General features: G+C 43.4%; 4 protein-coding genes across 5 annotated transcripts; all 4 read left to right on the forward strand.

The window, feature by feature from the left end:
* The first annotated feature begins 65,532 nt into the window (after positions 1–65,532).
* Positions 65,533–118,195, forward strand: TSPAN8 (tetraspanin 8). Its single transcript, XM_068272750.1, has 8 exons — positions 65,533–65,741; positions 81,292–81,354; positions 88,711–88,842; positions 90,299–90,373; positions 90,469–90,564; positions 111,677–111,796; positions 114,382–114,465; positions 116,809–118,195. The coding sequence occupies exons 1-8, from the start codon at positions 65,682–65,684 to the stop codon at positions 116,860–116,862; spliced, it is 684 nt and encodes a 227-aa protein (XP_068128851.1). The 5' UTR covers positions 65,533–65,681; the 3' UTR covers positions 116,863–118,195.
* A 30,705-nt stretch (positions 118,196–148,900) lies between these two features.
* On the forward strand, positions 148,901–341,355 carry PTPRR (protein tyrosine phosphatase receptor type R). The gene is made up of 14 exons (XM_068272751.1): positions 148,901–149,161; positions 167,676–167,980; positions 228,669–228,782; positions 230,995–231,150; positions 242,359–242,469; positions 258,129–258,388; positions 286,194–286,380; positions 289,071–289,155; positions 297,705–297,784; positions 302,090–302,227; positions 307,776–307,886; positions 319,500–319,657; positions 324,936–325,049; positions 340,365–341,355. Exons 1-14 carry the CDS (start codon positions 149,077–149,079, stop codon positions 340,456–340,458), a joined length of 1,998 nt encoding a protein of 665 aa, XP_068128852.1. The 5' UTR covers positions 148,901–149,076; the 3' UTR covers positions 340,459–341,355.
* A 3,515-nt stretch (positions 341,356–344,870) lies between these two features.
* Positions 344,871–403,237, forward strand: LOC137562313 (uncharacterized). The gene is made up of 4 exons (XM_068273650.1): positions 344,871–344,945; positions 361,967–362,362; positions 385,629–385,876; positions 403,148–403,237. Exons 1-4 carry the CDS (start codon positions 344,879–344,881, stop codon positions 403,235–403,237), a joined length of 801 nt encoding a protein of 266 aa, XP_068129751.1. The 5' UTR covers positions 344,871–344,878.
* Positions 403,238–417,698: 14,461 nt separating this feature from the next.
* LOC137563769 (receptor-type tyrosine-protein phosphatase beta-like) lies at positions 417,699–538,181 on the forward strand. Of its 2 annotated transcripts, XM_068276680.1 has the most exons (32): positions 417,699–418,102; positions 418,305–418,575; positions 442,385–442,663; positions 444,774–445,031; positions 446,253–446,516; positions 454,575–454,841; positions 457,638–457,898; positions 460,543–460,809; positions 462,291–462,554; positions 463,139–463,405; positions 463,511–463,774; positions 465,558–465,821; positions 466,406–466,675; positions 467,113–467,376; positions 469,168–469,431; positions 471,634–471,915; positions 476,313–476,591; positions 477,968–478,117; positions 480,515–480,758; positions 483,498–483,604; positions 486,238–486,343; positions 487,665–487,751; positions 489,330–489,347; positions 489,431–489,512; positions 490,252–490,342; positions 492,635–492,711; positions 495,045–495,179; positions 516,129–516,251; positions 518,790–518,953; positions 521,907–522,042; positions 533,497–533,617; positions 533,706–538,181. In XM_068276680.1, the coding sequence occupies exons 1-32, from the start codon at positions 418,055–418,057 to the stop codon at positions 533,726–533,728; spliced, it is 5,997 nt and encodes a 1,998-aa protein (XP_068132781.1). In that variant the 5' UTR covers positions 417,699–418,054; the 3' UTR covers positions 533,729–538,181. The 2 variants fall into 2 exon arrangements, with proteins under 2 accessions (XP_068132781.1, XP_068132782.1); XM_068276681.1 differs by lacking the exon at positions 489,330–489,347.
* Positions 538,182–576,716: the final 38,535 nt, after the last annotated feature.

Consider the following 576,716-nt stretch of genomic DNA (forward strand, 5'->3'; position numbering starts at 1 on the left):
ATGAATAGAAAGGTTAGAGATAAAATGAAGAGGAAAAAGAATGCCTATAAGGTCCTAAAACAGGAGGGGACCGAGGCTGCACTAAGCAATTATAAGGAGTGCAATAAAAATTGTAAAAAAGAAATTAGGCTGGCAAAGATCGAAGCTGAAAATCAAATCGCTAGGGATATCAAATCTAACCCAAAAAAGTTTTACAAGTACATCAACTCTAAAAAAAGAAAGGTTGACTGTATAGGACTCCTAAAGAATGAGGGTGGGAACTCAATGGTGGATGACCAAGGTAAGGCAGAGTTATTAAATGCTTTCTTTGCTTCTGTCTTCACAAAGTAAACAGCACTGTTGCAAATTACAGATGCAGAAGAGTCTCAATCTTCCAACTGTAATATTAAATACTTAACGCAGGAAGAAGTGAAGGCAAGACTAAATAAATTAAAAATAGACAAGGCACCTGGCCCGGATGGCATGCATCCTCGGGTCCTAAGGGAATTAAGTTCAGTTATAGATAAACCCCTTTATCTTATCTTTTGTGACTCTCTTTCAACTGGCAGAGTCCCAGTGGATTGACGTACAGCCCACATTTTCCCATTATTAAGAAGGGCAAAAAATCAGATCCAGGAAATTATAGACCTGTAAGCTTAACATCAGTTGTATGCAAACTATTTGAGGGGTTACTAAGAGTCTACTATACATGACTTTATAGTAGAAAATAATCTTATTTCTCAGCATCAACATGGGTTTACTAAAGACAGGTCCTGTTTGACTAACATGCTCAGCTTTTATGAGGTAGTGAACGCTAATGTGGATATTGGCAATGCTGTAGATGTGATATACTTGGACTTTGCAAAGGCCTTCGACACTGTTCCACACAAAAGTCTGGTGCAAAAGTTAAGGATGCAAGGACTGGGGAAGAGTCTGTGTGCATGGATAGGGAAATGGCTAATGGACAGAAAACAAAGAGTTGTGGTCAATGGATCATACTCAAAATGGGAGACTGTTAGCAGTGGGGTCCCACAGGGGTCTGTACTGGGTCCAGTGCTCTTCAATTTATTTATTAATGACCTAGTAGATGCAGTAGTGAGCAATGTTGCTATTTTTGCAGATGATACAAAATTGTGCAGAATCATCAACTCTCAGGAAGATAGTGTCATATTGCAACAGGATCTGGATAGGATGGCTTTATGGGCACATACATGGCAGATGAAATTCAATGTTGAAAAATGTAAAGTCATGCATTTTGGTCGTACCAATGGTCTAGCACCATACAAAATAAATGGGATACAGTTGGGGACATCAAACTTGGAGAAGGACTTAGGAGTACTCATCAACAACAGGTTAAATAATCGTACTCAATGCCAAGCCGCTGCGGCTAAAGCTAACAAAATTTTGGGATGCTTTAAAAGGGAAATAAAAACGTGAGATGCTAGCATAATATTGCCCCTGTTTAACTCTCTAGTAAGGCCACATCTGGAATATGGAATTCAGTTCTGGGCACCACATTACAGGAAAGATATTGCAGTTTTAGAGCAGGTGCAGAGACGAGCAACAAAATTGATACATGGGATGGAAGGTCTCACTTACCAAGAAAGGTTAGATAAACTGGGTTTAATTAGTCTAGAGAAAAGACGCCTTAGAGGGGATCTAATTAACATGTATAAATACATCAGAGGGCAATATAATAGCTTGGCGGATGAGCTTTTTGTCCCTAGGCCTTCTCAAAAGACTAGAGGACACGATCTGCGCATGGAGGAAAAACGTTTTAGCCATTTATTTAGGAAAGGGTTCTTTACAGTAAGAGTGATTAAGATGTGGAATGCATTGCCACAGGAAGTCGTTATGGCAAACTCTATACCTGCATTTAAAGGGGGCTTAGATGCTTTCCTTGCGTTGAAGGACATCCATGGCTACAATTACTTGGTAATGCCCAGAGATGTTGATCCAGGGATTTTATCTGATTGCCATCTGGAGTCGGGAAGGATTTTTTTTTCACTTTTGGGGCTAATTGGACCATGCCTTGTAAGGGTTTTTTTTTCGCCTTCCTCTGGATCAACAGGGATATTTCAGGGAGCAGGCTGGTGTTGTACTTTGTTCTCTGGTTGAACTCAATGGACGTATGTCTTTTTTCAACCAAAATAACTATGTAACTATGTAACTATGTAATATTTTAAAGTGTATTTAACATAGTACAACATCATTTTTTTACCCAATGAGGTTTCCAAACATTTAAATGGCTAAGTCAATGATTTGTTTTATTAAATTTAACTTAAAAAAGGGTTAAGCTACTTTTATGCTAGTAAGTCTCACACCTAAGGCTGAAAAAAACAGGCCTTAAATTCCAAGCGGTAGCCCAGGGATCGATCAATGGGAACATGGTTCCCGTTAATTGATCTGAGTCCCCAGCAGAAAAACAGCTTCTCATCAGAGGCCGCGGTCTTTCTGAAAAACAAAGTTTTCATCCTCTATATGCTTCCGGGAAGCTAGGAGGACTGGAAAAACAAAAACTAACTGTGGCCATCTTGTGGCCAAATAGTAAAACTACATTTACTACATCTACATACATTTTTTAGTACAAGAAACACACATTATTACATTTAAAATTAACTGTTTAATTTCCACACCAAAAATTACCCAAATAAAATTTTTAATGAAAAAAAAACAAAATTACAATAAAACAAAACAAAACAAATAGTTACCTAAGGGTCTGAACTTTTTAAATATGCTTGTTAAGAGTGTATATTACGACCATTTTTTAAATTATAAGCTTGTAAATAGTGATGGACGCAAAACTGAAAAAATGCACCTTTATTTCCAAATAAAATATTGGCGCCATACATTGTGATGGGGACAAAAATTAAATGGTGTAATAACCGAGAGAAATGGGCAAATAAAATACATAGGTTTTAATTATGGTAGCATGTATTATTTTACAGCTATAATGGCCAAAAACTGAGAAATAATGAATTTTTTTAAATTTCTTTCTTACTTTTCCTGTTACAATGCATTTAGAAAAAAATTATTCTTAGCAAAATGTACCACCCAAAGAAAGCCTAATTAGTTGTGGAAAAAACAAGATATACATCAATTCATTGTGATAATTAGTGATAAAGTTATTGGTGAATAAATGGGAGGTGAAAATTGCACTGTTGCATAACGTGAAAAATCCCAGCGGGCTGAAATGGTTAATATCTCAAAACTTAGTATTGTACCATGTATTGTACTATGGTAGCCAGATGGGATCATCCTGATTCAAAACTTCTTGCTTCTACATAAGAAAGAAGATTATTAAATATTTTTTTCATAGCTCAAGGCTTTATGCTATTTTCTACTCATCAAAAGTCTATACGAATTCAGTTGATCTACATGGGAGCCCAATAATTGGTAATAAGAGATCTTTATGGTCATAGTTGCCTGTATAATTATTAGCGCTAACCTCTTCATCAATGCATACTCCTGTTAGAGGTGCACACAGGCTAAACTCTACCATTGTTGAATGTCTCTACCATAGTCTAAGGACAAATTTTGGGGGAGTTGATGGAAACCAGAGTGCCTGGAAGAAACTCCCACAGCCACACGGAGAACATACAAAGTTCACACTGATAGTGCCCTGGCTTAATTCAAACCTGGGATCCTAGCATTGTATGGAAAGTGTGCTATCCTCAATGTCAATGTTATTAAAGCTATTCAAGGATATCAAACACCTGCTGAGTCTGCGGGTTGATGACAAATCTGTATACAAGTGTAAGACATTACAGTGGAATGCCAGCAGTGCAATATCTACTTCTCCAATAGACAAGAGTTATACTTAGGATACCAATGGACTTGAGCACAATTGTTTTGTGCTCACACATGATTTGTACAATTCTACAATTTTCTTACAAACCCAATGCATAGCAAAAAGGATGAACTATATGCCCCACTGTAACTAATAGCCAGATTATTGCTATCCAGTAATGGAGTGAGAACTACAATAGCCAAGTGCCAGCACCCAAATAATACACTTGGTACTGCAGAGCCACAGACATGCACCAGACTCCATGATCAATGCATCCATAAGAAACTGAACCACTGGTGCTCAAATTGACTATTTTGTTGTTGGGTACCTCTTACAAATTGAATAGGTTTTGCAATATCTTCATTGGTGGGTATCCTATACAAAAAAATGGCACACACTTTCAAAAATTTTAAACAAATCCCTGGTCATGACTTCACAGAGATACTTCAATCCACGGAGTTGAATGATTTATAAAAGTCAGAGACTACTACCAGATTCACTTGTTGAATGGCTCTATCTTCTGTGTACAGATAGAGGAAGACATTGCTGATCTTTATTATTAGGAATGAGCAGGAAGATTCCATGGAACTAACTCTGTGGCAGAATCTCTGCAACCACCATGGCAAAAATTTAACAGACTATTAATTGGACATGCTGTGCATTCTGCATGAATTGCATGCAGATATACTGTACAGTACATGCACTCTTAACTTATGTGTACTTGGCCAATCAAAGGTTCCAAGGTTAGAATGGGAATGCTATGAGAGCTGTTATATTACAGGCACCCACACCCAGCTCTGTTTCTGGCATCTGCAGTGCGATTATGTTATTTTATCATTACCAGGGCCGGCCCGCTCATGAGGTGGGGTGAAACTTTTGCCTCAGGCGGCAAATTTCCAGGGGCGGCATCCGCCCGTCCGTGCGGGGAGCCGGCCGCCGAGCTGGAGGGGTAGCTGGCAGGACGGGGGTATTGGGCCTAGCGGCGGGGAGGGGGGGGTCGGACCCCCCCCTCCCTCGCCTGGGTCCCCCATCCTCCGCTCCCCTCCAGCCTTACATAGAAGCAGCCGCTATTTGTAAGTGGCACGGGCGGGGAGGACTCACCTCTTCCTCGATCCAGCGTGCGCTCCACTGACGTCACTTCCTGCAACGCTGCAGGAAGTGATGTCAGTGGAGCGCACGCTGGGAAGAGGTGAGTCCTCCCCGCCCATGCGTCTTACAAATAGCGGCTGCTTCTTCTATGTAAGGATGGAGGGGAGCGCAGTTCGGGGGACCCAGGCAAGGGAGGGGGGGGGACCCAGGCGACCCCCTCCCCGCCGCTAGGCCCAATACCCCCATCCTGCCAGCTACCCCTCCAGCTCGGCGGCCCCCCAGAGCGCCCCCCACCGGTGAGGGGGGGTGATGGCGGAAATTTTTTTTTGCCTCAGGCGGCAAAAAGTCTAGGGCCGGCCCTGATCATTACAGTTTGCAGAACCTGTTGTTTTTGTGACAGATTTTTAAAATCTTTTTATTCACCTCATATACTATGTACACGGGCATTCAGCTATGTACTATTGCTCTATTTTTGTCTTCGAGACCCTTCACACCTGACAGAATTTGAATGCACATTGCATTATTCCGAATTTGTGTTTGCCGCACATCTAATGCAAGTCAGTGGCATCACACTTGTGTGAATATACGGACATATATGCTTTTTTTACATGTATGCTTTTTTTCGGAACGGACATGCAAATTGCATACACTGCGAATATGAATTTTCGCAATCCAAATGTGAAAATTTGCATATGAAGTACCGTACACACTCGCAAGCAAGCCAAATTTTGACCCCCAAAAAGTGGGTAAAAAGTTGGGGGGTTGGCTTGCCTGCGAGTCATGTGATAGAAATGAAACCCCCCCCCCCCGCTTCCCCCGCTCCCCCTGTGGCCGCCGCTGCTATTACCTTAGCTCGGCGCCGCTTCTAGTCCCCTGTCCTGCTCGTAATCCACAGCAGCGCGCTCCACGGCGGCTGCTGTGATGAAGGAGAGAGCCTAGAGAGAGAGCGGTTCCCATAGTAATGGCGATACACATCTCCGCTACAGGAAACTGCTCTCTCTACGGCTTCCTCCCTCATCACAGCAGCCACTGCTGTGGATTATACGAGCAGGACAGGGGAATAGAAGCGGCGCCGAGCTAAGGTAATAGCAGTGGCGGCCGTGGGGGGAGCGGGGGTGCACTATACTACCTACACTGGGCACTATACTAGCTATACTGGGCACTTTACTAGCTATACTGGGGCACTACCTACCCATACTGGGCGCTATACTAGCTATACTGGGCACTATACTAGCTATACTAGGGCACTACCTACCCATACTGGGCACTATACTAGCTATACTGGGCACTATACTAGCTATACTGGGGCACTACCTACCCATACTGGGCACTATACTAACTATATTGGGCACTATACTACCTACACTGGGCACTATACTAGCTATACTGGGCACTATACTAGCTATACTGGGGCACTACCTACCCATACTGGGCACTATAGTAGCTATACTGGGCACTATACTAACTATACTGGGGCACTACCTACCCATACTGGGCACTATACTAGCTATACTGGGCACTATACTAGCTATACTGGGGCATTACCTACCCATACTGGGCACTATACTGGGCATGATACTAGCTATACTGGGCACTATACTAGCTATACTGGGGCACTACCTACCCATACTGGGCACTATACTAGCTATACTGGGCACTATACTAACTATACTGGGGCACTACCTACCCATACTGGGCACTTTACTAGCTATACTGGGCACGATACTAGCTATACTGGGCACTTTACTAGCTATACTGGGGCACTACCTACCCATACTAGGCACTATACTAGCTATACTGGGCACTTTACTAGCTATACTGAGGCACCACCTACCCATACTGGGCACTATACTAGCATACTAGCTATACCGGGACACACTGGGGGGGTCACACGGACAGCATTTCATACCCCCGGCTTATACGAGGGCCAATCATTTTTTCCTGTTTTTTCAGGTAAAAGTTGGGGGGTCGGCTTATATGCGGGTCGGCTTGCTTGCGAGTATATACGGTAAATGACATACAAATTAATGTAAATGAACTTCCCGAATATGCATGGATAAATCAGACTGTGAAAATTGGCATGAAAATGTGAATAAAAAAAAGAGTCCTTCTAACAGTTTTAACCTTTCTTGCTGTGTGGACAAGTTTGATTTGTCCAGGGAAGAATAGCTGAAAATGGTTTGGACAAGTCTAAGGCAGGTTTCCATTTTTTCACACGTGTTTTTTTGTATTAAAATTTGTGTTCATCGTACGCAAATTTCCACTTGCTCTGCAAACCTGCAGGCAAAAATTTGCACACCAACATGAATTTGAATGCAAAAAAAAAATGCATGTGCAAAACTTATTTTTTTTCTGCCAGAAAGCTGAAGAGTGGGCAGAAAGGGAAAATGTAATTACATTTATTTTTGGAAATTATTTTATTTGAATTTCATGAAAATTGATAGAACCACTTTTTGCATAGAAATCCAGCAGAAGTTGAATGCCAGGCAGCTTAAAACGCACCACTTCTCCCTTTCCCAATCACTACAATGTGTTCTGCAATTCTGTGGTACACTAGCAAATTCTGAGGAAGTATTGGTAGAAAGGAATCTGCTGCTTCTTCTCATCTATTACTGGCCAATGAACAGCACAGAATGTTTACATTGATAAAATATGCAGCTTACTCTTTAGGGAAGATATGGAATTAAATGCTTAAACCGAGCACATATAGCCAAAGGCTTTTGAAAAGTGTGTCCATGTGGCATTCCAATAAAGTTAGATATCTCAGAAAATATTTTGTGGGTTGATATGTGTGAAAACAGATAATAAAAGAATCATGGAAAGCTAAATTGTTTTTCTCTTAGTCTATCTTTTCCTTCTCTAATGTTCACAAACAAAATGTGTGTTATCCAACAAAGTGACCAAATAAAATACATGTCTGTTTTGAATTTGAACTCCAGACAGAAAGCTAAATACACAGATGAAACACAGTAGGTCTGATATACTGAAGGCCAAGAATGCCCTCTAAACTCCTTCCCTTTACCCATATTTTAGATCCAGAACATGCACAGTGTAAATAAAAAAAATATTCAAACTATAGCGGCATAGTGTACTGAACAGCCTTTAACGTAGGAGACCATTGTCCAAATCCTGGCTAGAGCCAATATCAAGCCAGTAAGGAGCCTTCTGGCAAGACTTCCTGATGTTCCATAGAGGCCCAAAGGTGGCTGAAGCTCTCAATCACTTTGAGTCTGACAGGAGAAACATGCTAAACAAATGTCAGCATTTAATTTAAAAATGTGACTGTAGTATGATAGTCTACATTACTTGTTAAATTAACCTTCCTGGCGTTCGGGGTAAGCCGCGCAGGAGGTTTTCTCAGGCCCTGCTGGGCCGATTTTCATAATTTTTTTTTGCTGCACGCAGCTAGCACTTTGCTAGCTGCGTGAGCACACCGACCGCCGCCGCCCCGCACTCGATCGCCGCTATCCGCCACGCCGCCCCCCCCCCCCCAGACCCCATGCGCTGCCTGGCCAATCAGTGCCAGGCAGCACTGAGGGGTGGATCGGGACTCCCAATGACGTCACGATGTCGCTGACGTCGGTGATGTCATCCCACCCCGTCGCCATGGCGACGGGGGAAGCCCTCCAGGAAATCCTGTTCTTTGAATGGGATTTCCTGATCAGAGATCGCCCTGGGCTCGCTACATGATTTTTTAAAAAAAAAAAAAGACTGCTGCGCTGCCTCCTGGCGGATTTTAATAGACCGCCAGGAGGGTTAAAAAAACGGACGCTACCTGTGTGTGTAGGGAGTTGTGCAGAATCTTACTGCACCTCCCATGGGCCTGCGTCCCCTTCCGTTTATCTGCAAAAAGCCTTGGTTCTGTCCCATAGGTGGTGCCCTTTGACCCAAACATACAGACTGTGCATGAGTCATATGTCAGGTACGCTGCATTGTGATAATACGCTCCCCTGTGTAATAACAGAAACGTCATATACTAATTGTTCATGCTATGAAATTAACCTGTGCTGCATTATTCATAAATGCGCATACAATCAAGACATCTAGTTACACAAGTACAAATACATAAAATTGATGTGCAATTTGAAAACATCGCCAATATTGGTACAAGTTCCATGGATAAAATACAGAAACAGTGAACACTAAGGGGAGATCCCTGCCCTTGCAAGCTTCGAATCTAGAGTGTAGTTGGGTGGACCACTAGGGGAGGAGACAAAGGGGTTGGTGGATGAGGCAGTAAGCCTCAAATTCTAGCTACAACAAATTATAAGCTTGGCTGGAGAGGTGTGTCTGACGGTGCATTTGAAGATTTCCAAGCTTGGAGTATGATGGACAGGCTGTATGAGAGTTAAAAATGAAAGGTGACACTTGTGAGAAGTCCTGGATGTCAGAGGAGGATACAATGCTGGATGACAAGAGGGTCTCATGGGGGAAGGTAGGTTTCAGGTGGGATAGTTTCTGGAGATTAATGAAGAAATGTATGGTAGGGTCAGCTTATGTAAAGCTTTGGGTAACTGGTAAACAATGGAGATATTGGCAGGAGGGGGTGGCATAAGAGGAGAGGTAGGAGAGATGGATAAGATGCGCAGCAGAGTTCAGTAGGAGCTGGAGAGGTGCCAGTCTGATTTTGGTAGGTCACAGAGTAGGGTGTTACAGTAGTTGAGACGGGAAATGATTATAGCATGTACAAGCATTTTATTAGTATTTTGTGTAAGGATGGGACACATTCTGCATATATGTTTGAGATGGAAGTAGCAGGAAGTTGTTAAAGAGAATCTGTACTCTAAAATTCTTACAATAAAAAGCATACCATTCTATTCATTATGTTCTCCTGGGCCCCTCTGTACTGTTTCTGCCACTCCCTGCTGCAATCCTGGCTTGTAATTGCCAGTTTTAGGCAGTGTTTACAAACAAAAAAACATGGTTGCTAACCAGCATGTGATAGGCTTGAGAGAAGCTCAGTCTGTGACTCATACAGAGCCTGTAATAATACAGGGGGATAATGATGATGAAAATATTATCAATGTGGGGTGCAATATGGTGCAGGTACCAGCACTGGTAACAAACAAGCAAAACAAACCAAAAGCACAAACCAGTATATGCTGCTCAAAAAGACTGCACTTTATTAGAACAATACATTTAAAAATACACACCCACTAATGTCTGAGTATGTCAGGAATTAGCCTGACATAGAAATTATTGCAAATGCAATACAAAGTGCTGCTACTGTACTGGACACTATAGAGAGACCACTAAAAAGTAATGAATTACCCCACTGCAGTAGTCAGTCAATATAATCAGAAATCTGTGCCTTTGGTAACGCCCACTCTGTGAACATGTGAGGAGACCTAAGATGTAAAAGTGGAATAAGGTCATAACCACTCACAGAAAACAAACATAGGCGTGGCCAAATTGACCAAAGATTGTCTGGTAGATGTCACAATGAGCCCCACGACAAGGCTATCTGATAATTATATCTTGGCAATGCCTGTATCAACCTCTGTGAGGAGACCATAGAATTAAATAGTTGCAAAAAGATCATAACCACTCTCAGAGGGCATAAACAGGCATGACCAATATGGTAAATTGTCTCAACAATCATAAAGTTGGACAGACAATTTCCAGAAAAAAATGGATATGTGTCTCAGTCTACAAGCTGTCTAACACATATACTCTGGTTATGCCCATATCAGTCTCTGCGAGGTGACCAGAAAATGGGAAAAAAAATGGAAAAAAAAGGTCAATTCACTCTCAGAGGTCACAAATAGGCATGCCCAGTTTAATCCAATATAGGTGACAGACATAATCCTAAACAGACATGCTATATTACATTGGGGTATTGGAAACACCATATCCCAAATTCAGTGAGGGAACGGTTGGATAACAATTTTGGATGAGATAATTAACCACTCACAGAGGATAATGGGTGCAACCAATATGGTATAATATATAGTCTATTCATAGAATATATAAATGCCAGCAGTTACTAACATGACTGGGAGCCACTGCCTAGTGTAGTAAACCGAGCATAGAAGTACTAGAGAGATCACAAAAATTAGAGTAACAGTCCAGATATCAGCGCCAAAAAGAACAATTGTATCTTGCAATGACATGCACGTCAAATCAGCATAGTTTCCAGTTGAACAGCCATTAGGCATAGCAATGTATGAATTGATCATCCATGGTATAGTTCACAGCCTAAATGTGGATATACGGTTGCTGTAAAGTGCAGAGCACAGTGCTCAAAGTCTCTTATAAAGATGAAAATATGACTTTCAAACATGTATATTGCATACTGATAATAGAGCACTGTTCATTGTAGCTGGATTAGAGCAAAGTCCATCTGAGCTGGCACGCTCTACATAATGATCCCATATAGAGCAACAAGTCACACAACAGAAGCCCAGCTGTATATCATATACTTCAGCCACCAGACCATGTGCTGTGTCCAGAGTCACTTGTCCTTTGATGCATGCATAGGTGTCAAGGCAACACAACAGTGTGTGCCGCGAAAGCGGCTAACACTCAATCTCTGCAAAATGATCCAGTGCTTTTTGTAAGTTACATGTCCCTTTAGCATGCATGGACTGCTATGCACATCAGCGGTGAGTGCCACGAAAGGCGGCTGGCATGCAGTCAGTGTGTGATAAACAAGTGCGCATATACGCTTTAGGCTGATAGAAGAACGCTGACAGCACTTATCTTATCTGGCGTCAGGACTATGCGGAAGGTGCATGGATAACCACAAGTGGCGGCTGATAGAGGCTGGTAACGACTTGGCATGTACAAACTTCCACGTGCAACAATGGCAGCAGCTCCTATCGATCAAGTAGCGGCTCCCAGTACGTTGTAGAGCGTAGCATGACGTCTACGCATTTTGCTCCGCCCACCGGAGCTTCAGCAGGACGTGCTACGTCATCACGTCTACCTCCCCACTCCTCCTGTATTTATACTACAAAAGCTTATCTGGATAAGGGCCAAAAGGGAAGTCCATCTGGTGGAGGGGAAGCGAAATAGCTGGCAATGTAATTTAGAGACATCTTGTGGTTAAAGGTAGCACTGCAGGCTCAAGTAAACAAATAAACTTAAAGAAAACCTGTACTGAAAATAAAAGTCAAAATGAGCATACACAAGTCATACTTACCTTCCATGTAGTCTACTCCTCAGTGTCTTTCTCCTGTCCCGCGTCCTATTTGTTCACTATGATCAAGGGAATTTTCTATCCTCCATTTTGAAAATAGCCATTACCCATAACAGCTTTCTGGTCAGCACACTGTTAAACTGTAACATCGCTCACTTGAGCCATAGGGAAACATGGACATTACCTGGTACATCCGTTTTCCTCTCAGCTATAACTGGCAGCAACTGATATTTTACTGACAGCAACTGATATATTTCAGATCTGACAAAATATTGTCAGAACTGGATGGGATTATTGTCAGCAGAAAATGGTGAGCTTCTGAGAGGAACTGAGGGCGAGGTAACTATGTAATGTTCATTTGAAGTTACCTCATGTGTTTATTTTAAATATTTTTACTCAGTACAGGTTCTCTTTAAATAGAACACACTGCAGCTGTATGTTATTTTCAACATGGCAATACCAATACATTTTCCTATTTCAAGAATACTTTTAAGCTCAGATCGACATTTAATCCTTGGGGGGGGAGGGGGGGATTTTTATAAGTGATATATCCAGAAACTTTCCTTTTTAATTAATTGAGCTCTCATATTGCAAAATTTAATTCCTGGATCTAAATGGTATATGGCCTTGAGTTTTAAGCCTGTCGGATCTGAGTTGTGGAATTCCGCAAAGTGAGAGGCTATTGGAGTTTTATCCCTTTTTTCCTCCTTTGCAGAGTCCACAAATGCTCTCACATGTTCCTGTATTCTAGTATGCAGTTCTTGTTGTTCTGTTTTACCCGCATAGGCCTCAATTCACGGAGCATTATCAAACGTTTATCAAACACTTTATTAAACGTTTGATAATTTACCTCATGGGTAAAATCTCATTTTGAATTCACTAAGGTGTTATATATTTATCAAATGTTTTACCGATAAAACGTTCAACAAATATATAACACCTTAGTGAATTCAAAATGAGATTTTACCCATGAGGTAAATTATCAAACGTTTAATAAAGTGTTTGATAAACGTTTGATAATGCTCTATGAATTGAGGCCTATAGTGTTTACCATAGGGGCAAGTCATTTGATATACAACAAAGGTGCTCAAACATTCCAAAGGGCATCTTATGTTATAAGTCTTATCTCCTGCTGAATTGGTAAATGTGTCAGTTTTATCTACATACTGGCACAGTATCCCATTGCGTTTTTGAAAAAAAGAAGTTTTCTTAGACCTATATTCAGACTGGGTGAGAACATCTGCCAGATTCTTATTCCGTCTCGCCATAAGTAGAGGTTTTGGGCCTATTATTTCCGCTATTTTAATGTCATTTTGGAGAATAGGTCAAAATCGTTGCAAAGTGTCTCTAAGCCTGTTCCAATAAGGGCCATATGTGGCAATAAGTCTGGGGCAAAATTGTACTTTAGTGCATGACTTTTTAATCAAGAGGTCCTCCCGATTGGCGTTTAAGGCTCTACAGTATAATAGGCTGACTTTAAGGGCCCGTTTCCACTAGTGCGGTGCGGAATCGCCGCATATCACCGCTGACAAAATCGCATGCGGATGCGATTCCGCATGCGTTTTTTGCCGCGATTTCGCATGCGATTTCGCATAGGCAGGGTATATGCGATTTTAACCATGTCACTGCCTGTGTCAATTTACATTACTTTCAATGCGAAATCGCACGCGAAATCGTGGGAAAAAACGCATGCAAAAAACGCATGCGATTTCCCTATTAAATACATTGCCTGCGATTCGCCTGCATTCCACACGCAGGCGAATTCTGCAGGGTCTACCGTGCAGAAAAATCCTGCACATAAAAACGCAAATGAAAACTGACAAGTGGAAACAGTCCCATCCACTTGTATTGCCTATGCGAATCCGCATGCGTTGTCTGCATGCGAATTCGCGCTAGTGGAAACGGGCCCTAAAAGTTTGTTTGGGTAGCCTCTAGCTCTCAATCTTATTTTTAAATTGAAAGCCTCTTTTTTAAAAGTTTCAATGTCACTGAAATTTCTTCTAAGGCGTAAAAATTGGCCTATAGGGACTGCAGACTTCTGTGATGAAAATGGGCACTCTGATAATGTAATAAGGTGTTCCCTGCTATACTTTTTCTAAATGCGGAGGTTGAGATGCCGATACCGTCTCTTCTGATACAGGGGGATCTGGCTACATGCAGGGGAGATCTGGCTATATACACTGGCTATATACAGGGGGATCTGACTATATACACTGGCTATACACTGGCTACACACACTGGCTATATGCAGGGGGATATGGCTATATACACTGGCTATATGCAGGGGGATCTGGCTACATACAGGGGGATCTGGCTATATATAGGGGGATCTAATTATATACACTGGCTATATATACAGAGGGGGATCTGGCTATATACACTGGCTATATATACGCACTGGTTATATACTGGGGATCTAGCTATATACACTGGCTATATATACACTGGCTATATACAGGGAGGATCTGGCTATATACAGGGGGAATATGACTATATACACTGGCTATATACAGGGTGGGTCTTCCAATATACACTGGCTATATACAGGGGGATCTGACTATATACACTGTCTATATATACGGGGGATCTGACTATATACACTGGCTGTATACACTGGTTATATGCAGGAAGATATGGCTATATACACTGGCTATATGCAGGGGGATATGGCTATATATACTGGCTTTATATACACTGGTTATTTACTGGGGGATCTGGCTATATACACTGGCTATATGCAGAGGGATCTGGCTATATAACCTGGATATATATACACTGGTTATATACTGGGGGATCTGGCTATATACACTGGTGATATATACACTGTTATATACCGGGGGATCTGGCTATATACACTGGCTATATACAGGGAGAATCTGGCTATATACAGGAGGGATTTTCCTATATACAGTGGCTATATACAGGGGGGATCTGGCTATATACACTGGCTATATACAGGGGATCTGACAATATACACTGGCTATATTCAAGTGGGATCTGGCTATATACCCTGGCTATATACAAGTGGGATCTGGCTATATACCCTGGCTATATACAAGGAAGGTCTGACTATATACACTGGCTATATACAAGGGGGATCTCGTGAAATACAAGGGGGGATCTGGATATATGTACTGAACAGGGAGTCATCTGGCTATATACTATAAGTGGAGATCATGTGGTTACCTATCCTAACTGAGGGGGTCATCTAGCTACCTATACTGTAAATGGGGGGGGGGGGCGCTCCTCTGATTACCTGTGCAATAAATGGGGGGGTCATCTGGCCCCCAATTAGAGTTGAGCTGAAATTTTCGTAATTTCGCATTACTATAATTACGCATGCGAAATTTGCGATTACGATGCGAAATTAGCGTAGCGAAATTGCCATTAAAATCGTAATTGAAAATACCGTAAGCGTAATTTTCAACGCGAAATTTCGCGTTTCGTTCATGCCGTAATTTCGCATTAAACGCTACCGTAATTTCGCGTTAAACCGTAACGCTCCGTATAATATAAAAAAGCCGCCGACTTTAAGGGTTAATAGCAAAGCCCCCTTAAATGCTAAGAGCCTCAAATTTGGAGAATATATTAAGGAGATCAGGAGGAATAAGAGGAAAATTTTTTTTTTCAAAAACACCTTATAGTTTTTGAGAAAATCGATGTTAAAGTTTCAAAGTAAAAATGTATACATTTAAAAACCCGTCGATTTTAACGGTTAATAGCAAAGCCTGCTTAAAGTTTAGGAACACCAAATTCCTAGGGTATATTAAGGGGATCAGTGGGAATAAGAGGAAAACATTTTTTTTCAAAAACACCTTGCTGCAGGACCCGACAGAGCTCTGAGCTATATAGCTCAGAGCTCTCAAAAGCATCTTTGTATTTGGGCTCCAAGGAGCCCCATTGGTCCTTAGCAGACCAATGGGGTTCCTTCTGATTTGAAGGAACCCCATTGGTCTGCTAAGGACCAATGGGGCTCCTTGGAGCCCAAATACAAAGATGCTTCTCAGAGCTCTGAGCTATATAGCTCAGAGCTCTGTCGGGTCCGTGCAGGACGCTAAGTCCCCGCCGGCTCCGCTGCCCTCCCCGCCTCTCCCACATGTCACCCACATGTCACCCACATGTGGGTGACATGTGGGTGACAGATGTGGGCGGGGTGGACAGCGGGAGCTGCGGGGACTTAGCGTCCTGCACGGACGCGTATGCGGCGGCTGAGCGGCGAGTGGCGTCGGGTGCGGCGTAGTTACAATGTAACAAAGTTGTTACATAATAACTTTGTTACATTGTAACTGATAGAACATTTCCGAGGATATTGCGTGGGATCATTTATTTAAAGGGACAGGTAAGTATTAATGGTTAATTAAGAATATTAAAGGACTTTTTTCGTGGTTATGTTTTTTGTTCAATTAAAATACTTTTTCTATGTGTTTGTGTGTTTATTTACTTTTAACTCTTAAAGGAAATGGGTAAGGGGTACTACAAGTACCTCTATACTCATTTCTCCTGGGAGGGGGTGGGCATCTGGGGGACCCCTTTTTAAAGGGGACTCCCAGATTCCACCATGAACCCCCCACCCAGGAAATCGCGGCCTCCACCTCCACCGCCCATCGGAGGTGGAGAAGAGCCCCTTGTCCTTGGATTGGACAAGGGCTCGGAGGGGGAGGGGAAAGCTTGGCTGCCCCTCCCCTTCCGAGACCCCCCAATCCATGGACCATGCGGGCTGGTATAGTCAGGGTGCGGAGCCCCACGCGGCCGGTGCTCCGCATTCTGGCTATCCCAGCCTGCATGGGGGACAAGGGGTTAAAGAGGTCTGGGAGGGGGGACCCCACGTCGTTTTTTTTTTATATTTCCCACACTCAGAACGAAGTAAGTAAAACTCTTCCCACTTGGGGGAATCTATGAAAATAATACACTATTGTTACCTGTGCAAAAAAAACTGACATTTTCCGCATTTAAAAGACATTTTTGCCCTTGAAACTTAAAAATCGATTTTCTCAAAAACTATAAGGTCTTTTTGAAAAAAATTTTTTTCCTCTTATTCCCACTGATCCCCTTAATATACGCTGGGAATTCGGTGTTCCTAAACTTTAAGCAGGCTTTGCTATTAACCGTTAAATTCGGCGGGTTTTTAAATGTTTACATTTTTCCTTTGAAACTTTAACATCGATTTTCTCAAAAACTATAAGGTCTTTTTGAAAAAAATTTTTGTCCTCTTATTCCTCCTGATCTCCTTAATATATTCTCCAAATTTGAGGCTCTTAGCATTTAAGGGGGCTTTGCTATTAACCCTTAAAGTCGGCGGCTTTTTTATATTATACGGAGCGTTACGGTTTAACGCGAAATTACGGTAGCGTTTAATGCGAAATTACGGCATGATACGACTGTAATGCGAAAATTACGCGAAAATTCCTTCTTCATTACGATTATGTACTTACGGCCATAATCGTAATTACACTAATTACGCGAAATTTCGCAAAATCGTAATTAGGTCATTACGCTCATCTCTACCCCCAATACTGAAGGTGGGGTAATTTGGTTATCCATAATAAAGGGGGGTTATCTGGCTACCTAATCACTGCCACATTATATATATTTTGGCAAAATACTACTGCATCATGTGTATTTTGTAGGAAATTCCCAAAGGATCGGCACCACACAAAGTAAATATAGCTCAGTGGATGTTTATTGCAGCATCAAGCTTGATGCTGCAATAAACATCCACTGAGCTATATTTACTTTGTGTGGTGCCGATCCTTTGGGGATTTCATATCGTTTGACCCCTAGGTACAGGGGTGAGGACCTGGCACACCTTCTCTTTTGGAAAGTTCTTCTTGTGGTGCTCCTGAGCTGTTGTTTCTGTGTATTTTGTAGGGAAATACTGCCCATTGTGTGTATTTTGTGGGCAAACACTGCACATCATGTGTATTTTGTGGGCAAACACAATCGCGGTAGTGTGCGGCTTGCCGAAAAAGACCTTTCAGGAATCCCCCCTTGAAGATGGCGCCCACGGAGGTCGCCTCGGTCACATGGCTCCAGACTCTTGTATAGTTTTTTGTTAGTTTTAGTTAGTTTTAGTGTTAGATAGTACAGGTTTAGATAGATTTATAGTTTTAGTTTTAAATACAGGATCCGTGTACAAGATCCGTGTACCTCTGACTGCCGCCTCCGACCACCGCTGGAGGCTGACCATCGCCGGGGCTCCTGCCTCCGGACGAATCTCCCAGCCGCAACTTCTCCTGGCTGCCGCAGCAACCCCAGCCTTCTCCATCCCAACCACTGTCCTGCTGACCGATGCTCCTCCGGCTCCATCCCCGGCTGCGCTCTAGCGGCTCCTGGCTCCATCACTGCCTGCCGCCGCTCCGGAGGACTTCAGCGCTCCCAGGGTCCGCATCCCCGGCTGCGCTCTGGTGACTACTGCTCCTGGCTCCATCACTGCCTGACGCCGCTCCGGCTGCGCTCTGGTGACTACTGCTCCTGGCTCCATCACTGCCTGCCGCCGCTCCGGAGGACTTCCAGCTCTCCCAAGGTCCGCATCCCCGGCTGCGCTCTGGTGACTACTGCTCCTGGTTCCAGCACTGCCTGTCGCCGCTCCGGCTGCGCTCTGGTGATTACTGCTCCTGGCTCCACACACTGCCTGCCGCCGCTCTGGACGACCGCCGTGCTCCCAAGAGCCGCATCCCGACAACTGCTCCGGCATCCTGTTAGCTGCTCCTGGATCTGCAGCACCTCTCCGGCTTGCTCCCCATCCCGCGGCAGCGTGTAACCCACGTGGCCAGGCCTGCCTCCTCGTGGCCCTGCCCGCACTCCAGCTACCTGGTGACCCTGGAACAGCATCTCGTCTGGGGAGGGGGGGGGGGCAGCACCTTGTCTGGCTTGCGACTGAGTCTCCGCCAAGCCCGGCCTGCACTCCTCCATCCTGGGAGTCTCCGTTCTGCTAGGCCTGCACTCCTCCATCCTGGGAGTCTCCACTCTGCCTGGCCTGTAATCCTTTATCCTGGCTGGTGAAGATGCCTCCACGCTGCAGTCCCTTCAAGCTCGGCCTTACCCAGTGTGCCCACTGCTGCTGATAAACCTGCAACCTCTTCCAGTGGCTGCATATCCTGCCCTGCAGCTGCTTTCCCTGCCCTTGGTGAGTCCTGCTCTCCCTACTGTGATCCTCTGTCTGATTGAAATAGGCTGTGGTGTGCCTGCCCCATACCACCTGTGCCCGCTCCATACCTGTGTTGTGCCTGCTCTATACCATCTGTGCCTTGCTAAATACCACCTGTGCCTGCTCCACATCATCTGTGCCTGCTCCATACCATCTGTGCCTGCTTCATCTCTTGTGCTTAGCCTGTGCTGTGCTGCCCGCTCTTCCCCATCTATCTGTACCATAGACGGTGCTGTCTGTCTGTTCAATACCATCTAGCTGTGCCATAGTCTGTGCCTCGGCCCCATATCATCTATCCGTGCCACAGTCTACGCTGTGCTGCCTGACTGCTCCATTCCATCTAAGTGGGCCCTGGACTGGGTTTTGCTCCCTGCCCCACACCATCGATACTGTGCCAGTGCCTGTGCTAGGCTGCCTAAACCACGTACTGCCCACTCCACACCTTCTAGACATCTTGGGCTACTTACTTACCCAGACCATCTACCGTGCCACGCACCGGGCTGTGCCGTCTGCTCCAGTCCACCTATTTGTGCCCCACACCGGGACGTGCTGCCCGCCCCATACCATCCAACTGTGACAGACTGTTGTGCTGCCTGCTCCATACCACAGACTGTTGTGCTGCCTGCTCCATACCACTTGCACCATATCTGTGCCATAGTCTGCGCCGTGCGGCCCACCCCACGCCCTCTGACTCGTGCCACGCACTGTGCCAGGCCGCTGCCTCTTTCCTACCTCCATCTTCTGGTCGCCCCTTCACTGTGCTGCCTGCTTATCCCACCTACCGGGGCCACACACTGTGCCACCTACTGAGGAAATTGGACCATGAGCGCGAAACGGACCGCCACCCTCTCCAGAGAAGCCCTTCTTGAATGGGAACCCCCGGACAGCCCCAACCCAACACTGGGCTCTCCCCTGTGGGATGCTGTCACTGCACACATCGAATACCTCTCCACCAAGCGAGCACCAAACAAGCGCCGCCACAGAGGAAAGAGGGCGGGGGCCCAGGTCCGACTGAAAAGGAAAGGCCTATGCTCGCCTGTCCCTGCCATCCTACTAGCAAATGTCTGCTCGCTCCCCAACAAACTGGACGAGCTGCTTCTCCTTCTCGACAGCAAACCCCAGATCAGCAAGAACACCCCTGTTCTCTGTTTTACCGAGACCTGGCTGTGCGAAAGCATCCCCGACGACTCCCTACAGGTACCAGGCTACAACCTCCGAAGAGCAGACCGTGATGCAGCCCTCTCTGGGAAAACGAGAGGCGGCGGAATCTGCTTTTACATAAACACCTCCTGGTGCTCCAACACCACCATTCTCCACAAGGCCTGCACCCCAGACGTTGAGCTCCTTGCCATAAACTGCAGGCCCCGGTACTCTCCGAGGGAATTCTCTTCCCTTGTCCTCGTTGGGGTCTATATTCCACTCGATGCATGCTCCAAGTCCGCCCTGCATGTACTCAGTGACTGTATCTCGCGGTGGGAAACAGCCCTCCCAGAGGCCCTGTTCATCATCTTGGGCGACTTCAATAAGGCGAACCTTCGGCACGTGAGGCCCCTCTACAAGCAGCACATCACCTGCCCTACCAGGAGCGGTAACACCCTGGATCACTGCTACACAGTTCACAAGGACGCCTACAAAGCCACCCAAGGAGCCCCCCTGGGAAACTCTGACCACAACACAGTACACCTGATCCCCTCCTACAGGAGGCTCCTAGAGACTTCAAAGCCCATCACCAAAACCGTCAAAAAATGGACTGCAGACGCCAAACTGCAGCTCCAAGCTTGCTTTGAAACCACAGACTGGACGGCTCTGGAGGCACCTACCCTTGATGAATGGGCCGAGAACATCTCCTCCTACATCACCTTCTGCGAAGAAGCGTGTATCCCGTCCAAGTCCTTCAGGGTCTACCCCAACAACAAGCCCTGGTTCAACGACAGGCTTTGCCGACTTCGGAAACGCAAAGAGGAGGCGCACAGGTCTGGCTCCTTAGAGGAATTCAGAGAAGCTAGGCTCGCCCTGAAAAGAGAACTGCGATCGGCAAAGAGGGCCTACGCTGAGAAGCTGGAGCTCTGCCTCCAGTCCACCAACACACGGGAAGTATGGAAGGGCCTGAGAGCAGCCACAAACTTCAAACCAACATCCCAAACGGCGACCCCGAGCCCTCGACTGGCGGAGGAGCTCAATGAGTTCTACTGCAGGTTCGAGCAACATTCCAACCAGCCCGTAGGCAAATCCGCATCGACCTCTGGCGTACTCGGCGCCCTGGCTCCTAGCGCTGTTCGGGAATCCGAGGTACTCCGGCACCTCCGGAAGCTGAATCCCAGGAAATCTTCCGGCCCGGACGGAGTGTCGTCTGTCTGCCTGCGAACCTGCGCCGATCAGCTAGCCCCTGTGCTCACCTCCTTGTTTAAGCAGTCATTATTTGATGGTACAGTCCCCTGCTGTTTCAAGAGGTCCATCCATAATTGTACCAGTCCCAAAAAAAACAGGCAGTTCCGAGCACAATAACTTCCGCCCAGTGGCCCTAACCTCTAACATTATGAAGCTCCTCGAGCGGCTGGTCCTTGCCCACCTGAAGAGGTCCACGGACGCCCTTTTAGACCCGCTCCAATTTGCATATAGGGCAAACAGATCCGTGGAGGATGCCATCAATGTCAGCGTGGCACACATCACTGAGCACTTAGACAGGCCGGCCTCCTATGCCAGGATCCTGTTCCTAGACTTTAGCTCAGTGTTCAACACGATCTGCCCTGACATCCTGATCACCAATCTGACACAGCTCGGAGTTGATCCCACTCTCCGAGCATGGATCAAGGACTTCCTGACAAATAGAACACAACAGGTGAAGCTCGGCAACTATTACTCCAGCATTCGAACCACCAATACTGGGGCTCCACAAGGCTGTGTTCTGTCACCTCTACTGTTCTCCCTTTATACCAACGACTGTATCTCATCCGCTGACTCTGTGAAGGTCATCAAATTTGCGGATGACACCACCATTATTGGCCTAATTGGAAGCAACGGAGAGCATGAATACCGGAGCGAGGTTGAGAGAATATGCAACTGGTGCAGGGAGAACAACCTAGTTCTCAACACAGCAAAGACTGTTGAACTAGTTGTAGACTTCAGGAGGAACCCTCCCCCCCCCTCGCCTGTCCTCATTGGAGGAACAGAAGTTTCTATGGTGACATCGGTTAGGTTCCTCGGCACGACTCTCACCAATAATCTGAAATGGGGGCAGAACACCACTAAAATTCAAAAGAAATCCCAGCAGAGGCTGTTCTTCCTGCGCCAACTGAAGAGATTTGGCATGCCACGGGAGCTGCTGGCCAGCTTCTATACCGCCACCATAGAATCCATCCTCTGCTCCTCAGTCATTGTTTGGTACGCGGGCGCAACGGCCAGTGATAAACATAAACTGCAGAGGGTCAAAGCTGATGCAGAGAGAATCATCGGGTCCCCTCTTCCACCTCTTGATCTCCTCCACTCCGCTAGATTGAGAAAGAGGGCCACCATGATCTCCCGTGACCCCTCTCACCCTGGCAGCCACTACTTCAGGCTCCTCCCGTTGGGCCGCCGCTTCAGGACTATACCATCCAAAACCACCAGGCGGAAGAACACCTTCTTCCCCCAGGCCGTTCGGTCACTGAACTCTGACTTTCCCCGGTCCGGCCTGCACTCGTAATTGCCGGGTCGGCAGCTGGTCCCTGTCGCTGCCTCCTCTGTATATCTGATTACTGCATTTCAATTGTATTGTTGTGTATCTGTCTATGCCATGTGTACCACAAATAATTCCGATTATGGCTCTTGCTGTACTTGGCGAAATAAAACTGATTCTGATTCTGAAAATCCTGGGTTTGCCCCTGATATGACTTAAGCCGCGTCCGTCAGAACCTTCCGTAGGGCGGTCGTTCTTATCAGTCTGCCAACAGCCTGTACTCACGTACTAGTTTTCAATTTTCTAACAAATAACAATGCTTAGTGTGCTCTGCCTTCATAAAACAGAAGCTATTTGCGATAACTGACATGTAAGTGAATATCTGTGGTTACCCACAACGCACGATTGCTGAATATGCAAATGATCTCTTTATGCCCCTGAAGCCAGGCTTACATGCAGAACCACTGGTGTATAGCAAGCCTATAGCTTTAAATATGACAGATAACAGACCTCCTTTGAAAAGAATTTACCAGCTGCAAGAACTGATTTATACTATAGGCAAGAGCTCCCTCTAGTGAGCTAATATGGGATTCTTTTTCTGCAGAACTTTGAAATTTCCCACTGTTTTAATGTAGGCCTGCATTTAGAACTCCTCTCTGCTCTAAGGCCTCTTTCACAGTGCGACGTTAAAGTTGCACGTTAGAAAATGGTTTACCGTCGACTAACGCACAGCAATACTAAGTCTGTGTAACATTCACAGTGCACACTTTGCGTGTTATACATGTTAATAACTGCATTGGACTGTTTGCACATGCTCAGTAATGACTTGGAAGCATACTTTTCATTGCCTGTATGCCCTACTGTATGCCACGATAAAGGGGCATAGAGTTGCGGTGCGACTTTTTTGGGGCATTGCGTTGTTAGTTTGCGTTGCGACTTTTTAATAGTCAAATTTTATTGAATTTTTTAATTGCGTTGCGACTTTAATGTCGCATCAAACCGCAACGTCCCACTGTGAAAGTAGCCTAAAAGATACACAACAGCATAATAACCTTTAAACAAAGAACATGTATTTGTTACAGCTCTACTTCCTGATTCATGGAAGCAGACATATTGTTTACAGCTGTGCTTTCAGATGGGCTTATCTGCTTATCTGCCATAGGCAGTCATGTGACACAGGGGAGGATCAAATTACAACTTGTGATTAGATACAAATGAGGGGGAATTAGGCTAAACTCTCTAAATACTTTCAGGGTGCATTTCTCTATGTTTTCCTTCTGTCCTGTGTAAGAGTTCAGGTCCACTTTAATAGTAGACCATAATTTTACTGCAAAAATACCGATGTTCAGATTAAAAGCAAGTGTATTTATTTTTAATTTGTTAATTATTGTGGTGATGTGTCAAGATGATTTTATTTAAATACATGCAGGGTGCAATTAGTTCATGAAAAGCATTTGAATAAGAAAACAAAGGCAACATATATTAAGTATAGTAGGAGATAGAAAGACAAGTTTGAGTTCATACCACGGCCCATATGCAATTAACTTTTTCTTCTGAGATATTTCCTACGAGGTAATTTTTATATTCTCTATAAAATAACCTTAAGGACACGTTCTCACTAGGGCGATTAGCGGGCGCTTTTTAAAGTGCTAGCGCAATTATAACTATAGCCCAAAATGAACAGTACCAAGCGCTAGGCCGTTATATCATACGGATTGCAAATACCCTGATTAGGGGAGCCTCACAGTGGTAAATATATCCACAAACCACCAAATGATCCACTGAAGTCTCAAAAAAGCAATCTCTTTATTAATTACTGCATAACAAATGCCCCAAATACCCCACTAAAAAGAGTAGCCTGTGGTGTATACTGCACCAAATACACAGCCAGCATGTGTCACACAACCACCGCGCACACAACATACACACCCATGCAAACTGTCCATTGAACTCCCGGGAGTAATGAAAAGTTCATCATCATTTGCCATAGGAAATTGGTATGCTGGTGGTTTTTGCAATTATAACTATATGTCAGTGATCTCACTGTCAGGATTGCAGCCGATCATTGGCGCTCCGCGATTAAGGGCAAACGCAAATTTGTTGCCTGTAGCATTTTGCTGTGAATCTCGAGCGATCATGATGCAGTGCTTAAACAAGCACTGATCGCGAACTCTCTGAATCATGGGAGTATACAGTGATTTTACCGCACTAATCGCAGTAAAATCACTTGAGCAAAATGGTAGTGCTAAGTGCTACCGTTTTGCACTTTTAAGTATTGAATGGGCCCTGAAGGAACATTATTGAGTAACATGTTTTTTTCAATTGAGATAGGAATTGTTTGGGAAGTGCTTATCTGTTTGTTTACTGTTATCAAAGACTTTTCACACTTCACTGACTGCATGTCTGGCCAAATCTGATGGGCTACTTAATCATGAGCGGAGGGGGGATTTCCTCACAATACATCTGTTACCCCTGTGTGTAAGGAAGCTCTCACTGGCAGTTCCCCGTGTCTCTGACTGAGCTGTCTGCAGAGAGCAGAGAAAATGTAACTTATGCGCAACATAAACATTTGCAATTGTGTGTGAAACCTGACACCAGAGGCTTTTCATATACGGTAACTCTGCAGTCTGACATTCAAAAAACAGCATAATATTGAAACAAAGATTCACCTTTGCAAATGAAACATTCCAAAATCTACACACAATGAATTAAAGCTTTTGCCTCTGATATTAAACATGAAAAGTGGGAAAATGTTTACAAAGCTACTTAGACATTATTTGTACATTGTCATTTTAGAACACTTGGTTTGATAGTGTTCCTTTAACTACCTAACGACCGCGTCACGCCAATGGATGTGAACGCGGCAGCAGCCCTCGGACCGCCTAACGCCAATGGAGCCGGCATCTCCTTCTCAGGGAGCGGAGCTCCGCCCCGTCTTCAGTCTCGACTGTTAGACGGCGTAATCACCGTCTATTTACACAGTACAGCACTACGATCAGCAGCAGCACTGTATTGGGGACAGCCGTGTGACACGGCTGTCCCCCTGGGGGACAAGAGAGCGATCGGCTCTTATAGGCAGAAGCCTATGACAGCCGATCGCCGTGATTGGCTGGCGGGGGGTGGGCGGGAAGGAAAGGGAAAAACAAATAGAAAAAATAGACATTTTTAATGAAAATAAATAAAAATAAATATTTGAAAAAAAAACAACAACAACTGGGGGGAGATCAGACCCCACCAACAGAGAGCTCTGTTGGTGGGGAGAAAAGGGGGGAATCACTCGTGTGCTGTGTTGTGCGGTCCTGCAGCTTGGCCTTAAAGCTGCAGTGGCCAATTTATTAAAAAAAGGCCTGGTCTTTAGGGGGGTTTAGCACTGTGGTCCTCAAGTGGTTAAAGTATAATGCAATTAAAAAAGTAATCAAAAGTTGGTGAAAATTACTATCAAAATTATTTGTATTATTTTCTTGCTTGCTGGTAGAGATGGGCCGAACGGTTCGCCGGCGAACGGTTCCAGGCGAACTTCAGGTGGTTCTCCTTCGCCGGCGAAGCCGAACTTTCCCGGAAGTTTGATTTGCCCCATAATGCTCTATGAGGATCAGCTTTGACCCTCTGCATCACAGTCAGCAGGCGCATTGTAGCCAATCCGGCTATACTAAGCCCTGGAGCCCCACCCCACCTTATATAAGGCAGGCTCCGGCGGCCATTAGCCTCACTCCTGTGCCTGCTAGAGACAGAATAGGGACAGCTGCTGCAGACTTGTTCTCCTAGGGACAGATTAGTCAGGCTCTTGCCTTCTTAGCTTGCTTAGCTGAATCTTATTGCTATAATAGCGCCCCAGAAAAGCTCTTTTCAGAGCTCATCCTGCTCGTCTAATCAATTTTTTTTTCTGTGTTTGAAACTGACACTTGTGTTTTTTAGACAGCATTGCTAATTCATACTGTGTGTCCCACTGCCAGCAACAGCACATTCAGTGACTACCTTTGTGTGTGAGACACTTGTGTTTTTTAGACAGCATTGCTAATTCATACTGTGTGTCCCACTGCCAGCAGCAGCAGCAGCACATTCAGTGACTACTACCTGTGTGTGTGAGACACTTGTGTTGCTTAGACAGCATTGCTAATTCATAATGTGTGTGTCCCACTGCCAGCAGCCCACCAGCATTCAGCAGCACATTCAGTGACACCTGTGTATGTGACAGGGAGCTGCACATTGTACTACCTACCCAGTACTGCATTTACCTACTACTAGTACCTGTTGTGTTTAGTTAACCCACCTCATCATTAACATGTATAAATACATCAGAGGGCAATATAATACCTTGGCGGATGAGCTTTTTGTCCCTAGGCCTTCTCAAAGGACTAGAGGACATGATCTGCGCATGGAGGAAAAACGTTTTAGCCATTTATTTAGGAAAGGGTTCTTTACAGTTAGAGTGATTAAGATGTGGAATGCATTGCCACAGGAAGTCGTTATGGCAAACTCTATACCTGCATTTAAAGGGGGCTTAGATGCTTTCCTTGCGTTGAAAGACATCCATGGCTACAATTGCTAGGTAATGCCTAATGATGTTGATCCAGGGATTTTATCTGATTGCCATCTGGAGTCGGGAAGGAATTTTTCCCTTTAGGGGCTAATTGGACCACGCCTTGTAAGGGTTTTTTCACCTTCCTCTGGATCAACAGGGATATGTGAGGGAGCAGGCTGGTGTTGTACTTTATACTGGTTGAACTCGATGGACGTATGTCTTTTTTCAACCAAAATAACTATGTAACTATGTAACTGCATACACCTACGTTTGTGTTGAGTGAACCCACCTCGCTGCACATAACTACCTTTTGTGTTTAGTGAACTTGCCTCACTGCATATAACTACCTTTTAAGTTGAGTGAACTCACCTCACTGCATATCTACCTTTTCTGTAGAGTGAACTCACCTCACTGCATATAACTACCTTTGTGTTGAGTAAACTCAGCTGACTGCATCTAACTACCTGTTGTGTTCAGTGAACTCACCTCACTGCATATATAACTACCTTTGGGTTGAGTGAACTCACCTCACTGCACATAGCTACCTTTTGTGTTCAGTGAACTCACCTCACTGCATATATAACTACCTTTGGGTTGAGTGAACTCATCTCACTGCATATCTACCTTTTCTGTTGAGTGAACTCACCTCACTGCATATACCTAGCTTCCCCCCGAGATGGACAAAATGGACAAACCAGGTAGAGGAAGAGGTAGAGGAAGACCCAGAGGAAGGCCACCTGGCACTGGCAGGTCTGTGCGAGGTGGTGTTGCTGTGATTTCGTGCGGACCTGGACCAAAGTACAGTGCTCAGAAGAAGGCACGTGCCATCACTTCCCAAAATTGTGAGGACGTGCTTGAGTATTTAACACAGAAGACCTCATCTCCCGCAGCCAGTGCTACCAGCGCTAGTACAAGCACCACATCCGGTGCATTTGACACTTCCCAGGAGTTATTTGGTGGTGGTGGTGGTGAAATCACTAATTCACAGCCACTACTGCAACAACAAAAAGAAGGCGCAGGTACACCACCTCATACGTCTGAGTTAGGTGGCGATAGTATGGACGTAATGTGTGAGGAGGGGCATGATGAACCACCTGAAGTTGGTGCAGTTGTGGAGTTGTCTGAGGAAAGCGAAGCTGGGCAGGAGGATTATGATGACGATTATACGGATGCCACGTATGTTCCCAATAGAGGAGATGACCAGGGGGACAGTTCAGAGGGGGAGCCAGAGAGGAGTAGGAGGAGACAACTCCATGATAGAAGCCGAGGGAGCTCGTCCTCAGAAACAGCTGGGGGCAGTGTCCGGCGTCATGTATCGCCAGCTATGGCCAGCCAGCCAACATGCCCTTCAACGTCAGCTGCTGATGCCACCGTAGCGTCATCACCCCAGGGGGGCTCAGCGGTTTGGAAATTTTTTAACGTGTGTGTCTCAGATCGGAGCAAAGCCATCTATTGTCTCTGCCAGCAAAAATTGAGCCGTGGAAAGGCCAACTCTCACGTAGGGACAAGTGCCTTACGAAGGGTCCTGGAGAGAAGGCACAAACAGCTATGGGAAGAACACCTGAGGAAAAGTAGCACCCCTCAAAAGACAAGCCACCCTCCTTCTCCTCTTCCTCCTTCAGGTGCATCGTCTTCATCCGCTTTCTCCCTTGAACATTCACAGCCAACCTCCTTCACACCGCCTCTGCCCTTGAGCGGTTCCTGCTCCTCTGCCCACAGCAGTAGCCAGGTGTCCATGAAGGAAGTCTTTGAGCGGAAGAAGCCAATTTCGGCCAGTCACCCTCTTGCCCGGCATCTGACAGCTGGTGTGGCGGAACTATTAGCTCGCCAGCTATTACCATACAAGCTGGTGGAGTCAGAGGCTTTCCGTAAATTTGTGGCCATTGGGACACCGCAGTGGAAGATACCAGCCGGCACTTATATTTCACGAAAGGCCATACCCAAACTGTACCGTGCAGTTCAGAGGCAAGTGGTGTCATCTATTGCGAAGAGCGTTGGGTCAAGGGGTCCACCTGACCACGGATGCCTGGTCTGCCAAGCACGGGCAGGGCCGCTACATTACGTACACAGCCCATTGGGTCAACCTGGTGACCGATGGCAACAAGCAGGGAGTACGTGGCTGTTCAGCGGACCGACTTGTCACACCTCCACGGCTTGCAGGCAGGCCTCCTGCCACCTCTTCTCCTTCTCCTCCAGCTACATCCTCTTCACTGTCAACCTCCTCCTCCTCAGCTGAGTGTCAGTTGAACTCTAGCGGTGCTGCCATCTCCTCTTCCTCTCCAGCTACACAGCCCCATCTCCCCAGAGCCTACGCTGCATGACAGGTACGACGGTGTCACGCAATTTTAGACATGTCTTGCCTCAAAGCGGAGAGTCACACTGGAGCAGCTCTCCTGGCTGCTCTTAACAAACAGGTGGAGCAATGGCTGACCCCGCACCAGCTGGATATCGGCAACGTGGTGTGTGACAACGGCAGCAATCTCCTTTCCGCTTTGAATTTGGGAAAACTGACACATGTACCCTGCATGGCACATGTGCTGAATCTGATTGTGCAAAGATTTGTCTCAAAGTACCCAGGCTTAGAGGACGTCCTGAAGCAGACCAGGAAGTTGTGTGGGCATTTCAGGCGGTCTTATACAGCCATGGCACGCTTTGCAGACATTCAGCGGAAAAACAACTTGCCGGTGAGACGCTTGATATGCGATAGCCCGACTCGCTGGAATTCCACCCTGCTCATGTTCTCTCGCCTGCTAGACCAGGAGAAAGACGTCACCCAGTACCTGTACAACTACAGTAGAAGGACACAATCTGGGAAGATGGGGATGTTGTGGCCCAACAGCTGGACACTGATGCGAAATGCATGCAGGACCATGCGGCCGTTTGAGGAGGTGACCAACCTGGTGAGTCGCGCTGAAGGCACCATCAGCGACTTGATCCCCTACGCTTACTTCCTGGAGTGTGCCGTGCGTAGAGTGGTGGATGAAGCTGTGGAGGAGCGGTAACAGGAACAGCTACGGCAGGAGGAGTCGTGGGACCAATTTTCAGCCAAACCACAGGTTTCCTCAACACCTGCGGCACCACAGAGGGGGGAGGAGGAGGAGGAAGAAGAGGCGTTGTGTGGGGAAGGAGAGGAGTCAGACTTGGATGATTATGAGGAAGGTGTTTCAGTGGAGGAAGAAGAGGCGGCAGCGGCAGAAGAACAACCGCAGCAGCCGTCACAGGGGGCTTCTGCTGCTCCACGTTCCCGTGGTATTGTTCGTGGCTGGGGGGAGGAGGAGGACTTACCTGACGTCACTGTGAAAGAGCAAGAGGAGATGAAGAGTACGTCTGGATCCGACTTTGTGCAGATGGCCTCTTTCATGTTGTCCAGCCTGTTGAGGGACCCCCGTATCAAAAAACTCAAGGGGAATGACCTGTACTGGGTGGCCACGCTACTAGACCCTCGGTACAGGCACAAAGTGGCAGACCTGTTACCAACTCAACACAAGGCGGAAAGGATGCAGCACTTGCAGAACAAGCTGTCAATGATGCTTTACAATGCATTTAAGGGTGATGTGACAGTATAACGCAATAAAGGTACCACTGGCAGTATTCCTCCTCCTCCTCACCAGTCCACGCAGGCAAGGACAGGACGCTCTAGCGATCTCGGGGTGATGTCGGACATGCGGACATTCTTTAGTCCAACGCCTCGCAGTAGCCCTTCGGGATCCACCCTCCACCAACGCCTGAACCGGCAGGTACCTGACTACCTGGCCTTAAGTGTGGATGTACACACTGTGACTGCTAGCAGCGACGATGAACCCTTGCTCTACTGGTTGCGCATGCTTGACCTGTGGCCAGAGCTGTCCCAATTTGCCATACAACTTCTCTCTTGCCCTGCCGCAAGCGTCCTGTCAGAAAGGACCTTCAGTGCAGCTGGAGGCATTGTCACTGAGAAGAGAAGTCGCCTAAGTCATGACAGTGTTCAGTACCTGACCTTTATCAAAATGAACGAGGCATGGATCCCTGAGGGCTATTGCACGACCGAAGACTAAGTCAGTCCCCACACACAGCACCTCTGCCCGCAGGCCGCTTGACTGCCTTCTCCGCCACCACCACCAGAGTCCAGGACTCTAGGCGGATTCCAGAATTTCTAAGGCCGCTGCTAGCAGCGGCCGCTATACTAATTTTTCTGGGGCGTGCACATGCCTGCCTAATTTTTCTGGCTGAATTGCAGGCGGCTGCAACAAAAAAACAAAAGACATGTACATGTGCCCATCCCCCTTCGTGATCATTACCTTGCCGCGGTGAGGGGACTTGCGTATCACAATGAAGCAATGACTGCAGGCTATATGAGTGTCTCGGGTGGGGGTGGCACACCAAAGATAATAAGGTAGTTTTTTCATTGTGGTCAGACCAAATTTGATCAGCTGGACAGTCACTGTTCTGTCATTCAGCTACATCAGCCGGGCGACCATATGGGCTGAAAAGCCACCATCACCTGCACTCTCGTCATGGTGCGCACCAGTCCAGCACGCCCGTCACTACACAAACGGCTGTTTGCAGTCACTGCATACCTTTCACTGCATCTGTGACTGCACATTATACCTGGCAGTTAGTGCATAACTTGCACTTGAATGGATACAGTTTTAAACAATTGAAAAATACAACCATCTACATTTTAAAACAATTGAAAAATACAACCATCTACATTTTCAAACAATTTAAAAATACAACCATCTACATTTTCAAACAATTTAAAAATACAACCATCTACATTTTCACACAATTTAAAAATACAACCATCTACAGTTTAAAACAATTGAAAAAAAAGGCAAAAAACTTGCCCTCCGTAAAACATTCTTGGCAAATGCTTTCTACTTGGTTTGTCTTCCGCTGGGTCAAGGGTCCATCTGATCACAGATGCCTGGTCTGCAAAGCACGGTCAGTGCAGCTACAGCATGGGTCTCAGCAGGCTCCCACTTCAGGCCGGAATCCAACCTTCATTCCCCGCCCATTACCTGTGGTGACAATGTCAAACTTGCCCGCCTCCATATGATTCTCGTGAAAGGAATGTGATGTCATCTTTGCCCACCATAACTGGTTCTCGTTAAAGGATTTAAAGTACATTCATGTCAAATACAGCAAGCCCTCGATAGTCCTCCTGTATTGTTATTTTTGGTCACTACCTCGGGGCGGGCATGCCTGCCTGCTGCCCTCCTTGCCTGGATGTGTGGTGGGAGCCGTTTGTTAGGCTACAACTCCGGACCGGAATCACACCAGGAAGGGTTCCCCCGCCATTAGCCATGGTCAGTGGTCACGATGGCAGACTTGACCTCCATAACAGATTCTCGCCGGAGACCAACCTGGTGAATCGCAGTGAAGGCACCATCAGACTTGCCCTTCATAACGGATTCCCATTAAAGGATTTTAAGTTGATTCATTACAATTAGGGCCTCAAAAGGGCGTACGTTAAAAAGGGGCGCTGGGAAAAAAGGGCGCTGGGTTTTAAACGATAAGCATGGATAACGTTTAAAAATGTATTGTACTGTATTTCGTTTAAAATTAATGTTTTATAAAGTTATAAATCATTAAATAATGTGCATTAAATCGGCAATTGTAAAAACGTTAATCTTTCGTTTAAATAGTGAAACGTATAATAACGTTTAAAATTTTTTTTACTAAGTAACCCTCCCTGTACCTACCCCTAACCCCTAGACCCCGCTGTTAGTGCCTAAACCTAAGACCCCCCTGTTGGTGCCTAAACCTAAGACCCCCTGTTGGTGCCTAAACCTAAGACCCCCCTGTTGGTGTCTAAACCTAAGACCCCCCTGTTGGTGCCTAAACCTAAACAAACAAACACAGAACACTTATATCGCGCTTTTCTCCTGGCGGACTCAAAGCGCCAGAGCTGCAGCCACTAGGACGCGCTCTATAGGCAGTAGCAGTGTTAAGGAGACTGGCCCAAGGTCTCCTACTGAATAGGTGCTGGCTTACTGAACAGGCAGAGCCAAGATTCGAACCCTGGTCTCCTGTGTCAGAGGCAGAGCCGTTAACCATTACTCCATTCAACCTAAGACCCCCCTGTTGGTGCCTAAACCTAAGACCCCCCTGTTGGTGCCTAAACCTAAGACTCCCCTGTTGGTGCCTAAACCTAAGACCCCCCTGTTGGTGCCTAAACCTAAGACCCCCCTGTGATAAGCATTAATAACGTTTCAAAAACATATTGTGCAGTTTTTTCGTTTAAAAATAATGTAAAAAAAATAAAATTGTACTGTTTTTCGTTTAAAAATAATGTTTGAAAAAAATATTGTACTGTTTTTCGTTTAAAAATAATATTAAAAAATGTATAAATCATTAAATAATGTGTAATCATGAGAAGCAGTAATAAAACATTAAGTCTCCGGGCGCCGCTTTTAAAACGTTATTTTTCTCCGGCGCCCTTTTTTCCTATCGGGCGCCCATTAAACGATATTTATTATGGGAGTGAATGGCGGCGCCCGATTTGTCCACTAGCCTCCTGCGCCCTTTTTTACTGTTACCCTCAAAAGGTCCTCCTGAGTCCTGTATTGTTATTTTTGGTCACTACCTCGGGGCGGGCGTGCATGCCTGCCTGCTGCCGTCCTTGCCTGGATGTGTGGTGGTAGCCGTTTCTCAGGCTCCAACTCCGGAACGCAATACAACCATCTACATTTTAAAACAATTTAAAAATACAACCATCTACATTTTCAAACAATTTAAAAATACAACCATCTACATTTTAAAACAATTTAAAAATACAACCATCTACATTTTCAAACAATTTAAAAATACAACCATCTACAGTTTCAAACAATTGAAAAAAAAGGCAGAAAACTTGCCCTCCGTAAAACATTCTTGGCAAATGCTATCGACTTGGTTTGTCTTCCGCTGGGTCAAGGGTCCATCTGATCACAGATGCCTGGTCTGCAAAGCACGGTCTGGGCAGCTACAGCATGGGTCTCAGCAGGCTCCCACTTCGGGCCGGAATCCAACCTTCATTCCCCGCCCATTACCCATGGTGACAAACAATGGCAGACTTGCCCTCCATAACGGATTTCCGTTAAAGGATTTAAAGTTGATTCATTACAATTAGGGCCTCAAAAGTCCTCCTGAGTCCTGTATTGTTATTTTTGGTCACTACCTCGGGGCGGGCGTGCATGCCTATGCCTGCCCACTGCCCTCCTTGCCTGTGTAGTGGTAGCCGTTGCACAGGATCCACACCGGATTCCATGCCTCATTCCCCGGCCATTACCCGGGGTCACAAATGGCAGACTTGCCCGCCTCCATAGGATTCTCATTGTAGCGGTACTGAACAAGTACACAGCAAGTAGAAAATGTAATTTAAAAACAAAACGTAAGCTTTTTAACAATGCCATGGAAAGTTGAGAAGGCAGTCACACATTACCTGACATCACTGAGTGAGGAAGAGCAATCTCGCCATGTTGCGCAGTAGTCCAGCATGGCCGTTACTACACAAACAGCTGGTAACTTGCGGTGCGTTACACAGTTAGTTTGGTGCGTCAGTGTGAAGCAGTACTCTAATTACACTACCTGATTGATGTATACACATGCAAGATGTTTTAAAGCACGTTAGGCCTGCAATTTAGCATTCAATGTGATTTCTGCCCTTAAAACGCTGCTTTGCGTCACATCCAGATTTTTCCCCAGGACTTTTGGCGTGTATCCGACTCCGCCATGCCCCCCTCCAGGTGTTAGACCCCTTGAAACATCTTTTCCATCACTTTTGGGGCCAGCATAATTTTTTCTATTTTTCAAAGTTCGCCTCCCCATTGAGGTCTATTGCGGTTCGCAAACTTTTCCGCGAACCGAACCTTCCGCGGAAGTTCGCGAACCTAAAATCGGAGGTTCGGCCCATCACTACTTGCTGGTGGTTTAAAAGGCATTTTTTTGACAAGGATCTTGATTAACGTGATTGCGCGCAAACCTTAGTTTACACACGAACGTAATCCTTTACGCGTGCAAACCTTTGCGCGCAGCAGATCGTGTGATAACTGCCGTGATAGCAGTTATCACACTTTAGTGAATCAAGCCCTAGTTGTGAAAATATCACTTAGGAGAAAACTCCTAGGCCGATGTGCTTTGTTTCACACTCTGTTTCTGTATGTGAACTCACAGCCCATACAATTGTATGTGCATGTTTACATCTGTCTGCATTGCAATGGACCATATTATTCAAACATAATTTCTACACTGCGTTTCATAGCAATTGCTCATGCTATGAAAATAATTTACATGTTGTAACAAAGTGTGTGATGCATGCACAATGCACATAGGGATACTGTATATGCACTAAACTGTGTTAGGCAGAAAAACGTGCGTAAAGTCCTATTGCATGATGAGTAAAGCAGATTGCAATACATTACATGCTATGCATTATGCTCTACTCATCGTGCATAAGACTTTTTGCATGAAATTCTGCTTAGCGCAGTTTAGTGCATACTCCTCATAATGTGAACCATGTTCCCATCCCTGTATAGGTAGCAATTTTTCCTTTCCCGAATTAGAAAGACCCCTTCCCAGTGCACCTAGTCAGACTGCCCCCAGTATTAGGTATGTCCCTCCCCCAGTTTAGGTAGCAAGATGTTCCCACACTAATAGGTAGCCTGCCCCCAATATATATAGCCAGACGTGTGCCCCATGATTGGATATCCCCCAGTATAAGTCGCAAATTGTGCCCACCAAGATTAGGTAGCCTCCCCCTAGTATAAATAGCCAGATGTGCCTCCCAGGATTAGGTAGCCCCACAGTATACCGGTAAATACTTAGCTATGCCCCCCAGGATTATGTAGCCTGCCCAGTATAGATAGTTGTGCAACTGTCCCCCCTTCCCCCCAGGATTAGGTAGCCCACCCAGTATAGAGGAAGCTTTCCTTTCCTTAGGTATCTTTTTTCACCTGAGTTTCGCTTTAGGTTGCTTTAAGTACAATTATATTTTCTCACTATTTAGTTTTTAGCTCAGTGGTTGATTGCACTTGTTGCCTGGAGCTTGTCTTTAACTTAACAAGTCTTAAAATGTCAAGTTGTTATAAATCAATTTTCCAACCGCACTTTCCCTCTTAATGTCTCAATTTCAAACTTTGTTGTATCCATGATACAAAAGCTGTACACTGCAGGCAGCCAACAGAAATATACGTTGGCAAAAGAGGACATTTTAGCTCTCAACTATTCTGAACTTGAAGCAGTTTTAAGGAAGGTAAACGAGGGGCTTATGACTGGGTGTTTAGTTTAACAGTGACATCTGAGGAAAGATTCAGGAGTGCGGCTGAAAACCACACTACCCTGTGTTGTCAGCCAGACCCAGGAAAATAGCACTTGCTGGTGAGTGCAGCTCATTGTGAAGCTTTTTCTATCAACATTGCCAGCCTTTAAGTGCTTATTCAACTACAGCCATAGTTTACTGAACTCATAGTTCACAGTTTGGGTCCAGAAATAAAAACATTGCTTGCTAGGAGAAAGAGAAGTTACTTTTATGGATTTGTTTGGAGAAGAGTGATGGTGGCTAAAGCCCCAGCAAATCTACCCACAATGAAGCACAAACTACCAGTTCAAACTAAAGTCAAAATGTGTAAGAAAAAAAACATCTCAATGTGCTAAAACAGAAAACTGCATGAATCGTTCTAAGAGGAATAATAACTAGTGTTGGGCGAACATCTAGATGTTCGGGTTCGGGCCGAACAGGCCGAACATGGCCGCGATGTTCGGGTGTTCGACCCGAACTCCGAACATAATGGAAGTCAATGGGGACCCGAACTTTTGTGCTTTGTAAAGCCTCCTTATATGCTACATACCCCAAATTTACAGGGTATGTGCACCTTGGGAGTGGGTACAAGAGGAAAAAAAAATTTAGCAAAAAGAGCTTATAGTTTTTGAGAAAATCGATTTTAAAGTTTCAAAGGGAAAACTGTCTTTTAAATGCGGGAAATGTCTGTTTTCTTTGCACAGGTAACATGCTTTTTGTCGGCATGCAGTCATAAATGTAATACATATAAGAGGTTCCAGGAAAAGGGACCGGTAATGCTAACCCAGCAGCAGCACACGTGATGGAACAGGAGGAGGGTGGCGCAGGAGGAGAAGGCCACGCTTTGAGACACAACAACCCAGGCCTTGCATGAGGACAAGAAGCGTGCGGATAGCATGCTTTGTACCACCATGCAGTCATAAATGTAATAAAGATAAGTGGTTCAATAAACAGGGACCACGCGGCAACGCTAACCCAGCAGCAGCACACGTGATGGAACAGGAGGAGGCGCAGGAGGAGAAGGCCACGCTTTGTGAGACACAACAACCCAGGCCTTGCATGAGGACAAAAAGCGTGCGGATAGCATGCTTTGTACCGCCATGTAGTCATAAATGTAATAAAGATAAGAGGTTCAATAAACAGGGACCACGCGGCAACGCTAACCCAGCAGCAGCAGCAGCAGCAGCACACGTGATGGAACAGGAGGAGGCGCAGGAGGAGAAGGCCACGCTTTGTGAGACACAACAACCCAGGCCTTGCATGAGGACAAAAAGCGTGCGGATATAGCAGCAATGCTTTTTGCCGCCATGCAGTCATAAATGTAATACAGATGAGAGGTTCAATAAACAGGGACCGGAAACGCTAAACCATCCCAGATGTTCATCGGTCATGTTACTTGGTTGGGGTCCAGGAGTGTTGCGTAGTCGTTTCCAATCCAGGATTGATTCATTTTAATTTGAGTCAGACGGTCTGCATTTTCTGTGGAGAGGCGGATACGCCGATCTGTGATGATGCCTCCGGCAGCACTGAAACAGCGTTCCGACATAACGCTGGCTGCCGGGCAAGCCAGCACCTCTATTGCGTACATTGCCAGTTCGTGCCAGGTGTCTAGCTTCATGCCCGGTTTCAGGTCCAGCGGTGCCAGCCACAAATCCGTCTGTTCCTTTATTCCCCTCCAAATTTCCTCCCCTGTGTGCTGCTTATCCCCAAGGCAGATCAGCTTCAGCAACGCTTGCTGACGCATGCCAACAGCTGTGCTGCACTGCTTCCACGATCCTACTGCTGCTGGTGCTGGGTTAGCATTTCCGGATGAGGTACAGCTTTGAGATGCGTTGGAGGAGAAGGAGTCAGAGAGGTAGGTGCTGCTGTTGTTATCCAGCTGTTTGCGGCGTGGGCAACACCCGCGCCGTAGCAGGTGAGGAATCGCTGCCAGGCTCCACAAGGTTCACCCAGTGCGCGGTAAGGGAGATGTATCGACCCTGGCCGAACGCACTCGTCCAGGTGTCAGTGGTGAGGTGAACCTTGCAGGCAACGGCATTCTTCAAGCTTCGGGTTATTTAGCTGACCACGTGCTCATGCAACTCAGGCACTGCAGAGCGCGCAAAGTGGTAGCGGCTGGGAACCACGTAACGTGGGATGGCCACTGACATCATGCCCTTGAAGCTGTTTGTCTCCACCACTCGATATGGCAGCATTTCGCAGGCCAGAAGCTTGGCTATGCTGGCTGGCTGTTACTGCCACGGCCCGGGGGTCATTTGCTGGCAATTTCCTCTTGTGCTCAAACATCTCAGAAACAGACAACTCAACCGTAGCGCTGCACACCGAAGGGCTGTTGGTTGTTGTGTTTGATGAACACTGGGAGACCTCAAGAGCACTAGTCCGGAAAGTGACAGTGTCAGCATCGTCTGATGTTTGTGAATGTTGTGAACCACGCAATGGCTGGGCTACTGCTGCTGCTGAGGCGGGTCTGGTGGTGAGTCTGGTGAACCCAAGGGAGGCAGTGTTGCTGGTGGTACCCTGTCCTGCCGCGTTTGCCCACAGAGTGGGATGTTTGGATAGAATGTGGCGGCTCATGCTGGTGGTGGAGAGGTTGTTAATACTTTTCCCCCTGCTCAGGCGGGTCTTGCACACCTTGCAAATCGCCATGGTAACATCCTCAGTGCAGTCTTCAAAGAAAGCCCAGACTTTAACTGGCTGAGGACTCGGACCTCGTGCGTGATGTGCTGGTGCTGCTTAACCCACTGCTGGACGCTTGAGAGGTCATCCAAGTAATTATCTGGTCCTGTTCTTTTGGATCTGTGAGGGTTGTTGTCCTGGACAACATGGGCAGTATTGAGTGGGTTTTCTTGGGTGCTCCCCTGTGGCCTGTACGTGAACCGTCAGGGGAAACACCTCTTCCCTTGCCCCTCCCTCTTTCACCGGATTTCTTCCTCATTTCACTTATCCTTAAAGTACACGCTGACTGGCAGCAGTACAGTGGCAGTACAGAAATGCTATACAGTGGTGGGTGAGCGGTGTACCACTATTGTCAGCAGTGACACAGAGCACAATGCTATACAGTGGCGGGTGAGCGGTGTACTACTGTTCCCAGCAGACACAGAGTGGAAGTAAACACAATGCTATATAGTGTGGCTGAGCCGTGTACACAGAGTGGCATTAAACACAATGCTATATAGTCTGCTATATAGTCACCCCGAACAGGGTGATGTTCTGCAGAACCCGAACAGTGGCAAACACTGTTCGCCCAACACTACTGGGAGGGAACGCAGATTTTAGTACCTAAACACACGATACAACATGTTTTCCGGGGTCGGACTCTGAGGCACATACAGATGGTCCCGATCATCATCCTCATCATACAACTCTTCTCCTGAGTCTGACCCACCCACCACCTCTGCCACCCCAACATCCCCAGACACAGACCCCTCATCGTCCTCAACATTAACTTGGGATGCTGGCCTGAGCCAGACCTCCTCCTCCACATCAGGCCCCATCATCTCCTCAATGGCAGCCCTCATTAATCGCTCTGGCGACGGACTGATGGACACAACGTTCTCCTCCGGGGAGGGCTGCTGCTGACCACTGGCTGCTGGGGTGGATGTTATAGCTTGCGTGGGGCGTTGGCTGTTGCTGTTGTTGGGAGTGCTGCTCACAGCGGAGGTCTCTGGGGAACTCATGTTGAGCTCATATAGTGGTTGACGGTGAGTGGAGTATTACTGATCCCAGCAATATACACACTGACTGGCAGAGTACGCAATGCTATATAGTGTGGCTGAGCGAGGTACACAGAGTGGCAGTAAACAGAATGCTATATAGTGTGGCTGAGCGAGCGGTGTACCACTATTCCCAGCAGACACAGAACAGTGAACAGAATGCTATATAGTGTGGCTGAGCGAGCGGTGTACCACTATTCCCAGCAGACACAGAACAGTGAACAGAATGCTATATAGTGTGGATGAGCGAGCGGTGTACCACTATTCCCAGCAGACACAGAACAGTAAACAGAATGCTATATAGTGTGGCTGAGCGAGCGGTGTACCACTATTCCCAGCAGACACAGAACAGTGAACAGAATGCTATATAGTGTGGCTGAGCGAGCGGTGTACCACTATTCCCAGCAGACACAGAACAGTGAACAGAATGCTATATAGTGTGGCTGAGCGAGCGGTGTACTACTGTTCCCAGCAGACACAGAACAGTACACAGAATGCTATATAGTGTGGCTGAACGAGCGGTGTACTACTGTTCCCAGCAGACACAGAACAGTACACAGAATGCTATATAGTGTGGCTGAACGAGCGGTGTACCACTATTCCAAGCAGACACAGAACAGTGAACAGAATGCTATATAGTGTGGCTGAGCGAGCGGTGTACCACTATTCCCAGCAGACACAGAGTGGCAGTAAACAGAATGCTATATAGTGTGGCTGAGCGAGGTACACAGAGTGGCAGTAAACAGAATGCTATATAGTGTGGCTGTGCAAGCGGTGTACTACTATTCCCAGCAGACACAGAGTGGCAGTAAACAGAATGCTATATAGTGTGGCTGAGCGAGGTACACAGAGTGGCAGTAAACAGAATGCTGAGCGAGCGGTGTACTACTATTCCCAGCAGCGACACACAATGACTGGGGGGGACCCTGGCTAGCGTGGCTGGAGCGCGAACTACCCTGCCTGCCTACCCAAAGCTAAACCCACAGACAAATGGCGGAGATATGACGTGGTTCGGGTATTTATTTACCCGAACCACGTGACAGTTCGGCCAATCAGAGCGCGTTCGGGTCCGAACCACGTGACCCGTTCGGCCAATCACAGCGCTAGCCGAACGTTCGGGGAACGTTCGGCCATGCGCTCTTAGTTCGGCCATATGGCCGAACGGTTTGGCCGAGCACCGTCAGGTGTTCGGCCGAACTCGAACATCACCCGAACAGGGTGATGTTCTGCAGAACCCGAACAGTGGCGAACACTGTTCGCCCAACACTAATAATAACCAGTATATTGAACAAAAACAAAAATGATATCAAGTTACAAAAGAGCAAATGGTTGGGTTTGGGCCTCATGGATAGTCAAATGTACCAATTTCTACACTATATTAAAACCCTGAGGAATGCCACACACCAACAAGTCCTATGTCCATATCCATGTCTTGCCCCCAGGACAATGTAGTGTATGTCAGTAATGAAGGAGGGTTAGACCAAGTTCCTGGTGCTCTGTAACTGGGACCTAGAGACTAAGGTTTAGTAACCCTAACAGAAGAGTCTAACAAAAAAACAAATTTGGGGTACATGCTTAGAACCTGTTTCTGTAAAAAAAAATGCTATGTAACCTTCAGTGAAGTCTCAAATATCTGAGTGGATTAATGGTATATTACTAAGATAAAGATTTAGACAATGGAATATGAAATGTGTGATTGAATTATGGAATGTAAAGAGCACTATTTGCTCCTGGAGCATAAGCAAACAACTTAGAAAATATATAATATATATCACCACTATACAAAAAACCCAATAGACTGGAAAAAGCATTAGAGATACAAGAACGTATACAATACTAGACACTGGGAAAGAAAGTCTTAGTTAAGAATTAAGAGTAGCCTTAGTGGTGGACAATGAATTTAAGTCAAGGAAATGTTCTGGTCACAGTAATAAAACTAAAATATTAAGATAGGAAGACAAGAGCAGGAACATGACAATTGGTGGAATTTTAAAACTGTGAAGCACACAGTATCTTGGCATCTACATGGACAGTGATATGATAACTCCTCCCCCACACATATTTTGCTCATGAGCTATTTGCAAAACAAAAATATTCAGGCATATAAAACCATAATGGCCCATAGCCACCTATGGCTGTGAGACATGGATCCTCACTCATAATCTTGCAAATGTTGATGCCTTTCCAAGGAACATACTACATAATATCTACAGTCTCACAAATGAAAAGACAAAGACCAAGTTGAAAAGCATAGAAAAAAATAGGCTGATGAAGCGGGAGAAGTACAAACGGTGCAAGAAAGAAAAGGAAGCTAGAGCCTGAACTGGGCTGTAGCATAGCTGGAGTATAATGCTCGGAACACATGTAACGTTTTTTCGTTCGCTACATGCGTTTGATTGATAATTTCCATCATGTCCGATATTACTTCCAATCGTTTTACTGCTCGATTTCTCATAGAAGTGAAAGGAAATTGATAAGAAAAGATGAGAGAATTGAGCGGGAAATCGAGCGGAAAAACTAATTGAAAATCGATCGAAGGGGAAATCGCCAGAAAAAATGCATTGTGTGTACCCAGCATAAGAGATTTATTAACTGGAAAGATCACAACTAATGTCATTTCCTTTTTTTTCTTTGCAAATATGTATTTTTTGGGGAAAACATTATAGACTTTGAACATTTGCTCAGAAGCTAGTCATCCTGCTTAATGCTCAGAAGACTGACAGAAAGGAAATAGGAAGTAAAATTAATATATAGGATAAAATCACTGGCTTTTTAAGTCCTAATTCAGGCTCATTTTAGTGTGTGTTTTTGCAATGGTTATAAACAATCTTGCATTCCTTTTTTTTTTAACTGGATAGCGAACTTCCTGCTCCAAAGTCAAAGCTGCCACTTAATTGGACTGAACATCAGTCTATATCGTGTCCTCTATTCCATCATCATCCACTTGAGGTAGACAGGGGGGTGCTAGAGGGTGGCACCAGCTTGTCTTTCCTGTTGAACATAGAGCTAACCCTGCCGAACATCTCTGTGCAAGATCTTACAGCAAATCTGTGAGGTTTGCTACATGCACATTTGGATACTTACCTTGGGAGGGGCAATCCTTTGGCCTGTCCTCTGCCACCAGGCCACTGAGACCCCCAAAGCATCCATTTTAGGAAAGAGCTGACCTTTAAAGAAAACCTGTACTGAAAATAAAAGTCAAAATAGGCATACACAAGTCATACTTACCTTCCATGTAGTCTACTCCTCAGTGTCTTTCTCCTGTCCTGCGTCCTATTTGTTCACTATGATCAAGGGAATTTTCCGTCCTCCATTTTGAAAATAGCCATTACCCATAACAGCTTTCTGGTCAGCACACAGTTAAACTGTAACATCGCCCACTTGAGCCATAGGGAAACATGGACATTACCTGGTACATCCGTTTTCCTCTCAGCTATAACTGACAGCAACTGATATTTTACTGACAGCAACTGATATATTTCAGATCTGACAAAATATTGTCAGAACTGGAAGGGATAAGTGTCAGAAGAAAATGGTGAGCTTCTGAGAGGAACTGATGGCAAGGTAACTCTGTAATTTTCATTTGAAGTGACCTCATGTGTTTATTTTAAATATTTTTACTCAGTACAGGTTCTCTTTAAGTGAGATGGATATGAAGGCTGCCATATTTACTTCCTGTTAACCATTACCAGCTGCCTGCCTGGTGTCCTGCTGATCTTTCATGCATCTGTAGTGTCTGAATCAAACACCTGAAACAAGCATGCAGCTAATCTGGTCATTTTTGTCAGAAGCATCTGATTTGCATGCTTTTTCAGGGTCCGTGGCTAAGAGTATTAGAGGCATTGAATCAGCATAGCAGCCAGGCAATATACATTGTTTAAAAGGAAATAAATATGTCAGCCTCCATATGTCTCTCACTTAGAGTCCCCTTTATGATGGATGCTCCCCTGGGATGAATATAACGCAAATGAAAAAGCAAGCATTTACCATGTTGCAAGGCTTCGGACACGAGAAGATGTCACAGGTACAGTACATTTATTGTGAGAATGCCAAATGTTTTTTTAATTCTTTATATATAGAGAGATTTTAATTCCACTTTAAGAGGTGCATTAGGAGGAACAAAGGAGCTGGAATTACAAATACCCACATATTTTTGAGGTTTGCCCATATAAGTGTCTGGAGAGTCATTTATCATGTGGAAATGCAAAGGAAGAAGCCTTGCATGAATAGGGAAAAGTTATTTTCAGGGAGGCATCACTGAGCACTGTCCTGAGCTTCCAAAAATAAGTTCTGTAATATGTAATACATTTCCCTAGTATCAATAAGTGTGACTACTTTCTTAGACTGGATTCATTTTTTATTTAGGCTGGGTGCACACATAACGTAACATGAAACACTGCGTTTTATTTCATGTTTCATTTTATGTTATGTGTGTTTTATGTGTTTTTTTGCTGCGTTTTTACTGCGTTTTGGTGCGTTTGTGTTAGCGGTCTTTACCGCAGATGCATTTTACAAGCGTTTGCGTACGTTTTAATGCGTTTGCGGTTGGCATATACAAAACGCATATGTGTTTTGTATGCGTTTTTCTTTTGTGTTTTATGCAAATCACTAGGAGGACAACAGAAAGCAGAAATACATCATAAAATTATTATTTTTTTCAAAAATCGCATAGAATACATTGCGTTTCCATTGACTTTTTATTATGTGTTTTGGGAGATTTTTTTGAAAATGCACGCATCAAAAACACATGCGATTTGATATGCGTTTTTTCCTGAGGCCCATAGACTTCCATTAGCGGCAAACACGCCACTTTTTCCGCAACACTAGCATTTCTGCTATGTGTGCACCTAGCCCAACACTTTACACTATGTGATGAAATACTTCTTTGAAGCCATTTTTTGTGGAAATAAAGATACTGAGGGATAACAGGAGACCAATCTTAATGTAGTATTAAAGGAACAACACAAGTAGGAGAGGTAATTAGACTGCAGGTAATCCCAATAAACAAGAAAAGGATCCAAATCTATTCAACATATCAAACTACTTTATTGGTCAGAAACATCATATTAAAATGCCTAAAACAGCATGAGATGGCCATCCCACCGCACATTAGAGATGGCCTAAACAGTTTGTCGGCGAACAGTATCTGGCGAACTTCCGCTGTTCGCGTTCTCCATAAACTGCGAACATATGGGGTGTTTGACCTGCCCCCTATACATCTTCATGGAGCCAAACTTTGACCCCTTACCTCACAGTCAGCAGACACATGGCAGCCAATCAGCTAGCACCCCCTCCATCTTTTTGGTGGGACTTTTGGCATGGATCCCCCTCTGACATGCCACAGTCCAGGTGTTAGTCCCCTTGAAACAACTTTTCCATCACTTTTGTGACCAGAAACAGATTTTGTAGGTTTTAAAATTTGCTTGCCCATTGAAGTCTATGGCGGTTCGTCAAGTTCACCTGTTCGTGAACATTTGTGGAAGTTCACGAATGGAAAATTCTATGTTCGCGACATCTCTACCGCACATGCATCAACCATACACCCACATGACTGGCCAGCCAATCCGGATAGTATCTACACATTTGTGTAACGATTGTGGAATTCTCTCCGTGATCAGCGCACAAGACGTGCACTGACACTGCAGAAAACCTCCACAAGCGTGTAATTTGAGGGAACCGAGCAAAAGGTGCAATGCACCTGTAGAGGGAAATTCCTGTTGACAGAGGGAGCTGTGGAGTGCAGAGGAACAGCTCCTCTGCCCTGCCACACACGCCAGACAGGAATTGCACGAAGGGAAGAAACGCAGGGCAAGATAGCCCTGAAGGAGAGAGAGCACAGGGACAGATTGTATGTGTGTGCACCAAGCTAGTCGCCAACCCACGACAGTGCACACACACAACAGCAGATACGAAGCAGGAACGCAATCGCGAGAGAGGCGATTGCCAGAGGTGACACAAGGCTACAGCAAGGCAGAGCACGAGAGTAGCAAAGGCACAGCAAATGATACAATGAGACGATACGGAAAACAACAAATGCTAGCTAAACGAGAACACCGCACTCATTCGCAACAGTGCACGCGTTTATGCGCGGTCTCCGCATGATAAGCACAACAGAGACAAGCACGCCTAACTAACCACCGACAGACAAACATGAAACAGAGGACGCGAGCGCTTGCTTAACGGTTACCTCACCGAGCCTCCAGCAAGCGTTCGTAGCAGACAAGACAGATACACAAAAACAGGAATAAGTGAGAGATAGGATCCACAGCACTAGCACAAGAGGCTAGTGCGATCCAGGAAGACAGAACAGAAGGATCCACAGCACTAGCGCAAGGCGAGTGCGATCCAAGTATAGCAAGAGAGTAGCAGACCAGAAGGATCCACAGCACTAGCGCAAGGCGAGGATGTGGCTAGGCAATCTGCATGACAAACATATGCAAATTCCTCAGCAGCAAGCTGCCAAACTGACAAAAGGTCTCTCTTCCAGAGACCTGCAGAATGCAGACCTGAACAGTGATCAAAAGGCTGCCTGCCTGCGCAGGCAGCCGAGCGGATCCTCACAATTTGAATGTTTGCTCTAGACAGACTGAACTAGAGGCAGGGTGTGCAATTCTTCTTGATCATCCTACACAGTTCGAAATGCTAGACAGTCTGTCCATCAATGACAAAGCTATGCACGTGCTATTCAAGCAAAGGGGTAGCAAGCAGACAAAGTCAGCAAAGTCCATAACCCGCAAGGAGATGTCAATGCTGGGCTGGTGAAGGGTCAGTGGCATCAGGATCAGAGCATCAGATGGAGCTGGATGATATGCCACATGTGGATGGCAAAGCAGCAGTATTAAAGGGAACCTGAGACTTTAAATGTACCAGCTTTAATACTTACCTGGGGCTTCATGCAGTCCCATACAGGCCATGGCCCCCAAAGCCGTCCTCCCAGGCCACTCTATTCCTCCACTGTCTTGCCTGGTATATTTCCCAGTCATAGTCAGTTATGCTCCACTGCACATGTGTGGGCTGGCAACGCGCACTTCCCAATTATGCTCCCGTGGTGGGGAGTGTAGTAAACCTGCACATAACTACATGAGCTGGTACATATAAAGTCTCAGGTGCACTTTAACATCCACAAGAGTCAGTAAACATAAAATTGGGTACTCACTTTTTTTGGGGGTTGCACCACATGCAACCAGTATAATCGCATGTGGGGAAGTACCATCCCTACTCAACCTTTAGGTTGTAATATGATAGTTACTTCAAAAATAGACATTTTAAAACCAAAATTACATTTCTAACCCCCCAATTGGGGTTGAAACACAATAATTTTACTAGCTGAATGCTCCCAAAGATGATACATCTATTGAAAACCGTTTAAAAGAGAAGGCAGATGTTGGCTCATCTTCTAAGGACGACAACCGTTCAATAACATTTTCACCATTTATTGTAACAAAGAACAGTTGTTGTCCTTAGAAGGTAAGCCAGCACCTGCCTTCTCTTTTAAACGGTTTTTAATTGTTTTATGGTTTCTGGGCGCCTCCAGCTAGTAGAATACTTATTTGAAGTGGTTAGAAGCCTTGTTTACTTACAGGTGTTTTTTTTTGACACTGGTATATGAAGTATTCCACTTGTTTCTGTGCGATAAATATTTCTGACAACTGCATTGAAAGTCAAGATGGCCATTTTAATAGTGGTAGATATGTTACACCGAGTGCTTAGTGGTCATTTCTAATTGGCCAATGCAACGTGATTTTTTTTTTGCCTTGAGGAGCGCAGTGGAGAGGCTAATGTTTAAAGAGTACCCAAGGCAGTGCGGGGGGGGGGGGGGGGGGGAGGGGATGATGGGACACAGAGGCATGTTCCCTGCTGCATACATGCCTCTGTGTCCCCCCCCCCCCGCCACCGCCACGCAATAACCCCCCGAAAGTAGTGACAATCGATTGTCGCTGTTCCCGGAGAAAAAAGGGAAGAGAGAGGTATTCCCTGCTTAAATGTCCACTAGGGGCGTTCCTGCAGGCCTTCCTAAGCTGCCATTGGGCAGCTTTCTCTCTCCCCGCCCGTGCCCCCTGCTGCTTCCCTCACTCCCTGCATGCTGCTCTGTGAGAGCAGCTCTTCCAGCATTGTGACCCCAGGGGTCACGAAAGTGAAAGCAGGAGACTGCAGGCCACCAGAGTGGTGGAGAGAAGTGGAGAAGTGGCCCCTCGCATCAGGTAGCATTGATCTTTTTTTAATTTACTTCCATGCCTCGGGTTATGCTTAAGCTTATCTCAGCACTTGAGGTCATCACATTAAAAATGGCCTTCGAGTCGGGACCCATGAACCAGAAGAATTTCTCTTTGTGCATGCAAAGATTGATGCAAATATGTACTGTGTATGCACAGAATTACTGGTTTGACGCTGTGGCCACGCTCCCGGCGGCCTCCTGAGTGTGGTGCACGTGCTGACAGCACTGCCTGTGAAGCCATGCATCCGGTGAAAATGGAGATGTTCTTCCGGTTCACAGCTGCCCACTGGCCTAGTACGGGCCATACTACTAGTTGGCATCAAGATGGCTTGAGGGGGCCAAGTATGTGCAATACTTGTATATGCATTTTCACCTTGGAACTCCTTTAAGACAAAAATGAGTTCTCCCTGTCACAATCCAATCTCCATAAGGTTCTAAGTCAGGATATTATAGAATGGACATGCTGTTAAACACAGTGTGCCTCATACATGAATTGATGACAGTTAGAGATAGCCCGAACCTACGATTTTCGGTTCGCGAACCAGGTTCGTGAACTTCCGCAAAAGTTCGGTTCGCGCAAACTTTCGTGAACCGCAATAGACTTCAATGGGGAGGCGAACTTTGAAAATTAGAAACACTTATGCTGGCCACAAAAGTGATGGAAAAGATGTTTCAAGGGGTCTAACACCTGGAGTGGGGCATGGCGGAGAGGGATACACGCCAAAAGTCCCGGGGAAAAATCTGGATTTGACGCAAAGCAGCATTTTAAAGGCAGGAATCACATTGCATGCTAAATTGCAGGCCTAAAGTCCTTTAAAACATCTTGCATGTGTATACATCAATCAAGAAGTGTTATTAGAGTACTGCTTCACACTGACACACCAAACTCACTGTGTAACGCACCACAAACAGCTATTTGTGTAGTGACGGCTGTGCTGGACTGGTGCGCACCATTGCCAGAGTGCAGGCCGTGGCGGTTTTCAAGCCCAGTGCTTTAAAACATCTTGCATGTGTATACATCAATCAGGGAGTGTAATTAGAATACTGCTTCACACTGAAACACCAAACTCATTGTGTAACGCACCGCAAACAGCTGTTTGTGTTGAGACGGCCGTGCTGGACTGGTGCGCATCATGGCCAGAGTGCAGGCCATGGAGGTTTTCAAGCCCATATGGTCGCCGGGCTGTGGTAGCTCAATGATAGAACAACAGTGACTGTCCAGCTGATCAAATTTGGTCTGTCCACAATGAAGCAACGACCTTAGTATGAAACACTTATATAGCCATCGGTCATTGCTTCATTGTGATACGCAAGCCCCTTCTCCGCGGCAAGGTAATGATCATGAAGGGGATTTGGCACATGTACATGCCTGTTGTTTTGTTGTTGCAGCTGCAGTGCAGCCAGAAAAATTAGGCAGGCATGTACACGCACCAGAAAAATTATTATAGCGGCCAATGCTAGCAGCGGTTTTAAAAATTCAGGAATCCACCTGGAGTCCTGGACCCTGTTGGTGGTGGTGGAGAAGGCAGTCAAGCGGCCTGCGGGCAGAGGTGCTGTGTGGGGAGCGACTTAGTCTTGGGGCAGGCAGTAGCCCTCCGGGATCCATGCCTCATTCATTTTGATAAAGGTGAGGTACTGAACACTTTTGTGACTTAGGTGACTTCTCTTCTCGGTGACAATGCCTCCAGCTGTGCTGAAGGTCCTTTCTGACAGGACGCTTGAGGCAGTGCAAGACAGAAGTTTGATGGCAATTTGGTACAGCTCTGGCCACAGGTCAAGCCTGCGCTCCCAGTAGTCCAAGGGTTCATCGCTGCTTACAGTGTCTACATGCACACTTAAGGCCAGGAAGTTGGCTACCTGCCGGTCCAGGCACTGGTGGAGGGTGGATCCGGAAGCGCTAAGGCGAGGCGTTGGACTAAAGAATGTCCGCATGTCCGACATCACCATGTGATCTCTGGAGCGTCCTGTCAGCTTGCTCTGCAAGTGCTGCATCCTTTCTGCCTTCAGGTGAGTTGGTAACATGTCCGCCACTTTGTGCCTATACCGAGGGTCTAGTAGCGTGGCCACCCAGTACAGGTCATTCCCTTTGAGTTTTTTTATACGGGGGTCCCTCAACAGGCTGGACAGCATGAAAGATGCCATCTGCACAAAGTTGGATCCAGACGTACTATCCATCTCCTCTTGCTCTTCCTTAGTGACATCAGGTAAGTCCTTCTCCTCCCCCCAGCCACGAACAATACCACGGGAATGTTGAGCAGCACAAGCCCCCTGCGACGCCTGCTGCGGTTGTTCTTTTACCACCGCCTCCTCCTCCAAAGAAACACCTTCTTCATCATCCGAGTCTGACTCCTCTTTCCCACACGACTCTTCCTCCTCCTCCCCCCTCTGTGCTGCCGCAGGTGTTGAGGAAGCATCTGGTTCTGATGAGAATTGTTCCCACAACGCTTCCTCCCATAACTGTTCCTCTTCACGCTCCTCCACAGTTTGATCCACCACCCTACGCATGGCACGCTCCAGGAAGTAAGCGTACGGGATCAAGTCGCTGATGGTGCCTTCACTGCGACTCACCAGGGTGGTCACCTCCTCAAACGGCCGCATGAGCCTGCATGCATTTCGCACTAGTGTCCAGTTGTTGGGCCAGAACATCTGAATCTCCCCAGATTGTGTCCTTCTACTGAAATTGTAGAGGTACTGGGTGACGGCTTTCTCCTGTTCTCCTAGCAGGCGAGAGAACATAAGGAGGGTCGAATTCCAGTGAGTCGGGCTATCGCAAATGAGGTGTCTCACAGACAACTTGTTTCTCCGCTGAATCTCGGCAAAGTGTGCCATGGCCGTGTAAGACCGCCTGAAATGCCCACACAACTTCCTGGCCTGCTTCAGGACTTCCTCTAAGCCTGGGTACTTTGACACAAATCTTTGAATGACTAGATTCAGCACATGTGCCATGAAGGGTACATGTGTCAACTTTTGAAAAATGTCAAAGCGGAAATGAGATTACTGCCATTGTCACACACCACGTTGCCGATCTCCAGCTGGTGCGGGGTCAGCCACTGATCCACCTGTTTGTTAAGAGTAGCCAGGAGAGCTGCTCCAGTGTGACTCTCCGCTTTGAGGCAAGACATATCTAAGATGGCGTGACACCGTTGTACCTGGCATGCAGCATAGGCCCTGGGGAGCTGGGGCTGTGTAGTTGGAGAGGAGATCGCAGCACCAGTAGAGTTGAACTGCCACTCAGCCAAGGAGGAGGAGGATGCAAGGAGGAGCGAAGAGGATGTAGCAGGAGGAGAGGAGGTGGCAGGAGGACTGCCTGCAAGCCGTGGAGGTGTCATAAGTTGGTCCGCTGCACAGCCACGTACTCCCTGCTTGTCAGTGGTCACCAGGTTGACCCAATGGGCTGTGTAAGTAATGTACCTACCCTGACTGTGCTTGGCAGACCAGGCATCCGTGGTCAGGTGGACCCTTGACCCAACGCTGTGTGCCAGAGATGGCACCACTTGCCTCTCAACTTCATGGTATAGTTTGGGTATCGCCTTTTTAGAGAAATAATTGCGGCCTGGTATCTTCCACTGCGGTGTCCCAATGGCCACGAATTTACGGAAGGCCTCAGAGTCCACCAGCTGGTATGGTAACAGCTGGCGTGCTAACAGTTCCGCCAAGCCAGCTGTCAGATGCCGGGCAAGGGGGTGACTGGCAGAAATTGGCTTCTTCCGCTCAAAGATTTCCTTCACAGACCTGGCTGCTGTGGGCAGAGGAGCAGGAACTGCTCAAAGTCAGAGGCGGAGTGGAGGAGGGTGGCTGTGAAGATGCAAGGGAGAAAGCGGCTGAAGATGATGCACCTGAAGGAGGAAGAGTAGAAGGAGGGTGGATTTTATTTTGTGTGCTGCTTTTGCTCAGGTGCTCTTCCAATTGCAGTTTGTGCCTTTTCTCCGTGTGCCTTCGTAAGGCACTTGTCCCTACGTGGGTGTTGGCCTTTCCACGGCTCAATTTTTGGAGGCAGAGAGAACAGATGGCATTGCTCCTATCTGAAGCAGACACATTAAAACATTTCCAAACTGCTGAGCCCCCCTGGGGTGATGGCACTATGGTGGCATCAGCAGCTGACATTGAAGGGCATGTTGGCTGGCTGTACATAGGTGACGATACATGGCGCCAGACACTGCCACCAGCTGTTTCTGACGACGAGCTCCCCCTGCTTCTTTCAGGAACTCTACTAATCAAGATTGTGGCAGTGATAAAAATAAATGGCAGGGCATGCACACCCAATGATCAAAATAAACAATTTCCAAAATAACTATTAACAGGGCAGCACTTTTTTTTAATTTGTTTTTTTTCAATCATGTAGCGAGCCCAGGGCTCCGGCGATCAGAGTAAGCAGGAAATCCCGTTCAGAATGGGATTTCCTGCTGGGCTTCCCCGGTCGCCATGGCGACGGGGCGGATGCTAGCTGCATGTAACAAAAAAAAATTATGCAAATCGGCCCAGCGGGGCCTGATAAATCCTCCTGCGCAGGTTACCCCGAGCTGAGCTCGGGATAACCGGCAAGGAGGTTAAAGTTTATTATTCCAAAATGTTAAAAAAAGCATGTTAAAATTACATGGGATGGCCACCCCATCACACCATAACGCTCAGATCACAAACCACACAAACAGACATACGCCGGCATCTAGCCCTAATCTCAGCAAGGTTGCATACAAGATGTGTTAAACTGCATGCAGGCAGCATGCCATATCCACATCCAAGACACTGTTCTTTCAGGAACTCGTCTCCTCCTACTCCTCTCTGACTTCCCCTCAGAACTGTCCCCCTGTTCATCTCCTCTATTGGGAACATACGTGGGATCCTTATCATCATCATCATCATCATAATCATCCTGCCCAACTTCGCTTGCCTCAGACACCTCCAAAACTGCACCAACAGCAGGTACTTCATCATCCTCCTCCGCACACGTTACGTCCATAGTGTCGCCTAACTCAGACATATGAGTTGGTGTAACTTGCTTAGCGCCTTCATCTGGTTGTACCAATAATGGCTGTGCATCAGTGATTTCCCCACCAAATAACTCCTGCGGACTGTCAAATGTAGTGGGTGTGGTACTTGGAGTAGCGCTGATGGCTGCGGAAGATGAGGTGCTCTGTGTTAAATAGTCAACCACGTCCTGACAATCTTGGGAGTTGATGAGACGTGCCTTCTTCTAAGCACTGTACTTTGGTCCAGGGTCGCACAAAATCACATCACCACGACCTCGCACAGACCTGCCGGGTGGCCTTCCTCTGGGTCTGCCTCTACCTCTGCCTCTACCTGTTTTGTCTGTTTTGTCCATATCGGGGGGGATGAAGTGAAAGGTATGCACTGACTTGAGTAATACAATGTGCAGTCACACAGGTGCAGTTAACAGGTATGCATGGAGTGGTATATCACACTGCGTGCGCTCACGTAGGTAGGTGGGTGCACTGACTGAAGTGAACAACAGGTAGTAAGTATTGACGGTGGAGCAACACTACATGTTACGAACCCTCACGGTTCTTCATCAGGTGTACAATGAAAACAATTACAACACGCACATTTATACCAGCTCAAAACCACACCCCTTTGCTAGGGGGCGTGGTGGTCATTAACTAGACACTGGCCACACCTTACTATCACAGTTGCAAACTCATTACATAGACTCATCAATTCTTTAAGTTCATAAATAGATCTAATATAAATACATATGAATAATACATAATTACCCAAACTACAAAGTTTAATTCATATCATTATTTCTAAGAACAATATCACAATAAGGGCACTCCAGATAGGGCTACCCATCTAATAAACATTATAACTGACCGTAATCCTAGGGCACTCCACTAGGGCTACCCGTGAACTCTGACCTAAAAAAAGAAAGGTGAAGAATGTAACAATAGTCACTACCACTCACTTCCATTGTTAATTACACCGCTAACATTGCATAGCCCGATTGCAGAAGGCAATATAAAAAGCAATGTAAAAGGCATCATTACTAAAGGCACTATACAAATTATTGTGATATTATTCTTAGAAACAATGATATGAATTAAACTTTGTAGTTTGGGTAATTATGTATTATTCATATGTATTTATATTAGATCTATTTATGAACTTAAAGAATTGATGAGTCTATGTAATGAGTTTGCAACTGTGATAGTAAGGTGTGGCCAGTGTCTAGTTAATGACCACCACGCCCCCTAGCAAAGGGGTGTGGTTTTGAGCTGGTATAAATGTGTGTGTTGTAATTGGTTTCATTGTACACCTGATGAAGAACCGTGAGGGTTCGTAACATGTAGTGTTGCTCCACCGTCAATACATGCTTTAAATAGCAAGCCATTTGTGTGCCGCCTCTTCACTGTTTGCATGACTTGACTCTCAGGGGGGTGACCTGAGCGAGGCGCAGCACCGGCAACGTAAGAAATATTCTTCCTGAAGTGGTTCCAGGGCCGTGACCTATCCTACTGTGAACAGGTAGTAGGTATATGCAGCGATGGGTATTACAATGTGCACCTGTCACAAACAGACAGGTACCGGACAGGCACAGTGACACTGCGTGCGCTCACGTAGGTAGGTAGGTGCATTGAAGTGAACAACAGGTAGTATGTATATGCAGTGATGGGTATTACAATGTGCACCTGTCACACACAGACAGGTACAGGACAGGCACAGTGACACTGCGTGCTCTCACGTACAGAGGCGTATGTAGAGGGATGCATGCATGGCTAGAGCTATGGGCGCCCCCTGCAGCATGGGCGCCATGCCTGCACCCATGTTGTGCAGCCGTAGCTGCTTGGTGTGTGTCCCTATTACGGAGACACAGTCACAGCTGCTCATTCTGTCCAGAAGAGCGATAAGAGAGGAGGCGCCACTAGGGGGAGCTCCAGGCGATAGTGCACTGAGCTCTGACGTCTCTGAAAGAGAGGGGGAAGCACGCTAAGGATGGTGGGGCTGGAACTGCACGAGACCCAAAGACATGGTAACTGGGACTGATCCTCTCCCTCAGACTCTGCAGGATGGGGAGGACAGTCATTGTGGCATGAAAGGTATGTAGATTAGGTCTGCACAGGAGGAAGGGAGCTCTATATGAAGAACTGACTCTGCTCGCAGAGTTTGTTTAGCTTCCCTGTGAGGCATGTGCAATGTGACAGGCTTCCCTGCAATGCGAGCCTCGCTATCTGCTATTGCTGTGTGTACCCCCCCCCTCCTCTTGTCTGTTATTGCAGTCTGTCTGTAACTCCCTGTCTGTTATTGCTGTCTGTCTGTGACCCCCTGTCTGTTATTGTTGTCTGTGTGACCCCCCTGTCTGTTTTTGCTGTCTGTCTGTGACCCCCTGCCTGTTATTGCTGTCTGTGTGAACCCCCTGTCCGTTATTGCTGTCTGCGTGATCTCCCTGTCCGTTATTGCTGTCTGTGTGACCACCCCTGTCCGTTATTGCTTTCTGTGTGACCCCCTGTCCGTTATTGGTGTCTGCGTGACCCCCCTGTCCGTTATTGGTGTCTGCGTGACCCCCCTGTCCGTTATTGGTGTCTGCGTGACCCCCCTGTCCGTTATTGGTGTCTGCGTGACCCCCCTGTCCGTTATTGCTGTCTGCGTGACCCCCCTGTCCGTTATTGCTGTCTGCGTGACCCCCCTGTCCGTTATTGCTGTCTGCGTGACCCCCCTGTCCGTTATTGCTGTCTGTGTGACCCCCCTGTCCGTTATTGCTGTCTGTGTGACCCCCCTGTCCGTTATTGCTGTCTGTGTGACCCCCCTGTCCGTTATTGCTGTCTGTGTGACCCCCCCTGTCCGTTATTGCTGTCTGTGTGACCCCCTTGTCCGTTATTGCTGTCTGTGTGACCCCCCTGTCCGTTATTGCTGTCTGCGTGACCCCCCTGTCTGTTATTGCTGTCTGTGTGACCCCCCTGTCTGTTATTGCTGTCTGTGTGACCCCTTCTGTCTGTTATTGCTGTCTGTGTGACCTCTCCTGTCTGTTATTGCTGTCTGTGTGACCCCTCTTGTCTGTTATTGCTGTCTGTGTGACCCCTCTTGTCTGTTATTGCTGTCTGTGTGACCCCTCTTGTCTGTTATTGCTGTCTGTGTGACCCCTCTTGTCTGTTATTACTGTCTGTGTGACCCCTCCTGTCTGTTATTGCTGTCTGTGTGACCCCTCCTGTCTGTTATTGCTGTCTGTGTGACCCCTCCTGTCTGTTATTGCTGTCTGTGTGACCCCTCCTGTCTGTTATTGCTGTCTGTGTGACCCCCCTGTCTGTTATTGCTGTCTGTGTGACCCCCCTGTCTGTTATTGCTGTCTGTGTGACACCCCCACCCTGCCTGTCTGTTATTGCTGTCTACTGACTGCACTCTGACACTCACAAGAGGGAAAGATGTTTGATCAGCAGTAACTGTGGGTGCAGGCTTTGCTTCAGTGTAAAGGATGTGGTGTTAGAGGAGGTGTTAGAGGGCAGAGGGGGCTGTATAAACAGCACTATTGTAATCTAGAGATGGACATTTGCAGATATACTTGGAGAATGATTATCATAAAATTTGCACTATTATATATAACAATGTAATACAGTACTATCTCTGGCGTTCCCTCTCTGCCCACTGCTCTATCACTTTCTTTCCTCCTCTCTTGCTGTCTCTCCCAGTATATCTCGGACCGCGTGTTCTGTTTTGCTTTCTCTGGCAACAATCTCTGCCCGTTCTCTCTGTTCACCATCACTTTATTTCACCATTTGCCAATGTATTTATGTAGCAGTAACGTCTTCTGCAGCACTTTACAGAGTACCAAGTAATGTCACTGATTGTCCCAATCTAATCCTACCATAGTCATAGTATAGTGTCCTACCTTATTATTATTAATATTATTATATATTTATTGATACAGAACTGACAGAGAAGGGGGGCGCAATTTCAGTGTTTGCCATAGGCGCTTTATTACCAAGATACGCCCCTGCTCACGTAGGTAGGTGGGTGCACTGAAGTGAACAACAGGTAGTAGGTATATGCAGTGATGGGTATTGCAATGTGCACCTGTCACACACAGACAGGTACCGGACAGGCACAGTGACACTGCATGTGCTCACGTAGGTAGGTGGATGCACTGAAGTGAACAACAGGTAGTAGGTATATGCAGTGATGAGTATTACAATGTGCACCTGTCACACACAGACAGGTACCGGACAGGCACAGTGACACTGCGTGCGCTCACATAGTTAGGTGGGTGCACTGAAATGAACAACAGGTAGTAGGTATATGCAGTGATGAGAATTACAATGTGCACCTGTCACACACAGACAGGTACCGGACAGGCACAGTGACACTGCGTGCGCTCACATAGTTAGGTGGGTGCACTGAAATGAACAACAGGTAGTAGGTATATGCAGTGATGAGAATTACAATGTGCACCTGTCACACACAGACAGGTACCGGACAGGCACAGTGCCACTGCGTGCGCTCACGTAGGTAGGTGGGTGCACTGAAGTGAACAACTGGTAGTAGGTATATGCAGTGATGGGTATAAAACACACCTTTTCAGACGAGCTTATAACATTCTATAGCCCTTATTTACTTATCTGCCACAATGTAATCAGAGGCAAAGGGTCACTTCCTCATCCATCCTCCACCCCCTTACCTAGTGTCCCCCCCACTACCCATTAGATTGTAAGCTCACAAGGGCAGGGTCATCCTCCTAATGTTATTGTTTTTGTAACAATATTTGTGCTGCTTGGAACTCTGCTGTACATTTGTTAGTTGTATCTATGTTCCCCTTGTCGTCTTATTGTGCTTTGTAAAGTGCTGCGGAATATGTTGGCGCTATATAAATAAAAATTATAATAATAATAATAATTACAATGTGCACCTGTCACACACACAGGTACCGGACAGGCACAGTGACACTGCGTGCGCTCATGTAGGTAGGTGGGTGCACTGAAGTGAACAACAGGTAGTAGGTATATGCAGTGATGGGTATTACAATGTGCACCTGTCACACACACAGGTAGTCACTGAATGTGCTGGGCCTGGCAGTGGCACACACAGTAGGCATTACCAAGGCTGTCTATGCAACACAAGTGTCAGTGGGACACACACAAAAAAAAAATAGATCACAAGAACAAGATTACCTCTCAAAAGAGCTGTTGAGGGGTGCTTTTTTAGCAATAACAATCAGCCAGGAGCAAGCTAACAAGCCTACAAGAGCCTAACTTAGCTTTCCCTATGATAGTCTGCAGCAGCTATGCCTTCTCTACTTACTGCAGGCACACGAGTGAGTCCAATGCCTGACGCTGCCTGCCTTTTATATGGGGGGTGGGGCTCCAGGAGGGAGTGTAGCCTATTTGGCTACAATGTTCCTGCTGACTGTGATGTAGAGGGTCAAAGTTGACCCTCATGATACACTATGGGGGCGAACCGAACTTCCGGAAAAGTTTGCGGTTCTCCGCAATCGCGAACCTTGGAAGTTTACCGGGAGCCGTTCACCGGCAAACCGTTCGGGCCATCTCTAATGACAGTTTGGTATTTTCTGCTACTAGATTTTACCAAGATCATTTATAAGTAAGCCAGATGTTTAGCAATTATTTTTATTGCTATATTCCCAGCATGTCATAAATGATGCCCATATGTTTCACTGCTCAATTAAAGGAAAATGAACCTTACTACTTTATAGAGTATATTTCTCTTTAAAGGTTATTAGTTCAGCAATGGACACTAGATTGTTTCATCCATGAGCACATTAACCTTTCCTGTCAGCTATTAAAATAATAAAACAGGGACAATTTTAAGCCTTTGTGATTAATCATAAAATACCAGCAAATCACATTCTTCAGAAATGTTGCTGTTTTATACACCTCGAATATAAGAGGAAATTAAAATGTTGCGCTCTCATTGTAACTCGCCATTTTATATGTGAAAATATATGGAGTGTTGTGGTGTTTTACTGGGTGATTGTTTTGTTGTGTTTATGCTGAGAACACATCATATGATAGTAATATGCCTGGGGAACATTTACCACATCAAACTCCTGATTATGACTGAATATATTGCCTCACCCACTTAAGGGGATTATTTTTAAAGCTATGATAAAATGCTACTATACAGTGGCTTGCAAAAGTATTCGGCCCACTTGAAGTTCTCCACATTTTGTCACATTACTGCCACAAACATGAATCAATTTTATTGGAATTCCACGTGAAAGACCAATACAAAGTGGTGTACACATAGGATACTGAAGAATGGCAATTTAATGAAACATGAGAAAACAAATACATGTCTGTGCTTCAAGAAGACAAACAGGTATGTATTTTGTATTATGAGCTAGGGTCAGTGGTGAAGGATTACTATGTATATCAGCATTTTACGCCAAACATGAAGCTAAGTATGCTAAATATAGCCTTTATAAAAAATATCAACTTGTCCATTAAAAGGCAAACCCCAATCACAGGAGGAAATGTGTACTAAACCTACAGCTGAAGCTAAAATGTCTGTTTGAGAGTGTTCAATAAATGTTAAATTGTAATGAATAGCAGCGAGGCAGCTGCGGCGAACAGCGCTACCGCCGCAACTGCCTCTGCCTCTCAGCCTGTAAGTGTTCCCGCACCTCGGGCGGCTCGCGTACCGAGGACGGGCATCTCTGGGGCACATAGGGTCGCATTAGCGCGTGCGCGCGCTCATAGACAGGACCTTTATGCAGGGAGGGGGCGAGTCAGCTGACCTGCGGGTCGGCTGACGTCAGAGGGCACGCTCGTCACCGCTGATTGGCTGAACTCTAGGGGCGTGCCTCGGGGATGCCTCAGCGTACTTAAGCACAGCAGGTTCACTCACAAGTGTCTGCTGTTGCGAATACTTTGTGTTAGCGCTCAGACCTTTGATAGCTATAATTATAATTCATTGAAAACTGTATTATTATCTGTGTTTGACTCTGGCTCGTTCTGACTACTCTTTTGCTCAACGCTTCTGTACTTTTGCCCATCTGATCTAGTTGCCGACTCTGCCTGTTTATCTTTCTGCCTCTGCCTCCTGATTCTGTACTTTATCTGCCTGTCTGTTGCCAACCCGATTTGTCTGACCACTTTACTCTCACCAGTGAGCCCTTGTCACTGGTGAGGAGCTCATTGTACTTTAGTGCCCACCAGCTCCTCTGGTGAGGTGACTCTGATATCTATCAGTACTACTGTTGCACCAATCACCTACCTGTACTTTAGCTATCACATCAGTTGTCTGATATGCTTGTATTATTGGTGATTCTGCAGATCACCATATAATCAGGTATATATCTGTATTATAGGTGATACTGCAGATCACCTAATAATCAGAACTCTGTTACTTGCTGACACCCATTGTTACATAAATCTTAATAAACAATTTGGCCTTGCAACTTAGATTTAGGCCCCTTATGTGATTGAGTGTGACACCCCTGCTCTAGAGCATAGAGGGTACCTGTAGTCAAGGTAATAAAACAAAGTTAGGTACTTATCTCATTAGGGGTAAGCCTCCTGTTCTGTGTTGGGACTCCCTCTAAACAATCTTCAACATTAATGTCAAAAATGTATTTTGGCCGCACTCCCCTTCGTGTATAAGCATGGCCACACTGCACAGGCCCAAAGTATGGCCTGCACCTGCCCAGTAGCACAGAGTTAGTGGCTCTGTGCTACTGCGCAGATACAAACCCAATTGTGCCTGCGCAGTGTGGCTGTGATCATACACAGGGGAGAGTGTGGCCACTAAGACGAAGATGGTCATGGGAATGTGGAGGGGTCAAGGATCTGGGAAGCCTCTAGACTCTGAAAAAAATATTAGATACTTACCTCAGTAAGGAGGAGCTTCTGAATGCTCTAAAGTCTAGTGCATCCAGAACCTTTCCCCTACTGAGGTAAGTATCTAACTTTTTTGTTTCTATGATAACAGGTTTTCTGCCCAGTTACTTATTATATGTTGCTGAAAAAGATTACCTTTTCATGGGATTGGGAAACATTCAGCTAGGCCTTGGTACTTCAACGATTAATTCTAAACTGTATCTTTGCTAAAAGCAACACACACTGATCAATCCACAAGTAGAATGTGCAGTCATATACATCCACAAATTAGATAAGTTCTTCCCAATACTTTAGCCATCAAGTGTTACAATGGCAAATAAATAGTATATTCACTAAACAGCGGTAAAGTTGAAGTGCGCAAACAGCACATGACATTTTTACCAGTGTCCACACAAGTAGGGTAGAGTGCAGTGTCCACATCTCACAACTTGTGTTATGTATACAATGCATGGGTTGCTTCTATAGTGCACATGGCAAGTTGTGCTATATGGGCTGTGCATGCTATACTGCTTGCTTAAACACTGTTTAAATGACTGTGCTCTGCAAGCACACTGAAACGTTACCACTTTTTTTTAGTGAATAACCCCCAATGAATCCATCCTTTAATAAATTGCAAGGATTGTGTGGCCCTTTAACCCTCCTGGCGGTTTATCAAAATCTGCCAGGGGGCAGCAAAGCCGTGTTTTTAAAAAAAAAAAAATTTCATGTAGCGAGACAAGGTCTCGCTACATGATAGCCGCTGCTCAGCAGCTTCCACCCAGCCCCTCCGATCGCCTCTAGCGATCGGAGATCAGGAAATCCCGTTCAAAGAACGGGATCTCCTGGAGGGCTTCCCCCATCACCATGGCGACGGGCGGGATGACGTCACCGACGTCATCGACGTCGTGTCGTCAAAGGGGACTCCGATCCACCCCACCCCACGCAAAGTGCTAGCTGTGTGCAGCAAAAAAAAAAAATTATGCAAATCGGCCCAGCGGGGCCTGAGCAGTGCCTTCCGGCGGCATAGCCCGCGCGCAGCTCGGGCTTACCGCCAGGAAGGTAAATGTCACACCTCTGGCTAACCTGAATTGCTAAGTGAATTCAATGCAGTCAATGGACTTTTCAGTAAAAAATACTCTGGCATATATGTAATTCCCTTTTCCTCCTAAGTTATCTCCTAGAAGACCTAGGAGATAATTTTCATGATCTCTTTAAAATAACTTTTAAGCATTTTACAATTGAAAAAGCACCTAAAAGTTGGTTAAAAGTACTATCAAAATTATTTTGAGTATTTTCTTGCTTGCTGGTGGTTCAAAGGGCATTTTATGACAAAGTGTGAAAATATCACCTAGGAGAAAACTTAGGAGAAAAAGGGAATTGCATATGGGCCTCTGTCTCTCAGCTTACGTATGCAGCGTCTTCAGAATGGAAGCACAACTTACAACCGTTCTCTCTTACACAGGTAGCACCTCTGGTACTGGCTCCAAGCTAAGTTCCATTGTCCTCTGATACGCCCTCCTTTGGGCACTCAGCCAAAATCTCTTCCTGTTGGGATGTTAGCCTATGAACGTAATCAGACCCACCTTGCTGGTAAATGAACATTTTACAGTGACAAACAGACAACAATTCCACCTACTTCACCAGGTATGCAGGTGTGTAAACTATTATCTGAGTCATCAATCTGCTGACAGCCATAATGCTCTATGACACATATGTTACTCCAGCCAACGGAAAAACACATTGTTGGCCCCTCCAGGAGCCAGTTTCAGTGTTACTGGATCACCTCTTACCTGAAATCAGGTTCTGTGATTATTAACCCTTTATAATTCAGTGCATCACAGTCTAACATTATTGGCCAAAAATTTACATAAATTGACCAACTAAGATACTTATAAGCAGATGAACTAAAATATATGAATAGAAAACTTTGTCTGTAAATAGATAAAATAGAATTCATGCATTAAAATCCATCTCATCTCTTGAAACGACAGATCAACCTAAATGTATTATCCTCTTTTAAAACATTTTAAAAACCTCATAGTTTTCCTAATCCTGTTAAAAAAAAACATTAATATCAAAATCTGTATTCAAACAATACTGGTTTTTAGCTGTATATACTTTGTGTATGGCCCAGTTCACAATGGCACAGATAGAACGGATCAGTTTTTAAAGGCATCAGTTTTCCATCCGTGGCCCTCCATTCCGTCATTGCGATGCATCTGTCGACCTGGAAACATTGCTGCAGACCCAAACTTGCGGTCTGTGTGGAGGAACTAACCAAATGGATCTGTTTGAATGGACCAATGTGAACAGATCTTTCATTTAACATTGGATCCGTTCGCATCTGTTCTCATCCGTTCCGTTACGGTCCGCTAAACCGTCCATTTTTTAGGCCAATGTCAACCAGCCCTAACTTTGCATTGTAGATTTTTTTCAGTATGTCCTCTACTCCATTTTTTTTTTTTTTTTTTGCTTTTTTAATAAAAATGAGGCATTCATCTTCAGGTTTCACTTGTGCTTTATCCTAAAATGTTCTGACACGCTGAATATTTATGTATGAATAAAATGTACCTGAATCAATTTTTTGAGGAAAAGTTAGGCACTTACCTTAGATGAGGGAAGCCTCAGGATAACCCTGAGGCTTCCCCCGTTTCCAAGAAATATATGTGATTTTTTTTCTCTCAAACTACTTACATATTTTGAGCACATGTTTGTTTCCTGGGGGATTAAAGGTATTCCTTTAATAAGGAGAAAAACATTTCCTGTGAGAAATGTTAGGAGAAAGGTTTGAGTCACGGACTGCTACTTCTGTTATTGAATCAGTAAGGTGTTATAGCAATCTCCTTCACACCTTTTGATTGCAGCTCCTAGCTTTTCTCCTGGGATATCATCTTTCATCTTCTGTTTAAAATAACTTTTCAGCACTCTGCAATTGAAAAAGTACTAAAAGTAGGTGAAAAGTACTGCCAAAATTATTCAGACTATTTTCTTACCTGCTGGTGCCTTAATAGGCATTTTATTGATAAGATTTAAAAATATCCCCTAGGAGAAACCTTAGGAGAAAAGGTTGATTGAATAGGGGACCCATTGAGAACAATTTACAACGTGCAACCTCAATAGGATGCCAATTGATAATTGGGCAGGCATTCTTCAACCAGAGCTGTGGAGTCGAGGAGTCGGAGAAATTTTTTGGTACCTGGAATTGGAGTCGGAGTTATAAACTGAGGAGTCGGATAATTTTTGTAACGACTCCTTAGCCCTGTTTCCAACTATATAAAATCTAGTAACAGGATCACCATCACCGGTCTGATTGTAGTATTGCTAGCGCTGGTCTGGTTTAAAATGTAAAAGAGATTTTATTTGAGCATGTATAATACATCCCTATGTTAGCTTGAATGGGGCCAAATAAAAATCAGGGATGCCTCTATAGAGCAGAAATGTGGAAATGCAGACTCCATTGTCGCTGGCTGGCTATTTCGATTTCCGAACTTTTGATCGCTTCACATGAATCTTTTTTGCTAACCTGACACATTAGATTAGACAAAACAATCATAAATCAAAGTAAAGGATCAAAAATGAAGAGAAAAAAAAAATGATAAATCATGCCCTTCAATCAATATAACAGTTAAAGATCAAAAGAGCCAGCTAATGTAGATAAGGCATAATATTTAGTATAGTTTACAAGGAAAATCCTCATTCTTACGCCAACACAGCCAAATGGCAAACTTAACAGTCAATCTTCCGAGAATCTTGCTAAGTCAGATTGGCTGTGAGACCGAACTTGAAAAATTTGCTTCCTCATCTCTACTACTGACACATGTGGCAGTGTACAGTGTCAGTAATCATGGGAACTGTAATAGAAACCCTTATCTTCATGGAGGTTTCTGATTGCCTCATTTCCTAACCAGCAAGCCTGCAGCCCAGCCAACAGGGGTGGTCAAACCAAAACTGTCCTCTGCCTTTGCCATGCCCAGTCATGGTGAATAACAAGTAAAAGCCCCTGTAAACATATCAGGGCTTGCTGTGTTTCCTTTCATTATTTATTCTAGGATTTAAAAAAAGAATACATGGAAACATGTCGTATAAGTCAGCATGAAATTATAACAATGCTTTCAAGGTAAATCGTGGGCTTTGCATTACAATGACTAATAAAGATGTGGTCTTATTCCCGATTCCTAATGTGTAACCGAGAAAGATGATAAGCTTATCTAGCAGCATTTCACGATCAAGTACGTTGAAGCAGGCAGAGACAGCTCCAAATGACATACTTTAAATAACATGGTTAATATTTAGCTCAGTGCTACACTTACATGCCCACATTTTTACAGCACATAACATTCACTTTGTGTGATTCAGTGTCACTGAGAAGAGCAGCTCCGAGAAACATAGAAAATGTCTGGGGTGAATAAATGTCTCAAGTACTCCATGTTTGTGTTCAACTTCTTGTTTTGGGTGAGTTATCACATTACTGCATATATGTGTGATCTCTATCTATTCACTGTTCAGAAGAGCAAAGAGATGTCTCCGGCATGGCTTTGTGCATGCTCCTTTACTTTTTACCGCCTTTAAGCTGTGTTCTTTACATAGTTGAAATGATGCTGTTGTGAAAATTGCTAGCGCTATGTGGCTGTAACTCTTGATAAAGAGGTGGATTTCTCTGTAGATCTAGCATATTTCAGGTATTATAAATCAAATCTTGTATACTTATTAACGTTATAAGTAAAAGTTGAAAACTATAGGAATATATGTATTGATATTTAGAGTGGATGCTGAACCCTTGCACAGGACAGAAGGAAAACATAGAGAAATGCAGCCTGTATGTATTTAGAGAGTTTAGCCTGTCTAATCCCACTCATCTGTGACTAATCACCTTTGTAATTTGATCCCTCAGCTGTGTCAGCTCAGGAATCTCCTCTGCCATGGCAGAGCAGCTAATTGGTAAACACGGGGTGTGAACAATGTGCCTGCTTCCATAATAGCAGGAAGTAGACACATTGCAGATTTATTGCTGGATTTGTATCTGCTATAACAAAGAAATTTTTTTCTTTAAAGGTTATTATGTGATTGCATATATTTCAGAGCAGACAGGAAGTTCTGAGCTCAGGTTCACTTTAAGTCCTAAAGTTTCTAAAATAAATGTGGGTGCTCTTTTAATGACCTCTTGTCAGCAAGGCCTATGCATGTAATTCTGATCCTCTATTTGAATACTAGAACTTGAAAAATTGTGCAAATTAGGCAAGTCAGAATACCTGGTATTGACAATTCTGCCAGGTTAGTAAAGTAGGAAACATAGCCAGAGGATTAGCATAACAACCGGATAACATTCAAAGTGAGATATGAGGTGGCCACACACCATACAATTCTTTTTTTAGATTTATTTTCAATTAAAGAATTACAATACATTTTTTCTGATTTGTTGTTTTTTTTTGGTTTGGAAAAATCCTCGGGGGGCCGCATTCGGCCCACAGGCCTTAGTTTGAAGACCACTGATCTAAACTAACTATAACTTGGGGGAATTTGATCAGTTTGTGTGGCTGGATAGTGTAGCGGTTAAGGGCTCTGCCTCTGACACGGGAGACCTGGGTTCGAATCTCGGCTCTGCCTGTTCAGTAAGCCAGCACCTATTCAGTAGGAGACCTTGGGCAAGTCCCCCTAACACTGCTACTGCCTATAGAGCGCGTCCTAGTGGCTGCTGCTCTGGCGCTTTGAGTCCGCCAGGAGAAAAGTGCAATAAATGTTCTGTGTTTGTTTGTAAAAGATGTACCCAAATGGTTGAGCTGATAATTATTTCACTCCATCTAACACTATTCTATAATCAAATATAGGCCCTTACTGAACTGTAAATATCTCAAAATAAATTGTCCGTACAGCTACAAATGTTAATTGTAAATTGTAAATGCTAACATTTAAATACCCATGATAGCAAGCACAGGAACATAATTTATTTTTGGCAGAGAGTCCTTGTGGATAAGTTTATGGGAGTGACGAGTGGATGCTAATCGCTGCTTATCTTGTGTTAGGTATATAACACAGAAAAATCTATATGACATTGTTCAAAGCAAACAAAAGGTAGAAACCTACCTTTTTATTAAATAGAAAGAAGAAATTGGACTTTGCTCTTGGAGCAGGAAGAAATCTGAGTAATCCCAAAATACAGAAGCTTAATTGTTCTGTGTTTTTAGTCATTTGTAAATAAAAGTTGGAGGGCACAATATTCTGGATAATTTATGAATGTTACCTAGGCTAGCAAGTATCACAGTGAGGTTGGAGTCAGTTCAATTACTTAAAGCGGGATGAAACTCAAAATAAAAATCATATTAAAATAAAAAAGAGCCCTTAAAAATATATACAATCCATTTTAAACTGTAAATAAAGCATGATTCCAGCCTTACTTCTAATGCTTTGATTCTCAAACTCTTTATAAACATATGCCATGAACGAACTGCTGTGCATTCTGGAGGAGTATTTTTTCTATCCCTGCAACTGGAGAGATACTGAAGACTTCCTAGGCTGCCTCTGGCAGTTTTAATTTATGATCTACAGCTGCCTCAGTCCCTGGCTCTACTAGCACTCAAAAAGTTGGTCTGATTGATGCCAGAGATGGACGGAGCTGCAGATCATAAGTTAAAACACTTGGAGGTAGTCTTGGAAGTCGCTGGAATCTCTCAGACTGTAGGGATACAGTACAAAAAGACGCTGCTCCAGAATACATAGCATCTTATTCTCTCCATGGGGTTTATAAAGGAATTTGAGGATCAAAGAGTTAGCAGTAAGGTTAAAATCAAGCTTTAGTAAAATGTGTAAAATGGATGATATATATGTTACGGCCAGAACCCGCAGTGTGGCCACTTCTAGTTCTGGCCAGCCACTTCGGGTTCTGGCCGGCCAATGTGCGAAGTGGCCGCAGCGCAGCGGCCAATGTTAGAAATGGCATGTTTACACTTATTTTACAGCCGTCTCGCGCTGCGGCCAAATGTATTAAAAGTTGCTTAATTTAATTAAATAAAGCCGGCGGCAATGTGATAGATGAAGCCGCCGGCTTTCGCACTGCCTCCTCCTCCTCTTCTCCTCCCCCCCCCCCCCGCCTCTCTCTCTCCCTGCCTCCTATACGACATACGGAGCAGCCGGGCGGGGATACGCGTGTCCTCGAGAGTCGTTCGTCGCGGCAGGGGAATCCTGCCGTTCCTGCAGAGCGGGTGCTGGCAGAAGCAATGTCTGCAGCCTCCCCGCTCTGCTTCCCCTGCCGCGACGAATGACTCTCCCGGCGGCTCCATATTGTATGGAAGGCGGGGACAAGGAAAGAGGCGGGGGGGGGGGGGAGAATTGGGGGGAGGCAGTGCGAAAGCCGGCGGCTTCATCTATTACATTGCCGCCGGCTATATTTAATTAAATTTAAGCAACTTTTAATACATTTGGCCGCAGCGAGACAGCCGTAAAATAAGTGTAAACATTCCATTTCTAACATTGGCCGCTGCGCTGCGGCTACTTCGCTAATTGGCCGACCAGAACCCGAAGTGGCTGGCCAGAACGCGAAGTGGCCACACTTCGGGTTCTGGCCGTAACATATATACAGCAGTGAAGAGCGAAAATACCAATATTCTTTTTGCATTAATTTTCACAAAAAATAATGTAAAATTTGACTTTCGAGCGAAAATGCCATCAAAAGTCATTTTGCAATATGTTTGTGATTTTTCACAATTTTTTACGCTATAAGAAAGGATTTTTGTGCCTTTTGCAAATTTTTGCAGTAAAAGAATAATGTTTCACATTCTTTTGAATTTTTGCAACAGAATTATTTCCATTGACCATATAGTGAAAATATAATGTATTTCGCAAATATTTCCTCAAAATTGAAAATAGCATTTCTGATTTGAAAATGACTTTGCTGAAAATTTGCAAGCATTACTGATATGCAGTGTATTTTAAAGTCACTTTTTTTCATTTTCATATAATTATTATTTTGAGTTTAATCCTGCTTGAACTTTATTTGCACACACGAGGGCTCATATGGATGGTCAAGTAATAAATCAGTACCATTATGGCCCCACATTTATCTCAGCTTTGACACAAGGGAGTAACACACTGCCAACATTTTCATACTGATCGATGATGCTTGTTCAGATGGGTTCGGCATTGCATTATCAATATACCATTTGCTCTGAGCCTGTCAGAAATCAATGGTACTGGGTATGTAAATAAGCACAGTGCAGCCATAATTTTTAGCACAAAGTATTACATTTATATCTCAGCTGTCTGTTTTAATCACAGTAGGAGTGTGTGGGGCAGTAACCCACAGCCAAGAGTTACAAGTATCAGATGTTGCCCAATCACCTGCAATCATGTAATTAATAAAAAGTACAGATCATTTCATTGAAGAAAATAAAAAGAAAATGTACAACCCTTTTCATGTGACTTGTTTTAGATGTTACTGTTTTGAACTTTTTTTTCTGCCTATAGGGTTTTATCCTATACACTTAACAAACATAACTAGAAAAACAGGTATCATGTAACAGAAACTTTAACCGGTAAACACTACAGATTTACAGCAATCTGACCAGCATTTTCTGCATTCCCCATTTCCTCATTATGGTGCACCTACAAATCTACTTTACGCAAATGAGTTAATGTAACATCAGAAAAGAGGTAAAGTACTGTATTTAGTAATATTTTTTATTTGAAATCGTTTTTTTGAGCATTCGCTCTCAAGAAGACTTTATTTTGTCCTATCCAAGAGAGTATTGACTCAACTTCCAAACTTTTGCATAAGATAAGAACGTATTTTTGGACAATAAAGCTACTCCAACAACTTAAAAAAGCTACCCATGAGCTTGCATTATTGTCTTTCCTTGGATAGTCAGTGTGGATCAATGTTGAAACAGATGGCAGGAAAATCTGGGTGATCTAGATGTGGAATCAGGCCGCGCCTCTGGCTCCTGATCACATACTGGTGATCGTAGTGATCATGGAGGTAAGCAAGCACCTCCCCTGTCCATGTTTCCCCAATGATCACTAATCACGTCCCTCCTCATCAGCAGCCAGCCCGTACTGAAGCATGTACCAGCCTGGCTTCATGATGTCATCAAGCCCGGGACCCCGGTACATGCTTCAGTATGTGGCTGGCTGTCATGATGCCTGTTTGTCGCTGGATCCTCTGGTCCTTAAAGGGTGCTGGTCCTAAAAAGGCTTAATAAAGAAAATAAGGAGTCTAAAACACATTCCTTTTCACAGGATTTTTAAAATATATTTCATAATGTCGTACACAAAATTTTCTTAAAAGGCATTAAACAAAAGTCTTCAGAGAAGTGCTCGCCTTTGTGGACCTTATTCTTCCCTAGTGCACTAGGTATTCTGTCTATTTTGATAGCTGTTATGACAATAAAACTATTTGTAGACCTAAATGCAGAGCTCAGAGTACTTTGCCCTCATATAATCAAAGGTAACCAGGCAACCAGCTAAGCATAATGAAAATATTTGTTTATATGCAGCAAGTAAAGGTATGTACAGATGCTATAAAACAGTTGTAAATTAATTTAAAGCAGGCTAATACTGAAAGCATTTACATGGCTTTGGCAGCTGTTATATCATAATTTTGCTTGCTTTTCACAATATGTAAATAAGCTGGTAAACTGGTTGCTAGGTATATATACATAAAGATGGAACTCAGCTGAGGTGGTCGTTCATGACCATCTCACCACCTCAGCTGAGAATCAGGCATGTGTTTAAGTGTTCCCTGAGCTTATTTAACTTTAAACTTTATTTGATTGCAGGGCTAAATTTTCCCTGCTGCTGGGTAAGTGTGCTTCCCCAGCCTGGCAGCTTGGCAGAGTGGGCGGCAGGGAGCTTTCATAGTTACCTGTCCAGATGGCTGGATCGGTTTCTAAATCCTCCACTGTAGCCCTGATGTAATCCCAACATGTCTTCTCGGTTCCGATCACATGATATGACATGGGATCAGGATCCGGGAGAGCATGTCAGCATTACAGCGCCACCCGGTGATGGAAGAGGGGTAATGGAAGAGTCTCTTCCATCTCTGCTGTAACGCTGAACGGTCTCCTGGATCCCAATCACAAGTCATATCATGTGATTGGATTTGATCAGGACCCAGAAGAGAAGAAGCGGCCCAGAACAGGTAAATATAACTGCTCCTTTCCACCTGCTCGTTTGGCTGCACTAGACAAATATTTTTTTTGGTTTGAAACTGCCAATTGGTTAAAGATTACAGATGGACCGAACGCTCAGTGAGCAGTATTCGGCAAAGATCGGGTATTCGCGTTCAGTAAGCACATGGCACTATTCGACCCGCCCCCATACATCATCATTGGGCTAAACTTTGACCCCTTGCATCACAGTCAGCAGGCAAATGGCAGTCAGTCAGCCCGCACTCCCTCACAGACCCACTCGCCCACTATGAAAATGCTGCAGAGCCCTCCTTGTCTGTCTTCAGCTGGAGAGGAAGGGAAAGAGCTTGCTGGAGATAGGGAAAGCATTAGCTAGGCTTGTTTATATTGATCCTTGCTGGCTGATTGCTGTTTAATCACCTCAAACAGCCCTTCTGAGGGTTACTTCATCCCTCTGCTGGTGTGTGTGTGTGTGTGTGTGTGTGTGTGTGTGTGTGTGTGTGTGTGTGTGTGTGTATATGTGTGTGTGTGTGTGTGTGTGTGTGTGTGTGTGTGTGTGTGTGTGTGTGTGTGTGTGTGACACTCCACAGCCCACAGGAACCAACCATTGTGCCCAGTGCCCACTATAAGCACAATAGTGCTCCAGGGCCTCTGTTATTATCACTAATTTGTGTTTGAACTGTTGCAGCATATTCTCAGTGTTTGTCTGATAGTGCACAGACAGAGCACACTGGCACTGACCCACACGTCTGGCATGCCCCTATCCAGGTGTTAGACCCCTTGAAACAAGTTTTCCATCACTTTTGTGGCTTTGTAGGTTTCTAAATTCACCTGCCCATTGAAGTCTATGGAGGTTCACCAGATTCGCATACATTTGCGGAAGTAACGCATACGCCGTTCACGAACGGAAAATTTGACGTTTGCAACATCTCTATTAAAGATTTGGCACACTGGCTCTATAAATTATTATTATTATTTATGCCTCGTTCACATCATTTAGCGCAGATGGCTGTGCGATCGGAACGCAACGTGTCCGATCGCACGCCATCTGCGCTACTATGCGCTGCGCTGCAGATCCCATTCATTACAATGAATGAGATCTACACTGCGATTCACAAAAATGCGTGCAGCACGTGATAGCGCAATCGCGCTGCCACGCAGCGCATATGATGGGAATGGAAGAAGGGCTGTCTATGCCCTTCTACCGTTCTTGCGCGTCGCACACTATACGCGCTGCTTAAATGCGCACGGCAACGTGTATAGTCTGAATAAGGCCTTAGTATTTATATAGCGTTGACATCTTCCGCAGCGCTATACATAGTATAGTGTCTTGTCATTTAACTGTCCCTCAGAGGAGCTCCCAATCTAATACCTACCATAGTTATATATCTATGTATGTATCTTGTAGTGTATGTATCATAATCTAGGGCCAATTTTGGGAAAGCCAATTAACTTATCGTTATGTCTTTGGGATATGGGAGGAAACTGGAGTGCCCAGAGGAAACCCACACAAATATGGGGAGAACATACAAACTCTGAGCAGAGTGCTAACCACTATGCCACCATGCTGCCCAGCAGAAAACATTTACTCCGTCAGTTAGAACCTGCTCTATTGTGTGATGTGCTGTTATCCCTTTTTCCCTTCATCCCTTTGGTATATAAGACACCACATCTGTATATCACTCATTTCGTGGAGTGTCGTCTGCAAGGTTGAGCTCAATCCTAACAGGTGACACCAATGGTGTATGTGCACCTTTAGTCCTTAGTACATGGACTGATGGGGAGTCCCAGAAGGAGATTTAAAAATTATTTTCCTTATTCAACTTAGAGCATCAACATCAGTGGTACTGCAGCAGGACTCTCACAGTGTCAGTGTTGCTGCAGGGGTGGTCTAGCGTTGTTGGCAGTGCTGTGGTGGGAATCCTTATGCAGCAGGCGGTTCTGCAAACAAGATATAGGAAGAAAGAAGACGGGACAGAAGAAAAGGGTAACAAAACAGGCTAAGAGAAAATAAAAGAAGAAAGAAATGTACAGTAGAACATGTCAGAAGGAGGCTGAAGTATACAGAAGATGATGTCATAAGATGCATTTATATAGAAGGAGAAATAAGGGAAGAAAGTATACAGAAGAAAAAAGGCTAAAGATGAAAAAATAATCATTTTTTTCAAATGTGATTATACTTCCCAAACTGAAGTTTCAGTTACTACATTCAGGTTTTTTTTTAAAGCAATTACAAGTATTCCTTGTGTAAAATTGTTTATTTTCACTGCAGAGAGCAGTAGAAGCTTGCTTATCTCTGGTCATCTGCAAATGTAATTTTTGCCAGTTGAAGCTTTCTGCATGTCCCTCACTCTGCTTCCCTTCCCTGCTGGATTGACACATCACCCTGACAACATCTGAGTCACGTCAGCAGGAAAAGAAGGGCAGAAAGAGGACACAGGCACAGGGAGATCCTTGCCTTTGCCGATGACCAGAGATAAGCAAGCTTCTACTGCTCTTTACAGGGAAAATAAACCATTTTATGCACTGGGAATACTCGTGAATGCTATGAAATGTTCTTTTATGTAACTAAGAGTACTTACTGAAATTTTAGTTTTGGAAGTATAAACGCACTTTAAATATTTTATTTCCAGCTTTTATTCTGAATAAGGTGTGTTTACATTTACTTCTAAAAAGGGTGTCAGAAATGGAAGGAAATGTAATTTTGAGTGCCGCCATGGGCGCCCATGTTAAAATGAGACATTATTAGCTACAGCTGTAAATTTAGTGGGAAAGAAGCACCCAAGCAAAATAGCAGCAGTTGAGTTTCGATCCAATGTATTCAGGTATGCCTCAAAAATAACCCCCTTTACCTACTTACCATGGAGAGGATGGACATCTGGGGGTTCTCCCTCTATCTGAGACAATGTCAGATGCAGGGGCGGCGCCAGGGGGGTGCTTGGGGGTGCTCGAGCACCCCCTAGAATTGTCCAAGCACCCCCAAAGCACCCCCTGGAGTGAACTGACTTCAGGCGTCTAAAAGACGCCAAGTCAGTTCACACAGCGGCAGCACGGAGCAGCAGGCAGGGCTACGGTAAGATGGCCGCCCGAAGCCCTGTTCTGCAGACTTCGGGCGGCCATTTTCCCGTAGCCCTGCTCTCAGCATGCAAGCAGGAAGTCTCGTCGTGACGTCGGGAAGGAAGAGGATCGTGGGCGGGCGGGCGCTTCGCGCCACAAGGAGGTCGTGCCAGTGGTCGGGAAAGAAGGTCTTCTGGCTGTAGGTGAGTAAATGGGTTTTTCTTTTCTTTTTCAGGTGGTGCTGATTGTGCATATTGGGGTCATTTCTGCTACGGATTGTGCATATTGGGGTCATTTCTGCTACGGATTGTGCATATTGGGGTCATATCTGCTACGGATTGTGCATATTGGGGTCATATCTGCTCTGGATTGTGCATATTGGGGTCATATCTGCTCTGGATTGTGCATATTGGGGTCATATCTGCTACGGATTGTGCATATTGGGGTCATATCTGCTACGGATTGTGCATATTGGGGTCATATCTGCTACGGATTGTGCATATTGGGGTCATATCTGCTACGGATTGTGCATATTGGGGTCATTTCTGCTACCGATTGTGCATATTGGGGTCATATCTGCTACCGATTGTGCATATTGGGGTCATATCTTCTACCGATTGTGCATATTGGGGTCATATCTGCTACCGATTGTGCATATTGGGGTCATTTCTGCTATGGATTGTGCATATTGGGGTCATTTCTGCTACCGATTGTGCATATTGGGGGTCATATCTGCTGCCGATTGTGCATATTGGGGTCATATCTGCTGCCGATTGTGCATATTGGGGTCATATCTGCTGCCGATTGTGCATATTGGGGTCATATCTGCTGCCGATTGTGCATATTGGGGTCATATCTGCTGCCGATTGTGCATATTGGGGTCATATCTGTTACCGATTGTGCATATTGGGGTCATATCTGCTGCCGATTGTGCATATTGGGGTCATATCTGTTACCGATTGTGCATATTGGGGTCATATCTGCTCCCGATTGTGCATATTGGGGTCATATCTGCTACCGATTGTGCATATTGGGGCCATATCTGCTACCGATTGTGCATATTGGGGCCATATCTGCTACCGGTTGTGCATATTGGGGTTATTGAACATGTTTTTTTATTCAGATCTGCGCACATTACGTCTATTTTCTTGAGAAAACATGCACAATTATGTGAATTTTCTGGGGAAAGGGGCACCAATACTTGGGCCCTCTGTCTTTGCGTTGCACTTTTAAAGGGAACCCGAGGTGAGCATAATATTGAGGCTGCCATATTTATCTCCTTTTAAGTAATACCAGCTGCCTGGCTGCCGTGTTGGTCCTCTGCCTCTAATTCTTTCAACCATAGACCCTGAACAAGCATGCAGCAGGTCAGGGGTTTCTGACAATATTGTCAGAACTGACAAGATTAGCTGCATGCTTGTTTCTGGTGTAATTCAGTTCACTACTACAGCCAAATAGATCAGCAGGGCTGCCAGGCAACTAGAATTGTTTAAAAGGAAATAAATATGGCAGCCACCATATCACTCTCACCCTGGGTTCACTTTAAATTACAGTTAGCCCCGCCCTCATCCGGTCATGACCACGCCCATTTTTTCACCGCGGCGCGCTTCGCGCGCCGCAGGTTGTAGCCACCCCCGTTTTTTGACAGGTAGTCAGCTCCCCCGGAAATTGGTCCAGCACCTGCTTAGCACCCCCTAAAAAAAATTCCTGGAGCCGCCACTGGTCAGATGGAAGCCCATAAAGCCTTACAACCTCTTTGATGAAGACTTCAGCTGAGGGGGTCTCCCAGATACCACCATAAGTCACTCAGACCCTATCAGCACCTGTATAGGGTAGTTACACTGATCTCCCTGAACACAAGGTGGGTGAAGCTCCTTTGGTCATGACATGGACAAGGGGGCTTTGCAAAAAGAGCAAAATATTTCTGCCCTTTCTTTCAGTTTCCCCATGACCATGCAGCTGATAGTGTGCAGATGGTGAATCCCTAAGAAGACATGGTGGAGAAACGAGAGAGAGGCAAAGGTGCAGGGGGAGTGAGAGAGAGAGCAAGAGAGAGGGGGGGGGGGGTAGAAAGAGAGAGAGAGAGAGTATCAGGGAGAGAGAAAGAGAGAGAGAAAGAGAAATAGAGAGAGAGAGAGAGAGAAGCAGGGAAGAGAGAGAGAGGTAGAAAGAAAGAGAGAGAGAGACAGAGGAGCAGGGAGAGAGGGAAGTAGAAAAAAAAGAGAGAGAGAGAGACAGAGGAGCAGGGGGGGAGGGAAGTAGAAAAAGAGAGAAAGAGACAGAGGAGCAGGGGGAGAGAAGGAGAGAGAGAGTGGAGCAGAGAGAAAGAAGCAGGGAGAGAGAGGTAGAAAGAAAGAGAGAGAGAGAGAGGAGCAGGGAGAGAGAGAGGTAGAACGAAAGAGAGAGAGAGAGAGAGGCTCAGGGAGAGAGAGAGAGAGAGAGAGAGAGGTAGAACGAAAGAGAGAGAGAGAGAGAGGCTCAGGGAGAGAGAGAGAGAGAGAGTGAGAGAGAGAGGAACAGAGAGAGAGAGACAGGTCAGAGGTGCAGGGAGAGATACGGGGGACAGGGACATAGAGAGAGAAGGCAGAGAGTTTAAAGAGAAACAGAAAGTGGGAAAGAGAGAGAGAGAGAGAGAGAGAGAGAGAGAGAGAGAGAGAGAGAGAGAGAGAGAGAGAGAGAGAGAATATATAATAAGGGTGCGTACAGTCTAGTAGATGACAACGTGTGTCCAGAGAGTTTCAAAGATCTTGGAATTATGTCTTTGGAAATAATTGTTTAGAATATTTGTGGTATTGTGCACTGGCCATCTTTAAAATAATTTCTGTGTCTTTTCAGATGTTTGATTTTGTTTGTTCTGTCGCTTCATATTTTCTTTAGTTTTCCGTTAATTACTTTTAAAGTGGTATTATGAAATGCAAAACAATACTAAGGTTGGACTGTACTACCTTACAAAGACTATGGCCTCAATTCACTAAGATCATGCTAGAGATAATAAGGCAAGAGAAAACTTACCTCCACACGTGAGAGAGTTATCTTACCTCTTCATTCCTTAAGTTACCTCTCCTGTAGTTAATTTACCTCCTCTGTAGTTAATTTACCTCCTCTGTAGTTAATTTACCTCCTCCTGTAGTTATTTTCACATGCAGCTAATTAACAGCTTGCCTTTAACTCTGGAGTTATTTTAAGGATTGGAGAGTTTATTTAAAGACAGAAGAGTTAACTTTAGGCTTGCCTGAGGTAAAATATTTCCTGAATACTACATGCCTTATCACCATGGTAACAACTCTAGAAGAGTTATTAAAGACAGGAGATAAGTTTAGTGAATTAAGGCCAATATCAGGAGTAAATGTTTCTAGTTATTATTTTAAAGTACTGAAAGCTATTTAAGTAAGTAATTACTGAAGCAAGACATGCCTTTATAGATATTAATGTGGAACTCATTGAACATCATTTGTTGCACCATACCTGATGCCTCCTGATGCCTCAGTGAATTAAGATCTTTTTTTTTTTTGTAACAATAATCCTGTTAGGGGTAGTGGATAGCACTATTGCCTTGCAGTGTTGGATCCCTGGCTCGTATCTCAGCCAGGGCACCATCTACACCTAGTTTGTATGTTCTCCCCGTGTCTGCATGGGTTTCTAACCACATCCCAAAAACATAAGTGAATTGGCTTCCCCCTAAATTCACCTTAGACTACCATGTTACACAGTCCTCAAAGATGCGTACAAGGCTACCAGCCGAGCTGCTCTAGGCAGCTCGGATCACTGCATAATCCGCCTGATCCCTACCTACAGAGAGCATTTTGAAACCTCAAAGCCGTTAGGACCATCAAAAAATGGACGGAGGAAGCTAAGGGGCAACTTCAGGCCTGTTTTGACAGCACTGATTGGTCAGCCCTGGAATCTTCCTGTCTAGAGGAATGGTCAGAAAAAGTCACCTCCTACATTTGATTCTGTGAGGAAACATGCATTCCAGCGGCGACCATTAAGATCCTCCCAAACAATAAGCCCTGGTTCAATGGCAGACTACGCAAGCTATGTAAGTCAAAAGTGGAAGCCCACAAATCTGGAACACCAGAGGAGTTCAGGGAGGCCAGGAACACCTTAAAACGAGAGCTGAAGATGGCAAAGAGAGACTACTCCAACAAGCTGAAAATTAACCTTCAGTCCAACAACACTAGCGAGGTCTGGAAAGGCCTAAGGGCTGCCATAAACTTCAGGGCCCCTCCTCAACACACACTTCCAAACACTGCACTAGCTGAGGAGCTCAATAAATTCTATTGCAGGTTTGAGGCCGAACCCATCCTCCCCGAGGATCAGGCGACCACATCCTTTCCCAGGCATCCACTACCCTCCTCACCTCCGCACTCTGGTCTGCCCCCCCCCTAGCACTGTAGCAGGAGGCCGATGTACTAAAGCACCTCCGGAAGCTAAAGACAAGGAAGGCCTCAGGCCCGGATGGCATATCCCCATCCTGTCTGAAAACCTGTGCAGGTCAGCTAGACCCAGTCCTCACCTCCATTTTCAACAGATCCCTGGAGCTGGGCAAAGTTCCTTCCTTTTTCAAAAAAGCTGACATCATCTCAGTCCCCAAGAAGCCAGGAGTCACGGATCTAAACAACTTCAGACCTGTAGCCTTAACTCCAATCATCATAAAGACCTTCGAAAAAGACTGGTTCTATCCTATCTGAAGAACCACACTGCCACCCTACTGGATCCTCTCCAATTTGCATACAGGGCCAACCAGTCCGTGGATGACGCCATCAATATCATTCTTGCACATATCACTGAACACCTGGATAAACCCAAGTCATATGCCAGGATCCTCCTCCTGGACTTCAGTTCCGCATTCAACACCATCTGTCCAAACATTCTGCATGACAACCTGGAACAACATGGTGTTGACCCCACCCTCTGTGCCTGGATCAAAGACTTTCTCACTAACAGGACACAGCTAGTTAGACTTGGCGGCTACTCCTCCAGTGTAAAAACCACCAACACTGGCGCACCGCAAGGGTGTGTACTATCACCGATGCTCTTTTCCCTGTACACAAACAGCTGCACCTCATCTGCGGACATGGTCAAGGTCATTAAGTTTGCGGATGATACTACCACTCTCTGTCTCATCGGTGAAGATGGCGAGTTTGAATATCACTGCGAGATTGAGCGGACCCTCGGGTGGTGTTTAGACAACAGACTTGTACTAAATGCGGCAAAAACTGTGGAACTGATAGTGGATTTCAGGAAGAACGCTCCATCACCCAGCCCAGTCTTCATCAATGGCATGGAGGTCACCAGGGTACAAAGTGCGTGGCTCCTAGGCACCACCTTCACCGAGAAATTGAGATGGGATGTAAATACCTCCACAACACAAAAGAAAGCCCAGCAGAGACTGTTCTTCCTGAGACAGCTGAGGAAGTTTGGAATGCCAAGGGAACTACTGACCTGTTTTTACACAACGACCATTGAATCTGTCCTTTGCTCATCCATAATTGTCTGGTACTCAGGTGCTAACGCAAGGGACAGGCTCAAACTCCAGAGAGTTATCAACACCGCAGAGAAGATCATCGGGTCCCCCCTGCCTCCCCTAGACCTTCTCCATACATCCAGAATGAGGTCCAGGGCCAACAGGATCATGTATGACCCCTCCCACCGTGGCAATCACTTCTTCAAACTCCTCCGCTCAGGGCGTTGCTATAGGTCCATCCCAGGGATGGTCGTAGTCAGCCAACTTAGCTACACTGGAAATGCGCGTAGTTTTACGCAATTACGCTTAGCCAAACAATGGCTTCTAAATCAAATATTCGCTTCATATGCATTTCGTAGACTACACGTTAAAATACGCAATTACACGTAGTATGAAGCATAGTGTATGCGGATGCTTATGCCAGCATGCAGAAAATTTTACACGTTAATTCCTCTTTAATTGCTTATACCAGGAACTCTTCCGTGTGTACATTCCCCTTTCCAATGTGTAAATTTGTAAGCATACAATCGCACACGGAAAATTAGCCGCGAGTAATGCATTCGTAGTTCACTACGCAATACACATGTTAACTACGCATAGTGGGCGTAAGCTACGCATTTTCGTAAGCGTAGTTTTGAAACTTCACCTATGAACTATGATGCGTAGATGCGAACTACGATGCGTAAATTCGCACTGGCGTAGTTTCTGCTCATCCCTGGTCCATCCCCACCAAAACCACCAGGCGCAGAAACACATTCTTCCCACAAGCGATTCCCCTCCTCAATTCAGACCATCTCTCCAATGCCATTTTCTTGCCCCCTCCAAGCCCCTTGGCACGCCAGAGCATGATCGCATGCCCAATGACTGATTCCCACTTTGGCACAACATGGTTGCCATCAGTACAAACTTTGCGGTGTAAATAAGCGGCTGTATAAATTGTAGCTACTTTCACTACATATTGTAATTTGCACTATGTTGTTGTGGTATTCGTATTGTAATTTGCTCTATGTTGTTGTGGTATTCGTATTGTAATTTGCTCTATATTGTTGTGTTATTCGCACCATGCCAATTGCCTGTGTCCACAAACAATTCCGGGTGTGGCGCCTGTCGCACTTGGCGAATAAAGAATTCTGATTCTGATGGACATATGACTATAGGGAATAGATAGTGAACCCCTCTGAGGGACAGCTAGTGACACGACTATATACAAAGTTCTGTGGAAGATGTTAACAATATATTCATACTAAATAATAATAATACAAATTACTTCATTCTACATTATACTTTTTTGATCATTTTCCTTTGAATCTCAAAATATACAACTACAGTTTTTTATTCATGTCCTTTTGTTATTCTACAGGTATGTGGCTGTATAATTTTGGGTGTGTCCATATGGCTTCGTGTCAGTAAAGATGCTCAGGAGGTGAGTCAAAACACGGATGAGGTGAATCTACACCTTAAAAAGGAAGCACAGAGACAATGGGAGCCCAGTAGTGCAATATGTGTCACACTAATATATGAAAATATTAGAAAAAGAAGTGTCACTCACAAAGGGGAGTTGCATAAAAGGGCAACCAACCAAATCAAGCAGGTGGAGAAACCCATCTCCACTTAGTAAAAAAACAAATTAAAATTATAACAAAAAAGATGGCTTACCTCTATAATGACACAGGAGTAATGCAAGAAAGTTTATTATGCACTGGCAACGTGTTTCATGAAGCTATGCCCACTTTCTCAGGCCTATTGGCTGGATAGAGGTGTACTGGTTAAGGGCCCTGCCTCTGACACAGGAGACCAGGGTTTAAAACTCGGCTCTTCCTGCTGAGTAAGCCAAAAACTATTCAGTAGGAGACCTTGGCCAAGACGCCCTAACACTTTTACTCCCTATAGAGTCCTATACTCCCTTTTACTCCCTATAGAGTATATTTACTCCTAGTGACTGCAGCTCTGTCGCTTTGAGTCCACCAGGAGAAAAGCACGATATAAATGTACTGTTTCTGTCTGTCTAGCGTAGTGTCACCACTGTCAATAGCTGAGCCATGAGCACTTCTCTACATACAGTGGCGTAGCTACAAACCTCTGGGCCCCGATGCGGAATCTGGATGTGGCCCCCCCACGGCAACAACAGCCCCCCTCCCCCGGCAACACCCGACGCACACACATATCCAAATCCCTATAGCCAGCTATAGGTCCCCCCAGTATAGGTAGCCAGGCATAGGTAAGCCAGTATAGTTGCCCCCGGTATAGGTTAGCCAGGTAGGTGCCTCCAGCATAAGTAGCCAGTATAGTTGCCCCCAGTATAGGTTAGATAGGCAGGCGCCGCCGGTATAGGTTAGATAGATAGGTGCCCCCAGTACAGGTTAGCTAGGTGGGTGCCTCTAATATAGGTAGCCAGAATAGTTGTCCCCAGCATAGGTTAGATAGGTAGGTGCCCCCAGTATAGGTTAGTTAGGTAGGTGCCTCCAATATAGGTAGCCAGTATAGTTGCCACCTGTATAGGCTAGCTAGGTGCCTCGAATACAGGTTAGACAGGTAAGTGCCCCCAGGTTAGATAGGTAGGTGCCCCCCAGTATAGGTTAGATTAGGTAGCTGCCCCCCAGTATAGGTTAGATGAGGTAGGTGCCCCCCAGTATAGGTTAGGTAGCTGCCCCCCAGGATAGATTAGGTAGCTTTCCCCCAGGATAGGTTAGATTAGGTAGCTGCCCCCAGGATAGGTTAGAGTAGGTAGCTGCCCCCCAGGATAGGTTAGAGTAGGTAGCTGCCCCCCAGGATAGATTAGGTAGCTACCCCCCAGGATAGGTTAGATTAGGTAGCTGCCCCCCAGGATAGGTTAGATTAGGTAGCTGCCCCCCCCAGATAGGTTAGGTAGGTAGCTGCCCCCCCCAGGATAGGTTAGGTAGGTAGCTGCCCCCCCCAGGATAGGTTAGGTAGATAGCTGCCCCCCCAGGATAGGTTAGGTAGGTAGCTGCCCCCCCAGGACAGGTTAGGTAGGTAGCTGCCCCCCAGGACAGGTTAGGTAGGTAGCTGCCCCCCAGGATAGATTAGGTAGCTGCCCCCCAGGATAGGTTAGATTAGGTAGCTGCCCCCCCAGGATAGGTAGGTAGCTGCCCCCCAGGATTAGGTAGGTAGGTAGGTAGGTCCCCCCCCCCCCATAATGAAGGGGGGAGCCGCAGCTGCGGGGAGAGCAGCCCGACCTCTCCCTCCCTTCCTCTCCCCGGGCCCCCCCCCCTTCAAATGCAGAGTGCGCGGCGCACGGAAGCGCTGTAGGCAGAACTCACCTCCGTCCCTGCGCCGCTGGTCTCCTCCCGCTCTGTATAGATGTTGTTACACACTGCTTCCTGTTTAGCCGGAAGCAGTGTGTAACAACATCTATACAGCGAGAGGAGATCAGCGGCGCTTGGAACGCAGGGACGGAGGTGAGTTTCAGCCTACAGCGCTTCCGTGCGCGTCACTTTGCATCTGAAGGGGGGGGGGCCCGGGGAGAGGAAGGGAGGGAGAGGTCGGGCTGCCCTCCCCGCGGCTGCGGCTCCCCCCTCCCAATAGCGCGCACGGCGCACGGGCCGCACTCAGTCCTGGCCGCACTACAAAAAGACATGGGCCCCCCCGGGCCCCTCCCCCGCCTCTTCAGGAGCCGGGCCCAGTCGCGCATGCGACCGCTGCGACCTCTATTGCTACGCCCCTGTCTACATATTAAACTTGCCTTACTCTTCAGTTATTATAGAGCTAAGCCATCTCTTTTATTATCCTTTTAGTTGTTTTTAACTAAGTTTTATACATTTTGAGTGTTTCTTCACCTTTCAGCAGGTGAGTAATAAGAAACCATTCAGGAAACATCTTGCTGCAGGTCTAATCATCAAGTATAAAAAGTGGACATTCAAGCTGTTTTATTTGGTACAAAAATGGCAAATAAAATCACTTGCATTGGACAATGGAGGTTGCCAGTGCAGAGAGGTTGACAGTTGTTTAGCCTTTCATGAAGGCGTGTCAGGACAACTGACCTCTGCACTGACCTTATATAGAGTACAAGTGAGCTGATTTTTTTTTGCAGAAGTCTGTTCTGAGGCAGTTGTTTCATCCTGGTATGGGCAAAAGTAGACATAAGCATTGTGCAATGGTCCGCAATGAGGGTAGAAGTGGCGATGCACTTCCGGATGGGGAGTGCTGGCAATCACGCCAGTGCTCGATGTGATGGGCCTGCTTGCCGCTTGGGGACACTGCGATTAGTGTGTGTCTCTGGCGACAGGAGTCTAACAGGAAATGGGTTTGTTTGTTTGGCACCCCTCGTGTGTAATTAGCTATACAGTGCGTGATGGAGCCAGTAAAAGCCTTCCTTGCCACACCTTACAGGTAACAGCCCACTTGTACCCTATATAAGGTCAGTGCAGAGATGGGTCTGTTGTCATGGCGAGTCTTCGTGAAAGACGAAACAGCTGTCGACATCTCTGCACACTACTGACCTCCTGTTACGATACCTCTGCACTGGTAACATAAAACATCACGTGCAGTGCATAGGAATTGCAAGAAATGCAGGTTTGTCACTAATGTGGAAATACACAAAGACTCAGACCAGGAATAAGACCAGGAATAAGGAAAAAATAAAGGTTTATTGCAACATAAATTAAGCAAATAGCATCAAAACGTACATTGACTTTATGCACAGAAACCAGGCAATCAAATAAGAAAATATGTAACTGCAAAAAAGGACTAGTAGTAGTAGTCATGACTTTGATGAACAGAGGCGCCAGCAGAATAAAAACAATTAAAAGTTTTAAAATATGCTGGGGAGGCAGTGGTGGACTTACCTCCGAAAGCAGACTAGACTACTTGTCTGACATAAATAAACACTTTATTAGTACCCCAATAGATGCAACGCGTTTCGCAGGACCAAGCCCGCTTCATCAGGCAATAAAACAAGGGACAAAACAGTAGCTCTCAGGAAGCACATATAGCGCCTCTGTGAGTAGTAGTCAGGGATATATATACATTAAGTGCTCCTTGCATATAGTGAATATGCAAAGCAGCCTTAAGTATATATCACTAGTGTGCACACTAAACCCTGGAACCTGGTTAATATATAAGCACATAAACTATATACAATATATACACACACAAGGCAACTTAACCATATATCGACAGGCAATGGGTAGTCATACAAGCAAGGTCAAACCAGAGAATCATACAGTGATATAATAGCTTAGGCAAAATATTAGTCAGGGAATAGCAAAAGATCATACATGGCAGGTAACAAGAGCAAGGCAGGGAAGGCTAGAACACAGAGAACAGGACTAGGAAACAGGCTTGATGAACTAGCAGTGAACTGAACTGGCCTGCTGAAGCTGATTATATGGTGTGCTGGGAGGTCAGATGACAATGTCCATGTGATCCCAGACCTGCTCTCATTAGCAGTCTGCAACAGAAATGTTCCTGTAGGAGAAACCTTTGCTGGTGGGCAGAGAGCAGTTCGGGCTGCATAATCCCTGAAGAGCCTGGGGACATCTGCTGGTGATACATAGGAAGTTCATTTAAAGAGTTCATGATGTTACCAGCAGATGCAGATCGTGACACCTCCCTCATCCAACGTGAGTAATTTTATTTGCCATTTTTGTACCAAATAAAATCTTGAATAACAGTTTTAATGTGCCCTCCACTTTTTGTACGTGAGGCCTGGACTGTTGTTGCTTGCTAGGAGGTGGCACTTGTGGTCTGCTGGGGGTTTTGATGCACCTGGCTTCTCTTGTCTGTGGTTTTGCTGCAGTTCTAACTGCTATATTATGGACGTTGTTTTAAACTAAAAGCAAAATAATTCACAATTTAATAGGAGAATATTACTGGTAAATGGAAGGTGATAATGACATTACTTTTACCTTGAAATCCATCAGTGGTTATTACGTCCTTCTAAATCTAGCCATACATTGGTTGAGGCACTTGATTCTGTAAAAGATCAATTGTCGGTAATAGTGTTTGATACACCACATTGTATCGCCTGAATAATAAGAAATTGGTTGAAAATTAATTAAATTTCTGGCCTATTTAACATTTGTTGGGCCCCTGCCACTGGGATAGAGGATAGGTCAGTGACAGTGGGGATGATAGGACACGGGGCCGGCACTACCATTAAGGCAAAGTGGGCAATTGCCCCAGGGCCCCAGAGCCTATTGGGGCCCCCCAAGGTCTTCCCCCAACTTAAATGTTTCTCCCCGGGGGCCCTGCAGAGTCTTTGGCAGAGTAGCATCTCACCTGTCCCGGTGGGCACACACCTCTGTCCATCTGTGGCTCTGTGCACTTCCATCTTCATCCACTGCTGGCTGCATCTTCTCTTTGACCGGTGGCATATTACCTGATAACATGCGTTGGGTCACATAGGAGATGCTCCCCTGTAAGGATGAAGTTGTGGAGTGCATGGGGTCAGGGACTGACAGAGGAGTGCGCGCCCGCCAGAGCAGGTGAGACACTGCTATGCCACTGTTTCTGCAGGAGTCCCAGGGAACACAAAAGGCCCCTAATGCTGCTTTCTGGTTTAGAGGAGTCTGTCAGGGGGGCCCCCAGATTCATTTTACCTAGGGGCCCATTATTACTTGAATCGGCCCTGATAGGACACATAGGTGGTGATGTGAATACTGTAGTTCCTATATTTGTTTATGCACCATTTGGGGATTATATGACAGCTAATGAAACTGTACATTTGTTAAATTACTTCAGTTTTTCTCAGCTCAATATAGGGATTATGTGATTTTTAGCAGCACTCCTAGGGTTATTTGGAGACTTAGCCCTTATACAATTAACTTTTTTTTTTCCTTTTCTCCTAGTTCTTCTGTTTAAAATACATTTTCAACACTCTGCAGCTAAAAAAGTCCCAAAAAGTAGGCGGAAAAGTACTGCCAAAATTATTCTAGAGTATTTTCTTGGTTACTGGTGGCTTAAAAAGCATTTTGTTTTACAAAAAAGTGTGAAGATAAAAGTGAAATTAATAAGGGTCTTTATCTATTTTCCTAAAAAATAATACTGCCTTTATGGTCTACATGTGAAAACAGGTGGAGGCCATTTCATTTTTTCTTTCTTTTTAGAGTGAGTCACCCATTTTACAGCCAAACCAGTTATAAGCGAGTTATACAATGTTTATAGCGCTACTGTTTCTGTTAAATTTTCACTCAAATTTTCATTTTCTGATGTCTTAGCTCCAAGTAGTACAACGCTTATTGTACTTTATTATGAGCCTGTAGGCCTTCATGCCCTTTATCATTCTACCCATCCCACACTGACTCAATTGTGTGATAGTTCAAACTACATTAAAGCATAAAAAGATTGTCCATCTTTAGCAGGTGTGTCTGAATCGATGACTTATAAAAATGCTCATCCCTCTTTGCATTTGCAAAGAACTTCTCAAAATATTGTGCCTCTGTCAATCATCATTTCACAAAGTTCAGAATAGAGGGAGTAACCCGTGTGTACATTTACATAAAGAGGCCTGGCTTATGTTTTAGGAAGGCCCTTCAAGGGATTTCCACCTTTGCTCTAAGAGCAAGATAGAATTTTATTGAGTAAGACACTTTTATGGGCCTTATCCCTTGGTTCTGAGGTCTGTCTATTTTTTAAGAATACCTCTGGATACATATATAGGTATATCCCTGTTACTGGAAAGGATGTTGAAAAGAGCAACTTAGATTATTAGAAGCATAGGGGACTTCAGCTGTGACAAAAGCCTAAATTTACGTTTAAAAAGTAAGCTTCAAAAGTAAGATATGATAACCATGTATAAATATATAGATGGCCACTACAAATAAAATATGGACATATAGTTCACTTTAAAGAGAACCCGAGGTGGGTTTGTGAAATCATATTAGGACACAGAAGCAGGTTCTGTATACAATCACCTGCCTCTGTGTCCTTTCAGTGTGCCTCCAGCTCCCCCCCCCCCCCCCCCAGGCTCTGCTGTCCCTCATTATAAAAAGCGCCAGGCTAGTGACATGCAGATTGTTGCTAGCCTGTTATTTACCTCAGGCTGCCACTCACCGCCGCTCCCCCACCTCCTGTATAGCGCGGCTCCCCGCCTGTGTCCCTTCCCTCCCTACCCTCTGTAAGCTTCCTCCAATCGGCTTACAGAGGCGGGGAGGGAAGGGACACAGGCGGTGAGCCGTGCTATACAGTAGGGGGAAAGGCAGCGGTGAGTGGCTGCCTGAAGTAAATAGCAGGCTAGCGACAATATGCGTATCGCTAGTCTGGCCCTTTTTATAATGGGGGACGGCAGAGCCCGTGGGGGGGCTGGAGGCACACTGAAAGGACACAGAGTCAGGTTATTGTATACAGAACGTGCCTCTGTGTCCTAATACGATTTCACAAACCCACCTCGGGTTCTCTTTAAGTCAATCTAAACATGAACATTACAACTATAATGGAGTAGCGTAACTGCAAGAAAACATGAATAGAGAGTTTGTAATGAAAATAATGTTGCTTACTCCTATTCATGCATGTTTGTTAGGGATCACACCAGGTAAATGATTCCATGCAGCCAGCACAATGCAGAGAGAGGAGTTGGTGTGGACTCTAAGACTTACGCATCTATTCCATGGCCGAGCTTGTCTACGGGTAGAGCATTTGAGCTGATTAATAATGAAAGAGAAGGGCAAGGGCGTACCGCTCCTGGTTCAAGCTAGTGGATCAGACTGTGACAAAATATCTAAGAATGCAGTTTGTTATAATAATACTAATAATTATCTGCAGCAGAACAATTAGTCTCATGTGCTAATTTCCATGCATTTCCTATTTTTTTGTTGCATTTTAGAAAATGAATTTTCAAGGAAGTGGTATGCTGGTTGCAGTTGATGTGATGATAGCAGTGGGTTCAATAATTATGGTGCTTGGATTTTTTGGATGTTGCGGAGCTATAAAGGAGAGTCGCTGCCTTCTCCTACTGGTATGTATTTATGCTCCAAATGCCCTAAAATCCCATACACAGAAAGCACATGCATGCGCGCATGAAGAATAATGTTTGTGATCAATATGTGTCATGTTTTGAGGCTAAATATTGCTCTTCGGCATCTGTACCCTATATTGTATCTAAGTATGGAAGATATCTATTCAGCAAAAAAAAAACAACAAAAAAAACAAACAGGAAGTCGCTGTGGCAAACTCTATTTACAGTATCTGCATTTAAGAGGGCTTGGATACTTGCCTTCCATTAAAGAGAATCTGTATTGTTAAAATCGCACAAAAGTAAACATACCAGTGTGTTAGGGGACATCTCCTATTACCCTCTGTAACAATTTCACCGCTCCCCGCCGCATTAAAAGTAGTCAAAAACTGTTTTAAAAAGTTTGTTTATAAACAAACAAAATGGCCACCAAAACAGGAAGTAGGTTGATGTACAATATGTCCACACATAGAAAATACATCCATACACAAGCAGGCTGTATACAGCCTTACTTCTGAATCTCAAGCGATCACTTGTGTGTGTTTACCTTCTGTCCCCAGCTTCTCTCATGCACTGAACATTACAGGCTTCCTGCAGACAGCTCTGCCTATGTCGTTAATTCCTCAGTATGTGACAGACCAGCTCCTTTCACAGCCTCCAGAGGAGGATTTTTATCCAGCTCTCTTCTATCACTGATAAGATAGCAGAGACGCTGCTGGCTTATGTAAATAAAACACACACTGGAGTGTGCATAGAGGAACAGTTCAACACTGAAGAACTTGGCAGCCTTCCAGACACAGGCCGACAAGTCTGACAGGGGAAAGATACATTGATTTATTACAGAGATGGTTATAGTAGAAAGAGCTGCAGTGAGCCAGAACAGATTAGAATAGGTTTAGGAACTTTTAGGATGGTAGAAAAAACGTTGTAATTTTTGTTACAGAGTCACTTTAAAGGACATCCACGACTATAATTACTAGGTCATTCCCAGGAGAGTTGATCCAGGGATTTATCTGACTGCCATCAATGACAAGCCTTGCAACATTTTCCGCTTCCCTTGAAACAACTGGGATATGTGCGGGTTCAGGACAGTGTCGTTTTGTTGTTGTTGTTTTGTTATATTCTTTCTTCTGGTTGAACTTGATGGACAGATGTCTTTTAAACCAAGCTAATTAATTTACTATGTTATTTATCGCTGCTGAACAGCTCAATAGAAGTCTAAAGCCTGTGCACACCATTGCGTTGCTCACACATTATACAAAAACACATGGCACATGCATTGCTTTCCATTTCAGAGATGGCCTCAGCAAGAGGGCTTTAGCTTTTTTCATCTTAAATGGTTAATAACCATATAAACTGCATAGTAATTTGTGCTTCTGTCTGCTTATGATATATGCAAAGCTCAATTCATGGGTTTAGGTCCAATTTAATAGTAATTTTCCTCCTCTTTTCTGTTTAGTTCTTCATTGGCTTGTTTCTGATCCTGGCACTTCAAATAACAGCAGGCATTCTTGGAGTTGTCTATAAACCAAAAGTATGTTGAAAAACATTCAACAAACACCTCCTGCATGGCAGCAAATATGAATGAGCGTGAGTTAACTTTCACCTTTAACACTTATTATTTTCCAGATTGAAGAATCAGTTAACAAAACTTTACATGAGATGTTACCATTACACAATAAACCAGCTGAGGTTATAAACAGCTTGGAAACTATCCAGAATCAGGTGAGACAGAAAAATTACATATCTGTCTATGCAACAAATACATGATCCATGATTTTGTAATTCTTAAAGCATGTGGATTTCGTAGAATGCCATAACTTTCTTAAAGGAGTCATGAAGCAAGTTAAGCAACATTCCAATGGCCTACCTCCAGCTGTTCTTTAGGTTATACCAAGCTGGAACGCAGTGTCCATTGCCCCCCGAAATCGCTAATTTTGACGTTAATCGAGGCGGTAATATTACTGTGCCCATGTTGGGGCTGTAGACATCTTGTATCCGGAACGCTGGCACAGTTGGAACGCATAGCGTGCTTCCGTACGCCCGCGCACTCATACAGTAGCCGTCGGAGGCGTGTTAGAGCTTGCCATTCTCGCTCGCAAGCCAAACCCTCCGCTTCTGTAACCGCACACCAAACCCTCCCTCCAACTTCCGCCGTGCAACTTACTTTGTATTTTTTTTTAGTGCACGATTAGCTGCTATAAGCCTCAGCCTCCGCCAGCCTGTCCTGTATGTCAGCGCGTCTCACACATGGATTAGCTGTGCATGAGAGCGAGCTGGAAGCTAGGCAGAGACTGGAGGGAGGGCTTGGTGGGCGGTTACTGAAGTGGAGGGTTTGGCTTGCGAGCGAGGACAGCAAGCTCAAACACGTCTCCGACGGCTAATGTATGAATGCGTAAGCACGCAATATGATCCAACTGAGCCAGCAGGAGTACAATGAAATAACTACTGCATCTGCGTGGCCCAATTAATTCCAGTTTTCGGGAGATCCCGACCTCGAGGTCAGGTCCCCGACCGGAGTGAATACCGGAGAAAGGAGCAGTTTTTTTAACACAACAGAGGAGGCGATCCGCCGATCCTGCAGAAAAAACAGTGAGTAACAGGCAGACAGGAGTCTTTCACCTAGCACAGTTTGGCTGATGACTCCTTTAAATAAAGCTTAATGCAATTTTGCCTTCTTAAAACAGAAATTATCTGCAATAGTTCAGCTTTAAGCAAGCAACTGTGGTTTCCCATGATGCATCAGTCCTGACTAGGCAAATCATCTCTTTATGCCCCTGAATGCCAGGCACACATACATAACCACTGTTGTGTAGTGAGCCTTTAGTTAATAAATTGTACAGAGACACGTCAATCCAACATGTATACAGCCCGTTTCTGACTTTCTGGTCCTCATCAGTGCATGGTATGGAATGATATGATTCCATGGGATATATTGCCTGAAAGCTGAGAACATGAAAATTCTACGGTTACATAGTCATTCTGCCTGTATTTGTTAAATTAATAATTTTTTTAAAAATACACCCAAATCATTACTGGAGTTACTTGGGCCAGTACTAAGGAATACCCAGACACCTCATGGTGACCATTTCCAGGTGGTTCTGAGTCACCATGAGCTGTCTGGATATTCCTTTCTTAAAGGGACACTGAAGTGAGAGGGATGTAAAGGCTGCCATATTTATTTCCTTTTAAGAAATACCAGTTGCCTGGCTGATCATCTGCCTCTAATACTTTTAGCCATAGACTAGAATATTATTCAGATGCTGCTGCAGCCAAATAGATCAGCAGGGCTGCCAGGTAACTGGTATTGTTTAAACAGGAATAAATATTGCAGTTTTTATATACTTCTCACTTCAGTTGTCCATGTACTGTGAAATATTGATTGATTTTAACCATACTTAAGAATCGATATTGATACGTTTTGTGAAAGGAGAAAAAATGTCCATTTATTTACCGTATATACAAGAAAAATCTTTTGCACTTTTTTAATGCCAAATTTCCCCTTGCTAGTGTATGATATGCCTGGTTAATTTGCAGGACTAACTTTCTCCTTGAATTTTTTTAGTTTGCAATTTACAAAATTGTCACAAAAAATTGTGTTAAATGGCCTGCAGATTTGGTGAATCAAATTCTAAAAAAAAAAGGTCCTCTTTATTTTAGCCATAATTCATTTTTATTAGAATTCACTTGTGTTGCCTGATGCAACACTGATGGCAAGGCAGTGGTGTATCTTAAAGGGTGCAGGCTTGCCTAGTGCTATAGGCGCCATGCCTGCCCTCCTGCTGTGCTGCCTGCTGTCTCCCAATTGCAGCCCCAGACCACCACTGCCCGCTGTCCCCAGCCCTGCTGCCTTCCTGTCAGAAGCTCTTTGGCCAGTGCAGTGTGTGCGGGGACAAACCACTTTTCTCAGCGGAAAGGGGGTTTGCAACAAGCTGCTAGTTGTAAAAATAAATAGACTCTCAGGCTGGAGCCTGATCTACATTTCCCATTCTTTCTTGCTCGGCATTTACAGCTCCAGCTCTATGCGGACAAATAAGCTGAGAACTGCAGAGTCCTGGAATGTGAGCACATCCAGCTCTCCCCTCCCCTGGGAAAGTGAAGACGCTAGCTAGGAAGTGAAGAGGAGAGATGCACAGTGGAGATGCGAAGTTCGTATCTTTTCAATGATCCGGATGATTCGAATCGGATCATTGAAAAGATCCGGATCTTTGATCCAAATCTCGGATCATTTTACAAGGGAAGCATTCGGGGTGAAATGACTAGCAGGACAGGAGAAGGGGAGGGGGGTGGACACACAGAGAAGATGGACAGAGGGCAGGGAGTGGACAGAGAAGGGAGGAGGGACGAGCAGAGAGCAGAAATGTTTGTTTGCACGCAATACCCACATGCTGCAATTATGCTTTACATATATTTCACCTATATGTTCATCTGTATACTCCCAACTCCCATTCCCCAAAGCATTCCCAGAAGTGAAGTGCAGCTGTTTAGAGCAGTGCATGAGGATCATATTGTACAGCAATTACAGTGCCTGCTCTGTCCTAGCCCAGCATGCTGCCTGTAACGTTACTGAGCTGTGCCAAAAGTTTCCAATGTGTTCACTGTGCCCAACTACGGAACAGACAGCCTATAATGAGCAGCACATTTCAGCCAGTATGTGTGCTCTACACATATCTGGCAGTGGCACCGATGTCCCCTTTCTCTCATCTACCTGTGGCTGTGCAAGGCTGCCTCCCCTTCAACAGAGCGATCCATCTCTGCTCTGCTTCCAGGACCCTGCTGCCCACTGAGAGGGGGGCGTGTCGCTCCTGACCCCACCCCATTTGCGATCCAAATCACTCATTTTGATGATTCGGATGATTCGACTCACAAAATAGATTTGGATCAAAGATCCGAATCGTTCATGATCCGGACAACACTAATGCACAGACACACTGGTGCAGGGGAGACAGCATGACAGAGTGTTGTGAGCTGGAGGTGATGCTGTATGTATGCAATGTGTGCTGTATGTATGTGTACATGTGTATGGATCTGTGTATGGATCTGTGTATGAATGGCTGCTGTCTGGATCTGTGTATAAATTGCTGCTTGTATGTATGCATTGTGTGCTGTATGTGTGGCGTAACTGTGCACAGTATAAATGTATGGTGTGTGTGTGATGTACTGTATGTGTATGTGTCTGTGTGTAAATGTATGTGCATATATTATGTACTTATATAGAGAATGTTTCCTCCTCCCTTGTGTCCAAAGTTGCACCCCTCTTTCACCAACCCGATATTAACCACTTGCCGACCGCGCACTCATAACGCGCGTCGGCAAAGTGGTAGCTGCAGGACAAGCGGCGCACATCTGCGTCGCCGGCTGCAGGCTAATTAATCAGGAAACAGCTTCCTGTCAATTCACGGCGGGGGGCTTCGTGAATAGCCTGCGGGCTGCCGATCGCGGCTGGCAGGCTAAATGTAAACACAAGTGGAAATAATCCGCTTTGTTTACATTTTTACAACGCTGCTAACAGTAGCAGCGTTGTACTAGATCAGCGATCCCCGGCCAATCAGCGGCCGGGGATCGCTGTCACATGACAGGCAGGAGCCTGTTAGAGGCTGCACAGGACAGATCCGTTCCTGTGCAGCCTCCGATCTCCGGGGCAGGGAGGGAGAAGAGGGAGAGGGGTAATCCTGCCGTGGAGGGGGCTTTGAGGTGCCCCCCCCCCCCCCCGCCAGCCACACACAGGCAGGAGCGATCAGACCCCCCCAGCACATCATCCCCCTAGTGGGGAAAAAAGGGGGGCGATCTGGTTGCTCTGCCTGTTATTTAATCTGTGCTGGGGGCTGTAGAGCCCACCCAGCACAGATCTTCTAAATCAGCGCTGGTCCTTAAGGGGGGGTAAAGGCTGAGTCCTGAAGTGGTTAAAGTGTGGTTGATATAATCACAGAAGTGCCCCCCCCCCACACACACACCCTTTATCCACTCTTCCTTCCCCATCCCATAGTTGCGCATGGTTTTGTTTAGTCTGGTGTGGGTGGAGGTATGTGGGGAAGAGAGGGGTGACACCAATAAACAGTTGATCTCGGCACCTGAAGCGTAGCTAATAAGTTGAGCACTGTCCACGCCATATGCACAGGGTGATTCGGGTACTGGCAGTCAGCGGACCCCAAATTACTTCTCCCTCCAAGTTGCTATGACTTGGAGGGGGAATCATATTTAGCGGCAGCAGGGTAAACCGTCATTCGTCATTAGATAGTGAACTAGCTGCAATGTGTGCTGGTCTTTGTTACCTCAATTATATACAGTATAAGCTGTTACGCTGTGCCTGTACTGATAGTAATCTAGCTGCCATGTGTGCTGATCGCTAATACCTCTAATGTGTACAGCATCGGCTGTGACTATGTGCCTGCCCTGATAGTAAACTAGCTGCAGTGTGTGATGATTTCTGCCACCTCCAGAATGTACAGTATAACAACAACAATAACAATAATATTTATATAGCGCTTTTCTCCCTGGGGACTCAAAGCGCTGTATAAGCTGGTACTCTGTGCCTGTACTGATAGTAATCTAGCTGCAGTGCGTGCTGATCTCTGCTACCTCCAGTATGTACACTATAAGGTGTAACTCTGTGGCTGTACTGATAGTAAACTAGCTGCAGTGTGTGATGATCTCTGCTACCTCCAGAATGTACAGTATAAGCTGGTATTCTGAGCCTGTACTGGTAGTAATCTAGCTGCAGTGTGTGCTTATGTCTGCTACCTCCAGTATGTACAGTATAAGGTGTTACTCTGTGGCTGTACTGATAGTAAACTAGCTGCAGTGTGTGATGATCTCTGCTACCTTCAGTATGTACAGTATAAACTGTTACTCTGTGCCTGTACTGATAGTAAACTAGCTGCAGCGTGTGAGGATTCATGCTACCACCAGTATGTACAGTATAAGCCAAGACACAGAACATTTATATCATGCTTTTCTCCTGACTCAAAGCGCTAGAATTGCAGCCACTAGGATGTGCACTATAGGCACTAGCAGTGTTAGGGAGTCTTGCCCATGGTCTACCACTGAGTAGATCAAGCTTACTAAACTTGAAGAGCCAAGATTCTAACACAGGTCTCCTGTGTCAGAGGCAGAGCCCTTGACCAGTACACTATCCAGCCACTACAAGCTGCTACTCTGTGCCTGTACTGTATGTAAATTACTTTAAGATAGTGATCTTATGGCAGGATATATAAATATATAGTGTAGGTCATGTATGTTCATGCATACTAATATTGTGTATGTGAATGCTGAGTGTTTGTGTGCCTGTGCAGTATGTGTACGTGGATGGAGGCAGTTTATTGTTATAGGAATTAATTATATAAGATTTTATATTTTATTTTTACCTTTGTTTTCTGTAGCAGCACACATGCTATTTCCTCTGTCACTCGATTTATTTTTCTGTAACAAGATTTTGATTTTGCATTAATTGAAAATACACTTAAAGAGAATTGGTACTGTCCGATTTGTACAATAAAAAAAACATACCAATAGAGTCACTGTGATCTCCTGGATCCCTCTTTGCTATTTCTGCCGCTCCCCGCCGTGATCCTGGCTTTTAATCGCCAGTTTTAGGCAGTGTTTACAAACAAAAAACATGGGCGCTAACCAGGAAGTGATGTTTGTACATACACACATATATATATATATATATATATATATATATATATATATATATATATATACACACACACACTCACACATACACTAATGGGTGTATGTGTGCATGTGTGTGTGTGTATGTGTGTATATGTATGTGTATATGTGTGTGTGTATATGTGTGTATGTGTATATATATATATATATATATATATATATATATATATATATATATATCATGTTACAGTATACTAGACGTTTTTATTACATAGTGAATTAATCTGCACTCCAGTCTGGGATTCTCACAGTTTCTCAGCAAGTGACAGATAGCTCCCTACCCCTTCAGCCTAAGGCCCGGTTCACATTAGCGTTTCGTGCCGAAACTGTCAGTTCCAACGGATCCGTTGTCCGTTCCAACGGATCAGTTGCAGACCGGTGTTAATACGTTTCCAGTCCATTTCAGTTCCATTTGTATCTGTTTTGCATGCGTTTTTTGTCAGTTTCCGTTTTTAAAGGGGAAGTTCTAAAATTAGCATTAAAGATAAGCTATATATACCCCAGAGCTCTGAATGATCAGTAATTACATGGTGGTCATTGTTTAGGAGAGAGCTTGCTGTTTGGACAATGGATCCAGTGTATTTCTACAGCTTCTGGCTTGGAATAGCCTCTTTTTTTATATTTTCCTACTACTATGCGGGACGGAGGCCTGCTATTCGCAGGAGATGATGGGTGCACCCTCTACTCCTTCAAAGGCAGAGGAAGGGACAGATCAAGACACTGTACCAGGACCTGAGACGACACCCCGAAAAATTCTACAGCTACTACCGGATGTCCATATCCCTGTAAGTATCCATACCTACTCACCCCAACCCCACTCTCCCCACAACACCTTGCTCCACAGGCAGCAAACTCTTTCCAGTTATAATCCTTTATACGCTTGTCACAGGTTTGATACCCTCCTGGAGATGGTGAGGAATGACCTCAAGAAGAAGGATACCTGTTTTCGGAAGGCTGTCAATGATCACTCTAAGGTTAGTAACAACAACTCCAACATTTTTTTTAAACCACAATGAAAAGTTTTATTACAACAATTGAAAAATAAATAACAAAGCTTCCAAAATGGAAGTGAACACAATAGTCTTCCAACATGGAAAATAGAAAAAAAATTAGAATTTAAAAAAAACAGAACATAAACTGTGGGCACAGAGTTCCTTGGGTGTCGCCTTCTAAACCTGACCCATAGGGACGGCAACATTCCATGTCAAGGCCAAAGGAACCAAACCGGTAGCCGGGTTGGGCCGAGCCATGACATGTTGCAGTTCCTAGGGGACAGGTTCTGAAGGCCACGTCCAAGGGGCAGAAGAAGTGCTACAATTTGCAGTTCAGCAGACACACACTGGGTGTGGGTACAATGGGGCACAGAGCCCAACTAGTGCAAAAAAAGGACACTATAGCCCATGGGTGAGGGTAGAATGTGGGCACAGAGTCCCTTGGGCTTTGCCTTTTAAACCTGACCAACAGGAAAGGCAACATGTCATGCCAACGCTAAAGGAACCAGGCTGGTAGCCGGGTTGGGCCGAGCCATGACATGTTGCGGTTCCTAGGGGACAGGTTCTGAAGGCCACGTGCATGGGGAGGACTTGAGAAGCACAACTTTTTTTTTCAATTGTACATTACAGTTTTGGGTCTGACCCTGATCCAAGAAAAGGTGTAGATGGTTGGTCAGGAGTGTCTGGGGTACTAACGGTTGAACTGCTAGAGCCTGTTCCTAACTGGGTGTACATTCGATCCTCAAATGCCATACCTCTATACCCTTGGTAGGTTTGGAAAGGGGATTGCCAGGTTGTAAGTGGTCTAAACACTGGTGGTTGGGCCTGAAACGGTGGTTCCATGTGTGATTTCACAGCCTCTAGAAGGATGGAGTAGCACGACAGCATACTGCCACTGCGACTTGGGACTTTGAGTTCTGCACTATGGCTTTGCATTTGATGCATCTGCTGCTGCATTTGCGATACTTAGTTGTGGTGCTGCTGTTGGATTTGGTCAAACTGTGCACGATATTCATCATGCAGCAGTTTCACTTCATCCTGGTAGTGCCTGTGCACCACATCTAGCTCTTTTTGAAGCGACTCGATATGGAGCCGATAGCCCTCTATCAGGTTGCTTCTGTCTCCATCCTGCATCTGCCTGGTAATGATGGATTGTTGGCTTCTGAGGATGCAGGGCTGTCTCAGCCATCAGGCAACTCTAAATATTTGCCTATGGCGCCATGGGAGATAGAGAGCGCAAGCAGGGGGGCCAGTCGTGTTTTTTTTTATTCTGTTAATCATGCTGCTGCTGCAGCTGCTGCGCCTCTATGATAGGCAGCTGTGCTGCCTACTGGACCGCCCCCTCCTCAGAGCGAGCAGCCGCACGAGTAGTTTGTTTACTACCTGCGGTGCCGCCTCTAACCCCGCCCTCGCCTGTCACACGTGCACGCAGGCAGCGTGTTTGAGTGTGACCAGGCATTTTGATTTTGGGCGCCACTGCTGTTGGCTGCACTACAGAGACAGCCTGAGCCCGGAGTCTGCCTAAGCCCAAAGCCTGCCTAAGCCCGAAGCCTGCCTAAGCCCGAAGCCCACCCACCCTGTTGCACATGAAGAGGATGGCGGCAGGTCGGAGACAGAAACTGATTTGGATGGAAGAAGAGCGCTGCCCCCCTGCCTGCCGCCCCCTCTGCTATCCCCATGGGATGGATTTGTCAGCGTGTCAAGCAGCCCTGCAGAGATGACGATCCCCTGCTGGCCAGCCGCTGCCCGCCAGGAGTCTGGACAAGGGGTAAGCAAGACAGTCCTGTTTCTCCTGTTCACCATCAATCAATCAATGGGAGAAGGAATAGTCAGGACAGTAGCCTGTGTTTGCTTGGGGCCTGGGGGAATCAGTTAGGTTGTTGGTGTCCTTGTGGGAGCCTGGAATCATCATCATCATCATCTCACAGTAATCCAGGCAGCAGGGGTGACAGCAGCCAGGCCTAGTCCGAGGAAGCCTATATTGTCCCCTTAGGTGTCTGTTTTGTGCTTTTTTTTTAAGTCAGCCTATACTGTGAGCTCTATCTGGTTGTCCAACATTTGTATAATAGTAGGGGAGGAAAATAAGTCAGCAACTATTAACAGGTGGAGGCTGGAATACTTTACTGCCCCCCCCCCCCCCCCCCCAAAAAAAGCAGGGGGCTCCCTGGTGGGGATTGGCTGAGGCTTTGTGAGACAGAATGACTTAAATATCTAAAGCATGCTTTGTGGTTAAGATCAGAGGAGAGAGGCATTTAGCAGCAAATGGCAATGGTTACATTTAGATGGTGGAATAGATCAGAGATCCTCAGAGCTGAGCTTTTTTTGCAAAGGAATTCTCTCTCACCCTTCCCCCCCTGGGATTTCCTTTGTATTCCAGGGTTTCAGATATCCACCTCTGCCTGACCCCTGCAAGTCACCTGCCCACCAGAGACATCCCACCTCTGGTTTGTGATAACTGACAGTTCAACTCCTCCAGTTCCCAACCTGCTTACAAGGAATTACCTGTAGCAACCTATCTTCAAAGCTCACTGCTCATCTTCAGGCTGACAATTAGGAATTCTTGAATATGTCATTTTTTTCAGGGAGTGCAGACTGCTAGAAGACAGTTAGTTTGTAAGTGCACAGCTGGGAAAGGGGCTGAGTGCTGTAGAATCAGACAGGGAGCAGTGGAATTCCTCTGAGGCATCTCTTACTAGCTGCAGTGTGTCCTGATCTCTGCTGCCTTTAGTATGTGCAGTATAAGTTGTTATGCTGGGTACACATGATGCGATTTCCCGCTCGATCGACTGGTCGATCGATTATTTCTGACATCTTCGATCAGGTCCTGATCGATGCAGCCATCGATTTACTCATGTTAAGTATGCAAAATCGACGGCTGTATCGAAACCCAATCGAACATGTCAGAAATAATCGTTTGACCCCGCCGATTGAGCAGGAAATCGCATTATGTGTACCCAGCATTACTCTGTGCCTGTACTGATAGTACACTAGGTGCAGTGTGTACTGATCTCTGCTACCTCCAATATGTACAGTATAATCTGTTACTCCTGTGCCTGCACTGATATTAAACTAGCTGCAGTGTGTACTGAACTCTGTTATCTCCAGTATAAGCTGTTACTCTGTGCCTGTACTGATAGTAAACTAGCTGCAGTGTGTGCTGATCTCTACTACCCCCAGTATGTACAGTATAAGCTGTTACTCTGTGCCTGTACTGATAGTAAACTAGATGCGGTGTGTGCTGATCTCTGCTTCCTCCATTATAGGCTGTTACTCTTTGCCTGCGCTGTTAGTAAACTAGCTGCAGTGTGTGCTGATCTCTGCTACCTCCATTATGTACAGTATAAGCTGTGACTCTGTACCTGTACTGCAGTGTGTGCTGATCTCTACTAGTTGCACAGCAGAAAGGAGGAGGTGGCGCTGCTGTCCTGAATGGAGGACGGACGACTGGCTGAGGGTGTGCAGTTTGCTTATCACAGACCCACAGCCAGCAATCCAACCAGTGTGTTATTGTGTTGTGGAATAAGGGTTGACACTACATGTGTGTGTGTGTGGTGGGGGGGGGGGGGGGGGGGCGCCAAAGGTTTTCTTGCCTGGGGTGACAAAATGGCTAGAAACGCCCCTGTGAGGATGCCAAGTAGGCCTGACACTGCACCCGACATCTGTGACTCAGTCTCCCTTCTTGTGGGCAAAGGAGCAGCTCTCCATCTCCTTGGAGCTGGAGGGGTTTCTGCCTCTGAGGCTTGGACTCTACGGGGCTGGTCAGCACTAGTGGACGGTGTCGGTGCCTGTGGGGTGTCCTCCTCAGTGTCGGTTGGGGTAGGATCAGGGCCAGGGTCCTGAGGAGGGAGGGTCAAGTCCTCAGTTTTCGGACCACCTGGAGTCCACGGAAACCTGCCTATTGGCAGGTGGTGGCGGCAAATAGTTCATGTCCAGCACAGGGTCATCATCAATGTCATCAAAATTATCTTCGTCACTGTCCCCAATATTTATTTATTTAAGCATTTATATAGCGCTGACATATTACGCAGCGCTGTACAGAGTATACCGGTATGTCTGGTCCCTAACTGTCCCTCAGAGGGGCTTACAATCTAGTCCCTGTCGAGGTCCGTGTCGAGATCCTCATCCTCCTGAAAATTATCTTCAGTCCTGTAGATAATACAAAGGAAAATGATACCATAATATATTGCGTGTTGTTGTTATCATCATATACAGTGTTTTTACCAATGGTAAAAGTAGTTAAACTTACTCTCTAGCCTCCACAGAAGTTCTCAAGAACGCCAGCTGACGTGCGTAACAATAGGGTATTCTTTTGGGGGATCCACTTCCACTCCTTTGTTCTTTGTGCTGAATTCTCAGTTCCTTGACATAGGTGTCGCGTACACTGCGCCACAGGGTTGCCAACCTAATTTCTAATTTTTGACGGACAAAAGGCCCAAAAAAGCATGACACATAAAATTTTGGACGGACAAGGGGTGGAGTCAGAAGCGCACTTTTAAGTAGAGTTGTGGGCGGCACTAAGTTCCGGGCATTATTTTTTTTCAGTATTTATAATGCACTGACATATTCCGCAGCACTTTACAGAGTAAATAGTCATGTCACTGACTGTCCTCAGAGGAGCTCACAATCTAATCCTACCATAGTCATAGTCTAATGGCCTACCATATTATTATTATGTATTTATATAGCACTGTCACCCTCTGCAGCACATTACAGAGTACATAGTCATGTCACTGACTGTCCCCAGAGGTGCTCACAATCTAATCCTACCATAGTTATAGTCTACTGTCCTACCATATTATTATTATTATGTATTTATATAGCACTGACATCTTCTGCAGCACTTTACTGTTCTCACACTAGCTCACAATCTATAGACCTGCTTCTTCATGTGCCACAGAAATGCCGTTCAGAGCAGCTGTGGTGATATTATCAGGGGAGTTTCTAGGGTCCTTGGTAATCGGGGGCACCTGTGGGCACCAGGCGGGGAGGTATATGCAGTAGTGCAGTCTGCACTGTTCTGATGAAGGGGACCCTATGTGGCCCCGAAACAATTGTTAACCTTAGTGTTGACATATGATTGATTAAACTCTGCTCATTGAAGAAGCTGGTGTACTGACCAACCTTTCTACTACTGTGATACTACTCGGGATGTTGCTTAGCATCCTTGGTCATGCACCCGAAGTTATTATTAGGACAAGTGTGTCTCTCTGCATCCTTCTTACCAACCGGGGAGGTATATGCGGCGCGCGCCATGGCAAAAAAACTGGGCGTGGCCATGAAGTGAGTGGGCGTGGCCATGGGTGGGGCCAAATGTACATGAACTTAGCAGCAGTGTAAGCTACAGATAACAGGCCTGCCCATCGAAATATTGGATGGAGCCCCCTGTCCTTTATTTGGATAATTTACAATCAGTATAGGCATAGATCAAGGATGTATACGCACAAACAATTTTGATTGGTCAATCACTGACCCCCAATTTTACCACCCCCGTGCAGTAAGTGGGCCAACAGACAATGAATTTTATGAACAGAGCTAAAATTGGCTAATCAAAATTGTATGTGTGTACCAGGCTTTACAGCTAATACTGTACATACTGAAAGTAGGAGGGATCAGCATACAATATAGCTGGTTTACAATCAGTAAAGGCACAGAGTAACACCTTACACTGTACACACTGGAGGTAAATCAGCACACAGTGCAGGCACTAGAGAACAGCGTATACTGTACATACTGTAGGCAGCAGAATTCAGCACACTGCAGCTAGCGTGCCAAAAATATGAGGATCACGTTGTGCAGCGTGCTTATCGCGCCGCACCGAAAAATGGGTGGGCCATGGACCAGAATATAGGTGTGGTAACGGGTGGAGACAAATTTACATGAACCTAGCAATGGTGGGACATTAGATTATGACAGTGGTGGCAAACCTTTTGGAGGCAGAGTGCCCAAACTGCAACCCAAAAGTCACTTATCTATCGCAAAGTGGCAACAGCAATTTAAACTAAATACTGTACAAACGTTTTAACTCATACATGAACATTATGGAAAATCCAAGTTGAAAATAAACTGTGAAGATAAACAATTTCATCCATCCTACTCCTGAAAAATGTATTCAATTTTTTAGAACCTCCCAGTTTTATTTTCTGTTTTAAAAAGCTAAAAAAGTAGGTTTAATGCTATTGTCTCATATGATAAGGATTCAGCTTTTCCCATAGTCTCGCAGTTAGCAATCATGTGACCCCCAACAAGACAACAACAGCAGTTATGACGCCCCCAACAAATCATGAGGCCCCCAACAAGACAAATTCAGCAATCATGAGGCCTCCAACAAATCATGAGGCCCCCAACAAGACAAATTCAGCAATCATGAGGCCCCCAACAAATCATGAGGCCCCCAACAAGACAAATTCAGCAATCTTGAGGCCCCCAACAAATCATAAGGCTCCCAACAAGACAAATTCAGCAATCATGAGGCCTCCAACAAATCATGAGGCCCCCAACAAGACAAATTCAGCAATCATGAGGCCTCCAACAAATCATGAGGCCCCCAACAAGACAAATTCAGCAATCTTGAGGCCCCCAACAAATCATAAGGCTCCCAACAAGACAAACCAGTTATGAGGCACATAAATAGACAGCATTTCACATAAATAGGCAGAATGTCCCCTTAACCTCCTTGCCGGTTATCCCGAGCTCAGCTCGGGGTAACCTGCGCAGGAGGATATCTCAGGCCCCGCTGGGCCGATTTGCATAATTTTTTTTTTGTTACAAGCAGCTAGCACTTTGCTAGCTGCTTGTAACTTCCGCTCGCCGCCGATCCGCCGCAATCCGCCGCGCCGAGTCGCTCCCCCCCGCCCCAGAGCCCTGCGCTGCCTGGCCAATCAGTGCCAGGCAGCGTTGAGGGGCGGATCGGGATTCCCTATGACGTCCCGACGTCCATGACGTCGGTGACGTCATCCCGCCCCGTCGCCATGGCGACCGGGGAAGCCCTGCAGGAAATCCCGTTCTCAACGGGATTCCCTGCATACTCTGATCGCCGAAGGCGATCGGAGTGGGTGGAGGGATGCCGCCGCTTAGCGGCTATCATGTAGCGAGCCCTTGGCTCGCTACATGATTTAAAAAAAAAAATTAAAAAAATGTGCGGCGCTGCCTCCTTGCCGGATTTTTTAGACCGGCAAGGAGGTTAATATGGTAGCCCCCCAAGTTAGGTAGTGAGTGACAGGGACCCCCAGGTTAGCTAGTGAGTGACAGGCGCCTCCAGTTAGGTAGTGAGTGACAGGGACCCCGATAGTGAGTGACAGGGAGCCCCTTTAGGTAGTGAGTGATTGCCAGGGAGCCCCTTTAGGTAGTGAGTGAGTGCCAGGGAGCCCCTTCAGGCAGTGAGTAAGTGCCAGGGAGCCCCTTCAGGCAGTGAGTGAGTGCCAGGGAGCCCCTTTAGGGAGTGAGTGAGTGCCAGGGAGCCCCTTTAGGCAGTGAGTGAGTGCCAGGGAGCCCCTTTAGGTAGTGAGTGAATGACAGGGAGCCCCTTTAGGCAGTGAGTGAGTGCCAGGGAGCACCTTTAGGCAGTGAGTGAGTGCCAGGGAGCCCCTTTAGGCAGTGAGTGAGTGCCAGGGAGCCCCTTTAGGCAGTGAGTGAGTGCCAGGGAGCCCCTTTAGGCAGTGAGTGAGTGCCAGGGAGCCCCTTTAGGGAGTGAGCGACAGGGAGCCCCTTTAGGGAGTGAGTGAGTGACAGGGAGCCCCTTTAGGCAGTGAGTGAGTGACAGGGAGCCCCTTTAGGGAGTGAGTGAGTGCCAGGGAGCCCCTTTAGGGAGTGAGTGAGTGCCAGGGAGCCCCTTTAGGCAGTGAGTGAGTGCTAGGGAGCCCCTTTAGGGAGTGAGTGCCAGGGAGCCCCTTTAGGCAGTGAGTGAGTGCCAGGGAGCCCCTTTAGGGAGTGAGTGAGTGCCAGGGAGCCCCTTTAGGGAGTGAGTGAGTGACAGGGAGCCCCTTTAGGGAGTGAGTGAGTGACAGGGAGCCCCTTTAGGAAGTGAGTGAGTGACAGGGAGGCCCTTTAGGTAGTGAGTGAGTGACAGTGAGGCCCTTTAGGTAGTGAGTGAGTGACAGTGAGGCCCTTTAGGCAGTGAGTGAGTGCCAGGGAGCCCCTTTAGGGAGTGAGTGAGTTCCAGGAAGCCCCTTCAGGCAGTGAGTGAGTGACAGGGAGGCCCCTTTAGGAAGTGAGTGAGTGCCAGGGAGCCCCTTTAGGGAGTGAGTGAGTGACAGGGAGGCCATTTAGGGAGTGAGTGAGTGACAGGGAGGCCCTTTAGGGAGTGAGTGAGTGACAGGGAGGCCCCCCCTCTAGCCGCCGCTCCCCCCCCTTACCTCGCAGCAGACCTCATGATCAGCGGCGACCCGACCAGTACCAGCGGGCGCCGGACGCACCCGCTCGATATGCGGAAGTGATGTCACTTTCGCATATCAGTGCGGGCGCTGGGTCCTAGCGCCTGCACGATTGGTCGCCAGTTCGCCGCCTGATCCTGAGGTCTGAGTGACACGGCGGCGGCGGCTGGAGGGAGCCGCTGACAGAGGGGGTGAACGGTGGCCTGGCGGAGATCCGTGGCACCCCAGGACAGATTGGGGGCACGTGCCCCCCCAAAATAGGGCTAGCGACGTCCCTGGATATTATGCACCCCTGAGCGGCCTCCGCTTTTCATTTGAGATGTAATCTATAAATGTGATTCCATCTCACATTTATGGACTACATCTGCCAGCATGCATTATTGTGGCAGCTGATCAGGGGTGCATAATATTATTATGCACCCCAAAAACTGTCCCCAAAAACACACACAGTATACTAACCTCCCTTAGGGAGATGTTTGTTTCAAATGATGGGGTGATCAGGGGTGCATAATATCACCACAGCTGCTTACTTAGTGCGGTTCTGTGGTACACATAAAAGTAAGATGGAGGCACCTGTGCAAACTAGAGGGATGGGAAGCTAGAGATCATCCCCTGTACATTAGTAAAAGTCACAGCTGTCCCCAAAAACACACACAGTATACTAACCTCCCTTAGGGAGATGTTTGTTTCAAATGATGGTGCTCAGGTCACTTTAAATTCCAGTAGCGTGCCTATGTTCGCAGAAGGGGTAGTTACACTGTAAGGGCTAGTTCACACTGGCGCCTAAATCCCGATTGTGTTTGCGATTCAGCAGGCAAAATCTTGCATTTTACCGATATTTGCATCTGTGATTCCCGTTCAATAGAACGAGAATCACAGCGCAATTGTTCCCAAAGCACTGCATGCAGGGTGTTTGCGAATGATCGCAATCGCTGCTGTGTGAATGTTTCCATAGAGATACATTAGCAGCAGCGCTTTGCTGATCAATGGCAATCAGCAGAGTGCTGCAAAATTGGCCAGTGTGAACCAGCTCTAAACTGGAAGATAGGTTGCAGGCAGCTTAGCCACACAGACCCCAGCTTCTATGTAAATAAAAGGGAGAAACTGAGCTGCCTGCCTGATCAGAGCAGCTCACAACCTATTGTAAAAGTGAAGCAATGCTGCACATGCACTTGCCCTTTCAGAGCAGATTTCTATGCGACAGCGATTTTATCTTTACAAAGTTCAGGTTTCAGCTGTTTGATCTCCAGTCCAGGAGTCTCCTTGTCAATGTAAATAACCCCCATGCCCTGCATGGAGAAAGGCTTCCCTGATCCCATCCCTCCTGTGACCCCATTCAAGTTCCCCAGGAATGCTGCCCAGCTAATTACATCACGGCACATGGAGGATTTATACAGCTGAAGTGCCTCTGTATGTCACACTTATCAGCTCCCTCGTGGCTGGCAGGAGTGCTGATCAGGGTCATGGCAGAGGCTGGAAGAGTAACTATGCTGACAGGCTTTGAGCAGCAGAGGTAAAGAAGCGCATCGTTTGGCAGGGCTCGAAGCAGCACATGGTTGAACAGAGTTAGCTACCTCCTCTCCATACTGGCCGGGACCAGGGCCGGCCCTAGACTTTTTGCCGCCTGAGGCAAATTTTTTAAAAATTGTCACCGCCGCCCCTCCCCCCCCCCTCGGGGGGGGGGGGGGCGCTCTGGGGGGCCGCCGAGCTGGAGGGGTAGCTGGCAGGACGGGGGTATTGGGCCAGCGGCGGGGAGGGGGGTCGGACCCCCCCCTCCCTCGCCTGGGTCCCCCGTCCTCCGCTCCCCTCCAGCCTAAATAGAAGCAGCCGTATGTGTAAGAGGCACGGGCGGGGAGGACACTCACCTCTTCCCAGCGTGCGCTCCACTGACGTCACTTCCTGCAGCGTCCTGCAGGAAGTGATGTCAGTGGAGCGCACGCTGGAGCGAGGAGGAGGTGAGTGTCGTCCCCGCCCGTGCCTCTTACACATACGGCTGCTTCTATTTAGGCTGGAGGGGAGCGGAGGACGGGGGACCCAGGCGAGGGAGGGGGGGGTCCGACTCCCCTCCCCGCCGCTGGCCCAATACCCCCGTCCTGCCAGCTACCCCTCCAGCTCGACGGGCCGGCTCCCCGCACCCACGGACGGGCGGGTGCCGCCCCTGGAAATTTGCCGCCTGAGGCAAAAGTTTCACCCCGCCTCATGAGCAGGCCGGCCCTGGCCGGGACCAGGACTCCGTGTTGTGGGGGAGGGATACCTTCTACCTCTTGCTTCTATTGGCTGGAGCAGCTGACAGCCAGAAAAGGCAGCTTCTGATTGGAGGGAGGGATGAGGAGGAGGTGCAGCCTGATTCTCTGCTGTTCCCGTCTTCCTACACCACGGTCACAGTAAGAGCTGGGCATGCGCACAAAACAATGTGCCGCAGATGGAGAAATTTACTTATTTTGGACGGACAGCATGCTTAAAAATACGGGCAATACGGACAGGGTTAATTTGAGGAGATTTGGACAGACTGCCCGTCTAAAGACGGACGGTTGGCAATCGGGTCTTGTATTTTTCAACTGCAAAAAACAAAAAATAATAACTTTATTATTTCTCTCCTAGGTTCATGGCAACTGGGCAATCCTACGCATCACTACACATAACATACAGAATTGGGAAGAGTACGGTGGCAGTCATCATAGTGAGGACCTCCAAAATTATCTGGAGAAGGCTGGCGGCCACATATATGCCTGTTCGACACACCAGAAAATGGGAGGAGATCGCAGACCACTTCTGAACAGAGTGTGGGTTCCCAAATTGTGTAGGTGCGATCGACTGAAAGCACATCAGGATCCAGAAACCATTGAGAAGTGGCAGCCATTACTTCAACTATAAAAAGTACTTTAGTATTGTCCTAATGGCAGTGGCTGATGCGGACTACAAATTTATATACGTAGACATGGGGTCATACTGGAGTGTCAATGACTCCGGCATATTTCAAAATAACACACTCTACCACCGGCTGGAGCAAAACCAACTGCACCTACCCGCTGACAAACCTTTGCCTGGGAAAACGACACCCACCTACCCATTTCTCTTTGTGAGAGATGAGGCTTTTGCCCTGTTTACCCACATTATGCAGCCATACCCTGACAGGGGCCTCGACCAGAAACAGCTTGTTTTTAACACACGGCTCAGCCGCACCTGCCGAATGGTGGAGCGTACCTTTGGAATCCTGGTGAACAAGTGGAGAATGTTCCACACACCATTGCTACTGAAGCCGGACAACACTATCCACGTTGTCAAAGCAGCATGCATCCTCCACAATTCTGTGCGCCAGGAGGAAGTGGACATCCCCAACGTTCCAGAGGTACTCCCACTTCGGCCAATGCGGAGGTGCGCGCAAAGGCTAAGAGTAGTCGCCCTTCGCAACAGGGATGGTGTGGCTGACTTTTTTACAGAAGGACAAGCATAAAATTTTGTTTATTTTGTTCATTGTTTATTTTGTTCATTGGTTATGTGGTTCATTAGTTTATTTTGTTCATTGTTTTATTTTGTTCATTTTTAATTAAAAAAAATATTTACGTTTGTAAATTGTTTGACTGGACATAATGTCGGTTGTGGGTTCACAGGCCATGTGTGTCTGAGCCCCAGGCAAACAGTCATGCGCCTGCGGCCCAGACACACGTGGTTGGGACACGGGTGGGTGGGATACGGGTAGTGGGTGGGACACGGGTAAACAGAGCATGCATTTCTGAGATGCAGGCAAGCAGTTGTGCACCTGCGGCCCAGACAAACGTGGTTGGGACACGGGTAGTGGATGGGACACGGGTAGTGGGTGGGACACGGGTACACAGAGCATGTTGTCTGAGCCGCAGGCAAGCAGTTGTGCGCCTGCCCCCAGACATACGTGGTTGGGACTGCGTGCTACATATTTACTATGAAACCACCCCCCACAACAAGAAATCACACAGCTGCAACACATCACAACCTCCCAACATCCATTGTAAACATACCTTTAACACTTTTCCGCTTCCGATTCAGTTGATCGAATCCCTGCACATAAGTTTTGCAGATGTCCTCCCACAACTTTCTGCACTTTCAGATGTTATTGTGTTCTTGATGTCCCTTGTCCCAGAGGGCAGGTTGCCCCTGCACTTGGAGAATCAGGTCCTCTAGAAATCCACACACTGGGATGGATCCCACTTCTGCAGCACTTCCAGGCCCATGTGCCAAACAAACAAGCCAAGATGGCCGCTGTACCATAGAGCTGTATCATAGAGAGTACACAGGAAAGCAGCTAGAAAGGTCCGTTTTTATCGCCAAAGTGTTGTTTAGTTCCGCTTTTTATTGGTTCCTATTGCCCTGCAAAACCTTCTGTTTCAGGTCCGCAGGGAGCAATGGTCCGGAAAATTAGGGCCTGCGGCATTTTTACAATCCGGGAACCTGAAAGTACGCAACGTATCCGTGCGAACGGACGGATGTGTATGGCCCCATAGATTAACATTGGATCAGTTCGCGTCCGGTCCGTTTGTACAGTATACGGTCTGGTTCCTATCAGCAAAAAAACGCTAATGTGAACCAGGCCTGCCACTCTGAGGCATAAACAAGACACACAGAGCCTGCAGGGGGCGTGCATAACTTATATTCATTACAACAGAGGCAGCCCATTCCTCCCTGGATCGACAAAGCTTGACAAAGAAAAGAAGATTAGATATATTACAGAGACAGCGCAACTAGAAAAGGCTGCAGTAATCCAGACCATATTAGAACAGGTATAAACAGCAATAAAACCACTGCGCTTCTGCACCTCCACTTGCAATCCAAGTAAAAGTCACCCTGAAAAATATCAAAAGTCGCACATAGTGCTAAGTACTGGATAGGCTGGTTCACATATAGCACCTCGTGCTGCACTCCTGTGGGTAGTGCCACCACCTTGGAAGGGATAGATAAATGTCCCCCCCCTCCGTGCTTACACTCACCAGAAACGTGTCTTGCGCTATAGCATATAGTAAGGTAGTCAGCCAAGAAGGTCCTCAATCCAGCAGAAAACTTCTAAAAACCTTTATTAAAATAACAGGTGACCAACCCTTCCAAGGTGGTGGCACTACCCGCAGGAGTGCAGCACGAGGTACTATATGTGAACCAGCCAATACAGTACTTAGCACTATGTGTGACTTTGAATATTTTTCAGGGTGACTTCTACTTAGATTGCAAGTTGAGGTGTGGAAGCGCGGTGGTTTTATTGCTGTTTGTGTCCTAGGGTGAAATGGCCCATATATTACTGCGATCCCCTGACTAACTATACTGATTAATACCATTGGAGGCGCAGTATCTGTTTACTACAGTAATTAGAACAGGTATAGGAACTTATTGGATAATTTTGTTGCAGAGTCTCTTGAAGCCAATATAGCTATCTACAGTATAAGGAGTTTAATAGTTCTGGACCACAGTATGCAGTTGGTTTTACTGACATCAAGTGACATGTCTTCTATTCGTATATGAAATAGTCATGTACACGGATGCTGCACAGCCATTATGGAATAACTTGATACTATCAGTGGTAATAATTAATAATACTACTCACATTACTAGTATAATATAAAAAATAATTATAACCTGTAAACAATCACAAATGCAATTAAATGTAAATAACTATTTGATTCTTTGTTTTCAATCACAAACATTTTTTACATTTTTGTATTTTTTTTCAACTAGTAAAACTAACCCATAGATTCTAGAATAAATGCTTTTTCACAAATAATGATGGCACTATGCTAGTTCTTTTGACCAGTTTAAACTTATTTATCTCTTTATGTACAGAGCAAATGCTGTGGTGTTGTTAACGGAGCTTCAGATTGGGGAACTATGAATGCTGTTCCCGTGTCCTGTAAATGCAATCCAGCAGACAGTACCTGTGGGACAAATGGTGTCTATAAAGAGGTAAGAGAAACAAATGTGAAAAATGTTTTATTCTGCACTACTGTTGCGTAAAGAGACACCAGCATTTCATAAAAATGAAATTTCCACTTACCTGGGGCATCCTCCAGCCCACCATAGGCCACAAGGTCCCCTGGCTACAGTACAGTAGCAGTAAAAAATATGTGAACCCTTTGGAATCATATGGATTTCTGCACAAATTGGTCATAAAATGTGATCTGATCTTCATTGAAGTCACAACAATAGACAATCACAGTCTGCTTAAACTAATACCACACAAATAATTAAATGTGTCCATGTTTTTATTGAACACACCGTGTATATATTCGCAGAGCAGGTAGAAAAGGTATGAATGATAGCAGGGCTCACTTTATGATGCTGTGTCCATCCATGTAACTGTGGTGTCCATGGTAATGGACATTTCATAGATATCAAAGTTGGAAGGAGGAAGTATCGGAGTCACGTGAAGTGCAAGAAGTGAACTGCCCCTGACTCTGTCTGCTTGTTCGGTACTGAATGACAATGTAGATGAAAATATACAAGTGCTCCCAAAATAGACCACAGCAGGTTTATCGAAACACTCTGCCAAACACATATAAAAGTTTAACTCAGCTCTTAAGCAGTTAAAATACAGTGTACAGAATACTTACATTGTGGGCCCCTATGACAAGGACCCAGCAGTTTAAATTAGCCTCAGATGTAACCACAGTACACATATAGGCATAAGTTCCAGTCAGAGAATGCCCAATCTCTCTTCCCTGATGATGGCGCCTCTCCAAAACTGGTAGGGAAGAGAGATTTGGCATTCTCTGACTGGAACTTATGACTATATGCGTACGGTACTGAAATGGTGCTGAAGTGTAGTTTTCGGGACAATTCAGTGTTCCAGTTTACAGCCAGCCAGAGGCGCCTCTAGAGACCAGCTGATAAGCTAATTGCCTAGAGCGCCAGATTTATGGCAGGCGCTTCGAGGGAAAAAAAAGTTTATTTTTCCTGTCCTTAGAGACTGAAAACTTAGGGAACGAAGATAAAAAGTTCTAATGAACGCCTCTACTGCTCAGCCTCAAATAAGGAATCTACAAACCTTTTGTCTACAACACTTTGTATGGCATTCCCTAATGTTAGTGTTATCTCGGGATCTAGAGTGTGTCTGTGTGACTCCTGTCCTGCCCGCCCCTCCTTATGACTTGAAAAGAAGAGGAGGATGTCTTTGTGTGCATTCCAGAAAGGACTAGCCAGGAGGAAGGAGGGAGATTTTCCCACAGGCTGCTGGTAAACTGTATAAGGCAATGTGAAGCACTAGGTTGGTTGAGGGAAATAAATGTACAATTTGATGGCAAGCTGGTAAATGTACACAGCATGATGCAGAAGAGAGGCGTGCCTCCTACAGTGTCCTTAGAAAAAAAAAACTCTGTTTGCTCTCATTATTGTAAAGACTGCATGTGGTCAGCTAGATAAGGTATTACACAGGTTGAAAAGATTTAGACTGTCCCTAGACTCCAGGAGGGCTGCCTTGTGTGAGAGACTGGCAGGACAGGAGTCACATTACAGGCAAGTGGTCTCTGTGTTATGTGGCTGCAATACAGATAAGATCTCTGCTCCATGCCAGGCTATTCTCAGTCTCTCTCCACGCCTCCTCTCTCCCTCATTCACCTTTGTCTCCCCCCCCCCTAGTGCTGGCTGCCTTTTCCTCCTCTCTCTGGATAGTGTAATTGTTAAGGGCTCTGCCTCTGGCACAGGCAACCTGGGTTCAAATATTTGCTTCTTTCTACTCAGTAAGCCAGCAGCCCAGCACCTCAGTAGGAGACCTTGGGCAAGACTCCCTAACACTGCTACTGCCTACTGAGCGAGTCAGCACTGAGTCTGCCAGGAGAAAAGTAATTATAAATATTCCTTGTTACTCTCTACTTTGCCCCCCCCCCCCCAATCTTACCCTTACAATTGAATCACCCAATCTTGTTATTAGTAACCCTAGCCTATAGCTGTCAATACATGCATTTATTTTTACAGACAGATTCTTTCAAAATGATCGAATATGGCGATTATCAACCACATCGATCAATCATCAATCCATGGCAAAATTGTACCAAAAGTACAATCAAGCAGTACATCTTTACAATTGGACACAGTGGTATAGTGGCGGTAGATTGGTGGCTCGTAGTATTGCACTGAACCACTACTACTGTAATACGTTTATTTTCTGGTGAAAAGCTGCCACATTGCGAATATTTTCATTGGGGGGTAGGGGGGGCCCCACAAGTTTCCTTGCCTGGAGTGACAAAATGGCCAGAGGCGCCCCTGCAGCCAGCTATGATTTTTCAGACATATCAGGTAATTTAAAATATGCTTGCCTGCAATAAGGGCAACAGTACCATGCACTGTGAACAGCAAATGACAAGCCTTGCACACAGTCTGGAAAGTTAATCTTTAGAAACGCCCAGTTACTATTTTCTGTTCTGGTGCTCAATCACCTCCGGTACCATTGGGGAGCAATTGTGTGTTCACATAAATTTATGTTTCCTCTTAAAGGTCAAAATGTGATATTTGTGCGTAAAAGTTAATACATTGTTTTTGCTTTTTTCTTCTAGACTTGTAAAACTGTACTTGTTGACTATTTCAAAAACCATCTCATAATTATTATCGGAATTGCATTTGGACTGGCAGCTGTAGAGGTATTATACGTTTTAACTGTTTTAAATTGGCAATGAGAACACTCTCTGACATTCTATTTATTTATTTGATCTGTTGACAATATAAATTAGGCACAAAGGACATAGGCTGCCCAAGTTTTGTCAGACATGTGCATTGTTGAGTCTGATTGTTTCACTGATTACACAGTGTATGGCTGCTCAGCTTTATCACATTGAGGGACAAATACCTGCCACAATATTACACTGAGGGGCTGAATAAATCCCAAAACCTCAGAAGTGTTAAATAATAGCAAGTGTTAAATCATGTGGTCTGTAAAACAAATTAATTAAACACTGTCAGGGGAATATTAGCTCACCCAAGCAGTACGAGAACTTTTCTATTGTCATTGCAAGTTTTTTTCTCTTTGATTTAGTTAGTGAATTTAGATGTTGGCCACCTCTTAGTCTCCTCCACACTGCGAGGGTGAAGACGAGAGCTACTAAGATCTCGCGAGACCCCTCCCACCCGGGCAGCTGCTTCTTTGAGCTCCTTCCATTGGGCTGCCAGTATAGGTCCATCCCCTCCAGAACTACCAGGAGCAGGGAGTACTTTTTCCCCTCAGGCTGTCCACCTGCTGAACTCCTGCCCCTCTTTGCCAGCACCGCCGTCCTGCGGCACCTTAGACCTTATACCTTAGATTGCGGAACCCCCCTATACACCACATGTGCGCAGCACAACCTTTCACCTTCCTAGTGCTGTCAAATTCCTGCTTTAAATTACATATTTTCAAGTTGTAAATGAAAGTATGTCTGTATTGCAATGTTGTGTTTATTGTTATTGCTGTTGTCCTTGTACTGTTGCCTAAGCCATGTGAACCGTCCGCAAACAATTCCGTGTACATACAGGATACCTGGCTAAAATAAAGTGATTCTGATTCTGATGGGTGGGTGGGGGGGGATAGGTAATATTGGAAATGTGGAAGATGATTGGAGATGAAATTTATCACATACTTTACCCAGGCGAAAAGTCATATTGATAACCTCAGAATGGTGCTCTTTGCATCTTTTTTTATTCTTTTTGGGGTAAATTTTATTGAAAATTGTTGCAGCCACCCCTTCCCCCAAGCCTTTTTACACTTGGTTTCACAAGTTTTCTTATAGTGCCTGATTGGTTCAGCCAGAAAGTATAGGGCTCTGCTGCATCAAAAATACCAGCCCACATGGCCTATGACATGGGGATTGCTCTGCAAATACCCAACCATATCATATTCAAGGGGGTTATCCCGAACTTGAGCTCAAAGAAGTGGGAATAACTAACCTGCACATGTGGTGGTAGGTCCTGGGGAGATTTTGTTGAATTATAGGAGCCCATTTTAGTAATAAGGGGATCCCCAGCAGTCCAGGCTAATGATCCACAGCCTTTCATACTTTCTGAATCACTGTCTGAGAATGAGTATGCAGATAAGATGTTTTGACTCTATTGGCTGTAGGATTTCTGCAGGTGTATGACTCATACTGAAACCAAAAGACCATTAAGACAGATGGGCAGCTGCAGAGCAGGGACAAGGTCCTCCAGCACCCAAGGCTGAGACACCAAAGTGCGCCCCTCCACCCCTCCCACCCCAGCTGTCACACACTGATTGTTGTTAAACTAAGAGGGCCACAGGGCCCACAACCTCCCCAACACCTTAATACCTAGTTATCTGGCTTGCAGTCACTGCTATGTATCCCCTTTTCTTATTTCTTTCTGCTTCATACACAATTAGGAATGACAGCTGAATGAATTGTGCACCCCCTCCTACACTGCGCCCTGAGGCTGGAGCCTCTCCAGCCTATGCCTCGGCCCGGCCCTGGGCAGCTGGCATGTATCAAATGATAAAAGATGGCATCCCCCATATTTCTTCCAGTTCTACTCTTCTTTAATCATTTATTGAGCACATTTAAAGGACAACTGACCTGAAAAGTATATGGAGGCTGCCATATCTATTTTTGTTTAAACAATACCAGTTTCCTAACATCCTGCTGATTTTTCATACATCAATAATGGCATTATAATACAGACCTGAAAGAATGCAGCAAGTGCAGTCAAACATCTGATCTACATGCTTCAGATCAGCAGGGCATCCAGGCAATTTGCATTGTTTAAAAAGGAAATAAATATGGCAGCCTCCATAACTCTCTCAGGTCAGTTGTCCTTTAAATTGTGACTTTTTTTATTTGCCTGGGTTTTTGGGTTTTTTTTTTTTTATAAGAACTTCTCTACACATTATTACATTTTTTTACATTGAAGCTCTGTTTTCTTTAATTATGCACCCCATGTTGTCAGCTGGAAATAAATACCCTGCAAATATATTAAGTGTAACCTTTATGCGTTTCATTTTTCAGCTCTTTGGCCTTGGATTTTCTATGACACTGTACTGCCAGATAGGAAAGAAGTGATGATGCATACAAGACACAGCAAACCGTGCAAGGCATGGTCTGGATGAACATAACTGCAATTTTTTTATATGCTATTAATATCTGGTCACTACAACAAGCAATGTATATACTTAAGAAAAAAGTATATTCCTGTGGTAGTTTAAAGTGAACCCGAGGTGAAAATAAACTGATGAGATAAACAATTATATTTATCTTCTGACTCCTAAAAATGACTTTTTTAGACATCCCAGGATTTTATTTTGTATTTAAACATTTAGAAAGTAGATTACATGTTTTGTTGTCTCTGCAGTCTGTTAGGTGTCCCTAAATTAAAATACATGAACTATATTGACCCTTTCTCTCTCCCTCTACTCTCAAAAATATGTAGATAAATGTATTCTGTCAGGAAAACTTTTATGGCTGTAATTTGTTTATCAGTGATGTTTACTATTTTCCTGACAAGGTACTGACAAGACAGAAGCTGTCACTTCCATACTTAAATATTAACTCTTTCAGGCAGCGAGATAAAACAAGTAAAACACCCTGGTTATAAATATGTTTAGTACTGTACATACACATGTTTATCTCATCCTGTCACATGTCCCCTCGGGTACACTTTAAGGGTAAGCTCACACTGAATCCGTAGTGATGTGCATGCAGCACATTGCAAAGGATTTGAACGTCTTCTAGTAACATGCATGACGGCACATGGTGCCTCATCATCACCAGTCTCCTGTAATGTGTGTGTAAAGCTGGCCACTAACGGTCCAATTTCTAGTGAAAAATCGTTCGAGCGATCAGAAATTTTGATCGGACGAAAAATCGTTCACTACACCATCAACTAACCAATCATTGCTTCCTATCTATCACGACCACCAAGAAAATCCAAATTTTCGTTCGACGAAAATTCATTCGGGCGACATTTTTTTCACTCGTTAATAATCGATTGTGTCCACCAATGGCGATTATTTACAACCAATCCGATCAGAATTTCTGATCGCTCGAACGATTTTTTGCTAGAAATTGGACCGTTAGTGACCAGCTTAACATGCACCTTGCCTGGTAGTGCAAAGCTCAACTTGTGTTAATATAACATAACAAAGCCTGATGTACTGCGGAGCCAACACAACAATGTGAATGGGACCATTGTGGGACCACTGCAGCATGCTGCTGGGCCATTATAACTTATAATGCACTGCATAGTGTGAACTCACCCTAAACTCTGTTAATATATTATATGTACACATATTATCTTTAAACTGTTGAAATGTCACTTTGCTGTTTTGAAAACAACATTTTTATAAGGACTTGCTCAAAACTGCTTTTCTGTTATTAAAATTTGGCTTTCTTGTTCCTAAGGTTATCCTTATTTAGTTGTCATAGATTACAAATTATATTTATGTTGGCTACACTTCACATTATAAAGCCAATTTTACCCATCTAGTGTTTCAATCTCAACCTTAATTTGCTTTTGCTAATAAAATATTATGTTGTATCTTAATACTGCAACACCTAATACCTTACATGTTTGCAGTGTTATATTTGTAGCATTAGTCATTATTAATCAACATGCTATGAAACCTTCCATAATGCTACCTTTCTGTCACCCAAAAAAGTAAAGCCTTGTTCCCACTGCAGGCAACTTCATTTTGCAGGTTATACGATCTAAACGCAAGGACACTAGTTTAAAAAAACGTGGCACTCCAACCTCACGAATCAGGAAAAAAGGACGTAGGAGCTCTTATGGAAAAAATGGCGCAGCCATAGGCGCCTATTATAAAAGCCGCAACCAGCGGCAAAGAAAAGTAATTTGTACACTTGGCGGCGGCCGCTATTGGGTGCTTCCAGGCACAGAAATTTACCTTGTTTGCACCAAATCACAGCTTTTATAAAGTGGCAATGAAGGTAGATTTAAGCACCCAGATGCGCCCAATTAGCAGCAAGCAAGGTGAATTTCGGCACCTGGCTGGCTTGCAGAAATGCAAATTGCTGCATTGACTTGACTGAATTAAGATGCAGTACTGTAGTGTATGTTATGTGCTTGAGTGCACCAATTTCTGATATGGTAAGCTTCTGATATAATAATAAACTACTTTGCCCGGTCCGTTGAAGTTTACTATAAAGGGATTCTACTGTATCTCCATATAACCTGTGGTGCCATTAGAAATAGGAGAGAACATTTTTTCCAATAGTAACACAAACAGCAACAAAACTTGATAAGCTAACATCTTCTTTTTTACCCTTTTTGAAGTGTTTTAATATTATCTGTGTTGCTATTGGATATATACATTCACATCCCATGGTTTCATTGACAACAGCAACTGAGATGAACCTTTTAATTGGTAAATGCCAACAGCAAAAGAAATACAAAACGACACAAACAAACAAAAAAGTGAATAAAGGGTTGAATCTTTTCTTATTCTTTCCAAAATAAAATCTTTTGGCTATAGTCCTACTTTGCGGTCGATGGATAACATCTCTAACCTCCTAAATGTGGTAATCTATGGAAAGGTATTTGTGCTTTCTAGTACAAATTCCAGCTGATTGCAAACAGAAATAAATAAAGGGTTATTTTCACAAAGCTTTCAAAGTATATTACATTTAATGAAGCAAAGCTTTTTAAAGATTGTTTATTGTTGGAATCATTCAAAGCCGGGCAAGCCAATAACAATAATTTCCAAAGATAGTCTTCAGGACATAAACTACTCATATGTTGGCAGTCAGATGTTTCTCCAGACCATCACTAGTGCCTCATTTTCTCTTTATATACTTGCATGTCTTAAATTTATTACCACATAGTCATATATGGCAATAAATATTATATGTTGATACTAAAGCACAACCACTGCAATAAAGTCAGCCTACAAGAATATGTCAACCTCCCCCAAAGCGGGACATATCATTTAGGAAGACTTTTCCTCCCATGTATGTGTCAATGGGTAAAAACATTGGGGTTAAGGGGTCTCTTCATACAAAGTGTGCAACCAGGGCCGGCTCTACACTTTTTGCCACCTGAGGCGAACTTGTGAGTATGTGCCCTCCCCCCCCCACGACTCACCAAACCATCCGCAGCGTATTGCCCCCACTCTGTTTACCTCCCCGCTTGTCAAATCACGTACTCCGCTCCGTCTATTAAAGCAGGGCTACAACAAAAATGGCTGCTGCTGTCAGCAAATGCGGCCGCTGGCAGCCATTTTCTTGTAGCCCTGCTGTAATAGATAGAGCGGAAGACGAAATCTGACAACAAAGCAGGAAGGAAACAGAGTGGGGGATGCGGCCTCACATACCAGGGGGCTGCCGCCGGGCTTCCAGACGGGCGGCGGTAAGGCAGGCAGCGGCAGGCCAGGCGCTTCCCTTCCTGTTTCTGCCTGGTGCCGCCCCCACACTTCTGCTGCCTGAGGAAGCTGCGTCACCCGGCATCATAGGTGGTAAGGCACTGTGTGCAACTCTACAGGACCCCTGTGCATTTCCCCACTTTCCCTAAATGCACGGTGTGCAAGCTAAGGGTCATACAAAGTCAATCTTATAACCAGATGGCTAACCAGGGCTCAGATAAGAAAGTTGTTGTTTTAGTAGAGGTCAAGACAGGTAGCAGTCCAAAAGTCAGTTAAACAAAAGGTCAAAAAGCGAAATAGTCCGTAGCACATCGAGCAAGTGTAGGTTTAGTACACTAACCACTATCGCAGGGGAGGTGCACTTGCGAGTGACAGGCTTTATTTGGGCACTGGGCAGGGGCCAATCAAGTGGGGTTAATAGTCCTACCGTAGTTGCCTTTGGATGCTCTAAGAACAAAGTACCCAATCGGCGATAAACCTCACTTTCATAATTGCTCACCAGCTTCCCAGCTAACTGCACCAACTTTAATTCCTAATTCCAATGGCTTTTTCACAAGACATGTTATTTTTAGCATTTACCATATAATTGTTTGCTCAAATACAGTAAACATGTAAAAATAAAATGACTCTGTGAGCTATTATACACTACTGTGACACCTCAACAGTTAAAAGGGAACCTGAGGTGAAAGACATTGAGGCTGACATATTTATTTCCTTAAATAATGCACAATGCCTGGCTGTTCTGCTGTTCCACTGCCTCTAAAGGTGCCCATTAACCCTCCTGGTGGTCTATTAAAAACCGCCAGGGGGCAGCACAGCCGTTTTTTTGAATTATTTTTTTTAAATCATGTAGCGAGCCTAGGGCTCGCTACATGATAGCAGCTGAGCAGCGGCATCCCCCTACCCTCTTCGATGGCCTCCGGCGATCAGCAATCAGGAAATCCCGTTCAAAGAACGGAATTTCCTGGAGGGCTTCCCCGTCGCCATGGCGATGGGGCGGGATGACGTCACCGACGTCATGGACTCCGTGACGTCTAAGGGAGTCCCGATCCACCCCTCAGCGCTGCCTGGCGCTGATAGGCCAGGCAGCGCACGGGGTCTAGGGGGGGGGGTGCTCTGTGGCGCGGATGATAGTGGCGAATCAGCGCGGGTGGCGGCAATCGGTGTGCTCACGCAGCTAGCAAAGTGCTAGCTGCGTGCAGCACAAAAAAAAAATTGCGCAAATCGGCCCAGCAGGGCCTAAAAAAACCTTTTGCGCAGCTTACCCCGAACTACGTTCGGGGTAACCGCCAGGAAGGTTAATGATACAATCTGCCAAACAATCATTTCAGCTGTATAATAAATTGGAAATGAATGGTGATGCCCACTAACAGCCGAAACCCGCCAAACAATTTCATCAGACTGATGGGATTGATCTGTTTTTCGGATCGCTCCCATCAATCTGATAGGATTGGTTGCAAGGTTTTTGCCAATGGGCATGACTGATGATCATTCCTGATTGCTTACCGCGGTGATCAAGAACGATTAATCGTCCGTGGGATTGTATCGTTAATGGCCACCTTTGTACTTTTAGCCGTTGACCTTGAACAAGCATGCAGATCAGATGTTTTTGACAAAAATCTGACAAGATTAGCTGCATGCTTGTTTCAGGTCAGTGTTTCAGACACTACTGACCATAAAGATCAGCAGGGCTGCCATGCGACTAGTATTGTCTCTCAGCTTGGGTTCCTTTAAGCCCATAACATTCTTAAAGGAGCGCTATGTGTACCTAAATAAAAGATATCAAACACCTCAGTTGTTAGATACGGTGCAGAATTTTGGTGTTCTTCACCGTGTACGCAAGGCAGTCATGAACCTTTTAGCTCCATTACTGTTCAGGTAATAATGAGCACTTGGCATGTCAGAAATGGGCACCGCATAATTTCTTCCTCCATTGTGTAGAAAGGTGTATTTTGCTCCAAGTCTTGCTTAATGGCACACTCCTTACATGCTGAAATATTGAATGATTATAGGTGCCGGGCTATACAAAGAACCTGAGTAATAGTTCATGTGAGGATTAAGTAGTGATGTTTTAGTATCAAATTAAGTACAAAATACTGTGCCCATATGTTGAAATAAAACACATGTCTAACAGATGAGTGATGTTATACTGAGATTGTTAGTCTTGGCAAATATAGGCACATAAAATGCGTATCCTAAAATATCATAAAATAGTTATTCAAATGAAAATGTGCTTTTGTTGAGAAACACATGGTTACAGATAATAATGATTACCACACAAAGGTTAATATTGTTCCATTTAAATTAATTTGAACATCCAACAACACCATATGTGCTTTAATGCTTGATATTACTAGGGAAGCATTTATCCTACCTGTCTCTGACAAGTAGCACGCAGAAATATTTAGAATCTACTATCACCATGGAGACAGCAGAGTTATAAAAGGCTGATCAGATCCAGCACCCAGAGTGGAATCTTTTTGATGGATGTACTTTAATATGTGTGTGTGCTTAAATACCCAATAAAGTTTTTCTCTCATCTCTCCTGTCGGCAAAACAATAGACCAGCTTTAACCTGATTTATTTAATAGTTCTTCTAACAGCATATTGGCTCAGAAGAAGTCAATTGTCTTCAGCACTTGTGAAACATGAGTAGATGTGATATTTCAAGACCAGGGATGTACAGCTTGAATCACGTTGGGCCGGTATTATTCTATGTAAAAGATCACAGCTCTCATAAATAACCTTGGTGAAAAAATGCCTTAAAAAAAAAAGGTTTTATATTGCCATCATACATAACAACTGGCATACATACATACAAACAACTGTGAAAGAAAGCCTAGAAACAGCCTTCAGATAGCTGTCACACTTGCAAAGTGTAATCTTGGACATCAGCTTCCCTTTTCATGTGTTTCTCCCCATTTGCAGTCTTTTCTTTCATGTGTAGGAAACCCTATTTCATGTCCAGGTGCCCCCTCCCCGGGCTGCAGCTACCCAATGCAGGGCCTTGGTGGCCTTTCTTGAAATCCGGCCCTAGTAATCCAACAGCCGTCAGTACATTTGCGCTTATCAACACAATCATTAAAGATGAACCGTAACATAATGGATAAAACTGCTTAGTATTTGCAGTATTAAGTTATACATTTTTTAATCAGTGTTTGCCCATTTTAAAATCTTTCCTCACCCTGCTTTACATTGCGAAATTTATCACAGGTGGCAACATCTTTAGTCCTGTCAGGTGCAGCTCTGCAGATTGTTTGTTTATGACTGATATTGTGGTGAAACCCCTCCCACAAGAAACTCTGAGGACCGTGGTACTCCTGGCAGTTTCCTGTCTGTGAACCTTGTTGCATTGTGGGAAATAGCTGTTTACAGCTGTTTCTAACTGCCAAAAAAGCATGCAGCAGCTACATCACCTGCCAACAGTAAAAATGTCACCATGTAATAAATGTCAGAATGTAAATCAGGGATTTAAAAGTTTTTACAATGGGCAAACGCTGACTAAATCATTTATACATAATTATTGTAAAAATGAAGCACTTTTTTTATTACATTATTTTCACTGGAGTTCCTCCTTAAGTGAGGCTGGTACAGAGAAAACAAGAGATTTGATAAAGCCATGATAAGAAATGATCCATGTCAATGTGATAAATTCACACATGCTGCTGCCAAGGCTCCATCATTTAATGTGTGAGTTCTGTCAGGCGCCTCCTCACTTGTACACTGCTTGCAATGCAGGGGCTGTAGCAACATACAGCTCTTCTGTTGCTTTCCGATGCAGTGCAGATCTCATTGCACATTTAATGATTTTATGCAAACTTTGTGCAGCTTGTAACTGTGACAATCAAATCCAGTTCCTGCTAATTTTTTCTGGCCTAAGTCCAAACTGTTTACAATTTGCATTAAATTTGCATGAAAACTGCAATTATTAGCTTCAGCCCGTCTCTATGGGCAGGTGGGGAGGGGGGTGGAGTAAAAGGGGGGGGGGGGGTAACTACTACTTTCTACTTCCTGTGAATGGTGCACCACCGGAGAGCAGTCAGGTGCAGGGCCGGATTTAGACCAAGGCCTCCTAGGCCATGGCCTAGGGCACTACAGGAGCAAGGGCACCAAAGCAGCAGGGTAAACTGGTGCACCTTTTGCAATCTTGCAAATGCTGCAGTGGAGGGAGATCAGGCTTATGCTTGACCGCGGTATTCCGCTGCTAGCGATCTGTACAGCAGTCACCTTGCCCTCTGTGCACGTTTGCATTGTGGCCGGCAGCTATGGACTTGGGAGACAGAGAGAAAGAGGAAGCTTCTGCACTGGAGACGAGTGACACGAATGAGTGACACGAATGGCTGCTGCAGTGTGAAGACAAGCTGGCTATCTATACTGGAGGAAAAGGGGAGGGGTCATCTGGCTACCTATACTGACGGAGGATGGCTGGTGACAGTGGCTTGGGCGGTAAAGAGTACAAATCCGGCCCTGGCCAGGTGACAGGTGAATGTCGCCTAAAGCCTAGAAGGTGAGTTATTGCTGCAGGACATCTCTTCCATGGAGGGGGAAGCACGGAGCAGGACCCAAGGAGAGGGAGGAGTCGGCACCCTCTCCACGAGGTTAAGTGTTCTGTGCAGCCATTGCTCCCCATCCTCTGTATTCCGACAGGTTGGGGGGTGCACTTATGGCTGGCTAACCTATACTGGGGCACCTATGGATGGATAACCTATACTGGGGGCACGTATGGCTGGCTAACTTATACTGGGGTCACCCATGGCTGGCTAACTTATACTGGGGCTCCTATGGCTGGCTAACCTAAACTGGGGTACCTATGGCTGTCTAACCTATACCGGGGGCACCTACGGCTGGCTAACTTATACTGGAGTCACCCATGGCTTGCTAACTTATACTGGGACTCCTATGGCTGGCTAACCTAAACTGGGGCACCTATGGCTGTGTAACCTATGCGGGGGCACCTATGGCTGGCTACTGTCAGCGTGCAAGAGGACTCATGCCTGCGCAGTAGAACAGAACTGCTCACACACAGTATTTTCCTCTGAGTATGACTGGCTCCATGCTAGTGCACATGCACAGGCCATCCATGCACCTGCACAGTGTGACTATGCTTGCACACAGATAGGAGTGAGTAATCGGCACGGCAGATTACACGGTCTTGTGCCCTGAAGAGCCGGGTAACCCGGCGAAACCGGTCGGCTATCCATCTGTAACAATATGTGTCAGCAAGTAACAGAGTTCTGATTATTAGGTGATCTGAAGTATCACCTATAATGCAGATATATACCTGATTATATGGTGATCTGCAGAATCACCAATAATACAAGTATACCAGCAGCTAATGTGTTAGCAAGGATAGTGCTTGGTGCAACAGTAGTTCTGATAGAAATATCTGTACCTCACCAAAGGAGCTGGAGGGCACTAACAGTACAGAGCCCCTCACCAGAGACAAGGGCCCTCTGGTGAGAGTAGAGTGGTCGGACTAATCGAGTTGGCAACAGACAGACAGATACGGTACAAAATCAGAAGGCAAAGGAAAGAAGGTTTTAACAGGCAGAGTCGGCAGCAAGATCAGATGGGCAGAAGTACAGAGTAACTGAGAGTAAGAATAGTCAGAACGAGCCAGAGTCATACACAGATAATAAACAGTATCAATATAATAATAGTAATCAAACAAATCCTAGAACTGTGTGAAATCCCCGGTTTCCTCCCGGATCAAAGCACATTGGATCTATCTAAGGTCTGAGCGCTAACACGAAGTGATCGCAACAGCAGACAAGTTGTGAGTGATACCTCTGGGCTTAAGAGCCCGAGGAGACCCTGAGGCACGCCCCCCCTGCGCTCAGCCAATCAGAGGCGGCGGGCACATAGCGTGGCGACAGCCGACCCGCAGGTCAGCTGATACGCCTCCTCGCCGCATAAAGGTTGTGACAGTGCGCATGCGCACGCGTCAATGCGACCCTTTGTGCGGAAGAGAAACCCGGCCTCGGCGTGCTAGACGCCCGAGGTCCGGGAGTACTGTCAGGCAGGGAGGTAGAGGCAGCTGCGATGGCAGCGTGGTTCGCCGCAGCTGCCTCATTATTCATTACACCATCCACACGGCCCCACTGACTCCAGCAACTTTGCCTTCCTTGGATATTGGAGTACCCATATCAACTCGACCTACCCGGGAGATCTCACAAGTGCAGGCCTGTACTTAGGACTTTGTAGCTATCAACAGTTTTGTACTTATACTTTCTCATCACTCACCAACAGTATTGGATTATTAGTCAGCCTAGACACTATCTAGCTGTCAATCTTGAGAAGATGTTGCAATTGGACATCTGCTTTTCTGATGGTGCTGGACTTTCTAGATATGCTTAGGATTCTTATAATTACAATGCTGCGATTGAGCATCAATATACCAGAGACTGTTACTCCTTTATATCCAAGCATTCATTAACCTTGCTGTCCCACTTAACGGACCTACAGCATCACTTTAACAAATATATATCTGCAAGCTGACATTTCCAACTATTTGTATACTGTTAATGTCATAGCTGTATGTTAATCCAAGTTTCATATATATATGCACTTAATAGATATAAGGTGACACAAATGTTCAATAAGGCCAATGTAACACAGATGATACAGATGAGTAGAGTCACCCTTTAACGTTAGACTCAGAAATTTTCCATTGCTGACATGCTTTAGCTAAGATCTAGTACTGTGTGAGTTTTTCTTTCTTCTTAGGAATGTCTAAAAAGATAAGGAGTGCCTGGTACTGCAACCCCCATCTCGGATGAGTCGAGTCCCACAAGCCATGACCTTGATGTATCTATGTGAACAGGATGTTGAAGAGATTGTTTACTGGAGTCGAGACCAGGTGCAAGGCTGTAAGAATCCTCCACCCTCTCGAGTGTAAGAAGAGAGACTCTCAGAGATGTGTATTATTATTGGACGAGTAAAGTACATCATGACCACGTAATTTGGGGTATAAGAACTAATGTACAGCGGAAGTGAAGCCAGAAACCTTAACTGCCTGAATCCTTTTACTAGGCTTACTTGGTTTCCCGCATGTATACATGTGATATTTTTGAATAAAGCCATATCTTGTTTTTCTTTACATCTCCTGACGTATTTTTGAAATCTTGGTGTATTGGTAAGAAAGTGACTTCCACATATGGTCCTTCGAAAAGCCAGAATCGATTCTGTTTGGCCTGGGGTGCATCTCTGAAAACTGGGGGTGATGATCCCAGTCATCCCAACAAAATAAGTCCTCCAGGGTGAAAAATTCCCTGTAAACAGGGGCAAATTTTCAGAGTGCTATACCCAGACGGGACGGAACTCGAATCCAAGAACCAGGATTTCAGGAGATGCTTTGAAGAGCAGAGGGCTTTACCTTTTTTTTGGTGTGTTTGTGTGTGAATGTGTGGCCGGCCACGGACTGAGAGGATTACATTGATTGTCAACACTGAGAGCTATCAAGGTGCATCAAAAAAGTAAGTAGATATTTGATTTTATTCGAGTATTGCATGACAATTCGGTTAGCCGGGGTATACCTGTGATCTGTAAAAAAGCTGGCAATTTTACAAATTGTCAGTCGTGGTATCTGCGAGGTGAAATAGATCCTCATTGACCGGATGAGGAGAAACAGCGGATACCACGCAATAACCACAGGGCAAAAGCAATCCAGGGCGAAAGTGCAAGCCGGATTTAATCCAGGGCTACCATAGCCGGGTTGGATTCAGGGCTTAAGTGCAAGCCGGATTTAATCCAGGGCTACCATAGCCGGGTTGGATTCAGGGCTTAAGTGCAAGCCGGATAATAGCCGTGGTTATCATCACTGATTTGCTAGGCTGGGTAGTAATTCTCGTAAAGCGCGCCCGAGTTACAGCGGCATTCAGTGAAGCGTACTATTCAGCAAGTCGGCCCCAGCACAGTATCGGTACACTGGGGGGCAGCGGCGGCTGAGCAGTTATATCATAGGAAACAGATCACAGGTGCCCCGGAATAGAGTTGTCAGGCAAGATGGGGCAGAATGCAACTAAAGCTCAACTTCTCCATGCAACGGATGATGAACTTCTCATGCACCGTAAAGACCCCCGCTTGACAGAGAAATGCGAGGTCTGGCATGAGATGTTCAAATTCCCGGGCCATTTGCACCCAAAACAATGCAGGGCATTGATAAAGGCTATAGAGGAGAGAAGTAAAGGGAAATTGACTTTGCACAATAAATATGGTTTGCAATTGGCGAAAGAATGGCGAGATGAAGCTGACAAGCGTAAGAGGGAACTGTGTTCCTTTTATTTTGGAAAGAAAGCGAGTGATTTGGAGGGTGAATATGATCACAGTGTGACTATGCAGGATGTTGAGAGTGAGAGTGAAAGTGAAAGTGGAGATGTGCTTGGAGCTGAGGCTGGAGCAGCATAAAGGCTGAGGCAGAGATCCCAATCCCCTCAGCAGGGTTCAGATCATAAGTCAGGATATCCAGCTCGCTCCTCAAGTACAGGAAACATCAGTGAGCCCACTAAGTCCAAACCTGTTAATAGACAAACTGAGGTGACAACATCTGATAGACAGTTGCGGGAACGAAGAACCTCAGGAACCCGAGGCAGAGCATCCTCAGCCTCGGGCATCAAACAGGAGGTTGATCAGTTAGCTGTGACAACGGGAGATCTGAGAGTAAGTGCAAATAGTGAAGAACAGCCATCTCAGACCCCGCCGAAATACACCAATATTTACCCACCGCTTCCACACCCTCAACTTCCTTCCTATAATCCAGGCGCCATCTTTATGCACCCGATGGCAGCCATGTCACAGCTCCCGGGTTCCGCCATGTTACCATACCCATCATTGCGACAGCCGGCAGTGACCATTTCAGTGCCTACTGAAAAGTGCAACCCTGAACCCGCAATGCAAATGCCCATGATAGAGCTCCCAAACGGAGCAGGGCAAACCATACATGTTTACAGACCCTGGACAGAGGACGACATGTTGAATGCAATTAAGACTATACCTAGCCCGAGAGAGGATGTGGTTGAATGTGTTAAACAACTGACTGAGTTGAGGCGGAGTTTTAAGCTGACTGCCACTGAATGTGAGAGAGTTGTGAGAAGAGTCTGTGGTACTGGATGGGTTAATATCGAGGGTAATTGGAGTGCATGGGGGCCTGGATGACTTGCGACTGACCCGCCAGTGGAGTTGGATTGGGAGAGCACAACCTTAACCACCAGGTTGGATGAATTGATCCAACGAATGATAACATTTTATAAGATCACCCCAGATTTTACCAAACTTTCTACGATTTCCCAGAAAGCAAACGAAAGTGTGGATGATCTGATAGCACGAGTCATGGATGCTTTTGAAAAATACAGTGGGTTGCAGAAACCTGCAGTGCTTGATGGCACTACACCATGGGAACAACAGCTCAAAGCACAGATTGATAGGGCCTTAAAGGAAGAATTACAGTGGACAATCCATAAACATTTGATTACATGGCGTACGTGCAGTGTGACAGAGTTTTTGGAGTATGCCAGGCATGCAGAGAAAATTCTGATAGAAAAAAAGAAGTGGGGACAGAAGAGACGTCCTGCTGCGGCAGCCTCCTATTCCTTGTCCACCTATAACCAGGGCATGGGAGAGGAGGGTGCATACAGCGGAGATGTCTCGCGTCCCCGTCCACGTAGATTTGTGCGTGACTATGCAGGAAAACGAGAAAGAGGGGAATGTTTAATTTGTGGAAAGCGGGATCACATTACTGCCCAGAGAATACGGCCAATCAAACCAAGCAACAAACCCAGTCTGCATGACTAGGCAGGGAAGAGTTGAGCCGTGACACTATTGTGATTGAGACTGATTATGCTGACACAAAAAAGCCTGAAATCCTCTTCTCTGTATCGAGTGTTAGAATCAAGTTTTTGATTGACACTGGTGCATGTAGGTCTGTCCTTGGGACTGGTTTAAATATCCCGTGGGAAAGGTTGGGTACAGTTGTAACACGAAATGCCGGTGGTGGGTTTGAAGTGTCCCCAACCACTAAACCTTTGCAGGTTTTAGATGAAAAGTCAGGCAGAGCTGTGTTTTGGAGTTTCATAATTTCTGCAAGGTGCCCAATTAATCTGTGTGGCAGAGACTTGATTGGTGATTTAAAGCTGACTATTGCTCCCGGTCCAGAGTCACTGCAGATCCATCGTGCTCCTATGGCAGAAGCACCTGACGTGCATTGGTACGGTATTATTCTGCCAAATTCACTCCTGAAATGGATGCAGCAGGATGCCGGTCCGGCTGATACATTTCAGGAGGTAGTATGTGTGGCACACGTCACCACACATTACATAGCAAGTGGATGCAGGGATATGGACTATGAGCAAAAGTACCTGATAAGTCTGTGTAGAGATTACCGGACTATGGGAAAATGCAGAAGGTTATGTTCTGTATGAGGTTTCAATCCCAGGCTGGGACAGTGTTGAGACAGACGGCATCCTGCAGGATGAGCTGTTTGCTGTCCCGAACTCCGCCCCTCATGCTTTACTGTACAAACCGAAGTGGGGACGTTGGGACATGGCCGGGATTCTATTGAACAAGTGGAAAGAAGGAAGTGGTGAGGGAATTTACTGCCCACGCCACCTTTAGACCACGGGAATGCTGATACACCTGACTAAACGACCTGAAGAAGCTGACAATGTTGGCAATGACTGACAGTCACCTGGACAGATGACTTGACTATGGCATTTGAAAGGTGTAAGTCTGCGCTGCAAGATCCCCGGGTTTTAGCCTTCCCTGATTACACGAAGTTTTTTAAACTGTATGTTGATTGCAAAGATAAATGCATGACAGCTGTGATGACACAAACTTGGGGAGACAAACAGAGGCCGCTAGGTTTTTATTCTAAACCTTTGGATCAGGTAGCATGTGCTTTGCCATCTTGTGTACAATCTGTTATTGCTGCTGCGATGGCTGTCGACATAACGGCCACCCTGGTCCTCTATCATCCACTAGAGGTTCTTGTTCCCCACGCAGTGCATGCTCTGTTGTTGCAGGATAAAATGACGTTACTAACTCCTGCCCGTCACTTGTATTGCACTGCCACTTTGCTGGGTCAGCCTCACCTTACAGTGAAACGCTGTACCACACTCAACCCAGCAACTTTACTCCCGACCCCGCTGCAGAGGGTGATGAGCCTCAGCATGATTGTGTCCCAGAGTCACAAAAGGTCTTTCTACCTAGAGAAGACCTGAAGTCCGAACCAATACCCGGAAGTACACTCGTCTTTGTCGATGGCTCTGCCTCCAAAGATGCCTTAGGAGTGAACAGAGTGGGATATGCTGTTGTTACCCTGGATACTGTTTTGGAGTCTGGTCCCTTACCAATCTCCTACTCCGCACAAGCTGCAGAGATTCATGCACTCACTCGAGCCTGTGCGCTGCACGAGGGTGAAGTTCTCACTGTTTACACTGACAGCCAGTATGCGTTCTCTGCTTGTCATACCTACGCTGCACAGTGGAGGAACCGTGGCATGTTAACTGCGGCTGGGAAACCAGTCCGTCATAAAGACTTATTGCAACAGCTCCTTGATAGTGTACTGCTGCCCTCGCAGGTAGCTGTGGTAAAATGCATGGCACACATGCGTGATGACTCTGACGTTACCCGTGGCAACAATCTTGCAGATGCTGAGGCGAAATTGGCGGCGCTGCGCCCTCTTCCAACTTCTGAGCCATCCCATCACATCCCATCCCTTCTGCCCACCACAGCTGCCGCCTCCCCTTCACTCCCTGACACAGATCCCCCTCTGCCATCAGCCCCCTCCCCTCTCATCATTCCATCCTCTGCAGCGATCACCACTGATATCTTAGTGGAATTCCAGAGCAATGCACCAGCAGCTGAAAAGTCTCAGTGGGGAAGAGCACATGCAACTGTTAATGATAGCGGCCTCCTATGTGTCAATGATGCCTTATGCCTTCCCAGACTTCTGTACAGATTATTGGCTCTTGTGTTACATGGGGTCACCCATGTCTCAACGGGTGGTATGATGGCTATAGCCACCAAATATTTTTACTGTCCGGGCATAAGCACCTTTTTTAAGAAGTTTGTCTCACAATGCACTGTATGTGCCCAGCACAACACAGGAAAGGGATTAAAGCCACCTATTGGTAAAACACCTACACCACATTACCCCTTTCATACCATTGCACTGGATTACATTGAACTCACCCCTGCAGAGGGAAAGAAATATGCTCTAGTGGTGCTAGATATATTCTCGGGGTGGGTAGAAGTCTTTCCCACTGCAAAAGCTGATGCACTCACAGTTGCAAAAGCGCTGACAAGAGATATTATTCCGAGATGGGGAATACCAGAAAAAATCATCAGTGACAATGGTAGCCATTTTGTGAATGATATCATTAAACAGTTGACAGTTACTTTGTGCATAAACGTTAGACACCATTGTAGTTATCACCCACAGTCAGCAGGAGATGTGGAAAGAACAAATGGTACAATTAAAAGAAAACATTGGAACACCCCACGGTGGGAGAGTCCTTACCAGGTGTTGCTGGCCACATCCACAGCGGTCAGAATAGCCGAAAAAAGTTCGTGGATACATTTAACTCACTGCAAAAGGGCACCCATTCCCGGTTCAGGGACAGAATAGACAGCATCCTGTGACGGGAGGTGTAAGCTCCTGGGCCCTGGAGTGTGAGGAACATTTGCCTGAGCTCCAGTCAAGACAACGTCACAGCGGGTGGAGGGAATATTAGAGATTTTCCTCTATTCAAAGCGGGCACAAGCCCTGAACAGGATAACTGAGGAGCTAGATTAGGGAGAGTTGGGGGCCCGTTTAATTCTCAGAGTTCTTGTCTTTAAAAAAAAAAAAAAAAAAAAATATGGGGATCTTGGATACAGGATACTTTAACACTCCAAGTGGAAAGGGAGTCATTATTGCTATGCTTTTCATTGGGACATTGTGGATAGTGTTGGAAGCCCTAGAACATTTTCAAACACCTCCTCCAACCTTTCCACAAACTAATAATGTAACTCACAACCGACCAAGGGTTAAACGGGATGCCATAAATATAGGACTGATGCGAAGAGGACAGGTTGCTGTAACAAGAGAACACCAGAGCTTAGTGTTCTGGTATAATTCTTCACAAATACAAGTGGCGACTTACACCTTTGACTACTGCCAGGTTGTGCAACGTTGTAATTGGCACTGCAGCCTTTATGAAAAAGGACAATTTTTTATTTGCGTGACTGATGACCATTGGGGGTATAAATGTAGTTCTTGGGAAGCAGCTGCCTGGAACACAGGTACTGACTGGGGATATAGACCTGATCCTGCCATGACTCGGGTGGACAAAAATGGGGTGCCCCTTTGCTCAAGGATGACCTTAACTACAGCTGGGGGAGCCTGTATGCCCGGAAAACAAATAGATAGTTCCCAGCGCCTGACCCTGAATATAGAAAACCCAAGCCCTGGAGATGCAGGAACATATGTGATAGGCATGCATGTCCCAGGGTATACAGGGGGGCCTCTGGGGAAGTTTTCGCTCAGGGACATGTACAAAAACCCTGAGTTTAGAGTCATGGAGCATGAGGATCAGGAACCTTGGGTACAGGCCCTGGCTAACCCTACATTTGAGGAGACCATTGCCATGGAGACAGGATATTCAGATACAAACATGTGGCTTGAATGGATGAGGTACACAGCCAAACAAAACAATATGTCAGATTGTTATGTAGGTGCAGGAGCAAGGCCACACCTTGGCACTGTGCCACTTCCCCTTCCAGAAGGGGGTGAGACATGTTTTCTGTCACTCTATAGGAGTAAGGGTCAAACCCCAGCCACAACAGATCCACTCTGTAAAATGTGGATAGACCGATACCCATTGAAGGAAGGTACCCCCGATCAAATAGACCACTCAGCAACTGTGTACAAGGGAAACTATACCTGTTATAACAGTACGAATTCAGGTGGAGTAGATGTGGGTGAATTTCCCCCTGGTTACTGTGCTGTAATGAAACAAGCAGACCCTTTCCTACTATTTCATCAGACACACTCCCTTGGTGATATCTACTGGTTGTGCGGTGATCTTAAATTACGTCCTAGATTGCCACCAGTGTGGAAAGGTCACTGTGCACTGGCCAAACTCATTATGCCCATACATATGTTTAGAGAAAGTGACCAAGATTTTGAAAAAGAAGCCCACAAGATCTTTAAGAGAGAACTTAAAGGTAACCTGGACCCACATGTTTATTTGGATGCAATAGGTGTCCCCAGAGGGGTTCCAGATGAATTTAAGGCCAGAAACCCGGTGTGGGCAGGGTTTGAGTCTATGATTCCACAGATCACCATTAACAAAAACGTGGAGTGGATAAACTACATATATTACAATCAGCAAAGATTTGTGAATTTCACACGTGATGCTCTGCAGGGCATAGTTAATGAGTTAGGCCCAAACTCCAAAATGACATTTCAGAACAGAATGAGTCTGGACATGATGCTTGCTGAGAAAGGAGGAGTTTGCAAATTTCTGGGACTGGGCGGGGCCTGCTGTACCATTCCCAGTGAAACTGGCCCTGATGGACGGGTGACAGAAGCTTTGAGGAAACTGACTGACCTATCAGACGAGTTAAAAAGAAACTCTGGTGTATCAGATTCCTTTACAAAATGGTTCAATGACTGGTTTGGAGACTGGAAGGGTTTCCTAAAAAATGTTGGTACCATGATACTTATTGTGATACTCATGTTCAGTTTTTTTGCTTGTTGTGTCATACCCCTGGCCAGGAAATACTTGGGCAGTTTCATAAAGCAGAAAACTGATGCAGCCATGTTTTCATTCCAACATGAGGAATACAATGACAGTGAGGAGGAGGACAGCTTTATGGGAAAGCACAAATTCCCAAAAATTGACTTCTCAGTTGTGTAGATTGTTTGATAGCGGATAAGATAGTACACTAGAAGCATTAGGCGTCAAATAAATACATACATATATATTTTGCAATGCTACAAGGCTACAAAGAAGGCAACTGCTAGCTTCCATTACTTAAGAAGTGTTTCAAGTCTAGGTAGTTGAACCCCTTGCCACCTTATACATATATATGTGCAACAGGGGGGTATGTTAATGTCATAGCTGTATGTTAATCCAAGTTTCATATATATATGCACTTAATAGATATAAGGTGACACAAATGTTCAATAAGGCCAATGTAACACAGATGATACAGATGAGTAGAGTCACCCTTTAACGTTAGACTCAGAAATTTTCCATTGCTGACATGCTTTAGCTAAGATCTAGTACTGTGTGAGTTTTTCTTTCTTCTTAGGAATGTCTAAAAAGATAAGGAGTGCCTGGTACTGCAACCCCCATCTCGGATGAGTCGAGTCCCACAAGCCATGACCTTGATGTATCTATGTGAACAGGATGTTGAAGAGATTGTTTACTGGAGTCGAGACCAGGTGCAAGGCTGTAAGAATCCTCCACCAGTGGCGGCTCCAGGAAATTTTTTTAGGGGGTGCTATGCAGGTGCTGGACCAATTTCCGGGGGAGCTGACGACCTGCGGCGCGCAAAGCGCGCCGCGGCAAAAAATGGGTGTGGCTACAGGCGAAAAAATGGGCGTGGTCATGACCGGATGAGGGCGGGGCTAACTGTAATTTAAAGTGAACCCAGGGTGAGAGTGATATGGTGGCTGCCATATTTATTTCCTTTTAAACAATACTAGTTGCCTGGCAGCCCTGCTGATCTATTTGGCTGTAGTAGTGAACTGAATTACACCAGAAACAAGCCATGCAGCTAATCTTGTCAGTTCTGACAATATTGTCAGAAACCCCTGACCTGCTGCATGCTTGTTCAGGGTCTATGGTTGAAAGAATAAGAGGCAGAGGACCAGCACGGCAGCCAGGCAACTGGTATTGCTTAAAGGGAGATAAATATGGCAGCCTCAATATTATTCTCACCTCGGGTTCCCTTTAAAAGTGCAACGCAAAGACAGAGGGCCCAAGTTTTGGTGACCCTTTTCCCAGAAAATTCACATAATTGTGCAGGTTTTCTCAAGAAAATACACGTAATGTGAGCAGATTTTAACAAAAAACACGTCCAATGACCCCAATATGCACAATCGGTGGCAGATATGGTCCCAATATGCACAATCGGTGGCAGATATGGTCCCAATATGCACAATCGGTGGCAGATATGGTCCCAATATGCACAATCGGTGGCAGATATGGTCCCAATATGCACAATCGGTGGCAGATATGGTCCCAATATGCACAATCGGTGGCAGATATGGTCCCAATATGCACAATCGGTGGCAGATATGGTCCCAATATACACAATCGGTGGCAGATATGGTCCCAATATGCACAATCGGTGGCAGATATGGTCCCAATATGCACAATCGGTGGAAGATATGGTCCCAATATGCACAATCGGTGGCAGATATGGTCCCAATATGCACAATCGGTGGAAGATATGGTCCCAATATGCACAATCGGTGGCAGATATGGTCCCAATATGCACAATCGGTGGCAGATATGGTCCCAATATGCACAATCGGTGGCAGATATGGTCCCAATATGCACAATCGGTGGCAGATATGGTCCCAATATGCACAATCGGTGGCAGATATGGTCCCAATATGCACAATCGGTGGCAGATATGGTCCCAATATGCACAATCAGTGGCAGATATGGTCCCAATATGCACAATCGGTGGCAGATATGGTCCCAATATGCACAATCGGTGGCAGATATGGTCCCAATATGCACAATCGGTGGCAGATATGGTCCCAATATGCACAATCGGTGGCAGATATGGTCCCAATATGCACAATCGGTGGCAGATATGGTCCCAATATGCACAATCGGTGGCAGATATGGTCCCAATATGCACAATCGGTGGCAGATATGGTCCCAATATGCACAATCGGTGGCAGATATGGTCCCAATATGCACAATCGGTGGCAGATATGGTCCCAATATGCACAATCGGTGGCAGATATGGTCCCAATATGCACAATCGGTGGCAGATATGGTCCCAATATGCACAATCGGTGGCAGATATGACCCCAATATGCACAATCGGTAGCAGATATGACCCCAATATGCACAATCGGTAGCAGATATGACCCCAATATGCACAATCGGTAGCAGATATGACCCCAATATGCACAATCGGTAGCAGATATGACCCCAATATGCACAATCGGTAGCAGATATGACCCCAATATGCACAATCGGTAGCAGATATGACTCCAATATGCACAATCCGTAGCAGATATGACCCCAATATGCACAATCCGTAGCAGATATGACCCCAATATGCACAATCCGTAGCAGATATGACCCCAATATGCACAATCTGTAGCAGATATGACCCCAATATGCACAATCCGTAGCAGATATGACCCCAATATGCACAATCCGTAGCAGATATGACCCCAATATGCATAATCAGCATCACCTGAAAAAGAAAAGAAAAACCCATTTACTCACCTACAGCCAGAAGACCTTCTTTCCCGACCTCCTGTCCCGAGTCCCGACCTCATTGTGGCGCGCAACGCCCGCGCGCCCACGATCCTCTTCCTTCCCGACGTCACGACGAGACTTCCTGCCTGCATGCAGAGAGCAGGGCTACGGGAAAATGGCCGCCCGAAGCCATGCACTGCAGACTCGAAGTCTGCAGAACAGGGCTCCGGGCGGCCATCTTACCGTAGCCCTGCCTGCTGCTCCGTGCTGCCGCTGTGTGAACTGACTTGGCGTCTTTTAGACGCCTGAAGTCAGTTCACTCCAGTGGGTGCTTTGGGGGTGCTTGGACAATTCTAGGGGGTGCTCGAGCACCCCCTTGCACCCCCCTGGCGCCACCCCTGTCCTCCACCCTCTCGAGTGTAAGAAGAGAGACTCTCAGAGATGTGTATTATTATTGGACGAGTAAAGTACATCATGACCACGTAATTTGGGGTATAAGAACTAATGTACAGCGGAAGTGAAGCCAGAAACCTTAACTGCCTGAATCCTTTTACTAGGCTTACTTGGTTTCCCGCATGTATACATGTGATATTTTTGAATAAAGCCATATCTTGTTTTTCTTTACATCTCCTGACGTATTTTTGAAATCTTGGTGTATTGGTAAGAAAGTGACTTCCACAATACCTGTGGATGTTTTGATTGGACATCACTAGTTTGGCTATGATGGGACTATGTACATTCAAAGTACTTTTGCTCACTGGGTTGATACTATCATATTGGCCCTTTTTTTGATCCACGGATACTCCTCTTTATTCTTAACAATGGCTGGATATGGGGTGCTGTGCACTATTAGACTGTGATTTATACTGCATTCTCAGGGGGTTCTTTTATATCGTCTATAAAATGTTTTATTAGGTAAATAAATATTTTCTACATTTATAATTCACATGACTGGAAATTTATTGCTCTCTCTTTTGATGCATGTAAAATTACACTACCGTTAGGTTTGCTACTAAAAGTGACATTTACCGCATTTAAAAGTAAACTTTTTTTCCTTCGAAACTTTAAAATCGATTTTCTCAAAAACTATAAGGTCTTTTTGAAAAATTGTTTTTCCTCTTATTCCCAATGATCTCCTTAACATATCCTGCAAATTTAGGGTTTCTAACATTTAAGGTGGATTTGCTATTAACCATTAAAGTCGGCAGGTTTTTAAATGTGTATTTTTTTTTCCTTTGAAACTTTAAAATCGATTTTCTCAAAAACTATAAGGTCGATTTGAAAAAAAATGTTTTCCTCTTGTAGCCACTGGAGGCTCCTACAAGCTCTGGGGCCCTGGGGCAGTTGCCTCCTTTGCCTCTATGGTAGCGCCGGCCCTGACTGGCTGAGAGCGCTGTTCTCCTCACTCACCCGTCTCCGTCGGCCTTCTGCCCCCCATAGCAAATCAGAACAAATCACTAGCCTGCAGGCTAACAAAGCATGTGTACAATGTCAGCCCTGCAACTTCCCCTGAGGGACCCCAGCTGAGCAACATGCCTGGTGTGTGTGTATGTATGTGTGTGTGTGTGTGTGTGTGTGTGTGTGTGTGTGTGTGTGTGTGTGTGTGTGTGTGTGTGTGTGTGTGTGTGTGTGTGTGTGTTTGTACACTAGGTATTAGATGGCAATCTCAAGGCGGCAAAACATCCTGCAGCTCTCACCAGCAAGGTGACACAACATTATTTAGTTATACAGAACATGGCAGAGATGTGACCAAGTTTAGTTCAGGTTAGTTTTCAGTTAGCTGACTTTGAGTTCTCCTGAGCATAATGGCATGCACATGTGCGCAGGCAGAATGTGTTGTCTCAAATATTACTGAATAATCAAATTAATATTTATTTTCACACTCATCACAAAATAAAAACATATGAAACATTAAAAACCGACTCTGTTGTTCCCTGACTGTGTAGGAGTATTTATGGGAGGAAGACAGAACTGCTAGTTTTGGAACAAGTACAGCTTTGACACAAAGTGTGTGAATCTCTATGGCATAACCACATATATTACAGCAGCATTTCTGTCTCCATCATGTTTCTTTTTCCATCTGTGATATACTTTGCCAGATTATAAACAGCTTTAAAAAAAATAATTAATTAAAAATGAGTAGTTTTTTCAATATATTACTAAAAATAGCCTGTCAGGGCTTCAGGGGATGTGACGCTTTTATCTGCTGCACAGTGGCAATTCATATTAACATACGCTGGCATTTTCTGTGTCAAAAGGAGGAATTGGTCATTATACATATGGTGTTATTAAATCGGGATTGTCAGCCACAAAATCAAATTCCACGTACCCACTGCTCTGTGTTCAATATGTAGACTTTATCTTGACCCTGCATTGCAAGTATTCCAATATAATCATAAATGTTTCTGCTATAAGAAATCTTATTTCAGTCAGCCTGGCTCCAATTGGTACATTTCCGAGGAGAGGCAAGCTTATCTACCCCCCCCCCCCCCACATTCCTGCTCCTCACTGATTGGCTGAGGGACGTTCAGTGTGACATGAGGCTGAGAAGGAAAATACACCTCACCCCTCTGCAGAAGCTGCTGAAATGCAATCTATATTGTGCTCACATGTGCTTACAAATCAAGCTAGATATGACAGTGCATTTTCTAGAAGAGAAAAAGAGTAAGGGAGGAAAAGACATCAGGATTGGCTTCAGTCAGAGGCAGTACAGATGAAAAAAAGTCTGGAACAGTTTTCTCTTTATTTACTATATAAAATTAACTGAAATGAAAACCTGGACAGTACAATATATATGTTATGTAAGTAGAACAAGTATTTATTTACTTATATGTGTCTTTTTTCGTGGGATAGTATGGCTCTCCTTGCTGCTTTAAACAGTGACCTCATCATTGTTTGGTCAGTCAATAGAAAAAACATTTATCTTTTCAAACATGTTTTGTTTTTAAAACTTATCAGCTTCAGAAGTTTTAAACACTCTGTATAGCCAGCTGATCCATCCATATGTGTTGCCATTTTACAGGCCATCTGATAGCAGAGGGAGCTCATGTTCAGTTCATTGGGGTTATGCTCACATATGCTGGGACTAATGAGATGGATCGATTGTTACCTGATTACACTTAAAAGAGCAATAAGGTTGTAACTGGAAGCTATGCATCCTGTCATACAGACGGTATATCTAATCATGGTATTTAAAAAATAAAAACTAAAGCTAAACTTTTCCTAAAAAAAGGAAATCTTAGGATACAGGCAGAAGGTCCTTGGGGAGATCTTCCTAAAACAAAAAAATAGGCTATTAATGGAGAGGACCTTGGAGAGGAATTCTGTTCCCTTTGTGTACAGCTGCAATTCCGGTAATGATAATAATCATAATGCACCAGAAAATGCACGTATTGAATCGTTTCACCAGAAAATAATCGTAATGTGGCAGCGTTTCACCAGAGAATAATCGTAATTCGGCACTGTTTCACCAGAAAATAATCGTAACGCAGGAGCGTTTCACCAGAAAATACATGTGTTGCAGAATCGTTTCACCAGAAAATAATCATAATGCGGAATGGTTTCACCAGAAAATAATCGTAATGTGGCAGCGTTTCACCAGAAAATAATCTTAACGTGGCAGTGTTTCACCAGATAATAATCATAATGCATCAGTGTTTCACCAGATAATAATCATAATGCGGCAGAGTTTTTCCAGAAAATACACGTATTGCGGAAGTGTTTTACCAGAAAATAATCGTAATGCGGCAGCGCTTCACCAGAAAATAATCGTGAAAGAAAGAGAAGGAATGAATGGTGCTGTAATGTACATTTATTCTTCAAAAAGTGATAACAGTCCGAATGCATAAATACAAAACAGTAGTGCAGCATACATTGACATAACAGTGCCCAGAGGTGTGGTGGTGACGGTGGGTGCTGGGCACTGCTCCCCTGACTGCTGTTTCACGCTGTGTTGGGCTTCCACGGAGGCTGTCAGGCGAGCAGTGCCCAGCACCCACCATCACCACCACACCTCCGAGCACCGGTATGTCCATATATGCTGCACTACTGTTTTGTATTTATGCATTCGGACTGTGCCTCACTTTTTGAAGAATAAATGTACGTTGCAGTGCCGATCATTTCTTCACCTTCTTTCATGTACAGTATGTATTCCCCTTGGATCAGAGCACGCAAGCTACATCACTGTGGGTGAGGTGTGTTCTACCTGCCTAATCCCCTTCCATGCTGGCTACACACTGCTGCAGTGCCAACTGCCTTCCTACCTGTTTCTACCAAAAAGTTATCGTAATGCGGCAGTGTTTCACCAGATAATAATCATAATATGGCAGAGTTTCGCCAGAAAATACACGTATTGCGGAAGTGTTTTACCAGAAAATAATCGGAATTCGGCAACGTTTCACCAGAAAATACACTTATAGCAGCAGCATTTTAGCAGAAAACTATGCATGTAGGGTACATGCATAATTATGTAGGCTTCTCTTCCCCTCCCCCTTTCATTAGTACCCTGGAGCTAGTGATATAGCTACATATATATATATATATATATATATATATATATATATATATATATATATATATATATATATATATATACAGTGGCTTGCAAAAGTATTTGCCCCCCTTAAATTTTTCCACATTTTGTATTCGCCCCCCTTGAAGTTTTCCACATTTTGTCACATTTCTGCCACAAACAGAAGTGGAACGAAATTCATACATGATTCCAAACCTTTTTTACAAATAAATAACTGCAAAGTGGGGTGTGCGTAATTATTCTGCCCCCTTTGATCTGAGTGCAGTCAGTTGCCTATAGACATTGCCTGATGAGTGCTAATGACTAAATAGAGTGCACCTGTGTGTAATCTAATGTCAGTACAAATACAGCTGCTCTGTGAGGGCCTCAGAGGTTGTCTAAGAGAATATTGGGAGCAACAACACCGTGAAGTCCAAAGAACACACAAGACAGGTCCAAGACAGGTCAGGGATTAAGTTATTGAGAAATTTAAAACAGGCTTAGGCTACAAAAAGATTTCCAAAGCCTTGAACATCCCACGGAGCACTGTTCAAGCGATCATTCAGAAATGGAAGGAGTATGGCACAACTGTAAACTTACCAAGACAAGGCCGTCCACCTAAACTCACAGGCCGAACAAGGAGAGCGCTGATCAGAAATGCAGTCAAGAGGCCCATGGTGACTCTGGACGAGCTGCAGAGATCTACAGCTCAGGTGGGAGACTCTGTCCATAGGACAACTATTAGTCATGCACTGTACAAAGTTGGCCTTCACGGAAGAGTGGCAAGAAGAAAGCCATTGTTAACAGAAAGCATAAGAAGTCCTGTTTGCAGTTTGCCACAAGCCATGTGGGGGACACAGCAACCATGTGGACGAAGGTGCTCTGGTCAGATGAGACCAAAATGGAACTTTTTGGCCAAAATGCAAAACGCTATGTGTGGCAGAAAGCTAACACTGCACATCACTCTGAACACACCATCCCCACTGTCAAATATGGTGGTGGCAGCATCATGCTCGGGGGGTGCATCTCTTAAGCAGGGACAGGGAAGCTGGTCAGAGTTGATGGGAAGATGGATGGAGCCAAATACAGGGCAAACTTGGAAGAAAACCTCTTGGAGACTGCAAAAGACTTGAGAATGGGGCGGAGGTTCACCTTCCAGCAGGACAATGACCCTAAACATAAAGCCAGGGCAACAATGGAATGGTTTAAAACAAAACATATCTATGTGTTAGAATGGCCCAGTCAAAGTCCAGATCTAAATCCAATCGAGAATCTGTGGCAAGATCTGAAAACTGCTGTTCACAAACGGTTGTCCATCTAATCTGACTGAGCTGGAGCTGTTTTGCAAAGAAGAATGGGCAAGGATTTCAGTCTCTAGATGTGCAAAGCTGGTAGAGACATACCCTAAAACACTGGCAGCTGTAATTGCAGCAAAAGGTGGTTCTACAAAGTATTGACTCAGGGGGCTGAATAATTACGCACACCCCACTTTGCAGTTATTTATCTGTAAAAAATGTTTGGAATGATGTATGATTTTCGATCCACTTCTCACGTGTACACCACTTTGTATTGGTCTTTCATGTGGAATTCCAATAAAATTGATGCATGTTTGTGGCAGTAATATGACAAAATGTGGAAACCTTCAAGGGGGCCGAATACTTTTGCAAGCCACTGTATATATATATATATATATATATATATATATATATATATATATATATATATATATACACACAGTATAATCACCCTGGTACTAGAGAGGCACCTGTGATGAAAAGCATTTACTCACTTGACAGAAGACTCCTCTCCAGGCCTCTGGCGCACATCTCCCTCGATGATCTTCACTGCAGCAAGTCCTGCTGCACAACTCCCACACTGCCAGGAAGAGCAGGGCTATGGGAAAATTGTGCCCAAAGCCCTGCAATAGAGACACAAACAGTCCCCAGTGCAGGGCTTTGGATGCCATTTTCCTGTAGCCCTGCTCTGCCTGCCAGAACCCACAGACTCCGCAGGCTGGAGAGATGAGCTGCTGGCTGCAGCCGGTGAATTGGCTTTCCATCTATTAGATGCTGCAAGCCTGTTCACCACCTGGGAGGACACACCCTCTGGTGGGGGGTAGCCACTTCCCCCCCTCTGCAGCTGCACCTCCCCCCCCCCCCCCCCCGCCCCGTGCACTAGGCGCCTCTGCAAGCAAGGAAGGGGCTAGTGAGATTGTTGAAAGTCTCATCCAAAATGTCATCTGATTCATCCCTTCCTTTTCACGCACAAAGTTGTGCAATACACACGCTGCTTTGATCACATTATCAACACGATCCGGAGTCCAAGAGAGGATTCCAGGCTAAATCCATGGGAGGTAAGTATTGGTACACCTGGTGGCAGGCAGTTATTTGGTGTAATGTACACATGAACCCTCAAAAAATAAGGCTAGGTTCACAGTGGGACATTGCGTTTTGATGCAACGTTAAAGTCGCAACACAGCATTACAATGAACCCCCCCCCCCCCCCCCAAAAAAAAGGTGGTAATGCACCGTAATGCTGCATTACCGTTGCATACAGTAGGTACAGTACAGCATCAGGCAATGAAAAGTATACTTTTCTGTACCTGGTAACATGTGCATTTAGAGGTAATGCACTGCAGCAGAGCGTTACAATAACGCTGCATGTTACAGTGTGATGCTAACATCACACTGTGAACGTCCCAAAGAATTATCATTGCAGTGCGGTAAGCTGCGATATAGGACTTTATAACGCAGCTCCACAACGTCCCACTGTGAACATAGCCTTATACATTTCATGATACATCATTAGATGTTGTAACACAAGAAGATAGGTAGAAGGTGCTTTTGCCTTCAGGGACAAGTCTGGAGAAAAACTTTGTGTTTCATCAACACCAATGTTTATATTTGTGCTGCACACACTATTTACAGGCTATTTATAATATTTACACAGAACAGGTAACAAAACATATACGAAATCCTTGCCACTACATGGGTGACTAACTACACCTTAAACTAGAGAATCATAAACAAAAAAACCTTACCACTAGATGGTGACTAAATACAATGTAAACATAAGAATCCTCTTTACCAGAAGCAAACCTACTATTTGTCCCAAACAAATAAAAACAGAAAACACATACAAGTCTGTTACAGCACCAAACTCAGATATCTTTTTTATTCAATCCACTACAGTTCTGTGGTTACCAGTGCATGGTAGCTTTGGACTGAGCTAAATAGCCGTTTATACAGACCTTATGACCTGTCTCAGCGAGAAGAACAAATCCCGGAGCAGACTTGTTTTTCTCACCTGACCACCTGTCTTAGCGAGAACACCAAGTCTTGTAGTGGATTTGCAAAATGGCAGTGCATGGGGATAGGAATCGGGGGCAGATAGTCAATCACTTTCTCAGGAGCACTCTCCCTGCAACTGCCACAATGCCCATCTGCTGTGTCCATTACATTACATGTACTTGGTATACATGTAGCTTAAACCTTAGAAAATAACAATGCTAAGATACTTTTTCATACATTGCAAAAGTAACTAATTGCACTGGAAATTGTCAAGTTACATTATGCAGACATTGAACATAACTGGCAAACTTTTCTGTTTTGTTCTGTGAACGTTCAACCACTGGCTTTGTTAAAACTGCATACATCACTTTTAAAATATGACAATAAATAAAAATAAAACCATCCCAGTTTATGTCAGCTCTTTATATGAGATAAACATTCCTGTACTACTGAGGCCAACTTCTGTTTAAAGTCTCACTTACTAACTCTTAAGTAAATGTACTTTTGCCAACTGTTATAACAGAACATTGGCTTCTTGTAGTTTCTCTGCTCTGACTCAATAATTATGCATTTGGAATTTTGTATCTGTTAAATGTCAACCAGGTGTCAACAAGGTGTTTTGAATCAATGGAATTACTACCAATATGGTACAGCCCACCAATCCACAGGAAGGTGAAATTGCTCAGTTTTTTCAGATTTGATAGTGCAAAAGTATAAACATACAAAAAAACAAATCCATCCTAAAGCTGAAAAAAAGAAATGAATGAATGAAAAAATAAAGTTATGTCTTGTTTTGTCTTTTTATTGTACTTTGTTACAATATAAAGTCCTTTTATTAATATTTCCTAATTTTTGCAAATAAGAATGATGCCACCCAGGTCTCACTGGCCGATAGCTTTGGGTCAAATCTGCAGGTGTGCATGCATGCTTGGGTGTGTGTGCACAAAAATGCTTGCAATTAGAAGTGCCCTAACTCTCAAGATCATGAGGAATTTTATCTGGCCTCTGCTGTCCGTAAGTGGAGTAGTATTAGACACTGCAGTGTAAATGGAGAATTTGGAACTCAATCTGCTTAATTGTTTCTAGTATTTTATACAGGAGGAGACACTGCACACAGAGAAATATACAAAGGCACACTGAAATCAGATGCACATACACCAGGACATTTTCAGCCAACCTCCCCTTCCCCTTCCCCTCATCAAAACTCAAAGCCTTGCTGAGAACTCTGGAGTGCTGTGGCAATCCCCAGCTCAGCAGCCTATCAGACCGTGGCTGCTGAGCTAGAGGTGGGTCATGGCAACCCAGGTGGGGGTGACCACTGAGCTCCAAACTTCTTGATGAGGCTGCAGGCAAAAAAACACCACATTGGTTCAGGCATGAGAGCGCAGTGAGGCCACACTCGTGCCTGAAAAGGAGCGACAGGGACCGGAGGATGGTGTGGGAAGTCTCTACTGGATCCAGAGGCTTCCCTCTTCTTAGGTAAGTATGTATTTTTAAATCCAGTCTGTTTGGCATCTGTCGCATCCTCTGCAGTGACAGTACACAAAGTTCCAACCTGCATGATTTTTACAGACACCAGAAGGAAGTCAAACACCCATTATGGCAATGCTATTCATGACATGTCTGATGCAGCGGACACAATAGAGACACTCTGAAAAAGAGGTTTATGCCACGAATCAGGTAATTTAGGCGCTGGGATTGGCAGGTGTTTAATAGATGACAGTGGAAAGTATCATTAATTGCCCATGTGGTACTAATAGCTGATTGGCTACTACATAGGGAAGAGTTAGAGGAGCCAATTATCTATTTTGAGATGATCAGCTACAAATATCAGTCATTAGTTTTATCTGTTAGGAGAGGGAGGTTAGTGTTAGGCACTAGACGGGGAAGATAGTGTGAGAATGGGGCTGGGTAAGTCTATAATAAAATATCGGTAATGTAAATGACCAATGTTTTTGTTATAAGCACAACTCCATTCTGTACTATTTGTAACACGTTTCCAGTCCGTTTAAACGTATGGTAAAAAGTGTTCTTTCAAATGGGTGTTTTTATTATGGTACTGTGCTTTTTTTTTGTCCAATAGGAAGAGAAGTGGGAGTGGTTGTGCTGTAGCAAGCAATAATTTTATTTGCAATTGCTTCTTGCAGGTTCTTAGTGCTGGTCACTGACTGTACCCAGGATTGCGCTTGTCATAGAGCTCTGGGTGCCACTGCACAGTCAATATCAGGTCCTCCACATAAAAAAAATGCTTTGTAGTCATGTTTGTAAGCAGGAAGCAGGACTGGTTCTAGACTTTTTGCTGCCTGAGGCAAACTTGTGAGGAATGCTGCCCGTAAAAACTTTGCGCCTGATGCAAATGCTTCACCTTGCTTCATGAGAGAACTGGCCTTGACAGGAAGTCCAGAAAAGATGGCACTGAGGGGAGGAGAAGGAAGTTTAGGCAATATGCTTTGGTAAATGAACACATTTCTGTGTGGGAATGGAAAATAAGTTTTTACTTTGGCTTTCATGGCTTCCGTGGGAATCCGCACTCTGGAAAAACGTGCCAAGTTGGGACTCTCCACTGAGTTTTCAGGAACGTATCCAACGGATCCATTTTATTTGAAAGTCAAAGTGGCCAATATTTTTAACATTATCCATGCAAATGTTTTTGTCTGCTTCAGAAAGCGCACCGAATGGTTACGTTTTTTATTGCAAGTGTGAACCAGCCCTCTGAGGATTACCATTTATGAAGAGTAAAACATTGTGCTGTTCAGGATGTCAAAATGTTCTGTTTAATGGTGGCCACTAATGATCCAATCTCTTCCATCCATTCTCACCATTTCTATATAATATAAGGGAACTGCCTAAATTATCCATTCATTATAATCACTCAATTTACCCTTCTCCTACAGAGATTTGGTAAAATTGGATGAAAAAGATTGGATCATTAGTGGCCATCCTTTACACTGAGTAATTTCAACACCTGTACTGTACAATAAACGTGCCAACTTATTCTAGTTTAGTTTTGGGTGTACTCTATTCAGTACTGTGATCTATACACTGAGATGCCTTCTAGCCTGTGTCTTACTGTAACAATCCAATAAACTAGCCAGCTGTTTATTGCATTATATGACAGCATTATAGGACAGCAGTGTACTGAACTACATTATGCCCTTTCTGATCACTCCTGTAGTTTACTACAGTTCAGGGACCCAGAAAGAGCCTCAAAAGCAAAAAATAGGGGCAATGCATTCTGGGAAGTGTAGTTTACTATCATTCTGCTCTCTCTCACATGAAGTGAAAAAATTGCCCATCTCAGAATGCTTATCAGCTATGTAAGGAGCTGGGCAATCTGTTAAAGTTACTTGTACAGTAGTCAGGAAATACATTAAACCAATACCCCAGGGAGAAAAAAAGCTTTGCAAGCCCTTGCTTCCCAGGGCAGCGCCTGGCTGCCCTTTGTTTGATGAGCAGAAGCTTTCTCAGCTCAGTACACAGTCACAGTCATCGCATGTGAATGGCCGGCTGGGTACACGTGGTTGTACAGGCAGGCAGATAGCAGCAGCCTGGAGTCAGGCACACTGCTGAGGGCTGCTTGATCATGCTAGTAAAGGACTGTGCTGTACCCAGTTACCAGGCGAGGACATTATAACCTGACTGAGGATGCTCCTCTAATCCAGTGGATGTCAATGAAATTTGCAGCCAGCGTCGTCATGCAGAAGAGCTGCTGTTTCCCAGTGCTCTGCCTATTGCTGTTTACAGCAGCAGGTAAGATTCTCATCATCCCCCCTTCCTACACGGCATGTCAGCAAACAGCCTGTTGTGCAAGCAATATAAATAAAAGCATGCTGAAATAAATGCATGATGCCAGCAATGTTTCAGTAGTCAAATCTGTTGTACTTTAAAATGATGCAGTTACACCTATCTCTGACATTGTTGAGTTTTTCATAGCTGTGAGGGTAGTGACTTCATAAAAATAAATGATAGACTGCTTTATGGATCACATGTTAACCTTATATTTCTGTAAAGTACACGATACAGTGTGGCAGCTGCTGGTTTATCTAGCAGGGAGCTGGACATTGCAGTAAGCAGCATCAGGACTAGTATCAGTACCATGGACAGCTCACTGATGTATTGCTATGCATGGAGCTGTTCACAGCAGCTGCTAGTTTCTCAATCCTGTCCACAAATCTGTGCTAAGTAGATTATTGTATTCCTCTTTGATCAATTTGGCTTGAGCTATCCTCATATCATTTATTTTCAAATAGGGTAATATATGTAAGGCATAACGAGAAATAAATGTAAGCCTCTACATAGCAACACACTGCACAGTAGTGACTCCATAATAGGCTTCCCAGTGATATCCCTGACAGTAAAAGCAATAGCTTTCCATAAACGAATGATGACTATGTTATTTTACACTATCTATCTGTCTTACATAACATGCTGTGACAGATATACTCATTTATGATTCATGGGCATCATACAGTATTTACTGCCTTTATTATTATTATAAAGATTAAGATACAATGGCATTACATAAGCTATGGAAGCACTGCAATGGGTACTAAAAAGCACATCTTTCCTTTTGCAGGCAGTGGGTATACAAATAGGATTTGACTCTTTTATTGCTGTATAAGACTTTAAACCTGAAGATTTGGAGGGATCATTCATGTAATCTCCCATCATTACTGTCAGGCTGGTTTGATCTTCCACCTGCCTGAATTACTTTCCTGTGTTGACGTTACAAGAAGCACATAACTCAATGCAAAATTCTCCACGGTACCATCATGTAGAGTCATACACGACAGCAAAATTCCCTACAACGAGTTATATGATTATAGGTAATATCTACCAGGTTGACATAGCATAGCCTATGCAATAAAGATTTATTGTCTAAAATGTCTCTTTAAATAAGCATTCAGGCAAACTAAGATTTAAATAACTACCTATTGTTTATTCAAATTTCAAAAAGCAGTTTAACCTATTTTATGTTAACTATTATTACCTAATACGTTTTGTTGGTTGACATTCTGCAGGTAAAGTTGTTATTTAAATTACCTGAGCATTGCTGAGGCATATTATATTTTTATTGTGTATTTATAGCACTGACATCTACCGCAGTGCTTTAACAGAGTGTATATAGCCATGTCACTAACTGTCCCTCAGAAGAACTCACAATTTAATCCCTACCATAGTCGTTTCTTATGTTTCTATTGGTACATTTTTGGGGGGTGACTAATAAACCTGTATGTTTTTGTGTTTTGGGAAGAATACCCAGAGTAAACCCATTAAAACATGGGGAAAACATACAAACTCCTTGCAGATAGTGATCCAGGTTTGAACCAGGAACCCTAGTGCTGCAAGGTGAGAGTGCTATGTACTATGCCACTGTGCCAAGCATATCATATGCAAAGAGCGCTGGAACAAAAGCAAAAGTGGAGCTGCTGACTTGAGTAATTAGAGTTCTTTACCTTATCTAGAACCACTGAAATCTGATTGGTTGCTATGGGCAGGTGCACAATGGTGCAGCTTCAGCTTTATTTGCAACGGTTAAATCTGCCCCACTTTAGGGTAACTTGAAAGTACAGCTGAGATGAGAATTTCACCTTTCTCTTTAATTACTTCAATACAACTTTTTTTTTTTGGGGGGGGGGGGAGGGGGCTATTTCTTGAGACGTTTTCAGCTAGACTTGTTCTGTAGAGATGGCTTGTGAACCTTCATATAGTGTCATATCAGTTTCATAGGCTGCAGTCCAAGTTGTCCATGTTATTTCCAATTAAAACACTATAAAGCTGTGAAGACTGGATAGAGCTCAGTGGGAGTTTTAGAGTCTATTCAATCCTGTATGGGAAAATGATGTTGTGAATATGGACATTTGATGAGAAAAAAATGAAAGGAAGGCAGTATGACAAATGTAGACTTGTTGTGGGAGAGGTTTAGAGACAGGCATCTGTATTCTCTTCTAAAATGTGCCACATGACTGTGGCTGCTTTCTGCATTTCTGACCCACAACCAGTATCCAGACAGGTGATCAGCCTCTACCTGACTGTATTTTTCAGCTTGACTCATATTTCACTTATTTGATTTACAGTATAAACTCAGGATATATATATATATATATATATATATATATAGAGAGAGAGAGAGAGAGAGAGAGAGAGAGAGAGAGAGAGAGAGAGAGAGAGAGAGAGAGAGAGAGAGAGAGAGAGAGTAGATATCAGGGAATAAAGGTGAAAGCTTCCATATTCCCTTCACTACAAGACTACGAGTTTATTAATGTGAGTTACGTATATGGTTAGCTAGCCTCAGCAGGTGTGCTAATCATTTACTTTGTAAAATAAAGTGATCATTTAAAGGGGCCTGAAGCAAGACGGATGTGGAGGCTGCAATATTTATTTCCTTTTAAGCAATACCAGTTGCCTGGCTGTCATGCTGATCCTCAGTCTCTGATGCTTTGAGCCATAGACCCTGAGCAAGCATGCAGCAGATCAGGTATTGTCAATTCTGAAAAGATTAGCTGCATGCTTGTTTCTGGTGTGATTCAGAGACTACTGCTGTCTAATAGATCAGCAGGACAGTCAACTAGTATTGTTTAAAAGGACATAAATATGTCTGTCTCCAAAGACAGGCCTGTAGCAGCACATCAGGCAACAGAATAACATACATGGCTAGATGCTATGTTAGTAGGTTGAGCAGACCATTATTGAAACTCATGCAACACAAGAATCAGTGGTACAGTCAGAGCCATGCTTGCTGATTGCCCGAGAAGATGTGCTTTGGTTGCACTTAGATCTTTTGATCTTACCTAATTTTCTTATTTGATTCAGGCAGAATTTAGTCTTATTTGAGTCTAATTTAAGGCATTGGGCTTTCTCTGCATGCCTGAAATATCAAATGTTAACAAATAATGAAAATCAATGGAGGTAATCTCACAGTAGCAACTGCAATTGTCCACAGCATTTTTGGAGTATTTGCGCCTCAATACAAAGTATAAGATCATTGCAAAATCTCTTTTCAATCACTGTAAAAAGCAATTTTGCAGCACTTTTGCTACCAAAGCTATGGAAAACACAAATCTAAATTGCTGTACAAATTGCTTGTGTTAAATCAAAATCATTTCAAAGATGCAGGAAATCTCTCAGAAAAACACTGCAAAAACCATTATCAAAATGAGCGATTGCGATTTGTGCATTGCAGTGGGTTCCAGCCCTAAGTCTGACCAATGTCTGCCTCTGCAGACTGCATGCTTGTTCCAGGTGTGACTCAAAAACTACTGAACACAAAAATCGACATGACAATCAAGCCCCTACTGGCACAGACAATAAAGATGGCAATCTTCATGTTCTTCACACTACAAGCTTTTTCTAAGCAACATCTAGAGGCAAACGCAGGATTTTCAAGGGGGGGATTCCTGAAAGGTCTCCCTCAGCCACGCACAATATAGTATCATAGTATGGCAGGACATCATGCTGGGTACACATAATGCAATTTCCCATCCGACTGACAGGATCTGACAATTATTTCCTAAATGTCCGATCTGCTCCTGCTCCCCCTGGAGCAGTTTGGATACAGATAACAATCAGAATAGCCAAAATTGGTAATGAAGGGGAAAGTGAAGCACTCACACAGCAGGGCACAGGGCTGTGCTCATACCTGACTCTAAGTTCCCCAGAGCTGCTCCATGCTCTGTACACACACTGCTGCTCCATCCAAACTCAACTGTAGCAGGGAAAGAAAGGGGGCAGTGCTGTGCGCTGTAGGATGCTTGAAGATATTCTGGTGTCTCAACTTGTGCCTGTCCCCTGACAGTGCAACGGCCCTGGTCTGAGGGGGATTCTGGGCAGCTGTAATCCCCCACTGCGTTTGCCAATGTCTAAGGCCCATGTGCACATCTTGTGCATATGTCAACGTTTTGCTTTCTGCAAGTTTGTTTAAAAACACTTAACGTGTATTGGGTGTTAAACATTCAACCTGCTGAATACAGATATGTTCTAGAGACTTGAGGGATTTGAGTCCCTTATTTATGTCTTGAATTTGCAATCTAGCACAAAACGTAAATTCATTTCTCCCAGCAATGTAAACTGAGAACCTGTGCCTTAGATTAGTAACATACTAGGATAATCTACTCTTGGTCCCATAAAGAGTGAGTGAAGGATATTCTGTGTTAGCTATTTCATTCTAGTTCTCAGTGGTAGTTGGATTTGGTTTGTTGATGAAGCAGGAGGCCAGCTATGTCTACATTCTCTGGGGAAACTGAAGAGAGTTCCAGCCATCTGATCTGAAAAAAAGGCTTCGATTAGCTAATTGGAATCCTGTCTCATTACTCACTTCCTGAAGCAGTTCTGAGTACAGATTATGTCTTGTATTATGGTTAATCAATGAATTTGAAAGAATTTTAGCCATTACTCAACTGTACCTCACATGTAACATAATTAGACACACTGAATGTCCTATCTACTGTAACCATCCTTTCACACTGTACATGTTGCATTGCAATACCATGGCAACACAATGGTGCTGTAAAGTTACGCTGATGGGACTCGCTGGACCACATTCATTGTGAACCTACCATAGACATATCATTGCATCATGTTAGGGTGCAATGTTATTGCTTCTTGCAATGGAACGCAATGGATTAAGTATGAAAGGACCCCAATTGTTCCAGTAATGCCAACTTTACAAATGATCCAGTCAGTTATCCATCTTCAATATAATATTTAAGTTCTGTATTGAGTAAGCATATGCAAATGTGGGCTTGTAATCCATAAAAAAATTGCTTCCTTAAAGTGGGATTAAACTTCCTAAACTAAAATTTAAGTAACTACTCTAAGTACGGTACATAAAATAACATTTTACACTTAAGGGAAACCAGAGACCAACGGTACTTACCTTTTTATACATACCCGGGCCTTCCTCCAGCCCTATGTGCAGGGATCACTCCCATGCTGCCATCCTCCGCTGCCTGCAGCTCCGGTACCGGGTCCCATAACTTCAGCCAGTTGCGGTCAGTCTGCACAACAGGAAGTGTGCTCTGTACGTATCTCTCCAGCGGCTGCTGGAGAGATACATAGAGAGGGCACTTCACTTGCGCAGACTGGCCGTGATTGGCTGAAGTAACTGGACCCAATACTGGACTGGAGCTGCAGGCAGCGGATGACGGCGGCATGGGAGCTGGAGGAAGGCCAGGTATGTATAAAAAGGTAAGTATCCTTCTGGTACACTTTAATGCAGAAAGCAGTAAATGTTTATACTACTCCACTTATCTCTCCTAAGTGGCAAATGTAATCATTGCCAGCTAGAAGCTCTCTGCCTGTTTTATTCACTCTGCACCCCGTGCCCCCTTTCCTGTGATTTCTGTGACTCAGGCATTGCCACAGTGATATATCTATTCAGCAGAGGATGGAAAGGGTGCAGAGTGAACAAACTAGGCAGAGAGCTTTTAGCAGTGATTACATTTGCCGATTAGCAGAGATAAGCAGAGCATAAACTAGTATAAATGTTTTCTGGTCTCTGCATGAAAAGTAAACATTTTTACACAGAAGGAATCCTTTCACATTTTCTTTTATGTATCTAAGTGTAGCTACTTACATTTTAGTTCAAGGAGTTTAATCCTACTTTAAATATATTATATTTTATTTAATCATGTTCTGTGTTTTTAATCTGATTGTTTCTGTTAAGTCTGAATGGGGTTAATTGACTATAACAAATAGCATGCCTTATCAGAGTTAGCATGTCTTATAAGAGTAGCATAGCAAGAGCTACGAACTTATGCCTGCTAATTGGCAATGCCGAGAGCTCCACTCGTCCTGCCCTGAGCCCCTGCGGGTCCAATTACTTTAAAGGACATTATCCCCGCACTTTGATTGGCCCAATAGGCTTCCTGTCACTTGAAAGGAAACTTGACAGGCAGCCTATTGGGCCAATTAAAGTGCGGGGATAATGTCCTTTAAAGTGATTGGGCCCGCAGGGGTTGAGAGCAGAACGAGTGGAGCTCTCGTCATTGCCAATTAGCAAGCATACGTTCATAGCACTTGCTATGCTACTCTGATAAGGCAATACAACGCTGATAAGGCATGTTAACTCTGATAAGACGTCTTAACTCTGATAAGGTTTGTTAACTCTAATAAGGCATGCTATTTGTAATAGTAAATCAACCCCATGGGCTTGTGACTGTTTACAGTACCAGAAAACCCTTCAGAGGAGAGAAGTATTTCTAATGGACAAATGCACTTGCCATATGCAGGTTTTATTCTGAAGCTACAATATGACTGCTCAGAAGTATGTTTATGTTTCTAGAACAAATCTGTTGAAAATGCTTACATAACAATTGACAGTGGTAAGCTTTTCCTCTTCCTCTGCTAATACTCCCTAAGGCTTAACCAGTATATTCATCATGTAAATAATCTAGAGACCAATTTGTTATAGAAGGATTATCTGCAATGTTTTACACTGCAATCCAGGACAGACTGATACAGATATTACAATTAGGGTCCCCATGCTCTTCGGTGCAATTCTCTTGCTAAGTTCAGACGTGAGCTCACTGTTTGCATGTATGCATGTGTGTGAATGCTTGAGGGCATGTGTGTTTGTGTGTGACAGTGTTTCTGGAGTTGCTTGCTGATTATGATTTTATATGACGGAGTAGGCTAAAATGGTGTTGTATTGATATTTTGATTTGCATGATGTGATTATGTTTGATGTCAGTTTTACACAATGCTCTCTATTCAGCCTGTATTTATTTGGCCTATATGATATTATCAGTACCATCTTCAACCATAAGGGTAAAAGATTTTACTTTGATTAAAATCAGACTGATGAATGGCAGTTGGAGACCACAGCTGAATAATTTAGATGCTGAGGTACAGATACAATGTCTAAATGTATTATAGCAATTTATATTGGCCAACTACTGCAAATTAGGATGAGCTGCTGTAAATATTTTATATATTTTTATTACCCTGCTTTCAGAGTATGTTTTTTTTTTTCTTTCCTAGTTATTTTATGAGAAAGCTTTCACTGTTTGTAGAGGTATAGATTATAAGCATGGTAGCTCCTTTTCTCCTGTCCTGTGATAGTTTGTGCACTATGTGAAACCATAAAGACCAGCACACTCAATTAAAATTGCAAATCTTCTTGCAATTACAAACACCAATAGAAACATACAAAACTCATACAAAACTGACTGGACCGGACTGGAAATATACACCTTTTTATGTGTAAACACACCAATATAAACACATACAGAACTGATAAAAACTGACAGGACTGGACTGGACTAGAAATGTATATCTTTTATGTGTGAACATAGCATAGAAACACGTGTAAACACAGCATAGAAACACATGTAAAACCAATGCCAACTGTCAAAAACTGACAGGACAGGACTGGACACCTTTTATGTGTGAACCAAGCATAAGGTGGCCACACACCATACAATTTTTTCTTTTCTCAAAATATCTTTTCAATTCAAGAATTGCAATCATTTTTTTGTCTCATTGTAACATTTCAAAAATCTGACCAATGTACCACACGCATATGCTAAATTTTTAATCAATTATGATAAAAATGAATTGAAAAACAGAAAACGCTTTGGTTTGTACATCAAGAAATTGTCAATCTACCCTACACCATTCAATGTTTCTATAAATTGATCAGAAAAATCCAACACTCCAGATCTTCTTTTATCAAATAAAAATGGGAAATTTGATCAGATTCTCAAATGAATGAAAAAAAAAACCTTTTCATTTTTCAGTACAACCAATCATATTTATTGAATTGGTGTAAAATTGGATATTTTAATTGTATAGTGTGGGCCACCTTTGGGCATAGCTCTGCTTGACTGTTAATACATTAAAGTACAGCTTTCAGTAGAAATATTTCTATCAGACAGCAAAGTGAAAACAAGGATTAAGGGTCCTTTTATACATAATGCATTGGTACGCATTGGTATGCGTTTTTTTTCCATACATTGCATTGTGAAAACGCTTTCAGTTAAAACCCGTATAGTGGGAACTGTACCACAGAAAAACATGGACATTACTTTGACAATCCGTTTTCTTTCAGTTATAACTTCAGTTATAACTCTATCGGCCCCCTGCAGCTGTAATGTCCAGCACCGTCCTCCTACGATCCTCTGTTCCCCACTGCCGTCACCGGTCTAATTATTCCTAATTTGTTATTTCTCTAACCAGAGTGCGGCTGCGCGGGCGTGGCCACACACGTGCTTGCTCCTGCACGTGTCAACGGGGTGCTTACTGCGCAGGCGCAATACAAGAAAACGTCGTACTGCACCTGCGCAGTAAGCTCCCAATGACGCGCACGGGAGCGAGCATTATTTGTCTAGTTAGACGAATAATTAGACCGACGGCGGGGAACGGTGGATCGTAGAAGGTCGGCGCGGGACATGACGGCTGCAGGGGGCCGATAGAAGGTAAGTGTCAGTTTTTGTTTTTTTAAACATGCCACAGAACCCCTTTAAGGTGGTCACACACCATACAATAATTTTACGGCAATTCTATAAAAACAAACGGTTGTCCAGAAAAATCAAAAGCTTTTCTTTCACTTGTTTAAGAAATCTGAGCGCATTTCCCGTTTTTATGCGTGTGTGGTAGATTGTGTGTGGTAGATTGTCAATTATTTGATGTACAGACCCAAGCAATTTTTCCTGAGATTTCAATCATTTCTTTCATAATTGGGGAAAAAAATTAACATGTGTGTGGCACATTGGTCAGATTTTTGAATTGTTAGTCAGTGTGATGCGCTATCGCACTGCTGCATGCATTTTTCGGGGATCGCTGCGCTGACCCATTCACTGTAGAGAATGGGATCAGCAGTGCAGTACATAGCAGCGCAAATGACATGCGATCGTACGTGTTGCATTCCAATCGCATGGCTATCTGCGCTAAATGATGTGAACAAGGCCTTAGGCAAAACACAGACAGCAGACCTGACCTATTATAAATAAGCAGCAGGAGTCTGCAGTAGTAATTGTTACTTTGAGCTAGAGTCTAATTTCTGAAGTATGTGTCAGGCACAGGTTGCTTTAAGGGCTTGATAAAATTGTACCTGTAGCGCTACATGTTTCACTTTTAAAACTCTGAAGAATTTTCCAGATTGTGTAAGAACATCACACTTATGAATGTTAAGTGTTTGTTATTAGGTTTCTTAATACTAGACTTTGTGTAAGACTACATAACCTACATACAGCTGCAAATAGGGTAATGCATTCTATGCTGCTTCTCACAAGCTGACACGATTCCCCAGGTATCAGGAGATCTAAATATAGATTTCACAGAGATGTGGTTGTATTCTGGGGAAGCCTGTAATAGCCCGGATGACTCACACATCTCAGCTCGTCTCAAGAGCAATCCTAACACAGTTCCATACATTATTGGCCTCCTGCAAGTGCCTCGTCTTTTTCTAATAATCTCCATCTAGAAATACTCATAGAAAGAACTTCAGGGTTGGAAAACTACATAAGTCCAAATGTTCATTCAAAGCCAATGAGCAGATAATAATGGAAACCCTTCATTTTATTAATTTATAAGCTTGCTTTTCAGATATATATATATATGGAACATCAATGTGATGCAAATCATTTCACCTTGCATTCGAATTTCATGTAAATGTTATGTATCTTGGGCCAATAAAAACTGACAGGAGGTTATTCTGATTGGTTCAGTTCTAAGCTGCATATACTTTATGTGAAATTTGAATGCAAGTAGAAACTATTTGCATTATTATTATTATTTAGTATTTATATTTATCTCCAACATTTTCCCAGCGCTGTACAGCATATATTGTTTTGTCATGCATCATAGTCTAGGGCCAATTTTAGGAGGAAGTCAATTAACTTATCTGTATGTTTTTGGGATGTGGGAGGAAACCAGTGTACCCAGAGGAAACCCACGCAAACATGGGGAGAACATACAAATTCCATGCAGATACTGCCCTGGCAGGTATTTGAACCAGGGACCCATCCCTGCAAGGTGAGAGTGCTAACCACCACGCCATCGTGCTGCCCACTCATTAATCATCCAGTTTCACAATTCACAGTTGCTGTTGGGAGATTGTTCTGGGGCAGGTAAATTACAAGGTGGATAGTCACCCAGCACCAATCTGTTGCTTGCTGACAAACCTCTTCATTGCAACAATGTGGCTCTATAGTTTGGTGCTGTGCTTTCTGTACTGCCTGGCTGCTTGTCAATTCTTTAACAGGAATGAAGGAATGTGCCTGCACTTAAAGAGAACCCGAGGTGTGTTTAAAGAATGTTATCTGCATATAGAGGCTGGATCTCCCTATACAGCCCAGCCTCTGTTGCTATCCCAAACCCCACTAAGGTCCCCCTGCACTCTGCAATCCCTCATAAATCACAGCCGTGCTGTGAGGCTGTGTTTACATCTGTAGTGTCAGTCTCAGCTGCTCCCCCACCTCCTGCATAGCTCCGGTCCCTGCCCCCGTCCCTTCCCTCCAATCAGCCGGGAGGGAAGGGATGCAGGCGGGGACTGGAGTTCTGCAGAAGGCGGGGAGAGCAGCAGACTGACACTATAGAGATAAACACAGCCAGCTCTGACAAGCTGTTTGTCAGCAGCGTGGCTGTGATTTATGAGGGATTGCAGAATGCAGGGGGACCTTAGGGGGGTTTGGGATAGCAACAGAGGCTGGGCTGTATAGGCAGATCCAGCCTCTGTATGCAGATAATATTCTTCAAACCCACCTTGGGTTCTCTTTAACCTCCCTGGCGTTCTATTAAAATCGCCAGGGAGGCTGCGGGAGGGTTTTTTTTAAATTAAAAAAAAACTATTTCATGCAGCCAACTGAAAGTTGGCTGCATGAAAGCCCACTAGAGGGCGCTCCGGAAGCGTACTTTCGATCGCCTCCGGCAATCGAAAGTAACAAGATAGGCCGCAATGAGCGGCCTATCTTGTTTTGCTTTCCTCGTCGCCATGGCGACGAGCGGAGTGACGTCATGGACGTCAGTCGACGTCCTGACGTCAGAGCCGCCCGATCCAGCCCCTAGCGCCGGCCGGAACTGTTTGTTCCGGCTGCACTGGGCTCGGGCGGCTGGGGGGACCCTCTTTCGCCGCTGCACGCGGCGGATCGCCGCGGAGCGGCGGCGATCGGGCAGCACACGCGGCTGGCAAAGTGCCGGCTGCGTGTGCTGCTCTTTTCAGAATGAAAATCGGCCCAGCAGGGCCTGAGCGGCGACCTCCGGCGGCATACCCCGAGCTCAGCTCGGGATTACCGCCAAGGGGGTTAAAAGGAATAAAGTTGTTTAATATAATCATTGGCATCAGGGGTGTAACAATAGATCCTACAAGCTCCAGGAGGGCCCAGAATCTATACGGGGCCCTGTGGGGAGGAGACTTTTCTTTTCCCTGTTCTGAGAGACTGACAACTAAGGGCACGGAAAGAAAAAAAAATGTCTGCTCTCTGCACAGTTGTTCTAATGACTGCATCTGCTCAGCCACTGATAAGGATCCATACAAAGTTTTGCAGACAAAGATTCGTAGACAGTCCCTATTCAGTGTTCAGCAGGCCCTTGTGTACAGCACCCTGCCCCCAATCTCTCTACCTTTCCCCAAGTGCTGTGTACTTTAGTGATGCTTGAGGAGTCTGAGCACACAGAGAAAAAGCTTTTCTGCTCTCTGCACAATTGTTCTAATGACTGCATCTGCTCAGCCACTGATAAGGAATCATACAAAGGGGGCCCCATCCAAAGTTTCTTTTTGGGATTTCTAGTTATGCCTCTGATATATAATGAAACAGACAAATTGACATTTTTTTTATTTCTTCAGGCCCATACACACCTTTGAGGGATGCCGCCTGTCGGGGATCAGGACTTGATCCCTCGGGCGGAATTGCTGAGCCAACACAGTACAGATGAGAAGTCAGCTGTACAGCTGACAACACGCTCTGTTGCTGCATGGATCAAAGCTGATCTGGTAAATACTGATCCATTTTCAGTTTCAAATGGATCCGTTTTTTGTTTTTTTTTTACATTGGGCATCAGTTTTTCATCCGTGTGTTCCATTCCGTTCTCTGTCATCACCTGCTCAGTATAGTTGCGACATATCTGTTGGGTCTGTTTGATCCGGATCCTATTGCTTTGCCAATCGCAGCTTTTAAGCTTTCAATATTGCCACCAAAGGCAGGGCCATTTATAACAAGGGTGCCTTTGGCGACATCAGTGTTGCTCATCACAAGCTTGTAATCATGGGGTTGTATTTCCTGATCATAAAGGTCGGATTCCGAATTCGTGATCGCCTCTTGATAACAGGTTTAGTTGCGAATGCACCCGTGATCGCGGTCCAAACCCGGCTCATGATCACGGCCGTTATTATTACCTGAAAACCCGCCAACTTTAGTGGTTAATTTCAAAGCCCCCTTACATGCTGGAAACACCAAATTTGCAGGATATGTTAAGTAGAACAGTGGGAACAAGGGGACATTTTTTTTTCAAAAAGACCTTATCGTTTTGGAAAAAAAAAATCGATTTTAAAGTTTCAGAGGAAAAAAAAATGCGGTAAATGACAGTTAATGTATTTACTGCATTTACATGTATACTTCAAACTGGAAATCAGACTGAATTTTCTTTCAGTTTTTATAGTCAGTTAAAAATCATGTGACCCACTATGACAGCTCGGGAATTTACTGTGTGGTTGTTTTCTTCACTATCATTGCCACCTAAATAGTCATTGATACTGCTTCTTCTGCATGTCAGTATTTGCAGGGGTATTTTATAAGCATGTTCTCTAATTTTGTAAAATGCCCTAGTTCAGGCTCATATATTTTATGCCTGTTGAGCGGAATGATTCATAATTTGTAATAGATAGTTTTGTTTTTGCATTGTACAAACCATTTGAGTCAGATTTGAGTCAGATCTCACAGACTGTGTGCCATTGCTGCCTATCGACATAGTTTATCCCTGTTGTCACTTTTGTAATTGTTCACTGTTATGTGCCCTCCCTGGGCCTTTTTTCAGATAATGATTATGACTTATGTAGATGCAACATATGGCATTTTAATACAGAATCTAATTTTGTTGGATGTCATTATAAATGCTAGAATTGTCATTGTGCACTACATTTTGTACTTTGCTCCTTAAGATGCCTTTAATTGATCATCAGATTTACTGGTTCTATAATGTAATATTATAATATATTCAATAGCATGATAGTTGATGTCTAATTTTTACCACCAAAAATCTCCATATTTCTCAAGCATTGGTGGATGTTTGCATTGCCACCAAGTTCACCGAGCTGTGGCCTATAGTAGGACTAGTTTGCTATTTGATAAGATTCATAAGACTCTGCAGTACTACAATAACTAAACTTATCTCTGCAGAGGGGAGGTAAATAAACACACCTCTGTATGAGGAAGTACTTTCAGTCTGCTTGTTTGACTCTCTAGATCAGGCTTTCTCAACCAGGGTTCCCTGGAACCCCAGGGTTCCTTGAGGACTCTGCAGGGGTTCATTGGCTTTTTCCCCCATCGTGGAGGAAGTATAATAGAGCACACTATAATAGGGAGTACTGTAAGAAGAAGCACTAAATTGGGGTCAGAATAATAATGAGCACACTATAATGAGTGGCAGTGTAATAGGGGGTAGTGAAATTAACAGCCTCACCTACTTTTAAAGACCATGCTTCCTGAAAAATAAATGCAGGGGTTCCTCAAGATTAAAAAATTGTTTGCAGGGGTTCCTTGAGATCCAAAAGTTATTTGCAGGGTTCCTCCAGGGTAAAAAGGTTGAGAAAGACTGCTCTAGATGGCAGCAGGGAAGGATCTGACACCCATTGCAGCTCCGTGACTCGTGACAGAAAAGTAGAAAGCAGCAGTAAACACAACCATCGCTCGTTGGGGATGTCTAACGGAGGCATTGCAGAGATTTTCCAGGCTGCTGTAGGCTTAGCTACAGGTAGCACTTCAAATCAGCACTTGTGCATGATGGCTAATAAGTAAGTAAGCTCTAGCTTGGATACCTACAAGTGAATTACCCATGACTACTGGGTGCCCAAAATGGACCAGTGTTTATAGCTGAGTCACGCCTCAATTCACAGAGCTTTATCAAACACTTTATCAAATGTTTGATAATTTTCCTCATGGGTAAAATCTAATTTTGAATTCCCTAAGGTGTTATAGATTTATTGATCATTTCATCGATAAAACATTTGATAAATCTATAACACCTTAGTGAATTCAAAATTAGATTTTACCCATGAGGAAAATTATCAAACGTTTGATAAAGTGTTTGATAAAGCTCCGTGAATTTAGGCCAGTTACTGTGCAGTTTACCAGATTATGTACTGGCATATCCAAGGCTTACCTCAGAACAGCCAGGTCCACTGTTAATCCTGGTGGAAGCTAAATGGCTGAAGGTTCCCTCAACTCCAACCCCAAGCTAAGATTTCCAAAATCCAACAAAGCTTTATACCATTAAAAATGAGGTGCGTGGTTTATCTATACAATACAGAGGATGGAACAAATATTGATTACTGGAAACTTGAGTAAAATTAAATTAATGTTGTTATTGTATTTAGAGGTGTTGGGCAATATACCACATATTAGAACAGAGTTTCAGCTGATGAAAAATCATATGGCCCCTTCATTTCTATTCCTTTCTCTATCCACTTGCCACAGATTGATGGTTGTTGCTGCCCAGAGATGTCAGAGTATTGCTGTGATGCAGCAATATTGCATTTCCTGTCTGAGAAGCATGTTTGTAATGATTGTTTTATTGATTTAATAAGAAGAGAAAGAGTGTATGAGAGAGAGGAGGGAGTGTTAGAGAGGAAGAGAGGGGGGTGGTGAGATAGATAACCACAGAATGTGAGAGAGAGAAACAGAGAGAGAGAGAGAGAAACACAGAGAGAGAGAGAGAAGCATAAAGAAAGAGAAGAAGGAGAGGAGATTTTTATGAATTATACATTCCTCCCATCCGCGGCTCACAGAGACCTCAGACAATGAATGAACATTTTGTATTGTGAAATTCACTTGAAATATTCTTTTGAAGTTTTTAAGCTGGTAAAAGGCACATCTAAAAACGGAACAGCACGATACAGGCAGCTTCCTAAAGTGTCTCTAGCTGTGAGTGTCATTTATTCCTTCAGCCTGAATTCACTAAAGGGTGAATGTTTCCCTGAAGGACAATACGTCTCTATGTCAGCTGAAGATGTTTTAACATTTGTATTCTTATACATGCTGTCCTTTTATTTTTAATGAGGGCACAGTAATGTTATGTTATCTTTATGGCTACGTTAAAAAAACAAAACCTGAGACAGTTCAATTGTGTTTAAGGCACCAAGAGCATAAGTCAACATTAACTGAGTACTTTTCCGTTAGCCATGGATGAGGTTGCAGCTCTGTTTTCTCCTTTGAAATTTAGCAGTGGAATACAGTAAAAACTATATACACTAAAATATAAAGGATATGTTCTATGTACATTTTACTGTATCTATCAGAAAATGCCTATGGGCGTATTATATAACCAGACTTTTGCCTTAGTACTATCAGTGAACTGTGCTATTACTGCTTAAGCAGGCTATACACATATGGCTATTCAAAATGATTGCGCAGACTTACTGAAATCTACTGAAAATCAATGTGCTGTGTGTGGTAGGAAGTAATCCATCAGATTCAGATGAGAGAGGGATCAATCATTTTTCTATAATGGGTGGCAATCTGTGTGTGTATGGCCACCCTAAGTTCAACCAAAGCAAATATTTTAGATTTTATTTGAACCTGTAACCTTAACCAAAAATCTTTGGACTTCTTACATGCTGCAACGGCCATGGGGCTCCCTAGTATCCTAAACTGCTTTATTATGTTAAAGTAAACCTGAGATAATTAGGGCACAAGGATTTATTCTTACTTAGGGCTACCTCTCCCCCTGTAGTCTGTTAGCTCCATCCATGTCAGTCTGGTCCCCTTTGCTCTGCCGCTGTGGAGTCCGCAATCCAGCTGCATTATGGGCCACTGCACATTTGTGGTCCCAGCTGCATGAACTCAACAATTGCGCTTTGTGCACATGCAAAGTTCTTTTTAGTTTTAACAAACTACACGCAATTTGGGAGTGGGTTTAGCCGGGACCGCGCATGCGCTGTAGTCCCCAACTGAGCCAGTTGGGGCCTGTATCAGGGCTAACAGCAGCACAACGGAAGGAACCAGGAGGACAGCAAGCGAGCAGACAGACTACTGGGGACTGGAGGAAGCCCCACGTAAATATAAACCCTTCTGCTTTTAATGTCTCAGGTACACTTTAAAGGATACCCGATGTGACATGTGAAATGATGAGATAGACATGTGTATGTACAGTGTCTAGCACACAGATAACTATGCTGTGTTCCTTTTTTTCTTTCTCTGTCTGAAAGAGTTAAATATCAGGTATGTAAGTGACGGACTCAGTCCTGACTCAGACAGGAAGTGACTACAGTGTGACCCTCACTGATAAGAAATTCCAATTATAAAACACTTTCCTAGCAGAAAATGGCTTCTGAGAGCAAGAAAGAGATAAAAAGGGGAATTTCCTATTAGTGAGGGTCACACTGTAGTCACTTCCTCTCTGAGTCAGGACTGAGTCAGCCACTTACATACCTGATATTTAACTATTTCAGGCGGAGAAAGTAAAAAGGAACACAGCATAGTTATTTGTGTGCTAGGCACTGTACATACACGTCTATCTCATCATGTCACATGTCACTTTGGGTATCCTTTAAGTCATGAGTGTTGCCAAGAATACAAAATCTTTTTCTCATGCTGCCTTATATAACCAGAAATATATCAGGGACATTATAGGGGTTCACAGAAAAAAAGAGGTCCCAGAGCTCAACTGTGTAGAAGGGTTTCAACACCAGGGAGTCAACCAGTCTGCACCTGGATCCAACAAGGTGCACATAAATTAGACCAGCAAGAAAGGAAGACTGGGTCTCCACCTGGATTTATGCAGTTATAGCAGAACACTTTTTATTCCATAGCAGCAAAAAGCACACAATGTTTCGGCACTAGGCCTTTGTCAAGTGTTGATTAATTAGAATGTTCAGGTAGTATCTAGCCTTGTTTGATCAGGCGGAGCACCCCTTTTACAAATATATACACAGACGCAAAAATCTGAAACCAAGAACACACCTTCATAATAAATAGTAAATGTACTTTAAACAAACTCTTCTTGAATGTTTGGGTAAAATGTCAGCTTAGGCAGGGCTCACACTTGTCTGCAGTCTGCACAGGAAATGCACACATATTTTTGCACACATTTTTTTGAAAATAACATAAGATTTATGCAGAAAATGCAGAAAATGTTTGTGGTTTTTTTTGTAGAAGTGAATGCAATATAGAGATATTGAGCGTATTGTTCAGGGAATGTAACCGGCTGCAAGTTTTGTTTTTTTTCCCACTTGTGTAAACTTGTATTAAATCTGAACAAGCTCATTGATATATACATAGATTTCCAGATTTCCATGGCCTGTCCGTTGTAATGTGATTTCGCATTACGGAAAAACACATGTGAACCTGTTTAATGTTATTGCTGCCTTTTGTGAAGATGTGTGAGTTTCACAGCCATGACATGCAGGTTCCTGGTGCTAATTTACAACATGTAATTCCTGTAGATTATCCAGTCCAGGCCACGCCATTGGAAAATGGGAAACAGGCTTTGCTTTGAGCTGAATAAAGAGCCAGTTTTGACTTCCAGTAGTGCCCTCTAGTGTCTTATTCCTGTACAAAGCAGAACCGTATCTGGTCCTGTTTAGGAAGAACAGAAAAACATATTGGGCTTGATTCACAAAGCGGTGCTAACCTACTTAGCACGTCTAAAGTCTTTAGACGTGCTAACCAGAGTGCTAAGTAGGTTAGCACCGGATTTCTCAATCAGATCGCGCGCTAACTAGTCCCATAGGCTTTAATGGGCACTGCGCGCAGAGCGCCCTGCGCTCTGTGCAGTACGCGCGTACAGTTTTATGCGCATAAAGTTTTGCGCGCGTAAAGTTTTATGCGCGATAAGCTTGTTTAGACGTGCTAAGGGGGTTTTCACAGGCGTGCTAACAGTTAGCACCGCTTTGTGAATCAAGCCCTTTGTGTGAAAAGTCTACATTTTCTCCTTTCATGTACAGTATAGGCATTAAATGTGCACAGATCTGATTGATCAGTGAATTTTTAGCAGAGCTCACAGCTACCTAAGCTGATCCCTTTCACACATGTATCTAAAATACATGCCAAAGACTATATTTCTGTTTTGCATATATTTTGCTTAATGTATTCCTTTTTTTCTATCCTAACAGAATGCTTCTCTGGAGACAACGATCATTTCTTGGCAATTCGTGAGAGGAAGAGCGGGAAGCCCAGATTTATTTATAGTCATGTGCACAATATTGAGAAAAGCTTGGACTTAGGAAGGCAGAAAATGCCTGAGCACAATTTTCATTCTCCAACACAGTTGCATGGCTTTAAGCTTCTTCCTGCACTCTACATGAAATCGTCTTTCCCCCGGTCACCTCATGACCAGGCACTGAATCTGCTGGCTTCAGAAGACTCAGATGTGGAAGTAGAAAATCTGCCTATCCCAGAATCCTGTGTGATTTTAGTGGTAAGTTTACTCTGTGACCTGATATTATAAAACATTATGGAGCACATTCATGAAAACCGGTGGGGAAGAAATAAAGTCTGAACCTCTACTAAAAAAAGGCCTGTGGTAATAAAGAAAGAAGTTTTCAAAGAAACACATGTTGCAAAATGACACATAATAGAAAAACAATCCACTTCTTTATAATGTCAGAGGCCGATACTGTATAAACTAAAGAGACCTTTTTAGCTCACAAAAAACAGAATAGGGGGACGCTGGGATGTGTTGATTAAAAGAGTTGCTTTTCTTATGTAGGTTATGGTAATTTAATCTTTGAATACTGTTTTTCCTGATATGCTATATGTTTTTGAAAGATTGCTCAAAACTTTATTCCTGGCATTGAAAACACTGTGTATAAAGAAGTGAGACATGGCAAGGAAATGAGCAGCGCTACTTAAAAAAAGATAAGTGCCTACCTGCAAGAGAGTGCAAGCCCCACTTGTGGGGTAAAATACACACCTAGCATACACATAACCTGTCTACCACTGGAGGATGTTGGTCTCCTGTAACAGCTTGCATGCAACTTAAGTACTCGTCCCTCCCACTGCGGAGAAGTCATCCTCGATGGGAGGGGACCTAACACTAACTAAATCTTAACCTATGCATATGCATAGCCTGGGTGCGCCCCCAAGTAAAATTGAAAAGTGTGCAAATTGCAGTTTCTGGGGGGGCTCAGCGCACCTCTGATAGGAGGCCATTCAGAGGCGGCCTGGTGATGCGCTGATCCACCTTTTGCGCAATTATAAAGAAGTGAGATACCTGAGCATTTTAATACTTTCTGTTAGGTTAAAACTGATAAGCTGTGTTTGTTGGGCATTAATTTGTGTTTAAAGATGATACTTTTATGCTCAGTGCTGCAATCCAAGTAATTCGATAGCTTTTTAGAGAAGGTGTTTAAAACTCTGCTCATTATAACGTTTGAAAGACAATTAAAAATATTTAAAAGGTGTTTATGATAATTTTACGTCTATTGAATGCTCTTTCCAAAGACGCCCCGCAGAGATCTCAGAATTGATACATAGCTTTGTTGCTTCACGTAGATGAGTTCTTGCTAACTTAACTGGAAAAAAAATTGTAAGCAGCAAGCCTAGTAATACAGTTTGAAAAATTAGGTATGATGGCTTATTAAGCTCATCATAAGAAGTCCAATGTTTGGAAATAGCTTTGGATCCTTCTCAAAACATCACAACCTACAAGTGCACTTCATGGTCATTTCTAACAAAGTGGCTCTGAAATGACAGACTTTTGATTATGACTGACTCCTAATGACCCTATTGCTACGCCCCTGCCACTATTTGTTTTGTACTATGTACAGCACTATGGAAGATAATAATAATGAATGAATGAATGAATGAATGAATGAATGAATGAATGAATGAATGAATGAATGAATGAATGAATGAATGAATGAATGAATATTACATGGCACATGACTGCCATAAGAACAGCTACAGGTCTGGTAGTGCTATGACCTGCAGTTGGTCTGTGTATTTTTAAAAATTCAAATGTAGCCCATGAGTGGAAATTGTACCATTATGGCCTTGTTTTGCAATTTTTTTATTTTTACCATAGGGATTGATTTGCATGTTCTGTCGCACATAGTCCAACTGGGGAGAAGAAAGTGAGTCACATAATGGGACAGGAGATTTTAATTAAGTAAATTCATCCTCTTCACTGTTATTCAACTGGGCTTTTAACAACACTACTGTAGTTGTTAATAAGCTGCAGCATGGGATTCACTCCATTAAGTGTTATCAGTCATGAGGGTAATACCATTGAGCTTTAGTTGGGTGAATAGTGAGATATCATACCAAACTGAGGCAAAATGAGCAGTAATTCTTTTAGTGTCCTATAAATGATTGATTGAGATCTTCAGGTCATACTTGTAACCATTGCACATCCAGGTCTTGGTAGGAAATTTGGGTGCATGGTAGATAATGGTAATCCATATACTCCAAGTAGGAAATGCAGCATTATAGACTAGACTGAAGGCATAAAGGGGTCGCTGAGGTTGCGACCTCAGCAACTCCTAAGGCCAGTGGCTGAAATTAATAAGTATTAATTTCAGCCACTAACATTATTAAAGTCAATGGGAGATTTAAAAAAATCAGCCAGATACGTACCTTTTGAGAGGTAAGGCTCTGGGTCCTACAGAGCCTTCCCGTTCCTCTCTCGGTCCCCTAGTTGCAGCGGCAGCTCCCCCACTTGAAACCCCCTCTGTGCGGGACTTTGGAAGTCTTCAGTAACCCGAGTGGTCCCGAAATTGGCGGCTCCATACTGCACCTGCATGAGTACAGTCTTCAGGAGCACTCGGGACTTCCAAAATCCACATTCATCAGCGGAAAGCAGTATTTGACCAATTTGGTTGAATACTGCTACAGGGGTGTCAGCACTGGAAGGAGGGATCTGTGAGTGGAACGGAAAGGCTCTATAGGACCCAGAGCCTTCCCTCTCCCTAGGTAAGTATCTGGTTTATTTTTTTATACAGGTTACCATTCACTTTAAAGGTTAGGTGATTAAAAAATCCTGCGATATGTAAAATATTAAATGGCTCCAGAAGTTATGAGGAGAAACAGCTAGCTGAGAAAAAGTAAAACACTACTGATACAGTATGATTACTTGCACTTTAAATAACCCAGTTTCAGTTCTGAAGGGGAAAAGCCTAAGGGACTACAGGTCTCGTCTCTGCAGTGTGAGACTAGTGGCCATTCCTCTGATATGTATAAACTAAACAAGTCTAAGCCTCTAACAAAAAAGAAAAATCAGAGGTATAGAGAAAGAACATCCTATGGCCTAAAGCAAGCTGAATGACTCCTAGAGTTATAGAAAACAGGCGGCCCATTTGAGCAGCATAATTAATAAAGGCACTGATGATTTACCAGCAGTACAGATAATGTATTGACCAATACGTCCATCTGGGAAAAAAAATCCAAGCTTCAGTCACGCAGAAATCTAAGTAAATTCAGAGTTACCAAAGGTGATATTTTAGTGGTTTTACCCCTCACTACTTCTAGAGTTTTTGCAGCCTGAAGCAAACTTGTGAGGATTTCCCCTCTCGATTTGGAATGATCGCACAGCATCCAACAATTTACTCCACTTCATTTAATGTTCTGTCAGCAAGGGAACATATGCAACAACTTGAGACATACAGCTCAACACAATAACACACTGGCTGTCTGTGAGTCTGTGACAAACAAACTGCCCTCCCTCAGCCAGTTGGCTGTCCTCCATTCCTCCTCTGTCAGGACAGTGGTGCCACCTCCTCCCTTCTGCTGTACAAGTCAAATGAAACACAGCTCCTCTTCTGCCTCTACCCTCCTCATGCACTGTCATACTCCTCATACAGCACAACAAGCTGCCTTTCTACATTGCAAGAAGTTTTAAATCAGGATGATATCATTTATTGGCTAACTACAAATGAATAAGAATAAACAAGCTTTCGGCCTTGCAGCCTTCGTCAGGTTTACATCCTGTTAGTTTGCAAGCTGGTGGTACAGACAGCTTATATACATGCAACATTAAAAGGGAAAACAGATATTTTTTTCAAGCATAAATACGTCATTAAGATGCCTTAATACAAACAGATCATCTAAATGGGGTAAGATAAGGATCCTTGTTTACTCCATTGCTCACAGACCTGGTATTTAGGATTGACCCAGAGGTATCGTAAATTCTTAGTTCACAAGTTCAGCTAGAGTGGCTGAGACAGTTCATATATCATCAATCTCATACCAATATAGAAAGTTGTTGTCCTTATTCAAACCCTTCTGCACAGCTTTGAACCAATTTATACATTTTGTTTCTACTATTAATCAGTCATTTGACGTTTTGAAGCCGCCCTTCAGGGCAGTGACACGAAGATCATCCATGCTGTGTCCGTTGGACTGAAAGTGTGTAGCAACTGGGAGTCCAGATTTGGTATCATTAATAGTGTGCCTGTGTCCATTCATACGTTTGCGCAGTGTTTGTCCAGTTTCTCCCACGTACATAACATTGGGGCATTTAGCACACATGATCAGATATACCAGATTGGTGGACCCACAGGAAAATTTACCTTGTACTCTGTACTCCTGTTGTGAACCTGGTATCATTACCCTGTCAGTGGAGTAAATGTGTCTGCAGGTCCCACATATTTTTTGTCGGCAGGGTGATGTTCCGTTTTGTTGAGGCCTATTCAAAGAGCTCCTGACAATCATCTGTTTTAGATTGTGTGGTTGCCGATATGACAAGAGTGGATGATGACCTCTTCACCTCACTTGCTCTCCTCTTGCTTCTCCTCCTACTCTGACTGCATCCTGTAAGTGTAAACACACAGTACAAACATGCCGCCCCCTGTAATCTCTGCACCTGATGCATGTTTAAAGCCGCATCTACACGAGTAGATGCGGCCGCGATGCTCCTTATCAATCGAGCCGCTGATGCGGCTCGATTGATAAGATCCGACAGGACGGATCTCCGCACCGCCGATTCCCTGCTCGCTCCCCGCGAGGGGACAATGACAGGGAATCGTGCGGGAGATAAACGGCGCCGGCGGGACTAGCGGGCAATCGAATGCGGCGCACGCGCGGCGAGCGGGGACGTGGCGGGCACGCGGAAAAGGCGATCCGGCGGCTAATCGAGCCGCCGGATCGCTGCAATATGGCAAGGTGTAGATGGGGCTTTAAAGCGGAATATAACCCTGCATTTTAACTTTGCTCTAAAACATTATTTACAGTATATTATATGCAACCAGCATTTTTTTTTTACTAGACCAGCATTGGAAGGGTTACACAGAGTTTTAAAGTTCCTGGAGATTTCGGCAGACGCATCCGAAGCTGAAATAGATACATTTTGTTTACATAAATGTATCTAAGTGTTGAATGTTACACACTTTGGCTGTCCTCCAGCTCAGTCAGAGAGAGTGAGTCACATTCAACACTTAGATACATTTATGTAAACAAAATGTATCTATTTCAGCTTCGGATGCGTCTGCAGAAATCTCCAGGAACTTTAAAACTCTGTGTAACCCTTCCAATGCTGGTCTAGTAAAAAAAAATGCTGGTTGCATATAATATGCTGTAAATAATGTTTTAGAGCAAAGTTGAAATGCAGGGTTATATTCCGCTTTAAACCTTGCTTCATGAGAGAACCGGCTCTGCTCATAGCAAGTACTTCATAGAGGGTAAGTTCCATAATCTCAAAGTTCTTCCCAGGTTGTTGTCTCATAGGTACTGGAATGCTTAAACTCATGCCGATATATTATTGTTATTTAGTATTTATATAGTGCCGACATCTTCCGCAATGCTTCACAGAGTATATGTAGTCTTGTCAATAACTGTCCCTCAGAGGAGCTCATAATCTGATCCCTACCATAGTCAAATGTCAGTTATAATCTAGGGCCAATTTAGGGGAAGCCAATTAACTTATCTGTATGTTTTTGGGATGTGGGTAAAAAAACGGAGTGCCCCGAGGAAACCCACACAGACACAGGGAGAGCAAACAAACTCTGTGCAGATAGTGCCCTGGCTGGGACTCAAACCAGGACCCAGCAATGCAAGGCAAGAGAGCTATCCAGTATGCTGCCATGCTGAGGAAACAGCAATAGTGCAGGAACTATCATGTCTTTGTGCATAATAAGTATGATTCTACTCTTGGAGAGTGTGCATGAAGAACACACATATAATCTCAATAGGGATTTAAACCAACCCAGGTTTTAGTTTGGCTTATAGCCTTCATGAGGAGTTTGGGTGAGCTTTCTGCATATTTTCACTAGTGCTAATATTTTAGCATGGATGTTCTACTGTATTGCTAGTTTATTCATATACAGTATACCATGCATAGTCTACTCACTGGTCAAGCCTTTACATATCATGTCTACAGCTATATTACATTAGGAGTCAATCACTGGCTTTCTTTTTATTAAGTTACCTATTTGAAGCAGAAATGACAGAGGTGAGTGGTCTGGACAGTATATCTGTCTGTAGTTTAATGGCTCTTTACTCTTAAGCAGTTTAACCCAATAACTACCAGAGAGTAATAATGGATAAGGAAATGTGTCTATGTTACATACAGTAATGTGTGGTATTATAACAAGGGATACCAATAATGCCCAAGAACAAGTCTGTTGTATTTATTCTAGATATAACGTAATCTAAGTCAGTAAAAAAAAACATCAAAAAAGAAGCTGTGTAAGGCTTATTGCCAATAGACGGTAGCCGTGCAATCCACAGAGAGCAATGGGAAATCAGTAATCAATAGTCATTCATGTCTGTGTTTCTAAAATCTGACTTTTGCTGGGGGTTACTGCACATAAATGCATTGTGCCATATGGTGGCTACTTCACTGAAATACTGTTTTATGTATCATTTTCAGTGTTCAATTATTTACTATAGAAAATGTATCAAAATATCCCTTTTTGGGAAATCATTTGGGGCAGGACCCAGTAGTGCTCCACAGTCAATTTGTGGGATATCAGATAAAGAATATGATATTTATTTTATCTGGCTTCCAAAATTAAATCACTCAAAATCTGGACAATGTCCCATATACTAGCATGAAGACAAAAATAATTAATACAATTCCTGGTGGACAGATCCTCCAATGGTTTAAAAATAATAATAATAAGAATAGAATCAGTAGCTAATTAATATTTTATTATGTAAAATTAGACAGTTTATAATTAATTGTAAATATACCAATGAAAAAAAGCTGACACTGTTGCTTTTTATCACACAACACGTGCGATTCCCTAATGCCGGCAGTCAGCTGTTCTCAGCTGGCTGCTCGCCAAGAATGCAGATTCGAGCGCCGAGGAAGAGCTGCCATTTTTCCATGTACTCAGGTGTGACCCTTGCCGAAAGGGTTTCACATGGACAGGGTGCCCCATTTGTCTTTCCAAGTATCTATATAACCAAAAGACAGTAATTATGCATGGTGTGGACATCGATCGGCAACTGCTTATTCAACAGCTGATCTGCCAGGAATCCTATATACTAACCGAAGGTTGTAATTATGCATGGACCCTGGGCGGCCGCTTAGTATGGGCGGTTGTGGGTGGTGACCAAGGACCCCTTTATGCTTTAATCAGTTGCTCTCAGTTATAACTGAAAGAAAACTGATTTTCACAGTAATGCCCATGTTTTCCTATGGCTTAGTTCCCACTATGCACATTTTAACTAAAAGCTCTTTCACAATGCACTGCTATGGAAAAAACGTGTACTGACGCACACTAAGGAGTACCAACGCATTAAGTGTAAAAGGATCGTTAGTGGGAGTTTGCAGTTGTGGTACAATAGAGGTGGAGGCGCTTCTAGTGTAAAGGCTTGATGCTTTCGGAACTGTTAATAGCCTGATGAAGTGGGCATGCACCCACAAAACATGGTGCCTGTGCTTAATAAATAACAATCTTTTTTTCATAAATTGATTGTGTCATCTAAGAGGTAAGCAACCTCTATCTTTTCATTTTTATTTGTTTTTATCCTAGTTTTATCCTGTTTGGGCGCCTCTTCATACTTGTTGTCCTAGCTCCACCTACCGCTCTCCCTAAAAAGGGGAGGAAGGTATAGTCTACCAGTGGGTTTCTCTCACTGACAGTAGTATATTCCCTTTTTTTCTAAGAATGCGACCATCCTAAATCTGGTCATTCCTGGAGGTACCCGAGTAGAGACAGGCTGATACTCTCCACCTGTTCTATGTGGTTGGTTGCTCCCTCATGCAACCATATTTTTGTGAGTATAATTCCTGCAGAAAATGTATGTGCCTATATTATCCAGTGACATATCAAGCTATTGAGGTACAGAAGTATCAAACTGCATTCATAACGGATTTCAGTAGCCAACATAAATATTTGGAGATGATCATCTCAAGGCATTGGGGGATTTTGTTGGAGGATACCACCTTGAAGAAACTACTACCTGATAAACCCAGAATGATTTATAGAAGAGCTAATAACTTAAAGAATATGCTGGCCCCCAGCTGTGTTAATCCCCCAGAACCAGTAAGAACACCACCATGGCAGAGAAAGGGTTTTTTCCCGTGTGGTGGTTGTTTTTCATGTAGGGGGGCTAGGGGCGTCAGGATGGATTGTTTTGTATCCTTCCATAATGGAAGATCTTTTAAGATTATGCAGAATTTAACATGCCACACCAAGGGAGTGGTGTACTTGTTGTGGAGTGGATGTGGCAAGCAGTACATAGGCCGTACGAAAAGAGAGCTTACAGTACGTATAGCTGAACATGTTAGAAACATAAGAAAGGGGGTCAGAGGACATCGTGTATCTGAGCACTTTAGGAGGGTGCATGATAAGGATCCAAGTGGACTAAGCTTTTGTGCAATTGAGAAGGTGAGTATACTGTGGAGGGGGGGAAACAGAATTAGATTAATCTCTAGAAAAGAGACAGAATAGATATTTCAGATGGAGATGATGCAACCCAAGGGATTTAATGTAGAGCTAGACCTAAACTGCTTTATTGAAGATAGTTAATCGATGAATACAAAGTGTATAGCCATCATAATGAATGATAAAGGGACATCTGAATATAATTAAGGCTATGGAAATGAAACACTATTTAAATGCACCATTAGATGGTGCTAGTGAGGTCAACTTGAGATGTATATGAGTGATAGGGGGTGATTTGCATTTAATGTATATTATTAATTTCTATGTTTTTATTAGTAGTGGCTGTGATAATATAAATTGATGTGGTGTATTTCTGTTTTTCCTGTTTTTATTTTGTAAAAACCTGTGGAAAAATGGATGCTCCGATAGGGTTAATATGGTGATATTAAAAGTGACTGTAATATGAGTAGATGTATTGTAAATTAAGGATGTACATATTGTGGAGGTATAGTAAAGGAATCGCCAGAGTATAGTACTTTTTATGCAATTTTTTTTTAATGTTTCTAAGGTATTTAATAAAGTTTTTAGATGGCTGCAGTTTCCCGAGCTCCGGAACGCATAATGAGGCGCAAGGAAGTAGAAGGGCACCGCCGTAGGGGCGCGTGATGTAGTAGTGACGTAGGAACGCTTGAGAGTTGAACCCAGTGGGCGGGTGACGTAGCGATTGTACGGCAAGCGGACGGGGCGGAGCTGCGGCCTATACAAACTCGATCTCCGCATGGTGGCTCCATCCCCTGAATGAGTCATTTCATGACGAAATCGATAGGGAGGAGCCACATGCGGAAGTAACACATGCGAGTGGTGGGACGCGGTGGCGTGGTGAGACGATTGGAAACCCGAGACTACATCTGAACCGCGGCCAGCCCAGGAGGCCGAACGGGGTGGAGCCCGTTCCCACACTCCACAGGCTTACTACCTGCTTGTAATATGTGAGTGGAACCTTTTAATAAACCGTTTTTTTTAATGGAGATATCTGCGCAATGATAGTATTTGTTTGTATTGAGGTATATATGTGACCCAAGAAGGAAAATACAGAGATTTTTTCAATTGACATTAGCCAAAAGGTGTGGGGAGCCTGGCAAGTACTCCAAAGGCGATCTAAGGCCACTGTAACCCCTGGCCCACCACAGTTGGTGAGTGTGGATCATTTAGGGTGTTTCTGGTGGTGGTTAAAGTTCACATACAGAGAACATATGGTTGGAGCGCTGTTCTGGTATAGAGAAAGTATTTAAAGGACAGGATTGACTCAAGCCTTGTTACAGAAGCGCACCCATAGGACTATGTGGCAAACAGGAACTGTTTTTTCCTTCACAGATATACCGGATTGGTGTGGAATTTCTGTGTAGGATAGTATATGTGTCATATAATATAAGAATCATATTGATTGTATCGCGTATATCCGAATCACATTGATTGTAATATATATTATCTGAGCGCTGTATAATTTTGGTTGACATATCAAGCTATTGGGCTCCCGTTGTCTCTGTGCTTTTTTCTCAGGGTGTCCATCACCCACTCCCGCCTTGCAGTTGGGGTGTGCGTGCGCTCAGGCTTTGGGTGGCAGGGCTCTGTGGTGGTTGTGGTGTGTGTGTGCTCAGGCTTTGGGTGGCATGCTCTGTGGCGGTTGTGGTGTGTGTGCGCTCAGGCTTTGGGTGGCAGGGCTCTGTGGCGGTTGTGGTGTGCGTGCGCTCAGGCTTTGGGTGCCAGGGCTCTGTGGCGGTTGTGGTGTGTGTGCGCTCAGGCTTTGGGTGGTCGGGCTCTGTGGCGGTTGTGGTGTGTGTGCATGCGCTCAGGCTTTGGGTGGCAGGGCTCTGTGGCGGTTGTGGTGTGTGTGCGCTCAGGCTTTGGGTGGCATGCTCTGTGGCGCTTGTGGTGTGTGTGCGCTCAGGTTTTGGGTGGCAGGGCTCTGTGGCGGTTGTGGTGTGTGTGCGCTCAGGTTTTGGGTGGCATGCTCTGTGGCGGTTGTGGTGTGTGTGCGCTCAGGCTTTGGGTGGCATGCTCTGTGGCGGTTGTGGTGTGTGTGCGCTCAGGCTTTGGGTGGCAGGGCTCTGTGGCGGTTGTGGTGTGTGTGCATGCGCTCAGGCTTTGGGTGGCATGCTCTGTGGCGGTTGTGGTGTGTGTGCGCTCAGGCTTTGCGTGGCATGCTCTGTGGCGGTTGTGGTGTGTGTGCGCTCAGGCTTTGGGTGGCATGCTCTGTGGCGGTTGTGGTGTGTGTGCGCTCAGGCTTTGGGTGGTCGGGCTCTGTGGCGGTTGTGGTGTGTGTGCGCTCAGGCTTTGGGTGGCAGGGCTCTGTGGTGGTTGTTGTGTGCATGCGCTCAGGCTTTGGGTGGCAGGGCTCTGTGGCGGTTGTGGTGTGCGTGCGCTCAGGCTTTGGGTGGTCGGGCTCTGTGGCGGTTGTGGTGTGTGTGCGCTCAGGCTTTGGGTGGTCGGGCTCTGTGGCGGTTGTGGTGTGTGTGCATGCGCTCAGGCTTTGGGTGGCATGCTCTGTGGCGGTTGTGGTGTGTGTGCGCTCAGGCTTTGGGTGGCAGGGCTCTGTGGCGGTTGTGGTGTGTGTGCGCTCAGGCTTTGGGGGGCATGCTCTGTGGCGGTTGTGGTGTGTGTGCGCTCAGGCTTTGGGGGGCATGCTCTGTGGCGGTTGTGGTGTGTGTGCGCTCAGGCTTTGGGTGGCATGGCTCTGTGGCGTTTGTGGTGTTTGTGCGCTCAGGCTTTGGGTGGCAGGGCCCTGTGGCGGTTGTGGTGTGTGCGCGTTTAGGCTTTGGGTGGCATGCTCTGTGGCGGTTGTGGTGTGTGTGCACACAGGCTTTGGGTGGCAGGGCCCTGTGGCGGTTGTGGTGTGTGTGCACACAGGCTTTGGGTGGCATGCTCTGTGGCGGTTGTGGTGTTTGTGCGCTCAGGCTTTGGGTGGCATGCTCTGTGGCGGTTGTGGTTTGTGTGCGCTCAGGCTTTGGGTGGTCGGGCTCTGTGGCGGTTGTGGTGTGTGTGCGCTCAGGCTTTGGGTGGCAGGGCTCTGTGGCGGTTGTTGTGTGCATGCGCTCAGGCTTTGGGTGGCAGGGCTCTGTGGCGGTTGTGGTGTGCGTGCGCTCAGGCTTTGGGTGGTCGGGCTCTGTGGCGGTTGTGGTGTGTGTGCGCTCAGGCTTTGGGTGGTCGGGCTCTGTGGCGGTTGTGGTGTGTGTGCGCTCAGGCTTTGGGTGGCAGGGCTCTGTGGCGGTTGTTGTGTGCATGCGCTCAGGCTTTGGGTGGCAGGGCTCTGTGGCGGTTGTGGTGTGCGTGCGCTAAGGCTTTGGGTGGTCGGGCTCTGTGGCGGTTGTGGTGTGTGTGCGCTCAGGCTTTGGGTGGTCGGGCTCTGTGGCGGTTGTGGTGTGTGTGCACTCAGGCTTTGGGTGGCAGGGCTCTGTGGCGGTTGTGGTGTGCGTGCGCTCAGGCTTTGGGTGGCATGCTCTGTGGCGGTTGTGGTGTGCGTGCGCTCAGGCTTTGGGTGGCAGGGCTCTGTGGCGGTTGTGGTGTGTGTGCGCTCAGGCTTTGGGTGGCAGGGCTCTGTGGCGGTTGTGGTGTGCGTGCGCTCAGGCTTTGGGTGGTCGGGCTCTGTGGCGGTTGTGGTGTGTGTGCGCTCAGGCTTTGGGTGGTCGGGCTCTGTGGCGGTTGTGGTGTGTGTGCACTCAGGCTTTGGGTGGCAGGGCTCTGTGGCGGTTGTGGTGTGCGTGCGCTCAGGCTTTGGGTGGCATGCTCTGTGGCGGTTGTGGTGTGCGTGCGCTCAGGCTTTGGGTGGCAGGGCTCTGTGGCGGTTGTGGTGTGTGTGCGCTCAGGCTTTCGGGTAGCAGGGCTTTGTGGCGGTTGGTGTGTGTGATTCTTTTGAAAATTGGGGTTTACTGGTGAATAATGAAAGCACAATTTATGTATATAATACTATACTGGCCATTTCTGAAAGCAATTAATAATGATATGGTATTGTGATAGATCTGATTTGGTATCCTAAAATAATCCTGTAATATATCTGCAGTTTTTTTTAGTGGAGAAATGTTTGGTATTATTCTATGCTTTTTTTTTTGGGGGGGGGTGAATCAGGAGTGGGGAGGTTATTAAAGTGTACCGAAGCCAAAGCTTAGGTACACAATCAAATACTTACCTTATGCTGGGTACACACCATGTGTTTTCCCCCTTGATCCGCGGGTCAATTGGGATCGATTCGACTATTTCCAACGTGCTCGATTCGGGCTTCAGTCGTTCCTGCAGGAATCGAGCACGTCAGAAATAGTTGAATCGATCCCGATCGACCCGCAGGAAAACGCATGATGTGTACCCAGCATAAGAGAGAATCCTCTGGATCCTAATAAGGCTTCCCTTGCTGTCCTCTGGTCCCCTGTCATGGAGTGTGGACTCTACAGAGCAACAATAATCCAACATGCATACAGACATGCATACAGTCAGTATGCATGTCGCATTATTGTGGCTCTGTACAATTAACACGCTGACACATCATTGCTTTCCAGCAGTTCTGGAGGTGTGGCTAGCTTACATGGGGCAACAAGGGATGATTTGCATATTCAGCAAATTGTTTTCCATAGCATTTTAATAAAAAAGGCTTTTGGGTCCGTTGTAGCCCCTTACACACTCCAATGAGTTCTGAGAAAACAAGAGAGAACATTGAGAGCTCAATATAAAGCAGTATGTACTGAGAGGCAAGTATGTAAAGTTATACTCACAAACATAGGTTACCACTAAGGCAGACATTGTAGATGCAAGTGGGGAGATTAGATCTCTCCCCACTCAGTATTTAGATGTCGCTCTCTTTAGATCTGGAACAGCACACTTCCACCATGGGTGGACTCGAACAATGTGGAAATTAACCACATAAGGACCGCAGCATTTTGCACAGATCGGTGTGCGCGGGCTCTTCAGCCCCCAGCACAGATCAGATTTCACGCAGGGCGACCAGACTTCCCCCATTTTTTCCCCACTAGGGGGATGTCCTGCTGGGGGGAGGGTCTGATCGCCGCCGCGCTGTGTGGCCGAGCGTGGGGGGTTCCTTAAAGCCCCCCTCCGCAGCGCTATCCTGCCCTCCCTCTCCTTCCCTACCTCCCCTTCTCGCTGTGGGCGGCACAGGACGGCGATCCGTCCTGCGCCACCTCTGATAGGCTTCAGCCTATCAGATGCCAGCGATCCCCTACCAATCAGTGGCCGGGGATTGCCGATCTCCTTTACAGCGCTGCTGCACCATACGCGCCGTAAGATGTCAATCCCGGGGATTTCTTCCCCGCGTGTTTACATTTAGCCTGCGAGCCGCGATCGGAGGCTCGCAGGCTGTTCACGGAGACACCCTCCGTGAACTGACATGGAACGTTTCCATGGAAACACCACTGCGACCTGCGTCCGCCTATCGGCTGACGTTGGTCGTTAAGTGGTTAACAGAGACGACAAAAGGATAAAAGTAGCTAAAACTTAAATAAAAATTAAAAAATCGGGGAAGGCAATGGTGGACTTACCTCTTCCAAGCAGACACAAAAACAGGTTAATATTATATCAACAAGCACATTTATTTTTGTCTTTAGAGTGTATATATAAATACATTTTCTTGTTGATATAATATCAGTGCTGGGCCGAAATTACACATTAGCGTAATTACGCATCGTAATTCACTACAAATGCACCGTAAGCATGACGTGTAAGGTTACGGTATTACACGTAATTAATTACGCGTAGACCGTAGGTTACGTTATTACGCGTAACAAATTACGCGTAAGACAGTAAACTCCTATTGAAATTACACAGTCTGCCGTAATCGCGTAATATTACGCTCCCGTATAATATAAAAAAGCCGCCGACTTTAAGGGTTAATAGCAAAGCCCCCTTAAGTGCTAAGGGCCTCAAATTTGGAGAATATATTAAGGAGATCAGAAGGAATAAGAGGAAATTTTTTTTTTCAAAAAGACCTTATAGTTTTTGAGAAAATCGATGTTAAAGTTTCAAAGGAAAAATATATACATTTAAAAACCCGCCGACTTTAACGGTTAATAGCAAAGCCTGCTTAAAATTTAAGAACACCAAATTCCCAGGGTATATTAAGGGGATCAGTGGGAATAAGAGGAAAACATTTTTTTTCAAAAAGACCTTATAGTTTTTGAGAAAATCGATTTTTAAGTTTCAAGGGCAAAAATGTCTTTTAAATGCGGAAAATGTCCGTTTTTTTTGCACAGGTAACAATAGTGTATTATTTTCATAGATTCCCCCAAGTGGGAAGAGTTTTACTTACTTCGTTCTGAGTGTGGGAAATATAAAAAAAAAACGACGTGGGGTCCCCCCTCCCAGACCTCTTTAACCCCTTGTCCCCCATGCAGGCTGGGATAGCCAGAATGCGGAGCACCGGCCGTGTGGGGCTCCGAACCCTGACTATACCAGTCCGCATGGTCTATGGATTGGGGGGTCTCAGAAGGGGAGGGGCAGCCAAGCTTTCCCCTCCCCCTCCGAGCCCTTGTCCAATCCGAGGACAAGGGGCTCTTCTCCACCTCCGATGGGCGGTGGAGGTGGAGGCCACGATTTCCTGGGGGGGGGGGGGTTCATGGTGGCATCTGGGAGTCCCCTTTAAAAAGGGGTCCCCCAGATGCCCACCCCCCCTCCCAGGGGAAATGAGTATAGGGGTACTTGTACCTTTTACCCATTTCCTTTAAGAGTTAAAAGTAAATAAACACACAAACACTTAGAAAAAGTATTTTAATTAAACAAAAAACATAACCACGAAAAAAGTCCTTTAACCACTTGAGGACCACAGTCTTTCTACCCCTTAAAGCGGAAGTAACCTTAACTGGAAAAATATCTGATGTGTTGCTTAATACTGCTTTAATAAATAAAAATGTATGTTTGCTGTAATATACCTTTCACATGTCCTCATTTCTGTTACTGCATGCTAGTAGACTGCACAGCCATATGTTGGTTGGCAAATTTACAGTGCCATCCAGCTGATTCCTACTTCCTCCAGCTGCTCCTTTCTCCAGCAGCTCCTTCCTCCAATCACTGTGCAGTATGCAAATTAGCCTGTGCTAGTGTACAGTTACAGTTACAGTGAGGTCATCTGGCTGCACCTGTGTATATAATGTTTGCCTGTGTTTTCCAGCCTCTCACTTCTCTGATCTGTATTTTCTTCTGCTATTACTAGTTATATCTTCTGCTTATTCCTCTGGTATCTGCTTTTGTCTATGCTCTGCTGTCAGTGTGATTTACACACTATAATCTGTTTTTGGCATTTGCTATCTTTCATTGTATATAAAGTGTTTCTCCCCCCCCCCTTCTTTATTTACTGCTTCTCCTGGCACTGCAGATCTTTATCTTTATTCCAATTACAATACAGTGCCTGTTTTAGATAGTATCTTTGAACACTGTAATAAATGTCTAGCTGTAGGAGTCAGGGCCCTTTTCCACTAGCGTGTTTGCACTAGCTGAATCGCTAAATCGCAATCCGCTAGCGATTTTACAATCGCTAGGGTTTGCTAAATAACATAGGAATCGCGGTAGGTTATTTCCACTACCGCGATTCGTTTTTGCCTCAAATGCAATCGTGCCGTGGAGCGATATTTGCCGCGATTTTGCTATGCACTACAGCATAGCAACATTGTGAACGCAATCGCCGGAGGTTTCCTGCACTTTTGTGATTCAGCAATCGCTAGCGTTCAGCGTGAACGCTAGCGACTGCTAGTGGAAAAGGGCCCTCATGGTTTATTCATTCCCCTCAACCCCCTCCCTACAGAATTTCCAGCTAGGAGTAATGACAGGCTTCTCCCCTGTAAGGCCTGGTGCACACCAGAGGAGTTTTTCTGAGCACTTTGAGTTTTTGAAACCTCCTGCTAATGTTATCCTATGTGTCTATGCACACTGGAGCAATGAGGTTTTGTAAAAATCCCCTATAGCATTACACTGGGAAGAGCTTTTGAAACCTCTAGTGTTTGGGGAGATTTTCTGGTGTGTCTCAGCCCTAAATGCTTTTATCTGCAGTACTCCCAGATAGCAATGTTTGTTTGTTTTTGTGATAAGAAAATTGGTTATTTGAAATACAATGTGTGAGTCAGGGTTCACACTTAGTAAATAGCATGCAATTTTACACAATGCAGAATCATAATTTGCATTTTGCTAATTATGTTTTCTGTATGATCCTGCTGCAATTTTCTGACATATAAGCATTTAGGGCAGGGCCGGATTTATAACTCCAGCACCTATACACAGGCGATCTGGTGGACTCAACTCCGCCCTTCAAATCAGGCCACACCCCCAAGTAAAAATATTCTGAACTCTAATCCCTGCCTCATGTCACGAATGCTAGTACTCAATACAATTTTCTGGCACTGAAGCGAGTAAAAAAACTTGCTTCGTCTCTTATATATAGCAGGGGCATGTGTGCCCCTGCTAAACCGCCGCTTACCCCCCAATTTCCCCCCCCCCCCCTCAAAATCAACGACCAAATTGGTCGTACATTTTGCTGCTCCTAGAGGCAGGGCTAACGGCTGCAGCCCTGCCTCACAGCGCATCGCCGCCTCTCAGTGAAGGAAGACAGGGGCGGTGGAGAGGCGGAGATACGCGCTGACATACGCGTGTAAGGCAGGGCTATAGCCGTTAGCCCTGCCTCTATGCGGAAGAGATCCCCGGCTAGGAGGGAGGGGATTTGGGGGGTAAGGGACCCCCATTGTGTGGCGCGATAGCGGCGGTTTAGCAGGGGCACACATGCCCCTGCTGAATATAAGAGAAGAAGCGAGTTTTATACTAGCTTCAGATTCTCTTTAAAGGTGGCCATACATCAGACGACTTGTTGCCCGATTGACTTTCCCATTCAATTATTATAATCAGAAATGTGTCCTGCCAAGTGCATGCCTGACCAACAATGCCGGCAATTTTGGGATGAAAATTGGCTGCATCCTCGATCGCTCAAGCAGCAAGGTGTTGGACCGACTTGCTTGATTCGGTTGAGCGGGGGGAATGTCGTGCAATTTTGCAACGATCAACAAACCCCCCAGTGCATAACCACCCCCACCCCCCAGATGTCTCATGAAAAATATACATTACCTGTCCACGGCCTACGCTTGTCCCTCTGCTGCTGCGGGCGCATTCCTCTCTTCATACATGCACGCCCCACATGGTTACCTAGTATGGGCGCGCTTGTGACATCGCACACGCACACCCTTACTAGGAAACAACGTGGGGCACGCGTGTATGAAAAGGGGAATGCGCCCGCAGCAGAGGGACAAGCGTAGGCCGTGGACAGGTAAAGTATAACTTGCATGGGGCACATTTACATTAGGGGAGCACATCGTCGGGGTGACAGATTTGGCACACAGGGCCAATTGCGGATTGATTTCAGCATATTGAGCAATTGATCAGGAATTGGCCTGTGGTGTATGGGCAGCTGACAGATCTCTCTCTTATCATATCAGATTCGATAAAAGAGATCTTGGTCGAATCTGCCCATACATCGCTAGATGTATGGCCACCTTTACTGCCAGATCGACTATTTCACTTCTATGGAAAATCGATCAGTAATCAGATCCAACGGACCTGTTGAAAATTGTAAATCTGACAGAAAATTATATTGTGTATATCTAGCATTACTGTCCTTAGAATCTTACACTGTAATCACTGTCTCTGGTCATCCTTAGTGACATAACACACGGATTTGGATGTAGGTTTCGGAGGTCACTAATATGATACAGGAATTAGACGGTAAATACAGTTAGTGGCATCAGGCAGGTAGCCCCTAATATCCCTGTTAATCTAGTGGTCCCTAGGCTCCCCTCCCCCTTCCACCCTTAAAGACACACAGTTGAACACAGGCACACATTTACAGTTGAATACATGCATGCACGCACACACAAATGAAAACAATCACAGTTGAACACAGACACACACTTATGGTAGCCATACACCTAGCGATGATGGGCAGATTCGAACAAGAGACAAAACTCTCTTATCAAATCTGATGAGAGAGATCTGTCGGCTGCCCATACACCGCAGGCTGATTCCTGATCAAGTTTAGCTTGAAATCTATTGGGAATCGGCCTTGGGTTGCCGCATACTTCTGCCTCGCCGGCCCTGTCCCCTAGTGTAAATGCCCCCCCGTGCAAAATGTATAAATTACCTCACCTTGGCCTCCGCCGGGATTCCTCCACTGCATACACATGCGCCACACACGCCCTTATTAAGAAACCACATGGAGCGTGCCTGTATGGAAAGGTGAATGTGCCCAGAGCAGGGGAGGGGCAATCGGTGGCAGCAGACAGGCAAGGTATACACTTTACACTGGGGGTTTCATCGCATTTGCAGATTGTCAGGAAATAGAGCAACTTCTTGCAGCATGCGCGATTGAGAATGCACCCAGTTTTGAACCTGAAATTGATCGCATTGTTGGTCAGGCATGCACTTGGTGGCACAGATTTTCATCCAATTACATTAGAATATTCTAATTGGATGGTCGATCAGCCTGATGTATTGCCACCTGAACACACACAATACTCCTTAGGTCTTCTAGTGCTAAATGATGTGATGTATGTGCTCTGCCTGACTGCTTCCCTCACTCATTCAGATTAGATGTCCTTGTGACCTACTCATCCCTTCCTCCCTCCAATGCAGATGTCCCATGCGGTGTGCAGTTTTCCCCTCCTGTCCTCTCTCTCCCTCTCCCAGGTAAGATTCAAGCAGAGGCACTCACCCTCTGCCCCCATTGACAGCAGCTTTGATTTGCATTAAGCCTCATCTACACTGTACAATTTTGCGTTAGATCAGATCTATCAGATGGACCTAGTAGTTAATTTCCAACCGGTCCACTTGGATTGCGTTAGATTTTGCAATAGATTTTGGGTACTTATCAAAGCAAAATCTATCGCAAAATTGATCTGAAAAAATGTAGATGTCTACACACGATGCAATTTCTTATTAGATCTATCTAATAGATTTGTCTATCTGATGGAAAATTGTACCGTGTAGATGAGGCATAAGGCTGTAGATCAGAGGTGTCAAACTCAAATACAAAGTGGGCTGATATTGAGCTCTGGGACCAAGTCACGGGCCAACCTCAATATCTGGTGGATACCCTCCCTTGTAAAGTTTCCTGGTGTCTAATCGGCCCCCTCTTACCCACATACAACTCTATGATGTTTAGTGGTCCTCCCTCCTCTGCAGTTTCTTGGTGTGTCTAGGGACCACCCTTCCTCTCCCTATAAAGTTTCCTGGTGTCTTGTGGTCCCTTCCTTCTCCTATACAATTCCCTGGTATCCAGTGCTTTCTCTCTCCCCCCATGGTTTCATTGGTGATCTAGGGCTTACCCTCAAATATAGCTTCTCTGGTAGTCTAGAGTGGATCAAACATAATGCAAAGTGGGGAAACCACCTGAGGGCCAAATTTGATAGCTCCAAGAGCCAGATTTGGCCCGAGTTTGACACGTATGTTGTGTAGACACACTATGAGTGCCATCTGAAAGCTTTCCTGACCATCAGCGCTTTGTGAGCATTTTTTTTTTAAATGCTCCAATTCACTTGCATTAAAATTGAAGTAAAATTGCCGCAATTGAGATTTAAAACAAAAAAAACCCATTATCGCTTGCGACAATTTTACCACGATTTTCATGCAAGTCAATGGGAGCGTTTAAAAAAAAAAAAAAAAAACTCAGAAAGCGCTTATAGTGCGTCTACATCCTTACAGCGACTGTGTAATGTTTGATCTTGCTGCCCAGAAGCTGCCTTCCACAAACAGTATCATGCATGCTCTGTAGTACTTTAGCCTCCCTGGTGGTATGATTATTTCCAGATTTTAGGGCTTTTTCTGAACATTTCAGACACTAAAACATGGGGAAAAATCATGCCGCCCCAAAAGCCAGCAGCAGTCCTTTCACTCACACATCTCCCAGCGCTGCAATTTTACCTCCGTCCTCCTCTGTAACTCTGTGTTGAGATCACTGACTGCGACCTCACCAGAGTGATTCAGAGCCTCCATGGAGAGGAAGTAGAATGGCTGACTGCGTGTGGAGTGTAGCTTTGTGTTACCCCCAGGGAGGTTAATATAATCCCCCAAAACATCTCCACAGCCATATTTTCTACAACCCCCCCCCATTACCTCTATGCCAAATTGAAGCCCATACGCCCCCGAGATAGATTACAGAAACCTATCTTGTGAACCAGCAATTGTGGAGAATTTTCAGGTGTTTAAAGTCAGAGATTTTATCAGAGCTGATAACAAGAAGATTGAGGGGTGAAAGATGAAACAAAGAGCAGAGTAGGTGTTTACGGTCCTGTTCCCATTGATTGATATGGTAAAATACACGAGGGTGCTGGTATAGCATGGGAAGGGATAAACAGGGCACAGGGACATATGATCTGAGGAAAGGGAGCGCAGCATCAACTTGACTAGCACTGCAGCGTGTGTGTGTGTTGTAATTAAAATTACTTTCTCTAGCGCATGTGGCAACAAAACCCTGACTAACCTATTTCCACTAACGCAAATTTGCATGCATCTTCCTCATGCAGATTTACATGACAATAAAAGTCAATGGGCCTGTATCCACTACAAACAGAATCTGAGCACAGGGTTGTGCAGAAAAATTCTGCACAACAGAGCCTTTAGAATTTGCACACCACACGCATAGTGTAAGACTCGCATGTAATCTAATAAATAGTAAAAATTGCCTGAATTTTCTCTACATGAATTTGCATACGTTTTGACGTAAATTTTAAAAAGCACACAGGCACTGACATGGATAAACACGCATATTAACAAAAATATGCGAAACCGTGTGCGTTTTCATGTTACAATATGCATACGAACTTGCATGCAAAATCATTTACATGTTTTCAGCAAAGAAATTGCAACGCACTAGTGGAAACATAGCCAAATGATAGGGCCTGAGCCCACTAACACAATTCTGTCCACTTTTTAGCATCTCTAAAAATTAATGTGCAACTGAAAAGCAGACAAGTGCATTAGCGGGCTCATGCCCTAATTGGAGTGCATACAAGTTTGGGTTACAAAGACAATACATTGGTCAATTAGAAATAGATGCGTGCACATACACCAACACCTATTGTTTAGACTCTTGGTATCATTTGAAACCTCTTAATTTTGCTTTGGTACATAATTCAAACCTGTATGCATGCAGTAGGGTTGCTCACGTCTTCACATCTGACTGCTGCGTTGTCAACATTGTGTTCTGGTTCTACAATATTTCTACTTTCCACCTATGGAAGAACTCTCACAGAGCTTATAGGGACTCCGAGCTCAAAATAAAAACGAAATCGGTTCTCACCTAGAGCTTTCTGCAGAAAGCCCCAGGTGAGTATCGATTTCGTTTTTATTTTGAGCTCGGAGTCCCTTTATACACAACATGGTGTGCAACGGCAGGCTTGACTTAACATGTGGATTGAAAACATCTTTCCGATATTTAATAAAGAAACAAATCACACGTATTAAGGGTTCAACCTTTTTTTATTAGTAAACTACAATCACTGTAATATTAGAATTTATGGTTTACAATCATAACATTATTTTGCCAAATCAGAGAACCTAAAAAAACAAACAAAAAAAAACAGTTGAGCTAGAGAAAGGTGAAAACAACCCTGCATTGTAGAGAGGTCATACAGGCACGTGGAGGCCACACACACTGAGCCTCATTGTCGTGTTTTCAAGGACTCCCGAGGCGAACTTAAAAATCTATTTTGTACTCACCTGGGTCATCTTCCAGCCTAGAGCTTCCGTCTCAGTGCCTCGCTGCAGCTACAATGGTCCTCGGTGTCCCCACTGGCCACCTGTAATGGTGGCGACCCGACGGCAAGGTCAGCTCTTCTGCGCCTGTGTCCACGTCATCTGTCGCGTACTGAGTCTGTGCAGTACATGACCTGGACATACAGGCACGACTGCCCACGCAGGCGCTGAAGAGCCGTCTCCGCCGTTGGGATGCTATCATTAGTCGGCAAGCGGGGACACAGAGGACCACCGGAGTTGCAGCGAAAGACTAAGACTGCTGCTCTGGAAGATGACCCAGGTGAGTATAAAATAGATTTTTAAAAAGACCTTTAAGCACATTACATCAAAGTTGGATCCGCCTGTGGGGTTTTTTTTTTTTTCACTTAAATTTTAATTGCAACTCCAAATTCAGACCTCCATTGGTTCATAGATTCGATTTCCAGTGATAATTTTTGTGTGATTTCGTTGTTGGCACATTCAAGTATGTGAAGAACCAAGTATTTAATAAGAATATTTCATTCATTCAGCAAAGCTTTAAATACATTTTGCGGTGTCAACTCATCTGTTTTGCTACTTTGGTGCTCCCCAAGAGGCACTGGGGTTTGGGTCTAGGCACGCTACTTTTTGCTTGTCGGTGCTCCCCTCCATTCAATTTTTGCAATATGGTAGCACATTGTAACATTATGACAGCACATTAGACTATGACTATGGTAAGATTAGACTGAGCTCCTCAGAGGGGAGGACAGATTATTACATTGTCAGGATTAAATTGTGAGCTTCTCAGAAATAAATTGCCCACACAACAAGTAGAGTCGTCCACATGCTAAAGACTGCAGTATTATATAAGAATATGTGTTCATTAGTCCTACACTCCGTCCTAACCCACCCACCTACGTCAACCATGGGGTGATGCAAGAGGGAAAGCAGTATGGACCTTACCAACTCCTTTCAAATATCTGCTGGGTAATGTTCTCCACTGCATGCCTTCGCTCATCTGTGTATTCCGATTAGGTTCTTGCTGTCCTCTGATGCTCCATTCCTCTGCTCCAATCGTTTGCTATAAGTATATGGTAGTGCATTAGACTTGACTATGGAAGTTTTAGAGAGTGAGTTTCTATGAGGACATAGACATGACTACGTACACTGTAAAGCAGGGGCGCAACAATAGGGGATGCAGCCCCTGCACCCAGTCAGGGCCATTTGGGGGGCAGAAGGGGTCGCAGCATGAGGAGAAAGCGTGGCCACACATCAGCGGGGAGGGGGGAAGCTCCCTCCCCTCACCTCGGGCTCTCCCCTCAGCGCGCTCCCCTCCTGTATCAATTATCAGTGGCAGCAGCAGCAGCGACAGAAACACATACCTCCATCTATGTGCTGTAGGTTCCGGTCTCTAAGTGTCTGACAATAATTCCTGTTTAAACAGGAAGTAGCATGAGGCTCTTAGAGATGGACATCTGCGGTGGATGGAGTACTAGGCTTGGGGGCACAGCAATTTCTAGTTACGCCCCTGCTGTAAAGTACTGCAGAATACATCAGTGCTATTAAATACATAAAATATGGTAGCACATTAGACTATGTCAAGAATAGATTGTGAGCTTTTCAGAGGGACAACCTACTCTGCAAAAGGACACTGCTATATATACATATAATGTGGTAGGACATTAGAGTATAGTAGGAATTAAATATTTTGAGCTCCAATAATAGTCAGTGATATGCCTATGTACTCTATAAAGTGCTACAGAAGATGTCAGTGCTGTATAAATACACTTAGGGCCCTTTTCCACTACAGCGTTTGCGATTGCTTAATCGCAAACCGCTAGTGATTTTACAATCGCTACGGTTTGCTTTTTAACATAGGAATAGCGGTAGGTAATTTCCACTACCGCGATTCGTTTTTACTTGATCGCGATCGTGCCGCAGAACGATTTTTGCCGCGATTTTGCTATGCAGTGCATAGCATAGCAAAATCGCGATCGCAAACGTCGGAAAATCGCCGGGAATTTTTTTTCTTTTGCTGAATCACGAACGCTAGCGATTGCTAGTGGAAAAGGGCCCTTAATATGGTAGCACACAGGGCAGTTTCTAGACTAAATTGCTCACAGGGTGAGGGTGGACTCTAGGACATTATTAGCTATGCAGTATATAGCCCTCCAGTATAGTTATCCACCTATAGGTGTACCAGTATAGATTTGCCTGCTATAGGTGCCCGAGTATAGGTTAGCGAAATAAAGGTGCCAGAGTATAGGTTAACAAGCGCTAGGTGCCCCCCCATAGGCAAGCAAGCTCTAGGTGCCTCCATATAGGTTAGCAAGCCCTAGGTGCCCCTGAATAGGTTAGCATGCTGTGGGTGACCCCGTAAAATTTAGCAAGATATAGGTGCCCCCCCCCCATAGGTTTGCAAGCTATTGGTGCCCTGGTATAAATTAGCAAGCTATAAGTACAAACTAAAGGTGCCCGAGTATAAATCAGCAAACTACAGGTACTCCAATATAGGATAGCAGGCTATAGGTACTCCAGTATAGGATTGCCAGCCATTAGCCCTACACTCCCTCCTAACAACACCCCCCCCCCCCCCTCCTCTCGTTGGTCCTGGGGTGCTGCAGCAGGAAAAGGAGTATTGTTATTACCTACTCCACCAGGCGATGTCCTCCACTACTCTCTGTCCTCCGATTTGGTCCCCGGCTCCTCTCCTCGCTGTCCTCTGCTGCAAGCCTCCGCTAATCGGTGTCCTCCGCTCTGCTCCTCTGCTGTAAGCCTCCGCTCCTCGCAGGGGCTTAGCTAGACATCATGGAGGCCCATAACAAAATTTTGATTTCCCAAAAAAAATAAATAAGCCACCTTTGTGTCCCCTACCTCTGCACCAGTTTTAGGTAGTCAGAGGTAACCCCCCCCCCCCCATTATTAGGAAGCCAGCAGGCTGCCCCGCCCCAGTTAGTATAGTAGTATAGGTAGCCTGTGTACTTTCCCCTATCCTCCCCAAGTTAGTATAGGTAGCTAGTGTCCCCCCCCCCCCCCCCCCAAAAAAAAAATAGTATAGGTGGACAGTGTGCTTTCCCCCTCCCAAGTTAGTATAGGTAGCTAGTGTTCTACTGTGAAACCCATTGGACCATGGAGGGACCCGGCACAGGAACCCTACGTGTGTAGAAGGAGGCAGTTAGATCTGAGGGAAGTCAATTAGGGGAGATGTATGAATGCAGATGGGCAGTTAGAGTGAAGAGGTGAAGTAGAAATTGGGAGAGGGCATAAGGATGGAGATTGGCAGTTAGAACCGAAGAGGTGGTCAGGGTTAGGAGAAATCAGCCAGGTTGGGCCGAGGAAAGAAAGGATGGAAAGGGGCAATCAGCACTACTGAGGAAGTGTTTAGGGTGAAGTAGTAATCCAGGGTAGGGGAAGGTAAGAATCGAGGGGCTAGCTAGGGCCTGTGTTTCCCATAGGGGAAAGCTACAAAAGAGCTCAGCATATCACCCACCCCTCTAAAAAGGCACCATATGCTCCTCCCCTCCATAGAGGCACCACAGCTCCCAACATGCTACTCACCTCCATAGAGGAACCACTGCTCCCAGCATGCTCCGAAACATCCATTTAGTATTGGGGTGGCCCCAGAGCTGGCTGCAGGGCCCCCCAGGCCGCACCCAATGTGAATAGTCTCCCCTGGAGCCTCTGCAGAGTGTTTGCAGCGGAGGGCACTCACCTCTCCGTGCTTCATCCTCATGGGTGCCTCATCTCCATGACCTAGCGAGTGGCGACATGTCAATACTCGTGCCGCCGGATCACGTTGATGAGGTGTCTGCTAGGATGAAGATGAAAGCACACAGATGAGCATGTTTGTCGGACAGCTGAGTGCACTCTACTGTGAATACTCTGCAGAGGCTCAGGGTGAAAGTATTAACTTTGGGGCAGATCAGACAGGTTGTTCAACTGACTATGGGTCCCTGAGGGGGTGGACCCAATACTGTGAGGAGGATGGGCATGCTGGGAGCTGTGGTGCATGCAAGGAAAAGGGGGTGAAGTATGCTGGGAGTTGTAGTGCCTCTATGTAGGGGGAGTGGCATGCTGGGAGCTGTGATTCCTCTATGGAGGAGGGAGAGGGGCATGCTGGGAGCTGTGGTCCCTCTATGGAAGGAGAGGGGCATGCTGGGAGCTGTGGTCCCTCTATGGAGGAGGGAGAGGGGCATGCTGGGAGTTGTGGTCCCTCTACAGAGGGAGAGGGGCATGGTGGGAGCTGTGTTCCCTCTATGGAGGAGGGAGAGGGGCATGGTGCGAGCTGTGTTCCCTCTATGGAGAAGGGAGAGGGGCATGGTGGGAGCTGTGTTCCCTCTATGGAGGAGGGAGAGGGGCATGCTGGGAGCTGTGTTCCCTCTATGGAGGAGGGAGAGGGGCATGCTGGGAGCTGTGTTCCCTCTATGGAGGAGGGAGAGGGGCATGCTGGGAGCTGTGTTCCCTCTACAGAGGGAGAGGGGCATGGTGGGAGCTGTGTTCCCTCTATGGAGGGAGAGGGGCATGCTGGGAGCTGTGTTCCCTCTATGGAGGAGGGAGAGGGGCATGCTGGGAGCTGTGTTCCCTCTATGGAGGAGGGAGAGGGGCATGCTGGGAGCTGTGGTCCCTCTATGGAGGAGGGAGAGGGGCATGCTGGGAGCTGTGGTTCCTCAATGGAAGGAGAGGGGCATGCTGGGAGCTGTGGTCCCTCTATGGAGGAGGGAGAGAGGCATGCTGGGAGCTGTGGTCCCTCTATTGAGGGAGAGGGGTTGTTTGCTGGGAACTGTAGTGCCCTGCCTAAAACAAGACACCTAATGCTGTGGAGTGGGGGGTACTCACATGCCTGTATGCATACCTCCCAACATTTTAAGTGTCGAAAGCGGGACACTTAGGCCACGCCCCTGGCCACGCCCCCCAACCCCCTAGTCACGCCCACTATTTTATTTTTTTATAATTTATTTTTTATTAAAAAATTTTAATTAATTACTCCCGAAAGGGAGGGTGCCAGTGGGAGGGGGAGGAGGGTGGTGAGGGTGGCCGAGGGGGGGAAAAGAAAACCCGATCGAGGCACCAGCCCGGGGATGCGTATGCGGCATGGATGCCGCATGGACGCTATTAAGCTTCTCCCTCCCTCCCTCCTAATGTGCCCCCAGTGTCCCCTTATGTGATTAATTAGGGGGGTTGTCAGTGGAGGGGGGAGAATGCCCGTCACCGTGGGTGGGGAGGAGGGTGCCACTTTTAGGTGGGGGGGGCGCCTGGGCAGAGAATGGAGGCGGAAAAACTGATCGAGGCTCCAGCCGCGGTACTGAGGGATGCGGGAGCCCGGCTTCAATACTTCCTCCCTCCCGCCCTCTGTGAATGCCCCCTAATGTATGTCCGTGTGCCCCCCTCTCCTCCCCTCCCTATAGGCAGAGTGAGCGCAGCGGAGCGGGCAGTCGGGTCCTCTTACCGCTGGCTGATGCACGCGTACTGTCTCTGGCATCCGACCTCCATGTGCTTCCTGTGACGTCATAGTAAACAGGAAGCACATGGAAGTCCGATGCCAGAGACAGTACGCGTGCATCAGCCAGCGGTAAGAGGACCCGACTGCCCGCTCCGCTGCGCTCACTCTGCCTATAGGGAGGAGAGGGGGGCACACGGACATACATTAGGGGGCATTCACAGAGGGCGGGAGGGAGGAAGTATTGAAGCCGGGCTCCCGCATCCCTCAGTACCGCGGCTGGAGCCTTGATCAGTTTTTCCGCCTCTATTCTCTGCCAGCCGTCGGGATTCGAGAGGGGGGGCCCGGGATAGCGGGAGGGCCCCCCTAAATCGGGAGAATCCCGACGAAAACGGGACGGTTGGGGGGTATGTGTATGGTCACAGCAGCTCAACAGAAGGCAATCCCAGCCAGGGATCAGATTCTCCAACTTCCTGCAGCCATGCCCTGGAGAAAGCTGCACAATCCTGTTTCCCCCGATGTTCTAGCTGAGTGAGTACCCTGTCTCCCTCCCCCTCCCCTCTGCTTTGCCGTCGAGAGAGAGAAAGAGAGAGAGAGAGAGAGAGAGAGAGAGAGAGAGAGAGAGAAAGGTATAAGCAGCTGCAGCAGCCCTACTGTGCTCAGACTTCCTTGTTGTGGCTGATCCTCCGGTCGGCTGATCATTAGTTGCAGTCCGCTCGCTGCACACAGGCTACAGTTCAAAGGAATGCTCGCAGCAGCCCCCATCTCCAACACAGCAACACACACTATGTGCCTCCGGTCCTCTGCTCCAGTCCTCGGTGTCCTCCGCAGCAAGCCTCCACTCTTCTCCGCCCCCCCATCAGGTCCTTGGCCGCAAAGAAGACACCCCAAGGTATTCCGTTAGGAGTATGGTGAGTTCATAGAAGATTTTATTTTTTGTCACAAGTTAGCGGAACATGACACTTTGTGAAAAAAAACAATTAAAATCAATTTCCGCTAACTTGTGACAAAAAAAAAAAAAACTTCTATGAACTCACCATACTCCTAACGGAATACCTTGGGGTGTCTTCTTTCTAAAATGGGGTCATTTGTGTGGTTCCTATACTGCCCTGGCATTTTAGGGGCCCTAAACCATGAGGAGTAGTCTGGAAATCAAATTCCGCAAAATGACCTGTGAAATCCTAAAGGTACTCATTGGACTTTGGGCCCTTTAGCGCAGTTAGGGTGCAAAAAAGTGCCACACATGTGGTATCGCCATACTCGGGAGAAGTAGTACAATGTGTTTTGGGGTGTATTTTTACACATACCCATGCTGGGTGGGAGAAATAACTCTGTAAATGGACAATTGTGTGTAAAAAAATCAAAAGATTGTCATTTACAGAGGTATTTCTCCCACCCAGCATGGGTATGTGTAAAAATACACCCCAAAACACATTATACTACTTCTCCCGAGTACGGCAATACCACATGTGTGGCACTTTTTTGCACCCTAACTGCGCTAAAGGGCCCAAAGTCCAATGAGTACCTTTAGGATTTCACAGGTCATTTTGCGGAATTTGATTTCCAGACTACTCCTCACGGTTTAGGGCCCCTAAAATGCCAGGGCAGTATAGGAACCCCACAAATGACCCCATTTTAGAAAGAAGACACCCCAAGGTATTCTGTTAGGAGTATGGTGAGTTCATAGAAGATTTTATTTTTTGTCACAAGTTAGCGGAACATGACACTTTGTGAAAAAAACAATTAAAATCAATTTCGAAATCGGATAGGCGTAATGCCTTCCATGCAGCCGGCTAGTTGCATCTTGGGGTTGGGCCCGGGCACCTCCTGGATACAGGAGTTCCATAGTGATCTGTCTCTGAAATTGTAGAAACGATCCAGTTCTCCCAGCCTTACTGTAGAGAACAAAGCTGTTGTAAACTGCCAATTGAATTAAATAAAAGGACACTTTTTTATACCAGCGCCTTGTTTTGCGGGAAAGTAAATAGGGCGCTAACCTCTCATTGAAGTCCACCCCTCCCATGTTGGTATTATACTCGTGGACGACAAGGGGTTTTTCAATGACCTCAGTTCGCCGTTGAATTTGGACTGTCGTGTCTGCGTGAATGGTGGACAGAAAGTAAACGTCCCTCTTGTCCTTCCATTTCACCGCGAGCAGGTCGTCAGCACTCAATGCGGCCCTCTGCCCCCGTTGAAGTTTGGTGGTAATGAGCCGTTGGGGAAGCCCCGGCGACTATGCCGCACGGTGCCACAGCATCGGATTCCTTCTAACTTTAAGTGCTGATAGAGGGCCACACTTGAGTAGTAATTGTCCACATAAAGATGGTACCCCTTCTGGAACAAGGGTGACGCCAAGTCCCACACAACCTTTCCACTGCTCCCCAGGTAGTCAGGGCATCCGACCGGCTCCAATTTGGAGTCTTTTCCCTCATAGACCCTAAAATAAGATGTATGGCCTGTGGCCCTTTCACAGAGCTTATACAGTTTCACCCCATACCGGGCGCGCTTGCTTGGGATGTACTGTTTGATGCCAAGGCGCCCGGTAAAACGTATGAGGGACTCCTCTACGCAGAATTGCTGTTCAGGGGTATAAGCATCTGCAAATTTTGATGACAGGTGGTCTATGAGGGGCCGAATTTTGTGGAGCCGGTCAAAAGCAGGGTGGTCACTTTCATGACAGGTTTCATCATCATTGAAGTGCAGTAAGCGCAGGATGTTCTCAAATCGTGTCCTGGACATGGCAACAGAGTACAAGGGAACATGTTGTGATGGGTCTGTAGACCAATAAGACCACAGACCAATGGGGTTCCTTCAAATCAGAAGGAACCCCATTGGTCTGGTAAGAACCAATGGGGCTCCTTGGAGCCCAAATAAAAAGATGCTTAGAGAGCTCTGAGCTATATAGCTCAGAGCTCTGTCGGGTCCGTGCAGGACGCTAAGTTCCGCCGGCTCCCGCTGCCCTCCCCGCCTCTCCCACATGTCACCCACATGTCACCCACATGTGGGTGACAGATGTGGGCGGGGTGGACGGCGGGAGCCGGCGGGGACTTAGCGACCTGCAAGGACGCGTAAGTGTATGCGGCGGCTGAGCGGCGAGTGACGTCGGGTGCGGCGTAGTTACAATGTAACAAAGTTGTTACATTGTAATAACTTTGTTACATTGTAACTGATAGAACATTTCCGAGGCTATTGCGAGGGATCATTTATTTAAAGGGACAGGTAAGTATTAATGGTTAATTAAGTATATTAAAGGACTTTTTTCGTGGTTATGTTTTTTGTTCAATTAAAATACTTTTTCTAAGTGTTTGTGTGTTTATTTACTTTTAACTCTTAAAGGAAATGGGTAAGAGGTACAAGTACCCCTATACTTATTTCTCCTGGGAGGGGGGGTGGGCATCTGGGCGACCCTTTTTTAAAGGGGACTCCCAGATGCCACCATGAACCCCCCCCAGGAAATCGCGGCCTCCACCTCCACTGCCCATCGGAGGTGGAGAAGTGCCCCTTGTCCTTGGATTGGACAAGGGCTCGGAGGGGGAGGGGAAAGCTTGGCTGCCGCTCCCCTTCCGAGACCCCCAATCCATGGACCATGTGGGCTGGTATAGTCAGGGTGCGGAGCCCCACGCGGCCGGTGCTCCGCATTCTGGCTATCCCAGCCTGCATGGGGGACAAGGGGTTAAAGAGGTCTGGGAGGGGGGACCCCACGTCGTTTTTTTTTATATTTCCCACACTCAGAACGAAGTAAGTAAAACTCTTCCCACTTGGGAGAATCTATGAAAATAATACACTATTGTTACCTGTGCAAAAAAACTGACATTTTCCGCATTTAAAAGACATTTTTGCCCTTGAAACTTAAAAATCTATTTTCTCAAAAACTATAAGGTCTTTTTGAAAAAAAATGTTTTCCTCTTATTCCCACTGATCCCCTTAATATACCCTGGAAATTTGGTTTTCCTAAATTTTAAGCAGGCTTTGCTATTAACCGTTAAGGTCGGCGGGTTTTTAAATGTATATATTTTTCCTTTGAAACTTTAACATCGATTTTCTCAAAAACTATAAGGTCTTTTTGAAAAAAAAATTTTTCCTCTTATTCCTTCTGATCTCCTTAATATATTCTCCAAATTTGAGGCTCTCAGCAATTAAGGGGGCTTTGCTATTAACCCTTAAAGTCGGCGGCTACCTAACATTGATCCATGCGCCAACTTTTCCGCTTGGGAGCATTGCCTTACGCATTTGCTAGTAGGAAATTAGGCGTAAGGCAATAACGTAGCAACCTGCATTACGGTATTCTTACGCGTAATTGCGTAAGGGCCATGCGTAATTACAGACATGAACCGTAGATAAATGTCTACGCCGTAAGCGTAATTCCGTAATGCGTAATAGCGTAAAATTACGCGTAATGATCCTTAAGCGTAGATTTTTCCATTACGAGCAGCACTGTATAATATCAACCTGTTTTTGTGTCTGCTTGGAGGAGGTAAGTCCACCACTGTTTTTCAAAAAGTTTTAGCTACTTTTATCCTTTTGGTGCCTCTGTTCACTGTCACATCCAATAAGTTCTGGTTCACCATGAGCTTGCCGGGTAGTCTGTAAAATTACCAGCATTTAGTAAGTCAATCTCTAATGGTTGTAACAATATTCAGCCCAAACACAAATCGGTGATTTTTCATAGTATTGGATTTTATTACTATTATCCAAAGTATTGTCATTGTCAATCAGTTGCTGTATAAATATAGCTAAGCACATCCTTATATTTTTCCCATCATAATCGTATTTCCTAAAATCTTAGTTTAGCAAAGTGGTAATTACTGGCATGGGCTCTGGAGAATTTGGACTTCTGTTAAATGTCTTGCAGCTGTAATTGCTCTTGCATTAAAGCACATTTAATAAGAGATACTTTTTAGGAAAAAGCCACAAGTTGGCATTGAATTATACTGAATAGTTAAGGTATGTATAGGAATAAAGTCCATGTTCAAACCCGGATCATCCACAAGGCAACTTAGGCAGGTGCAAGGCATGTATAGAGTCTAGGGGCCCGGTTTATGCTAGCCCCCAACAAATCATGCCAAAAAAGCCAGGTGGCCATCAAGGCAAAGCCTAGGTCGTTGCTTGCCTAGGGCCCCATTTCACCTTATCTCTGTCCATGTTTAGCAATTCTGTTTAACCACTTGCCGACCGCGCACTCATAACGCGCGTCGGCAAAGTGGCAGCTGCAGGACCAGCGACGCAGTATTGCGTCGCCAGCTGCAGGCTGATTAATCAGGAAGCAGCCGCTCGTGCGAGCGGCTGCTTCCTGTCAATTCACGGCGGGGGGCTCCGTGAATAGCCTGCGGGCCGCCGATGGCGGCTCGCAGGCTAAATGTAAACACAAGCGGAAATAATCCGCTTTGTTTACATTTGTACGGCGCTGCTGCGCAGCAGCGCCGTAAGGCAGATCGGCGATCCCCGGCCAATCAGCGGCCGGGGATCGCCGCCATGTGACAGGAGACAGCCTGTCACTGGCTGCACAGGACGGATAGCGTCCTGTGCAGCCCGGAACACCAGGGGGGCCAGGTAGGAGAGGGAGGGGGAGGATTTCGCCGCGGAGGGGGGCTTTGAGGTGCCTCCCCCCCCCCGCAACACCCGCAGGCAGGAGCGATCAGACCCCCCCAGCACATCATCCCCCTAGTGGGGAAAAAAGGGGGGCGATCTGGTCGCTCTGCCTGCACGCTGATCTGTGCTGGGGGCTGGAGAGCCCACCCAGCACAGATCAGCAACAACAGCGCTGGTCGTTAAGGGGGGGGTAAAGGGTGGGTCCTCAAGTGGTTAATGTTTCTGTTTTCACTTCTTAGGGATTCTTTTAGATTGAAATGTTGGCATACCCACAGGCATGCTAATAGACCAAGCCTACTTTCTGAAAACATCAAATAAGTATGGAAACAAACAGAAAATGTTTGTGTTAAGATTATTTGCATAGGATGAACTATGAGTTTTTTTATACACAGTATATACTGTATTTCACCAATGTCTAGCAATGCACATAATGAAAGCTTCCAGTAGTGATGATGATATTACATGCAGATGAGCAAGGTGCAAAGCATTGCGAGTCAGTCAATCCAATTAGTGTTGCACTGTCTACATTAAGGTATTGTGGCTCAGAAGAAAGGGACAAGGGACCGCTATTCCGAATTTCTTCCAAATATAATCCCAGGGTACGGCTGAGTCAATGTTTAGAATTTTTTTTTAGAGATACAGACATTTTCCAAAAAATAGGAGGATGCAATTGAAATATTTTTATCCTGTCCACAAATAAAATAAACAATTATTTCTGATGCCATTTGAACAATATGGTTTATAATTACAATTATTAGATAAAATGTATTATATGCGCAGATGACATTTATACTATTGTTTCTATCGCCATCTGTACAGCATATTGAGCCTGGTTTGTGAAGCTGAAGGATTGCCAAAATCAACTGTTTAGCTTACAGCTCAAGCATGATCTCCGGGTGAAATGGAGTTACATCTTGCCTGGCCTATGTGTAGAGATAGGGGGACTATCAAGTCTCACTGCACATCAGGATCTGAAACCAGCTCTATCAAAACTATAATGAATACAATACATTACATGAACACGTATGTTTCCAAATTGTAATTTTATTAACAGATTGCGTGAGAAAATGCAAGCAAAGATACATGATACACTGTTCAGCTATAAGCAATGCAATTGAAAGTTTGAGGTTTAGGGTCAGGGATAAAGGGTCAGAGCGGGACACTGTAGGGGCATAATAAGCCTGTAAGGTGAACGCACGACTTTTGAACACTCATGCATTTTTTCATATTCAAAACCAGGCATTGCACCCCCTCCTGGGCAGGCAGCCTGTACTATTTAAATACTGTAGTATTTAAAAAAAAAATCTATAGTCATTCAATGCAATACTTGGTAAGCCTGTTTTTTCAGTACTTCAAACCCAGCCCTTGAAAACAAGAAAATAATAAATAAAATAAAACTGTTCCTCCCACCCTGAGAGATTCAATTAATCCCTATTCAACAGCACAGGTTAAGGGCAGACAGAAAAGAGGCTACCAAGTGTTGGTGACAGCAAAAACCCAAAATGGCTTTCAATATTGAGCATTACCTTTCAATGGGGAGTTTAAAATCTTAATCATCCTCACAAAGCAACAGAGTGCCAATGTCAATGAATAGTGGTCTCTTCCTCACATCTATATATTTTAAGGAGGTAGGCATAATTGAATAGGAGAGCTTATGGTGCCATTTGCTTGCCCCTTTTGTAAAGGCAAAGATGTAATTACTTGAGGAGGGGGAAGAGCTAGGGTTGTTACCAGCCATGGTAGCTGCGGGGGAATGGGATGGGGGGAGGGTATTAGATATTTAATGATTGGCCCAATCCTGCCAATTTCAGTCGGATCCTGCAAAACCACCAATGAATTGCTTCTGTAGATATACAATTGATATTAGTACCCATAACATCAGAGATGACAGTGGATATTTCATGACAGCAACAGAAGGGAGGATTATATTCGGTACAGAGTCTTCATTCTTGGACACCAAAAGGTGAGCTACAATTAACTAGGTGCAAAACAACAGGTTGCAAGTGCCTGCTATTTGTAGCCGTATTTTGTATTGTGGGTGGCCCTCACTACCGTTATTTATTGAGCCCCTATAGCAGTGCCCAAAATTCTGCCGCTAGCAGAATTGCCGGTTTCCGATGCTAGGATCCAAGAGGTGCCAGCAGTAGCTGTGGTAAAGACTTGGGATACAGATCTCCAAACAGCCAATACCAACTCACTCGTCATCGTCAGAACAGCGTTTCTGGGAGGTTGTATTTACATACTCATTAGAGTGTTTCCAGCAGCTCCATTATAATCTAGGTGAGAATTGCATATTCCTTATACCTAATAGCAGACAATTATACTAAACCCAGATAGGTCTTGCTAGGCTACTTCCATATTCTGATGATATCCAGCCCAGAAAAAGTTTATTTAATCGAGTTATTTGTGCCTTTAGCTTTATTTATTCATAAAAGTGGAGTAAAAGGGACCTTTCTTCTCTTGCCTGTCTACAAGTGGCATTAGGTGGGATTCACAATATTTTCCCCCATTTTATTGGTGAGGGACAATTTAGCACCAGCCCCATGACTCCTGTACCCACAATGGGTATATTTAACTAGCATTTCTAAAAGTTGACTTCACAGCTTCATAAGTTATAACTTGCGTGTGTACATTTTAAAATGATGATTACTAGTCATCTCTCGCCAGATATAAATGATAAAGTTCAGCATGTTAATGTTTCCTGCATTAGTCAGTGGGCTAAGACATTGATTTGAGCAGAGTCATGTATTATGCACTCATATGGTCTTCTTTAGTCTTCCATAAAGGTTGCAGACTCCCAAGAGGAGCATTATGGGAAGAATGTTTTAGACTAAGCGATAAGGGGGATGGATCATCTAGGAAATGTAAACTGCTACATATATTCCACTTAGTATCTGATTCATTTAACTAAACATCAACAGGAGGCAGACAACTTACAATTATATGACCTACTGATAAACTTTGTATTAATTAGATTTTTCCTTGCATAAAAGTAAATATGCACAGCAGAGTTTGTTTAGAATGATAGTCCTTTTACTGGGATGCTTTAATTGAGATTGACAAAAACTCTTCATAGTAATTTTTTTGTTTTCTATTTAAAGGAAATTAAGTGTATTATAAAATATATATATTTCCCTCAGGTAAAAAAACTATTGCAAATACCCATTTCCAGGGCCCAGTTGACCTTGGTGGCAGTGGTGTGGTCCCTTCCATGGTGTGTACCATGTGACCACAGGTCTTCACCAGGGTACCCTGCAAGGTCACCCCTAGTGGGATGTGACAGAGCTACACTGGGGCCATAGGTGAAGGGCATCCCCCAGGGGCTTCATGTGCCCCCCTCCCCCAGCAATTGCAGAGTTGCAAACGAACCTGAAAAGTTACAGAATTCTCTCTCCATAAATTCAGTGGCATCTCTCTCATTACACTGCTGGGGTCATAGAGAGGGGGTGCTAAACATGGCTGAAGAGAGTTACCAGCGCAGAAAGGTGAGCAAATGCTCTATTATGCACCACTCACAATTCTGTATATATGGTAGGGAAGGTTGGGTTAATACTGGGGGCACAATTGGCTACCTTTACTGGGGAGGGTGCAACCTAATACTAGGAGCATGAGCACAACTGGTTGGGTGCACCTAACACTGGAGGCACATCTGCTACCTATACTGAGGGTCAGCTAATACTGGGGATACATGTTACCTATGCAGGAGGGCTACCTAATAATAAGGGCACATCTGGCTACCCATACTAGGGAGGGATGGGAACATCTGCTACCTAAACATAGGGAGGAGGGTACCTAGTACTCTGGGTACACCTGCTCCCTAAACTGGGGGAAGAGGGCATCTGCTACCCATAATAAGACTGGAGCACATCTGCTAACCATATTGGGGGGGGGGGGGGCAACCAAATACCAGTCTTGTCATGTTCTGCAGTGGATCCCTTTTGTGCCTCCCCTCCCCCCCAAGAAAAAAAAATCTGAAGCTGGGTCTTGTTAAGTAAACAATAGCACTGTCATGGATGCTTATTACTTGGGGAAGATAACCCTGAGGGTGGGATCTTGGTCACTTGCTGCAGTATCTTGATCAACTTTGCATGTGTTCAATTTACAGTGGCTTGCAAAAGTATTCGGCCCCCTTGAAGTTTTCCACATTTTGTCACATTACTGCCACAAATATGAATCAATTTTATTGGAATTCCACGTGAAAGACCAATACAAAGTGGTATACACGTGAGAAGTGGAACGAAACTCATACATGATTCCAAACATTTTTACAAATCAATAACTGCAAAGTGGGGTGTGCGTAATTATTCAGCCCCCCTGAGTCAATACTTTGTAGAACCACCTTTTGCTGTGATTACAGCTGCCAGTCTTTTAGGGTATGTCTCCACCAGCTTTGTACATCTAGAGACTGAAATCCTTGCCCATTTTTATTTGCAAAACAGCTCCAGCTCAGTCAGATTAGATGGACAGCGTTTGTGAACAGCAGTTTTCAGATCTTGCCACAAATTCTCTATTGGATTTAGATCTGGACTTTGACTGGTCCATTCTAACACATGGATATGTGTTGTTTTAAACCATGCCATTGTTGCCCTGGCTTTATGTTTAGGGTCGTTGTCCTGCTGGAAGGTGAACCTTCACCCCTGTCTCAAGTCTTTTGCAAGAGGTTTTCTTCCAAGATTGCCCTGTATTTGGCTCCATCCATCTTCCCATCAACTCTGACAAGCTTCCCTGTCCCTGCTGAAGCGAAGCACCACCAGAGCATGATGCTGCCACCATCATATTTGACAGTGGGAATGGTGTGTTCAGAGTGATGTGCAGTGTTAGTTTTCCACCACACATAGCGTTTTGCATTTTGGCTAAAAAGTTCCATTTTGGTCTCATCTGACCAGAGCACCTTCTTCCACATGTTTGCTGTGTCCCCCACATGGCTTGTGGCGAACTGCAAACGGGACTTCTTATGCTTTTCTGTTAACAATTGCTTTCTTCTTGCCACTCTTCCATAAAGGCCAACTTTGTGCAGTGCATGACTAATAGTTGTCCTATGGACAGAGTCTCCCACCTAAACTGTAGATCTCTGCAGCTCATCCAGAGTCACTATGGGCCTCTTGACTGCATTTCTGATCAGCGCTCTCCTTGTTCGGCCTGTGAGTTTAGGTGGACGGCCTTGTCTTGGTAGGTTTACAGTTGTGCCATACTCTTTCCATTTCTGAATGATCGCTTGAACAGTGCTCCGTGGGATGTTCAAGGCTTTGGAAAATCTTTTAGTAGCCTAAGCAGGCTTTAAATTTCTCAATAACTTTATCCCTGACCTGTCTTGTGTGTTCTTTGGACTTCATGGTGTTGTTGCTCCCAATATTCTCTTAGACAACTTCTGAGGCCCTCACAGAGCAGTTGTATTTGTACTGACATTAGATTACACACAGGTGCACTCTATTTAGTCATTAGCACTCATCAGGCAATGTCTATAGACAACTGACTGTACTCAGATCAAAGGGGGCCGAATAATTACGCACACCCCACTTTGCAGTTATTTATTTGTAAAAAAAAGGTTTGGAATCATGTATGAATTTCGTTCCACTTCTCACGTGTACACCACTTTGTATTGGTCTTTCATGGGAAATTTCAATAAAATTGATTCATGTTTGTGGCAGTAATGTGATAAAATGTGGAAAACTTCAAGGGGGCCGAATACTTTTGCAAGCCACTGAATATGGAGTTTGGAAGACTCCAGTACAGAATCCAACATTTATTATATTTATATTTGAAAGCTTTTTGTTAGACATATTAGGATTTGGAACTGGGTAAGACAATCACAACTTTTGGTCAGCTTCAGGGGGCAGCTTGTGGAGCTCTACAGTGGTCTTAAAGTGAAAATCTATCTTTATTGAGAAATAAGAATTATCTTCGGCCTAGCTCTGCATATTATTAGAAACCTTGTAAAATTTAATTCAAATAGTCAACTACTCCACAGTGCTCATTGAGGCTCTGTCAAAACTAGGTGTGTCACAGCTTGTCATTCACTCAGTTTGTACACATGTAGAAAACTTTCGTGCAACTAAATACTCTTACAGAACCGGGTAATATGCCTAGGCTGCCTGTAGTGAAAATGAGCACAGGTAAAGTTATAGATTCCACATTAGAAAATGATGGCAACTTGGGCTTACAGTGGAATTTGGAAACCCGTATCTGGCTGAAATTGAAAGGTTATTTTAAACAAAATAAATTTGCAAAACTATTCACTCAGCGATGAAACATGTTTATAGCAAATTCTTTAGCAAGAATGAATTTTCACTTTAAAGCCTTTTGTAACACTTAAAGAGACACTGAAGCGAAACAAAATATATGATATAATGAATTGGTTGTGTACTATGAATAATTACTGGAAGATTAGCAGCAAAGAAAATATTCTCATATTTTTATTTTCAGGTATATAGTGTTTTTTCTAACATTGCATCATTCTCTAATATGTGCAGATTACACAACACTCTGCATTCAAAATGATTCTTTCAGAGCAGTCTGTGAACTAATGACCTTTCCTCTGCCAGAGGAAAAGTAAATAGTTAATTAACAGTTGAGATAATAAAAGTTAGAAAACAGCCCTCTCCACGACTTTGAAAGTCGTAGAGATAATGGCTTTTTTGCATAGAGATAACAACTGGAGTTTCTTAAATCTTCCTGTACTGGAAACAATTAGACTGATGTATCTGATCTTAATGTTTTATTTCTTAGCTGTACTACACATACAAATCATAATAGCATAGTTTTTTTTTTTCGCTTCAGTGTCTCTTCAAGCCTTTCTACACAGTTTAGGTTAAGTGACAAGCCACTTTCTACTGCAAGACACTTTTAACACAAGAGAAGTCTTAGCCATACAGTTTAAAACTGGGAAAACACAATGATAAAAATATCATGAATGATGAATGCATCTTGGCATGTGTGACATTTCACATCTGAGTGCAAGATAGAAAATGTTCCTCATTATTAGCCACTGGGTGGCAGTAGTGTACTATTCGATAGCAAACTGCTAAGCTTTCTATTTTGAAAGGGTACAATCGAATTGAGTGTGTTCACTATGATTTTGTAAAAATGTAATACAGTAGGAGACTTGGTTTGTATTGCTCATATAGTTTAAGCACATGCATTTCCATTCATGGGCTTAGTTTCAGCGCCTATAATCAGTATCAATATAGATATGTTACTAATGAAACAACACAACTAGACATAACGTCATTGTCATCTCCAACAGAATCCTAATGCAATCCAGGAATTTCCAACGTGCCACGGATTGCAGGGAATAAGCTGCACACCATGTTATTGATTTTACACCAATATTTATGTATATTGTACCTCACTATCTCTGAAAGTAGAAATAGATGTTATGGAGGATAGTATGTGGCAAAACATAGTCACGTAACTCTAGGCTTTATGTCATTCATAGCGGTAGATGAAACGATTGGTAAGATTGGAAATAATATCAGAAGTATTCTTGGAAACCAGCTATGAAAGTACATGTCTGTTCTGTACCTGCAGTTGGTCTACCGACTGTTCCCTTTCACAAATTGGGACAATGAAATAGCTTAATGTGGCATAACAGTCTGGCATATAAATTAACAATATGTCTCCTGGCTTCGTTTTGACTATATAGTTATCCTATAGGCGTCTGAGTCAAAGTAAAGTCATCTTTGTGAAAGATTCACATTTTGCGCATACGTGTTATAACTTCGCCTAGTCAGATAAACACTCATTCAACTCACCCTGCTGCCGCTGAAAATGTGTGTTAAATACACACAGTTGCCAGCACCCAAATTACACAGTAAATCCTACTGTACCACTACAGATATAATTACATCTATAGCGGCACCCAGGTCAGGCACTACCGGGCTGTGAGTATGCGTCCAACTGACCTGTCTCAACATTTCCCTGCAGTCAGAGCAGAAAGTACTGAACGCTGCTATCTTGCATGATTATGTAATTTCCAGTTCAATCTATGAGCATTGCACTGCTATTTTCTTCAATGTACAGCATTCTATCAGTTTAGCATGCACAATGAAGTTCAATGAACCCATCTTTAGCCAGCCTGGAGAGTTCACTGCGGCTTAGTGCAGATTAAGAAAAAGTTTAAAGCATCCCACTAATCCTTTCAAGCACAAATAATGATTGCCCTTAGATCAAATAACAGAGTGGCGTATCTGTCTAAAGGGGCCCATACACTTACACGATTTCCCGACGATATACAGCAGATTCGATCACTGTGATTCGAATCTGCTGTGAAATCATTGCGCAAACGCTGACTGAATGATCGATTTCCATCCAAAATCGATCGTTCTCATCAATCTGTCCGCACGGAAGATTTCGCTCGAACGACCGGCGGGTCGGGAGTGCGTCGATATCGGCGTTTGAATGTCCGATGACCAGCGGCAATACATTACCTGTTCCGCCGGCGCGTGTCCCCACGGCCCCATCTCCGCACTGGGCTCCGGCTGGCTTCACTTACTTCCTGTCCCGGCAGGAAGTTTAAACAGAAGAGTGCCCTCTACTGTTTAAACTTCTCCCGACAGGAAGTAAAGTGAAGCTGGAGCCCAGAGCGGAGAAGAGACAGCGATGACCGGGGGACTCGCGCCGGCCGGATCAGGTAATATATGGGGGGGGGGGGGGTCGACGGCAGCGGCAGCTCCACAGATTGTGAATCGGTTTCATAGTGAAATCGATTTAAAATCTGTTTGCAGTGTAGGCAGCCAATAAATCCCTCTTTGATCAGATTCGATCACAGAGGGATCTATCTGCTGGTCGATCTGGTGGCAATCGACCAGTGTATGGCAGCCTTAAATGGAGGGGTAAATCTGTTTATTTTAACTCTGTTTACTCTAACTGAAAAGACATCTTAAAGAGCCAAGTAACCTATTCACATACTAGTAATATAACAAGCTCAAAAGAATTAGATGGCAGCTGTAGCTGGCTAACTGGTGCATAGGATTTGTTCCGTCTGTTATGGTTCCCAATGGAAGAAGAAGCATGCAATGTAGTATGCTTTGCTTTGTTGTATTAGGTATTCATGAAGTGCAGAGATATTAGAGGCTTGTCAGACATTAGAGGCTTGTCAGACTTCCCAACACAATTTCCTACCACAGTCAGCTAAGCATGCATGTTCATTCCTTTTGACAGGAGGGTTGAAGAGGAGCAGGAGACCTTCCGCTGCAAGGCTATATAATTGTGTTTGTCTAAAAAAGAAATTTTTTTCAGCAGCTATTTATCCTTGTGAGCACAGTCAGCGGGTGCTGCTACAGACTTGATCATTTCCCAATCTGACCATTAAAGATTCATTTTTAGGCATCACGTTGGTGTAACTCTATCACTGGTTCTTTGTAACACAGAATTCCCCTTCAAGGGCCCTTTTACACTGTGTCCATAACAACAGACAATGATATTCCTATAGGTCTTTTAGTGCGACTAAGGCACGGTGCAACCTTTTAGCAGCAATGGTGTCACAACGCAACTTGCACAGTGCAAAAGGACCCTTACTGTACAGAAAAAATCATATGCAGGCTGATAGGAATTGCACTGTAATAAACACTTTCCACTCAAACGTACAGAAATGTACAATATAAAAGCTTTTATAGTGGTTTTTTTTTCATTTAACATAAACCTGAGAAGAACTAAAAGGAAGAATCCATACATACCTGGGGCTTCCTCCAGCCCCCTTCGGCCTGATCTGTCCCTCACCACTACCCTTCGCCTTCTGGATCCACCGCTATGGCTCCGGTAACTGCAGGAGTCGGGGCTTGCTGCTCATTCGCGGCCCAGCCAAGTGCAAGCTCCCCGTCGCATTCCCATGGTCGGGGGTTCTGCGCCTGCTTCTGCACAGGTGCAGAAAGCTCCCGGCCCCAGGAGCACAACGGGGGAGCTCTTGCGCTAACTAGCTCCAACTGGGCAGGATCCAGAAGCCGGCAGTGAGGGAAGCGATCATGGCTGAAGGGGGCTGGTGGAAGCCCCAGGTATGAATAAATTCTTCCTTTCAATTCATCTCAGGTTTACTTTCATGCATTGCAAGGATTTTATAAAATGTTTGTGTAATCGTACATTTTTTGAAAGTTTGAAACAAGTGATTTCATTATGCGCTTGAGAGGAAAGTGGTAAAACGTGAGTATCTGCACATAATCCACCTAGGCTTGGGAGAAAGAATCTCTGGCATTACCTCTCTCTATATTATTATTTTAAGCAATCTAAATGATGACAGCATTTTTAGTGGCACGCTACAACAGACAATACATAGCATGTATAGAAGTGAATAAACTATAAGGAGATAAAGCCAATACAATCAGAATCAGATTTAATTCGCCAAGAACAAAGAGGAGTTGGTTTTGGCACATACTGGGGTGGTGATGGTACAAATAAACAGGTTAGGTGTAGTAGAATACACATAAAGAACATTGAGTACCGCAGAAAGATAATGCAACATAAACAGCATTGGATAGTGCACAAAAAAAAAACAAAAAAACGGAGAGATGTAAATGTCCGAGAACTGGGGGGAAAAGACTGAGAGCCAAAAGGCCATGGCTGCCATACTTCGCCACAACCTACCACACCTGGCATGGGTAGCTTTTATACCCTTTAAGTCAACAGTGGAGAGACCCTTGGGGGGAGTCAGGGGCCCGTGTCCTGAGCTCATCCAGCCTTTTGACCATAGACAGCAGATAGGCGTCTTGGTGTGCATATGGTGGTGCAGAGTGGACCTTTGTGCATAGTGGGCCTTTAGTCAGAGGATGGGGGCCGCGTGATTGTGGCTGGTGGGTCCATCCGGCATCCAGTGTCCCAGTTGGTCTGGCACCAGCTGTCCCACATTTCTGTGGATCCTGAGCTGGTGGTTGGAGCTGGAAGAGCGGAAGAGGACAGTAATGATAGTAATAACAGGTCAGCTGTAGAATTGCACATAATTGTGTATGATATGCACATACCTTACATAGCAGTAATGAAGCACAGAAGAAGTGAGATGCCTGAACTATGAAGGTGATTATCTAAGAAGTAAAGAGGTAGTAATAATAGGTAAAATGAGTAAGGTGTAAATTAATCACTTAGTGGCATAGCTAAGGAGCTATATGATAAGCCCAGTGCGAGTTTTACAAAGGGCCCCCTTGTGCTCTCTATACAAAATAAGTGATAGGGAGCACCAGAACCTGCCAATGACAGCTGCAGTGTCAGAAAGGCTTAGCAGGGGAGGTGAGCAGTTTGTTAAAGATTACCAATATTTAAAGGACACCTGAAGTGAGGGCTAAACGGGGAGGTGAGCAAAGATTACCAATATTTAAAGGACACCTGAAGTGAAAAGGATAAAAAAAGCGAATGCAGCGTTAAATACTTACCTGTCCTGATGTCTACCCGTCAGACAGGTTGCTTCACATCCCTCTCAAAATGGGCCCTGGCAAATTTTTTTTCAAAATCGCAACTAAGCTCTAGCCACTTCCAAAGGTTTCGGGAACCTCCATCTGCGTGGCTGTGGCCCCACCCCCAGATCGGCAGCCAAGGCCTGGTTGGTGGCTGCTGAGCTGGGGGCAGAAAGCAGTTGTCGGGAAACATGGCCACCGCTGCACTGCTGAAGAGGGGGGCAGAGTGTCGCCTGCGCCCCTAAAACATCAGGACAGGCACGTATTTTGCTGCCCCTTCCCCCTCCATCCAATTTATCAATTATAAAGGTATATTTCCACATTATTTATAACAATGATACACTATGTACCTTTGCTAACAAGTTACAGTATTTGGAGAGTAAGTGAAAAGCAAGCTGTCCAATCAGATTCATGACATTTATACCTGTCAGCATTAAACACAGTACAGCTTTTTTCTCCACTGTATTTGCATAACCTTTACAGCCAGGCGCTGTGACCATGTGAAACTAATGAAATCTGAATTCAATTTCCGCTCCATCCTCTGTGATTCTATCCCATTGTTATTTATCTGATCTTTCCTTTTGTGAAACATATCTAAGCGTAATTTGCAAGGATTAGTTCCTGATCCCGATGAAAGAGATAAAAATAATTAAGAATAACACGTGATAAGAATATAAACAATGTGAAATACAAATGTACCTATTTAATGCTATCCACACTAACTATTTCAGCCGGTATACTCACCAATACAATTATCCGATACAGTATTAAAGTACACATTCAGCAGGAAGAAAGTAAATGGATTCACAGACTTGCAAACTCTTGCATGAAGACAGCATGCTACATTTGAAAGTAGGCCCCACTGCTTCCCAGGGCCGGGCCGAGGCATAGGTTGGAGAGGCTCCAGCCTCAGGGCGCAGTGTAGGAGGGGGCGCACAATTCATTCAGCTGTCATTCCTAATTGTGTATGAAGCAGAAAGAAATAAGAAAAGGGGATACATAGCAGTGACTGCAAGCCAGATAACTAGATATTAAGGTGTTGGGGAGGTTGTGGGCCCTGTGGCCCTCCTTAGTCTAATAGCAATCAGTGTGTGAAGCCTGGGGTAGGAGGGATGGAGGGGCGCACTTTGGTGTCTCAGCCTTGGGTGCTGGAGGACCTTGTCCCGGCTCTGCTGCTTCCTATATTAATAACATCATTAAGGTTCAAGCTGCTTGGTTAAATCAAAGCTCTGTTTAGGATTTAAAAGATCCCACTTCTGTGTTAATTTTGCTAGGAAAATATGGTTGCAATATGCAGGGATGTCCTTACTACAGCTGTTAGGCCCTGATTGGCTGGATAACATTATATGATGCACATAATCCATAATTGGTTAGATTACATGTACATGATCCAATTGGTTGAATTACATTAAATGATGTACATAATCTATGATTGGCTGAATTACATTTTTTTTGATGTACATGATCCACAATTGGCTGCATTACATTATGTGTTTGTTCAGAATGTGTAATTGTTGGGTCTCTGGGACTTTTTAGGGGACAATTAACAATGATATTTACACATTATATAGAGATCAGTCATATGTGAAAACCTTTACAAACTTTATTTCAACATACGATATACAAAAGCGCGGTGGACATGCACGATTGCGGGTGGGACCTAAAAGACTTCAAGGGGCTGGAAGAAGCCCCAGGTGAGTAAAAATTCCTTTAAAACAGGTTTTGAGTTTCTTCCATTTCTTGCCATTTTCATATTCTTTGGTTGCGGACTCTCTTTAGTTTAAATGGATATTTCACTTCTTTGCAACATTAGCAACATTACTCTGTTTGGAATATTGTTACTATAAGAATACTTTTATACTGCAAATCACAGGACTTTTTAAAATCTCCCCAGATACCCATCAGAATGGGATCATAACCCCATGTAGTGCAAAAGAGACTGCTTCTCATACCAAATATTTATTAAAGAGGAATTTTAGTGAAAAGGGGAAAAAATAAATCAATACATTGCAAAGTAAGAAGTTAAAAATAGAAAAGAAAAAATAGAAGAGAGATCACAATCAGACTGCACATAATCATCTTTATTACTGGCAGAGAAGAAAAAAACAGACAGAACCAACTGCCATTATCTAACCACACCCCCTAACAATGTGATAGGCTAAAAGGTTTTTTTTTTTTTTTAATTTCATTTTTTTATAGATATACATACGCACAGTGAGAGATACTGGTTGCTTGGCAGTTGGAAACAATGCAACAAGGCTCCCACAGTGTGATGTCAGGACCTAGGTCCTGACATCACACTGTGGGAGGGTTTTCACCACAATGGCAATGATTCATAAAGCATTCCCGCATGAGGAAATGCTGAAAACAGCTGACTTTACCAAGCACTTAGCAAAATGTCTATTCATAAAAAGCTGACATTCCCGAGCAGAGCAATAAATTACCGCCTTGTGTGGTGATTATCTCAACACGTCACTAAATGTCAATTCATAAAGTTTAGAGCAGGTGCAATCAGTACGGAGAATACCGCTCCCTTTGAAGACTCGATAAGCATGCGGATAACAGCTAAGTTAGGCCCGGTTCACATTAGCGGTGGCTATCCGGAATAGCCGTGCCGGAGCCGCACCGCATGCTGGCCGGACGAAACGGACGCACGGCATAGCAATGTAAGTCTATGCCAGGGTTCACATGTGTCCGTTTCGTCCGGACCGGAGCCGGACCGGATCCGGACTCCGGTGTCCGTTCCAACATGCGCTATTTTTTGGTCCGGCTCCTCCGGCAGCCGTATCCGGGGCGGAGCCGGACTGCACCATCCGGCCAATGGAAACCAATGAGAACCGGAGAGCGCACAACACACTGGCAAAAAATCCGGATGTTCTACCCCACTTCCTATGAGGATTGTTGCGGCGATATTGTATCGGGGACACATGGGCAACCATTTTGGAGTGGAGCAGCACGAGCTGGAGATGTTGGCAGCATGTTGGAGGTGGAGGTGAGTGCTAAACAGCGGAGGGCCTGATTCCACAGGTCCCCCTTCTGCTGACCTCCCAGACCCCAACATTTTTTTTTGTTTTTATACAGGTTGTTATCTCTTTAAGAATCCGGATCCGGACCGCAACCGTGTTCATACCGCACGGAAACCGTATGCAACCGGACCGGATCCGGACAGGAACCGTACGGTTCAGGTCCGATCCGGCTCCGGTGCGGTCCGGACATCCGGTGCGGTTTTTGCAAAACCGCAAGTGTGAACCGGGCCTAAATGGAGACAGACCTCCCAGGCAGCAGCAGTGAGAGCAGAACAAAAAAGGAATCCCAGAATACCCAGGCTGTGTTTTTTAACCCCTTGGGTACCTGTTTTTAGATATATTTCACATCATAAAGCCTGCATGTGTAACATTTCTTGAAGTTCTTCTAAGCTGTGGCAATTAAATAGATTGTTTAGAATAGACAGATTCAGCGCAGATTCAGGGCAAACAGAGGCAGTTTAAAAAAAAATGCACATCTAAAGGGATGCTGGGGCTGCCTCTTCTATTGTAACGCTGTCTCTGGAGGAGAAAATGTAACAACTCAAGCAGCTTCTCCTGTTTCCGCCAGCCTAGAGCCAGCCTAGTTCGGGAAAATACTGCACTGCTATCACAACTGTAAACATTTTTATGAATGAGCACACAGAAGTCTAAAATACCGAATGCGGTATTTTCCCGCATGGATTTTTTTTTTACTAAATAAACACACGTTTATGAATGTTAGCCAAAATCAGCCACAACGTCCCTGATGATCTAGTCAAGAAATGGTAAAGAATTCTCATAGGAAAAGGGGGTATCAGCTACTGATTGGGATGAAGTACAATCCTTGGTTACAGTTCCTCTTTATGCTCAAGGAATCCTAAAACAAAGTTTTGACTTTCTTCTGAGGTGTGAATAACCACCAAGACATAGATCATGTGTTTTAAAATTAACATTGTGCTAGCTTTGCTGTGCAAAACCTTCTTTTGAACTGTCCACTTACTTCAGTGTTTATTTGACAGGTTCCAGTTATTAATCATTTACAACTTGCTTCTGCAGGTCACAAGATTAGTTCTAGCAATAACTTTTAGTAGAAGTGCAAAGAAAAAGATGGTGAGGGGGTGTATTGTTCAATCACTACGTCACTTTGAAAGTCATTTTTGCTGGACACCATGCTGGAAATAGCTGTCAGGTTCATTTCATTAAACTGAGCTGCGCTATACAGCATTGTGTATTAAACATGCCATTGATGTGAATTCACTCCATGGTGCATCTCATGTACTATATACGGCCTGCATTGTGTGTGAATGGAACATTACTAAAGTGTCTGATGGGGAGTCCATACATTACCAGGGAAATCATTTACGCTAAGGCCTTGTGTTTAGACTAGTCAAGCCAGATATTTCCTTGCTTCCTTTTCCTCAAGGTTTTGTTTCCTCTAGGAGTCGGACCTCTCCTACCATCTATCCCCTGTGGCAGATTCCTGAACTGCTTGGTTACAGTGCTAGAGGCTATATTTGTTGATGGAAGACATTAACATATTCCTGGTTCAGTGCATCCTTCAAGCTACCAGTCACTATGCTCTCTGGGAAGCTGCAAAATCTTCCTTTCCATTAGCACTACTGTAGGTAGTAGCAGTCCTGTAGGACCTTATTGAATAACACAATACTAGGAGTTTTGGATGCACAATGCGCTACTGCTTTTAACCATATATGTATTTCATTAGGTACACAATTCATATACTTACTTCCTTCTATTTATAGTATTTAGTTTAGAGTGTGTAAGTTTTCTTACAATAACTGTGTTTAAAGGGAACCAGAGATGAAGGAACCTTAAAAATGGAAAAAGATTTTATACATACCTGGGGCTTCCTTCATCCCCATCCGCATGGATCGCTCCCACGCTGCCTTTCTCCGCTGCCTCTATCCGCCGGTACCGGGTTCTGTCACTTCTGCCGGACACGTCCAGTTTTCCGCATCCACAGGGACTCCCTCCGTCTCTTTACGCATGCGCCTGCGCAGTACGGAGGGAGCGCACTGCGCTTGCTGACTGGCCGAAATGACGGGACCCGGTACTGGCGGATAGAGGCAGCGGAGAAAGGCGGGGTGGGAGCGATCCAGGCTGATGGGGCTGGAGGAAGCCCCATGTATGCATAAATTTATTTATTCATTAGTCTCTGATTCTCTTTAACCATTTCAGTCCGTGGGTATTTTTCCCCTTATGGACGAGAGGAATTTTCACATTTTAGTGCTCCTCCCATTCATTCCCCAATAACTTTATCACTACTTATCACAAAGAAATAATCAGACAATGCGACGCTTTCTTTGCGTTCCCACCCACTAGAGCAGCTATAGCGGGCGGGAACGCGAAGAAAGCGTCGCATTGCCCGGGGTGCGCAGGCGCAGTTGCAAGTCGGCGGTAATGAAAGTAGCTCCCGTGGGAGAAAGGAAGCTCGGGCAGGACCGGTGAGGGCACAGGACGACTGCTGGGGGCTTGGAAAAGCCCCAGGTAAGTGAAACTGTTTGGTTTAAACAAATTTACAGTTACGTTTTAAATCTGAATTATCCCAAGTCCATTCTGTTTTAAGAAGGCAAACCACACTAAGCATTGTTTTTTTAGTAGTTGAGATTTTCGGTTTCTTTTAGTTCCCTATACTTTTAAAGTGGTTTTGGGTCACCCCGAGCTGCTTGGTTACTTTGTTGTACTGGTCCATGCCCTATCCCATAGAGCCATATCAATCCCTGCCATGCACTGAGGAGGACCAACAGTCTGAAACAGGCTGTTTGCATTTTGGGTTTGTTTGGCTCTGTAAAAATTAAAGCTTTAGGCTTGCTCTACACCAGTGATTGTGGATGTAAACCTGGCTTCAGGGGCATAAGAGATAATTTGCATATTCAGCAGTGTGCATTGTGGGTATCTCCATTTATACACGTAAATCTGAATTATCGCAGATACCTTCTGTTTTAAGAAGGCAAACCACACTAAGCATTAAAGTAAGAAGACTAATAATGGCCAGGGCTAGGAAAAACGGTCAAGCTAGGTTAGGATGACTGGCATTTGAGTACATAGCATAAGACTTTTCTTAAAGGACACCCGAGGCAAAAATAGACTAATTAAATAAACAATTTATGTTTTAACTGTTTTATTGTTTTTGCTCAATGATACATTCATTGAAGTATGCCAGAGCTAAAATCTATGAACTATTGACCCTTTTTATCTCTTTCCTGCTCTCAGAAGCCATTTTCTGCAAGGAAAATGTTTTATAGTTGGAATTTCGTATCAGTGAGGCTCACACTGTAGTCACTTCCTGTCTGAGTCAGGACTGGGTCAGCCACTTACATACCTGATATTTAACTCTTTCAGGCAGAGAAAGAAAAAAAGGAACACAGCATAGTTATTTGTGTGCTAGGCACTGTACATACACATGTCTATCTCATCATATCACAGGTCACTTCGGGTATCCTTTAAAGTATGTAGACTGGAGTTTGGCTTATGTGAAATACTAGGTTCAGATTAAGCATTTTGTAAGGAAGAGTTAAGATGAAGCACAAGCTTAGACATAGGGTTGTTGGGTGCAGCAGTTAGGAAGGAAGAAGGTTAGGGTTAGATAAAGGGCAGAGCAGAGGTTAGAGTTACATCAGCTGATGGGGTAGGTAGCATGTGAGGTCACACAAGGCACCAAGAATGAAGCATGTGTCGGTGCTTTACCCAACAGATGGAAATGCCTACATCTGTTTACCTTTGCCCAGTACAACAACATTGGACCAAGTGCTGAATATCAAACATGCCTGGGCACTCAGCACAGAGGAGATCTAGGCCTAGAACAGGTATGAGTGTTTGCCCTTTAACTCTTGTGTAAATGATCAAAATCAAAACAAAAATTAGACACGTTAGGGTTGCAGTCTGGTGAGATGATGTAATTTCAATATTCAGATCATCTCACGAAATCAGCAAGTATCAAAAAGCAAAGCTCAGGAAAATTAGTTGGAGTTTGAATGCATCCATCTGCCACAATGCCCAAGCTTCAAGTGACCAGTGATCTGAACAGTATGAATATCATCTACAAGTCCTCTGTGACATGCAGTGATGACACAACACTGGAGATGTTGCCATAGCAACCTTTACTCACATCTGTTCTACAATATAACAGTTGAGAATTCACTCCATGCTGGGAAATCAGCAATAGGCTGTGAACGTCTGACCTGAATAATTGTGTTTTATGCTGGGAATACACAATGCGATTTTGCGGTCGATTTGCCATTCGATCGTGTTTCGATTCTGTTTTCCGCTCGATTCTCTTATCTTTTCTTATCAATTTCTATTCACTTCTATCAGAAATCGAGCGGTAAAACGATTGAAAGTGAGATCGGGCATGTTGTAAATTATCTATCGAACCCTCTATCTGCCTAAAAAGTGCATGGTGTATTCCCAGCATTACAGCTAAAGGTGCCCACTAATGAGACATTCTTTTTTGGACAATCTTATCATTTCTATGTAATATGAGGAACTACCTAAAATCTTAATTCAAAGTACAGTATATTCACTCAGTGTACCCATCTACTACACAGATTTAGTAAGATTGTACAGAAAATATTGTATCATTAGTGGGCACACTTAAGGTGGCCACACACCATACAATAAAATGATCCAATTTTACAGTAATTCAATAAAAACGATTGGTTGTACAGAAAAATTGAAAGTTTTTTTTTCTGATCAAGTTTCCCATTTTTATTCGATAAAAGAAAATCCAGTAGTAGTGGATTTTCTGATCAATTTATATGAAAACTGAATGGTGTAGGGTAGATTGACCATTTCTTGATGTCCAGATCAAAGCAAATGTTTTCTGTGTTTTTAATACTTTTTTTGCATAATTGGGATAACATTGAACATATGTGTGTGCTACATTGGTCAGATTTTTGAAATGTTACAGTCAATCAGTAATTCTTGAAACAATAGTATGGTGTGTGGCCACCTTTAGGTTTCACCCGTTCTGATGCAACTTGGTATACACTGACAGCAGCAAGTAACGTCAATAACACAGATGGGCATTGAAAGTGATGGGCAAATGTTTATACCCACACACAGATTGAGAAATACAGTGTTTGAGAGTTGCTATGGGTGACACCCATGGGAACACTGTTTATCCCTTCCTTTTACGAGGTAAGCTGGTCTCAGGAGGACGCCTTCCCCAGAGGAAGACTCTCACTCCTTCCTTTCCCTCTGCTTGTTTTAGATCAGCGGCCGTAGCAAAGGCTCTAAAGCAGGAGACAAACAGTTTGGAAGGCCCACTAAATTACAGCAATGTAAAAACAACCCTTTTTTTTCTAAATTGTCCAAGGAAATGTCTTATTTCCATTTTTCAGCCGTGAGCACACACAGTCCACGCACATCAAGCATCTGCCTCACATAACGATATAAGAGAAATAAAGTCAGAGGAAGCAGGCTGTAATCAAGCAGTTGCTGCAGGACTCTGGGGAGCAAAGCTCATGCTGACATGGGACCTGCCGTCTCACTGGAAACGCAAGCAGCTCACGGCTTATGCTGTCAACCTGCCATTATATTTTGCTGCTTCCCTCCTCTCTATGCAATTCGTTCAGCCAAAACATTAAAACCACCAACCTAATATTGTGTAGCCCCACTTGTACTGTCAACGTAGCTCTGATCTAATGAGGTATAGACTCTGCATGTCCTCTGAAGGTGTCCTATAGCAGCTGATACCAAGACATCATGGGCAGGTCTTTTATGTCCTGGCAATTTGGCTCTTGTCAAAGTCACTAAAGGAGATTTTACAGGATACCCAAAGTGACACGTGACATGATGAGATAGACATGTATGTACAGTGCCTAGCACACATATAACTATGCTGTGTTCCTTTTTTTTTCTTTCTCTGCCTGAAAGAGTTAAATATCAGGTATATAAGTGGCTGACTCAGTCCTGACTCAGACAGGAAGCTGTAAAAAGGGCTCCCGTTGTTTTATATCTGCTAGACTCTAGAGCATGCCTATATCAGCTATAATCAAGGAAATGTTTGTGGTAGCAATAAAGGACCTGATTTAAATTATGCTTTCATTGTATGCCATTAAAGGATATCCAAAGCGAATAATACAATCTATCTTTACTTACCTGGGGCTTCTTCTGGCCCCTAGTATTCAGGTGTGTCCCTCGCCGGCGCTCTGGTCTTCTCCTGCTCCTGCTGGCAGCCTCTGCTGTATCACCGACCCCGATGGGTCTACGCCTTCTTCACATGCACAGGAGTGTGCCTGCACCGCCGGCGTCATCGGGAGCATACTGTGACTATGCAGTAGTACCGGAAAGTAGTCCAGCTTTACAACTAACACCAGCAAAATCAAATGCTGATTGTCATATAAAGTGTACAAAAATCAGTGGCATACCAATAGGGGGTGCAGAGGTAGCGACCGCATCAGGGCCCTTGGGCTAGAGAGGCCCCAAAGGGTCTAGCCTCTATCACAGTATTAGCTCTCTATTGGGCACTTTGAATAGAGTAATCATTCACACACTGTTCCCCATTCCCTTCTAGCACTTTTGACACTGTGGTTGTTCTTGGCAGGATTTGGTGCGCCGCCCGTATAAATTGTTATGTATAGAGTGCTTGGGTGGGGGGCCCATGTAAAACTTGCACTGGGCCCATAGATCCTTAGCTACGCCACTGACAAAAATGTAATGTAGAATTCATTTTATACAGATGAGAAACACACACACACACACACAGACACACACACACACATGCACACGCACACACACCATGTTGTAGGCAATACAGCATTGGCTTCCTCCTCTGGCTTTAGAATAAAGAGCGGAGGTGAGGGAGGCACAAGGAGCTGTTTGGAAATTGTAGGTCTAATTAGTGAGACAATTTATAGAAAGTGTCATCATCCTCCTTGCAGAGCCAGGTGTACAGAGCATAGAATTAGAGACCTCAGAAGTACCAGCAGCGAGATATGAAGACGGTCACCTTCCCTATCACACATTTTTTGTTTTATCTTACTTAATATTTATACAGCAAGGAGACATTCATTTCAACCAATAGGTAAGTCAAATCCTGCTTAATCACCCTACTGGTATTATATCTTATTATTATCTGCAGTAGTTAGATAGACAAACATTTGGTAAACTGTACAATGGAGTCTACCAGACAAAATAAATACAACCATGGCAAGATGTGTATGCCTCCATAGTTCTTTATGATTTCCTTACATCCTTTACATGTATCCTGTGTGATTTAGAGGGATTTATGTTCTCATTAGCCTTATTTTCAGTTTATTGCTAACCTGTGCATACTGAGTGCTTTCTAAATGTTATTATCCTATTGATTTTAACAACCCGCTTAGCTAATGCAGTTTTCATCTGGCAGATATGTAGTGCCATGGTTATCTGATGCAATGTAGGCCATGTAAAGGCCACCATTGCACTATATCATCTTTTTAATAAATGACATGTTAGATTTGATAGAAACACTTAATCTAACAAAATGTACTAAAAGCTAAGCCATCTCAGTCAATATTCAGTTAAAATATTGATCGAACATTGATCAGGAAGCGGCATGCTTTTTCCGAATGTTGTGGGCGAGCCCGGTTGTGTGCGGGGGAGGAGCAGGCCCACGTGGTGCTCAAGTGTTGTTTCTTGTAGTTTTATACTGAATGGAGCAGTTACAAGGCTAGTGGTAGCAGCGGTCAGTCTGATATTCTGTCAGATGTCTGCTGACAGCCATGGAATAATAGGGGGTGCATAGTTGTATCTCAATATCAGACAAATATAACCTGTTTGTCTGACCTGAGGAACATCTAATAATGTACGGTTTGCTTTATCCATTTATGTCTGAATGGCAAATGTAACTAACATTACTTCTGCCTCTAGTACTATTACTATCACTACTACTTCTACTACTACTACTGCTAATACTACTACTACTACTGCTACTACTACTGCTAATAATAATAATAACGATAAAAATGATAATAACTTGCTAAGCTAACGTATGCATGCTTATTTTAAACATTTTCTTCTCCAAAATAATGGAAGGTCTGCACTATACACCATGCAAAGTACATTCACTACTCTTACCGTAGAGCAGGGGTCTCAAACTCCATTTACCTGGGGGGCCGCAGGAGGCAAAGTCAGGATGAGGCTGGGCCACATAAGGAATTTCACAATCGCTGCGCATCGCCGCCTCTGCCTGCCCCTCTCACTCTTCCTTCACAGAGAGGGGCGGGAAGAGGCGACGAGCCGTGGGGCGATTGACGTCAGGAGGGGTAGAGCTGAAGCGGAAAGCTCTGCCCCTTCCAGGAAATGCCGGCGGTTTGCCCCCTGGGCGATTTGGGGGCTCTGCAGCCCTCGTTTAGCGGCGGGGATGCGGCGGATTACTTGGGAGCACTGAAGCGAACTATAAGGAAGCTTTTGCCGGCGAGGGCCACAAAATATTGTATCGAGGGCTGCAAATGGCCCGCGGGCCGCGAGTTTGAGACCCCTGCCGTAGAGCCATATCAATCCATATCTTACACTGAGGAAGGCAAAAAAATGCCTGAAACAGCTGTTTGCAAGTTAGGTTAGGTTATATGGCTCTGTAAATTGAATAAGGTATAGTTGTGCTAGAAAAACCTGTGCTTCTGAATGCATACCTAGCTTTTAAGGACTATAAAGAGTGATTTGGATATTCATGTACCATCCTGAAGTGATATATTATTACATCTTGCTGGTGTGAACGTGAATTCTTGTAAAAAAAAAACATCCTCTTTAAGAAGGAAACTTTGTGTTTTGCAATACATACTGTCAAGATGCTTATAATATCAATAGCAAGTTTTCAGATATCTGTAGAGAAGTAATCTACCTGTCTTTTCACTGTGTACTTCACTGTGCAGTACTACTGACAATGTTGCAGTTGATATTAGATCTGATCTAATGTCAAGTGATGCCAAGTAGTAAACAAGGGACATCCAACATGTACCTGATATACTGCAAACTCCTTTATAAGGTGAAACTAATATATGAAATAAACTCATTGCAAGCAAAGCAAGATATTTTAAGCCTTTATTTGTTATAATTTTGATAATTATGGCTTACACCTTATGTAAACCCAAAAATCAAATTCTCAGATTAGAATATTGCAAAAATGTTCAATATTTTAGGCTCAAAGTGTCAGACTCTAATCAGCTAATTAATCCAAAGCACCTGCAAAGGGTTCCTATATTTGTTTCACCTATCAAGTTGAATTACTGAAATAAATTGACTTTTTTTTAATAAAAAAAAAAAAAACTTCAAACATAGGCTTAATGTTAGTCTTTCACACAGTCTGACACAGTTCAGAGTCCCAATCTATTAATTATTGGTCTTTTTTATCTGTTCCCTGCACTCAGAAGCTGTTCTTTGCAGGCAACAGTTTTATGGCTGTAATTCCTTATCAGTGAAGGTAATGCTATAGTAGTCCGACTAGATCACAACTAGAGAGAAACATACTGTCTCTGAATGTTTAAAGCTGGGTACACACATTTCAATTTTGGGTCAGATCGATGGATTCATCAGATAATTTCCGACTGATCTCATCAGATTCCTTTCAATAATGCAACCGATTTTGTGTAGTTATCAATGCAAATTCGATCAGAAACAATTTGGACATCTACACACTATGCAACTTCTTATCAGATCACCCACCAATCTGATGGAAAATTGTACCAATTGTATGAGGCTTAACTCTTTCAGAGAGAAAAAGAAAAAACATGAACACAGCCTAGATGTATGCAAGGATGACACCATACATACACATGTTTATGTCATCATGTCTTGTGTCAGTTCAGGTACCTTTTAATAAAACAATATCCTTATTAAAATTTGCATATGGAAACTCATGTGCCAACTATTTTCCTTGTATAAAATGCCTATAAAACACTACTAGATTAGTAATATGATCACAAAGCCTGCAACATTGTTTTTACCTCTGATCATTCCCTACAACTAGCTCATGCCATGCAGAGCACTGCAAGTAGACATTTCGTGCAACTTACCTCAACAGGAGCTTGTGGTAGGGATCTTAAAGGATAACCGAGGTGCCATATGACCTGATGAGATAGACATGTGTATGTACAGTGCCAAACACACAAATAAGTAGTCTATGTTCCATTTTTTCTTTCGCTGCCTGAAAGAGTTAAACATCAGGTATGGAAGTTTCTGTCCGGGTCGGAACTGGGTCGGACCAGGTCAGACTATAGCATAACCCTCACTGATAAGTAATTACAGCCGTAAAACACTTTTCTGTCAGTAAATGGCTTCTGAGAGCAGGAAAGAGATAAATAGGGCCAATAATTAATAGATTTGAGCTCTGGCATACTTCAATGAAGGTGTCATTGAGCAGAGACAATGAAACCGTAAAAACTAGTTTTAAATATAAAATAAAACTGGTGGATAGCTATAAAAAGGTCATTTTTAGGAGGAGGAGGATAGATACAATTGTTTTTCTCATCACTTTATTTTCACCTCGGATGACCTTTAAATACTTATAAAGGGAAATTACATAACACACATCTAACACAGATTTCAGGGAGCAATCAGTATTGCTGCTGCTATTAATTACACTTACAAATAGGGCAGAAGAAGAAGGGTAGGGGAGTGCAATAGTTAAAAGTTAATCCTCCAGACCTTTAGAGATGCTCAGGCAGATTGTAATAATTTTTATCTCATGCTAATTTTAAATTCATTTTGTATAAATTTTGCAGCTTTGAAGTAAATTAATCAAATGCCATAGCTGATCATTGTGCATATGTTTGCACAGAATCAACTCAAAAAAGGTAAAATGTTCATCAACTTCTCATTGATCATCCTTGATGCCTTACACAAGGGATCCCCAACAAAACAGGGATCATTCCCCTTTGGACATTAAGCAGCCTGGATTGAGTGCAGAGACAGGGCTTCTATACATTTGATATTTGTTACATATGTTTTCTTCCTTTACACATGCCTCTGCCCCTTTAATTCACTGTGTTGGTAGGTTTGGTTTCTTTTGAAGTAAAACTCCTCTTTTGTTGAGGAATAAGCAATGTCTTCAGTTCGGATCTACACGATGCTAGGCTTAACGTCTAATGCTGTCTCACATGGAATACCTCGATTCCAGGCAATCACCCAAATCCTCAATCATTTACTAAAGCTATGTACATACCTGCAATAATTGTCAGTCCAAACTGTCGATAACCGTTTCAGCTGAGTGTGTGTGCCGGATCCTTAGTGACATCTGATGCTCAAGCAGGATTCATCGCAATATTATTTCTGACTCCCTCCATAGCAAAAGAATAAATCACTAGCCTGAAGGCTAGCAATGTGTCTGTACAGCATCGGTCCCCAAATTGTCACCTTAGGAATAATTTCCCGATTCCCGACGGATAACAATTATCATGTGTGTACTTTGCTTTACAGTCATTCAACTTGTGAAGGACAATGTTGCTGACAGTAACTCAATTAGTGCAGATGAGTAAATACCTCATGACTTCCTGCTTTGCTCAGGTGATTTGTCATGCAGGGAAAGGAGATATTTGGACTGTCTATACTGCATTGCAGAGTAAAAACATCACTAGAAAAAAAGGCCAGTCATTGCTTACAGTCAGCATTGGAAATTTGGAAGTTCTGCAGAACTGATGCACGTTTGTAGGACAGTTTTATAAAAAATTGAATTTCAGTTTAGATTCTCTGAAGCAAACTATATTCTATTCACCATGTGTTGGGATGGATAGTTCAGTGCCTAATTGTCAACAAAGTACTGTATGCAATAATTGGTGGACTTGTGTGACAAATCCTTTAACCAGATCCTGACTCTAAAACCATGTTCAGTGTGCTGCAAGAAATCAACACATGAATAAATCATTTCTATTTAAAGTTTAAAAATTCTTCACATAAGTAGTGATGAGCAAAAACTCACTTAGTCTGCAATCTCCACTGACTCAGAGAGGGGATTAAAGCCAGCTAATGCCTCCTATACACCATGCAACTCCTCCTCAGATAGAGTGGTCGAATAGATTATTTATTTCTGACAGGTCCGATCCCTGATAATTTTTTTCTGATCGGAAATTTGATTCGAAAATTATTGGAAATCAGATTGGACCTGTTGGAAATACTTGTTTCAACCTGTCTATCTGATGGTAAATTGAATGGTGTGTACCAGGCATTAGCTGGATTTAATCCCCTCTCTGAGTCAGTGGAGAATTGCAGACTAATGCCGGGCATACCACGGCTGCGATTATACGCCTCGATGCTGGCGCATGCCCGCTCGTCAGCGCGTGCGCGCAAATCGATCCCCGCTCGTCCCCGCAGGTGGCTGCTAATCAGCCACTCGTTTCTTCTATTGTTCTCCCCACCGATATCGAGCACACTATCGATCTGGCGGGGTATCGGACACGTCGGATATTATCAATCGAGCCATCAGGCTTGATTGATAATCCTCCCAGCAGCCGTGTATGCCGTGTATGCCCAGCATAAGGCTCAAGATTCCCTACTGCTACTCCTACTGATTCAGATTAAATAACCAGCTGACAGCTACTAAGATTCATTCACTTAGTTTCAACACAGTTGTAATCTGTTTGTTTTTAAGAAATTTTTAGTAACCACTAGGGATAAGCAAGCAGTTTTTTGCGAGAAGTCAAACTGTGCAGAAGTGAAACTGTGCCTACTCATGTCCAAGATGGTGCCACAGTAGGGAGGGATAATTTACTTATGTGATGTCTGTTCCATGCTGCGCTCCATCCCCGACACTTCCTGCTTTACTGAGGGAACTTCTGATTTGAGGAAGAAAGTATTGCGAGGATGGAGCGCAGCATGGAGTGAATGTCGAATTCTTATGTCAAATTATTAACCGTCCCTGCCACAGCCCACGATCTTGGACACAAGTGTGTACAGTTTTGCTTCTCGCAAAACTGTGCTTGCTCATTCTTCGGCATCACAATAGAAAAGCTGAGCAATGACCTGTAAATACATTATAGAACTGCTATAAACTAATGAATTGCAGTAACAAATGCTTCATTGTATTGAAACCCCGAAACAAAATGAAATACCGTAACCTTGTATATAAAAAAAACACTGCATCTCAAAGACGTGATAACTAATACTATGTTGTATAAACAACAAAAGAATATGTACTGTATGTAAATAGTGTGAATTAACTGCACAACTCATCAGGAGATTTGTTTTGTTCTATCAGATGCTGAAAATGGATGTAAACAAGCTGAACATGACATTGCTCCGCAAGTTTCGCCAAGGAGTGGCTGCAGCTTTAGGCTTGATGCCTCAGCAAGTACACATCAATCGTCTGAATGTAAGTGTGCCGGTAAATGGAATGGCTGCTGTATGCAACTTGGAAGAATTGGACCATTTTAAATAATGATACCCTTCTAGATGTCCACCTTGATGGTGGGCAAAGCTACCTGTAAAGAATAAGTGGTGTCGTCCCCAAAATTGTGTGCTTTTCCACAACACACCAGAGCAGGCCACTGTCTGATAGAGCAAGTAGGTATATTGTATCCCTATAACTGCAGGTTGCAGATCTGATATACTGCCCCCTGGCCCTCTTACATCAGATAAATTTGCCATACCACCAGGTCACACTTTTCTCTATCCACATCCTCTAAAAGTTTTTGTTCAATCTTAGATTTATATAGCACTCAACCATCTTACATTGCTAATTGAATAATTGCACCAGTTAAATACAGGCAAAAGTGTTTTTCACTAATTTCTGGTGGAGAGCTACGACTAGGTTGCCATCTATGACCAATTAATCAATGGGTAAATTTTCTTGTTCTAAAAAAAAATAAAAAACCCCAACAAGCTACACACTGCAAGCAAACAGTTGTTATATATATTGATAAGGCATAGGGAAAACACTCTAAGGAGCTTTGTGGTTGTTTCTCTTTATTTATTTATTTTTTGTTTAGGTATTTATATAGCGCCGACATATTACGCAGTGCTGTACAGAGTATATTGTCTTGTCACTAACTGTCCCTCAGAGGGGCTCACAATCTAGTCCCTACCATAGTCACATGTATATATAGTGTAGTGCAGGTATCATAGTCTATGGCCAATTTAGGGGGAAGCCAATTAACTTATCTGTATGTTTTTGGGATGTGGGAGGAAACCAGAGTGCCCGGAGGAAACCCACACAGACCCAGGGAGAACATACAAACTCCTTGCAAATGTTGATCCAGCTGGGATTTGAATCGGGGACCCAGCACTGCAAGGCGAGAGAGCGCTAACCTCTACGCCACCGTGTTGCCCACCGTATTTATAGGTCTTTATAGGTCTTTACTTACTTCTCAACTTGGGTTTGATATACAATACTTTTATTGCATACAGTATAACTCCTTTCTTATTCATTTTTATTTTTTTAAGCTTAGCATTATTATGTCTCATTCACTAACAATGAAAAGCCATGGGAAACAGTTTGTGTTAATTAACTATGCACATAAATTAACTCAATAAATATTTAGCAAGTGATTAAGGTAAGGTTTCTTCCTGTCTAACATGGCTGACTTGGGAACTGTTAAAAGACTTGCACATAGAAGGCATTTCGTTATAATGTATAATGTAGTGAGTTTGCAAGGAAAAAATCTTCTTGAGAAGATAGTAAATAAATATTTTAAAAAACGCATACTCATCATAAAAAGAGGCCTGCATTAGCAGTAGTGAGGGTGTGGCCACCAAATGGAGATGTGACATAGCCCCTCCCTCTATTCCAAAAATGTCTTTACCACTGGTATTTGCAGACATGTGAAATTGATATCTACACTTTTAAAATTAAGGGAAAGGTTCTCTTGCAGCCTTAGTGCCAGTAAACTGAGAATCATTTATGAGAATACTTCCAAAGTGTGATGTGAACATAACAAGGGTCTATCTAGTGTTCCTTATAGTATAATACACAGTTAGAGTGCTCCTTGTAGTAATACACACTGCCAAAAATGCCATATATATTGTTTTATTGGCTTATCTATTGAAAGTTTTCGCTTTCAACATTGGTTCTACTGAATACATAAAGTGCAAAATGTATGAGCACAAAGCTTTATAACTGAGTCTGTACATTTTAATTAGTTGCCCTACTTCTTTAGTAAGATAGGGAAAAGGGCAAGGAATAGCACAAAAGACAACAACTAAGTGGATTTATCCTTTTTTATCTGACTTCAGTTGGGAATGGTTAACTTTCATTTGATTTCTATTTACCAGTGATAGCAACTGCAAGGCTGATTTTTTGCATAACTAACTTCTGTTTTTTTTTACTGAATGGTTACAACACCCTGAAATGATTTTATGCTGAATACTGCGGATTATTCTCCCATTTTGCCTTATTAAAATATTAATTATGCATTATAGTATTGAGAACTGTTCTAAATATATCCACTACTTGAGAAATGTCTGATAAGTGTGACCTCTTAACCTTGAAGTAACCGATATTGGGTATATGTATGTTGTAATTCTTAGCTAACTTGATTTTGAAATCTGTTTAATAGGAAGTTCATTTATGTTTCTCTTGTATTCAGGGAAAGAAGAATTGCGTTGAACTCTTCATTTCTCCACTGAACAGAAAGATAGGTGTTCCAAATGCTCTCCCCTCTGCAGAGGTTCTTCGGTCTCTCAACTTACATACACTGCACCAAAGACTGTCTCATTTTGGAATAACAGAGGTCTCTCCAGAGGTAAGTTTATATTTTATCAGATCGGATCAGGTATAATAGGTCAAGTCAGAGAAAAGTGTTTGCATAGCTGATACAATGGTGGCAGGGGCGTAACAATAGACCCTGCAAGGGATGCAGCTGCAGGGGGACCCAGAAGCCACAGGGGGGGGGAAGAAGTTTCTTTTCCCTTCCTGAGAGACTGACAACTAAGAGCACAGAAAGAAAAAACTTCCTGCTCTCTGCACAATTGTTCTAAAGACTGCATCTGCTCAGCCACTGATAAGGGATCATAAAAAGTTTTGCAGACAAAGAATTGTAAACAGTCCCTATTTAATGTTCAGCACCACCCTACAACCCGCCTTTCTACCCTTGCCCAAGTGCTCTGTACTGTAGTGATGCTGGCGAAGTCTGCAGAGCCAGTTCTGCTCCATCAGAGATGGACAGAGGGAGCGTAATAAGCTGAGGCTGGGAGCACACTCATCTGTAAGTTTTCTGTGTGTTTTCTGCACACCATGTGTGTCTGTAGGTGTGAAAACATGCACGTTTTATCACAGAAGCTAATGCAATTGATAGAGAAAATGCCTGCTTCACTGCTGTCTGTTTTTATCTGCATGGGGAAAACACATTCAAGTGTGCACTAGCCAATTGAATAACATTGGTTCTTAGTTTACCTGTGCAGAAAGCTGGAGGGGGGCATCCAAAGTTTCTCACGGGGGCCCTTTGATTTCTAGTTACGCCCCTGAATGGTGGAGAGTGTTGTTCACTTTTGCCCACCCATTTCCACTATAACATCATGCCCCTTTATCTAGGCCATTGAAAGCATGTTTTGACATCAGAAGTAGAGCAAACCGAGCAGCCATTCTTTTATCCATCTGACTTCCCTTCATTCTGTGCATAAAAATTGAGATGTGGACCTTAAAGAAACTCTGTAACAAAATGTTCAGCCTTATTTCTTCTATCCTATAAGTTCATATACATGTTCTTATGTGGTCTGTCTTACTGCAGCCTTTCCTAGTTGCACAGTGGCTGTATTATCTCTGTTATATAATCGAATCTTCTTTCCTTTGTCAGCTTTGTCGGCTCAGGCACTCAGACAGGAATGTGCTGCTCTGCTTGTGATAGGATAGAAGTTATACACACCGTCTCCAAGCCCCCTTCAGGCTCTGTATGACTCACAGACTGAGCTTCTCTCAGCCTATAACATGCTGGTTAGAAGCCATGTCTTTTGTTTGTAAACACTGCCTAAAACTGGCAATTTCTAGCCAGGATTGCAGCAGGGAGTGGCAGAAACAGCACAGAGGGGCCCAAGAGAACATAATGAATAGAATGGTATGCTTTTTATTGTAAGAATTTTAGAGTACAGATTCTCTTTAAGTAGGATTTGTAGTAGAAAGTGCAATCCAATGTTATCAAACTTTGGCATTCTTGAATTACTTTTAGCTGTAACTGTCAGGCAGTGGAAGACAACATTTTTAGCAATTTCTGATTATTAAGCTGGCAGCTAAGTAAGTAACACAGCTGTTGGCTATTTCACCAGCAACGCTTGGCTTGCATTTGTTATCGGAACTTCCATTTACTTGTAGCCTTATGGATAATGCCGTTTTCATTCAACAACTGTTTTTTCTGAAATAAAGACAATTTTTGCTTTCACAAACAGCAAAAATATACTTTTGCATCCATAATGTCATGAGAGACATTGATTTGGTCTTGTTCTGTGGTCACTCAGCCTTCAATGACATTGCAGTGTTAAGTCAGTTTCCTTAAACCTGGCTGTGATATCTTTTATTTCTGTGACATGGTTGGGGTCACTCGGGTCCTTATTACACAGCTGTTGTCATTTCTGGTGCTTCAAGCTACAATGACACAGCTGAGAGACCACTACGGCTACACTGACATGAGCTGTGGTTAGTCAAACTTTTGTGACTGTGATGTACTTAGGATGTGGTCATTCAAGCCACTGTGTGCATTGTAGATTCAGGTATGGTGCAAGTCTACAAAATCAGAACCCCAACTATAGATATCCCAATAAGTGCCTCCATCCCATGGAAATAAATGGACAAGCCTGCCCACACCCACAGTGATGGCAATAGCCCTTGAGAGCTATTAGAGAATAGTTACAATTGACCGAAGGGGTGAATTAGATAAGAAAATGAGATTCAGGACCAGCAATAATAGATTAAGGTTAGCTCCCTTAGGGCAGAATTTATGTTGGTTCCCCCATATACATAGGTTAGCCATTCGGATACATGAAGACTGAGTCAGAAAGCTTCTTTGGTTATTTGCTGCCAATAACACCTGTTTGGTCACCATTTTAAGGAGTTTTCCACCTGCAGTTAATCTGTACTTAAAAAAGGATGAAAAGTCTGTGAGCAAAGCTTTGCACTTATTTGCTGTCTAATTATGTGCATAAGTTAACACATTCATGTACTTTGCTCACAAATTAACACATCCAGACAAAAACTACACATAATCTATCCACATAGAATTGACACTTGCCCAAAAGTAGTATCAAAAATTCAAAATTTTTGGAACCATTTATGTAAATTGATTTTGAATGTTATAGGAGTAAGAATATTGCCAGATCCTAGATGCATAAAGGTAGTCCCCAATTAACAAACTAGATAGGGACTATAGGTTCGTTCATATCCTGTACATTTGTAATTTGGAACACTGTTCCACCTCTGTCCCCTGTGCCTCCTCTGTGCCCCCTTGGCCTCCAGTGTCTTCCTCTGGCCCACCTCTGTTCCCCTCTGCTTCCATGGTGTTCCCCTGTGCTTCCAGTGTCCCAGTCTGTGCCACCTCTGCCCCCCTGTGCCTCCTTTGTGTCCCTCTGTGTCATCTCTGTACACCTGTGCCTCCAGTGTCCCTTTCTGTTCCTCTGTGTCTTCAATGTCCCCCTCTGCTTCAACCTTCTTTCCCCCCGAGCCACCTTCCATCCTCCTGTGCCACCTTCAATTTTCCATTTACTTCTATGGAAAATGGATTGGAAAATCTATCGGAAGTCAGATCAGACATGTTGGAAATAATCGATATGACAGTAATTGTGCTGAGACAATTGTTCAGTGTGGTGTTGTTAAAGAATGTACATTGTGCACAACTATCCCACAACATCCTTAAAGTGATCCTTAAGTCAAATAAAAAAATGAGTTTTACTCACCTGGGGCTTCCCTCAGCCCCCTGCAGCTGTCCGGTGCCCTCGCAGCATCGCTCCGATCCTCCTGTCCCCGCTGGCGGCTCCTTCCGGTTTCGGCGACAGCCGCCGACAGGCTGAGAACGCGAGTGAGTCTTCGCGTTCCCAGCCACAATAGCGCCCTCTATGCTGTTATTGCGGCAAGAAGGCTGCAATAACCGTATAGAGGGTGCTATCGTGGCTGGGAACGCGAAGAATCACTCGCGTTCCCAGCCTGTCGGCGGCTGTCGCCGAAACCGGAAGGAGCCGCCAGCGAGGACAGGAGGATCGGAGCGATGCTGCGAGGGCACCGGACAGCTGCAGGGGGCTGAGGGAAGCCCCAGGTGAGTAAAACTCATTTTTTTTATTTGACTTAAGGATCCCTTTAAAGCCTGGTACATACTCTGCAATTTCCAGTCAGATAGATGGTCGAATAAATAATTACCGACAGGTCCGATCTCATTTCCGATCGTTTTTCTGATCGATTCTTTCTTAGTGATCCATTCTGTGATGGAGGAGCACATTATCTTCCATAGCTTCTATTCTGCTCACTCATTCACTGCCCATTATCTCTCCTCCCTTCTCCGTTCAGCAATGCACATGCTCATCTTCACAATCATTAAGGCCCCGTTTACACTTTATCAGTTACACATTTTTTTTCATCTCCATAGCAGTGCATTGTGAAAAATATTTCAGTTAAAACGCATTAAGTGTGAAAGGTGCCATAAGAAAACATGGGTATTACTTTGAAAATCAGTTGTCCTTTCAGTTATAACTGAGAGCAACTCATTAAGTGTAAACGGGGTCTAAGGGTGACACTAATGTTCCTGGTGTATAAAGGCACTTAATTGCACTTAATGGCAACACATAGCAGCTATCATTTTGTCACAGTATGTAAAACAGTCCCTGCTTCTTAATAAAAATAATTATAATATATATATATATATTTTTTTTTTTTAAATCAAGCATGTCCCCCAGCCCCAGCCCCATTGGTCTGTGCCAGCCCCACCCCATGGCTCCAGGAGTTGGTAATGAGCAAAGGGAAACTATAGATGTGAGGGTTGCTTTCCTCACCTCCTAAACCAGCTCACTATAGCGCCTTATGAAGAAGGGTGACTCATCCTCCCTATCCTTGCAATGTGGTGTACCCACTGCTGGTTGGTACAGGAGCTCTTCAAGCATCTCCTAACTTGGTGGTGTACCTGCTATTAAGAGGTGAGGGTTTGTGGTGAAATCCAAACATGTTTATCACCTTGAAAAACTTCCTGATCTGCAGATACTGAGTAAATAAGTCAGCTAGCTAACACACATAATGAATGGTGTATACTCATAATGTGCTGGGTTGCAAGTGACGGAAACGTATTGCTAATTTACTGAACTAGGCTTGAAGTAAGCTGTTACATAGTTACATAGTTACATAGTTATTTTGGTTGAAAAAAGACATACGTCCATCGAGTTCAACCAGTATAAAGTACAACACCAGCCTGCTCCCTCTCCTCTAGTACTCTAGTTTCCTTCCACAAAATATTCTAATAAGTTTAAGCTATTTGGTTAAAAAAAATGCCTATGGTAGGGACATTAGGCTATAACTAGGGTTTATATATAAATAGGAATTGTCATTGTTCTGTCCCTATCAGGGCCGGCGCTACCAGTAAGGCAAAGGGGGCAATTGCCCCAGACCCCAGAGTCTCTGGCGGCCCCCTTTTCCAGCCAAAGAAGTTTCCCACTTCATTTGATGGCCTGTCCTGACCACGGCAGCCAGCAGATAATGCGGCCCTCTGCCGTCTGCTCATTGTGTGTGTGTGCTGGGTGACGGACCGATGCAGACAGTGATAGGATGCGAGATGGGGAGCCGAGACCATACATACCTGATCCCTCTTCCTAGTGGTGGCGGCGACAGCGTCCTGGTCTCCAAGGTTCCCTGCTGGCAGCGTATGCTACATACACGCATCCAGCCATAGCGCGACGTTCCCCCTCATGTGACACAGGCATGGACATCACGTCAAGTGCGTCCATGCCTGCACGGAGAGAAGAAGAGGGCTGTTGCTGGCTGTACGGTCCCACATAATCAGATGTGCCTGCCTGACTGTGCTGGTGAGTCAGGCTCGTTCAATTGCTCACTAGTCTCTCCGCTCTGCTTTGGGGGCGGAGGGGTTGTTCACCGTTCTTTTAGCCTGGACTTGTGTTGCAGTATATTGTTACAGAGGAAAGTGGCTTTCTCCAACCTCCCATCTATTTCTGTCAGCCATATGTCGTTATTTCTCTATACAAAATAACAAATTTAAAAAGTGTTTTGCTTTGTTTGTTTTTTTCTTTTTCTTTTGTTTTTATTTTTTGTTTTTGTTTTTTGTGCATTAAAAGTGGTGGTCCACACAAAAGTGAAATATCTCATGTCAAGTTAAAAAATAATAAAAAAAGAAAAACATACATCCTTTATGGCCCTAGGTTCTGTACACATGCTACACGTACCACTAAAGCTGTACACTCTTGCCAGCTAATAGCAGCAAATGTTTTAATAATCCAGGCCAATTCAGGTGTTTTCAAGTGTATCTGAAAGGTAAAATAGTGCCCCAAATAGTGCTTCACGCTGCCAGACCCCTAGGTGGTTGCCCCCTGTGGCACCACATGTTCTGTAGCTGACCTGTCTTGTAATAATTCACCTGTCCCAGGCCACTGCTCCATCACAATCTCCGTCTTCAGCCACGCTGCCTGCCTCTTCTCTATGCCTAATGCATGATATTTACACATAACATGTGTCGGATGGAGAAGACGCAGGCAACTGGGCTGAAGACGGAGATTGGGAGTCGGGACAGAGCAGCCGCTGGGACAGGTGAGTTATTACAAGACAGCTTAGTTACAGAACATGCATGGGCCCCAGGGAGCAGTCAGGGGGAGACTGCCAGGGAGGTCTGGCAGCGTAGGGGACCCAGGAGCTGACTGCTGGCACAGAATAGGGGGCCCACAAGTTACTTCTGCCCCGGGGCTCTCGTGTGACTTAAACTGGCCCTGGTCCCTGCAAAGTTTTTCTGTATTGAAGACCACAATCGGTTCAATTTGATATCTTGAAACCTTGTATTCTGATATGGTGGTATGCTTGCAGTAAAGAAAATCTGTGATGAAAACACAAAAAAAATCTAAGGTGTTTCCGGCTTGCCCTGTATTTGGTATATCTGGCTGAACTTGATGAACAGGTTATAGTGACCTTTCTGTTACCATGGATGCGATGCTGATGTACCTATCTTTTGACAATGTTGTAAAATGATGTAGTACACTTTAGGTCAAAATTACCACTATGTAGCCATTCATAAATGCATGACATTCTCAGCTTGCTATTGTACCACATAAATAATAGGAATAGCACATCACAAAGACCATTGAGATTAGTCAGTGGGAGGGTGAGGGTCCTTTTACACTATATTAGTTGCTGCCAGTTGTAACTGAAAGGACAACTGAAGTGCAGTCCATTGTCCATGTTTCCCGATGCCCTCTTTCACACTTTTTACGCTGAAAAACTGAAGCTTTTTCACAATGCACTGCTATGGAGAGAAAAAAAACCACATTAAAGTGCAACATATAGCAAACATTAAAGTGGACCCAAATTAAAATTACAAGATTTCAGAAATAAAATCTATTTTCTAAATTATAATAATAAATAGCAGCCTTTTTTCAGCTGCATGATGACAAATATAAAATATTTTACATTTAGTGGAGAAACCCCTCCCTTCCTTTCATATTGCCGGGACAGAATCCGGCAAACTGTTGGAGTAGATGGTGTCCAGCAAAGAAGGAATTGCTAATGGCTGCCACCTGTATAACTCTAGTTATGAAAAGAGAAGGGCGAAAAGCATGCACTGAAATGCTCATAGGCTTGAAGGAGTGTTTATTTATATTTGTATGTGTCAAATATTTTGAATTAAAAAAAATTTTGGTTTGGGTCCGTTTTAAGTGTAAAAGAGCCCTTAGGACAAATAAAATATTCTATTTGTTTCAGCCTCTCAGTTCATCAGTTTATCTCCTACAGCATTTACCCTGAAGTGAAGACCCCTAAAGGACTTCAAGAAAAGGACATTTTGGGACATAGTACATGTTTTAAAGCTTGTTTAAATTACTGTTGAAAACAGTGGATGGTGCTGAAAAGTGAATAGGCCCTAATGAAACAAACAGTAAACTCCTGAGTATCATTCTATACACTGATGTAAGGATCCTTGTTAAATACTTAACATATATATTAAAAAAAAAAATCTACTATAGTGCAAAAACATTTTTCCACTCAACTGTCATTTGTGATGTACGAGGGACAGTATATTATGAAACAGGAAGTTAGAAAACAGTTGGCTTTAACTGAGAAGTGGAAACGTTATTACACAACTGTTAGTAAATCAGTCATATTTCATAACAAAATCCTAATACAGTATATAAGCTACGTGTTTACAGTAGAAGTATGTGCATGACCTGGAAAGGCAGCACAGTAACTAGCTAGTGTATCATTCATCTATGATTCATGGATTAATTTCAATACAAGTGACTGGAGTTAATGCATTATTACCAGGGATGAGAGAAATTGCCACATCACCACTTTTCCTATTGCATAACAATTTGCACATAAATATTTGCCACGTGGGCCAGTGCTAAGTGGTCTGATTTCTTTTTTTCTTACATTTAATGAGACACTGAAGCAAAAAAAAAAATATGATATAGTGAATTGGTTGTGTACTATGAATAATTACTAGAAGATTAGCAGCAAAGAAAATATTCTCATATTTTTATTTTCAGGTATATAGTGTTTTTTCTAACATTGCATCATTCTAGAATATGTGCAGATTACACAACACTCAGCATTCAAAATGATTCTTTCAGAGCAGTCTGTGAACTAATGACCTCTCCTCTGGCAGAGAAAAAGAAATTTGTTCACTAAAAGTTGAGATAATAAAAGTCAGAAGACAGCCCTCTCCACGACTTTGAAAGTCGTAGAGATTAATGGCTTTTTTGCATAGAGATAACAACTGGAGTTTCTTAACTCTTCCTGTACTGGAAACAATTAGACTGATGTATCTGATCTTAATGTTTTATTTCTTAGCTGTACTACACTACAAATCATAATATCATAAAAAAAAATTTCGATTCAGTGTCTCTTTAACTTTTAAGTGAGAGTAGTATTACTTGTTTATTTATTCTCTATTTAAAATGTAATGGAATTTGTTTGTCTGTCTTGCTGCTCCTTTGCTACACATAAATAGAAAATTGAGCGTGGTATTTTTGTCCTTCAGTTTATGTAGCCCATCTGAGGTGCGCAGGGGTACAAAGGAGTACTATACTGTAATCCTTATCAGATCTTTATATCAAGTAATAGCAATTGTGAATGTTGTATAGGACTAAAATAACTGTGTACAAGGTTTCCCCTACAATAGGGCATCAACACATGAAAATGATTGTTTTTGTTCAAAAGGATATATTTATTAGTAAAAAAATTAAAGCAATTGGTCCCGTTTAAAGAAAAATGCTACTGAGATGAAGGATTGCAGGATTGTTATGATTCCACAGGTTAGTACACCTATTGCAGCTACAATCACCTAGACGGGTGCCCATCTGCTATGTAGCTACAATGGGGTATATTCACTAAACCCCGTTAAACATAATATGTTCAGGCAAGACCTGTGAAGTTTACTGAGATTTACACATATTACTCTATGTAAGTGTGGAGGTCCCCTTCCTGAAAATCTAGCAAGCATGAGGCTCTGCTTCCTAATTAATACCAACCCACAATACTTGTAATATTCTTTTTTAACATTCTTTTAATATTCTTGTGAGTACTGTACCCTGCAAAGGGCACAAGAAATACCTTCACCCTTTGCAAAGTGCCCTTACCTAGGAAGAGGTGGTAGTATTGCAGTGAAGGGGCTCATGGTGCTACCGGGCAAATCTCATAAATAAAGGGACTATCAAATAGCCACCGTCTAATCATGTAAACAGGTAAAAAGGACTTTTGACAAATGTACCTTATGTGTAAAATCACACTCAGTAAAATCACAGAGAGGTATCATTTGTATTTCAAATATTTCTAGCAATATTCAGGAATGTTCCTATGGGGACACTATCTTGATCAGCTGACTGCAAGTTGCTAGAAGTCTCCTTCCATCTTACTTAAAGAGCATTGCTTGAGCATCTCTAATTAAACAGCAACTCCAGGCTGCTCCCAGATTGTCACTAGGAGCTGCCTTCCATTTATTTCTCCAATTTCCCAGCAGAAATCCAGATGAATTTAGAAACTTGTGATACTGCTTTTTCTGTAGACTATAAATATAATCATGAAACATGTGACACATTGGGGCTGATGTAGAAAAGTGCTGATAAAACTAGCATAAGGGTGTGTTCACGCTTTTGCCCGCTACAGTACATTATAATGCAAGATATAATTGAACAATAATGTGATGCAATGTTTACACAATATTCCTACAATGTACGCATTCACCTGTAATAATAATAATAATAATAATAATAATCCTAACATTTTTATTGCACGTTTCTCCTGTTGGACTCAAAGCGCTCAAAAGCTGTAGCTAATAAGTAAGGGTGTGCTGAAGTGAGAGGGATATGGAGGCTGCCATATGTATATCCCTTTTAAATGATGTACATTGCTTGCTTGTTCTGCTGATCATCTGCCTTTGATACACTTAGCCATAGACCCTGAACAAACATGCAAATCAGATGTTTTACTTAAAGGGGAGCTTCAGCCTAAACAAACATACTGTCATTAAGTTACATTAGTTATGTTATTTAAATACATAGGTAATATAATCTCTTACCCACCCTGTTTTAAAAGAATAGGCAAATGTTTGTGATTTCATAGGGCAGCCATCTTTTTGGTTGAAAGGAGGTGACAGGGAGCATGAGAACAGTTCCAACTGTCCTGTGTCCTGATCACCCCTCACACCTGTGCGCTCAAATTCCAAGTTAGAAAAAAAAAATGCGCCAAAACAGCAGAACGAGAACAACAACATCAGAAATCCCAACATGCTTTGCACAGCATCAGGGGAAAATGCCCGGGCAGATTTATTTGATGGGGCAGAGTTAAGCTTCTGTGCAGCTAAAAATGAGGCTTGGGTAAGAAAAACAAAGTTCTGATGCTGTGAATCTGTTAAAGAAACACCAAGCCTTTTCAGTGCTGCTAAGTAGATTTTTGGTCTGGAGGATCACTTTAAGTTTGATAGCATTTGCCACATGCTTATTTCAGGTGTGTAATACAGACACCGCTGATCAGTGGGATGTCAGGCAACTGGTATTGTTTAAAAGGAATTAAATATGGCAGCATCCATATCCCTCTTACTTCAGGGGTCCTTTAAAGTGGAATACTTGCTAAACGAGACCAATCATAGTCCTTGGCTTATTCGCCAGATGAAACCCAGCTGGTTGTTATGGGCAACTGCTACAGTTTTCTTTCATCCTGACAGTATTTGTCCCTATGCTATGATCATGTGCATTGTGCTACCTATAATATACAAAGCTGACCTTTCTGACAAAGTAACATATGTCATGTCAGTGCTGTGTATGCCGCATGTGGATGGTATGCAGCCTTATTAGAAAGAACCACAGGTAAACCTTGTGGACAGAACATGAAAAAGATAACCACAAGTGACTACAATCCACATAGTTCAAGTTCCAAACAACCTTTGTGCTTAATAATTCATTCTGAGAGAGTATTTCCACCTGTAGAAAGATGGGCAGGGTTACATGTACTTCACAAGTGCGTGGGTGTATGGAGGATGGGCCCAGGACTCAGAGTAAAATGTAAGATTAGATTTAACTGTTTCCTCTACAGACAGGTGAACACCCCCTCCTACTTGATGGGCCAGGTGATTTCCAAGAAAAACATGAACTGTGTTTGCTTTAGTTATATCTGACCATAATACGTGTGTGGGAAGATTATTTTAGCATTAAAGAGACTTTCAAACGTGTTTGTGCCTAACAGAAGTCATCCCCAGCCCTGATGGCTGCATACTGTCCTATATGTCTGTGTGAGGGCTGCAAGCCATTTGTTCTGACTGTTTGTCCTTACCTTTAAGAAAAATGTTCTGCATGGACAGCATGAGGCTGACAAAATATGGGCCAAAGAAGGCTTTTACACCATCGTTATCTTCCTCAGCACGTTTGTCATGATCGTTACATGCTTAATGGTGAGTCCTGTATTTATATTTCAAATATATTATATAGTTCTTTATTTTTATCCTGTCCTCTCAAACTCTTACATTAAACATGCATGACATACTATATTATTAGTACCTTTTAATTACTTCCTTTAACAGCACATTCAATTACTGTTGTGTGACAGAAATGATGCTTTCCAATTTTCCTGTTTGGCAGCCTAACTACCGGTATAAACATTATTATTTAACCTATAGCAATGAAGCATTTGTATACGTTTAGGAAAATGCTGAGAGCAATGTCTTCTAATTGGCCATCCTGGGCTACAGCACTTTGCAGATTGCCTTAAAAAACAGCAACTATGTTGTAAATTTGGCAGCTCTGGTTGTGTGTTGCTTTTATTTTCAGAGGAACAGATGCATTATCTTGTCACTGGGTATTAACATAATATTCATGAAAACACCAGACCTTGTTTACACTGAAACCTAATATCATATAAATACATATAAGTATAAGTGTGTGTGCATATATAAAAAAGATTGTTTCAGTAGGTGTGTGAAAAAAATAATCCTTCTTTCGGGGTATTTAAAACAAGAAATGGCATAGCACATCACCCCATGCCTATTGTTTGTAATGCGGTGGTGCATTATACCATAAATATTTTCCTTTGTTTGTTTATTGCATACTTTATGAGGTTGCTGCATCTTTCACCTAAATTATATAGGTAGCTATTAGGTATTATTATGGGTAGAGTTCATATGTACAATATTGGATATGCATTGTAATTGTGACTGTAAATGTATATAGTATTTATTTTTCAGAGCACTATATCCTTTGTTCTCACATGTGCCAAAGGCACAAAAAATCAGACCGGAATAGCTAAATGGAGCACGTCAAAAATATCCGCCCACTAAATAGCAGATGTAAACTGCGGCTCAGTAACCGCAGTTTGCATAGCAGGCAGCCCTGGCTCCCGCTATTTAGTGGTGTTCCAAATTCGTTGTGGGGTTTAGGGTCAGAGGGAGGGAGGAGGTTAAGGTTATAGGGGTTAAAAAGAACCCGAGGTGGGTTTGAAGAACGTTATCTGCATACAGAGGCTGGATCTGCCTATACAGCCCAGCCTCTGTCGCTATCCCAAACCCCCCTAAGGTCCCCCTGCACTCTGCAATCCCTCATAAATCACAGCCTCACTGTCGACACACAGTGTGTCGCAGCGGGCTGTGTTTTTGTCTATAGTGTCAGTCTGCTGCTCTCCCCACCTCCTGCAGAACTCCGGTCCCCGCCTGCCTCCCTTCCCTCCCCCCTGATTAGAAGGAAGGGAGAGGGGCAGGGACCGCAGCTCTGCAGGAGGCGGGGGAGCAGCCGAGACTGACACTACAGATGTAAACACAGCACGCACAGCGCGGCTGTGATCTATGTCTGATTGCAGAGTGCAGTGGGACATTAGGGGGGGTTGGAATAGCAACAGAGGCTGGGCTGTATAGGCAGATCCAGCCTCTGTATGTAGATAACATTCTTCAAACACACCTCGGGTTCTCTTTAAGGTTAGTTGCCCACTGGTGAGGGTTAAGGTTAGGCACCCACAAAGGGTTCAGGTTATTTGCCCATAGTCATGTACCACCAGAGGGAAGGTTAAGGTTAGGCACCACTGAAGGGGGGGGGGGGGGGTTGGGGTCTGTGTGAGAGTAAGGAGAGCTTAGGTCATAGTGAAATATCAGCAAATATCACCAATATTTCACTATATCACTTAAGTAGTAGAATTTCAATAGTAGAATTTCAACAAATTTACTGATAATCTACTACCTGTGTCCTCTCAACCAAATTATTTTCCCTGGAAATAGTCAGCACACCTACAGAAAAATATCATGGCTAAGAGCCAGTATTAGGGTAAATATAGGTTAACTGCCATACCTTTCACAAGCAGCTGATTTCTCACTGGCCTCTCCCCTCTTCTGGAACTACCCCCACAGTGCATTCACCACTCTAAACACAGCCTTAAAACACTATTTTAGGAAAGATATACTGTGTAAGTTAACTGAAGGCTCACTCTGATCAATATCTATCTTCTACAGAGTGTGAAACTCTTTAATAATGTATATACAGCTGGCACACTACCCCACCTTGTGTCTCCTCCCCATCTCCTTAGATTATAAGATCACAAAGGCAGAGTTCCCTCCCCTACTGATTATTTAAAGTGCTGTTTTTGTATTGTGAAACATGGTGGATTGCCATGTTATGTTGTACTATCTTTACCCTGATACACCCTGTCTTGTAATTATATTGTAAAGTACTGTAGAAGTCAATAATAATAACTTTGATTATGATGGATTCTTGAACTTCTGTAGATCTTAATTAATATAAACACTTGCAGACGCAAGTAACTATGCCAAGTAACGGGGCACATGTAAGGGATGCAGATGGCTACACATGCTATATGGAACGCATTATGGCATCACATATGCTTCTAACGCATATGGGGCACTTGTTTTTTATGCGCATGACTGCCAATGTGGTAGCTTATCTGTGACATCATTAAACTTTTTTTAATTTATTTTAGCAGTAGTCTTCCTCTGTGTATAAAAGGGATGTGTCTTAGGGTAGGGCATCTGTTGAGGGTCAGAATTTAGAGTGTCAGGTCTTTTGTGCCTTTAAAGGGAACCTGGTATATGGCGGCTGCCATATTTATTCCCTTTTAAACACTACCAGTTGCCTGTCAGTCCTGCTGGTCTATTTGGTCTGCAGTAGTGTCAGAATCACACACCAGAAACAAGCATGTAGCAAATCTAAGTTAGAAACAATTAATCTGCATGCTTGTTCAGGGTCAATTGCTAAAAGTATCACAGGCATCAGTACAGGCAACTGGTTCTGATTAAAAAGAAATAAATATGGCAGCCTCCATATCCCTTTCACTTCATTTTTCCTGTAAACCTTTAAAATAAGCACAGCTTAACTAATACCCTTTTCTCCCTTGTGCTGTGACTGTAGCAGGAAACTGCAATATGGAGTAAGGCTACATTCTGTCACTGTGCCCACATGAAAGAAAACAGCAACTCATATATGACTCAGTTTATTCTGTGCAATAAAACGTGGGAGATGAAAAGTATAGAGCATCCGCCAGGAAGTTCACCACATGTTCAAATTAAAATAAAAAAAAATCTGAGTAGTAGTAGTAGTATGAATGTACAGAGGCAAAGGGATGCCAAAAATATATAAAGTGTATATATTAAAGAGTACAGCGATTACAAATTATGAAGCATTCCAGGGAGGCGACTTGCAGACACCACTTGACAAACAAATATTAATTTACACATTGGGCCTGATTCACAAAGCGGTGCTAACAGTTAGCACGCTGGTGAAAAGCCCTTTATCACGCCTAAACTCAGTTTAGGCATGATAAGTTTAGGTGTGATAAATTTAGGTGTGATAAGTTTAGGCATGATAAGTTTAGGTGTGATAAGTTTAGGCATGATAAGTTTAAGCACCAACTGGGTTAGCACCGCAGTGCACAGCTGATCAAAAGTTTTGCACTAGCAAAGTCTGGTGCACTTCGCATAGAGTTTAATGGCGCTGCTTTGCATGCGGGACTTTGCGCGCGATCTAAATGTATCTAAACTTAGCATGCCTAAACTTAGCATGCCTAAACTTATCATGCCTAAACTTATCATGCCTAAACTGGCTTTTCACCAGTGTGGTGCAATGGTTATCATGCCTAAAGTCTCTAACTGGGTTAGCACCGCTTTGTGAATCGAGCCCATTGCATTTACAGGGTCAACTTCTCCATTAGTTATATAAAGTCTTCAACTGGAAAAAAAAATAATTTTAGAGGAATAATAGTCATTCTCATAAAGATTATTTTACTAACTTTTAACATAAATATTATGATTATTGGAGTGATGGTGATCTCCCTGTAACGGGTTTTATGAGTCACATTCCTAGCAGTGCAGACTACAAAAAAGCAATCACCCCAGGCAAGCTGAATAGTACGCTAGCGTGTGTCCCAGCTTGCATGTGCTTCAAACTGTCAATCAGACAGAAAGTGCATAAAATACTGTCTGCAGGAGATTAGAATGTGCTGCTACTACTAAAGGGTTCATCTATTGTTTAGCTTACAGTTGTGGATTTAAGAAGTGACTGAAATCTTGGCGTCTTCTGCTCTGGATCAGAATTTTATACTGTACATTTTTCAGCAGTTCAGCTATAGGGAAGGCAGAGGCTGGAATCGTACCACCTTGGCCCCTGAAATCAGGGACCATGAAGACCATGCAGCTCTTCGCTAAAGCTAATGGTCATGCTTAGTCTATATGGGGTTTGAATAGCGGTAATTGCTAGAAAACTGCACCCCTTACCCTAATTCCATTTCTTTTACTGTGTGGGTATATTTGACAATCTGCATTTTGCGCTATGTGTAATGTAATTGTTATACATATTGTGCTGGGGAGAAACAAGCTCAAGTGTAAAATCCCCACCAAGGCCCATAGTTCATAAGCTACACCACTACAGCTGTGCAGGGCCAGGCCGAAGCGAGAGAGGCCCCAGCCTCAGGGCGCAGTGTAGGAGGGGGCGCACTGCTCACTTAGCTATCATTCTCCTATTGTGTTTGAAGCAGAGAGAAATAAGAAAAGAGGATACATGGCAGTGACTGCAAGCCAGATAACTAGAGATTATGGTGTTGGGGGGGGGGGCGCCTCCTAGTCTAATAGCAATCAGTGTATGATGGGTGGGGTCAAGGGATGGGGGGCGCACTTTGGCGTCTCAGCCTTGGGGGCTGGAGGACCTAGTCCCAGCTCTTCGTCTGTGGTATGTAATTCCTGAGATATCCTCACTTTCTTTATGGTGGATTACAGCTCAGTTGGTGGCAGGAGTCTGCTGCCTTCACTGCACCTCCCTCTCTAATAATAGCAGAGTTATAGTGCTTTAAGGGAAAAGTTATCTGTTTAGAGTTTAAAAAAGGGAGATGTCAGATGCAGGTGTCATTTCCAGAATTTGCAGAATGCAACATGGCTGAATTGTTATTTCAGTATGAAGAATATGGCAAAAGATGAGATCCAGTACAGAGGTGTTTAGTTCAGCATTAAACATGTACTTATAGAAACTTAAAAACCTTCTTCTATATTTAAATGGAATGCTGCTTGTTTGGAATAGCAACATCCACACCATACCTGTCAGAGGTGCTCTTCCTTATGGCTCCTCAGGAAACAGAATGAGTGGGTTGACAATGAAATAGTACTGTGCTGTCTGCCTGTAATACAGACTGCATAAGGCTTACACAAGAGTAGTCGGGGACAGGGGCATAACTAGAGGGGAGTAGCACCTGCTATCGGAGGGGGGGGCAAGAGATGAGGTGGCACAGGGGACTGTAGGGGAGTACGAGAGTGGCTTTGTTTGGGAGTGAGGCTTAGCTCAAGGGTGTGCCTTAATCAGAGGCATGGTGCCCCCCAAGACCAATGGCACTCCAGGCAATGGCCTGAGTGCCTTTGTTTAAGAAATGGCCCTGCTTCCAGGTGTTGAGCAGCAGGCAGAACAACTTTGCAGATTACATGCAAGTAGGAAGCAAATTATAAATACCTATTGCCATACATAGTGTGACAAATGCACAGATGGAAGCTTTAACAAAAATATTTGCTCAGGTGTTGAAAGCAGAGCAGGCTGACAAGCTTCCGTCCCTTCCCTCCTCAGCACAACAGCTATGACTAGTATGTACACATATGTATTTGCTGCACCTGAATGCCAAGGTAACAAGAGCCCAGTATTAGTAATTTATTTATTATTATTATTATTGATTTATAAAGCACCAACGTATTCATATATACAGTATCGAGATGTTCATCATATACCAGTGAGTTGCAATTGTTCCTTAATTGCAGAAAAAGGGGCTTTAATTTTTATTTAAGTACACCAGAAGTGAGAGGAATATGAAGGCTACCACATTTCTTTCCAGTCAAACTATGCAAATTGCCTGGCTATCCTGCTGATCATCTGCCTTTATTACTTTCAGCCATAAACCCTTAACAAGCATGCAGATCAGATGCTTTGACTAGATTGTCTGCATGCGTCTTTCAGAAGTGTGATTCATGTCATTAGTGCAGCCAAAGAGATATGTAGGATGCCAGGCACCTGGTATTGTTTAGAAGGAAATAAATATGGCAGCCACCATATTACTCTCACCTTTAGGTTCCCTTTAACTTGGTTGACTAGAAAAGATTTATAAAATTATTACTGGTCGTAAATTATACATCTACATCGATCAGCTAAAGCATTAAAGCCACTGACAGGTGATGTGCATGGCTCTGATTATCTAGCTACGATAGCCCTGGTCAAGGATTGGGACACAATTGAAAAGTCAGTTCTTGAAGGAGGTGGGTTAGAAGCAGTAATAATGTACAAGCATAAGGATCTGAGCAACTTGGAAAAAAGCCAAATTGTTATGATTAGAGGACTGAGTCAGAGCACCTATAAAGAAGGTTTTGTGGGGTGTACCTAGTGTGTAGTAGTTGGTACCTACTAAACGTGTTCCAGGGTAGAATCGTTTCTAAACTGACTACAGAGTCATGGATGCCCGAGATTTAATGAAAAGTGAAGGTGCAAGCTAGCCTGCCAGACTTGATCTCTTGAAAGACGTAGTGTAGCACAAATTGCTGAAAAACCTAATGCTGACTGAGAGAGAGGTGTAAGAACACACAGTGCATTATAGCTTGCTGCATATGGAACTGCTTAGCTGCAGAACAAAGGCAGGATGAGGTGAAGTGGACCTAAAAAAAACCACAGACAACGGGAGGCCAATAGCTCAATATGTCACTTGAATTTGAAGAGGTGAAGGAAGCCAGAATATACACACAAAGGTGGGTTGCAGCGAGAGGCAACCAACACATGAAGCAGATGGAGAACTTTAAGCCGTCTCCAGATGTAGCAGGATGAAATTGGTTGCACTCTTAAAAAAGTGATTGGTACCAGAAGTGACGATGTTACTATGGTCCAACAGGCCCCCCTAGGAAAGGGAGGTAATACTAAAACAACATGGGTGGAGCCCAGGACAAATAAAATTGTGTTTAAAACAATGATAACATTGAAAAGGCGCTCCACGCTCTACGCTATACACCTGGCACTGTACTTGGCCTGAGGAAGTGGGCTTACCCCCACGGAATGCATTGCTTGTGTTAATAAAACTTATTTTGCTTTAAAGAGAACCCGAGGTGGGTTTGAAGAATATTATCTGCATACAGAGGCTGGATCTGCCTATACAGCCCAGCCTCTGTTGCTATCCCAAACCCCCCTAAGGTCCCCCTGCACTCTGCAATCCCTCATAAATCACAGCCACGCTGCTGACAAACAGCTTGTCAGAGCTGGCTGTGTTTATCTCTATAGTGTCAGTCTGCTACTCTCCCCGCCTCCTGCAGAACTCCAGTCCCCGCCTGCATCCCTTCCCTCCCTGCTGATTGGAGGGAAGGGACAGGGGCAGGGACTGTAGCTATGCAGGAGGCGGGGGAGCAGCTGAGACTGACACTACAGATGTTAACACAGCCTCACAACACGGCTGTGATTTATGAGTGATTGCAGAGTGCAGGGGGACCTTAGTGGGGTTTGGGATAGCAACAGAGACTGGGCTGTATAGGCAGATCCAGCCTCTGTATGCAGATAACATTCTTTAAACACACCTCGGGTTCTCTTTAATTTACAAATTGTGTCATCTCAGAGGTAAGCCAGTAAGCCACCTCTATTTTTTCTATTTTACCACTGGCATCTCTTCACCCCTGTTGCTTACCTGCAGACCTCTGTCCACTGACAAAACCACCTACAATGGCCTCATAAGCATCATAAGTTGTTATAAAACTGGACACATGACCAGTGGATGACCACAGTTTGCAGCAAAAATACTGTGATGAGAAATGATGTGCAGTAATGTTTATTGCGAGTTAAACTCTATATATTAATTTACATGCAAAGGATATCAAAATACAGGGTGCAAACCAACACCAGTGAATCTATATAGCCAACTAATGTTCACAAAACAAATCTATAGATAATACCACCAGCGGGGTACAGAAGGCAGCGGGCAAAGAGCAAGGTCGGAACAAAATGCAAGAATCAGCAACAGTTTCATAAAGCCCAGGTAACAGAAAAGAAGCAGGGATGTCCAGGACTTAGGACCTAGCTGCCAAAAGTTTTGGGTCTATAAAGGGATCTTGCATAATGAATCCAGAGAATCATTACAATACATCCCTTGCAGGCAGGCCAGAGCAACACAAAGGCTGTCTCCAGACAGGATAAGGGAAATTGGATGGGCAGCGGAAGCCCAAAGCAGTCCGAGTAAACACTGCAACCAGCAGACAGAAAGAAGCAAGTGTAAAAGTAGAAAAAAGTATCCGGGCACCAGCCATAGATAGGGCACAGTTTGGTTGCCTTTGAGAAAGCAGGTTGCCCTGCGAAACGGCTGTCAGGCCATAACCACTGTGTATGTCATTTTGTATGGGGATTAATTAAAGGTTCACTTAAGCATCATTGCTGTGGCTGGTGCCCGGATACTTTTTTCTACTTTTACACTTGGATGATTGTGTTACTGATCCGGAGGCACATCACAAGTAACCTGCTACCCCCTACTGTGCTGCAGTCTGCGGAGTTCATCTGGTGCCAGTCTTCCTCTCTTTGTACTTAGAAAGAAGCAAGACAGGGGACCATATGCAATTCACTTTTTCACCTGAGTTTTCTCCTAGGAGATAATTTTTCATCTTCAATGTAAAATAACTTTCCAGCACTTTTCAACTAAAAAAGTACCAAAAAGTAGGCGGGAAAGTACTATTAAAATTATTTTGAGTATTTTCTTGCTTGCTGGTGGCTTAAAATGCATTTTATTGACAAGTTTAAAATTATCACCTAGGAGAAAACTCAGGTGAAAAAGTGAATTGCATATGGGCCAGGGTTTGTAATAGAACTGGACCACTGATAAAGGAAATAAGATATTATGATTAAATGTATTATTTTACCTCCTGATTCCAAAGATCTCAGTCTGACCTAGCATCTATGGGATATTATGGGAGAAATACAGTCCACAAAGCCCCTATTTCTCAAGTTACAATACTTAAATATCTTTGAATAATGTATTGGGGCCAAATATCACAGGGTACCTTCATAGGTTTTTATGGAGTCCATGGATCACTGGGTGATAGCTGTTTTGGCAGCCCAAGCAGTAGCCTACACAATATTAGACAGCTTTAAAGTTTTGGTAGATCAGCGTATATAATATGAGGATGTACAGATGGACATTTGCCTTATTCAATTATAGGTTTGGTTGGGCTTCAACTGACTCAGCTACTAGCTCACTGTTTGGCACGTAGTAGATTTCATTTTCTAGAATGGCTTGCAGTCCATGGGTGACTGAAGATTGGCTTATTATAACAATTTTCTGCCCATCCCTACGCACTATGTAATTATGGTCTTCTTTCATGTCCAGGAGTGTTGCTGGGAGGCTGAGCTTTGCTGAAAGAAATACTGCAAAAATGGAAGGAAAGCGCAGTAAAAGGAGAAAAGGATGGCATGCCGTGAATGGCATGGCAATGCCTATGGTATACTGCCAAACCTTTATTAGTATATTTCCAAAGGTGTATGAATAAAGGTTTGTCAACATACTATAGACACATGTGGTGGTGCATTATACCATTAATATTTCCTTTGTTTTATTATTTATGAGGTTGTTGCATACACCTAAATTATATAGGTAGCTATTAGGTATTCTTAAGGTTAGGGTTAGGGTTTGTATACACAATATTGGATATACAATATTAGATATTCATTGTAATTGTGACTGTACCCTATTTCAATTCTAATATTTTATTTTTTTTGCGTCACGACACAATACAAAAGATAATCTGGCCATTATCAGGTCTAAAAAATGGAAAAATACAACATCAGATAAACAACACATAACATTATAATGCATGATTATTTATGAAACAAAGTCAAAATGCAGATGCAGTGCGGTAAAAAATACATACACCCTTATCACTTTCGTAGGAATGAAAAGTATAAGTAGCAGCCACCGGGTGCTAGGTCATTTACAAGTGGAAAACACACGAGACAGCTGTCAATTTTCTCAGGAGTGGACGTCTCAGCGATAGCATGCAGTGCTGAGGGAAATGGCAAAAAAAAAAACCTGAGTAGCTACACCTCAGACTCTACAGACCTTTGCACGTTTTATGTTAATGTTCATGAAGTACAACTAGACTTAGCAAGTATGGCTTGTTTGGAAGTGTTGTCAGGAGAAAGCCCCTTCTCTCCAAAAAGAGCATGGCAGCACTTCTTAGGTTTGCGGTGTTGCACCTGTACAAACCATAAGACTTCTGGCAAGAATATACCCTTTAGACAGAGGAGACCAAAGTGGAGATGTTTGGCTGTAATGCACAGTGCAACATTTCATGGAAACCAAAAATAACATATCAACCCAAACACCTCATACCAACTGTCAAGATTGTTAGTGGATGGTTGTTGATACTTAATTTGGACTTGTTTTGCAACCACAGGACTTGGGTACCTTGCAGTAACTGAGTTCACCATAAATTCCTCTATACTAAGGTATTTAAGAGCCAAATGTGAGGCCAGATAAAATGGTTAATGCAACAGTACAATGGGGTATATGCAGTAAACTACGTTAAGAAGAATTACGTGCATTAAGTCTTACGCATGATGAGTAGAGCGTAATGCATTGCATGTAACTTATTGCATTTTGCACTACTCATCATGTGGTGAGACTTTACTCATGTAATTCTGCTTCACACAGGCTAGTGGATACATCCCAATGACTCCAAATCTACAACAGAATAGCTAAAAAAGATTCAAAGTGTTGCAATACTTTAGTCCCAGCCCAGGACTCAACCTGGTTCGAATATTGTGGCGGTACTTTAAAGCGGATCCGAGATGAAAAACTAACTATAGCAAGAAACTTGTCTGTATATCTTATCTAAAGTTTAGATGGTTTAAACAGTAAAACTAGCTGCAAACAGCTTCAACAGTATATGATTATTTCTTCCTGTGATACTATGAGAGAAGCCATATTCGGCTTATCATCATTACACAGGCAAGTTGCTCTGTATCTCCACTCCTCAGCCTGTGAAAACTCCACTCCCCTCTCCTCCCCTCTCCGCCACTTTGCCTCTGAAATTTCAGCAGCTCCCGGTTGGTAATGCCTCCTCCTTCTCCTTCGGGGAAAAGCCTCCTCCTCATCAAACTGAGCTCCCATGAGCACTTGCTACATGGGACTCAGAACGCCTAGGCGCTGGAGGAGCTGTGGGTGCAGCTTGTTTCGTTTATAGGGAATTAGGGCATTAAAAACCAAAAAAAGGTATTTGGCTTGAGGAATGCCCTATAAAATATATGTAAGGTGCACAATTATGAAATGTGTAAAAGTTTATATCCACTTTAAGACAGCAAGAAAACCTTAATGACCTTAATATATAATATATTGGCCCACCCTGTGATTTGCAGGCTTTCAAGCTGTTTACAGATTATGATTACTATATTTTCAAGATGATCAATAACATTGCATCTTGTAAAAGTTACCTTCTATATTGCAAAGACTTGGTGCATTACAGGAAATAAAAACTGCATTTTTTGCTGAATCCTTTTTCCTTATTTATCCACATATCACAATATGTGCAACCTTAATGAACTGATGGCATATTGCAAATAAGCATGGGCCAAAATTATAACACAACACTGATAGAGAAGGATAAAGGTAGAATAGAAAAGGATTACTAAGTTCTTGCTGCTAAATGTGGCTCTGCAGGTTATTGAATCATGGGGTTTCTGCACATATATATATGCATAGAGATAAACTGTTAGAAGGGTTTTGTCATTTACATGACCTTTTTACTGATTTAATTTATTCATTTGCATAATAGGGACAGGGATTTGTAAAAAATAAAATACAATAACCAGTATATATGTTGTTCGTCTCTAATACGTATATCCTCCAATTGTTCCTGATCTATAAAGCTTTTGTGAAAAAGAAAACAGTTGTAGTTATAGGATGGCTTGGCTGGATTGAATGAACACCACAGCCATTGCCATGCAGTGGGCGATTGCTTTCAAAAGGTACATAATAAATCTAGTCTGCAAGACGCAGCTTCCTCCTACATGCACAAGAACAAAATATTCACAAAACACTGCTCAAAGACCTCTGTTGTGATAAAGAGCCAGTAAACAATGACTGCTCACACTTAGGTAAGTACTACACTACAATGTTTTTCTTACCAGAAAATAATAATGAGATATCTAGTTACTTTGCAGTTTGTTTTTTGTGTGCAATAGGCTCAGGAAAACAAAACAAGTAATGGCTATTTCTTTAAACAATCTGTAGGCCTGTATTACAGAGAATTTGTCTAGGGTAGAGAGTAGCATTGCAAGATTCCAGTAATTAAAGCCTAGAGAAATTATTTCAGCGTTGGATAATCTGGATAATAATTGGATAAAGCGCTTGGACCTTCTTTTATAGCTATTGCTGTTCTCATTTGGTAGAATTAAAACACTTCCTGTGCTGTTTAAATGTGGGCAATGTCTTATAATGGGGCATGTTTGTACAGTTCGAGTTAAAAACTCCATAAAGTTTTATTTTTCTGCTGGTCATCATGTTCTGCTCCAGGAATAGGAAGTGAAGATTGCTCTCCGAACTGGGGGGTTACAGAGCAGAGAAAACGCTACCCAAAACCATCTCAAAAGCTTTGACTGAAATTGAGTCTTAAAGTGTAATTGTAGCTGAAACTTTTTAGATGGCTTTGTTGGGTTTTTATTGTTTATCATTATTTAATTTGTATTGTTTAAAATAAGGGTATTTTCCCCTAATTGCCCGTAATATGTGTCACCAAACTAGGATTTGGGGATTCGTACATTTCAAAGCGCTGTAAGTAAAAATTGGCTTGAAATAACGGTAATAGAATATTTATTTTATTTATTTATTTATTATAGGTTATCCACAAGTTTACAGATATTCTACTATCACACACTGTACCCTAATTCTCACTTGAATCCTCCGCTATCTACACCTAACCTTAACCACCCTCTTTATACTCCTAACCCTAGCCACCCACCACCTACTCCTAACCCTAACCACCCCTCAACTACTCCTAACCTTTTCACCTACTCCTACTCCTAACCCTAAACCTCCCATATCTATGCCTAATCCTAACCACCCCCACCTAATCTTAGTCCTAACACTAGCCAGCTCCTATCTCTGCCTAACACTAACCCTCCCTATCTATTCCTTACCCTAACCACTCCCCAACTACTCCTATCACTAACCCTCCCCTATCTATACCCAAATGCTGGCACCTGTTATTTATAGCAACAGTAATTTCTATATTGAAGCTGTCCCAGTGCCACTATTTCATCAGGTGACTCCGGCACTCAAATTTACTGTTGTAGCCACTATTAGTGGTGTTTTACATGGGCCCCTATGATGGCGCCCAAATTTACCTGCCATGCTCCATGCCCAAATTTACAAGACCCTTTGGGGATACATCTGGGAACACCTGTTGTGATGACAATGATGGAGGTGACATTTCTGGGATTACAGTATTTCACCTCACAGAGGATGTTTTTTAATGCAAAGTCATGTGATGCATAAATCCCCTCTCCTACTGTGACTAACAGATATACATTGCCAGATATACCTTAGTGGGAACAGGCTCATACTCACCGTCTGCCTATACAGAGGTTGTCTTTGGGACAAGCCTGGTTTCTGAGTACTCCATTTATTTTTCCTACAGTGACAATATTCTTTTTAATTGACACACTGTACTATATTGTTTCTTGGTTGTGTCTTATCTATTTCCAAGGTAATTGGGCTAACTAGTGGCATAGCAAAAGGGGATGCAGAGTTTGTAGCTGCATCATGGTCCCTGGACCTGAGGGGCCCACATTATTACCCTTCTCCAGTTGCTGCATTCATTCTTTATTGCTGCAGTAATGTAAACTTTAGGGCCATTAGGTTGTGAGCACTTCCATGCGCAGCCCCATCACAAATGGTGGAGGAGGGGATGGGGCATTATGTGGCGGAGAGAGAAGGTGTGCAGGGAGAGTGTGTCATGTAGGCTAAGGCAGCACGACCAGCACACACTGCAGCTTGGCCAATCTCTGCTGCATCAAGCAGTTGACCAGAGAGGGATTTCTATGCATCTGTGGACAAAAAATACTTTCATGAGGTATGAGGGTTTTGTTTTGGTTATACTCATGAACATTAGCCTACTTGCCAACAAAAGCAAGTAAGCATGAAAAATGTAGATACACTTTAAAGTATGTGACCCAAAGTTACTGACACAGGTACCTGTTGTCATAATGTGCCGCACTTACTGTACTCATACACTATGCTTCATATCTAGCTAGGCCACAAGTAAGCATCATGCCACAGTGCCACACCTTGCTGTATGCAGTATGCCTCATATATAATTGGACCAATAGCATGGCTGTCCCTTATGTCAAGATGTCCCAGGTACTCCTAAGAGAAAAGTCTAATATATACATAGTAACTTGCTAAATATAATACAATGATGTACAGGTAATGTATATGGCAAGCGATAGCAATGTGATGCACATAATACCAATGGCAGGCAAATATCAGCAAGAGACAGAATTGGCAGATACTCCAGTGACAGGCATATTCACAAGTGTAAATAGCAATACACTTATCAATTTTATTGTTTGATTGCAGACAGATTCAATCACTCTAGTCAAATCTGTCAAGCCTTAACGTTGCACTGTCCGAGGCTGAAATCTATTGGAAATTAATGTGTTCCATTTGTGTGGTAGGAATTAGGTCTGTTGTTGGCCTATTTGGTAGGGCTATTGCTAGGATTCCAGAATATCTAGTGTGAAGAGTGGGCTGATGCGTGGTTTGCTGTGGGTGTAGCCATAACAGATTGTGGGTAAAATCAAACAATGGGCATTTTTTTAAAGTACATAAAAAGGTTAGGAATAGACTAGGCCCCAACCAGGCCCATTACAGCTGTTAGGACTAGTATGGCTAATGTATCACCTCTAGTGATAAAGAAATATATTTTTTCATTATTGGAGGGTTTTAGTACAACATGAGAGTTCCCTCTATATCTTTGTCTTTTACATCATTATTTGTATGTTAGTTATTTTATTAACTTGGTTTAACCCAAAAAGAATATGTTTATGTGGCAACTGTGCATTGCAGAGTTGTCTAAGCACAATCATGTTGCTTTGGGCCTGTGTTAACCATTTTCAAGAGTTATGTTATCATCATGTTAAATAGCTATAGCATATGCTATGATGACATGTATAACATCAATCATTATAAAATAGACAGAAAAAATAAGCTTTAAATAATGTATATACCGTAGAAATGTATTGGTTTTTAAACACATAAAAGAACCTCAATTAAATATTTCATTTTTATTTCTTTTTATTTTGAAATGTTGTTATTTATTTAACTAACCATGTGTCATTGTAGTGTAGATATACTTTATATGCAGACAAATGTACATAGTGTGGCTATGTTCAATGTTTATAAACAGCAACAATACATTAAAGCTCACAATGTAGAAAACAAACCTCCCACTGCACAAATTACAGGTTTTTTTTTCTGAAATGCGTGGCTTTGATTTTTTGTGTGAGTGTTTGTTTTGCTTTGTTTATGCAGTAGGAGTAGAAAATTGTTGATAGTCTTTACTTTCTATCTCTGTAGGTACTCTACAGATTAAAAGAAAAGATCCAGTTTTCATTGAGGCAGGACAAAAAAAATCAAGAGATACACCTGTCGCCGCTCTCTGTTCAGCCGACACAGACTGAAGCAAAGTGTTCCAGCAGCATGGTTCACCCTGAGCAGATACCTAAACCTGTGAATGTTATAATAGACCCCCAGTTCCCAGGCACCTTTGAGATTAAACTTCCGCTTTCTGCAGGACCTTCTCCATTTAAAATGAAACCAGTGGGCCTACAAGAAAGGTAAGGATATATATTCACTTGTGCTCAGTACAGGTACTCTTGTTTGCTTAACCACGCTGATAAGCTGCCAGTTAAATTCTGGCTCTGGCCATTCTTTGTAAATCATTTTGAAGTGTTTGGAAGTGTGATTAGCTACAGTGAATAACAGATCTACTGCATTATTAAATGTACAGTAGTTGAAATCTAGTTTCAGAGCTAGTTGAGAATCATATTTTTTCCGAGGCTTCCATCTGCGTAATGTACTCTACAATGTACTTATTGTGTTAATGACTGATTGCCTGCATAGGTTAATAAAATTTGCATTTTTGAATGTGTGTGCAATGTGGCACTATGTTTTGACTGACACTTGCTCATGAACCTGCATAGTATTGTAAAAAAAATAATTCTTCAGCCACAACTGTGTTAGCATATGTTATCTCCCCAGCTTACCACAAGGTGGTGGTGATTGTGCAACCTTTATGCTGTTTTGTTTAGCTTTTTTCATTTTCCTTATGTTGCTCTGTAAATAGTTGGACATAGTGTATTTCCTCTGCTGTCAACTGGATTTCATCAAATAATGGGGATGGGCCAAAGCTGTAAACTATATTTCTTTAAGGTAAAAATACATTTTTATATGTAAATATGACTGCTTTTTGTGTAAGCCATCAACTGTGCTCTCATAGAAATTTAAGTAAATGAACTTCTGTTCCACTTTTAAAATATGTTCACAGTTGACATGTTGGGGGGTAAAGGTCCATAAGATGCCCCTGAACTATAGACGCACCTAGGTTTAGTATTTTTTTTCTCTGATTTTTTACCTCTAAACCTAGGTGCATCTTATATTCCGAAAAAGACAGTAAATGTTCTATACTGAGTGTTTTATGCACTAATACTTCACTAATACTACACTAGTTCATAGTGATGGTATGGGCCCCAACCATCATTCTTTTTATATCTAGTATCCAGCTCTCACCTCAGCGGAATGGCCAATAGCTTTTTCAACAGCGTAGCATTCCCCTTAAAATGGAATTAAATAAAATTATTCCTGGAAAAAAATGTGCCCTTCTGCTTTTTCTTCTAATATCCTAATTGCAGCCTGCAATATGATATCTGTGATACTACCTGCCATAGTCTTGATCAGGAGCCCTGTTGGTGGGTATTTGAGATTTACCCCGGGGCTTATTGTTTATCCTTGGTGTGGGCCAAGACATTTGACAGGAATATCCAAAAAGCCCCACTCAATGGAAATTCAATACTAAAGTGAACACGAGGTGAAAATAAATTGATGAGATAAACAATTGTATGTATCCTCTTACTCCTAAAAATGACCTTTTTTTTAGATAGCCCATGGTTTTATTTTATATTTAAACGTTTACAAAGTAAATTGAATGTTTTGTTGTCTCTGCTCAGTGGTAGCTTATAAAGTGTCCCTAAATGAAAATATATGAGCTGTTAACCTTTTTCTATTTTCCCCTGCTCTCGGAAGTTGTATTCTGTCAGGAAAACGATTATGGCTGCACTTTGCTTATCAGTGATGTTTACTATATTCCCAACAAGGTACCCACAAGACAAAAGCTGTCACTTCCGTGCCTAAAAATTAACTCTTTCAGGCAGCAAAATAAAACAAGTTAAAGGGCTTGGTTATTAATATATTTTGCACTGCACATACCTATGTTTATCTCATAATGTCATATGTCGCCTCGGGTACATTTTAACAAATTTATTTATTTAACATCACAAAAAAAGTAGAACCATGCAATTATTGCATATGGGTGTGAAAACCATCATCCCTGCCCCCCCCCCCCTCCCCCTCACATTCCAGAAAATACCAAAACAAATACCTGTAGTGATTATATAGGGCATCTCATTGTAGTTTGATTTTGAAATGGTCCACCCAGCTAGACCAGATTTTTTGAAACATCAGTTTATCTTCGTATAGACAATTTTTAGATTACAGTATCTGGTAATTAAGGCAGTCCGTTTCTGCTGGAGAGCTTGCTCTTTTCCACTTAGATATTGTAACTCTTCTGGTATGCAGCTGGCAAACTCTCAAAAGCTGAGGGATAATGTCTGTGTTGTACCTTGAATACAATTCCCCAGGGAATGTGTCCAAGCCCGGTGTCTTTCTAGACTAGGTTCCATCAGGGCTGCTCATAGCTCCTCCCCAGAGATATCCTCCTATAATCTTTCCAATCTTTCCATCAGCTTGTGGGAAGCAAGGAAATACAGCATTATGCATATAAGTCTTACGCCATCCCAGGGGCGTAACTACAATTCATGGGGCCCTCCAGCGATACTGTGATGGGGCCCCCCAATGTTCACACCCCTTCTCACCTCCCCTTTTGCCCTTCACAGCCTTGGGGCCCATCTCACAAGAAACATAAAACAAGTGTGGCCATCATGATCTTCACACCCATAACAAGTGTAGCCACAAAAACACCCAAGCTGAAGTATAGTCCCCTGTATTGAAGGGAAGGTTAGTAGATGGGGCCCCCGCAGCTCTGGGCCCCCTGTGATTGTAGGGGCTGCTCCCCTCTAGTTACTCCCCGAGCCATCCCCTTATGTATTATGTCCTTGCTGTATCCAATCTCTGGAAGTTCAAAGAAAATGAAGAATTTATATCAGTGGGCAAATACCCCACCGATTCCAATATTTAACCTCCTGAGCGATAATCCCGAGCTGAGCTCGGGGTATGTCGCGCAGGAGGATTTCTCAGGCCCCGCTGGGCCGATTTGCATAATTTTTTTTTGTTACACGCAGCTAGCACTTTTCTAGCTGCGTGTAACTTCCGATCGCTGCCGCTCGCCGCCGATCCGCCGCTACCCGCCGTTCCGCGCAGCCCCCCCCCTCCCCAACCCCTTGCGCAGCCTGGCCAATCAGTGCCAGGCAGCGCTGAGGGGTGGATCGGAACTCCCTATGACGTCACGACGTCCATGACGTCGGTGACGTCATCCCGCCCCGTCGCCATGGCGACCAGGGAAGCCCAGCAGGAAATCCCGTTCTGAACGGGATTTCCTGCTTACTCTGATCGCCGAAGGCGATCGGAGTGGGTGGGGGGATGCCGCTGCGCTGCGGCTATCATGTAGCGAGCCCTGGGCTCGCTACATGATTTAAAAAATAAAAAAAATTAAAAAATAGTGCTGCGCCACCTCTTGGGCGATATAATTGTATCGCCCAGAGGGTTAAAGGACATCTGAAGCGAGAGGGATATGGAGGCTGACAAATTTACTTCCTTTTAAGCAGTACTAGTTGCCTGGCTAGCCTGCTGAACCTCTGCCACCAATACTTTTAGCCACAGACCCTGAACAAGCATGCAACAGATCAGGTGTTTTTGACAATATTGTCAGATCGGACAAGATTAGCTGCATGATTGTTTCTGGTGTTATTCAGACACAACTGCTGCCAAATAGACTAGTAGGACTGCCAGGCAACTAGTATTGTATAAAAGGATATAAATATGGCAGCCTCCATTTTCCATTTTCTTCTCAGTTCAGTTGTCTTTTAAATCTGCCACCAAGTTTTCCTGTTGGTCTATTCACATCAATAAAACCATGTGGGCTAGCAGCCAGCCATGGCTCAAACAGTGCAGGGGCATACCTAGAAATCCCCGGGCCCCCCTGCAACCCCCCCCCCCCCCCAGGACCCGCTCAGGGACTTTTGGGGGGCAGGAGGGGTCGCAGCATAAGAGGAGAGTGTGGCAGATCGGTGGGGAGGGGGGCCATTCCCCCCCCCTCCCTCACCTCGGGCTCTCCTCTCAGTGCTCCCCCTCCTGCAATAATTGGTGGCAGCGGGCAGCAGCGGCGGCGACAGCAAGCTGAACATATTACCTCCTTCTCGCCGGAGGTCTTCCGTTCTCTAAGAGCAACTTCCTGTTTACACAGGAAGTTGCATGAAGCTCTTAGAGATCGGAAGACCTCCAGCGAGAAGGAGGTAATGTGTTCAGCTTGCCGCCGCCGCCGCTGCTGCCCACTGCCACCAATGATTGCAGGAGGGTAAGCGCTGAGAGGAGAGCCCGAGGCGAGGGAGGGGGGGAAATGTTCCCCCTCCCCACCGATCCTGCCCCCAAAAGTCCCTGAGCGGGCCTTAGGGGGGCCCTGCCCCCCCCCCGCGACGGCAGGGGTCGCATCCCCTATTGTTACACCAATGAAACAGTGCAATAGCTCACAATTTGCCATAGTTAGATTTTGCTTGCCTATTGTTTGGGTGATCACAGCAGCACTAAGGTGAAGGGTTGGAAAGTCCTTAGTAAATCACCTTCTTTTCATGAAAACATTGCCACAGTCAATTATTGTGTATTTGCTGTCAAGCAAACCTGAAGTGTGAGAGCACACAACACACATCCAGTGGAGTCAGACCGGAGTCAAAGCTTCGGAAAAGCATGTTCATTCTGGGGCAGTGACTTAAAGGGACACTTAAGTCAAACAAAAAAAAATGAGTTTTACTCACCTGGGGCTTCCAATAGCCCGCTGCAGCTGTCCGGTGCCCTCGCCATCACCCTCCGATCCTCCTGGCCCCGCTGGCAGCCACTTCCTGTTTCGGTGATAGGAGCTGACAGGCTGGGGACACGAGTGATTCTTCTCGTTCCTGGCCACAATAGCGCCATCTATGCTGCTATAGCATATATCATATACCATATAGCAGCATAGAGGGTGCTAATGTGTCTGGGAACGCGAAGAATCACTCGCGTCCCCAGCCTGTCACCGAAACAGGAAGTGGCTGCTGGCGGGGCCAGGAGGATCGGAGGGAGACGGCGACGGCACCGGACAGCTGCAGGGGGCTATTGGAAGCCCTAGGTGAGTAAAACTCATTTTTTTTGTTTGACTTAAGTGTCCCTTTAAAGTATTAGAGGCATAGCATCAGCACAGAAGTCAGGCAACTGGCATTGTTTGTTAGAGAATTAAGATGGCAGCCTCCATATTCCTCTCACTTCAGGCTCCCTTTAACCTCCTTGGCGGTAACCCCGTGTGTGACACGGGGTAAGCCGCCGGAGGGTGCCGCTCAGGCCCTGCTGGGCCGATTTACATAATTTTTTTTTCAAACACGCAGCTAGCACTTTGCTAGCTGCGTGTTTGCTCTGATCGCCCCCGCCCGCCGCCGATGCGCCACTACCCGCCGCAGAAACAGGCCCCCCCCCGCATACTCCTTGCGCAGCCTGGCCAATCGCCGCCAGGCTGCACTATGGGGTGGATCGGGACTTCCTGTGACGTCACAACGCCCGTGACGTCGTGACGTCACTCCATTCATCGCCATGGCGACGGGGGAAGCCCTCAAGGAAATCCCGATCAGAACGGGATTTCCTTATGGGCAAGCGGCGCCGGCGGCGATCGGAGGGGATGGGCGGACGCCGCGGGGAGGGGGGAAGCATGTAGCTAGCGCTAGGCTAGCTACATGCTAAAAAAAAAATGGCGAAAAAAACCCTCCCGCGGCTGCGCAGCCGCACATTTCATACCGCCAGGGGGGTTAAAGGATACCAAAGCTGAATGAAGTAGGAGAAACGGGGAGAGCAGGCAAGTACAGGGAGCTGTCCTGATGCCCACTGTTCCCCTTGTTCTCCTCTATTCTCCTCCTTTGGCAGCCAAATGCCCCCCGGCAGCCTCTTCTGCGTCGCTGGAGTCGGGCTTTAGTGCGCAGGCGCTGGTCCGGCTGCACGAGTTCTACAGCTATCTGTGCATGACGTAGTTGTGACCTCATGCGAATGCGTTTCTTCTACTTCCTTCGGCTCTGGTATCCTTTAAAGCAGTGTTCCAGAATCCCGTCCTCAAGGCCTACGTATAGTGCATGGTTTGTAGAAATCCACAGAGGTAGTTAATCAGCTCTGTTGAGATACTGATTACCCCACCTGTGAATATTTTTATTTATTTATATAGAGCCAACATCTTCGATGGCGATGTACATAGTGCAAGACAGACGATAGAGGGGAGAATTGATACATGAGCAGTTTAACACACTGTACAATCAGGACATCCAGCAACACCAGTACAAATACTTGCAACTGATGTGTAGTTTAAAAACATCATCAATACTTCAATATGGGACATGTTCATTTAATAAGTTGCAACAGAAACAGGAAACACTAGGGGTGGGTTCCTGCCCTTGAGAGTTTACAATCTAGTAGCATAGCTTTGGAGCTCTGGGCCCCAGTGCAAGTTTTACATTGGGCCCCCTGAAGGGCTCTATGCATAACAATTGCTGTGGAGCACCAAACCTGCCAAGGACAGCTGCAGTGTGTCAGAAAGATGTAAGCTGAGAAGGAAATCAGTCTATTAATGATTACAACTAATCAAAGCACATATAGAGGTTATCATTACCAGCTTAGCACCAATAAAGAGCTAATAAAGCGGTTGAAGGTTGGTCAAAATTGGCCCCTCTGCTCCAGGGTCCATGGTGTGGTCCCTACCTCTGCATTCCCTATTGCTGTGTCACTGTTAGAAATAAAGCAAACCTGTCAGCAATATATTGGGATGGAACTGATCACACATAATTTATGTTTACTAAACTTTTATGTGTCTGACCTCATATGTGAATCTAAATTTCACATTACGTTATATTATAGGTAATAATATTTTTCAGAGTATACTCAGCCTCATATTTAAACTTTCTCCACCAGTATTGTTTAGGCTCCTCCTCCTGTAGGGTAACAAAGTGTTAACCTTTTCTATACAGTGGTACTTTAACCACATAAGGACCGGCTGAATTTTCATTGATCTGTGCTGGGTGGGTTCTTCAGCCCCCAGCACAGATCAGGTTTGAGGCAGGGCGATCAGACTTCCCCCCATTTTTTCTCCACTAGAGGGATGTCCTGCTGGGGGGGGGGGGGGGGGGCCCGATCGCCGCCGCTGCCTACTGCTGAGCGGGGGGGCTCCTCAAAGCCCCCCTCCGCAGCGCTATTCCACCCTCCCTCTCCTCCTTACTATGGGCGGTACAGGACAGCGATCCGTCCTGTACCGCCTCTTCAGATGCCGGTGATCCCCGGGTTATCAGATGCCGGGGATCGCCGTTCTCCTTTACGACGCTGCTGCAACAGCAGCGCCGTGCGATGTAAACACCGGGGATTTCTTCCCTGCGTGTTTACATTTCGCCTGCGAGCCGCGATCGGAGGCTCGCAGGCTGTTCACGGAGCACCCCGCCATGAACTGACATGGAACGGCCGCTCGAACAAGCGCCCGTTTCCATGGAAATACCACTGCGACCAGCCGCTGCCTATCGGCGTTGGCTGGTCGTTAAGTGGTTAATGTCAAGGAGAGACTGTAGGACCAGGAATTGGGACCAATTCAAATGATTACTGCTTGCCTGACATTCATCTGCTCACAGTTATTATGAGACCATTGCCCGGCCCAGCCAAATCAGGTCACGGTCTAATGGAACCTTTAATCTTTTGTTTGTTTAGTAATTTGGCCCAGTGTATCAGTTCTCATAATGTAAAACATGTGCTAGTCTAAATAAAAACAAACAGAATAAAGGATGCCTTGGAAAAAAACAATATGAGGTATCGTTGTGATGTTTGTTTGAAAATTGTTTGTGTTCCGCTCCTGAAAACATGATGTGAGGTACAATATGTATGTTGCTTCTGTTTCTCTTATCTTGCACTTTGTCCTGTTACTTTAGTTGCTACTGGTTGTGTTTTATACACACAGGAAATAGCCGTACCAATCAATGTGGTTCCCAAGGTGACAGGAAACCCTGCTTAGTCCTATGTTGATTGTACTTGTCTCATTCTCCACCCTCTCGTACTCTTCCCGTTTGGCTGAGTTTGAAACAAGCTATTCTAACTGCTTCCTAAGCAATTTAATACACGGAATCCAGTAAGATAAGCCTTTCAGGAGCAGCATTTGATAAGCTCACAAGTCACAACATTTTAAGGAAATATTGAATGGGGATGAATTACATGAACTATTGTCAGATTTATAGATGCTGGTAATTAGGAAGCAAGTGCTATTGCACTTTTCCCCAGGAATCTACTATCTGTGCTTGAGAGGCAACCTGGATGTAGATGACCTCTGATAGACCACTCTGTGACTCTTCCTGTCTCTTTAGCAAAATAATGTATTTTATTTAGTGGATAGACTGCAAAGATAACGGTGGCAACATTGGTACAGCAATGATACAATCTGATTTTATGCAGCAGCAAGATAAGCCCCGGCAGGCAGCATCTTCTGTAGTTGGCCATAGCACCTGGAACAGTCACTGATGAAGCTGCACCAAAATGAGCTGGCTTCCATTCTAGGAAACAGACACAGGAGATGCAGTGCAGGCAGGGTAGCATGGTAGGAATCCATGGTATGCATCCAACTTTGTCCACCCCTGGAGGTTAATGTATATTGGGTTGTATGCACTAATCAATTTTAAACTGTGCAAGCACAATTTAGCTGTGGTTATGCAAACTATATAATGCACATTATGTAAATAGTGCAACTCGTGTAATGCATGCAAAGTATATTTGCTTTTACTTTTTGTTTAATGCTACCAAGAATTGGATGCTAAGTTGCAGTAGGTGCTAAGCGGCACTGGGTGCTAAGTTGTAGCGAGGGATACATAGAATTGGATGCTTAGTTGCAGTAGGTGCTAAGCGGCACTGGGTGCTAAGTTGTAGCGAGGGATACATAGAATTGGATGCTTAGTTGCAGTAGGTGCTAAGCGGCACTGGGTGCTAAGTTGTAGCGAGGGATACATAGAATTGGATGCTTAGTTGCAGTAGGTGCTAAGCGGCACTGGGTGCTAAGTTGTAGCGAGGGATACATAGAATTGGATGCTAAGTTGCAGTAGGGGCTAAGCTGCACTGGGTGCTAAGTTGTAGTGAGGGATACATAGAATTGGATGCTAAGTTGCAGTAGGTGCTAAGCAGCACTGGGTGCTAAGTTCTAGCGAGGGATACATAGAATTGGGTGCCAAGTTGCAGTAGCTGGCAAGTTTCAGTGGGTGCTGTCAGGAACCGGCCCCGCGGCTCGCCTACGTATACGGTTCCCGACTGCGGGTTTGACCAGATCAAGCGGGGAGCAGCCTTATTCAAGCTAAAACAAGGCTGTGACCCCTCAGAACACTTCTCACTGCCACCACTAGTTGCCGCTAGACACTTCCACTCTGCTGTTGAGTCATCTGCACACAGTCCGCGGTTCCGTATTCGGGTCAGCTTTGCGCTTTAGGCCGAATACGGGAACGCCACGCACACACACACACACACACTATACAATCGTACAGTAGCACGGCACAATCAGGCATGGAACTTATAATGCAAGTTACACTGCAGTCTCTCCTTCTAGGCTATGAGCATTAGTTTAGTGCAGCAGACGTCAAACTTATTAAATAACGATTTAATATTCCAGGAAAAAGTGGAACAATGCAGAAAATAATATATACAAAAGATTTACAAAAACAAAGTAAAAAGTTACAAAATAAAAGTTACAAGGATACACAGCAAGACAAGTTGCAAAAATAAAAGGGAAATAAAAACGTTACCAGCGTAGGTTAGAAAGTGGTTGGCGGGAGAACGCCGTTTCCAATTCGCTCGGGATGATCCCTTGCTATGCGCTACCTCCAAGAGAAGATGATCTGTGACTGTCCACGGCTGAGTTATATAACCCGCTTGGTGGCCTGGGGAATTTAAGGGTCAGTCCCAAATTGTTTGCACAGAACGCTTGTCATATTCCTTCTGTGATATGCGAAATTCAAAGGGTTCCTGTGTCAGCTTCTGAAGTTTACCGATTTCAAACACTCAAATGCCTCCAGAGCAGTATTCAGACCACGGGTAAAATTGTATCAAAAAGGACTTCAAATCCCTTCACCCACTTCCCGTAGACTGTCATATGTAAATTTCAAACATTCCTGTGTTAGCTTCCACTGTCCCCAGACTCTGGTAGTCTTGCTTTGTATATTGGGACAATGGGCTGTCTACAGAGTTCAAAAACCATGCAGACCAGCCTATTCTTCCTCAAGTGGCTGCTAATTAGCAGTTCCCTGCTACCCCAGGAACTTAATGCAAACGTAGTTTCACAGACAATCACACCTGAGACAGCAGATCAAAGGTGACTGGCTAGTGGCTTAATGAGCCATTTCCTTGCCCCAGGCTAGCACTCAAGGTAACAGCTTCCTTTTAGCAGACATACACATGTGACACAGGCAGAAAAATGAAACATATGGCTTCCGTATTATCCCAACATCATAACTAGCTGCGATATCATGACAGGTGCCAATTTGAAGTAGGTGCAAAATAGAATTGGGTCTAAGTTCCAGTGGGTGCAGCAATGGGTGTCAAGTTGTAGTAGTAAGTGCCAAGTGCAGGAAGTACTAAGTAGATTTGGGTACCATGGTGCAATGCAAACTAAGCATTATTGAGTTCCAAGTTGTGGTAGATACTTAGCAGAAATTAGCACTTGTTCAGAGGTTCTGGCTAAAAGTATTAAAGTCAGAAGATCAGCAGGATAGCCAGGCAACTGGTATTGCTTAAGGCTGTATTCACAGTGGGACGTTGCGTTTTAACGCGACGTTAAAGTCGCAATATGTCTGCGTTAAGAGGTAACACACTGCAAGCAGTGAGTTACCACAACGCAACATTTTTCAATGCGACTTTAACGTAGCACTGTGAACGGCCCTTAGGATTAGCATTGCAGTGCGGTAAGCTGCGTTATAAGACTCTATACCATAGCATCCCACTGTGAATGTGACCTAAATGGAAATAAATATGTCAGCCTCCATATCCCTCTCACTACAGTTGTCCTTTAAGGATATTACAGTACTGGCCGTCACACCACTGATTGCCAGTGAACAAATTATACATATGGCATTTATACAAAAAGTTGTGATCTGAATTCAGGCATATATTGCTTGATATTTTCTACAGATTAGACGTTGGATCTCATAAAAACTTTGAATAACGCAAAAGTCTATAAAAAAAAGTTTAAGCCCCTTCAATCAATGTTCAATCGTTATATTAATCAAACATTGATCAGGAAAGGTGTGGATCAAGAAGCTGAGGGCACAGGGAGTGGTAGGGGGGAGGAGTCTAGGCTGATGGTTACAGACAGAGGGGTAGTAAATGAAGCTTTGTACTACGTAAAATAGTACAAAGCTAGTAGCTACAGTGGTGTCAGTGATTTTATACAAGATCTCTACCTAGATTCCATCTAAGATCGAATAGAGCAAGGCAGTAATCAATCAGCATCAGGTAGATATCAATTTTTTACCACATTTTATGATGTATGCCTACTTTTAGCGGCAAAGTATAAACACAGATTTAGAGCAGTAGTATGTTTAGAACGATAACAAAAAGGGCAGCCACCTATCCTTCTCAATACAGGTTGAATTATGTGTTCCCCTTATAGTTGCTGAGTAAGTGTGCTGTGCAATGATCCATGGAACAGTCAGTATTTCAAGTGCTCACATAAGAGCTGCAGGTGAACACACCCTTCCCTAACAGACATGTTCTCATAACAGCTGCTGTGTCTAAATGCTTTTCCAGGAAAATGTAGAATATGATATATCTCATTGCAGGTTTTCCCCACACTGCACTACAATGAATAGACCACTGACACCAAGAAGCCTATACAGTCCACACCTGTAAATATTTATAGATTGCTAAGCACAGCTCTCATTTTCCCAGCACACCATAAAATAATGAATACTACTAGTGCGAGCTAGAAGGATGGTCCTAAACCTCTAGCCCTCTGCATTACCACTTTTACTATATGGTCAGCAACCTTGGTCCTTTTTAATTGTAAATTAAATAAAAGTTAAGTTTTAGTGGCTTCTCAATCAGGGTATATATGTGTTAAATTTCTAGAATCAGGTGTGTGTTTTTTTTCTTAAATAAAGCAAGCACCCGACTTACGAATGCCCTACTTACGAATGACCCCCCGCTACAAACGGAATTAAAATAGAAACAAGTCTTTTTCAAAAGAACTTCCGGTTTTTGAGAAAACCTGTGATCCAGCGCCAGGACCCTCTGGAAGTATGCATGGGTTAAGTGAAATCAATTCCATTTCAAAATTGTAATTACGTATAATCGTAATTGTGGAATTTTATGTCAAAGTTTGTGTAAGTGAAATTAGCACATTATGGCCATCACTAGGACAGAATGCGTGCATACACTCAAATAAATGAATGTGAACATAAACAATGTATGGACATAAAAGCATGAACAAAATACCTGTTTGATTATCCAAATATGCTTCCTAAATTCTACAGCATCTTTTGTAATCTTTCCCTTGAATACAGCTGGTGAATGGGTTAATCAATCAGGTGTGACCATGTGAGCAGAAAGAATAATAGATGCCAGACTATATTTCCCAGGATCCCTGCATTATAGCATAAGACATGTGTCATGGACATTATAAGACAGACTTGTAGTTGACAGCAGGGGCCTAACAATAGACCCTAAAAGGGAGGCAGCTGCAGCATGCCACGTGGGGGTAGAAGTATTTTTTCCCTGTCCTGAGAGACTTACAACTAAGGGCACAAAGAGAAAAAAAAAACGTTCTGCTCTCTGCACAATTGTTCTATTGACTGCATCTGCTCAGCCACTGATAAGGAATAATACAAAGTTTTGCAGTCAAGATTTGTAGACAGTTCCTATTCAGTGTTTAGCAGGGTCTTGTGTACAGTGCCCAGTCCCCAGCCTAGCTACCCCTCCCCAAGTGCTTTGTACTGTAGTGATGCTGAAGGAGTCTGAAGAGCCAGTTCTGCTCCATCTGTGATGGACAGAGTAAGTGTAATAAGATGAGGCTGGGAGCACATCAGTCAGTTTTCTGTATGCGTTTTCTGCACACCATGTGTGTCTGTATGTATGAAAACATGCACGTTTTATGACAGAAGCTAATCGTACAGTGCTTCACTGATGCTTTTATCTGCATTGGGAAAACACATTCAAGTGTGCACTAGGCAACTGGATAACATTGGTTCTCAGTTTACCTGTTCAGAAAGCAAGGGGAGAGGGGGCACCATCCAAAGTTTCACAAGGGGGGGGGGGGGGGAGCAGAGATTTCTAGTTACGCCACTGGTTGACAGGAAGTAGGTGATGAGCAACTGTTAACTATGACCTGCTGATAGGAAACTACTTATACAGAGATCTTTTTTTTATTACAATCTGCAAAATATCCTTATTTATTATGTCATCATTTTAAACATAGCTAGTTATACCTTTGGAATCCCCATATTCAGCATAACATAATAAGGATCTAAACCATATTAGAATAGTGCAAATAATTAACTTATAATAAATACATAGCAATGTAGGGTGCTGCAGTCTCATATGGTGGTGATGCAGGCAGTCAATAGGTTCAACAATCTATCTAAGTACATAAATGTATTTTAATCCTTTATCCTACAAGTGATATACAGCACATAAATACCTGTATGAGATAATTCCAGTGATATTATTTTCAAGAGTGTTACCTATAGCTGGGAATAGTAGACATGTGCAATATAGTCAGACAATACAAAGCAGACACAACCCTGACTACACAAACACAAATGCTAACAATTAAAGGCGCAGAACTCCTCCACCAAAGGAAGTGGGGAGTGCCTCTGACAAAAGGGCTCCGAACCCTTCTAGGCTGATTCCCACATTCCAAAGTCCAAAGCAACATCCGCTCTTTAACTGCCTGGATTTATTTTTGGTGTGCAAAAGAATACTTTATTGATAAGTAAGCATTCTACAGAGATCTTAGGCCTGTATGCATAGGTGCACAGTTACAGATAATTAGAGGCAGAGCTACAAAACATGCTTTTACACTTGAAAAGCTCAGCTTCTTAGGTAATACTTGTTGATTACTTATAAGCATCTTGATACTTCCTTCACTTTTAAATGGGAAATACGTTATTCTGCTAACATTTCCTAGAAAAAGGATATCCAGTTTAGGCTACCTTATTTTTTCTTCTCTGCTTGTTTGGAGAAATGCTCCTGTTTTAGACCCCAGGCCCAGCTGTAACAGTTCTGCCTACATACGGTCAATTCCTCTCTCATGTCATTAACGATCTTATGTATGGTACACATGCTCTTTAATTCTATGTAATGAAAGAGGTTTCTGCCTCCTGGGCACCAAACAGCCATAAGTAATGGTGGGAAAGTGTGAACGACAACTCGTCAACAAAGTCACTCTGTAATCTATTTGCAAGGCATAATAGTTGTAATTTCTCCAACTTAAGAGTCATATTTACTTTCAGGCAGTTGCCACATAGCGGGACAGAATAGTTTAAGAGTACTTAAAGAGGAGCTTTACCGAAAAATGGTAGGGTTAAAAAAATCAATACATTGCAAAGTAAGACGTTACAAAAGATAGAAGAAGGATCAAGAAATGATTGATAGTCGCCATGTAATTCGTTCATGTTGTTTGATCCACAATGAGCCCGCTAGTCATCATCTTTACTACTGGCAGACAAGAAAAAAACTAGAACGCACCAACTGCCATTATCAAGAACCACAGCCACTAACAATGGGATAGATTAAAAGGTTGATTTTCTTTTAATAGATATACATATGCACATGCACATATGAAACTAACATTATTTTCCACAATGCAACAAGATTCACAGAAAGGAAACTGTCATGACCATGGTCATGACATCACACTGCTGGAGGGGTTTCACCACAATATCAGTCACACAGACACCCACAGCCCCCCTCCCCCTCCCGATTCAAGAAAAAATATAAAGATTTTCCATGGAAAAAGGGGTATCAGCTACTGATTGGGATGAAGTTCAATTGGTTAAAGTTCCTCTTTAACGACTTAAGGACCGAAGACTTACACCCCCCTAGTGACCAGGCTGTTTTTTTACAATTTAGACCACTGCAGCTTTAGGGCCTCACTGCAGGGCCATACAACTCAGCACACAAGTGATTTCCCCCTCCTTTTCTGCCCACCAACAGAGATTTCTGTTGGTGGGCTCTCATCCCTGCCGGCATGTTTATGTATTATTTTTTATTTATTATTTTTTTTATAAATATCGCTTTTTTTTTAATACCCGGCCCTCCCTCCCTTCCCCCGCCAGCCAATCACCATGATCAGGCATCAGCCTATGACAGGCGATCACTCCTAAGCCTCCTAGGAGGACAGCCGTGTCACACGGCTGTCCCCAGTAAAGCGCTGCCGTAGATCGCTGCACTGTACGTTGTAAATAGACGGCAGTTTTGCTGTCTAACAGTCTCCTAGCGGCGATCGCCGCTGGGAGACTGATGACGGAGCGGAGGTACATGCACGATCTCCTGCAAAACCCCGCCATAGGACTTCATGCCACTTGGTGTTGAGCGGTCCTGGGGCTGCCGCCGCATACATACCAATTGGCATGGAGCAGTTGTCAACTAGTTACAGCACACTTACTCTTTCGATCTATTATAAGTTAATGACATGATAGCGTTAAACAATATACAGTCATTGTTTTTGTTTGTTTGTGTCTCTCTTTTATGAAAAGAGCAGTATTATTACCTTTGAACAATTTAAAAATTCAATTTAAGATGTTGCTGAGAATTCCATACATACTTGTGTGTCTGATGAATTGCTTGGCATCTGGAACCTAGGAAATCTTTCCAACAATGGCTGCTATTTTCGAATACAATACACCTTTTATCTAAAGCATATTTCAGTATATTTTTAAACACAATGAACATTCCTTTCTCAGTGAAATAGATTATACCGGCTGCATGTGTCACTACTTAGCACTAGTTCTTCAGGCCTTTACCAAATATGCAAAAGCCCTGCAACACTGTAAATCCCAACATAACCATTGCTTGTGTTACACTAATATTGCTTAGTATATCTCCAAACTGCTTGGGTTAGGAAAGGTTTGGAAACACAAAAAAGAAGTAAAACCAGAGCCCAATATAGTGTAGTATGCCAATATATCAAAATAATCAGATTAAAACAAATGGAGTTATACTCACTTACAGCAAAGGCAACCACAGTAGAAGATGGTGGGGAGAACAAACCTGACCCCACTCGGGTTTAAAAAGTCGCTCTCTGCAGCAAAGAAGGGGTGACACCCCTCCACAAAGGGTGGACAAAGATCAATAAAATCATTGAAAAAATGGAGGCACCAACAAAAATAAAAAACACTAAAAACTGTTTAAAAGTAGATGGTGGTAGACTTACTTACAGACTGTGGCTATTAGCTATAGACTTGATATACACCATCAGTTCTGGATGTAAGCATAAAGAGATAAGAGAGGCATAAAGAGGTAATTTGCGTATTCAGTAGGGATGCATTGTGGGGAACCACATTTGCTCACTTAAAGCTGAATTATCGCAAATACCTTCTGTTTTAAGAAGGCAAATTACACTGAGCATAGCTTTTTAGTAGGATTTCCTTTCAGTCTCTTTTAGTCTTCTAAACTTTTGCTAGTGATTCTGGGTCACGCCAAGTTGCTTGGGTATCCTGTTGTACTGGTTCAAACCCTATCCCACAGAGCCATTTCAATCCCTGCTATGAACTTATGAGGACCAAAAGTCTGAAATAGGCTGTCTGCATATTAAGTTGATGTTGCTCTGTGAAATGTATTAGCTATAGGCTTGCTATACATCAGTGGTTCTGGATGTAAGCCTGGCTTCAGGGGCATAAGGAGATGATTTGCATATTCAGAAGTGATGCATTGTGGGATGCCACAGTTGCTCACTTAAAGCTGAATTATTGTAAATACCTTCTGTTTTAAGTATGCAAATTATAAAATACAATTCAATTCATCCATAAATTATTTGTACAGTAAAAACTGTACAAAGAACAAAATTAACCACTTATGTGATCTAAGACAGTATATCTATACCCTGCAGGACTTCAGTTCCTGCCCAGGGACGTAAATATTTGTCTATTACGGCGAATGCTTGCTCCCACGCACGTTCTTGTCACTGCCCGTTAGTCGGGGGATCGTGGGGATCAGTGAATGGCAACTGCGTTCCCATTCATTAATCTAAGTCACTGGCATCAATTAGATACCTGCGGTCATTGTAACAAACAAAGTTATACTTACAGGCATTACTTCCTGTTCGTGTAGTAACAGTACGTGCAGAAAGAAAATGGGTGAGGACATCTTGTGCCCAAATAGTAAAGTTACACCTACATACTTTTTCTTTTATAAAAAGACACATGTACCACCTTTACCCCCTCCAATCTCCCATAGTTACCCAAATAAAAACTGTGTGTGTGTGTGTGTGTGTGTGTGTGTGTGTGTGTGTGTGTGTGTGTGTGTGTGTGTGTGTGTGTGTGTGTGTGTGTGTGTGTGTGTGTGTGTGTTTGTGCGTGTGTGTGACAATTACAAAATACATACATTTTTAATATATGTATGTCAAGAAGGTATGTTACTGTTATTTTTGCAATTATGGGCTTGTAATTAGTGATGGTTGCAAAACAGAAAAAAATACACGTTTAGTTCCAAATAAAATATTGTCGCCATACATTGTACTAGGGAAATATTTTAAATGTGGGTTTTATCCATGGTTGAACATTTTATTTTAAAACTATAATGGCCAAGCATTGAGAACTGAGAAGTAATGCATTTTTTCCATTTTTTTCTTATTATTCCTGTTAAAATGCATATACAATAAAATAATTCTTAGCAAAATGTACCACCCAAAGAAAGCCTTATTGGTGGCAAAAAAAAAAAACAAGCTATAGATAATTTCTTTGTGATAAGTAGCTATAAAGTTATTGGCGAATGAATGGGAGGAGCGCTGACAGGTGAAAATTGCTCTTACTACAGAAGGGGAAACCCCCCCCTTAGTAGGGAAGTGGTTAATAAAGGAATTAATATGGATTGCTATACTATGTAATTCGTAGGTGAATTACATATTACAGTGACCCATGTAAATTAATTTATAATTTTTTGTTTTAACCCTTACATATACTTTCATAAAAAAAACTATTTGCCCATAAATTATACGTATAGAAAAAAACTATGTCTACAGTAAAAACTTAAAGAAAATAAATAAATACATTAAATTCATTAATATGGGTCACTATTATGTGTACAGTATTTTATAGGTGAATTACATATTCCAGTGACCCATATTACTTAATTTGGGGGGAAAGTGGATCTCTCCCAGAATGTTACATTATAGTTGCAATAATAAAGTGGGACTGGAACTGTAATGACCCCGGTTAAAAGATCTTGGGACCCATTTAATAAGCAAGTGAGAATAGCACTCAAGATGTGCAGAGTGCTGTAGTCTACATAACTTCAGGCACCAATCATCATGAGTACAGAATGCTGATAAATCCCATCCATCGTCTTAACAACCCTACCACCTGCCTGCACATATTGTATGGCTTTGTGGTTTGATTTATGCCCATATGTATGTATAGGAGCAAAATCAATAATATAATATGTGCGCATGTTACAGAGGACCCTTTTAAAGCTACCTGTGAAGACAAAATACCGTATATACTCGCAAGCAAGCCAAATTTTTCACCCCCCAAAAGTGGCCCAAAAGTTGGGGGGTCGGCTTGCTTGCGAGTCATGGGTAGGTGGGTGGGTAGGTGGTGCCCATCTCCGCTCCCCCCGCGGCCGCCGCTACTATTACCTTAGGCGGCGCCGCTTCCTCTATCCCCGTCCTGCTCCGATAACTAACTAATTCACAGCAGCGTGCCCCCCGCTGCTGTGATGACGGAGGAAACCATAGAGAGCGGTTCCCATAGTAACGGCATCGCCGCTACAGGAAGCCGCTCTCTATGGTTTCCTCCGTCATCACAGCAGCGAGGGGCACGGTGCTGTGAATTAGTTACCGGAGCAGAACGGGGATAGAGGAAGCGGCGCCGCCTAAGGTAATAGCAGTGGCGGCCGTGGGGGGAGCGGGGAGGGGCACTAACTACCTACCCCCCCACCTACCCATACTGGGGCACTATGCTAGCTATACTGGGGCACTATACTAGCTATACTGAGCACTATACTAGCTAAACTGGGGCACTTTACTAGCTATACTGAGTACTATACTAGCTATACTGAGCACTATACTAGCTAAACTGGGGCACTTTACTAGCTATACTGAGCACTATACTAGCTATACTGAGCACTATACTAGCTAAACTGGGGCACTTTACTAGCTATACTGAGCACTATACTAGCTATACTGAGCACTATCCTAGCTAAACTGGGGCACTTTACTAGCTATACTGAGCACTATACTAGCTATACTGAGCACTATACTAGCTAAACTGGGGCACTTTACTAGCTATACTGAGCACGATACTAGCTATACTGAGCACTATACTAGCTATACTGAGCACTATACTAGCTAAACTGGGGCACTTTACCTGCTATACTGAGAACTATACTAGCTATACTGAGCACTATACTAGCTAAACTGGGGCACTTTACTAGCTATACTGAGCACGATACTAGCTATACTGAGCACTATACTAGCTAAACTGGGGCACTATACTCACTATACTGGGGCACTACCTACCCATACTGGGCACTATACTGGCTATACTGAGCACTATACTAGCTATACTGGGCACTATACTAGCTATACTGGGCACTATACTAGCTATACTGGGGCACTACCTACCCATACTGGGCACTATACCAGCTATACTGGGCACTATATTAGCTATACTGGACACTATACTAGCTATACTGAGCACTATACTAGCTATACTGGGCACTATACTAGCTATACTGGGCACTATATTAGCTATACTGGGCACTATACTAGCTATACTGGGAACTATACTAGCGATACTGGGCACTATACTAGCGATACTGGGCACTATACTAGCGATACTGGGCACTATACTAGCTATACTGGGACACACTAGGGGAATAAGGCGGCCAGCATTTCCTACCCCCGGCTTATATGGGGGTCAATCATTTTTCCCTGTTTTTTCAGGTGAAAGTTGGGGGGTCGGCTTACATGCGGGTCGGCTTGCTTGCGAGTATATACGGTAAACAATACAGATATCCTGAAACAATTGTTTTGTGATTCTTAAACTGTAAATACAAAAACCTTTCTGAGTTTCTATAGAAATGTAGCCATCTGATAGTTACAATGCTGTCCATGGAATTAAATGTTGTTTGAACACAGGGTTAACAAGCCGGAAAATATGAGGTTGTATAAGTATGTCATGTTAAACAGTCTGTTTCCCTGGCGGTATCATAAAGTGTTGCAGAGGGCAGAAAAAGGAACTAGTTGGCAATACATAAGAAAGTGTGATTAGAACAGGGAAAGCTCAAACTGCTTCTATGTCAGCTGCTTTCCGCCACAGGATACAAAGTAATTCCTGTCTTCCCCTGATACTGATTGCTTCAAGCTTCATCTAGAAATGCTTGTCAAGAGTGTTTCCTTAGTATGCTGTGACCTGCTGAGGTCTGTAAAACTTTCAAACAATGCAAAGGGTGATTATTAAACTAAATCATTACTATCTTTACAGATGCACGCAATGGGCTAGTCTAGGGATAAATTACATTTTGCAATTGTTTTAAAAAAAAATTGACACCTCACCACCAGCAATTCACTTACAGTGCGGAAGTTGCTTCTGAACTTGAAAAGAGAAAAAATGCAACACCTTCTATCGTCTACATGTAGCAGGTTGCACTGAACCCCACCCTTCTACTCCATGTTTGCTACAATCTTGCCATATCCAGATAAATTATTAAAGGGACTCTGAGCGCTAAATAAAAACTAAATTTGGACTTACCTGGGGTTTCCTCCAGCCCCCGTAGCCCACAAGGTCCTCCGACATCCTCTCCTCTCCTGGTCCCGCTGGCGGCTCCGGTAATCGGCGACTTCAGCTGAAGGAGGCTTACGGTGGCCAGCATGATGGCGCATTGGGGGTTGCACATGTGACTTCACCCGAAGTTGCTGATTGCCGGAGCTGTCAGCGGGACCAGGAGAGAGGAGAAGAGGATGCCAGAGGACCTCACAGGCTACAGGGGCTGGGGGAAGCCCCAGGAAAGTCAAATTTTCATTTTTATATAGTGCTCAGGGGCCCTTTTAAATTCTTTGAGTTTAAAACAACTAAGCATTCTTCTGAAGGACCATATTTGTGTAAAGGCTGTTGCCTAGGATGTGCCACAGAGGTCATTTTTTAATGTAATGTTTTTAAAAATGATCCTTCAGTTAAGAGTTGGGACCATCTTTGAATTTCCAGCCCTCATTACATTCTCATGCATCTCTACATTTTCTGAAATACAAGCTGCCTGGGATATAGGGGCAGATTCCCAAACTGTCAGGCTCCTTACACACATAGGGCCTGATCCACTTCACTTTTTCTCCTAAGTTTTCTCCTAGGTGATATTTTCACATCTTATCAATAAAATGCCCTTTAGGCCACCAGCAAACAAGAAAATACTCAAAATATTCCTGATAGTAGTTTTTCATCTACTTTTTGGTGTTTTTCCATCGCCGATTGTTGAAAAGTTATTTTAAACAGAAGATGAAAAATTAACTCCTAGGAGAAAATATAAGAGGAAAAGTGGATTGGGCCCATGGAGTTGTGCAATTTGCACATTGCATAAGAGCCTATTGCAGCGCATTGCGCCACACCATTACATGCATTTGGTAACATGTAGCGGACTGCACCGACAAGGTAACTGGACTGGAGTGACCCTGCCCCCCCAGCAAGTCTTACCCCTCAGTCACGTGCACACTGCTGGATACAAAATACTTCAGCTGGAAATCCCCATCTGCGCATGCACTGCAAAAATTAATGAAAAAGTTCCCATTACCATCGACTTGCATTGCTTCAGGAACAGTGGCATTACTGCACACAAAGGGCTTGATTCACTAAACTGTGATAAGACAAATATCACACATTATCAAAGTTATCACACGTTATCAAAGTTAACATGCCTTATCAGAGTAGCATAGCGAGCGCTATGAACCCACAGGGGCTCAGGGCAGGATGAGTGCCATTGCCAATTAGCAGGCATAAGTTTGTAGGGATCGCTATGCTACTCTGATAAGGCGTGTTAACTTTGATAACGTGTGATATCTTTGAGGTGTGATATTTGTCTTATTACGGTTTAGTGAATTAAGCCCAAAGAGCGATAATACACTGCAGATTCTGCTTCAGATGAAGCACTTCCATCACATCACACCGCAGGAAGTGTGGCATGGCTCATAGACTCTAATGGCCACTGCCAGGAACTGCGGTGGGTAGAGTAATGTTATTAGATGCAGTAAGTATGAAAGCGGCCTTAGTAAAATTAACCTGCACAAATAACCCACACAAATTCCAGTGGAGTATGCAACCAAGTATGTAGCGGATGTTTGATAAATAACACAACCCATGTTATACAAGCATTGCACAGTTGCTGGCATAATGTTTGTGAGACATTTTATTTGAACAACGTGCACATTATGTAACTTAACGTGAGTTGGGCTATTTGCTCAATGTCCATTGCGTACTTTGTGCATACTGTGGCACAAATACATTTTATCAGCAGTTAGTGAATTTGCTCTATTGACTCTTCCTGCAAAAGTAATCAGCTGCACAGAATAGAAGCCCTTGCTACTTATTTTCCACACCTGGACTAACTGAGTGACCAGCAGCAGCTTCAGCACTCCCATCTGACGGTCTTTGCAAGGAACATGGTGGATGCACACTGAACAGAAAAGAAAGCATGATAGAAGCTGAGTATAGAGCTGAGATAGAGAGATAACTTTTCACAGCTTCAGCTTCGCCTAAAACACATATATCAATGGTTTTAACAAATTTTGCTCCCTAATTATGTGTTACCAGTAAGAACAATACTAGAAGTTGTGTTCTTCAATCATCCAGCCTGAACACTGGCTGACCTCTAATCAGTGAGTCATCTGTAATTTGTGTATGGCAGCCTCTTACCATGACCTTCCGGATGAAGAAACAGCTGGATGTTCACTGCACTACACAATTCTCTGCATTATAAAATGAATATGAATTATATGAAGTACACATGACTCATATTTATATTATTATTGTTACTGCTTTATGTTGTTATTATTTAGCTGTAGTCGATAGATTTTGTTTTTGTTTTTCACTTTATACTACTGCTATTCCATTCAGGATTGTTAGGTACAGGGGCATCACAAAATAATTTTATGATAGAGCTAGTTCCTTCTTTAACATGCAGAGCCAACACGGCTCCCACTTAATGAATGTCTTCCTTTCCTATGAACTGTTGTTGGCACTTGAAGCTCATCACTGTGTACTAGTCATCAGAGGACTAAGCTAAGGGACCACAAGGTGACATCACAAGAGGATGTTACTCCCTTCTCTGACATTCCAGGGCACATAGGGCATTGACATTGTCAGGGCAGCAGTTTACACGTGTACCTCCCAATGTCCTGAGCCACTACATGTGGCAGATCAGTTCACTGGGTGTCTCATGTTTAGAATGGCTGAATAAACATTGCATTCATATTTAAAGGCAAAGAATAATAACATTATATAAACAGTGGAAAGCAGTGTGTCAAGCGATGCATGTTTTTCAAAATGTGAAGGAAGTGTGATGAAAGAGTTCAGTTACCTCTAAGACCTGCGCTTAGCTTTGGAAGAAATCTTGGCTTTAACAAACCACTCTTTAGGTTTATTTCACACACAAAAATCTCAGTCCCAATCGTTAGCGCTTAGTGCTTGCAATTGTGATTTTTCAAAACAATTTGAGAGCTATTTTTAAATGAATTTGTGCTTCAAGCTGAATTACTCCAAAAAAAGGTCCACAAGTAGCATGTTTGCGATTTTAACAAAATAATGACGCTGCTGTGGGAACACCTTTATACGGTTACGTTAGCCAATTTTTTTTTTTCAAATCACTCTTGGTGTGAACTAGTGTTGGGCGAACATCTAGATGTTCGGGTTCGGGCCGAACAGGCCGAACATGGCCGCGATGTTCGGGTGTTCGACCCGAACTCCGAACATAATGGAAGTCAATGGGGACCCGAACTTTTGTGCTTTGTAAAGCCTCCTTACATGCTACATACCCCAAATTTACAGGGTATGTGCACCTTGGGAGTGGGTACAAGAGGAAAAAAAATTTAGCAAAAAGAGCTTATAGTTTTTGAGAAAATCGATTCTAAAGTTTCAAAGGGAAAACTGTCTTTTAAATGCGGGAAATGTCTGTTTTCTTTGCACAGGTAACATGCTTTTTGTCGGCATGCAGTCATAAATGTAATACATATAAGAGGTTCCAGGAAAAGGGACCGGTAACGCTAACCCAGCAGCAGCACACGTGATGGAACAAGAGGAGGGTGGCGCAGGAGGAGAAGGCCACGCTTTGAGACACAACAACCCAGGCCTTGCATGAGGACAAGAAGCGTGCGGATAGCAATTTGCATTTTGTCGCCATGCAGTCATAAATGTAATACAGATGAGAGGTTCAATAAACATGGATCGGAAACGCTAACCCATCACAGATGTTCATTGTTCATGTTACTTGGTTGGGGTCCGGGAGTGTTGCGTAGTCGTTTCCAATCCAGGATTGATTCATTTTAATTTGAGTCAGACGGTCTGCATTTTCTGTGGAGAGGCGGATACGCCGCCGATCTGTGACGATGCCTCCGCCAGCACTGAAACAGCGTTCCGACATAACGCTGGCTGCCGGGCAAGCCAGCACCTCTATTGCGTACATTGCCAGTTAGACTTGGATTCCAAAGATGGGGTCCCTACATCTCTGCAGAGATGTAGGGACCCCATCTTTGGAATCCAAGTCTAACAATATGTCTTCTACCTGCATGAGACATTTCGTGAGATTCAGACTTTGCTAACGGCCATTGCTGCGATTTATGTACGTCACCATCACTACCATTGAAATAGCCCCAATAAACAGGTTTTTGTGACCCTAGGCTATGACCTCTTCGGCCTAGGGGCCCGAAACTCACCAGTCATGTTCCCCCTAAGGGTCCCTAAAATGCTAGAAAATTTGGTACTGCTGAGCCATTGCCCTTTGAAAAGATGTGAGATTTTGGAAAGTGAAATAGGGAGCCAATGAAATCCTATGGGGGATTTTACCAATTTTGGACCCCTGTAACTCTGGTTTGCAGAGATGTAGGGACCCCATCTTTGGAATCCAAGTCTAACAATATGTCTTCTACCTGCATGAGACATTTCGTGAGATTCAGACTTTGCTAACGGCCATTGCTGCGATTTATGTACGTCACCATCACTACCATTGAAATAGCCCCAATAAACAGGTTTTTGTGATCCTAGGCTATGACCTCTTCGGCCTAGGGGCCCGAAACTCACCAGTCATGTTCCCCCTAAGGGTCCCTACAATGCTAGAAAATTTGCCACTGCTGAGTAATTGCCCTTTGAAAAGATGTGAGATTTTGGAACTGTAAATAGGAGGCCCAATGAAAGCCTATGGGGGATTTTACCAAATTTGGAGCCCTGTAACTCTGGTTTGCAGAGATGTAGGGAACCCATCTTTGGAGCCCAAGTCTAACAATATGTCTTCTACCTGCATGAGACATTTCGTGAGATTCAGACGTTGCTAACGGCCATTGCTGCGATTTATGTACGTCAGACTCGCCACCATTGAAATTGCCCAATAAACAGGTTTTGTGACCCTAGGCTATGACCTCTTCGGCCTAGGACTGCATTGAACGCGACCCACGCATTGTGCGCATTCTGGACAACACCAATTACTGGGTTTATACCCTTCTGGATCCACGGTACAAACACAATGTTCCAAAACTGCTTGAAGAAAGAGCCAGACAGGTCAAAATGGAAGAATACCAGCAGGCCCTTGTGGAGACTTTAGAGAGGAGATTGACATCCTCCCCCTCCTCTAGCCAGTTGTACGCCGACAGACTGACTTCCGCAAACCCAGGACGACCAGGAGGGCAGCAAACAACACAAGCCGCAGCTAGTGCCCAAAAGGGAATGGTATCGGCAGTGTCCTTGGAGTGGGAAAATTTTCTGACACCCATGCAGCAGCACACAGAACAGCAAGCGTGCAGATCCACCTCCAACACCGATCGCCTGGAGAAGATGGTCAAGGACTACATGTCAAATGGCGTAGCTGTGTTGAACAATCCATCTGCACCCTTCAACTATTGGGTATCGAAGCTAGACACCTGGCACAAACTGGCAATGTACGCAATAGAGGTGCTGGCTTGCCCGGCAGCCAGCGGTATGTCGGAACGCTGTTTCAGTGCTGCCGGAGGCATCGTCACAGATCGGCGGCGTATCCGCCTCTCCACAGAAAATGCAGACCGTCTGACTCAAATTAAAATGAATCAATCCTGGATTGGAAACGACTACGCAACACTCCCGGACCCCAACCAAGTAACATGAACAATGAACATCTGTGATGGGTTAGCGTTTCCGGTCCCTGTTTATTGAACCTCTCATCTGTATTACATTTATGACTGCATGGCGACAAAATGCAAATTGCTATCCGCACGCTTCTTGTCCTCATGCAAGGCCTGGGTTGTTGTGTCTCAAAGCGTGGCCTTCTCCTCCTGCGCCACCCTCCTCTTGTTCCATCACGTGTGCTGCTGCTGGGTTAGCGTTACCGGTCCCTTTTCCTGGAACCTCTTATATGTATTACATTTATGACTGCATGCCGACAAAAAGCATGTTACCTGTGCAAAGAAAACAGACATTTCCCGCATTTAAAAGACAGTTTTCCCTTTGAAACTTTAGAATCGATTTTCTCAAAAACTATAAGCTCTTTTTGCTAAATTTTTTTTTCCTCTTGTACCCACTCCCAAGGTGCACATACCCTGTAAATTTGGGTTATGTAGCATGTAAGGAGGCTTTACAAAGCACGAAAGTTCGGGTCCCCATTGACTTCCATTATGTTCGGAGTTCGGCCATGTTCGGCCCGAACCCGAACATCTATATGTTCGCCCAACACTACACGTGACCCGTTCGGCCAATCACAGCGCTAGCCGAACGTTCGGGTAACGTTCGGCCATGCGCTCTTAGTTCGGCCATATGGCCGAACAGTTTGGCCGAACACCATCAGGTGTTCGGCCGAACCCGAACATCACCCGAACAGGGTGATGTTCTGCAGAACCCGAACAGTGGCGAACACTGTTCGCCCAACACTAGTGTGAACCAGCTCTTGGGGTCTGTTTCCACTAGGGGCAAATTTGTGCATTTTTTCAGCACACAAATTCCCACAACTAGGAATTGCTATAGAAAAATCACATCGAAATTGCCGCAATCTATTTTGCTACAATTTTAGAAATTCACAATGACTTTGTCAAGATTTTGACTCGATTTTCAAGTCATTGGGAATGTATTTTTTTTTTTTACTGCAATTGCGTCGCAAAATGCTTGGCAGTGTGTCTCAGCTCTTACTTATATTCTTTGTAATCACACAAGGTGATAACAAATGTTACTATCTAAAGAGCAGCATTATTACACAACACAACACAATATTTTATTTTAATTTTTTAATTTGAAATATAATTAGCTAATATACCTATCTTTGCTTAAACGTTAACATTCGTCTACTTAAAAATATATATATCATATATGTAGTTCCACAGAAACACTTTTTAATGTCATATTGTGAAAAAATAACTGTTTTCATCTCAATTTCTAACAAGCGATTTTCAAGAATTGTTTGAACATCCGGTCTTTGCAGTCATGATTACAACACACAATGGTGTACACTGGTATACTGTATACCGCGTACACTGGTGTATAGAACTGACCCAAATTTCTATTTACCTACATGAGTTATTGGGGTAGTTGGCCCCACACGCCAAATACAATCACCTATATGAGGTCCATAAAACCTCTTCTGTTCTGTGTGATCACAGTGCAGTCTAAATTCTGTGGAGGCTTTTTTCTTATTTGTACGTCTTTAATGTTTTCTTTTAGGTTTCCTTTTTCCAATGCTGGTAACAAGCAAATCTCTATTCGTCAATAAAATAAACGAAGTGATTTACTGATATGTTTCTTTCTGTTGCAGGAGAGGTTCCAATGTGTCTCTTACCTTGGACATGAGTGGTTTAGGGATCGTAGAACCCTTCAATGTGGCTCCTACACCACGAGAAAAGGTAGCCATAGAATACCTGCAAACAGCAAGCCGTGTTCTGACCAGACAACAGCTTCATGATGTGGTTAAAAGCTCCCATTTGCTTCACACTGAATTTATGGTATTAGCATTTGCAGTTTGCAGATTTAATACTTGATTATTCTTTCTAAGAAAAGTCATAGGGTTGAAACGTATGGTAGATAAATATAGTACATAATGGTTTGTTAAAAGTGAGTTTTCCTAAAGAAAACTGTGTGCTGTGATGAACACTCAACTCATAAACTGATGGCATTTAGAAACTCCTACAAAGGATGTTAATAGTCCCCTCGGGAACAAAGTGGCACATAAAAGGTACCTCCACCATGCCTAACTGATAGTTATTGCTATGACTTTTATCTGCTATATTAGGACAACACTCTCCTAAAACTAATTGAATGGTCCAGAGATCTAATCTATAAAATAAATTAAAAACACCCCCATGTTCTTTGGCAATCTGCAGAGAGACTTGAATTTGTTCTTAGTGAGCTGTGGGTCCTCTGCTTACATGCAAAATGGATGCCAGAAATAGCCACTAGTAAAATATTGGTAAAATTACAGATATTTTACTACTGGCAATGGTAATTCTGCTAGTAATATATCTGTACATTTTACAAATATTATACTATCGCTAAACCTAACATTATTCTAACATGAGCCCTCACTCTACTGATGCCTCACCCTAAGTGACCCCACCACCACCACCGCCGTTACCTTATTAACACCCTGCCGTTGCCCAGCCCTCTATAACCAAACAACCCCCAATGCTGAACTCTAATCCAACCAATACCATAAATATTAAGCACGAGGGAAGTTTGGTCAATAGCGGATAGAAACAAAGGTACACAGGTAGGGGATGCTGGGGCCACCCGTTATACAAACTGTGACTTCAAATAGCACACACAAATGTTAGTTTATAGGAGCTGTTACCATGGGTGCCTATGGGGCACACAAATTTTCTGTTTCCGGGTCCTAACCCAGCACTCCTCTATACGTTGCATTTTTAAAAGTTATTTCTTATTTTTAAGTTGATTACAGATAGGGGATATTGTAAGAGGTCTGAAGATTTTTCTGAGATATTACAGTAATTGTTAAATTACTTCATGTTTAAAAAAGAGTTGATCGATACTAAATAATAGTTAATATCACTGTTGACTTAAGAGTTTCAAATTGATAAGTACGACTATATCTCCATCCCATCCACCAAAGTGCCAATGGTCTACTTTTTCCTCATCTACTTTATAAGTACAACTATGATAATGATTTGATTTCCATTAATGGCCTAATAAAAATAGTCTTTAAACTGACATTCTTCAGACACGAGTGTGGCCGTATATTAAACAATACAATACTGGGCTGAACAATACTGAAGGTGTGTTGTCAAATAGTTCTCTATATTGATTTAAAGGGATTTTTGACAATACATAGGCACAGTATTATAGGCATTATTGTAATATTTATCTAGGACAGTGCTACATACTAATATGACTATGGGAACCGACATGTATATGCATCAGTAAACAGCATATTTTTGGTGCATCTGCAATGCATCAGGTATGCAGTGAAACCTACAGTAAGACCAATAGCAGTTCTGGATTACAGTCAGTAGTTTAAAGCTCAATATCAGTTTTTTTATTCTAATCTATCCCCTCCTTCAATTTTTTCTAACAGACAAATGGACTCTTGGCCTTCCAAAACTTCCCTAATAAAGATAGGGACACCAAGAGCCAAATATAGTGTAGTATCTACTGGTAACATGGGATGAAGTTGATAGAGTAAATACAAATATACTCACAAAGCAGGGTTACCTCAAAGGCAACCACTGTAACAGCAGGTGGGGAGATTTGACCTGACCCCACTCAAGATTAAGAAATCGCTCTCCGTAGATTAGGAAAACCAAGGGTGGACTTGGTAACATGGGTACAGAGCGCAAGAAGAGTATAAATGTCTAAAAAGTTTAAAATTTGTGGAGGTAATGGTGGACTTACCTCCTCCAAACGAACACAAGATATGCCAACAAAGTTTAGAGGCGCTTGGCCCAGCTACAGACCAGCTACAAACGTATTGCATTTTCCCCTGGAGTATGTAAATACATTTGTTCTGCTAAACGTTGTTGGCATATCTTGTGTCTGTTTGGGGGAGGTAACTCCACCATTGCCTCCACAAATTTTAAACTTTTTAGACATTTTTATTCTTCTGGCGCCTCTGTATCCCTGTTACAAAACTTCCCTAATATTCACCTTTGGTTTCCTTAACGTTAGGGTCTTTTCCAAGTGGACCAATCAGTTTTTCCTCCCACCAAAATAGCTTCCTGCTATGCAAAAACCATCCCCATCCTTAAGCCATGCCTTCTTCCTGGAAGTTGGAGCTTGAGAGAGGTTAAAAGTGTATTTCCATACACACTGGGCACCCACTTCCCAACGTGAGGGCTTTTCACTTGTGTGCATTGCTGCATAGTGGCAGGGAGAGGCTCAGATCCAACTCATGTCTCACTCTCTACAGTAACTGCTGTTTAAAGGTGCTAGTTCCTGCAAACTAAGTCCTTGTTTTGTAGTTCTCCAGTGATGATGAAGACATTTTAATGAGCTAGAGACATTGTTCTTTACATAAAGTGAGTGATTTGAATAAACAATAGTTGCCTACACAAATACAGTATGTCTAGACGTTTTCACCAGTTTACATTATACAATAAGTGGGAAAGGTCAAATTAATCACTTATGGTACAAAGCAATAACAGTGGTCTCACGTGACTTCATTGTTTTGTTGTGTAATCAGGAAATTCCAATGAACTTCATGGATCCCAAAGAAATTGATATACCAAGCCATGGAACCAAAAACCGCTACAAAACTATACTGCCAAGTAAGTCACAGAGTGCATAAACATGCCGGATTCTACACATACAAATGAGGAAAAACATATCTTAGACAATATAATGCATTATTGAATACAGTATCAAAATATGATTACTACTGCCCAGATAGCACGATAAATATTTAGAAAGTAGAACGATAAATATTTAGAATGTATAAGGCTTGCTAATTGAACGTAAAATAGTCAAGGTGGTAAATATCTGTTTGTAGTATGATTAACAGTATTAAAGGGAAATTGTTACCAAAATTACATAAGAACAAAATTGCTTATTTGTTTTACAATATTCTTTTATAAATGATTTAGTCAGTGTTTCCCTCATTGTAAATCTTTCCCTGATTTGCTTCCTGAAATTTATCATAGGCAGCAACATCTTTAGTACTGGCAAATGATCTCTCTGGAACGTTCATTACTGATAATTTTAAAGCCATTACAAAAACATTCCTGGTCTCCCAGAATGCTCTGGAGAGCATGGCTATAAGAAATGCTCTGGCTAGAAGAATTCTGCATAATAAACAGCCTAGGATAAGCCTCAGTGAGAGGGTGGGGCTACATCAATATATAGCTATAGGACAGCGCTGGGCTACAGCCTGCGGGCCAGATAAGGCAAGCGTGCACTGTAAATCCCGCCTACCAATAGGCGGCTGGATTCCTTCCCCCCCCCCCCCTCCCCCTCACTTGCAGAGACGCAAGCAGGTGATAACAGTGGGTTAAAATTCACCTAACTGCCGATTCCAGCATAGCGTCTACATTGCAACAGGGCGTCACATGACACGCGGTCAACACATGCCAGCATATTACACACTGGCTGCCACCAGCCAAAACCCAAGATTTTTTATATGAATCAGATTTATTCGCAAGAACAGAGGGTTTGTACAAGGAATTATTTTTGGCACAGAAAGACAAATTTATACAGTGGTGTGGCACAGACAGGAAAAAGTATTACATAGCACAAGCAAAAGAAAGGAAAGAGAGACAAAAGTGGCTATCCTGAAAATGTTACTGCCATTCTACTTTATTCCTTACAGTTCCTCTTTAAGTGATATGTCAGCACTTTTTTCAGTAAGAAATAATGAACACAGATAATGGTAATACTTAAAAATCTATTTGTCTGTAATATTGCTACACAGTGACAACTTACTTGTGAAACGCAATGAATAGGGATAGCAATTCTTAGGAGAACTCATGGAGAAGCATGTGATCAGTAGTGATGATCGAACACCTAGATGTTCGGGTTCGGTAAGGTTCGGCTGACGTCATCCAGCCCGCCTGCCGCCTCTCCTGCCACCAGGGGACGCCGGTCCTCCTGAGAGCTGGCCTGCCCCCTGCCACCTCCGCCCATCTAGGTGTTCGATCTTCACTAGGGATCAGTTTGATCAGCTGATAGATTTGTAAGGTTCAGATATGTTGTGTTGACTTCCTGGTTTAACACATGATCATGACCCGCAAATCATATCCTTACAAATCTATCAGCTGATCAAACTGATCACATGCTTCTCTATGAGTTCTCCTATGCATTGCCATGCCTAGCAATGTATACTTGTGTGGTGAAATAATATTATTACTAGACACCGATGAGCTTTCCAAAGTCAACGTCTCATCAAGTATGCAATCATCACTGGCAAGTTCTGATTGTTCCAATCGATTAGACAAAAGGATCGGAAATCAAACTGAAAGGATTGTTGAATCAAGTCTTTCAATCAATAGAAATCGATTGAAAGATCATGTTAAAGTCAATAAGATATAACTTACAATCTCTAACACTTTAAATCTTTGGTCTCCCTCAACACGGCCACAAACTTGACTGCCATTCTCCCAAGTTTGAGAATGATTCTCTGTGTGATAGAACTTAAGGATTTTGCTTGCACCACCCTGCCCGGGTCTCCTCTGAGTTTTGCTTTGGACACATTTGTTAAGGCAGAAATGGCAGTGACATAGCTACAGAGCCATGGAAGATAGTTCAACATCACCAGCACCATCATGAAATTTGTATTGCAAAATCATTTTTGAAATGGAATTATGCCATTTTGCCCTTTTTTTTAATTGCCAGTCAGTAATACATGCTACTTGCACAAGTAAAGCTAAATACTATCATTTATATTTTGACATATAAAGTAGGCAGAAGATAGACACGCTGGTGTGTACAGTAAGGTCAACTTATCGAAAAACTTTACAATCATCTAAACCCCAGGTTCTCAACGTTTGGTACGCATACCCAAGGGGGTACTTCTGATTGATCGAAGGGGTAGTAAGGCTTGATATAGTTGATCAAGTACCACAAATTAAATGTTTTTAGAAAAGATAAATGCTACATAAAAAAACGCCAAATTAGTATTTAGCTAATTAAAAGCTATATTAAATACTTGGAAACTGTTAAACAATTAGTAGGTACTGCTATTAAATATATCTGTATCTAACGGTACATGAAATCATTTTATGTCAGTGGTAATTGGCCAGCACAGACTTTTTAAAAGTGATACATATCAATGTAATGAGAAACTGAGTTAAACCAGTCTTGTACTTTGTGTTAGCCCTATGTAACCACAAGAGGTCACTGTTCTACTGGTTTGAACGCCTGCAGTAAGTTAGATGCCTGTAGCCAGTGCACTTGTAGCATCACATGCAGGATTGGCTAATAATGCTTGTGATATTCTAATCTTGTTATAATGTACAAACAATTACAGTTCGCTGTGATCCAATTGAGGGTCGCTAGCATTTGACAACTGGCAATTTTGAAAAACAAAATCCAATCCAGGGTATTTTGTTCTTCATTCTCCTCCAGCTTTAGTCTCTCAGCCATAGAAAAGCAAGCTCCTTCTGCAGAATGTATGCCGGGACCAGGGGTAAAATGCTGACTCTCCGTAGCTGTGATGGTTCTGTAAAGTATTTACATTAGTTAATACAGTTACGGAATTCCCAGGGATGGTTAATCAACAATGACAGCATTAAAACAAGTAAAATGCTGCTCTACATCGCTTTGGTCTTGCCCAGGCATGGGCAAACTTGGCCCTCCAGCTGTTAAAGTGGACCCAAATTAAAAATACAAGATTTCAGAAATAAAATCTATTTTCTAAATTATAATAATAAATAGCAGCCTTTTTTCAGCTGCATGATGACAAATATAAAATATTTTACATTTATTAGAGGAACCCCTCCCTTCCTTTCAAATTGCCGGGATTTTTCCGGCAAACTGGTGGAGTAGATGGTGTCCAGCAATGGAGGAATTGCTAATGGCTGCCCCCAGTATAACCCTAGCTATGAAAAGAGAAGGGTGAAAAGCATGCACTGAAATGATCATAGGTTTGAAGGAGTGTTTATTTATCTTTGTATGTGTCAGAGTGGTGCAACTAAATACTTTTAATTAAAAAAATGTTTGGTTTGGGTCCGCTTTAAGGAACTACAAGTCCCACAATGCATTGCAGGAGTCTGACAGCCACAGTCATGACTCATAAAGGCAAATGTATTGTGGGACTTGTAGTTCCGTAACAGCTGGAGGGCCGAGTTTGCCCATGCCTGGTCTTGCCACACACTTGTCAGATATAAGTAGCAATGCAAACATTCCTTCTAAAAATGGTTTTTACATGTTGAAGTATGCCTGGATGCTCCCCATAAATTAGTTTTATAAGCGCCTTTTCACATATCTTTGTGACATCTCCTGATGATAAAGTACATGCCTCAGTAGCATAAGGAAAATATACTGTGCAGTGATATTTAAGAACAGCAGAAAATATTGACTGCGACTGAAAAATGTGATTAAAAAAAACAAAAACATAACTGTTTATTTAAAGAGACACTGAAGCGAAAAAAATTATCATATAATGAATTGGTTGTGTAGTACGGATAATTACTAGAACATTAGTAGCAAAGAAAATATTCTCATATTTGTATTTTCAGTTATATAGTGTTTTTTATAACATTAAGTCTTGGAGTTTAATGGCTCTTTTGCATAGATAACAACTGGAGTTTCTTAACTCTTCCTGTACTGGAAACAATATTAGACTCATGTCTCTGCTCCTAATGTTTTATTTCTTAGCTGTACTACACATACAAATCATTATATCATCATTTTTTTTCGCTTTAGTGTCTCTTTAAGAATTGTATTAAAGCCTTACTAATGCCAGGGATAAACACAAACATATAGAATCATATGATGCAGTATGATACTCTTACATTTCATTACATATTTGGAACTGCTTATCAAAAAAGAACAATACAGTCTATGCTGGCGAGACAACAGACGACACACGGACACCGGGAGCCCGCTCTGGTGTGATATTGTTTGGATATGGTTAATATATCTTAAGAAGTGAATATACTCACAAGTATGGGTTGCTTCACTCGTATGAGCCAGTGGGGAATAACCGTCCCCACTCGGTCTTTGTCCAGGAGGTTAACCACTTCACGACCGCCCCCAGCCGATGGGCGGCGGCAAAGTCCGGGCCCAAACGACCGCAATACGCCCATCGGCGGGGGCGGCTGCGGGAGTGGCTATGCGGCGATCGCGTCATTCGTGACGCGATCAGCCGCCGGGGACTGGCTCCGCCCCCCGTTCGCTGTAACCCGCCGGCCGTTCGGAAGCGCCGGCGGGTTACTAGCACCCGGATCGCCGCGTGTACTGTGTATAATAGGCTTTGTAATGTATACAAAGCCTATTATACTGGCTGCCTCCTGCCCTGGTGGTCCCAGTGTCCGAGGGACCACCAGGGCAGGCTGCAGCCACCCTAGTCTGCACCCAAGCACACTGATTTCCCCCCCCCTGCCCCCTGATCGCCCACAGCACCCCTCAGACCCCCCCCCCCCCTGCCCACCCCCCAGACCACTGTTTGCACCCAGTCACCCCCCTAATCACCCATCAATCACTCCCTGTCACTATCTGTCAACGCTATTTTTTTTTAGTCCCTAATCTGCCCCCTACTCCCTCCTGATCACCCCCCCACCCCTCAGATTCTCCCCAGACCCCCCCCCAGACCCCCCCCCCCCCCCCGTGTACTGTATGCATCTATCCCCCCTGATCACCTGTCAATCACCTGTCAATCACCTGTCAATCACCCGTCAATCACCCGTCAATCACCCCCTGTCACTGCCACCCATCAATCAGCCCCTAACCTGCCCCTTGCAATCTGATCACCCACCCACTCCAATAGATCGCCCCCGCAGATCCGACATCAGATCACCTCCCAAATCCATTGTTTACATCTATTCTCTCCTCTAAACACCCACTAATTACCCATCAATCACCCCCTATCACCACCTGTCACTGTTACCCATCAGATTAGACCCTAATCTGCCCCTTGCGGGCACCCAATCACCCGCCCACACGCTCAGATTGCCCTCAGACCCCCCCCACCTTATCAATTCGCCCGTGCAATATTTACATCTGTTATTCCCTGTAATAACCCACTTATCACCTGTCAATCACCCATCAATCACCCCCTGTCACTGCCACCCATCAATCACCCCCTGTTACTGCCACCCATCAATCAGCCCCTAACCTGACCCTTGCGGGCAATCTGATCACCCACCCACACCAATAGATCGCCCGCAGATCCGACATTAGATCACCCCCCAAGTGCAATGTTTACATCTCTTCTCTCTTTTAAACACCCACTAATTACCCATCAATCACCCCCTATCACCACCTGTCACTGTTACCCATCAGATTAGACCCTAATCTGGCCCTTGCGGGCACCCAATCACCCGCCTACACGCTCAGATTGCCCTCAGACCCCCCCTTATCAATTCGCCAGTGCAATATTTACATCTGTTATTCCCTGTAATAAGCCACTGATCACCTGTCAATCACCCATCAATCACCCCCTGTCACTGCCACCCACCAATCACTTGTGGGGTTCCTATACTGCCCTGGCATTTTAGGGGCCCTAAACCGTGAGGAGTAGTCTAGAAAACAAATGCCTCAAAATGACCTGTGAATAGGACGTTGGGCCCCTTAGCGCACCTAGGCTGCAAAAAAGTGTCACACATGTGGTATCGCCATACTCAGGAGAAGTAGTATAATGTGTTTTGTGGTGTATTTTTACACATACCCATGCTGGGTGGGAGAAATCTCTCTGTAAATGGACAATTGTGTGTAAAAAAAATCAAATAATTGTCATTTACAGAGATATTTCTCGCACCCAGCATGAGTATGTGTAAAAATACACCCCAAAACACATTATACTACTTCTCCTGAATACGGCGGTACCACATGTGTGGCACTTTTTTGCACCCTAAGTGCGCTAAGGGGCCCAAAGTCCAATGAGTACCTTTAGGATTTCACAGGTCATTTTGCGACATTTGGTTTCAAGACTACTCCTCACAGTTTAGGGCCCCTAAAATGCCAGGGCAGTATAGGAACCCCACAAATGACCCCATTTTAGAAAGAAGACACCCCAAGGTATTCCGTTAGGAGTATGGTGAGTTCATAGAAGATTTTATTTTTTGTCACAAGTTAGCGGAAAATGACACTTTGTGAAAAAAAAACAATTAAAATCAATTTCCGCTAACTTGTGACAAAAAAAAAAAATCTTCTATGAACTCACCATACATCTAACGGAATACCTTGGGGTGTCTTCTTTCTAAAATGGGGTAATTTGTGGGGTTCCTATACTGTCCTGGCATTTTAGGGGCCCTAAACCGTGAGGAGTAGTCTTGAAACGAAATTTCTCAAAATGACCTGTGAAATCCTAAAGGTACTCATTGGACTTTGGGCCCCTTAGCGCAGTTAGGGTGCAAAAAAGTGCCACACATGTGGTATCGCCGTACTCAGGAGAAGTAGTATAATGTGTTTTGGGGTGTATTTTTCCACATACCCATGCTGAGTGGGAGAAATATCTCTATAAATAGACAATTGTGTGTAAACAAAATAAAAAAATTGTCATTTACGGAGATATTTCTCCCACCCAGCATGGGTATGTGTAAAAATACACCCCAAAACACATTATACTACTTTTCCTGAGTACGGCAATACCACATGTGTGGCACTTTTTTGCAGCCTAACTGCGCTAAGGGGCCCAAAGTCCAATGAGCATCTTTAGGTTTACAGGGGTGCTTACAATTAGGCACCCCCCAAAATGCCAGGACAGTGAACACACCCCACAAATGACCCCATTTTGGAAAGTAGACACTTCAAGGTATTCAGAGAGGAGAATAGTGAGTCCGTGGCAGATTTCATTTTTTTTTGTCGCAAGTTAGAAGAAATGGAAACTTTTTTTTTTTTTTTTTTCACAAAGTGTCATTTTCCGCTAACTTGTGACAAAAAATAAAATCTTCTATGAACTCACCATGCCTCTCACTGAATACTTTGGGATGTCTTCTTTCCAAAATGGGGTCATTTGGCGGGTATTTGTACTATCCTGGAATTTTAGCCCCTCATGAAACATGACAGGTGCGCAGAAAAGTCAGAGATGCTTGAAAATGGGAAAATTCACTTTTGGCACCATAGTTTGTAAACGCTATAACTTTTACCCAATCCAATAAATATACACTGAATGGTTTTTGTTTTATCAAAGACATGTAGCAGAATAACTTTCGCGCTCAAATGTATAGGAAATGTTACTTTATTTGAAAAATGTCAGCACAGAAAGTTAAAAAAGTCATTTTTTTGACAAAATTCATGTCTTTTTTGATGAATATAATAAAAAGTAAAACTCGCAGCAGCAATCAAATAGCATCAAAAGAAAGCTGTATTAGTGACAAGAAAAGGAGGTAAAATTCATTTAGGTGGTAGGTTGTATGACCGAGCATTAAACCGTGAAAGCTGCAGTGGTCTGAATGGAGAAAAAGGCTCTGGTCCTTAAGGGGCGAAAAGACTGTGGTCCTCAAGTGGTTAAGGTCGCTCCTAAAATATTTTGATTTGCAAAAACAAAAACAAAATTGCGAGGCGAGAACCCCACAAAGTAGGGTATATAGTATATACTAAAAAGCAGAGCCGGGACAAGGTCCTCCAGCACCCAAGGCTGAGACACCAAAGTGCGCCCCTCCATCCCTGCCATCGCAGGCATCACACACTGATTGCTATTAGACTAAGAGGCGCCACAGGGCCCACAACCTCCCCAACACCTTAATATCTAGTTATCTGGCTTGCAGTCACTGCCATGTATCCCCTTTTCTTATTTCTTTCTGCTTCATACACAATTAGGAATGACAGCTGAATGAATTGTGCGCCCCCTCCTACACTGCGCCCTGAGGCTGGAGCCTCTCCAGCCTATGCCTCGGCCTGGCCCTGCTAGAAAGGTACAGGAGGCGCCCAAGGAGTTCAACTTAGTAAAAGAAAAAGGTTGTCACAGGCGCTTTAGACGATCCAGCATACCTTATTCGGGCACATATTTGACCTGAGGAAGCTGTCACTGTGCACTATATGTTTTTATTATTAATAAATTCGACAACCTTTTTCTTTTACTAAATTTAACTCCTTAAGAGTTTTTTTTATTCTGACACCTACTTTTGGGCGCCTCCTGTACCTGTCTAGTAAATACAGTCTATGCCGCATTATATGCCTTTTATAATTCTACATTTTTTTTTCTTATTGCTTGCTTTATTAGATCCAGCGAGCAGAGTGTGTTTGAAACCAAAGAATGCCAAGGATGCACTAAGCACCTATATAAATGCTAATTTTATCAGGGTGAGTTCTGCATGTTCATACTGTAGTGTTATGTTTGTGCTATATCACTTCTCTTGCTTAAAGGAAGCAACTACCCTCTGTACTGTAGTCCTCCTGGGCCCTCACTGGATTTCTGCAATCTTCCATTCAACAGATGTGCCCCTCTGAAAGCTGCATGCTTGGCCCCAGGCTGTGCACCTCCAGCAGAGCAGGATCATCCACCAGGCAATCTAGGCAGGTGATTGGGGCATAGTGGGTGTCAAGGGGCTCACCTGCCGCCTTCTCTGATCTCTCTCCACTTCAGCTTACCAAAAAGACTACAAGGAGGCCCAAAATCTTCTACCTTACCTAAAGCCCCGTTATATCTTAATCCATCTCTGACCTCCGGAAGCGTTCTGCGGTTGCTCAGTTCCTAAAAATTAGCGGCCAGCTTCCGGAGGGGCACAGCGGCTGAATACAAACAGTGGAATGGAGCAACAGTGATGGACCAGGACAGATAAAAAGAGACTGCAAGAGGCCCCAGGTCAATTTTATTTCACTTTAGGTTCCAGGAATAAAATCTACTCTCGATTTAAAGATTTCATAAGAAAAATAAGTTGTTTAATAATTCAAAGCACACTGGTTCTATCCTAGTCAATTTTCCTTTATATTAACAGTTGAAAATAAGAAATACTCTATATACTTGAATATAAGTCAACCTCGTGTATAAGTCAACAATATTTTACACTCTTAAAGGGACTCCGAGCAGTAAATAAATACAAAATTGGAACTAACCTGGAGCTTTCTCCACCCCGTCGTAGGTCGGGAGATCCCTCAGCGTCCCTCTGGCTCCGCTCCCAGGGCCTGGCCAGAAATGGCTCCCGGCGGCTCCCGGCGACAATGGGACCAAGTGTCGGGCTCCCTCTTCCGGAAAGATGCCGTCAGTTGCCACCACGCCGGCCGCCTCGCGTCATCACGGCGGCCGGCGTGATGACGTGAGGCGGCCGGCGTGGTGACGAATTACGTCATCTTTCCGGAAGAGGGAGCCCGACACTCGGTCCCAGTGTTGCCGGGAGCCATTTCTGGCCAGGCCCTAGGAGCGGAGCCAGAGGAACGCTGAGGGATCTCCTGACCTACAATGGGGTGGAGAAAGCCACAGGTAAGTTCCGATTTTGTATTTATTTACAGGTCAGAGTCCCTTTAAGCTGGAATTTTTGACTGCACTTGGGAACAAGGAAAAGTTAACAGCTGCACTTGGGGACCAGGAGGGGTTAATGACTGCACTGCATAAAGTATTGCAGCCTCCTGTCCCTTCACTGTAGCCAATAACTCCTCCAGGACCCCAAGTGCAGCAATTTTTCACTCCCCTTCCTGCAGCCCAGTATCTTTCTCCCTGCCCCTTTCCTTGTTAATTGTTGTGGCCAGAACTTTTAGACCTGTGTTTTCTTGCATTCCGTTATCAAGAAAGTGTCACTTACCACTGAGTAAATTTCTGCAAAGGGGAATGTCACTATTAGTACACACATTACTCAATGTGCTCAGTGTTGCTGTGACTTGTGTATAAGTCGACCCCTATACTTTTACTTTACTTTTATTTAGTGAGTCAGATCTAAATTTCTAGACTTATAGTCTATGTCAATTTAAAGGATGGGAATAAAGTTAAGACTAGAGTCATTTCAGTAGAAAAATACATATATTTACATAGATCTGTACAAGATTCATGAAAGAGGGACACATGAGAAAGAAAGAGGGACAGAGGGATTGGGATTTCAAAGAGGGACTGTTTGGAGCTATGCTTACAGTTGACTTGTCACTAGCAGTACACTTTGCATGCAATGGCAAGTTACATTATTATTCTGAGTAAAATAGAGGGAGGCAATATACCAAGTGTGAAAAATAACATCGAGTATCTAGACAGGCTATGGAAAACCAGTAGTGGAGTTTTTTTTAGAAGGCAAAAAGGAACAAAAAAGCCCTGCAGATACATTTACTTACACAGCTGTTGCTGATGAGCAGAACATGCCTGAGTGCAGGTTGGAACACACAGCTCTATATACAGTATTTTAAGACCCACTCTCTAAATGTTGAAAAGACCCACTCTCTAAAATGTTGACATTTTACTACCCATATATTCATTTTTTTGCAGCAGAATAAAATTCTCCGTATATCGTCTGTCACAAGGGGTGCTTTTTAATATCTGACAGATCTTTACCTGTAAACAAAGCAGCTGACAAGAGAGGGATTTCCATCTACACAGACTGACATGACTTCTAATTGCCATTACTTCTCTGCAAAAGTAACAGCTCATCATATGAAAGAGGCCTGGTGAAGAGAGAAGCCACTGTTTCTGTCTGATGATGAACAGCATGCCAGATCTTAAAAATTCGCATTTCTGAAATTTTTTGACAGAAAATATATGGAGGATTTTACTATGTTGCCATTGCCTAAATGACTGTAGGTATAGCAACATTTTTGCCGTAGTTGTCCTTTAAGGCTGTGGCTTTTCCACCAGTAATTCTGGATGCAGGCACACTTGGCCAACAACAGCAAACCATTATTTCCATGGCTCTACCTCTACCCACCATCTTGAAGTAATATATGCTTTTTGAATATATGCTGAACTGATAACATACAAGTACCGTCTGTTTCAAAGGGAGTCTGAAGTGAAAAGAAAACAAAACAGATACTTACCTAAGGAAAGGGAAGGCTCTGGGTCCTATAGAGCCTTCCCGATCTCCTCACGGTCCCTGACCCTCCCCCTCCCCCCCTGCAGGCCCTTTCACACCAGAGGGATTTTTCGGCGTTTTAACGCCACGGCCAAAGTTGGCGTTTTGCTAAGTAAAAGAAAGTCTATAGACTTTCATTTTACCTTTCACATCTAACTCGACGTTTTAGAGCGTTGCGTTTCAATGCTCCCAGGAGCTTTTTCAGGGCTGTTTACAGCCAAAGTTGGCTGTTGGCGTTTCAATGATAGTCAATCGAAAACGCCAACTTCAGCGTTTTCAAAGCCTTTTCAAAGCGTTTTACAGCTATCTTGTTCACTTATTTTTATAGAAGAAAAAAAAAAGGACGTTTTCATATGGGCTGTAAAGCTCTTTCAAAACGCTTTGAAAACGCTATGTATTGGCGTTAAGCAAAAGGCTGACTTACAGCCTTTTCTACTGCAGCCTCTAGTGTGAAAGAGCCCTAACAGTCTACGACACATTGGTCGTAGACTGCTCTCTTGCATGTTGGGTGGGCTTTGCGAGTCTTCAGAAGCACTCAGGCTTACAAAGAGGGGCCGCCTCCCCTTGCACATTCGGATATGCGCAGTACAGAGCCGCACATCTTTTGGAGCCCGAGTGCTCCCAAAGACTTGCAAAGCCTTCCATGGTGGGAGATTTGAACTGAGGATCCAGTGCTGGAATGCAGGGACCGTGAGGAGAACAGGAAGGATCTGTAGGACCCAGAGCCTTCCCTCTACTTAGGTACTCATCTATTTTTTATTATTATTTTTTCTTCATACTTGATTTAAGAAGGCAGTACTTTACAATGTTACACATAAGGATAACTTGTGAATGAACCCAAGTTTGCTCTGTGAAACTACACCCAATAGGAGTTATTTTGGGAGTGGTAAGAAAAAACCTATGCCCCCGCCAAACACACACACACACACACACACACACACACTCAAACACACTCACACACACTCTCAAACACACACACAAACACACACGCACACACTCACTCACACACACACTATCTCACACACACACTCACACACACACTCACACAAACACTCACACACACACGCACACACACTCACACACACACACTCACAAACACACACACCCACACACTCACACACACACTCACACTCTCACACACACACACTCACACACACACAAACACTCACACACACAAACACTCACACACACATACTCGCACACACACTCACACACACACTCACACACACACAAACACTCACACACACACACACGCACACACTCGCACACACACTCACACACACACTCTCACACACACACTCTCACACACACACACACACACACACGCACACACTCACACACACTTACACACTCTCTCACACACACACTCACCCACACACACAAACACTCACACACACAATCACTCGCACACACACTCACTCACACTCACACACACACACATACTCACACACACTCACACACTCGCACACACACTCACACACACATATACACCTGAACAGTGATGCCCCACGGTTGATGTCCCTGGGCGGTGACCCTTTGCCTAGGTTTTGTATATCCCTCTGCTAGGATGATGACACAGTGATATCATTATACTAATTATGACTTCTGTGATTTGCTGTAGGGTTACCGTGGAGCAGAGAAGACATACATTGCTACTCAAGGACCGATGATTAACACCGTAAATGACTTTTGGCAGATGGCTTGGCAAGAAGATGTTCCTGTTATTGTTATGATCACTAAACTCAAAGAAAAAAATGAGGTATCCTGAATCAATGGACTTGTTTCTCTCTTTTCAAAAAAAATGCATTCTTTTATCATACAGTGTAGAGTGTCACATGATGAAGCATCTTTATAAAAGTATATAATAATGATAAGAAGAAATTCCCAATCATCTCAGTGATTTCCTGTTGTGGCAGGTCTTAAGCTACATACACATGTGCGATCAATGACTAGCATAGCACCAGGGCCGGAGCTACCATAGGAAAAAATAGGCAATTGCCCCAGGGCCCCAGAGCCTGTAGGGGCCCCCAAGGTGTCCCTCCCCCATCTTAACTGTTGCTCTCCAGGGACTCTGCAGAGTCTGTTAAGTTGGGAGGTAGCTGGGGGAGGGTCAGCAGCCAGCTCAGGGGCCCAGGAGGGAAATTTGGCTACAACAAAGGGCCTCTAATGACGCTTTTTGGTCGGGGGGGGTCTGTTGGGGGCCCCCAGGCTAATTTTTCCCTAGGGCCCAATTGTTACTTGAACCGGCCCTGCATAGCACCAATGAAGAACTAATGCTGCAGTTGAAGAAAGGCCTTCAGTAAGCCCCTCTGGTCCAGGGTCCCTGGAGTGATTGCAACTGTGCATCCCAGACCTCTTTCACATGGGCGGCTGAAGGTGGTGAATCCACTTGCCTGTTGGCTGTTCCCATGTACTGCTCGGGTGCTTGCTAGTACTCAGCATAAACAGTGCAAAGGAAACCACTGCATTGAGTCACATCTGAACACTGCCACAGTCACACTCAGATGTGACCTGATGCTGTTCTTTGTTGCTGGGCAACTGCCCCATGGCCCTTAATCAATTCACTTTTTCTCCTAAGTTTTGTCTTAGGTGATATTTTCACACCTTAACAATAAAATGACTTTTAAACCACCAGCAAGCAAGAAAATACTCAGAATAATATTGATAGTACTTAAAGGGAATCTTAAGCCAGGTTAAAAAATGCAGTTTTACTTACCTGGGGGCTTCTACTGGCCCCCTGCAGTTGGCCTGTGCCCGCGCCACTACTCTAGGATTCACTCTACTGCGCCTGCTCAGAGCGCTCTTGGCGATGAGATCGCGAATGAGGACTCACGAGCAGCCAGGCACCGTGGCCAGCGACAGGCTCAGTTGCCCGAAGCTGAAACTGAGCCGCGGCGGGGGACTTGGACGATCCTGGAGTAGCGGTGCGGGCACAGGCCGACTGCAGGGGGCCAGTAGAAGCCCCAGGGAAAGTCAAACTGCATTTTTAAAGGACCACTACCGCGAATAATTTAATTTTCAGCCATCCCACAGTAGATGTAATAAGTATATAGAAGCTTTCCTGTGTCTTTTTATTTATTTATTTTTTTTGTGATGGCCCTTTAATTTTACATAGATCACTGTAATCTGTGGCCGTCAGTGCCTGACATAGCGCTGACGGACTTTTGTAAAAAAAAAAGAAAAGAAACAGGAAGGCTTCTATATACTTATTATATCTACTGTGGGATGACTGAAAATTAAATGATTCGCGGTAGTGGTCCTTTAATCTGGCTTAAGGATCCCTTTAATCACCTACTTTTTGGTACTTTTTCAATTGCAGAGTGCTGGAAAATAATTTTAAACAGAAAATGAAAAATTATCTCTTAGGGAAGAAAACAAAGACTAGCGACAATCTGCGTGTCTCTAGCCTGGCGGTTTTTATATTGGAGGACAGCAGAGCACAGAGAGAGACTGGGGGCGCACTATAAGGACACAGAGGGTAGGCATTATATGCCGAATGTGCCTCTGTGTCCTAATATTGATGGCAGAAACCCACCTCGGGTTCTCTTTAAGGCTAGGTTCACAGTGGGAGTTGAGTTGCGTTCCCCGTAACAGCAAGAACAGAACGGAACGGGAAAGTCAGGCTGATCATTATCCGCATTTTGTATCATAAGAAGTTAAAGGAATACTGTAGGGGGGTCGGGGAAAATGAGTTGAACTTACTCGGGGCTTCTAATGGTCCCCCGCAGACATCCTGTGCCCGCGCAGCCACTCACTGATGCTCCGGCCCTGCCTCCAGTTCACTTCTGGAATTACCGACTTTAAAGACTGAAAACCACTGCGTTGCCGTGTCCTCGCTCCCGCTGAGGTCACCAGGAGCGCACTGCGCAGGCACAGACCATACTGGACCCCCGTACAGTATTCCTTTAAGCATATAATCAATGAAAAGTATGTTTCACTGTCACTGTTAACTCACACGTTTTCTGGTAATTCACTGCAGGCAGTGCGTCGGGGTGGCGTTAAACTGCACCCATCACAGTGTTAAGATCACATAGGTGGTACATTGCATTACATTGTTACTGCACCGCAACACTGTGAATATAGCCTTACACATGCAAGCAATCATTACTGAGTGTTTCAGGTGATAAATGTCTAGCAGGGGTACTTACTTTTAGTCGTAAATTCGAGAGATCAACACATCATAGACATCAAGGGCTCTTAATTTGCTCCAACACTGATTGCAGGACATACAATGTAACTTCACTTCACATGGAAAAACAACAAAAAAGGTACAATAAAGATTATGTTTGCAGTGTGCATTTTTCACAAAATAGTATATGACTAAAAAGATACAAATGCTGATACATTTATAATCTGGTATTAATTCATGTTCCCTGAAGAGTCTATAAATGGCACAGATCCCTGCACCAGATGATCATGGCACTTGTTGCACCCACACATCATGAATTATATCCCACCTATACTGTCCATACAAGCAAGTGTGTGTCCTTAATGCAAGCCTTTCAGAGAGCTGTGTAGGGATTAGGCTAGTCAGGGTGAAACAGTATTTTTAGTCCTTTGTTTTCTATGTTTATAATTTCCCTTTGATTCATTGGGAGGAGTACGGGCCACAGTCAGATCAGATAATGTGACAATGTGAACATTTCCACAATGGGTGGCAGCTGAACTTTTCAGTATTTTTCTTTCCTCCTAATCATCTATAAGTGAGCTTGAAGCATGTTTTTAGGCAGTGCTCAGATCAAGCCTATTACTGCTCCAAGCTCCAGTGACTCTCCATAGCTCTCCAGGTCAGTGGGAAATGTTGTACTGCTTGCATGAAAATGCATAACAATGATATGGAATGATATAATTCATTCAGCTGGTCATTACAGAGTAATGGTGTGTGAGTTTGAAAGGGGTGATATCAAAACCCTGTGGCAAGCTTAATGTATACCATTCAGTTTGCAGTGCAGACATAGGTGTAGTAATATAATGTTCTTTCTAATAATGAGGATAGATGATGAAGAGAATGTAATGTGCAGTAACATGCAGCAACCAGGTGGAGGAGGTGGAGGTTGTGTTACATTGGATGCACACGGGCACGGCTGAGCTCTTATAGGTCATGGTAAGTGAACATCATTAGCATTCTAAATTAACTCTTTGGACTCTGTTATCAACTACCTAAGAAAATGATCAAATACCTATGTACAGTATGTATCAAATACAAAGATTCTTAGTTTGACACATATGTTAATATTGTAATTTAGGCAGTGGGTGAAGCCACTGGTAGTATATCGGTAAAATTATTGATATTCTACTATTGTGCACTCATTAGTACTGATAATAACATAGCAATACTTTTACTATGACTTTACCTAACCCTCTTCTTACACTAACCCGCCCTCTACCTTCTCCTAACTCTAGCCCCTCCCCCTTCCTCACCGTTATCTGCACCAAAATCTTTGCTGATAAAGCGTCCCTCCGCATGTGCATCCGGTGCACAAATTATCCATTGAAGCCACAGTTAACATTGCATTCTATGCAGCGCCCACAATACCAGTTGGCTGCCGGCACCCAATGGCAGTGGACAGTGCAGAGCTTCAGACTGGCCACTAGACCTGCAAAAAGGTGGCTAATGAGATTAGACTGCTGGAGCTCACATCCAGAAGAAGCATACATCACTGCCATTTGTGCTATGTTGTTAAATAAAAACATATTTGATTTCAATGTTCCTGTTATGCTGATAAATACTTGTGAGCATGATTTCCATAGTGGTCTTCAGTGTACAACTCATGTGGGCTGGTATAAAGCGGACCTGAACTCAGAACTTCCTCTCTGCTCTAAAAGATACACAACAGCATAGCAACCTTTAGGACGCATTTCCACTATTGCGAATTCACATGCGTTTTTTGCATGCAAATTCGCATAGCAATGCAAGTGAATGGGACTGTTTTCACTTGTCAGGATTCCTTTGCATTTTTCTGTGCAGAAAAAATTTGCATGGCAGAGCCATCAGAATTCACATATCGCATACCGCTATGCGAATCGCATACAATGTATTTAATAGGAAATTCGCATGAGGTTTGGCTATGCGAATTTTCATGCGAATTCGCATAGAAACAATGGAAAAGCACACCAGCACTGCCATGGTTAAATTCGCATACATCGTCATCCATGCGAATTTTCATGCGATTTCGCATGGAACGTCGCTTAGACCCGCATGCGAAATTCGCATCTGCATGCGAATTTTTAACGCGGCGATTCGCACCGCACAAGTGGAAATGCAGCCTTAAAGAAAAAACATTTATTTGTTACAGCTGATACACATCATGTAAAAAATCTGCAGTGTGTCTACTTTCTGCTTTCATGGAAGCAGACATATTGCTAACATCCTGTGTTTACCAATTAGCTGCTCTGTAATGGCAGAGGAGATTCCTGAGCTGACACAGCTGAGGGATCAAATTACAGATGTGATTAGTCACAGATGAGTGGGATTAGACGGGCTAAACTCTCTAAATACATACAGGGTGCATGTCTCTATGTTTTCCTTCTGTCCTGTGCAAGAGTTTAGGTCTACTTTAATAAAGGAACTGTGCTGTGCTGTATGTGCTCACTTAACCTCCTTAGCGGTAACCCCGTGCTGGACACGGGGTAAACCGCCGGAGGGTGCCGCTCAGGCCCTGCTGGGCCGATTTTCATAATTTTTTTTTTTGCTGGACGCAGCTAGCACTTTGCTAGCTGCGCCAGCACTCTGAACGCCGACGGCCCCCGCCCGATCGCCGCTATCTGATGCGGCACGCGGCCCCCCCCAGACCCCGTGCGCTGCCTGGCCAATCAGTGCCAGGCAGCGCCGAGGGGTGGTTCGGGACTCCCAATAACGTCCCGACGTACGTCATCCCGCCTCGTCGCCATGGCGACGGGGTAAGCCCTCCAGGAAATCCCGTTCTTTGAACGGGATTTCCTGATCGGAGATCGCCGAAGGCGATCGAAGCGGGCAGGGGGATGCCGCTGAGCAGCGGCTATCATGTAGCGAGCCCTGGGCTCGCTACATGATTTTAAAAAAAAAAAACAACTGCTGCGCTGCCCCCTGGCGGAATTTTTCATACCGCCAGGGGGGTTAAGCTATGTAATCAGATCCAACGGTTCACGGGTACAGATATAAGGACATCACTGCATATGACTCGCTGTATGGAGAGAGCCGCGTGACATTTCAGTGCTCTTCACTATGGGTTATGGGCTAAGTCCACGCTTACAATACCTGGCTGGACATTGAGTACTGTTTTATAGGTTAGCTCATTTGACAATATTTACGGGTATTTTCTTTGCAGAAATGTATGCTGTACTGGCCAGAGAAGAGAGGAATCTATGGAAATGTTGAGGTGCTTGTTAACAGCGTCAGTGAACATGACCACTATACCACCCGAGTTCTCACCCTAAAGGTAATATAGTATTTGTGAAATATTGTTGTGTGGATTTAGTGTAATAATATTGCATGTAACGCCTACCCATTCTTTTGTTTAAATCGCCCACTCCATAGTTATTGGGAACCGCTAAAGTTCCAGTGATAGCATCACATTGGGCTTCTGTCCAGGTCCCCTTTAGCCCCTGGAGTTTAGCTGCTATGTTGTCATAGCAGCCTGTCCTCCCACTTCCTATCCCCCTTGTTCAGCTATTCGAAACACATCAGTATAACAAATACCCTTCCTGATAATTAATCCTAATCACCACTTTTAATGTTGTTAACCTCTTCCTGATGCTTAAACCTAACCATCCCCTTTAACAAGAACTCTAAGGTTTCATACACACATCCAATTTTGATTGGCCAATGATTGGCCAAGTTTTTTACTTGCATGTAGTATGAAAGCTTACCTACACAATCTGGTCATAGTATATAAAATCTGTTGGCCCTCACACTACATGGAGGTGGTAAAATTGGCCAGTGATAAGCCAATGAAAATTAGTGTATATGTGTGTGTATGCACCCTAATGGTTTCCTTCCCTCTTCATATTAACCCTTGTCCTTTCTTGACTCCTAGATAAAACCTCCCCGAATGTTAGCCTTTTCTTCATGCGTAGTATCTTAATTTAAGTATTTAATTTTAATGTATTAACAGAAAGCTAAAAATAACCCTTGAAGGTTGCTAATCTGATGCTGGCATATAACTGAACACTAGTCTCAAAATAAACCCTTAGCACTGGTGTTTTAGTAATTATTATTCATATTAATCCGTTGTCCCCTAAAACTTAAAGGAAACCTTGAGAAGAAGTGAAATAAAAGTTTTACACATACCCTCTTTCCCTGAAAATAAGACCTACCCTGAAAATAAGCCCTAGCTGGAATTTTGAGCATGCTTGAAATATAAGCCCTACCCTGAAAATAAACACGAGGCCGAAGTTAAAGAGGAGGAAAAGGCAGCCAGCAAGCGGGGACACAGCTGTGCAGTGCCGATTGGGCACTAGTGTTGGGCGAACATCTAGATGTTCGGGTTCGGGCCGAACAGGCCGAACATGGCCGCGATGTTCGGGTGTTCGACCCGAACTCCGAACATAATGGAAGTCAATGGGGACCCGAACTTTTGTGCTTTGTAAAGCCTCCTTACATGCTACATACCCCAAATTTACAGGGTATGTGCACCTTGGGAGTGGGTACAAGATGAAAAAAAAATTTAGCAAAAAGAGGTTATAGTTTTTGAGAAAATCGATTTTAAAGTTTCAAAGGGAAAACTGTCTTTTAAATGCGGGAAATGTCTGTTTTCTTTGCACAGGTAACATGCTTTTTGTCGGCAAGCAGTCATAAATGTAATACATATAAGAGGTTCCAGGAAAAGGGACCGGTAACGCTAACCCAGCAGCAGCACACGTGATGGAACAGGAGGAGGGTGGCGCAGGAGGAGAAGGCCACGCTTTGTGAGACACAACAACCCAGGCCTTGCATGAGGACAAGAAGCGTGCGGATAGCATGCTTTGTACCGCCATGCAGTCATAAATGTAATAAAGATAAGTGGTTCAATAAACAGGGACCACGCGGCAACGCTAACCCAGCAGCAGCAGACGTGATGGAACAGGAGGAGGCGCAGGAGGAGAAGGCCACGCTTTGTGAGACACAACAACCCAGGCCTTGCATGAGGACAAGAAGCATGCAGATAGCATGCTTTGTACCGCCATGCAGTCATAAATGTAATAAAGATAAGAGGTTCCATAAACAGGGACCGGCAACGCTAACCCAGCAGCAGCAGCAGCACACGTGATGGAACAGGAGCAGGCGCAGGAGGAGAAGGCCACGCTTTGTGAGACACAACAACCCAGGCCTTGCATGAGGTACCGCCATGCAGTCATAAATGTAATAAAGATAAGTGGTTCAATAAACAGGGACCACGCGGCAACGCTAACCCAGCAGCAGCAGACGTGATGGAACAGGAGGAGGCGCAGGAGGAGAAGGCCACGCTTTGTGAGACACAACAACCCAGGCCTTGCATGAGGTACCGCCATGCAGTCATAAATGTAATAAAGATAAGTGGTTCAATAAACAGGGACCACGCGGCAACGCTAACCCAGCAGCAGCAGACGTGATGGAACAGGAGGAGGCGCAGGAGGAGAAGGCCACGCTTTGTGAGACACAACAACCCAGGCCTTGCATGAGGACAAGAAGCGTGCGGATAGCATGCTTTGTACCGCCATGCAGTCATAAATGTAATAAAGATAAGTGGTTCAATAAACAGGGACCACGCGGCAACGCTAACCCAGCAGCAGCAGACGTGATGGAACAGGAGGAGGCGCAGGAGGAGAAGGCCACGCTTTGTGAGACACAACAACCCAGGCCTTGCATGAGGACAAGAAGCGTGCGGATAGCATGCTTTGTACCGCCATGCAGTCATAAATGTAATAAAGATAAGTGGTTCAATAAACAGGGACCGGCAACGCTAACCCAGCAGCAGCAGCAGCACACGTGATGGAACAGGAGCAGGTGCAGGAGGAGAAGGCTATGCTTTTTGAGACACAACAACCCAGACCTTGCATGAGGACAAAAAGCGTGCGGATATAGCAGCAATGCTTTTTGCCGCCATGCAGTCATAAATGTAATACAGATGAGAGGTTCAATAAACAGGGACCGGAAACGCTACACCATCCCAGATGTTCATTGGTCATGTTACTTGGTTGGGGTCCTGGAGTGTTGCGTAGTCGTTTCCAATCCAGGATTGATTCATTTTAATTTGAGTCAGACGATCTGCATTTTCTGTGGAGAGGCGGATACGCCGATCTGTGACGATGCCTCCGGCAGCACTGAAACAGCGTTCCGACATAACGCTGGCTGCCGGGCAAGCCAGCACCTCTATTGCGTACATTGCCAGTTGGTGCCAGGTGTCTAGCTTCGATACCCAATAGTTGAAGGGTGCAGATGGATTGTTCGACACAGCTACGTCATCTGACATGTAGTCCTTGACCATCTTCTCCAGGCGATCGGTGTTGGAGGTGGATCTGCACGCTTCCTGTTCAGTGGGCTGCTGCTGCATGGGTGTCAGAAAATGTTCCCACTCCAAGGACACTGCCGATACCATTCCCTTTTGGGCACTAGCTGCGGCTTGCGTTGTTTGCTGCCCTCCTGGTCGTCCTGGGTTTGCGGAAGTCAGTCTGTCGGCGTACAACTGGCTAGAGGAGGGGGAGGATGTCAATCTCCTCTCTAAAGTCTCCACAAGGGCCTGCTGGTATTCTTCCATTTTGACCTGTCTGACTCTTTCTTCAAGCAGTTTTGGAACATTGTGTTTGTACCGTGGATCCAGAAGGGTATAAACCCAGTAATTGGTGTTGTCCAGAATGCGCACAATGCGTGGGTCGCGTTCAATGCAGTCTAGCATGAATTGAGCCATGTGTGCAAGAGTCCTACCAGAATCCTCATCATCCTCTTGTGAGCGTTGTGATAGTTGTTGTGATGCATCATAGTCGTCACCTTCCTCCTGGTCTGCTTCTGCTGACCATTCGCGCTGAATTGTGGAAGTCCAACGTGCACCGCTCTGGCCCTCGTCAGTGGTGGCATGAAATTCCTGCTCCAACTCCAGCTGTTCCTCCTCCTCTTCTTCGTCATAGCTGCTGGGGCCAGCGTTCCCTGAGGCGGATGGCCTGATGTTGGTACCATCACGCTGATCGTTTTCTCCTTCAGATTCCCCCAGTTGCATCATGACAGCTGTTTCCTTGATTTTCAACATTGACCTCTTCAGTAAACACAGCAGTGGTATGGTAATGCTGACTGAAGAGTTGTCACTGCTCACAAGCAACGTGGATTGCTCAAAATTTTGGAGGACTTGGCAGAGGTCCAACATGTTGGCCCAATCGGATCCACAGAAGCTTGGCAGCTGTCCGGATGCGCCTCGGTACTGCACCGTCATGTACTGGACCACTGCACTCTTCTGCTCACAAAAGCGTGCTAGCATGTGCAGCGTAGAATTCCAGCGCGTAGGGACATCACACAGCAAGCGATGGTGGGGGAGATTGAAGCGCTCCTGCATCTTGGCGAGTGCCCCCGAAGCAGTACTGGAATTTCTACAATGTTTGGCCACTCGACGCACCTTCAACAGAAGATCGGCCACGCCTGGGTATGTCCTCAGGAACCGCTGAACTACTAGGTTCATCACGTGCGCCAGGCAAGGGATGTGTGTCAGCTTAGCCAACCTTAAAGCGCGAATGAGATTACTCCCATTATCACACACAACCATGCCCGGTTTCAAGTCCAGCGGTGCCAGCCACAAATCCGTCTGTTCCTTTATTCCCTTCCAAATTTCCTTCCCTGTGTGCTGCTTATCCCCAAGGCAGATCAGCTTCAGCAACGCTTGCTGACGCATGCCAACAGCTGTGCTGCACTGCTTCCACGATCCTACTGCTGCTGGGTTAGCGTTTCCGGATGAGGTACAGCTTTGAGATGCGTTGGAGGAGAAGGAGTCAGAGAGGTAGGTGCTGCTGTTGTTATCCAGTGGGAGGGACGGCGGTGCAGCTGTTTGCGGCGTGGGCAACACCCGCGCCGTAGCAGGTGAGGAATCGCTGCCAGGCTCCACAAGGTTCACCCAGTGCGCGGTAAGGGAGATGTATCGACCCTGGCCGAACGCACTCGTCCAAGTGTCAGTGGTGAGGTGAACCTTGCAGGCAACGGCATTCTTCAAGCTTCGGGTTATTTTGCTGACCACGTGCTCATGCAACTCAGGCACTGCAGAGCACGCAAAGTGGTAGCGGCTGGGAACCACGTAACGTGGGATGGCCACTGACATCATGCCCTTGAAGCTGTTTGTCTCCACCACTCGATATGGCAGCATTTCGCAGGCCAGAAGCTTGGCTATGCTGGCTGTTACTGCCACGGCCCGGGGGTCATTTGCTGGCAATTTCCTCTTGCGCTCAAACATCTCCGACACAGACAACTGAACCGTAGCGCTGCACACGGAAGGGCTGTTGGTTGTTGTGTTTGATGAACACTGGGAGACCTCAAGAGCACTACTCCGGAAAGTGACAGTGTCAGCGTCGTCTGATGTTTGTGAATGTTGTGAACCACGCAATGGCTGGGCTACTGCTGCTGCTGAGGCGGGTCTGGTGGTGAGTCTGGTGAACCCAAGGGAGGCAGTGTTGCTGGTACCCTGTCCTGCCGCGTTTGCCCACAGAGTGGGATGTTTGGATAGCATGTGGCGGCTCATGCTGGTGGTGGAGAGGTTGTTAATACTTTTCCCCCTGCTCAGGCGAGTCTTGCACACCTTGCAAATCGCCATGGTAACATCCTCAGTGCAGTCTTCAAAGAAAGCCCAGACTTTGGAGCACCTGCCTCCTTGCTGGCGATTTCTGTTTCCTCCTCTTTTGCCTCTCACTCTAACTTCCACGCTTGTGGTGCCTGAAATTGCGCGCCGCCTACCTTGTGGCACAAGGCGAACTCGTGCAGCAGTGGGTTCTTCAACAGACTCATCTGTGCTGCTGCTACGACAGCGATGTTCTCGTTCACAAATAAAATCTGGGTCTCTGTCCACATTGTCCATACCCTCCTCTTCCATCTCCTCAAACTCGTCATATGTCATTGTGGGGGCCGCCGCCGTGGAGTAGAGCTCCCCAGAACAACCTCTGCGCAGCTCACTCCAACGTCGTCTTCCAGATCTTGTCGGCCGACCTCCTGCAATTGCAACCCCTCCTGCCCAACTTGCTCTGGGATTTGGGTTTCCGAGTCCTCCTCGGACTCGCCTTGTATTTCAGTGCGCGGTGCATTTCCCACAGTTAATGGTTGTGAATCCGGGCACAACATTTCTGGCTGTTCCTCCATTGACCTTTCATAGGTGGAAGTTTGTTGGGCTGGGAATAGCTCCTGCGAATACCCCATTGTGTCCTGAGGTAATTCATAGGACTGGTTATCTGGCAGTTGTGTGCGTGGTGTCGCTGCCGGTTGTGTCAGCTTTGTGCCCACTGGCTCCTTGTAACTGGCTGAGGACTCGGACCTCGTGCGTGATGTGCTGGTGCTGCTTAACCCACTGCTGGACGCTTGAGAGGTCATCCAAGTAATTATCTGGTCCTGTTCTTTTGGATTTGTGAGGGTTGTTGTCCTGGACAACATGGGCGGTATTGAGTGGGTTTTCTTGGGTGCTCCCCTGTGGCCTGTACGTGAACCGTCAGGGGAAACACCTCTTCCCTTGCCCCTTCCTCTTTCACCGGATTTCTTCCTCATTTCACTTATCCTTACAGTACACGCTGACTGGCAGCAGTGACACAGAGTGTCAGTAAACAATGGTATATAGTCTGGCTGAGCTGTGTAAACAGAGTGTCAGTAAACAACGGTATATAGTCTGGCTGAGCGGTGTACACAGAGTGGCAGTAAACACAATGCTATATATAGCGTGGCTGAGCGAGGTGCACAGTGGCATTACACACAATGCTATATTAGTCAGGCTAAGCCGTGTACACAGAGTGTCAGAAAACACAATGCTATATATAGCGTGGCTGAGCGAGGTGCACAGTGGCAGTACACACAATGCTATATAGTCAGGCTAAGCCGTGTACACAGAGTGTCAGAAAACACAATGCTATATATAGCGTGGCTGAGCGAGGTGCACAGTGGCAGTACACACAATGCTATATTAGTCAGGCTAAGCCGTGTACACAGAGTGTCAGAAAACACAATGCTATATATATAGCGTGGCTGAGTGAGGTGCACAGTGGCAGTACACACAATGCTATATATAGCGTGGCTGAGCGAGGTGCACAGTGGCAGTACACACAATGCTATATATAGCGTGGCTGAGCGAGGTGCACAGTGGCAGTACACACAATGCTATATATAGCGTGGCTGAGCGAGGTGCACAGTGGCAGTACACACAATGCTATATTAGTCAGGCTAAGCCGTGTACACAGAGTGTCAGAAAACACAATGCTATATATATAGCGTGGCTGAGCGAGGTGCACAGTGGCAGTACACACAATGCTATATATAGCGTGGCTGAGCGAGGTGCACAGTGGCAGTACACACAATGCTATATATAGCGTGGCTGAGCGAGGTTCACAGTGGCAGTACACACAATGCTATATATAGCGTGGCTGAGCGAGGTGCACAGTGGCAGTACACACAATGCTATATTAGTCAGGCTAAGCCGTGTACACAGAGTGTCAGAAAACACAATGCTATATATATAGCGTGGCTGAGCGAGGTGCACAGTGGCAGTACACACAATGCTATATATAGCGTGGCTGAGCGAGGTGCACAGTGGCAGTACACACAATGCTATATATAGCGTGGCTGAGCGAGGTGCACAGTGGCAGTACACACAATGCTATATATAGCGTGGCTGAGCGAGGTGCACAGTGGCAGTACACACAATGCTATATTAGTCAGGCTAAGCCGTGTACACAGAGTGTCAGAAAACACAATGCTATATATATAGCGTGGCTGAGCGAGGTGCACAGTGGCAGTACACACAATGCTATATATAGCGTGGCTGAGCGAGGTGCACAGTGGCAGTACACACAATGCTATATATAGCGTGGCTGAGCGAGGTGCACAGTGGCAGTACACACAATGCTATATTAGTCAGGCTAAGCCGTGTACACAGAGTGTCAGAAAACACAATGCTATATGTATAGCGTGGCTGAGCGAGGTACACAGTGGCAGTAAACAATGCTATATATAGTGTGGCTGAGCGAGCGGTGTACTACTGTTCCCAGCAGCGACACACAATGACTGGGGGGGACCCTGGCTAGCGTGGCTGGAGAGCGAACTACCCTGCCTGCCTACCCAAAGCTAAACCCACAGACAAATGGCGGAGATATGACGTGGTTCGGGTATTTATTTACCCGAACCATGTGACCGTTCGGCCAATCAGAGCGCGTTCGGGCCCGAACCACGTGACCCGTTCGGCCAATCACAGCGCTAGCCGAACGTTCGGGGAACGTTCGGCCATGCGCTCTTAGTTCGGCCATGTGGCCGAACGGTTTGGCCGAGCACCGTCAGGTGTTCGGCCGAACTCGAACATCACCCGAACAGGGTGATGTTCTGCAGAACCCGAACAGTGGCGAACACTGTTCGCCCAACACTATTGGGCACCAGTCCTGTTATTCCAGCACACAGCAAGGTTATTAGCTGTGTGCAGGGATGACAGGGCAGGTGTTTGATCAGTATAGCAGCATACCTTTAAATCCAGGAACAGCACAGTATAAAGGGACAGGAAATGGTTTGCTGAGAGACACTTCCTGATAGAAATATGAGACATCCCTGAAAATAAGCCCTGAGTACCTGAGGCTTCTTCCAGCCCTCTCCGCATGGATCACTCCCACAACGTCTTCCTCCGCCTCCTCGCTTATTTGGTAGAAGCCCCATGAGCTTGGCCAGGTTGGGGCATATTGCGCATGCACGGCCTGTCTACGTGCTTGCGTCTCGCCACACTCCGTTTCACTCTCATCAGGACTCTGCATAGGGAAGGTGGGAGGGAGGCACTTGGGGAGGGGAGTGAGCCACCTTTCCATCATCAGGTGCCTGTAGGCACGTGCCTACAGTGCCTTACGGTAAATCCAGCCCTGCATATACATACACATTCATTTTCATAGAACGTCAAAAGGCATCAACTATTCAGTCCCTTCAAGACATTTCCCTCTGATCGGACCCTATGCTAACACTAACCCTGTACCAGGTAGAACAATGCTGGCTGGTGTCTTGTACATTATACCACAATAAGAAGAGCATGTATCTGAACTATTGGCCTGTAGGGTGTAGGGAAGCTTAGCATAGGGTTCATTGGGAGGGAAACACTTTGCTGCCTGGCTTAAGAACATTTCTGAACACTTCAGTGAAGTGAGAATCACTATTGTAAATACCGCCAGAAGGGCATTTGTCACTGTGTGTGGAAACATCCACTGTGTGTATAAGTTTTAGTTCGCAATATCAATGTGTGTTGTATTGGCTCAGTACTCTTCAATTTATTTATTAATGACCTAGTAAATTAAGTAGAAAGTAATGTTGCAATTTTTGCAGATGATACAAAATTGTGCAGAATTTTCAACTCTCGGGAGGATAGTGACATATTGCAGAAGAATCTGGATAGGATGGCTATATGGGCACATAAATGGCAGATAAAAATTCAATGTTGAAAAATGTAAAGTCATGCATTTTGGATGTACCAATTATCTAGCACCATACAAAATAAATGGGATACAGAAGGGGACGTCAAACTTGGAGAAGGACTTAGAAGTACTCATTGACAACAAGTCAAATAATCGTATTCAATGCCAAACTGCTACAGCTAAAGCAAATACAATTTTGGGATGCATTAAAAGGGAAATAAAAACGTGGGATGCTAGCATACTACCCCTGTTTAACTCCATAGTAAGGCCTCATCAACAAAATTGATCAGAGGGATGGAAGGTCTCACTTACCAAACAAGGTTAGATCAACTGGGCTTATTTAGTCTGGAGAATAGATGCCTAAGAGGAGAGCTAATTAACATGTATAAATACATCAGAGGGCAATAGAAAAACTTGGCAGATAACCTTTTTGCCCCTAGGCTTGTGCAAGGAACAGGGGGCATGATCTGGGCATAGAGGAAAAAAGTTTTAGCCATTTATTAAGCAAATGTCTCTTTACAGTAAGAGTGATTAAAATGTGGAATGTATTACCACAGGAAGTAGTTGTAGCAAATTCTATATCTGTGTTAAAGGGGGCTTAAATGCTTTTCTTGCATTGAAAGACATCCATAGCTATAATTACTAGGTAATGTCCAGTGGTTTTGATCCAGGGATTTTATCTGAATGCCATCTGGAGTCGGGAAGGATTTCTTTCTCTTTTGGGGCTTATTGGACCATGCCTTGTAAGGGTTTTTTACCTTCCTTTGCATCAACTGGGATATGTGAGGTTGTATGTTAGTGTTGTACCTTATTTTCTGGTTAAACTCATTGGATGTATGTCTTTTTTTAACCTAAATAATAATGTTTTATTGGGTCACAATTTAACCTATTTAACCATTTATGCCTCCAGGACGTAGTACCTAAGTCCAGGAGGCCACGTGCGCGTCCACGCGCTCCCGCGGCCGATCGCGCGCGTGCACGCGCACTCCCGGCCGCGGATTCGGTAGCCCAGGAATCAATGTATCGGGCTATGGTGCCCGATCACTGATTCCTCTCCCCCGCTGAAAAAGCGTCAGCTTCTCTCGAAAGCTACGCTTTTTCTGAAGCTCTGTCGCTCTAAGCGTACATTGTACGCTTAGAGTGACGTCATGTAAACAAACTCAAGATTGCCATCTTGTGGCCAAAAAGTAAAACTACAAGTAACAGTAAAAAAACATTACAATACACAAATATTTCCCCAAATAAAACACTATTTATATCCCACCCTCCCAAAAATGTCCACATAAAATGTTTAATAAAAAAAAACAAAACATTACTATAAAAAAACAACACATAAATATTTACCTAAGGGTCTAACCTTTTTAAATATCTATGTAAAGATGAAATATTTCTCTCTATTTTTTTTTTTATAAGCTTGTAAATAGTGATGGATGCAAAACGGAAAAAATGCTCTTTTATTTCCAAATAAAATATTGTCACGATACATTGTGATAGGGACATAAATTAAATGGTGAAATAACTGTGACATATGGGCAAATACAATACGTGGGTTTTAATTATGGAGGCATGTTTTATTTTAAAGCTATAATGGCCGAAAACTGACAAATAATGAATTTTCTCATTTTTTTTCTTATTCTTACTGTTAAAATGCATTTACAGTAAGGTAGCTCTTAGCAAAATGTACCCCCCAAAGAAAGCCTAATTGGTGGCCGAAAAAACAAGATATAGATCAGTTGATTGTGATAAGTAGTGATAAAGTTATAGGCTAATGAATAGGAGGTGAACATTGCTCGGATGCATAAAGTGAAAACGACTGAAGGCTTAACTGGTTAAGGTCCACAGAGAAATGTGCAAATTTTTGCGGATTTGTTTTCCTAAAGTCAATGCCAAATGCTAATATCAAAATGAATGGCAGTCATCTGAAATGATGTGGCTTACATTAGCCTCTTGCTTTAGTTCCTTTTTAAATATGGTAGCGTAAGATTTCTTTAATTTTAAATGCAGAGTTCTTAGTTATAACAACAATAACATTTCTATAGGACTTTTCTTCCATAGGACTCAAAGCGTTTAGGCTTTCTCAGATTTAGTAGTTGGGAGGAGTAGGATGAAGTATTCACACAACAAAAATTGTATTTCTGCAAATGCCAAACTGAACTATTTCTGCAAAATGCCAAACTAGTTATATGTTCTTTGCCAAAACCATACAACATTTTTCCATAATCAGCTATCTCTCACTACTCTCAGTTATCCTATATGTAGTTAATGTAATAGAACAGGCTGTTCATTATGGCAGCAGGGCTATTTTTAGGCATAGGCAAAAGCATAGGCAAACAAGGCAGACGCCTATCGTGACACCTGTCAGAGGGAGAACCACAGAGCTAATCTTAGCACACTGTGCTTTATGGAATTCTTTTGTAGGGGGGCTCAGTGATTTCTAGTTACGCCCCTGATTGAGTGTTAATAATAGCAACCATTTCTTTTTCTTACAGCAAGGAAGTCAGTCCCGCACTGTTAAGCATTACTGGTACACCTCGTGGCCTGATCACAAGACCCCAGACAGTGCGCAGCCTCTGCTTCAACTAATGCTAGATGTGGAAGATGATAGGAAATCATTCACTGGTAGAGGACCCGTGGTAGTGCACTGCAGGTAATGCTTAGTCAGTAATCTCTCCTGTCTTTTGCATCGTCATAGCATCAGCAGTGACTGTACTCATCTACCGACCAAATAGTTACTGCAATTTTATGCTTTGTGCACTTATCTGATTTTGCTTTTTATACACACACACACACACACACACACACACACACACACACACACACACACACACACACACACACACACACACACACACACACACACACACACACACACACACACACACACACACACACACACACACACACATATATATATATACAGTATATGTATGTATTTAAAAAAAAAATCTGGACATAGCACTATGCAGGGGTCACAGCTGAAGCAGCAGGGATTTTCAAGAGGGGGATTCCTGAAAGGTCTCCCTCAGCCACGCACAATACAGTATAATAATATGGTAGGACATCATGCTAGGTACACATAATGCAATTTCCCATCCAACTGACCTACTGACAACGGGATTGATCAGGAGCAGTGAAAACAGATAATAATAAGGACAGCCGACATTGTTAATGAAGGGAAAGTGAAGCATTCACCCAGCAGGGGCACATGGCTGTGCTCATACCTGGCTTTGAGCTCTGTAAAGTTCCCCAGAGCTGCTCCATGCTATGTACACATTCCTGCTCCATCCAAAGTCAACTGTAGCAGGGAAAGAAAAGGGGCAATGCTGTGAGATGCAGGATACGTGCAGATATTCTGGTGTTTCAACTTATGCCTGTCCCCAGACACTGTCCAGGACCTGCTCTGAGGGGGGATTCTGGGCAGCTGTAATCCCCCCTGCATTTGCCTATGAGCATATTAAATCACACCTTAAGTATGTAAAAACTTTAAGTTTGAAAAGCTGGTGGGTCAGAGCACTTACTACTGACCATCCTCCTTGTGCTCATTCCTTCTGTTACCCACTCCTAGAAGTTTCTGCTCCACAACCTTCTGGAAATTCACAGGGCAATGAACAAGAGATTCTAAACTGTACATCTGTGACTTACAACGTGCAAAAGAAAATGCTTGTGCACATCTTCTTTCTTTCATGCACAAGCGCTTCCCTTTACTGGGCATGTGTGGTTTTAAACTCACAAATCCCCTATTCAAAAGTGCTTGTGCAGGGCCATAGGTGCTTCCTGGATAATATTTGCCATAGGCCTCTTGCGCACTACATGCGATTCTGATTTGCGAATTTTAATCAATTTTCACATACAATTTAGATTTCCGATTATTAATCGGTACTGCAAGCTGCGTTTTTTTCTGCGTTTTTTCTTTTGATAATCCGGGGAAAATTGGAATTGCAAATCGGAATCGCAAATTGGATTTGCAGTGTGCAGGGAGCCTTAGAGGTCAGGGTTGGGAGGACCATGAAGAAAATGAGTCGCAGGAGCAGTTTCAGCAGTAAGTTATTTAACTCACCATGGGCTTAATTTAAAAAGTAATTTTTGGCTTAAGGTGTACTTTATAGTATGCCTGAACACAGTGTTACAAAAAGTCGATTTTTTACTTACCTTGGGCCTCTTCCAGTTACCCCATCCCCCTTCACCGTACTTCTTCAGGTTCCTCAGTGTACATGTGCAGTAAGGTAGCAAAAGACTTGACTTTAATGTGCAGGTGTTAAGCATTAAATCATTCAATTTTTTTTTTCATTGTCATTTGCTCGATATTACAATTGATATAATGATCAGTATAGCAATCAATTATTTTACTACTGACTAAAGATCAAGATCCCAGATCGATCTTTCAATAGATTTTAGCCCTTAATATTGATCGAAAGATGTGATTTATCAATCATATTATATCACAAATCTTGAAATCTACTTTTTTATTTCCGATCGATTAGATGTTTTATCTAGTCAAATAACTTATTGGGCAAGAACATTGTACGGTATATGGCTACCTTCAGGATGGCAGGCAACTACACCCAGTCACCTGTCTACAGGAGGCCAGCCTGTAGACCAGGCAAGGGCAACCTTGGCCCTCCAGCTGTTAAGGAACTACAAGTCCCACAATGCATTGCAGGAGTCTTACAGCCACAGTGATGAATCATAAAGGCAAATGCATTGTGGGACTTGTAGTTCCCTAACAGCTGGAGGGCCAAGATTGCCCATGCCTGCTATAGACACACTGCATTGTACTGTTTCCTGGTGTTGTAGAAGGTATTATAGGTTGTAACTTTATTCAGAAACAGAACAAAGAGATGTAAAAGTGTACGTAAAATAAAACATCGCAAACTAATACTACGCATAAGTTCATAAAACCTAAATAGCATGCTGAATTGAAATAGACACACATGCAAAACAAATTTTGTCAGTGTGTCAGTAACTGAGCAAGGTGGACATGATCACCATGGTTGGCCACCATGAAAAAAGATGAATAATTCCTAAAGGAATACATGTGTATGACTTATGATTGCCTTCAAATGTCACATGTGTGTTTCATAGTGTACACACACCGAATGCCATATCCTGACTACACACGTAAAATGTTTTCCTTCACAAGGCCTGCTTCCTGTGCAGGAGGCTGATTGGAATGTGCTAAGGAAGTATGGGGTGGCCAGAGCAAAGTCTTTCTGGGAAAAAGAGAGCAGCATGTGCTTTCTTATATAATGGTTCTTTTTTATGTACAAAACCATATGAATGTGTACAACAAGGTTATATTATTCTACGAGAAGTATTTCTTTGTTTAATAAGACGTCCTCCAAAACAATTTTTTTGCCAGTTGTCTTTTTTTGATTTTAGCTTTGGATGGAGTCAGGCAGCTAATAGCGGTGCCAGATTATTGATGACACATTGGCCCTGATTCAATTCACTTTTTCTCCTGAGTTTTCTCCTAGGAGATCATACTTCATCTCTTTTAAATACCTTTTCAGTACTTTGCAATTGAAAAAGTATCAAAAGGTAGGTGGATAAAGTACTGTCAACGTTATTTTGACAATTTTCTTGCTTGCTTGTGGTTTAAAATATGTTATATAGAGAAGGTTGGAAAATATCACCAAGGAGAAAACCTTAATGTAATTGCATATGAGCCCTATCAATAAAATGCCCTTCAAGCTTCAAGAAAATACTGAGGCCGGCTTCACACTGGGTATTGGTGGCAGTGGTGCGTTGCGGCCTGGCGGCACCGTACCGTCAAAAACAGGCCTTCAGGGATTACCGCGTTAACACTCGGTAATCCCCTTCTGGAGAACAGCCAAACAGGAAGTGACACTCGCTTGCGCTTACTTCCTGTTTCAGAAAAACGGAAATTGTAAAAATACGCTTCCGAGCATGCGTGCTGCAACACCACCCTGTGAGTTTAAAAAAAAAACTGCGTCGCCATTGACTTACATGACTTTAATTCTGCCGCAGGTCACCGCAGAACCGCACAATAACGTAGATCTGTCCTTGCATTGGGGATGCGGCGAAAAATGTCACTTCCGTCGTATCGTGGTATGAACATAGACTTTCATTGGGCTGCGGTAAAATTACCGCACCACACCACGCCAGTGTGAAAGATAATTTTGACAGTACTTTTTTGCCTACTTTCTGGTATCTTTTCAATTCCAGAGTGCTGAAAAGTTATTTTAAACAGAAAAATATGAAAAAATGATCTTCTTGGAAGAAACTTAGGAGAAAGCAAGCTCCCGCTATTTGTAGCCGCATTTTGTATTGTGGGCAGCCCTGTCGCCTACTATTTATCGGGCGCTGTGGACAGTCAAATTTCCACCCATAGCCGCTATTTATACACAGTAGGTGCCTAAGGCGGCACCAAAGCTTCAACGGCTCATGGGCACCCAAATTTCCTGTTACCCATGGTGCTGCTCCCAGCAGCCTCAGAGCCAGTATATACCATGCTATAGAAGAAGAAGGAAATCCCTGCTTCTTTAAAGGATACCCGCGGTAACATGTGACATGATGAGCTAGACATGGGTATGCACAGTGCCTAGCACACAAATAACTATGCTGTGTTCCTTTTTTTTCCTTCTCTGCCTGCAAGAGTTAAATATCAGTTATGTAAGTGGCTGACTCAGTCCTGACTCAGACAGGAAATGACAACAGTGTGACCCTCACTGATAAGAAATGTCAACTATTAAACACTTTCTTAGCAGAAAATGAGCAGGAAAGAGATAAAAGGGATCAATAGTTCATAGATTTTAGCTGTGGCATACTTCAATGAATGTGTCGTTGAGCAAAAACAATAAAACAGTTCAAACTTAAAAAGTAGATTTAAACATAAAATAAAACTGTGAAATATCTTAAAAAGTCATTTTTAGAAGAAAGAAAATAGATCTTATTGTTTATTTCATTAGTTTATTTTCACCTCGGGTGTCCTTTAATAAAAGAAAGAAGACATGCAATAATACAGGGTTATTATCAATTGAAATAATGTATTCTTTAAAGGCTGTAATGCACTTTATTCATCTTTGAAATACACAGAAGAAACAGTCACTGTAGCAAAAGCAATTATGCTCAGAGCAGTGGGAACCTGAGGCCAACAAATAGAGGAGGGCACAGCAGCGGGAACCTGAGGCCAACAGATAGAGGAGAGCACAGCAGCGAGAAACCTAGGCCAACAGATAGATGAGAGCACAGCAGCGGGAAACTGAGGCCAACAGATAGAGGAGAGCACAGCAGCGGGAAACCTAGGCCAACAGATAGATGAGAGCACAACAGCGGGAAACCTAGGCCAACAGATAGATGAGAGCACAACAGCGGGAAACCTAGGCCAACAGATAGATGAGAGCACAACAGCGGGAAACCTAGGCCAACAGATAGATGAGAGCACAACAGCGGGAAACCTAGGCCAACAGATAGATGAGAGCACAACAGCGGGAAACCTAGGCCAACAGATAGATGAGAGCACAGCAGCGGGAAACTGAGGCCAACAGATAGAGGAGAGCACAGCAGCGGGAAACCGAGGCCAACAGATAGAGGAGAGCACAGCAGCGGAAAACTGAGGCCAACAGATAGAGGAGAGCACAGCAGCGGGAAACCTAGGCCAACAGATAGATGAGAGCACAACAGCGGGAAACCTAGGCCAACAGATAGATGAGAGCACAACAGCGGGAAACCTAGGCCAACAGATAGATGAGAGCACAGCAGCGGGAAACTGAGGCCAACAGATAGATGAGAGCACAGCAGCGGGAAACTGAGGCCAACAGATAGAGGAGAGCACAGCAGCGGGAAACTGAGGCCAACAGATAGAGGAGAGCACAGCAGCGGGAAACTGAGGCCAACAGATAAATACGTGCTGCAAGGACATATCAAATTGTATGTTTAGTTAATTGATATTTCTGTTATTTCAGTGCGGGAATCGGAAGAACAGGCTGCTTCATTGCCACATCTATTGGTTGCCGTCAGCTGAAAGATGAAGGCGTTGTTGATGTGTTAAGCATTGTCTGCAAGCTACGAATGAACAGGTAAGGATATGTAAACAAACAATAGGCAGCCTGGATGCAGAAGAATGTAACCTGTGACTTTGTAGCAGATGATATTCTGCAAAGCACAGACAAGTAGTAGTTAGGCATAAAGCTTAATTTTAGACACATGGAGGGTTTAAGTTAATTGTTGAAGGTTGATGATGCCAGCTATGCCATCAGAATGCAGTGTACTACCCTTCCATGTCTTCATGTTATGACATGGTTGTATTATTATTCTACACAGAAGTATAGTAACGTGTAAAATAATCTTATTATGAGTGTTATGAATATAAATATGAACAATTTTATGTTATAATATATTCATAGATCCCAACTGTCCCTCTTTGGGAAGGACAGTCCCTCTTTGGGAACCCAGTCTCTCTGTCCCTCTTATTTCCTCATTTGTCTCTGTTTCAGGACTCATGTACAGATCTATGTAAATATGTGTATTTTATCTACTGAAAGATGTGTTTATTGACTCTAAACTTTATTCCCATTCTTTATATCAATGTTTTTTCTTTTCAAATGTTAATATAAAGGAAAATCAGCCAGAATAGAAAGGATCAGTGTGGTTTGAATTATTTTAAAAAAACAAAACATTTTTATTTTAAAATGTGTATAGTATGCATGACTAGGAGTGTGTCCAGGGGTGATTAGGGGTATGTCAGGGGCATGGCTTAAGTGTCCCTCTTTTTTTCTTATCTCAAAAAGTTGGGAGGTATGTATATTAACAATGTTGCAGTTTGAAGATGTTATATTGTGGCAAAGGGCCTGCCATTTATAGTTACACTATTAAGATTATGAAGTCCATAGAGATCTGATCCACAAGGCAAAAACTAGGAGAGAGGACACCATTATGGCCCAGCGATGGGATTCAAAACCCAAGTTTCTCCCTGTAGCAATTTGTAAATTCAATGAGTGTGTCTCTTCATTCTAAAAGTGGAACCCTTTAATGGCTGCAAAACACAGAGGCCCCCAGAAATGAATCAAATCTGAAAGGATAGGTATACTTTTTATTTTTTAATATTTAACATATTCATATTTCCCCCAGGAACCTGCAAGAAATGAAAACAATGGTGATACCATTTTGAGTGCTTCCTGGGTCATCTAAGGGCTGACAATTTTAATTATAAAAATCAGTTTCTGAACCACTGACCACTAGAGGGAGTACCTCTGTCAGTAGAGTAACTCATTTTCTATTATTCAGAATGCTGAACAGTATCTTTTTCAGCAGAAGAGCTTTCTCTTGTGGTTGAAAGATCAGAAGCTTTTTTTCACAGTCAGTTGCTTCAGTTGCTGCAAATCCTGAGTGGCAGTAGACCCAGAAAGCAGCAGAAAAGGTGAATACTGTCACAGGTTTTTTTTCCTACAGGTACCCAGGACAAGAGGAATAAGGCAAATGTACCTAAATTGTTCCAACTGTTTCATCGTTAAAAGTACCCAATACAATGTTTAACTCCCCACCATTATCCTTTCCAGCAAGTGTTGTAAATAGGTAATTTTACCACTGGCAGGACAACTCTGCATCCGCTTATTGGCAGTCAAGACACGTCACTAGCTTAATTAGGTGCCTCATTGTCATCAATGTAAAATACCAACATGTACTACAAGACTACAAAACTACTTATGTATGATGTGCATGGTATGAAAACATCCAGCAATACTGGTGTATTTTCATTTAAAACAATTGATTCAGTAAAGACACAACTCACTGGAAGTAGGACCATGTCATTATAGGCTTATAATCTAAAGGGAAGTGGGGTAAAGTCACAAGATCAGGTGATGAAGGAGATAGTGGAAGAGACACCACATCTTTTGCCAAGTGGTGCAGATGTGGGCATGTGTCTGAAGGTGATTGTGACAGATTGCTTGCTAGAGTTGGGCCGAACCTCTGATTTTAGGTTCGCGAACCGGGTTCGCGAACTTTCGCGGAACGTTCGGTTCGCGTTAAAGTTCGCGAACCGCAATAGACTTCAATGGGGATGCAAACTTTGAAAAAAAAAATTATGCTGGCCACAAAAGTGATGGAAAAGATGTTTCAAGGAGTCTAACACCTGGAGGGGGGCATGGCGGAGTGGGATAGATGCCAAAAGTCCCCGGGAAAAATCTGGATTTGACGCAAAGCAGCGTTTTAAGGGCAGAAATCACATTGAATGCTAAATGACAGGCCTAAAGTGCTTTAAAACATCTTGCATGTGTATACATCAATCAGGTAGTGTAATTAAGGTACTGCTTCACACTGACACACCAAACTCACCGTGTAACGCACCGCAAACAGCTGTTTGTGTAGTGACGGCCGTGCTGGACTGGTGCGCACCATGGCGAGAGTGCAGGTTTTGGTGGCTTTACAGCCCATATGGTCGCCGGCCTGGCTGATGTAGCTGAATGACAGAACAGTGACTGTCCAGCTGATCAAATTTGGTCTGACCACAATGAAGCAACGACCTTATTATCTTTTGTGTGCCCCCCGAGACACTCATCTAGGTGCCGGTCATTGCTTCATTGTGATACGCAAGCCCCTTCACCACGGCAAGGTAATGATCACGAAGGGGAATGGGCGCATGTACATGCCTTTTCTTTTGTTGTTGCAGCTGCCCGCAGTGCAGCCAGAAAAATTAGGCAGTCATGTACACGCACCCGAAAAATTATTACAGCGGCCGCTGCTAGCAGCGGCCTAAAAAATTCAGCAATCCGCCTGGAGTCCCGGACCCTGTTGGTGGTGGCGGAGAAGGTAGTGAAGCGGCCTGCAGGCAGACATGCTGTGTGGAGGGACTGGGAGCGACTTAGTCTTCTTGGGGCAGGCCAGGCAGCCAGTCACACGGCGTGCAGGCAGAGATGCTGTGTGTGCGGGGACTGACTTAGTCTTGGGGCGGGCAGCAGCCCTCCGGGATCCATGCCTCATTCATTTTGATAAAGGTGAGGTACTTAACACTTTTGTGACTTAGGCGACTTCTCTTCTCTGTGACAATGCCTCCAGCTGCGCTGAAGGTCCTTTCTGAGAGGACGCTTGCGGCAGGGCAGGAGAGAAGTTGGATGGCAAATTGGGACAGCTCTGGCCACAGGTCAAGCCTGCGCACCCAGTAGTTCAAGGGTTCCTCATCGCTGTTCACAGCAGTGTCTACATCCACACTTAAGGCCAGGTAGTCGGCTACCTGCCGGTCGAGGCGTTGGTGGAGGGTGGATCCGGAAGGGCTACGGCGAGGCGTTGGACTAAAGAACGTCCGCATGTCCGACATCACCATGAGATCGCTGGAGCGTCCTGTCTTTGACTGCGTGGACACGGGAGGAGGATTAGTGGCAGTGGTACCTTGCTGGCGTTCTGCTGTCACATCACCCTTAAAGGCATTGTAAAGCATAGTTGACAGCTGATTCTGCATGTGCTGCATCCTTTCCACCTTCCGGTGAGTTGGTAACAGGTCCGCCACTTTGTGCCTGTACTGAGGGTCTAGTAGTGTGGCCACCCAGTACAGCTCATTCCCCTTGAGGTTTTTTATACGGGGGTCCCTCAACAGGCAGGACAGCATAAAAGACGACATCTGCACAAAGTCGGATCCAGTACCCTCCATCTCCTCTTGCTCTTCCTCAGTGACGTCACGTAAGTCAACCTCCTCCCCCCAGCCGCGAACAATACCACGGGAAGGTTGAGCAGCACAAGCCCCCTGCGACGCCTGCTGCGGTGGTTCTCCTGCCGCTGTCCCCTCCTCCTCCTCCTCCCCCAAAGAAACACCTTGCTCATCATCCTCTGAGTCTGACTCGTCTTCTGCACACGACCTCTCTTCTTCCTCCTCCTCCCCCCTCTGTGCTGTCGCAGGTGTTGAGGAAACAGCTGGGTCTGATGAAAATTGGTCCCATGCCTGTTCCTGCCGTAACGGTTCCTGGTCACGCTCATTCGCAGCTTCATCCGCCACTCTACGCACAGCACGCTCCAAGAAGTAAGCGTAGGGAATTAAGTCGCTGATGGTGCCCTCACTGCGGCTCACCAGGTTGGTCACCTCCTCAAACGGCCGCATGAGCCTGCATGCATTTTTCATCAGTGTCCAGTTGTCGGGCCAGAACATCCCCATCTTCCCAGACTGTTTTGTTCTACTCCAGTTGTAGAGGTACTGGGTGACGGCTTTCTTCTGTTCTAGCAGGCGGGAGAACATGAGCAGGGTCGAATTCCAGCGAGTGGGGCTATCGCAAATGAGGCGTCTCACCGGCATGTTGTTTTTCCGCTGAATTTCTGCAAATCATGCCATGGCTGTGTAAGACCGCCTCAAATGCCCACAGAACTTCCTGGCCTGCTTCAGGACATCCGCTAAGCCAGGGTACTTTGCCACAAATCTTTGAACAACTAGATTCATGACATGTGCCATGCAGGGTATGTGTGTCAGCTTCCCCATATGCAAAGCGGCAAGCAGATTGCTGCCGTTGTCGCACACCACGTTGCCTATCTCCAGGTGGTGCGGGGTCAGCCACTCATCCACCTGTTTCTTAAGAGCAGCCAGGAGAGCTGCTCCAGTGTGACTCTCCGCTTTGAGACAAGCCATGTCTAAGATGGCGTGACACCGTCGTACCTGGCATGCAGCATAGGCCCTGCGGAGCTGGGGCTGTGTAGCTGGAGAGGAGAACTGCCACTCAGCCAAGGAGGAGGAGGACAGCGAAGAGCATGTAGCAGGAGGAGAGGAGGTGGCAGGAGGCCTGCCTGCAAGCCGTGGAGGTGTCACAATTTGGTCCGCTGCGCCCTGCTTGCCATGGTTCACCACCAGGTTCACCCAATGGGCTGTGTAGGTAATGTAGCGGCCCTGCCCGTGCTTGGCAGACCAGGCATCCGTGGTCAGGTGTACCCTTGACCCAACGCTCTTCGCAAGAGATGACACCACTTGCCTCTCAACTTCACGGTGCAGTTGGGGTATGGCCTTTCTCGAAAAATAAGTGCGTTCTGGCATCTTCCACTGCGGTGTTCCGATGGCCACAAATTTACGGAAGGCCTCAGAGTCCACCAGCCGGTATGGTAACAGCTGGCGAGCTAACAGTTCCGCCACGCCAGCTGTCAGACGCCGGGCAAGGGGGTGACTGGCCAAAAGTGGCTCCTTCCGCTCAAACATTTCCTTCACGGACACCTGACTGCTGCTGTGGGCAGAGGAGCAGGAACCGCTCAAGGGCAGAGGCGGAGTGGAGGAGGGTGCCTGTGAAGGTGCAAGGGAGAAAGCGGCATAAGCAGATGATGCACCTGAAGGAGGAAGAGGAGAAGGAGGGTGACTTTTCTTTTGTGTGCTGCTGCTGCTTTTGCTCAGGTGGCCATCCCATTGCTGTTTGTGCCTTTTCTGCAGGTGCCTTCGTAAGGCACTTGTCCCTACGTGAGTGTTGGCCTTTCCACGGCTCAATTTTTGTTGGCAGAGCGAACAGATGGCTTTGGTCCGATCTGAGGCACACACATAAAAAAATTTCCACACCGCTGAGCCACCCTGGGATGTGGGCACTATGGGGACCTCAGCAGCTGATGCTGAAGGGCAAGTTGGCTGGCTGTACATAGGTGGCGATACATGGTGCCGGACACTGCCACCAGCTGTTTCTGATGAAGAGCTGCCCCAGCTTCTTTCAGCAACTTCTCTCCTCCTACTACTCTCTGACTCCCCCTCTGAACTGTCCCCCTCTTCATCTCCTCTATTGGGAACATACAGAGGATCCCTATCATCGTCATCATTGTAATCATCCTGCCCAGCTTCGCTTGCCTCAGAAAAATCCAAACGTGTAGGTCCTTCATCCTCCTTACACGTTACATCCATAGTGTTGCCGCGTAACGCAGACATATGAGCTGGTGAAAATTCATCTGGCTGTAACAACAATGGCTGTGCATCAGTGATTTCACCACCACTAAATAATTCTTGCGAAGTGTCAAATGCAGCGGAAGTGGTGCTAGTAGTAGCGCTGGTGGCTGAGCAAGATGAGGTGTTCTGTGTCGCTAAATACTCAACCACGTCCTGACAATCTTGGGACGTGATGGGACGTGCCTTCTTCCGAGCACTGTACTGTGGGCCAGGTCCACACGAAATTACATTTACACGACCTCGCGCAGACCTGCCAGGTGGCCTTCCTCTGCCTCTGGCACTACCTCTTCCTCTACCTGTTTTGTCCATATCGGGTATGCACGGAGTGGTATATCACACTGCGTGCACTCACGTAGGTAGGTGGGTTCACTTAACTGCACAGGTATGCGCACTGATGCGGTGGGTTCACTGAACAGTACAGGTATACAGTGGCGGGTTCACTGAACAGAACAGGTATACAGTGGCGGGTTCACAGAACAGGTATGCAGTGGCAGGTTCACTGAACACAACAGGTATGCAGTGGCGTGTTCACTAAACAGGTATACAGTGGCGGGTCCACTGAACAGAACAGGTATACAGTGGCGGGTTCACAGAACAGGTATGCAGTGGCAAGTTCACTGAACACAACAGGTATGCAGTGGCAGGTTCACTGAACACAACAGGTATGCAGTGGCGTGTTCACTAAACAGGTATACAGTGGCGGGTCCACTGAACAGAACAGGTATACAGTGGCGGGTTCACTGAACAGGTATACAGTGGCGGGTCCACTGAACAGAACAGGTATACAGTGGCGGGTTCACAGAACAGGTATGCAGTGGCAGGTTCACTGAACACAACAGGTATGCAGTGGCAGGTTCACTGAACACAACAGGTATGCAGTGGCGTGTTCACTAAACAGGTATACAGTGGCGGGTCCACTGAATAGAACAGGTATACAGTGGCGGGTTCACAGAACAGGTATACAGTGGCGGGTCCACTGAACAGAACAGGTATACAGTGGCGGGTTCACAGAACAGGTATGCAGTGGCAGGTTCACTGAACACAACAGGTATGCAGTGGCGTGTTCACTAAACAGGTATACAGTGGCGGGTCCACTGAACAGAACAGGTATACAGTGGCGGGTTCACAGAACAGGTATACAGTGGCAGGATCACTGAACAGGTATGCACTGGCAGGATCACTGAACAGGTATGCAGTGGCAGGATCACTGAACAGGTATGCACTGGCAGGATCACTGAACAGGTATGCAGTGGCAGGATCACTGAACAGGTATGCACTGGCAGGATCACTGAACAGGTATGCAGTGGCAGGATCACTGAACAGGTATGCAGTGGCAGGATCACAGTACAGGTATGCAGTGGGCTGAGGGCTCACTGAACAGAACAGGTATGCAGCCAGGAAAAGCTAAGCCTAACTAATCTTTCCCTAGAGACAGACAGCAGCTCGCCCTACTCTCTCTAATGCAGGCACACGAGTGGCCGTAATGGCCGCCGCTGCCTGCCTTATATAAGGGGGGGTGGGGCTCCAGGGGCTAGTGTAGCCTAATTGGCTACACTGGGCCTGCTGACTGTGATGTAGAGGGTCAAAGTTGACCCTCAGGTGCATTATGGGGCGAACCGAACTTCCGCAAAACGTTCGCCACGAACCACATAAGTTCGCGCGAACCACGTTCGCCGGCGAACCGTTCGGCCCAACTCTATTGCTTGCTTACCTAAAGAGGTGCATTTTATGGGACTACTTTGAGGTCTGAAAGATCAAAGCATGGCAGACAGAATGTGGAAATGAGTTCCAAAGGAGGGCTGAAGCTTGTGAGAAGTCCTGTATATGAGAGGAGGTGAACACAGTGGAATCTAGGAAGGCTTCATGTGCAAAGTGAAGAATGGGTATAGAATGATATCCTGAAATTCGAGATCAAATGTATGGAGGAGACAGCTTATGAACGGCTTTCCAATATATTTATAAAAAGTTTTACATTATATCACTCTAATATGAAGCAAGGATACAACTAAAAAAACATCTATGGTCCATCCCATATTAATACAATAACGATACAAAATAACAATCGTCTTCATCTTGCTCAGAAGTATAATACAGACCCCTATGAAATTTTCTTTGAAAAAAAAAATGATCATGATGCTAAAAATATCTCAGTATCACCAAGTAAAGGCTTTATGTGGAGATACTGAGATATTTTTTGCATCAATCATGATCATGTTTTTAGAAAGAACATTTTACCTGTATGTGGGACTGTATTATTCTTTTGGACAAGATAAAGTAAAACTTGTATTTTAATATTTATTGTTATAACAGTGTTAAAAAAAAAAACATGCCACTGTATTGTTGCTTTGATGATCGGTTAATGTATCACCCCACATTCATTTACCTGCATTGCAAGATTTGCATGCTTCACTTTGGAAGCTGTAGAAGGTGGAATCCGCACAATGTCGGTGGAATCAAAAATGGTTTATTTAATCAAAAACATATATTAAGCTAAAACCATCGCCACATGCTGACATGTTTCTGGCGCTATACGCCCTTAATCATAGCGTCACTTTGGAAGGCTGTAATGTAATTCCAAATATAGCCTGATTGTCGTTCTTTTATGTGATGCATGTGTTCAGATCCTTCGCACCCTTTGTGACCATAAGTTCACACATACACTGTGCAGTTTTTCCTGTCATTTCCCAAGCAGGCTGCTGTATATCCTGTCCAAGCAGTAGTCAAAGGACACATTTCTGCAACCACAAGTCATTTCTCCCAGCAGCATTTACACAGGAAAGGTTATTTTTACATACGGTTTGGCATGCTAAACTCACAGGAGACCTAAGAAATGCATTGATCTGTGCATTAAACAGCCTCTTTATTATTCTGTTTACAATAGAAATTAGGATTCCACCACTGTGGGTGAATTCTGCCACCCAAAAAATTACTTTTAAGAATGCTTTTTCACTGCTTTCCTCTAAATTGTACAGGCAACAAAGATGAATGGATGGGGAAATACCATGATATTTTGCAGCACTGGACAAATAAATGTACACAGAAATTGCAAAGATATACCATTGCGGTAGAACTTGAACAGCAAAGACACAATCTATAAGGGATATCTGGCAGATGGTGTAACTGACAGATGGGCCACCAAGATGAGCCTATTTACTGATTCAGAGCCTTATCATTTATAGTACCACTATGGAATTTCATAGCAGATCACTCATTTGGTATGAATGATCACATGTACTCAGTGGAGTAGCTAAGGAGCTTGTGGCTCCGGTGCAAATTGTACATGGGGCCCCAAGCACTCTATTGATACAGAGCGCCAAAATCTACCAAGGACAGCTGCAGTGTCAGAGAGGTGTAATCAGAATAAGGAAATAGCTTGTTAAGGATTACCTCTATTGAGTGCACATATAGAGGTGTTCATGATCAGCATAGCACCAATAAAAAGCTAGGAAGATGTATAAAGGAGAGCCCCTGGTGGGCTCCTCTGGCCCAAGGGCCCCAGTGTGGTCGCAACCTCTGCACCCCCTATTTCTACGCTACTGCGTGTACTTTAAAGCAATATCTGTGTAAAACATTTGTATACATGAGGAATTTTGAGGATGAAAGACCAGACTTTAATGAGTGATAATTAACATGAAAGATAGTCATAAAAGTAAGCAGTGATTTTCACATTGCTAGTTAGATTTTTCTAAGGGTATAGTTTTAATCATTACATTTTCTATAAACAAACAAATAAAGGAATTGCTTTGCAATATCCTGCTATTTTACAGATCTTCAGTATAGGACCCAACCTGCCACCCCCCCCCCCCGCCCCCTCCACCACCACCGCCCCCTCCACCACCACCGCCACCACATACACCTAGGGTCAGATTTATCAAAGCATTACCGACATTTTTTTCTTCTTGAACAGCTCTAACCAGCAGGCGAACTGTTCTGAATGATAATAAGAAGATTCTTAAATCCTACTTAATAGTGACAGTTTAGTGTGAATTTCTCGAACTGCACTACTGTTAAGAAAGGTGCAAATCTTTTCCTAAACTACTGCAGATTAAGAAGTGCTTAGTAGCAGTTCTACAGATAGTGGAGCAGTGCAGGCTAGATATGATTTGTGAAATGCTCCACCCCCTTACTGCCCAGGTGTCAAGTGAAGCTGTTCTGTGCTTAACCCTTCCAGTTCTGGGTATCGATGCAATACAGCAGATGTATTGGTAGCATCAGCAATGGAAATTCCCCTCACACACTGCTTTGTCTGAGAGACCTTACTAACTCCTCCTATTTTACAACAGTTTTAGAAGGAAACTGCACTAGTTATTTCTTAAAGGAGTTATCAGGGAAAATTAATAAAATAAGTGCTACTTACAAGCTCCCAGCATGTCCCTTGCCGCAGCTCTCTCCGCAGCCGTTCGCCTCAGCTCACTCCCGGTCCCCGGCGATGACGTCAGGCCGACCTCCAGGTCGGTCTGTACTGCGCCTGTGCGAGCGGCGCTGTCAATCACCGCCACGTGGGCCGGAGCAGAGCCTGCGCAGTCTGCTCCGGCCCACGTGGCGGTGATTGACAGCACCGCTCGCGCAGGCGCAGTACAGGCCGACCTGGAGGTCGGCCTGACGTCATTGCCGGGGACCGGGAGCAGGCTGCGGCGAACGGCTGCGGGGAGAGCTGTGGCGAGGGACATTCTGGGAGCTTGGAGCTGGAGGAAATCCCCGGTAAGTAGCACTTATTTTATTCATTTTTCCCCTGATAACTGCTTTAAGATGTCTGAGACAGTTCTGCACTGATTTCTAAAATCGTACCAATATTTTGTCTCAGACACTCTTGATAAATATCCCCCTAGTGTTTCTTGTCTCTGTTATAATGTGTCTACTAAACATGTACAGCAAGACCCCCAGTATCCGGAGCATGAATTGTCTGATATATGTGCTTTCTGGTTACTTGAACAGGCATTAAATAGCACAAACCTAACCACCAGGAGCATCAGGAACTTCTCACTGACATCCAGGCGCCATCATCTAAGCATTCTGCAGCTCTCATCGGCTTCTCAGTGTCCTCAGCGGATGGCCATGTCCTCAGTTGTGCATGGATGCCGGAAAGCTGCTGGGACCTGCAGAATGCGTAGAAAACGTCACCTGGATGTCGGTGATTAGTTCCTGCTGCTCCAAAAACCTCCAAAAGCTGAGCCTCGTATTTCCTAATCAGACATGCCAGTTAATTGAGACTTCCGGTTGCCTGAGTTCCGGATAACAGGGACTTTGCTATACTAGTATTGGTGATGTTTACAAATCACAAAGCAACTATGTACAGTGTGTATTGGTACATACAGTATGTATGTACAAAAGATGATGCCACTATATAAATAAATAATATAATTTAAGAGGAGAAACAAAATCTGCTTACTCAAAGCGAGGAGGCATAGCATTTCATAATTCCTAGATTGGGAAGCCAATGCTCCTAGGGATGAGCAGAATCTGCACAAAATCTGCACTAATCTACAAAATGCATGATACTCATTGGGTTATGTGGAGTTAGCAAGTGCTCCAGAGGTTAATAAAGAGCCAGAGTTACTTTCAGCAATTTGTGATGTGTATCAGGTCAGGGAACTATATTGTTGCTCACTGTGTTCATGGCCAGGTGTCTCTATGTCAGACACTAGAAGGCAGCCTGGCAAATATTGTTTTATTTGTTGTTTTTCTTAAAGGGGTTCTGTGGAGTGGTTAAATAAACAAAAACCGACACTTCCCTGGGGCTTCTATCGGCCCCCTGCAGCTGTCATGTCCCGCGCCGTCCTCCTACGATTCTCCATTCCCGGTGTAATCAGGCATCTAATTAGGCGCGGCCGTGCGTGTCATCGGGAGCTTACTGCGCAGGCACAGTACAAGAAAACTCGTACTGCGCCTGCGCAGTAAGCTCCAGATGACGCGCGCGGGAGCAAGCATTATTCGTCTTGTTAGAAAAATATTACAACGGGACTGGCGGCGGGGAACAGAGCGTCGGAGGTGGACGTGCGGGACATTACAGCTGCAGGGGGCTGATAGAAGCCCCAGGGAAGTGTCGGTTTTTGTTTATTTAACCCCTCCACAGAATCCCTTTAACTACGGCTATGATGAGGTTTGAATTTGGGATCCTGCATTCAGAAACCCAAATTATGCCAAACGCTGCAGTTCAGCACTCAAGCTAGTGGACAGGGTCATGGGGTTGTGATCCACATCCCACTTCAAGTGACTCCAATGCATCCTCCTTCCAAGCCAGAAGGGGAAGCATCAGAGACATGTGAAGCGCAGCATGAACCCCAAGTGAGTGAAGTCCCCATGAGTCCACTGCTTTGAGTGCTGAAGTGAAGTGTTCCACATAATTCAGGTTGCCAAATGCAGGCAGGATCCTGAATTTGAACACCAACACTAATAGAGAGTGACCTTTCAGCTTACTTGGTAAATATGTTCTTCTAATTTTTTGTTTGTCTTCACTGGGGACCTGATTATTGGTGGTGTTTCGAATGTTTGAACAAAATGTATGTGTGAAACATGCACAACAAATAAACAAACAGCTTACTTCAACCTTCTCTGGTAAAGTATAGCCAGAGCTGTGAAGTCCAAAAATTCTATGTTTTATGTTTAGCTCATTGAAATAAAAACAGAGAGCCTTGTTTATCTATTGACCTGCATGTCAATGATATCTACCTATCATTTGTATTACCTGCATGTCATTGATATTTGTCTATTATTAGTAATATATATTTGTATGCCATTGGAATTTGCCTGTTTTGCTTGCTTAAAGAGGAACTGCAGTGAAAATAACATACTGAAAAAAGTGCTTATTTTTTTACAAAATTTATTTATAAACAGTGATGCTCAAATCCGAACTTTGGGTCAATCCGGATAGTTGCTAAGTTGCTATCTGGATATCACCCAGATACTTGTGCGGGCCGGGCGGGGGGTCAATCTAACCTCTCTGACGTCTTCTTCGTCCATACCTCGGCGCCTCCTACGATGCGTTCCACGTGCGTCACGTGAGTACAAACACTTCCTCCTTCAACCCTCCTTCAAATCATGTGACCACCGCTTGGACTGCATCGTGGGAGGTGCCGAGGGACGGACGAAGAAGACATCAGACAGGTGAGCTTGGCCCACCCCGCACAGGTATCTGGGTGAAATCCGGATAGCAATTATCCGGATTCACCCAAAGTTCGGATTTGAGCATCACTGTTTATAAATGATTTAGTCAGTGTTTGCCCATTGTAAAATCTTTCCTCTCCCTGATTTACAATCTGACATTTATCACATGGTGACATCTGTACTGCTGTCAGGTGATGTCTGTGGAAGGAGATGCTGCTTTTCTGACAGTTGGAAACAGCTGTTATTTCCCACAATGCAACAAGGCTCCGACAGTTTGATGTCAGTACCTAGGTGCTGACATCAGACTGTGGGATAGGTTTCACCACAATATCAGCCATACAGAGCCCCCTGATGATTAGTTTGAGAAAAGGTAAAGATTTCTTGTGGGAAAGGGGATATCAGCTACTGATTGGTTACAGTTCAATACTTGGTTACAGTTCCTCTTTCATCACTATTTGAAGGTTTTTTTTTCCATTCCAGTTTTTACAATTATGTGTCTTGATAGGTGACACTACTGTGGCATGAGGCGCAGGGATGCTTGCTTGTGGCCCAGCAAAATAGGAGTTAGGATAGTGTGGCACATGAGTATAGTGCCTACTGCCTGTAACCTGGTTTCATGTACTTTTTTGTTATGGCCGGTATTTGGCTCAGACCACAATTGTTGTGGCCAAATTCTGAATAGTTATGCCTTCATCAAACTTTCAAGATAAAGTGCGTTTTTAGGGAAAAGTACTTCTACTATTATAATATTTGTATTTTATTATTTTGATGCATTGTGAATAGTATTCTATCATTTATTTTACTGCATTATATGACATATGAAATGAGAAATACAGAAAACGGCAACAAGGTTTTCTTTTGGAAGGGGGGGGGGGGGGGGTAGGGGGTTAGATCTTCATCTGTAGGTACAACTCTTATCTCTGCCTCCTCACTTAGTATGCATTGCATGTTAGATGTTACATTATGATGTCATGTCCAAACATATCCTATTACTCAAGTGTGCCAAGGGTCAAGACCCCCTCAAAATCTTTTAAAGGACAGCTGAAGTGAATGGGATAGGGAGGGGGGCATATATATTTCCTTTTAAACAATGCAAACTGGCCGGCTGTCTTGCTGATCCTCTACCTCTAATGCTTTTATCCATACAACCTGATCAAGCATGCAGATCAGATGTTTGACTGTCTGGCTGGATTTGCTGCATGCTTCTTTCAGGTGTGTGCAGAGGCGGGACAAGGTCCTCCAGCACCCAAGGCTGAGACACCAAAGTGCGCCCCTCCATCCCTGCCACCCCAGCCGTCACACACTGATTGCTATTAGACTAAGAGGCGCCACAGGGCCCACAACCTCCCCAACACCTTAATATCTAGTTATCTGGCTTGCAGTCACTGCTATGTATCCCCTTTTCTTATTTCGTTCTGCTTCAAACACAATTAGGAATGACAGCTGAATGAATTGTGCGCCCCCTCCTACACTGCGCCCTGAGGCTGGAGCCTCTCCAGCCTATGCCTCGGCCCGGCCCTGGGTGTGTGATCAAGACACTACCGATGAAAAAAAAAAAAAAAAAAAGGAAAAAAAAAAAGCTGAAAAAAAAAAAAAAAAAGACACTACCGATGCAACTGAAAGAACAGGTGGATCCCAGGCAACTGGTGTTGTTTGTTTAAGGGGAAATTGATATGGCAGCCTTCATATCCCTCTCATTTCAGGTGTCTCTTAACCACTTGAGGACTCAGCCTTTACCCCCCCCTCCCCCTTAAGGACCGGCATGTTTTTTTATGATCTGTGCTGGGTGGGCTCTGCAGCCCCCAGCACAGATCAGGTTGCAGGCAGAGCGATCAGATCGCCCCCCTTTTTTCCCCCCTATGGGGATGATGTGCAGGGGGGGTCTGATCGCTCCTGCCTGCCTCGGTGTTGGGGGGGGGGCACCTCAAAGCCCCCCTCCACAGCGAAATTCCCCCCTCCCTCTCCTCCCTCTCACCCCTGGTGATCGGGGCTGCACAGGACGCTATCCGTCCTGTGCAGCCTGTGACAGGTTGTCATCTGTCACATGGCGGCGATCCCCGGCCGCTGATTGGCCGGGGATCACCGATCTGCCTTACGGCGCTGCTGTAGCAGCAGCGGCGTTCAATGTAAACAAAGGAGACAAATGTCTCCTGCGTTTACATGTAGTCTGCGAGCCGCGATCAGCAGGCTATTCACGGAGACCCGCTCCGTGATCTAACAGGAAACGGCCTTTCCTGATTAATTAGGGAGGCATCTGGCGGCGCAGATGTGCGTCCCTAGTCCTCCAGCTACCACTTAGCCGCCGCACGGTATGAGTGTGCGGTCGGCAAGTGGTTAAAGGTTTTGGCCTATAGTTGTCAAAATATGAATTGACTTTCATTTTTTTTTTCTCTTTGAACAGAGGAGGAATGGTACAAACAAGTGAACAGTATCAGTTTGTGCACCATGCTCTAAGCCTTTATGAGAGTCGGCTGTCTGCAGAAACCGTCCAGTGAATATCCGGAAGATAATTTAATAGTGATCATTTTAGGTAATTAACTGAATTACCGACCAGCAGTTTCTTGATGGAGTAAAATAGGCTCCATTGAAAAGATTTTCAAGTGGGGAGATGGGAAGACCTGATGGACTTAATGGAATGTTTGACACAAGCAACTGGACTGTCATGTGTCACTGAATGTAGCTGCACTGCCAATTTCTGCGAAAGGCAATGGACGGTGTGGAAGATGTAAATGGATGTTACATATGTAACCAAATGAATATACTTCTGAAGTACTATTATCTGCCACAAAGAATGTATGTACTCCAGACACAGTGGGTATCTAACAATTATTCAGTGTATAACAAATAAATGTTTGCAAACTGTGTGTCTTGTAAATGGACTGTTAAGTGCTATTACTTATTATGTGGTGAATCTGTTTCTTGCCCACATAAGATTATTGCTGCTAGTGTTACCAGTAAAATATTTAGTTTGTTATTTTTTTTTTCATTAAATCATTTTTTTTTTGTTTTTGTTTTTTTGTTTTGTTTTTTGTTTTGTTTTTCTAATCTGTTTTCAGAAACAGTGACTCTTTTATATGGAGATATGGTCTTGTTCTATTAGCAGTTGTGACTTTCCAACTGTATATTTAAACAGAGCACAATGTACTTTAATCAGTGGATATGCATTTGCTATATACCGTGGGTTGTACTATTTGCTGTGCCTCCTCTCCTATTTTAAATACAGTGTATTTGTAAATTATGTGAATTATTTTATCTGAGAACTTTATAGCCTATATTATTACTGCAAGAAATAAAACTATTGTCTACTGACCAATAATTTTGTTTCTTTGTTATTTTTGCAAGCATTGGAAAGCTGCCTTGTGTTACCTGTGTTGACTGTTATTGACTTATATACCTTGTTTACAGTGATCATTAAATTTCAACTCAAATGTTTTACTTGCCTTCTGTACTGGTGTTTTTATCTATGTATAAGTGTCTTGATTAGCTGGAGCCAAATATTTCACATTTTTCAGCTACTTCCTGTACCACAGACTTCAGAGACCATGGACTGCAATCTTACCAGAGAGTTCAGTCTCTGTTCTGCCTTTTGCATTCTTTACGATACTAAGCCAAGCAGCAGCAGCAGCCAAGAGCTTGTTGTTGTTAAATTGTGCTGCTTCAGGCCAAACAAGCTATTTAGTCATTTGCAGTTGTATCTTCCTAAATATGTAGATCTACCCTCTCTCCTCTTCAGGAATAAAGATGCACATCTTCTGCTCCAAAGAACCACTATAGTTGGATTGTGTTGTGGCTAGTTTATACCTGGATTTAATGTGGCCAATAAACATCAGAGAGAGGACAAAAGTGGACATGAATTCTTGTACAGGACAGCTCAGCAATCTCCTCTGCCATGACAGAACAGCTAATTGGTAAACACAGGATGTTAACAATATGGCTGCTTTCCCCTCATTTGTGTCTAATCACAAGTTGTAATTTGATCTCTCATCTGTGTCACCTGACCTGATAAGCTCATTTAAAAGCACAGGATGTTAACAATATGTCTGCTTCCATAAAAGCAGGAAGTAGAAACACTGCAGATTTATTTCAGGATTTGTATCAGCTGTAACAAAGAAATGTTTTCTTTTTTTTAATGATTATTATGCTGTTGCGTATCTTTTAGAGCAGAGAGGAAATTCTGAGTTCAGGTCCGCTTTAAAGTGGCATGATCTTACAGTCAGGAAATATCTGTGGCTATGTTTTTGATATAAAGGAAAGAGGGAGGGGGGTTGGAGGGGGCCTGCAAAATCTAAAAAACTGAGTTCACCATGAAAATCATATATATTGTGAAAACAAATATCATACGAATACAGATGTCATGCACCATTGACTTAATGTATGCCGTGAAATCCAGTATACAGGAAGTCCCCGACTTACGAATGCCCGACTTACGAAAGACCCGCAGATACGAACAACATGGATTCTGTATTTCCATGGGAAGTCAAAAACATTTTTCAAATTGGACTTGTAGTTTTTGAGAAAATAGATTTTAAAAAATTCAAAGAAAAAATGGCTTATAAACTTGTATATGCCGGTACAGAGGTGACACAGAGGGGGACACTGGAGGCACAGGGGGGCACAGAGGAGATACAGGGGACAGAGATGGCACAGTGATGAGACTTAAGAACAGATTCAGGTTAACTGGTTAAGAAGGAACCTATAGTCCCTATCTCGTTCGTTAACTGGGGACTACTTGTATTAAAAAACAAAAACCTAATATTTGCAAAAATATCAAAAATTTGAAGTACACCCGGACTGAGAGGGATATGAAGGCTGCCATATTTATTTCATTTTAAACAATACCAGTTGCCTGCCAGTCCTGCCGCTCTTCCATGCTGAATCACCCACCTGAAATAAGCATGGGACTAATCCAGCCAGAAACACCTGATCTTCTTCATGTTTGTTCAGGGTCTATGGCTAATGGTGTTATATTATATATATATATATATATATATATATATATATATATATATATATATATATATATATAAGAGACAAATGGTCAGCAGGTCAGCCTGGCAACCTGCACTGTTTAAAAGGAAATAAATATATCCCTCTCAGTTCAGGTGTGATTTAATGAAACTTCTCTTGAATTGAAAATGTTCATATTTGCTCATCACTAGTGCAGACAAAAATGGTAATGATTGAAAAAAGGTTTTTCAAGCTTGTGATCAGTCTTTCCAGTTGACAGAGGTTGGTCAGGCTTCCATAAATTACTTCATCCGTTCTCCAGTTATCTTTGCATCTCTCTTAATAAATCAAGATCAGTGTATTTTATCGGTTGTAACCCAGTTATATTCATGTGTGAAAAGAGAACCATACCTCCACCTTTGTAAAAAATTACACTCGATATGTCATTGATACTTAAACTGTTTTTTCTTAGAATAAATATTATTAAAAATACCTTTGGGGTTTAGTCTGCAGTGAGCTCTGATTTTCTAGGTAAGTTGAATGATGCCACTTACACCTGCAGTACATGTCTGAGCCAGGAGAACTCAATAATGTGTAATTGGGTTGGGCATTGAGTAGTAATAGCATTTTTAATTTATACCTTTAAGAGTAGGAACACACTAGGCAGAATCGCATATGCATTTTCCACTATGTGCTATGGAAAATGCATATGCGATTCTGCCTAGTGTGTTCCTTCCCTCAAGCTGGTTTTACACATAGTTTTTGTGCTGCAATGGGGAAATTTAAAAATTAAAAAGAGAGACTGGGAGCCCAATATAGAGTAGTATTTATGTACCGTAGATCACGTGGAATATTGTGAGAACAATAGGAAATATACTCACAAACGTGGGTTACCATACAGGCAACCACTATCAAAGCAGGTGGGGAGAATTAGAACCTGACCCCACTCATATTTAAAAAGTCGCTCTCTGTAGATAGAAGAAAAACAAAAAGACAGAGGGGCTTGGCTGCGATACAGACTCCTAATAGTTTTCTCCATTATTTGCCTGATGAAGCGGGATTGTAGCCTGCAAAATGTGTTGCACTGTGGAGCATCCAATAAATGTTATTTTTGAATTAAAATAACAGTCTTATGTCTGTTGATCTATGAGGGAGGTAAGTGAGGCAGCTGATAAGATACCTGTGAAATGACAGTGTCTCAAAGAGGCAAGGAAACATAGTACATTAAGAGAACCAGCTGTGGCTCACTGAGGAACTAAAAAATAAAGAGCACATGTTTCTAAATGCTTTTCTGTAATAACATTTCTTTAAAGCAAACCTGAACTGAAAATAAGCTTATTAAATATCTAATTGTATGTATAGCACTAAAGTGGAGGAATCCTTAAAGGAAAAAGTCCCTATAGCAGCTACAACTGAAGTGATTTCTGTTGGCAACTTCTTCTGTCATTTATAAATACTAAATCAGCTTCAGTGAATATGCAGATTTTTGTGGTAAATTAATGCTTAATTTAAGCAAGGCAAAGTAACAGCTTCCAGTTAGAAAGCAAGTTTTAAGTGTGCTTCATTTACCACAATGCATCAAGCACAGATGTACAGTACTTTAAAGTGCTCAGCAAAAATCTAATGGCAGTTAACCATTTCCTCTTGAGCTAAACTCCAGCATTCCCAGTCCTAACATTTGAAGAATAAGGCGCACCCCCTGTAGTGCAGGTTGCTGGGTCATAGTAATGTGCTGACTTTGCACTCTCAGCTCTTCTGCTGTGAGACCTCTGTGGAAGGTCCAGACACAAACATACATACAGATGTTAAATCAATGCTGAAGACCTAGGCGATCTCTAGTCGAGTCCCCCAAACAATTGAATAGAAGGAAGTTCTCGTCACTGACTTTTTCCCTGTGTGAAGGCTCATTTCCTTCCTAGCGTTAGCTTCACTTATCTAGCTTGTTGGACAGAAGCATGGAGTGACTCTATGAGGTGGAAAATGGATGTGTTTGTACGTGTGCTGCTGGTGAGCTGCTTGTCCTATGGAATAACAGGTAAGTGAATGAAATTACTGTGCATCAGGTTTGGGGGGAGCTGAAGGTATCATTGGGAAAGGTGAGAACATCATGTAACAAAGATGGGGAGGAACTTCCTAATCCTGGTTACAGCAACATCCTATTCAATCCTATTGAATATCCAAACTGAGATCATAAACTGAAGAGACACAGAACAACGTGTGATGCAGTATAGCAATAGTATTTATGCTATAACCAGGCAAGGGTTTATATTTTTATAGGCACTCTGGGTAATCTATAGGCCTCAGCATCTTTTTATCAACAGTAGAAGACAGAAGGTTTATCATGTTACCATTTTTCATAGTGTGCTTCTATCTAATGTAGACTAGATTAATTGTGTCAGCATTATTTATGAGTTCTTATTAATTTTACCATTCATGTTAAATATCTGACGCATACAAGTTCACATGATGGCCAGTTTGAAGACATCTGTTAACTGTCTCCAGAAACCATAGGCTTGCATGTCTTCAAACTTCTACAGGTGTTTGTGATTCTCTTGAATTGCTCTTCTGTCTCATTTAATGTGTACTTTAAAGGAAAACTGAAGTGAGAGGGATATGGAGGCTGCTATATTTATGTCCTTTTAAAAAATACCAGTTGCCTGGCCGCCATGCCGATCTGTTTGGCTGCAGTAATGTCTGTATAACACCAGAAACAAGCATGCAGCTAATCTTGTCAGATCTGACAATCATGTCAGAAACACCTGATCTGCTGCATGCTTGTTCCGGGTCTGTGGCTAAACGTATTAGAGGCATAAGCAGTATAGCCAGGCATCTGGTATTGCTGAAAAGGGAATAAATATGGCAGCCGCCATATGCCTCTCAATTCAGTTGTCCTTTAAGTGCATGCATTAAATATATACTAGCTCACCTGATGTATTCTTACCCGTGTGTTATGGGGTCATCACACCTTAACTGAGGCCAGCTGTAGTAATGATACTGCTGCCATGTTTTACTAAGTCAATTACTTGTGCCCAGGTTAAGCACAGTCATGGAAAGTCAACCATAAAAACCAACCACACACACATTGACTTTGATTATTATGCTTGCTTCAACCTATTCAAAGAATTTATGTTTGGTTGCTGGTTATTTATGGTTCTTGTACCAATGGACTAATCTTTCTACAGATTATAAAATAAACTCAGCGGTGGAAAATTGTAAGGAAAGTTTCTATTTTCTATCAAAGACAACTCTGCATAGCCTGGAAAATGATAGAATATGCTCAAATTTTCTCCAATAGTCATGAAGTAACAACTTTACATTGCAGATGCTGCTTTGGGGCCTGTTAACACCTCTGCACTTGTGTATGCGAATTTTCAATGCATGTTACATTCAGATCTATGGGAACTGTTATGGGAACTGTTAACCTCCCTACATGATTAAGCACACTTATTATAAACTGAAGGTGCATTTTAAATGTGCCTTTATAAGCACCTAGGTGTGAATGGCACAATATTATCTACAGCCAAGTCTATTTTTTCCCATTGCCAGCAGTTTATACAACAAAGTAGACAAGAGCACACATTTATTTTATTTTTGAACATATACATGGAAGAAAGTCATCTTATTACTGTCTGTACTATGGGGGGTTTCAGAAGAGGACCTGTATGTGGCTTCACAGAGGAATAGTGTTCCAGCTCATCATAACCATGTTCTACCCTCCTTTTCTTTACAAAGTATTGAATAAACAACATTAGAAAACATCAGTGCTTTCAGTTAGGCTTTAGATATTGCAAGAATTAGCAGAAAACATTATTTATGCTTGATAAGTTTGTTTTTATGTGTGCATAACACACAGTCATTTCACACTGGTATAAAAAGAAACTGCAGGTAGGGTTGTCAGAGGTGGCTGCCAGCAAATAGGTTAGTCCAGATGTTGAAAACAAGTAACAATGGTTCCTGTCCTCTGCAGCTTTATCACTAATGCAACCAGGTGGGAATTTCTGTATAGTCTCATGACAACAGTACTCCAAACACAGCAGACTACTGTTTCCAACAATATAAGAAGTGCTACAAAGAGACTTGTGCAGCTCCCATGTTTATGAATTTCAATTAAAATTATTTTGAAGTTTCCCTGTAACGCCTTGTCATTAAGAAAACACTCTGACTCTGCGGCATAAAAGGAAACTTACGGAGCAACTAACAAATATGCGCCCATAAAATATAGCCATCCACATGTGCACTGTGCATTTCCAGTATTAGATCTGGAGACGGCATGCAAAAGTTTCATCACTCTATTGCAGGCTATATTGACACTATTTTGCCACTTAGGTTTGATCTGCATTGAATTCCATGTAATAGAAGGTAAACAGAACAGCTGTCAGTGCTGTATATTGGTCCTAATGAACTGCAAGTGATAAATGCCTAGCTAATTACACAAGCCTTTAATTTAACGCTCCGCATAGACATTATACTTTTAATGGCCAAAATGATTGTTTGTGACCATGTAGGTCATTTCCATCCTTCACACCCATCAAAAATGGGAAACAAGACGATGGCCAAGGCAGAATTTTGTAGCCAATTGCTTTGCTATACAAAGTCTCCTGCCTCTCCTCCTCCTTCCTTCTCTAAAGCTCAGACCCCCCCCCCCCCTCCCCAACCCATCATGGCATTGAGTATGTGAACTGCTGCTGTGGGCCTGCAGTCTGCCGCCAAAACAAGAGTGAATGATTGCTTCATTCAGAGACACAAGGAATGTCTGTATGGAGATTACACTGTAGACAGAACAATAATAATCTAGTCTGTCTACACATGAGCCACCCCAGTAATCCAAATCAGAATTTTCAGTGCTCTGCGCAGGATCCTTGGGGATCTGGTCTGCCGTGGTGGTCGGTGTTGGCGCACCTCGCTGGGCACCATTTGCGTGGTTGTGCATCCATGCCCACATCGCGGGGTCGCGGTAACGGCCGGTCGTCCGTGTGGTCGTCGGATGAATTGTCCGTGGGTTGGCGTGGTGGCTAAGCCTACGGGCCTTTAGTTTTCTCATCTATAATTCTTTGTTTTCTTCTACTGAGCATTAATATCTTAAAGGGGAACTTCGGCCTAAACAAACATACTGTCATTAAGTTACATTAGTTATTTTAATTAAAATAGATAGCTAGGTAATATAATCTCTTACCCACCCTGTTTTAAAAAAACAGGCAAATGTTTGTGATTTCATGGGGGCGACCATCTTTTTTATTGGGGCAGCCATCTTTTTGGTTAAAAGGAGGTGACAGGGAGCATGAGACACAATTCCAACTGTCCTGTGCCCTGTTCACCCCTCCCAGCTACAACATTAGAAATTCCATCATGCTTTGCACAGCATCAGGGGAAAAATGCCCGGGCAGTTTTCTTCTGTGCAGCTAAAAATGAGGCTTGGGTAAGGAAAACAAGTGCTGCTGAGCAGGTTTTTAGTCTAAAAATACCAGTTGGAGGCAAGCACTTCCAAAAATATAAAGCTCTTTTATTGATTCATCAATAAAAACATGTGGCTAGGCCGTATAGCCACATGTTTTTATTGATGAATCAATAAAAGAGCTTTATATTTTTGGAAGTGCTTGCCTCCAACTGGTATTTTTGCTACAATTGGATCCCAAGGTGTGGGGAACCTTTGAGGCTTGAGCACACCATTCCCCTGTTCAGTGAGTGCCACTCTTTTTACCTGTATACAAGACTACAGGTTTTTAGTCTGGAGGTTCACTTTGAGGTTTCGTAGCAGAGGATTCAGGAAGGTAAGGTTGAGTATGGAGAAGAGCAAGGTAGAGGGATGATCTCTTCTCTCTTTTCTGTACTTCTCTTTATATTTTCAAGAAGAGGGGGGCTGTTTCCTTTCGTTTCCTATATATTTATAGTCTCCCTTTGTCTAAGATAGAGGAATAGATAAGATGAATTAAGATAAATAAAGGATCAAATGGTGATGTAAATGACACTCAACAAAAGAGCATAGTGATGAAGTCAAGTTTAAAAGTCGGGCCTTGTACATGGTAGACTGAGTTTAGGGGAAAAAACATTTCTGGGCCCTGTGCAAGGTAAACTGTAGAGGATTCTTTTAAGGTAAACTTCAAGGCTTCTCCACGCTGGCCTCATATTGATGTACTCCCTGACCTGTACCCCAAGATGGACTCTCTAGCTCAGTATGGGGTGTATTAACTAAACTGCGGTAAGCAGAATAACAAGTGTGATTTCTTAGGGCCCGTTTCCATTAGCTGCGAATTCGCATCTCATCGCATCAAACCTGGAGCCAATGCATGTCAATGGAAAAGTTTCCATTGCATGCGAATTTTCATTTGCGATGCGACCTGGGGAAATTATGGATAGCATGATTCAAATATCCGCAGCATGCATCCGATTCCCTTTGGCAGAGACAGACAGCCACATCCCGCCTTCTGGAATACAACCGGAAGCCCGGATGCTATCGCATCCAGGCAGTGGAAACGTGCCCTTACATGCATGATGAGTAGGACAGAAATGCAACACATCACATGAAAAGCATTATTTTCTATTCATAGCGTATAAGACTTTACACACATAATTCTGCCTACTGCAGAACCTCTTTTTCAGTGAGGACCAGGGCCGATTCTAGACTTTTTGTCACCTGAGGCAAACTTGTGAGGATGCCTCCCCTCCATTAGGTAGTATAATTGCCCCCAGTATAGGCAGCCTAGAGGGGGTAGAAGCCAGCAGAAAGAGGGAGCATCAGGAACAGCGGTGGGGCAGGGACGGATCTAGACCAAGTTGCCCCAAGTTGCGCCTGGGGCTAGGTCAGGTTTTGGCGCCTAAACTGCCATTCCACATCCAAATTTTGCCGCCTTTTTAAGAATTCAACAAACTGCGCCTGGGGCAAGAGACCCGCTTGCCCCCCCCTAGATCCGTCCCTGCGGTGGGGAGCGGGGGTCACACTCCCTATCCAGTTATTTGTGCAGCATTTAAGTCAGCAGCAAGCGGGGAAGCAATGACTCACCTTCTTCCGTGTTACAGCGCTGCGCTCCACCACTCGCATCACTTCCTGCAATCCCGCCAACTGTACTGAGGAAGTGCGAGCAATGGAACGCAACGCCTGGAATGGCCTGGAATGGAAGAAGGTGAGTCATTGCTTCCCCATTCGCTGCTGACTTAAATGCTGCACAAATAGCTGGACGAGGAGCGCAGGCGGGGGAGCCCCAGGTGAGGGGGGGGGAGGTCTGATCCCCCACCGCTGTGCCAGCTGCTTCCCCTTCCTTGCTGCTACCCCTTCCAGCTTGGCGGCCCACCCCACTCACAGCCAGGTGGGCGCCCCCCACTTCTGCCATATGAGGAACCTGCCACACCCCGCCTCATGGGCTGCCCCGGGCTGATCAGGACCTCTGACCTTCTTTAAGCAGGGATCTGGTGGCTATGGGTGTTTTTCAAACATCATCAAACTGACTATTGTGTAAAAAACTAAAAACTAAGACTATTACCATTGTGTAAAAAACAAGTGGACAAATTAGAAAGCCCTGCCCACCAGTTCTAGCATCCCTTATAAGCCACAGCAAAGTAAGATGTGTCCACATGGCTTTCCCTTTACCTGTCTACTGAAATTAATAACTATGCTTGGCAGTGGCACAGGTAAGGCGATATGAACCCCAATGAACCCCAATGCAAGTTTTACATTGGGCCCCTTTAAGCATTCTGTAATATGGATAAGGCGTACCAAATTCTGCCAAGGACAATTAGGGGACAGGGACAGTTTGTTATTGATTTCTTTATTCAAAAGCACATATAGAGATGATCATTATCAGTATAACTAATGAGCAGCTACTGTAGCAGTTGAAGGAGAGCCTCTGTTGGGTCACTGTGGTCCAGGGGCCCCGAGGCAGTTGCAATTTCTGCATCCCCTTTTGCTTTACCACTGATATTTGGTTAAGCTGTGCATTACAACAGACCAAATGCCACTGTGCATTACCAGATACCCTGTGATGACTAAAATCAACCTAAAATGGAGCACCACAAAGGTTGAGCAAATCTGTCTGGGTTATGTTATGGTAAGTGTCACCATTGGGAAATGGTGAAGGAATCTCTCCAATGGGTTTACTGACAGGAAGATAAACATTGCCTATAGTAAAGTAAGGCTTACGCCACTAGTAGCCTATGTGTGAAATGGGTACGGGTGGTTTAGGCACTGACACTGTTTCGGCCAATAAAGTATTTTTTGCTTATGGTAGGTAAACTTCTCCCTAAGATATTGGTAACACTTTGCAACCCTTTAGAGACTTCTCAAAAAAGGATCCAGATTAAATAAATGGGAAAAGATATATTTTGAAAATTGACCGGAGCCTTGCTACACTATTACTGATAAAAGGTATCAGCTTTATAGTGGCGTCCAAGCTTAACATCACCCTAACGGGCTGCTTCAGTGGGGCCTTGCAGATTCATAATCCTCTTGGCTGAAAACCCAAACTGTGTACAGGTGTCCCCTGATGTCTCTGACTTTCAAGCCATCAAGCAGGACAGATCACTATCCTCTGACTGCTATTGTGATTGCTGGAGCACTAAAGGCACTTCTATACAGAGTATGATCATTTCACAGCACAATGTTGCTGAGATGTCGCACCAAGCTATTGTGCTGGGGTGCAACCATAGAAGGGCCCTAAAAGAAATCTTTCTAGCATGATTCCACTCTCTTGGCCTCTCTGCTTATGCTCTATAGAGCAGAAAATGTTGCACGGCGAGAAGTCAAGAGTTTAACCTGTACAGCACACGCTCCTAAATGACTGCCTAAAATGATCAGGGATTTTACATGACAATTCTCTGCAATCTTTACAGTACATACCGTCAGGCCGATTTCAGACTGCAGATTGGCGTGCGCGGTCCATACCACCAAAAACAGGCCTTTAGGGATTACCACGTTAGTATGCGGTAATCCCGTCTGGCAGTCGGCCAAGCAGGAATTGACGCTCACTTCCTGTGGCTGAAGCGATCTCATGTGCTGAAGTGTATTGCTAAAAATACGCTTCCCCGAATGCGCAACACATAAAACTTGTGGCGGGTTTTCAAACACTCGCGCCATAGACTTGTATGACTTCCTGTCCGCTGCACATCGCCACAGAGCCACACAGTAATGTAGATTTGTCCTAGCATCGTGGATGTGGTGAAAACGTCACTTCTGTCACATCGTGCCATACCGCGTCGGTATGAAAGTCCCCATAGACTTTCATTACCCTGCGGTTGGATGCAGTAAAATTACCACACCAGCTCAGTGTGAAAGCACCCTAAAGATCAACACACACCATACAATCTTGGTTGTACAGATTTACCAAATCTATGTAGTAAAAGGGCCAACAGATTGAAAATACCTTGAATGATTGATTGGATAAGCTCTTCTACAACATGAAAGTGGTAAGATTGAACAACCAAGATTGTATGGTGTGTGTTGAGCCTTAGTTTTAGATAACACACACACGTTGATTAGTTAATCACAAACCTTCTTCAGTCTCCATTATTTTATAAAGCACCTTCCTAAGCAGTGCTCAGCCTCAACATCTGGTTTACACCACAACCATCACAACCACAGAGTGCAGTATTTAGCCCTCGACAACACCAATTTTATATTATGCATTTACTTCAGCTGTACAATTTCAGATTCTAATTAACAACTATTCATACTAGGTCAGTCTTGTTGTTTTATATAATTTCAGAACAATCCTCCATCTGACACTAATAAAACATTTTAAATCAGAGAGGTAGGGTTTTTATGGCTGTTCCTATCACTATTAATGATTTCCCCTCACACTGAGTCAGGGTGACAGGAAGTAAGTGGAATTTTTCCCAGCTGTGACATAAATGACAATTAAATCACTTTTAAGTAGAGTGAAGAAATATGGGATTGTCTGTCAGATTTTTATTGCTGTGTTCCTGTTGGTGCTATTCCCTGACTTCCTGTCCCCACTGCACGGCACAGGCATGTAACCAGTGCTGGAACTGCAAGGACAAAGGGGAACGTCTAGGATGTCCTTGCCACAGTATTCATGGTCAAGTATCTATGGGACAACTTCTTAAAGTTTGTTATGTGCATGGCTTTGTAAAGATTCAGAAAATAGGACATTTTACATTTTTATAACAATAAGTTGCTGAGAGCTGAACATAACAGTTTATTGACTTTCCTAAGATATATAAAATGTATATATCACTAATTTTGTGTTAAGCCAGGTTCACACTACACTGCAAATGTGCAGATGGGGTGGTAAGCGTGTTTTTCATGCGGTGGGAAGCCTAGTGGGGTTCCATTTAGTCGTAGTCCAATTCATGTTTGCTGTCCAGCGTTTGCAGTCCGGCTGCAGAAAAATGCAACATGTCGGGTGCAGTCTGGTGATTGCATCATGCATTTTCGTTTCGGTTGACAGTGTAAATGCATCCTATTGATAACATATTATGCATTTACCATCAGTTTTTGCGTTTATCTGTGTTCCAGTAAATGCAGTGTATTTACCTTTAGCGTGAATAGGCCCCTGGGTCTGGGACTGGGACCCACTAGGATGTTTTGGCAGCGTTTTGGGATCGCCCACAATCGGATTCCCAAAAGCACTTTGCCAATGTATTTGAATAGGACTGAACCCACTAGTGTGATTGCGATTAGGGGTAATCGCAATTGCAAGAGATGCAGCATTTTGAGCAGTTTGCGCTCAATGCTAAATACAGAAACGCTGCAAAGTCGCTCTGAAAAGCAATTTTGCAGCAAATTGGGAGACCAAGCAATTACAATTTGAAAAATACTTTATTATACTCACTAGGTGTGCAGATTTCCAGCTTTGCGTCCGTAGTCCTGCCCCCTACGGACGAAAGAGGTCACAGGCGCTTCTCTGATTGGCCCTAGAGAAGCACCTATTACCTTTTCCTTTAGGAGCTACAGACAGAAGCTGGAAATCCAGACACCTGGTGAGTATAATAAAGTTTATTTAAAAAGCAAAAAACCTGAAACACTAATCGGAAGCCCTGTACAATTCTCTAATCGCTGGGAAAAATTGCTGTGGCAATTTTAAAGTGCTGCATCGATTCCTAATGGGTCCTAGTCCTTAGTTTGTTATAAGCCAGTCCTGTCTAGAGATGGTCAATAAGATGCTTGCCTGCAAACTTCATGCAAATTGTATATACCGTAGCTTGGATTTGGATCAATCCAAATCAGCAGGAAGTGCATTTTATTGGTCAGTTCCGAGCCACATACAAGGGACATTTCATTTGAGTGTAAGTTCAAATTATTAGCATTTCATTGTCCATCTGCATCTGTAGTCCTATCAGTAGATGTTACTACTGTACCATTGTAGATATAGGATCAATCTAAATATAGCTTGTCTGGCTAGAGACCTTGTGCACAGAATTTGCCATAGATGAGCCGAAAAAAAAATAAAAACAATTCTACATTTTAGTTTGTTGATCATTGTTCCAGCATTTCTCAAACCAAATTCTCAAACAAAACAAAAAAATTACAAAAGTAAGTTCAGACCGATATTTTCACCCCTTACCAATAAAACAAACTGTGCTTTTGACATAAAAACCCCACATTTTTCTGTCTCCAGTGCTAAAACTAAGCTGGATGGAACTAAAAATAGTTTGGTTACTGGCCACATTTTTTTTTAGAGAATAAGTGTTCATAAAAAGTGTCCTCTCAACTGAGGCTATAGAGAAAGTCTAAACAGCTAGAATCAGTCAGGTACCCAGAAAAATAAAATAGTGAAAAGGATAAAAAGAGAGTGTAAGTATATAAGCATACTTCCTGGAATAATATAAGATTTACTATTAGCCTCCGGTTTTATTAGAGGGTACCTAAACTACCAGGCAACATGATGAGATAAACATGGGTATGCATAGCCTTAATCCTTTTTAGAACTAGCTTATGTTTTTTTCTGTGTTCTCAGTGTAATGGTCATGGTCAAGAATCAAGTGGGTTGATTCACTAAAAGCTATTAAGACTGCTGTACACCAACAGCACACAATTTTAATAATCTGAACACTTGTATAGCGGTTTTCTGTTGTTGGACTCAAAGCGCTCAAGAGATGCATCCACTGGGATGCGCTCAAGAGGCTACCCTGCAGTGGTGTAACTAAGGAGCTTGTGGCCCCGGTGTGAGTTTTACATGGAGCCCCGTGCACTCTATTAATATGGAGCTCCAAAACCTACCAAGGACAGCTGCAGTGTCAAAAAGGTTAAATCAGAGTAAGAAAATAGCTTGTTAAGGGTTACCACTATGCAATACACATATAGAGGTGTTTATTATCAGCATAGCACTAATAACAAGCTAATAAGATGAATGAAGGAGGGCCCCTAGTTGGCCCCTCTGGCCCAAGTGCGGCCACTACCTCTGCACCCCATATTGCCACGCCACTGTCACCCTGCAGTGTTAGGGAGTCTTGCCTAGAACTCATAGGCCTCGATTCATAAAAGTGCCTGCGAGCGGGGAAAGTCGAGCGGGGAAACACCGCTGTCGGTATTTCCGCCTTCAGGGAGGTAATTCATAAAAATTTAGCTAGTTGTGACAGGCGTGCGGAGATACTCCGCTGTAGGCAGGCGTTAGGCTGTCCTACGCATGCGGAAACAGGAGAAGCAGGCGGAATCCCTCCGTGCGGTGTTCTCTCTGCAGCTGCTTGGGAGGTCTGTCCCATTCACTGCAACGGATTCCGCACGCTTCTCGCCACATCAGAGGTAGCGGTAATACCCGTCCGCATACCGCTACCTCTAATCTTTATGAATTGACATTTGTTACTTTTGCTGTGATAATCACCGCGCAAGGCGGTGATTGATCACTCTGCTCGTGGATGTCGGCTTTTCATGCGGAAAAAGCCTTTATGAATACAGATTTGGCTGTGTGCTCGGTAAAGTGAGCAGTTTTCAGCATTTCCTCATGCGGAAATGCTTTATGAATCGAGGCCATAGTGAATAGGTACTGACCCTAGCCTTTGAGCAGAACCCTGCTCACCTATTCAATGGCAGTAAGCTTAACCAGTACACTATCCAGCCACTGTATAGTGTGCATTGTGCAATTAACATAACCTGTGGTACATGAGGAACATGAGTGTTGTTGTGGTACCCAGTGATACTCAAAGGGCTCTCAATTACAATTTCTTTGCAGTAATACAGCAGTTAGACTGTAGCGTAATTCTCTCTGATTGTTAATTAGAGTTCATAAAAGTCCTGAATGGCTGAGGGAACATATTAAAGTAAATCTCCAGACTAAAAATCTACTCAGCAGAACTGAAAAGGCTTGGTGTTTCTTTAACAGTTTCACAGCATCAGAACTTTGTTTTTCTTACCAAAGCATCATTTTTAGCTGCATGTTTAGCTAAGCTCCACCCATCAAAGAAAACTGCCTGGGCTTGTTTTCCCTGATGTTGTGCAAAGCATGATGGGATTTCCTATGTTGTTATTCACATTGTCTAGCAACTGGGAGGGGTGATCAGCACACAGGACAGTTGGAACTGTGTCTCATGCTCCCTGTCACCTCCTTTCAACCAAAAAGATGGCCGCCCTCATGAAATCAAACATTTGCCTGTTCTTTTAAAACAGGGTGGGTAAGAGATTATATTACCTATCTATTTTAATTAACATAACTAATGTAACTTAATGACAGTATGTTTGTTTAGGCTGAAGCTCCCCTTTAAGTTCAATAGTTTTAAGTTTGTCTGAAAGGGAAATAAACATTATAAAATTGTGGTTATTCATCTGAATTCACCATCTGCTCTTGTTTACCAGCCCAGTGTTATCTAGTGCTCATCACAGGGGGTAAAGAGGCAACAAGCACTTCATCGCACCGCAGATATGAGGCTTCACATGACCCTATGCCATGGTGTGGCAACAGGGTCATATGTAGATGCCAGCCCCCAGCTTGTGACATACTTTCTGCTGGGCAGGAGGTATGCCACTGGGATTTCGGTCTGTCTGCGAACGCGCCACGCTGCACTGTGCTACCGCCATGCACACTGCCTGCGTTGCCAGTTGACTTGCATTAATGCATGATCCATGCGGAAAGCGCGGTTCATGGGGTTCATGCTGCAGACTTTGTATCCGATCGGATGATTCCGGTGCATCGCACCACATTAACTCTGCAGGCTCCATTGACTTACATTGCACCCGTGGAACCTTGCGGTAAGAAAGGGTAATGCAGCACAGGTTCACAATGCCAGTGTGCAAGGGGCTTGAAGGTGCTCATGGCCCGGATAGAAGGCTGACCTGCCCAACAAACTTACGGTTCAGCCTTTTGTATGAAAAAGGCCTGCACATGACTGTCACTGCACCATTCACCAGATGGATTTAGTATTATATCCTGGAAAAGTGTTGTCCCAAGATGTTATTTTTGTTATTTTAGGAGGCTTGTTTACACACTTACATTCTTTTTAACTATTTTATCTTTTTCTCCTGCTGTATGGACCATTTAACCAGCTGCTGTGTAGTAGTAAGAGCTCTAGCAGTAATTATTTAGTGTTTTATTCATTATGGTGGCTTTCAATGCTGTGGGCTTGATTATACAATGCAGGGGCGTCTCACCCACCAGGCAAGTATAGGCGGTTGCCTGGTGCGCCATGAGGTGGTGAGGCGCCATGAGGTGGTGAGGCGCATTCCCCCGCCTCTGCTACCGTGACCATGTATTTTGTTTTTTTTTATATTATATTACCTCCCGACCATGTGCTCAGCAGTGTCTCCACCTCCACTTCTCCCCTGCCAATAGAGCAATCAATACTGCTCAATACTGCTCTTCTCTGCCAGGCTCCTTCTTTAAAGCCGTGCCCCTTCTTCTCAGTAGCCACACAGGTAAAGTGTTTACCTCGTGTGGCCCAGCCTTTAACTCCGCCCCACTGCCAGGAGGCAGCGGCCAGCCAGCTTATGCCCCCGACAGTCTGACCCCCCACCTGTGTCACTGGCTGCACACAGACACTGGAGCAAGACAGCCAGGGGACAGATGCAGTCACAGAGAGAAGAATGTGATGTGTCCGTGTTGGAGCCCCGCCCTCGCACAAGACAGCAACACAGCTCGGGAGAAGGGAAGTTTCTGCTCCAGAGTAGTGATGGGAATTCCGGCTCTTTTCAGAGAATCGGCTCTTCTGAATCGGCTCCCATTAAAGAGCCGGCTCTTACGGCTCTGAATCGGCTCTTCATTAAATATCACTAAACACCACTCAGAATCGGAGTAAAAGCCCCGCCCCCGTTTCCATGACAATTCCAGACTGCTTCTCTGACTGGGGCAATCCCTCCTTCTACTGCTCTGCTCCGCCCCATACACTCCTACAAGCTGCAAGAGGAGGACTACATCTCCCAACATGCCTCAGCGCCCTTTATTGCAGAGCAAAGCAGAGCTCTGTGGGGCGGCTGAGGCATCGGCTCTTTCAAAACTGAGAACCAGCTCTTGTCGTTCGCAGCGTTCGCGAATGACCCATCACTACTCCAGAGATAATAAGCTGCATGCACAGGCAGAAGAGAAGGTATTCAGGCAGGCTGCTAAGAACACTTCCTGTCCTGTGTGCATACTCCCAGTACTGTTATAACTGCTAGAATGTGCCCTGCTCTTTTGATACAAATTTTTTTTTTGAAAGCTGGTTAGGCTGTAGGCTGGTAAAGCTGTAAACCTGTGCTTTAGTGCTGTGCTGTCTCTCCCTCTCCCCTCTCTGTTCCTCTGCTGTCTCTACCCCTCTCTGTTCCTCTGCACTCTCTTCCATCTTATGCTGTCTCTCCCTCTCCCCTCTGTTTCTCTGCACCCTCTTCCATCTTATGCTGTCTATCCCTCCCCCTCTTTGTTCCTCTACCCCCTCTTACATCTTATGCTGCCTCTCCCTCTCTACTCTTTCCCTCTGCTCGGATTACGTGTATTTTATGGTGAAACGCTTCCATATTACGATTATTTTCTGACAACGCTGCCCCATTACGATTATTTTCTGGTGAAACGCTGCTGCCCTATGATTAATTTCTGGTGAAATGCTGCTGCAATAAGTGTATTTTCTGGTGAAACGCTGCCACCTTACGAATATTTTCGAGTGAACTGCTGCTGCAATAAGTGTATTTTCTGGTGAAACACTGCCACATTACGATTATTTTCTGGTGAATTACGATTCTGAATTACGATAATTACTATTATTTTCTGATGAAACACTGCCGCATTATGATTATTTTCTGGTGAAACGATGCTGCATTATGATTATTTTCCTGGTGGGGAGGGGCTTGGGGGGGCGCCACAGGTTTTCTCGCCTGGAGTGACAAAATGACTAGAGGCACCCCTGATACAATGGGCCTAATTTATGAAGTTTTTCCAAAGATTGAGAGCATTGCAGAACATATTTGTGAAACTGGCCTGTCTCTCTCTCTTTTTTTTTTTTTTTAAGAACGTAAAGAGTTTGCAATATATCGTCGAGGTTATATGAGGGTGAATTAGAGCTTGTGCTTCTGCAGACACATGCAGCACCAATAGTTGGAATTGTTTTTTTTATAAACGTTCTTAATTAGGTGCATGCATGCAACTGCAATCACACAACTGCTTATTAAATCTTTTATAATCCCTATCTATTATCTGATATAGCTCAATGGAGAGGAGCAAACTGCAGGAAGCTTGTATAAATTCAGCCCAGATTTGTGGGACCACTCATGTTTTTCAATCCTCTCCAGCATTTTTTAACTTAAAGCGGATCCGAGATGAAAAACTAACTATAACAAGTAACTTGTCTATATAGCTTATCTAATGTTTAGATAGTTTACACAGCAAATCTAGCTGCAAACAGCTTCAACAGTTTATGATTATTTATTCCTGTGATACAATGAGAGCGGCCATGTTCTGTTTGTCACATTACACACAGGCAAGCTGCACTGCATCTCCAGCCCTCAGCCTGTGAAAACTTCACGCCCCTCTCCTCCTCCTTCCTCCCCTCTGCCTCTGAAATCTCTGGCTAGTAACACCTCCTCCTCCTGCCCAGACTGAGCTCCCATAACCCCCTGCTACTAAGGCTCAGAGTACCAAGGCACTCTGGAGAAGCTGTGGGCGAAGCTTATTTAGTTTATAGGAAATCCAAGTATTAAAACAAAACAAAAAAAGCATTTGGCTTGAGGAATGCCGTATAAACTACTGTATATGAAAGGAACACAATTATGCAATGAGTAAAAGTTTATCTCGGATCCACTTTAAAGGACAACTGAAGTGAAGGAGATAAGGAGATTGCCATATTTATTTCCTTTCAAACAATACACATTGCCTGGTTGTCCTGCTAATCCTCTACCTATAATACTTTTAGGCATAGACCCTGAACAAGCATGCAGATCAGATGTTTGATTCAAGTTTGACTGGATTGCTTGTTTCAGCTGTGTAATTCAGACAGTTCCGATGCATGCAATATCAACAGGATGCCAGGCAACTAGTATTATTTAAAAGGTAATAAGTATGGCAGCCTCCATATCCATCTCACATCATGTGTCCTTTAAGCAAATTGGGCTTGCTAAAGACGGTCCATGAGATGCTAATAAATTTGAGGTGATGCCAATTTTATGCTAATGTTATGCAAATTATGCAGCTGCAAACTAGACTATTAAAATACCTATGATTGCATTGGTTTAATTCTACTGTAAGTTCCATAAACTTGCATTACACTGGAAATTTGTAGCATCATATTAACCATTTCTGGTGCTCGCCTAGAACTTAATCCCTTTTTCCTAATGTGTGTAATAACTATAAACTCATCTATTGCCCTGCCTGTTTCCCTCTTTACTATCCTAATTTCCAAAAATTGACAGAAAGATCCTATTTTTATTATTTAATAGCTACTTTTTACGATTTTGAAATTGCCTTGTCCCTCTATTAGGTTGTGTAACCATGTAATTGGCTTCTACGACTTCCAGTGTCCTCCCCATTAGGTTATATGTAGAAGCCCAATGTCTGCTGTCAGTAGTAATATTTTCTTCATCTTTCCTTCTTCAGCACATACAGAATAAACCTGTCATTAGACAATCAATGCATGCACAGTATTCTACTCCTTGTGCTTATATAATTATTTAAGAGTCTATCATCAGTTTGCAGCAGCAATCTTGACACATTAATAATAGCATTCTGCACAGCTACGGTATCTAGTTTAGTAAGTTCTTTCTGAATAGCTCTTTATTTGTTGCCAAAAGTTTTTGAAACACTGTGTTCTTGTATAATTTATTGAGTTCTAAAGTGGTTGGGCAGTAGCCTTACCACTTCAGCACTCAATCAATTCAACAGATAACAAAGGGGGATAAGATGACTTTTCATCTTGAGGAGAAAACACAGAGACAACAAGAGCCCAGTAATGCAATATGTCACTCAAGTTGAAGAGCAAAAAGGATGAAAGGATACTCATAAAAGTGGGTTGCATGCAGGAACAACCAACCACATCAGGCAGGTGGAGAGTTCTGACCTGTCTCCACTCAGGTGTCCCCAACATGATGCGTTGGAAGTAGTCACTCTCTTCAAAAAGTACTATTTGTGGCCAAAACACTATAGACCATAGCTATGTCCCTATTTAGTCAGCAATAACTTTATCTCTACTTATGATACCTAAATGAGATATATATCATTGGGTTTTTTTGTAAGACAAACTAGACTTTCATTGGATGGCATTTTTCCCTAGAACAAATTTTGTTTTCTTTGCCTTTTAATGGGAAAAAGAGGCAAAAAAATAGAAAAAACACATTACAGCTCAGTTTTATCAATTCTAGTTTAAAAATAAAAAGCGTTACTGTAGATGTTGGACACAAATTTTGTTTGGCTATTTCTACTGTTTATTGCAAAATGTAGATTATTTTTCTGTCCCAATTTATGGGGAGGATATTTGATTCTGAAATAATGCTACAGTGTGAATTTTTCACTATGAACTAAGAAAATAAAAGTATTTTTAATGGTAAAAATCAATCTTATTGGCTCAGGGAACATATATTCCCGTTCTCCAATTAGTGGTGTAGCAGATATTGCCAGGGGTGTGCATAGATGTACTGTAGCTGAGGTTAAGTGTCAACCAGTACACTATACAGCCACTCATTTATACAGACATTGACATTTTATCTTTTTTATCTTTTAGGGAACTTTCTGATCTATCATGAGCAGAAGAGTGTATGCATTATTGGAAGTAAAGTGGTGACAGTTGGAAGATGCAATGTTACACACCGCAGCCAGCAGTGGAAATGGACAGAAGATGGTAAACTACTGCACTTCAAGTCTTCAATGTGTCTAAGCAGCAACTTGAGTTCACCCTTGCATTTTCGTCCTGCAATACTTACAGACTGCTCAAAGGCACCAGAGTGGACATGCCATGAAAATGAAGGCCTTCTAGAGCTTGCAAATAGCTCTTTATTCCTTAGAAAACAGGGACTAAGGGCTGTAGTTAAACTGGGAAGAAAATACCCCAACACCTGGAAAAGACTGGAAGTGGATGAAAGGGGAGATCTGGCCTATGAAAATATATGCATGAGAAAAGGTAAGTCATTTTAATCAGTATTTTCAATACGGAATGTTTCCTGTGATTATGTGTACCATATGCTCCTGGCAGATGCAGCTCCGACTGTAATTAAGTAAGAACGGTTATCTCCTTTGTGGCTTGTGATGAGATTAGGTTACTTTATGATGAATGATTGAAGGGTTGTCATTCCACCTAATTAGAGCTTATGTTATGCAGTGTGATACCAGACAGGCCCTCTCCTCTAGTCATACACCCCAGCCAGAATACATGCTGGATCCTGACCATATCTCTAGCACTAAGCAGATCTGAGTGAATCTGTTGCCATCCATACATCAGAGCTGCTCCATGCAGCAGACATTTGCTGTTCTTCTACCAATATGCATTCCCACAGCCACAGTTGTGATCTTGAAGCTGATTGGGCATTACTGATTTTGGGTAGAGCAGCACATTTTACACAGATTGAATCAGACTGATTTGGACTATCACTATTAGCTACCTATATCGTTTTAATGAGCAATATTTCATGTTATCCTGAAAAAAAAGTGTCAATAAAAAATAAATCAGCATTAAAAATACAAAAAATTGCCATACATTATTTTTTAGCCGGAATCCATGGAACAGATTGGAAGAAACTTAGGACTCCATATCCTCTAGCTCTTATTTCCACACCTGCACTACCTGAGTGACTGGCAATAGTTTGGACATGCAAGTTAAAAAACTGATGTATTGATACTGCTGCGCTCTCCTTTTATGCACTGTCCTATAACAGACAAGAGTAGCCTCACATAGCGTAATTCAGTCTTAATACTTAAAATCAAGTTATTCAGTAACAGGCATGCACTCCCAAGTGAAGATGTGTCACTGTGTGTCTCTGTCAAATGGGAATCCACTGCACACCCCCTTCCAGCAGCAGCTCACCGGATATAGACCACCTCAACTTTACAGGTGGATCATATACTTTATATCACACTCCTCAGATGTTATGCAGATTAAATCAATCAGATCTTCATCCTTCAGTATGCAAAGGTTTTTAATCCATGAAAAACATAAAAGAAGAAAAATGCATTGTGCAACAATCGAAAATTGGGCTCCTATCTGTGCGTATAGATTGCACTCATGTGCTCTGAAGTATCATAAGACACATCAGATAATGCTGTCGGCTGCTGCCCCACCGTTATTGATGGCTCCTCCACGCTCGCTCATTAAATCTCGGTACGGCAGCTCAATATTTCCGACAATCGCTGTATCCAAGTGCTCAGTTCCTCCCTGCCGGTGGGTGTGATGATGTCAGATCTGCTGGCTCCGCCCTACGCGTTTTGTTGTCATCACAAGCAAGTAACATTTCACAGCTTTTTCTGCTAAGTAATTGGTAATCTTAAAGAGAATCTGTAAGAAAAAGAAAACCCTGTGGGGGATACTTACCTCGGGAAGCCTAATGAGGCTTCCCCCATCCTCCTAAGACTCATGGATCCAGCGCTGGCTCCCCTGAAACCACAGCTGATAAGGATGTCGGCTGTGGTGCTGGCGCAGTAGCGCCTGCAATATTTACCTTCCCCGGCTCCAGCGCAGGTGCAGTAGCAGCTTTCCAATTGGCCCCAGGCGGAAATGACTGAACTCGATCAGGTCCGCTTTACTGCGCAGGTGGACGCTGGATGGCGGTAGGTAAATATTTATATTGTAAGTCTAACTACTATTCCTACATGCATCACACAATTCTTATGTACTGGATTCGAGAGATTTGAAAGATTTGAGAATCTTTTTGGATTTGGATTCAAATTTGGGATTCATCCCATCTCTAATTTAATATAACTTTTCGAGATTCTACAATTGAAAACTTGCCAAATTGTAGGTCGTAAAGTACTATCCACATTATTTTGAGTATTTTCTTGCTTGCTGGTGGTTTAAAAAAGGTATTTTAATGACAAAAATATCACCTAGGGGGAAAACCAGGAAAAAATTAATTGCATATGGCCCAAAGTGTGACAAAATGTCTCCCAGAGCACCCTTCCAGAATGGGCCAGAACTGACTATTAACTTGATGAATATATGTGCAATATGTTTATGGCTGTGTAAAATAATTGTGTACATGATTCAGTAGAGTGATCATGAATTTCTTGTGGATTTCATACTGGAAGGCTATGCAATGTTGATGTTATCTGAGGATACTGTAATGCCTTTTGTGAGAAATTGTCCAATCTGTAAACTGTCCTTGTAAAAGAAAATGTTTGTGTACCATGTCAGCCAAGAGCTGGGGCGTAACTAGAAACAACTGCCCCCCCCTGCAAAACTTTGGATGAGCCCCCCCCTTACTGAAGCTAAACGAGTGCAAGCTGGGTGCTGATAGTGTGCTGTGGAATTGGTGGCTGGTTGTGGAAGCATGCACACACACCATGCACGACCCCATACAAATAGTGTGCACACACTACATATACAGTACATACACACACTGTACAAACATTGACTGCACACACTGTCCATACATACACACACACTGTAAATACATTAACTGGACACACTGTACATATATATACACACACACACACATGTATTATTTTACTACATGAGAGCACATGTCATATGGAGGGACAACAATGATATGCTGTAACATAAAAAATAGTATTCACTGTAAGTTAGGCAAAACAACACAACACAAAAATGAGAATGTCACTGATTGATACTGTTATTATAGGATCTTGGACTCAGTATGAGACAGCAAACTCTCAAGGACAAGGACAGTGACAGTCAGACATCAATCTTACCCACTTTACTGTCTCCATAATCAGACACCACAGGGTGACTAGCTTGTGTGTGATAAGAATCTAGGAATGTCTTCAGAGGGATGGCTGAATAATGGCCAGTCTAAAACGTTTTTTCAGCCTGTGACTCCTTTGCTTGTAACATCTAACATGTACATGAAGTCATCAGAACTTTGCTGCAGTCTGAGACAGATGTTTTTTTACGAACCTTAGGGAGCAGGGATAGTGTAAAAATTCCGAAGCGTGTATAATTCTTTATCTGTGTGGTGAGCACATGCAGTCATTAGAACAATGCTACAAAGAGCAGAACATGTTTTCTCTCCATGCCCTTAGTCAGTCTTTTCCCCTTACGGGTCCCCCTGTTGCTTCTGGGCCCCCCTGTACATGCCTCCCTTGCAGGGTCTATTGTTACACCACTGGCCAAGAGAATTATGTAGGCTGGAAACACATTGCTCAAATGATAGCTTTTAATAGGTTACTGATAAAAAGTTTGATATTGCAAGTTTTAAAGAAACTAAGCATCTGAAAATATGCTTGAACAATCTTAAAATATATCAGAAGAATCAGAAAATGTCCCAATAAAGGGAGTGGAGCTCTCAGAAATCTTAAAGCTGGTATACATTTTCAGTTTTGATTGGCCAATCACTGACCAATTTTACCACCTCCATGTAGTATGAGAGTCACCATATATGGAATACTATGAATAGATTGTGCAGGTAAACCTTACACGGAGGTGGTAAAATTGGTCAGTGGTTGTCCAATCATAATTGAAAGTATGTACCAGGCTTTAGGCCACATTCACCGTGGTGCACCACGCAGTGTACTGCACCATCTATGCAACGCTCACATTGCGGCAGGTGCGTTGCAGTACAACAGAGTGCGGCATAGTAAGGCTCTGCATGCAGTGCGTTACCACAAAAGGCAAGCATTAATGGATACAGTGAAGTATACTTGTCTTTGATTGTATGCTTTCCTGTATGCAACACAATGCACAGATAATGACTGGTGCCGCTCTCCAGATCCGTTGCATTCCTACTGCTAAATAGAACACAATGCAACTGTCACTGTGAACGGGTCCTTACACTATGAAACTTGTCTGGAAGACAATAAAGGTGTTGATTTTTTTCTACCTACGTAGACATTTCCTATAGTTTTTACTGAACAACATTATGCCTCCAGGTGCCTCAAAAAAATGCTCCTCGATCTTGCCGTGGAATCAGTGTTGGACTGGGAGGTGGTAAAGTTGAGGAAATCCACCTGCTGCACAAGCAGCAGAAACCATGTGCTATCGCTCCCTATCAGGGCCGGTTTAAGGGGCTCCAGGGCCCTGGGGCAAACTGAAGCGGGGGCCCTCTGGCCAAACACCTTACCCCCACCCCCCAACAACAGCCACACACTACCCTTCAAAACCCTCCCTGCGGCCATTATGTAAATGCTCCCCGGGGCCCTTGTGTGTGACTCTGCAGCAGCAATTACTCACCTCTTCCGGCAGGCGGCACAGTCCGGGCACTCTTGCCATGCAGTCCTCCTCCTTCTCTATGACCCGGCGCGTGTTATGTGTGAACACATGCCGGTTCATAGAGAAGTAGGAGGACTGCGTGTCAAGAGTGCCCGGACTGTCCTGCCCGCCGGAAGAGGTGAGTAATTGCTGCTGCAGACTCACACACAAGAGCCCCGGGGGATCAGAGTGAAGAAAATTTGGCAGGGTCGGTGGCACGGGGCCCCTGTACAGGTCAGGGGCCCTGGGGCAATTGCCCCCTTTGCCTCTATAACAGCGCCGGCCCTGCTTCCTATAGAAACCTGTATTAAGTCTTCACTGTGAGCAGAAACACATGATTACTGATACTTGGCCAGCAAGTGGATTTCCTCAGCTTTACCACCTCCCAGTCTGACACTGTCTGGAAAGTTACATTATTGTAAGTTATACATCACAAACACTATTTTGTCTGCTCCATTTGAGCCTATACTAAAGATTAATATGTTACACTAATTTAAATTATTGGATATAATATTAATATTACGCAATGTTCATGATTAATTTGTAATACAGTCATTTCTTTTCAACCAGCCTACAAAAATGTGTATCCATCTTCCAAACATGGATCTGCCAGATACTCTTCCAACACTTGTCACGTAGCATTTCCTGTGGAAGGAAAGGCAGGTCCTGTCAGCACACTTCGCATTATGCTACTTGTCTGTGATTTGCACTGTTCAAGGACACATATTCATAAGCCAAGCAAGTGCTAAGGGAAAATGTCATGAGAATAGAGCTGATGCATTTTAACTTAAATCGAACATAAGTGATAAAATTATATTTACTTTAAAATAAAAAGCACAATGCTAATTAAGGATAATGATTTATTATTGCATCGGGTCAAGATTTTCTTTAGTTTTAAAATTCATAGCTATAGTTATATTATTATTTTTTTAATTACTGTTATTTCTCATTGCTGTTCTTAGTACTAAAACTTTGTACAGAGCTCAGAGGGTAAAAATCCCATTCTAACCATTCTCTTTCTGTTTGAGTGGCATTTGCCGTACAAATGCATACTTTCACCTCAAACAAATGTGTAAGGCCTCATTCACACCTAAAATCTAAAACGCAAACATTTTGTGTTTTTGTGCACTTCCCCCCTCCCCCCCCCCCCTCCTGGCGCTCCACTGCGCGCAGCGTTTCTGGTAAAATTGTTTTTCTAAGCTCTTTTCCAGAACGGTTTTGTATTTTACAAGTCAGAAAGTGAACTCTTTGACCCGGAAAAGAATAAATACAATGTATTTATTCTCAAAAGCACGAACACAATTGCCACATAAAGCGGTTTTGTGAGCGTTTGTCGCTCTCCCTATACCTTCCATTATAGTAAAAATTCCCCAAAAATGGTACAGGCACCACTTTGCTGAACGCACAGCGCATGAACCATGCTGATATGAATCTTCTCATTGCGATTCATTGTACCACTTTTTTGGGGGGGGCAAATCTCCTGAGCTTGAAAAAAGGCAGAAAACGCCCCTAATGTGAACCTAATTTGTGGCCTTCTATGAAAAAAGTGTGGCCTTCTATGAAAAAAGGGCATCTGGGAAATTTGGCCACAGGGTGAAGCGGTTGGTAGAACATCAGCAATACTGCTGATATTCTACTATTGGGTGCTGAATAATTGTTATATTAGATTGGTCATTTTACCAATATTCTATTATTGCTTTACCTAACCTTCCTCTCACTCTAACTAGGGATGAGCAGTCAAAATTCCCAAACTTGGTTTCACAGCAAATTTGGCTAATTTTTGCTTATCAAACATTTCACAAAATTGTAACTAAAATTCACAATCTTTTTCAAATTTGCATTGAAATCTATGGGGCCAATTTTCATAGTTGATTGCAAAGCTTTCATACATGATTTCAACAATTTCAAAAAAGACCTTAAGGCTCATACACACCTACCAACAAGTTGGGTGTGTGTACAGCTGACAAACAACCAGATGACCAACTGATAATAGGTTGTTTGCCAGATCCAACCGGTGGATCTGACCAACTATCAGGCAGGTTAGAATGTGTGTGCAAGTCTTTTGAACAATTTTATTGTTTTTTAATGGGGACATGTTCAGAGGTGTAGCTATGGGTGGGCAAGGGGGGACACAGGTCCCCAGACGCTGCACTGTAAGGGGGCGCAGAGCATGGCCGCTGCACCTCCAAGTGAGTGAGAGGCAGCTTGTTGGCTGCCAGAAGTGTGTTGGGCGCGCACATGCACGAGTGGCAGGCATACCGGCGCATGCACGAGCGGCAGGCGTGTCGGCGCATGCACGAGCAGCGTGCGGGCGAGTGCATGCGATCCAGGAAGACTGCAGGCAGACCTAGCCCGTCTTTAAACAGGCTAAGGTTACTAGTTTACAATAATTCAGTTTTAAGTGAGCTACTGTGGTTTCCCTATGATGCATTGCAGATGGCAAAATTATATTCATATTCATTATAAAGCTTTTTAGTAAGAATGTTTTTCAGTCTCTTTTAGTCCCTTATACTTTCCTAGTGGTTCTGAGTTGCCATGAGCTACCTGGGTATTCTTTAAAACCAAAGAGTCCAAATGGCATGATGAATGTAGATTTCTCCTGTGCATCAGATGCGTGAATATTTTGTCTTTACCTCCATCTTATTCCTGATAAATGCCATTGTGAATTGGGCGCCAAATGAAAACAAAAAAATATTTACAGTGGTAAGGACAACAGTAAAACATTGGTAAATGTTAACAATATTTTACTACAACTAAACCTAACTCTACTCTCACCCTACTCCAATGCCTAACCTTAAAACCCCCCTTCCTGATGCCTAACCCTGAGACCACCCTCCCTGATACCTAACCCTAAAACCCCCCTTCCTGACAAATAACCCTTACGGACGCCTTACCCTAAAACCTCCCTTCCTAACGCCTAACCCTAAAATCCCCCTTCCTCATGCCTAACCCTGAAAGCCCCCTTACTGACATCTAACCCTAAAACCTTTCTTCCTCAAGCCTAACCCTAAACCCCCCCCCCCCCCACCTTACTGACACCCTACCGTAAAACCCCCCGTCCTTGCGCCTAACCCTAAAACCCCCCTTCCTGATGCCTAATCTTATAACCCCCCTTCCTAACCTTAAAATTTTCACAACTATAATTTAAAAAAATGAAAAATTCGTAAATACAAAAGACAATAATTTTCTAATTTTCAAAATGATAGAAATTTCAAATACTATAATACTGTAATGTTCGTAAAACAAAAGTTTCAAAAACTATATAACGTAACTATAAAAATTTTAGATGCCCAGTAGCCGATATTTGCATTAGCACCTATGGTGCTGACAAACAGTCCATTAGCTGCGGGCACCCAAATTTCCTGCTTCCCAATTCGAGGAATAAGATATGCATCTGTAATTGTGATGACATTCAGTTTCTGTACTCCATACAGATTTAGGCTGTCTTATTCTTTTATGGGACAAGGACTATGGGAGTAATTATGAACAAAATAGTCATTGCCATTTTCGCTAGATTTTCCTAGAATCCCTAAATGTTTAGTGCAAGTTCACAAAATGAATTTACTAAGATTTCATTACTTCTGCCAGGGATATATGTAAAGCTGCAATGCCGTGGTGTAAGAAAGCGTTATATGTGATTAAACTGTATTTAAAACTATTTTTGTTACCATAACTTTAAATTTAATTTTCTCAAAAACTACAGGGTCTTTTTGAAGAAAAAAAATGTGTTGACTTGTTCCCACTGGAGGTTTTTTCTTCCTCTGGAACACATTTGTCTTTGTCTTTAGGTTGATGGGCACTACTGCCATTCTATCATGTAGGCCCTTCTCTGTTAGTGAGAGCAGAAGGAGGTCATCTGCATACAGCAGGACCTATTTGGTGCCCCCTAGACATACAAGTACCACAATTACACATGCCATAACATTTTTTAAGAGCTTATATAATAGTAGATGTTTAACAGAATCTGCTGAAGACAATTAATAAATATACATTTCAGGCATAAATGACCAGTTGGGTGAACGATCACGATACTGCAGCAAAGTCCCTCAGCAACACCTGCATGGAGGGATGGAATTCCTGGTCTACTCACTGGAATTAACAGAAGTCAGGAAGCCAGACACTGTCTAAAGAAGAGGATTTATTGACAAGTCCAGACAAACGGGTTATGCAATTCAGCATAAACAACTGTGTTTCAAGGCAGCTGGTGTGTGGTGTCCAAAGCAGCAAACACAGTTGTTTGTGCTGAATACCATTACCAATTTGTCTGGACTTGACAATAAATCACATGCTTTGGATAGTGACAGCTCCTGTGCTCAATACATTGATTTGCCTGAACTCTTCTTTTGCTGTGAGCCGACCAGTCAACCAGTAATTAAAGAATGTCAGCAGCTGAAGGCAGACCAGGGTACAATGAATCCTGACTGGAGGCACACTAATATGGGCTAGCTGAGGTGGTGGTGGTGGGGTGTTACTTGAGGCAACCATTGGCGACTATGTCCCATAACAACAGGCAGCATCAGTGCATTGATGCTGCACTCTTGCCTGACAATTAAAATGATGATCTCTCTCTGCAAATCATGCCACTTACACAACATGGTGCTCCAGGCCGCTGCCTGTAAAGTGTGTGCCAGGAAACGGCGCTGGTGGAATGGCAGTGTTTTTTAATCAACATAACAAGAATGAAAGATGAAACAAGGTTTACCAGTAAAGTATAAAGCTGACCTAAATAGATAAGTCAAATCGCTGAGTTAAGAGCGTTAGTTTCAGGCTCTGTAGGTGAGGCTGCTGCTGTTGCTTGCATTGCATCACCCTCCTGTATAGCCTGCAATGTGTCAGGTACTATATTGCACCAACTTCAAACTTCTACCAGTTAACTCATACAGAGCAGAAGGAGAGCAGATCATATAAGAAACACAGGGGGACATTTATCAGAGTGTCTGAGACAAAATATTTGTAGGTTTTTTGAAATCCATGCAGAACTATCTCAGACAGCCTAAGAAATCACTAAGTAGTGCAGATTCCTTCTAAAACTGATGTAAACTAGGAGGAGCTAGGAAGGTCTCTCAGACAGTGGAGGATGTGAGGGGAATTCCTGTTGCTGAGGTAACCAACACACCTGCTGTATTGATAGCAGCAGGCTCTGAGGAGGAATTCCTCAGGGGGGAGGAGCACCACACAAATCATGTCTAGCCTGCACTCTGCAATCATGTCTACCCTGCAGTTCTACATCTGTAGAACTGCTATCAAGCACTTCTTAATCTGCACCACTGTAGTGCAGCTCTAGAAATTCATGCTAAATTGCCACTATTACTTAGGATTTAAGAAGGTTCTTATCAGAGCCGGCCTTTGGGGGGGGGGGGCAAGTGGGGCAATCGCTCCAGGCCCCGCGCTTGAAGGGGCCCCGCGCACCGTCCGCCACTCAGAGCCGGCCTAATGCTGCGGGCGGCCACCACCGCCGATCGCTCACTAACCTGCTGGTGCCGTGCACTTCCTGTATGTGGAGCACATCGGCATCCTTTCCCTCCTCTGCCCGGCTGCTGGGTGCGCTCTGCGAGTGACGTCACGATTGAGAGCGACAGAGAGCGCGCTCCCAGCGGCAGCCCGACCTGGAGAGCCGACCACACCACCAGCCCCAGCCTGGACTCTGAGGCTGAGCGAGTCGCCAGACGGTATAGGCCAGCCACAGCCACCGCACCAGGCACTGAGGGCAGCCGCGGAGCAGAGCACAGATACCGCCGGTCTGGTAGGTAGGAGGAGGAGGAGGATTATTTGTGGGGCTGCCGCTGATTAGTAAATTTGGGCGGGGTACTGGGGGAGCATAACTATTTTATACCTATATACTGTCTGTCAGTCTGGGCAGGGCACTATGCTAGCTATATACTGGGCACTAGCTATATACTGGGCAGTGGGCACTATGCTAGCTATATATTGGGCACTATCATGCTAGCTATATACTGGGCACTAGCTATATACTGGGCAGTGAGTGGGCACTATACTAGCTATATACTGGGCACTAGCTATATACTGGTCAGTGGGAACTATACTAGCTATATACTGGGCACTAGCTATATACTGGGCAGTGTACTAGCTATATACTGGGCAGTGGGCACTATGCTAGTTATATACTGGGCACTATGCTAGCTATATACTGGGCACTAGCTATATACTGGGCAGTGGGCACTATACTAGCTATATACTGGGCACTATACTAGCTATATACTGGGTACTAGCTATATACTAGGCACTATACTAGCTATATACTGGCACTATACTAGCTATATACTGGCACTATGCTAGCTATATACTGGGCACTATGCTAGCTATATATTGGGCACTATGCTAGCTATATACTGGGCACTAGCTATATACTGGGCAGTGGGCACTATACTAGCTATATACTGGGCACTATACTAGCTATATACTGGGTACTAGCTATATACTAGGCTTTATACTAGCTATATACTGGCACTATGCTAGTTATATACTGGGCACTATGCTAGCTATATACTGGGCACTATGCTTGCTATATACTAGGCACTAGCTATATACTGGGCAGTGGGCACTATCCTAGCTATATACTGGGCACTATGCTAGCTATATACTGGGCACCATGCTAGCTATATACTGGGCACTAGCTATATACTGGGCAGTGGGCACTATACTAGCTATATACTGGGCACTATATACTGGGTACTAGCTATATACTAGGCACTATACTAGCTATATACTGGGCACTATGCTAGCTATATACTGGGCACTATGCTAGCTATATACTGGGCACTATGCTAGCTATATACTGGGCACTAGCTATATACTGGGCAGTGGGCACTATGCTAGCCATATACTGGGCACTATGCTAGCTATATACTGGGCACTATGCTAGCTATATACTGGGCAGTGGGCACTATTCTAGCTCTATACTGGGCACTATGCTAGCTCTATACTGGGCACTATGCTAGCTATATACTGGGCACTATGCTAGCTATATACTGGGCACTATACTAGCTATATACTGGGCAATAGCTATATACTGGGCACTAGCTATATACTGGGCAGTGGGCACTATGCTAGCTCTATACTGGGCACTATGCTAGCTCTATACTGGGCACTATGCTAGCTATATACTGGGCACTATGCTAGCTATATACTGGGCACTATAGTAGCTCTATACTGGGCACTATACTAGCTCTATACTGGCTCTATACTGGGCACTATACTAGCTCTATACTGGGCACTATACTAGCTCTATACCACATACTATACTAGCTCTATACTGGGCACTATACTAGCTATATACTGGGCACTGTACTAGCTATATACTGGGGCACTATACTAGCTATACTGGGGCACTATACTAGCTTTACTAAGGTAGCTAAACTCCCTATACTGGGGCAACTATGTTAGCAATGCCGCCGCACCCCATTCCACCGCCCCCCCCCCCCCCCCCCCCCCGTAACCCGCTGCGCATGACACTGTCCACTAGGTCGCACGCGCCGGCCCAAATCACCCCGCCCCCCGTGGTCCCTGGGCCGGAAAAGGTTGGGGACACCTGTTTTAAGCAATTTGCCTGATGACTCCTTTAAATCTGTGATACTTCACAGATATAAGTATCACGACAAGCAAAAATCATTGCAAGTCAAAAGTTACTACAACAATGTGAATTTTGTGAAACATGAACCTTACAATTTCCAGGTTGTTAGATGTTTAACAACATAGTTATTTTAAATGGAACCTGAACTGAGAAAAATTATTTAAAATAAACACATGATGTAGCTGAAAATAAATATTACATACTTACCTCACCATCAGTTCCTCTCAGAAGCTCCCCATTTTCTTCTTACAGTGAGCCCTTCCAGTTCTGACAATATTTTATCAGAACAGAAATATACCAGTTGCTGTCAGTTATATATCGGATGCTGTCAGTTACAACTGAATGTGCAAGGTAATGTTCATGTTTACCTATGGCTTAAGTTGGTGATATTACAGTTTAACACTGTGCTGACTAGGAAGCTGTTATGGGGTAAAGGCCATTTTCAAAATGGAGGACAGAGAATCCCATTGATCACAGAAGAGGAGAAATAGATTGATGCGTAGACTACACAGAGATAAGTATGACATGTTTATTTTGACTTTTCATTTTCAGTTAAGGTTCTCTTTAATTTGCAGTATAGTAAGACAACAGCAAGATGTGTGTAAAACGTGATGATAATCTGTATGGGGTTGTCATTTCCTGTATTCATTATTATATATGATCATAGTTATTTGTAAGCTGTATCTATATCTGCATGTGTTTCTTTAGTAAAGACTTCTAACTGGTTCAACTGGGTGCCTATCTGCATGTACACATTACTAAGTTCCAAGAGGGATGGGTAGGTGGCTGGCTGGGGATCTGGGGGTGGGTGCTAAGCTGGCTGGTTGGGGATGGGTGCCTGGCTGCCTGGGGAGCTGGGGATGGGAACTAAGCAGCAAGCTTAGTACCTATCCCCAGCTCTCCAGGCAGCCTAGCACCCATTCCCAGCCAGCCTAGTACCCATCCACAGCTCCCAATCCAGCCTAGTAGCACCTATTATTAGCCAGTCTGGGAGGGGTATCAGACTCACCAGGACTGTCACAAGTGTTGTCTCTAGTGGTACTGGGTGTGTTGAAACTAATGTAATAAAACACACTTTCAGATCATGATGACATCTCATCTTTATTAAACTGGTGTCTTAGTGGTAGTATTTGGTACAGGCTACACAGTGAATGCCATTAGGTAAAATATACACTCACCTAAAGAATTATTAGGAACACCTGTTCAATTTCTCATGAATGCAGTTATCAAATCAACCAATCACATGGCAGTTGCTTCAATGCATTTAGGGGTGTGGTCCTGGGCAAGACAATCTCCTGAACTCCAAACTGAACGTCTGAATGGGAAAGAAAGGTGATTTAAGCAATTTTGAGTGTGGCATGGTTGTTGGTGCCAGATGGGCCAGTCTGAGTATTTCACAATCTGCTTAGTTACTGTGATTTTCACGCACAACCATTTCTAGGGTTTACAAAGAATAGTGTGAAAAGGCAAGTTGGTATAAATCAACTCAGTCCTCAAGTACCCCATAAGTGCACATAGGGACAAAACTAATTTATAATGTGTACTCTTCTTCGTGGCACTAATCAGGCAACTGAATGGTGTGTCTTTTTCCACAGGCCATTCAAACAGCCACCTTAAAATTCCACCTCGAATAGAACCCATCAAGACAGAACTATTCAGCTGAAAGCATCTGGCATCTTTGCTTCTGTTTTTTTGTTTATTGGGAAAAGAATAACAGTGATCACCATGAGTGGCAGAGACAGAGACAGATTCCGTAAATATGACTGTGGGGCGGTGAAAGCTAAGAAACGTAAAGATAAAGAAGCTTTCATTCAGACGCAAAAGGGAGCGCTGGAGAAGTTTATTGTACCAACAAAGTCAGCGCCAAACGCCAAAGACTTGAGAATGAGGATTTGAGCAATCGCCCTGATGACGTGACAGCTGACCAAGTTCTGATACCAAGTTGTACATCCAACGAAAAAAGAAAACTTGCTGGCAACGAAAGCATTTCATCGCCCTCTTGTGATGATGGGCAGTTGCCCACGAGCAACAAGGAAATTGGCGGACCTCTCTGTGGTGACAATGTTATTGAAACAGACACAGCAGAAAGTGAGTACCTTTCTTGTGAAACTGTAAGCGGAGCAGGAAGCATTACTCTGCACACTTCTGACACTCCTCTTGAAACAACAAGCACGCTAGAGGACATTTATGATCCAGGTAATTGGGATTTGGGAACATGTTACCAGTAATGTGCGTGACATGTTAGTGGAAAAGGGTCCAATCAGGTTACCAAATGACTTTGAATACCCAACGCAACAGGAAAGGGATTGTCAGAGGCTCTTCTTGCCGCACTGGAAAACCATGGTCTGGACATTGCCGATTGTCATGGACAGGGGTACGACAATGGTGCGAACATGAAGGGAACATGAAGGGAAAGCACCAAGGAGTTCAAGGGCACATTCTTCGCATGAATAGTCGAGCATTTTACACCCCTTGTGACTGCCATAATCTTAACCTTGTTTTAGGAGACATGGCTAAATGCAACTCCCAAGCAGTGACATTTTTTGGTGCCATACAGAGAATATATAAATGTTTTGCTGGGTCGACTGAAAGGTGGAAAATTTTGGAAGAAGCTGTGCCTTTCATGACCACAAAATCACTGTCAGAAACAAGGTGGGAGTGCCGCCTTGAAAGTGTGAAAGCACTACGTTATCAGATAAGAGAAGTCAGGGAGGCACTGTTGACTGTCACTGATAACGCCAATGATCCGCTAGTGAAAAGTGAATCAGAATGTCTTGCAAACTATGAGCTTGGAAGCTTCGAGTTTATTCTGAGCTTAATCATATGGTACGACATTTTATTTGCTGTGAATACTGTCAGCAAAACTTTGCAATTAGCTGACATGCAGCTTGATGTGGCAATACAGCAAGTCAAAGGCCTTGTTACCTTCCTAAAAAAGTACCGGGAAACCGGATTCTCTGGTGCTATGATCATAGCAAAGGAAATTGCATCCGAAATTAATGTGGAACAGAAATTCAAAGAACGAAGAGTCGCACGGAAGAAAAAACAATTCAATTATGAGAGTAACGATGAATCAACATTTTCGCCGGAGGAGGCCTTCAGAACAGGATACTTCTTATGGATAGTGGATCAAGCACTTACATCAATGGAAAAAAGATTCCAACAGCTGGAAGAGTATGCTTCAATCTTTGGATTTCTGTACAAGTTGAAGAGTTTGCAGGCATTAAACGATGACAATTTGTTAAAGTGCTGCATGAATTTGGACAGCAAGTTATGCACAGAAGATTCACGCGATTTGGACGGAATTGATTTATGTGGAGAATTGAAGATTTTTCGAGAAATGCTTCCTGATAACATTAATACAGCTCAAGAGTGTCTTCGGTACATTTGGCCCATTCGAGATTCATTTCCCAACATTGTTGTTGCGTACAGAGTTATGTTGACAATACCTGTGACCGTTGCTAGCACGGAAAGAAGTTTTTCGAAGTTGAAACTTATCAAAAGTTATCTACGATCAACAATGGCACAAAGCAGACTGTGCAGTTTAGCCATTTTGTCAATTGAAAAGGAAATTGCCTCAACAATGGATTACGAAGATCTCATTAACGATTTTGCTCAGCAAAAAGCCAGAAAAGTGGACTTCCGTCTGTGACTGTCAAAGCAGAAACTCTTTCTGGAAAGTGTTAATTTTATTACATGTGTTTCTGGTTCTCTGTAATTAGTTTGCTGACTCCAGAAGCGGTTTCGGCAGAAGAAGCGAGTGTTATCTAGTTACAACAGCATAATAACCTGTAAAGAAAAATGTTTCTTTGTAACAGCTTATATTAATCCTGAAATAAATCTGCACTGTTTCTACTTCCTGCTTTCATGGAAGCAGACATGTTAACCTCCTGTGCTTTCAAATGAGCTTATCTGCCATGGCAGTCAGGTGACCCAGGGGAGAGATCATATTACAACTAGTGATTAGACACAAATGAGGGGGGATTAAACAAGCTAAACTCTCTAAATACATACAGGGTGTATTTAATTTATGTTTTCCTTCTGTCCTGTGCAAGAGTTCAGCTCCACTTCAATGTTTCTGAACAAGTAATTCAGTTGGTTAAAGGCCACTAAAACAATATAATACTTGGTACTCACAATGAGATTTTCTGGCAGATTTAGAACATATCTGATTTGATTTCCTATTGATTTTTCAATAAAAGTGAACGGAAAAACTATGGGAAATCAGATCAGACTTGTTGGAAATAATCAATCTGACAGTAAATATGCCAGAAGATATCATTGTGTGTACCTAGCATAAGAATAATTAAAATATGTAATGTAATCAAATAGCGAATGGTAGTACCATTGGCTGTTTGACTACATTACATATTTTAATTGTTTTTATATTGGTTTGCTTAGTGGCCTTTACCGAAGGTTATTGCTTTCAAACAATAATAATAAGGAATACTGCATTAAAGGCGGACAAGCCCATGAACGTGGCGATACGGTATATGGCCTACACTTATGGCTCTAGGCCCCGCATGTGACACTCGCCCCAGGCCCCGCATACTCTAAGGTCGCCTCTGGTTCTTATTATCATGCAGAACTGTTCTCCCTGCTGGTTAGAACAGTTTAAGAAGAAAAAACTGTCGGTAATGCTTTGATAAATCTGGCCCAAAGAGCTGCTTCTTCTTATTAAGGGAGAATAGAACAGGAAAGGGGTTTGGAGAGGGCTGGAGCACTAACTGATTGCCAGGAGCTTATTTAGATGAATGGAAGAATCTTTCATTATTGCATAATTCAGCTGTCAAGCTGTTATGATCGCTTCTGCAGCGTTTACTGCTGACTGCAGTGGTATTGCAAACCAAGCAGTTCTAATGTCATTACATGCATTTGCTTGCATAGTTTGGTTTGCACTTAAACTAGTTGCTGATTCCATCTGCAGTCGCTCTGAAGTTAATGACAGTTTAATATGCTTTTGTGTAAACAAACATTGTCTGCTGCAGTGGAGGGGCGGTCCCTTTCCTGCAGGCTGCATATCATTGTCTGCCTTTTCCTGCTATCAGCCTGTGATTAATTACCATTCACTTGTGTGGGAATCTGCAGGTCTGCTCCCATTGGATGACCTCAGTATAAAGAACTGCTTCCTGCAATGCCTCATGGGCTATCATAGTCTCAGACTCTATCTGTTACTCTGCTCGTGCCCCACCTCGTTCCTGGTCCGTGTGGACTGCGCTGACTCCTGCGAAGGGGTCAGCGAGTCCTCCTAGTTCTGCTCTTGTTCTAGAAGTTGTTACTTGCTTGTCTTGTGTCATATATTGGTTCATCGCCAATATATACGCATACTTGCGCATTTTGTTATTTTCCTTGTATCCGTGTTACGTTGATATATCAGTGTTGCTGATATATACGTACACGAACTGTTTATTTCCTGTGTTCAGTTAGTCAGTTTTCCAGCACGTTTTGGTAGTTTGCGCGTATCGTGAACACCCGTGCTGAGCTAGTTATCCTGTTCCTGGTCCTGTTTGTGGATTGCGTTCATCTCTGCGAAGAGATAACGAATCCTTCTGAATCCTGTTCTGTTACTGTTTGTGGATTGCGTTCATCTCTGCGAAGAGATAGCGAATCCTTCTGAGTCCTGTTCCCTGTATTACTCCAGTCCTAGTCAGCGTTCCTGCTTATGTCATATATCGGTTCATTGCCGATATATACATATGTTAGTCAGACCTTACAAATAGTTTCATTGATAGCTGTAATTGTAATACGCTAGGAAAACATACTTATTGTATATTTATCTGTGTTACGTTCATCTATCTCGATCCTGCTATTTCCTGTCTCTCCTGTCCTGTCTTTGTGAGGCACGCCATCGCCGCAACGCATTGGCTGCCTCATTCCAGTCTGTCTGGTTTTGGACGCTTGCTGTCGCTAAGTAATCGCTAGCTAGCAAGCGTTCATTCTGTCTACCTGTCCTGATCTCCTCAGTCCTGGTTTATGCGCTCAGCGCTACTTTGCGCTGAGACGTTATTACGAAAGTGTTGTGGCTGTTCAGATCTGCACCGGCTCTGTGCACCACAATCTCCTATTGGAGTCAGTCCTCTCCTCCACTAAACTGGGGATATCCTGATCCCTTGTGCTGGTGTGTGTACCTCCTTCACGTCAGCTTATGTGTTGTATGCTGACTGTGGAGATTACACCCCCAAGCTTAACATTATGATAGCCCCATTACCAATCCCCATTGTGGGGGGGGGTTCCCAGCAAAAATGACACTGTTTGTTATGGTTCCTGTTCCTTTAAGAAATTTGAGAAGCTCAATTCTGAAACAGAAAATGAGTTTTTTTCTGAATGTGCCAGGTTCCTGGCCAATCCTGAGCTCCAGGCTACTCCTGTTTCAACGTGGGCCCCCCAGCTAGTTTATGTTTTATTTAAGGGAAGATTGTTTCAGTGGGCCTACGATGTCTTGGATCATACCAATTTAAAAGAAAGACCACTGGAATTTCTAGCGTTTGTGATCCATAACTGGCTGCGCAAAACCGATTTGCCTAGCCCTTTTGATAAGCTCCTGGCAGCTTGTCAATCAGCTGCTCCTTCTACTGCCTACAAAAATAATCAGCAAGCAGATAATTGTTCTAATAACTTTTCTTCTGCTAAGGCAGCAGGGTCTAAAGCCAAACGTAAACGCTCCAAAAGAAAAGCGTTACAATCAGCGGAGTCGTTGCCCTTGGCGACTGCGCATCAGATCTGTAATGAGACTCCGCCAGTAGCAGATAATGAAATTCAGTCACCATTCAGGGGAGTCAAATGGACCTATGAAACTACTAATGAACTTTCATTGCTAGCCAGGGAAAATAAAAGTTCTTGTTTAAATGAATTATCTGAATATGATTATGAAGATATATTACAGAGTATTGAACAGATCAATTTATTCGTGCAGCAAGGGAAATTTGCATACACTACAGTTCAACACTTGCTACAGGTATTGGAGATCCTTAGGAATAAGAAATCGGCCAATCACCTGCTAAATAACCCAATGTATGTTTCTGCCACTAACACATTTGCAAACTATGATCAGCCGGAATGCTCAGCTGTTAAATATGCATGGGATCCTCCATTTGAGAAAGGAGAGATGGAAGCCCTGGTCTATGAATGGAAGAAAGATGCAAGTTCATTTTGTCAGTTTTACAGTGCAAAGAGTGAATTAGTATTGAATGCATGCATTAAGTCTGCCTATAACCTAATAAAAACCGGTGTGTGTGGGTATGACTTTGTGGCTCCATTGATCGATGTGTGGAGAATGATTCTGGACGATTTTTATGCGATTCAATCAGTTGATACCAGGGAAGACACACTGTCTAGTGGAGATTGTTCCACTTCCTCAGTTCCTGAGGACTCGCCTGCTTCAGCACCTTTGGCTGATTCAGCGAGTGATTCAGAGCTCCTTTTGTGTGAAATTGAAGTTCCTGTAATTCCACCCTGTACCATGGATAACTCAGTGTTACTTCCCAGTAAGACAGAAATTACTAATACTTCCTTAATCTTGCCATGCACAAATTTCTCAGCAGAGGACCCAGAGGTCCTGCTGACTTCTGAGTCCAGCTTAGCCAGTACTCATGAGTCTTTGTTCAGTGAAACAGACACCAGAAAAATCTTGCCTGTCTCTGCAAATACTTCTGCAGAAATTACCTGTGTTAATAAAGTTCAACTCCTGTCTGATCCAGCAGATGCCAATAGATGCACTACATCAGTTTCTGAGTCCCAGCAATCCTGTCCAGAAATCTCAGAACCCCAACATCTGAATTTTCCAATTTCACAATTGAATGGTGATTTAGATGCGCAAACATTGTGTTTTGATCTTCCTGTTTCTACACCTCACTCTAGTCTCATGAATAACTCACAGCGTCTGCTATGTGAGTCCGAAATCGCAGAATTATTACCGTGTTCAGAAAATGTTCCAGTGAACTTGCCCTGTACCATGAATTGTGCAGTAGATCTCTCCAATGAAACTCAGGTCACAGAATCATTATGCTGTCCAGCAGGTGCTTCCATGGTTTTGCCCTGCAGTGTGGACTGTTCGGTGATCCTGTCCAGTGAAGCTGTGGTCACAGAGTCTTATGCTTCACCCAGTACTTGGGATACTTCAAACCCTCTAGCAGAACAGTCTGAGGCACTGCTTACCTCAGTTGGTGTTACAGTAATATTCACTTGTCTAGCAGCTGTTTTGGAATTACAGTCTGCTCTAATAAAACTTGATGAATTTCTGCCCAGCGAAGCAGAAGCCATTGAAATATTGTCCTCGTCAGCAAGTGTGTCAGATACCTTGCCCTGTACACAGTCTGATTTAACCAATGTTGTTGAGTCCCTCTCCAGTGTTGTAACAGCCGAGGAACTCCAGCCCTGTCCTCTGAATGTTTCAAAAGTCTTGCCCTGTAACATGGATAATTCTGACTCGCTGGAAAAAATAATAGAAATCTCAGAATTTCAGTCCGGGTTAATGAGTGTTTCTGAAACCCAGCCCTGTATCCTGGAAAATTATGGTTCTCTGGCCGGTGTGGCAGAAGTTCCTGAGTCCCCTTCCTGTCCAGTGAGTTACTCAGTTTTGCCTAGTTCAGTGGGGATTGCTGCACTACTGACTTGTTTTGCAGCCCTTCATGAGCTCCAATCCAGTGTATTTGATGAGTCTCTGTCTAGTCCAGAAGAAGTTATGGGAACCCTGTCTAGTTCGGTGCATACATCAGAAGATTTGTCCTGTCTTGTAAATGCCCCTGAACATGATTTGTTAATAACTTTGCTGGAATCAGAGACATCTAAGTCTAATCCTGCATTTTTTAGTGACAATCCAGTAACTGTGAAGTCTAGTCATGATGATTTTTTTTTTGCCCAGTCCTGGTTTCGGTCCTACCTTGACTGACTTTGAGGTTTGCAGTTCCTTGACATGCCCAGAAGTCTCTCTTGTGCCAGTGTGCCCAGATGTGCTTCGTATGCCAGAGTGCCCAAGTGTGTCTGTGTTGGCGTGCTCACACGCTTCCCTAGTGGAGACATGTTCTGATGTTGCCGGTTGGCCTGCATGCCCGGAGATGGTTCTGGTCCCTAAAAACCCTGATCTTGATGTTTGTCCTTGTGACCCTGACTCTAGAGTTGCCCTGGGTTCCATAGGGGTTCTTGATGGTTCTCCATGTGAACCTAAGGGGCGTTCTGACCTGTGGGGATCTCTTTGGAGCTTCCAAGTGTTCTGGGAGATCTCTGAGGAAACTTGTCCTGGTACCTTGGACTGGTTCAACGGTGGGTTTTGTGTTGGTGGGGACAGTTCCGGTGGGCATTGTAAAGGCTTTGGCGTTTTTGGACAGTCCCGAGAAGGCGGTGGGTATCGCTCAGAGAGTTTCTGGGGGCTTTTCTCTGGAAGTCGTGGTTCTGATGGGTATCACACTGAGGCTTGTAGTGCTGACGGGCATGGTTCGGTAGGTTCTGGTTCCAATTGGTCTAGTTTTGGTGAGACTGATTCGGGAATTTGGTTTTGTCGGACGGATCCGACCTTCATGAATTTTCAGTCAGATCAGTTTGCTGGATTTCCCACTTCTGATTTTTTGGTTTGGGTGGTTCAGGAGAAATATGTCAGTTTTCATAGGCGTCCAGAGGCCGCGTTTAAGGGAGGGGGTACTGTTATGATCGCTTCTGCAGCGTTTACTGCTGACTGCAGTGGTATTGCAAACCAAGCAGTTCTAATGTCATTACATGCATTTGCTTGCATAGTTTGGTTTGCACTTAAACTAGTTGCTGATTCCATCTGCAGTCGCTCTGAAGTTAATGACAGTTTAATATGCTTTTGTGTAAACAAACATTGTCTGCTGCAGTGGAGGGGCGGTCCCTTTCCTGCAGGCTGCATATCATTGTCTGCCTTTTCCTGCTATCAGCCTGTGATTAATTACCATTCACTTGTGTGGGAATCTGCAGGTCTGCTCCCATTGGATGACCTCAGTATAAAGAACTGCTTCCTGCAATGCCTCATGGGCTATCATAGTCTCAGACTCTATCTGTTACTCTGCTCGTGCCCCACCTCGTTCCTGGTCCGTGTGGACTGCACTGACTCCTGCGAAGGGGTCAGCGAGTCCTCCTAGTTCTGCTCTTGTTCTAGAAGTTGTTACTTGCTTGTCTTGTGTCATATATTGGTTCATCGCCAATATATACGCATACTTGCGCATTTTGTTATTTTCCTTGTATCCGTGTTACGTTGATATATCAGTGTTGCTGATATATACGTACACGAACTGTTTATTTCCTGTGTTCAGTTAGTCAGTTTTCCAGCACGTTTTGGTAGTTTGCGCGTATCGTGAACACCCGTGCTGAGCTAGTTATCCTGTTCCTGGTCCTGTTTGTGGATTGCGTTCATCTCTGCGAAGAGATAACGAATCCTTCTGAATCCTGTTCTGTTACTGTTTGTGGATTGCGTTCATCTCTGCGAAGAGATAGCGAATCCTTCTGAGTCCTGTTCCCTGTATTACTCCAGTCCTAGTCAGCGTTCCTGCTTATGTCATATATCGGTTCATTGCCGATATATACATATGTTAGTCAGACCTTACAAATAGTTTCATTGATAGCTGTAATTGTAATACGCTAGGAAAACATACTTATTGTATATTTATCTGTGTTACGTTCATCTATCTCGATCCTGCTATTTCCTGTCTCTCCTGTCCTGTCTTTGTGAGGCACGCCATCGCCGCAACGCATTGGCTGCCTCATTCCAGTCTGTCTGGTTTTGGACGCTTGCTGTCGCTAAGTAATCGCTAGCTAGCAAGCGTTCATTCTGTCTACCTGTCCTGATCTCCTCAGTCCTGGTTTATGCGCTCAGCGCTACTTTGCGCTGAGACGTTATTACGAAAGTGTTGTGGCTGTTCAGATCTGCACCGGCTCTGTGCACCACAATCTCCTATTGGAGTCAGTCCTCTCCTCCACTAAACTGGGGATATCCTGATCCCTTGTGCTGGTGTGTGTACCTCCTTCACGTCAGCTTATGTGTTGTATGCTGACTGTGGAGATTACACCCCCAAGCTTAACACAAGCAGACATCGATCTACTGAAAGTAATGCCATACATATGGGGGTTGGGGTTGGCGATTACCTCATAGTGACCAACTGTCTGATCACCACATGGTCTGTGTATGATCAGACAGTATTTGATGGTTGTTGCAGACACACAAAGACTGCACACACAACAGATTCCATGCAGTACATCCACTACTGTCAGCTGTTTGTCTGAACTAGGCCTAAGAGCACATTAGCAACTGATCTACAGATGGAAACTTCACACACTGCACACTGTAATTGTTCTAGTTTTAAAAACATATTCCATTGTCTCTGTAATACTACGGATTAGTTGTATTATTAGCACAAATACTTCCCTGCATTGTATTATTTTTCATCAGAAATAATTTTCTTACACAAAGGCACTTTCTTTTTTTCCCCCCAGATCTCAAGTACACCACTGTGAGTCCGACAACTGAAAAAATCCTGCTGACCACCAGTGCTCCTCATTTATTAATTACAAACAGAACTGAGCTGTACCAAACTAACGTCACACAGGTCACCTGGGAGACCAGCACTTCTAGCCGACATCTAAATGAAGATCTCTTATCTACAGAAGGTCAGCCAACCACTGCTACTTCGACTGTTGGGATTGCAACAACAACACCAGCCTATTTAAATTCAATTGAAGAGGTGAGAATTTTTTTAATACAAAATTAGATGTTACTAAATGTATTACAACCTATATAGCATATAAAAATAACAGGGTTTCTAAAGGGGCTCTTTCTTACAGACCTGCATAATTTTGGTGACATAGTAATGAACTTTAGGTCCCAGAAGGGCACAGTGATAAGATATGTGTGCAGTTTGTTAAATGTGAACCAGGGACAAAGAACAGTGTGGAGGTAAAACTACGCAGCACTTGAGGCTGCCTAAGCCTGATGCTGTGTAGTTTCAATGCTGCCCGAAGCCGAGCACGGGACGCAACTACACATCGTTGTCAGCTCGAAACTCAGCTACCTAACGACAGCTGAGCTCCGTAACTCAGTCAGAAGCCGTTTGCATTGGCTCCTGACCTCCTGATCCCTGTGAGCCAATCACAGTGATCAGGAAGTGTAAAAAAGATTGCCTGGCTGTCCTGTTGATCCTCTGCCTTTAACATAGTTAGTAAGACCCTGAACAAGCATGCAGATCAGGACAATTGTGTCCTTTGGAGTTGTCAAGAATCCACCTCGACCACGTCCATGTTTTAAACTTTTTATATAATTTTATCCTATTGCCGCCTCTGTTATCCTGCATCACATATCAGTCCACCCTTGGTGGAAGGGCGGAAAGTTCTACTTTCCTTCTTATCTACAGAGAGCGACTTCTTAATCCTGAGTGGGGACAGGTTTATTCTCCCTACCTGCTGTTACAGTGGTTGCCTATAAGGTAACCCTGGTTTGTGAGTATCTCGTACTTACTTTTACATTTATTTTTCCTCCCATCATCCAGTACTTACTACACTACATTGGGCTCTCTGTGTCCCTACCTTTTTCTCTTTCAAAGCATGCAGATTAGATGTTTGACTTAGTTCTTTTTCTTTTCATTGCATTCTAAAGTGTAGCAATATGACATGTAGCATGATGATAAAAAGTACCTATGGCAAGAGCTAAAATTACACCCTTGTCCAAACTTCTGACACCCATCATTTAGGATACTAAACTAGAATATCAGCTCAAAAATATAAGTCTGCCATGTTAATATTTTAACTAGCAAATTATGACATTGCATAAAAATTATAACAAAACCGCAATGGCTGAGTTCCTTGTTCCCCTCTTTACTTTGCCCTCTGGAAGTAGCTCCTTCACCCACAGCCCCATCTTCCCTCCTTCCACATAGCAACAGTACGCACCAGATCCTCCCCAGGCAGGCAGATTACCACCTTACCTGTTCCATTCCCCCATTAACACACACTTGTTAACAATGTTGTCTAATTTTATCCAGCTAAGTATGTAGATAATTTATGTTTGACAAAAGGTGTTTTATATAAAAGAATAAATAAACATGATGTATTTTTTTTCTATAAGTTTACTCAGTTGGAAATTAGGCATTTTTGATCCAGACAAGAGTCTGACACTTAATATACTGTATATACTGTATACTGTAACGGTTGTGGAATTCTCTCCGTGGTCAGCGCACAGGACGTGCGCTGACACTGCAGAAATCCTCCACAAGCGTATAATTTGAGGGAACCCAGCAAAAGGTGCAATGCACCTATAGAGGGAGATTCCTGTCGGCAGGTGGAGCTGTGGAGTGCAAAGGAACAGCTCCTCTGCCCTGCCACTGACGCCAGACAGAAATTGTACGAAGGGAAGAAACGCAGGGCAAGATAGCCCTGAAAGAGAGAGATCAAAGCGACAGAGGGTATGTGTGTCCACCAATCTAGTCGCCACCCTGCGACGATGAACACACAACCATGAAGATCAAGTGAGAAGGCAATCGCAAGAGATGGCGATTGCTAACAGCGACACAAGACCGAATAAGCACAGATGAGGAATGTATGTATGTCCACCAATCTAGCCGCCAACCTGTGGACACACAACAGAGGAAACCAAGTGAGAACGCAATCGCAAGGGAAGCGATTGCGAATGAGAATGAGCACAGGGACAGAATGTATGTATGTGCACCAATCTAGTCGCCAACCCGAGACGGTGCACACACAACAGCAGAAACAAAGTAGGAACGCAATCGTGAGAGAGGCGATTGCCAGAGGTGACACAAAGCTTAAACAAGACAGGGGACGAGAGTAGCAAAGGCACAGCAAACCATACAATGAGAAAATAAGGAAAACAACAAACGCTAACTAAACGCGAACACCGCACTCATTCGCAACAGCGAACGCGTTACAGCGCGGTCTCCGCGTGTTAAGCACAACAGAGACAAGCACGCCTAACTAACCCCCGCCACCCAAACATGAAACAGAGAACGCGAGCGCTTGCTTAACGGTTACCTCACCGAGGCTACAGCAAGCGTTCGTCTCAGACAAGACAGACAGATGAACGGGAAACAGAATAGGAAAGATTCACTGCTCTTTCCGCCAGAGCGAGTGCGATCCAGGTAAAGTAACAGAGCTAGCAGGATCCACTGCTCTTACCGCCAGAGCGAGTGCGATCCAAGTATCGAAACAGGGCGATGAGATAGCTGGTAGCAACTGCTGCTCCAGCTATACTCCAAGAAGCAGATCAGAAGGATCCACAGCCGCTACCGCTAGAGGCTAGTGCGATCTGAGCATAGCAAGAGAGCTTAGCAGGATCCACTGCTCTTTCCGGCAGAGCGAGTGTGATCCAAGTATAGAAACAGAGCGAGCTGGATCCACTGCTCTTTCCGCCAGAGCAAGTGCGATCCAAGTACGACAGACAGATCAACAGAAGGGCCTACCAGTAACAACCGCTGCTCTGGTTAGCACCCCACAGACAGACAGAACAGGCAATACAAATAATACAATCCTGACTGCTCTAGCAAGGATGCCTAGTGCAGTCCCAGGAATTACTCTAAGCTAATCTTTAAACAATAAGCATGACTGACACTCCAGGAGTGTTTCACAGGACAAACCCTTATGACCAGCGAAGTACTGTGGAATCACATAGTATATATAGAGCCAGCCTACAAAGGATGTGGCTAGGCAATTTGCATGACAAACGTATGCAAATTCCTCAGCAGCAGCAAGCTGCAAAACTGACAAAAGGTCTCTTTTCCAGAGACCTGCAGAATGCAGACCTGAACAGTGGTCAAAAAGCTGCCTGCCTGCGCAGGCAACTGAGCGGATCATTACAATAACTGAGTTGGCTGATGGCTTTAAATTTGCAATGGATATGTTATTCCTTTAATGATAGCAATATTCTTTGTATTGTCCAATTACAGAACAGATATAACATGCTCCATCCGATTCAACAGTTATTATCAAATCAGATGAAAATCGGTGTCGCCAAGAGCATGCCCTTCAGGCCAAAATTGGTGGCATGTATCAGTGGGACATGCTGGAAGATGTCGGGCTGTCGGGGACATTCATGTGTGTGGCAGTTACGGCGAGCGATATGGGGTTGAGTGACGAATGCAACGAAACCCTGACGCTTCCCCTCTAGTATATAAATATGCCCCCCATGTGTGCATTTATACATTACCTGTTCCGTGTCGCCCACCGAGTGATACCCATATGTCTCCAGAATCACCCGCTCTGCCATTAGCGGTATGTATAGCGCTAACAAAAGAGTGGGGGATTCCATAGACAAATAGTAACAATAGTGACAATAGTACAATTGATCTATGAGAAGCAATACCCCCCCCCCTTCCCCCCCCCAAAAAAAACTGACAGACAAAGAACAGCTGCACCATCACAAAGAATTCAGGATCAAATACTCTTACAATAATTAAAACCATAATCAATAATCCAGGACAGACGAATAAATAGTACAATCAGTAATACATAATTATTTTATTCAATATGCATGCCATAAATACAAGCCTGATAATGATTTAGTCCAAATATACGAGGCATATGAAAAATAGATCCCTAAGAAAACATGTCAGTGTATAAACCACAGTGCAATTATCAATCTATGATGCAGAAAAGTGCAAGTGCCAATAAACACTAAAAATACAAAGAAATAATTGCATACGTTCCACAATAAAGTGCACCGCAACACAGTTAATCCATATAAATCACTAGGAGACACAAAAACACAAATTAGCTTATATATAAACTATACTTTTACTGATAGCTAACCCAGTGCAATACTCTACTGCTACTTTTATAACAAAACCACAGAGGGGCTAGATAAAAAAAGGTAACCATAGGGACAAAGGGGTCTCAGACAGTAGGAAAATAAAAACAAAACAAGGTCAAATCTCTTTCCACACTATCAACTTTAAATTAATATAGAAATAAACTTATTGCGTTAGTGGTTCATTAGAAAATACACTTATTGCAGCAGTGGTTCAACAGAAAATACACGTATTGTGGCAGTGGCTCACGATAAAATACACTTATTGGCCAGTAGTTCACCAGAAAATACACTTATTGGGCAGCGGTTCACCATAAAATACACTTATTGACCAGTAGTTTACCAGAAAATGCACTTATTGCGGCAGTGGTTCACCAGAAAATACACTTATTGGGCTGTAGTTCACGAGAAAATACACTTATTGCGGCAGTGGTTCAACAGCCAATACACTTATTGGGCAGTGGTTCACCAGAAAATACACTTATTGGGCAGCGGTTCACCATAAAATACACTTATTGACCAGTAGTTTACCAGAAAATGCACTTATTGCGGCAGTGGTTCACCAGAAAATACACTTATTGGGCTGTAGTTCACGAGAAAATACACTTATTGCGGCAGTGGTTCAACAGCCAATACACTTATTGGGCAGTGGTTCACCAGAAAATACACTTATTGGGCTGTAGTTCACCAGAAAATACACTTATTGCAGCAGTGGTTTACCAGAAAATACACTCATTGGGCAGTAGTTCACCAGAAAATACACTTATTGCGGCAGTGGTTCAACTGAAAATACACTTATTGCGGCAGTGGTTCAACAGAAAATACACTTATTGGGCAGTGGTTCACCAGAAAATACACTTATTGGGCTGTAGTTCACCAGAAAATACACTTATTGCGGCAGTGGTTTACCAGAAAATACACTCATTGGGCAGTAGTTCACCAGTAAATACACTTATTGGGCAATGGGTCACCAGAAAATACACTTATTGGGCAGTAGTTCACCAGAAAATACACTAATTGGGCAGTAGTTCACCAGAAAATACACTTATTGGACATTGTTCATTAGAAAATAATTGTAATGCAGCTGCGTTTGCCCAGAAAAAACATTTACTCAACTGGCAGAAGTCTCCTCTCCAGTGTTGCCAACTCATCCCTTTAATTACTGGCACATATTAATTATACAGGTTTTGTGGCTGGGTAGATGCATTTAAGGCACCAATTATATGCAAATAGCCCCAGAACCTGTATAACTTAGATGTGTCAGTAATTAAAGGGATGAGTTGGCAACACTGCTCCTTTTACCATCCGGCCTCTGGCGCAGAGAGACCAGCATGGCCACAAGCCAGTTCACCATCGGGCTGGGGGTGGCTGCAGTCGTCCGTCCTCATCCCCCCGCACAGTGCTCCAGTTGACCGCCTAGCCAGACTGGTGCACGAAGCGCCCCTGGGATGTTGCATCACAAGAGGAGCGTCAGACTGCAAATAAATTGTTTTTGTGGGAACTTTGAGGGCTGAGCAGCTATCCAATAGCTTGGCTTGTTTGGGTGGGAAAAGAATCGCAAATGAAAAGTGAAGAGAAAGAAGAGCAATTCCTCATTCTTGGGACACATTAAGGAGAAGCTTTTTATGAAGTGGTCAATAGCGATGTACCGAACGGTTCGCCGGCGAACGGTTCCAGGCGATCTTTGGTGGTTTGCGTTCGCCTGCAGCAGGCGAACTTTTGCAGAAGTTCGATTCGCCCCATAATGCACTATGAGGGTCAACTTTGACCCTCTGCATCACAGTCAGCAGGCACATTGTAGCCATTCAGGCTACACTAAGCCCTGGAGCCCCCCCCCCCCCTTATATAAGGCAGGCTGCGGCGGCCATTTGCCTCACTCGTGTGCTTGCTAGAGTCAGACTAGGGACAGCTGCTTCAGACTTGTTCTTCTAGCAACAGATTAGTTAGGTTCTTGGCTGCTTAGCTTGCTCCTGGCTGATTGTTATTGCTTTTATAGCACCCCTCAATAGCTCTTTTCAGAACTCATCCTGTACTTTTTTTTTTTCTGTGTGTCAAACTGACACTTTTGTTGCATGCACAGCCTTGCTAATTGATAGTGTGTGTGCCACTGCCAGCAGCCCAGCACATTCAGTGACTACCTGTGTGTGTGACAGGGAGCTGCACATTGTACTGCCCAGTACTGCATATACCCAGTACCTTAGTAGAAGGAACACCGCTCTACCCCACCAGTGGATAGTTGTTCTGGACCAGGTTAGCAAGACCTCGGAGACACTCCAACAAAAGGAAGGTCCGCACCAATTCACCATGAATCCTCTTTATTGTTAGGACATATCCTGTATTAAAACATCGAATCTCAAGCTGACATGTTTCGGACCTACTGGTCCTTAATCATAGCTCTGAGCTATGTCCAGTAGGTCCGAAACATGTCAGCTTGAGATTCGATGTTTTAATACAGGATATGTCCTAACAATAAAGAGGATTCGTGGTGAATTGGGGCGGACCTTCCTTTTGTTGGAATATACCCAGTACCTGTTGTGTTTACTTAACCCACCTCATCACTGCATATACCTAGCTTTGTGTTGAGTGAACCCAGCTCACTGCATCTAAGTACCTTTACTGTTTAGTGAACCCAGCTCACTGCATCTTACTACCTGTTGTATTAAGTGAACCCAGCTCACTGCATCTAAGTACCTTTATTGTTCAGTGAACTCAGTTCACTGCATCTTACTACCTGTTGTGTTCAGTGAACCCAGCTCACTGCATCTAAGTACCTTTATTGTTCAGTGAACCCAGCTCACTGCATCTTACTACCTGTTGAATTCAATGAACCCACCTCACTGCATCTAAGTACCTTTACTGTTCAGTGAACCCAACTCACTGCATCTTACTACCTGTTGTATTCAGTGAACCCAGCTCACTGCATCTAAGTACCTTTACTGTTCAGTGAACCCAGCTCACTGCATCTAAGTACCTTTACTGTTCAGTGAACCCAGCTCACTGCATCTAAGTACCTTTACTGTTCAGTGAACCCAGCTCACTGCATCTTACTACCTGTTGTATTCAGTGAACCCACCTCACTGCATCTAAGTACCTTTACTGTTCAGTGAACCCAGCTCACTGCATCTTACTACCTGTTGTATTCAGTGAACCCAGCTCACTGCATCTAAGTACCTTTATTGTTCAGTGAACCCAGCTCACTGCATCTTACTACCTGTTGTGTTCAGTGAACCCAGCTCACTGCATCTAAGTACCTTTATTGGTTAGTGAACCCACCTCACTTCATCTTACTACCTGTTGTATTCAGTGAACCCACCTCACTGCATCTAAGTACCTTTACTGTTCAGTGAACCCACCTTACTGCATCTTACTACCTGTTGTATTCAGTAAACCCAGCTCACTGCATCTAAGTACCTTTATTGTTCAGTGAACCCACCTCACTGCATCTAAGTACCTTTATTGTTCAGTGAACCCAGCTCACTGCATCTAAGTACCTTTACTGTTCAGTGAACCCAGCTCACTGCATCTAACTACCTGTTGTGTTGAGTGAACCCAGCTCACTGCATATACCTAGCATCCCTCCGAAATGGACAAAATGGACAAACCAGGTAGAGGAAGAGGTAGAGGCAGACCCAGAAGAAGGCCACCAGGCACCGGCAGGTCTGTGCGAGGTGGTGTTGCTGTGATTTCGTGCGGACCTGGCCCAAAATACAGTGCTCAGAAGAAGGCATGTGTCATCACTTCCCAAGATAAGGACGTGCTTGACTATTTAACACAGAACACCCCATCTCCCGCAGCCACCAGCGCTACAACAAGCACCACATCTGTTGCATTTGACACTTCGCAGGAGTTATTTGGTGGTGGTGGTGAAATCACTGATTCACACCCACTACTGCAACAACAAGAAGAAGGCGCAGGTACACCACCTCATACGTCTCAGTTAGGTGGCGATAGTATGGACGTAATGTGTGAGGAGGGGGATGATGAACCACCTGAAGTTGGTGCAGTTGAGGAGGTGTCTGAGGAAAGCGAAGCTGGCCAGGAGGATTATGATGACGATTATACGGATACCCCATATGTTCCCGGTAGAGGAGATGACCATGGGGACAGTTCAGAGGAGGAGTCAGAGAGGAGTAGGAGGAGACGACTTCATGATAGAAGCAGAGGGAGCTCGTCCTCAGAAACAGCTGGGGGCAGTGTCCGGCGCCATGTGTCGCCAGCTATGGCCAGCCAGCCAACATGCCCTTCAACGTCAGCTGCTGATGCCACCGTAGCCCCATCACCCCAGGGGGGCTCAGCGGTTTGGAGATTTTTTCACGTGTGTGTCTCAGATCGGAGCAAAGCCATCTGTTGTCTCTGCCAGCAAAAATTGAGCCGTGGAAAGGCCAACTCTCACATAGGGACAAGTGCCTTATGAAGGCACCTGGAGAGAAGGCACAAACAGCTATGGCAAGAACACCTGAGGAAAAGCAGCTCCCCTCAAAAGACAAGCCACCCTCCTTCTCCTCTTCCTCCTTCAGGTGCATCGTCTTCATCCACTTTCTCCCTTGCACCTTCACAGCCACCCTCCTCCACACCACCTCTTCCCTTCAGCGGTTCCTTCTCCTCTGCCCACAGCAGTACCCAGCTGTCCGTGAAGGAAGTATTTGAGCATAAGAAGCAAATGTCTGCCAGTCACCCTCTTGCCCGGCGTCTGACAGCTGGCGTGGTGGAACTATTAGCTCGCCAGCTATTACCATACAAGCTGGTGGAGTCGGAGGCTTTCCGTAAGTTTGTGGCCATTGGTACACCGCAGTGAAAGATACCAGGCCGCAATTATTTTTCACAAAAGGCCATACCCAAACTGTACCGTGCATTTGAGAGGCAAGTGGTGTCATCTCTGGCACACAGCGTTGGGTCAAGGGTCCACCTGACCACGGATGCCTGGTCTGCCAAGCACGGGCAGGGCCACTACATTACATACACAGCCCATTGGGTCAACCTGGTGACCGATGGCAACAAGCAGGGAGTACATGGCTGCGCAGCGGACCGACTTGTCACACCTCCACGGCTTGCAGGCAGGCCTCCAGCCACCTCCTCTCCACCTGCTACCACCGCTTCGCTGTCATCATCCTCCTCCTCCTCCTTGGCTGGTGCCGCGATCTCCTCTCCAGCTACACAGCCCCAGCACCCCAGGGCATATGCTGCATGCCAGGTACGACGGTGTCACGCAGTGTTAGACATGTCTTGCCTGAAAGCGGAGAGTCACACTGGAGCAGCTCTCCTGGCTGCTCTTAACAAACAGGTGGAGCAATGGCTGACCCCGCACAAGCTTGAGATCGGCAACGTGGTGTGTGACAAGGGCAGCAATCTCATTGTTGTGTTGAATTTGGGAAAGCTGACACACATACCCTGCATGGCACATGTGCTGAATCTGGTCGTGCAAAGATTTGTGTCCAAGTACCCAGGCTTAGAGGACATCCTGAAGCAGGCCAGGAAGTTGTGTGGGCATTTCAGGCGCTCTTACAAGGCCATGGCCCACTTTGCGGACATTCAGCGTAGAAACAACTTGCCGGTGAGACGCCTGATTTGCGATAGCCTGACTCGCTGGAATTCCACCCGGCTGATGTTCTCTCGCCTGCTAGACCAGGAGAAAGCCGTCACCCAGTACCTGTATCATTACAGTACAAGGACACAATCTGGGAGGATGGGGATGTTGTGGCCCAACAACTGGACACCGATGCGAAATGCATGCTGGGTCATGGAGCCCTTTGAGGAGGTGACCAAACTGGTGAGTCGCGATGAGGGCACCATCAGCGACTTGATCCCCTACGCCTACTTCCTGGAGCGTGCCGTGCGTAGAGTGGTGGATACAGCTGTGGAGGAGCGTGAACGAGAAGAGTTACGGCAGCAGGAGTCGTGGGAGCCATTTACACCCGAACCTGATGTTCCCACAACACCTGCGGCAGCACAGAGGGGGGAGGAGGAGGAGGAGGAAGAAGAGGAGTCGTGTGGGGAAGCAGAGGAGTCAGACTCTGATGATGGTGATAATGAGGAAGGTGTTTCTGTGGAGCAGGAAGAGGCGGCGGAAGAAGAACAACCGCGGCAGCTGTCACAGTGGGCTTCTGCTGCTCCACGTTCCCATGGTATTGTTCGTGGCTGGGGGGAGGAAGAGGAGTTGCATCCCGTCACTGAGGAAGAGCAAGAGGAGATGGAGAGTACGTCTGCATCCAGCTTTGTGCAGATGTCCTCTTTCATGTTGTCCAGCCTGTTGAGGGACCCCCGTATCAAAAAACTCAAGGCGAATGACCTGTACTGGGTGGCCACGCTACTAGACCCTCGGTACAGGCACAAAGTGGCGGACCTGTTACCAACTCAACACAAGGCGGAAAGGATGCAGCACTTGCAGAACAAGCTGTCGATGATGCTTTACAATGCATTTAAGGGTGATGTGGCTGCACAACGCAATCAAGGTACCACTGGCAGTAACCCTCCTCCTCCCAAGTCCACGCAGGCAAGGACAGGACGCTCCAGCGATCTCAGGGTGATGTCGGACATGCGGATGTTCTTTAGTCCAACTCCTCGCCATAGTCCTTCCGGATCCACCCTCCACCAACGCCTGGACCGGCAGGTAGCCGACTACCTGGCCTTGAGTGTGGATGTAGACACTGCAAAAAGCGACGATGAACCCTTGGACTACTGGTTGCGCAGGCTTGACCTGTGGCCAGAGCTGTCCCAATTTGCCATACAACTTCTCTCTTGCCCTGCCGCAAGCGTCCTGTCAGAAAGGACCTTCAGTGCATCTGGAGGCATAGTTACTGAGAAGAGAAGTCACCTAAGTCACGACAGTGTTCAGTACCTGACCTTTATCAAAATGAATGAGGAATGGATCACGGAGGGCTACTGCACGACTGAAGACTAAGTCAGTCCCCACACACAGCATCTCTGCCTGCAGGACGCTTGCCTTCTCCGCCACCACCAACAGGGTCCAGGACTCTAGGCGGATTCCTGAATTTTTAAGGCCGCTGCTAGCAGCGGCCGCTACACTAATTTTTCTGGTGCGTGTACATGCCTGACTAATTTTTCTGGCTGCACTGCAGGCGGCTGCAACAAAAAAACAAAAGGCATGTACATGTGCCCATCCCCCTTCGTGATCATTACCTTGCCGCGGTGAAGGGGCTTGCGTATCACAATGAAGCAATGACCGCCGGCTATTTGAGTGTCTCGGGTGGGGGTGGGACACAAAAGATAATAAGGTCGTTGCTTCATTGTGGTCAGACCAAATTTGATCAGCTGGACAGTCACTGTTGTTCTATCATTGAGCTACCACAGCCCGGCGACCATACGAGCTTGAAAAACGCCACGGCCTACACTCTGGCCACGGTGCGCACCAGTCCAGCACGGCCGTCACTACGCAAACAGCTGTTTGCGGTGCGTTACACAGTGACTTTGGCGTGTCAGTGTGAAGCAGAACTCTAATTACACTCCCTGTTTGATGTATACCCATGCAAGATGTTTTAAAGCACTTTAGGCCTGCAATTTAGCATTCAATGTGATTTCTGCCCTTAAAACGCTGCTTTGCGTCAAATCCAGATTTTTCCCCGGGACTTTGGGCATGTATCCCACTCATCCATGCCCCCCTCCAGGTGTTAGACCCCTTGAAACATCTTTTCCATCACTTTTGTGGCCAGCATAATTTTTTCTATTTTTCAAAGTTCGCCTCCCCCTTGAAGTCTATTGTGGTTCGTAAACTTTTACGCGAACCGAACCTTCCACCAAGGTTCGCGAACGGGGTTCTCGAACCGAAAATCTGAGGTTCGCGACATCTCTAGTGGTCAATTGTGAGATTCTACAGTCACATACATATGCTCATCTGAAACAAAGAGGGACACTGCTAAATGTTACATACTTTGCATCCATTATAAGACTGTCTGAAACCCACTAATTATATGTTTTGTGTTAAGTGTTAAGTGAAACTGTGGCATTAAGATCCATGCTGGACATAACACAAAAAAAGAGTCCAAACTCTACACAGAGAATTTAATGTGTGCATCAAACCACGTTAAACCTGACAAATTTGGCTTTGCAAATTTGGCCTAATTGGCTTCTCACGAGACATTGCTCATGCAAATATGCATTTTATTTCGCATGCCAAATTATGCAGGGTCAAAAACCAATACCGCAATGCGGTTGCCCTGTGGAAATTCGTTCATGCTACATTAGCACTATCCAGGAGCGCCTGTTTTTAATTTTGAGAGGTGGGTGCGGGCGGCTCTTCCCGCCACTGGCCATGCTGGAGGAGAGGGGGGGGTCGCCTGCACCTCCCAGCCTCCACCTCCGGGGTGCCGCAATGTGGGTTCCAGGCAGTGAGAGAGCATGGGGGCATTGGGAAGCTTCCCCGTGGCGCTCCTGGATAGTGCTAATGTAGCATGAACTAATTCCCGTAGGGCAACCGCTTTGCAGTATTAGTTTTAGACCTTGCATATTTTGGCATGGGAAAGCAAATGCATATTTGCATGAGCTATGTCTCGTGATTAGCCAATTAGGCCAAATTTGCAAAGCCATATTTATCAGGTTCTACTTGGTTGATGCACACATTTTTTCTTTGTTGAAATCAGAAAAATAAAGTCAACAACCAAGAAATTCCAAAAACGCATCTGTGTTGTCTCAGCCACTTCCACCTGTTTATATACAAGAATAAAAATACAATAGAGAAGCAGACAGATACCCATGGTCCTGACAATACATTACTCTGAGGAGTAATTATAGGAGAGGAACCCGTCACTTGGAGGCTTAGAGCAAGAGGAACCATAAAATTAGTGTTTCCAGTGCTCGCTAAACAGAAGATGTGGAAAATCCGGGAAACAGAAAATTAGGGCTGCTGCCAAAAAGCAAAAACATCAGGTTGTTTCCTTCATCCTCTGCTTTGCAGTACAAAATGTAACATGAAGTCCAGTAGATTGAACTACAAAACATTTCCGTTCTTCTTAATTAGGAACCAAAAGTTGTGTAGATTTCATTATGCTCAATACGTTTACTATATAATAGTTACTTATACATCTATTTTTAGTAGCTAAAGAAGGTCATCTGATGTTCGCTGTTACAAGGTGTAGAATAGCAGCATAGATGCTGTTGTTATTACACAACCTTACAAATGGCTCTGCATCCTTTAGGTGTAAGAAAAAAAAAAGTTTAATAGGTTGAAGACAACCCTACTGCTACTGGTACACTTCCTTTTCCATAGCAGAATAGGATTATCCACAAAACAACTTAGGCAGGTGTCTTGAGCCTAGTAAAAGATGTGTGACGTTAAATAACAATATCAATAACAATAAAGGTAAATAACAATTTAGCCGCAACGTTAAATAACAATAACATAACAAAAACAGTAAAAAACAATTTAAGTGCGGTATTATAGTATCGGTAAATTTACCAATAGTCTACAACCTGACTATGGCTCCCTGCACACTGCAAATCCGTTTTCCGATTCCGATTCCGATTCCGATTCCGTTTCCGATTTTCCTTGAATACATTCAACAGAAAAACGGATCAAAAAACGCAGCATGCAGTTAAGATTAAAAATCTGAATCGGAATCGGATGTAAAAACAGATTAAAAAGCGGAATCGGAATCTGAAATGCATGCAGTGTGCAAGAGGCCTATAACCTAACCTTTCCCTACTCTCACACAGAACTCTCCTCTGGTGGTGTCTAACCCTAAGACCCCTCTGGTGGTGTCTAACCCTAAGACTTCCCCCCTGATGGTTCCTAACCTTAAGACCCCCCCCCCCATTCTCACCAACAATAATACGATAAATAACAATTTAATCCAAGACGCCCGCTAAATATCGTAATGACAATCAATATTATGCTTTTGTTAACTGCTCCTGGTGTCAAGGGGCCTGGTTACCACTTTTTTTTTTTTTTTTTTTTTTACCCCACTCCCACATCAGTTTACCTGAAAGACTATTATGGGGAAGCTAAAGCTACTAGTGGACACTGTGTCATCTTAATCCTACTCTGTTCCACAGTATTTAGTTTTCATAGATAAATGAAACATTTTAAGGTATCAAGGCAAATAATTTACAATGCAAGGCCCTTAAATTAAATTTCCCCTTTCTCTTGAGTATTGTCCTAGGTGATATTTTCACACCTAAAAATTTACTTTTAACCACTTGAGGACCGCAGTGTTAAACCCCCCTAAAGACCAGGCCTATTTATTGTTAATTGGCCACTGCAGCTTTAAAGCCAAGCTGCAAGGCCGCACAACACAGCACACAAGTGATTCCCCCCCCCCTTTTCTCCCCACCAACAGAGCTCTCTGGTGGTGGGGTCTGATCTGCCTATGAGAGCCCATCGCTCTCTTGTCCCCCAAGGGGACAGCTGTGTCACACGGCTGTCCCCAGTACAGCGCTGCTGCTGATCGCAGCGCTGTACTAACAGAAAAGACGGCGGTTTCGACATCTAAGAGTCTTCCGAGCGGCAATTGCCGCTCTGAGACTGAAGGCGCCCCCCCCCGAGCAGGAGACGCGCGCGCAATCTCCTGCAAAATGCGGCCCCAGGACTTGACGCCAATTGGAGTTAGGCGGTCCTGGGGCTGCCGCCGCGACCACGCCCATTGGCGGTTTTTAAGTAGTTAAGCCACCAACAAGTAAGAGAATAATTTTGACAGTATTTTTTCACCTTTGTGGTACTTTTCAATTGCAGAGTGCTGATATGTTATGTTAAAGAGAAGTTGAAAAATTATCTCCTTGGAGAAAACTTAGGAGAAAAAAGTAAACTGAATAAGGTGTCCTAAGCGACTGTAAGAATTATGGTAATATCAATAACGACTAATGAAAAAAAAAGTTTTTTTATAAATATCCTCAGTTTTAATAAGTACTTTGTCATTAAACCTGTAAGGCAATAAAATAAAAACCTTAGATTTTTTTCCACTTAGGCCTTAGCTTGCACAGGAAATATAGACCCTAGACCTATATATTATATTCTTATTAAACTGAAAAAACATCTCATATATAAGTATGTCTGGGTGAATCGAGATTACACATAAACATTTTGATTGTTGCACCTTTGAGATAACAACCAGCAATTCAGAAGTTTACTTAAAAGATTTAAGCCCCATCTGCATCAATAATAGGTGACTAACGATTCACTGAGTAATTCTTTACTTTTTTGCATGTGCTTATATTCAAAATAGCAAAAATCTGAAATCCCCACAAAACTATTCACAGAAATTTACATAATTCTGTGCTTTTTGTTGTTTGCATAATTGTCAGAAAACCAGTGGATGAGGGGGGAAAAAAACCTTTTCAGAGTAGTACAATAAATACAAATGGCAAAAAAATAGTTATGCTGTAATTGTAATTTAACACTAGAGGGCACCAAAAACCATGACTTTGGCATTCGGGCAGTAAAATGTATAGAAAGTAAAAAAGAAAAAGCTGTTGAACTTTAAATCCCATATAGCCATCAACATGTGGTATGCATATCCCATGGGGTACATATGGATCGGTTCAGGGGGGTACTCGGGCTTTATATAGTGAATTAAATATAACAAATACAGAGTTTTAGAACAGTATCTCATATATAATACATCACAATTCAATTGAAATTTTAGCCTATTGCATGCAATACTAAATGCTTGAATTCAATTGACAGACAGAATATGTTGCACTAAATGTATCTGTGTAAAGTATTGTACAAACCACCCAACGGGTCCAGCGACGGCCCCTCGACAACAAGCGCGCAGCGATTCCTCTTACTGCTCACGACCTCAAGCAGCGTTACACGGTGGGTACGAATAGGAAGTCAAGCGATCGCGGTACTCTGCAGAGAGTTGTCTTAAAGATATAATCCACCGTGACGGTCGTTATTGATGTGCATCGATAAACGTTGTTCACATGATCGCACGCTTGCACACACACCGGGAATGATCATGGAAACGACCGCTTGTCACTCAAAAAAACGCCAGTCGTTTGGAAATCGCATGGTGGGTACAGGTCTTTACTAAGATTACTATTACTACTATACAGTACATGATGGTCACAGGCTTTCATAGAGGTTCATTAAAATATTGTTGAGAAGCACTTCCTTATAAGACAGTTTTCTAGACATGGATAAATACACCGTTTTTGATGACCCAGGCCCAGATTCACCTGCATTTACAGAGAGGTGATGGCATTTGTCAGTCTAGCTGGTGAAAATTGCAGTTTGAGTGATCATCACTGACAGTTAAAAAGGTGAATGTACAGCAGATACTCTACGGAGACCTACAATAACATTTTTACCTAGGCTCTAGGGGTATGATTAGCCTTATAAAGATCCATAGATTCTCCATTCAGGAAAGCACCCTCTTGGACTAGAGAATAATCCAGTGCCTGGTGCTTGATGAACATGCAAGAAAGGTACTTACTCACCATGTTGCAAATGGAAAATGGTGCTCATTGAAGCTGTAGTGCTAATGACAAACAGACACATCTGCTTGTCCACAGGCTACATGGACCACCTGACCTTAAATAGGAACTCCAGTGAAAATAATATGATAAAAAAGTGGTTCATTTTTACAATAATTATGTGTAAATGATTTAGTCAGTGTTTGCTCATTGTAAAAGCTTCCCTCTCCTTGATTTACATTCTGATATTTATCACATGGTGACAGTTTTACTACTGGCAGGTGATGTCAGTGGAAGTAGCTGTTTCTTGCTTTTTAAGCAGTTGGAAACAGCTGTAAACAGCTATTTCCCACAATGCAACGAGGTTCACAGACAGTAAACTGCCACGACCATGGTCCTCACAGTTTCCTGTGGGATGGGTTTCACCACAATATCAGTCATACAGCGCACCCCGATGATCTGTTCGTAAAAAGGAATAGATTTCTCATATAAAAGGGGGTGTCAGCTACTGATTGGGATGAAGTTCAATTCTTGGTTACAGTTTCTCTTTAAGCTTCCACTACCTCATGGTCAGTCCCTCTTATTAGTTGTGGCATGCTATTAAGTTTTTATAGAAGATCAAGCATATATTTACAAAATCAAGAGAACAATCAGGGGTGCTGGTGTCCACTGGTACCTTCATATTCTTCTCAATACAGCTTCTGATCAATGGTCTGATTAACAAATAAATAATGGTTCTAAGCAGGCCACCAATCCCAGTGCTAACCACTGCATAAAATAGCCCCTCCTCCACACTACTATAAACCTTTTTCTGTCTTTTATTCTTTATCAATAGAAAATTGTTCCTCAGTCATTTGCCTACCACTGCTGGGTATCATTTGAAAAGGGTGCCAGTGCCATCTGTGTAGAAAGGATGCCACCATAGACTTCAATGTTATTTGCCTGATTAGCGGCTATAGGAAGAGAAAAGGACGCCCGTTATTTTATATCGGCTATATCATGTTTATATGGGCTATATCATGGATATGTGTATGGTGATTACAATAAAGGACCTGTATTTCATTACACTTACACTATATGACCTTAAAGGACATAGGAGGTGACGCATTAAATCAATCTTTACTTACCTGGGGCTTCTTCCAGCCCCTGGAAGACTTCTGGGCCTCTCTCCACAGCTTCGGTGCTGCCCGTAGGGCTCGCCGACCCATCAGCACTTCTGGGCATGTGGGCCCACATCACCGTGCATGTACTGCACCTGCACAAAATACTGCGCAGGCACAGTGCACACTCGATGACGCGGCTATTCGAGTGCGAGTGGCAGCATACACACTAGCTCCAGCCCGCCGATGGGTCAGTGAGCTTTATGGGCGACCAGCAGGACATCAGGGAGCACCAAAGCTGCGGCGAGGGACCCAGAAGACTTCCAGGTGCTGAAAGAAAAGTAAAAATAGATTTGTGTCACCTTGTATGTCCATTAACCACTTGAGGACCACAGTGGTAAACCCCCCTAAAGACCAGGCACATTTTAACTAAAATGGCCACTGCAGCTTTAAGGCCAAGCTGCAGGGCCGCACAACACAGCACACGAGTGATCTTCCCCCCCCCGCCCCCTTTTCCCCCCACCAACAGAGCTCTCTGTTGGTATTTATTTGTGTGTTTTTTACACAAAATATGCATTTTTTTTGTTATTCCCCTTCCTCCCTCCCTCCCTGCATCCAGCCAATCACGCGATCAGCTGTCATAGGTTCACCGCTGTCCCCAGTACACCCCAGGTCACACGGCTGTCCCCAGGTCACACGGCTGTCCCCAGTACACCGCTGCTGCTGATCGCAGCGCTGTACTATGTGTTTAGACGGCGGTTTCGCCGTTTAACAGTCTCCCAAGCTGCAATTGCCGCTCGGAGACTAAAGAGGGGCTGGAGAACCACCCCCGAGCAGGAGATGTGCGCGCAGCCTGCGAACAATCTCCTGCAAAACAGAGCCCCAGGACTTGACGCCAGTCGGCAAGAAGTTAATATAATAATGGCTATATTTTAACTACATTTTGACTGCATATTTGTTTAGTTTTATTAGTGGCTACTACAATCCACACAAAATACCAGTTATTTTGAATAAGTCAAATATCAGTAATATCTTTACAGATTCTATATTATCAATTATGCACCTTGGTATTGGTATGCACATATTGGTATGCACATTGTGAATACCAATGATATCTTTGTCATTAAGTGAGGTTACAGCAATCACAGAGAATACTGGTTATATATTTCAAAGATTTCAGCAACAACGATCTCATTGAATACCATGGTTAAGGTTATGCACCACCATGGGGGGGTTAAGGTTAGGCGCAAGGTACGGTTTACTTTAGGCACCGTCATGGCAAGTTAAGGCTAGAAACCACCATGGGGGGGGGGGGGGGGGGGAGGGGAGGTTAAGGCGTCTTTTATAAACTGAATCACACTCATTGGCTACAACAGGTACCCTTTTAAAAACTAAATCATGATTATCGACTATATCTGGCCCCAATCTATAAACTAAATCACATTTATTGGTTATATGCGGCACCCTTTTATAAAACAAAATCACATTTATTGGCTACATCGAGTGCCCTTTTTACACAAAGACACATTTTTCAGCTACATCCGGTGCCCTTTTATAAACAAGATCACATTCATCCACTATATCCAGCACACTTTCATAACCAAAGTCACATTTATCGGCTACATCAGTCCTTTTTTACAGGCACCCATTTTATATGTACGTCTCCAGAGGCCCTAACAAACCATTAGAATTGTTGAGTTCAATAAGGTTCAATGAGGTTTCAATCTAAGACTTTCCACATTCAAATGTAGAAATTAAGAATTTAGTAGGATGCCAAATCAGAAGCCCTATTACAAAATATTCTAGCAGCAAGGGGGTGAGGGGTAACATGAAAATGTCCAGGAATGGCCCTGAGAAGGAATGCCATAAAACTGCTGAGCCTTTTACATACCCCAGATGGTTTTCAGTCGTGGTGTCCATTGTAGGCAGCCTGATCCCCTTAAAAGTGCCAGCAAGTGATCCACCTTGCAACTCGTCCCAGTCCAGGGCATTGTTCTCCTACTCCCCTAGCCCACTATGTTCTACTGTATCTTGCACCTCCTCCTCACCCCCCCACCCCCATAGCAACTAAACGCATAGCTAGCCTGGACTATTAGCGACATGTCTGTACAGGATTTGGCCCAAAACTGTTGCCCCAGGTGTTCAAGTCCAGGTCTCTGTGGGCAACAGATATTGAATGTTTTTTCAAGCCTTTAAATTGGTCTCTGATTGACCAGACGTGGTGCAGAGGTTTAAATGTTTAAAAAAAATTGACCAAAATATGATGTTACAGCAAAGTATTGTATTATTTTACAGCAAGGAAAGGGTGGAGCCATACACAAACATCACTAAAACCCACTTACAATAGAAGAAACAGTAATGACCAGGCTAGGACTTCTAATCTAGTGCGCTTATTGTCCAACATTGTAGATACCAACAGTTCTGATGACTGCCTGCAGAGCGCTCATGGATTTAAAAATAAATAAACAGCTGTACATTGACAGCAAGGCTACGCTACTACATCTGTTTTAGAGGAGGTTAGGGTATTTACATTATTCTTTTTTCGAGATTGGTCCTATTTAAAATCAACACACTCCACTGTATAGTATGGGAATGTTTGAAAAAAATCAACAACCCTTTCTTCAGCGCAAATGTTCTTTCTTTGCATCAGGAGATTGCTACCCCTCAAAACATCCTAATTCCAAATTCCTTAATACCGCCTCTAAAGGAACGTCCTCATTTTGTAGCCTGTGATCAAAGCAAGGCTTTCAGTGTCCACAAACAACATACATGTTATGGTTTACAGCAGAAGGACAAATTCCTTCATCTTTACATTCTGAAAAGCAATGTTTAGTTTATCAGGCAAAATTCAGCTGTGAGCGAACTCACAGATTATGCTTTGAAAGCTATGCAGACAAAGGTTGTTCAAAGCCCATTTCCTCTTGATAAAGAGGGAGTGAAGTTGGTATTTAAAAAAAAAATGTCAGGAAACCTTGGGAAAGTGTCTGCAGCTAGAGACCCTGGAGCCTGCTATTAGACACGTATCCGGGCACTCCCTAAACTTCCGCAGCCACTACAGTAAAATAATTGAGCTCAGGAAGCCATGTTAACTAATGGAGTACCTGCTGTATGCAATTCATACAGGGCCATATTTAACACATTCTTCATACAAAAGTGAGAATCTTTATTCATTTTCGAACAATGCAGGCAACAATGAAGCCTTTCACAAAACAGCTGTACGTATTTTTATTTTTAGTCTTACAGGAAGTAGAAGATTTAATGATTTCCCAGGGTCACGGACTTATACAAGTTAAGATAATGGGTGTAAAAGTCGCAGGTCTTCAGCCACCTGCAGAATATGGATATTTTTCATGTCAGAAGTTGCGATGTTGACTTGTGTCATTGTTAAACCTGCAGATGTGTGAACATTGACACTACAGAGTGAACACGATCGTGAATGTATCTATTACCAGCTCGACTAAATCCTGCAACAACTAAACAAAATCAATAGCAATGTTTTAATTTAAATGTTGCATTCACATTCACTTCTGCTGAGAATCAAACATCCAGATCATGGGCGTCCGCACATACGGCAAAACCGGGCATCTGCCCGAGCCTGGTCGCCCGTTGCCCCCCCCTGGCCGTGTGCCCGTGCAGCCAGAAGGAGGGGAGCAGCGCAGAGAAGAGAGAGAGCTATGGGCACAGTGGGGAAGGGCGGATGTCTCCCCCCCCTTCCCTCACCTTAGGGGGCTCTCCCTCGCTGTCCCCTCCGGAATGAAGTGTGCAGCGGCTGGGCAGCGGGCAGAACTTACCTCGTCTCGCTCCTGCGCCGGAAGTTCTGGTGCCACACTCTGGTCTGGATCAGACCAGAGTAGCGGCTAATCCATCCAGCGCGTGCGACGAGAGGAGGTAAGTTCTGCCCGCTGCCCAGCTGCTGCACACTTCATTACAGACTCCGGAGGGGAGAGCGAGAGAGGGAGGGAGAGCCCCCTAAGGTGAGTGCCCATAGCTCTCCCTCTTCTCTGCGCTGCTCCCCTCCTGCTGGGGCACACATGGCCACTTTTTCTGCCTACATATACTGGGGACATATACCCCTGCCTACATATACTGGGCACATATACCCCTGCCTACATATACTGGGCACATATACCCCTGACTACATATACTGGGCACATATACCCCTGGCTACCTGTTCTGGGGACATCTCTACCCCTGGCTACCAGTTCTGGGGACATCTATACCACTGGCCACCTATTCTGGGGACACCTATAGACCTGGGGCTACCTATTTTTGGGGAACCACTGCTGTCAGATTGAGTGTATTTTGGGGAACTGCTGCCAGGTGAGAGGTGTCTACATATTAAGGGGGCATTCTGCCTATTTATGTGAAAAGCTGTCTATTTATGTGCCTCATGACTGCTGAATTTGTCTTGTTGCGGGCCTCATAGTTACTGACTTTGTCTTGTTGGGGGCCTCATGATTTGTTGGGGGCCTCAAGATTGCTGAATTTGTCTTGTTGGGGGCCTCATGATTGCTGAACTTGTCTTGTTGGGGGCCTCATGATTGCTGAATTTGTCTTGTTGGGGGCCTCATGATTGCTAACTGCGAGACTATGGAAAAAGCTGAATCATCATCATATGAGACAATAGCATTAAACCTACTTTTTCCGCTTTTTAAAACAGAAAATGAAACTGGGAGGTTCTAAAATAAAATGAATAATTTTTTCAGGAGTACGATGGATGAAAATGTTTCTCTTCACAGTTTATTTTCAACTTAATTTTGCATAATGTTCATGTATGAGTTAAAACGTTTGCATTTAGTTTAAATTGCTGTTGGCACTTTGTGATAGTAAAGTGACTTTGCAGTTTGGACACTCGACCTCCAAAAGGTTCGCCACCACTGTCCTAATCTAATGTCCCACCATTGCTTAGTTCATGTAAACTTGTCTCCACCCACGACCACACCCACATTCTGGTTCATGACCACACCCATTTTTCGGCGCGGCGCGCGTAGCTCCATTTTTAGCGCGCCACACAACACCAGCCCAGATTTGTGGTGCGGCGCGGTATGCGCGCCGCACTGCTTTTTGCCCCCCCCCTGGAAAATTTTCTGCGACGCCCATGATCCAGATATATGTGTGTGGAGTCAATGTGGAACCATTTCATGCAGTATAATTAGAGCACTTAGGCCTCGATTCATCATTGTCTTTGCGATAACTTTTTCCAGTTCGTTAAATTACCGAATTCGAAGTTTATAGATTTCTAGTTGTATTCATAAAGGTTTTTCCACATTCGGTGTGAAATCGATAACAATGCGGTAACCATTTGGTAACATGTCGATATTTCCATTTTACACCGGTAATTTAACACAAGGCCATAAGATTCCTGTGGAATTGTGGGTAAAAAGGCAGTCCTTTGAACACCACATAGCAAAATTCCGAATAGGGCTTAACACTTGGACCAAGATTCTGGAAGTGGCTTGGGACAATCCCACAATTTGATAGAAGTCTTTTCTGAAAAAAATGTTGTGCAGCTAGCAATTTAGTTGTCCCTTTGTTCAAGTGCCAGGGTCCCCCAAAGTGCGGTGAGGTAAATATTTACCTACTGCGATCCAGTGCAGGTGCACTAGCTGCCCTTTATTCGGGTTAAGGTGGAAATAGCTGAACTTGATTTGCTCTACTGCACAGGTGCGAGTCCTTTTGCACCTGCGCAGATGAGCGAATATGATCGGGCTCGGCTATTTTTGCCCAGCCAGAATGAAGAGCCGCTACTGCGACCTGCGCTGGATCCCGGAGAGGTAAATAAATCAAGCCTTGTCAAGCTTATCGGGGGAGGATTCGGGGGAGCCAGCGCTGGATTTCCTGAAACTATGGGGGAGGGGAAGGCTCATTGGGACCCTGAGGCTTCCCCCTTTCCGAGGTGAGTGTCCCCCAGGGTTTTTTTTAAATCTTTACAGTGTCTCTTTAACATTTCTTGTGGGAAAAGGAGTATCAATTACTGATTGGGATGAAGTTCAAACCTTGGTTAAAGTTGCTTTTTAAAGCCCAAGTGTCAAACTCCAGTCTTCGAAGGCCATATCCATGCCAGTGTTTATAATGAACTGAGAAAAGGAGAAATGTGTTGTACTTGATGGACCACACCTTTCCTGATTCAGTCCCATCAATTAATTTCAGCTGTGCCAAAAACGTGTGAGAATCCCAGCCCTGGAGGACTGGAGTTTGACCTCGCCGAAAGAGCACTTACAGACTTTTCAGAAAAAAAAACACACAAAAAATAAATTCTGTCTTAACACAAAAGATCAGCGAACCTAGTCTGGGAGGACTATGTGCCGGAATGGTAGTCCTGAAAGGGCCTTTTGTCAGTGGAATAGAAGATTTGTTAATTTATTTGAATTATTCAGAATGTGAATACGGTAATCTATTATAAGCAGTCACATTGGAAGGCATTAATCTGCAAGAATATAACAATACATTCAGATGCTCAAACTTTTAGTAAGACCATTAAGTGTCTCCAGCGCCCAAATTACTGCAACACCCTTTTTACATATATGCATTTATACAGCTTGAGGCCTGCACTTTCCTGGGCTTTGTTTGCACTTTGATTTTCTTGTTGAGCAGCCAATCCCAGCCAACACTAATGTGTTCTGTTTGAGGACAGAAAACAAGATTCATCCTCTGATGTCTTCCAACAGCAGCATCTAGTGGTGATCTTCTGGATATACTATTTGGTCTTCTATTTAGAGTCATTGGGATCTGAGTAAATGAATAGCAACTCATTTTAAACTGTTCATTCGGATACAGCTAAGAATAAGGGCTTGTGCACACTTTTATATTTTAAGTTCACCTGAAGCAATAAGTTGTAATAGTTTTCGGCATCTTCCAAAGTGTGTACAGGGCCGGCCCGTCACTTTTTGCCGCCTGAGGCAAATTTGGCAGAGCTGCTGCCGCCGCCCCCCCGGGGGGGGCCGGCCGCCGAGCCGGAGGGGTAGCGGGCAGGTCGGGGGTATTGTGCCTAGCGGTGGGGAGGGGGGTCGGACCCCCCCTCCCTCGCCTGGGTCCCCCGATCTGCGCTCCCCTCCAGCCTGTAATTAGTAAGCTGCTGCCAGATCGTAAGAGGCACGGGCGGGGAGGACTCACCTTTTCCGCGTTCCATCGTGCGCTCCATTGACGTCACTTCCTGCATCGCCGTCCACTTACAATACAGTGGGCGGCGATGCAGGAAGTGACGTCAGTGGAGCGCTCGCTGGAACGCGGAAAAGGTGAGTCCTCCCCGCCCGTGCCTCTTACGATCTGGCAGCAGCTTACTAATTACAGGCTGGAGGGGAGCGCAGATCGGGGGACCCAGGCGAGGGAGGGGGGGGTCCGACCCCCCTCCCCACCGCTAGGCACAATACCCCCGACCTGCCCGCTACCCCTCCGGCTCGGCGGCCGGCCCCCCCGGGCGGGTGCCGCCCTTTGAAGTTTGCCGCCTGAGGCAAATGTTTCACCCCGCCTCATGAGCGGGCCGGCCCTGAGTGTGTATAGATGTCCTGCTAACACCTGTCAGCTGTCTCTTATCAATCAGTTACACAAAAATCCTTGCCAAATTGCTATTGTTGTTTTCCTCGTTTTCATAGAGCAGAATGTGCTGCTCAGAAAATACTGTGCAGTGTGTTTCTGCAGTAAAAGGCCACCTAAAATGATCAAGAAGAATAACTTTAGATGACCATTATGTAAAGTGTGTACCAAGCAGTCTTCAGTGTAATCAACAATAGCCATAACTAATATACCAAGTCTAGATGGTCACTTAGGAGTTGATGCAGAAAATGTGTTTACATCCTTTTTACAACAGTAGAAAGCTCAGCGTACATCATTGTTGTCATGCACTTTAACAAGCCATATTCAATATTCTGACTTTATCTGTGAGGCAGGATCATTTCAGAGTAATGAAATAGCCCAGCTCACTCTTGCCATGCCATTACAGACATTTAGTCCACTCTACAGCCGCTGAACGTTGACGTTGTCCATATAGGGTACTTAAGGTGCCCATACACTCGTCAGATTGGCAGCAGATAGATAAGAAATGCATCTGATGATCTATCTGATGCGTTTTTAGAACATTTTTTACCAGGATAGAATTCCAATAGATTTCAGTTTGAAATCTATTGAAATTCGATCTGATGGCATTTTTTTGCCATCAGATTTCCATTAAGGCCAATGCAAACTGATAAGCAATCTCATCAGATCGACCTAAATTTTCCACCCTGCCAGTTCGATGGAAATCCATAGAAATCGATCGAAATCGGCCATCGATCGGTCGATTGGTCAACCCATTTGCAATCAATCGGTCGATCGATCGATCGGGATCGATCGGTCGGCCAGAAAATCGGCTGAGTGTATGGGCCCCTTTAATCATACAGACCATATGACTCATTAACTACCATTCCAGTGACTGTCCTGGCTATTGTATGCAAATTGCTAATCAGTTTGACCAAATGATAGGGATGCCTGGAGCAATGGTGACTTTGGATGTACAGTACTGCACACTATGTTTTTAACAGCCGTTTATAATAACTTTTGAATTGTACCGTTCTGCCTCCGAAGAAGCTGCTATGTAAGCCGCAAAACATGTGTTAGGCCATGTCTTACTAACATCCCATGACTCGCGGACTTTTACTATGTTCATTATATCTGTCTTATCAGAAGATTGTAATTAAAAGCTGTGTTTTATAATACTTTATAATACTTACATGTCATATGGGCTGCCAAACCCTCATGTTGTTTTTTGTTTGCCTATTTATGTTCAACAGTGAGGATTACTTGTCATTGGTTGATGTGAGATGTTAATGCTCACTCAATGAACTATTAGTCCAAATTCCTCACTTTGCTTGTTGGCGTTGTACCACCAAATCAGTGTCAGCTTAGCAATGATTATGCCACAAAGCAGAGCTCATAAGTGTATTATACTTTTGACTGTACGTTTTCAATTACTTTTTGGTACTTTTTCAATAGCAAGTTATTTTAAACAGAAAAAAATGTATTTCCTAGGAGAAAACGTAGAAGAAAAAGTAAATTGGATTGGGCCCAGCGTGTCTAAAATAAAATACATTTAATGTTTCCTTAAAGTGGATTCGAGGTGAACTTTTACTCATTGCATAATTGTGTTCCTTTCCTATTGTTTATAGGGCATTCCTCAAGCCAAATACTTTTTTGTTTTTGTTTTAATACTCTAATTCCCTATAAACTAAATAAACCACGCCCACAGGTTTTCAGAGAGCATTGGCAGTAGCAAGGGCTCATGGGAGCTCAGTCTGGGTAGGAGGAGGGGGAGGTGTTACTAGCCATTGATTTCAGAGGCAGAGGGGAGGAGGGAAGAGGGGGGATTAGGTTTTTTTTCACAGGCTGAGTGCTCAAGATAAAGATAAGCATACCTCTGTGTAATGTTTACAAACAACATGGCTGCTCTCATTGTATCACAGGAAGAAATAATCATTTTCTATTAATTAAAGCTGTTTGCAGCTAGATTTGCTGTGTACAATATCTAAACTTTAGATAAGATATATAGACAAGTTACTTGTTAGTTAGTTTTTCATCTCGGATCCGCTTTAAATACTTAAATTTAAATAGCCGTGGCTTTACAGATGACACTTGTACACTTGCAGCTTTGTCTTACTTATGCAGCAACCTCTCTTCCATGTCCAGCTGTCCCTTTGAGTAGCAGCTATCCTAAACCACAGCCAGCCTATGTGGCCTTTGCAGAAATTCAGCCCTGCTACAAGTACATATGATAAATGTGTCCTCTACCACTCCAACATTCAAATGGAGCCAGTCTCTGTATAGTTTGATCGTATAATGGGTGAACAAAAGCTTAGGATATGATGCCTTCTCAGGACATCAGAGGCAGTCTATCTCTAAGCACATTGATCTCCCATTCAATAGGATTGTGGACAAACTTGTTAAATCCATTGGCCACTCCTCAAACATTAAATGTAACATCTAAGCTTGTCCACAAGTCTGTGCTTACAGAGAGACTGTCTCTGATGCCCCAAGAAGTCAGCACACCCTTAGCTTGTGCTCATCTATTATGTGGTCAAACCATAGTGCGAGTGGCTTTATATATGGGTATTCATATGGAGGAGTATTCATCCCATGCACCCCTTGAGCACTTAACTACATGCACTGGAGTGAGTATGACATGTTGGCACATGACATACTAGTTTGTTTTCTTAGAGTTACCTAGGTAACACCTACTTGTGCAACGCATGCTATGTAACTAGCATAGGTGACGGTAAATGTAGGTTATGTGAATGTGTTAATAGGTATTTAACGTGGAATATAACCCAGTATTTCTTCTTTGCTCTAAAAGATTATTTACAGCATATAATATAATAACACAATGTTTTTTTTAGTAAAACAGCATTTAACCACTTTACCCCCCGCGGTACGGATTTCTCCATACCTTTTTCCACCCTTATAAAACCAAGGGATGGAGAAATCCGTACCTCCCACGCTACCGCCGCTGTCCGTGCTTTCGCCGATGTCTGTGCTTCCGCTGCTCGTGCGCGCGCTCCCGCCGCTCGTGCATGCCGCCGCCCGCTCGGCCGGAGATCAATGAACGGGAAAACCCATTCCCGTTCGTTGATCTAAGCCCTCACAATGATCTGCTGCTTCTATGAGAAACAGCGCGATCATTGTGATTTTCCCAGCCTCGTGGTGCTTCCTGTAAGCGTCCTTCCACACGCTTACAGGTCGCACGAACACAAACTCACTGTGGCCATCTTGTGGCCAAATAGTAAAACTACACCCTAAAGCATTTTACATATACAAATTAATTAGTTTTATACAATAAATTAACTCATTACCTCCCACACTCCCCAATTTAATTTTTTTTGTAATTAAAAAATATATATATATATATATATATACAATAAAAAAAACATAAATAGTTACCTTTGGGACTGAACGTTTTAAATATTTATGTCAAGAGGGTATAACACTGTTACTTTATAAACTACGGGCTTGTAATTAGGGATGGATGCAAAACTGAAAAAAATGCACCTTTATTTCCAAATAAAATATTGGTGCCAAACATTGTGATAAGGACATAATTTAAATGGTTTTATAACCGGGACAAATGGGCAAATACATTTCATGGGTTTTAATTACAGTCGCATGCATTATTTAAAAACTATAATGGCCGAAAACTGAAAAATAATAATTTTTTCCCACATTTTTTCCTATTTTCCCATTAAAACACATTTAGAATAAAATAATTCTTGGCATAATGTCCCACCTAAAGAAAGCCTAATTGGTGGTGAAAAAAACAAGATATAGTTCATTTCATTGCGATAAGTAATAATAAAGTTATAGACGAATTAATGGAAGGAGCGCTGAAAGGTGAAAATTGCTCTGGTGTTCAAGGGGTAAAACCCCTCAGTGGTGAAGTGGTTAAAGGGTTACATCACAGGACTGACTTTTTCTCCTGCAGGGGCTGCTGCATCCGAACTGGTGATTAGTTTATCTTCTGTATACATTCTTTACTTGATACAATTAAGTAAACATTCTCTGGCTGTGCAGAAAGTTATGCTAATGAGTCCTGGAGTGAAACACAGGTCAGAAATCACTGATGGCTGCATTTAAAACAGAATTACAACAGTTATGCATAAAATGCACCAGCAGCTTTCAAAGTAAATAAACTGAACTTTGGGAAGTTATAATTTATAAATGAATTATAGTACTTGTGCACAAAAGCAAATATGATAATTGTATGGGTTATAAAAAGTAGGAAAACACATTGTTGTTGAATATTTTGTCAGAGTTCTAAACCGCTTTAAGAAAGAGCTCGATTAAGCCCTAGACAAACTTGTGTTATAAAACTTCCCTTAAATTAATTGATGGATGCTACTTTTGGAAACTTCAGCTGTGACAACCTGTGATCTTGGAATTATGTGTAGTTGTGTGGTAGTTATTTCACTATCAGACCTGTGGCTGTTATGGTGTGCTGTCTCCACATAAGAAAAAGAAACTGCACTTTTCAGTTTGTTGTATAGTGTATTCTTTGTATTGAACTATATATTGGTGTGGTGGATCACCTGAAGGATAACTTGTACTGCTGTTTGTTTTTCAGTTACCTCCATTTTCCATAGACATCAGTTTTCCATAAACATTGTCCCTTGACCATTAAGTAAACCAGTCATAACAGTCAAGGGATTCAGACATTTCTAACTTTTATTTTTAATATAAGATATGTATTCCTGTATTCCACGGCTGTCATGCTTATCCGATGCCTTTACTGCTTTTTGAGTCATGGAAGCACAAGGTGATTGCAAGTCAGGACTTTGCTTGCTGCATGTTTTTCCATTTTCAGTGCATAAATAAGTAGTGCAACCATAGCATGAACATAACAACTGTTCATATGATGGATCAACAATGACTCTGCCCATATTGTGCCATCATGCCAGAAAACCTTCATATGAAAGCAAGCCGAGGCATTGTCTTTTTCTTTTGTCATTTAATGCTATAACATGTTATATAAGTATGATTATTATTATTAAGTAGTAGTACTGTAGCAGTAGTCATCATAGTATCAAGTATTGGGAATATTGGTAGTGGTAATGGTGTTAGAAGTTGTACTGATAGCCATGGCAGCAGTATCAGCGGTAGTAGCAGTCTTATCAGTAGTAGTAGTAGCAAAATAGTATTAGTAGCAACAGAAGTACTGACATCCATATAGAAGTATTAGGGATACTGGTTCAAATAGTAATCCTAGTTATCAGTGGTAGTAGCAGTAGTAGTAAAAATTAATAGCAGCTTCAGGAAAGTAGCAGCAGTAGCAGCAGCAGTTCTAGTAGTGTTAGCAGCAGTAGGTTACAGTAGAATCAATAATAGCAGTAGAAGTAGTAGTAGTAGTAGTAGTAGTAGTAGTAGTAGTAGTAGTAGTAGTAATAATAGTAGTAGTAGTGGCAGTAGCAGCAATTAAAGCAGTTTTAACAGTACCAAAATAAGTATGTAGTAGTAGTACTAGCAGTAGCAGAAGTAATAGTAGTAGCAACTGTTGGAAGTATAGGTAGTAATAGCAATGAGGTTAATAACAACAACAGTAGTCATTAGTAGCTGTTGTAGCTATAGTAGCAGCAGTAACATTATTATTATTATCATTATTATTATTATTATTAGTAGTAGTAGTAGTAGTAGTAGTAGTAGTAGTAGTGAGTAGTAGCAGCAGTAACTTTATTTTTTTTATTATTATTATTATTATTATTATTATTATTATTAGTAGTAGTAGTAGTAGTAGTAGTAGTAGTAGTAGTAGTAGTAGTAGTAGTAGTAGTAGTAGTAGTAGCTGTAGTAGTAGCTGTAGTAGCAGCAGTAACATTATTATTAGTAGTAGTAGTAATAGTAGTAGCTGTAGTAGTAGTAGTAGTAACAGCAGTAGTAGTAATAGTAGTAGCAGCTGTAGTAGTAGCAGTAGTAGTAGTAGTAGTAGTAGTAGTAGTAGTAGTGGCAGCAGCAGTGGCAGCGTGACAATAGTAATAATAGTGGCACATATTGCAGTTCCTATGGCATTGATATATTGTTATAGTAAAAATAAAGAGGTACTATTCAAAGTTCTGCAGCCCTCGTTGTCATGGGTTTATAGTTCCCTTTGTTTTGGGCTGTTGGCATCTCAGAGTAAACGCTAGATGTGATCCTACAATTATTTGCTGTTCAGAAATGCCCAAAGTGGTCTTATGAACAGAACCTGACAGAATGTAACCTAACTTTTACTGTCCAAGACTAATAGTGACCTGGTGAAACAGTAACCAGACCTTTTGGGTGAGGCAGCTTGAGTGAAATTATAGTAGCCAAACATTTTATTAAAAGAAAACAAAAAGTTCCAAAAATAACCTCGGGAAACTAGGCTGAGAGAGAAATGAGGAGATAGGAGGAAGGAAGGCAGGGGTGGGGGAGAGGAAAGTTAGAGGGAGAAAGAAACAAGATTTCAAGCTAAAATGATCAGAGCAGAAAAGTGAAAGTGCTGTCACAGGACAGTAGTGTTCAAAGGACAGGCACATCAGAGGGCAGCGAGACCGGTGACTTGTCTCCCCAAGCAGCAAGCAGCAGCAGGAAAGGTTAATGAAGGGTGAACAGCCAGAGGAAGTTGGCGGGGTTGGTATCTAAGAGGTACTGCCAAGGCGACAGCCTGCATCATTCTGCAGCTTCACAAGGAGGGGAGGCGCTGGACATTGCTCTGCCTGGGCTGGATTCTGCTGGGGTTCAACTCATTATTGTTACTTCAGATTAAGGCAAGGAAATTGACTCTTGATTACGGAAGTGGATGGAAAGCACTGAACAGGATTAGACTGGGTCAGAATGGCAATGTGGAAACTGCAAGATGTTGCCTTCTACACGCTTTCCTTAAACTCTAGCACTGATCAAACCCTTCTAGCACCCTCATGTCTCACCGCACCACCTTTCAGGAAAAAATTGCAAAGATTTGTCTGTTAAGCTTGTCATTGCACTGGAATATCACCGATTGCAGGGAAAAGATCTACACTCATTCACTTGGGAATATCTCTCGTTTTCCCTTCCTTTGGAATTGCTTGAAACATTTATTTATATCTGGATACTTGGATCTGTGCTGGTGTTGGGGATTGGAAATGTAAATGACTATCCAATAAGGATTATTTTAAATTATTTTTCTCGCAATGCTGAGATATGTGTTAGGATTAGCGCTGTGGATTACAATTGTAAAGGTAAGTGATCAACAAAGGCCAAGGTGCTACCTTGAATTTTCATGGTAAATGATGCTGACGCTGTAACTTGCTATTTACTATGCTATATCCTTCTATTCTATTAGGTAATTTTGTAACTGCAATGCACTGGCTGCAAAGCTTACACTGACAGTTTTATGGAATTAGTTTTACTATGGCTTAATAATTTGCTTTTTTTTTTCAGGAAGTGAAGCCAGTAAAATGCAACATCAGCATCACCGAGAAGAAGGTGTTCTCACAGTCTCTTTATGTGAAGTGGACTAGTCCTGGCAGCAACTGTAATTTTAGCCTGACTTCCAGGACAAGTAATTTTTGGGAGACCACATGTAGTCCCATCCAAAAGACCAATGATACCTATGAATGTACCCAGACCGGACTGGAGGCAGGAACTGTATATGAAATAAGCATTGTAGCTCTACAAGATGGAGAGACAGCTAATCTTACTGTACAAACAGGTATAATAACAAATCACATTTTAGCTGCACTGCTGCTGGGGAATGTTTGTTGTTTATGGATGTGTGACTCTTATAACTTGTGATGTGCAGTAAATTCTCCCATAACCCAGTTGGAGAAAGAAAAGTAGCTTATATGAGCAATAGCTTCTCATCAGCTGGCAGCTAGTTAATCCATCACAGCTGAAGGTTACACTGCTTCACTTCCCTGGGTTGGTGGAGATCTACTTGATAGAAGTTTTTGCTCGGGACTATATATAACTCAGTAGTTATAGCCTCTAGCTCAGTAGTAGCCTCGAGCTAAAGCTGCCAGAGATTGTTTTGCTATGGCTCGGTGCATTTTAGCGTAGTTATTGCACTTTGCATTGTGTTTTACCTGTAACTTTAATCGGTGGTTTTGGTCTTGTTTTTAAGTCTGGGCACCTGATTCAAAAGGTGACCTATACAGAAATCATGAAAGCTTCTATTGCAGATTACTGTTAAAGAAAATGCTTTGTTCATATTGTTTTCTGATAGTAAATTAAACTAAATATAAAGGGTGTTTTACAGTTCCAGACAGCTAAAAATATCCAATGGCATCTTACATCTCTCAGGAGGTCTGTTTTAAGATGGGTGACACTTGAACAGTTAAATAGATACTGTAGTGAGAGGGATATGGAGGCTGGCATAATTATTAATTTTTAAAGAATGATAGTTGCCGGTCTTGCTGATCCATTCTGCTTCAGTAGTGTCTGAATCGCACACCTGAAAAAAGCATGCGGCTAATATGGCCAGACTTTAATCACAACACCTGATGTTCATACTTCAGTCAGTGGCTGAAAGTACTAGAGGCAGAGGATCAGCAAGACAGCCAGGCATGGTATAAAAGGAAATCAATATGGCAGCCTTCATATTCCTCTCACTACACAGTTACTTTAAGTTAATAGGAGGCAAGCAAAAGGTTTATAATTTAAAGGCACTGGTAAGTTTTCTCTAGGGTTTATAGACGCTAAAGAAAATTCAAAAGCACAGAGAGAAACAAGATAAATGTTAAGTTGTTACACTACAGCAAGGTTAGTTAGCAAGATCAATGGTTAATATTTCATTTAATGATTTAAATGTATGGATTATTACGATAGTGATCAAGTTTTTCTTATATATTATTAAAAATATTGGCAAGCATTCACTCCTATATTCAGCATGAATCCTGGGACAGATGTACAAAATCAGCCTGTAGTTTACGACTTTATACCAGAGTTTAATGAAAACAAATGTATATGAGCAGCATAGTAGACAGCGTTGGTTGCCAATGCTTTCCTTTGCCGTGTATTGACAAACACAATCCCTCACTTATTGCAGAAGAAAGTTGCAGGTTTTGGCTGTGAGGTTGCTCTGAATAATGGTGGATTGCTTTTTGCTCATTAGTACAGAGATGTATGGCCGGCCTGAATTGCAATATATCTCATACATTTCAAAGCTGAACACATCAATTATTTTCTCTGTAGCAGAGTCTAATTCAGAAGAAGTAGTGGGCAGAGATAGATTTATCAGTACTCACTAAGATTATGTATTAAGAAATAGTCTGACAATAATGATTAACATTCCTTTAAGTAGATTTCATATATTTTAAGAGCAATATTAATCAAAATGTTCCACCTGGAGTAGGATTTCTGCTAGACTGGGCTTATGCATTGTAACATTGGTGTACATCTCCAATTATTTGGTTGGTTAGTGGTATTGATAAACTGTTTATGGCCCTTTAGACCTCTTAATAGTTCATCCATGCCCTATCCAATTCATTCTAATGTTTGAGCATATGCTATCTCCCCAGCACTTAGTCTAATGTATTTTAGTTTTTACTTTGTGCAGTTTGTGAACTAGTAAAGGAGACCATTGCAAGCTTTATCAGTTTACAGCACACTATGTTCACTCCATTTTTTAGTGCGGGCACAATTTCCCTGCTTTGTTATTGTTGATAACTTGGTGAATGGAAGATGGAGTTGATGGAAATCTCCACACTGATCACCCATTGATACTGATAAATTATGGCTTACCCCATTTATAAGTAAAGTAATATAAACTTGCCCCCCTCAAAAAGCAAAGCAGCTCTTTTCTGTGTTGAAGTAATTACAAGATACTTGGATTTTATGCTGGCAAAGATTGCCGTTCATTTCTGTTGTAATGTCTGGAACAAACCTTAGGTTTTAACCCAGTAGAGAGGATTCTCAGCTTTGTGTTACAGTTGATTCTCCATCCAGTGGAAAAGGTGTTTTAATGTTTTTTTTCTTCCTGTACACAGTGCAAATGATGTAGAAAGCCTGTAAAGTACAGATAAAGTTTGTGTTTTGGTGAAATGCAAAGATTGTTTCCAGACTTGCTTTTCACTGTGCCCGTCCCGGAAGCCAAAAACACCGGCCACAACCCCCCTCTGTTACAGTATGCATAGGTGATAGATGCAGAAGCATATTTACAGACACATGCAGATGCTAGAATCCTGTTTCCTAAAATCATTGTTTCAGGTGACAATATAATGTCTGTTGAGGCACCGCCTGTCTTCCAGCCCAATTCACCTTGGGGAAGAAAGCAGTCAGCTGTGTCTGAGAAATTCCCCCAGGGATTGATGCATGTATTACGGCACTGTCACTTTAAATAACCACATAAATAGTCTTAATGTGTGTACACGCTTAACACCTGTATAGCTGTGCTGCTTAATAAAACACAGTATGTTTAGGTGCAGGAGCACATAGCTGAAGGTGGTGCACTTAGGAATTAGTGCCAAGATAAGCTATATAACATAGTCAGTGCTGCTGCTTAGAGGAAGGTTTGGATGCCAGATCTTGGTTGTAACATAGTTGATACTGACACCCAGATGTTTTACCAGCAGGCTTAGTGTGGGTGCAACCTTTGACTATTAAATAGCTGAAGCACCAGCTGTGAAGATGTTGGCCTCTAGTGCTTTGAAATTATGCTAAGAGTGAAGATCAAAAGACTAGAGTTGGTTAGGGTTATAAGTCAGGGCTAGGCATAATTTTGGAGAGATATTGTTAGTAAATAGTACTGCATGGGAAATGGTTAGTTAACAGGTTAGGAATAAAAGGTTAGGCATCAAGAAGACATTAATTCGAGGAAGGCATGTTTAGGTTATGCACAGGGCCGGCCCTAGACTTTTTGCCGCCTGAGGCAAATTTAAAAAAAAATTATTGCTGCTGCCGCCCCCGCCCCCCCCCCCCCCCCCCCCGTGGAGGGGTGCCGCCGCCGCCGAGCTGGAGGGGTAGCGGGCAGGGCGGGGGTATTGGGCCTAGCGGCGGGGTGGGGGGTCGGACCCCCCCCTCCCTCGCCTGGGACCCCGTCCTCCGCTCCCCTCCAGCCTTAAATACATCAGAACTAGCGCAACTCGTAAGAGGCAGTGGGCGGGGAGGACTCACCTCTTCCTCGCTCGATCCAGCGTGCGCTCCACTGATGTTTCTTCCTGCAGCGCCGTCCATTTACAATACAGTGGGCGGCGTGCAGGAAGTGACGTCAGTGGAGCGCACGCTGGATCGAGCGAGGAAGAGGTGAGTCCTCCCCGCCCACTGCCTCTTACGAGTTGCGCTAGTTCTGATGTATTTAAGGCTGGAGGGGAGCGGAGGATGGGGACCCAGGCGAGGGAGGGGGGGGTCCGACCCCCCTCCCCGCCGCTAGGCCCAATACCCCCGTCCTGCCCGCTACCCCTCCAGCTGGGCGGCCGGCTCCCCGCACCCTCCGACGGGTGGATGCCGCCCCTAGAAATTTGCCGCCTGAGGCAAAAGTTTCACCCCGCCTCATGAGCCCTGGTTATGCATCAAAAAGAGGTTAACAAGGGAATGGGGAGATTAGGCATTTGGAAAGGGTTAATATTGGAGGGAGAGGTTAGGGTTAGGCATCAGGAAGGAGTTAACATTAGGAGGGGGTGGATAATTTGTAACAGGAAAGAGAATAAGTTATAAGGGGATCATTTAGAGTTAGGAAATTAACATGGGAGATGCACAGCAACAGTGATGGAAACTCCAATACAAACTGTAAGAGCAGACTTGTTTTGCCTATGTCTCTTATAAGCACCCAAACCTACTGCACCAAATTCTTACATACCCTTTGTGTGGTTCCAGCTGGCTTGCTGATACTCTTCAGGGAAGGAGTACAATTAGTGGAGCCCTTCTTATTCCACAGGGCAAGCATATAAGACCTTGTTTACATGCTGCATGAGACTGTCCATTAAAGTGTACCTGAGGCAACATGTGACAGGATGAGATAAACATATGTATGTACAGTACAAAACATATTACTAACCAGGCTGTTTTACTTGTTTCAATTTGCTGCCTGAAAGAGTTAACTTCTAGGCATGGAAGTGACAGCTTCTGTCTTGTTGCTACCTTGTTGAGAATATTGTAAACATCACTAATAAGCTAATTACAGCCATAAAAGTTTTCCTGGCAGAATACAACTTCTAAACTCAGGGAAGAGATATAAAAAGGTCAATAGTTAGTGTATTTTAAGTCTGGGACAATTAATAGGCTGCCACTGATTAGAGACAGTAAAAGATTCAACCTACTTTGTAAATGTTTACACATAAAAAAAAAACATGGGATACTTAAAAAAGTCATTTTTAGGAGTAGGAGGATAAATATCATTGTTTATCTCATCAGTTTATTTTCACCCCGGGTTCACTTTAAGGAGTGCAGCACTAGTGAGACATTTAGATCACATCACATTTGGAGCAAGTGAAGTATGTTCCTGTGTTAGTTGTGGAGCATATATGCTGACATTAAAACAACAAATGCTGATTCGGGTATTACCTTCAATGACTAACTGTACTTGGTTTATTGCAAGCTTTTAAAACATTAGGATTCTTCTTCATGCATTATATAAAAATGGATCAGAACCATATGGTCATATGATCCAGTTCTGTATAATGCCTGAAGAAGAAACTTAAAGGTACTCAGAGCTCAGCGAACTAAAAAGATTTATACATACCTGCAGCTTCCTCCAGCATCATAAGCTCGGATTGCTCCCACGCTGTCGTCCTCAGTCTTCCTGCAGCGCCGGTACCGGGTCCCTGCATTTCCGTCAGTCTGTGCAAGTCTACGCAGGAGAAGTGTGCTCTTTGTGTATCTCTTCAGCAGCTGCTGGAGAGATACGTAGAGGGTTCATTTCTTTTACACCAGACTGGCTCCGACTGACGGAAGTGCTGGGACCCGGTACCGGCACTGCAGGAAGACTGAGGACGGTAGCGTGGGAGCGTATGGGGATGGAGGAAGCCCTAGTCTGTATAAATCTTTTTCGTTTCCTGAGCTCTGAGAACACTTTAAGATTTTGAAAGCTTGCAATAAACCATGTACGGGCCCGTTCACACTTAAAACCGCAGAACGCCGGCGATTACCGCCGGCGTTCTGCGGGAGTGATTTTCCCGCGATCAGCGCGGAAAAATCACTGGACACTGCGGCGGGTTTGGAGCGATCGCGATTAGCGTGCTATGCACGCTAATCACGATCGCAAATCGCGGAACGCTCGTCGCCGGCAAACCGCTGCATGCAGCGCGGTTGCGGTTATCGCTAACCGCAACCGCGGCAGTGAGAACACTGCCACTCGCTACATTGTGTAGCGGTTCTTGCAGAACCGCTAGCGGTTTGCCGTGAGCGAGAATCGTGCGATTCCCGCTCAGGTGTGAATGGGCCCTTAGTCATTCAAGATATTACACTAATCAACATTTGTTGTTTTGATGTCAGCATATCACATTTATTGGGAATCCTCTGACCAGAACAAATATAGGTCCATAATGTCCATAATGCAAAATATCTCTGTAAGATCTAATTTACGTCATGTACACCTGAGTATAAACCATAGCTCCAGATTACTTCATGTGGCCTGGTATAAAGGATGCATTAATTGCGATGTTAGATGAAATGAATAATACATCTAGTAATGTTAGTCCCAGTGATGTGATATGATGTTTGAAATAAATCATTAGCAATGAATATTGCTGCTTTGGTATTTCACACAATGAGGCTTCAAGGGATTTGGCTTCATACCTAGAAATAGTTCTTAGTTCATGATGGACATGTATCTTAATGATGTGTTAAGAATAACATTTGTTCTAATGAAGCTGATTAAAATGTTGCATTATTTCCATTGCAAATACCCTGCTGCCTATCAGATAGTATTGTAGAGCTAGGCATACATTTATCAATGTATGGTAGATCAGGCAGATATCAATAATTTATCCATCCTACAACCTTGTACCAGTGCATATTAGATTAGACAACTGCAGTGCATAAATCAGACGCCTGAGAGATATATTTGACTTTGAACTCCTTTAAAGAAAACCTGAACTGAAAATTAAAAGTCAAAATAAACATACACAAGTCATACTTACCTCCTGTGTAGTCTACTCCTCAATCTCTTTCTCCTCTCCCGCATCCTGTTTGTCCACTGTGATCAAGGGAATTCTCCGTCCTCCATTTTGAAAATGGCCATTACCCCATAACAGCTTCCTGGTCAGCACGCTGTTAAACTGTAACATCGCCCAGTTGAGCCACAGGGAAACATGGACATTACCGGGCACTTCAGTTGTCCACTCAACTATAACTGACAGCAACTGATAGTTGGCTGATGGTGTAATGGTTAAGGGCTCTGCCTCTGACACAGGAGACCAGGGTTCGAATCTCGGCTCTGCCTGTTCAGTAAGCCAGCACTAATTCAGTAGGAGACCTTTGGCAAGTCTCCCTTACACTGCTACTGCCAACAGAGCGCGCCCTAGTGGCTGCTGCTCTGCTCTGGCGCTTTGAGTCCGCAAGGAGAAAAGCGCAATATAAATGTTATTTGTCTTGTCTTGTCTTGTCTTGATATATAACTGAGAGCAACTGATATATTTCAGTTCTGACAAAATGTTGTCAGAACTGCAAGGGATCATTGTCAGAAGAAAATGGTGAGCTTCTGAGAGGAACTGATGGCAAGGTAACTATTTAATGTTCATTTGAAGTTACCTCTTGGGCTTGATTCACAAAAGAGTGCTAACTGTTAGCACGGCCGTTTTCGCGTGAATTTTCGCATTGCGCGCGATCGCGAATTTTCACGCTAAACGATAACGGTTTCGCGCGCAAACGTGAATTTTCACGCGAAAACGATATCGATTTTGCGGTAAAATTCGCATTTGCGCGTGAAAACGCGAAAATTCGCGCGAAAACGGCCGTGCTAACAGTTAGCACCCTTTTGTGAATCAAGCCCTTTTGTGAATCAAGCCCCATGTGTTTATTTTAAATAATTTTACTCAGTACAGGTTCCCTTTAAGATTCACATTAACTTATTAGCCGCCTCCTGGCGCCTATGTCTCAGACTTACTGTATATCGCAAATTCACTATTGTCGCCCTCAAGATGCTACCAAAATGCATGTGTACTCCTTGGTCATATCCCATTTTGATTACTGCTACCTTCACCTCTCATCTTCAAGCGGCTAACGTTCTTTCTGAATAACCAAAACCTGTCCACTTTAGACATCCCTCCCCCCACACCCCCCTTTTTCAGACATCACTTGAACTGCATCTGCTATGGTCACCTCCTCGCATTCTCGATTTCTCATGGTCTTCACCCACCCTATTGAACTTTCCTTCAATTCAGGTCCATTATCCTCTGAGATTTAAACATACCCTTAAAATACACCTGAAGTGAGAGGAATATGGAGGCCCCCATATTTAATGTTCTTTAAACAATGCAAATTGTCTGGCTGTCATGCTGATCCTCTGCCTCTAATGCTTTAAGGTATAGACCCTGAACAAACATGCAGATCAGATGTTATAATTAAATTTGACAGGATTTGCCATATGCTTGTTTCAGGTGTCTGATTCAGACACTACTGATGCATGAAACATCAGCAGGACACTAGGCAACTGGTATTAAAAGGAAATGAATATGGCAGCCTACATGTCCCTCTCAATTCAGGTATCCACCGTCTCTTCAGACGCTGCGACTTTTCTGAGCTAAAAAAGTTCCTGGTCTTCTTTCTTCTTCCTGGGAGCGAGAGCGATCTCTCCCAGGACTTTTTGACTTGTGGACAAATAGTAAAACTACACCCCAAACCACATTTTATTAAATAAATGCATGTTTAAACACTTAAAATCCCCTGTTTACCTCCCACACCAAAAAATACCCACATAAAAGTTTTAGTAAAAAATAAAAAAAAAATTACAATAATAAAACAAAAACAAAAACATAAATAGTTACCTAAGGGTCTGAACGTTTTAAATATTCATGTCAAAGGAATATATAAATATGATTTATTAAATTATGGGCTTCTAAATAGTGATGGATGCAAATTGAAAAAATGTACCTTTATTTCCAAATTAAATATCGGCGCCACACATTGTGATAGGGACATCATTTAAATGGTGTAATAAGTGGGAGAAATTGGTAAATAAAGTACATAGGTTTTAATTATGGTGGCATGTATTAATTTCAAACTAGAGGCACAGACTAACCAGCAAGCTCATGGTGACCCAGAACTCATTGGGGTGTGTAAGGGACTACAATGGTCCTAAAAGCCCCCTTACTAAGATGTTAAGAAAAACAAAAGTTTGCTTTCCTAAAACAGAAAGAATTTGCGATAATTCAGGTTGGAGTGAGCTCGAGATGTCTCCCAGGCACCACTGCTGAATATATGCAAATTAACCATTGTACCCTTAGAAGCTAAACACACCTCCAGAACCGCTGGAATGCAATGATGTGTCAGCTTGTTAATATGTACAGAGCCATAATAATCCAACATGCATACAGACTGTTTCGGATTGTTTGATCGTCATCAGTGCATGGCATGGATTAATTTGGCTCTATGGAGTAGGGCTTGTAAATCCGAGAGGCACAGACTAACCAGCAAGCTCATGGTGACCCAGAACTCATTGGGGTGTGTAAGGGACTACAATGGTCCTAAAAGCCCCCTTACTAAGATGTTAAGAAAAACAAAAGTTTGCTTTCCTAAAACAGAAAGAATTTGCGATAATTCAGGTTGGAGTGAGCTCGAGATGTCTCCCAGGCACCACTGCTGAATATATGCAAATTAAAGATTGTACCCTTAGAAGCTAAACACACCTCCAGAACCGCTGGAATGCAATGATGTGTCAGCTTGTTAATATAATAATTTCAAACTATAATAGCCAAAAGCTGAGCAATAATTGCAATTTTTTTCCATTTCTTTCTTAATATTCCTGTTAAAATGGATTTAGAATAAATTAATTCTCAGCAAACTGTATCATCCACAGAAAGCCTAATTGGTGGCAGAAAAACAAGATATACAGTAGATCAATTCATTGTGATGAGTAGTGATAAAGTTATTGGCAAATGAATGGGAGGTGAAAGTTGCTCAGATGTGAAAAAAATCTCAACCCTGTAGGCTGAAGTGGTTAAACCCCACCTCTTCAAACAAACATACAGCTTGCCACATGCATCACCTTCCCTAGTGTTTCCAAGGCCCTTTCCCTAGACCTGTCCATTCTGGTGCCAGCTCAGTCCAACAGTTGGAATATTGTCAAGCTTCAGTTATTGATACTCTATCAGCTTAGCAGCAACATGTTTGTAAGGTTTGTGAAGTCTGACCATAACCTCCATTGCTCCCCCTCCCCCATCCACACAGAACCCTTACCTAATGCCTAACTCGAACCTTCTAACCCTGATTGTTGAGTCTATGTTCCACTTACTTTATCCCTGTGAGAAAACGCGGAAAAGCCGCCGCGTGTGCTAAAAGCAAGGCGGCTGATTCCGCGTCCAACGCGGAGATTTGCACGCGTAGGCACGCGTCTGGTAGGCTTACATCCGAGAATGGCGCAGGGAGAAAAATGGCGCACCGCTCTGCCGATAAATAAAACGCTATTTACCGTTTTGCAGAGCGGTGCACCATGAAAAACCATGCAGGGGGCTGGGGTCGGTAGTACAGGCAGCGGGGGCTGTTAGTGTAGGCAGCGGGGGGGGGGGGGGGGGGCTGGAGGAGAGAGGCAGCGGGACACTGGAGGGCATAGGTATCGGATGTATGCAGAGGCATACGTTACCTTGTCCTGGGCCGGCGATCGCTCCTTCCCTCCGCTCCTTCCATTCGTTTGCTGTATTCCTGCAGCCGGCCAATCACCATGCGGAGACTGAAGCCACATGGTGATTGGCCGGCTGCAGGACTACAGTAAACGAATGGAGGAAGTGAAGGAGCGGAGGGAAGGAGCGATCGGCGGCCGGGACAAGGTAACGTATGGCTCTGCACATCCTCCCCCGATGCCTATGCCCTCCAGGGTCCCGCTGCCTCTCTCTCTCTCCTACCCCGACCCCCGCTGCATTTTTGACCACTTATAACGCTATTTAGCGTTATAAGTGTAAGGCACACTGCCTGCGCCATTTTTTAACACTTATAACGCTAAATAGCGTTATATAATGTAAGTCTATGGGGCGCCCTTTTTATCCCCCTGGCGCTGTGCGCCATTTTTAACTGACACCGTCTGGTAGTGTGACAGAACGCGGAAAAGCCGCCGCATGTTCTAACAGCAAAGCGGCTGTTTCCGCGTCCAAGGTGGCGGTTTGTACGCAGCAGCATGCCTTTGGAGTGGCTGGGTCTGTTAGTCCACATAGATGGATGGAGAGCTACGCGCGCGCGGGCCAGTAGTCAGGACCTTTATGCCAGCAGGGGAAGTGTCAGCTGATTCCTGCTGGACTCATGATTGGCTGAGTGGCTCGGGCGGGGCAGCAGTGTTCAGCAACTATGTGTTCTGCTTGCTTGTCAGTTGCTGGTTGTCTGCCATTGCAAACACTTTTTGTGGAAGCAGTTAGACCATAGTCAGATCCTTACAGTGTGTCTGAACCAGGGTGACCTGGGAATTCACACTTAGCCAGATTCTGTTGATAGCTTAAAGTACTAATTGTATTGTATTATTTGTTAGACCCGTTCCAGGGTGTTGAGATCAAGGCCCTCACACCCCAGACTAGGAATACTGTGTATCTTCTGTGTATTCTCTAGCATAGTTCCAGGGTGTTGAGATCAAGGCCCTCACACCCAAGACTAGGGAACTGTATTGTCTTTGTGTTATGTTCCAGACTAGTTCCAGGGTGTTGATGATCACGGACCTCACAACAAAGTCTAGGGAATTGTATTATCATTTATGTTATATTCCAGACTAGTTTCAGGGTGTTGATGATCACGGACCTCACACCCAAGACTAGGGAATTGGATTATCATTTATGTTATGTTCCAGACTAGTTCCAGGGTGTTGTGACTACGGACCTCACACCCCAGACTAGGATTGTGCTATTACTGTATTACGTTAGCCCAGTTCAGGGCAAAACCTTTCATATTAGCAGCAGGGCTTCCTGCAACCCAGCCTCGGTCCCTCGCCCAGGGGTCCACAGGCTACAGGAATATCACCCACAGTCAGGGGTGAATTCCTCAGGAGTCTTAGGCCGCCAGCCCTCTCTGGTGGTCTCCACTCAGAGTTGTTACTGTTACAAAACACTCACCCACTCAGGTGTCTAGAGGTTAAACATATCTGATTATTGACGATACTGCAGATCCTCAATAATCGGGTATATCTGTATTCTTGGGAATACTGCAGATCGCCAAGGATCAGATTCTCTCTCTGGTTGCTGACACCGATCGTTACAATCCCCAAGGCAAAATGTGTATAGTATGCATAACTGTTTGCAAATTGAATTGGAAAGGTCACTTTGAATAACATTACCTTTCAAAAACATTTCTGCAGACCTTATACAGGTTTATAGCAAATGTGTTAAATTTGCTATGTGTACTATTAAATGGCAGTGTGAACTCTTCTGTGTTGGGAGTCAACACAGAGGGCAAACACAGGATTTCTGCCATTAGAATTAGTTACATAGTTCGCCTGCACTCTCCCTCTTTATTAGGAAGGGTCCCTTTATGGTACATATATTAAAAGTTAGTAATGATCCACTTTATCTGGCTGGCTGGGTAGGAGTGGCTATTTGGTCAACCCCTCATTAAAGGGGTAACAAGATAGCACTATAAGTCCCCACCTAACAATCTAATACTCCTACTTTTTGGGAGAGGGGTCCAGCACAAGTTGAGACACCAGAATGTCTGCAGGCATGTGGTAGCTCACGGCACCGTGCTGCTGCATGCACTATGTGCCACCCCGTCCCCTCTCTTTCCTAGCTACAGTAGACTTTGGATGTAGCAGCAGCATGTATATAGGGCTTGGAGCACCTCTGGGGAACTTGGCAGAGCACAGAGCCAGGTATGAGCACAGCCCTGTGCCCCTGCTGTGTGCTAGTAAAGAAGTAAGTCGGAAGCTCGCAGAAGGTTTCACTTCCCTCTTCATTACAGAAGTCAGCTGTTCTCATTATTATCTGTATTTACTGGCTCCTTTAATACTGACTGAATATGCTGCAGAGGCCAGTGGATACACATAATGATGTTAAGAATCAGCCAACTTCTGTAGTGATAGAAAAAGAAGAAGCACTGAGGGAGGTTTAGATGGATAAGCACGTGGAGACTGGGCTGCTTTGTAGGTGGATGGAAGATTTGCAAGCCCATTCTTGAAAGGTCAAGTGGGTTTCTATGGGGCAGGTGGGATCCTGATGCTTACTAGTTCAGCCTTTTCTGCCCACTCAACCTGCTTGGTGGGTTAATAAGGCTTGGAATGGGGGATACGATACTTTTTAAAATAACATAGAATTTTATTTTTCATTCTTTCAATTTTTCACACACTGTAAATGCGTATACATGTGTACAGTTCTTTAAAACATTTTCGCTAGGCAGAACGCTGTAGAGACACAGTTCACTGATTCCCTTTAAATTTCAAGGGAGCCATCTGCAGCTCCTCATGTGCAAAAACAGTGTGGGTATCTGCACTTTTATGGCTGCACCGTCACCCAGGAAGGATCCCATCCAAATGGCTGATCATTTTGAACAATGATAGTGTTGCTGTTCCATTCGTTCCAAATATAGGTCATTTGATTTGTACCAATCAGAACTAAATTGTATTGATATTTAATGGAGAAGAAACTTGATGAGGTGAGCTATCCCCTAATGGTGGTGATGAACAAGGGAAGCTGGCAACCATCTTTCTTATGGTGGATGTCCTTTTCAATGTCCTTGAGCACCTAGTATTTGGCCTCACCTGAGAACTAACAACTGACCTGAGAGGGTTATGGAGGTTGCCATATTAATTTCCTTTTAAATAACGCAGGTACCCAGGCTGTCCTGCTGTTCCTCTACCTCAAATACCTTTAGCCATAGACCCTGAACAAGTATGCAGCTCAGATGTTTAGTTAAGTTTGACTGCATTTGCCACACACTTGTTTCAGGTTTCATCAGACACTACTGATGCATGATAGATCAGCAGAGCTGCCAAGCAACTGGTATTGTTTAAAAGATAATAAATAAGGCAGCCTTCATGACCCTCTCAGGTCAGTTGTCCCTTAAAGACAAGCTACTTTAGCGCAGCGGTCATTTCAGTGTCTTCATAGCTAGTCCAGTAGTGCTATAGCTAGCTAGCAGATCAGTGTTTTTGGTGGGACGAAATTATTTCTAGTATAGACCAGCATTTGCAAGATGTTTGAACTTTACCGCAGAGAGATATCAATGTTAGCGTGTAGTTTTGCTGGAAAGCAGTCATTATCCTGAATGGCACTGCTTGATAATATCTCTCCCTGGGGCTTGTACTACATTATTTTGTGCAGCATGTTTTACACCAAGCACTGAAGGTAGCACTCTTGGTGGTATGTTTTGCTCATTTTACCACACTACTTTAAAAGGAGCCTTAAAGAGAATCTGTACTCTAAAATGTTTACACCAAAAAGCATACCATTCTATTCATTATGTTCTCCTGGGCCCCTCTGTGCTGTTTCTGCCACTCCCTGCTGCAATCCTGGCTTGTAATTGCCAGTTTTAGGCAGTGTTTACAAACAAACTAACCAGCCTGTGATAGGCTCACATAAGCAGAGTGTGTGAGTCATACAGAGCCTGCAGGGGGCCTGGAGGGGGTGTGTATAGCTTCTACCAATCACAAGCAGCCCTGCACATTCCACACATTCCAGCCTTAGCCCGACTGTGCCGACAGAAGAAAACAGATTAGATCATATAACAGAGATAACACAGCCACTGTGCAATTAGGAAAGGCTGCAGTAAGCCAGAGCACATTAGAACAGGCAAAGGAACTTATAGGATAGAAGAACTAAGGCTGAAAATTTTGTTACAGAGTCTGTTTAAGCCTGGAATAAAAAAATCAGTTTTACTCACCTGGGCCTTCTACCAGACCCTTGCAGCCGTCCCGTGCCCTTGCAGTCACTCATGGATCCTCCTGTCCTACACTGCCAGCTAGTTTCGTTTTCGGCCGACAGGATCACTGCGCCTGCGCAGGCCTGGCCACATGTCTCCTTCTATGCGTTCCCATTCTAATAGCGTCCTGCGCAGGTGCAGGACACTATTGCGGAGAGGAACGCCAAAAAGGCTACGTGTGGCCAAGCCTGTGTCGGGCCTGTCGGCGAAACAAAGCTAGCTGGTAGCAGGGGACCGGAGGATCTGTGAGTGACTGCGAGGGCATGGGACGGCTGTAGGGGGCTGGTAGAAGGCCCAAATGAGTAAAATGCATTCTTTTCCTGTCTGTCAGTGGAAATGATACACATTATTAAGTGCAGCATATATTACACCATGTATTCAGCATCAGCAGTACTGTTGATGGCCTATTTTACACATTGTACAGCTACTACTTTAATTTCAATGTGATCTGGTGCAAAAAAAATGAGGCTTGTAATACATCATTAAGAGGGGCATATATTATGCAAAGCAATGCACTGCTGTATGTGTATACATTATATAGTCCTAACTTCTTTTATCTGTTGTTAGTGAGGCTTTTTTCATACATTTTCAGTATAAACTTATGCTGCTGTTTCAAGCAAAAAAAACACAGCATAAAACTTTGTGTGTGTGTAATAGTTGTCACAAGAGCCATCGCTGTTATAAAGGGAGATAGTATTTTATTTTATTTGTCACCTGTCCCAGCAAATGACTGTAACCATTTGAAATAAACAAGAATTACTTAACTTATTTCACATATATTTGCTATCAGTCACAGATGCTTTCCCAGCGGTTTGGGACATCTGAAAAAAAAAGACAAACCTTCATTAGGAGTACATATATTTGTAGTTACAATTCTTTTTTTTGTGTAATTCTAAAATGGGACTGTCATTTCTTTATTGGATCACTTGCTGTCACAACCAGTTTGAGTTGCCACTTTTAAAAACCAAACAATAAATCACTCAACCTAAAGAGGGTCTATGCAGTTATATAGTTTATACAATTGCAAAAAAGCACTGTCATTTATGTACTGTGCCACATGTTGTCACAACCACTTTGTGTCACTGTCAAAGTAATTGCTCAGGTTAGTGTGCATATGATGATTGAAGATATACAGTTTATCTGAAGTAGACTGTCGTTTCTTTACTATTTTATTTCTCCCAGGGCAAATAGAATTACACTCGACCCCTCCCACCCTGGCAATCACTTTTTCAGTCCCCTACGCTCAGGTCGCCGCTACAGGTCCATCTACACCAAAACCACCAGGCGTAGGAATACTTTCTTCCCTCAAGCGATCACTCTCCTTAACTCAGACCCTCTCCCAAATGTCATCTCCTAAGCCCCTTCAGCACCTAGGGGCACTAGTGCACTAACTAGTATTCTTTGGTCATGTTTGCATAATACTGTATACACCATTGCATCATATGGTGACAACCCCTAGATGTGTCATTGCTCTGGTGCAATGTTTCTTTATAAATTGTTATATGTGTAGGGTACTTGCACTGTTGTCACTTGCCAATATGCTATAATGTTTCTTTATAAATTGTACTATGTGTAGCGTTATTCGCACTGTTTGTCATTGCCAATATGCCTTGTGTCCACAAATAATTCCGGGTGCGGCGCCTGTCGCACTTGGCGAATAAAGTGATTCTGATTCTGATTCTGAACCACTTTGTATGTGTTAAAAAATGAAAGAGCACAATGTTGTGTGCATACATTTGTAATCCAACAGTCCTTCCAGTTATAAAGGGGTCTGTTATTTATTCCATCTCTCACTTGTCGCAACAACCTGTGACAGCAGTCAGCCCTCTACAGTGCACGTGTGAAAAATGACAGACTATACAGTGCTGTAACCTCCTAGCATCTATGGTGAGATTGAGTCTGTTCAGGAGGAGATGGTGGTGGTAGATGATGAGTTGGTTGACTTACCATGGGGTGAAGTCACGAACCAGTCCAAGGACAAGAAGTAGGAAACTGCATAGCAGCAAAATAATTGGCAAAGAAAAGGGTGCTCTAAATCAACAGGGTCCCATCATAGATGTCATAAGTTAGCATCTCCATGGGTCGTCATCATCATCTGTCAGCAGAGGTATGTAGGAACAGGTCTAGCCCACAGCTAGGTCTATTCATGGGATCTTTGTTGTCTGGGTGTACGTTGAGGCCTTGGCTTCATCTGCAGAAACTGTGCTCAGCACTTGAATCTAGGGGACATCTTTCACAACCTGGACTCCAGGTGCATGAGTAATCATTTGGAGATTCACCAATCTAGCTTGTTTAATCTTTTATTAGAGTTAGTGGGCAGAGAGCGTATCTTTAGAGGACAGGAAGGAAGGAACTCTGTTATCCTTTTACTCTTGTTAAAGTAAGTCTGTCTTATCAAGACAGGTGCAAAGAAAACCGAAGGGCAACTCACACAGTTGCCTAGAGGAACAATTAGAATCTTTGATACATGTATGAGCTGAAACCTGACTGGGAAGTGTATAACATTTTACTGTTGTGGTGTTCAATGTTCAGTTCATGAACTGAACTGGATTCACATTTTACACAGTACATATGTAATAAGGTTCATGGTGTGTGTCACAGATTTATAAAGCAATATTACACAGGACTGTGCATGAGCAAACCACATGCTAATGAGGTATAAAGCTTATGAAACCAAGTCATACTCACACCATAATGATTGACACAAACAGGATGTTACACCCATAACCCTAACTAAGGAAAGCCATTACTCTGCCAGAAATGAAAGAGTGAGAACAAAATGATGTATGAGGACAAACTAGCAACGAGATTAAACAGGAAAAAAATAAGTTAAAGGAGTACTGTATGGGTGTAGGGGGAAAAAGAGTTGAACTTACCCGGGGCTTCTAATGGTTCTCGCAGGCATCCTGTACCCGCGCAGCTACTCACCAATGCTCCGGCCCTACCTCCTGTTCACTTCTGGAATTTCTGACTTTAAAGTCGGAAAACCATGCCCTCGCTTCCCCTGAAGTCACCAGGAGTGTATTGTGCAGTCCCAGTACGGTTTACGCCTGCACAGTACGCTCCTGGTTACGTCAGTGGGAGCGAGAACATGGCTCTGCAGACACAGTGGTTTTCAGACTTTAAAGTCGGAAATTCCAGAAGTGAACAGGAGGTGGGGACAGGAGCATCGGTAAGTGGCTGCGCGGACACAGGACGTCTGTGGGGGACCATTAGAAGCCCCAGGTAAACTCAACTCTTCTTCCCCCGACCCCCTACAGTAGCCCTGTAAAGGACCACTGTCGCAAAAATCTTAAAACTTTATAATTTTTTAAATTATTTATAAACACATACAAATAAGTACGTTTCTTCAGAGACCAAAATTAATAAAATTGCTTATTTGTTACATTATCGCTTTAGATATAATTTAGTCATTGCTTGCCTGTTGTAAAATATGTCCTCACCTTATTATTGTCTTGGTTTGGTTTGTTTATTGTTCCGAACTGAATACAAACAACACGTGGTCTCCCCAAATGCACTGGGAGAAGTCCTGCATAGTAAACAGCCTATACTAAACATCACTGGGAGAGTTGGTTTGCATATATAATAATATATATAATAAGTGTACCTACGTAAAAGTGGGTATACTGAATAATTAATTGCATTCTACTATATGGCACTAAGTTCTTCTTTAGGCTGAGCAAGCAGAAAATGTTTTCCTCATCTGACCTTATCAGTGACAAATAAAGAACTGAAGCAGGTAGTTTTGGCACATGGCGCTCAGCCCTGAGTGCCAAAATGAACCGCCCCATAGCAGTAATGCTATACTGCACAGGGCATGTAAAGGTAATTCGGTGTTACGGTGATCACCAGACCACAAATTACATCTCCCTCCGAGTTGAGCGGTAGACGGGGGAGCCGTCATTTGGCTCACCGTGCGCTCAGCTCACCGGCGGCGAACATATACATACACTAAAAAACACCTCCCACAAAAACACTAATCAAGCGAAAAGAATGTTAGGCCAGTAAAAAAGATCTTGCCTGGGGAGGGCATGGCACAATCTGATCAACTGAATCCTGCAGTTATATTTCTGCATGCATTAGACCAGGGGTAGGGAACCTTTTTGACTGACAGAGCCATAAACACAACATATTTTAAAATGTAATTCCGTGAGAGCCATACAATAACTAAATACAAGGAAATGTGTGCATTTTATGCAAAGCCAACACTTTAAAGTACAATACGTGTCTGAATTATTTTTAATAACGTTGTTATGCTGTTGCTAACGGTTAGCATTTCATCATAAAATAATCGTAAAGTGGGAAGCATTTCACCATAAAATAATCATAAAGTGGGCAGCATTTCACCAGAAATTAATCGTAAAGTGGGCAGCATTTCACCATAAAATAATCGTAAAGTGGGGAGCATTTCATAATAAAATAATCGTAAAGTGGGCAGCAGTGACCAGAAAATAATTGCAATGTGGGCAGAATTCACCAGAAAATAATGGGAGCGGCAGGTCAGTTTATGGAGAGGTAGGTCAAGGTGCTGGGTGGGCAGGTGATATTGCTTGTTGTGGGGGGGGATGGTGTGAGGTGCTGGGTGGGCAGGTAATATTGCTTGGTGGGGGGGGGGGGGAGGTTGGGTGCTGGGTGGGTAGGTGATATTGCTTGGTGGGTGGTGGGTGTTAAACCGGTGAGGTGCTGGGTGGGGAGGTGATATTGCTTGGTGGGTGGTGGGGGGGAAACAGGTGAGGTGCTGGGTGGGTGGGTGATATTGCTTGGTGGGTGGGTGGGGGAAACAGGGGAGGTGCTGGGTGGGTAGGTGATATTGCTTGGTGGGTCGTGGGGGGGAAACAGGTGAGGTGCTGGGTGGGTAGGTGATATTGCTTGGTGAGTGGGTGGGTGGGGGAAACAGGGGAGGTGCTGGGTGGGTAGGTGATTTTGCTTGGTGGGTAGGTGATATTGCTGGGTGGGTGGGGTGGGGTGGGGGGAAACAGGTGAGGTGCTGGACAGGCAGCTGATATTGCTTGGTGGGTGGGGGGGACAGGTGAGGTGCTGGGCAGGCAGGTGATTTTGCTTGGTGGGTGGGTGGGTGGGGGGAAACAGGTGACGTGCTGGAGGGGTAGGTGATATTGCTTGGTGTGGGGGTGGGGGGAAACAGGTGAGGTGCTGGGTGGGTAGGTGATATTGCTTAGATATTGCTCTCGGCTCTGCCTGTTCAGTAAGCCAGCACTAATTCAGTAGGAGACCTTTAGCAAGTCTCCCTTACACTGCTACTGCCAATAGAGCGCGTCCTAGTGGCTGCTCCTCTGCTCTGGCGCTTTGAGTCCGCAAGGAGAAAAGCGCAATATAAATGTTATTTGTCTTGTCTTGTCTTGTCTAGTGGGTAGGTGGGGGGGAAACAGGTGAGGTGCTGGATGGGTAGGTGATATTGCTTGGTGGGTGGGTGGGGGAGAAACAGGTGAGGTGCTCGACAGGAAGCTGATATTGCTTGGTGGGTGGGGGGGAAGGCAGGTGAGGTGCTGGGCAGGCAGGCAATATTGCTTGGTGGCTGGGTGGGGGGAAACAGGTAAGGCGCTGGGTGGCAGGCTTTATAATGCTAATAGCGCACACTCACCAGGCCAGGCAGCTTCCAGTCAGCTTCACCGCGGAGTTCCACAGCGCAGGCTCGGCTGACATAATCACTGGCCGCAACACTCACTCAGGCCTCAGTGCACGCCGCGTCACCATGGGGGCGGAGCTACAGTACGCTGGCTGTGTCGGCTGGAGGAGGCGGCACTCAGCACGGGCAATGTGAGGGGAGGCGGTGCCGATGAAGGAGGTGGACATGTAAATATGAAGGCCGGGCAGGGAGGAGGCTGCGGCGCACTGATTTTAAAAGTAAACACAGTCTTTCTGGCCGCTCTGTCACACGTCTTTTAGCGAGCCAGAGAGCCATATGCGGGGATGAAAAGAGCCATATATGGCTCGTGAGCCATAGGTTCCCGGCCCCTGCATTAGACTATAACTAGCTCTTAATACTGGTGATAATTGTGATGGAATCAGACATATTTAGTTGCTTGCTCTTGAAAGTACGAGACAGATAAACACAGAAAGGAAATGCGTAAAAAGATTTATCAAGTATTAAGAGAAAAACGATTGATAGTAAACATACAGTTCATCATTTTTGGTTTGCGAGTTAAGGTGTCTGATAGGATTGGTGCATAATTTTTACTTTAATTTGGTGGAACTTGTGTAATATTGCAGGGATGGCAGCGTCCCAGCAAAGAATTTCTGAAACAATATAAACGGCTTAAGTGTTTGTTTCCAGACAAGACTCTCTCAGCCCAGGCACTTCCCAATTTCATTGTTCCTTTGTTCTAACGGATGTTAAAGGGACTAAGTGTTTTGTTTTCTGGGCCAGATAGATTAGATAAAGTCTGAATTTTTAAACTTCACCTTCTAGGCACGCAAACCATTCTGTACCGTACTGCTGCGCATTGACATAATGTTCAAAGTGCTAGGACTCTGAACTCTGGAATTTATCTTCTAGGAAACACACAAATATTTCTCCTGGTGACATTTGCTCAGCGGAAAATGTTTTACAAAGTGCATTTTTAAAAAAAAAATACCAGCAAGGAATCTTGAAGGAGTCATTTCTAATATATTTAAAATGTACCTGCTGACTGCACATCCCAGAGGAGGTAGACACTTGAAGGACCACTATTGCGAAAAATGTAAAATGTAAAGTATAGGTGTACAAATACTTCTGAGAAGTGCATTACTTCCAGAGTAAAATGTAGTATAAATTAATTTTCTCCTATGCTCCTGTCACTTACAGTAGGCAGTACAAATCTCACAGATCTGACAGGTTTTGGAGTAGTCCATCTCCTCTTCTGGGATTTTCCGTGTTTATTTTGTTCTTTACAAAAGCACGCTATGAAAGGGAGCTATACAAAGACCTCAACCAGCCTCCCTACTCGTTAGCACACTAGTTTGGCAGTTGAACTAAGCAACATGCCATACAGCATCTGATTTTTAAAATAAAGAAAAACATGAGAATCCTGCATGAGTAGATAGACTAGTCCAAAACCTGTCAGAGCTGTCAGATTTTCTGAACGTATTGTAAGTGACAGAAACATAGGATAAAATAACTTTGTAGTGCATTTTACTCTAGAACAAATGTACATTTTGTTAATATGCATTTTAAGCTTTACAATTTGTAGCGAAAGTGGTCCTTTAAGTGTGTATAACATTTCTATGAAATGATATAATAGCTAAGCAAATACATTTCAGGCAGTACATCAAGTGTATTAACCATATCTTAAATGTACAGTTTTGAATTGCTCTAAATTCAAAGAGGATGCATTCGCTCTACAGACTAGATTCTATCTAGAAAGTGGCTGCATGCTGTGATAAATGCAATTCATCACCCAACATGATCCTTTGTCTCCAAAGGTCAAATTCTTCAGTTCATGCATTGATTGCAGTGGGAGTGATATCCACCATAGGCACTCTCACTCTGTATTTAACCCTTTCACAAGGTTATGTAACAGTGGTACTCAAAAGGGAATTCTGTTGTATTTTTTTTTATTTTGTTCTATGATAAAAAGCATGTTCCCAGTTGTCTATAAAATTAGTATTCTATATTCATTAACTGTCAAGAATCATCAGAAAAGTATTGTTTTTTGCAACCACAAATCTCTGCTCAAGTCATCATACGTACAGTTGCACAAGACTGACTGATATTGGCCTTCATGGTTCACCTGCATTAATACATTTGACATCGGCAAATTCAGCCATTTTGATTACTTGATTTTGAAATCTACACACTCCTTATATCTCAACTTACAACTGATTTCAGTCATTTTTTGTATAAAGGCTGTTCAGAAGCAGTAGTGGAAATCAGATATATGTCTGATTCTTTCTCAACAGTATACTGATCGAGGAATGTCACCAGTGGTCAGCCTGGGCTATCACGACCTTTGTATGAGAGCTTCAAGTGTTAGTGTGATAAATTAACATAATCAGTAATGAAGTGTACATGTACTACTGATTTTGCTAAAATACAAGCGGGTCCCTGCAAAAGTTTGCATTACAGAAATGAGACAAGAGCAGCTTATAAACAAGTACTTAGTGTTGAAAGCAGAGACGGATTTCTGGGAAGGCCACAAAGCCCCAGGCCTTGTGCAGCTGCAGCCCAAGGGGCGGCTGGATATTGAAGAGTGGTTGCTGCATATGGAGGAGGAGGCTGCAAATTGAAAAAGAATGTTGCAAATGGGGAACAACACATAGAAGAGGGGAGCTGCTGCACAAGAGAGCTGTGCTTAAAAGAGAGGGGATGCTGTGCATGGGTGTTTCATATGGATGAGGGGACTGCACATGGAATGGGATGACACTGCTGCTCATGGAAGGGTGGCAACAAGAACGTTGGTATAGGGCAGTGATGGCTAACCTTGGCACGCCAGCTGTGGTGGAACTACAAGTCCCATGAGGCATTGCAATGCTCTGACAGCTCTAAGCATAACTCGGGGAGGCAGAGGCATGATAGGATTTGTAGTTTTGTCACAGCTGGAGTGCCAAAGTTAGCCATCACTGGTATAGGGGCACTAAAAATATAAATCCAGCTTGGTTGACAGAGGTTATCTGCACTAAATCAAAGATATTCTAACATGTTTTAAGAGTAAGATTTACCCTCTAGAAACAATTGGTTAGGTCTCAAAGCGCATATTTCAAGATGGGACCAGCACAGGCTATAGCTTGTTTAAAATCAGTACAGTATGCAGTTTACCGTTTTAGTACACTTACTAGGATTGACATGTATGTGTCTTGATATTATAAAATAATGCTAATACGTGGCATTAGTGATCAATGTTCATGGTTGAATTATACAGTAGCAGTCAGCAATATACAATATATACCAAAGTAAAGGAGTCATACACAGAAAAGAAGGTAACCCTATTATTGCATGAACACATAGGCCCATATGCAATTAACTTTTCTCCTAAGTTTTCTCTTAGGTGATATTTTCACATCTTGACAATAAAACGCCTTGTAAACCACCAGCAAGCCAAAAAATACTTTAAATAGTTTTGATAGTACTTTTCATCTACTTTTTGTTACTTTTTCAATTGTAAAGAACTGAAAGGTTATTTTGAACATAAGTTGAAAAATTAAGCCATAGGCCCTTATTGAATTCACTTTTTCTCCTAATTTTTTTCTTAAGAGATAATTTTTCATCTTCTGTTTAAAATAACTTTGCAGCACTTTGCAATTGAAAAGGTACCAAAAAGTAGATAAAAAAAGTACCATCAAAATTATTTTCAAAAGTGTTTTCTTGCTTGCTAGTGACTTGAAATGCATTTTATTGACAAGGTGTTAAGATATCACCTAGGAGAAAACTATGGGAAAAAAGTTAATTTGATAGAGGCCTAAGAGTACTAATAATCAAATGTATGCCTAATAAAATCTAAGTTAATATTCATTCCAGTCAAAGGACATGATGTAAAATGGAAACTAAAATATTTCAAAACAACAATCTTATTTTTTTTTATTCTTTTATTACTATGTTTACCTTCTAGACCCCCTCCCACCCTCGCAGTTGGAAGTCAGAAGAGGCACAGTCACATCAACAAGTTTCCAGGTCTCCTGGACACCATCGCCAGGATGGGTAGATCATTATGAACTTAATTTACTTAATAATAAAATGGAAACTGTTCAAAAACTTGATATTCCTGGGAATGTTCATAAAAAAGAGGCAATATTTGCTAACCTGGACCCAGGCACAAGATATACTGTATCTATAAAAGCTATATCTGGGAGTAAGAGTACCACTGAAACCGTCATTAATGCCTCCACAGGTGAGAAGGACCTGCTATATACTATCCATGCATTTTCTCTTTACAGATGAAGAGGACTACACTAAACTTTAACTTCATTTATCTATCTGATCAACTACTCTCAGTGTAATATAACAACATTTAGGCACACTTTTACATACAACATTTGGTCAAAAGCAGAGGGATACAAGTACAGGCCTGGATGTTTTATATCTATAGATCCTGCAGTCTTACTCAGGGAGTTAATAAGAACATCTAAACAAGACATGTTTATTAGTACGTATTTGGATGTTCAGCAAGTAAAATATGTATTGAGAGACAAGCGCATTATTGTATAAGTTTGCCCTTTTCTGCAGATTTTGAATTTTCTCTGATGACATAGTTACATAGTTAGTTTGGTTTCAAAAAGACATCTGTCCACAGGGACGGATCTAGGGGGGGCAAGCGGGTATTTTGCCCCAGGCGCAGTTTATTGAATTCTTAAAAAGGCAGCAAAATGAATGGCAGTTTAGCCGCCAAAACCTGACCTTTAGGCGCCAAAACCTGAACTTGCCCCAGGCGCAACTTGGTCTTGGTCCGGACTGTCCATCAAGTCCAACCAGAATAACAAAAACAAATAAATAAAACAAAAACAAATGAGTAAACATGACATTTAAATAGCTTTCATAAATTAATTTTTGATTGTACTCAAAACATAAATACAGTTATCTGTACATCTGTACATGAACGCAGTTATCTGTTTGCACAATGCATCAAAAAATTCCTAACTGGGATGTATGGAGAGATCTGGCCACTGCAGCCTAGTGCCCCTCCAGCCCACACTGGCAGTTGTAAAAACAATTACATCATTTCCTCTACCCAAAGGAGTAGTAAACTAGGAAGTAGACAGAAGGTGAGGCTTCTGCTAGTCAGGGGGCTTGTCATTCACAGTCTATGGCTGGTATGTTGTCATCCCTGCACTGACGAGCAGAAGACCAGCTTCCTGTCTTGCTCCTATCTGCGTTTGGGCAGACAGGAGATGGCGTCACTGTTGTTTCCATGGGTCAGCATGGATTATAATGCTGCTATGCTACAGGTAGGAGATCAAGTTTAGTGTTTTTGATGCATGTTGCAGTGCTTTTATAACTATGGTTTAAATGCAAGAATGAGAAGTTTATATGCTGGTGTTTTTAAAGGACCACTATTGCAAAAATCAGAAAATGTAAAATACATGTAAATATATACTAATAAGAAGTATGTTTCTTCCAGAGTAAAATGAACCATAAATTACTTTTCTCCTATGTTCCTGTCACGTACAGTAGGTAGTACAAATCTGACCGAAACGAAAGGTTTTCGAACTAGTCCTTCTCTTCAAGGGGGATTCTCAGCCAGGCTTTTATTCTTTATAAAGACATTCCCTGAAGAGGATTTATACAATGATGCCGGCCAGCCTTTGTGCTTGCTGCACACTTTTTTTGGCAGTTGGACAGTGCAACTGCCATTCGCTAAGTGCCTTTGAAACTAAACAAATCCATGAGAATCCCCCATGAGGAGATGGGCTAGTCCAAAACCTGTCAGTAATGTCGAATTTATACTACTTCCTGTAAGTGACAGCAACATAGAAAAAAAGTAATTTATTACTCATTTTTCTCCGAAATAAATGAACTTCTTATTTTTGTGTATTTACATGCATTTTAAATTTTACAATTTTTGGGATAGTGGTCCTTTAATGGTTATATTATTTGCATGTATTTTTTAACTGTAAATTATGATGTTATAACAATATTATTGATTTAAAAATGTAGAGCCGGCACCATCCAGTACCATATTTTATCGTAAGTACATAGCAATCACAATGTTTTTGTGATTGCTATGTACTTACAATAAAAGAGCATGATACTACTGGATGGTGCCGACTCTACATTTTTACATTGAGCATCCGATTGGTTACCGGATAGCCTTGGCACATCCTTCCTGTTTCCATTGACGGTGTGCTTCCTTCTGTTCATTATATTATTGATTTACATTTCACTTCAAGTGTCTTTTATTGTATAATTTTACCAATTACATTTGTGTGTTCAGAAGAACAAGTATTTTTTTGTTGAAGAGTCACTGGCTAATTTAATGACCCCTTACGCCTCTTTCTTTCTAGTGCCACTGCCTGTGCAGAGTGTTGATGTTGTGAGTAAGTCAGACAGCATCCGTGTATCATGGACGCCTGCTTCTGGAAACATAGAACACTATAAACTGAGCTTATTCAGTCAGGAAAAAGCCATTGCTGAAGTAACTCTGGAGGCACACATAACTGGGCATACTTTTAATGGTCTTCTTCCTGGACATATCTATAATATCACAGTTATCACCAAAGCAGCAGGCTTGGAGAATGGCAACTCGAAATCAATACGAACAGGTACTATATGAGAGGTGCTAGGGAACAGAAATTAGCATTTCCTTTGTGATTTACAACGTGTGTGAGCAATTATTCAAATCTGTGTTATTAGTTTTGCTTTACAGTCTTGATACAAGAGAATTTTTGTTATACAGTATTATTGCTTTAAGCCTTCCTGGTAACCCTAACCCGAGCTATACCCTAACCTTAACTCTTTAACTGTCACCCTTGAAGGTAAGCCACTAATTTCTTATTTTATTTTGTTCTTAACTCAGTTTTATCCTACCTTGGGTGCCTCTTTCCTCCTTACCCTTTATCATGAGTTCACAAGCAGAGAAAGAGTTGCACACTCAATTAACGTAAGTTTATTTACATAATACACCAGACATCCATTCCAGCCACCAACGACCATTTCGGGGCCTTGGTGGGTCCCCTTTGTCGAGGTGTTAACAGAATGGTTTTTCATGAGTTATCCTTGATAGGAATTTCTGTAGAATTAATGTATCATCTTTAATCATCACTAATACTGAGTGATAATACTGTATATGTTCCATTTGGAAACAATTAATGATAGTAATATGTGGGGAAAAAAGTAAGAAAAGATTGCATACTTTAAAGGACCACTATCGCGACAAAAGTAGGCAGTTGTGACAGATGACAGGTTTTGGGCCAGTCCATCTTTTTAAGGGGGATTCACAGGGCTTTCTTTGTTGTCAACAGCATTTCCTGAACAGCAGTTGCAAAATCTAACTGACATAATAGTGTGCAAGTGATTAGGGAGGCCGGCTGGTATCTTGCTATTTTGGCAGTTAAACTGCTGTTCAGGAAATGCTGTTGAAAACAAAGAAAGCCCTGAGAATCCCCCTTAAAAAGATGGACTGGCCCAAAACCTGTCATCTGTCACATTTTTTAACTGCCTACTTTTTTCGCGATAGTGGTCCTTTAAGGCCATCAACAGCAGTCATGGAGGGAAACCAAAACAGCATTCTTCAAGTCAAGAACTCAATGACTTTTCTTTGTTTCTGCTTCATATCCATAGCTTGGCAATACCTAGAAATACAGAAACGATCTTTAATTGTAACGGTTACTCTGCGTCGTGATGTGAAAGCCTAACAATTAGGTGAATAGTTTTGGAGAAAATGGCACTACTTTCGGCACAGCCCTTGTAGACTGCAAAAGTTTCATGACAAACTGAGCCTTACTTGAACAAATGATTAAAACGCTGTTAATTTCCTTTGTTAGCTCCTGCCGAAGTGTCTGATATCACTGTGCAGAATGAAGGAAGCACTAACACTTTAAAAGTCCGATGGAAAGCACCCCGAGGCAAGCTAGATTCTTACAACATCACATTGTCTGAAAGTGGTTTGACAAAGTACAGCAGAACTCTCAGTGCTGATGCTACAGAGGTCACCTTCAATGACTTAAGACCAGGGACTGTATATATGGTTAATGTCACTTGTATTGCTGGTGATTTAAGCTCTGACAAGATGGCAACTGGCAGGACTGGTGAGTGCTCATTCTTGTGTGTCATTTTTCATCCATTCGTATGTGATGCTATACAGCTATTCCTATATTCCTATTTAGATATGTGTTCTTGTAATTAGTACAATAATATGTGTAGCATTTTGTACCCCTAAAAAGTCCCGCATCGTTGCTGATGCATAATCTGCTTTGTTTATAGAAATGTTTATTATAATTGTTGCATTTCATTTTGGAGTAAATGTCATCAAAATCCAATAAATGCCTTTAAAATGTTCTACAGCAAGCTGTGGCAGCCAGAGATCAGCATTCCCCTGATGATTGTGGGCAGAGAGCAGGTTTATGATAGACTACATTTAATCCTTTATTGCAAGCTGTTTTTACTCTGTAATGATAAAGCATTTACATTGGAACTGCACTGAGCACACATTTTAGTACATCTTGCGACGTAAGAAAGCCTTTTCTTTCTGGTCTATTTAGGTTTATTAATGAGGAATGATTACCAACTTGTGACCTAAGCCCGTTTAAAAACGGGCTCTAGGTCTGTCACCACCACGCGCACTCGCAACCGCTGGCGCGCACCCACCTGTGTCCTAGTTGCCTGCAGGGCCCACATTCAAATCTCCTACTGGCTACATCTTTGGATCTCCTAGGAAATAGTGGGATACTACTTTGCATTTTAACAGGGGCACTGCGTGTAAGCCTCCCATGCTCCTACCCTAACTTCTCTCGAGGAAACAGGGGGCAGTGCTGACACCCCAAGCACCGGTTCTTTCAAATGTGTTTCAAATAGCCTGGCTGTCCTGCTGATCCTTTGCCTCCAATACTTTTAAGGCCCATACACACGGCAGATTTTTCCGAACGACGGGTCGTTTGAACGTCCCATCGTTCCGTCGTCCGCACGCCAAATCGGGCGTGTGTACAGTCCGTCCTTCGGGTGATAAGACTGATTTTGAGCGATCCGATCGCTCAAAATCAGTCTTATCACCCGAACGATGGACTGTACACACGCCCGATTTGGCATGCGGACGACGGAACGATGGGACGTTCAAACGACCCGTCGTTCTGAAAAATCCGACGTGTGTATGGGCCTTTAGCCATAGACCCTGAACAAGCATGCAGATCAGGTGCTTTGATAAAAACACTATTGATACTATAAATGTGTGTGATACACACACTATTGGATACTAGAAAGGGCAGCAGGACTGCCAGGCAACTGCTATTTTTTTTAAAGGAAATAAATATGGCAGTCCCTCTCACTTCAAGTGCCCATTAAATTTTCATGCATGCTAATTTAACCACTTGAGGACCTAGGGCTTTCTACCCCTTAAGGACCGGCCACTTTTTTTCCATTCAGACCACTGCAGCTTTCACAGTTTATTGCTCGCTCATACAGCCTACCACCTAAATGAATTTTGGCTCCTTTTCTTGTCACTAATAAAGCTTTCTTTTGGTGCTATTTGATTGCTCCTGCGATTTTTACTTTTTATTATATTCATCAAAAAAGACATGAATTTTGGCAAAAAATGATTTTTTTAACTTTCTGTGCTGACATTTTTCAAATAAAGTAAAATTTCTGTATACATGCAGCGCGAAAAATGTGGACAAACATGTTTTTCATTAAAAAAACCCATTCAGTGTATATTTATTGGTTTGGGTAAAAGTTATAGCGTTTACAAACTATGGTGCAAAAAGTGAATTTTCCCATTTTCAAGCATCTCTGACTTTTCTGACCCCCTGTCATGTTTCATGAGGGGCTAAATTTCCAGGATAGTATAAATACCCCCCAAATGACCCCATTTTGGAAAGAAGACATCCCAAAGTATTCACTGAGAGGCATAGTGAGTTCATAGAAGATATTATTTTTTGTCACAAGTAAGCGGAAAATGACACTTTGTGAGAAAAAAAAAAAAAAAGTTTCCATTTCTTCTAACTTGCGACAAAAAAAAATGAAATCTGCCACGGACTCACCATGCCCCTCTCTGAATACCTTGAAGGGTCTACTTTCCAAAATGGGATCATTTGTGGGGTGTGTTTACTGTCCTGACATTTTGGGGGGTGCTAAATTGTAAGCACCCCTGTAAAGCCTAAAGGTGCTCATTGGACTTTGGACCCCTTAGCGCAGTTAGGCTGCAAAAAAGTGCCACACATGTGGTATTGCCGTACTCAGGAGAAGTAGTATAATGTGTTTTGGGGTGTATTTTTACACATACCCATGCTGGGTGGGAGAAATATCTCTGTAAATGACAATTTGTTAATTTTTTTTACACACAATTGTCCATTTACAGAGATATTTCTCCCACTCAGCATGGGTATGTGTAAAAATACACCACAAAACACATTATACTACTTCTCCTGAGTACGGCGATACCACATGTGTGGCACTTTTTTGCACCCTAACTGCGCTAAAGGGCCCAAAGTCCAATGAGTACCTTTAGGATTTCACAGGTCATTTTGAGAAATTTCGTTTCAAGACTACTCCTCACGGTTTAGGGCCCCTAAAATGCCAGGGCAGTATAGGAACCCCACAAATGACCCCATTTTAGAAAGAAGACACCCCAAGGTATTCCGTTAGGAGTATGGTGAGTTCATAGAAGATTTTATTTTTTGTCAAAAGTTAGCGGAAAATGACACTTTGTGAAAAAACACAATTAAAATCAATTTCCGCTAACTTCTGACAAAAAATAAAATCTTCTATGAACTCACCATACTCCTAACGGAATACCTTGGGGTGTCTTCTTTCTAAAATGGGGTCATTTGTGGGGTTCCTATACTTCCCTGGCATTTTAGGGGCCCTAAACCGTGAGGAGTAGTCTTGAAACGAAATTTCTCAAAATGACCTGTGAAATCCTAAAGGTACTCATTGGACTTTGGGCCCTTTAGCGCAGTTAGGGTGCAAAAAAGTGCCACACATGTGGTATCGCCATACTCGGGAGAAGTAGTACAATGTGTTTTGGGGTGTATTTTTACACATACCCATGCTGGGTGGGAGAAATACCTCTGTAAATGGACAATTGTGTGTAAAAAAATCAAAAGATTGTCATTTACAGAGGTATTTCTCCCACCCAGCATGGGTATGTGTAAAAATACACCCCAAAACACATTGTACTACTTCTCCCGAGTACGGCGATACCACATGTGTGGCACTTTTTTGCACCCTAACTGCACTAAGGGGCCCAAAGTCCAATGAGTACCTTTAGGATTTCACAGGTCATTTTTGTTTCAAGACTACTCCTCACGGTTTAGGGCCCCTAAAATGCCAGGGCAGTATAGGAACCCCACTAATGACCCCATTTTAGAAAGAAGACACCCCAAGGTATTCCGTTAGGAGTATGGTGAGTTCATAGAAGTTTTTATTTTTTTGTCACAAGTTAGCGGAAATTGATTTTAATAGTTTTTTTTCACAAAGTGTCATTTTCCGCTAACTTGTGACAAAAAATAAAATCTTCTATGAACTCACCATACTCCGTACGGAATACCTTTGGGTGTCTTCTTTCTAGAATGGGGTCATTTGTGGGGTTCCTATACTGCCCTGGCATTTTAGGGGCCCTAAACCGTGAGGAGTAGTCTTGAAACCAAATGTCGCAAAATGACCTGTGAAATCCTAAAGGTACTCATTGGACTTTGGGCCCCTTAGCGTACTTGGGGTGTAAAAAAGTGCCACACATGTGGTACCGCTGTACTCAGGAGAAGTAGTATAATGCGTTTTGGGGTGTATTTTTACACATACCCATGCTAAGTGGGAGAAATATCTCTGTAAATGACAATTGTTTGATTTTTTTACACACAATTGTCCATTTACATAGAAATTTCTCCCACCCAGCATGGGTATGTGTAAAAATACACCCCAAAACACATTATACTACTTTTCCTGAGTACGGCGGTACCACATGTGTGACACTTTTTTGCAGCCTAGGTGCGCTAAGGGGCCCAACGTCCTATTCACAGGTCATTTTGAAGCATTTGTTTTCTAGACTACTCCTCGCGGTTTAGGGCCCCTAAAATGCCAGGGCAGTATAGGAACCCCACAAGTGACCCCATTTTAGAAAGAAGACACCCCAAGGTATTCCGTTAGGTGTATGGCGAGTTCATAGAAGATTTTATTTTTTGTCACAAGTTAGTGAAAAATGACACTTTGTGAAAAAAAAACCAATAAAAATTAATTTCCGCTAACTTTTGACAAAAAATAAAATCTTCTATGAACTCGTCATACACCTAACAGAATACCTTGGGGTGTCTTTTTTTCTAAAATGGGGTCACTTGTGGGGTTCCTATACTGCCCTGGCATTTTACAGGCCCAAAACCGTGAGTAGTCTGGAAACCAAATGTCTCAAAATGACTGTTCAGGGATATAAGCATCTGCAAATTTTGATGACAGGTGGTCTATGAGGGGGCGAATTTTGTGGAACCGGTCATAAGCAGGGTGGCCTTTTAGATGACAGGTTGTATTGGGCCTGATCTGATGGATAGGAGTGCTAGGGGGGTGACAGGAGGTGATTGATGGGTGTCTCAGGGGGTGGTTAGAGGGGAAAATAGATGCAATCAATGCACTGGGGAGGTGATCGGAAGGGGGTCTGAGGGTTTGGCCGAGTGATCAGGAGCCCACACGGGGCAAATTGGGGCCTGATCTGATGGGTAGGTGTGCTAGGGGGTGACAGGAGGTGATTGATGGGTGTCTCAAGGTGTGATTAGAGGGGGGAATAGATGCAAGCAATGCACTGGCGAGGTGATCAGGGCTGGGGTCTGAGGGTATTCTGAGGGTGTGGGCGGGTGATTGAGTGCCCTAGGGGCAGATAGGGGTCTAATCTGATAGGTAGCAGTGACAGGGGGTGATTGATGGGTAATTAGTGGGTGTTTAGGGTAGAGAATAGATGGAAACACTGCGCTTGGGTGGTGATCTGATGTCGGATCTGCGGGCGATCTATTGGTGTGGGTGGGTGATCAGTTTGCCCGCAAGGGGCAGGTTAGGGGCTGATTGATGGGTGGCAGTGACAGCGGGTGATTGATGGGTGGCAGTGACAGGGGGTGATTGATGGGTGGCAGTGACAGGGGGTGATTGATGGGTGATTGATAGGTGATTGACAGGTAATCAGTGGGTTATTACAGGGGAGAACAGATGTAAATATTGCACTGGCGAATTGATAAGGGGGGGGTCTGAGGGCAATCTGAGCGTGTAGGCGGGCGAATGGGTGCCCGCAAGGGGCAGATTAGGGTCTGATCTGATGGGTAACAGTGACAGGTGGTGATAGGGGGTGATTGATGGGTGATTGATGGGTAATTAGTGGGTGTTTAGAGGAGAGAATAGATGGAAACACTGCGCTTGGGTGGTGATCTGATGTCGGATCTGCGGGCGATCTATTGGTGTGGGTGGGTGATCAGTTTGCCCGCAAGGGGCAGGTTAGGGGCTGATTGTTGGGTGGCAGTGACAGGGGGTGATTGATGGGTGATAGGTGATTGGCAGGTGATTGACAGGTGATCAGTGGGTTATTACAGGGAAGAACAGATGTAATTAATGCACTGGTGAATTGATAAGGGGGGGTCAGAGGGCAATCTGAGCGTGTGGGCGGGTGATTGGGTGCCCGCAAGGGGCAGATTAGGGTCTGATCTGATAGGTAAAAGTGACAGGTGGTGATAGGGGGTGATTGATGGGTGATTGATGGGTAATTAGTGGGTGTTTAGAGGAGAGAATAGATGTAAACAATGGATTTGGGAGGTGATCTGATGTCGGATCTGTGGGCGATCTATTGGTGTGGGGGGGTGATCAGATTGCCCGCAAGGGGCAGGTTAGGGGCTGATTGATGGGTGGCAGTGACAGGGGGTTATTGACGGGTGATTGACGGGTGATTGACAGGTGATTGACAGGTGATTGACAGGTGATCAGGGGGATAGATGCATACAGTAAACAGGGGGGGTGGTCTAGGGGGGGGGGTCTGGGGAGAATCTGAGGGGTGGGGGGTGATCAGGAGGGGGCAGGGAGCAGGGGGGGGGGATAAAAAAAAATAGCGTTGACAGATAGTGACAGGGAGTGATTGATGGGTGATTAGGGGGGTGATTGGGTGCAAACAGGGGTCTGGGGGGTGGGCAGGGGGGGGTCTGATGGGTGCTGTGGGCGATCTGGGGCAGGGGGGGGAGAAATCAGTGTGCTTGGGTGCAGACTAGGGTGGCTGCAGCCTGCCCTGGTGGTCCCTCGGACACTGGGACCACCAGGGCAGGAGGCAGCCTGTATAATACACTTTGTAAACATTACAAAGTGTATTATACACTTTGTATGCGGCGATCGCGGGGTTAACATCCCGCCGGCGCTTCCGTATAGCCGGCGGGATGTTGCGGCGAGCGAGCAGTGACAGGCGCCGGCCGAGGATCGCGTCACGGATGACGCGATCGCTCCGCCCATGCCCTTAGAAGGACTGCCGCCTCTGTGGGTGAGCCGGTCCTTCAGGGCTCCACTTCCCGGCCGCCTCTGTGCGTTAGGCGGTCGGGAAGTGGTTAAATAACAAACTTGTTTTTATAATTTCCCAATGCTGCCCTTCTGCTCCCCCCCCCCCAACCCAACCCAAAGTGCAGAGTTTGCGCAATAATGTGCACTGGATTGCTCCTGCTCCTTTGGACCTGGGGTCTGTCAATCTCTCCACTCTTTTGCCCATAACCTTTGTGGTGCTTCTGTATCACATGACAGGAAGAGAACAGACATGACAACAGTCAACAGAATTGCTATAGAAGGCCACCCAGTGCAGCAGCAGGGAAATATGCGGAGTACGTCTCTGCCCACAGTCCACTTGTTATTGGGGGACATGAGATAATGGTTGCTCTTGTTATTGGTGGACAAACGATGGCTGAATTGTTATGGGAGAAGTTCTCGTTAATAAATAAAGTTCTCGTTCTCGTAAATAAATATGGCAGTCCCTCTCACTTCAAGTGCCCATTAAATTTTCATGCATGCTAATTTAAATAACAAACTTGTTTTTGTAATTTCCCAATGCTGCCCTTCTGCTCCCCCCCAACCCAACCCAAAGTGCAGAGTTTGCGCAATAATGTGCACTGGATTGCTCCTGCTCCTTTGGACCTGGGGTCTGTCAATCTCTCCGCTCTTTTGCCCATCACCTTTGTGGTGCTTCTGTATCACATGACAGGAAGAGAACAGACATGACAACAGTCAACAGAATTGCTATAGAAGGCCACCCAGTGCAGCAGCAGGGAAATATGCGGAGTACGTCTCTGCCCACAGTCCACTTGTTATTGGGGGACATGAGATAATGGTTGCTCTTGTTATTGGTGGACAAACGATGGCTGAATTGTTATGGGAGAAGTTCTCGTTATAAGAGGACATATGAGATATGGGGACATATACTGTATATCTTATCTAAAGTTTAGATAGTTTAGTTTAGTTTACACGCCATTTTTAGCTGCAAAAGTTTATGATTATTTAATCCTGTTATACAATGAGGGAAGCCATGTTCTGTTTGTCACATTGTCACAGGCTAAGGGCTGGAGATGCTATCAGCTTGCATGTGTGTAAATTCAGTCCCCTCTCCTCCTCCCTCCTCCCCTCTGCCTCTGAAATCAATGGCTAGTAACACCTCCCCCTCCTCCTGCCCAGACTGAGCTCCTGTAAGCCCTTGCTACTGTCTGAAAATGCCAAGGCACTCTGAAAAGCTGTGGGCAAGGCTTGTTTAGTTTATAGGGAATTTGAGTATTAAAACAAAAACAAAAAAGTATTTGGCTTGAGGAATGCCCTATAAACTATATGAAAGGAACACAATTATGCAATGAGTAAAAGTTTATCTCGGATCCACTTTAACATCCTGTGTTTATAAATCAGCTGCTCTGTCAAGGACTGCTGAGATTCCTGAGCTGACACAGCTAAGAAATCAAATTACAGTGGTGATTAGTCACAGATAAGGGGGGATTAGACAGGCTAAACTCTCTAAATACATACAGGGTGCATTTCTGTATAATTTCCTCCTGTCCTGTGCAAGATTTGGTCCACTTTAAGAGGAGGAATAATACACCAGGTCCTTGAGTGAGGAATCAAGCTAAAACCAAAAAATGTAACTTTCTCTAATTATTTATTCTTTTCTTTTTCAGTCCCAGAGAAGGTTTCCGAATTGAAGGTGACCAGCAATGGCATGAGGTCTCTACAAGTGAGCTGGCTGCCACCTGCTGGAGACTGGGACAAATACTATGTTGTGCTCTTCAATGGTTCTGTCGTTCTCTCCAACACCACTCTGGCAAGGCATTTTCAGGAATACATCATTCAGGATGCATCTCTTATACCTGGGAAACAGTATGATATTGCACTTGTCGTGGAGAGTGGAGGTTTAACAAGCCAAGCTTACTGCAAGGGCAGAACAGGTCAGTTATATACATTAAGTGATAAACTGTAGCAGTGGAAAAACTTTATTAAAGTTCTTTATGGGTGACTATTTAAAACTAATCAACTTTCAGATGTAACTAGTTCTGAATATGTATAACAATGAAAAGGTAATGTAAGATTGCTGTTGTGGTGTTATGGTACTTTGCATTTGTCTTATTAAAGGAGAACTATATGAAGCGTCATTGGATTGGGAATGCAGTAGCAATAACAATAAGTTACTTGCTGTTTAGGAGGCAGTGGCCCTCATGCAATTCACCCTTTCTCCAGCGGGGTCCATAGTGGTCCCAGGTGCGTTACATCGCAACGCAAGGGAGCGCCTCCTGCTTTGTGAAAAGTAACGTGAAAGTCAATTGACCATGTTTGTTGCACACAATGTATGGTGCTTCATAACTGACAGCACTGCATGTACTGTGAAGGAGCTCTTATAAAACAGCCTGTGTTGGTTAGGATGGGGGAGAGATAGTAGTTAGATTTGTCAAAGTTAGGATGGGATCACCTTCAGAAAACAGCTTCTTCTGATCAGGGCTGGTTCTATTAACAATGGGGCCCCCAGGCAAAATAAATCGGGGTCCCTTCCTGACAGACACCTCCAAACCAGAATGCTACATGAGGGGCCCTTTGTTGCAGCCAAATTTCATCCAAGGGTCCCTGAGCTGGCTGCAGTGCCCCCCGACCACCACCCCCCAACTTAACTGTGCAGAGTCTTTGGCAGAGTAGCGTCTCACCTGATCTGGCGGTGGTGCTTATCTGTGAGTCCATCGCTTTATGCTCCTTGGCTTCATCCTCACAGGGGTGCCTCTCCTTCGTGACCCGTCGCATGTTATGACGTGATATCATGCTGCAGGTCACAGAGAAGATCCAGCTGGTAGTGGATGAAGATAGGAATGCACAGATCTACAGATTGATAGAGGTGTGCGCCTGCCAGGACAAGTGAGACACTACTCGGCCAAAGACTCTGAAGAGGCCCACAGAACACAGTTAAATAGGGGGCAATTGGGGCAATTTCCCTCTTTGCCTCTATGATAGCGTCAGCCCTGCTACTGATGAGAAAGGAGCTGCCAGTTACTTTGACTACTGCATACCGTTATAAAAGAGCAGCATGGTTTGTGCTCACGACCAAGCAGCACCTGACTTATAATGGCTGCAGAAAAGCCTCTTGGCAAATTTAAAGGCTCAGCATGTGCAAATTGCATCTGCAGTGCTACAATATGCAGGACCGAAACTAGCTACACTGCCTCTTCCTGCCACTTAGCGGAGCTAGTCCATGTAAAAATGTTTAAATAGACATGGGCACCGAGAGCCAGCTTCCTATGCTCACAGGAGAGGGGAGCAGCACACGCAGCACCGCAAGCGCACTCATTGCCCAGAAGTGCTGCAAGTGCTCCCCCAGTCCAGTGTGTAAAGGCAGAGTATAGCACACCGGAAGCTGTGCTGTAACCTCTCCTCCGGAGTCCAGTGCTGTGCCTGTGCAACTATCCAGTCTGTTTTCTGCTTATGGCCATTCTCCTCCAGCTCCTGCAATGTGTGGTTCCCGTGTTTGAAAATTGGATGAGTGGTTATACCTGGCTTCATGTTGTCCAGATGTTTATTAAGAACATGTGTTAACTATCAGATTTGTCTCTATTTGTGGAGGCCTGATGAAGGGTCTATCCCAAAACAAGTTGACGTTGTCGCCTCAATGTGTACAACTGCACTAATCTTGATGTTAATAACTGATGCATTTTTGCCATTCTTTACTATGGAAAATGTTTCCTGATGGATACTTTTTATAAATATTTTTGCACAAGTGTTGTCTTCAATAAAAATCTTTTGTATTTTTGCATATACATTCTTCAAGTTTCTTCAGTTGTTTGCTATATATATGTTGGCACCTCACTCTACTCAAGTAACACACTATGGGCTTGATTCACTGAACTGTGATAACTCATATCACGGGAACGCTAGCGGTTTTGACACGTTTTTGCGCGCAATCGCAAACTTACGTGCATTTGCCGTCGAAAATTTGTGATTGCGTGTGAAAATGCACGCAAAAACGTTAGCATGGCTGTGATATGAGCTATCACGGTTTAGTGAATCAAGCACTACATGCGGTTGGAGATGCTAGGCACTAGGGCGGACAGGTGGAAGCACAGCACTGGACTCCCTCAGAGATGTGAGAGCACAGCTTCTGCTGTGCTATACTCTGCACTCACACATTAAGCTGGGGTAGTGCAGGAAGGGGGTAGTGCAACAAAATGTGACAGGATTGGTGGGTTGTTTGTATTTCAGGACCTCCCTGTATTATGCATCCACCCTATATGGCACATGGTTTATATTCTCTAATGTATGGGGTTTTTTTTGGGGGTGGGGTAGGACTTCTTACCTGGAGAGACAAAAACGCTAAAAACGCCCCTGCTGACAATTGTTGGAACTAAGTCCTTAGGCTTGGTGATGGCTAGATGTGAAATAACAGGCTGCTAGGCTGGTTCTTTTGCTATGAGGCTGGTACGGTGGTACCTTGTACTTTTCCTCTGGTGATATATTCCCCTTGAATGAAATGAATAACAAGTGAGCATAGTACTGTGTCATGTATTTTACTTATGATCTGTAGCTTGACAGAACTTTTTTCCAGAGCTACTTCTAATTTTGCGATCTTTAACTATTGATGATATTATTTCATTAATAATCATATTTAATTTATTATTATCACAAATTAAACAAATTTCTTGTAAAATCCTCTTAAAATTTGCCAGAGCCATCTTAATTATGGTGGTTTGCCTTTCTCTCTCACACAGCTCCTCAGGCCGTCTTGCAGCTCCGAGTTAAGCATGCTAATGAGTCTTCATTCACTGTATCATGGCTGACCCCACTTGCAGAATGGGACAGTTACGTGGTCTCACTTGCAGACAGAGATCTTACACTCATCAACAAAGGTCTTGCTAAGGAAGCCAAGGAGTTCACCTTTACAGATCTAGTGCCTGGAAGGAAGTATACAGCCAAAGTTACCAGCATCAGCGGCGATCTGAACAACTGGACATCTGTTGAAGGAAGGACAGGTGAGAACTATGCCTAATAGTTTTTCTACGACCAAGAACTGCCATGCAGACAAGCTTATGTGATTGCTGGTTGCAGCACAACAGATCAGATTGTTGTGTAGTTAAAGGTGCATTATGACGAAAAATTGTAAAATGTAAAATATGTGCAAACATAAACAAATAAGAAGTATGTTTTTTCCAGAGTAAAATGAGCCATAAATTACTTTTCTCCTATGTTGCTGTCACTTACAGTAGGTAGTAGAAATCTGACAGAAGCGACAGGTTTTGGACTAGTCCATCTCTTCATAGGGCATTCTCAGCAAGACTTTTATTCTTTATAAAGATATTCCCTAAAAAGGATTTAAACAATGATGCTGGCCAGCTTCCCTGCTTGCTACACAGTTTTTTGTCAGTTGGTCAGAGCAACTGCCATTCACTAAGTGCTTTTGAAAATAAATAAATCCCATAGAATCCCCTATGAAGAGATGAACTAGTCCAAAACCTATTGCTTCTGTCAGATTTCTACTACCTACTGTAAGTGACAGCAACATAGGAGAAAAGTAATTAACCACTTTGTCCTCCTTGACGTATAAAAACGTCAAGGAGGACAGGCGCGCTCCCGCGCGCTCCCGCGGCCGATCGCGCGCGTGCACGCGCACTCCCGGCCGCGGAGTCGGTAGCCACGGAATCAATGTATCGGGCTGGGGAGCCCGATCATTGATTCCTCTCCCCCGCTGAAAAAGCGACAGCTTCTCTCGGAAGCTTCGCTCTTTCTGAAGCTGTGTCCCTCTAAGCGTACATTGTACGCTTAGAGTGACGTCATGTAAAAAAAATCGAGATTGCCATCTTGTGGCCAAAAAGTAAAACTACAAGCAAATACCCAAAAACATTACACTACACCAATATTTCCCCAAATAAAACACTTTTATATCCCACCCTCCCAAAAATGCCCACATAAAATGTTTAATAAAAAAAAACAAAAAAAACATTACTATAAAAAAAAAAAAAACATAAATATTTACCTAAGGGTCTAAACTTTTTAAATATCTATATAAAGATGAAATATTTCTCTCTATTTTTTTTTTATAAGCTTGTAAATAGTGATGTATGCAAAACGGAAAAAATGCTCTTTTATTTCCAAATAAAATATTGTCGCGATACATTGTGATAGGGACATAATTTAAATGGTGAAATAACCGTGACAAATGGGCAATAACAATACGTGGGTTTTAATTATGGAGGCATGTATTATTTTAAAACTATAATGGCCGAAAACTGACAAATAATGAATTTTTTCATTTTTTTTCTTATTCTTCCTGTTAAAATGCATTTACAGTAAATTGGCTCTTAGCAAAATGTACCCCCCAAAGAAAGCCTAATTGGTGGCGGAAAAAACAAGATATAGATCAGTTCATTGTGATTAGTAGTGATAAAGTTATAGGCTAATGAATGGGAGGTGAACATTGCTCGGATGCATAAGCTGAAAACGACTGAGATGTTAAGTGGTTAATGGCTCATTTTACTCTGGGAAAAAAATGTACTTCTTATTTGTATATGTTTGCACATATTTCAAATTTTAAAATTTTTCGCCATAGTGCCACTTTAAGTAATTACTGAGCAAACAAAGTAGCAAATGTTCACTGCTTCCCCCTGGATACAGAAGATCTTCTGCATTATTTACACATGTTAGTATTGCCTAAACACAATCTGATAATTTCAGAATGCAAAAGCTTGCATTCTGAAATTGGTTGAGTATTAACCCTTTCAGTAGCTTAAAAACCATGTATATGTTCCTATTCGTTTTATGCGGTGCATACTTTAAACAGTATTTTATTGATAAGGTGTGAAAACATCTCCTGTGAAAAAAAAAACTCAGGAGAAAAATTAATTGAAGAAGAGCCTTTGAATCTCTTTTTATGATTAACATAAATATATTTTTATATGCACTGTGAATCCACATATCACTTTTGGTCACAGTAGGTACTGATGTTCCATTATAGTAATACAATCTACCACCAATCACTTCTGACATGAAATCCTACTACTACAGGTAACCATATGGATGCAATATCAAGTTCCTTGCCTAAGAACTAGCATTGCTTGAAAACAACACACAGGGGATGAAACAGTGCAGTCAGTATTTTCTGTTTGTAGATTGATGAAATTGGTATAATGAGCCATGTGCTATAGTTAGGCTCTGTTGGTTCATCATGCCACCACTGACATTAGTGAGCGATGGGACTGGTGACAGAATGGTATCTCAATATCTACACAGTCCCGTGAGTCACAGTATGTCAACACATATACATACAAATTAGTAAGGCAGACTAAGCAAAGGAAGGGTGGGATGGAAAACTCCAGGGAATTGGGTTAGGGGAAGCAGGAAGGAAAAGGCTGATAACATTTTATGCTCCCTTTTCAACATGATACCAAATAGGGCAGTAGAACATTTTGCTACCATGTTATATGATATTATAGAATTATGTAAAGAATTAAGGATGGATTGGTATCACTTATTATTTCTGGACACAAGAGACCTGTGCTATTATATTTGTGTAATGACATAGAATAACAACGTTTTCTTGCAGCGAATCACGGATTGCAGATTCAAGTTTGTTATGTTTGCATTGAGAATATATTTCTTTATCAGTAACCTTCTGTACAGTTCCTTCCCAGGTCATTAACTTAAACATCACAAATCTGGGGACAACCACCAGCCTGTATACGGAATGGACTAGAGGTCGTGGAGATGTGGATACTTTCCAGGTTCTGCTGATCCATGACAACACAGTGATAAAGAATGAGAGTGTTTCAAGCGACACCAGCAAATATCAGTTCCATTCCTTAAAGCCAGGAGGCCTGTACTCAGTGGTGGTGACAACTGTCAGCGGTGGGATTTCATCTAGACAGACCCTGGCAGAAGGCAGGACAGGTAAGATGATGACTCGGCATAGTATAACTAAAAAAACGATATCATGACTCACCTTACATTGTATTAGTGAATAGTGACATAAGTACGACACAAGACAAGACACATAACATTTACTTTGTACTTTTCTCCTGGTAGACTCAAAGCACTTGAGTTGCAGTAAGTAGAGCACTCTCAGTAGACACTACTGTTAGGGAGCCTTGCCCATGGTCTCCTCACTGAATAGGTGCTGGCTCACTGAACAAGAAGAGCCAAGATTCAAACCCAGGTCTCCTGTGTCAGAGATAGAGCCCTTAACTCTTACTCTGTCCAGCCACTGCTATGGCATGATAGATGAACAATGCATATTGGAATACTCGAAAAACTCATGCACCACCATCACCCTCGTATTGCCATTACAGCTGGGGGTGCAAAGGCAGAGGATGTTTCCTCAATTAGGGATTTGATATGAAATTACACTAGGTATCTTCAGTGAGTGGAATTCACATTGGCTTAACCAGAACTTGGCACAGGACTTATGAGATTCTGAAGGATATTGACTAATACTTAATTACTATTACATTTTCATATTCTAAAGGCTAATCAGCTATTAACCATTAGAATATGATTAACCCTAAGCAAAGTTCTGGTTCCGCTCATATGAATTCCATTTCCTTCTGGGAAAAACGTACACCTAAAGTTGTATTGCATGCTCATCATAACTCAATTTATGCAGAGAGAAGGGAAGAGATTCCCTCTCTCTTTTACCAACCACATACTTGAGGAATTAAATATGGTGTGTGTAATACACACACACACACACACACACACACACACACCCCTGTTGCTAGGGCGAATTGGTCTATAGTCTCCTATGGGGAACCCCATGCCCCTACCAGCCCCTGGGCTGTGTAACGAGGGACTGAGCAGCGGCATCCGCTCAAGTGTGAACCAGCCCTAAGTATAAAGGCTATGTACAGGAAATTAGACTCATGTCAAAAATGAATGTTTAATTACACAAGATCAGCAAGTTTCTGAGAGTTATAGTTATGTGAACTTAATCAAGCGGTTTCCTTCCCATAAGTGATTATCTCCTGTACTTAAGGGACATAGCTAAATACTTTCAAACAATGGACAGGACAAGTAACAGCGTGTGCTTGGCAAAGAAGTGATAACGTGCATTATTGCTCACAATCACACTTGTAGCAGATTTCTCCTGCGGCCAGCAGAGGGCAACAGAGATTTCTGTTTATTTGAAGTGAACTAAATTCTAGGTGAAATATTACAAAAAACAGACACAGTTATATATTGCAAAAAACAGTGATTATTTGTATAAACAGTTAATAATTGTAAGTAAATCTAATCTGCGTAGTATTAACTTCGGTTCCTCAATCTTGTGGTCTAGGGATAACATTTGACGTGGCAGTCACATGCAAAAAGCAAATTTATGTTGATATTGAAATATAACAACTAAATCTATCCCAATTTATTTCACTTCCTTTTAGTTCCATCCAGTGTGAGCAGAGTTACTGTTAATAACTTTGGTAAGAGTGATTCCCTCGGCATCTCTTGGCTTCAAGCTGTTGGCTATGTTGATACCTATGTGGTCGCATTATCTCACCATGACAACATCCTGCCTCCACTTGTCCTCTCGAAGTCTGTAACGGAGTGTTCCTTCAGCTCCCTCGTTCCTGGACGTCTGTACAATGTGACTATCACCACACGCAGCGGAAGGTTTGAGAATTACTCCTTCAGTCAAGAATGGACAGGTAAGATAATAAAAACTTAGGTTACAGATTAATAATTTACAGCATGTTGCTCGTCATTTCGAAATATACATAGTAACCAAAGATGACAGTCAAGATAATTCAGGCTGTAATAGGTATGTTTCAGCTTATTTATAAAACAGTGATGAGAGCAAATTAATTTCATACTTCCTATTCTGATTCAAGAAAAATAAAATATTAAAACTTAATTACTTTAAGTGCTATTAAGGAAACTGGAGGACCCTGTAGCCATACTGTAAATCTGGGTACCAGGAGAAAGAGAAAGAAAATCCCTTCTCAGAAATCAGACCAATCAGGGTGAAGGGAAATCTGTGATGTGGTGTTAGCATACCCACTAATGCCCACTTTTTCACAAATAAAAAGAAATTCACATTCATGTGACATATACAGTATATATGCATTTATAATATATTTTTTAAAATGTTTCAATGTGCATAGCTACTGATGAAAAGGGTGGTTAAGACACTTCAAATGCTGAGATTTCAGGAGTTGTATTAGAAATACCTAAATAAAATTGCAATATCGTCCCTTTTATGATGTGTGTATTATACCACATTTTCTTCCAGTTCCATCAGCCGTTCGAGGTCTCACTGTGACCAGTGCAGCCAGGAGTGACTATTTAAAAGCATCTTGGCTACGAGCTATTGGAGATTTCGATCAATACAGAGTGACCATTAAGAACAACAATGATTTAATTCAAGAGGCCAAGATGGTTTCCAAATCCGAAAATGAATGTGTGTTCTCAAACCTTGTTCCAGGCCGGCTCTATAGCATCATCGTTAGTACTGAGAGTGGGAAATATGAGAAGAGTGACATGGCAAATGGCAGAACCTGTAAGTATCCAAAATAGGAGGCAGTGGCACCATATCAGTTGGACATGTATTCTATCAGTGCACTGACATGTTAACTGTATATTGAACATATTTGTATGTTTTTAGTCCCAGAAGCTGTAAAAAAGCTGACGCTGACCAGCAGGAGCAGTGAGGAGCTCCATGTGACCTGGTCAAGAGCTGATGGAGATGTGGATCGCTACGAGATTCAACTACTGTACAATGACATGAAGGTCCTTCCATCCTTTACGCTGAGTAACACAGCTTCTGAATACCACTTCACCTCTCTCATGCCTGGTCGCCTATATAAGATAGTTGTGCTCACATTCAGTGGTGATAAACAGAGATCAACATTTGTAGAGGGATTAACAGGTACGAAACTCATCCAATACTGTTTATATGGTCCTATAATGCACAGTGGCCCATATGCAATTCACCTTTTCTCCTAAGTTTTCTCTCTGTTTAAAATAAACCTTTCAGCACTTTCTAATCATAAAAAATACCAGAAATAGGTGAAAGGTACTGTCAAAATAATTCAGTGTGTTTTGTTGCTTCATGGTGGCTTCAAAGGCATTTTATTGACGAGGTGTAAAAATATCAATTTGGAGAAAACTAAGGAGAAAACTGCATGTGTGTCCCCGTGGCCCTTATTCTATTAACTTTTAAGTTTTCACCTAGGAAATGTTTCATGTTTGGTTTAAAATTACTTTTCAGCAGTCTGCAATTGAAAAAGTACCAAAAAGTAGGTAAAAACATATTCTGAGTATTTTCTTACTTACTGGTGGCTTAAACAGCATTTTGTTGATGAGGTGTGAAAATTTCAGCTAGGAGAAAACTTAGGAGAAAATGTGAATTTAATAAGGGGCAGTGTAAAATGAAAGCCAGATTGAAACAAGGTTACTGAAAGAAAGAATGTTTGTTCTATACTTAAAAAGTAATGCTGAATCACATAAAAACAAAATATTTGAGCAATAGATTAAAATCAAGAGCTTGCGGCAACCATTGTAATCATTTATTGTTTGTTGTTGCCAGCTCCTATTTCTTTTTAAAAGTTTTGATTAATAAAGCCTATTATCTTTAAAGCTTTACTCATGGAGATATTAAAACTCCATTTAATTCAGTTATTCACCTAATACATAAACATCAAATGTGGCTTAAGATACAATTAGTGTAAGAATCTCAACCAGTAATCCTCTGCCTATGAGCTCTCTGATCTGACAATCAGGAGACACCACTGTACAATAACACAACTTACGGTGAATCTGAATTAAAAAAAAAAAGATAATAAATAACTACAACAAGGTAGTCACTGGGATTTGTAGCAGGCCGGCTACATAAGTTGTTGGCTGCCACTGTCACTTACAGGGGTGTAACTAGAGGGGAGCAGAGCCCAGAGCTGATTTATGGCCTCAACTGCTAACCTTCCCTTCCTATAGGACTATACCTCAGATGATCAGATGATTTGGTGGCCACACTTGTTATGGGTGTGAAGATCATGAAGGCCACACTTGTTTTATGTTTCTTGTGAGATGGGCCCCAAGGCTGTGAAGAGTGCCAAGGCGAGGCAAGGGAAGGGTGTGAACATTGAAGGGAGGGGGGCTCATCAACGTTTCACTGAGGGGCCCCATGGATTGTAGTTTCCCCCCTGGTCACTTACCTAAAACACAGTACCCTGATGCAGCTTTAGCTCTCACAAATTCCAAAGAATTTAATTTGCATCCCCCTCTTCCACTTTCCATTTACATATTTGTGTTCACATCTTGTAACTGGCAAGACAATTCACAGAGGAGCTCAAATGAAACCCTTATTGCAACATTGTGCGCAATCTGCCCACACTAATGCTACCCACCCTGCATGCGTGATCCAACTGTAGTAATGAAAAGGTAGTTCACCACAGGCTTTAAAATTTGTTTCTTATTTGGCAATGGGCAATACACTACATGTTGCGGACAAGCTAGTGCTTCATCTGAGAGCCTGACACACCACTTCCTGATTGACTACGACAAACCAGAATGATGGGCAGTGACAGTGAAAGTTGGATAAGGCAAGTGACAGCCTTATGGTATGGACTGCCAGTTCTAAAAGCTATGAAAGAGGTCATAAACACCAATATAATAATGTGGGATTTTATCTGTCTTTTCTTTGTTCTTCTTAGTTCCTAGTGCAGTCAAGAACATTAATGTTTCACCCCATGGAACAACGAACAGTTTAAAAGTGAACTGGACTCCTGGAAGTGGTGATGTAGATTCGTATACAGTGACCATCTTCTCCCAAAGTCACCAGATAGACTCTCAGACCATATCCAAGCATGTCTCTGAACACACCTTTATCAATCTGAACCCAGGAGAGCAATACAGGATTGTGGTTCAGACAAACAGTGGAAGTTTACATAGAAACCTCACAGCATTTGGACGAACAAGTAAGACAAAATGATTAACTATCTTGGTGTGTATCACTAACATGCATAAAATTTACAAAATCACTTTCCAATCATCTCAATCCCATCCAGAGTTGTATCTAGGGAAAACAGCGCCTATGGCTAACACTGGTAGAAAAGAAAGGGGAGGGGTCACCATCCAGAAAATTTTAAGGTGTAGTCTTAGTTTGAATTGGTTGTGTCCAACTTGAAGTGAAGCAGGACCTGGAAGAATGAAGTATTGCAATAGTGTCAGCCTGTACATATTAGAAATAACAGCTGGACAGCTTGTCCCCTTAATGTAACCATGCAGAAGAATGCTCCCTGGATAACAACTAGAATCTATTTGGAGAATGTCAGGGATGCTATGGAGCAGTGCCCCCAGTACAAGATGCCCATAGCACATGCCATACCTATATGGCCCTGGGGATACACCCTGATCCCAGTATATCCTTAGCCATTCAGTCCATATGGACCTCTTGTATTTTTGCACTCTTGAAGTTAAGTGTGATGATCCAATTGCAATCTTTGGCTGATGCACTAATAGTTGAGCTAAGAGTTAAGTACGTTTTCTCTTTGTTTTCCAGTACCCGCCACAGTTCAGAGGTTGACAGTGGACAATGTATACAACAGTTACATGCTGCCGGTCAGCTGGCAAAGTGCCCCAGGCATTGCAGACAGATACGACCTCCTTCTCCTTACAGAAAAAGGAGCCTTAATAAGCAATAAATCTGTAGCAGCAACCAGCATATCACACAAGTTTGAAGAGCTGATCCCAGGAAAGAATTACAAGATCCGAGTGATTACAGTCAGTGGTGGCCTTTTCAGCAGAGCAGAAGAAGCTACAGGAAGAACAGGTAAAATATGCCCAGCAAGGAGGAGTTCCATTTCCACTCATGACCTAGGACAATTCACAGCAGCACAAATCAGTGGACTATTTATGAGTTTAATAACTCCTCACGTCATTGCAATTAGGAATGCCAAAGGCTGTCTTCACTATTTATAAAAGAAACTTAATGTGCAGCGACCCGTTGCAATTAATCATCATACAACATAAAACAAATGGTAATTCTTTGCAAAATAATGAAATCACTTTATTTTAAGGCAAGTAATACAAAGTGACATATAGCAGCTAAACAGAAGTGGTGCAATTCACATATTATTTATCATTGGCCATTCAGGCATTAGGCACAAATGTTCTGGTGACAGTCATAATTCTAGACAATATTACTTTGATTGAAGATTGCTACCCTCACTTTCCTGAGCGTCATTTATTTCTGATTGTGTTTTTCAGTCCCAGCTGCAGTGACCAATCTAAAGATCACAGGGAACAGCACGGACAGCTTGTCATTCACATGGGTGACTGCAGAGGGAGAGCTGGACGCTTATGACATTTTCCTGTACAACCCAGACAACTCGCTGTATGACAGGAAGTCTGGAAACCAACTTCTCCAGGACTGCGAATTCCAGGGACTTCTGCCAGGCCGTCTCTACAAAATGGTCATTGTTACTCGAAGTGGCTCACTGACAAATGAGTCTTCAGTGCATGGGAGGACAGGTAATGACTAACCATTGGGATACAACTGGACATCCTTTGTCATCCAGCCATGACATAGCCTCTTAACTACTAACATGACAATACCGGGAAGAAATAAAGGACTAATGTACTAAAGGAGTGGTTTTCAGTGATCACATTTAATATTCAAATAAGTCAAGAGGAATTCAAAAAATAAAATTAGCTCTCGGGTTATGTGGCTGAAGAAAGCCTGATTTACATAAGTAGGTGTATTCTGGTAATCATTACCCAATACACCCAGGATAAAAGGCCAGTAATTATGTTTTTACTTGCAATTCTTTTTCATGAGGTGATGAAGTACCAGCCCTGAATGCAAAGCCAACTGAACAGCACATTTTCTGTGGACCTCCTTTAAAAACGTTTATAGTTAAGTTAATTTGACTTCTATATCAATGTTGCATGGTCAGAGCGACCTATGTGAAAAGAGCAGAAGTGTAGAGAAATAATCACCATTCTTCTGACTAGTGCATATTGCAGAGAAGAGGTTATGATAAGCCAATGTCCAAATCAGCAGTGCTCACTGTGGCTGTCTCTCACAGCTCTCAGTTAGCTATTACAGATGGTCTTTGAAGTGCAGACGCATACAATTGTGAACCCCTAGAAGGACAGTTAATTGCAAGCATTAGAAAATGTTGATGAGTTGTTAAAGGGAACCTGAACTGAGTAAAACTATTTAGAATAAACACACGCCGTAGCTGCAAATAAATATTACATACTAACCTCGCCGCCAGTGCCTCTCAGAAGCTCACAATTTGCTTCTTACAGTGATCCCTTCCAGTTCTGACAATATTTTTTCAGAACTGAAATATACCAGTTGCTGTCAGTTATATATCAGCTGCTGTCAGTTACAACTGAATGTGCAAGGTAATGTCTGTTCCCTATGGCTCAAGTGGGCGATATTACAGTTTAACAGTGTGCTGTCCAGGAAGCTGTTATGGGGTAGTGGCCATTTTCAAAATGGAGGACAGAGAATTCCAATGATCACAGTGGACAAACAGGACGCAGGAGAGGAGAAAGAGATTGATGAGTAGACTACACAGAAGGTAAGTATGACGTGTTTATGTTTATTTTGACTTTTAATTTTCAGTTCAGGTTCTCTTTAAGGCCAGTTATTGCAGACTTGCTGATGTTGCGTCATATCTTAGTGCATGTAATATACCTTATCAGAGTCAACATGCCTTCTCAGAGTTAGTGTGCCTTGTCAGAGTAGCATAGCGAGTGCTACAAACTTTTGCCTGCTAATTGGCAATGACAACAGCTCCACTCATCCTGCCCTGAGCCCTGCGGGTCCAATCACTTTTAAGGACATTATCACCACACTTTGATTGGCCCAATGGGCTGCCTGTCAAGTTTCCTTTCAAGTGACAGGCAGCCTATTGGGCCAACCAAAGTGCGGGGATAATGTCCTTAAAAGTGATTGGACCCGCAGGAGCTCAGGGCAGGACGAGTGGAGCTCTCATCATTGTCTATTTGGTATAGTGAAACCTCTTTATCTTTTAAATATTTCTGTATTTCACAAGATCCATTTTACCCTCTGAATTAGTGTCACAATTTTGCTATTAATAATTTAATACAGATGTTCCTGTATGATTAAATTAGCATGGAGAAGTCCCTTGATCAGCTAATTTGTGTGAAGAATCACTTATTACTGCAAACTTAGCTGTTGTACATTTCTATATAAATACAGTAAAATTGTAATCAATCCAGGCAAGATTAGAAGATCTTCCATGCCTACTGTTATACTGAATTTACAACAATACGTTCTGTTTACAGTTCCGGCATCTGTAAGTTCTCTACAGGGATCAAACAGAAATACATCTGACAGCCTTTGGTACACGTGGGTCCCCGCTTTAGGAGATGTGGATGTCTATGAACTGATTCTGTATAACCCTAATGGTACAGAGAAAGAGAGGTTACAAGATAATGGCCTCAGGGAATACCATTTCCAGAAACTTATTCCTGGAAGGATTTACAAACTGGTGATTGTAACTCACAGTGGTGACTTGACCAATACGGCCACAGCAGATGCCAGAACAGGTACGTGTGTCACCGATTTACTTGCCTTTTAACAAGTTTTCCTTTATAAGGCTGGAACTAGGAGTTGATGCGTTCTACCATTGCTCATAGCAGAACTGTGTTTTCCACAATTTCCAGGAAAATTTAAATATTGGCAGAATATTACATACGACATGATTTTGTCCTGATTATGGCAAGTAAGTCAATAATAGTATCATTTAAATAAATGCATTGTTATACATACATTTACAGTGGTGGTATAATAGAAATAATTAACAGAGTAACACATATACTGGGGTATAGCACAAACCCGCTCTCCTGATTTTTAGTGCATCATGCAGGGCCACCATCAGAATCCATAAAAATGTTGTTTGTCCATACGAGATAATTAGGCCCGGATTTACATCTCTGGAGCTTATAGGCACAGATGTCCTGGCATCTAAGACTTCACCCTCCATGGACCTACAAACACCCACCGAACCACACCACAAGTGTGCTGGCTGTCCCAGCTGTCACTTCTACCTTTCTTCCCTTGCTCATCATAGGTAGCTACAGGTGTCCCTTAGCATTAGGTAGCCAGAGGTACCCTCAGAATTAAGGCGCTAGTGGTGTCTCTGAGTGAAGGGAGATCTCGTCAATGGAATGCAGAGAGCTGGGTGAGTGACCTCTCATTTACGCTCTGCTAGGATTCTGCATAGGTAAGGAGGTAGGGAGGCACTAGGGGACAAGCGTGAGCCATCTTTTCATCAAGAGGCGCCTGTAGGCACGTGCCTACAGTGCCTTATGGTAAATCCGGCCCTGGAGATAACTTCAGGGCTGAACTTGGGTCCCTATTACCAATTCTGGGCCTCTTACCTTGGCCTGACACCTGAATACTCCCTGCACTACCTTCGTAGCAGCCCTGCCCCATCATCATCTCTTCTTGCCCTAATGTCATGTAGCCTAAGGGCCCTTTTACACTTAATGAGTTGGTATATACGTTAGTGTGCGTTAGTACGCGTTGGTACACGTTTTCTCCATAGCAGTGCGTTGTGAAAAAGATTTCAGTTAAAACGCATATAGTGGCAACTGTGCCATAGAAAAACATGGGCATTACTTTGAAAATTAATTTTCTTTCAATTTTAACTGAGAGCAACTGATTAAGTTTAAAAGGAGCCTAAATCTAAGGTCAGTCCCTGCAATATGTCTAACAGTAATCTCCCCTCTATTTTTTACCTGCAACTAAACACAACCCCTTCTCAACCACTGCTTCACTCCCCCCAATGGCCTTACGTTTCACCTTGACCATATTCTTAACTTCCCCTATACATATAACCACAGCTTAAGATTTCATCTATGCCAAACCCTACAACAAATCACAAATGATGCTGAACCCTAACCTCCCAGAATGTCAGTAAAACTAACTTCACTCAATTCTTCCTCTAACCTTTACAATATACTCTAGTTAACATTGACATCACCTAAATGGCCCTAGGCTCTAACACTAATCACCCTAATCCTAAACTTCCTCTGCCCTCATAGCAGATAGTTTTACCCATTACAATAGGAAAGGCTTGATAATTGCCCTGGCACACAAAATGCACCAAAAAGCTGCCTCTTCTCATTGTTTTAGTGCTGACACTGACACCACTGACACTGCTTCACACCAGACCATATGCTGTTGTGTGCCATAAATTCTTTAATGGTCTAAAACCACAATATTCTGCACTTGCTCCTGAACACATTTTTCATGAGAGAACTTTCTGCCCTACTCATACGCTCAGCTATCGGAATTTAATAGCTGAGTTAGTCATGATCTCTTTTACATTTTCTTTATACAGTATAGTTATTCTGAGAAGTTACAGAATTGAATTTTTATTGAATATTTAATGCATAATCTGAACTTTTTCCAGATACAAAATTAAAGGTGAGGTATTATACACTGTTTGATCTCTGATAAGGTCAAAGTACAGCAAGAGAACTGAGTACCCAGAAGGGACATTTTAATGAGACTCTGCAGTAGTTGTTCGACTTCTGTGTTCAAACGACTGCGTCTGTTAACTGTTCACTGAATCGCTGACTAAAAGACCTGCATACATTCTTAACTCAAATCAATAATATGAATTAAATGCTATTTATACATACAAATACCTTCATGATCATTACAAAAGCCAGCATTGATGAGATCTCCTAAAACAGAAATCAATAGATAACCATTTATTTTCTTTTTCTTGCTCTTCACAGCTCCCCAGCCTCCGAATTCAGTGTCATTTACCGATGTAAAGAACACCTCTGTGTCCATAACTTGGCTGGGACCCCCAGATTGGACAGACTATGATGATTTTGAAATTCAGTGGACACCTTCTGACCTACTGGTGGTGTTTAACCCCTACCCCATTGGAAAGTCTAACGGACGAATCATTACAGGCCTTACCCCAGGACGGCTATACAGATTCACTGTGAGGACTGTCAGTGAAAATGTGAGGAAGACTTTTAGTCAGCCCATCACTGGCACTGTGAGAACCAGTAAGTCATACAAAATAAGTGATAAATGATGCTATGTGACCTTCATTGGGATACTGATTCAGACAGGAAAATTTAAATTTACATAAGCAAGTTTGCTTTCTGCATTCAAATGATGAAGAACATGGAATATGCAGAAAGGATTATAGAGCCTCACAGGGCTAAGATACAGTGTTGATTTTACATTTAGTGGATACAGTGGGATGCAAACGTTTGGGCAACCTTGTTAATCGTCATGATTTTCCTGTATAAATCGTTGGCTGTTACTATAAAAAATGTCAGTTAAATATATCATATAGGAGACACACACAGTGATATTTGAGAAGTGAAATTAAGTTTATTGGATTTACAGAAAGTGTTCAATAATTGTTTAAACAAAATTAGGCAGGTGCATAAATTTGGGCTACACAAAAAAGAAATGAAATCAATATTTAGTAGATACTCCTTTTGCAGAAATTACAGCCTCTAAATGCTTCCTGTAGGTTCCAATGAGAGTCTAGATTCTGGTTGAAGTTATTTTGGGCCATTCCTCTTTACAAAACATCCCTAGTTTATTCAGGTTTGATGGCTTCCAAGCATGGGCTTTAACTCACACCACAGATTTTCCATTATATTTAGGTCTGGGGACTGAGATGGCCATTCCAGAATGTTGTACTTGTTCCTCTACATGAATGCCTTAGTGGATTTTGAGCAGTGTTTAGGGTCATTGTCTTGTTGAAAGATCCAGCCCTGGGGCAGGGTCAGCTTTGTCACTGATTCCTGGACATTAGTCTCCAGAATCTGCTGATACTGAGTGGTATCCATGTGTCCCTCAACTTTGACAAGATTCCCAGTCCCTGCACTGGCCTCACAGCCCCACAGCATGATGGAATCACCACCATATTTTACTGTAGGTAGCAGGTGTTGTTCTTGGAATGCTGTGTTGTTTTTCCTCCATGCGTAACATCCCTTGTTATGCCTAAACAACTCAATTTTAGTTTCATCAGTCCACAGCACCTTATTCCAAAATGAAGCTGGCTTGTCCAAATGTGCTTTGGCAAACCTCAAGCGACTCTGTTTGTGCTGTGGGCAGAGAAAAGACTTCCTCTTCATGACTCTCGCATACAGCATCTCCTTGTGTAAAGTGTGTTGAATGGTTGAACGATGCACAGTGACTCCATCTGCAGCAAGATGATGTTGTAGGTCTTTGGTGGTGGTCGGTGGGTTGACTCTGACTGTTCTCACTATTCGTCGCTTCTGTTTATCCAATATTTTTCTTGGTCTGCCACTTCGAGCCTTAACTTGTACTGAGCCTGTGGTCTTCCATTTTCTCAAAATGTTCCTAACTGTGGAAACGGACAGCTGAAATCTCTGAGACAGCATTCTGTATCCTTCCCCTAAACCATGATGGTGAACAATGTTTGTCTTCAGGTCATTTGAGAGTTGTTTTGAGACCCCCATGTTGCTTCTCTTCAGAGGAAATTAAAAGAGGAGGGAAACTTACAATTGACCTGCTTAACTACTCTTTCTCATAATTGGATTCACCTCTGTATGTAGGTCAGGGGTCACTGAGCTTACCAAGCCAATTTGAGTTCCAATAAGTAGTTCTAAAGGTTTTGGAATCAATAAAATGAAAATCAATAAAATGGAATCATTAAAATAAAATGTATGCACCTGCCTAATTTTATTTAAACAATTATTGCACACTTTCTGTAAATCCAATAAACTTAATTTCACTTCTCAAATATCACTGTGTGTGTCTCCTACATGATATATTTAGCTGACATTTTTTTTCATAGCAACCAACGAGTTATACAGGAAAATCATGACGATTAACAAGGTTGCCCAAACTTTCGCATCCCACTGTCTATGATGTATTGGTCAGTTTCATGTATAATTTTCGACTGTTGACCGCACACAGTAAAATCGAACTGTATGATAAAGTAATCAATTTCATAAAGCATTTGTAGTTACTGACAACTGAACAAAAAATTATGTAAAGTCAGTGTACTGCAATTGTTTTTCTTATTAAAACAAACCTAAAGCCCATCTCTGCCATGATCTATTTGTCTATATAAAATAATTTCGTAAATACACAGTGTCATCTCACCTTACTGCCCAGAGCTGCAGCATCTGCTGTTTGTAACTCAACGAGGCTGCCATTTTATTGCTGATCTTGCCTAAAGAGCTGATACTTCTAAGTGGCATCAGACACTAAAGAGAAGAAGTGCTAAAGAATCATCTCTCCTTCTGAGTTCCCCTGACAGCGGTTTGTTTACACCAAAGAGGTCAAACATACAGGCAGGGCAGTCAGCAGCTCTTCACAGTTCTTCACAAATATACTTACACATTTTTTTCTAAAGTTAGGTACCTATGTCCATCAAAAGGTTTATGTGGAATTGTTTTTGTGGAGAGGAACTCACTCAGCACCTTTTGTTTGCAAAATACTTCCTGAGTTAATGTACATTTTCTTCTTATGAAAATCTGACAGGAATCTCAGATGTGTGACTCACTAGGGAAATATTTTCAATAGATTACATAATCAAATCTATTAAAAATATATCAAACCCCAGCATTGCACTGTTTGATCCAGTGCACCGCTATGGGCCATCATTGATCTGCCGCCGCCAATTGACCTGGATTTTATGGCTGGTCCAATCTCGATCTATTTTGGACAAAAATCGATTGAACGTTCAATCGGACCACCTGCTGCATCTATTTCTAGCCAATTCAATCAGAGTAATTGAATTGTCTGGATATCGATGGGAGAAATCGATGAGTGTATGGCCACCTGAAGATTGCTGAGACAATCCTGAAACAATGTTTGTGCAAATATAGAGCATAATTTACTGCAATCACACTTTTTTATTTAATGAGTACACTACAGCTACAGCCATATTACTTACATACTAATAGTAATAAGTTTAAAATTGATCACATAAAAGTCATGGTAACAAAGTCACTCTCTACAATTTAAAATTAAAAAACCCAACCATCCCTTCCCCACCCCACCATTACTACCATGCACATCCCTCCCTCCTCCCATTTTTTCCAGTAGAAGGCACTGTCCCTGCACTGCCTACGGAATAATAGAAGGGTTGGTGGACATTTTAAAATTTTAGGAATTTAAAGTTCATCAGCAAGCCTTCCTTTCATACAGAGATCTGAATGTACAACACACTTGTTAGTCTTTTAGTTTGCTCTCCTGATTTCAGCAATACATGGTTGTTTTACATAAAGATTGTGTCTTTAATTTACAATCTCCAAAACGCAGACTACACTAAAGGCCAAAAAATTCAAAACGTAATTATTCATAGAGATGACATATATGGGCAGTCTGAATCTGTTGTAGAAATGTCTTGTTACACACCACAGACTTCTATCTATCAAAATTAAATGATCCATGGTGTAAAATGTATAAATAAACTGAGTTGCATTTCGTTTTTTCTATATTTTTCATTACAAATGTGATTAGGTAACCTGCAGAGAAATGATCTTACCAATAAAAAGTAATAGAGCTTGGTGTTACGTGACTGTACTTCCATTGGAAGAACATTGGCATAAACAAGCGTACAACAATTTAGAAGAATATTAAATTAAACATTGGCTCAGCCTTTTTCATGTATTTGTTTTTTCAGCTGAAGAAATATTGTGAAAATTGCATCTGGACCAAAACAAATGCACTTAAAGTGTAACTGAACAATGTTTAATTGTATGTTCTCTTATGAGGCATGATTAGATACATATCTTTACATTGTCTTTGTTATGTCCCATTCCTCAGATATTTCCTGGTAGCAGACTGGCTAGCAGTGTGCAAGCAGGAAGTAAGAATGTCTATGGAATGGAACTTCACAGAGACAAAGTAAATGTATTTATATGCCTTCCTCTGATGTATGATTGGTTATACTTGATATATGTAAATTCCCATTCTTTAGATACTCCCACAATATTGCATGCCGACTTTCTGCCAGTCTTTAGGCAGAAAGGGGGAATATCTGAGGAGTGGGAATTTGTAGAGGCAAATGAAAGGTAATTGTATGTTTTCCTGTTTCCCCATAATACATGATTAGCTATGTACATTTGTATCTGCAAAGTTCCATCTTGTAGATATTCACTCTTGTCTGTAGACTGGCAGCAAGTCTGCAGGCCGGAAGTGGTAAAATCCCAGGAATGGGACTTCACAGACAAAAAGTAAAGGTTGTAACTACTTATATTTTCTGAGGAGAACATAGAAATATCTTAAAAAAAAAAAAAAAAGCCTGCAACCACAAAATAAAGTGAGTACTGCTAAAAAGTGTTGTGGTGAATACATTGAGGTCTGGCTCTAGATATGCTTGATTAGTAACAATTTAAGGTTTTAAAGTGGTCATAAAGTAGAAACCTTTTGTGTGCTTGCCTTGCCTAATCACTTTGTTTTATAGAACCAGACAAGATACAACATCTTCATTGCCGGCCTCAGAATTCAACAGCCATATCCTGCTCATGGACACCCCCAAATTCTGATTTTGATGCCTATAGTATTGAGTACAAGAAGAATGGCAGTGATGTTGTGGAGTACTCCAAAAGATTTGGAAAGGCCAGGTCAACCCTCACAATCACACACCTTGAACCGCACAAAAGATATGTAGTGTCTATCAAGGTGCACTCACAAGATATGATAAGCCAGGTTGTAGAAGACAGCACCATAACCATGATTGACCGTAAGTATTGGGGGCTATTGAGTAAGCATAGTGGAAACTTAATGTATATAGGTAGTTTCCCCAGACTTTTATAGCTCTGCTTCCTTCCCTTACTGCATAAAGCAAATAGAATATATCTTATATAACAAAAAATAAAAAGGTAAACTTTGTTCAGGGCTGTGGAGTTGGAGTCGGAGTCGAGGAGTCAGATTAATTTTGGGCACCCGGAGTCGGAGTTGGAGTCGTTAATTTCATAAACTGAGGAGTCGGAGTCGGGAGTCGAAGTCGGATGATTTTTGTACAAAATCCACAGGCCTGTTAAGTATTAGGCTAAGGAGTCGGAGTCGAGGAGTCGGAGTCAGAGCCATTTTGGGTACCCGGAGTCAGAGTTGGAGTCGTGGTTTCATAAACTGAGGAGTCGGAGTTGGAGTCGGAAGATTTTTGTCCCGACTCCACAGCCCTGACTTTGTTTGAATGTCCAAAAATGGGTGCCCAAACCAGAATTACAAAATATCCAAGTTTAGAAAATGACTATGAAGGTGTGTTCCCTTTCCTAGACCTCACAATTGTTTGCAGTTCTGTCTATTTCGTGTAAGGACTAAAGCCTAGACTAGCATGTTCGTACACATGCTAGTCTAGTCGGCAGAGGGAGCTGGTTTGGGCTTTCTCTGTCCAGGATCTAATCAATACAGAAGGGTGAGGAGTGAAAGCAGACAGAGTGGACACCCATTAAGCAATCTGAGAATCAAAATTTCCAGACACAGTGGAAAACAATTTGTAGTAAGAATAGGCTGTAGAAACTTAACTTTGGGGGGAAAAAAGCTATAAACTAGAATGTTTTGATGAACTTTGTTTTCATTCAGTTTCAATGACCTATAAATCAAATGTAGAGTATCTAAATAGTGTCACTAGGTATAAAACTGGCATCCCCACACACAGTCCTGTTATTCATGTGATACTGTCATTCAAAAAATGTATTTTCCTTAAGTAAATGCCAAAGTCTTTGCAGAGAATATATGCACCCATAAAACTTTACACCAGCTCTGAATTAGTTGTAGTAAAATCTGTATATATGCTAAACTATTAAAATCCAGGCATGTATATAATTCATGGCACAACCAATATTTCTATGCTTGGTTATAGTTATATATTTAGAATCCGTGTTTAATATATGAATGTAAATCTGCAGTGGCACTTCTGGCTCTATAAAATCCCTGCACAGGGCAAAGCTCTGTAAGCCTTTTCAAGCATAAAAAAGCACTTACTATATATGCTTCAAAACTGTAATTATGCATACAGAATATTTGGAAATCTATTATGTCTGGGTCTGTTTGTTTAGATTTACTTGATTACTCCTTTAACATATTTTGTCTATCTTTTCTCTTTTTCTTGCAAAGGCCCTCCCACACCACCCCTCCATATCAGAGTGAATAAAAAAGATACTTTCATTAGCAAGTCCTCAATTCACTTCAGTTTTAATTGCAGCTGGTTCAGTGACACCAATGGAGCTGTCAAATACTTCACAGTGATTGTGTCAGAAGCAGATGGTAAGCCTTTGCCATATACATGAGTTTATTTCTCCTTCCTTTCCACAGCACTGCGCTCATGAAGTTTTCTAGTAAAGTTAACTTTTGTTTTTTTTTCACATCTTATGTAAGAAAACATTTCAAAGTTATCTGGTAATGTAATGTTGCAGAGTATCTTGGTAAACTAGGTCACACTTTATTTGGGTGCCCGGTATTACTATTATGGGTCTTCTCTCTATGCTAGTATAGAAATAATAAATGTCTTTGGGGTTAGGAGAGTAAGGGTTAAGGTGTAAGCATTGCTGTTCGGGTCTTTGGGTGTGTTGGGTTCCGATTTAACTTAGTATAGGTTTATTTGTTAAGGTCATGGAATGGTACTAGTGAGGATAGGTTTAAGGACAGGAGATATGTTAAAGTTGGGCAATATTTTAAAAGATGGCTGTTAGAATAACACTTAGGAAAAGATCATAATTAAAGTTGGGTAACATTTAGTGAATGAGTCAATTTTAAGTAGTAGTTGAACATGGAACTGTAGTAAAAAAAAATAAAAAAAATAAAAACTTTCGCCCCAATAGGTTTGCCAAACCTTAAGAGCTTCTATAAACAAATATTTGCTAGATAGTTACTGACAATACTGTGTTCACTTTACTTACTTATTGCAGTTGATAATGGTAAGCAGCATACAGAAAGGATTTTTTGAAATATGCAGGGTGACTGTGTCCAAAGAAGAGGATGTTTTCCTCACTGTAAGAATATGTTTTTTGAACTTATTTATACATAAGTTGTAATGTCAGTTCCCAGCCCTGCTGCTCTCTGTTCAGGGGGGCACTTGTGATTTTTATAAAATGACATTACATTTGGATAAAAGTAAGAAGAAGAATTATATGAGCAACAAACAGTAGGTAAACAAGTTTTAAAGACTGTCATGCCAAGCTGCAATTCCGCTTCAAGTTTAAGGCTATCCAGAGATAGTGGCTAGGGTCTACTAGAAAAGAGGAGTAAGGTTAGTGTTAGGCACAGGGCAGAGGGTGAAGATAGTGTTAGGCAAAGCGCAAGGGCTGGTGACATGGTTGAAACAGGGCAAGGGGTGAGGATATGGTTAAACACAGGGTAATGGGCAAGAAGTGACTTCTGTAACTTTGGTGAATTGTGCAGTCAGTAGACACATATAAAAGATACAGACCTTCAATACCAAGTTTACTGTCAGGCTTTTCTGGATTTGGACTCTGATACACACTGTATGAGGATGTGGCCGACTAGCTAACACTTCCAAAGAGTGACCTAACACACACACTAACTCTTTGTAAGCAGATACCGCATACAATGTGAAGCACAGAGACTATACCAGCAACCTTCTGTGGAGGGCAGGGCACAAAAAGTAATAAGCAAGAAGTAGTAATAATCACCTGAGTCCCAGAAGCATCAGCAATCCAGCCGAATGAGCAGATGGTGCAATTAGCACGGAATTCCAGAGATGATTGTTTAAGTATATGCTGGTTCCAGGGCCAGTTGGTAGGGCAGGGTCCAGAAGGTATTAGATCCGGTGATGATGAACTTATGGGTATGCAGGTTCCAGGGCAAGATGAGGTAAATCCAGGAGATATAGAACTCAATGACGGTGTGCTTGTGGGTATGTAGATTCCAGCGAAGTCCAGAAGGCAAGCCGGGTCATACACAAGAGACAAAGTTCCAACGTGATGCAGACAAGGACGAAGACGAAGTTAAGAAGTTAAGACGAAGTGGTATTAACAAGCCTAGGTCATACACAGAAGTCCAGCAAGAGCCGATCATGGTACAGACAAGGGTGAGACAGAGCCGTGGTCACTTAACAAGCTGAGGTCAGCAGGAGAATCAAATAGGGTTCCAAAGAGAGGTACAGGAAAGGGCTAGACAAATCGAAGTTAGTGAACAAGCAGGTATGGCAACAGAGATCAATATAACTTAGTCAAACAGACAAATGGTGAGCACACCCAGTAACAGACTTAGCAGTTACTATCACGGGCACTGACTGAGAGAACTCACCCATATTTAAACCAGAGGACCAATAACAAGCAGCGCAGCAGCACACTGCGCTTGTCACAATTTCCTACGGCGCAGGGCGTACTGAGAGTGCGTCCTGAACCTGGCCAGACCGCTCTCAGACGCCTGCTCCGCTCCAGTGACCTCATTCGCCTCCCAGGACGTGGAAGTACTCGTTCCCAGCCGACTCTCGGCAGACCCCGCAGGATCAGAGGTGAAAGACTTCACATTTACTTACTGGAAGCAGTAGGGTATTGTACCGTGTTAGCCATCAGTAAAAGCAAGAAGTTTAAATGGTATCATCCTGGTTTAAAACTTCTTGCTTTTACTTACTGGAGTGATACTACTGTAATGGGATACATAGATTGTGTGGATTAACCATTGTTCCATCTGTTACAGACAATGAAAATCTGAAGCCAGAACCAACTCACCCTCTTCCAACCTATGTCGATTATAAAAGCAACAGTTCCATTAAAATGTATCAGACAAACTACTTTTCAAGCAAATGTGCTGAAACTCCAGACTACATCAGCCAACCTGTGAGAATTACATTGGGTGATGAAATGGAAGTCCTAGGAGGAAAGTGTGAGGAGAATTCAGTAAAATACTGTGATGGTCCACTGAAGCCAAGGACCTCTTACAGGTTAGAGAAAAAGACCATCAAGCTACTTATGTTCTTGTGCTATGCGTTGTATCTCTTACAGTTCTTCAGAAACCCACTGGTACAGAGACCAATGCTCAGGATACATGAAACCAGAGTAAAGTGGCATCATTGGGTTAAGTAGGGTGGTTTTTTTTTTAGGATTTTCTATCACAAAAAGGATGAGAATAAGGTAGTTCTTGTACCGTTTCTGAATTTGCAAAACACTGCAGCTCGTATACTCTACAATATAAAACAAAAACCTGTCACAGTGACCATTTAACAAAGAAAGAAAAACAGTTTAAAAGCATTCTCCTTATAACACAAAATCATAACCCCTACTAAGCCATTTATGTCTCCCACATGCACCATAATAGCGCAGCAATGAGAGGTATTGCCGCTTTTAGGCTGCTATGTCAGTTTCACTTGTACCATTATTGTAAGCTATATGTAAAAATAACAAGATCTGGCAAGGAACCAAAGCAAGCCTTTTTTATAGTGAAAAATGCCTTTAGAATGAAAAATCCCTTCATCTAAGTACAACAAATGTCAAGGACTCCTACTTCCACAGACATATCTTGGTATCTGGCATTATTCCTATAACCAAAGACAGTTTTTATTCCTAACAAGTGAGATGACGATCGCCCTGCTACAGCATTTCCTTCTAATCTCAACAGCTGAAAAGAAGACTCGAGCTAAACTCTATCTTTACTCACTTGTGAAATAAACAGCAAAACGGATATATTATTTTTTGGAATGTTTGGCAAAACCCTCATTGTAATAAGAACAATGAATTAACTCAAAAATGATTGTTTGGCAGTCTTCAGTGCAGAAAAAGGCTGGGCCCAATTTGTACATTTTACTGCCCAAGGCCCACTGTCACAAACCCCACTGGCCACCTGCTCTGTTCTGTGTTTCCCATGTCTTGTTCTCCTCCTGCCCTGTGCTCCTCCTGTCCTGTGAGCTCCCCTTGTCCTATGCTTCCCATGTCCTGTGCTGTCCTCCCTGCTGTCCTGTGCACCCCATCCTGTGCTGTTCTCTTTCCTGTACTGTGCTGCGCTGCTCAAACCTGCTGAAGCAGGGTGGCCGTGAACTGGATCTATGACCACTGTGGTTTACATGTTTGGTAGTATAACTACCTGAATGTGCCAGCCAACTGCCCGCCCCTTGCTTCCTGGTGCCCTGGGCCATGGCCTTTGTGGCCAGACCTCAAATCTGACCATGAAAAAAGGACCTGCAAAAGATGTATTTAATGTGTTTATAATGTCACACACTGCTAAAGATCTTCTACCATAATGAACCACTGCATGATACTTGATCAACTTTTGTCCATCATTGAATAATTACCCTGCTGTAAAGTAGGGCACAATTGAAACCTACCCAGTGTCTTTATAAAATGGAAAGGGCATCTATTGCAAGCAGGACAGAGTAATGAAAGGTATATTTTACTTTTACAAACCCACGCTCCTGGTAACAAGAAGCTATGGGACCAAGTCACAATGATTGCAAATAGAACAGACATGCTATTCACAAAACTTTGTACATTGATAGTTAATGCAAATTTAGCATTATAGTCTGTGCATAAATGGGAAGCTGATTTAGAGCTCTAACTGGGTACTCTATCACAATCATAGTTCTACCTATTATTATGTAAAATCACAGGCCATAGCTTGCATTGGAAAAAGCCTAAATAAGTGACCACAAGTTTGTTCATATGACTTTGTTAAATGAATATGCTTAGCCATGCTATGGCAATGTGGTAAACCTGTGTCTCTGGAGGTAAGCTTAGTTTTTCAAGGACAAAAATAAATAATGCATATACACTCACAGATAGCATACAGCAATATTACCATTACTACTGGCAGCATGGTACTCAAGTACCATGAGCGTTGCTATGGTAACACTCATTAAGTAACACCATTGCGGTCGTGCTAATAACTTAACTCGTGGTACACTGCTGCCAGTAGTAATGGTAATATTGCTGTATGCTGGTCTGTGCATAGCAATATTACCGCAGCTTTATTTATCAATTCCAAAGAGTCTTGGCCTTGGAATTCCATTATATTTTAGGATCAGGTCAGAAATCAGTGCAGAGATTTCATTTCATTAACAAGTGTGAAAATCCTCTAAGGGTTGCATGAAACACAACCACAATGTCACTGTTGTATAATAATGACATATGTTTTACATAATGAAGACAAGGAGCTATTATTTTAACCTTGCAAAGCAAATCAGAACCACTTAGGACCTTGTAGCACCTGAGAACACTTGCTGTATGCAGTTTGGACCTGTGCATGAATAAAGCAGTTATGTCAGCATCTCTGACTACACACTGGGGAACATTTACCAAGGCAACAGAAATAAAAACTGAAACAAATGTATGGCCCAGAGGCACAAGTCAGAATCCATATTTACTAGTTGTGTGTAAACTGTTCGAACTGGGCAACTTCTTCAATTTTGTACAAGTTTTGTTTACACTTGTCTTGGTATTGTCTCTATGGATCAAACCCTCACTGCATTACACCACATCGAGCAATATAATGCTTGCGGTGTGATCGATCCTCAGTAGATTTCTACTGAAACCTATTGAAATTGAGTTTTCCGGTAAGCTTGTTCTCTTGCATAAAATTTTATTTTCTTACTTTTGTAGTTAGCAGCACTTGTTCCAAATCATTTATTCTTAGATGCCAAAGGAAGTCTTAATTTAGCCATTTAAATAGTTTTCTTTTTTTCTTACTATAGAATTAGCATTCGAGCCTTTACACAGTTGTATTCCGAGGATCTAAAAGACTTCTCAGAGCCACTCTTTGCTGACACTTTCTTCTCACTACCCATCACAACAGAAGCAGGTGAGACATTGATGCTTTAACCTATACATAGAGTACAACAGCCTACTAGCTCAAAATAGTTACTTGTATTGCTAGTTTATATATTTTGAATTTGTTCAATTTTGGCCTTGGCCTCAGAGTAGTATGTTTGTGTGATTCAAATGCTCTGTCTATATTCTCACCAAATTGGAATCTGTGAAGTGCCAATTGCTGATCTATGACTGTCCGTGCCTCCACAATTTATGTACTGTATAGAAAGCCTCAAAATATGATATGTAATTGAGAGGTACATTTTTTCAAACTCTTAAATATACTTGCTTTGCAGATTTCAGTGTACAAACATAGAAGATATATATTAACCACTTTGTCCACTGCTACAGCATATCTACGTCATCTGTGGCACCCTCCAAGCCACAATGACGTAGATATACTGACTTAATTGCAGCCCTGCTGTGCACGATCGAGTGCACTTCAGAGCGCACCCTCCGACACTGTCAGCTGCATTACTAATTGGTGGAAGGGAACATGTTCCCTTTTGGCCAATTAGTCCACACCCCTCCCATGAACGATCGCTGCAGTAGTGAACTGCAGCGATCCTTCATCTGTCCCCCTCGGTGCAGAAATAATTTAAAAAAAAAACCTCCAGCAAGCAGCCTCACTCACCTTACCTCGTTCCTGCGACTATCCTGAAGCCCAAGCCTCCAATCCTCGCTCTGCATTCAGCCGCGTATTGCCGGTAACCCGGGTCCCAGCTTGATGACGTCATCAAGCCGGGACCCGGGTTACCGGCATTACGCGGCTGACTGCAGAGTGGGGATCGGAGGCTCGGACTTTAGGATAGTCGCAGGAATGAGGTAAGGGGAGTGAGGCTGCTTGCTGGAGGTTTTTTTTTATTATTTCTGCATGGAGGGGGCTGCCTGATGGGGGGGGGGGGCATCTGGCTATCAATAATAGGGGGCGGAGGGTAGCATATGTAAAAGGGGGGTGTACATATTTACTGGGGGGCATCTAATTAACTAAGGGGAGGGGGATTTAATAATTTGCCACATCTGGGCACCTGGGGGGGGGGCCATAATCATATACTGGGGGCACATTTGGCTATAATAGGGGGCAGCACTAATCCTGGGGGTACATCTGGCTATAATGGGGTAATCCTGATCCCGGGGACACATATAGCTATAAAGAGGGGCACTATTCCTGGGGGTGCGTCTGTCAATCTATTCTGGGGCTGGCAAACACAGGGAACACATGTGGCTATGCTGGGGGGCTGATATTGGGGACACATCTGGCTATACTGGGGGAGGGGGTGATACTGGGGACACATCTGGATATCTATACTGGGGCAACTTTAACTGTTTTTATGTCAATAGCACTTTTTATTTCTAAACAGAAATTGGTCAAAATTGAGAAATAATGCATTTTTTTAATTTTTTCCCACTTTTTCCCATTAAAATGCCTAGAGAGGAACATTTTACTTGGTACCAAAAACCCCCCAATGAAAGCTTAGTTTGTCTTGAAAAAAACAATATATAGATCATTGAAGTGGCACGAGTACAGATGAAGTTATTACTGATTAAAAAGGGACACCGCTAAAGCGTCAAAACTGCTCTGGTCCATTAGGGGAAAACAAGGACTGGATGCGAAGTGGTTAAGCAATGTTGAGACCAGGGCAGTTTCTAGGCTACATAGCTCCCAAGGTTGGGGTGTAAAAATCAACCTCCCTATACACTCAGGCAGTCTACTGCAATTCAGTAGCCAGAGGTGCCCCACAGTATTAGGTCGCCCACAGTATTAGTTGCTAGATGTAACACCCTGTATAGGTAGCCAGAGGAGACCACAGTATTAGTTGCCAGATGTAACACCCTGTATAGGTAGCCAGAGGAGACCACAGTATTAGTTAGCTAGACATATCCCTCCAGTTTAGGTGGCCAGACTGGACTCCCAGTATTGTTAGCAAGAGAGTCCCCAGTATTAGATAGCCAGATGCAGCCCACCAGTATAGGTAGCCACATGAGCCTTTGGTATTAGGTAGCCAGATGAAGCCTTTCCCAAAGATAGGTAGCTAGACACAACCCTTAGTATAGGTAGCCAGATGTAGCAACCCTCTAGTATAGATGGGGGTTGCTAGATGCCCCCAGTATAGATTTCCAGATGACATTTGCAGTATAGCTAGCCAGGTGTATCCCTCCACCCAAGTACCCACAATGGGCCCCAGTATAGGTAGCCAGATGACCGCACAGTATAGGTAGAACTACTGTATATGTACCAAGCCCTTCTCAGTACAGCTTTCCTGGTGCCTAGTTCTTCCCCCACTCTCTCCCCAATATAACAATAACAGTTAACTGTTGAGAGGTGAATGGAAGGATGCACATCAATGAAGGTGCCTGGCCAGAAGAGGCAAGAAAAGAACTACTACTGCTGCGCATGTATACTCTGCCTACTGTGCATCCGCCCAGATGATGTTCCTGGGAACTGATGTCTCCCCTAGCTACACCTCTGTTCTCTTCCCTCTGCACCTGTGCTGCTCCTCCTGCCAACATTGCACCCCAGTTGGCAACCTGCCTCACCTACGCCTAGAAATGGGCCTGGTTGAGACATTAATGGGGGTATTAGTGGAATATCATGACTTTCAAATTATTCATCTGTCTTTGCAGAACCTCTGGTTGGAGTTATAGAAGGTGTGAGTGCCGGTTTATTCCTCATTGTTGTCCTTGTTGGTGTCACTGCGTTACTGATTTGCCGTCAGAGATGCAGGCGGGTGTAAGTATAGAAATAGATGAGCCCAAATTATATCAGAAGAAAACATTGCTGTAATCATTTCACTTTGTTGACTAATGGATATTTAATGTATATGGAAATTGAATAAAGGAATGTGGTCATGGATCTCATAGTTGAGAATTCCAACCCTGCATAGATTTAGGAATGGATCACACTTGTGAAAACTGGGGTTTTCTGCGGATGATTTCCCATTTATAATGTGAGTTGTAACATGCTGGCAGCTGATCTTTGTCTATGGGATTGAAAATTGTTTCTCCCAGGTAAATGGTATTGTTTAAAAGGAAATAAATATGGCAGCCTCCACATACCTCTGGCTACAGTTGTCCTTTAAGAAAATGTAGAACCATGAGCAGGTCTAAGTTGCTGGTTGCATCACTGATGGGTACATTTACCTTTATTTCCTGTTGTTGATCATATCCAGGACTTACTTAACAGTTATCTGAACTCTCCTCTTTCAAGAGATCTTTCACCATATTTGGAGAATTCACAAGGTAGTCAGTGTAATTATCACCCCCCCCCCCCCAAAAAAAAAAAATATGGAGAATGCACTCCAGAGGACAACAGGCTGTTGACTAAAGCAATCCAACAGTTGGATTGACTTCTTATCAGTCTTATCAGCTCTTTGAACAATAGCAAAATACTTTTTTTAGGTGCTTCAACTTGTTTCACAACAACAGTTGTGAAAGCATAAAAGACCGCCGTTGAGCGTGTGTATGGGGCTTTACAGCATTGGCCCATTTGACTCCAGATCAGGAATTTCTGGGAAGGTTATAATTAAGCTGACCCCCCAACGTACTTAAAGCTCAAAACTAAAAAAATAAAATAAATAAAACAAAATCCTAATTTACATAGTCAAAACCCTCCTTTGCATTGAATGAAGGCAATCTAAATTAATTGCTAGCTGTTTTTCAAAAGCCTTTTCATCCATGTTCATAGCTCTGTTCAGAAAGAAAGAGCGAGGTATTGAATTCTGTTTCACACATTACGAGGACATGCCTTAACCATTAGCATATGCTACAACATATCTGTGATGAGAAATAGTGAGAGTGTTATGCCCGAAAACAGAAAGTCAGTGCTTGTATCTGTGTTATATTTAATGAATAACAGAGGTACGGTAGTATTCACAAAGAAAGCATGTGGTTTTCAGACAAACCATATGGGATTTCCAAAGAATCAACATGAAATGTAAGGCAGGAAAGATAATTTGCAGGGTCTGCATGTAAAGAGGTTTATTGTATAACCCACATATTATACAAGTGCTGTAAGTGCACTGCATGCAATGATGTCTTTTTTTCTAATACAGCTATGACCAAGATCAAATGAATGCACATCTGAACTTACGGAGAGAAAGGAGGATATCATCCGTGCATCTGAATGTAGGACATAAAGGGTAAGCTCTTAGCATTCCAGTTGTATTATGTTTCCAAGAAGTGAAGAAAGTTATCAATAAGCGCCATGGCAGTTATAGCCTGCCTAGTTGTCTGAGGCAGAGAGAAACACCAGAAGTTACATATGTTTTAATTTAAGTCCTTTTACCAGATATATTTTAATAACATTGGTGGCACAGGGGTGGCCCTTTGGCCTTGCAGTGCTAGAGTCACTGATTGAAACCTGGGCCAGGACACTATCTGCATGGAGTCTATATATCGCCCCTATCATGTCTTTAAAAAATACAATTAAGTTAACCAGTTGCCTCCAAAATTGGTTTAGTCTATGATAGGGACATAAGACTATGGCCCATATACAGTAGTTATTATTATTAATATTTATTGTATTTATAAATGCCAACATATTACGCAGTGCTGCACTATAGATAAATGGGTTAACATACAAGGTAGGACGTACAAGGAGCTCACAACAAAACAAGATCATGCAAATGATTTGATAACAGTAGTTCAGTGTCTTTGCAACAGAGACTGCTTTAGTCCACAAGGGGTGTCAGACAGTGAGATTACATAATCAAGCTGGAAACATTAAGGAGGAGGGCCCTGCCAGAGGCTTACAATCTAAAGGGTGAGGTTAGAGACAATAGGTGCATCTGTTGAGAGGGTGCCCAGTATTATGGTGCTGATGTAGGGGGTAAGCGAACATAAAAAGGTAAATCTTGAGGGGTCGTTTGAAGGTATTAAACATGGCGGCAAGTCTGATGGCTGGTGGGAGTAAGTTCCAGAGAGTGGGGGCAGCTCTAGTGAAGTCCTGAAATCGTGATTGGGAGTGAGATGTGCGCAGTGCAGCCAGGGGCAGGTCATCGGAGGATCAGAGGGGGTGGGCATGTATGTGCCTGTGGACAAAATCGGAGATGTAGGGCAGGCAGGTCCTGTGCACCGATTTGTAGGCCAAGCACAACATTTTTACATTGATCCTGAAACAGATAGGGAGCCAGTGGAGTTTTCTCCTAGATGACAAAAACACAGGGAAAACATACAAAATCCATGCATAGTGACCAGAGTCAGATGCAAACCAGGGACTCAGACTGTGCTATTCACTAGACCACCGTGCCACCCAATTTTGCTTGAGACTGAAGCCTAGTTCACAGTGTTCAGTTGCATTGCAGAATAATTCCGCATGTCAACTCTCTGTCCATATAATTCTATGGGCCTGTTTACAGTACTACATTGTAACTGATCGCGTTATTCTAACTCACTGCATGCAGGTTTTGTACCAAAGTCCATGTCCAGTCTCCATTGCAGTTCACACTCATTATAACCCATTATACCATGTGAATTGTGCAACGGACTATTGTGTGCCTAGCCTCCAAGCAAGTTTCAAGGTTTTTTTTTTAGATTTTGCCAAATTTGCATCTTATGAAAGAAAAATCCAGGAAAGGGGGATTGCCATAGTTTCATGATTATTCTCAGCAGGTACCGTAGGATAATGAACATCAGGAACTTAGCAGTCAAACTAACATTTTAACAAAAGGTTCACCTTTGTAAAGGCTCACCTTTGTAATTTTTTTTTTTATTTGCAGGAACAAGCGAACTTCAAGGTATGATCTCAATGTAACATTCAAGCGATTGTTAATGTATACACAGTACCATCGGTTTTTTTATAACTTCTTTTTTTTATTAGTCCAATCAAGGCGAATCAGTTTGAGGCCCACTTCAGCAAGCTCCAGGCAGACTCTAACTACTTGCTGTCCCAGGAATATGAGGTAAGCCCTTCTCACTTCTCAGTAAAGAAATGCTGTTTTTTTGTTTTGTTATGTTTTTTTTTTTTTTTTTTTTTTTTTTTTTACATGCACTGTGCACATCACAGTTATTTGCAATAGATATTTCTGATAGACAATTTTACTAATTTGTGCACTTTGAGTCTACTCAATAGACATTTTTGGATAACATTCAGAATTTACTGAAAGTCGGAATTTCTATACTCCGACTTTGAACTCGAAATTGCAAAATTCTGATGCTAAAGTGAGAATTTGTAATTCCTCAAAATCCCTGCACTTATCCCAGTTTCCCAGCACATAATCCTAATCAACACTCACCTTCCATTTCAGCTTTAGCTCTGACATCCAGACTTTTCTCCTGTAGCCAGTCTTCCATGTAGCCAGCAAAAATCTTTTCCTGCAGCCAATGTTTGCCATGTATACCAGTAAGATCTTATGAGTAAAGTGCACCAAATCCAGCATATACATATGCTAGCTAGGTATAACACATTATTCATAAGCAAGAAAGGAAAGCCCTCTAATAAAGTTTAAGTTAATTACTTTCAGCTGCTCTGTGCAATTAATTTCATGTTTACTCAATAAATTAACCAAGTTGGTATTACTAATGGCGGAATACTTTTCTTCTGAAAATAACATCCATTAAAATGAATTAGAAGACAGCACGCTGTAGACTTGTCTAACAAATCTTTTTTTTTTCTCTCTTTTTATGCTTTTGCCTATTCAGGACCTTAAAGACGTTGGTCGAAACCAATCATTTGACACAGCACTTCTACCAGAGAACAGAGGAAAAAATCGATACAACAATATACTGCCTTGTGAGTGTGTTTGGAGAACCCATGGTCAAGTGCTATTCACAAACACATGTCCTTCACTATCAGAAAAATTTCTGCTTACTGAACTACTCTGCCTCTTTCCTGCTGCTCTGACAGCTTACTCATTCCTCTAACCAGTTCTTTGCAAGCCACAACCACCCCTCCTGGCCCCGATGGACCACCGCTATATGTGACTGTTATTCACACATCGGTGATATCATTAATCTGGTGTGAACATTCTTTGTTACATATTCATCCTGTTTTTGCTTGAGTCCAAGGGAGGATGGGAATTAGATTGAAGTGAAGATGGCACTTATTAGAGAGTCCTTTCACAGTACGTCTGTTGCATTGTGATGCAACAGAAAATATAATTGCATCGCAATGCAATTTATATTCCAGTGGCACTTTGACACTGGTGGGTTTGCAGTGCAGTTCAACAATTTCTGTTGGAATAACGTGCATGCTGGGAATTATCATCTGCCTTGGTGTTAATAGTTGCATCAATGGACTTTAAGCTCCACCGTATGCATTGCACTGGCAATGTGCAATGCGACTTTTCAATACCATTGTGTTGCAATCCTATTTTTTCTTATGTACAAATCACAGATATTTTAGTAACTATCATACATAGAGACAAGCTGTGGAAACCAAGGAAAGTATGGAAAAGCTGTCAGGACAATATGATACAGGCACAGCGGTGCAGTATGTGGAGTACAATAGCTGTTAAAGGGACAATCAACATTGTTATAAATGTATAACCAAGCAAGGACAATATGGAGTTTATTTTTGTTTTTACAAACCTACAAGACTATGTCTTCATGATATTGATTTCAGTGGATTACGTACATCAAAATATAATAACAACATCCGAAAAAGATCAAAGTTCTTGGAAACCCTGTTGGGTCGGGGTCTCTGTTGAGTAACAGCATTCACCCTGGCATAAACCCTCCTCTCTGTCTCCGCTCACCGTGATAAAAAGAACCTATTCTAATTCCATCATAAATTGTGCTGAATAAGGTTTATATTTATCAGATATGCAGAATTTTGGCTGTATTTTTCTGATTTACAGTTTTTCCTTGAATGGAATAGCTATTGCAAACTGCAATGTCTAATGGTGGCCATACACTGGTCGATAATCCAAGCAGATAGATCACTCCCGATCAATATTTGATCAGAGAGGGATCTTGCTGCTCGATTCCCTCCTCACACCACAAACAGATTTTCAATGGAATTCAGTAATCCTTGAAAATCTGTGTGTTCTTTTTCTAAGGAAAGTGATCAATCAATCGATTGATCAGACCAAATGTTGCACCGATTTGTCGCTAATTCGGTCAGAGCAAGCGAATTGGCCATCTTTAGAGTGAATTATACTTAGACCACGGACAGTAACCATAGTCTGATTTATATCTCTTAAAGAAAACAAGAAGACAGAAAGTTAATTTAACCGCCCTATAATAAAACAAAAAAAAGGAAAGAAATAACAAAAAAAGAAAGAAAGAAAGACAGACATGTTGGGGTGGGAGAGAGGAGAGTTTAAAGGGACTCCGAGCAGTGCAGAAACTATGGAACGATGCACATCATTTTAAAGCTCTCTTTCTCCTCTTTCCAATGATATATAAACCGCCACCCTACGCCTTTTAGTTTTCGCTATTTTCGTGATTGAAATTGCCGCGGCCGTGATTTCGATCGCGAAAATAAAGAAAACTAAAAGGCGTAGGGCAACGATTTAGGTGTCGTCAGAAAGAGGAGAAAGAGAGCTTTAAAATGATATCCATCTTTCCATAGTTATATTGTATTACACAGGGCGACTTTTTGTCAAAGTCAGCAGCTGCATTCAGCAAAATGGAGCTGCTGACACTGGGGAAAGTGTCGTCCTGTGTAATACAATATAACTATGGCTTGATGGATATCATTTTAAAGCTCTCTTTCTCCTCTTTCTGACGACACCTAAATCGTTGCCCTACGCCTTTTAGTTTTCTTTATTTTCGCGATCGAAATCGCGGCCGCGGCAATTTCAATCGCGAAAATAGCGAAAATTAAAAGACGTAGGGTGGTGGTTTATATATCATTGGAAAGAGGAGAAAGAGAGCTTTAAAATGATATGCATCTTTCCATAGTTTCTGCACTGCTCGGAGTCCCTTTAAATCTGGGCAGAAGCTGTAAATCCCTCTTATATGAAAGTTTAATTTTTGAATGATATTTAACTGTAATAAAAGAGATTACTAACATACTGATCCTGTGTATATTCATGACCTTAGCCAGCTATAAATAACCAGTTTCTATTTTTTTCCTTAGATGATTTCACCAGAGTGAAGCTGTCCAATGTTGATGATGATCCGTGCTCAGACTACATCAACGCCAGCTATACCCCTGTAAGCAGCATTGCCAGTTTAGCTAGACTGCTGTAATTACCTCAGTTGACTTTGCCGTTGCTTACAATTATTTAGTCTACTGAAGCTGAAGTTTGATTTCTTCCGGTAATATTTCTCATGTTCTCTTTCAGTTTTCTTAGTTGACCCAAAGCTAATCTCCTTGTGATTTAATCAGTGTACAAAGTAGAGTATCTGTGTATGTAGGCAGACTCATTGTTTGGGCACAGAGAGCCAAGTGCCAAATAGGCAAAGAGCTGCAGGATCAGATGTCATGGGAAGTTGCTGCTACCCAAAGAAATCATCAGAAAGTGCACAAATTGCAAAGAAATATCAGATTCCTTTGAAGACTGAACCTGAGTAAAAACCTTACCAATAGAAAATAGCACATAGCTGGGGATAAGCTTCCTGTGATTTGTGCCACCCCAGCCTGTCTGCAGATAGAGCTGAGTGTCTAAGAGAATCCATTTTTGATTGCTGCTTTTTTGCACAGGATTTGCTCAAATCTATCTTAAGGTGTCCATTAACGGTACAATTTTTTTTATCATATGCAATCTTTTGATGCACAATTTTCATGATGAAGTAACTGGAAGGTAACTCTCGATTGCTCCCATAAACAGGTCCATTAGGGCATTTTCTCTCTTCAGATACGATCGTAAAAACTTAAAATCCAATCAACCAACGAATTGTTTCACATTAATTTTCACCAAACACTTCGCTGTTTTTTGTACAATGAGATAAACATTGTGTCAAAAGATCGCACCTGATGAAAATATTGTACCATTCATGGGCACCTTTAGTCTGCCATAGAGTAAACAGGAAGCAGTAATAAAAACATATTAGCTTGTTACGTAAGAACTTGCAGCTGTATAGTGTACTGAGCTGCATTTGACGTAGGGTTTGAGCCTTTGACCAGGGTTTGAATCCCAGTTAAAGCCAGCACATAAAACAGTAAGGCAGGGGACACACTTAACTGTTTTCATGTGTGGTTTCTGCACAGAAAAACTGTTAATCAATGGGTTAACTCACACTTATTGCGTTTTTCGCGCAGAAAAAAAAACCCGACATTCTGCATAATAATTCTGCACATTTTGTCAGTTTTCTCTATCTACAGTATTACATTAGCTGCTGCAAAAACGCCCATGTTTCTGCATACAAATGCACATGGTGTACAGAAAATGTTTGCAGAAAAACGCGCTAAGAAAACTGAAAGACAAGTGTGTCCCCTGTCTAAGGAATAAGGCTCCTTAATGTTCCTGTTTGCCCATGGAGAGTGTCCTAAGTGGATGCAACTGTTAGGGCCCTTTCCACTAGCAAGTGTGATCGCAAGCGCAAATCACCTGCGCTTGCAATTGCACAAGCTGTTTTTTCCACTAGACCCGATTGCCCATATAGCCGTTGGGAAGAAAGTGTGATCACAATGAGAATCGCGCCGGCCGACTATTGCAATTCGGCAAAAAACAAATCGTGTTAGTAGAAAATGAGCACCTCGATTTACATGTTATCGCGGTGCTCTAGCGATTGGCAAAACAGCTGCGATCCGCTTTTTGAAGCAGATTGCAGCCAGTGGAAAAGGGCCCTTAAGGGCTTTAAGTCCACCAGGAGAAAAGCATGATATAAATGGTATATGTTTTGTCTAATAGATATAAAGATAATGGGTGTATATTCAGTTTTATGGTTGCTCATTCAGATTTCACAGAATCGAAATTTTTGAATTTCCGATTGGAAATTGGATTTCCGCGGAAATACTGCATTACCGCCATTCAGTCATTTTAGCCCAATCACAGAACTCGTAAGCATTGGACCATTCAGAGAATGCAGAGTCAACTTGGAACTATTTGGCCAAACGGAAAATGCCAAAAATAAGCAAAGAAAGACTCCCCAAAAACCGCAAAACAGAAATATGCGGAATCGGTAATTAGCATTGGCGGAAATCGGATATTCTGTGGAATCGGCATTTCTGACCATCCCTATTCATTATACTGTGTCTTTGTGTGTGTGGGTGGGGGGGAGGAGGAGGAGAGGGGTGCAAATTTACTTTAAAATGTAGCTGCTGCTTTATTTGTAAGGAGTGAAGTGAACTGTGTGATAATATAAAAAATGTTGTAATGCAGATTCATGTGTATTGTGTATTTAACACGGTAATATTTATTGCATTATGTACATTACACATTATGCAGCACTCAGGGTTTACTGGTCAGTGAAATGTTTAATGATCTGCAAAGCAGCTAGCTCATAAAAGCTGCCAGGATGTTGGCACAATACGTAGGTTTATTATAAGGCCTTGTGTTTCATGTAGTTGTAATAATGGAAATTTTACTGTGCCTCTTTTCTAGGGCAATAACTTCCGCCGAGAATATATCGCTACGCAAGGGCCCCTCCCCGGTACCAAGGACGACTTCTGGAAAATGGTATGGGAACAAAACGTTCACAATATCGTCATGGTGACTCAGTGTGTAGAGAAAGGACGGGTAAGTGAAACATGATATATCTATCTACATTTAAGTCCAAGACTTGTAATTATGTGGCAGTTAATTACTAAATGGCAGGCTCGTAAAAGAATGCAGAATCCTTTATGGATGCCTAAAGAACATTTTATTTAGTAGAAAGCTGTATAGTTTTTTTAATCGCAAAATATATCTGTATTTCAAATGTCCGTGTTAGGATGTATGCAACGCTCCTGCTGCATCTCTTCCCTATGCCTGACTGATGACGTCCTCTAATATTATTCAGACCAAGTACAGACTGTCAGAACAAAAGTTTTCCTATACGACAGTATATTAACTGTAATTCCCAGTATGTTATTTATGTTGTCTCCTGCTCCTCATTTCATGTGCAGTACGAAGGCTGCACGACCAGGCCCTTGAGGGTTAGAATTTCCTGCACTACAGGAGATTGCTCAAAATCAATGACAATATCAATGACAATATGTTGATTTTTTTCAAACATGCGATCTTTCTTGTATAACCAGTTCCCCACCGCTGTATCGTGTATCTACGCCCCTGTGAACTTCACTTCAGCAACACTGGCGTAGATACACGTACCTCAGCGTTTACAGCAACGAGTGCCCCCCTGTGGCCCGCCGCGGCTACTGCGACCCCTCGCGTGTATCGTAACTCCCCGTGGCAGATTACTGATCAGTGTTCACTGATCACTGTCCCAGCCAGGGCCGTGCAGAGGGTCCTTAAGTGAGGGGGTGTTCAAATTTAAAAAAGGGGCTTTCACCCCCGTTATCCCAAAATGCACAGTAGTACCCACAAGTGGTGGAGGACCTTCCCCACAACCCCCTTTTCCTGCAGTGACATGTGACCTTCACCGCTTTCCCCTTCCTACTCTCCAACTTTCCCTAACCAGCCCCCTGAGCCCCTCAGCTTGACACATACATTTAGTCACAGGAGTGCTGACTGCATTCAATGTTGTGGAGACAGTTGGACCTGTCACCGGTGGCCTCAAGGTCCCTCCTCCTTGTTTCTGGCTAGTGGGTATTAGTTGCCATGTGGGTTCTGGGTGCAGGTACAGGGTGTCATGTGGGTTCTGGCTATGGGTGGGTATCGAGTGCCATGCGGGTGTTGATTGCAGGTACTTAGTGCCATGTGAGATCTGGGTGCATGTACTGGATGTCATGTGGGTGTTGGGTGCAGGTACTGGATGTGACATGGGTGCGAATACTTAGTGACATGCCTGTACTGGGTGCTGGCTATGGGTGGGCATTGGGTGTCATGTAGGTTTTAAGTGCAGGTACTTTGGGTGTGTGTACTGGTTGAATGTGTGCTTGGTGCAGATAGTGGGTGCCATGTGGAGGTTGTGTGCAGGTGTGCGTACTGGATGCAATGTCAGGCCTGGGTGCAGGTACTTGGTGTCATGTGAGTGTGAGTACTGGGTGCCAGCTTTGGGAGAAAGGGGTGTGGGTGGATGTTGGGAGAAGTAGAGGTCAGTGTGGGTGCTCCAGGATGGGGAAGTCATTGGGGTGCTGGGGAAGGAAGAGGTCACTATGAGTGCTGCTGGGGACAGGAAGGGTGCCGGTGGGGGAGGGAAAGGTCAATGTGGGTGCTGGGAGAGGGAGAGGTCAGTGTGGGCGGGGCTTCCTTTTTTGCAGCCAAAAGGGCCTTTTTATGGGAGCTTAAAAAGGGGGGGGTGCTTTGGCACCCAGAGCCCCCCCTCTGAATGTTCCTGGTCCTAGCAGTGAATCATCTTCTGACATCAATGAGATGCCATTGTTCACATCTCTTCGTCATTACTTTCTGTGTGCCGTTCAGCACACAAGATAGTATGGGAACATCTAGTGGGCAAAAATAAAAATACACCTACAGATGTTAATTAATAAAAATAATTCCCAATTTTAACCCCTTATTTCCATCTCCTGTTTGTATAACTATAGTTATTGGTATTGCTATTGTTAAAAAAAAAAAAGTGACAGCATAAAAAAAAAATCATAAATAGTTACCTTAGAGACTCAGCTTTTTGAATATGTATGTCATTAGGTTATATCACTATTACTTTTGCTAATGATGGCTAATAAATGATGATCTCGTATAAAGAAACGCAAATGGAAAAAATACACCTTTATTTACAGATAAAATATTGTCGTGATACATTGTACTAGGGACACAATTTAAACGTAATAAAATGGATATTTTATTTTAACCCTCCTGGCGGTATGAAAAATTCCGCCAGGAGGCAGCGCGACAGTTTTTTTTTTTTTTTTAAATCATGTAGCGAGCCCAGGGCTCGCTACATGATAGCCGCTGCTCAGCGGCATCCCCCCGCCCTCTTCGATCGCCTTCGGCGATCTCCGATCAGGAAATCCCGTTTAAAGAAGCCATGGCGACGGGGCGGGATGACGTCATCGATGTCAGCGACGTCGTGACGTCATTGGGAGTCCCGATCCACCCCTCGGCGCTGCCTGGCACTGATTGGCCAGGCAGCGCACGGGGTCTGGGGGGGGGGGGGCGCGCGCCGCAACGGATAGCGGCGATCGGGGCGGGGCGGCAGCGATCAGTGGTTACCGCCAGGAAGGTTAAAACTATAATGGCTGAAAACTGAGAAATATATTTTTTTTTTATTACTCCCTTTAAAATGCAGCTAAAATAAAATAATTCTTAGCAAAAAGTACCACCCAAAGAAAGCCTACTTTGTGGCAATAAAAATGATGTATAGCTAATGTCAGTGTCATAAGTGGCGAATTAATGTGAGGTGAGTGATATGTGAAAATAGTTCTGGTTTTTAAGTGGAAATTACCTGTGGTGGCCTGTGGTGGGGAAGTGGTTAAACATGTAGGGGCATGTTTATCTCCTAGGTAATATTTTTAAACTTGTCAATAAAATGCATTTTAACCTGTCAGCAAGCAAGAAAATACTCAAAATAATTTTGATAGTACTTTTTAACCTACTTTTTGGTACTTTTTTAGTTGAAAAGTGCTGAAAAGTTATTTTAAATTGAAGATGAAAACTTATCTCCTAGGAGAAAACTCAGGTGAAAAAGGCAATTGCATATTGGCCCTAGAGAGAATTAAACGTCCAATTCCTGGGGGTGATTTATATCACAAATTACCTGTCTGTGAAGTGCCTTGGCTTTTCCATTCCATAAAATGAGCTTTATTGTGCTCGGCTCATTGATATACAAAAATCTTCATGCAAAGTTTTTTATATAAAATGCACATACCCATTTGGAGCATGGATTAGATTGTGGAGCATAGTGGTGGCCGCGGCCTGCCTAACGACCGTTTCACTAGGTTTAGCATCTTCAGAGGCGTGTGCGGCCACACACGCCTCTGAAGACACCAAACCTAGCAAAACGGTCGTTAGGCAGGCCGCAGCCACCACTATGCCCCACAACCTAATCCACGCTCCAAATGGGTATGTGCGTTTTATATAAGGAACTTTGTATGAAGAGATTTGTATATCAAATGTGAATGCAGTGCCAGACTTTATGTTCTTCACATTTTGCTTATGGACATTGATCTACTATTTCTAGTCTAGAGCACGCATTCATCTTTCCATACCAATACCCAAGGAATCGAAGTACGGAGGTTGTATTTATACTTTGCACGCTGCTGTAGTGCCTGCCACTGTTGTTTCTCCTTCGTTGCTATGCCTTCCTTGACTTTTCCACCTAGGTACCCGTATGTCCAATGGTTTATGCTTGTATTTATATTTCCTTCCCCCTCTCTTACATATTTTTTTGTTTGGAATGTTAACTGCTTTCCCTTGCTTAGTTTGGGAAGGGCTCATTTCCTGTGGGTGGGGTTTTTACGTTTGTATATACAGTATACCTTCTCTGTTCATACCTGTGTAGCCTATGAGTAAGGACACATTGTTGTCTGCAATGCATCAGCCACTTTGTCTATTCTGTTTTGCTTACAAATAAAAGTAGAAGTTTTATTGGAGCCTTTGGAGAGTTGTGGATTTGTTCTGACAGTCTGTGATGATTTTGCAAATTGCTGGACAGTGTGTGAGCAGGCAATAGATCCTTCTCTGATCAGATTTGATCAGAGAGGGATCTATCTAATTGTTGATCTGGCCATACATTGACTGAGGCGGTGAGGGACTGAACGGCATGTAGGGGGCTGGAGGAAGCCCCAGGTAAGTATAAATGCTGGGATAGTATCATCTCAGGTTTCCTTTAAGTGTGTGAATTCTAAACAGCAACTGTGACAGTCTGACGCAATCTGAAAAATTAAGCCATTTAAAACATAAGACTTCGTATCATGTTACTAACCCATACTACACAAAGAATTATTTATATCATATCTATATCAAGTTTATTTTCACTTCATTTGCACTTTAAGTGGAATGAATGGCATTTTTTTAATAAAGGTACTATCTGCAGTACAAAAATACATTTTATTTTAGTTATTTATTTTTCCATTTCTGTAAACATGAAATATTTCCTATACATATTTTGTGTGCTAAGTGGCCCCAGCAGATGGAGATGCAACAAATGAAGACCGACGAGCCCAGCAGCATTGACTTCCTTCTCTCTTCCCTTCTGATTTCAGCTCAGTCAGCTGACAGACAGACCTGCTTATGTCAGAACAGCTTTATAATTTTATAAGCTTTTGAATAAGACTTAAATGCCTTTGGCTCTTATTTGATCGATTAATGCTTGCTAGGCTAAGTTACAAATGAGAGGTGAATCTGGGCCATTTAAGGATGAATCTCAATATGTACGTAGTTTAATGATTACATAAGCTGAGTTTCCACGATTAACACTAGTATAAATGACTTCATTGTACCTGTTTGCTTTTAAGGAACACACGGCCTCTATTAAGAGCTGACTACATGTTATTCAGAAAAACCTAATTATTTCAGTTACAGAACTACAGTCAATTATCTGTGCTGCAGATATAACAGCAAACAAAGAAGAAGAAAAGGGATAAAAACAACTTATGAAAGCGATAATGCTTTACTTCCCCCTCAAGTCTAATATGATGTGCATCATTTCATAAACGTTAACATGCCCTTTAAAATAGTTATTTTTTTTTTTTTTACGTTTCCTTCTCTTTTGTCAGTTAAAGATAGATGAGAAGAGTTTTTAAAGTGGATACTTTAAAAACTCTTCTCATCTATCTTTAACTGACAAAAGAGAAGGAAACGTAAAATAAAAATAACTATTTTAAAGGGCATGTTAACGTTTATGAAATGATGCACATCATATTAGATTAGAGATAAACTTTTACTCATTGCATAATTGTGTTCCTTTCATATAGTTTATAGGGCATTCCTCAAGCCAAATACTTTTTTGTTTTGTTTTAATACTCTAATTCCCTATAAACTAAACAAGCCTCGCCCACAGCTTTTCAGAGTGCCTTGGCATTTTCAGACAGTAGCAAGGGCGTATGGGAGCTCAGTCTGGGCAAGAGGAGGGGGAGGTGTTACTAACCAGAGATTTCAGAGGCAGAGGGGAGGAGGGAGGAGGAGAGGGGACTGAATGTACACACAGGCAAGCTGATACCATCTCCAGCCCTCAACCTGTGACAATGTGACAAACAGAACATGGCTGACCTTATTGTATCACAGGAATAAATAATCATAAAATGTTGAAGCTGTTTGCAGCTAGATATGCTGTGTAAACTTTAGATAAGATATATAGACAAGTTACTTGTTATAGTTTTCCATCTCATATCCGCTTTAAGCTGAAATATTTGTATGCTGTAGAAGTAAAGTCTTATTTATCATGATCCTGTACAAGCTATTTTCTTATCTAGTGCTTCTATATCTCATTAAAACCAGAATCATAAGTGACTTTGCCTCCCATGGCTGGGATATGTACTGATACAATGTGAAGCAGAAATAGGATCCACCGGTCTCAAAGGGCTCTTTTGACTTTTTATTATTTTAATGAAAGCATCTTGTTTATCCATGCTGCATTACTCTGACAGCTGCTAAGTTGAATACTTTTCCTTTGCTGAGCTGCTTTTTTTTTACCTCCTTTCTTATTTTTCCATGCTGGTGATACTAATATTTATGTTTTCAATTCTTTCCCTCCTCTTTGGAGCCTTTGGTATCTCTCCCTCTTACTGGCTGAAGCTCTCCCCAGCCTCTTGACCCTGGTGGTACATTATAGCGCCATAGCCCAGTATTATGAATGCATTAAATCAGCCTCCAGTTTAGTGATAGGTCATGTGATCCATAACGGTGTTCTCTACATCTCAATGCAGCTGTATACTGTGTGCAAAATGCTGCTTACAGGAAGGAATCCAGCAAACAAAGGAGAACAGGAACATTATACACAGTTTTACAGTATAATTAGAATGAAATATATAGGGCCATATTTATAAAGCTGATGAAGAGCTCTTTGGCAGAAATGGGTCATTATTTTAGCAGAAATAATGCCAGTTTTCAGACACCTACATTTCTAAGGTGTTCAGATCACTTAATATGACTGGCACTTTTACAAGGGATCAACACTACACATTAGTCCAAATTCTGCTTTATGATCACTACTAGTGATGATTAGTGTTGGGCGAACATCTAGATGTTCGGGTTCGGGCCGAACAGGCCGAACATGGCCGCGATGTTCGGGTGTTCGACCCGAACTTCGAACATAATGGAAGTCAATGGGGACCCGAACTTTCGTGCTTTGTAAAGCTTCCTTACATGCTACATACCCCAAATTAGCAGGGTATGTGCACCTTGGGAGTGGGTACAAGAGGAAAAAAAATATTTGAAAAAGAGCTTATAGTGTTTGAGAAAATTGATTGTAAAGTTTCAAAGGAAAAACTGTCTTTTAAATGTGGAAAATGTCATGTTTCTTTGGACAGGTAACATGCTTTTTGTCGCCATGCAGTCATAAATGTAATACAGAGAAGAGGTTCCAGGAAAAGGGACCGGTAACGGTAACCCAGCAGCAGCAGCACACGTGATGGAACAGGAGCAGGCGCAGGAGGAGAAGGCCATGCTTTTTGAGACACAACAACCCAGGCCTTGCATGAGGACAAGAAGCGTGCGGATAGCATGCTTTTTACCGCCATGCAGTCATAAATGTAATAAAGATAAGAGGTTCAATAAACAGGGACCGGGCGTCAACGCTAACCCAGCAGCAGCAGACGTGATGGAACAGGAGGAGGCGCAGGAGGAGAAGGCCACGCTTTCAGGTGCAACTCAGGCCTTGCATGAGGACAAAAAAATGTGTGCGCAAAGCAATGCAATGAGTAGTTTTCAGGACACAATGGGCTATTCGGAGGAGCTATTCCCACCCCCACAATCTTCTACCTGTGAAAGGTCAATGGAACAGCCACAAATGTTGTGCCCGGATTCACAACCTTTTTCTGTGGAAAATGCACCTCGCACTGAAATGCAAGGCGAGGCCGAGGATGAACATGACGTCAACAACTCAACATGACGCAAAATGGGGGCGGAACAGAAAGCTGCTTTCAATGTTTTGAAGGCCTTAATTGCCTCCGGTGGCCAGTTAGATGCATCATTCATCACACCCAAATCCCAGAGCAATGTGTGCAGGAATTTGAATCTCAGGAGGTGTACCGAGATCATCTGGACAAGTGACCAAGTGACAAAGTGACCAGTGACAAAGTGACAAAGTGACAAAATGACAAAGTGACAAAATGACAAAGTGAGAAGTGACAAGTGACAAAGTGACAAGTGACAAAATGACAAAGTGACAAGTGACAAAGTGAGAAGTGACAAGTGACAAAATGACAAAGTGACAAGTGACAAAGTGAGAAGTGACAAGTGACAAAGTGACAAGTGACAAAATGACAAAGTGACAAGTGACAAAGTGACCAGTGACAAAGTGACAACTGACAAAGTGACAAAATGACAAAGTGACAAAGTGACCAGTGACAAAGTGACAACTGAGAGGTTGTTCTGGGGAGCTCCACTGCACTCAGTCGCATATGAGGAGAGGTCTCGTCGGGACTGCTGATCCTCCTCAGCTTGCTCAAAGCCTTGAGGGTTCCTGAAGATCCTCTGCTTGGAGTTCGCCGGGGTTCAGCTTGGTGTCGGGGTCGGCGGCGTCCTCCTCACTCCAACGTGGCAGATCTTCTGTTGAAGGAAAAAAAAACAAACATTGTTAAAAGTCCAGTACCGCTTCTGAAGGACTCACCAAGAGATGCAGGAGCGCTTCAATCTAGCGCACCATCGCTCGCTGGGTGATGTCCCTGCCTACGCGCTGGAATTCTACGCTGCACATGCTAGCACGCTTTTGCGCAGTGCCGAGGCGCATTCCAGCAGCTAGTAGCTACCAAGCTTCTGTGGATCTGATTGGGCCACCATGTTGGATCTCTGCCAAGTCCTCCAAAATTTTGAGCAATCCACGTTGCGTGACTGAGCAGTGACAACTCTACAGTCAGCATTACAATACCACTGCTGTGTTTACTGAAGAAATCAATGTTGAAGATGGAAACCGCTGGCATGATGCAAGTGGGGGATTCTGAAGATGAAAACGATCAGCGTGATGATACCAACATCAGGCAACCTGCCTCAGGAAACGCTGGTCCCAGCTATGACAAAGAACAGGACGAGGAACAGCTGGAGTTGGAGCAGGAATTGGATGCCCCCACTGCCGAGGGACAGAGCGGTGCACGTTGGACTTCCACAATTTAGCGGGAAAGGACAGCAGAAGAGGAAGAAAGTGATGCTGGTGACGAATATGGTGCATCACAACAATCACAACGCTTACAAGAACATGAAGATAGAGGAGTCTGGCAGGACTCTCTGGCACACATGGCTCAATTCATGCTAGACTGCATTGAACGCGGCCCGCGCATTATTCACTATTCATTATTATTCATTATTCTGGAATCTGGACAACACCAATTACTGGGTTTATACCCAGTTTATACAAACACAATGTTAAAAAACTGATTGAAGAAAGTGTCAGACAGGTCAAAAATGGAACAATTCCAGCAGGCCCTTGAGGATGGAGACTTTAGAGAGGAGATTGACATCCTCCTCCTTCTCTAGCCAGTTGTACGCCGACAGACTGACTTCAGCAAACCCAGGAGGACCAGGAGGGCAGCAAAGAACACAAGCTGCTGCTAGTGCCCAAAAGGGAATGGTATTGGCAGTGTCCTTGGAGTGGGAACATTTTCTGACACCCATGCAGCAGCCCACAGAACAGCAATCGGGCAGTTCCACGTCCTCCAACACCAATCGCCTAGAGAAGATGGTCAAGGTCCAGGACTACATGTCAGATGGCGTAGCTGTGTTGAACAATCCATCTGCAGACAGAAGGTGAGTGTGACAGGCAGCACAGAAGGACCATGGCAACTCACTCATAGTACCACAGTTTGATAGTGCTGCCCAAAAAATTATATGGATCCGTGGACCCGGGCACTGCAGGCAGTACTGGGAAGTGGGAACGCAGATTTTAGTACCTAAACACACGATACAACATGTTTTCCGGGGTCGGACTCTGAGGCACATACAGATGGTCCCGATCATCATCCTCATCATACAACTCTTCTCCTGAGTCTGACCCACCCACCACCTCTGCCACCCCAACATCCCCAGACACAGACCCCTCATCGTCCTCAACATTAACTTGGGATGCTGGCCTGAGCCCGACCTCCTCCTCCACATCAGGCCCCATCATCTCCTCAATGGCAGCCCTCATTAATCGTTCTGGCGACGGACCGATGGACACAACATTCTCCTCCGGGGAGGGCTGCTGCTGACCACTGGCTGCTGTAGTGGATGTCATAGCTTGCGTGGGGCGTTGGCTGTTGCTGTTGTTGGGAGTGCTGCTCACAGCGGAGGTCTCTGAGGAACTCATGGTGAGCTCATATAGTGGTTGGCGGTGAGTGGAGTATTACTGATCCCAGCAATATACACACTGACTGGCAGAGTACGCAATGCTATATAGTCTGGCTGAGCGGTGTACACAGAGTGGCAGTACACACAATGCTATATAGTCTGGCTGAGCCGTGTACACAGAGTGGCAGTAAACACAATGCTATATATAGCGTGGCTGAGCGAGGTACACAGTGGCAGTACACACAATGCTATATAGTCAGGCTAAGCCGTGTACACAGAGTGTCAGAAAACACAATGCTATATATAGCGTGGCTGAGCGAGGTGCACAGTGGCAGTACACACAATGCTATATAGCCAGGCTAAGCCGTGTACACAGAGTGTCAGAAAACACAATGCTATATATAGCGTGGCTGAGCAAGGTGCACAGTGGCAGTACACACAATGCTATATATAGCGTGGCTGAGCGAGGTGCACAGTGGCAGTACACACAATGCTATATATAGCGTGGCTGAGCGAGGTGCACAGTGGCAGTACACACAATGCTATATTAGTCAGGCTAAGCCGTGTACACAGAGTGTCAGAAAACACAATGCTATATATATAGCGTGGCTGAGCGAGGTGCACAGTGGCAGTACACACAATGCTATATATAGCGTGGCTGAGCGAGGTGCACAGTGGCAGTACACACAATGCTATATATAGCATGGCTGAGCGAGGTGCACAGTGGCAGTACACACAATGCTATATATAGCGTGGCTGAGCGAGGTGCACAGTGGCAGTACACACAATGCTATATTAGTCAGGCTAAGCCGTGTACACAGAGTGTCAGAAAACACAATGCTATATATATAGCGTGGCTGAGCGAGGTGCACAGTGGCAGTACACACAATGCTATATATAGCGTGGCTGAGCGAGGTGCACAGTGGCAGTACACACAATGCTATATATAGCGTGGCTGAGCGAGGTGCACAGTGGCAGTACACACAATGCTATATTAGTCAGGCTAAGCCGTGTACACAGAGTGTCAGAAAACACAATGCTATATATGTAGCGTGGCTGAGCGAGGTACACAGTGGCAGTAAACAATGCTATATATAGTGTGGCTGAGCGAGCGGTGTACTACTGTTCCCAGCAGCGACACACAATGACTGGGGGGGACCCTGGCTAGCGTGGCTGGAGAGCGAACTACCCTGCCTGCCTACCCAAAGCTAAACCCACAGACAAATGGCGGAGATATGACGTGGTTCGGGTATTTATTTACCCGAACCACGTGACCGTTCGGCCAATCAGAGCGCGTTCGGGCCCGAACCAAGTGACCCGTTCGGCCAATCACAGCGCTAGCCGAACGTTCGGGGAACGTTCGGCCATGCGCTCTTAGTTCGGCCATGTGGCCGAACGGTTTGGCCGAGCACCGTCAGGTGTTCGGCCGAACTCGAACATCACCCGAACAGGGTGATGTTCTGCAGAACCCGAACAGTGGCGAACACTGTTCGCCCAACACTAGTGATGATGAGAAAATATGGCCAATTACCTTCTGCCATAATTTCCCTACAGATGAGAATATTCACCAAAATCTATGGGCACGAGCAAACGTGAGATAACATACAGGCATGAGAAAACACATTTTCACACAGATGACAATAGTGTATGCACAAACAATTTTGGGCATGTATTTAATAACATGTTTTCACAAACACATTTAAGTTCTCATTTTTGCAAAAATCTTATCTAAATTTTAATGGTAAATCACTTTGGTAAAAATTCAAGCTCACTCCTGATCACCACTTTTGTGCCCATCAACATATTTATCAAGAGGTGATTCTCAAGAGTTGATCCGTTTGATCACTTCCTTATCATTTGCAAATAGATTCTGGCACTAAAAAATAGAGGAAAGTGGTGTTTGAGTCAAAACACCAATCTAACTTCAACAAGTAAAAAGTAGGGGTTAGTGTGAGAGATCGCGGAAAAGCCGCCGCATGTGCTACTGAGGAGGCCGCTGATTCCGCATCCAGTGCGGCGGTTTGCACGCGGAAGCGTGTGTCTGGTAGCAGGGCAGAACGCGGAAAAGCCGCCGCATGCAACAACAGTAAGGCGGCTGGTTCCGCGTCCAGCGCGGCGGTTTGCACGCAGCAGCGTGTGTCTGGTGTTGCTGAGTCTGTTAGTGCACATAGGCTTAGGAATACACGCGCGCGCGCTGAGAGGCAGAATTCTTATACTAAGCAGGAAGAGTCAGCTGACCACGCCGATCAGCTGACTCCAGAGCAGGATACTATTGGTTGAGCAATTAGGGGTGGTGCTGGAGAGCACTACTCCATATATAGTTTCTGCTGGTCACTTGCAAGTTGTCTGCCGTTACGATCACTACGTGGAAGCACTCAGACCTAGTCAGATCCTTCAGTGTGTTTGAACCAGGTGGACCTGGGAATTCACACTTAGCCAGATTATTTGAATTGTATTCTGTTTATGCTAAAGCTAGTTCCAGGGTGTAGAGACCAAGGACCTCACACCCAGCTTAGGGAACTGTGTTATCATCTGTGTTATACCTTCAGACTAGTTCCAGGGTGTAGAGACCAAGGACCTCACACCCAGCTTAGGGAACTGTACTACCATCTGTGTTATATTTCAGACTAGTTCCAGGGTGCTGAGACCACGGACCTCGCACCCAGTCTAGGGAACTGTATTTTCATATGTGTATACTTCAGACTAATTCCGGGGTGCTGAGACCAAGGACCTCGCACCCAGAATAGGCATTGTTTGTTATATGTTATGACTTACAGCTTTTCCAACTACTCCTCTGTCTTCTGATTCGGTACCTCGCATATCTGATATTCCGTTTCCAGACCCTGCTTGCCTTGGATACCGAATCAGCCTTCTGTCTTTGTACTTTATCTGTCAGTGTGTTGCCGACCAGGCGAGGCCGACCTTGAGAGCTATCTCTCCTGTTAAGAGATAGTCTCCAGACCAGATAGTGACATCCACCGTTAGGTGTCACTCACTCTCTGGCCTTCCCTATCCTTAGCCTGACTCCTCCCCTTGAGGAGCTCCAGGCTGCTCGAAGGTTCCTGTGCTCTCAGAGCAGTGTCTCTTTACTGTCAATGGTCACCTGCTCGGCAGGTGCATTACTCAAAGTATTACTGCTACACCAAACACTCACTTACCTATAGGTGTCCAGAGGTTAGCAATATATCTGTATTATCGGTGATTCTGCAGATCATCAATAATCAGGTATATATCTGCAGTCTTGGTGATACTGCAGATCACCAATAATCAGATTTTCTCTGTGTGCTGACACCAATCGTTACAGTTAGCAGCTGCAAGTCATGAAGTGAAATGTAAAGGTGTGACGTAAATGGAATTTCGTATCAGAACTTTACGGTAGATGACCAAGCTAGAGATCATCTGAGATCATCAGAGGTGAAGTGGTTAAAGTTAAAACAGCTGCTGTTTTGTTTGTTTTGCAGCTGAATGAAGCATTTTACATCACACTTCCATGGCTGCTGTTTAGAATTCAGTATTTAAATTCATCCCATAAATTGACTGAATATAAGACTCCAGGAAAGTTCTATTTACTATTAGTACTACATATTCCATTATCTCATAAGTTTATTTTCAGCTCAGGTTTGTGTTAAATATAAAAAATTATTTGTAAAAAAGTACAGAGAAAGAACTTGCGATTTAATAGCTGATTGGTAGTTCTTTATGAATAGGTCCCATAGTGGTTCTTATTTCAATTTGCAATTTTAAAAAGTACCACATTTTAAATATTTAGGGTCTTGTTTCAAAAAAAAAAAGTCTCCACTTTTTGGTCTCCATTTTGAAATGCAAAACTACACCTTCAGGTTTTGTTCCCTGGCAATCAGCTTTTCAGAAGCAGAGGATTGCAGTAGAGTAATTCCCATCAAGTGGTGATCAGAAGTCCCATTCACTTGCATTAGAAGGTGGCAAATTATTACTTTTGAAACCACTACTTCTTCCCATGTACCATTATTAGCAAAGTGACAAACAAATACGGCTGCACTCCACTTTTTTCCTAGTGGTGATCTCCATGAGTTTGATAGCGGTGACCTCAGTGGTGTCATTATTTGAAGTCACTTTTAGGTACAGAGCCCAGAAGATTACTAAAGTTCATTGAACTACAAGATAAAAATGCCTGTTCACAGAATGAGGATTAAAGAAAAATTATTATTATTATTATTATTATTATTATTATTATATGACAGTTGCCTGTTTTAGTCCTTTTAGTTAGCCAAAAATGGTGTTATCCTTATTCAAAATTTTGTACATTAACTGATGGCTAGCACGGTCCATTGCTCTAAATAACTTGCTCAGTGCTGAAGATTTTCTTTTAGTTTGAGAACTGAATCCCCTAGAGGAAAAAGAAAGAGAAAAAGGCTAAAAAAAAAAAAAAGCGTGAAACTGCATTGCAGTACCTTGATTATATTGGCATTTCTGTGTTCTGCTAGAAAGCTATGAATCTATCTCATGCATTGTTTTCAGACATTTTAGAGACGATATTAAAGCCAAATGCCTACTATATGGAAATGATCAGCACTGTGTATATCTTGGAAAATAAATCTGCGATTTACTATGCACACTTTGGGGTTAGAACACTTGAGAGCTTATGCAATTCAGTAAATATGGGCTGAATTATTACAACGTGTCTGTTTGGCAGCTACAGCTCTTGCCTGGGTATTCTAATAACTTCATATGCATGCTGAAAGGCTAGTGACAGTTGCTAGTGACAGTGGCAGCTGGCATATGAAAGTTACAAGTTCACTTATATTGACAAGCTTATGAATTAGTTGACGTACCTGAATGTCATTACACGGGAGTATAAATAAACAGATGTGTCACCAAGAATGGTAAATGGTATGACCATTGTGTGCCATTCACCGGGGACAAGACTGCAGATCAGGAAAGTCTGGAGCACCTGATGTGCATACTTGCTCCAGGTGAGTAATAAATACTATAACCAAAAACTATAAAAATTAAAGCAAGGCAGATCTCCATATTTCATTCTTTCATTAAATGTATACTCTTATAATTACCAGTTTATCTGTATAGTTGTGGTTACAGCTTCAGGAAGGACCTTGTCCGAAACAGCGTTTGTCGCTGCTATGGCTATCCCTTTGTTATTTTAATCAATAAAAGAGCTATACATCATTGACGTGGTGCTGTGGATTCTTCGTGTTGAATGTGTACAAGCAGCAAATGTAGCAAGGATAGTTCCTCCATGTGCAGCAACTTCCAGTTAATTGGAATTAGGGCAACCGGAAGTCTTATCTAACTGGCATGCCTGAGGGATACTGGGGACTTTGTTTTTGGCGGATTTGAATACTTACCAAGCCTCCAGTGATGTCTAGCAGACTGCTTGCAGCTCCTAGTGGCTCCCGGCACCCATGCATGCAAGTTGGCGTGTGTGATGATTTGCTCAGCTGCCTGTGCAGGCAGGCAGCCTTTTGACCATTGTGTAGGTTTGCATGCTGCAGGACTCTGGAAAGAAGAGCTTCTGTCAGTTTTGCAGCTTGTGCTTGCAGAGGAATTTGCATACGTTGTCATGCAAATTGCCTGGCCACATTCATTGGAGGCGTGTACTATAAGTACTATGTCTTTCCCACAATGCTTGGCTGGTCATAAGGAGTCTTCCTGTGAAACACTCGGGAGAGTGTCAGCCATGCTCTTGGTTTGAAGATCAGCTTAGAGTAATTCCTGGAAACTGTGCTAGGCAGATTCCCTAAGTACAGTTAGGATTGTTTATCTGTTTGTTTGTTCTGTTGCTGTTGTCCTGTCCCAGCGGTGGTCGACAGGAAATGGTTCTGATCTCTGTTCTTAGAGTATAGCTGGTGCAGCGGTTGCTACCAGCTATCTCTTCTGTTCTGTCTCCTGGGATCGCGCTAGCCACATTTTGCTAGCGCTGTGGATCCTTCTGTTCTGTCTCCTCGGATCGCGCTAGCTACTTTTCGCTAGCGCTGTGGATCCTTCTGTCCTGTCTCCTGGGATCGCGCTAGCCACTTTTTGCTAGTGCTGTGGATCCTTCTGTTCTGCTACTCTGTACCTGGATTGCACTCGCTTCTCGCTAGTGCTGTGGATCCTATCTCTCGCTTGTCCCTGTTTTCATGTGTCTGTCTTGTCTGCTACGGACGCTTGCTGGAGGCTCGGTGAGGAAACCGTTAAGCAAGCGTTCGCGTCCTCTGTTTCATGTTTGTTTGTCGATGGTTAGTTAGGCGTGCTTGTCTCTATTGTGCTTATCACGTGGAGACTGCGCATAACCGCGTGCACTGTTGCGAATGAGTGCGGTGTTCGCGGTTAGCTAGCGTTTGTTATTTTCCGTATCTCCTCATTGTATGATTTACTGTGCCTTTGCTACTCTCGTGCTCCACCTTGCTGTAGCCCTGTGTCACGTCTGGCGATCGCACCTCTCGCGATCGCGTTTCTGCTTCGTATCTGCTGTGGTGTGTGCACAGTCGCGGGTTGGCGACTAGTTTTATGCACACACAATCTGTCTCTGTGCTCACTCTCAATCGCTTCTCTTGCGATTACGGTTCTTCCCTTCGTACAATTCCTGTCTGGCGTGTGTGGTAGAGCAGAGGAGCTGTTCCTCTGCACTCCACAGCTCCACCTGCCGTCAGGAATTTCCCTCTGCAGGTGCATTGCACCTACTGCTGGGTTCCTGCAAATTTATACGCGTGTGGAGGAAATCCGCCGTGTCAGCGCACGTCTGGTGCGCTGACCACGGAGACGATTCCACATTCGTTACAGTATGACCAGCCCAACCAAAATTCCCAGGGCAGAGGGAACCTTCGATTTGTTTCAGATGTCATTGCCTGAGACAAAAGCGTATGTGGATCCCATTATAGGTAGGATCGCACGCTATATTAAAGCAGTTAAAAAATCTGTACTCGTTCCTGATCCCCACCCATATGGAGATTATTTAGACACCGGGTTGTTTGAACCACCATTCGCCTCATGGGAAATCAGGGCCTTGGTGGAAGAATTTGATTTTGATTGGAAAACCTTTTGCGATTTTTATATCGCAAAAAGCGCGGATGTCCTGAACGATTGTCTTGACTCTATGTACCTTTTGATTGATTCTGATGAATGTGATGAGTGTGTTGTGGATCTGGTGATGTTTGTATGGCAGACGATTTTGGATGAATTACACACACACCAATCAATTGATCCCAATAAAGAGGTAAAAGTTTCCCGTTCTGTTCCTGCTCCAGTTCCATCTGTAGACTGTGCGCACTATGATTGTTCATCCTTTGTTAAGTGTGCATGGGAACCCCCGTTTGAGAAATGGGAGATCGAGCTCCTGGTCTATGAATTGGAAGGTGATTGGAGATCGTTTTGCAATCATTACCTTTCTAAAAATGAAGCAGTTTTGTATGCGTGCATTGAGTCTGCGTGCACTTTAATCAAGACTGGTGAATGTATCTCTGACTTTGTGACTCCGCTGTTTGACGTGTGGAGAATGATTTTGGATGAACTACATGCGCTTCAATCTGCTAATTCTTGTAAAAACACATTGTCAACGGACGATTGTTCCAATCCTCTGGATTTAAAGAAAGTGAGTTCTGAATGCATTTCCTTTCCCAAAGCTACTGAGTGTTTGAAGCCTGAGTGCAAGTCGTTCAGAGCAGTTGCTTGTGTGGAAGTTGAACCAGTGCGGTCTGATGTCGCCACCGCACGTATGGCTGCTAAAGGTCTGTGTGGTCCTTTGTCTAAGAAAGACAGATATTTTCCCTCAGGTTCTCTGAGATCGTCCATTTATGAACCTACTATGGGGAAAATTCCTAAGTTATGCAACTTTACGAAAATTATTGATGTGTCTAATAAAATTTCTTCTGTTGTTGTCGCTATTTCTTCTGCAAATGAGTCTCTGTCTCACCCTGTGCACACCTGTAAGGGCCCGTTGCCTGATGATAGTTGCTCCAGTGTTTTGGTCCTAGATGCCTTGCAGTCTGCTCCGCAGATTGCGGAGGTTTGCGCTATGGAAGCGTCAGTTTCACAACCTAAAGTGAATTTTGATTCGCAGGTTTTGCGTTCTGACTCCTCGGATTCCACATTGTTAGCCGAATCTAAGAGTGAGACAGCGCTTCGGTTTTGCGAATCTGATGCTGAACCTTCTTTGCCTTATTCAGAGACGCTTTCTCTGAGCCTGCCCTGTACCATGAATAACAATGATGTCCAATCACACTGACATTTGGGAATCCCTTTCTTGCTTTGAAGAAAGTTCTGACTCTCCACCCTGTACTCTGGATGAGTCAATATTGCCTTGTACAATATCTCCTGCCCTGCCCCTAGAGGCTCGTCTAGGTATTGCTGCTATTTTTACCTGTCTTTCTGCAGTTTTGGAGTTGCAAGCTAGTTTGACTGCTACGCAGAATTCTGGGTGCAGCGAGATTAAAGTTAGGGAGTCAGTGTGTGGTCCAGTGAATATTCCTGTACGTTCCACTCATGATGATGAAATTCAGTCTCAGTTTATGGTGGAACCTTCCCTGGGACATCTGCCCTGTTCACAAAATAAAGTTCCAGTTTTGCCCTGTAACATGGATAGTACAGAATCCTTCTTAGAAAACTTGAAAAATTATGTTCCTGAGGTCTTGTTTGATGTTCTGGAGGTCTCCGAGTTCCTCCCAAAGGGTGCAGAACTTGTAGCAGATGTCTCCTGCCCCCCAAGTCCTTCTGAGGTGTTGCCCTCTTCCGTAGGCATTGCTGCCTTGCTGGCTACCTTTTCAGCTCTGGTGGAACTTCAGTCATATGTAGTCAATGATGATATTGCAGTCACAGAAATTTCCGAATTTGAATCCGAGTCTTCTTTTGAAAGTCCAGTGCTTGAGACCATTGCTCGTGATGATTATCTGCCCGGTCCTGGTTTTGGTTTCCTCGTGTCGGACTCTGAGGTTGGCAGTTCCCCAACATGTCCTGGGGTTTCTCCTGTGCTGGTGTACCCAAATGTGCTCTGTGACCCAGAAAGCCCAAGTGTGCCTCGGTTACCAGCATACTCAGATTCTTCCTCGGTGGAGACATGTTCTGATTTAGCCTGCCTGCTTGCATGCCCAGAAGTGGTCCCTGAAAGTGTTGATCTTGATGGGTGTCCTCGTAATTCTGAGTCTGGAATTGTCATTGGTTCCATAGGGGTTCTTGATAGTTTGCCATGTGAGCCTGGTGATTGTTCTGCCCTTTTAGGATCTCTGTGGAGGTTCAAAAGGTTCTGGGAGATTCCGGGAGAAGTTTTGCTTGGTACCCTGAATACAATCAACAGCGGCTTTTGTTTTGAAAGAGACACTTCGAACAGGTTTTGTGGCAGATTTGGTATTTTCGGACGCTCCTTGGAAGGTGGTGGGTATTGTCTGGAGGGTGTCGATGGCTTCTTCTCTGGTATCCACAGTCCTGATGGGTGTTACGCTGAGACTTGTAGTGCTGATGGGCATGTTTCGGTGGCTTCTGTTTCCGATTAGGTCGGTTTCGGGTGGACTGACTCTGGAATTGGACCTTGTCGGGCTGCCCCGACCTTCATGAGTCTTCAGTTTGAGTCTGTTGCTAATAGCAGTTTTGAGGGTCGTCTGGAATTCAACCCTGGAGGGGGGGGGGGGGGGTACTGTGATGATTTGCTCAGCTGCCTGTGCAGGCAGGCAGCCTTTTGACCATTGTGTAGGTTTGCATGCTGCAGGACTCTGGAAAGAAGAGCTTCTGTCAGTTTTGCAGCTTGTGCTTGCAGAGGAATTTGCATACGTTGTCATGCAAATTGCCTGGCCACATTCATTGGAGGCGTGTACTATAAGTACTATGTCTTTCCCACAATGCTTGGCTGGTCATAAGGAGTCTTCCTGTGAAACACTCGGGAGAGTGTCAGCCATGCTCTTGGTTTGAAGATCAGCTTAGAGTAATTTTCTGGAAACTGTGCTAGGCAGATTCCCTAAGTACAGTTAGGATTGTTTATCTGTTTGTTTGTTCTGTTGCTGTTGTCCTGTCCCAGCGGTGGTCGACAGGAAATGGTTCTGATCTCTGTTCTTGGAGTATAGCTGGTGCAGCGGTTGCTACCAGCTATCTCTTCTGTCCTGTCTCCTGGGATCGCGCTAGCCACTTTTTGCTAGTGCTGTGGATCCTTCTGTTCTGCTACTCTGTACCTGGATCGCACTCGCTTCTCGCTAGTGCTGTGGATCCTATCTCTCGCGTGTCCCTGTTTTCATGTGTCTGTCTTGTCTGCTACGGACGCTTGCTGGAGGCTCGGTGAGGTAACCATTAAGCAAGCGTTCGCGTCCTCTGTTTCATGTTTGTCTGTCGATGGTTAGTTAGGCGTGCTTGTCTCTATTGTGCTTATCACGTGGAGACCGTGCATAACCGCGTGCACTGTTGCGAATGAGTGCGGTGTTCGCAGTTAGCTAGCGTTTGTTATTTTCCGTATCTCCTCATTGTATGATTTACTGTGCCTTTGCTACTCTCGTGCTCCACCTTGCTGTAGCCTTGTGTCATGTCTGGCGATCGCACCTCTCGCGATCGCGTTCCTGCTTCGTATCTGCTGTGGTGTGTGCACAGTCGCGGGTTGGTGACTAGTTTTATGCACACACACACAATCCGTCTCTGTGCTCACTCTCAATCGCTTCTCTTGCGATTACGGTTCTTCCCTTCGTACAATTCCTGTCTGGCGTGTGTGGTAGAGCAGAGGAGCTGTTCCTCTGCACTCCACCTGCCGTCAGGAATTTTCCTCTGCAGGTGCATTGCACCTACTGCTGGGTTCCTGCAAATTTATACGCTTGTGGAGGAAATCCGCCGTGTCAGCGCACGTCTGGTGCGCTGACCATGGAGACGATTCCACATTCGTTACAGCGTGTCACCTGACCCAATGCATGCATGGGGAAAGCTGGAAAGCCGCTAGGTGCTGCTAGGAGCTGCAAGAAGGCTGCTAGATGTGGCTGGAGGCTTGGTAAGTATTTAGGGGTGGAGATTTGTGCTTTTTAGGGTGGTTGTTCAAGCAACCGGCAAGCGCATGTATCCGGCATCAGGCGATCCCTGCTGATGCCAAATTCTAAGGACTGTGCTGTATAAATAGAAATTTTATTCATGTAGTGCTAGTACTACACTACTGTTACTTTTGCTATACTGTGTTTTGCAGTGACCCTTTTTTTGAGTGATGTTAGTACGTTATAGAACAAACATTTGTGATTAATCATTGTTTATCCTTATTCATTCTTCTCTTTACAGGTAAAATGTGACCATTACTGGCCTTTCGACCAAGACTCTTTATATTATGGGGACCTCATCGTCCAGATGCTGTCAGAGTCTGTGCTACCTGAATGGACCATAAGAGAATTCAAGATCTGCAGTGTAAGAAGTTTCTGAGATTAAATAGGGTGCAAGTTTCCACTGCTTCTTCTCAGTCTCATTAATCAAGCACACAAAATCAATGCCAGAATATACGATATATAATTCTTATTTTTCAATACCTTTCAGTCATCTATCAAGATGATGTGTGCATTTGGCTCTTGGAAAGGAGGGCCCAATATTTAGTAAAAGGTCAGAACACTTCTTTTCTGAAATTTGGAATCCTCTCTAGGACTCACTAAAAAGGCTGAGCGATGGGGCGGCTGCCATGTCTGTGCTGTGACATTTATATATGACAGCACAAATTGCAGCTAAAAGAAAATGATGGCTGAGAAGTACACAGCTGCTCTATGAAGTGATAAAAAGCAGTATTCAAAGATAAGCAGTTGTGCAAGGATGTCATTTTTACTGTTCATGGAGAATGTTTTAAGTAATGTAGACTATCATACAGTGATTTGTTATTTACTTGGAGCAGAACTCTAGATCCAAAAATTAAATGCCCACCTTCCCAGGACTGCCAATATTGCCCGGTCCTCTACTTCTTTACTAACCAGATGTCTACATGTTAAAGTGACTGAATCTTTAAAGACAGCCACTACATCTGACCTCTTTTGATAATAGGCAGTATGGGAAGGTAAAGGGTGCATCTTTCAATTAACAGAACCTTCTTACTGTTTGCATTATTCCGGTGATCAGAAGCAGTGGGAGGGGAAATTGTTACAATGCAGCACACACTAGACCCATACACTGGCAAAGTAAATAAAATAAGGGCTGGGGACCATTGTGAACCTATTGGGGAGGTACCTATTTTGTTCCTTGCAGGTGCAGAGTTGTGCATCATAGCAGAATTTTCCTTAATGATGCTATACATAATACGCTGACATTCTGAAACTATACAGGTTTTTTAGTGTAAGAATTATTACTTTAGGCCCTGCAGTTTTAAGTTGAAACATCTGTTTTAGAGCTGCAGATATGTAGGAATCCATAACAATATAACAACACCTCTGCACTGACTTCCTGTTCAGGAAGTGAGTTCGTGAAGTTCCACTTCCTGTGAAGTACAGGTCTGTGGTAGGTTGTCTACAGCAGCATAGTAACTGACACAAGCTTATCCCTTGTTCACAAAAGAGAATATAAATGAGGTGTGAAGCTAAAGAAACAGGTGTATCTCTCGCTTGTCACTCCACTTTACCACCACTTTCAGCTGGGAAATATAGTGTGCACACTATTGTTCTTTCTACTTTGAGAGTCACGTGGTCACTCCTGATTGACCAACCCACCAACTAAATCTACAGCGTACAGGAAGCTAGCAGTTCTGCAGTTCCATGTTAGCAAAAGCAGACATACAGTACAAAAATACATACAGTACTACGGTTAAATGAGCAATTCAAGTTAAATCTAATATATCATATTGGACAGTACCAATAAAAAAAAAGCTATTAAAACCTTTTCTGGAAATGGCATTTGCAAAACATTAGTAACTATGTTCAAAACATAATAATGCAAATGTTATGCATATTCACTAACAAATAGTTTGTAAGAGATTTTCCCTCGTAGTAGTGTTACCATTAACAGGAAGTGAGTGAATCTCTCCAATGGTAGCACAAGCAGCAATAAAAACCTGATAAGGTTATAATGTCTTATTCACAGAACTGAAAATGATTTTTATTACTGTGTTGCCATTATAAAGGTGTACTAACTTCCTTTCATGTTACCGGCAAAAGGTAATGAAGGTTATCAGTAAAGTAAACAGCGAAACACACAAGAAAAAGCTTTTATGTGCAACATAAACATTTGTAATATTGTAGTGCGTGAAATCTGATACCAGAATAATTTCATATAACTCTGCTTCAATATTACTGCATGTCAGACTGCAGAGATTCACCTATGCCAGTGATCTGCAAACTTGAGTCTCCAGCTGTTAAGAAACTATAAGTCCCACAATGCATTGCAGGAGTCTGACAGCCACAGTCATAATTCATAAAGGCAAATGCATTGTGGAACTTGTAGTTTCTTAACAGCTGAAGAGCCAAGTTTGCAGATCACTGACCTAAGCAAATCCTATCCAAAGACATTACAAATGTAGCTAAAATCTACACACAATGAATTACAGCTTTTGCCTCTGATATGTAAAATAAAAAGTAGGAAAATGTTTACGCAGCTGCTTAGACATTATTTGTACATTGTCATTTTAGAACACTTGGTTTGATAATGTTCCTTTAACAAACAGTTCTGGCTGCCAGTTCTGCTTTAATCATCATTTTGCTAGGTATTCAGGTATAGTAAAAAAAAAAACAGGGTGTTAAATCTGAAAATAATCTAATAAAAAAAGTTTATTTTGTAAGCATTTCAATACAGCTCATTTGTGAGAGTACCTGAATTGATTCTTTTAAATTATATTTTTATGCCTATATCTATATCTATCAAAACAGTATTTATGATTACTAGTCTTTTACATTTTGTTTTTTTTGCATAAGAAACCCTCTAAAGTACAGAAGTCATTCATTGACATATGTTACAAAGTTCTCTCTGTACCTGCAGGAAGATCAGCTGGATGCTGCCAGACTGGTCCGTCATTTCCATTACACAGTTTGGCCTGATCACGGAGTCCCGGAAACCACTCAGTCTTTGATTCAGTTTGTGAGAACAGTCAGAGACTATATAAACAGGACGCCAGGAACTGGTCCTACCGCTGTTCATTGCAGGTATGGCTGAAACTTTTTAAATTATTAAACAACTGTTGCTTTATTTGGTTATTTTTTATTTATACAATGCTGACCTTTTCCGCAGCACTTTACAGAATATTATGTTTTGTCACTAACTGTCCCTTACAGTCGCTCATAATTTATAACTGCCATAGTCATATGTCCCTCATACACTTAAAGGACCACTATCGTGAAAAACTGTAAACTTTAAAATACATGTAAACACATAAAAATAAGAATCCTTTTTATTCCAAATTAACTACTTGCTGCATGCAGTATATTCACGGCCCTGCAAAATTGACAGGATGCACCAGGGCCGTGAATACAAGTCTGCAGCAGCATGCAGCCGATGCTCGCTCCCGTTAGCCCGTGCGCGCCGCCGCTACCACCGCTTAGAGGGGAAGTTATTGAACGGAACCACAGGTACGTTACTTTTGGTACTGAACTTTTTAAAAATGTATGTCAAGGCGGTATATTACTATTAATTTTTAATTTATGGGCTTGTAATTAATGATGGACGCAAACTTGAGAAAATGCACCTTTATTTCCAAATAAAATATTGGCACCATACATTGTACTAGGGAACTTTCTTAAAAGTTGCAATAACCAGGACAAACGGGCAAATAAAATGTGTGGCTTTTATCCACAGTAGGACGTTTTATTTTAACACTATAATGGCCAAAAACTGAAAAATAATGCATTTTTTGAATTTTTTTCTTATTATTCATGTTAAAATGCATTTAGGATAAAATAATTCTTGGCATACTGTACCTCCCAAAAAAAGGCTAATTGGTGGCGAGAAAAACAAGATATAGATCATTACGCTGTGATTAGTAGTAACTAAGTTATAGGCGAAAGAAAGAGAGGAGCGCTGACAGGTGAAAATTGCTCTGGTCCACAAGGGGAAAAAAATCAAGTGGTTAAAATGTGCCGTAAATGACTTTTCTACCATATTGCTGTCACTTACTGTAGGTAAGAGAAATTTGACAGAACCAACAGGTTTAGGATTACCCCATCTCCTCATAGGGGATTCTCAGCATGGTCTTTGATCTTCATGTCACATGACAGCTGAGTTCACTTCCTCCAGGTACAGCGATCGGCTCGGGACCGTGGTACACTGCGGCCCATCATAGTTACAGGGCCACAGATGCAACATAGATTCTATTTACTGTGGCTGGTTAAAGGAAAGTCAGAAATGTATGTTGCCAATATACTAAGAGCCTGACGTTCCTCTCCTTAAATCATCTGCAGTGTGCGCTATGGCCTGCAGAGCCTTTACTGCACAATGGCAACTTCTCCCAGAACCACACTGGCAGGGATCTTACTTGGTGCCTGAGTGTCAGTGATGTCTTTAGAACTGAACTTCAAACTGAACATAGGTACTTTCAACAAAAAATAGAAATCAATCCCAAACTGAAGCAACAATAAAGTATATATTGCTTAACATTATTGATCACATCCTCATTTAAAGACATTTAACCTTACTTAAATATAGGTATGCTAACAATTTAATATCCTGAAAGCAACATACATGGTATTGAAGTATGGTAAATAGTGAATGCCAGTTGCTGGAGGCGTCAGACTGGAGGACAATCACATAGCAGTTGATTTGTCTGTGAGTGTCATTGTGTCTTCATCAATATACTGTGTCTGACATCTGTCATTAAAACGGTGGCCTGACATATAAATGAACTGTACAAAGATGAAAGGAGCTGACAAGGAATCTTCAAGAGAAATGACTTGCAGGTTTCTCAGCTCAGCCTCCTTATTGAAACTTCTGTTAACACTTACTACACAGAACACATACGAAATCAACTTTTGTTGAAAGAAAACAATTCAGGGCCACTATATGAATTTTGCAATAGTGCTCATATTGGTTAGAATCACTTTTGGGGTTCTACTGCATTGAGTCCCCACTAAAACTGAACAAAGCAATTCCCTCCTCTTCCTGCCAAATTCTGCTATGAAAGTGTTACTTACATGGGGCTACTCCCAGCCCCTACAAGTGTTTGTGTCATTTGCTGCAGTTCTGCTGTGGTTCAGTTTCTGCTTTTCCCCTGCGTAATGTTGAGCAACCCATCCTGCTTCTGCGCATGCAACAAATTGATTTTTTCGTGCATTTACTAATAAATTTATGAAATCAAAGGTTAACTAGGACTTTAAAGCAGTATTGTCACCATAAAAATCAAATTTCAACAGCAACTGGTCTGAGTGTATTAAGTGATAAAGATGCTAGTCCTGCATTCAAAACTTGCAAAACTGTTTCTGCTGTTATGATTTGTAGTTATCACATACTTTAGAAGCACTGGCCCTAGTGCCAAAGAGTTGAATGCTGGGAGTTCTTTTTATCTATAATATATTCCTCCTCTTCCATTTATTTCTCTGCCTAGCTGCTTATCAGAAACACGCTCTGATTACTTGTGTTTACAAGCAAGCCTGAGGTGACTCAGTGATTGAATGTGTAAATAAAAAGACAGTTCAGTTGTTAGTATACACCTCAGTGGGAGTGTCCGAAAACTCTGGGAGGAGGGCAGCTAATGAATACACAATTAGCAAGAGAAGGGAGGGGGGAAAACAAGAGTCAGGGAGGATATGATGTCAGCATTAGCTTGGCAATATGGCCACTGCCTAGAATAGGATTTTCTGCTTTTCCTTTATAAAATTCACAGGAATCATTACGTGGATAGCACAATACATCTGTTATGTAAGTAGAAGTAGTATTTATTTACTTATATATGTGTTTTTTTATTTCTAGGTTAGCATGGGTGTCGCTTGTTCTTTAAGCATTGTCCTGTTCTGCAAAGTAAAACATCTCATAGCATGTTGCATAGAGGTGCATTGCATGTATACTATAAGAGCTTATTATACTACACAAATGTAATTGATTCCAGAGTTTCTTGCATCCATAAGTACTATTCTAAGTGAGGTCTCATGTTTATTCCTATGTTTACAGTGCTGGTGTTGGCAGAACAGGGACATTTATTGCTCTGGACAGGCTTCTTCAGCAAGTGGATACAAAAGATTCAGTGGACATTTATGGAGCAGTGTATGATCTCCGGCTTCACCGTGTTCATATGGTGCAGACAGAGGTAAGCACAACAGATCATAGGAAGGCGTCATGTGCAAAATATATACAAACTGTAGAAAGAGCTTCCTCTATTATTTCTTATCTCCCAGTGCACTCTGGGACACCAACCGTTGTTTCTGTTCACTTGGGAACCACACAACAAAACATTCCATAGTGATGCACCTTGCCAGCACTGAAGATGTTGCTACATGTAATAAACTTAAAGAGAAACTTCAGCCTAAACAAACATACTGTCATTAAGTTACGTTAGTTATGTTAATTGAAATAGCTAAGTAATATGATCTCTTACCTACCCTGTTTTAAAAGAAAAGGCAAATGTTTGTGATTTCATGGGGGCAGCCATCTTTTTGGTTGAAAGGAAGTGACAGGGAGCACAAGACACGGTTCAGTCTGTCTTGTGTCTTCCTGATAACCCGTCCCAGCTGCACACGCTAGGCTTCAAATCTCAAATTCAAAATAAATTTTCAAAAATTGCGCCAAAACCGCAGAACGAGAACCACATCTTCAATAATCCCATTATGCTTTGCAAAGCATTAGGGGAATAATGCCCAGGCAGTTTTCTTCTGTGCAGATAAAAATGAGGTTTGGGTAAGAAAAATAAAGTTCTGATGCTGTGAAACTGTTATAGAAACACCAAGCCTTTTCAGTGCTGCTGAGTAGATTTTTAGTCTGGAGGTTCACTTTGAGAATGTAAATCAGATTTAAGCTCAGCACACACCATACAATCTTGGTTGTACAGATTTACCAAATCTATGTAGTATAAGGGCCAACAGATTGAAAATACCTTGAATGATTGATTGGATAAGCTCTTATACTACATGAAAGTGGTAAGATTGAACAACCAAGATTGAATGGTGTGTGTTGAGCCTGAGAGCTGTGGCCCAGTAAGAGGGCATTTGAGCATGTTTGCCGATCGCTGGTGATCAGCAAAGCGCTACGGCAGTGGAAACCAGTGTTGGTGATTCCACTACATAAGTGGCAAACGCGCTGCATGCAGAATTTTTGGGCAAATTCAATTGAGGGAAGGCAGGCAATTCTTCAAATCACTCAGAAAATTGCTACTCCAATTGCAAATGCTAGCCAGGCCTAAGGAAAGATCTTACAGTGGGCAAACAGTGACTAAATAAGTTATAAAGTGTTATTGAAAAAAAAAACAAGCAATTGTATTCATAAAGTTATATTGAGTAAAGTTCTGCTGTACAGGAAGTATGTCTCTAAGATTCCCATTGGTCTATGCATGTGTGCCGTGATGCACCGCACTCCGTCGTCTAGACTTTCATTACCCTAAAGCACCGTGCCTTAAGTGCAATGTTTGTGGTAACACACTACAGCCCTGGCAGGAGATCAGATACTTCCGGCGCACCGCAATAAGATTGCAATAGGTGTGAAAGTCTTCATAGACTTTGCTTTTGCGGGCCCTTGCAGCAAAATAGGGTAACATACTGCAGGTTTCACCTGCTGGTGTAAAAGTGCCCTTAGCGTTTTAAGGAAGTAGATAACTGTTATCCTAGTTCTCTTCATCACACTTCCAGAATGCTATGCTATTGCCCTATATTACAGAAATAATATACACCATTTTGTAGCAGTATACAGTATTACCTTTTCGTAATCCATGTTGTCTGCATAATTGCTGAGCAGCCTAGTCATGTGCTATTGGCAGATTTATAGCACAAAGAATTCTGTATCAACACTTGGCATTTAGCTGTTCCTTCATTTTTTTCCTCTGCATAAACATCCATCTTTACCCATAGGATCATTTCCTAGAAAAATGGATAGACACTCTGTACTTATCACCATACACTGCAGTTTTCTGAAATAGCAGATGTCTTACCTGAACTATCACAAGATTTCATCCTGCCCAGTCTACAAACACCCCCAATCCAGCCTCACTCTAAAACTCAGACACTATTTATTGGTGTGACGTCTTGTCACTTCCTGAAAATTCTCCCTAATTGAATCACAAACATCAATTAAACCTTGGAAGAGTGTCTAAATCCTTATCGCACAATTCAAATATTTTTTTCCTTGGCTTAAAAGTAAATCTGTGAGGAAAAAAAGTTAGATAACTACCCAGGGCTGGCTCTAGACTTTTTTTGCTGCCAGAGGCAAACTTGTCAGGATGTGCCCCCCCGCAAATGGAATGATCGCACAGCAATTTGCACCGCACGTTATAGCTGCGGTGCGCCCCACAAAAAGACACCCTCAGTATAGGTAGGTAGACAGGTATAGGTGCCCCCAGTATTGGTAGCCAGGTACAGTTGCCCCAGTATATGTTAGCTAGGTACAGTTGCCCCCAGCATAGGTTGGCCAGGCACTTCCTGTTTCTTCCTGGTGCTGTCCCCAGACTTCTGCCGCCTGAGGAAGCCGCCTCAATTGGCATCATGGGCGGACCGGGCCTGTAACTACCTCAGTAGAGGGAAGCCTCTGGATGATGCAGAGGCTTCTCGGATTCTCCTGCACAACACTGCTGCTCTCCAGGACCCTCTACTTCTTCTCCGATGCCCTCCCATCCGTGCAGGGGCGTAACTACAAATCATGGGGTACCCCAGCAAAACATTGATGGGGCCCATTAATGTTTACAACCCTTCCCTTGCTTCTTCTTGGTGACCCTCACAACCTGGGGGCCCATCTTACAAGGTCATAAAACAAGTGTGGTCATCAGGATCTTCACACCTATAACATGTGTTGTCACAAAAACACCCAATCTGAGTATCAGAGAAAAGGAAGGTTAGTAGTTGGGGCTCCTCACACCTCTGCCCCCCCCCCCGCAGGGGCTGTCCCACTCTAGTTACGCCCCTGTGTCCGTGCATGGGTGGGACCGCACTGTGCAGGCACAATCATGGCCTATGCAGTACCATAGAGTTGCCTGTGCATGGAGTAAAAGGCCATGCGTGAGTGTCTCCGTGCAGCTGCATGTACAAGGCTTCAATAAGCCCTTGTGGAATATGTACGGAGGGTCTCAACCCTGGAAAGGTAGGGATGACGAGGATGGGGGAAGCCTTTGGATTACTCAGAGGCTACCGTCTACTGAGGTAAGTATGTAACTTTTGCTTGTTTTGGTTTACTCACTGGTACACTTTAATAATGATAGACAATGTCATTAGACTCACAGATATATTGATAATAATCATTAAGGTAAGTTGTATCTAAGCATGAAAGCATTCATGTTAAAAGTATTGGAATTGGTTTATGATGTAACCCAAGTGTTTGTGCTTTATTTTCTGCATACTGAAACACTGGTTTACTGGTAAAGTCTTACATGAATTGTGGCAGAGACAACATTTAATGGGCTCAGTTAACCTCCTTAGCGGTATGGCTGACACTGTGTCGGGCATACCGCTGCAGAGGTTTTACTGCCCATCGGGACCCGCCGGAATGAATTTATTTCTTTTAGTATGTCATTTAGATAATAGCTAGCACTAGGCTAGCTAGTATTGTGTGCCGGCACCCCCGATCGCCCGCTGGAAACATTACCATGCCGGGATCCAGCGATCGAGCAGTCTCCAGCTCAGCTCCAGTCCTCACTATGGGGAGGATCGGGACTGCGCATGATGTCAGTGACATCATGACGTCATGTACGATCCTCCCCATAGTGAAGACTGGAACTGAGCGGGTAGGCTGCTCGATCGCTGGATCCCGGCATGGTAATGTATCCAGCAGGCAATCGGGGGGCTTTGTGAGGTGCCGGCAAACAATACTAGCTAACCTAGTGGTAGCTAGTATGAAAATGACACATTTAAATTAATAAATAAGGGCGGGGGAGCACGGACAATGCAAAATCTTCTGAGCATCGTAACGCTGAGGAGGTTACAAGCACAACTAAAATGAACAGCTCTCTCCATTCTGTTTACCTGCATGTTACAGGAAAGTCCCAGGTGTCACAATGTATTTCAGTAGCTGCAGAACAGAGACACAGCTGTACACATGCCTGGGGGACATTAGCAGTCCGGGTCAGCAGCAGCTTCTGCATGCTGCCAAAACAGAAGGAAACAAATCATTCTACCTACTGCACTGTGTAAGCTTTCTGTATGATCTTTATGTTTATATAGGCACACACAAACACACACACACGTACAAACTCATACATACTGTACATGCACACACATGTGCACACTTATACACACAAACACATACACCACACACACAAAAACATAAACACAGATGTACACAGATACATGCATACACACTCACACATACGCACACATGTATGACATGTATGACATGAAAACACACACATGCTCATATATATATATATATATATATATATATATATATATATATATATATATATATATATATATATATATATATATATATATATTGAATGTTATTTTCAAATTATTATGAATTAAAAGCATCTATCAATGTAGTCAGTGTACATCAGAACACTCTTATACTTTCTGCGATTCTCACACTACTAGAACAGAATATTTTGCATATAATCAAAAACTGATCATATAATTGCATATACTCAAAAGCTATTGTAGATTTGAACTCAAAATTGATTGTAACAGAAAACTGAAATGACAGCCATCATGAGTTCTTCCCTTATTTCTCTAAATTGCCCAAGAGACTAGTGCCTCATACACCCGCACGGGGACTGTTACCCAGGAGGGAGCAAGACATGACCCTTTGGGCCACAGTGTGGGTCCGGGGCTGTTACAGATGCATTCTGTTGCTATGGAGGGATCAGGTCGAGCAGGCACCACCAATGTAATTAAAGCTTCTTTATTGATCACATCAGGTTAAAAGCAGCAATACAACGACAGACTGCTGTTTCGAGCATCCTAGCTCTTTGTCCAGTTGAAAAGACTGAGTCTTTTCAACTTGACAAAGAGCTAGGATGCTCGAAACAGCCGTCTGTTGTTGTATTGTTGCTTTTAACCTGATGTGATCAATAAAGAAGCTTTAATTACATTGGTGGTGCCTGCTCGACCTGATTCCTGAACGTAACAGCTCCAGTGGTGTGGAATGCTGTTGGCCTGGGCACACCTTCTCCTGTTCATGGGTGCTGTCCCACGCTCCCTTATTGTTCTTTATTGCTATAGAGGGGTGAGGAGGGCTGGCAGAGCAGCACAGAGCAGGTGGGGTGAGTGTGAAGAACAATGCCCTTGGCCAGAGCTCAGCCGAGTCAATCCACCAGACAACACATAACTTTCTGTACTGGGGCCCAGAGAGATTTCAATAAACATTTTTCTTAAAGAATCCCTGAACTGAGAGGGATATTGAAGCTGCCATATTTTTTCCATTTAAAAAAGTTGCCTGGCATTTCTGCTGGTCTCTTTGGCTGCAGTAGTGTCTAAATCACCCACCTGAAACAAGCATACAGCTAATCCTGTCAGAATTCAGTCAGAAACATCTGAGATACTGTATATGTCTGTTATGGTTAAAAGTTTTAGAGGCAGAAGATCAACAGAACAGCCCTGGTAAAGTGAAAGAAATATGAAAAAGAAAAAGTAAAAGGAAAGAAATATGTCAGCTCAAAGTCCCCAACAGTCCCAATTTCGTCGGGACTGTCCCTTTTTGGGGGGGCCCTCCCGCCATCCCGCGCTGCCCCCCTTCTGTCCCGGCCGCTGGGCAGAGAGGGGAAAAAACCTGATCGAGGCACCAGCCCTGGGGATGCATATGCGGGATGGACGACCGCCGCCATTTCTCCCTCCATTCTAATGTGCCCCCCAGTGTCATCCCCCCCCCCGCCTGGAGAGTTAAATGCGCAGCGGAGCGGGCTGTCATTTAATCTTACTATCGCCGTGCGTTTCAGCTGGTCTTCTCGGCTTCCTGCTTCCTGTGACGTCACAGGAAGCAGGAAGCCGAGAAGACCAGCTGAAACGCATGGCAATGGTAAGATTAAATGACAGCCCACTCCGCTGCGCATTTAACTCTGCAGGCGGGGGGGGGGGGGGGGCGACACTGGGGGGCACATTAGAATGGAGGGAGGGAGAAATGGCGGCGGTCGTCCATCCCGCATATGCATCCCCAGGGCTGGTGCCTTGATCAGGTTTTTTCTCGCCTCCTCCCCACCCACAGACACCCTCAGGCTCCCCTCCCCCCTCCTTTCGGGAGTAAAAGGGAGTCATATTAATATTAATAATATTAATTAAAATAAAAATATAAAAAAATGTGGTGGGCGTGACTAGGAGGTGTTGGGGGGGTGGTTAGGGGTGTGGCCTAAGTGTCCCGTTTTCTGTAGTTAAAATGTTGGGAGGTATGTCCATATCACTCTCGCTTCAGGTGTGCTTTAAACAAATCTGTAGCAAAAAAAAAATTCTAATACATACTCATGGAGAGGGATGGCTCTGAGTCCTATTGAGCCTTCCCTGTCCCCTCTCTACCCCCTTGTCCCAGTGCTGTCTCCTGGTGAAGTTCTGGTGCCTCTGGGAGCCCTTGGAAGTTCCCAAGCTGCTGTCTTCAGGAGCACTCTGAGGGCCATATGCAATTCACTTTTTCACCTGAGTTTTCTCCTAGGTGATATCTTTAAACGTGTCAATAAAACACTTTTAAGCCACCAGAAAGCAAGAAAATGCTCAAAATAATAAATATAGTACTATTTCACCTACTTTTTGGTACTTTTTTAGTTGAAAAGAGCTGAAAAGTAATTTCAAATCAAAGATCAAATATTATCTCCTGGGAGAAAAGTCAGATGAAAAAGTGAATTGCATATGGCTCTGGGTCTCAACTGCTCCCAAAGCCTTCCCACGGTCTGCAAAGGTGTATTTGACCTGTTGATCAAATATGCAGAACAAGGTTGACCACGCTGGAATAAGGGGACTGGGAGGGTGCAGGGAATGCTCAATAGCATCCAGAGCCTTCCCTCTCTATAGGTAAGTAACAGATTTTCTTGTTTTCAGATTTACTCTAACTTCTAACCCAAAAGGAATAACAATCACCCCTGCGACCCCTGCCATTGCAGGGGGGCTCAGAGGCTTAGGGGGTCCCTGCTTCTCCCTATCCCTAACCGGCCAATTAGCAAAAAAAAAAAAAAAACTCCCCGTTTGCTCCCAAAAACCACCCCTGCCACCTCCTCCCGCCATGCAGAGTGGCGAGTAGCAGAAGTGTCTGTGATTTTTTTTCCTGCTTCCAGACGCTGCTTCACAGCAGAACACTCTCTACTGCCATTTGCTGGCTTCCAATCATGTGACCCTCATGGGGTTTGGGGACCAAGGGGGCCGCATACTATCATTTTTGCAGGGGGGGGGGGGGCCCTATGCAGTCTAGTTACGCCACTGTTCTAACCCCATCTGGAATTCATTCCCTTATAGGACAAATATTAGCAGTGTAAAGTACTGTGATAAACATTGCATGTACATTGTCTGGGAAATAAAGATGCCTACCAGAGACGTTGTGCAGCCTGTGTACTAGACCACAATTAATTGGGCTGTGTAACTCCTGAGCCAAGAGTAATTATCCGCTAGATTTCTTTCACAATGAGAAAAACACCACCGTTGTTCAATTTATTTCTGTAAGTTTTCTGATTCTCTTTCTTCCTGTGAAACTCCGTAAAACTTTCCTAATATCGCTTTCCCTTCTGCAATTCTTCTGTAGAACATTACAAATGTCAGCTGTCAGTGGTGGAGATGAGTTAGGACCAAGTGATAGAACGTTAGCCTAACCTTATTTACCAAAACGCATACCGCCGCTCCATCTTACATGTAAACCTCGCTTCAATGTATTTGTTTCTTCCCCAGTCATGAAGGGAGCATTTATCAGACGCTGGGCTAAAGAAACACAAAACAGATAAGAAAATATAATAAATGTTAGCTGCAGGAATCAAATCTATTTTGACATTTTGTATTTTAACCACAAGCGACAACAAAACGTCACTTTCATGCAAAATCAATCTCACAGCAAGAATTTTAAAGAAAACTAGCATTCCTCAAGTATTTTTTATAATAAGCTTAGCTGTCAGTGGCTCTCTATCATGTGCATAATTAGCATAGATTTTTAGTGAGGGGGATTTTTAGTCCCTACAAAATCTGTGGGATTCTGGCTCATTGTGGCCTAACTAAGAATGCTGTAAAACTCCTGTAAAAAAAACAATCCTTATTAAATTATTTGTATATGTTTCAAGTATTTTAAAAAGGAACTGTAACCAAGGGTTGAGCATCATCCCAATCAGTAGCTGATACCCCCTTTCCCATGAAAAATCTTTTCCTTTTCTCAAACGGATTATTAGGGGGCTCTGTATGGCAGATTTTGTGGTGAAACCCCTCCCACAGTGTGATGTCAGCACCAGGGTGCTGACATCACACTGTGGGAGTCTTATTGCATTGTGGGAAAAATAACAGCTGTTTCCAACTGACAAAAATGCATCCTCTCTTTCCATAGACTTCACCTGCTAGCAGTAAAGATGACAACATGTGATACATTTCAGAATGTAAATCATAGAGAGGAAAGATTTTACAATGGACAAACACTGACTAAATCATTTATAAAATAATTATTGTAACAATTAAGCACTTTTTTTCATGATGTTAGTTTCACTGCAGTTCCTTTTTAACAACCTGCATTACACTGAAATACCTGTGTTTACCTAATCTCACTTCTGACCTCTCCATATCATTTATTCATAAAACTATCTTGCATGGTGTGTCAGCTGTTACTAAGAAAAACAAAAGTTTGCTTTCTTAAAACAGAAAGAATTTATGATAATTCAGGTTGGAGTGAGCTCTGAGATGTCTCCCAGTGCAACACTGCTGAATATATGCAAATTAACCATTGTTACCCTTAGAAGCTAAACACCCCTCCAGAACCGCTGGAATGGAATGATGTGTCAGTTTGTTAATTTGTACAGAGCCAGAATAATCCAACATGCATACAGACTGTTTCGGATTGTTTGATCCTCATCAGTGCATGGCATGGATTAATTTGGCTGTATTGAGTAGGGCTTGTAACACCGAGAGGTACAGACTAACCAGCAAGCTCATGGTGAACCAGAACTCTAAGAAGAGAGTGATCTCTTCCAATTGCTGCATATATATAGCAAGCAATGTCAGGCTGGGAACACACTTAGCAGAAACGCTAGCGTTGCGGAAAATGCAGCATTTTTGCCTGCAATGGTAGTCAATGGGTCGCATAAAAAACGCATATAAAAAACAGATATGCGTTTTGTATGCGTTTTATAATATGTGTTTTTAAAAATGCTGGTTTTGTTGCATATTTTTCAAAAACACATCAAAAGCGCACATAATGAAAGTCAATGGTGACGCAATGTAATGCGTTTTGTATGCATATTTCATGCATTTTATATGCGTTTTTTAAAATGTTTTCTGATGTATTTCTGCTTCCTGTTGTCTTCCTAGTGATTTGCATAAAACGGAATAGAAAAACGCATGGAAAGCGCATACATATATGCAGAGGCGTATCTAGAGGGGTGCAGGCATGGCTTATGCCATGGGCGCCATACCACCATGGGCGCCATACCTGCTTCTGTACTGGGCTGCAATGCCTGCTTTTGTGCTGCGCTGCCATGCTTGCCTCCGTGCCTCCCCGTCACTTAGATCTCATATCAGATTCATTCCGTTATCCGGGGTACATGGCAGTAGTAGAAAAGAGGACAGAGAGGGAAGAAGAGATATTTCTAGAAAAGTTACTTCAGCAATGTCACGAGTCAAAAAAAACAAACACAGGCAGCCATAACACATGTATGTGAGAAAGTATGCTGTTTTTAGACGAAAAGGGGGCTCTAACGGGAGGGAGCGGGGAGGAGGGGTGCAATTTCTGTGTTTGCCATAGGCTCTATATTACCCAGGTACGCCCCTGCATATATGCAAACAGCAGATGCATTAAAATGCACGCAAAACGCAAGAAAAACATAAAAACGTTATGTCAGAAAACCTTTCATGCACTGACAAGTGTGCACCCAGCCTTATGGATGTGAGGATCTCTCCTCCTTGTGGAATGAATGCATCATTGTAGTTAACCCGCCATTGAAGCTGTAAATGTGTGAAGAAAACAATAAAAGCTATTTCATGGTTTGTGCAGTTATAAAACAATGAAACAAATAGTAAAAATCAAGCTTTGAGTATCTTTAACACAAGCTATATACTGGTACTGTAGCTTCCAGCAAGTTTCCTAAAGTAACTTCAGATTAACAATAAAATATAGTATGCAAAGGACCACAATTGTGAAAACTGTAAAATGTAAAACATATCCATAAGATGTACGTCTCCCAGAGTAAAGCCGCATCTACACGAGTAGATGCGGCCGCGATGCTCCTTATCAATCGAGCCGCATCAGCGGCTCGATTGATAAGATCCAACAGGACGGATCTCTGCACCGCCGATTCCCTGCTCGCTCCCCGCGAGGGGACAATGGCAGGGAATCGAGCGGAAGATAAGCGGCGCCGGCGGGGACGAGCGGGGAATCGAATGCAGCGCACGCGCAGCGAGCGGGGACTTGGCGGGCACGCGGAAGAGGCGATCCGGCGGCTAATCGAGCCGCCGGATCGCTGCAATGTCCCATAGTGTAGATGGGGCTTTAGATGCACTATAAATCACCTTTTTTCTATGTTGCTGTCGCTTACAGTAGGTAGTAAAAATCTGACAGGTTTTGGACTAGCCCATCTCCACATTGGGGATTCTCATTATTTCCCTTATTCTTTACAAAAGCACTCCATGGTAAGGATCGGTACAATGATAGTGGCTGGCCACCCTATTTTGACAGCTGATTTGAGCAACTGGCATTCAGTAAGGGTACGTACAGACATACGATAACGATCGTTCGTTCTGAACGACGAACGATGTTAAAGGAGGTATCGGCCGATGATCGTTTGAAGAAAGGCTACTTTGAACATCGTTCGTGTACGAACGATCTTGGAACGAGCGTTGCGTGCGCAACATGATTTATAAACTGATTTCAAACACAAGTGTGAAAAATAACTGTTTGAGCATGTGCAAAGCTTTGAGAACGAACGATCAACGACCGATCGTTGTACAGACATTACTTTTTGAACGATGGTCGTTGGAAAAGATCTGGCAGAATGGATCATTCTTTACCAACGACATATCTCGTTGGTCGGTCGTTTTAACGATCGTTCGTGCACTTTTTATGAACGATCGTCGGGCAATGCCGTCGGTAACGATCGTTTTAAACGACTATAGTCGCATGTCAGTACGCACCCTAAGTGGCACTGTTAAAAATAAAGAAAGCTATGAGATTCCCCCATGAGGAGAACTTACTTATTGGCACTTTTTCATCTGCAGAGTGCTGACAAGTTTGGCTTTAGGAGAGAACTTGAGAGAAAAAGTGAATTGAATAAGGGCCCTGATCTCTTTTAGTCCATTGATACTCAAGTACTATTAAAAATACCAGTCCAATTTTATTTAGTATTATGGCTTATGGGCAGATTAAATTAGGAGCCTTTTGAACAAAAAGCACAGAACATTTCACAGATATGGCCTCACTGGTGCAAGTCTGTTCACTAACATTATATGTTGGCATACTTTTATTTTTCCAGTGTCAGTATTTGTATCTACATCAGTGTGTCCGAGATGTCTTGAGAGCCAGAAAGCTACGCAATGAGCAGGACAACCCTTTGTTTCCGATATATGAGAATGTGAATCCAGAATACCATAGAGGTAAGGACTTCAAAAGCAAAATTAAAAAACACAGTAAACTGCTTTGACATTTGCATTTGAACATACATTACTGTCTTTTCTCTTACAGAAAATGTATACGCCAGACATTAAATTCCTCAATGTCACCTGCCACAGTCCAACCCAAGCTACAAGTCCTAGAGCACTAAGTACCGCTAGCCATGTTGTCTGTCTTTGTAATTTATTAGCTTGGCCATTTTGTAAGGTATATGTAATTTAACTGTATAATACTTTTTCATGGTATATGTAAATATATTGTACATATATTTGTTTATGGATAATTTGCCTATGTACTGTTCCAGAATGTTTTTTTTTCCAGTTTAAATTGAATTTGGGAAGAAACATTATGACATTGTAATGTATGACCTCTTACATTGTGTCAATGTGTCTGACACAATTGCATTATTGCATTGACACTTCTGTGACATATTAGGCAGTCACATCTTTGCCAGGAATGTTCTGTCAGCCTGTGCTTGGCTGAGAATGTTATTGTTTTATATGAGTGAACCGTATGTCAGATTGATCAGTAGTTCCAGCTATATAGAGATATTGGAATAATATAAAAAAAAAGTGGTAGTGTTCCTGTATTAGCTGGTTTATTCCTGGCCTAGTGCCTTCCTATAAGACATGTAATGTGACTAATCAATTCACTAACCAACAAGGAGTCAGAGCAGTCCGCTCAGTTCTTACAGTCCATCGTTGCTGAAGATTTGCTGTAAATTGAGAAGCATTTAAAGCAATTTTCAGAGATATAGGCAGGACCTCGGATATTTGACATGAAAGTAGCATGTGGCTGAAATATTTTCCAATCCTTTGCACACTTGTTAGCGTAAAGGGAACCCAAGGTGAGAGGGATACGGCGCATGCCATGTTTATTTCCTTTTAAACAATACCAGTTGCCTGGCAGTCCTCCTGATCCTGTGCCTCTAATACATTTAGCCATAGACCCTGAACAAGTATGCAGCAGATCAGGTACTTTGACCCAGCTTACTCAGGGTTTACTGGATTAGCCATACGCTTGTTCCAGGGTTTTGACTCAGACGCTACTTATGCCAGAAGATCAACAGGGCTGCCAGGCAACTGGCATGGTTTACAAGGAAATAAAGATGACAGCCTCCATATCCCCCTCACCTCGGGCTGCCCTAGCCGACTGTCTGCAGTCAGGTCAGGGACTAACTTTCTGTATAAGCCAGCCCTTAGGACCAAACATAAGCAGACAACTAGCCACCTGCCAGGTCAGAATTTCAGGCTGACTGCTATTGAACTGCAACTGAAGGTCCCCTGCTTCTCCCCCCTACTCTACACATGTCCTCCTCTCCAGCAGTCTACATTTCCATGCAGATATTAAATACTTGTTGACCAATGCGATAATTTACAATTGCTTCAGGTGACAGCTTGATGTCTGTATAGGCATCCCCACTCCTCTGCACTCAACCCAGTCTGGGGCATAGCAGTCAACTGTGTTTTATTTATTCTGCTGATTACTGTTGTATTCCCCCACACATCTTCCACCTCTCCTTTTCCCTATTTTACAGTACAGTAGATGGCAATCAGCTAAGCCAAGTGTGTATGTCTGTGCTGAGATAGTTGCTTACGGAAACTAAAAATAATAGGTGGATTGTGCGTTTCACTGCTCAGCTAGAATTTAAAACCTGTTCATAGCTGTAAATCGAATACATGTACAGATGACTGCCACCACTAAATGTGCCTTATCCTAACTGGCAGACAGTCTACATCCACAGGCTGTGAAAAGCACAGTTATGGTCTCCAATGCTACATAGCTCAGTCTCTGAAAAGGCAAACACATATTTGTAATTGTCATCAACTTCTCTTTTTTTTCGCTATCTTTTGTATTTTGGGTTAACAAATTCTTAAAGAGAACCTGAAGTGAGAGTATATGGAGGCTGCCAAATTTGTTTCCTTTTAAACAATACCAGTTGCCAGGCTGTCCTGCTGGCTGGCATCAGTAGTGTCTGAATCACACGCCTGAAACACGCACACAACTAATCTTGTCAGATACATCTAACCTGCATGCTTGTTCAGGGTCTATGTATTAGAACGTATCAGAGGCAGAGGAGCAGCAGGAGTGCTAGTCAACTGGTATTATTTAAAATGAAATAAACACCTCAGCTTCCATATCCCTCTCACATAAAGTTCTCTTTAAATGGAAAATTAGTACAGTCTGATTGTGCTGCAGAACTGAATTCTTAAAGTAATTGCTAGAGATGCTTGTTTTGACTAACATGGATAATACAGCTATAATAGAAGCTAAATAGGAAGACTGACAAGGGAGACAAGTTATATAATGCTGGCATGTAACTAATGGTGCTTCTATGTATTACTGACTGAACATGCCTATTAGATCACTGAGCCTTTACATTTTACTGCATGTAGCCAACAGGCTAAAAAGTATGAAGATTTTGTAATGTACACTGTAACAGGTAGATATTAAGTATGTGCTTAATAAATGTTATGGCATTTTGTCCACAGGATACTGTAAATGATAGCACTTTGACCTTTCTGCTTATTTCATTGACAACTGCGTTCTTGCAGGAAGTGAATGCAGTGATAACTGTATATATTTATATTGACAGCTTTATAAAGAGCTTTATATCCGATATACAGATTTATACTGAAGATATTTTTGTATAAAAGTTAGCCTAATAAAGCGATGTACTGGATTACGAAAGGTTTTATTTCATGGCCTAATATTCACTCATCCTGACACATTCAATGGCATAGAGAGCACTGGAGTTTGCATCTGGGTCACCCATATGAGCCATTTCCAGCAAAGGTTTGTTAAATGTGATGGAGATTTGGTTACCATGGTAATTAGAATGTTCTTTGCTAAGTGGTCAGTGCATGATGTGCTAGTTAAATGAGCATCCTGGTTCAGTGAGTTGTAATACAGGATTGTACTAGTTCTTTTCACATTCTGTAGATGCTCAGAAGACTTTCATCTTTAGGCTTGTGGCATTGTGATACCTAGTGCTGAAATCACATCACATCGCTTTAACGTCATTAAAGGCAGATTTGATTGTTTTTATCATTTGGTTTCAGAGGGATGTCAGAGGAATGAGGCGTATTAATTCCCAAACCAGAAACTAATCCAAATGAAACACACAGGAACAATGCAGTAAATGATTTCCTACAAACATCATTTAAATATGCAGACGTGATTTATAGGTTAATTACTGTAGCATCCAACACTCAGTGTCCATTCTGTGAATTCCTGATTTTTTAATGAGCATTGATCTTACTTTAATGAGTCCATTTAACACGAAGAACAGTTACATTCAATTTAACGGTGTAAGCAGTCCTCAAAACTACATCTGTAAAAGATTGACTTCATCTAAACTTCAGCGCTGTATAAGCAATGAAAATTATGGTGGGATTGGAGTTTGTAAGGTTGTATACATCACCCACCAAAGGCCTAAACCTGCTGACTTACTAGCATTGACAAGCCAGCAAAATACTTTTTGTTTAATATAAAGCCCACTTATATATACTGACCTTTGTAAAGTCCACAATACAAACAAAATTCTGTCCTTTCAGACTTTATTAAGCATTTCAGGGCATTTTTCACCTTATGGACGAGAGGAAATTTCACCTGTCAGCGCTTCTTCCATTCATTCCCCAATAACTTTATTACTACTTATCACAGCGAAATGATCTAAACCTTGTTTTTTCCGCCACCAATTAGGCTTTCTTTGAGTGGTAAATTGTGCTAAGAATTAGTTTCTTATAAATGCATTATAATGGGAATAACAAGAAAAAAATGGGAAAAAAAATCATTATTTTTCAGTTTATTTTTATTTCCCAAAGTCAGTAGGTGTGTTTTACTATTTGGCCACAATATGTCCCTAGTGAGCAATGTACGCTAATTGGGATACAATGTATCACTACATTGTAACCAGGGAAGTGACGTAGGCTTCCATCGGAAGCCTCCGATCACAGCGGCGGCGAGGAGGTTATGAATGGAAACATTGTTTCCATTCATAAATGTAACAACCGGGCGGCGGAAACGACGGCGGGAGATAGCGCGGTGGCTCCATTACAGAATAAACAATTGAACAAAAACAGTGTTTATTCTCGGCGGACATGCTTGGATTGGCACAGGGGACTGCCAATCCCCTCTGCTAGCACCCGTCCCTGAGGCTCTAGCTCACGTCCGCACGGCTGAAATGGTTAATAAGACATACTTCTTAATTTAATATCAGCCAGTGTGTAGCTGTTTCTGAATGGATAATCTGCTATCATCAGTAGGGCTAACTGAGTGAATATACTTTGAATGTATTCTTTATGTAGTCGCTCATACTAAATAGAAACTGTAAGATTGTACAATCAAGATTGTATCATTAGCGGGCACCTTCAAGCCCCCCCCCCCCCCCCACCCCCAACCTCAGAGAAGCAACAAGCTGATCATGTGACTTGTCATATGCAGCAGGTTTCCCTAACAACATGACAACAGAAACTGCTGAAAGCCCACTACAAAGGAAAAGTATCAGTAAAAACGTTGTTAATAATAAGATATATATATACAGTGGCTTGCAAAAGTATTCGGCCCCCTTGAAGTTTTCCACATTTTGTCACATTACTGCCACAAACATGAATCAATTTTATTGGAATTCCACGTGAAAGACCAATACAAAGTGGTATACACTTGAGAAGTCGAACGAAAATCATACATGATTCCAAACATTTTTTACAAATAAATAACTGCAAAAAGGGGTGTGCGTAATTATTCAGCCCCCCTGAGTCAATACTTTGTAGAACCACCTTTTGCTGCAATTACAGCTGCCAGTGTTTTAGGGTATGTCTCTACCAGCTTTGCAAATCTAGAGACTGAAATCCTTGCCCATTCTTCTCTGCAAAACAGCTCCAGCTCAGTCAGAATAGATGAACAGTGTTTGTGAACAGCAGTTTTCAGATCTTGCCACAGATTTTCAATTGGATTTAGATCTGGACTTTGACTGGGCCATTCTAACACATGGATATGTTTTGTTTTAAACCATTCCATTGTTGCCCTGTTTTTATGTTTAGGATCGTTGTCCTGCTGGAAGGTGAACCTCCGCCACAGTCTCAAGTCTTTTGCAGACTCCAAGAGGTTTTCTTCCAAGATTGCCCTGTATTTGGCTCCATCCATCTTCCCATCAACTCTGACCAGCTTCCCTATCCCTGCTGGAGAGAAGCACCCCCAGAGCATGATACTGCCACCACCACCATATTTGACAGTGGGGATGGTGTATTCAGAGTGATGTGCAGTGTTAGTTTTCCGCCACACATACATTTGCAATTTTGGCCAAAAAGTTCCGTTTTGGTCTCATCTGACCAGAGCACCTTCTTCCACATGTTTGCTGTGTCCCCCACATGGCTTGTGGCAAACTGCAAACGGGACTTCTTATGCTTTTCTGTTAACAATGGCTTTCTTCTTGCCACTCTTCCATAAAGGCCAACTTTGTACAGTGCATGACTAATAGTTGTACACACAGGTGCACTCTATTTAGTCATTAGCACTCATCAGGCAATGTCTATGGGCAACTGACTGCACTCAGACCAAAGGGGGCTGAATAATTACCCACACCCCACTTTGCAGTTATTGATTTGTAAAAAATGTTTGGAATCATGTATGATATTTGTTTCACTTCTCACGTGTACACCACTTTGTGTTGGTCTTTCATGTGAAATTCCAATAAAATTGATTCACGTTTGTGGCAGTAATATGACAAAATGTGGAAAACTTCAAGGGGGCCGAATACTTTTGCAAGCCACCGTATATATATATATATATATATATATATATATATATATATATATATATTCCCCAATTTAACCCAGCATTTACCAGTTTAATCCAATGTAGTAGTGCTGTACAATACAGCCTCTCCCCCACTTGATGATGGTTGGTGCATTCAGGGCATTCAGAAGCCAATGATCACCTGGCAACACAAATATGTGGTTACTGCTCTCTTGAGTTGAATTTATCAGCCTGCCTCGCTTCCCTAAGGATGTAAGAAACCCCTGTAATAGGGACAGGTAATTACGCTTAACTCTTCAGGCTGAGTAGTCTGCCTGTTGCTGCCAGCTGGCATCACTTACTGTTCTGGCAGATTTATACCACTGTATCAGTCTTGCCTGGTGATAAGGACTGCAGTCACAGGAGAGGATTGAGAGACACACTTATTTTCTGCTCTCTGAGATGATCAGTGGCTTCTGAATGGCAATTCAACGCCAACAGACAAGAGAGTCTCTTTGCAAAGGTCCCAAAATCCATCATTTGCAGAGTACAGTGAACCGTTCCTCCAGGATACTGTCTTTCATCAGATTCTACTTTATAGAGATATTCAAACTAAAGGTGGCCGCACACAGTTTAATAAAAGCCATACGTTTTCAGCGGATTCAATCAGTTTGATTAAATCTGCCTGAAATCTGTTACTGCACTAAAACTTGTTCATTTACTGCTGTTTGAGTATCAGGGTCTGGTCAATCAAAAATGCATTCAGGCAGGCCAGACAAATTTGACTGACTTTTCACTAAACCGGTTGTTTTGGACAGTATTGGCTTTAATTCATCACTGAGACATGGAAGTGGGATCTGAGGACAGGAGTGGGAGTCAAGGCAGGTTCTCTCCTCTGAGGTTATACTGTATTTCTAACTTGAAAATGGATAAAGAGTCAATTTCCTGCCCATATGATCAATTCAGATACAGAATATAACTAACTGGCCTTCCATTTCATTCCATTCCACGTGAGGACAGCATAAGGTAGACTTTATATGATAAATGATAATCCATGAGTCAAATGTTGACCAATGCACAAGTATTAGTACACGGGACATACACATGCACTGTTTGGAGCATGATGCAGGGCTACTGCCATGAATGTTGCCCTTTCCCCGCACTCATGCACAGAGCATGGAAGATGCAGTCAATATTTCCAACCCAACAGTTTTTATATTTTGATGAGGCTGTTGCCATATCTAATGATGCTAAAATAAATATGCAGCAAGGGTATAAACTGCACATCATGAGGCCCCCAGCAAAACTTTGGTGGAGCTCCCCCCTGTTAACACCCCTTTCCCTGGTGAACCTCACTGCCTGGAGGCCCAACTTGCAGGGTTTCATAAAATAAGTGTGGACTTTATGATCTTCACACCCATAACAAGTGTAGCTACAAAAACAACCAATGTGGTGGATGGACCCCTATAACAGAGAGAGGGAAGGTTAGTAGTTGGGAGGCTCCTCATAGTTTTGGGAACTCTGCAGTTTCAGGGCCTGCCCCCCATAGATACACCCCTGATCTGCGGTTCTTACAAATATATTAAAAAAAATAAGTGATTGTAAGAAATGCAGACACAAATGACTATGTCCAGAAGGCCCCAAAATATGAATTCTTAAAACCCTCTACATAATGCAGCATAATTTATGTAGACCTGCCCTAGCCTCTAGTCATTGCAGCACTGGATATGAGGGCAATGGGTGTGGCACTAGATTCTGCAAGGGTCCACTCTAACATGGACTGTGTGATATAGTGTGGTTGGGGGGCTGTACAGCAGTGACCAGCAATGAAATTACTGCAGCTAGTGTCGTTGAATCAGCAAACTTCAGATCTGTATGTCAGTTGATGTTTCATTGTATTTCTAAAGGATGAGAGACATAACTTTCATACCCTATTTAGAATAAGATAAGAGCTGTAGCTTGAAATAATTTACTAAAGCAACCATCTGTTTGTAATTTATGTTTACCCATATTTATTTAAGTATTACTTGTATTGTTGTCAAGTATTCATAATATAATTATAAAAAATGTATTTTATAATTAGGCTGGACATTTTCTACTTTACCAATAAGCTTTATGGTATATAACATTAGGACACAATGTGTACACCGGTTGCCCTTTACAAAAGCCCACTCTCCACCCCTCCTCCCCGGTCAGTGACTTGTACTCGTGACATGGTGCTTTTCTGTAAATTACAGTTCTTAAATAAAGAGAGAAAGAGAATCCATAGGACCTTCCATTATGGACTAATGTGACACATGAAACGAAGACCTAAAATAGATGTTTTTTTTTTACAAAGATAAAAAAAAGTTCTACACTACATAGCACATACCTCCCGCATTCTATGGGTGTGCTTCTTCATTTAATATGAAGCCCTGATTCAAATAACTTTTTCCGCAGGTGATATCTATAAAATTAAGCTAAAAATTACTTTACTTTTAGCTTAAAAAAAAATAATCAGACTTTTTTAATGTATTTTCTTGCTTACTGGGTGCTTAAATTGCATTTACTTGGTAAAGTGTGAAAACAGCACCTGTGAGAAAAATCAGCAGTAAAGTTCACTTACCCCCAGCTAAGTGACACTTTTTGTTTTTAAAAAACCATATAGAACCCCTTTAAGATATTTGTGGATTTTTGCTCCAGCTTTCTGAGGTGATGATCCCTTAATGAACTTATGTTTAGAGGCACTTTAACAGCACAAATGTATTTAATATGATGCCAGACCAGTTATGATTTGTGTAAAAATAAAACGTTTAAAGTATTGTATTTGCCCCATATTAGTGCCTCTCCAAGTACTATAGTCTGCAGATTGCAAAATCAGGTTTTAGATATATACTTTATAACACCCATCCCTGTCTTTATCTGTAAAATAATATCCCGTTAATGGTCAATGAATACTGATATGGAAATTTCACATTTTTTTAAATAAAAATTAGCAAAACATATATTTTGTTCTGCACAGTGTTTGTGTTAATAGAGTAAACAAAACATGTCTGACTTGTGTCACCAGTGCAGCAGTGGTCCCCAGAGCCCCAATAATTTCAATTATACTTTCAGTGCAAAATCTACTTGGATGCAATCACCTGAACTAGTGTTACTTTTGGTCACTTAAAAAAAAGGCATTGTGAATAATGCCCTCTAGTAAACATTTGTTCATTAATTAGCATTGTACTGCTTTGGTAGTCTAAGATGAATAATCCAGAACTGTAATTTTTCTCATCTTGTTTTGAATGTAGCAATAACCTTTCTTTCTAGAACAAGGGTGGAAACACTATGAAACTGTAAGCTTTGTCACATAGTCGTGTTAACTCTTGTTACAAGATTTCTAATTTGTACATAACACAATAGTTCAATACTGCGTTATTGGACAGTTTTTCTATCTCAATTACAATGTAATAAGAAGTATGATATATTTTTACTCCATGTGTAAGACTTACATAACTGTCTGGCAGCCTGTAACTTTCACTACCAATAAAAGCAATATAAACCCTACTTTCCTTTCTTGACAGTGTTTTTCAGTGCAATCAATACATTTATTTTATAGTAAATTAGACAGTTATTATTATTATTACCAATAAAACACCAACAGTTGAATAAAATGATAGCAACATTTATTTGGTATTATGCAATCAATGTGATTGATGTATGTGCTTATTTCTAATTGCAATTACAGTATATTGACTGCAAGTTAAATGGAATTTATCTTCATATTTATGTAATTATAGACATTTTGATTGAAATTACCCTTGTAAGGGCTCCTTTTCGTGAATGGCTGACACTAGTACTCTGCCTCTTAGCTGCTACTATTTATTGGCTGTCTGCAAGCATCCAACACACTGGTGGTCATCTTGTGCAGCAAGTGGCAGCTGCATGAGGCATATTTTTTATTGGACAGTAACCGCACTGAGGTGTGTGGTGTGGTGACAAAGACTCCATTTCAGTTGCATTACTTTTCAGCTGGCCGGCACTCACTCCCAGCCATTGGGTGGGTAAAAACCACAACCCATCTAAAAGTTGTCCATTTACACTATACAGTGTGCTACTCACTGCATTCCAAAAATGTGGCCAAGGAAAAGGATGCATAGATCCTCCAAGGTTTACTTTAAAGTTGTGTGAAATTACATTTCTAATGGTGTTATTATTATTATTATCATTATTTAGTATTTATATAGCGCCGGCATCTACCACAGCACTGTACAGAGTATATATAGTCTTGTCACTAACTGTCCCTCGAAGGAGCTCACAATCTAGTCCCTACCATAGTCATATGTCTATATTGTGTAGTGTATGTATTGTAGTCTAGGGCCTATTTTTAGGGGGGAAGCCAATTAACTTATCTGTATGATTTTGGGGTGTGTGAGGAAACCAGAGTGCCCGGAGGAAACCCACACCGACATGGGGAGAACATACAAACTCCTTGCAGATGTTGACCTGGCTGGGATTCCAACTGGTGACCCAGCGATGCAAGGTGAGAGCCACAATGCCACCGTGCTGCCCTAGTGTTAATGTCCTTATCTAAATAAACATGCTTTCTTAAACTCATATATGTGATAAAGAAAGGAAGTCAAAAAGCTGTACAAAAAAATGGGGCACAAAAGTCTCCTTGCCATTTGACACTGGAGGTGAGGAAGAGCCCCTTGAGCATGGATATTGGACAAGGGCTCTGGGAGAGAGGGGAATGCTTGGCCGCCCCCTCCTCCAGAGCCCACCCATACCATGCACCATGCAGGCTGGTATAGCTAAGGGTGTGAAGCCCCATGCGGCCGGGGCTCTGCATTTTGGATAAGGGGTTAAAGAGGCACGGAAGGGGGGGCCTTACATCTTTTTTTTTCCATTTCCCCCACTCTGAACATAACACATACATTTATGTACAAAACTGCATTTCTTCAGTTATGAGCCCATTCGGAATTACAAGTCAAATTCGAATGCAACTACAGCTGCATTCAAAATCGCCATTCATGATCGCGGTCAATCACAAATGATGATTACCAGGTTGAAAATGCAGAATTTGGTTGTAATTATGACCGATTTGTTTTTACAAGGTCGTAATGAGCATCCCTGATGGAAGGCAGGTAAGAACTCACCTAATTAGACCTGAATGCAACAAGCTTAGATCACACAAACCCATTAAGCATTAGGGAGGGGGATGAGTGGGAAGACTGTGCTTCTAACAGATGACATTAGTCACACTTGATGAATTTCACACCAACCCAGGATAATGGCGGTGAAAAGGAAGGTGGGGGTCAAATTCTAAAACATGGCAGCCCTTTCAGCTATTTGAAACCAGAAGCTGCTAAGACCCCCCCCCCCCCCAAAAAAAAAAAACTACAGAAATTTAAATGTCCCCTCCTTACTGATAATTCAGTGTGCCCTATGGTGATGCCCAAAATTCCACCACCAGCAGGTGCCCAGATTACCTGATTCCACATAATCACCAGAAGGTACAGCACAAATGAACGCCCTGATTCAGTTTACTTGTTTTTAAAACCCATTTCAAGAGACAGCTCTAAAATCAACCATTTCATAGTGCTCCAATGTCACCCATGTGTTAAATTAGCCTCCTGCAGGAAAAATTTGGTTTTAAAAATGTGGTCAGGTGACCTAAACTACTCAGGTGAATGAATTAAGAGCAGGTTCTGTGGGTAAGCTACTACTTTCCATAACATAACAGCTTAACTTGTACCCCTGCCCTAACACCCAGCCCACTGCTTAAAAATCTTACTAAAGGCAGGAACAAAACACAAACAGCAGGGATAGCGCTGCATTAGCGCTGCACTGCCCTGCACATTTTTCTGATTTTTCCATAGGGTAGGGTGTGTGCAGCCTCCACTCCCTCCAAAGTGTCCATCTGTCATAAGAACAGAACACTTAAACTGAAGTAATTACTGCTCTTACTTCCACTAGTCTTTGCTTCCATCAACTAAGTCAATGCAGCACAAGTGCACATGTCTGCCACCTAGTATTATTCACTGGAGAGCTTGGAGTGACAGGTAGCACAGCAGTGATCTGAGCTCCATCATTAGATATGGTTGCTCAAGAGGAAGAAAGAGGGTGGGGAACTTGGGTGGAGGAGAACTCTACACCCTACATAATGGAAAGCAACAGTGGAGAGTGGTACACAAAAACACAAACCTTTCCAAACCTTTCCGATAAGACTAGCCTTCCCCTACTCTGTCCACTAACCCTCCTTACCATCACCTTCGATTAATTGCTTGTATAATTACCCTTCACTTTCCCTAACAGTTATCCTTTACTGTACCTATTCCTAACCTTCATCAGCAAATTACTCGAATGTTCCGATAACTGAAAATATGACTAACTTTCCTCTATCATATCCCCTAACCATTCTTATCAGCGCATGAAATTTGAAAAGCAAAGCTGAAGTCCACACCAAGATTTTCCCTTGCACCTGAATTATCCCACACAGTGTGTCCCAAAAGACAAATTAAACTGCCAATCAAGACATGACCTCCATGTTGGAGGAGAGTCAGATTTTGGATTCCTCGTGATAGATGAATATGTTTTAAATGTAAAAACACTGTAATGGATGACCTGGTGGAAGGTTAGAGTTGCCTCATAGGTCCCGAAGAGACAGAAAATGGGGTTTTATGAACTTTCTTTTCAAAGTTTTAGCTGTGACGGTGTAAATACTTCCTGAGCCAATGACCTTGAAGATCAGGTGCTTTGATTCCACTGGCCACATGCTTGTTCCAAGCCTGTAACTCAGACTGCCGAAGCCAAAATAGCAGCTTCATAGACAGACAATTGGTGTATTTTCAGATATGATAGACATTAGACACAGCAGGCTTTGCATTCCTTTTACTTCAGATTTTCTTTAAGCAGGCAATTACTGTACCTTTCATTTTATTTCTTATGAGCTTCATTTCCAGACATGATTTATTTATCTGCGAGTGTCAGATTTCAAGGTATTCAAAGGTAATCTGAGCAGCCTGGCATCATATTAAGGGCCGGTTCACACGGACGGCAGGCGGCGTTGGGGCGGCCAGGAAGTCGCGTCGTCCTGTGACGTCCCGTTCGGTGGCGGCGGTACAGAGATCGTCGCGATCGGCGTTTCTCGTCCCCGCAGGGGGACATGAAGACGCGCCGGCTAGCCGTCCCTAGACGTTGCATGCGGCTTCTAGGGACGGCCGAAACGATGCGTTAAATCGGGATCAGAACGCCGCGTTTATGCAATCGACGGTAATCGACGGTAACCGCGCAATGCTAAACGCTCCTATTCACTTGAATAGGAGAGTTTAGCCGATGGGTCCCGAACGCTTGACGGTAGACGCCGCCAAGCGTCCGTGTGAACCGGCCCTAAACTGTGCCCACTGAAGCATGGAGCATGCTTGCTTAAATATATGGCAAATCTTCTCAAGGTCAAGTGAAAAGTAGGAGAAACTTGGTTTTAGCCAATCAGATAGTATCATAAATTAAATTCAGTGATAACCTCAAACAGCTTTTAAGTAATGGAAAACAAAAGGAAAAAGTTTGTCTAAAAAATAATTGTAATTTTTGTAAAAAAATAAAAATAAAAAATAAATCTCTGATGGGGTCACAAAAGCATTAACAATGGTGTAGGCAAAATTTTATTTGGGTCAGGAGTGAATTTATAGCTCTGACATAAGGGGTCAGTGGGCATGAATGGACCATACTATGCTTTCTCCATGTACTGGTAAATCATGCAGACACACTGCTGTTACAGTAGCTCCATGGGACTAAGACTGCATGGTACACACACCTACATTTAGGGCCCATTCACACTAGAAGCACTTTTCTGATCGTTTTGCGATTGATTGTCGTTTTATAAAATTGCTCCCATTCACTTTCATAAAAATCATGGTAGAAAATCGCCACAATTTCACAATCGCGTACGCGAAAATTGCGCCGATGTTTCCTGCAATTTAAATGAAAGTGAGCAGGAGCGATTTTTTTTAAAGCGCTAATCAATCACAAAGAGCTCAGAAAAGCACTTCTAGCGTGAATGGGCCCTTAGGGCCATGTTAGATTTAGATTGTACGTTCTCAAGAGCAGCTCTCTTTGTTCTCATTCTTGGAAGCCGTTGCACTTTGTAAACCACCGTATATTGGTCACGACTCACGATAACTGTTATCTAACAACACTGTATTATGGGCCAATAATAATGGCTGTATTTTTATATACCTATGTTTGTATCTCACTCTGTACAACACCACAGAGGATGTTGGCACAATAGTAACCATTACAAATAATGTTACACAAGTGACTGAATCATTAACAACTGGACTTTGATGGATTTTGATGGAGTTGTCAGCAGCAACTAGTCATAGCATCTAGTTGCTATGATTAGGAGCTGGTTGTTAGTGACTCAGCAACCCATATGACTTGACTCTAAAATATATGGCTACGCATAAAAATGCAAAGTACGTCTCCATGTAGTAAGAAAAATGAATTTCAAAATGGAAGCTGATTCAGTTTACTTGTTTTTAAAACCCAGTTATTATTATTAATATTATTATTTAGTATTTATATAGCACTGACATCTTCCACAGTGCTGTACAGACTAGATTGTCTTGTCACTTAAATGTCCCTCAGAGAGGCTCACAATCTAATTACTACCATAGTCATATGTCTATGTATGTATTGTGTAGTGTATGTATTGTAGTCTAGGGCCAATTTAGGGGAAGCCAATTAACTTACAGGTAATTGAATGTTTTTGGGATGTGGGATGAAACTCATGCAGATACCTGGAGAACGTGGTACAGATAGTGCCCTGGCTGGTATTCGAAATTGGGGACCCAGTGCTGCAAGGCGAGAGTGTTTTCAAGACAAGGATCTAAATACACCATTTAATAGTGCTCCAATGCCCCCCCTTGGTGTTAAATTAGCTTACTGCACAAAGAATGTGGTTTTAAAAATGTAGTCATATGACCTAAACTAACTAGGCAAAAGAGTTAAGAGCAGGTTCTGTGGGTAGGCTACTGCTTCATTCCATAACATCATAGTATTGTAGCTGCCAGATTGCTTTTTTGAGAAGGTTGCAACTTGCAGCTCTGGAAGCCCGTATTGCAGGATATGATTGGGAAATAGCGTATGACCTGCTTATCATTAATCTTATACACCGGTAATGAAAAGATTCTGCCACTAATTACCAATGTAGGGCTTGGGAAACATGTCACCCTGGTGCTAAGCTTTAATATACCCTATTATTTAGGCTGATTTCACATTTACAGCTTTGCCATTTTTCAGCAAATTCTACAACATACAGAAGAAATGCCACTTATTACAAAAACAATGCTTAAAGGTTATCATAATAATTACCTGACACATTTCTTAACCCAGCTGTGTCTAGACAAGGACATATAAATACCTCAATTATTCTGGTTCATGTTTCTTTTCAGATACATGATATTTTGATGGCAAGTGATATTTAGTGAAATGGATGGTAGGTTATCATCACTGATTTATGTAACATCCAATGACATCCCGTCTCCGGGGGAGAAAGTTCACATGCTATCACATTGGCTTAAATACCATTGAGCTTCACCTGTCATTTTTTTGAAGATGTCCCTGTGGAGGTCTTAAGTGGAGCTGAAAATCACCTCATCTGACACTGTAAAAGTGCACCTTTCAGAATTCTGAATGCCTGTAAACTAGGTCCTACAGGGTAGCTGAAAAGACATTTATTACACTCAAATTCCTTCCCTGTATAGACACAAAATGATTCCTAACTCCTATATCTTGCAGTTCTGCCCCACCCATCCTCCCTTTTTTTCCGCTTACCATTAACCAATGAGAAAATAAAAAACACCCCAATATCAGTTCTCTGAATGGCTCTCTCAGCAGTAGGAGGAGATTGGCTGGGTTAGGAAGTTAGTTTTGTACCCCGGAGGCCACTCCCACTCTACTACCAAAAAGCAACTGAATGATGCAGCCAGCCAGGCAATTTCAATATACCGTATTTATGGCAAAAATATGAAAGTGCAATGCACAAAACTTTGTATATTGCTAATTAATGCACATTTATTTTCATGTGCATTAAAAATGAGGGAAGATCAAACTAGGGCTTTAGGTTTCGAATCAGGAGTCTTTGAATAAGATGGAAACCCCACAGAAGGTGGTATTGGTGTTACAGCACATGTACATGTACAGTATATGGTTATCAGTACCGCAAAAGCATCCTTGGCCCATATGCAATTAACTTTTTCACTTGCATTTTCACCTAGAAGATAATTTTTAAATGCTTTTTTTAAATTACTTTGCAATGGAAATAATACCAAAAAGTAGGTGAAAAAGTAATTATTTTGAGTATTTTCTTGCTTGCTTGCTAGTAGCTTGAAAGGCATTTTGATGATAAATGCAGTGGCATAGTTAAAAAGCTCTAGGCCCCGGTGCAAGTTTTACATTGGGCCCCCCAAGCACTCTTTACATAACAATTGATATGCCGCACCAAAACCTGCTAATGGCAACTACAGTGTCAGAGATGCAAGAAGGGAATGGGAAACAGCTTGTTAATGATTACTACCATTCAAAGCATCTACAGAAGTGATTATTACACGCACACAACCAAGAAAAAGCTAAAACTGCAGTTGAGGGAGGGCCCTACAGGGCCCCGGTGCGGTCGAGACCTCTGCAACCCCTATTGCTTCGCCACTGACAATATGTGAAAGTATTATGTAGGAGAAAACTCAGGAAAAAAAAGTTAATTGCATGGCTTCTATTTCCTGTTGTACCTGATTCCCTGGAGGGAGCTCTGTTCAGCTGCATAGAAGCTGCCTCCACATCCAGTTACACACCAGTCAAGTATTGCCATTCTGCTTTTAAAAAGGACTGCCGGGCGTCTTGATAATTTAATTTGGCATTCATGTTCTGCAGTTATTTTGGGTGTCTACATTAAGAATAAACATTTTACTGGCTACGTTAACCTTTAATGTCAGAAATGAATGCACCTGTATAATTATATACAGTATATTGCATATTCCAAAAGAGATGGATGAGCATAGCTTGCCAAAAGAAAACTATATTAAGCTAGCAATGACCTTGTTGAGATGGTTTAAAAATACGTAAAAGAAAATGAAAATATTGCCAACAATAAAAATGTAATGTATTGAGTAATAACCCGCAAATCAAGCAAGTGACATGTTCTGTACATCTGTAATTCATTGCGTAGAGTGAATGAGGAATATATTTTCAAGGTGGAAAATGGGACATAAAATACATTCTAGGTGTGCAAGGACTGACTATACATATATATATATGCTCAGATTGACTTTACAGCAATTTCTAAGTTAGAGAATATAGGAACACACTCATACGAATTTTAACAGAACATCTAAATAGGGGGCTGTGAAACTGTCAGTCATGGAAAGGTGGGCTGGTTGGTAGATTGCAGGCCAGCGGCCCTCCAACAAACCTTGGTAACCCAGGTCTGCATTGAGCATGCTTAGTAAGTACCATATTAACATGTTTGACAACTCTGAAGATGGCTTTTTCTATTGCTGCCCTCCCATTCTGAATTCCAGCTTTCCTTGTCCTTGTTCCTCCAGCATGATGGTCATGTGAGAAGTGCATCGCGTGACACGTGACAATCAGACAGGAAAATAGGCAGGAAACCAGGACTCAAGATGCAGAAGAAGAAAGACAGCTGAGCTAGTAACTACTAAACTTACTTAACAAGCTCTACCAATCTCAGTAGGGTGGATTGGGTGGAATAGTGGTCATAAATAGGGGCAACTATAGGGACACTTTAGTGAGGGCACCATAGTGGAGAAAACTATAATGGAGTACTCTAGAATGGAGATGCTGTAATGTGGGTATGCTACTCAGAACAACAACAGTCACAATGAAATGCCAGTCCATGGAGAACCCAGCGCTGTAGTATTATGCCATGCATATGTAAGGACAGCAGAGGCCTGACATTACCTGCCAAGAGACAAATATAATATTCTGGGCAGTGGCTAATCCATGTGCTTGATTCACTAAAGCGTGCTAAAAGTTAGCACGCTGGTGAAAAGCCCATTATCATGCCTAAACTCAGTTCAGACATGATAAAATAAACTCGTGTGCAAAGTCCTGAAACCGCTCCCATCAAACCCTATGCGACGTTGCACACGCACCGGACTTTGCGCGCGCAAAACTTTGCACGCGGGACTTTGCGCGCGAGTTTATTCCTCAGGTCAAAACGGTGCTAATCTACTTAGTGCAATGGTTATCACGCCCAAAAGTCTTTAGGCGTGCTAAGTAGGTTAGCACCGCTTTGTGAATCAAGCCCCATGTGTTTCCACAAATTTTTTAATTGACTCGTTGCCTGAATGAGGACTCCACAACTCATTACAAGTCACAGTCGAGGTTAAGATATCCAGAATCCTCTCTGACATCTGAAGAGTGTCTTTGCACATCTTCTCGTCTTATTGCATCTGCTGTTCTGTAAAGTTGAAATTTTGCATAAACAGACCCTTCTGCCTTGTCAACAGCTCATTAGCCTTGGCACTGCTGACATTTGTAACCATGGTGAGTGGCCAACCCTAATACTGTATATTCCAATTTACTCACATGTTCTTGACCTTTAAGAGCGTCCTACATCAAAACACAGCAGCACTGCTAGTAGTATAATTTCTGTAAACTTTCAGTAATATTTAAAGAGTTTGATTACTGCTCTTTACAAGGTTAACACAAAATCATATTATACACCTCACATGTGCTCTCACTGGAGTGTGGAGGACCTATAATGTGGGAAGGGGGCACTATAATCACTATAGCACTACAGTGGAGAGAACCATCATGAATGACACTATATTGGATGCAGGATAATGGGGGTCATGATGATAGTGAGCACTAATCAGAACTACAGTAGTGTGAGCATTATAATGAGAAGACACAGAACATTTATATTGTGCTTTTCTCCTTGCAGACTCAAAGCGAAGAAGCTGCAGCCACTAGGGCGCGCTCTATAGGCATTAGCAGTGTTATGGAGTCTTGCCCAAGGTCTTCTTACTGAGCAGATGCAGGCTTACTGAACTGGGATTTGAACCCTCGTCTCCTGTATCAGAAGCAGAGCCCTTAGACAGCACATTATCCAGCCACTATGACACCAACTTAAATGAGAGGCACCATAATGGCAAGAACTATAATTAACCATTATAATGGTTTACCATTGTAAGAAGAGCATATAATTAATCATTATAATGGTTGACCGTTGTAAGAAGAGCTGTAACTGGATTTGGAGTATGCTGACAACCGATTGCTTGTATGGTCTTTGTTTGATTGATAAACAACAATAACAGAGGTTTTGGGGTCCATATCTCTCTTTGATGGTATTACTGTATAGTCACTAACCATGCTTACTTTAATTTTACAACCCTCTGCTTCTCCAATTTCCACGGTGGTGCTGCAATACGCTCTCCTTTCTTTGCCTTTGAGTGTAATTATTGCTGTGTAAATTGGGTACAAATTTACCACTTCTATGTACAATGCATTGCTGACCTGTTCAGTTATCTATCTGTAGCACATTGCCCTGTAACTGTCTGTCTATAGAGTCTACATAAATCCAAAATAATATTAATGCCCAATAGTGACCACTGGAGTGGACTGGTTCTGTTAATTGCATTTTGTGCAGATTTGATCAGTTGCTACATGTATGGTCATCACTGAGAGGTAATACAGAATGCTGGATAGCTTACAGCCTATTATAGAATAACAGAGTAATACTGTACAAAAGGCGGAAGAGCTACCAGTTTTAATTGAGGGCGGAAGATTGTACAGATTTACCTGGACATCTGAGAGCAAAACTGCAGCAGGTGGAGAAGCTAGTATATGTAGAAAGTGGTTTATGGTGGCCTGGTGCCTAGTTTACTTAGGGCCTATTTAAATCCTGCCCTTAACTATACCTACAGTGGCTTCCAAAAGTATTCGGCCCCCTTGAAGTTTTCCACATTTTGTCACATTACTACCACAAACATGCATCAATTTTATTGAAATTCCACGTGAAAGACCAATACAAAGTGGTGTACATGTGATAAGTGGATCGAAAATCATACATCATTCCAGACATTTTTTACAAATAAATAACTGCAAAGTGGGGTGTGCCTAATTATTCGGCCCCCTAAGTCAATACTTTGTAGAACCACCTTTTGCTGCAATTACAGCTGCCAGTCTTTTAGGGTATGTCTCTACCAGCTTTGCACATCTACAGACTGAAATCCTTGCCCATTCTTCTTTGCAAAACAGCTCCAGCTCAGTCAGATTAGATGGACAGCGTTTGTGAACAGCAGTTTTCAGATCTTGCCACAGATTCTCGATTGGATTTAGATCTGGACTTTGACTGGGCCATTGTAACACATAGATATGTTTTGTTTTAAACCATTCCATTGTTGCCCTGGCTTTATGTTTAGGGTCATTGTCCTGCTGGAAGGTGAACCTCCGCTCCATTCTCAAGTCTTTTGCAGTCTCCAAGAGGTTTTCTTCCAAGTTTGCCCTGTGTTTGGCTCCATCCATCTTCCCATCAACTCTGACCAGCTTCCCTGTCCCTGCTGAAGAAATGCACCCCCAGAGCATGATGCTGTCACCACCATATTTGACAGTGGGGATGGTGTGTTCAGAGTGATGTGCAGTGTTAGTTTTCTGCCACACATAGCATTTTGCATTTTGGCCAAAAAGTTCAGTTTTGGTCTCATCTGACCAGAGCACCTTCTTCACATGGTTGCTGTGTCCCCCACATGGCTTGTGGCAAACTGAAAACGGGACTTCTTATGCTTTTCTGTTAACAATGCCTTTCTTCTTGCCACTCTTCCATAAAGGCCAACTTTGTACAGTGCATGACTAATAGTTGTCCTATGGACAGAGTCTCCCACCTGAGCTGTAGATCTCTGCAGCTCGTCCAGAGTCACCATAGGCCTCTTGACTGCATTTCTGATCAGCGCTCTCCTTGATCGGCCTGTAAGTTTAGGTGGATGGCCTTTTCTTGGTAGGTGTACAGTTGTGCCATACTCCTTCCATTTCTGAATGATCGCTTGAACAGTGCTCCGTGGGATGTTCAAGGCTTTGGAAATCTTTTTGTAGCCTAAGCCTGCTTTAAATTTCTCAATAACTTGATCCCTGACCTGTCTTGTGTGTTCTTTGGACTTCACAGTGTTGTTGCTCCCAATATTCTCTTAGACAACCTCTGAGGCCCTCACGGAGCAGCTGTATTTGTACCGACATTAGATTACACACAGGTGCACTCTATTTAGTCATTAGCACTCATCAGGCAATGTCTATAGGCAACTGACAGCACTCAGATCAAAGGGGGCCGAATAATTATGCACACACCACTTTGCAGTTATTTATTGTAAAAAAATGTTTGGAATCATGTATGATTTCCGTTCCACTTCTCATGTGTACACCACTTTGTGTTGGTCTTTCATGTGGAATTCCAATAAAATTGATTCATGTTTGTGGCAGTAATGTGACAAAATGTGGAAAACTTCAAGGGGGCCGAACACTTTTGCAACCCACTGTAAATAAAAAGTAATACTTTATATCAAAATAAACTTACATAAAAGGTATTTGTCTCATGTCAGATCTTATCCTAATAACAGGTCCACCTTTAGAATAATAGAGTGAGTCTTCATGGTGCATGTTATCATTTTGCTAACTTTAGTAGCACAAAAGGTTAATACTGAATATGAACCTTCAAATATCAGTTTTATGCAGAATAAAAACATTTCAAGAGAAGCCAGAGATCAGAAATTGAAATTCATCTTTAAATTACTCGTACGTCATAGTCCTAACTGGTTAATTGAGACCGTTATCACTCAGTGCCACAACTCGGATAATCAGAATGCAAATTGTAAAAGTTGGCATAACTACGATGTGTTCTCAAGTTCACACTACAAACCTTGGCAGTAACTCCGTGGGTTATGATAATTTAAAGATATTATTTTTAGAAGACTGCCTGGTACACAGTGTAGTGCAATGAATAATTATGGTGTCCATCTCTTTGGAGAGGAGCCTTTATAATTCCTGGTATCGATATACATAGTAAGTTGTTTGAGTGCTTAAGTTGACAAGGACATATATGGCAGGTTATAATTTAAACAAATCCCTACACATCTCATTAAGTTATAACCAGTGGTATGTGTAACATTGCAAATATAATGCCATGAAAAACTTTATTTTACATCAAAAACAGTCTTGTACAAAGAAGCAAGTGATGTATTTATTGAGCCCCTATGCTTAGCTAAGCACATCCTCAACCCACCTTTAGCATCGTTACTACACTTTAACCACTTCAGTAACAGTAGTCTCTGGCCGCACGGACTCATCTCTCTTGACGCTCGCGCCACTCTCCTGCTGCTGCAGCCACCTCACTCCGGTGCTAGTATAACAGCAGAGCTCCGTGAGCTGGTCAAAAGCAGATTTCATTGGCTCCTGACCTTGAGATCAGTGTGAGCCAATGTGATTGACTCACAGTGATCAAAGGTCAGGAGCCAATAAAATTGGCTCCTGACTGGCTTATGGAGTTCTGCTGCCATGCCTACAGCAGAGCGAGTGGGCGAGTGGTGCAGTAATTGAAATATACTTCTTGGCAGGGATAACAGGTCCCAAACAGGGTTTATATTTCAATCAGCAAGATCCGGAAGTGGTTAAGCAAAAACACATACCATCAGTTACAGTCTGACATAACTAAAGAGTATAGAAAGCAGTGAATAAGAGCCGCCCCAGTGGTCACTCCAATTCCACAAACACACAGCTGCTGTAGTAGGACCAATCCTTTGTCCGCAAGCATACAGTACAAGTGTGCTACGGCGCTGGTATCTCTCAAATCAGCACAATATTAAATGATGTTCTCCTTCTGCAGTCTCTCATGTTCACAACCATGACATATGTACACTCCCAGTGAAGTAAAAGATCAGAGAGAGCACTCTCAGTGGGTTGATAAAAGAAAACCGGTTTATTCAAACAGAAATAAATAAGAAGAGCATAGGAGTGCACTCACATAGTGAGGGTCCTATCCCAACAGCTTAGCCCACTCTCGTCCCGACTAGTTTCGGCTTCCTGCCGTCATCAGGGGTGACCAAAACTAGTGGGGACGAGAGCGGGCTAAGCGACACCTGATCTTGTGCTGAGTGACGGGAGTTACCCCTGATGACAGCAGGAAGCCGAAACTGGTCCGGACAAGAGTGGGCTAAGCAACACCTGATCCTATGCTGAGCGGAGGGAGTTAATACCAGAAGCCAGAGAGGGTCCTCTGGGAAGCCAGAGAGGGTCCTGTTGGGATAGGACCCTCACTATGTGAGTGCACCCCTATGCTCTTTTTATTTATTTCAGTTTGAATAAAAAGATTTTTTTTTATCAACCCACTGAGAGTGCTCTCTCTGATCTTTTACTGCATTGGGAGTGTGCATATGTCATGGTTGTGAAGAGAGACCGCAGAAGGAGAACTTTCTCTAAAATTGTGCTGATTTGAGAGATACCAGTGCTGTAGCACACTTATAACTAAAGAGGATGTTCTATACTGAATTATTAAAAACTTCCAGCCCCTTTCTATCCTTGTCACTTATTACATAAGTTATCTTTATGAAAAACATGATTTATTCTACATGGAACACCAACTCTGTACTGCCCTTAGCACCACAGGCCTCAAGATTGTTTCTACATTGTTATAGGATTATATTTTATGCTTCCCCAAGGACTGCTAGAATGAAAATCTGAATATTTATAACAAAAAGGCTTATTTCCAAGTATACTTCTGTAAAACCTTACCTCCTATCATCCTGTTTACAAAATGTATGAAACTTATATATGTGGCTGAATCTTAATTAAAATTGTCTACGTCGGGACTCTGAGGAAGCTGCTATGAAACATGTTGATGGCAACAAAAGATGAGGCACTTACTTGGATAACTAGCCAAAATTATGTAATGTATACATTGTATGAATCAATCTGTGATCGAAGTGTTTAAGTTTAAAAGGGATACATCTAATTTTTTTTATGTATTGAAGCTTTGTAATAAAATGAAGATTTGTAACACATGACTCTTTATTATTGCTGAGGTATGCTAAAAGTCTCTGAGTACTATCCAAAGGCCTAAAGCAGAAAGCTAAATGTCTGTTTCCTTGCATTCCTTGTATGATTTATTGATATCTTGATATAATCTATCCCCTGACACCGGCTGTGTGGCACGTGTCCCTTGTCATCGTGTGTGCACAACTGCCATATTGCTGTTTTAAAATGAACTCAGGAACCATTATTTTGTAAGAACTTACCAAAGTTCCTGAAACGTTTGGAAGGTCATTGACTTTAAAGAGGAACTGAAGTAAGAGGTATACGGAGGCTGCCATTTTTATTTCCTTTTAATCAATACCAGTTGCCTGGCAGCCCTGCTGGTCTATTTCTCTGCAGTAGTATCTGAATAACACCAGAAACAAGCATGCAGCTAGTCTTGTCAGATCTGACTTTAAGGTCTGAAACACCTGATCTGCTGCATGCTTGTTCAGGGGCTATGGCTAATAGTATTAAAGGCAGAGGATCAGCAGGGCTGCCAGGCAACTGGCATTGCTTAAAAGGAAATAAACATGGCAGCCTCCATATACCCCTCTCTTCAGTTCCCCTTTAAGTTATGTGAATGTTACTTTTACATGTACAATCTACCTTAACACCACATACACTACTTTATGTTAATGGTATTCACTATTCTTCCCTTCTCCTAATACAGAGATTTAGATTTGCCAATCAAAGTGTAATAAACCACTAAAGTTTACAGCTGAACTTCAGATAAATGTATAAAAAGTTACCTATTAATGTGGTCAATAAAGAATCATCGTAAGCATTTGTACAGTACCTGAATGCCTATATAAAATATTTACTGCCCATAAAATACAAATTGCCTACATAAAAGTGACTGTTTTGGTGTAAGGCACAGTGCAGTTCAGGCGGTTCTACACTATGAACCAATCAGCCTCTACTCTGCTTTCTTGGCAGGACAGTAGAATGAATATCTCATCAGTTTTCTGCTGACAACAGATTAGGAAATGTTCCTAAATTTCAAGGTAAAAGTAATTTTCAATCAACTTACAATGATAAAAGAGTTAAACATGAACAAAAAAAATACACTGAATGCACAAACTTTTAACTAAAAACAAAACAAAAACAAAAACAGAAAGAAACGCTTCAGAGTATCTTCAGAGTTCAATTCTTCTCTTTGCTGCCTAGTGTTTTTCCCATTTATCTGTAATCTTCATCTGTTATTTTGTATCTTCTTTCAGTAAATTTCTCGATTCTTTCTGCTTTCTTCAAACTCCTTCTCGTCATCATCAGCAATTCAAGCTCCAGGCAATTTGAAGCACACAACAGGGTTCTTGTGAGTGATATCACTAAACATTTCTAGCTAGTCATGGGACCCCAAGATGCATCTTGCCAGATAAGAGATTCCACATATACTCTATCTGAACTGCAAATCAAGCTGTTTGCCAGAAGTTTGATACAGTGGATGACTGATGTGGCATTGTTGTCAAAACAGTAGCATTGCCCAGGATCAGAATAACCCAGCAACCATACTTATTCATTCTCTTCTGAAGTTATCACGTTATAAGGGTTTTACTAATTTGTACACCATGCTAATGAAGAGAACCACAGCACAAACTCATATACCAATGTACGCTGACATCCTGTTCTTCCACTTGCCTTATGTCATTTCATCTACAACAGATGCAAAGTATTTGTACAGAATATTGCCTGCAGCCTCCCTCCTCTCCACTGCTACTCTGCATAATGGCCCTATTGTGCAGCCACCATCACAATTACTCCTTACAAAAGAACAGAAGCCCCTATGGGTTTATCATCTCTTGACGCACTGTTATATTTAAAACATGCTACTGCTGTAACTGGACACTTATTCACACAAGTAGATTAGTCTTTTATTTTGTATTCCATTGATTCTGGCAGTTTATTTTATGGAAGTATATGCGTGCCAGGTGTGTGTGTGTGTGTGTGTGTGTGTGTGTGTGTGTGTGTCTGTGTGTGTGTGTGTCTGTGTGTCTGTGTGTCTGTGTGTTTTATGGGGTTGCTACGATACAGACAGTCATGATTTAGCAATGTCCTAACATGGGCTTTAAGAAATAAAAAATAAAAAAATGAGCACATAACAATATCTGTATATTCAATTGACTGTGAAAATGTAGGAAAGGAAAGGCATGAAAAGATAGCCATTAGACTACATTCATAGTGGTGCGGTGTAACGACTATATTGTATTGCGGCTTTCTGCACTGCAATCCACCACCAATGTGATATTCACAGTGCAGCTGGTGTGGTTTAACGGCTTGTGGCATCCCAACACAATGCATGCATACTTTTCATTGACTGTATGCTTTACTGTACAGATAACGTGTGGTGGCGATTCCCGTTCCAATTCAATCAGGCTGCTACAGGAAATGCCACACTGTGAACCTAGCCTTAGTCCACACTAGTGGGAGATAGCTTGTTATGGAATAGCTACTTAGAAAAATACACATGCAATGATATGTACAGTATTTTTATGTTTTTCTAACTCTATCAAGCATTACAGGGTTAAATAGACACGTCACCAATGTGCTTGTTAAGTTAAATATTATATGTTCTATATGTTCCTTCCTTCTTCCCCTTTCCTATCCTCTTCTTCTCTCTCTATTTTTGCTATTTTTTTCTTCTTTTTACTTTGCCCCCCCCCCTCTATGGAGTTCATACTCCAGACTATACACAGATCGAATACTTCTTTTGACGTTTCCTCCTTACTTACTAGAAATGTCCAATTCCATCAATATCTGCATACCTGTCGCCTGTCCGGGGATGCATCGGCCCCTTTTCTTACTCTCTCTCTCACCCACTTATCCCACTTATCACAGCCTCTCCACCTGAGCTACAACAGGGACGCTCAACATCCTCGTCTGCTATTTCAAACATGGGTGCTATCCCACACAATGAAACTTTGGTCTCTTACTCTATCCTCTCCTTTCCCCTACCTTGCTTCTCATGGGTGTTCAAATAAGAAGTCTCCCCTATAAGAGAATATTTAGCTAGCTGGGGGAATATCCAGGCTGCACTGATGTGACATCATCGATTGTGCATGCCGGGCGGTGTTAAGCTTTTATGCATATCAACTGATCAATGTTTGTTTTTAGTTATTCCGATTCTTATGCATCATGTATTTATCATAATAACATGTGAATCCTGATGCCCTAGTTGCAGGGGGTATGCCTATGATGTGGAAGTGGATGTACTTCCACTGTGCAGGCCGTTGAACCTGTGTTAAAGAGGGATACCCCCTTGTCAGATCTCAATCATGAACAAGCACCAGCGGCACTCTGTCCCCAGTGCACACGTTGCCGCTTATAGCTGTTCCATGGATGACACTGTACGTGAACCTTAATTTGTTTAGAAATGAAATGTGAAATAGCAGAGCCAGTCTATCAGAAGTTGTAACAGATATCATCTTCCTGGGATCAAAGATATCTGTAGATGGTGACTGCAGCCATGAGATTAGGAGATGCTTGTTACTTAGGAGGAAAGCTAATGAAAATTTGGACAAGATACTAAAGGACAGAGAGGTCACCTTATCAATAAAGATCAGGAGAGTTACAGCTATAGTCTTCCCAGTAGTAACATATGGCTGTGAAAGTTGGACTATAAATATGGTCATATGTAGAAAAAAGTTTGCTTTAGAACTGTGGGTGTGGAAAAAGCTACTGAGAATTTCCTGGACTGCAAGAAGATGTAACCAGTCAATCCTTAAAGAAATAAGGCCAGATTAATTCACTACAAAGGTTGATACTACCATTATAATTTAAATACTTTGGACACATATTGAAAAGGCCAGATTCTTTGAAAATGTCCTTGATGCTTGGAAAAATTGAGGGCACAAAGAAGGAGAGAGCGGCAGAGGTTAAGATGGAAAGACAGTATATGTGAAGCTATGAACATGCCTATGCAACAGGTGAAAGAAGCCGTGATTGACATACAGACCTGGCATTCAGAAGTACATATTATCCGTAGAGTCAGAGTTGAGCAAACAAATGAGGAGGAGGAGGGTGTAAAAAGTGATCATTCGTAGTTGTCCATTCTTTGTTTTCTTTTTTAATTTTTTTTAAGTACATAAAATCTGTGCTGTGCTTTTAACTGCAGTGTATGTGACAATAACTGTTACTGTGACAGGACACACACATTTAGCTTGACTCATAATACACATATATTCACAGCAGCAATTTAGCGTTTACTAGTTGCAGCAGAGAAAGGAAGCCATATATCCAGCATCACTCTTGCCCCTCTAGCAGGTACCCATAACTGCACAAACTTCAGAAGTTCTGAGAAGTGCTAGTGTTGGTCAGGGCTGCCAAAACTCTGAATAGTCTAGGCTAAGATACTCTTGCTAGGGCTCACACTACAGTCGGTATGGAAAGGTATGACTGCAGCTCATTTAATCGTGCTGTTATTTGAGATTTATTTCTGGACAGTTTACATTTGGCTCAAGGGTGATGACAGCAAACAGATTCTAGTCACCGTAAACACTCTGCTGCAGACAAGACTCACAGCAGGTATCGAACTCCGCATAACCACAGGGTCTCGGGATCCAGTCCAAACCCAATCATGATAGATAACTTTGGGAAGCTGGGAAAGTTTTGTTACAAATCTTCATCTTTCTACATCAAAGTCAAACTTTGTTATACTCAAGAGTGTTGAGATTTCACTGTGCAGACTTCTCCCAAAAAAATGTATTTTGTCCACTTGGAATATGGCAGTAGTCCAACAGAAAATGCACAAAAAGTTATAAAGAAAGTAGTAAAAACAGGCAAAAAGGTACTACATTATAAAACAGTAAAACGAGATGTGCAAATAGATACTTCTGAATTTAAAACTGTGTTGTTATTCTTACCTTTGCCACCCATTAAATCTAGTATAAAATGTATTTAAGAGTAAGCTTGAAAAAATAAAAAGGAAACACTGGTTGATCTAATGCCAACAGCATTAACCCTTTTTATAGTGTATAAATTCATTATAAAGAACCTAAAATCTTATTGAAAAGGAAGAGTGGTTTGTGTGCCTATAGACTCCTGAGATGTACAGTAACTCGCTACAACTGTGATGCATGTCAATCAATGCAGCAAGGTTTTCCTAATCAATTAAAAATAACTGCTGTAATCTCAATTAGCATTATATGTCCAGTATTAGGTTCCACCTGAATGTGAGCAATAGAGAGCGTAAGTAAACTTACATTTCTGTATTGTTTAGGATTTTACAAACAGTGAGAGCAGAAATTAAAGTACTATATTTAAACCAAACACTTATTAAACCCAAAATTAAGCAAGATAAGTTCTGAAAGTAGTCATTATTGATTAGTTTAAGTTTAGGCAGTAAGCACTACCTTCCCTACCGTAAATAGTATCTATCCATTCAACCTCTCAAGCCATTTATTTCTTTTTGGACGAGTTGAGTTCTTCTAAATGTTCACATCAACCTTATGTGAACTACAAAGTCCCACCTCTTCATGTAAGACACATAGGCCTGTATGCAATTCTGCTTTCTCTTAGGTGAGATATTTCAAACTTGTCAATAAAATGGCCCTTTAACCCTCCTGGCGGTCTATTAAAAACCGCCAGGGGGCAGCGCAGCAGTTTTTTTTAATTAATTTTTTTAAAATCATGGCTCGCTACATGATAGCCGCTGTGCAGCGGCATCCCCCCACCCTCTTCGATCGCTACCAGCGATCAAGCCCGTCCGGAAATCCCGTTCTGAACGGGATTTCCATTAGGGCTTCCCCCGTCGCCATGACGTCGTGATGTCAAAGGGAGTCCCGATACACCCCTCAGCGCTGCCTGGCACTGATTGTCCAGGCAGCGCATGGGGTCTGGGGGGAGGGGGCGCGGCGTGGCAGGTAGCGGCGAATCGGCAGGTAGCGGCGGCGATCGGTGTGCACACGCAGCTAGCAAAGTGCTAGCTGCGTGTAGCAAAAAAAAATTATGCAAATCGGCCCAGCAGGGCCTGAGAAATCCTCCTGCGCGGCTTACCCCGAACTACCGCCAGGAGGGTTAAGCCACCAGTAAGTAAGAAAATACTCAAAATAATTTTGACAGTACTTTTTCACCTACTTTTTGGTACTTTTTCAGTTGCAGAGTAGTGAAAAGTTATTTTAACAGAAGATGAAAAATTATCTCTTAGGAGAAAACCGAGGAGAAAAATGTAATTGCATATGGGCCATAGGACCATATTCAACTCACTTTTTCTCCTGACCTATCTCCTATGAGATCATTTTTCATCTTCTCTTTAAAATAACTTTTCAGCAAATTGCAATTGAAAAAGTACAAAAAAAAGTAGGTGAAAAAGTACTATTAAAATTAAAAATATCGCCTAGAAGAAAACTAAGGCTAGGTTCACAGTGAGACATTGCATTTCCTTGTTCCCTGTATAACATGATCGCAATGTAACAGAATGTAAAAGCTTGCACCGCACATTATGGGACCTTTAGGTGGCATACAGTGAGTGAAGCATACAGTCAATCCCAATGCACCCCATGCCCTGTGAATGTTCCATAAATTGCCTATTGTAGTACGACTTTTTGTGCTGAAATGCCCCCATAAAGTTGCACCACAACTTCCCATCGTGAATCTAGCCTAAGGAGAAAAAGTGTATTGCACATGGTCCCTGGGCCTTATACAATCCACTTTTTCTCCTAGGAGATTTTTTTTATTTTCTGACTAACATAACTTTTCGGCACTCTGTAAATGATACCAAAAAGTAAGTGAAGAATTACTGAACATTATTCTGAGCATTTTCTTGCTTGCTGGTGGCTTAGAAGCATTTTATTGATAAGGTGTAAAAATATCGCCTAGAAGAAAACTTAGGAGAAAAAGTGAATTGAATAAGGGACAAGGTTTCTTCTGTAATATGTGGGATCTGGGAAATGTAGTATGACTTCCAAAAGTCATACTAAAATGTTCAAACTGTTCTTACATTAAAGGAGTTATCAGGGAAAACAGTCCAAATGAGCTTTACTCACCTGGGGCTTTCTCCAGCCCCTTGCAGCCGACTGTCTCACGCTGTCACCTCCGCTCCGCTGTCCCGCTCTCGCCGCTTGGTATTCAGGCCAACCGCGGGGTCGGCCTTACTGCGGCTGCGCGAAGCACCGCTGTCAATCATGGGCATGCCGTGGCCCACGTGGCCATGATTGACAGCGGCGCTACCAAGCGGCGAGAGCGGTAGAGCGGACTGTCCCACGCTGTCACCTCCGCTCCCTGCCGCTGTCCCTCTCTCGCCGCTTGGTATTCAGGCCAACCACGGGTCGGTCTTACTGCGGCTGCTCGAAGCCCAAGGTGCCCTTCCATACCATTGTCACCCTTATGAGGCAGTCAGGGAGGAGCATGGTGAACCAAACTCCTCCCTCAATACCATCGTCACCCTTATGAGGCAGTCAGGGAAGAGTATGGGGGACCAGTCAGTGCTTAATTGTGGCCATCGCTACAGCTCTGTAGCGTCTAATCATTTATTCCTGTCTAGTTCCTTCCTGCTCTCTAAGTAATAAAACATTTACTCTTCCCAGTACATTCACCCTCCACGTTGTAAATGAAAAGAGATAAATGAAGAGCAGTGCTAAATGGCTTCTTACTGCAGGCAGAGCAGGGTTGTGAGAGGTAAATATAGCTTTTATAAAATGTGCAGCGTTGGGTACATAGATTTATTCTCTCTTAGCAGTGGGAGGGGGTGGGCTGGGTCAGGTGATCAGTTTTGTGCTGGGGAAAGAACTCCCATTCTCCTGGAATTAAGGAGCTATTGGTTACAGCCTGCCCAAAACCAAAGAAGTGCTTTCAGTATTTTTATCAGAACAGATGTACAATGCCCAAAAACTGTCATATGCATTCAAAAATGAGAGGCTGAACTGGGAATTTAATTGTGTTTACCACCAAAGCCATCGTTAACTGAGTGATTTCACCATGTTAGCGTTCTTACATAGTTACATAGTTACATAGTTATTTTGGTTGAAAAAAGACATACGTCCATCGAGTTCAACCAGTATAAAGTACAACACCAGCCTGCTCCCTCACATATCCCTGTTGATCCAGAGGAAGGCGAAAAAACCCTTACAAGGCATGGTCCAATTAGCCCCTAAAGGGAAAAATTCCTTCCCGACTCCAGATGGCAATCAGATAAAATCCCTGGATCAACATCATTAGGCATTACCTAGTAATTGTAGCCATGGATGTCTTTCAATGCAAGGAAAGCATCTAAGCCCCCTTTAAATGCAGGTATAGAGTTTGCCATAACGACTTCCTGTGGCAATGCATTCCACATCTTAATCACTCTTACTGTAAAGAACCCTTTCCTAAATAAATGGCTAAAACGTTTTTCCTCCATGCGCAGATCATGTCCTCTAGTCCTTTGAGAAGGCCTAGGGACAAAAAGCTCATCCGCCAAGCTATTATATTGCCCTCTGATGTATTTATACATGTTAATTAGATCCCCTCTAAGGCGTCTTTTCCCTAGACTAAATAAACCCAGTTTATCTAACCTTTCTTGGTAAGTGAGACCTTCCATCCCACGTATCAATTTTGTTGCTTGTCTCTGCACCTGTAAAACTGCAATATCTTTTTTGTAATGTGGTGCCCAGAGCTAAATTCCATATTCCAGATGTGGCCTTACTAGAGAGTTAAACAGGGGCAATATTATGCTAGCATCTCGAGTTTTTATTTCCCTTTTTGCATCCCAAAATTTTGTTAGCTTTAGCTGCAGCGGCTTGGCATTGAGTACGATTATTTAACTTGTTGTCGATGAGTACTCTAAGTCCTTCTCCAAGTTTGATGTCCCCAACTGTATCCCATTTATTTTGTATGGTGCTAGACCATTAGTACGTCCAAAATGCATGACTTTACATTTTTCAACATTGAATTTCATCAGCCATGTATGTGCCCATATAGCCATCCTATCCAGATCCTGTTGCAATATGACACTATCTTCCTGAGAGTTGATGATTCTGCACAATTTTGTATCATCTGCAAAAATAGCAACATTGCTCACTACTGCACCTACTAGGTCATTAATAAATAAATTGAAGAGCACTGGACCCAGAACAGACCCCTGTGGTACCCCACTGCTAACAGTCTCCCATTTTGAGAATGATCCATTGACCACAACTCTTTGTTTTCTGTCCATTAGCCAGTTCTCTATCCATGTACACAGACTCTTCCCCAGTCCTTGCATCCTCAACTTTTGCACCAGACTTTTGTGGGGAACAGTGTCAAAGGCCTTTGCAAAGTCCAAGTATATCACATCTACAGCATTCCCAATATCCATATTAGCATTCACTACCTCATAAAAGCTGAGCATGTTAGTCAAACAGGCCCTGTCTTTAGTAAACCCATGTTGATGCTGAGAAATAAGATTATTTTCTAGTATGAAGTCATGTATAGTATCTCTTAGTAACCCCTCAAATAGTTTGCATACAACTGATGTTAAGCTTACAGGTCTATAATTTCCTGGATCTGATTTTTTGCCCTTCTTAAATAATGGGAAAACGTGGGCTGTACGCCAATCCACTGGGACTCTGCCAGTTGAAAGAGAGTCACAAAAGATAAGATAAAGGGGTTTATCTATAACTGAACTTAATTCCCTTAGGACCCGAGGATGCATGCCATCCGGGCCAGGTGCCTTGTCTATTTTTAATTTATTTAGTCTTGCCTTCACTTCTTCCTGCGTTAAGTATTTAGTATTACAGTTAGAAGATTGAGACTCTTCTGCCTCTGTAATTTTCAACAGTGCTGTTTCCTTTGTGAAGACAGAAGCAAAGAAAGCATTTAATAACTCTGCCTTACCTTGGTCACCCACCATTGAGTTCCCACCCTCATCCTTTAGGAGTCCCATACAGTCAACCTTTCTTTTTTTAGAGTTAATGTACTTGTAAAACTTTTTTGGGTTATATTTGATATCCCTAGCGATTTGTTTTTCAGCTTCAATCTTTGCCTGCCTAATTTCTTTTTTACAATTTTTATTGCACTCCTTATAATTGCTTAGTGCAGCCTCGGTCCCCTCCTGTTTTAGGACCTTATAGGCATTCTTTTTCCTCTTCATTTTATCTTTAACCTTTCAATTCATCCATAGGGGCCATTTTTTACTCCTAGATATTTTGTTTCCATATGGGATATACATACTACAATATTGATTGAGTATAAGTTTAAAAGCTTGCCATTTCCCTTCAGTGTCTTCCCCTTGTAGTACATTATCCCAGTTCACCAAACTTAGTGCCTGCCTAATTTGATTAAACTTTGCCTTTCTAAAATTCATAGTTTTAGTGGTCCCGCTGCCCCGTGGCCTATCAGTCACCAGATCAAATGTTATCATGTTGTGATCACTATTTCCCAAATGTTCTTGAACCTGCACATTTGCTACATTATCTGGTCTATTAGAAATGATCAGATCCAGTAACATATTCCCCCTAGTTGGTTACCATTTGAGTCAAGTAATTGTCCTGTAGTGCTGCCAGAAATCTGCTGCTTTTACCAGAATGGGTAGCCTCAATGCTCCAGTCAATGTCTGGAAAGTTGAAGTCGCCCATAATTATGACCTCATTTTTACTTGCAGCTTTTTCAATCTGCTGTAGTAATCGCAGTTCTGCAGCTTCATTAATAAGAGGTGGCCTGTAGCATAACCCAATAAGCAATTGGCAACTTTTATTTCCACCATGAATATTTACCCAAACGGACTCCACATCTTCGCAATCTTCCTCCATCTCATCGTTGAGGACAGCTGTAAAAGAATTCTTAACAAAGAGAAAAACCCCTCCATCTTTTTTCCCTGTTCTATCCTTCCTAAACACATTGTATCCTTTTAAATTAGCTATCCAGTCATGGCTTTCATCCATCCATGTCTCGGTTACTCCCACAATGCCATAGCCTTTGTCATTCAGAATGAACTCTAGTTCGTCTATTTTATTTGCAAGGCTCCGAGCATTGGTTACCATGCACTTTATATTTTTACCACCACATTTACCAATTTTGTTTACATGAAATGGGCTACTTGAATTTTTACCAACCTCCTTAATCTTTACACTGTCCCCACCCCCTCTCCACCCCCCATAATGTTAGGTTCCCACTGTCTTTTTTACCTTATCTTGTCTACGTATTGAGACTTTATCCTCCCGCCTCCCCCCAGATCCTAGTTTAAAATCTCCTCCAACCGTTTAGCCATCTTCTCCCCCAATGCAGCTGCACCCTCCCCATTAAGGTGCAGCCCATCCCTGCTGTAGAACCTGTAGCCGACTGCAAAGTCTGCCCAGTTCTCCAGGAACCCAAACCCTTCCTTCCTACACCAATTTATCAGCCACTTATTTAACTCCCTAAGCTCCCTCTGTCTCTCAGATGTAGCACGTGGCGCTGGCAGTATTTCAGAAAACACCACCTTGGAGGTCCTTGCTTTAAGTTTATCTCCAAGTACCTGAAAATCATTTTTGAGGACCTTCCATCTCCCACTAACTTTGTCATTGGTGCCAATGTGTACCATGACAGCCGGGTCTTTCCCAGCCCAACCCAGTAATCTGGCAATTCTTTCTGCTACATGCCGAACCCGAGCACACGGGAGGCAACAGACTGTACGGCATTCACGGTTTCTTCGACAGATTACCCTATCTGGGTAAGGTGATCAGGTGATTCTTTGCAATGCAGAAATTATTTTGTTTATGTGAAGCCTGTATTAACCTTGATGCATCATGTAGTAGCTCTGGGTGAGCAGCAATGATGCATTACTGTTTTACCCACAATATATCACATCTTATTGCCTGAAATAGTTGTCAGTGATAAATACCGGTATGCTCCTGTTATTCAGCATTATCATGCACTCAAACAATATATTTTGCTAAACTATTCTAAAATGCCTTTCAGAAGTTAATGTGAAATTCCATTTTTGTTGAGATAAAAAGCATTCCTCTCAGCCTATACAGTATGTATTTTTGCAAACATTTTTATTTAACATGACCCTGAGCTGAACTTGTGCAATATAAACTGAGCAACTGATGATAACTAAACAATCTGAGGCTACCTAATAAAAAAGTATTTTTGCTAAGCAGGCTATCTGCAGATCATCCAACAAGTCCCTTAAAGAATCATAACTTTCCATGATCACCTCTTATGCTATTAAAAACTGGAGCCAGCCTCCATAGAAGCAGCCGCACTCTGCGAACGCGCATGGCGTCCCCCTCCTTCTCCCCAGCAGCAGCCTTATTCACACGGGTAAGCACTGGACACTTTTGTGATATATATATATATATATATATATATATATATATATTTTTAAGCATCTGCACTTTGTATTTTTATATGTTACAGGTTTTTTTTTGTATTTAGAGTTATTCCATACATTGACAGCACGTGGCACTTTTGTTTTGCACACCAGAATTTTGCAGTTTTTTTTTTTTTTTTTTGCAGTATACATTTTTTTTATGCATTTTTTCACCTTAAAGAGACTCTGAAGCGAGAATAAATCTTGCTTCAGAGCTCAAAGTTTGGTCGTACATTTGGTCGCTCCAGGAGGCAGGGCTAACCGCCGCAGCCCTGCCTCCAGTCGCGTCTATCAGCGGCGCATCGCCGCCTCTCCCCTGCCCCTCTCAGTGAAGGAAGACTGAGAGGGGCGGGGGAGAGGCGGAGATACGCGCTGACAGACGCGCGTGGGGCAGGGCTGCGGCGGTTAGCCCTGCCCCAACCAGGAAGCGCTCCCCCGCTTTACGGAGGGGATTTGTGGGATCAGGGACCCCCGTTAAGCCGCGGGATAGCGGCGGTTTGGCAGGGGCACACATGCCCCTGCTATTTATGAGGTCTGAAGCGAGATTTATTCTCGCTTCAGACTCTCTTTAATACCTATATTGCGGGCTGTGCAATATATGGATTATGCACTTTATATATGCTTTTGAGGATATTTATTCACATTGTGACAAATTGCTACTCCTGTGGATTTCCAATTACATTTGGATTTAGAAGGTGGCTTTTAATTCATTGTTTTTAACCTATTTTTTGTGCTTGGTTAAGACCTAATAAAATTGATTATTGCTTTCACTTTACATGGAATGTGATGAGTATTTAGTATTATATTATACGTCTTTAAATTGGGCATCTTTTCTTATGATATTGGTTGATTTACAGCCCTTTGTAGACAGTTATTGGATTTTGGCTCGGTTTTATATGGTACTCATCTATGGATGTTTCTATGGAGAAAAGAGTCTGTTTAATTTTTTTTATCCGGGACATTAAAAGAAAAAGTTAATCTGTATTTTTGGGTTTCCTGTTTTTTGTGAGATATATCCCTCTTTATGCAATACTAATATTTTAATTAGCCCAACTTCAAGGGAGGATTTGGAATTCTGTAAATAAGTACTGGTAATCCAACAAACTATTGTTAGTACAATACTCCTCACATAGAACACTGAAAATGATGAATTCATAAATAAAGTATTATAGCAGTAATGCAATCCATTTTTAGGCTAGGGTTATTTCCAGAAATTCATATACATTGTACTGGTAGAGTTGGGCCGAACCTCCGATTTTCGGTTCGCGAACCGGGTTCGCGAACTTTCGCGAAAGGTTCGGTTCGCGTTAAAGTTCGCGAACCGCAATAGACTTCAATGGGGATGCGAACTTTGAAAAAAAAAAAAATTATGCTGGCCACAAAAGTGATGGAAAAGATGTTTCAAGGGGTCTAACACCTGGAGGGGGGGATGGCGGAGTGGGATACATGCCAAAAGTCCCCGGGAAAAATCTGGATTTGACGCAAAGCAGCGTTTTAAGGGCAGAAATCACATTGAATGCTAAATGACAGGCCTAAAGTGCTTTCAAACATCTTGCATGTGTATACATCAATCAGGTAGTGTAATTAAGGTACTGCTTCACACTGACACACCAAACTCATCGTGTAACGCACCGCAAACAGCTGTTTGTGTAGTGACGGCCGTGCTTTACTGGTGCGCACCATGGCGAGAGTGCAGGTTTTGGTGGCTTTACAGCCCATATGGTCACCTGGCTGATGTAACTGAATGACAGAACAGTGACTGTCCAGCTGATCAAATTTGGTCTGACCACAATGAGGCAACGACCTTATTATCGTGGGTGTGCCCCCCGAGACACTCATCTAGGCGCCGGTCATTGCTCCATTGTGATACGCAAGCCCCTTCACCACGGCAAGGTAATGATCACGAAGGGGAATGGGCGCATGTACATGCCTTTTCTTTTGTTGTTGCAGCTGCCCGCAGTGCAGCCAGAAAAATTAGGCAGTCATGTACACGCACCCGAAAAATTATTACAGCGGCCGCTGCTAGCAGCGGCCTAAAAAATTCAGCAATCCGCCTGGAGTCCCGGACCCTGTTGGTGGTGGTGGAGAAGGTAGTCAAGCGGCCTGCAGGCAGACATGCTGTGTGGAGGGACTGGGAGCGACTTAGTCTTCTTGGGGCAGGCCAGGCAGCCAGTCACACGGCGTGCAGGCAGAGATGCTGTATGTGCGGGGACTGACTTAGTCTTGGGGCGGGCAGCAGCCCTCCGGGATCCATGCCTCATTCATTTTGATAAAGGTGAGGTACTTAACACTTTTGTGACTTAGGCGACTTCTCTTCTCTGTGACAATGCCTCCAGCTGCGCTGAAGGTCCTTTCTGAGAGGACGCTTGCGGCAGGGCAGGAGAGAAGTTGGATGGCAAATTGGGACAGCTCTGGCCACAGGTCAAGCCTGCGCACCCAGTAGTTCAAGGGTTCCTCATCGCTGTTCACAGCAGTGTCTACATCCACACTTAAGGCCAGGTAGTCGGCTACCTGCCGTTCCAGGCGTTGGTGGAGGGTGGATCCGGAAGGGCTACGGCGAGGCGTTGGACTAAAGAACGTCCGCATGTCCGACATCACCATGAGATCGCTGGAGCGTCCTGTCTTTGACTGCGTGGACACGGGAGGAGGATTAGTGGCAGTGGTACCTTGCTGGCGTTGTGCCGTCACATCACCCTTAAAGGCATTGTAAAGCATAGTTGACAGCTGGTTCTGCATGTGCTGCATCCTTTCCACCTTCCGGTGAGTTGGTAACAGGTCCGCCACTTTGTGCCTGTACCGAGGGTCTAGTAGTGTGGCCACCCAGTACAGCTCATTCCCCTTGAGGTTTTTTATACGGGGGTCCCTCAACAGGCAGGACAGCATAAAAGACGACATCTGCACAAAGTCGGATCCAGTACCCTCCATCTCCTCTTGCTCTTCCACAGTGACGTCAGGTAAGTCAACCTCCTCCCCCCAGCCGCGAACAATACCACGGGAAGGTTGAGCAGCACAAGCCCCTTGCGATGCCTGCTGAGGTTGTTCTCCTGCCGCTGTCCCCTCCTCCTCCTCCTCCTCCCCCAAAGAAACACCTTGCTCATCATCCTCTGAGTCTGATTCGTCTTCTGCACACGACTTCTCTTCTTCCTCCTCCTCCCCCCTCTGTGCTGCCGCAGGTGTTGAGGAAACAGCTGGGTCTGATGAAAATTGGTCCCATGCCTGTTCCTGCCGTAACGGTTCCTGGTCACGCTCATTCGCAGCTTCATCCGCCACTCTACGCACAGCACGCTCCAAGAAGTAAGCGTAGGGAATTAAGTCGCTGATGGTGCCCTCACTGCGGCTCACCAGGTTGGTCACCTCCTCAAACGGCCGCATGAGCCTGCATGCATTCTCCATCAGTGTCCAGTTGTCGGGCCAGAACATCCCCATCTTCCCAGACTGTTTCATTCTACTCCAGTTGTAGAGGTAGTGGGTCACGGCTTTCTTCTGTTCTAGCAGGCGGGAGAACATGAGCAGGGTCGAGTTCCAGCGAGTCGGGCTATCGCAAATGAGGCGTCTCACCGGCATGTTGTTTTTGCGCTGAATTTCCGCAAAGCGTGCCATGGCTGTGTAAGACCGCCTCAAATGCCCACAGAACTTCCTGGCCTGCTTCAGGACATTCGCTAAGCCAGGGTACTTTGCCACAAATCTTTGAACCACTAGATTCATGACATGTGCCATGCAGGGTATGTGTGTCAGCTTCCCCATATGCAAAGCGGCAAGCAGATTGCTGCCGTTGTCGCACACCACGTTGCCTATCTCCAGGTGGTGCGGGGTCAGCCACTCATCCACCTGTTTCTTAAGAGCAGCCAGGAGAGCTGCTCCAGTGTGACTCTCCGCTTTGAGACAAGCCATGTCTAAGATGGCGTGACACCGTCGTACCTGGCATGCAGCATAGGCCCTGCGGAGGTGGGGCTGTGTAGCTGGAGAGGAGAACTGCCACTCAGCCAAGGAGGAGGAGGACAGCGAAGAGCATGTAGCAGGAGGAGAGGAGGTGGCAGGAGGCCTGCCTGCAAGCCGTGGAGGTGTCACAATTTGGTCCGCTGCGCCCTGCTTGCCATCGTTCACCACCAGGTTCACCCAATGGGCTGTGTAGGTAATGTAGCGGCCCTGCCCGTGCTTGGCAGACCAGGCATCCGTGGTCAGGTGTACCCTTGACCCAACGCTCTTCGCAAGAGATGACACCACTTGCCTCTCAACTTCACGGTGCAGTTGGGGTATGGCCTTTCTCGAAAAATAAGTGCGGCCTGGCATCTTCCACTGCGGTGTTCCAATGGCCACAAATTTACGGAAGGCCTCAGAGTCCACCAGCCGGTATGGTAACAGCTGCCGAGCTAACAGTTCCGCCACGCCAGCTGTCAGACGGCGGGCAAGGGGGTGACTGGCCGAAATTGGCTTCTTCCGCTCAAACATTTCCTTCACGGACACCTGACTGCTGCTGTGGGCAGAGGAGCAGGAAGCGCTCAAGGGCAGAGGCGGAGTGGAGGAGGGTGCCTGTGAAGGTGGAAGGGAGAAAGCGGCAGAAGCAGATAATGCACCTGATGGAGGAGGAAGAGGAGAAGGAGGGTGGCTTTGCTTTTGTGTGCTGCTGCTGCTTTTGCTCAGGTGGCCATCCCATTGCTGTTTGTGCCTTTTCTCCAGGTGCCTTCGTAAGGCACTTGTCCCTACGTGAGTGTTGGCCTTTCCACGGCTCAATTTTTGTTGGCAGAGCGAGCAGATGGCTTTGGTCCGATCTGAGGCACACACATTAAAAAATTTCCACACCGCTGAGCCACCCTGGGATGTGGGCACTATGGGGACCTCAGCAGCTGATGCTGAAGGGCAAGTTGGCTGGCTGTACATAGGTGGCAATACATGGTGCCGGACACTGCCACCAGCTGTTTCTGACGAAGAGCTGCCCCAGCTTCTTTCAGCAACTTCTCTCCTCCTCCTACTCTCTGACTCCCCCTCTGAACTGTCCCCCTCTTCATCTCCTCTATTGGGTACATACAGTGGATCCCTATCATCGTCATCATCGTAATCATCCTGCCCAGCTTCGCTTGCCTCAGACAAATCCAAACATGCACCAACATCAGTAGGTCCTTCATCCTCCTTACACGTTACATCCATAATGTTGCCGCGTAACTCAGACATATGAGCTGGTGAAAATTCATCTGGCTGTAACAACAATGGCTGTGCATCAGTGATTTCACCACTAAATAATTCTTGCGAAGTGTCAAATGCAGCGGAAGTGGTGCTAGTAGTAGCACTGGTGGCTGAGCAAGATGAGGTGTTCTGTGTCGCTAAATACTCAACCACGTCCTGACAATCTTGGGAGGTGATGGGACGTGCCTTCTTCCGAGCACTGTACTGTGGGCCAGGTCCACACGAAATTACATTTACACGACCTCGCGCAGACCTGCCGGGTGGCCTTCCTCTGGCTCTGCCACTACCTCTTCCTCTACCTGTTTTGTCCATATCGGGTATGCACGGAGTGGTATATCACACTGCGTGCACTCACGTAGGTAGGTGGGTTAACTTAACTGCACAGGTATGCGCACTGATGCGGTGGGTTCACTGAACAGAACAGGTATACAGTGGCGGGTTCACAGAACAGGTATGCAGTGGCGGGTCCACTGAACAGAACAGGTATGCAGTGGCGGGTTCACTTAACTGCACAGGTATGCGCACTGATGCGGTGGGTTCACTGAACAGAACAGGTATGCAGTGGCGGGTTCACTTAACTGCACAGGTATGCGCACTGATGCGGTGGGTTCACTGAACAGAACAGGTATGCAGTGGCGGGTTCACTTAACTGCACAGGTATGCGCACTGATGCGGTGGGTTCACTGAACAGAACAGGTATGCAGTGGCGGGTTCACTAAACAGAACAGGTATACAGTGGCGGTTCACTAAACAGAACAGGTAAGCAGTGGCGGGTCCACTGAACAGAACAGGTATGCAGTGGCGGGTTCACTAAACAGAACAGGTATGCAGTGGCGGGTTCACTAAACAGAACAGGTATACAGTGGCGGTTCACTAAACAGAACAGGTATGCAGTGGCGGGTCCACTGAACAGAACAGGTATGCAGTGGCGGGTTCACTTAACTGCACAGGTATGCGCACTGATGCGGTGGGTTCACTGAACAGAACAGGTATGCAGTGGCGGGTTCACTAAACAGAACAGGTATACAGTGGCGGTTCACTAAACAGAACAGGTAAGCAGTGGCGGGTCCACTGAACAGAACAGGTATGCAGTGGCGGGTTCACTAAACAGAACAGGTATGCAGTGGCGGGTTCACTAAACAGAACAGGTATACAGTGGCGGTTCACTAAAAAGAACAGGTATGCAGTGGCGGGTCCACTGAACAGAACAGGTATGCAGTGGCGGGTTCACTTAACTGCACAGGTATGCGCACTGATGCGGTGGGTTCACTGAACAGAACAGGTATGCAGTGGCGGGTTCACTTAACTGCACAGGTATGCGCACTGATGCGGTGGGTTCACTGAACAGAACAGGTATGCAGTGGCGGGTTCACTAAACAGAACAGGTATACAGTGGCGGGTCCACTGAACAGAACAGGTATGCAGTGGCGGGTTCACTAAACAGAACAGGTATGCAGTGGCGGGTCCACTGAACAGAACAGGTATGCAGTGGCGGGTTCACTAAACAGAACAGGTATACAGTGGCGGTTCACTAAACAGAACAGGTATACAGTGGCGGTTCACTAAACAGAACAGGTATACAGTGGCGGTTCACTAAACAGAACAGGTATGCAGTGGCGGGTCCACTGAACAGAACAGGTATGCGCACTGATGCGGTGGGTTCACTGAACAGAACAGGTATGCAGTGGCGGGTTCACTAAACAGAACAGGTATACAGTGGCGGTTCACTAAACAGAACAGGTATACAGTGGCGGTTCACTAAACAGAACAGGTATGCAGTGGCGGGTCCACTGAACAGAACAGGTATGCGCACTGATGCGGTGGGTTCACTGAACAGAACAGGTATGCAGTGGCGGGTTCACTAAACAGAACAGGTA

Source organism: Hyperolius riggenbachi, chromosome 3 (assembly GCF_040937935.1).
Source record: "Hyperolius riggenbachi isolate aHypRig1 chromosome 3, aHypRig1.pri, whole genome shotgun sequence".
NCBI lineage: Eukaryota > Metazoa > Chordata > Amphibia > Anura > Hyperoliidae > Hyperolius > Hyperolius riggenbachi.

Coding starts and splice junctions, on each gene's coding strand:
- LOC137563769 (XM_068276680.1), top strand. CDS start 418,055: ATGCTGAGATATGTGTTAGGATTAGCGCTGTGGATTACAATTGTAAAG. Junction 469,432..471,633: donor CACAGCAGATGCCAGAACAG/GTACGTGTGTCA, acceptor TGCTCTTCACAG/CTCCCCAGCCTCCGAATTCA. Junction 490,343..492,634: donor ATACAACAATATACTGCCTT/GTGAGTGTGTTT, acceptor TTTTTTCCTTAG/ATGATTTCACCAGAGTGAAG.
- TSPAN8 (XM_068272750.1), top strand. CDS start 65,682: ATGTCTGGGGTGAATAAATGTCTCAAGTACTCCATGTTTGTGTTCAAC. Junction 65,742..81,291: donor TGTTCAACTTCTTGTTTTGG/GTGAGTTATCAC, acceptor GTTATTCTACAG/GTATGTGGCTGTATAATTTT. Junction 111,797..114,381: donor CAAATGGTGTCTATAAAGAG/GTAAGAGAAACA, acceptor TTTTTCTTCTAG/ACTTGTAAAACTGTACTTGT.
- PTPRR (XM_068272751.1), top strand. CDS start 149,077: ATGTCAATGAAATTTGCAGCCAGCGTCGTCATGCAGAAGAGCTGCTGT. Junction 231,151..242,358: donor TAACAGAGGTCTCTCCAGAG/GTAAGTTTATAT, acceptor CTTACCTTTAAG/AAAAATGTTCTGCATGGACA. Junction 242,470..258,128: donor TGATCGTTACATGCTTAATG/GTGAGTCCTGTA, acceptor CTATCTCTGTAG/GTACTCTACAGATTAAAAGA.
- LOC137562313 (XM_068273650.1), top strand. CDS start 344,879: ATGAGGTGGAAAATGGATGTGTTTGTACGTGTGCTGCTGGTGAGCTGC. Junction 344,946..361,966: donor CTTGTCCTATGGAATAACAG/GTAAGTGAATGA, acceptor TTTATCTTTTAG/GGAACTTTCTGATCTATCAT. Junction 385,877..403,147: donor ATTTAAATTCAATTGAAGAG/GTGAGAATTTTT, acceptor CTTTATCAATAG/AAAATTGTTCCTCAGTCATT.